This window comes from Lathamus discolor, chromosome 12, assembly GCF_037157495.1.
Source record: "Lathamus discolor isolate bLatDis1 chromosome 12, bLatDis1.hap1, whole genome shotgun sequence".
Classification (NCBI taxonomy): domain Eukaryota; kingdom Metazoa; phylum Chordata; class Aves; order Psittaciformes; family Psittacidae; genus Lathamus; species Lathamus discolor.
The window spans coordinates 4,196,241-4,674,045 of NC_088895.1; the positions used below are offsets into that span (position 1 = coordinate 4,196,241).

Genomic DNA, 477,805 nt, shown 5'->3' on the forward strand with positions numbered 1-477,805 from the left:
GGGGCAGTCAGAAGGGGCTGGAGCAGTCAGAAGGCAGCACCTTCTTCCTCTAGGTGCCTGATTGCAGGGGACAAAGGGCCCTGGCCCTCTGCAGAGCAGCTGCTCTGGGTCTTTGGTCTGTGCTTCCTAGGGCGCAGGATGGAGGGACAGCGAGGGGGATTTGGGAACAGGCTTGTTTGAAACGGCATTTGGCTGGCAGTAGAGGCGGGTGCTGCTCACAAGCAGCAGCAGCAGCAGCAAACGTCACTAACCGCTGCTCTGAATCTGTTTCCAGTCATCTCGAGCGTGTTGGCCGGAGTCTGGAAAGAGGATGCAGATGTTCCGTGTTCTTCCCCAGTTCCCCGAAGGGCTGGAGATGACTGCAGTGCCTGGGGCAGCCTGGCTGCTCCTTTCTGGGGAAGGAGGGCATCCTTTCCTCAGTGGGGTGCTCCTGTCAGTGACTCCAGGTGGGACATCCCCATCCCTCCGTCCAGGCACAGGAGGCTCCTCCACCATCTTCACTGTCCCCAGTGGGTGCTTTTAAGGGGTGCACAAAGTCGGGGTGGCGGTGGCGCGGCTTGGGGCCGGCTGACCCAGGCCGGGCCTGGCAGGGCGCTGGCGCTCCGTGGGTGACCTTCCCTGGGGCACGCGGCCCTGGCCCTTCCCGGGTCTGGGTCCCAGCTCACTGGGGCGTCCCCAGGCCGGCAGCGGGGTGTGCGCTCCAGGGCATCCCCTCGCTGAGGCGGTGTCCTGGCCTGGTAAGACCGGGGCCCTCTGTAATGGCCGCTGCGGGATCCCGGCCGTGGTTTAACGAGCAGGGGCGCCGCTGTGGGGACCCTCTGCGGGCCGGGGACGGCGGGGGAGGCGCTGCCGGCCGCGGGGGTGGTTGTGGTTGTGTTCCGTGTTGCCGTGGGGAACCTGCCCCGCTGCCGGCCCCCGTGCTCGGTGCCGGGGCCCTGCGGGCCGCGGGTCCCCCGCTCCGGCCGCGCGGAGCTTCGGGGGCCCGCTCCCGTTGCTAGGCAGCGCCCGTGCCCTCTGACCCGCCGCGGGCACGCCCCTCGCTCCCATAGCTACCGAGGGAGGCGGCGGCCATCTTGGCGGCGGCGCGATGAGCGGCTCCAAGGCGAGGGCGGCGGCGGCGGCGGGGCCGGAGAAGAAGCCGCCGCCGGGGGCCGCGGGGCCGCTCAGCCGCCTGCGGGGGAGGCGCGGCTCGGGAGACGCGGCGCAGAGGCCGCCATGGACCGAGGCCGAGCTGCTGGCGCTGGAGACCGTGCGGCCCGAGCACGTCCTGGGGCTGTGCCGGGTGACGGAGAGTGAGTGCGGGGCTGGGCCCGCGGCGGGGCAGCTCGGGCCGGCAGCGCTCGGCCGGGCCTGCCCCGTCAGCTCCCCCCCTCCCCGGCCGCCGCGGAGGGTGTCGCGGGGCCGGGCTGTGGGCGCCTGTGCTGCGGGAACAGACCCAGGAGCGGCGGGGCTCGGGCGGGCCGGGGCGGTGCTGCCGGCCCGTGTGCGGCGTGCGGAGCGGCGGGGGCTGCGGCAGCTTTGTTACAGCTCCCGGCAAGTTCGTGCTCGAGTCGGGCTTTGGGGATGTTGTTCTCACTGCGGGCTGCTGATCTCTGCCTTTCCGCCCGGGTGCCTCCCTTTCTCACCCCATTACCTGGTACCTAACGTCCTTTCTTCTTCTTGCATCAGTTTTGGTCAGCTTTCGTGAAGCTTCTGCAAAACAACTTGCAGTACGCACCTTAACGGGCTGGACTAACGAATCCTTTTGGTAATTGCTCAGAGATCTTTTGAAACGTTACAACGTATTTTTTTTTTTGTTTCTAGATTATTTATGCAAACCCGAAGACAACATTTACAACATTGACTTCACCAGGTTTAAGATCCGGGACCTTGAAACTGGAACAGTGTTGTTTGAGATTGCAAAGCCATCTGCTTCAGGTATGTCGTGCTACCACTGCAGGGAGGCTACAGATGCTTGTGGAGCTGAGAAGTTGCAAGGCAGGACCCATGCAGATGAAGCAGAAAGGTCCTTCAATGGGTCCTGGTGACTTAATTTCCTTTTCTTTAAGCGTAGCACTGAGTTTACTACTCTTAAGTGTAGCAACTGAGTTTACTTCTGCTTTAAGCATGGCATTGAGTTTACTTCTGCAGTGTGAAGCATTTACTATGACATGAGGCAGTGCTATCAACTGTAGATCTTCCCTTGTTGGCTGGGTATGGTACAGAGTTCCTTTGACGTGCTTTCTCAGTTGCGAGGAGGGATATCGTGTGAGATGAAGGGTGGTTTCAGCTCCAAAGCCACCAAGGCTGCACTAACTGTCACAGCAGATCTTTTTCTTATTACTTAATGCCTGTATGAGTCTCACACCAATTGTTAAATGTGTCTGCATTCAGTGCCTCAGTAACAGCCAGCTTGTCCTGTTACACCCACTAGCCAGTATCACCTTATGCATCCGCTATTAGCAGGGTAACTCTGAGCTGGTGCATTTTCCAGAGCAAGATGAGGAGGATGAAGATGACAGCAGTGAACTGGATGCCAGCGCAGGCCGCTTTGTTCGTTACCAGTTCACCCCAGCGTTTCTTCGCCTTCGGACTGTTGGTGCAACGTGAGTATGAGTTCATAGTAAGAAGGGAGAATCAGGTGTTTACAGAGTGTCACTTGACAGTTTATACCAAAACTGAGTCACAGACTAGAGTAAGCCCATTTGACACTACAAATGTCAAAGTCTCTCTGGAATGATCTGTTGGATTCTTGTGTAGCCTCTGTCCAAGGCTCTGTTCCTCCCAATAGGAAGAGAAGTAAGTCATCTAGGCTGTTTTTTCCTACTTTTTGCATACAGAGTGGAATTCACAGTGGGAGAAAAACCAGTGTCAAACTTTCGAATGATTGAGAGACATTACTTCCGAGATCGCTTGCTGAAGAACTTTGATTTTGATTTTGGCTTCTGCATCCCCAGTAGCAGGAACACATGTGAACACATTTATGAATTCCCTCAGCTCTCAGAAGACCTTAGTAAGTATCTCCTTTCCCACACCCCGTTGTGTTTTGTGTGTGTGTGCATGTGCTCATTTTCTCCTTGTCTGTGTTTGTGAAATGACTGGGATGTGCAGGACAGGAATAAATACAGCTTCCTGGCTTAAGCTGTGTGTAATCTTGACTGGATTATTGATTTGTGCTGCAAAGTGTCCTTCTTTGAAAATGTAAGCCTCGGACAACATCAAGTCACAGGCCACAGGAACTGATCAGAGTCAGAGGGTTGGTGTGCCTGATGCATAACTGTAACCCAGAAGGTAAAACAATGAAAAAGGATTGTCTTAGTAGCCATGCATCTGTTTTCAGTACCTGCTTGTTAGGGCTTGAGTCTTCTTTGGAACAGAGCTGGCTCTTTTCAGAGAGGTGTGTTTGTGAGCCTACCAAGATCTCTGCAAATATACACTGTGCAGGGTATATTTGACCTCGGGGGGTGAATAGAGCAGGAGCACATGGGGCCTTGTGTGGCTGCCTCAGAGCAGGAGGAGGCGCAGGGTTTGTACCTGCCTGTACACGTGGGAGTGCCACCACTCTTTTGTTGCGATTGCTACATCTGCTTTGCTGCTCTGCTCCACTGGTGGCTCCTGCAGTGAGAGTCTTGTGTGAGATTACTTGATCCTACTTTGTTTGCTTTGACAACACGTGTCGTGTGAATAGAAGAATAGAAAGGACGGGCCCGAGCTTTTGAAGCGTGCTCGGAGGAGCAGTTTGCTTCTCTTACTTGGGTAGGGCAGAGCATCAGCCTGGTAAATCCAGCAGAGTGGCAGAGTCCTTTTTACTCTGGCTTTGTGCTGTCCTTTGGAGTGTGGCAGGCATGTGAATGTAACGGAGCTTTCTCTTTCACAGTCCGGCTGATGGTTGAAAACCCATATGAGACCCGCTCAGACAGCTTTTACTTTGTGGACAACAAGTTGATTATGCACAACAAGGCCGACTATGCTTACAATGGAGGACAGTAATTGTTCCATGTCCATGGGATGCTGTGATGCTGTTACCTGTTCCAAGATGCCCAGGAGTGGACTGGAGTTGCTGTCTAGTGCAACAAGGCTTCTTGCCAAACCTTTTCTCCTTGCGTGAGGCTGAAAACATGAAACAAAGACAACAGCTCATGAAAGTAAAGGAAACCTCCCTGCAGTGTCAAACGAAGACAACAGCTCGTGAAAGGAAACCTCCCTGCAACCTCTATATGTCTGGCGCTCAGTGTATCCTGCCTCTCAATCTCTGGTTACCTTCTGGTACTTTGGTTAGGTCATGGATCTGAGGCACTGTGACACAATTCTTGTTACAGTCTTTCTAGTTAGGTTGCGCTGTTAGTGCTTCTGATGTTTCAGGTGCTGGGTGATTTACTCTTTCAAGAGGTCAGATTGTTTGGGTAAGCTATTTCTGAACAGGAAAATTTTACCCCTTCAAGTAGCCAGTGATGCCTGAAGAGCAGATCTTTTCTTCAGTTGGATAGATCATCTCATTAGTGCACAATGGTTTAGTTTGTAGCGTGGCTGACATTGCTTTTAGGTTGCATCCCAATTTCCAGTGGGAAAGGTAAAATAAGAGACTAACTCAGCCTCTAAACAGTGAATGAATCTTCCTTCTGCCTCCAGGAACCTGAGCTGCTCATAAGAATAGATTCATCTGTGTCTGGCCAGATATTTCGCTAGAGATATGAGCTAGGAGGGGAAAGAGGGATTTTATCCGGGTTGGTCATCAGGTCAGTCTGATAGCATTTCTGTCTGAACCCTTCTGTGCAAATTGTTGTGTTTTGGAGCTCGGGTCAACCGTAGAGCTGAAGTTAATCTCACCTATATTTACCATTTCTCCAGCTTCCCTTTGTGTAGGGATTTTGGCTCTTGCTACAGAATGTATTGCTTTTTAGATTGACAGCACGTTGTCAGTCTGGCTGAGGTAGGTGGAGGGGAGGGGTCAGTCTAGAGGGCTTAGAGGAAAAAGGGAGAATGTGGAAAATCACTTGAAAAATGTGTAGGAAGCAGCATTTCCTGAGCTTCAGTCTCTGTACTTTTAAACCTGAATGATCTGTCAGAGGTGCTGGTAGGAGAGAGGGTGGCATTACCAGCTTGTTTGCTTTGTTTTGATTGAGGTATTAGCAGCTAAAAGCTGCTTGGGTCGGATCTCAGTGGTGTGGACTGGGATTCTCACCAAGTGAGAATTGACATGGTTCTCTTTTTAGTTGTTTGAGTTCCCATCCCTGCTTTGCCTACTTAGCTGCTGAGTTGTGGTTTAGGAAGTTCTTCTGCCAAGGTAGTTACTGCCAGAGCAGAGGGCGTATTTCACAGCTGTGTTTGGGATCTGTCGACAGGGAATAGCAGTGCTGTGTCTTCCCAGCAGCCATGCTGGGACCCAACTCCTGACCATGTAAAATCTCAGCTAACAAGACCCTTTTCTGCCTATTTTGGTGCTCTTTAGACTGGCATTTTTCCTGTCCCCTCACTGGGCTGGTCAGTTGTGTCTCTTGTACGAGGGCGTTTGGTTGTGTCTAGAGTAGAGGCATTTACTAGTACCAGCTTGTCGTGGTTTAAACCAATCCACACAGGTCATCCACTCACCCCCCCCCCCCCGACCCTCCCCACTCCCGGAGGGATGGGGAGGAGAATCAGGAGAATGTAACTCCCACGGGCTGAGATAAGAACAGCCCAGTAACTAAGGTATAACACAAACCACTGCTGCTGCCGCCAATGATAATATTGATAAGAGAAAATAACAAGAGAATACGATACCACCGCCGAACGAGTTCGACCCCCCCGAAGAGAGCCCGTGCCCTTCCGGGTAACTCCCAGTTACCTCTCCGGGCATGACGTGCTGTGGTATGGAATACCTCTTTGGCTAGTTTGGGTCAGGTGTCCTGTCTCTGCTTCCTCCTGGCCTCCCTCGTCCCCAGCAGAGCATGAGACTCACAGAGTCCTTGGCCAGAATAAACATTACTTAGCAACAATTAAAACCAATCGGTGTTATCAGCTCTCTGCCCAGGCTGGAAGTCAAAACGCAGAGCTTGCGCCAGTTACTAAGAAGGAGCAAAACGGCTCCTGGTAAACCCAGGACACAGCTCCATTTGTTCCTTGAGACAGTCAAAACCTAACTCTTGGGTGGATACCATTGGTTACCTGTTGTGTTAAGTAAGATTCAGTGTAGTTTTTGTTTTAGCAGGATTAAGCGGGGTGGACATCCCAGCCTGGAGCCTGTTAATGCATAGAAAGCAGTAGGAAACTACTGCCTTTACCTCGCAGATTACTGATGCTAACTTTGGTGGAGAAGATCAGCTGGCATCAGGGTAAGCAGTAAGAGTGTGTGGGGTGGCAGCCAGGAAAGAATCTCCAGCTCTTGGAAAGATACTTAATTATGATTAACCACAACAAATGGATGTGCTGGGTGGAGCACTAATCCTGAGCAACCACAACAAATGTCTTGGGAATGCGGAGGGACAAGGTCTGCGTGGTGGAAAGATGAACAGTTCTGCTACCATCAGTCCCCCCCAGTATTTCCAAAGCCACTTAGGCAATCTTTTAGTTATTCCAGAATTGGTTAAAGCTGCTTGTAAGGTGGAGCTTGAGATGCCTCTTGCAGTGATTGTCTTTGAAAGGCCTTGTACTAGTGAGGCAGGGAATGTTTGCTGGAAGCTGTTTGTGACAAGGCAGAACTGCCTGGAAGTGTGTTTTTCATCCTGAAGTGTTCTGAGATGCTCAGGATGGTTTCTGATGAGCCTGTGCTAGTTAGTCCCTGGGAAACTGTAGCATATTGAGCTGAATTTGGATGTAGTATAAATCCAGGTGCCTTTAAATGTTACTTTTATCACACTTTCTGTATGAAGCAACCTCTTGCTTTTCTTGTGTGACGATTCCCGTCTGTTTTCTGTATCACTGCGTGAAGGTTCTTAAAAGGAAGATGACGGTTGCCAGAGCGAGCAGTGGAAGTGCGGGCGAATCCCAACATGCGTGAGCTGCCTTTAGAGGCCGGGGCGCAGCGCCGGTCGGGCTGTGGGTGCCATCTAGCTGCTGCTACCAGAACGCCACTGACAGAGCTCTGCCAAGTGTTTGATGCTTTTAGGAACGTGGATTCCTGTCTTTAGTCATTACCTCCCAGCAGTGAGGAGGAAAAAGCCTTGAAGCAGTTGCTTTTCCATTGGTGAATGTATCGGCTATTCAGCAATAAGATAAGGAAAACTGGAGGAATATGGGAAGATGTGCAGGCAGCAGCAGCACCCCTTAGTTTACAGCTGGATTTGTTTGCCAAATTAGAAGGTCTTTACTCCTACAAGAGAAGTAAAGGAGGGTAACCCAGCACTGAAAAAGTTGATTGTAATCCAAAAGGTCAGGGATCTTTTAAGCTCTGGTCCCCACTTTGCCTGCTTCCCTAAGGTAACTTTCCCCTTGGATGTCTTCTCTTTGTGGCAGGGATTGACGTCTTTGGAAAGCACATTTAACAGAGCATCTTCCTTCTGGATTGGGTGCTCTGATGCCTTAGTAGTGGTCAAAGCTACTTATGTCGGTGAACTAGGAAGAAATTCCAAAGGGATTTCATCCTTGTCAGGTGGATGGTCTGTCCTAAGCCAGGTTCTTTAGGCAGAGGAGGTGTTTTCAGTGTCGGCCGACGTTTGAGCAAGAGAAAAGGTACCTGTGCAGACAGCTTCTCTTGGGTTGTGTGCTGAGTTGGAAAGAGAAGAGCTTTGGGATCGTACTGTGTTCTGTCCTAACAAAAAAGGGACCAAACCCACAAAAAATCTTTCAGTATTTGTCCTTTTAGTATTGGACCTCTTTTTTACATTTTTGAGGCGAGTGCTTTGGATCCATGCAAGCAGACTTCCTGGACAGCTATTTTCATGATTAACTGAGGAATACATCTTGCACCTTGTGAAGGAAGGTCATCTCTTGTATGGACTGGGTACTGCTGTCCTTGTCCTCTGGTTTTGGTAGGAAAAGCCTTCCTTTGTGTGTTCCTTGGGATTTTCAATGTTTCCTGCTGCAGAGAAGCAGCAGCCTCCTCTGTGGTGCTTGGGGATGTTTATTCCACTTCTCTGAGGGCTCGGGAATAATAAACCAAGTGTTTGGAAGTCGGGGATGAATGAGGAAGGTGGTGGCGGTGAGTTACCATGTTTGGACCATTCTTCTGCTTCTCAGCTCTGTGTTTCATTCCATCCTCTTCAGCTGTTTCCTAGCGTTTGTCTTCAGCCCTCTCACATTGTGCTACCCAGGCTTGTGCTACTCCTCGGCCTCAAACACTGCCATTTCCCTCTTGGCTTGACAACAAGGACAGAGCCAAGGGCCGCACTGCCTGCTGGAGCCATCACCTCTTCCTCTGCAGCAGAGGACGAAACGAACACCAGCGAACACCGTCTGTCTGCCTGGGTCTCAGTGCTGTTACAGGACACGCGTTTGTATCTCACACTGTGGCCTTTGGGCTGCTGGCGCGTCGACCTCCTCCGTGCTGTGCCCCTCCTGTGGCCCTTCCGGGGCGGAGGCGGCGGTGCCGGGGCCGTGCCCCTCAGGGTGACGATGTATTTGTATAAAGGTTATTTTGTCACGGGAATAAACAAATAAACCTCCGTTTTCGCACCAACGTGGCCGGCTTGGGGGGGGGGGGGGGGGTGTAGAGAGGATGGGAGGGGGGCGGGGCTGGAGGTGCTGCGCCGCCAGTGGGCGCTGCCTGCTGGGACTCGCGCGTGCGCGCTGCTCGCGCCGCCTCAGGCGAGGGGAGGCGGGCATGGCGGCGGCGGTGCTGGCCCGCGGCTGCGCCGCGCCCCGGGGTGAGGCCGCTAGGACCGGCCCCGGCCCCGGCCTCGGCCCCGGCCCCGGCCCCGCTCCGCCGCGGCTGCTCGGGGAGCGGCGGGACACGGCCGCGGGGTGGGGAGGGGGCCGCGGCCTGCGCGGGGGGAGGCGCCCCGCTGCCCTTCAGGGCCTGAGACGGGTTCCCTCAGCCGCCCTTCTGCTTAGGGCCCCGGGCCGCTCGGCCCCGGTGTAAGGCTCGGACCGTGAGGCCCCGCGGCTGAGCCGGGGGAAGGCCTCTCTCCGGCCGCGTTGCGCGAGTCCCGCCTGGGGTCCTGGCCCTCCTGGGTCGTGTTCATCCCTGTCCCTGAAACAACGGCCTCTAACGCCTCTCGTTGCTTCCAGCGCTGGCCTTCGGGTGCGTCCGCCGGCTGCACACGGTGTACCAGACAGTGGAGCTGCCGGAGACCCACGAGATGCTGCGTCAGACGTGCCGGGACTTCGCAGAGAAGGAGCTGATGCCGTTTGCGGCACAGCTGGACAAGGAGCACCGCTTCCCGGCCGAGCAGGTGTGTGCCGGGATGAGGGCATGGGGGAGCGGGCGGGCGCGGTCGGAGCCGGGCTTCGCTCGGTTGCTGAGGCCGTCCGGGCCCCAAGCAAAATGTACATCAAACTCTGCCGTAGCAGAAGGTTGAAGTTTAGAGCAGCTTGTGGGAGAATCTTTTGAGTGTGGAGGTTGTAATGCCCACTGCTGAGCATCCTGAGCTCTTTACCCGCACCTGTGTTTCTCTGTACCCAGCTTTAGTACCACTGAATTTTCAGTTCTGTTATTGACTTACCTGGGGGCTGTTCTACAACCGACTTACAAAATCAATGAAATACCTTTGCAGACTACACATAACCATAAAAAGGGTTTATAGTGAGGAAGTCTAGAGGACTTGAGTCCATTTCAGATGGTGAAAGGAGGTGAGCAGGGCATAGTAGACGCATGTTCATCATGCTCTGGGGCTGTGGAGAAGCTGAGATTCCAATCAAACCTGGAATTTCCCTTATAGAAACCAGTACAGACAGAGCAACGTGTTCCGTGCCGTGTTGAGCAGATTAACTCACCTGGTTTGGTGCAACAAAACGCTAAGCTCTGGAAAAATAATTACATTAGCAGAAGGCTCCAAGCAACCGCAGTCAGGCTTGTGGAGTTTTGTCATACACCCTTCTTGCTGTTAAGGAGTAAGGAAGATGATAGCCAGCGAAGGCAAACTCACTCTAAAGGAGAGAATACTTTCCTCTTCACTGTTACCTGAGAATTTTACATTAGATTTTAAGTCATCTTACTTGAATGTGTAGGGGAGAATTCTAAATGTAAGCAGTGTTTATTAAAGCAACATTATCATATTTGTTGCTGTCTTGTTCGGTCTCTGGATTTGATGTGAGGGACTAGTGTTTTGGGTGCCCGTACAGGATGGAAATACTTGTTTAAAAGTTCCCCTTGGTTCCTCTTCAAGCACACAAGCAAGACTGGCAACGTACACATTGCTGCAACACTGGAAGCTTGACATTACGTATAAAACCAGAAGAATTATAAGAGGACATCTTATCAAGCATAAAAACAGAGGAAAGTTTGGGGTTTTTGTTACTCTTTGTATAACTTTGTTATTTGCTGTCAAATATTAACAAGAGACCTAGAGTGAGACAGTCAGTGCTCTGAAGAGCTTATAGTTAAGAAGTTGGGGTCCAGCTGAGGAACTTGGAGTGGAGTAACTTGGAATGTAACAAACTATTCTCTGGGAAGCCAGGCCTGACTTTAATGGGAATGAGAAAATCACCTTCTTGCAAAGTGTTCTGTGGGTCACTCATTCTGTAAAATTCTTTCTTTGTGCAGCCCTAGGCTGAAGCACAGCAATTGCACAGGTAAAGTTCTAATGATTTTTGTCAGCTAGATTTCCTTTTGAGAGCTTCCCACTGACAGGACACATGGAAAGGGAAAAGCTTTGGTGGGATGCTGAGGAATACTGGTGGGGTTGTATATCCTTATTTCACCTTCAGAAGGCTCCCCCTTTCCAGTGTCGAAGAGAGCTCTTTAAATAAGCAAGAGCCTCATCTTAAGCCGCAATGACTGTGTACAGCTCATTGAAACCATCAGGGCCTGGGGACGCTTACCGGTTTGTGCAGTCAGATTCCCATTTCACCAGGAGTTGTGTGCACCTTCTCTGTGCGTAGCCCTGCTATGACCTGTCTTTACTTCCATATGTCTGCGTGTATTTGCTAGGACACTGGTGGTGCACAGGATCTTACTTCTCCATTCCTTACATGCAGGTGAAGAAGATGGGTGGCTTAGGGCTGCTGGCTATGGATGTGCCAGAGGAGTACAAAGGAGCGGGCCTTGACTACCTGGCCTATTCCATTGCCGTGGAGGAGATCAGTAGGGGCTGTGCCTCCACCGGTGTCATTGTCAGCGTCAATAATGTGAGTGTCTCAGGTTGTGTGTGAGGGACGGGGGACTGGAGCACCTCCCGTATGAAGAGAGGCTGAGAAAGTTGGGGCTGTTCAGCCTGGAGAGGAGAAGGCTGCATGGAGACCTCACAGCAGCCTTCCAGTATCTGAAGGGGGGCCTATAGGGATGCTGGGGAGGGACTCTTCGTCACAGACTGTAGTGACAGGACAAGGGGTAACGGGTTAAAACTGAAACAGGGGAAGTTTAGATTGGATCTAAGGAGGAAATTCTTTCCTGTGAGGGTGGTGAGGCACTGGAATGGGTTGCCCAGGGAGGTTGTGAATGCTCCATCCCTGGCGGTGTTCAAGGCCAGGTTGGACGAAGCCTTGGGTGGGGTGGTTTAGTGTGAGGTGTCCCTGCCCATGGCAGGGGGTTGGAACTGGATGATCTTAAGGTCCTTTCCAACCCGAACTATTCTATGATTCTATGACAGGCGTGGAACTGAGGGCTGGTGGCAGCAGTTTCTGGAGAGGGGTATGTGGGAGAAACAGGGTTAGTTCCCGTGGTTGGAGAGCACTTGGACATTAGGGGGTTACTGGATTGTTTCTGTACCTTTTAGAGGTGTTAACTCTCAATGCTTGAAGTCCCTGTATTTAGGGCCGATACTCAAGTTTGGCACTGAAGAACAGAAGCACAAGTGGATTGCCCCCTTCACTGGAGGAGAGAAAATCGGATGTTTTGCCCTTAGTGAACCAGGTGATACGGCTGTTACTGTTCCTTTTGCAAGAGAGCATAGGGTAGCTGCTTTCCTCAGGTCTGGGATGGACTTCAGGTGTGTGAAATTGTAACAGTTTGCAGAAGGGTGGTTTGTAACAATTCTCTGTAAAGGAAGTCTCGCTGCCCAGGGTATTAACTGCCATCCCCATGGTCCATGCTGAAAGTTTTCATCCCCTCTGTGTGAGCAGAGCTGTGGAGATGGACACATCTTGGACATGTGGGCCTTTCCCTTTCTGGTTTGGGTCCTGGGGAGGGACAGTGGTGACACCACCAGTTATAAGACTTGCTGTGAGCTGACAGAGTGCAGGCAGGGGGTGAGTTTGCACCCCAGGCTGCCACTGATGGCCTCATTTGCTGGTGCCTTGCTCAGGGAATGGCAGTGATGCGGGTGCGGCATCCACGGTGGCACGTCTGGATGGGGACGAGTGGGTTCTGAATGGCACCAAGGCCTGGATCACGAACGCCTGGGACGCCTCGGCCACTGTGGTGTTTGCTACTACAGATAAATCCCTGAAGCACAAGGTGTGTTCGTTGGGGTCAGTCGGCCAGAAGGGGTGGGAGTAAAGGAGTGGTGTAGGAGAAGCACTTTGAAAAGGTTCTGGGGACTATTTAGAGCGGTGCAGGCACTGAGCGGAGGGGCTGATGTGCACTGGCTTTGTTCTGTCTTAACTCTCCCTCCCTTCTGGTTAACCCAGAGATGTGGCTTCTGTCAAAATTGTCTGGAGGAAGCCTGTTGACAGCCAGGTAAATGGGAAGTTGGCACCATTCCTAAGGGTTTGGGTCTTGTTGCAGGGCATTAGCGCGTTCCTGGTTCCCATGCCAACTGCTGGGCTGTCACTGGGGAAGAAAGAAGACAAGCTGGGAATCCGTGCCTCTTCCACTGCGAACCTGATCTTTGAAGACTGTCGGATACCCAAGGCCAACCTACTAGGACAGCTGGGAATGGGCTTCAAAATTGCCATGGTAAGAGATGGATCCGGGTGAGCTGTGGTTGTGGACAGCCATAGTTCTAAAGCTTATCATTTCCAAAACCATTTTAGGCTTAAGATGGCTTTGGTGGGCTCCACTGGCATAAGCTACTTCGTGTAACACTGAGCAGCTGACCCCCTCTTGCCAACATGGGAAGTCATTCCTGGGGCTGATGAAATGTCAGTTTGCCATAGATCTTTGACATCACTTTTATTGTGGATAAACGCAGCTCGTGCTGCTGAGGTGGTGTGTCAGCAGCTGTGATGAGTTTTAATTTTCTCTTTTCCCAACCCCTCTATTCCTCCAGTTTCTACCTGTAGATAAAGCGAAAACATGGCATTTTCCCTAAATACTGTGGCAGAGGAAAAGCTGTCCTGGAGGGCCAGGACAACCTCTGGGTAATGTGTAACAGTGGGTGAAATCTGAGTTACAACTTGTATGCAACTCTGAGGAGGAATCAGGGTGCTGTGGGACAGAGCATTCCCTGCAGTGCTGCACTACCCCATGGAGGTGTTTGTTACTTCTGTGGGGGCAAAACACTGTTGTTTGTTCTGGCTTTTGCAAGAGCTGAGCTCCCTGGAGCACAGCCCATTCATTCTGTTACGTCCAGACTATGAAGATAAAATCCTTTCTCACTGTGCTGTAAGTTCTTCCCTGCGGGGAAGCAGTTAAAGCCTGGTGGGCAAGGTGTTTGAGACAGGCCGTGTTGTTTAAGCAGTGCTTCAGGGTGTGCCCTAATGAGAAGAGCAAAGATGAGAACTGAGCAGGTGTTTCTGATTTTTAATTTTAGTGGCAGTGCCATCAGGTGTGCAGTGAGCCGGGGCCTGGCCAAAGGGCTCCACAGAGCACGTGTTCCTCACTGTGCTTTTTTCCTTTCTTTTTCTACTCCCCAGTTCTTTCCCCCAGCTGATAAGGAGCAAAACCTCTCCTTTATGCTTTCTTTCATGCACCCCTGGCTTCTCTGCAGCGCTCAGCATGTTTTATAGCTCCCTATTCATGCACAACCAGGAATATTCTGAATCAAGGCAGTCTCTGAGCAGAGGATACTAAAGCTTTCCAGCAAGATCAGAAATGCAAGTGTACTGGTTTTCATAAAAGTATGACTTACTTAACATTTTGTGTCTTTCCCAGCAAACTCTGGATGGAGGAAGGATCGGGATCGCCTCACAGGCTCTCGGAATAGCACAGGCAGCTCTGGACTGCGCTGTCGATTACGCTGAAAAGAGAATGGCTTTTGGGTCGCCCATTACAAAGCTGCAGGCAGTGCAGGTACGAGCCAGGCAGATGGGGCAGTGACAGACATTGCTGGTGGTGCTGTAAAGTTCCTGTGGGCTCTCGGCTGCAGTTTCAGGCCTGCAGCACAGTTTGCACTGTTTGGAATAAACAGGGCAGTGATTTTTGTGTTTCAATCACCATTAAAACTGATGGTTGGGATGGTGCAATATTGGCCTCGGCAGGGGGTGGGGAGACTTGCGCTCTGTGTCCTTGTGCTGGCAAAAGGCTGCCATCTGAGCACAGGCGGTGTTTGTTGTTGCAGTTCAAGCTCGCAGATATGGCTGTGGCATTGGAGGGTGCGCGCTTGCTGACCTGGAGAGCCGCGATGCTGAAGGACAATGGGAAGCCTTTCACAAAGGTATTTCCAGCCTGGCATTTGTCTCACAGTGACAGGGCAAGAAGTCCACACTGTGCCCAGCACTGCTGTCAGGGTTTAACCCATCACTCTCTGCTGTCTGTCCTCCGGCAGCCTGCTGAGCCCAGCCTGGTTTTAGCCGAGGGGAGAGGGGTCAGCACTGGCACCGGTGATCAGGCCTGGCTCTGCACAGCGGGTCTGTGAGTGTGTGGGATGTTCATTCCTGTGCTAGCTGCACCCTCAGTGATGTTTTCCTTCCCCAAAGGAAGCAGCAATGGCCAAACTGGCTGCATCAGAAGCTGCAACGGCCATCGCACATCAGGTAACTGCTTCAGTTGACATCTCTGATCTACAGCATGCCTAAAGGGAGTTTGTGTTACCGCACAGCAAGTGTCTGAGGAAATAGGATGGAATTTACTAATTTACTTACAAAAAAGCACCAACAAACCAACCAAACCAGCTGCTATGGCTGAAGCTGGTTAGCACAGGCATCCTCCTGGGTTGTGGCGGAGGTAGGCAGGGATTTATGCTGGCTGGTGGCAGCTAAAGTCTTTATGCCTGCTGCTGTCCAGGGCAGTGTCAGTTTGAGCAGGATCAGCAATGTAAGAGCGTGGGTGCACCAGTCAGGACTACACTAGTATGTTTCCAACATAGTGAGCAAATGGAGCAGGACCTCTGGTGTCTGCATTTATTTAACCTTAACAAAAGTGCTTTAGCTGAACAAGGGTCACTAAGAGATCCCTCTGAAGCAATTAATTCTCTGCCTGGGAGATCAGCACTGCTCTTACCCAGCTCAAATTCTATTTATTCCTCCAATTGCAAATAGGCTGCAGTCAACCCATGTGTTCTCCCTCCTCCCCCCAGTTATGCTTGCAATGGGCTTAGCTGCCTTTAAGGTGTCTGTGTTGTGCAGCAAACGCATTCCTTGACTCTGCTTCTTTTCTAACCTGCTGCCTTTGTTTTAGGCCATCCAGATCTTGGGTGGGATGGGCTACGTGACAGAGATGCCAGCAGAACGCCATTACCGCGATGCTCGTATCACAGAGATCTACGAGGGGACCAGTGAGATCCAAAGGCTGGTGATAGCGGGTCAATTGCTGAAGGCCTATCGTGGCTGAAGAAGCCAACTCGAACAAGACACTGCCCCAGAGTGCCTCGTAATAGTGCACAACAGGGATTGAGTCTTGGCCCTCTTGACTGAGGCTCAGGATGGAAGTTTTCCTCACCAATGAGTAACTGACTCTCTTGTTAAAATGTGCTGATTCTTTGGACAATGTGTGGTGCATGGAAGGCCATATCTAAGCTTGTAAGTGATGGCTGCGAGTGCAGGAGGGAGGAGGCAGCCTGGCCCTATAGGGAAGCATAGGTCTTTTCCTAAACTGGAGTGTTGTTTTGGCTTGGTAGCAGCAAAACGACCTTACTGTTCAGTAGAGTCAGCAGCTGTCCTTGTGTGCTGCCCAGCCATGGCCTGGGAAGCAAATTGGCAGAAATTGGTCATTATGTGGTACTGTGTAACAAGTGCCAGAGTTAGAAGCAGTGAGAGCCCTGACCCCTGTGCCTGTTCCCGGCTGTGGGCCACACTGATCAGGCTTCAATGAGTATCATGTGTGAGAGGGGCTGTGCTGAGGCAATGGTTTTAGCAGTGCTTTTCCCCACTTGCAGCAGGAGAGGAGCCAGACGGGAGGACACAGCTCCTACCTCTCTGCAGGCTGTGGGTGCCTGCCTGTGTATGTAAAAACAGATCAGTAAAACCCCTCCGCCTTGGCCAGCAGAGCCCAGCAGCCTGTTCTCTCAGCCACTTATGGATGGAGGGATAAAAGCGCAGGACAGAAAAGCTGCAATGCCCAGGACTGATTAAAAAACCATCAAACAGTAAAACCCCTCTGTTCCCAAAGCTGCTTTTACTGTAACAATTACTCCCAACAGGAAAGAAAGAGTGTGAAGTACAGTAACAGCCTTTAATCTCTACATGCATTGGGCAACGAGGAGGAAATGAAGAGATGACACACAAAACCTTACCAGGAAGCTTTAGCACTAGCACATATCCTCAATCAGCTATCTTTGGCAAGACACTAACTTTTAGAAGATTCAGCAGCCAAAAGCTCAGCTCTAAACTCAGGAAAAGATGGAAAGGACTAAGACAACAGCCTGTGCAGTCTGCCTCCTTGTCCAAACAACGAGCACAGGAGAGGTAAATGGTTATTTTCCTATGGTGCCTTTATTTAGATTTGTGTGGACAAAACCAGCAGGATTCTATTGCACGTAAGAGAACAGAGAAGACAAATAAAACCCGGTTTTAAAGGACCACCGGTCCCCACCCTCTCTTTATGTTAATGTGAATCCATTTGCAGTATTTTCTTCCAGCCACAAGACACAGGAGCATAACCCACCAGGACCTTCATGCACCAGCTCAGCCATGCAGCGGGTGTTCACTAGGGCGGACGTCCCAGCAACATAAATAATACCTTTGCGGGTCGCTAGAGGGCAACTGCATGTTGGGGCTGTCTTCAGTTCTTGCATTTCCCTTTGCTGCACTCACAAACCTAAGGAGGAACAGGAACGGAGCCAGGCAGTGCATTCAACAGGAGTATTTCTGCTGGAAAACCATCCTAATGTCTCTGAATGTATTGGAAATTATGGAGGGCTTCTAGGAGTGAGATATTTCAGTGCCATCCGGATTCCAGCCCTTATCACCACTTTGATGATCACTGATGGCTTGTTTCTGTGATTGTGTAGGAGGAAGTGATGTTGTTTTACACTTACCTCTCCTCGCAGCCACTCAGCAGGAACAGGAGCCATAGGGGCTGCTTGCTGCAAGGAAGGGAGGACTTGAGGAGCACAGTTACTGTTCAGTGCTCACCTGCAATGACCCCACATGCCGAGGTCCAGCTCCATCCCCAGTGACACACTGTGGTGTCACGCTGGGGCCCTGCCTGTTGCACTGCTTCCGCTTGCATCACCTAGCTGCTTCCCTGAGCTCCGCTTCAGTGCGCCTCCCGCACGCAGACTGCTCCCTCTCAACGTCACACCTTCATTTACCATCGCCAAGTGATCGCAGCTTCTCTTCTCCAGAGCAGAGTGAATTTGCCCTTGTACATGCACCATGGCTGACCTGAAGGGAAGAACAGCGCTGAGCACCTCAGCTGACAGAGAACACACCTGAAGAACCTACAGCCTAGGTCCACCAAATCCCTGGTGGACCTTCTGCAGGGAGTATAGGGAACAGCACCTCGTAACTGAGTGTTCCTGGGGAGCCGTGCTGCTGTGGCTGCGGGCTGTGATGCGTGTGGCTCCTCAGGGCTGTTCCAGGAGAGAACTGCTGAAAGCGCAAAACACAAACAAGTTTTGCAGCATTAAACAGGGAGCTCTTGCTGCGAGCCACCCCCAGCCAGCACTAACCCGGCAGGGCGTGGGTAGGGCCAGGCCCCCCTCTGAGGAAAGGCTCTGGTTACAGGTGGGGCCAACACTGCAGAGTTGGGGCACGGAGATGGGAGAATCAGGTCATGCCTTAATGAGAAAGAGGAGGGGGAGGAGGTGAGGCACAGCCACGCTTTTCAAGGACACTGTGGGGTTTGCCCCACAGCTCTCTGAGTGTACATGAAGCTGGTTATGAGCCAGAAGGAAGCAGGGGGATCCCTGACTGGAATCCTTTCTTAGGAAGCACAAGCAGTGAGGAGTTACTCCCCTCACCCACCTTAAACTTGATGTATCACATACAAAGCTCACGGTCTCTTCGTGTGAGTTCCCAATAGACTAAAGGAACAGAGCAGCTGTTCTGGGCCGTCACAATTAAATACAGGTGAGAAATTAAATACACAATTAAATACACACACACCCTTCCTGCGGAGCAGAGATGTGAGCCACATCCTTGGCATTTCCCCCACCAAGAACAAGGAGCTGCCTGCACTCTGGATCCCCTTCTGAAGCACTGCCTTCCTCGGAGCGCGGCAGGACAGGGCTCACCTTGTTGTTCCAGGTCATTTGAGGAGGGGAGGGCAGGGAGAACCAAGCAGAAGCACAGTCTCAGCGTTCCAGGTTTGAGCAGGGTACAGAATACAACTTCACGCATAGTGGTTGGGCAGACAGCCCCAGGTAACCTCTGAACTCATTTTTGCACCATTTAGCGTGGCCTTAGGGAAATTTCAAAATCCCAACAGTAAAATTTCTAAGCTGTTCCCAGAGATGCAGCAGAAAACGAGCTCCAGAACTGTAACAGGTTTGTACACCCCTCTTCTAGTCTGTGTCCGGGCAGCTTCGCTGTGAACACGCTCTAGTCTATCACCTTCTTGCCAGTGTCCTTTTCCCTTCCTATGAGAAGGCTGATGTTAGTCAGTTATTGACTCTTTGCTCTGGTAACTGTCCAGAGGAAGGGCAGGTACAGGCTCACTGCAGGACTGAGCCTAGTTTGTTGCAGAGGTCAGTGGAATGTAAGACAAGAAGGCATGTACAGAGCTGACAGGGAGCCCACGGTCCCACCTGGCCTCCTCAAGCCAAAGGACCCAACGCAGCCCCTGCAGTTTCATCCTGAAGCAGGGCAGATGCAGCTTTGGCCAGACAAGAAACAAAGACAGAGGTGCCCCTGCGCAGACGGCCCAGCAGCTGAGGTGGCAATCTCTGTAATCCCCGAGTGAGGCTGGGGTGGTTCCAGACAGCAGAGCTGTGGGACAAAGCTCTGCTGCCTCAGGAGCCATGGGATAACGCTTCTCCCCGTGCGGATGTGTTTGTAGTTAGAACAGTTATGCTTTGGTTAACCTCTGCAAAGCACCTCCATCTCTTACCTTGGTGCGTGTCGGAAGGTCACTGTGCAGCAGGACAATGCAGCCTAAAAGAAAGGCCAAGATTTTTCTGGTTAATTCTCAGGAATTAATCTTTATTAAACACGTGCCTATCGGCACTTCTAGAACGTTTTCCAGAAAGGTTTTTAAGTGCAGAAAATCACTCATAGGCATTTTCCTGGCAGGGACTAAAAAATGCCTCTGCAAAAGAGAGCAAGACCTTTCATGTTCATTCCAAAGGCAGGAAGGAGCTGCCTTGAAGCTGAAAGTACCCGAGGTGTGCAGTGCCGTGGGACAGGGGGAAAGGCTGGGAAGACAGAGCAGTAGCAGACTGGATCGGAAGGTGTTATTCCAGTGCTTGGAACCTTAGGGGAGGGGAGGAGGGAAATCCAGAAAAGTGTTTTTCTTTCTCTGAATGCCCTCCCCAGTGTTTCATTCCCCTGAAGGCTGAGGTGTGCAGCTGAGCGCTGATGCCTTTCTTTTGTCCCGGGCTGGCTGCAGCCCTGCTCCTAACGCTCGCTATGAGCGGAAAAAGCAGGTTTTTAATGAAAAGCTGTTTGCTTCCTGAAGAAGGGTCAGTTACCTGAGGACGAGCGCTGCGGCGCTCCGGGAAATGCGTCCAGCTCAGGGAAAGGTATGAAGCGGGGAAAAGCCATTATTATTATTAATGAAGTGACCCCATCCTCCCTGCCACCCTGTGCCCCCACCCTGCTACACCTCAGAGCCCCCCAAAGGGCTGTGCTCCTATTTTCTGTTCCTTTAGACGTTTCAGGTGCCTCAGAGGTCCCTTCCACCAGCTCCGAGCCCATCTGCCCGTGCCTGAGGACAGCGGAACGTGCCCACGAACAGCAGTCCACACGTGGCTGGACCCTGATTCCTGCTGTGCTAAACGGGCTCTTCCCAGAGCCGCTGACGGAGCAGGAAGGAGCACACATCTCACTGAAGCCGCCTTACCGGAGGTAACAAAACCAGACCCCAGCTCACTGTTGGGTCACGTTCACACTTAGAACACTCCTGGTTTCCTTCAGCTCCTGGTTACCAGCATCTGTCAAACTAAGACCAGCTCTGAGCTTTCAGGAGAGCTCCCCAAACCCCAAGTGCCAGAGTATTGTAAAGGAAAAAGGTTGTGGTTACCTGAGGGAAGGCCTTCGGTCTGCCACAGCAGAGCTGGAATGGCTGGGTTAAAAAACACAGTGAAAACCTCCACATTTGAGCAGGCTACAGGCACAAAGCAGCCAGCACACAAACTCCACCAGGCACACCAGTAAAGGACAGTTTGCTTTTTCTTTTTTTTTTCCTTTTTTTTGGTGTTTCGGGGCAGGGCGGGTACAGCACGACTGAAACAAAATGCAAATACAAAGAAATAGAAAATAGAAAAGATGTATTTACAAGTGATACATTACTAGGATCAGAAAGCACAAAGACGATTGCTGCTATAATACATGCACCGGGGCAGGAGGGAGCTACTAAAAACCTGCACGGGGTTGATGGTTGAAACAGAAAAATGGAAAAGCAAAAGAAAAGGAAAAAAAACCACCCCCCCTCCCCCCCAACAGGGCTGGGTTTGAAAGTTTCGCTTCCCTGGTTTGCTACATTGATCAAAATCAAATATCCCCTGAAGTCCATGAGTACAACCGGTACAAATACTACACTTGGTTTGGAACTGCAGGTTCAGTTGTAGGGATGGGGGGAACAGCAGCTCATTGGAGATCCATAGACAAGAAAGCCGGAGTAAACTGCTCTACATGCTAAAAATTACAGCAAGCCCCTGTCTGCTACATAGCATGATCTTAGCAGGTTTTCCTTTTTATTTATTCATATATATATCTATATGTGTGTATATATATATGTATAAAAATCGTGCCCTTTTTCACTGCAAACATGACATCTGGGTGGAAATGTAACTTGTTACAACAAATTTTTATATGTATACTGCAAGAAGTCACTCCATGTCTGTGGATTTAATAAGTAACCTCACACCACAGGAAATATTTAATAGATCAAAAAAAAACCCAGTATGGTGACAGAAGAGTTTCTGTCTCAGTTCTTTTCAAACCCAAAGTCCAGCAGGAAACTGGTCCCAATGTCCACGAGGGGTTCTCTGAAGAAGCTTCAGTTGCTTCACTGTGGTTTCTTTTAGTGTTCACAAGTTTTTGAACGACTTCAAGCCGTTTTCAGTTTCAAGTCTGACTCTTCCTCTCTCACAAAGGTAATAGTCTGGTACTAATCCATCCGAGTGAGGAAAAGAGGAAAGTGGCTGCAGTTGCACAAAGGGTCCCCAGGTCCACAGCTGCAGGGAGACACGGAGCCACACGGAGCTCCAGGATCTTTGCTTTTTTCTTTTCCTCTTAATACAAAGTCCTTCCATACAAGTCCCGTAAGTGGTACCTTCCCAAGCACCAGCCAGTCCAGCTTTAGGAGACTACAAAGCCACGAGTTAAAGTGAAAAGGACCAAGGCAGAAGTTCAGGCCACTTCCTATCTGTTCCATCATACTTCCAGGAAACGGGAGCTGCTGGACTTGGAGTGGAAAGGCTCAGACCACATGCGACGTAGATCACCCTGGGCAGGAAAACAGCACAAGAACCATGCCCTCAGAAACACTGCCGTCCACGGAGTATTTGTATTTTTAAATGCATATAATTGCAGGCATGTCTTAAAGCAGACCTGTCCTTCACCTGGTTTGCAAGTTACATCAAAGACAGGAAAAAATCAGCCCCCTTCCCTGTCAGGCCAGATTGTCTCATTTTGGTGCCAGGTCTACCCCAAATGGGTTTCTGATGGGAAGGAAATATTCATGCAGGTGGAAAATTCTGCCCTTTCTTGTGCTCTGCAGCGCATTTGCTGGGTTTCAGCAACTGCCCTGGGACAGGAAAGGCTCCATGTTAAAATTCCAGCTCTGAACAAGCAACTGGAAAGAGGTAAAGGAGGGTCTGCGCCTCTGATCTCTGCTGGCCCTTTGTGCGTGTGTTCGCTCATGACCAGCCAGGCAAGGACAAATTCACTTACTTAATTAACACAGCACTTCCTCCCTCACGGTACGGTCTGTAATTACTGCTACTTTATCTGCGTAAATCATCTGCTAGTTCAGGAACTTGTCTCTCAGTTCCTCAGGCCTCCAAAACAGGTTCACCCCAGCAGCAGTGGGACCCGAGCTCTGGGCCAGGGCTGTTAAGGACGCGCATCACCCTCATGAGAGCCGCTGCCACGTGCAAGAACACGGAACCCGTTTCCAGCTGCCCCCAGAGCTTCCTGCTGCAAGTGCATAATCCTGTCTTACCTTCAAATAGGCCATGGTGAGGAGCGGCAATAAAGTGAAAGGTACCAAATAGAGGAGGGCAGGCTGGGCTGCCCGGTGAATACGAGAAGCTACTGTTGCCGTTAATAGACCTGTAAAACAAAAAAGGGGCTGTGTTTTTATAGGTTACACATGGACGCTCTCACCAGTTCATCCACACGTGGCTCCCTTCCCACCACTTCCGCCTGTGGAAAAGTTACTTCCCTGTGCTTCATCTTCCCTGAAGACAACTGAAACAAACCGGACAGCCGGCTTACTCTGTTTCACCTTTAGCTTGTGTTGGGCCACTTGCTCCAGTTCTGAATCTCAAAGATTAAGCTAAGAATTAACTTGAACAAGATGCAACAAAAGGCAAAGGGGAGGAAGGTGAAGGCACCACGCTGCCTCGAGACCGGCAGTCTGAGGCCCCTCGCCTGAGAGGAAGGGCTGCATACACCAGGAATTATTTTCCTGGGTACTTGGCAAAATGCAGGGAGAAAGATGAGGTTGGGGGAGGAGGAAGGCTACTGGTAGGAAATAATCCTTCCTCTTCTTCCTTGGAAGGGCTGTAGGTCGGGATATGCACACACATGTCCTGACCATAGGGAAAAACCCATTTGATGTTAGGGAGGAGAGGGATGGCTACAGCAAATCACAGACAGAATTCCAGTTGTGATTATTTACAGTTTCTGCATGCACCAAACCATCACAGCATCATAAACATAGCAGTAAAACACAAAAATGCAGGATTTACCTGGATGTACCCCTGCACAGCAATCCATCTACAAACTCCTATCTTGTTCCCACAGCCCGGGTACGAGCTATGGCACCTTCTATGCTCGTAAAGCAAAGTATCAAAAATACACTGATAATCTCTTTCACTCTCTAAACAAAATCCAGCAAACCCCTTAGGGCTGTAGAAGGGTTTTCCTCCCAAAAGCACGCCAATCAAACTTAAGAGAGGAGGATTAAAAAAGAACACAGCCAAGTGTTCCCTCAAAGCCTCTTTACACTTGCTTTCATCATCTTTTAAACCTACTACAGTAACCCCACTTCCTGCTCACTAAGCAGCTACCCATATTAACCCAAGTACTCACCTACAAAATAGCCAATAAGTGTGCAGTGGAAGTAAGAGACCTTCTGCATACGGCCAGAGATGTTCCCTGGTCCTGGGGCACCACAGGAATCGCTGTTGGCTTGCTTCTTGTAGTTATCGTAACGCAGGACAAAGCAGAGCAGAAGACCTGGCATCACAATATCTCCGATCCCCAGCATGGAGAAGTGGCTGCCTGTGGAACTAGACAGCAACTGAAAGTGGGTTCATGCCCAGAACATGAGGGGATAAGCTCTAGACTCCTCCACATTGGTTCTAAGCTTCATCTTGCACATCCCTTCTTTCTACTGGCAAACTGCTGTGTAGTAGACACTAAATGCTGGCTACTGAAGATCTTTTCATCGGTGATGTTGCCACCACCTCAGCTCAGTTTTAATCATTCTGACAGTAATGACATGTTGCTCCAAACCAGTTTATTTCAACCACCAGTGCTTAAGCTGCTCTTAAGTCACGCAGTGAAACAGATCCGTCAACTCAGTATTTCATTCATCTCAAGCACTGCTGACCATTTTACCACACTGTACAGTACTGACACACGCTGCACCTTCATTCCTGTGCACGCAGATCACCTCTAATACAAGAGAATCAGTCATTTTATGGAATTCTGAGATCTTCAGCCTCATTCAGATAAAACACACAGAAAACTACACTCTCATGAGATTCCCACAAAAGGGCCAATTATTAAGTAGCTTAAGAACTAAAATTGCCTGTTTTTCATGAAAACAAAGCCAGATTAAGTTACCACAGAGTTGGCAAAAAGAATAATTTTGGTTTCCTCACTGCAAAGAATCAGCTCCTGATGTCTGTGATTTCAGCACCCAACATCTAAAGGAACAAATTTGCCAACATAACCTATGTGTAACTGCTGGTGCACTGGAGCCTACTTAACTGCCCATCGGGCCCAGGCACATCTGATTAAAAACCCCAGATAGCACAGAACCCCTGCGGAAGAGAGATGGGGAATGATCTCCCTCCAACACAAACCTACCCAGTAAAGCTGTCCCTGCTTAGAACAGGCTCTAACTCCCTTCCTAATCACTTGCAGTTACGCAGTGATCAGGACTATCCCAATGCTGCAACAAACCCTGGGTCTGTAGAACTCACACATACATCAAACGGTGCATCCTGTTCTGAACAGGCCACTTTTTAACCTAATGAGGATCGTGGCTGTGTGCTGTGAGTCAGCACATGAAGGTGTCCAGCCCTCACTATTCATTCTATACCTTTTTATCATGAAGAGGGAGTGACTGAACAGGGAACTAAACTGGTATTTTCCAATAGAATCGGCACTACTATGAAGTACAGGGAAGGAAAACTTTTCTTACATAATACAGTAAAAGAACTGCTGATTTTACCTTGGAAATACAAGTTTACCAGGCAGGGACAGACGGGGAACATCTCTACCCACATTTGGTCCCAGGTGAAGCTTCCGGGATAAAACATCCAGGGGATTATCAGCTGGTTGTGTGGCCACTTTCACCATCACGTTGCTGTTAAAGATGTAGGCAGAAAAAAAGACCTGCGGAGGAAGGAAATGGTCAGAAATTACACGCCACAATCACAGCCACTGAAGGTGTGTGTTGTTTTGCTTTGCTTGCTCAAGAAAAGAAAGGATATTGTCTAGATTTTCCATATACATACACTGTATATGTGATAATAAAAAGCATATGTATTTTAAAAGCTCGTAACTTTTTTTACACAATTAATCCTCAACAGTAACTGCAGTATACTTTCTGATACCAAGATACTGATCAATATCTTGAGAACCTTTGGCAAAGGATCTATCCGCACTACAAGCAGGTAGTCCAGGACTACAGAGGCAGGTAGCAGGATACTGATAATATGAGAAAGCCTGAAAGCAGAGAAGAGGTAAGTGCAGTCGGTGCTCCCTCAGACAGAGAATGATGCAACACTTGTTTCAGTCAGGCTCCCACTCTACAGCTCATTGCACTGGGAAACTGGCTGGCTACACGCAAGCACTTCCCTGGGTCAGTGCTTGGTATTAGGCAAAGGTAACACAAAACCCTTTCAGTATCACAAAATCTGTTCTGGCAGGTTTCTTGAGAAGTGCAGTGAGATTTTCTGCCAAGCTCCCTGGCTATGAATCAGCTGCGTTCCTGTTCCGTGGCTTTCCCTGCTGATCAGAAGTTGGCACGTTCACACTGTGCAAGTGTGGGTAAGGCTTTGTGTTCACTTGGAAATGCCCGTGCTGATCTTCAGCCAGGCTTTCACGAGTTGAGGTCCAGTTTATCCTTTTAAATAATCAACTGAATTGCCACAGTTGAAATCTTCTCATCATGGGCCTGCTTTTGTCGATAATTAGTGAGGAAATCATTCTGTATCCTGCTGCAGACATGAACGTCTCGGAACGGAGCAAAGAAGCTGATCTTCTGGCTTTGCCAGACTCCATCAACTCCATACTAGTACAGTTCACGTACAAGTGGCCCACAGCCAACTACAGATCCAAAGGATAAAAACAGTTTTAGCAAAACCAAACAAAACACTTACCCAAAAGACATCATAAATTAGTAACCCAGAGAGTAGCAAGCAGGAAACCTTCAGGCTGGGCAGCCGAACAAAGGCTATCATTGCAACACACAGGCCCATAGCCAGAGCTACAAATGCAAGCACAGAATTAGTTCATTAAAAAAGGGCAAAACAAACCAAACATCCCCAAGCCAATACCTCCCCCACCAAACATCCCCCGAAGCAGCCTTTGTGGCACCTGTGCAGCTCTGCATGCACAAGGGGACTGTCTGCTGCTGCCAGATAGTGAAACTCAGAGTTAACAACAGCCAAAATACACTCAGGAGCCAAGTGTGAGCCTGCCCCCACGGAAGGGGGAATCCCTCTGCAGGCACAGCTGCCCACGCCACTCACCTTCTGCTACCCACCACTAGGAAAAGTTGTCATGCCTTGTGTCCTAGAGACTCCATCACTGGCTACCCAGTTAAAAACACAAGCAACAAAGCAACTTGGAGCTCCCTGTGCCCCACACACAAACATCTACTTTTACACTATTCACAGGTTTTCTAGCAAATGCATACAACAAATAAAATCCTTGATAAATAAAACCTTAATCCAGAAACAGCCTGGCTACATGACATGTTAAAACATGGTGTGACGGGTACATGACATGTTAGAACATGGTGTGACAAAGTGCACTCAAACCAGTCATAATCCTAGAGTCGTCACTTGGGTTGGGAAGAACCTTAAATATCACCATCCTCACAGGTAAGAGCTTCACCCTAATACTTAATCTAAATCTCCCTCTTACAGTTTAAAGCCATTCCCCCCTTGTCCTATCACTACATGCCCTTGTAAGAAGTCCCTCTCCAGCTTTCTTGCTGGCCCCTTTAGGAAACTGCCTGAAGGTCTCCCCAGTCTTCTCCAGGCTGCCCCAGCCCAGCTCTCTCAGCCTGGCTCCAGAGCAGAGCTGCTCCAGCCCTCGCAGCATCTCTGTGGCCTCCTCTGCTTGGGCAAGATTGTGGGAGGCTGCCCAAGACCAGCTATGAAGTATCACTGTTTGGATAGGCAGGGCTTTCCCCATACCAAAAATCCACGTGGAAGCCTGCCTACCAATGGGGAAAAAATACGGGCAAGTCTTTTCCTAACCCCTCTCCCAAAGTGAGTTTTCAGCCAGATCAACAAGCTCAACGGCTCAACGGCTTGCCACAGCTCATGTTAGTTCTGTTCCAAGAGGAATTCTGTCAGGGCAGAAAACTGATATGACACTAAAAAAACAAAGGTAATCCCAGCCTTCACATTTGCGTGATTCCCTCCTGCTTTAGGCCTGGCCTGAGCTACCAACGGTACCCAACTGACATTCAAATGTACTTCAACTGGACACAAGTAAATCCCTGAAGAGATACTTGAAGTAAATCCATCTATGGTATCAGGACATTCACAAGGAATAATGGAGCCCTGTCTGGACCCCAGCACACCTAAGTATACGGACATCTGTAAATAATTGCCTAATGTATGTAAATGTATTTTCATTGTGTACACTATGTCAATATTTGTCTAACATCACACAATCATGAACAGTCACAAACCCATTCTAACCAACTGAAACCAGTGAGTCCAGGGAAGATGGATCATTTCCTACGTGCCTGACGGTGCGACAGTGTGACCAGATTTGCCAAGATTTACAAGTTGACCTTTGGCCTCTGGTGCTGTAATGATGCACTGGGAAACTACCTCACACCTGCGTTTCACGTGCACGGTATGCAGCTCTTCCACCAAACCGCTACCGAAACACATCCCTGTGGATTCAGGTGCCACCGCAGGCCTGCCAGTGTGGCTGCTCGCAGTGCCCAGGGACTGCAGCCCAGCACTCTCTGCCAAACCCACCTTATCTTCTGGGAGCCGATAAGCTCAGCACAACATGGAGCGTCACGGCTGCCAGTCTGAGCACAGTAATGGGATTACCCTGATAAAAGCGTGCCTTAAATCGTGCTGCACGGCTGCAACTTGCTATAAAATGTAAGCAAATTATTGAGCTTTAAAGAATTTGACACAGCAAAGCAGCGAGAAGAAGAACTGCACTCAGTCATTCAATACAGCCTTCAGTCACTGACTGCCTCTGGCAGAGGAGCAAATACAAGGGAACAGCCTGTCTTAAATCAAAGAGGTTTCTCCAAAGCCTATGTTAATAATAGCCCAAACAAGCCTATATTTAGGAGAGGATTTCCAGGTTATAATTAACTAGAAGTGGAAATATTTTAACCAGCATGAGTTTTATCTGTTGTCCACACAATTGATTTCTCCATTACTGGCAGGAACACGGGCACACAAGCAAGGCACTTCCATCAAACCAAGCAATGACTGGGCGGAAGAGGAGGCAGTGAAAGACACACACTCATAACTGTGCAGTTCTGCAACTGCCTGAAGAAATATTGGCAAATTTAAAAACAGAAGGGAGGAAAGGATGCCTGACAGCAAACACGAGTGAACCAGGCCACAGCGCAGGCAAACCTCCGACAGGCTTCTCAAACGGAAGCCAGCTTCCTTCTGCAATGAGAAACCCCAGAAATCGGGTAGGAAACAAAGTCATCCGTACCCAAGCTCACGGATGGTGCTGACACGCTGGCTAAGGCAGATCTACACTAAACACGTTATGCAAGTCATGAAGAAAGAAAAAGAGAAAGAGAAGCAGGGGGGGAGAGAAAGGAAAAGAGATGAGGAGTGAAAAGGGAGAAAGAAGGTGGGGAGAGAGGGAGAAGGAGAGAAAAAGGGAGAGGGGAGAAAGAAAGGAAGAAGCAAGGAGAGTGTGTGTGTGTGGTGAGGGGGTGTAAGATGGCCACACAAATGGCTCTGGGTAGAATGTCCTGGGCATTGGGATAATGAAGCTGAGCAAGCAAGAACTGAAAGAGTTAACCCTCAGCCAACGAACAAATGAACTTCAGGGTCCCTGCAAGCAGGCTCCTTGCAGAATAAGGATGCTGTGAGGGTTAAGAATATTCTCACACTCGTGCTCAGACCCTCTGGATACAGGGCAGTTTTCAGCTTTGCTGCACTACAGAACAGATGAAACCACCAGGACGCTGGTTTACAAAGCACTGTGCAGGCTACCAAGGACTAAGCTGCCCCCACAGGCCACCGGCTGACCTGTGATAAAAGAGGTGCTGAAGTTCTGATCTAATCATGTTCCTCTAAAACTCTGAGTGTATTGTAAAGGGTGGGAATAAGAACACATGTCAGGAAGCAGCCTCTGCCCAATGGCCGCAGCAGTGAAGGCCTGCAGCAGTTCCCAGGGTGTCCATGACTGTTGAGTTCACTCTGTAGCACGCACTGTGCACATCTGCAACATTCCCACTGTACATCTCTAGCTGTGCCCTCTATTCAGGAAACCTGTTAACCAGGGGACAGGGACGACCCTTGATGACTGTCATCAATCTGCTCTGAGACACAGGCACTTCAAGACCTATAGGTGTGCATCATCGCATGCCAGAACAACCCCCTGGAGACAGTATCTGCTCATTCCATCCTGTACAATACCCCTAGCTTCAGAAACAGTTCAACCAACTACTGCACACTGGAGGGAACTGCAGTGTTTGAGCACTGAAGACAGTCCTGGCAGTCACCGCCACACCTCGATTCTGTAAGGACTAGAAATCACCATGAAATACTTCCCCTCCTTGCTTCTCAGCTCTAAAGTACAAATATTCTCATAGGGAGATAATGAGCTGCACACCAGCAAACCAGACACAAAACTTGAGGTGCGCTGTTAAGAGGAAATGCCTGCCCTGCTTCCCCTCCAGCCACTGCCCCAGGGGACGTGAGGCCTGTTCACAACATCTGGTTCATTCTGAGCCAGCCGATCATCCCCACACAGCCCCAACTGCAGCACACCCTGCACACAGCGTCGAGCAGCACTCACTGCCCATGTTGCCCTCCAAACAAGATGAGCTGGGGTATCAAGGCTGCAGTTACAGAGAAGCAAAGGGTAAAGGCAGAGATGATATAGTCCCATTTGCAGCAGTACAGTATCAGGAGTAAAACTGCAGAGTCTGTTTCCTTGGTGAAAGCAAATAAATGCTGCTCCCTGTTCAGTGTCATTGACAAACATTGATATAGTTGGATTTGAACAAATGACATGAGGCTTACCTATACAGTTCAACTCCCTTCATATAAGCTACGTAAAATGCACCAAAGCCAGACAGTATCACCAGAGTTCAGTAAACCCTAACCAACCACACAGAGGTGTAAACCCTAGAAACCACTCAGCAGCAGCAGCAGCTCAGTGCTATGCAGACTGATTACCTCCAAGCCCACTATTTCAGACTGAAGCGCTCACAAAAATAGCTGTTTTTAAGGAAACACTTCTGTTGGTACCTCAGTGTAGACAAATCTTTTCAGACTTTGCCAAAATCCATGCCTGACACGGAGTTTTGTAGCTCCTACAGATCCAGAAGCCCTCCCGATTCCGTGGTGAGCTACTCTGCTTCGCACAAACCAAACTTGACCTGCAATTCTGCATTTAGTCTCTGGGTACTGTGAAATGCATTCCCTCGAGTGCAGCAGCTGGAACTTTCAGAGCAGCAAAAAGCACAAATGAAACAACGCTCTCAAACAAAAGAAATATTCGAGGTGCCGTGAGAGGTCTCAGTGCTAAGGACTTGCTGCTGCTGCTGCCTCATTCAGGAGGAGCTGGAGAGCCGATGGCATGTACGCTTTCTATTGCAACAAACAATTTCAAGGGCAGGTAATGTTGTCCCAGCTATTTTTCCTCAAGCAATCACAACCACAGGGTGCCATTTCATGAGATGTCCTATGCCAATTGAGGTGCCCGACACTGCTGAGAAGCGGAGGTCCTGCTCCTGGCTTCCCCATCATCCCTTTGCAATCATATCCACTTCATTCTCTTAGATCCTGTCATGCTGCCACTTACCTTTAGCCAAATTTAGCACATACCTGACTGCACAATAATCCAATTCATCTTACTGCAGCAGCAGCAAAATAGCCTGGCAAAAAAAGAGTACGCTGCCATTCTAGTGAGCTGAATCAGTTTACCATGTGATTAAGTGAGTGCCAGAGCTAGCACAAGAGCTCCGGGAGGCAGGAGGGGAGGAGGAAAGCTCCTTTTCGGCACAGTAAGCTGTGAATTCAGTTCACCCAGCATGGCAAAGAACAAATCACACCTTCAAGCCAACTGGATGCCTGCCAGCTTCACCCACCTCCCCATCCGTGGCAAGCATCAAAGAGATCAAAGACAAGCAGCTACTGTGAACTGTCTCACAACAAATTATTTGATCATCTGAACCAAGCAAGAAGAAGATGCACAGCAAAAATTAACCCGATTGTAAGGATGGAGTTGTGACTCAAACACCACTGCCTCCACACACCTTTAACTAGAACTGGCCGCTCACCCGCACCACACAGGTGTGCAATATCTCTCATGAGTGTCCTGGCACTTCCTCGGAAGCTTTCACAAACCAGAAAAACAGGTGTCCAAACACCACCCGGCATCTTCCTGACAGCGGCTGCTCTCAGGGAGTCTACCACACAACAGCACAGCTCAGCAAGCTCACAAACGTGCACATTTCAGCAGTCATCGCCAGGGGATGGGATGTGTCAGAACAGGCACAAGCCAGCCCTGAAATCCCCTGCTTCACGTACTCACCATCCATAAGGAGCCAGTGGCCAGTCAGGACCCAGATAAGGACAAGCATCACAGACAGAGAAAATGAGAGCAGCTCAGCAGCAGTGAAACGCCCGCAGCAGCCAAAGGAAATCCTAGGAACAACACAAACATTAGCTAGAAGATTTGATGTTTCCATTTAAAGCACAGCAAATGGACCCTGCTGGAACAAGGCTCAACTGCTGCTGAAAGATGCCAAGAACAACTGAAGGGAAGTTCCTCTGCCACAAATAGGTACCAAAACAGCAACAAAATAAGAGCTTTCCTCACGTTCAACTACTGTGTAAAGCCTGAACTACAGAGAAGGAAAACCCCCCTGTAAATCTTGGCACCTCTCTTGAAATGGTTACCATGAATGCTATTTCCTGGTGCCATCTAAGATAGTGCCTTCTGCAATATGACCTCCAGCCACAAGGTTAAAAAAAGAAATGGGTTTCAAAACATGACATTAACAGCTGTAATTTCTGGTGTAACTCCAGCCTCTGAAAGACCCAGCATTAAAATCCATGGCCCAATGTTAATAAGCATTAAAATCCAATACCAAACCCCAAACTGGAATCTCAGACAAAATGAGCCAAACTTCTTCAAAGCCACTGTTGGGAAATCACATCCCCTGCGATGGGAGCTCATTTCCCAGGCTGGCAAGCATGGGGGACTTGCACAAATTGTGCTTCCGAGTTTCAAAGTGGAAACATGGTGCTCACACAAGAAGTATGCACAAACAGCAGCCCCGAAGGCCTGAGGTCAGTGCTCGGAACCAAAGACTGCTCAAGAATTCTCATTAAAAGAAAGAAATACAACAAACAAAAAGAGGAGCAAAAGGTTTTTGAATTCCTTACTTGTTTTGAGGTGAACAAGGCCGTGTTAAGTACTGGCACATCGGGAGCAGAAGGAAAGCAAAAGCTATTGTTGCAAGGACTGAAAAAAGAAGACAAGGTAATATTAGTGCATTCAGACCTAATTTCCACAGTACACAAACAAGCTTCTCCAATCTCAAAAAGCTCTTGCAACAATGCCCTATTATCATATGCTGCAGTATTATCAAAGCAAGAGCGGCTCCAAGGTTCTCTGCAGAACTTCTATTGTTAGTAGGCTTTCAAACTTTGGTCAAAATAAAAGCTCTCAAAGGAATGCAGTGGCCAATCCAAGCCTTACAAAACTAAAATGAAATCTTGCAGCTATTCATGATCAGCTGAGCACAGAAAACAGCTCTCAAATATTCTGAGTCAAAAAACCCAACTGAGTGCAAACTGGCTGCGAGGTTCTTGTATAATTGTTCAATATAGCACACAGAGTCTGCAGAACTCATGCGGGTTTTCTACTTTCTAACTCATTTCCCCCCCCATCTCACTCTGCCCCTTTCTTCATTACTGAAACAAGCAGAACTTCTAATAAATCACAGCCAGTAGCTGGACACTTCACTTTTATAAATACAAAGCGCTGTACGTTTCTGAAAGCCAGGCAAACCAAACCTGAACGCATCCAGAGTGTTCCCAGAAACATTGTCGTTTTAAGGAGCATACTTGTCTCATCCACGCCCGTGTGAAAACCTTCAGTAACTGCTGGTTTTTACAATCATTTTTCCTTCCAGTTCTTTTAAATATCCTAGCACTGGATTTGCACTAAGGACTGCCTAAAAGGCTGCAGAGTGAGGGCCAGGAGACACAGACAAGGCAGCAGCACTGTCCAAAACTGCTGCAGCAAGAACTGATGGAAATGAAAAGAGTTGCTCAGCATGCTACAGATCAAATCTGTGCTGCCCTCTACTCACTCCTTACACTGGGGAGGCTGCTGCTGGGTTTGAAAAGGCATTTTTTGTTTTCCTCTTGTCAAATGAAGAGGATGGGAAGGAATCAAACACTCTCTTTAGTGCACAGCCTCAGCCAACTGGAGAAAAGAAAGTGGGGGTGCTCAAACCACACATTTCCACCCCTCGATTCTGCCCCTTCTGAAGGGAGAAAGATTAAAATAAACGAAGAAATACATTCATTTACAAAGAAAGTTGTAAAAAGCATCTGCAGGCAAAGAGCACGGTGCCAGCCCCAGTCCTCAGTATTTCTGAGGGGAGGAAACAAGGCAGAATAGGTGGGGAAGGAATGAACAGTCTGAGCATGGCAGCTCCACGCATGCTGAACTAGGAACCTTTCCAGAGGCACCTGACGAAGATCACTACCCAGCAAGGCCTGCGCCCTGCTGCCCAGGTCCTTGTGCCTTGCTGCCCTGCTCCCTGTGCCACCACGCTGGGAATGACCCTTCCTCAGCCCAGAAAAACCCTTTTTGCCCTTGGAATCTCTCCCTTCCCTCCCCTCCAGCTCCTCTCAGCAGGGAACCCTGCATCTCCTGTCCTGGTATCCCCAACCGCTGCCACCCCTAAGCTGGGCTCATTCAGAGTATAAGAATTAAAACGTAATCACACTAATACAAAGTGCCCGTGAGTACCCACTCTCAAGTCTCATTCCTGCCTGTCCAGGCTTCCCATCGTAAGTTTCTCTTCCCTCCCGTCTCAACACCTATTATTCAATGGGCAATCCTTTGGCTTAGTTCCTGCCTGTAGGCAACACGCCAACTCTTCAGCTCTGCCCCCTGCTCAGCAGCTGGTCCGAGCTCTGAGCTGTCTGCTGTGCCTGCCCTTACTCCTGACTCTTCCTGAGAGACAAATCCTTGTGGGATGAAGGTTTAAGAACCTAACAGCAGCTATAACGTAGAATTTCCCCACATCATCCTCTGCAATCTACAAAAGGAGGATGTAAAAAAACCTGAGCTTCAGGGGACAGAGGGATTGAGTCCCACAGCTCCCATATCCTCAGCTCCAGCAGGGTCTGCGTCCTGCTGTGTAACCTCTAAGGAGGCTTTGATTTCAGTCTGGGGCCTAAGTCCCCTGAGCTTAACGACACCCTCTGATGCAAGGCCAAGGAAAAGCACAAGAGCATGGTAAACCCAGGTTAAAGAATAAAGACACTCAAGTGAACTGGTCCAAACAGACTCAACCCTCTTAAAGCTGAAACAAGCCCCAACCGACACAAGATCATATGATTACACAGCACAAATGCCACAAATAAAGTTATAAATGTCAAGGTCATTCTGGAAATAAATGGACCAATAAACATGACAAATCAAAATTGGTCTTTTGTCATTAATCTTCCCTTATATTTTATATATTTGTGTGTGTATATTCCCCTAGTATCTAGCATATAGTAGTCTTTATCTGAAGTAATAATTTAGTTTTAATGGGAAAGAACACGTATGTCTTAGGTCAAAGTTATAAAAGCACTGTTCAGCAGACCTCTCCAGCACTGTGCTTCCAGAACTGGAAAGGAGCCTTCAGACTCATGTCAAGAGCAGAGATTTAGATTTCACCCACCAACATCAGCTGGATCAAGAGGCTGAAGAGGATGCATAGCTGGGGAGTTAAAGCACGAGGCAAAGCCTGCACTGCATATACATGAAGCAGGAGAGGATGAGAGGTATTTAGGGGGTTACAAATCTTCACAGACTCAGTATGAGGACTGAGGAGTACAACTTTTAAAAGCTGCTGCACATTTGGAGCAGTGGCAAGAATCCTGCTGCCCGGAGCAGCAGCTTTAAGAACTGCAAAAAAGATTAAAAGGCAAATTTATTTATTTGTTTTTTTAAAAAATCTAAGTCCTGGCATTGACTTAAATGACAAAATGTAAATAATAATAACCAGGACCAGTGGGCCTGCAATTTACTTGCAGACAGCAGCTTCATTTTTGTTCTGAATTCAAGCAGTGCAGAATTATAATACTCAAAGGACTAGCAAGACCAGAAGTACAAAGAAAAACTGTATCAAAGCAAACCCCAAAATTAAACTAGGAAAAGAAGTCTCTGGATGGGATCTCCAGAGTTATGCTGTGATCACGTAAATTACCTGAATTACAGAACAGCATGTACAGTTCTAAGCACTGATTTCTAACTTCTAACTACAGTTCTAAGCACAAGTGAACTTTACATAAAATAACACATCCAGCATCTTTCAGAACTCCGGCAATTTACAGTTCAGGAGGCTTAGCAAACCTCCAAGATGGAAAATACTTCTCAAATACTACTTGTCACTTTATTAATAGCCACAGAGACAAGAAACTACAACTGTGAAACTCAATTTTTTTCATGTCGCGTGTCACGTATTACAACCCTGATCAACAATATTTAACTAAATCAGTGCTTTCTGTTCTATTCCAATTCTTATAAAGAGAAGAAAACTTAAGTCACCTGCTGTGCATATTGTAAAGACAACTTGAACTGAATCAAAGAAGAAGAACATAACTAGGAGAGACACAGACGCTCCGATCGGCAGGAACAACGCCTGGGTAGAATCAATGGTTTGAATACCTGCAGAAGAAAAGAGAGTGACATTTAACTTGGCTGTTCCTTAACCACACACACTGACAGCCTGCCCTCACCACCACACCTGGGGACCCTGACGGTATATTCCATTTCAGCACTGCTGCAATAGAGACGTTCACTCTGAGATCCTTGTGCACTGCCATAACTGAGCCCACCAGCCTGTGCAGAAACACTCCAGCTACGCCACACGGTCATGAATGCTGGGTGCACAGCAACAGCTCTGCTTGGCAGGACTGAAAGAAAACGTATGAGTTTTCTCTTGTTACTCATTCTGTCTCTGGTGCAAGTTACAAAAATTAACATTATTTAGGGATTAGGATTAATAAATCAATTATACGCTTGCTTCATTTTATACTGAGCAATATAAACACGTTGAACAGGGCACATGAAAGTTTTGCTTAACCTCTCAGCACAAGGTAAAGAGCCTGACCAACAGCAGAGCTGCAGACAGGGTAAGACTGACCCAGCTCAAGCAAAGGGTGCCTCAGCTTCATATTCCACTTGGGTGAAGGCCACCATGCACTTATATTGCATCACTGATTGCAATCACCAGATAACATCAACCCTAACAATGAAGGGCAGTTTTCAAAGAACACCCAAGTCATTTACCTGGTTTTGAAGCTACCAGCTCAGTTCACCATGTGCTGCCATTGCTCTGTATGCTATAACATGTGAGCATGATCTTTTTTATTTTGGTTTACAGCTGGAAGCAATTGTAAACAGTGCAGAGACACTGAAGTGTTTTATTGTGACTACTTCCCCCTCCTCAACCATGCAGTGTGACTACGAGGGAGATTAACTAGGGCACAGGAAAATTTGTACCATCTTTTACCATGAGGTTTTAGAATTAACAAAATTGAGAAGATCAGGCTTTGAAAAGCCCACCCATTCCTGCAAATTCTTACAGTTAACCAGCCTCTGTAGCTGTATTCACCTTTGATCATGAGTGAGGGGAAGAAGCCATAAGTAGTAACCCAGTTAAAAATGTAAGGCACACTTATACTCGTAGAGCATTAAAAGAACAGGTTACATATGAAGTAGACACTTGATGAGAAGCATCCAAAATGTCTCTAATGAAAACTTAATGCAAGACTGAGACCAAGATGAGATCCAAACCCCGCTGAACATCACTGGGCTATTCCAAAATAATCAGACGCTGCTGCATGAAGCAGGGTTTTACCAGTCCTAGGATTTTAAGGATAAGCTTTTAGGTTATCAAGCGGAATGTCTATGCATGTGTTATGCACACACATATACGGACATGCACATACACGTAAACATGCACGCACATTGTTCCCGTGTGTCAGAATGTGTCCAGTTTGGTTTTCTGTGGAAGAGTGGCAAGTTGTCTAAATAATGGGTTGCCTACACAATTCATACCTAACAACCTATCTGTGCCCAAAAACCTCAAACACGCAAAATACACTCACTACAACTCAGTATCTTGACCATTTTCATAAAGGAAAACCTAAACAATGAGCACAGAGCCCTGACACAGGCACTCTCAGTCCTACACATAAAGAGCACAGTAAATTTGAAAACTAAAAAGCAGAACTCAGTCACTTGGGGTTTCAATGTTACTGAGGTCTGGTACAAAAGGGTAAATCAAGTACAATATAGATAGTCCAGCGATGACAGTGCAAAATTCCTGTGTTCTAATCTGTGATTCAGATCTAGCTCCTCCTGCTTTGAGAACAGTGTTTATTCACATGCCCTTCAACTTCCCAAGGGAAAAAACAAACAAAACAAAACCCCAGCAGTGACATACTACAAACCACCTTGGCATATGGGAATTAGTGCCTGCAGTGTTAAATGTCAAAGTGCTTCATTTCATTTCTGATCATTTTGACAGCTAATCCCTTTAATGTGCTTATTCCCCAGCTCCAGCCTGTCTTCTCTTACTACCCAGATGCCAAAAGCCTCAAGTGTTCATCGCTGAATCACCAAGCACAGCAACTTCTGCTCTGTGTTGCCAAGAGAAGCTGTGCTCCAGCAACTATGTAAATTCCAAAAGCCTATATTAAAGAAAAAAGCCCCCCCAAAAAGCAACATATGTAATTTAATTTATAAAGTTGTATTTCTTACTTTAAACAAAGCAACCTTAGCATTCAGGGTTTCATGCACAGGGCTGCCCACATATCTCACTCCTGTCTTCTAAACTTGCAGAAATCTTTGTAGAGCCTAAATTCATATGGCCAAGATACAGCCATATAAATTGCTCTAAGTTAAACTCAGGTGTGAATTTACAGCACATTGTGTGCATTGCATTCCACTGCAACTGTTCACATACACATTTTTACCTGCAAAACCGGGCATCTCAAATGGCCAAGCTGCCTGGAAGGTATTTATAGATTAGAGGGGACAATCACCACATAGCAGTGGACATATTAAACCCCATTCTGAACAGACTGGGCTGTTGTCCATTATAAATGAGTTGCCATGTGAACTCTACACTTTAATTTCTTTATTGACAAAGATGAATCATCCTTATGGACTTGTTAGCATAGGATGAGATCTCTCATTGCCTACGGAGAGGCTAATATGTCATCATGAGACACTCCAGCCAAGAAGAAACGACATTCCCTTCTCAACTGTGTGGTGGAGGTTTTTTTGAAGTAAAGTCATTTCCATTTCCAGTAAAACCTGACCAATTGTGCAGAATGCAACTTTTATGCGTTATGGAAATGTTACGCTGATGTTTTAAATCCATGGGCATGATCCACGCAGCAGTATTAGTGCATGGCAAGATGACAAGTGCTCAGACAAAACAGCTCTATTCCATCAGGTGAATCTACAACACACAGCTGAAACACATGGACAGATGAGGCAAAAGAGAATGAAACATACTGAAGTGCAGAAGAAAGATAAGGAGTAAAGCTAACCCTTACTGTTATTGGTACTGTTGCCATTAAAAGACCCAGCTGTGCTGCTATTGTCCTTCTCTTTGTCTTGATTCTCAAAGTCCATGTTAAGAGACCTGCAGGAAACAAAGCAAACTTAACAGACAAGTTTTGAACACATCAGCTACTGTCTCCTTCCCATTCTACCACAGCACGCTGAAAAAACCCTTTAACGCTGGTTACTAGAAAAACCACCATATATAGTGGGAAAATCAAAGAATAAATAAAATACATAAAATAAATGCTTACAGTTACAGATAAGGCACCAAGTTACACAGGTTCCAGCAGTGAGACCAGTCACCACAGGGTCTGAGCTGGTAAGTGTTAACAACAAACTGTAACAAAGATACTGATCTGTGTTACTGGGAAGTGTTGAAAGTGATGTAAATGCAATAAATGGTTCAATACTCTGATGAATTTTAACTCTTTCCAAGTTCTTATTTTAATTCTTTCATTCAAATTCAACTATTAGGTTTCATTTTTAAAACAAGATTATTTCCTTCCCCTAAATGTTGTCATAAATGATGACCAAAACTAATTGTCTGCCGAATATGAGTTCTTACTTCATCGAACAAATTTCAGCAAAGCCTGGGAAGTAACCAGATACACATTTTACATACACATAGAACAGATGACTAGAGGGAACTCCGAGTAAATAATACAAATTAATACAGTTTAATTAATCCACAGGAACTCAGCTCAGTTGTGATTGATCCATCTTTCCATTTGTATACATGGGCACTTTAAAAGTTCCAAAATAACAGATTATTCTACCCCCTTTGCCACAGTCTTTCACTTATATGCCAGAATTGGTTGGATTAGATTTAGAAGTTGCACCATGAATTTCACTTAAGGTCTGTCTTGGCCAACCAGTATTTCTATCATTACATTCTGTGTTGTTTTCAGTAAAAATACTAGCAACAAAGTTTACCATGACAGTCCCTCATTCTGATACATGCATGTTACCCATGATTTAGCTCCATATTTATGTATTACAATAATCTACAGAGAGCCACCAGAGGCATTGTATGGCTCTCACTATACAGCTCCTGTCTTAAATCTCCAGCAGTATCCAAGTACTTCAGAGTAACTTTGAGGTCAACAGGCATTAAACTCCTTTTCAAATTTAGCTGTAACTGCACTACGCAAGGTTAACAAATTCTATTTGATTTATCAGACAAGTAAAAAATATGCCACACTTTTCTATACAATTCAGCAGGTATGAAAGTTATTTCATTTTACTGTGTATGTTAACTATGCAATGCACAGGCGAGCAATTCTGTCCTGCAGTCATACACGCTGAAATCAAGCACCCATAGGTCCACAGCAGCAAGATCAGTGTGGGGTATTAAAGAAAGAGAGGTTCAGCAGTTTTACTGTATGAAACAAAAATGAGAAAAAGGCTCTTCCAATACAAACCTGGTTTGTTTCTTCCGTTTCTGTTATGCAAGTGGTATGAAATTAAAGCAGCTTTTTGGCTCAGGCAAAATATGAGGAAGCTTCAACCTCAGACACACAGTACACAGATTATAGATTGTCAGCTAAAAAGCTGTCAAAAATACAAAGAGGAAACGGAAAACACTAAAATTCTATCAAATTAACCAGTTTTCTTAGCTTGTTCTTCTAAAGATCTCTCTGCTCTGCATTTTGTTTGGGATGCCTTTATCCTTCATTCATATTTCCTTTTTCCCTGTTAATGCGTTGTAGCCTCATAACTTTCCTCTCAAGCTATATAAAAATCAGGGAGGAGGTTGACAACCCTCCAGGACTTGATCCAAGATTCAGCCAAACAAGACAATTCTTTTCTCAGTGCAGCATTTCATTCCTCTCTGTGTTAGTGCAGTTTAGCAAGAACGTCACACCATCGGTCTCCCCGTGGCACTGGGCAACTCGTAATTTAAGGGAGTGCTATCAGCAAAGAAAACTGGAAATAAACTACTAGATCTATTGCCTGTGAACAGCTTCAGCCCCTCTGCTTTCATTGCAACAGTGTCAGCAATTATTACCTCTAAACATCCCCACCTCAAAAGTAGGCATAAATTAGGGGATTATTTTCACTTAGCAACACAGCTGCTGATCCAAGACTTCAGAATAATTTCCAAGTGGTTTTTGATGCGGCTCTTCCCTCTGCTACAAATTATCACTAAAGTGATCACTAAACCATCTTCCAAGAAAACATCCTCCAAGAAAGTTAAAAATGAAACTGTAGAACAAGATCTACTCAAAACTACTGGGCTGTAAAGAAACTGCAAGCTGAAAAACACTTGCTGTTTTGTTCCAGTTTCTGCCGGCCTTCCAAAGGCAGCATTCAGCCAGCATCCCCCATCAGACAATAAACTACACGGTTGTTTTCTCCTGTGGGCCCTCACAGCTCAAGTTGGTAGGATTTCCAGCACAATGTTTCAAAGCAAGCAGGGCTCAGCCTCCCACAGGGAACCACTCAGTAGGGTTATACTGAGGCCAAAGGAATGAGTAAGCTGCTGGCACATTACTACCATGAAAGTTCAGATTCAACTATGGATCACCACCACTGCAGTAATGCTTCAGGGAAACCCCGCAAGAGAATATTCTTATGAAACAATGGAGGAAATATGAAAGCAAGAATGTATCTTTAGGGGTGCCTGCAGATGCAATATACTGAGAAGTTACTTTTTAATCTACTTCGGGAGGACAGTCACTGAACAGCTCCGGGACTATGAGAATTGTGGGTTGCCACAGAATTGCCAGACTTTGATTGCTCTAAATAAAAAGCTACAAACACAATCAGTCATTGACCCGAGACAAGCTAATTCAACCAACTCTCAGTGCATATTACAGAGAGAAAGCCTGAAATGTGTTGTGTGCTCTAACATGGCTACAGTCATCTGTAAAACGATTAAAGGACAAGTTCCAATACCAGATCTGGAGAGGGAATAAGAATAGGGGAAACAATAGCAGGAGGTGCACGTAGAAATGTCTTCACTGCCTTTATGGAGTAAGACTGCCTGAGTCCCATGTCCCTGGGAAGAATATCTCCCCTTCCACAGGCATTTTATGTGCACCCACTGTGTGCGCACATACAGACAACCATTGTTGTACCATTCGGTGAGAAGGGACTATCCAAACCCTGGTTCACCCTGCCAGCACTGTGGCTATAGATGGTTATGAACTCCATCCAAGCACAGCCTTTTTTTATTGTGAAATACATATCCCGATTTCCATAAATGTCAAGTCATAAAGGCAACCATAAGGACACCTTCTGAACTACTTCCTATTTACGCACGTACTTTAGGTACCCAGAGCCTAGAGACAGAAGACACCAATTTCATCCCATGCTGCTTGGTTTGGTTTAAAAGCAGATACTTGAACAGGTCGATCCTGGGTTAAATCTGGCTTTACATAAGCTGAGAGACCATGTCTGGGTATGTGACAGGATAGAAGATTCTGCTGTTACCTGCCTGCAAAGAAACCCCAACATTTAAATGACAGAGAAGCACTTGGATGAGAATAGGTGAATGTCTTGCAAGAACCCATAGGAAACAACCTGTTTCAAGCTAAGCTCACCTCTTTAAAACCCCAGAACTAACATATATACTTGCATGCTCCAGTTTACAGCTTGTAATGGTTTAAAGGATTATACTTGCTTCTTTGGCAGTCGATAATAAAATACATCAAGGACTGAGAAACATTCAGAAGGGTTTGAAGCTAAAACTCCTGACCCAGTGGAAATGTAGGAAATAAATGCTCACTCACCGAAAGCAAGAGAAGCAGAAACTCATTTAAACTGTTCTGCATTCTGGATGTCGACTTCCCCATGATCTATAAGGCATTCTTCTGAATATCTTGAGGGTTTGGGGTTTTTTGGTGTGTTTTGGGTTTGGACAAATGCTGCTTGTATACACAAGGGCAGTGGACAGCATTTCCTCTATTCCCCTGAAACGTCTTGCATTAGATTAGGTCCATCACACACATGGATTTTATCCTAATGACTCACCCACCCAATTCTTACTGATCCTATTACTGCACTTGAGTTTAAGTCACTTGCCATAGCAATACCACAATAACTCTATTTGCTGCTTTTCAGACTGAAAGTGAGAAACCAAGCCCACTTCATGCAACAGGAAAGTTAACTAAGAAGTGCTATTGTATTTTTGTCTTATGACAGCTCCATTTAAGATGAAACACTCAAATCTAGATGAGGGCACCATTGCTGTCATTTGAGAATGAGCACCCTGAGCCATAATATTCCTCTTTCTGGCAAGTCACTTTTCTAAGAAAATTAAGAAAATCCACCCACTTTGCCAGAAGTTTTTATTTTACTACTTTAGGAATTTACAAGACAAATATAATTTTGCCATTTACTACCACACCTGGTTTCTTACCACCACTGTACAATTTTCTGTAAAAAACCTGCTTTTGTCCTTGCTTGCTCACCAAACAGAACAGGAATTTGTCCAAGCCACCATCATAACTGCAGGTTCCAGCTCAGACATCTGCTAAGGAAACTACCTATAGGAAATTAAATGTAAAACTAAGGGACCCTCTCTTGGTCTGTAAGAGTTTGCATCTTGGGGTCTTGAGGATATGTGCAAAGGAAGTGGACTAGAACAGGACATTTCGTCCACTAGTTTGTATCCATCAGCATTCTACTACTTCATCCAGTGAGTCAGGCTGCTCTGAAGTTTGCAGTCCTTGTTGCATGAGCAATTTTAAATGTAAAACATTGCACAAGATGGTAAAAGAGCATGTGTATATAGGAATAGGATGGCAAATAGCAGGGAGAGATTTTTAAGAGCAAGGAGCTCTGAGAAGGGCAGGCAGTTTAAGCTCAAGCGCTCCCGCTGCATCATGTTTTCACAACTGAATTTTCATAAATGCTATGACTTCTTGCTATGTTCTTTTTACACAACTGCATAAATCCAAACAGTTGCAAATTGAATTAGTCCCTCAACTGACCCAAAATTTGATGAAAAATACCAAATGCATTCTTTTATTTCAATTTTATTTTCATCATTTGTAGATTCTGTTTTCCTATTTTATTTCATCAGCAGTGCTGTTACCTAATACTTTTTAAGACATCTTTTACCAAAAATTGGCTCTTTCATTATATGATCTTATTTGCTTATGATGGCAATTTAAAACCTCTCATCCTAACAGCTGCAGCTTACATCATATGTATGACCATGGCTATCATCTATTTCAGGAATACTCATAGCAGCTCAGAGACTTCACGCGAGTGTATGGACTTTTATCATAGACTTGTTAAATGAAGCAATGCTCTTCAAGAAACAGAAAGAAAAACACGCTGTACTTAAGTCTGAGAAAAATAATGCTTTCATGCTGTGATTAATTGTTGTTTTAATACGCCAGTACAGACTTCATTCCTTAGGGGCCACTACATTAAAACAAGCTCTAACACAAAATGCAAGTCTAAAGGGACAAGTGTGCTTTCTCTAAACTATAGTCAAGTCTCCTAAAACAGGGCTAATTTCATTTTTGAAGATTCAACTTTATCCTGCAGCAGTTCTCAGACACTTTACTGGAATACAGCGCTGGTGGTGTTTCCCACTTCTGTATTAAGCTGTTACTCACGCTCAAGTAAATAGCACTGGGACTTGGGAATCTTGTTGTACAAGATTTGTTTGCGATCATAAGGACATGCTGAATCAACCAACACTGAAATATTACATGTATCAATGACACTGCATCCCTGTCTCTCGAAAATCCTTTCAAACCCTCCAAAATCCAATTTTACAAAGCTGTCCTCAAGGACTAACTCCTAAGTTATCTTATATGTGCTTGTAACTTGACACACGACTACGTCTTTCAGAAATCTCAACAAGGTATTTTTTTATTCCTTTTCCATTTCCTTTTCAGAAGCAAGGAATAGTTCATTCGCCATCAGCCTGACAAAGACACAACGAAACAAAAGGCATGGACTCTATTCAGTCACTTGCCATATTTTTATTAGAAAATGAAAAATTCTGAAGAACCTTAGAGAAAAATCTTACCTGAAACTGCCGTAGACTATGAGGAGAATGGAAATCAGGAAGGTAGACACTTGACTGGAATCCACAAGGGAATATGCCCTGGAATTAGGAAAAAGAAGGCATCACAAGTGTCCATTTCACCAGTACCATTTACAATTCTTTTTCTTACTATAATACAAATAAAGGATCAATGACAAATCTTTACGGCAGCTCTCTCCAAGATTCCCATAGCATCTAGGAACGTAAAACCTTTTGCTTGTAAATTAACATTTTATATTCAAGATCACAGCTTGCAAAAGCTGTGCAACAACCCAAGAACAATTTAAAACCCTTGTGGTGATTTATTCTGAACCCACTGCGTCAGATTTTTTCTTCTCAAACAAGTTTAAATTTCTTCAATTGCAGCTAAGGCAACCTGGCACGTAAATGACACTAACCTGGTTTCTGTAAGACTTCCTATGTCTTAACTGATACAGTTAAGCTGCAATGTGGCAGTCAAGATTCACTTAGCTCACAAAAAAACCCCAACAAAACCAGCATAACCCCCAAAACCTCACAACACCCTGCAACACGCATTTATGAAACCAAACACGGTGACTTCCCCATTACACCTTGAAGATCACTTGATACAGGATTCCCGATAGAAATTTCAGCAGGAGCCTAAAAGCCAGATTTACATCAGTTTCCTGATACAGCATACCTACGTGTTCAAAGCACAGAAATACAAATATTAGTATTTGCTGATTTTTCCCCTAACCTTGACAGACCAAACCCGACGCTGTAGCTGACATTGAAACTTCTTTTGACCCACACGCAGGAACAGAAGGCTACCTCAACAAGTCCCCATCTGAAAGCCAGCTGGGGAGAGTGGGGCTGATGTCCTAGAGGACAGAAAATACTGTAAGGGGGACCTTGAGCAATGGACCAACGTGACAAGAGCTCACAACCCAAGAGAAATGATCTCTCTGCTTGGCACTTGTGAAGCTGTATTTCAAGTGCTGCCTGCAGTTTTAGGGGGCCCAACAGAGAAAACCACTGGCACACTGGAGTAAGCCAAGCAGGGGGCCACCATGCTGGCAGGGATATGACAGACATGGAGAGGCTTTGGGGGTCACACTACAGCTCCCAACAGTTCTTTCACAACTTGCACTAAAGTAACGGAAAGGGAAGAGAATAATGCCCAATGGTAACTGCATGAGTCTTATCCTGCAAAAATGAGAACTAGGTATTTCTGCAAACCAACCAAAAAGCCTCCTTTCCGCAAGACTATGGATACGGAACAGAGATAACTGCATTACATGATCGTTCCAAATTAAATATCACTAAGCAAATAAAAACTAAAGATACAAGACAGTTACAGAATCACTCATCCCACTCCCAATTCAAAAGCAATTTAGAGAAAACTACCAAACCACAAGACACACACTTTAAACTATTTTTAATATACAAACACAAATGTGAACCTTCTACTACAGAAATTCAATATTAAAGATCACTGAAAACCAGACTGCCTCTTTTAGATGAAATTACAGACTTGTGGAACAAGCTTTTTAAGAAATGAGAAACTACTTTGGTTAATCACATAAACAACTTCAGCATAACCCCACGCTGAAAGTAAAATACAGATGTCTTATTTGCTCAAGAAGTTGGCCAACACATAAAGATGATCTTAAGTTTTGGGGTTCAGTCATGTTTGACCTTTAGCTTCCAGGCTAGGGAACAGAGATCTTAAAGCATCCATGAAGATCAATATACTGAACTGCAAACACATGAAATATGTAACTGTATCAGTGTATATAAATGCTGATTATAGACAGTATAGTTCATAGCATGTTATTTTTAGCCAATGACTACAGCTAGGCACACACCAAGATGAAACAGCTTAAGGATGAGCATCCTAGTTTTATGTCCTGTTACTAGCTTCAGAGAGAAATATTCCTTCCCCAACCTTGAGCAAAGGGAAAGTTTGTATGCTGTGTGGACTTGAGAACCAATAGTGGAATTTGTCTATTACAAGAACATTCAGGAACTCCAAATTTATAAGAAAAGCAAAATGATTAAATGGAATTTCAACTGGGATTAGACACATGCGGGGTTATGCACTAAACTTTATTAACTGATGTTCATAAAATTCTATCTTCATAAATTCACAAGTACTTTTGAGATTAACAATGTTTTCTATATAATTCATCATTCAGCAGCAACTTTGGAAGCTATGATAATTAAAATGTCATTTCATCACAATTACTAAGCATTAGTCAAAACAAGGCTGTAAATGTTAGAAGGATTCATAAAACAGATAAAATAAGGATGATACATGGATCATGGATCAGCCCTGAGCATAATCCAGTGAGTTATCTATTAAAAACTGAGGGCCCTTTGGTACAATGAAAGAAATTGAATACATGTAAACTCATTCTAAACAATGATCTCATATACCATAACCGTACTGATAGACTGCAGTGATGATGAGGACAGCTATCTGCTGATTCGGCACAAGGGGGAAATGTGAATTAAAGTCCTTCCATCCTGCATAAGAACAGTGCAATAGTGCAGTTATAAGCTCATCACAGACCAGTGATGCTTCCTGACCCCTCCACATAGAGATCTTATAGCAGGGCATCCTAAAAACTCAATGCTGGTATCAGGAAAAACTCATGTTCCTTCATACTCCAGCAAACGGGGCCAGGAAGATACAGTCACACTTTCCTTCTTCCTGAGGGGGTTGGAAAAAGAGCAACACAAAACAGACACAGCATGACAAGTCTGAGAGTAATTGCGCAGCAGGAATCAAGCAAGCAGCTCAGGCAGGTCCAGATTCCAGTCAAAGTTTCCAACACAAGTAGCCCACAAGCAAACCTCAAGAATAATTTTACAATGCTGAAGAGAATCTCATCATAATAAACCCCTGCATCTTTTAACATTCTGTAAGGTACAGCCCAAAACCTGAAAACAGAACTGCTTCCAGAAGTCCTAATCACTGGAAAGTTCATTAAGAACCCTGGACCCCAAATAGACACTTTCTAATGCATTAATCTAGACTAGAGATAATAAGCAGATGACAGCATCACGTGAAAGAATTAAGAAGTAAGGCTGCCTCAAAGGTTTGAATGTTATTCAAAATCCAGTGATCCGCAAATCCATTTGTATTTTTAACTGAAATGTAAATGACCTTCTACAAGTTCGACAGAGTCTATCTGTGTATAAGTGGGTTCTCCTACATTTCAAGTATGCAAGTTCACATACTCCCACAGCCAGACATAGCATCGGTGCTACGTTCTTCTCCAATGGGATCAGCCAAAACAAAAACCTACACTAATGCCATTTTTCAGAACCTGGAGTAGACTTTGTACAGTCACATTTAACCAGCCTTCCACTGCATGGATGAAAATGAAACCACCTTCATTCTACAAGGTACTTGTGTAAAATTAAGTGTTTCATCTCAGAACAAGTAGCGGAAAACGTACAGAAAATACCTGTAACAAACCCATGCACTGTTACCCTCTGACCTAAAAACTGACAGTAGAAGCAATTCTCAGTACTTATTACAGGACAATCCACAAAGACAAGATCGTTATTCCTCCCTCTCATTCTGAAAGTTAATGCTGGATATAGCCATGCTAAAGACTGCTTCTTGTGAAGGACTTCAGTGCGCTTCACCTGTGTGCTATGTTACAAGAACAACTACCCACCAACCCCCTTCTATACTCTGGTATATATGCAGACCACTGCTCAAAATACAAAAGACAAGTGGTTTCCCAGGGAAATACTTTTTTAAGGATTCTTATGCTACAACACCTGAAGTTCAACATCCTTATAGGGAAGCCTGATAAAATAACTTATTTCCAAACCAACTATCAGACAGATTATCACTCGGTCAAGTAACAAATAACTAAAACTAATTATTAGACCCAAGTATTTTACAAAATCAACACACTGATGGCTCACTTTCCTCTCCAAGCTCCTTTGCTCAGCCAGCTAGTGAGAGGTGACTTCCCAAATGCTTTCTCTTACAACTCAAGATCTTGCTCTGAACCGGCATCTTTACATGGCTGAGCTCAATTTTAGCTAATTCTCTGCCATCAGGCATCTATTTCTGGCAGCTTCATGGGCAAGTGCTTACAACACAGAGCCTGCTAAGGCATGCCAAGACAGAGACACAGCAAGCACTGTTCTATAACATATTCTGTGTGTCAGCCCTACAGCTATACAGTGAAAGTATTGTCCAGACAACAATCCAAGCAGCGAGCTCTCCAGCCTGGCACAGACTGCTCCATGGACCTTTACCTACAGAACAATTCCTGGGATGCCCAGCCACCGTGACACACCACCATTTCCATGCATCCCAGAGAGTAACCATGCAAATACACCACACCAGTTACAGCTGGCGTTCCAAGCAGCACTCTCCCTTCTTCTGGGAAAAAAACAAATGAATAACCTCTGTATTCCCAAGGGAACAGAGACCTGCTTCATTCCCAGCTAGAGAAGATGGTACCCAGCTAATAAAAGTTGCAACAACAGTAACAGCATTACATTCTCTTTTCTCTGTATCAGTAGCTGCAGGTCAAGCTCCCTTTTCCCCCATTGTCACAGGTCCAGAGTCACCTGTCTTTGTGAACATCCACCCTACAGGGTCTCTGCCACCTGCTTGTTTAGGAACTTCTTGTAAAATCCTCTCTTTTAGTCCTACTGTTTTCCTATTATGTACTTACTTTTTAGTTTCTCTGTTTTCATTATTTCCTTTGCTCTTCCACTGAGGAAGCACTGGTTTTCATATGTCAGCTCTTCCTCACCACCAAGAGAAAGGCAGTTTCTTGCCAAGAATCTCAGAAGACTTTCCAAGCCAGGAGCAGAATTCCCTTAGGCAAAGCATGGTACTTGTTTTTGCCCCCCGCATTAGGCAACTCACTTTGTTCAAGGAAGACCCAGAGAAAGAACAAGGAACCAGACTTGTCTCCTGATGACAGTGCAATGTGTTACCCTTTATATAACCTACTTGTCATGGGCCAGTTCGAAATGATCACAACCCAACGCTGCCATTACAAAAGCAACTTCTCTCCTTTTGCCAGTCACCATTTCCCTTTCTTCATCCCATGCCACCAAACTGTTTGCAAAACCACATGGAAAACTACATCAGGGGACCTGTCTCCCTGAATAATAATGAAGAATGAAGGGGATGGTTTCTCAAGTGATTCATACTTGTGATACAGCTTGTTTGGGGAGATAAAAATCAAAGAAGGAAGGCTTTTCAATGGCGGCATTTGTTTAAGTACCCCAAAACTATCGCCTAAGACACCAGGGAAGTTTTATGTGACTGAAATTACACATATACTCCTTTCTGCTTGCACAACATGCCTACCAAGTGTTTGATTGAAGAAATCCAGCCCCTCAATATGTCAGTAGTGAATCTTACTCCCCTGACTTCCAGGTACAAGAGATACCATTGTGAGGAATTCTGCCAGGGGGGAATGAGGAGCCCATAAACTGAAGTTTCCATGGCAGTGCACGCTAAAGGCTTTGGACACAAATCATTCTCATACAAAAGCTGTTAGAACAGCAGCAAGATAAACTTTCCCTGCATTTACTGTATATATATGAGAATGCAAACAACAGAGCAACAAATCACACCTACTAGTTAGTGCAGCAGATGAACTCCACCAAAGTTCACATGAAGAGAGGAGATTGCCTTTCATCACATATTTTTCTTTACCTGCTTTCAAAATTGAGGAAAATAAAACCATACAAGGAAGTATCTAGATAGGCTCGAGTAAGGACTGGATTAAAATGGAAGAGCTTTTACTTTACCTAACAGGACCAAACCTACAACTTGCAGACATCTATCACAGGAGTTCCCACTGACAGGAATGTAAAGAGATCATTTAATTCACTGAGTTATAATTTGATCTTGCTTTGGGGAAAGACAATCAATCACTCATGACAGATGTTTACCTCATCTGTTGATTAAAACACCCAGTGGTGAAATTAGTGAAAGACTAATTCATTAACTATTAATTGGTGAAAGACTCTTCTTGACATCTAGTGTAAGCCTCTGACTGCTGTTTTAGTCCAATATTTTCTCTCACACAAAAAGCCCTTCAAAACTCATGGGGAGCTTCTCATACCAGACACAACTACGGTAAACTGGATCCCTACGTGAATTCACTTGCATATTTCAATTCTGAAAGATGATACTGCTTGAGAAGTGCCCACACAACACTTCAAATACTCTTCAGCCCACATTAAAAGCCAGGACTATTTATTCAATCAATATGGTAATCTTCACCTACACTTCAAATACCCCTTATATTATTGAGTGTCCACTGCCTCCTCACAAGGTAACAATAACCCACGGCCACCAAAACATGTACCCCACTTTCCCAATTTCTATTCTCTTCAGAAGAAAACTCATAGGTAGGTACTAGCATTGGAAGGGTGACAGTGAAGCATCTCCTTCTCTGCCCTATTACTCATCACTCACTTTCAAAACTTGCTGAATGCACACATTCAGCTTGATGGTCCCACCTCAGCAAACAGTCAATTCTTTCAAAGGGAAATGGAAAACAAACCACAACAAAACCCACCTAAAACCCAACAATCAACTTCTGCTGGAAATCTGGTCTTACATGTCAGCACCAAGGCTGTTGAAAGTTCCCACCTGCTCCAAGGGTTTCGTGTATTTCAGAAGCTATTTATTGTGTTTATTACTTCAGTGATTGCTACAGCAATAGAAAAACAGAAAGTCAAGAAATACTAGTTGGTAAATTCAAGGCAAGTTGAAGAATATTTTGCAACTCACTTCCCCTGCCTCACCCTTGCCTTTTGGAGCTATCAACTGTAGACAGAAATGAGTACCCACCTTCCCTATGCTGCAGTGACCCTACACATCTCTTTTCTTTTGACCATAAAGAGTATGCCACTTGTGAGGAAAACATTTTCTCTGAATCTACTTGTCTCTTACATTCCCCAGATATTCTACTAACTATTCTATTCCTTAAAAGAAGTGGAAAGAGGTGTTAGAGAATACAATGATCAGGATTATTTATTGCTAAGAGTAATTATATTGTGGTGCTACAGTGCAAGGCGTGTGTGAGCTATCACTGCGGCATAATTTATTAAGATGAGCAAATCAAAGTCAAGGACTCCAGAGCATGGCCCTAGGGCACATAGAAGAAAAGCACCACCATGTACACAAAGATCAATTACAGCTAATTGCACAAATATTCATTCTGGGGGGGAGGCAGCCTCACTCGGTAGGTAAAACCAATACGGCTTTTTTCCTTTACTGGATTCCAGGTCAAGGGTATAAATAAAAAGCCTCTTTCAGCTGCCTTACATGTGCAAGATATATACATATTTAAGAGCCTCCATTAGGCTTGCTGCCAAACCAGAGTTAACCTGAGTGTAACAGTTAAAGGTATCATTTTAAGCGTGAAGTCATAGTACCCACAGCTGTAAACATATCTCAACACTATTCCATTCTTCAGCATGATTCATAGGAAAAACAAGCAAATTGCCATGGCTTCACTTACCTTAAAGGAATAGCTTGTTTTCTAAACCAAGTTTACAACTTCATCTCAATTGTCACATGCAGATAAGGTCTGCTTAATCTAAATAATCTATGGAAACACGGAGTATATCAGAAAAAAAAAAAAACACAACCCTGAAGCAAGTCTGAAGTGGAAAAACCAAACCAAACCAAACCAGAGTAATTTGAGATGTCTGACTAAACCCAGATTTTCCTATGCAGATGTGCTTAGGGCTCAGACAGGCATTTCAAAGTTGTAACCAGAGACTAATTCTGCTGTTTATCAGACAGAGGTCTCTCAGAACATTTTCATACTGTTAGAGATCCTAGGTATTTCTACACATTCAATTTAACCCCCCCAATTCCCTCTTATACCCTTTCCAGAAAGCTGCTTTCCTAAAACTTTCCCCCCAGACCCAAATTCTAAGCTCCCAACCCAATTGCTAAGAGGAAACACTCCTCTGAACTCACTTGGAGATGAAACTGAAGTGTATGTCCAGTAAAGCATCAGGACGTACAATCTTGCAAAACACACCCCCACTATATTTTCTGTTAAAAACACTATCTGAGCTACTCTTTTAGTTCACCCAACTGTTTGCCAACAGAACAAAGAATTCCATGTTTCACACTGTTTAAGAATTACAGTAACTGGAAGCTTTCCAGATTTCACATTCAGCTTGGAGCACTCACTTCCTCTCAGGAACAGGAGCACAACTTCCAGTCCCTGCCTGGAAGCTTAATACCTTACTGGCCCAAAAGGAGCATTGTTTCCAACCAATACAGAGCACATCCCTGCACCTCAAAAGCATTCTCAGATCCTAAGCTCCCCACCACTCTGGCAGAATGGAACTACACTAAACAGGAGACTGGGGAGCAAAATCTACTATCAGTGGTTAATGGAGAAAAATTACATCTTCAAGTAAGTTGTAATGGACACATATATCTGAGTAGTAAGTAGCCAGAACCAAAATAAATACCCAAAAATATACTGAATGCCTTTGACATTGCTGCAACAAAAATTACCGGCCTTTTTATTTCATACTATGCATTTGTAAACTGAATGGGAGTCTGGATCTTCACCTCTAACCTAGACACACTAATAAATTTACTTTTATGAGGTTCAGTGTTTTATTGAGGAGGTTGACTGGTTGACTTGGATTGGGGTTTTTGCTCCAAAGCAAACAAACCAAACAAGACCTGAGAACCTCCCCTTCTTTCTTTCTCAGAGAAAGAACAAGATGTCATGAAAAGCAGGGCATGCTTTTACTGCCAAATCTATGTCACCGGCAGCCAAGGAATCCTCTCCAGAAGTAGGTTTTGAAACTGGACCACAAGTATCCACAACCGCAAACGTTTTGTGAAAATGTGAACCAAACATCCTCACAAGGATGTCTGCAATAATGGAGCCCATGGAATAAAAGTTAGTAGGTATCATTCCAGTGCATTAAACTGGACAAGAACCTATGGAAAAACATCTGATATCAAAACAGAGTTAGTAGTGAATGCTTTACGCAATTCTGTATTTTGAGACTTGTTTATTTTACTTGAGCTGTTGCAGACCAGCTAACTTGTTCCAGAACGCTGGCATTCTACTCCAGGCCAGCCCCAGCAAACTGCTGAGCCAAGGCACAGCCCTGGTTTTAACACAATTATAACTTTTACCCCTCCTTGACAGCTAAATCTAAAGGAATCCAGCTTCATATATGATTTGCCAGTGCTGGTTTGAAAATGAAAAGTCTGAGGCAAGAGAGACCACCAGGCCAGCCCTACACTGTAGATTTTAGCCACCTTATGTTACCCCTCCTCTGACTTCAGTGGCATTAACAGAACTCTGCCAATAAAGCCTCCTTTTTCAAACAATTAGCTTGGGTTTTGCTAGTAAAACTCGCCTTATTCATGGGCAGGAAAAGAAGAAAGAGGTGGGAAAATTACCCCAGCAAAGCAGCACGCTGCCCTGGCAAATCACCATCTTTGTGCAGCAAGTTTTCATTCAGGCCAGCAGTTGCACAACTGCTAGCTGTGACACAGAGACAAAAGGAGTCAACATGTGGCCAGGGACAAGGTGGGACTAAAACCCTTTCAGAAGCAGCTTACAGTTAGGTCTGATTAAGCACACTGTAATACACACACACCTGTAATCCAAGCTTTACTGGAGCATATGTAAATGAAACAAAACTAACCTTGCTATTTCCTTCTAACTAACCTTCTGTGCAGAAGTTAGCAATGGTTTAATGAAGTTAGTTTTCAAAACAGACCACAGGTACTGTGGTTGCTGCATTATGATGATATTTTATGACATTTTGTGCTACTTCAGCCTTCCAGATTTGTTTCCATTAGTAAACTATGGTTGCAGCATGCAGTAGTATCCTTGAAAACTCTAATCAAGCTATCCGCCCCCACAAGCCCTTCAAGCACCTGAGCACTTTGATAAACCCCAGCTCTCTAAATACCTTTGCCACAGCACAGCATCTTGAGACACTGGCCGTCCATTAAAGAGACTGTCAAGTAAACTCCATCATCATTAACACATAAGGGTATTCGGTGAGGTACAAGAAGTAGCCATACTGCATTTGCAAGGGTCAAGCTATAGTACGTTAAAAACATGTTTCATGGGAATGAGAAAAAGAAAAGACTCATTTGCTGAAGTAAAGCTGTGATTGTCTTCATAGTTCATCAATTCATAGAAGACTTCAGTGCACTGCAAAGGAGAGATTCAAGTTTTGCTGTCATCCCACACAAATTACCAAACAAAAATGTGAATATAATGCCTTTGTGGAAGAATTAAATCAGCAAGTATCAGAACAAGATGCAAATACATAAATATGAAAGTATACATAAACATACGTATGAGGCATCTGACAAAGCAAGAAGGTTGCAGCTTAGCTGCAAGAACAAACTGATCACATAGGAAGACTTTCCTCATCTGGAAAACTGTTTCCACCTTCCACAAATAATCAGAGGAAGGATTGGAGGGACGGAGAAGAGAGGAGGTCAAATAAAGATCTGCTGCACACAGGCATTTCTCGCCAGAGCCACAAGCATATTTCTTTATGTAAATTTTCAGATTCCAACAGAGCAGTGAACTCTGCAGAGGTCAGCTCAATAATGAGCCTACCTCAAAGCTTTGCTGAAACAGCTCTTCCAGCTAAACTACCACTTTCAACTGTATCAACTTTCCAAAAATAGCCCTTTTTACATCAAAAAAAAAAAAAAAAAAAGGAAAAGGCAAATCAAGGGTGTAGTTGCTGTGATTTAAGTCTGCAGAGCACCTCTGTGAAACTGTCTGCAGCTTTATGCTACTCAGCCTCATCATGACCCAAACAACATTACGCTTTCAGGAAGAACAGTTTGGAACCATCAATGGTTATTCCTGGCACAGGGAAGTTTTCTGCAATTTTGGCAGCTAAGACCTTTTTGGGTCATAAAGGTATCAACAGATCTCCCAGACATACATGCAACCCAGAGTTCTCAATTGCTTGATAGCACAGTTCTGCTTTAGACGTAAGACTGCTTAAGTGCAGGTTTCATTTATGACATTCTAGTTACAGGAAGAAGATAAAAATGTTACCAAAGTCTTCACCTTCACCTCCCATCTATGTTTTGATCTCTGGAAGCCTTTTCTACATAACAGAAAAAGCTCATTAACAATGACTGCAATCACCTAAAACACACAGATGCTCCCTACTTCCAGTTCACAATAAAATACTGCTTGAAGAACAAGTACAAGTCTCTTCTGCACAAGAATCCCCTGCTCAATAACAAAGCCCTCTCTATAGGAGGTATCTACAACCTAACTGTCACTCTGTCAACCACAGTATGATCAGAACACACTCAGTGTGTGCTCAGCATGGGCATTTTGCTCTTACAGGAGCAGGAAGACCTGTTCTGAGCAGGGTTAGAGGCTGCTGCAATGAAAATGCTGACAAGCAATTCACATTGCTAACACAGCTACTACAAGTTATTAGTTTCAGTCAACAGCATCTCAGAGGACCTTAAGCCACAACTAAGAGTTGCCCAAGATGACAAAACATGAGAGGTTTCATAATCTGGGATTAAATATTTGTCCCAATCCTCACTGCTGCTCCATCTGGACCAGGAAGACAGCAGTGAGCAAATACCTCTGTCTCACAATTCAGAGTCAATACCCACTTTGTAAGCCCCTGACGAACAATTAATGTACCAATTCTGACAATAGTATGTCCTATGTCTTACATACACACACACAATTATGTTGTCACTCAAATGAAACAAACCTCAGACCCAACCTTCTCTCCCACATATCCCCAGAGCACCAAAACAAGGTCATAAAATTAGTCATACTGGACTAACCTTACTCTTGAGTACTTCAGAACTGTGACACTCAGGCTTTAAGTTTTTCTAGATTTAGAGAAGTAGGGGATAGTAAGAGCAGTTCTACACTCATTCATCTCAAGTAAAAAGCTTCTTGGGTCTGTAGTAAACTCAGAGGCTCCACGACAGCATTGGATTACTTTGGCAAACACACACAACAAAAGCCAAACACCTAAGCTGAATCAATCTGTTCTCCAAACATGTAAATATGTCAAAAGGCATGTTGAATCAAGCAGAAAAATATCACTGTTATTCCTCATAATACAAGAAAAAAGTGCTAGCGGGGGACAAATGAGCTTCAAGTGGGTCAAGGAACCACTGACAGTTGAACCCAGAAAAATTAAGGGATGTTTAATTTTACCATTGAAGCTGAAAACACTGACTGGAAGTAACACCCCTTCTATTCTCCAGTGTAAGTGAAAAACAAGGAGTTTAAAACATTAAAAACCAAACAAACCCTACATGTAGTTAGAATGAAAAGCCTGAAGTAAAACCTCACACGAGGTTTTCTGTACTATTGTAATGACAACATTTCATGGTTCCAGTACTTGGTTTGTAGAGGAATAATGCACTGCTGTTCACACAACCAGGAGTACAATTTAAAATAACCAAACAGCAACAGATTTTGCTTTCTGAAAAGCAAAAAACAGGAAAAAAACCCCACCAACATCATTAAGTTCTACATTACCAGTATGTCAAACAGCAGCTTTTTACTGCTGAATGGATCCCACCTAGAGAGAACGCTGAAAGCCGTATTTGAACACACAACTCCCATGATCAGCTCAGTTACAACTGAGGCAGTGGAGGAGGGAAATTAAGCTTAAGCCAGGGATTTTGCTCCTGTTTTGATGCAAGTCACTGACTCCCTATTAACTTGAGTTAAAATTTCACACCCACGAGCAGAGGACGCTCTCTGCAAAGTCTCTTAATCAAAGGGAAAGAATGGCTATTTTACTTAGAAAGAAACCAACAGCGAATCAGAGAGCTACGTGTATCTATTACAGGGAGAAAATTTGAGTATAAAGCACCAAAATAACACACTACAAAGAAATACAGATGATCAACGCAGCATGTTTCCAAGGTATCTGTGCCAAAGGCTTGGTGACTCAGGCTAGCACAAAGCTAGGAAGCAAAACTTCAGCTTAAACTGTAGTATGGCATTAAATGCATATCAACAGACCCTAATGCAATTAACATTTCCAAATGCTTATGATTTACTACCAAAGTCAATTAAAGTTTTACATTATGAGCACTATGATCTTCCCATACTACTGAGCTTACCAATACTAGTATGTTGCGTAGACACATTCTTCCAGAGGTGTTCTCTCCTGTTAATTTCTTTTTCATTCTATTCTCTAAGAGCATTCAATAAATACAGCACAGGAAGGAGAGATGATTATTAAGGGGAAGGCAGGTACTGGTATTTACATGTGAATATAGCTTTAGTGTAAGCAAAATTATTCAGCCTGTCACCGGAATAAGTGCCGAAAAGAGTTTCTAAGATGACTAGGAGAGATAGGAACTAAGTTTATTTAGTCTAGAAAAATACATGGTAAAGAGAGAAGCTGGCACCCATGCAAAACGGAACACCAAATGGGGGAACTATGAGATTAAAACAACCAAAAATCGTGTTACTAGCAAAATGGGAATTCACAACACCAAACAGTAAACTGATACAGTTGAACAATTCCCACACACCCCCCCTCCACTCCAAATCCAAGTTCGTTTTCAGACCAGCATCTCCATAGTCACAGGAACACTAGTAGCAACACAAGAGATGGCAGTTCTTCCACCTTCATGTATTGTGCTTTTAGGGGTGGGGAAACCAAAACCCAACAACACAAAAAACAAACGGACCTGTTCCAAATGTATTACCCAGTATGCTCTTTCCAGTCCTGAGAAACAAGAAAAAGGAGGAGAACGTGTCCTACTGCTCTTTTGTACTCACTCATTCTAAACAGTAGAGGTTTAATGAAACGATAATGTTCAGACAGATTATTAGAGGCACCTCATATGCTGAGCCTCTGAGCCTTGCCACGCTTATTAACAGGTAACTTTCATAAGAGCAGCAGTCAAGTCTTTAGTATTGCAGCACGTAAACCTTTTGGACAAATTGAAGTTCATGAAGCTTCATGTATGGGACCAAGTAAAATGTCTATTTGACCAGCATCAAATGACACCCACTTGAAAATTTATTTTCATTATACTTATGATATATTTGTTTTATAAATAGATATAATATAGATATAAAAATAGAAATAATATATTCATTATATAAAACCATAACTGGTTTTATCAGAGAGCTATTACCATTTCACTATGTATTCTTCTACAAACACAGACTGGAAACATACACACCAAATCCCATGTCAGTCAACACTGTGTCTAACATCTGCAAGTCCAGGGGTAACTAGGTTAAAATGAAACCAAAATGACTATTTTTACTGAACAAAATGCTTGCCTTTCGAGAAGCAAACTTACACATAAAGGCTTCAAGTTCACATTCGAGGAAACTAAATTCTCTCGTATTCACAGTGAATCCATTAACTTGCAGTGGTCACCCTAAAGATACAACTGACACTCACAGCAGAAGGACCCAAGATGATAACTTCCTGTTCACATCTCCCTCTTAGAGTAACATCCATTTTATTCCATTAATTCAAGCTGTGCTCATTTAATGAGTGGTGTAAGCTAGACAAACTGGAACACATCAGAGCAGTGAGCCACTTCTAAAAACATGGTTTTACTTAGACATTCATTAAATGTTACAGCAGTCAGATTAAATCTTCAACACTAACTCTAACCCAGACAAAAGTCGAATCCAGCACAGCCAAGAGCAGCCGCGTCAGATTTTTCAGGTGTTACTAAAAACCATGACAATTCCAACCACATGGATAGAAAGGAAAACTCCTAACAAGTCAGGTTGGCTTCTGATCTTCCCATCTTTAACAGAATTGTTTTGAAACACGTAGAAGTGACACTTCTGTGTGAATCCTGAAGCCCACTGAAACAACAGCCTCTAATTTTTACATGAATTTAAAATAATTTCCCTAAGGATCAGGGAATTAATGGCTTGATACTTTTAGGGAAAAACAGAGAACTGCTGGGCTTGACAGGGATGTCCATGTACCAGCAGCAGGCTCAGAATGACTTAATATATGCCTGGCATCTAGGAGCTACTATAAAACAAACACTATGTGGTTTTGAAGACATGCTGCTGCTGCTATAGTAGAGGATTCAGCTTTCCAAGAAATTTTACATGCTGGAAACCCAAGTGCTGATCCTTTGGCATCTATATTCATGCACATTTTCATGTAATAATCACAGTAAATAACAAAATACAGATTACCAGTGAGTGACCAGATTGAAGCATTTCAACTAAATGAAATAGTCTTTTCAACTCAGCAACAGTCTCATGCTACCACAATGTATACCATTAAAACCAAACAGTATTTGTGGAGAGAAGCAACCCCTTAATAGACAACTAATATGCAAGCTAATATACAACTGGAGAGACGTAAGCTTCTCCATACATAAACATGAGAAGCTTTGAAATCCTCAAGGGGTACACAAAGCACCTACAAAACAGTTTGTTAAAAACTATTCCCTCTCACCACAAATACATTTACCTTCATATCAACAGTATTAGGAAATGCTATAGAACTAACTACAATCTTCAGTTCTCCTGCCTCAGAAAAGTGTGGAGTTAATGATACTCAAAATGTATTAAGATAATGAAGAGGGAATGTCAGAGTTCTCTCTGCAGCACCTGGAAACTGGTAAAGGGGAAACCCATCCCTCAGCTGCAAATGCAATTTATTAGCAAACAGTACTGCTGAAATTTGGATTTCAAAATAGCTCAGCACCTTTGCTCAAGACTTTTGTTCCAGCCAGGCAAGTTTTGAGCTATGGAGCCAGGATACGTTTTTAAAGCAGTATTCTGTATAATCAAGGTATAAGACAGCTCATATGAAACAGGAGTCCAGCTCTCTACAAAGGTACTTCAGTTAAAAATGTCTCACTCATTTAGCTTTGACAACTTTCTTGACGTGTTTTCCCATACACATACAACGTATAGTGAAATGCCTTAAAACCATTGCAACCCAAGTTCTCTTCCCCAAATCCTATACTGTACATGTAACATTTTTGCATTTTCTGAATCCAGAAAACTCTTTAACACTGATAGAGAACAATTTGCTACTTAGCAACCCATCTCAATCAAACATCCACTTTTTTTCAGCCTCAATGAAAACACTTGGAGTCTTAGAAACATTACAAATGTATTTATGTCCCCCATAACCATTCCTTCCTTTCTAATTCAGCACCTCTGTTCTAGATTCCCATGTGTCAAAGCCACCTACAAAGGAGGTAAATCCTCCCAATATCCTTCTGTAATCCTCAGAGTTGCTTCAAGCAACATACCAGTCTGAAAATACCGGAGTCCCCTGGGACGCGAGAGCTTGCATGCTGTTGTCCTGCATTTACATTTCTGCTGATATTTCTTGCTCAGGAGCAAAACGCTTTCCTGGAAAAGGTTTTGTAGTGAACATCCATATGTTTAACCCGCCTAAAAATATCCCAGTCCACCCTCGGAACGCTCTTTTAACCCCAGAGCGCCCTACAGGCAGAAGCAGTCACACCAGAACTAGAAGATAAAGTCCAGTAGAAGTTAAAACTCAGGAAGCCATAGGAGCAAGATGACCAAGCTGACACAAACAGATCAGCATTTTTTGTTGATTGTTAGTTGAAGTAGTACACATAAGCTACCTACTAAATTTAGACATAATTCACATCCAGTTTGCCTCTCTACTTTGATTCCTGTAACTAAAAACTATAGGTTATTTTGAGCCATCATATTGGGATGCTATTTCACTTTCACAACATTATTCAGATTTGAACACACAGTGATGAACAAAGTAAACCCAATAACTTCAAAATATCACTCAATATTTTATTTGAAAACTACTTTTGCATAAGAAGTAAAGCACAGGGAGAGAGTGTAGCTATCATAAATTAGAAGCTGTTTCCAAAACACTATTTAATTAGTGCTTGGTGTTCAAGGGACATTTTAAGTTTTTACGTATGAGCAACTGCATCCTGCGTTTCAAAATACAAAAAGAGCAAATTATCTTAATCAATGTGTAAGTGATTAACTTTCACCAGCCATGCACAAAGCTGCAAATCAAACACTACAATCAGAGGCAGCAAAGTCAATTACAGACATTCCATTCATACGCATCAATTCCCAAAGTTTACAGAAAGAAACGCACAGAGTGCAGGAAAAATGTGCTGCTGCTTCTGGACGTCCAAAAAGTAAGTCTCGTATTTGTTTGTAAGTAACATCTAGCTGGAACAATGCTAGGAAAAAAACCCACAGGGCTCTAGAAAGTGTGAGTTCAGTCTACATGCAAATACTAGTATCCATTATACAGCCATTTAACTGTCACTTTTGCACAGCTGGTTGTGTGTGTAAATATCAAGTGTCTGGATGACAAACAGGAAGGTGCTTTGGAATTCCTCTCTATTAAATATTCTTCTTCCCCAGATTCCAACAGTGAAGATCCAAGTGACTGAGACTTGTATCAGAGATCGCAGATAATCCAGACCAGGTTTTTTCAAGCCCAGCAAGTGAAGGCCATAACAAGGCTGTTCTGAGGATGGACTGGAGCTTGGCTAGAGGGGCTTCCCCGAGTGCAGGCACAAGCCATAGCTAAAGCCCCGTGTCACTATATCTGGAAAGAAACACACACAAGCAAAAGACTTTCCCTTTAGGCTTCTCTGTCTGCCACTCTGGAAACGAGCAGAGGCTGGTGACAAGGCATAAACTGCTCTAACACTTCACAGGAAGCAAAGCACAGGATTAGGCAGTTTAAAATCAAAACAGCACAGAGTTTAAGACATTCATCCTGCCTGATTCATTTCTTATATTTTAAGAGAGTTCTAAATCAAATACCTGAAATGCAAAAGGCAAATAATTATGTTTCATGAACAAAGTTGGGTGACATCTTAATGTGAGAAAGCGACAAAAAAGGTGACAGACGTAATTTCTGGATGAAACACTGAAGAGAACTTTTCTTCATTTATTAACACTGGTTTGTCCTAACATTTTTCTCTAATCTCCCCAGAAATCACTGTAACAGCACAACTCCAGGAAAGCACCTTTTCAACCTCAAACGAGTTCTAAAAATACTAAGCATGCACAAAGCCACACTCACAGCACACATCTTATGACAAGGGCTCACATTTACTTGTGATACTGCAGGAGATGCTATGGGCATTGCATTTGTGCAAGTCAGAATGAAGTTTTCAGGCAGCAACTGCTGTCAGTACTTGCTGACACCTCAGTAGATGAATGGGAACACTCTCCCTTTTTCCAACAGTCATGCTCTGCAAATTGGAGATGTTCAGTCCAATGGTGGTGTAGCAAATGCAGACAGAGGTTATTTGACTCCTCCCTACCTAGGACACATGAAGCACTTATTTTACAAGACCACGCTTCCTAAACAGTCAGTAGAGAGAGGCATACTTCTGCCTTGGGTTTGCAATTATCCTCTGGTTTCTCCATTCAGATCTGTTCTGAGTACCAGTTCAACTAATCTATATAAATTTTGTTTAATGGTTGGTATTTTCTTTCTCTGATGAATAACTTACTGTGGAGGTGAAAAACATGGACTGACACCAGCCTGATTTTGAAAAACTACAGACAAACCACGTACACAATCCAAAATAGTTTTCACCCAATGCAGATCATGACGAAGCCAACCTTCATTCTCTCTCACTTGTTATGTTCACCTAAGCAACCTTGTGGGAAACCACAGCCATTGCTAAATATTAGCAACTCTGTGGAAGGCAACTCTGGATTTACCAGGAATGTGATGACAAAGAGTTTGCTCTAGGCTTCTTTCATGTTTTAGAAAGCCAGTTTGCTCAGCAGCTCCTTTTAGGAGTAGAATGACACAGATTCCTGAGACGTAATCATCTGTATGAAATCCTGTTTCACAAACCAGAAAGTATGAACCGCAAAGTCCTCTCTCCTGGGAACAAAGGCAGATAAATATCTAATCACACAGGTCCTTGACAAAAGAAAACAGTATCTTTCATTCAGAAGAAAGACTAGAAAAGCACTTTCTCTTTTAACATTAGGGATCTCATTTTCTCCTGCAGTAGGTGTGCAATGGCAGCACCATCCAATTACAAATATGGTGCAGGATGAACTGCCACAAAAGAGACATCCTTTGCTCTTGTGTCATCAGCAATGTTGATGATTTTAATCTTTTTGTATTAAACAAGAATTACTAATAACTTTTTCTGAAGACAGGAAAGAGCAAAAAAATTATCCACCACAGTGCAGACAACACAGAACTGAATTCATATTACTTATAACAGGAGGAAAAGGGAAGAGGCAGAAGCAGCATTATCTGGTTTGCAATGTGCAGTCACAACATACCACAAAGTTATCATTAGTTTTGGAGTCTCACATGGACAACTAAGACCCTAACATCAGTTTTCTTCAGTGTTGGTATTTCCCAAGTATTTAACACATACCTTACTTAGGTCTCCTAATTTCTCTTTGAACTCCAACCAACACTAAAAGTCATCTGGATTTATTACCTACTTCCCCAACTCTGCAATGGTTTCCTTTTCATTTCACAATACAAAAGATGCATCCTTTTGGTTTCTGAGATCTGCGTAAGAAACTCTGCTGCCAGTTATCAGTTATTTAGGGAACTCACGGCCTTCCCAGTTTCAGGCCCTCAGTACTAAACAGAGGTCTCTCTGAATGTTTCTCTCTAGGGAACATGAATCTGGTTTGAGCACAATGTTTCTCCTAACCACACCACTCCACAGGCACCAGAAAAAACAAGGCTCTGAAATACGTAGCTGTTTTGTTCTACCTTCAGTAGACAAACACCATGAATCAGAAGGTTATGCATCTTCATTCGCAGACTGTGAGCTACCTTAGCAATAACTGTTCTATAAACTTAAAAGAGATAAATTGCAAGCATAAGCAGGCTGTATTCTTTCCCTGCCCCTTTCCCTGGGCAATTCTAACAGCATTTTAATTAGCAGCATAAATTATTTGCAATTGTAAGGGGGAAATAATCAAAGCACAGAACGATGATTTCCTGGAAGTTCAAACTGAAGACTGGCTAGAGATACACCATCCGAGACAGGATTAGCAAAAGACAAACATACAAGCATCTCCACCACATCTGAGCCCAGACTATTCACAAGTGAAAAATTCCTGTAAAAGCCCAATACAGCTGTATGAACACTGTGATGCTCCCCATGGTGAGCTCTGAGACACGTAAGCAACTGAGCCTGGGAGTCTCCTAGCATATCTATGACAGTCACTTAACTTCCATGTTCAGACAATTGTCCCAGGCAAGCTGTAGCAGAACAGTAGTGTCTGAAGCATTTGCTTACAGACTTTCGATGCCATAGCATAAGCCATTCAACAGAAATTTATGTTCTTTCAGGAAGTGAAACAACAATGAATTCCTAAAACAAACAAACCAACCCAGTCCAAGTGAATGCCCCACAGTATGGAAGCTCTTCCTACAGTTTGCATATACAGGTTGTTTACTTTGATCAAACTTTAGTTTAGCGCTTACAGAATCAATTGTTCTTTCTACAGAACAGTCTGGAACAGCTGAGTGACTCTACAAAAGACAACTCAAGTTTCCGGCATCTTAAAGCAGAGAATGCTCTAGAACAGCAGAAATAGTTCTCTAGACAATTAGCAAATAACCCGAACAATCTGAAGTGCCAGAATGAACAAGTAATCCAGAAAAAGCATCACAGAATTGCCCAAAGCTAACTGTCCATACAGACAAGTTTAGTGAAGAGATACATAGGATTTCTTTTTAAGGAGAGTCTTTTAACAGTTAATACTGGGGAGTTTGTTTTGCTAATACTAATGGATCTGTAACACTGCTTGTATTGTCTAAGAGACAAGAACTTCACAGAAACAAGAAGTGATATAACAAATATTTTTCTTGAGCATACAATGCAAAGCTGCTATTTAGACAACACACTGGACTAATGGCTAGGCCCGAAACAGAACAGAAGACCTAGATGCAGGAGCACACACCAGCTCCTAACTCCCATTTCAACTATAGAGATGGAGTATGTCTTAGTGTGAAGATTATACTTGGTACAGAGCACAATGGCTTGCTAATAAGCAAAGCAGGTAACTGCTGACTTGGCCATAGAACTCTACAGAGTCGCTGTCCTCAGGTGCCCACAACCTTAGTAACAATCTACATCCTGGCTTGATCTCAGTGCAGAATAGCCTGCACGGAACAAAGAAGGGACATCACTCCCCTGATAAGGCACCATACTTTCCAAGAGAATTCATGCAATTCCTACAACTACTTCTAAATTATTTCCTTTGTTCCCCTCTCTTACACAAACTGCCACCAAAAGAATTCATAAGCCAGAGAAATGGAGCATAAATTGTATCTCTCCAGATGACTGGGGGCATTATTCAGTCTGGAGGAGCCTGGAGGTTCTGTAATCTCACTCCAACACAGGTCTAAATTTTGAAAGACTATGGCACTGCAGCCTTTCCAAGTTAGTCATATAGATCCTATTAATAAATTGTCGTGGACTTCTGGAATCCTGTTCATCCAAAGGCATCCATTTCCTATGCAGGATTAAGATAAAGGATACTCAACAGAGTATTTCTAGTAGCACAACAAAATTCCATTACAAAAATTTCCAACAGTTGATCTATAAAGTGAAGGCCACTATTAGTAACACGGGTAAACAAATTTTCACACTTAGCCATAAAGAAAGGAAGCTGTATTAGTGTTTTCCAAAACCAATGCAATAAGTTATTTGAACAAGGGTACAGACAATTGAGTCTTTAACAGAGGAAAACACAGCCTGTCTTCTAGTAATGCAATTCAGCCTTGTTCCATACACTGTCAGTCATCCAAGTCCAGAAATGCCATTTTTCTGAATAAGGTTGCTCAAGATAAGTACTCTATGCAACTAATAGCTTAACTTCACCCTCCTCCTCTTGCTCTTCTTACAGTCATATTACCCAAGTATCACATACGCACTGAAGATCCAGGGCTAAGTTCATCTAATGTGCAACTGAGCCAACACACATCACCCCAGCCATATTGCCATATTCATCAACATTCAATCATATGTGGAATATTACAGCTGTCATGGTGCCTTTGAGCAGTTTAGAAAGGGCAATGACAAAAGAAAACACATAAATTATGGGGCAGAAAGAAAGGAGTCTCGGGATATGCAGGGCAATCCCTGGGCATCTGTTAGCCTGCAATATTCTGCATGAGAAATCCCAGCGCAAAGGGCAGAGCCTCACAGCAACACTGCTGCACTCTGACTGACCTTCAGCCCTTTAGGCAAGGGCAGACTTTGCACAGGTCAGAGGCCTGCCAAGGTGTGGTGACTGCGAGCTGAGTGACTGCTCAGTTTGCCACCCTGAAAGCTCACCAGGTAGCCCTCAGCTGAGAAGCACTAATAACCCAGCACTATCAACAGGGCAAGCATTATTGCCTCCAAGAGCCTATCACAGAATGGTCAAGGCTGGAAGGGACCATCAAAGGTCATCTAGTCCAACCTCCCTGCTCAAGCAGGGTCACCCACAGCACATTACTCAGGATTGTGTCCAGGCAGCTCTTGAGTACCTCCAGGGAAGGAGACTCCAAAACCTCTTAAACTACTTCACCTTGAAAAATCTTATTGTAAAGCCCTGTAAGACAAATACGTAATCATGTTGGCAGCTTTGCTGAGACAGGAAACGACACACTGAGCAATGAGACTACTGAAGTATTTAAGAGAATAAATATTAACATATCCATAGCCTGACTTCTTATGGGATGCAGAGGAACTTAACAGACTAAACTAAAAGAGTTCAGACAAAAGGAAGTATCTCTATCTAAAGCCATGCAGAGAACACAGAGAAAACATGCAGCAGGTTTCCTAACACGCACACAAAGAAATACCACTACCCAACGCTGTATTTGATCTCATCCAGAAGCCAAAACCAGAAGATTAAGTCAATTCTCTTCTATGTGTACAGTTTCACTCAACACACATACATTATCCTGGAGAGTCCATCTTGAGTGGCCTGCCTTGTTCTCAAAGTATTACCCACAAACATGCTGTGCATATTCCCATTTAACATCTTTGCCTTGTGGCCAGCTCCATCCTTTACCACTGGGCTCTCACTCTAGCCCTGCTCCTCATCTTGCACAGGCATCCAGAGGTTCTAATAAAACTTCAACTCCAGGTGAGCAGACTGCCCCCAGCCACCGTAAAGTCTGTGCCCAGTTCCAGACTTTGTCACTGCCAACACATCTAGATCCAGCAGTACAAACTTTCTTCCACTTACCTTGCTCTCTCTGGAGTAAAATACTCCTTGGAGTCAAGGCCTAATAAAAAAGATGTTTATTCCCATTCATAAGGTTTGTTTCAGTAAGTGACAGAACTGATCATGCAAAGCAGAACATGCTGCAAATCCCACCTCTTCAGCAAGTCACTGCTTCCTCATAAAGGAAATGCAAGAATTGAAGCTCTGCAGTAGTTCAGAGACCAAGTGCAAGAACAGTTGTACTACAACCATGTAACAGGTTTACCTGGGTGTTTTGGCAATGAGTGCCACACAAAAGCTTAATACAGGTGCTGCTGGCAAGAATTAATGACATTAAATCCTAAAAGAGGTCCCAGGAAGATACCCTAGCAGAGCCCCCAAAATGCAAAAAGGCAGCTGGCCACACTGACGGAAGAACAGTCACCTAAGACAACGTACAAAGACATTATGAAGTCCTCTCGGGTAGGGAGGATATTAATCTAAGTGCTGCACTGCTTCCTAGACAAAACACATCTTTCCAACATAAAAAATCTTTTTTCTTATGTTGAGGTTTTACTTCCACAGCAGTTCCTCTACTTTCGTTACAAATATGCGGAATACCTTGATTCTCACTAATATATTTTTTAGCAAAATGTAATAGGCTGTCTAATCAGAAAAAGGTTGTTTGTTTTAATCACTAAAGTCAGAAAAGAGGATGTTATCTCATCTATATTGACTCTACTGTTGACTTAAAAAACCAAACCAAAACCACACCTCATACCTCTGTCACTTAGGCCAGTATTTTATTGATTATGTGCTTGGAAATCCAAACTCTTTTAGCAACGTATTCAGAAGCCAGATCAAAAATAAACCTAACAACTAATAGTTTCATCAAAGTGTTTAACAATCAGACCTTACAATCAACGAGCCAAAACCAAAGTCAAATTGATCAATATGACCTTGTCATGCAGAAAGAGCAGCTCTGAGTACTATTGATGAGTTGACTTACACACACAGGACAGGATTATGATATATACTTCATCACAACATGCCTGGCTAGAATTAAATATTATTTTCTTTAAAAATTCACAAAAAAACCCCAAGTTAACACCATCAGCACCAAACTATGAATCGTCAGTGACAAGGTTGAAAGTACCTTCCTGTATGAGTCCAACTTAGAGTTGCCAGTCTGTCTAGCCAGATTTAAGCAGCTTTCATCATGTCAGGTCTGTATAAAGACAAATTAATATTGTCAGATGATGGCTGGTGAGATTCTGAAGTGAATGTGACTGTTCACAACTGCACAAAGTGAAGAGAGGGGATTCAGCTGGCATGAAACTACTGACGCAGCCCATCAGAACAGGCAGCCTGGTTTTGCTACCTCCAATTAACAGAGAGGCAAACTCAAAAAAGGTCTTGAAAGTAATAAATGTGGCCACCTTATAGATAAACGCATCACATACATGAGAGAAGTTGTCCTGTGAAAGACTGAATTGGGCTCGATCTCTGTGTTATAACCTGCACCGAAGAAAAGCACAGTACTGTCACACAACTGAGTAGCAGACAGGGGCAAAAGCAGGCAGAACACTGTTTTCAACAAATCTAGCCACTTGTGACAACAATAAAAAGTAGGACCATTCTTTAGAGAGGGTACTTTAGGGATCTTATGGAACTTCTTCCAGTAAAGCACCCTGCAGAGAAGTATTTCTTTTTTATTGCAGACTTTTTTAATCTTTTGATTTAACTTTAAGGTAGCTCTTTTCCATGTTCCGTCTGCAAAAACATAAAGAGAAAGATAACTGGCTGGAAAACTAACATTGGGGTTCTTGTACGGCACTTAAGTATGATAAAGAGGTTCTTTCTGTTCTGTACCATCTGTAACTGCTTACAGCTGCATCTGCTTTACAAGTAGTCAAGTTAGCAGAAAAAAAAAAAAAATCCAGCTCTTCACTATTTAAAGTTTCCTTTTTGAGAGAAAAAAACCCTCTTTAAGCTATTTTCAACAGAAAGCTTAATTAGGTTCTACTCTTCATCTTCAAAACCCTGCAGAGATCATAACATTCCCCAGGAGAGCTTTTAGTCCTTTGTGGTAACTTCTCAGAGCAACTATTCAAGTGAAGGTATAGGATCAGCCACCTCAAGAAAGAGTTCAGAGCACATAATCTTTCCACCAGCAAACAGACCTCCAATCTGAACTTCTAACAGGGACAAGAATGACCTTGCGCCAAACCTAGAAAGCAAGACACAGACATACCTCGCCTCACAAATCTGCAATAGAGGCCTACAGAAATCCCTATAATCCAGCTCTGTTTGCCTCCTCCTGTGTCACCAACCTCACCTTTAGCTAACAGTCACTTGGAGAATGGACTTCCCATTGACTAAATAAGTCAGTCACGCTATACCTATTTTATCTTGCCAATTGGGTCTCACAGATGATGGGAGGATAAATCACAACTGTAGCCTCAAAGGTAGTAAATTCATGCTAGCAGAAACAGTCCTTTGTGTAGCAACATACCAAGCGTAGGTCTCACATGCACAATGTATCTGTCCCAACAGCTGGATGATCCTCATGACAATGATTACTCAGAATTCACTGGTGAATTTCTGCCCACTACAAAAGTCTTCAAATTTAAATCAAGTTTTAAACAGGAGCAGCAGAAGAAGGGGTGGCAGCCTTCTAAGCGCACAGACACCAGAACACACACTGCAGCAGAGCAAGCCACAACCCGGTGGCCGTGCTTACCTCTGTCCCGATTGCACTGCATGGAAATCAGTCATCTTGTAACGTGAGTTCTCGCCCAAGCGACAGCGTCTCAAGTGGAGTTAAGCTGACTTTAGTTGTCCAAGCAGCTACTGAAAGTTAAATAAAACTTGAGGATATACACTTGGTGCTGCCTTACCTGTGTGGAGAAACCCCCTGTAAAACTGTGCAGCACTGCTGTCAGGCCAGGTGCTCCAAATTTACACACCAAGATCACTTGATTCTTAGCACCTGAAGCTAAGCTGCACCATGAATCCATTTGTACGGTGCTTTTGCTGTTCTTGTTCTAGCACGAAGTTATTTGCCATACTACTGACATGAGAAAATGGCGTCAGCAGAGTTCCCAAATTTCTGTGATTCAGAGTAACACCATCGAGTCTTCACATTTCTGCTGATCTCTGTAAACTTCTGACAAACTTCTGAAGTTAATTATGTACCACTGCAAATTTACTAGAAGATATCTTCTGCCTGGGTATCAGACAAGCAAAAGGACTTTTTAAAGACACCTCTGCCGAGAAAGAGCAGAGTCCATGGGAAGGAAGAACTAAATTTGGGCTTCCGAGACAAAGCGGCAAGTGGAAAAGCACTGACCAGGTAGAACTAATGGACAACACCAGAGCACTGGAGGGTGCCTGGCTTTAAGCACCAGTGGTTCGTGCTGCACAGCACAGTTTTTGTCTTTTAGCAGCTGGACTAAATAACGCAAATCCAAGCCTATTCCTGCAGGTAAGCTTGCCAACTCATGCCTAAAGTTAAAGATTGTGTGTGTGAACAGAGGGTGGAACCCCCTGGGTCCCCTCCTGCTTTCCGCACACCACCTCTGCTGTGCAGACGCCTATAGGAATGCGACTGAGGCATAGAAATGAAAGAGAATCATTTCAGTCTCCAGCTACATACCCATGCCACATGGGAAAATACTTGCTGAGGTCAAAAGCCTAAGAACTAGCTACAGGAAGTCAAGGAAGAACATCCAAACCTGACAGCCAGAAGAAAATACTGTTTCCAAATGGAAAAAGAAAAGAAATGGGAGTCAAACACTGTCATTTTCCTTTCAGATCCCACTGGTTAGGGAAAATGCTACCATATGTAAACTGTAAGATATGATTATATCTCTCCAGCTTCTACATGGGCATCTTCAATAATAAGGGAGGAATCTTAAGCACAAGATTGTGCAATAGACAATAATTTTCTTGGTGCATTCTCCTCGCTTCAAGATATTGGCTGTGATGATTTTAAAGAACCTCTGTTGTGACATCCCAGACAAAAGGTCACTCCATCCTTAAACCCGGTCCCCATACAAGCAAAGCATAAGGACAGTCCCATTTAATGTATTACTTTGAATCCTTGCTGTGATCCGAAGTTAAAAATGTTCTGGTTTAAATGATATTTACCAGTTACAGAGTATCTTTCCCAAAAGCCAGCAGAACATTCTGACTTTCTGACATCACCCATCTATACCATGCCACTTAATGTGACATTCAGCTATGGAGGCTGCCCAAGGGAACTTGGGACCTGAGGCTTAAACCTGGCCCTAAAAATAAACACTCAACAGAATCTAATAATGAAGATGACAGCACAACAGCTACACAATTAATCAGTTCTAGGATAATGTCATCATGGTAGTTCTGGTGAACAGAGGGATAATGTATCAGGAGAGTTGAGTTTCTCTAGGGATGGCACAAGAGAGGAGAACCGTGGTCCGGGAGATCAGGCTATTTCAAGCGGAGACATCACTTGTTAAAGACGTAGGAGAAAAGACATCAATGTTGGCATCCTTGGAAGAATTAAAGAGGGAGAAAGGGGATCAGCAAGTGTTGCAATGACACATATGCTCCATTAATCTTATTAAATCATCCCTTTTCCAAGTCAAACTGACTTGCCTGGATCCAGTTCAGCTAGCACACTGGCTTGTGTTTCACTCCACTCAACCCATGTAAATCATAGCAAATGTCAGTCTTAACCAGTTACATGAAAGCAACGTGGCACCAAAAAGACAATGTGCACGCTTACTTTTTTCTACCAATTTCTGCCTTGGTTCTTCCTGGAAACTCTACGCAGATGTCATCAGAATTAATTCAGACTGTTTGACTAAATGGCTTGTGGCAACTGTTTACTTTTAGAGTATATTATAATGCTTACAGTCATCATAAACCGACAAAGGGCTACAATACAGATGGTGGCACTTAGGCCAAAGATGTTGATACATCACATTACCAAGATAAGGAAATAAAATAGCCAAGATACTGAAAAAGACCAGAATACATTCTTTCCTTCTTCCAAATTTTAGGAAATTGAAATCACTGCATTTTAAAAAGCATGATATGTATTTCAGAGCATTTCTTGTAGGAAGCACCCATTTTTTGCCATTGAGTTTCAGTGACAATTACTGACTGAGATTCCAGCAGCTGAACCTAGTATTAAAACTGTGGTATTCACCCAAATAGAGCTAATCTCAGAAGAACTTCATAGCCTCAATTAATTTGACCTGTCGGGTGCCCCGCCCACCCCCCAATTCCTCAAATTCCAGCAGCTGCAGGTTGCTCAACTCATACCAAACTCCCAAAGTACACAAAATAAACGATTACTTTATTGGATCACACCCTTCAGCAAAGGAAAGAGATGCTCTCAGGTTCACTAAATCTGATGCAAACCACAAGAAAAGGTAGTGGTAGATCCATACCTAACAGCTCACTTACCTACGACACAAGAAATCATATTAAGACCATCTTTTGTTTGTAGGAATTCAACATTTTAGCTCTAGAAGAGCAGCCTGAACTATCCCTACAGCTCCTTCAGTCTTCCAAACTACACTTTTATAAGGGCGTGAAGTAGAAGCCAGGTCCCCACCAATCCCAAGTTAGTATTGGGATCATTAGGGCAGAAAGGCATGCCTGCTTCCTGACCCAGCAGTGAAACACATTTAAATGAACACACAAAGCTCAACCTCTGAATAACACATAGTTTGGTGATGAGAGCACTCCCCTGGAAGGTGAGAGATGCAAGGGCAGAAACCCTGGGGGATGGAACTGATCTCCTATATCCTGGCCAAGTTCTCTAACCACAGAGTAAAAAGCAAGGAACCATTAGCTTCTGCTGCCACAATACCCTGAAAAGGCTAATGGCAGAATTGACAGACATCTTAATTACAACAGGTACTGCACACCAGCACCTAGAAAACATTGATTTGTGTTCTTCACTTTTTTCTTGCAGAATTATTAATATATTAGTAAATAGAGCCTTTGCATTGGAGCAGAAACTTTTTTCCCTTTGCTAATCAGAGTCATGATAGATACGTACATTCAAGTAACTGTAAACTTCAACTAATCCCCTGTTCTTTGCCTTATTTGTCTTTCAGCACAGTGCTGTAGGCAGAGTCCCTGCCTACATGACATGCAGTCTGAAACAGCAAAACCTTGAGGGAGGATAACAAGTGAAGGGAGACTGGTACTGAAAGACAAACATATTAACTGTAAACCTGATATTCACAAATTTACTGAGGTTTAAGTCACTTTTCTGATGTCAGATACTCACGCACATTCATACAATGACATCCTTGTCCTCAGGAGGCTTCTAATGAACATTAAAATGGAACGTGGTCAGTAACTTCAGTTCCTGAAAAATGTTAAGATTAAAAGACCAGACTCCATGTTTGGATGCCAAGCCTTCACAACAGACTTTAAACAGCAGCATGACAGAACTTCAACTATATGCTTTTCAATCTGTGGCCTAAAAAGAGCAATACTTCAAAAATTCAGGTGACTGATTCTGTTTGTTTCTGTTGGAAACTGCCTCCCATCCTCAAAACACCTTAATCAGGCAGCGAAGGTCTCTCAACCTAAACTGAGCAAAGCAAGTAAGAAATCCTGAATGCAAAAAATGATTTTACTAGTACTTGACAAGTTCTGTCAACAAGCTGTAGCTCCTCTTACTCCCTGCCCTCCCACATACACATCTAAATTCAGCCAACTAAGACTTGAAAGCACTACCTCAGTCTTCTGGAAGAGACTGTATTTTAATTCATGGCAGCAGCATGTTAAATGCTTAAATGCCATGAAAGCAAATTCTCAGACCTCTGAATCTAGAAAGACTTCTAACACCAACTGATTTGCGTTCTCCCAGGAGCAAAGATGGCATCGTACATGTACTCCAAAACCCAGTAGCTTTATTGATTACTCCGACACATCACTAGACTTAATTTCCGTGCCCTTTGCATCATATACAGAAGTTTCTAAATATATAGCCATTTCACTCATCAAACATTTGATGGCTAATACAAGAATCATAGCACTGATTAAAACATTTAAGAGAGTTCAGTTGTTTATAAGATTAGTGACTCAGTACAGCAGCTTCTTTTTTTGTTCTCAGCTTACCCTCCCAGTCTGTCTCCTAATCATCACCCTGACAGGACATGCATGCGTTGCAACCCATATTACTCTCATACAACACTCTGAGAAAGGAAAAATTAAAAATATATTGGATTTTGGGGTAGAAATCTCCTTCCCTCTTCACATTTGAAGGAAGCTGTGAAAATCTTTTGTGCATTCAATAGGCAAAAAAAAAAGAACAAAGCAATCTCTATTACCAGACTGGGCAACAATCAAAAGGGAGGGGGTGTTACATCAGGCCTTGAAAAACACTAAACACCTACTAACTGAAGATAAACAAGACATGCTACACAAAAAAGTCTCACCACAAGGTGCTAGGAATTAAGGAAAGAGCAAGTATTTCACAAAGTAATGATCTAGGTCCTGCTGCTTCCGTACTCATCTGTTCTAATGCTTCCAACAGCTTGGTGCCTGAAGATAAAATCCCTGGCATTTACCAACCTCTTACACACATATACACTGGTGATGGGCAAACAGCTCTTCCCATGTTTGTTCCCACCTCTGTTGTAGCAGGAACTTTTGTCACTACCCAGTCCCATTTCCTTGCTGGAATACAGACAGGAAGCAAAGGGAAAATGGGCATTCCACAATCCCTTTCCCTTCTCAATCCATTCTACTTGCAGGAAATACTCTTCAGTTCTCATTCAATCTAGAAAACGAGGAGTAACCATGCGATGCACCAGTTGTGCTCCTGTGTGGCTTGCAGATTTCACTAACACAGCATCATACATAGCTCTCAACTTCCTTCTATTATTGTAAATACTTGACACAGAAAGTTTCTCTCCTTGCCACTGACAAGCACCACATTCAAACACCCTCTTTTTTAAGAAAGTGCATATCCCTTGAAAGAGCATTTCCACCAGGCACCGATCCCAAATTTCACATTAAAATTAGGTTTTCCAGAATTGCAGTATTCAGTTACACCAGGAAAATTCTCCGCAGATCCCGCTTTCACAGAGAACACACCTATATCTGAAATACTGGGTCAGCAAGACTAGTTAAGACATCAGAAGAGCTAAATCAAAAGACAGATGGTTATAGGTGTGGGCATCACTGAAGAAAAAAGAACAAAAAAGAGAAGTGGTTGATGCAAAAAATAACTCTCAAGAATAGTGACAAAAGACAGCTAACATATTTAACATGACGAAGGGGATGAAGGAAAAGCGTAAATACCTCCTTCTAATATCTTAATAAAAGAAAGTAATTGCAGTCAATTTCATCTGGTAAGTAGAAGAAAAATATAAAACCACTTTAAAATCTCAGATTTACTTTTACAAAGCAGTAAATACAGCAAAATGAGAATCAGTTCTCACCTCTTCAAAACATCATCATTAACAGAGACGTCAGTCACTGAAAAAAAAAGCCCTGCTGTTCACAGGCTTTTGTGAGTGCTGATGTCCAGCCATCCTGGTCTGCCAGGTACTTCTGATGCATCCCAGACAGTTTATTACAAAATCAAACCTAAAATAAACCTTTATCGTATCTTACGAAGCCTCAGTGATTCTATGATGTGTGTTGATAGCTATGCACAAAAAGAGGCGTGATCAAGCCTCGCACTCTTAGAAGCGCTACTGCGGCCAGGAGCCAATTCACTTCTTTACAAAGGCAGGTACATGAAAGGGTTTTTTCTCCATGTCAAATGAAGCGTTTTCAGATGTGAAATGAGGTTCTGCACAGCTGCAAGACACTACAGCCAGGAACACGGACAGCACTCATTCTGAGACAGCGGCCTCTACAACACAGAAACAGGGCCAGGTCCAGCAAATGGACAGGATGCCACCTGCCAACTTCCCTGCACGAATTCCTGGACACAATTGTGGACAACCCTTCTGTACAGAACTGCTGGTTTCCTCAGCAGGCAAAAATGCACATTTTCCCCAGAAGCATGAAAGCAGTAGCCAGTTCAATGCTGAGCTGCATTGCCATCATCAAAAATAAACAAATGCGAGATCGTTGCTAGAATTAAACATGCACCCACAGAGAAGAGGGCACAAGTTATACAACAGGACTCCTTAGTCTGACATTGGATTTTTGCTCTTCCCATAGCTCCCAGGCAATGTGGATCACAAGTCAAAATGCAAACAGGAATCTCAAAAACACAAAGACACATTAGTGAATATGACACCAAATTAGTGTTTTGAGACGTAAGCTTCATATCCTCATCCTGTTGCAATCTCAATACTGTAAGCAAGAACTGCCATTCTTGTGATCCACTAGCAAGCAGTGAAGAATAACTTAATCCCAACTTCATTCCCCTAAAACAGGAAATCTAAAGGAGAGTTAATCCTCCTCCCAGCCTTTGCTAAAGGCCTTCCCTTGGAATGTTACTATGGCAAAGACACTCATTCAAAAAAGCAAAGATCAAAGTAATGTACAACTGACATTTTGTTTCATTTCTGAAGAAAGCTGACAAGCCCAGGGTAATTTACAAATGTGTAATTCCAACCTGCAACTAAAACACACCAAGACAATAGCTCACTAGACACATCTAAGTGAACTACATTAAACTGCCCAAATCTGTAGCAACATCCATGTACTGTAACAATATGTAGTTAGTCCTTTACGCCAAAGAAGCTTTCTTTTTGCTGTTGTTTCAAAGCACAGCAGATCACTGCCTGAACTGAGCTTGTGAAACAAAACAAGAACATCTAAAAAGCAGAAGAGCAACAAGTATATTGGTTCCTGACAGAGAAGTGACAGAACATGGGAGAAGGGACTGCCAAAGTCCCAACATGAGGCAGAACAGAAATCTCCATTGGGTTCCAAGTTTTGAAAAAGTGATGGGGAAGATTTCCAGAAGCATTCAGAACAGGAATATTCCTTGCACATTCAGACCCTTCTCCACATTCAGCACACCCCAAAGGCAAAAACTGGGATTTAAGTCCTTTGTTAATAAGGGTATTGTAACATTTGTCCCCCCCTTAAAAGAAATACATCTAAGAAACAGCTCTGGATGATATCACTGGAACGCATTCAAAATGCAATGAGAGTATCAGAGCTGAACTGCTGCAGTGGTCAGGTCCATAGAGCTGATGCAAAAGGCAAGTTATCTGAGATATTTTGGTTGTGATCTGTGACAATACAAAACCCCGGAATTACATGATGAAACCAAACCCTGTCTCTTTGATCCACAGCCAGCTAGGCCTGAGATAGTGTCAGGACACAGAAAAAAATGCCCTCTCATTTGCTATACTTCATGTCTTCCCACAGGAACTGGTCTCTTCCTCCTCATTCCATTTCCTGTACACAGAACAAGCCCATTGTCACTACGTGAAAACACACACACACATGCCACTGACTTACCAGCTAGCATACACTGACATAAATCCCCCTTTCGGCAGAGCTATCACCTGCGGCCTCGCAGTGTCAGCAGCACTGTCCGTGCTCCCGGCCCAGCGGATGGCTGTGCACCAGCTCCGGCCAGGCAGGGATGCAGCTCACCTAAGGAGACCTCCGGGACAGCGCAGGATGACAGCCACACTAACGCTCACAGCTCCCGCTCCGGGCTGCCAGCGGGGGGGATCCTCGCAGCCCAACCGCCCCATCCCCTCGCCCGCGCCGCGTCCCTCCTCCCTTTCCCCTAATCCCTCCTACTCAGCCGCACTCCAGCCTCGGGCCACAGCCCCTCCGCCAGCAGCTCCCTTTATGCCCCAGCCCCCACCGCAGCGGGCAGTCCCGCGGCGAGAGGCCCGGCCCGGCGCTCGGGACCCCCTTCCCGCGGCGGGGCCCCGCTCGGCACGGCCCGGCCGGAAGGAGGCCGGCTCGAAGCACCCCCTGCGGCCGGCATGGCCCGGCCCTCGCCGGGGCCGCCCCCCCACCGCCGCCGCCGCCGCGGCCCGCAGCGCCCGCGCCCGGCCTCAGCCCCGCGGCTCACCAGGAGTAGGTCTGCTCCGCCATGGCTGCGGCTGGGCGGCCGGCCGGCTGGGCTGTGCGGGGCGGCCGGGCCCCGGGCTCCTCCTCCGCCTCCTCCTCCGCCTCCTCCTCCGCCTCGCAGGCTCCGGGGCTCAGTGGCGGCCCCGCTGCGGCTCCCGGCCCAACATGGCGGCGGCTGTGAGGAGGGAGGGGAGCGAAGGGGGGGTCCCCGCCCGGGCGGGGAGGGGATGGCGGAGAGGGCGATGGTGGTGGCAGGGGGAAGCGGAGGCTCAGCAGCCGGGACGCAGGGCCGCGCTGGGGCGCCGGCGGGGCCTCATGGCCGGCGAGGCGGCGGCGGCGGCGGCGAGGGGCGGGGCGGGGGCGGGGAGGCGGCGGGCACCGGGCGGCCGGGGCAGGCCGCGCCGCGCTCGCGCACGGCGGAGGCGGGACCGCGCCGAGGGGCGGGGCCGGGCGGTGCGAGGGGTCACGTGCCCACAACACCCTCACGTGCCGACGCCGGCCGCGCGCAGGCGCCGTGAGTGGCAGAGGAGGCGGCTGGAGGGGCGGGCGGGCTGGAGGGGCCGGCCGGCTGTAGGGCCCGGGCGGGCTCCGCGCCAAGCCGTGCCCGGTGCCCGGTGCCCGGTGCCCGGAGGAGGGAGCGGGCGAGAGGGGCGGAGCTTCCCCCGCTAGCGGAACGGAGCGCCAGCGGCGGGCGGGCAGCGTCGAGCGCCCAGAGCCGGGGCGGTGCCTTTGTTCCCGCTAGGCCGCACGCGTGGGCTCGGCCCCCGGGAGCCGAGCGGGCCCCGGTGCCGCCGAGCGGGACGCGGCTGCTCTCCCCGCGGCGCTGGCGTCTCGCAGGGGGACGGGACCCCCAGGGCGTAGGGCCGCCGTTGCGGCGGGTTTCCTCCTGGAGCAGGGGTAGGTGCGGAGTTCAGGTCGGGTAACTCAGGTGTTCAGATTCACTGTGTGTTTCCGGAGACTGGTACGTCTTGGGATTTGTTCTCTTTTAAAGCAAGCGAATAGGATCAAACGCTAAAAGTGTGCTGTAAAGGAAGGAAAACAACACTCAAATTAGATGGACCAGATAAAATTCATATGCTTCACGTTATCACCAGCCCTATATCGAACAGAGGCAAATCCCAGGCAGAGGAACCATCAGTGCGTGGTATGGGCCTTGTCTCTCTCCCTGTTTTCTTTGGTGCTGCTGCCAAACCTTCCTTCCTTATGTTTCTGCCAAATGCAGAACCAGTGGCCTGTCTTAGGCGTGCTCACTCGAGGATTTCTCACCTCCTGTTATTTCACTTCAGTGATTTGTGGGAGTGGGGCTTTGGGGAGTTCAGAGCAATTGTTCCAGTCCAGCTGTGCAGTCTCATTCATTGTTCCTTCCAGTGTGGGAGGGAGAAGAGCCAGTTTTAACTTGCAGCTGGAGGTGAGTAACAGCATCAAAAATAGAGGAGAACGATGCCCAGGTCTGGTAAAAATAGGTATAAATTCTATGCCTTAATAGAATTTTGCAACATTAATGGGACTTTCTTACTGCATCTACAGAGATGCCACATGCCTCTAAAATGGCATTTGGATCCCACTGGAGTTTATTGCTGTTAGTTAATTAAATAAATTATTTTCATTTTGTCCATCTCATTTATGCTTTTAAATGGATAAAACCTGCGGCTGGTGAGTAGTCATGACACAGGTTTCAAAGTAAGGAACATCTCATTTCTTTTCAGTTCTGTTACCAGCTGCCTGCGTAATCTTAGGTGCTCCCTTCATCTCTGCTTAGTTCCTTCATCAACAGAGGGGAAACTGCACTACGTCACAGCTACCTGAGGTTCTGGGGCGCTGCCAAAGGAAGATGCTGCATACGTGACAAAGGCTTACTTGGTCTCGGTGCAGGGGATATCTGGGATACTTGTGCTTCAGCTAAGCAGCGCTGTTGGAAAGACGGTTTTGGACTTGGAAGGCTTCTCCCCCTGTATGCCTGTATCTTCAGGCATTGAGAACAAGCCATGTGGGTTGTTGTCACCTCAGCATTCAAACCCTCTGTGATTTTCACAGCCCTTTGGCCTTGAGGACAGGAATGACCTTAGAGCTCCTGGCATTATCAGCTCTCCACCTACTTACAGAAATCTGCTTGAGATTTAGATTTATCAGCTATGAGGTGGCAATACTCAAAGTACCATGACTGACTGGCTTTCTGGGATGCCTACTGGAGTCACATTGGCAGCGAGGTGTGCAGGAAGGAGTTGAAGGTGAGGAATGCTAATATGTCCTCTCATCCAGCTCAGGCTGGGCTACCTTGAGAAGCTTCCTCACCTATTTGACCATATGCCTCTTAGCCTTTCAGCTTCCACCCCATTTGCAGCACTTGTGCCAGTCTCGGTAGACACAGGAAATGGTGGTGGGTGGGATACAAGGAGAGAGGGGCGAGTCGTGCAGAATCCTGAGCTGTGGGGTACACAGCAGAGTCATCTGGCTTTTGTTGGGAATTCTGCTGTTTCCGTGTACACACATCTCCTCTTAAAAAAGTGCTCAGGCTCTGTGTAGCACCTGCACAATGGAGAAGTTCCCTGCTTGTATTCTATGTCAACATAGCTGGAGAATCTACAGTGGCAATTAGAAAATGGACAAACAATGTGGAATCTCCACTGTGCTGCATCCCTAGTGTCTGTAGGATGCCTGTTCATCCTACCCTTTTCACTGGCTGTGACAGAGCAAATGCAAGAGGAAAAAAGAACCTCTCCATCCTTTTAAATTGATGCAGAGAAAGATAAATCGGTGCTTCAGCCTTGTCTTGGTACTAAAGAGCTTTTCTTATTTTCTCGCTGAGATTAGGAGGTAAAACTGATACTTATCTATGAAACGATATCCCTGCTTCATGTCCATATTGAAATAGATTCCAGTTTTTCAGTCTTGCAAGATTTCCAGCACATTAATTCAGCACAAATGATTTACAGTTGATGAACAATTAAAGTGTATTTCTTTTTCATCATCTCAGGCTCTGTGACTGGATTACTAAATGATTTTTCAAGCTTTCTCTGTCATTACAGGTTAGCAGTGGGATGAATTCACAGGAGAAATTTCTTCCTGCTTGCAGACCCAGCATCTGCTCTTACTGCAGATCAGAGCAGGACTGGAACTCCCCAGATAATCTTCTCAGCATAGCTTTTGTACAGTATTTCTTTGGACCTACAAGAAAGCTTTACTCTGAATTTCAGTTTATTCTGACATTACAAAGTCCTGCCACACTACCTGTTCTGTCTGGAACATTTGATGTAGACAGATGTGTCAGGGTATTTCAAAACCAGCAACAAACAGGATTTCTTTTTTCTTACATTTGGAAGAGTAATCTTCTTAATGAGTTCACTGGGGTAAGTGTGGCGGGGGAAAATCAGATTAAGGTACTGGTTACAAAGAGTCATCGCCTCCAAATTGCTTAAATGTCATTAGGTGACATTTAGCTAACGTCTTGATTCTGCTATGCTGGAGGTGGAAAGAGAACCAGAGCAGCTTCACGTAGGCACTTCACCTTTCAGGAAAGGACATGACAGGTATAGTTGTCAACACTGCTTGGTTTTGGGAGGAACAAATAGCATGGAAATGAACAGAAAGGGAAGGCAAAAAAACCAAACCAAGAGATGCAGTTTTGTCAGGATAGCTGAGAGCTACACTAGGCTATTCTGCTTGTAATGTCCTTGTGGATTCCCCTCCATGAAAAGAATTGAAATGTGCACTGACCAGTACGTGTGACATGATTCTCTTCACTACCACCTAGTGGAAAACTCCTTCACTAACCGAACTTCACAGTTGCTCCTGCTTTGCAATCTCATCCTCACCCTGATGGTAGAAACAGTGAGTAAGTGAAGGGGGAACAGATGGATGACTAGGAAGATGCACACAGGGCTCTTTTTTCCCATGCAGGAAAAGGAACATGGGGAAAGAGAGCTTGTAATGTAAACCCATTGTGCCCTATGGCATTATCACACCATGCCTTATAGCTCTGCAGCTAGGCCATGGTTGTTACACCTCAGTCTCACTGAGACTCCCAAAGATTAACAAATGTTGGCTTTGGAGATAAAGAGTAAAATGTGTTCTCCTGGATGCAACTGAGTCCCACAAACAGTGGTGAGGAGACACTTGGGAAGTTACTCCAGTGTCTCAGTGAAAAGGTAGCCTTGCCCCCTTCTTGGCTCTGAGAGTTTTGGTGGTTCTGATTGTACTACTGAAAATATGGAAGGAGGCATCAAAGAAAAAAGCAGCTTCCTTCCCTGTAAAAATCACATTTTCTATTCTAATCATGTATTTACAGCAAAACCTACCAAATTAAAACATAAATGAGTATATATTTGAAACATTAAACCCAAGTATTCAAGTGAGGCCTTTCCCACTGAGATACTTGGGGGTTTGCACAAATAGCTGAAATCCAACCCTGTGAAAGCAGCATATAAATGACAATTACCTCAGATTTTTCACACTCCTGTGTGCCTTTTGGGACTAAGCTCCCAATGCACAAATAATAATCAGTTTGGGGACTTACGTAGCTTGCTTTGCCCCAGTGACAGAAATAAAGGTGAACATTACAATAATAGCTCTCACGTTTCAAGGAGGGAAAGATGTTAATGTCATTCAGGCCAATAAAGCATTTAGCAGGCTCAGCAGGAAGAACAGTAAAATGGTAAAAGATTATTAAAAGAACCATATCTCTGTGTTTCTTTTGCCAAAAGCAATTTTGCCACCGTATTCAGGGATCTATACAGGCTCTCTGCTAGCACTTTTATCATAAATATATTTAGGCTTTTTCCCTTCTCTCTATGCTCCTTAAAAAGCCATATTACATTGGCTTTTCCCAGCAAATTGCTACGTTTCTTTTTTGTGTACATTTAATGGATATAATTCAGTAAATTGAAACATCAAAGGTAAAAATGGTGTTGATACAAGAAGTCAGGCCTTCCATTACGTTTACAGCACTATACTGTCCATTACTTTGGTTTTGCCCTAGTGTAATAAGCAGAATACAAACCAGTAAGTCTAAAACAAGAATAACATTCCTACTGGATACCCATTTATAACTTCACACAGTTGTTCTCAGTGTAAGTAATCAGTAATTCAGCTACTTTATTACATGTAGGGAGAAGGGATTACAGCAGAAGTTAATCAAGACAACTATTATTTACCAGTAAAATAGAATTCCATTAGATGAACCCTGTACGGATATTGGGGAATGCCAGGAACCCAGTTTTATATGATAGCTGTCACACAATGTTATCAGTCTGCTACTTCAGGAGAAGAAAACAATTTTAAAACCACCGTGCATAGAAGTTATATTAAAGTGTGTGCAAGAGAATGCAAAATAGTTGAAAATGTTTAAATAGTCTTTATTGAACTTGCTATTAAAATAAAATTGAAATCAGACTTCTTGTGATTACTGATTGATATATTCTTCCAGTCTGCACCCATACTGTTTTGTTAATGTAACATTGCTAGTGAGCTTGCTATTAAGCTGACCAGTTTATAGTGGTGTAAAGCTGTTTCTGTCTTGCCAATGAAGCACTGATTTTGAGGGGCCTCAACCACCATATTAATTACACCTAAGGAAAACCAAGTAATTCTGCAGGATAAAAAACACAAAACCAGACACTGCAAATGTGGGGGAAACAAGCAGCTGTCTTCAAAAGTTTCTCCTATCAGAATTACAGTTACCACATTAGTCACGGTGACTTGACAATCGAGTCATGGCCAAACAAATTGTTGCAATTAAGGAAATCAACATATACTGAGCACTAGTAATAGGTGAAAATGGGGATAGCAAAAGGAAAACCTCTTCTTTCCAAGAGTCATCCTCAAGGCAAAATCCCCGAGCACAATTCAGTTACAGGAGAATGTTGTCTGGATTATGGCATTGTACAATTTAGTTCTTGCTCTACTACCGGGACTACATCTTTTTAAAGTTTTGCAGCTTCCTCCCTTGGTCTCTGCTATTCTTACTTACTCAAAACTGCACATCATGGCATTTGTAATAATCTGGTAAGTATGATATTGCAGTCCTTAGTGCCAGGGTATAAAGTAGGGGTGCTGGCTAATTCACAATAGGAATCTCCTTCAGTCTGACCACTAGCAACTTATAACATCTAAGAAACACTGAAAAGCTCACTGTTTTTCCTGCACTGAAGAATTTGAAATACTTAACTGGAGTGCTGAATCATTCGCTAGCACAGTCTGGCAGGTTACAGTGAACGTAAAGATGGAAGCGTGCAAGTTTGCTTGTTTTGTTAATTGTCCAGGCTCCTCCAGTTTAAAATGGACAATTCTAATAGACCAGAAAGCCCTTCAGGATAAAGTGATAGAGAACATTTACCTCCTCCTCAGTATTTGAAAGGCTTCCATATTCAGCTAAGGATTTTCCACATGGCATCCAGTTGTAATGTTCAGTGAGGTCCTAACATACAAACAGATGTTCATTTCTGGTTTTATAGACTTCAAAGTTCACTGGTTTCAAGACAGGCTGTTCTAAAAGCCTCCACAGCTGAAAGTCTTCAAGGCAAACAGAAGCAACAGCATCAGAACTTCTGGGAGCATAAGGAACCTTTGAAACCACACAATACAGATACATCATTTGTTGCTATGTTTTCTTCTCTACAGTTTCCATTGACAAATATCACTGCTCTTTGTCTAAACTTAATGGTCTGTGTCCACACCCGCTCAAGCATTCTGCAGGTATCTTATATATCCTTACAGAACATAGATTTGACAATCTTTCGGGCAAGAGCAATGGTAATATTTTCCATCTTAGTTTAGGTAAAAGAAATCAGCCTGTCAAAGATAGGCAGAAATAAACACCACAGTATGACAGAATATCCTCTGTCACAAACTGCAGGAGCCCCACTATCTGTTTGGTTTGCAAAGTCCTTGAATTATAAGGACGTACCATGAAGAAACTCTATGTCATGGCTGGAAAGTGTAGTTACAACTGACAATTAGTGTTATCAGCCAGTCATGTTGGTGTGTCTACCTGGGTGGAGAGATGAGGAAAAACTGTAATAAAAAAATAAAATGCATGGAAACGGAATCAAAACATTGACAGGAATGCCAACAAAACCCCTCACCATTCTTTAAATGCTAACACACATCTTTAGAAGCTGACAATGTTCACATGAAAACTTCTTACATTAACCGTTTTTACATGGACTCCAAAATGTTCTTTTTAGCCACACAGTCTTCTGGATCCATCTGAGCCTTTCTGAACCCACTGTAGGGAGGTGAGCTGGTACTCGGCCGCCATCTGAAATGAAAGCTAACAGTTAACAACAGCCCTGGTTGGAGGGGCCCGCTTGCTGTGCCTGGAGGGAGGAAGGGGTCCAGTTTGCAAAGAAGCTTTGTCCTCCAGCTGCTGACTTAGCATGTTGTCACAGGAGCCTGGAGCACAGCTAGTGGTGCCCACAAAGGGAAAACAGGGGCCAAGGTCACTCTGCAGCATTGTCTTGAGACATCACCCAGTTTGGGGACAGTCCCACTGCTCTTAGCTTAGGCTTGATGGGTGTGTATCGAGAGGGACAGGAAACCTTTACTGAGACAACAGCTTTAAAAGAACAGGAATCATTTGCATGAGATGCTTGTGCGTCAAGTCCACATGTGCACATCAAGTTAAGAGAATAACGTAGCCACTCGAAGTGGATAAACTCACTCATGTATTTTCAGACAAAGAAAATTCAGAAATGACAATTTAGTCATAAGGACTCCCCGAGAACTGCACTGAAGAACTCCAGCTGAGCTAGCAAGCCAAAGGTGGGAGCAGAACCTTAAAGCAGGGCTGGTATCAAGAAGGGATGGAGGTAGATAATAAATGGGAACCACAAGCCTGGCCAAAGCACTCCTCAGAAGAAGCAGAGCGGGGACTTCCAGCATGAACCAACACTATTCCTTATCAGATGCTTGAATCATAAGCTCAGTGGGGCAAGTCCTGTAATCCCCCAAATTATGTGGGTACACTGCTTCTGCTCATCAACTGAGCAATAAACACAGCCAGTTATAATTGAGGTACTTGCATTTGCATATCAAGATACCCAGCAAGCCAAAGCCAGAAGTTAAAAAGTCATTTAACACTTGATGTTCTGCCACAGGATTCACCTGGAGCTCTGCAACATCCCCTGGGTCTTGGGACTATTCACATAGATGCGGTGGTCACACTTCTGTGCTGGGGGAATGCACAAAGCCCAGTGAAGCTGCCAGTGTGGCTTTCTCTCAGCCCAAAGCCTTTGGCAGGGGCTGAGACTGGCTGACCCTCACCCTTGCTAGAGCTTTGAGTGGGCTCTACCATCTTCCAAGGGCAGCACCTTCGCCTGAACCACAGGCAGCCAAAAGTGCTTTTTCGTTTTGGGTACACCACCTCTTTCCTTCCTTAAAACTAACAGGCCCACAAATAAGACACATTTCTCCACCCTCATTTTCCTCGTTTTCTTTCCACAGCTTACTTTTCCAAGCTGCCAACCTTCCATCCCTTCATTTTCCTCTCCTTCTCTCTTCTGCTTCCCTCCCTTTCCCCCTCCCCCTTTCTCTCTGCCTCTGTACTTTGTGAACTGCTGCGGCAGTGCTGAAGTCCAAAGTTCAGTAACTTGCTAAGTACACAGATAAATATGAACCTTGGAGAATTTACATTGCTCCAATGTAAACAGATAGCCAAGGGTCCCTTTATCAGCACTGGCTCAGGACAGTCGTGGGGGGTCTGAAGTGGCTCCATTTTGTATTTTGGGGGTTTTTGGGGGGTGTAGAGGCGGGAGGCTGCACTGTGCCCACTCTCCTGACGGTCAGGCGCGTCACCTCGGGAACATGGTGTAGGGAAGCTGGAAGCAGGATAACCCGAAATTCAAATCCAAGGGACACCAGCCTGAAGACCATGGTCTCGAAGCTGAGTCATCTTCAGGTGGAGCTGCTGGGAGCGCTGCTGGAGTCAGGACTAACCAAGGAGACCCTCATCAAGGCGCTGAGCGAAGTGGAACCCTACGCGCTCCAGAGTGAAAGTCAGCGCGCTATCAATGCCCTCCAGACAGAGAAAGGGGAACCCTGTCCAGACATCCCCAATGGAATGGGGGAGTCCAGGTTATCGGAAGATGAAACCTCTGATGACGGGGAGGAATTTACCCCTCCAATAATGAAGGAGCTGGAAAACTTGAGCCCTGAGGAGGCTGCTCACCAGAAGGCTGTGGTGGAAAGACTATTACAGTAAGGACAGATTTGCTGCTCCTCTTTGCCGCTTTCTTACACTCTCCCTCTAAATCTCTTTTCCTTTCCCCTTGCGCTCAATGTCCCTTGTATTCACAGTTGATCTAGCTGCATGGAGGCAGTCTTCATCCCTGCCGGGACTCACAACACCCCCACAATCTTTATAAATACTCAAACTTTCCTTTCATCTCACTTTAAATGCATGAAAGGAGCCCTGGAGCCGGAATGCGTATTTGATGTGCTTATATCATGAGGCTTCAGAATAGTCTGAAGCCTGAATAACTTGCATCTCTGTGACTGAATGGTAGGTTTTAGGATTTATATTTTTAAGAGGATTCCATCAGGAAAGGTCACTCTTAACTGGAGCTATATTTGCCTGAGTCTGTACAGTAAAGTCAAGTTGTGATGTTTCCCTGCTCTATTTAATGAAATTAATACTGTTCATTTCACTAGTTTTTGCAATAGATTATTGGCCAAAGACAAACCAAGAGAACTTGTTCTTGTCATTCAAGTGAGTGCAAAGCTCTCCTGACTTCAGTGGGGATTTGTCTTGTAGAAAGACCACACATGAAATACATGCAGAGGTTAAAACCCAAGCAGAACACTCTGCTTCTGCCATCCGCAGCCTGTCACAACTACAAAGTACATCCACAGCAACAATGACAGGTTTTACTGCCATGCAAATTTTCCTTTGCATCCAAGCATTTCTGAGATCAAAATACAATAAGCCTGAACCGATAAGCCTCACAACAGACTCGGAAAAACATTCACCAGGATTCCCATTTGGGATTCTTGCTAAGATCCAATTCCTATGGGTGACCTAAGAGGTTTGTCCAAGCAAGGATCAGGTCCATCCAACCCATCTATCACAACAGAATCAGATCCTTGCCTGTCTGTTTTGTGGGTACTTTGACATGATGAGCTGAAGACAACACCACGCAGTAACATCCTGCACTTAGAATCTGCACTAAACCCAAAATCCATCCAGAGAGTTTCTCAGGCTTTCTGACCACTCCCTTGCACGTGCAAAGGAAGTTAACAGAAAATGTAACAACAAGAAGCAAAATCCCACCACAAAAGGCCAGAGCTGTATGAACAGCACAAAGAGTTAGCATTCATTGCAAGCACTTAGGAGAAGAAAGCGCCCTGGCAGCCTGGGGGTTGATGGCTCTGCAGCAGTACCCAAGAGAGGAAAACCCACTGGATCAGCTCTTACCTGGGAGGGGAAAACATTCCCAAAATTTCCATCTTCCATCAGGCCCAGTATGCGTCTCATCTCTTCCCCACTCCCAGCTGTGTCACATCTTTTAGGCTCTTCTGTTCTCTTTACGACTTTTCCATTCTTTTTACATGTTTCCTTTCCCTCTTCACTTTTGTCTCCACTGCTATTCCTCCCATTTTGTCTTCTTCTTGGCTAATTCTCTCTCTCCCTTCCCCTCTTTTTCTTCCTCTCATCCTTGTCTCCTTCTCATCTTCCTGAGTCTGCGTACAGGTCTTGGGGTAGTCTGAGCCCAGTGGCACCGGGCGGGCCCTGGCTAGTTACTAATTATCCAATGGCTTTATTATTTCTCTTTTGTCTTATAAATTTATAGATGAAAAGACCCTGATAAGCTTTTTGATCATTAACTTCTGATGGTTTATCAGGTATCTCTCCACTAAGGAAGCCATGGAAGGTGAAGAGCAGCACCTGGCTTTGTAATGAATGGGTGAAGCGGGATTAAAGTGCCATCTGCTGTGATCTAAGAACAGATATGTGGATGAAGGGAATTCTTTCCTGCCACCCTCACCAGCATGAATCCTGGTTTCTGATTCTCCCTGCCTTTTTAGGAGCTTGCAGCCAGTCTTTCATGCGCTTACTACCAGCCTCACCACAACAGTCTTACCTCTCTTGCAAATCTGTGATAGTAATGCTTTCCGATGAACAGTCTCACACCTCTCTCTATATAGTCACTTGAGCGGCATTCCCATTTTACAAATGGGAACTGAGGTATAGAGAGATTCTATGAGCTATCTAAAACCCTAAGATAGCACAGAGAGGACTGGGCAAGAACAAGGATCTCCAAAGCCTTATACTGGGTCTTAATTGCAAAGCTTTAGACTGACACATCAGAGTTGTCTTTCCTCAGTCCCCCGTATCACAGGATAGAGCAATTCACTTCTGCAGCTGGGGACAGTATGAAGAGGCCAGAGGCCTCAGTTTCAGCAAGAAAAAATGAATATCCTTACGGAGGATTGTAACAGATCAAAATTAGTGAAGGCAAAATGAGAACAGTAGGAAGTCTGTATTGACAGGATTAAAATTTCTAGTCAAGTATTAGAGCAGCTGCATGTCTGAGAGCCTATTCAAAGCGTCTGATCCACTACCAGGGTTCAATAACTTGTAAGCAGTTGTTACCTACTAATAAACTTTGTTTGTTTCTTAAGAACAAACCTTTCCATTAGAGATGCCTAAAGGTAATGTCCTTAAAACAGCACTGTAAGCATTGTAAGGCAGGGAGAACAGTTTACAGATGAAAGGAAGGCAGGCAAGAATCTCCATACACAGGGATTCCCAGTAAATATTCATTGCTTATAAGCTATTTCAGCATCTACACTAGGATTTCAAATCCAGAAACCAGATGGAAGCACTTCTACCCTCAGGCAGAAGCCTCTTTTGGCATTATTAACAATTCCTGATCTAAGGCTGTAGACCACATTTTAACTCAGAGACTGACTTGTGGGCAGCTATTAGTGATACAAGAAAGTCTTCGTGGTAACTGCAGCCATTGCTTATAAGGTAGAAACAGGAAAGTGTCCATTGACAGGCTTTCCAGGAGGTGGGACGGACAAAAATGGCAACACCAAGAGACCAAGTACGTCCTTGCAGGACTATTAAAGTTGAAACCACAGTTTGGAAAGCACTGGTCAAAGCTGTATAAAACAGGATGTAGAGAAGATACTTCCCCATGACGGGATGAACCTGTGGGGATTGATTAGAGTTTGTCCCTACAGAACAAAACAATGCCAAAGGTAATTCAGCCAAAAGTTTCTCTAGTGAGGAATGCACAACATTTCTTGCTGTCCTTCAATCTGTCTCGCTGACCTTCCATAGATTTACACTTTGAATAAAAACATTCTTTCCCTATTGCTCCACACAGAAAACAAATTGCAGCTATGATAAAGAATAACTAACTCAGTAGGGAGATAGAGCTGTGTGGAGTAATCCCCTGATATTCCCCAGAGAGGCTACCTTGGGGGAAGGGACAGATCACACTATCACAGGTACAGCAAATGGAGAGAGGTAGAGCAGCAATCCACGTGTAGGGCAAGGGGTGAAATTCCATTAGGAAAGAGAGAAATTGAGATAAGCAACAGACTTCCCCTGGAGGCAGGGACAAAAGCATGTATTCCATGAGGAAAAAAAAAGAAAACAAAAGATAAAATGATAAAGGTTCAATCTTTTCCTGCCCTTAGAATGACTCTAGTTGGGGAATCTGGAGATGAAGCTGCCACACCCCTTTCATTTCCACATATAAAGCAAGATGAGGCAAACCAGGCCAAGTTCAATAGAAAAGAACCCTGATGGGATGGTCTTACCTTGCCTGCTCTCTGCCTAGCCCGGCTCCAGGCTGTGGACTGCCATCAATGAGGGTTGTCTAGCAGGCTCCACACGAAAGGGCCAGAGGATAGTCCTGAGTACTTCTCTGAACCTCTGCTTAAGCAAGGTCTGGTCCAAAGCAGCAGTTCAGAACCCACCTCAGGGAAATGAAGGTTTCTCTTGCCTGAGAATGTGAGAACAGGGAAGAAGAAAAGGAGAAACCGAGAGAATGAGGAAGAGGAGGGAAAAGATAGGAACAAAGGAAAAAGAGAAAAGTCAGGAAGAGTGAAGGAGGGAGAAGGTCCCTAGAATGTTACATCTCCAGCCCTCTGGAATGGGTTTTCTTTAATGCTAACAACTTGATATTTACTTTCCATTTAAATTTGAGATGTTGCTATAAATTATCAACCAGCCTCTTGCTCCCTTTGAGTTTATAACTAACTACCTGGGTTACTTATTGTTCAGGTAACAAAAGGGAGGTGAAAACGCCCTTAAAAAGTGACCTCAGAACTAAGAAAATGGGAAGCTGGTCTGGAAAGAGGACCCAGGCCCCTGTGATTGAGATGAGCCAGGGAGAGGGGCCACACTCAGATAGCAATAGGCAACTGACAGCAGGAGAGCAAGACTTACGAAGAGTTTAAAACTAACTGTGTGAGAAGAATTTGGAGACAGGTATTAGACCTTGGAGAACACGAAAGGAGTGGGGAGGCAGCTTGCATGTGGGGGGAAAGGGAAGCCAGCAGGTAGAGAATTGCCTTGGAAATAGAGAGTTTGAGCAAGGCAGACCCACTTCTGCAGTTCTGACTCACTGAACCAACTGAGACTTTAGTGCAACTACACACACGGAAACCAGGTTTAGGGAGAAATCCTGCCCTCTGACAGCCAGTCACAGTCTCACCGCTAGTGAAAGAGCGAAGGTTTCAACTTGTGATGTCTTAGTCAATGGTGAAAGCTCTGCAGGTGGAACTAGGTATGTGGGCAATAGTTCAGGCAAGGGTTCAGCTGACCAGCTGCCATCACTATGATGTAGCCTTGGGCCTAAAGGAATTGCCACGTTGATATTGCAGCCTGTGCTTTGACTATGTACAGAGTAGCTAGGATGTCATGCAACTGTCTTACAAAATCATGCTGTTCTAAGGTTCCCCTGCACTATTTTGCCTCACAAAGCTCCTTGCTTTGTCTCAAAAGACGACAGAAAAAACACAGGGCTTTAACCATTGTCAGAACAGACTCAAAAATACTTCCTGCCACAAAGAAGTGGGGATCTCAACAGGGGAGATGAAAGTAACTCATGATTGGGGTGCAGGAAGGAAATCAACATTTAACAGAGGTTTCCATCAGTGGCAACACAGTCCTCCCTCTTCCCATCTGAGCCAGAACTCAAATCTAAGAGACCAGAGATTCCAAGTGAGAGCCTTTTTTCCTTTGTATAGGAACTTGTGTAATGAATTCAGGATGCAGGTGCTGGCTCGGCTGTCACAAAGTGGGGAGATCGGTCCTTGGTTTGGACAGCAGGAGAAGAAAAAAGAATATCACCACAGCTAGGAAAGATAAGCATTTGTAAGCTCAGCTAATTTGAGGCTTTTGAAAGACAAAGATGGTTAAGGGAAGAAGCTAGAACATAGAAGCCTCTATAAGAAGCATCCCACCATAAAAAAGGAACAAGTGTTCCTATTTTAAGCAAGCAGGTTCTTCAGAAGGCTGTAACTGACACCATTTCTGTCACACTTTAACTGCAGCAGAGCTTGCTCCTTGGACTATCCAGCCACTGGGAGACAGCAGCAGGGGAACAGATAAGGGTGTTTGTACTGAGAGAACAGGTGTGGACTTTGTCCTCCTTATCACTTTGCAGCCTCCACTAACCTCCCGAGTCAACAAAGCAACGAGCAGTACAGCCATTGCCTGTACAGTTGGTGCTTGTTGTTGCTCAGACCTCTGTGTTCTTGTGACAGTTTCTGCACAACCCTAAGCATCTTCTTTTGCCCCATTGCTGCTTTGGTGCTGGTGTTGGATGTGTGTATTCCTACAGCATGCAAACCACTTCCAGCACACACTTCACACAGAAAGCACAGAAGGATGCTCTTTGTCAAAAGTGAACCAGAGGCTTTTAGGTAGAGCGGCTCCTGCACTGCTTAGATCTAGACTGCCAGGTTTCACACCTTTAGTTTTACTGTGATTTTCAGCTCTGGCAAAATCAATGCACACAGATAAAGTCACGGTCATGTTTTCTCTGTATTCCTTAGGAACCTTCATGGATACTCTAATCAGAGATCCTAAAAAGCAGAGATTCACATTTACTATGAAATCCCGAATCAGATTAGCTCCTCAAGTTTTGTGAGCAGGTCACAAATAGGTCTACTCCCTAAGCTGCTACCTCAAAGGAGGGTAGCAATTGTAGGAATTAACGGTTTGCCTGTTGTTCTTTATTGTATTATAAGCTATGAGTGGTTCTAGATGTGAATCAGTATGTTTGAGTAACGTAACAGATGTGCAAGAACATAATCCTGGATGGCTTGGTGTGTACATATGCATACATGGCTGTCATGTCACAGTATAATGAGAACCTGTTTTCTTCTCCTGAATCACTGCAAGGCAACCCAACCTGGACCAGAATTAGGGCATGAGCTGGGTTCAGCATAATATTACAACAAATCTGTCTTGGGAAATTAAGTACACCTGCCTTTAGGTGTACTTTAAAGCACCTGTGTTTTAAACAAAGGGGGATAGAGAAGAAAAGTCATGTAGGGAAATGGAAAAGTGTGGTCAATTCTGGAAAAGAGATCTGTACTCAGAAAACATCCAGCTGCATACTGAAATGCAACATCACTTCCCTCCTCGTACCATTTCTCACTAGCAGCAGAAGTGCTTTATATTCACATTACTTTCCAGCAGAGAGCTCCATTCAGTGCCCATGTCACAGCTCAGCACTTTCTGTCATTTACAGATGACAACTGCCTAGACAGAACAGCCCAAGAGCCCACATACAAATGAGCACAGACAGCACATACTATGATCATGTACTGGGAAGTTTCTTTGATAACCAAAGAGCTCCCTTCTAAGGGAAGATCCAAGTACCTACAGAGACAGTTTAAAGGAAGCTAGTGCTACCTCTTTTGCACTTCATCTCTAATACCACGTAGTTTTTACCCTGAATGCAGAGTCAAAACTGCACAAAGCACCACACTGAGGAACAGCTTTCCCTTACACAGCCACTCAGCACTCTGGCCTCACCAAGCGCAGTGGTGATGACTGCCATGCAAGGTGCATCTCAGGAGATAATAGCACACTTCCTTGGAACCCAGGTTTGCCAAGTGCAGGTCTTAGATCTCTCTCTCCTGAGAACTGTTTTCTGCTCCTTCCAGAGAGGATCCCTGGCGAGTAGCAAAGATGGTGAAATCCTACCTCCAGCAGCACAACATCCCTCAGCGTGAGGTGGTGGACACTACCGGTCTGAACCAGTCTCATCTCTCACAACACCTCAACAAGGGCACTCCCATGAAGACCCAAAAAAGGGCAGCCCTCTACACCTGGTATGTCCGCAAGCAGCGAGAGGTGGCCCAGCGTAAGTATGGAAACAACTGCTCTCCTGTCTCAGCTTCATAAAGGCCTCTGCTTTCCCTTGCTAATCCTTACTCCCTATTTTTGTCGAGGAAAAATGGAAAGAAAAGTCACTTTTAGAAGGAAGATTAGAGAATCCTAGGTCAGTGTTCAGAGGTGGGGTGCACCAAAACCACTCCCTCATCAAGCAGCCTGCAGCCACCCACCCCAGCCACCATTTTGCTAAAGAGCAGTAAACTAATACTCTCCATTTGCCATGAGAGTTCTACACCCATCTTCAGACTAAAGCAGTGCAGTGGACAAACGAGAGAGAATTTCTGCCCAAGAACTAAGCTTTTGCAACTCAGCTACAGCAACAGTTGCTCTAGTGGCAGAAAGCAGCAGGCTGCTATAGTCACTGTGAAAAACCACTATGAGCCGTCCCCTCATGCCTTCTAAGCCCCTTCCTTACAGGCACCCACTGGGACCCATACCTGCAGCATGCATTTCTATATTCATAAGCCTATCTGGAATCTGTCTTTCTTAATTTTGTAGTGGTGGGGTGCAAGTAAACTTGAGACATTTGGCTTTTGGAAGCAGGACTACAGTCATGGGTCATGACAACCCAGTGCAACACTACATGGGGGTGGGGAAGAGTGTCTGGAAAGCTGTCAGGAGGAAAAGGACCTGGGGCTGTTGGTCAACAGCCATCTGAATGTGAGCCAGCTTGTGCTCAGGTGGCCAAGAAGGCCAAAAAGCATCCTGGTTTGTATCAGAAACAAGTGTGTCCAGCAGGGCCAGGGAGGTGACCCTGTACTGGTGATGCTGCACCTCAAATACTGTGTTTTGGGCCCCTTACTACAAGGGCATTGAGCTGCTGCAGCGTGTCCAAAGAAGGGCAGCAAAGCTGGTGAAAGGTCTAGAGGACAAGTCCTCTTATGAGGACTGGCTGAGAGAACTGGGGTTGTTCAGCATGGAGAAAAGGACATGTAGATGTGGCACTTAGGGGCATGGTTTAGTGGTGGACTTGGTAGTGCTGGATTAATGGTTGGGCTCCATCTTAAAGGTCTTGGCCAACCTAAACAATTCTACGACTATGCTTACTCTAAACTCAGCTGCATTTGCCTTCACTACTCCAAGGTGTGAGCAGAAATGCAATGCATGCAAGAGAAAGGATGGGTAAATGGCCTGCTAGGAACATCTTAGCAGTTTTAGCAGATTATGGAACTTTATTTCCACCCCATTTCAATTTAACCCTCCATCTTGAATGAGATGTTTTTCAAGGGTAAGCTTCATTGGGCCTGACAGATACCTAAATAGATGGAACTATTGGAAACGCTTCCAGAAAGCAAATTCCCTTGTCCCTTTGTGCCTGCAGAATTCACACACGCTGGGCAGGGTATCCTGACAGAGGAGCCCATGGGAGATGACCTGCCCACCAAGAAGGGAAGAAGAAACCGCTTTAAGTGGGGTCCTGCTTCACAACAGATCCTGTTCCAAGCCTACGAGAGGCAGAAAAACCCCAGCAAAGAAGAGAGAGAGGCACTGGTGGAAGAATGCAACAGGTAAAGATAGGTGTCTGGCTTTGAGAAGGAGAGGCACAGCAGGCCCTCTCTCATCTTAGCATTTGCTAGTGCCCATGAGAGGCAGGCTAACGGTACAGCTGTGGATTTCACCACTGACACCAGCCACATCTGAATGAAATGCTACAGCTGAGCATTCACTGTCCACAAAGGACCTCATTGCGTTGCTATACCTGGCAGGCTCCTTCCACACAGTGTGCCAGACCACAGCCACTTTGGTGCTGCACACTTACTCTGTCTCTCTAAGCCTGGCTCAGCAAGGCTCTTCTTGTGCTTTTCCCCAACAGAGCAGAGTGTATTCAGAGAGGTGTTTCCCCTTCTCAGGCCCAGGGACTGGGCTCAAACCTGGTGACAGAGGTCAGAGTTTACAACTGGTTTGCCAACCGCAGGAAGGAGGAGGCTTTCCGGCACAAGCTGGCCATGGACACCTTCAGTGGACCACAGCCCACCTCTGCTCCCCCTCTAACTCCTCACAACTCTTCCTCCCTCCAGCCACCATCAGCTCTCTCACCCAGCAAGGTTCACGGTAAGAACCAACCAGCAGATGTGAAAGAGGAATGGGTGAACCTACCCAAACTCAAGTCACCAAAACTATCTCCCAAGTCCACCCTTTGAGGGGGTGAATCTACAGATAGAAAAAGCAGACTTGCTACAAGGGAAGAGCACTGGTGACAGAGAGATCATGTCTCCGAGTGAGGAGAGCAGGTAGATTAGCAAGGATAACAAAGTTCAGTAACAAAACTCAACCAAATCTCCTCACTTACTCCGTGCCATCCTGCACTCCGACCTGGCAGGCAGTAATCCCCTTTCAAGGGGTCATCCACTAGCTGCAGTCTCAAGTCAGCTTGGTATTCTTTCACTCATGTGTGGACCCTTTATTCTTTCCCATGTATACAAAGCACCATCAGACTGTGACTGAGTTCTCAGGCATCAGGAAAGATTGTTCTCCATCCAAAATGATCAGAGCTTTTTCAGCTTCTTAGGCCAGAGCTGGTAATTGCTCTCACTCTGGGAAGAGGTATCTCACTGAGGCTCTCCTCCCTGTGCCTGCATCCAGAAGGGTGTTTTCTAGTTAACCCTGTTTGTTCCCTGCAGCACACACAGCCATATCTTAAAGTCAGTATTTGAGGAAGCAGTTGTGCCAAATTACAGAGAAAAGCCAGGGCATGGTGATAAGAATGCCTGATCTCCTGGTTCTCCTATTACCCACCTTGTCTCTGCCTCAAGCATCTAAAGGCAAAAGCCTGCAAAGGAAACTGAATTTTGCACTTGCCAATGTTTCTCAGTTTCTCATTCGTGACAACCACTTTCCCTCCTGTTGTGATGCAGGAGTGAGGTACAACCAGCAGCCAGCAAGTGAGGCAGAGTCCTCCAGCAGCAACCACCATGCAAACAGCCCCATGGTGACCACCCAAACCATCCTTCATCAGGTTTCTCCCCCTGGACTGGAGCCCAGCCAGAACCTACTGAGCACAGACACTAAGCTGGTAAGTGATGTATACTTCAGTTCTGCTGACTGGAGGACCTCAGGTCCTTTGCCTGTGGTCACAATATGGACTATTCAGAAGTAGTTTTTCCTAGAATACTCTTAAAACCAGCTTTATATAGAGAATATTACGTAGCCACTTTGCACTGACCACGTAACACAAGCAGGCCTGAGATGCAGGTGCCCTCTAGACTGCTGGTGAGGGCAGTTATTAGGGCACAGGACAAGTACAGCCATTTCCTTATGATCAATCAGAACAGCCTATTCTGAAAAAACAGAGCTCAAGGTAGGACGTAATTTCCTTCTTCCCAGGAGACCCTGTTCTCCTTTCCCCAGTGATATTCTCATCTCCAGTTCTCATTTGAACTCTACACATCTCAAGAGAGTTGACCAAACACCAATGGAATTAACAAAACAGAGACCTGTACTTACATGTATCTTACCTGCAAAGATTAAGCAAACAGCTTGAACACAGCACATGTACTGGACAGCTAGACTGTAGCAATCTGTCTTCCCAAAGCAAGTTTCCTTTTGAGATTTGACTACACCTTTTCCCACATAATTAGCAATGAAGCACTAGAATCTACACAAGCGATCATTTTCAGTTTGCACACTTTCCTTTGCTTACAGGGAAAGGCTAGAAGTCAGCATTAGTGCATGCTGGCCTGAGCTAAAGTTAAGTTCACTATAAATTAATGTGATTTAAGTCTCATCAGTCACTCACTCTGATGGCTTTCTGGTCTCTTCCTGAAGACAACAAAAGTAAAGTCTTTCACAAGATGCTGAAAATCTTCTACAGCTGTCTTCCAACATTGGTATCAAGGTGACTTGTTCCACCGTTTAATCTGTTGGTCCTCACTCTTACTAAAGATTTCCTAAAGCTTTTTATCTGAGAGGAGAAAAAAAAGTATAAAATAAAGCACTGACCTTTATCAACCAAATTATCAGAATGGTTTTTGCTCTTCCACAGAACTACAACTACCGGTCTCTCAAAGGCCTTGCAAACTCAAAGTCCCATTAAAGGGCAGACACGGGTTACATGGCTCATTTTGGAGGCTGAGGAAACAGTCAAGTTAAATTACTCAGTGACTCAAGGACAGACTGAATCAGCAAAACGCACAAGCACAGAACAGTCCTGTTCTATCTAACAGGTACTCTTCCTCTCTAACAGCAGGGAGCTGCCAGGTAATGTGGCCTGAAGAACTTCCTACATGACAAAAAAGTCCAAGGAAGCTTTTCAGCAACTCCTTTCAAATCTCAGTCTGGAAGCTCCCTGCCCACTGAAACACTTGATGTGCGAAAGGAAAATCACAGGCATTTCTCAGAGGGAAAGGTGAACAAGAAGAGAACTCCTGGACTCTGTGCTGAACTCTGCACAGAATTACAAATTACCATGGAAAATTACCTGAGCCTTTTCATTTGAGCATCATCCTCTACCTTCGGTTATAAAGCAGAGGATAAACGGACCCTATAGAGAATGCAGAGGGACAAATCTAGTTCTTGTTTGTAAAATCCTTCCCATTCTTAACTGTGAAAGAACTAAACCAGGAAGGACTTACTCTTAGTTTTCCATCAGCTGACCTTTGCTAGTTAACTGATGAGCACAGGGAAACTGCACGCAAGCAAATGTGAAGTCTTTCTAATTCACAAGGGGTCAGGGCAGGCAGGCAGAGGGAGAAGGACATGTACCCCAGCTTTGGGACCCAGCCTGCTGCTGATGGCATTTCCATGGTTCCCCTTTCACACAGGTCTCAGCTCCTGGAGGAACTCTCCCTCCTGTCAGCACCCTGACTGCCCTGCACAGCCTAGAGCAAAATCCACACCCTCTGAGCCAGCAAACTCAGAACCTGATCATGGCATCGCTGCCAGGTGTTATGGCAATTGGAGCTGGCGAGACCTCATCCCTAGCACCAGCGTTCACCAACACAGGTGCCTCAACCCTGGTGATAGGTGAGTAGTGCTCTGTAATGCCTCTGCTTATCAGGGTTCAAATAAAGAGCTACCTTTAACTTACACAATTACCTGCCTCATTTTCAGAGACAAAGCTACTAAGCTGGCATTGATGTGCACCTGGGGTAACTGTCACAAATACTAAGGCTCTTCAGCAGCACTACTTGCAAGTACCAATGGAATTAAGGGACAGATGTTCCTTATTCATGTTAGAATTAAGTTACAGACAAACCCATGTGGGACTTTTGCAATTTATTCCTATGTCAATGTTCTGTTTTGCTGTTCTGCATCTTCCCAAATATAAATGTAATACTTCCTTAGAACTATGAGAATTGAAGCATGTTCATCGTGCTTGAAAGACAAAGCATCCTGTTGTACTTCCTGCAAAGAGCAGCGCATGCCTCTGGAATCCACAGCATTAATTACTCTTATCTTTTTAATTCTATTTTTCACTATGACAGCTTTTCTGGACCTGTAGCAGATTTCTTTTCATTCCAAGACAAGTCTACTGCCAAAGCACATCTCGTTAGATAAAGCCAAATAAAATGTATACTCTCCTCTTATACTTTGTTCCCAGGAAGAAAGAGGCCTTCTTTGATTCCAAGGTGGCAGCTGTGAACTAATTTCCACCTCCTCATTTATACCCAAAATTATGATATAGATTCTAATTCTGTGCAAGAAAGGAAAAACTGGAGATTCCCACAGGGTGGAAATGCCTCAGTGCTGGAGAGATTTGCCGAGTTACAGGAACAGGGTCTGGACAGTTGTGGGAAATAAGCAGTAATGTGTGAAACCTTTTACCTCTTTCTCACTGGTCCAAATTCCGTAATTGGGCAGACCAAATAAAATGAGTTTAAACTCCACTCCATGTGCCAGGACAGCTACAGCATAGTGTTCTCTGTTGCCAACAGCTTCATAAAGAGAATAAAATGAACTGGACATTGAGATGATGCTATCAGTTTACTTTGGGCGAGGTATCCCCAGTGGAACTCCCTATCAGGTTATCACTAAACTGGTAAAAGTGACCTATACTGGTACACAAGGATGTGTACAGGAACAAACACTGGAAATCAGAGGTGGTTTTATCGCACCTGTCTGCATCGTACATTTTGCACACTCACTTTGTTTTCAGATGCATGAAATCTGTTCTCAATCACTGATAACAAACAGAACACCTGAAAAGCAGGATCTGAAATCATCCCGTGACAATAGGCCTGCCACAATGACTAGTTCACATTACCCTCCCTTGCCACACTCCTCCCACAGTATGTGACCCTATTGTCATCAGTCCTTGTTTTTCAGGCCTGGCCTCAACCCAGCCCCAGAGTGTACCTGTAATAAACAGCATGGGGAGCAGCCTCACTACCCTGCAGCCTGTCCAGTTCTCCCAGCAGCTGCACCCATCCTACCAGCAGCCCCTCATGCAGCAAGTCCAGAGCCACATCAACCAGAGCCCCTTCATGGCTACCATGGCCCAGATACAGAACCCTCACGGTAAGAATGTGAGCTCATCTGCTCAAGCAACCAAAAAAATTCACTGTTCTGGAGCATTTGCTGGGTTCCTTGGGCTTGCAGTACTCTACTTTCCTCCTCTATTATTGCTGCTCTAATGATGACATTTTTCTATTGCATTCATCTCCCCATCCCTCCACTCCCTTTGTTTTGGAGACAAAAGAGCAGGTCCACATGCACGAGGAGAACAACTCAGCCAAACTAGCCTCATGAAAAGCTCCAGCATCCAAATGATCTTGTTTTCTTTCATGCACAGCTCTCTATGGCCCCAAGTCTGAAGTGGCCCAATACACACATACAGGCCTCTTGCCACAAACCATGGTGATAACAGATACAGCCAATCTCAGCGCCCTGACTAACCTGACACCAGCCAAACAGGTAACAGCCTTTAGCACATGCCTTTGTTCTCCCACCTTAGAACTGTACCAGTCTGCAGGTAGCTCCTTGCTTGTCAGAGATGTTTTGGGTGTGTGGTCTATGCCATCCCAGTGGGATAATCTTTCTTATCTCCTTATCTTACTGGTACCAGCAGCAATACTGGAGGCATTAGAGTAAGCCCTTCACTGCATCACCAAGAAGGACTTAATCTCCTTGGAAGCAGCACCTGCTCACTCTCCTCTCCTGCTTATTAGAACAGATGTAGAAAGTGGGCACTTAACTTCCTTTTCTCTAGGCATTCACACCTGAGTCGGAGACCCATACAGAGTCTGGGATGCACACACCAGTGTCACAGGCTCCAACAATACATTTACAGAACCAAGACACAACCATCCAGCATCTTCAGCCAGGCCCTCGCCTCACCTCAAGCCCTGCTGGTAAGAGCAGCAGCCACTATCTTAACTCATGTATTGCTTAGTTTCTTCCACCAACACTGTAAAAATCCAGTTAGAAAAAGGTAACTGGGGCTTCATGATTCAATTAGAGGGCTCTAACAGTGTCTTGGGGGTGTGCAAATGCTGGTACAAGGAAAAGATTCAGAGCGCAGTCTGTGTAAGGCCAGAGTGGAAATGGGACCATTCTTCAAAATCTAGAGAGGAAACTAACCTCAAATACATTGACAAAAGCAGTGTCCATGAATATCCAGTCCTGTGGGCCTATTTTAGGGCTGAAAAGCCCAAGAACCCCTCATAGAGACTCCAGTTGGAGCTTCCCAGTTCTAAGAGAAGAACTAGGACATGAACAATTCTCTAGAACCCCCAACACTGAGCTCCCTGAAGGCTGCTGCCCTTAGTATTTTCAGGCTAGCTGTGGACTGAAGCTAGGTACAGAGCAGCACACAAAATGGAAGGAGTTATGTCCCTATGACAGGAGAGTTCAGTCATGCTGGAAACGCGAGTGTGCACACATAAGGGGACTGCAGTGAGAATCTGAACTTAACTTCTCCCTGTGCCTTTGACAGTGTCCTCCAGCAGCCTGGTGCTGTACCAAAGCTCTGACTCCACCAACAGCCACAGTCAGCTGCTGCCATCCACTCACAATGTCATTGAGACCTTCATCTCCACACAGATGGCATCCTCCACTCAGTAATCATGACAACTAGCTCAAGGGTGACTGCCATGACCAACCTGTCAGGTCCAGCTCCAACTGTGTTTGCCATCACTGTCATCACTGCCTTCCACGGGAAGGAAAGGCTGTTGCACTCAGCTGACCTCCAGCCCGTACTGCCTCATACAAATCATTTATTCAGCTGCCTCCAGAAGAGAAGATATCCCAGGCTCAAGACAGAAGCCATGGAAAGATGATGCTGGCACTAAAATCCACTGCCTCCCAAAAAACCAAGCAAACCCAAACCCCAACAGCCAACCTAAAATGACGAGCCATCCTGCCCCAGAAGGAATCAAGAAAGGGATCTGAATGCAATATATGGCAAAAATGCCGAAGCATGGAAGGGACTTTCATTGTGCTCAGCCTTCATCAAGCTGGATCTGTACAAACCTGCCAAGACCAGACTAAGCCATGCAGGGAAGAGCGAAGCTGAGCTGCCAAAGAAGAGATGCTCTAAGGAAGCACCAGTGGGAACTATGAGAAATAATAGTATCTTGGAGGCAAGAGTGAGAGAACCTGGTTCCTGACATTGCAACGAAAATCATCACAAAACAGGTTCAGGAATGGCTTGGCACAAACCTGTCAGTATTGGATCACTGAGTACAAGCTACAAATCCTTTAATTAACTACAGAAATACCAAACATTCTCAGTTAAAAATGACCTGCTCTAAAATCATGCTATCCTAGTGGAAATGGCTTGGTTATTTTTGATATAGCTCTGCTTTGTTTTAAATGCAGAAATTAAAGTTTAACAGCAGCAAGGAGATTCCAGTTCTTTGCATTACCCATATGGACTCTCATGTGTCTTGCTGAATGAGCCAAGTGTGGCATTCTCCACCGGTTCCTGACACTGCATTCATGTCCACATGCTCCACAAAGAGCAACGATTCCTTCAGTTGTTCTCTATAGAGATGTCAGCTTCACTTTAAAGAACACAGTTCATTCTTAGCTTCTCTGTAGGCTATATTCTATAGTTCTTGATATGCAAATAATTACCATGGACTTTAAGAGTCTTACTTGCACTAAGTTAAGGTTTTTAGCTCTATGGATCTACTCGTGTAATTCCTCTTCTAATTATTATTCTCTATTTACTCTCAACGTTCACATCACTAACACGCGAGTAGCCAGACATGAACAAAACCCTCAATTAATGTTTTTGTCTTTGTGACCAAACCAGAGTTTCAACTGTAAAATGAATGAAAACCCCTCATGGCCAGAATGGGCTCAAGACTCTTAAAAGGTTAAGAGAATTTCCAAAGAAAAAGCCCAGCAGTGAACTTTTCAGGTATCATAACTGGAAATCTCAACATTGCAGCTGTCCATTACAGTTATTATTGGTAAGAGCCTCTTCTAGATATCATCAGCCATCAAAGACTCCTTTCAGTAACTAGAGGATGACGAATTTCATCCTAGAATCATTTCCTAGTCTCCCATGTGCGTCAGTTGCAAATGCGTAAAACTTACAGTTAGCTTAAAAGTAATCACCATAAAGCAAGTCAAAAGGTAATGTTTAGACCACTATGCATTTGAAAACCCAGGTGGTAGCTTCAGTATACTGACGTTTTAACTGCCCACAAGGCAAGTGACTTCTGCTGGCACATTCAGTTAGATTACAAGCCAATTTTCTACTTAGCTTTGCCATTTTTGGATGCCAGCTGTGTTTTCTTGAGTAAAAAACCAGGAAGAATCTTACAGTAGGAAAGAAAACATCTTGGGTTTTCCTATGCCCAAAGAGCAACTTCTATTCCAATTTCTCTAACCTTGCTTTCTGGTCTCCTGAATAGGGCCAGCAAGTTAGAGCTACTGAAACCCAACAATCTTAAAAGCAGAAGTATATTTATCCAATAGCAGGTCACTTCCTGAAATACCAGAAATGAAGGATAAACACTCTAACAGCCATACTCAACACTACAACACTACCAAACCCCACTGTATTTCAGACAGACAGAAGCCATAACCAGTTAAAATAAAGACTGAAACACAGCGACTTTTAACTTAGGCTTAAGTCCTTCCTATAGCACTTTCATAGCATTGATCACCAAGCAACTACAGAGGCATCTTCAGCCACCTTTGTCTCCACTAGGGGAGCCATCTGAATACAGCAAAAAAGCCACTATTGTACAAAACCTGCCAAATTAAGTAATAATGTATTAGAATTTAATAACAACAAATGCCATGGAAAAAACTATACATGAAAAGACATTTCAACAGACACAACTGGAACAGAACTATTCCTATAGGTGAAATAAATTCACTGCACACTCTGCTCATAGGCAGGGCACCGTGGAGAGGTGCAGATTACGGAAGGATTAGTGACGTGGCAGGTTTCAACAAGATTGTTATGATGATCACAGGAGGAAAAATAAGGGGGCCCTGATACATGACAGGATGTTTCTGATAAATCAGTCTCCCACAGGCTGGAGCTATTCTTAGCAGGCATCTAGGAGGAGGCAAAGAGAAAAAGGAGTTGATCACCTGTTGCCATGTAAACCAAATTCAATTCATCATTTGATTTCTCCAGGACACAAGGTTTGATTTCATAATGTGAAGGAACAGACCATGAGTGATGCAGCTATGATTATAGCTCTCTGTCACACAAGTCTGTGCACAGTACCGAATCCTTTTACACTAGTTCTGCGTAAGCAGCAGCACAGGTAACTGCTGTGCAAAGAGAACAACGTTCCCTTCTCCAAGGGATACCAACCACGTAGGAGGTTACTCAATTAGACTCCCAGGCCACTGAACTTTTAGAACAGAACCTTTGCCAATTCATTTTCCCTCATCTGCAGCAACTCTTGTCAGGGGTTTTTCCCAGCATCCTTCATCCATCACATTCACCTGCCGCTTCCAGAGCAAAAGCCTCATTCTTTCTTTCTCTTCTTCTTTTTCTTCTTCACAGCTCCTGGCAACACCGAGTTCTCTGGGTGACTGCAGTCCTGTCTCTCATGCTGTCCATTTGCAGCCATCAACTGTGGCAAACCTTTGCAGATCTCATCACACTCTGCTGGGTCTATTATTGTCTCCTGAATATTGTTCTCTCCCCTAATTTTCATTTTCTTCTTCTTCTTTTTTTTCTGGCTGTGCTCGACATAACCCAGACTCTGATCCTGGCTGGAATCCTGGCACAGTGCAGGAAAAGCACTTTGCTTCATAATGTCTGTGGCTGACACAGCAGCCTCTTGGTACCTTTGCCACTCTTGGTCACTGTCCATCTCACTGGAAAGGCAGCAAAAGGAAAGGAAGTTACATTAAACTTTTGCCTTGAATTCAACCAAAGCAGACAGAATAATCTGAGAACACCTGATAAACACCCAGTGGCTCTGGGACTCCAATAGCTAGTTATCACTGAACCAGTCTGAAGGCTGACATGTTCTTTACACATACTAGGAGGGGAAAGGACATGCCCCACAAACACTTCTAGATCCCCAGCACTAAAAAGAAACAAACAAAAAGAATCTGCCCTAGTCAAATGGAACAGTCAAATACACACTTCTCGAGCTCTTCAGCTTCCTATTCCCTTGTGAGAGTCCCAGCTGCCTCTGAAATGTGGGCTGCAATTGTACTTCAGGAGCAAAGGAGCGGACACCACCTCACCTGGAGCTAGATGGCTGTCTCCTCCTTGCTGCAGGGCAAGGCTCTGATTTCCCACAGTCTCCTGGGACAGAGGAGGAGAAGAGGCGAAACCCTAGAATATGCAAAGGGGAGTTTTACCCACAACATAAAACAGAAGTGAAAGGAGTCATCAGCAATCTCCCTGGGAAGCCTCGCTGCTGCTATTGTAATGCCATAGTGTTTGACAGCAATTACTTGGGACTATCTGGGAGGACGTAGGGCACAGAGATCAGAGCTTCAAAGTAACACAAACATCAACAGGAATTCTTCTCCTGCAAATGCTTATTAGGCAGATGTGCGTACAACCACCAATGGACAGGATCTGTCTCACTTATTTAACTAACAAGGTCACAAAACAGCCACAATGGCTGTGACTAAACTCACCATCATCTGCAGAGTCAGACTGTTGCCCAGACATTTGTGAGGGTCCTGACGAGTCTTTCAGGACAGTGATGAAACTAAACAGAAAACCCCAGTTAGGCCTTGGACAGGTTTGTGCAAACTGAGCTAAAGTTGGGTATTTCCAGGAAACAGGCCTATAGGGAGGTGTTACACAGCATCTTACTTTTTAATTAGGAAGCGAAGCTGACCCAGCTCCCTGCTTTCAGGGCAGATCATTCCTTCTCTCCTGAGCAACACATGCCACAGGAATGACTTAAGAGCAGCGTTTCTAAAGCCAACATTAAACACCAGGAATTCTAGTTCTCCAGGCCCATGCTGACACAGTAAAGACAGTGGCAGCCCAGTCTGAGGCATACTGCCAGCATAACCCTGACTGAGGGACTGGTTTAGGTAATAAGAATAAATTGACGATTCTCACACCAGCCTTTACATGATGCAAATGCTAAGGCACCCAAATTCTGCCTTTTCCTCTCTAAAAGACACTCACTGCAGAGGCAGAGACAGGCAGTAGGAGTCTTCTACCATGGGGGGTGCAGCACATGGGCCAGGTTAGTGCACAGAATATTGGAAATTTGCATTAAATACAAGAATTAAGAAGAAAATAAAGAGTTTCTCCTCAATATCCAGGCTGCACTCAGATCTTTAATTTCCTGGGTTTAGCACACAAAACCATCAGTATAGTGGGCCCATGGATCATGGTCGCTCAGTGTCACATGCCAATACCTGTCTAGCATTGCTCCCAGTTTCTTTGCTACATGTGCCCTGAACTCTGGTGTTGTCTGTAGCTCATTTCCATCCTCTTCATGGCCGTTCAACTCATGCCTGTTTAAAGTAAGAATAATGATTATCTCTTTCAAGGCAAAGAACATCTGGTGCTCTCACCCAAACAGGAGATAAGGGATGGAAAATTTCCTACCCTCTAGTAATTAATTCATATGTGATAGAGGAGACTGCTAAGAAAGATGGGAAATAGCTCAGTAGTAACAGTTCCATTTCCAAGAGAGCTAAACATTATTTACCCATCTCTATCACAGTTGGATGACTTTTCTAATTGAAAGAGCCAACAAAAGCAAATGAATCATATCAGGACATCCCTTCTCTTGCATGTAGTTCCTGTGTATGTTGCCATAATTCATACAACTACGAACCCTCTCCCGGGTTTTGTTAAGCTGCCTGGCTGAAAGGCTTTGAAACTGAGCTTACAGAAGTTCTGCAGACTTAGGACAGCAGCACTTCCATTCCAAGGCTCCTGGTTCAGCGGCTGCTTTCCAGCTGACGAGTGCTTGCCTTTGCAAGTGCAATGTTTCCTAAAGAAAAGCATCTTTTGTACCTGTAACTGTTCTAATTCCTCCATGCGACGCTTGCGGAGTTGGGAGATTTCTGACAGCTGGAACTAATGCTGTAACTGACAGCAGTTCTATATCCCCCTGCTATTAACAACTATTAAGATTCAAGCACAATTTCAGATTCTGGTTGGACTAATTCCCAAAACAGCACTAAGTATTCCAAGGTGTTAACTGTAAGAAGCACAAATACAACACAGGTTAACTTTTTCTGCAGTGAAACATAAGCCTGAAAGCAGGAGTAAAAATACCTTAGGCTAGGCTGCGCAGGCTGTTGCTGTAACCGATCCCTTTTAAAGCCACCTGGCAAAGGAAGAAGTAAAGGCAAGTTTAAAAGACCAGGGGCCAAGACCTCTTTAAACCCCTTTCTGGCACATGTGGCTTTACAGCACAAACACCACTGCGGTAAAACACCGTGGCAAAGGGAAACTTCCCACCGGCCGGGCTGTAGCAGGCATCTTGCCGGGAAGGGGCTGGGGCTCTGCCCCGGCAGGAGGCCGCGCAGGGCCGGGCCGGGCCCTCTTTTGAGGGCCCCTCTCGGCTCCCTCGTGCGCTGGCGGTTTCGGCACAGCAGCAGAGGTGCCCCGCTTGACCACTGCTCCCCCGGCACAACGCCGGGGCAGGAGGAGCTGCGGAGGGGGGCCCGGCCCTGACAGGCGGGGAAGGGAAGGGAAGGGAAGGGAAGGAGGGCAGGACACGCCGGCGGGACAGCAGAGCTCCGCTGGCCGCCAGCCCTCACCACCGCGCGGCTCCGCCCGCACCGACGCCGCCGCCTGCGCGGCGCAGTCCCAAGCGGCCTCCCGGAACCGCGCCGCCGCCTCGCCGCTGCTCTCCGAGTCCGAATCCGTATCCAGGCCCAAACCACCCCTGGGCGCCGCCATCTTGAAGGCGCGACGGGCGCGGGGCACGCTGGGTGCCGTAGTTTGGCCGCGGGGCACGCTGGGGGCTGTAGTCCATCGGGGCAGCGTCCGACAAGATGTCTGCGGCCCCGCTCCCGGTGCTGCCGAGCGGCTTCTGCTCTTGTTTGTAAAGCAGGCCGCGGGAAGGCTGCGCTCCCAGGAAAGCTCTGTGGGCTGCAGGCCAGGTCCTCCTGGAAGCTGGGAATGGAAGGCACCGCCAGCGGCTGGGTGTCGTCCGCAGGAGCGTGGGATGCCGGGGAAAGGCAGTATTTACGCTCAGTGCCTGTACCACCCCGGGGCAAACGGTGCTGAGAAACCCAGCATGGCGAGGACAGCCGGGCTGCCCGACCGCTGATTCCCGTTGCCCGTTCTCTGCGCTTGTGCTACTGGGAAGAGCGGTGCGGCCGATGTGGAAGCGCTGCAAGCAGCCGCGGCTCGTTGACACATGCACCCGGTGCTGAGCAGCCTCCTTCCACGCGTGCCGCACGGGAAAACGGCTTCATGTTTCTCAGCTGTAACAGCTCGCACAAAGACAGTGAAATACACACCAGTGATACCAGAAAGCCTGTACTGCTTTTGTGTGCACAGAGAAAGAGGCGGCTTGGCATTGAAGACTCAGGATGTAGAAAGATCGAGCAACTGTAATAAAATTCTCAGTGCTTTTTGTGACGTCTCTGAGATTTCACTGCTCCAGAAATACTGTCAGCCCTCAAACTGACATGCTGATGTTGGGGACAGCACACAGATCTTCTGAGCGTAAGGTAGGATGGGACCCGTTGGCTGTAGCAAGTGAGAAAACATACCAGACACACAAGATTCATTAAATATGTAAAATGTATTAGACAAAAAGCATCAAATTCCCTCACTTCTGGCAGGGGAAAGAACACGTGCATCTCCTCTGCCTGCACCTTTTGCAACTGCTTCATACGTACATTTGGAAGGACAAGTTCCAAGGATAACAAATTGGCATTATCCAATCCAAAAAGGCATTAAATGTTTAAAACCTGAAGGCTGCATGGAGGATATTCTCTTCAGCGCTCTTACCCAGCTTGCCTTGGTGGATCTTGCATCTTGGCTTGACTCTTCCAGCCACCTCCTTCTAACTGGCTGTCAGTGGCACAGGGATTTCTGCAGCAGACTGTGACCATGTTTCAGTTTGACTATTTGCTTTCACAGATGTCAAGCACCAGATGCTTCAAAGCTTGTTCTGCTCGAGCAGATCAGGCAAAGTTCAGTGTGGGCCTGCTCTGAAGTATGGCAGCTCCCAGAAACAGGATCCAGAAAGGAACAGATGAATGCATGTCACCTACCAGAAATAGCTGTATGGTCTCCCACCTTTCTGCTGTGGTACTGAAAACAGAGCAGGGAAATGAGCAGAAGCTCTTGGAAATGGCTCTTGCTGAACAAAGGCAAAAGGCCAGACAGGAACTCTGTCATGTAGAAATTCCAAGGGTTTTCCAGATGTAATTTAATCCTGAATTAAGATACCATTGGATTAAAGATACAAGTAAATCCAGGAGAACTGATGAGAAAAATACTGATAAGAAGATCAAGGACTTGGATTCCTGATATATGTATGACTTCTATAATTAAGAATTTTAGGAGGGGGGCTGTCTGTACCATAAATATCGCATCATGTTTGACAATCATATGACTTAGATCATGAGAAAGTGAATAAATCAAAGTGATTTATCCTCATGCACACCATGAGAATGAACTGGCAACCAGGGCACCAGGTTTTTCTAACTCTAAGCAGTTATAGGCTATCATCTACACTGAAGAAATAAATGTTACAATTGTCACTGGGCAGTGACAATATTCCCTGGCTGTGTTGTCATGGCAGTAACTGTATCTCTTTTCAGATTGCTTTAATTATCCTATGACACCCAGACAATAGTGTTCTGAGCATTTCTTACTCCATTATAATACCAAAAATCAACTTCTTTTTATTACTTTTTATACTGAAATTCTTTTGACTCCAGACATAGGTGGTGACCAGTCCACGCCAGTCCAAATTTCACAAGCTCATCTTTGTTTTAATCAGCATCTGGAGGATACCGCTTGTACCTCTGGGGCCTTGTTAACTTCTGATTAATCGGATACTACACTGAGATGCCAGATTTTTGCTTGAATGCTGAAGCTGTGCCAAACTGCGCTGCTTTACTGCCTTGTGGCAAATCAGAAAGCAAATACATTGCCTGTGCAGGTAGGACACCTTTACACCATGTGTCCTAATGTTATACCAGTATCATAGAATCATAGAATCACAGAATAGTTTGGTTTGGAAAAGACCTTAAGATCATCCAGTTCCAACTCCCCTGCCATGGCAGGGACACCTCACACTAAACCATCCCACCCAAGGCTCTGTCCAACCTGGCCTTGAACACTGCCAGGGATGGAGCATTCACGGCTTCCTTGGGCAATCCATTCCAGTGCCTCACCGCCCTAACAGGAAAGAATTTCCTCCTTATATCCAATCTAAAGTTCCCTGGTTTAAGTTTGAACCCGTTACCCCTTGTCCTGTCACTGCAGTCCCTGATGAAGAGTCCCTCCCCAGCATCCCTATAGGACCCCTTCAGGTACTGGAAGGCTGCTCTGAGGTCTCGACGCAGCCTTCTCTTTTCAGATACTATCTTCATCTTCACCTCAGCTACAAATTTGCCAGTGTGATACATCAATGTGGGTGGCAATTCCAGCTGGGCTGCTGGATGACCACTTTGAGATGGGTTCTGCCAAGCCTATGTGCTACTGAAAGCAGTATGAAGGCTCAGAATAGCTGGTTTTATGTTGTTTATAATTTCCTGGCACACGGTCAACCTTCACACTAGAACTCTGGAGTCTCAGGCCACCTGTGAGCAGACAGGCCTCAGACCTTGGTCTCTTTCTGATAGGCACCAACCTCCCACTCCTGCTTAGCTTTTCACTTGTAAGGCTCACATTTAGTGGGAGACCATGGTTTAGGATACACCAGTTCTCCACTGTGTAAAACAACAAGCAATTTTCTGCTGGTTTCTGCCTTGGTGTCCAAGAGGTGCCTTCTCCATCACCTCTCTCAGCTCTGACCCACTCCTGCGGACACCAAGTCCCCTCCTCTCCCTCCCTTTTGTCCCTCTCCCCATCTGTGGTTTCTGACAGCTGTGTAAATACCTTGGATAGAGCTCTCTGTTCCCATCCTGGGAATGCTCCTCTGTTCAGACCCCAGCGCTCTGCACACACATTTGAACAGTTCATTTCCCTCAAAGCCGCTGCCTTCCATCCTTCCTTCCCTGCTTGGGTCGAGCCCTTGTCGTTGACAATACGAAGCTTCCGCGTCTCTCAGAGGCAGCCGTTCGGACACGGCCCCCGCAGCCCCTCACGATGAGCAGAACAAAACTGCAATAGAAACAGAGCAAGTGGGGGTTACGGTGGCGGGCACCGAGCCTGGCCCGAACGCACCGCGGCTCGCACCGCACCCGTTCCCTCGGTGAGGTCACAACGGGCCGGGGAGGCGGGTCGGGGGGCTCGGGGCCAGGGCGGGCAGCCCGGCGGCTCTGACCGGACCTTGCCGGGAGCCGCGCTGCCCCTCGGGGCACCCCGCTCGGGGCCGAGCCGCCACCGCCCCGTTGCCGAGGCACCGCCCCACGGGGCAGCCCCGGGCGGGCGGAACGCGGCCGCACGGCCCGGCGCGGCGGCGGGGAGGCCGGTCCCTTCCGTCAGGGCCGGGCTTCCGGGTGATCAGGTGACGGCGGCCGCTGGCAGGGGAGCGGCTCCGCGGCTCGGGGCTGCTGCGGGGGAGCAGCGAGACCCGCCGGTGAGCCCAGCCGAGCGGAGCGGGAGGGTGCGGGGAGCCGAGCCCGGGCGGCGGTGCGAGGCGTGCGGGGAGCGGGCCGGGGCCGAGCCGTGCCCCGGGGCCGCTGGAAGGCCGGAGCCGCCTGCGCTCGGCCGAGACGAGCGAGCCCGGTGTGCGCAGCCTCGCTGCCGGAGCTCCGGCCGGGGCTGGCCGCGGCAACCAGGGCCCGGCGCCGCCTGCGAGGGGTTTCCCCTCGGAATCCCGCGTTCAGCGGCCTGCAGGCGTCGGAGCCCCGGCCCGGGGCAGCGCCCGGCTGGATTAGGGACACGTCGGGCTCTAGGTGCGGCCGCAAAGCGAGAGCTTCGGGTACGTGCCATTATTGTGCTTTTTCCCTTCTTAAACCATATCGTAACCGCTTTATTTTCGCGTTGTGCTGCTAACCGGGTTAGCCCACTGGAGGGGTGTTTAATGTTTTACATAACGCCCAAACCAGGAAAACGCTCCAGCAGTATTACCCAACTGGTTGTATCAGTTTTTTTCCTTTCCTTTGGACTTTATGAGGTAAGAGGATAAAATCTTTGTCTGAAGATTAGTGCCGCATTTTCTTGCAGTCTATACTGTAGCGAATGGCTAAACCAAAGAATTCCTGCAATCGCTTCGGGTTTCTGGTAGTTTGTAACAATGTCTCGCGTTGGTGCAGTGTATTGAATCCTCTGAGTTGCCATACGGGCCTTTCAGCGGGGCTCTTATCCTGGAAGCAGTAACTGTAACACACGTAGGTTGCAGAATCCCAGTTAATGAAATGAGGCCAAGCAAGGGCATGCTGGTCTCTAGGGCAAATGGCTGGTTTGGCAAGAGCTGGTGATCACAGGAATGTGTACACGGGGACCACTTGATGGCAATACTGAGAAGTGGGCAGGTGATGTGGCACAGGCTATAGGAGGTGGAAAGATGGACTCAGAAACTGCTTCTGAAGTGTTAAAATGTAACATGTTAGGGGGGCAGAATAGAGTGGAAAGGCAGTGAGAGATAAATGTGTATTTAATGATTAACAGGATGGCTTCAGTCCTGTATTTGCTAAGAATGTCAAAAAATGACTGTCAAGGAGTAAATGTAATTTTTTCTAGGCACTGTCAACAGCTGTCAGCTAAGGTTACCTGTTCATTTTACTTGAAGTCCAGGTAATAATTTAAGAATCAGATTGTTGTTAAACTTACGAGTGGGTGTATTTATATAAACTCTTAAGTAATATTTTTAGATTTAGATGGAATATCTGATGTTAATACTCCTTTGATAAAATTTGTCCTGTGTCTGACAATGGCACTGGTACTGTAGCCATAAGAAACATAACCCATCGAGTTTTCCTTTTGATTTAAATGGCAAAAGTTCAGAAACTAAATCAGCCCTTGAGACAGAAACAGATTAGTTTTGGATTATTTCAGTTTCAGTAATCCTACATACAGTAAGAGTCATTAGGAAGAAATATGGAAGTGTCTTTCTAGTGGAATTTTACATCCAGTAATGCTCTTTTTTATTTAATTGTTATGTATTAGAACACCTATCCTACAATTGCTTCATAAACTAGAAGTTAATGTCATCTGTATATTCCCTCTCTGTCTTTCTGGGGTTGATTTATTGTTCACCTGCTTTGTTTCCAGTGGGTTTTTTTGTATTCTTTAAGGTGGTGGAAACTCCCCCATTGTGTCTTTAAGTGTTTCTCTTGTGTTTTTAGCCAGGTCAAGTGTACTTTGGCAAATGCAGTCATTTCTCATTTGCCAAGTTTCAGAATGGGATCTTTTACTGGAGCCACTCAGCTCGTTTTCCTGGTGTGCAGTTTCTCCCACTGGATTTATAGATTCAATTTTTTAAGTATTTGAGTAAAATTTTTACTGCCTGTTATCTATACACAGCACATAGACTTTCCTGCACTTACTTCTTTCATGGACCTCCCGTGCTCTCAGTTGTGAAACTTTCAGGTCCCAGTGTGCCATCTGCTTCTCAGAGCTCCAGTTTCACCACCTCTTTCATCCATGCTTGTTCTTTACACAACTCGGTGGGATTTGTGCTGGGTCCCTTAACGAGTATCTTCACTTCCATGTCTTCTTCATGCTCCAGAAGGCTTTTTTATTTCGGAGGACTACTTCATAATGGGTTCTTTGTTGTTTAACTCTTCATCTGTTGCCACTCTTGATTCCTGGATGTAATAAACATCAGTGATTCAGTCACTGTCAGAACAACCTGTTGGGATATCATAGGGGTCATGATTTAAAGGAAATAAATAGCTAATATAAATGGGTTTTAAATAACAAAGATACTGTTTTCTTGTAAATATCTAAAGAGCAAAAAAGCAGGAAATAAAAAGAGAAGATCTTTGCATGCTTGCATCTAGATCACAGCTGATTTTTATATCCTTTCTCTTGTTTTGTTTCCTACTCATCATGTGTCTAGGGTTGATTTGGAGACCTGATGTAAAGGATGAAGGTTTACAAACCTAAATAGGCATCTCTAAATTCCGTTTACTTAACACCAAAATTTATGATGTATCCTGGTGTACTCACAGTCTTCCTTCTGAACTCTAAATGAGAATGAAAATGGGGTTAGTTTGGCTTGTTGTGTTGGTTGTTGGTTTTCTTTTCAGTCTGTGGTTTGTTGGGGCGAGGAGGGGGTTCCTCCTCTAAAAGGTTTTGTCTCAGAGTTTAAGTGTAGTCCAAGTGACATTTCAACAATTTTGAGCTTGTTCTCCACTCAGAACAAGTTGAATTTGCAGTTGAACTTCTACTTCGGGACTCACAGACTATGCTCACAAGTGACACAAAATATGATTACCAAGTGTAAGTTTAGTCACTGATGCTGTTTCATGCTTGCTGCTTTGTATATGCGCAGCGCAATTTGCAGCTGAACAGCCCCCAGCAGCACGTGTTTTATTAAACAGTATTCCATGGAGCTAATGTCTGAGAGGGCTTCTCAGAAGTTTTAGAATAAGATTATTTTTATTGTTGTGGTTTGATACATTTTCCCTGATATAAATTGCTTATATCCTAATAGGTCATTGGGCCCGGTCAGCCTATGGAGAAATAATTAGGAGAGGATCCCAGTACAGCCTAAAGAATGGCCTGCTTCTGGGACAGTAGATTCATTATGATCTATGTTCATTATGCCTATTATGATTCTTCTGTCTCAGCCATCTGTATTCCATTACATTACTATATTCCTATGGATTTCTCTTAACATCTTTCTTCAGACCTTAATGATTTGTGTATATTTTTTTTAAGTTACTAAAAGACAAAGAATTTATAAGTAGAAGTTTGTGAAGGTACACATTTTATCTTTGTTGACGAGTCTCCACATTTCTGGGGTTAAACACATGGAATTTAATTAGGAAAAAAGGCCTTTTTTCCACACTGGTTTTAAGGACAGAAATTCATTCATTTGCCTCTTTTACATAATTCTCTTTCATTAATGTCAAGATACAAAAGTCAGGCGTTTCTTGTGCCCATTCTATAAGAAGATGCTAGGGTTTTTTTACAATGTGTTGAACTCCTGCGTTTCAATTTTGATATTAATTCCCAGCAAGGTCCAAGTTGGCAAGTTTTCAAGCATTAAACTACTGAGCAAGACAGGCTAAAGATTCTGGTAGTAAGGATGTGTGAAAAATCTAAGTCTCTTTAGCTTATCGTTTGTGGGTTGGCAGCACTTCCATCTGCCTTGAACTAACATGAGGTGTAATTTTATACAATGAACTGCTACTGGGTGTAAAAGAAGTCAGTGTGAAAGCTAAGAGCGATGTGTGTACAGCATCTGTGAATACAAAGTTGCCCTTCTGGGACACTTTGCAAAATGATGTAACTGAGTGAAAAAGCTCTGCAAAAATACATTTCACTTGTTGTAATTGAGCATCTCTGCTGCAATGCCTTAATGAGGCTCGAGTATGATTCTTTCTTGACCACACAGTGGGATTGTATTGTATGAAAAAAGCTGTTGAAAGCAATAGCTAGAGCTGCTGAGGTTTTATTTTGCTGCCCTGCACCTGTGCTTCAGCACTGCTACAAAGAGGGGACACTGAGGAAAGCCTTTAATGCTTCTGGGTAAGTTTGCCAAGAAATTAGCTTCTGAAAAATTCAGGTCGCCCTTTTAAAATGCTTAACTGTTTGTGTGTTTGCTAAAAGTTGAGATAATCACTGTTTCTTTCTTACAACTTTATCAAGTTATTATTTAATACTATTTATTAATACTTAACCAAATATTCATATCCCTGCAGCAGCAACTTGATGTCAGGTTCATGAAAAGCCCAGTGGACTATTCTAAATTGTTTTGGTGAATTAACTTCTGAAAGTACTGAAACCTTTTAGTTCCCGGACAAAAATCTTGTACTGGTGAAAGTACTTGTTTCTGGAAATGGAAATGCCTTGGGCTGAGCCTCAGAGTTTTAGGTACTGTGGAATTTGCATTTCAAGGAATTAGAGTGTAGAGGTTGTTCTTTGATAAAGATGATGATGTTAATGAGAACCCAAAGCATGTAAGTAAAATTAAAGCCCATTGAAGTAAATTTTTACTACTTCTGAATTACTTCCAGATTAGAAATGTTTGACAGTCATATCAACACACTGCTGTGATAACAGCAATATACTGCTGATGAGACAAATCATGTACTAGGCCACCTTTGCTTGCCATTATTATCACTGTTATTCCAGACTAATGAGCACTGAATTTAAAACTGCATGAAGTCAGTATGTCCAGATTGTGGATGGCTTTGTGATTAAATCCTGTTTCAGACTGCATTCTCCTTTATGACTTGCATTGAATTTTTGGAGGAGTTATGACCATGTGAGCTCATTTATGAGAAAACACAATGGGTTTGTTTTGTCTGTGGATCTCAGTTGCTTATCAGTAACTTTAAAACACAGCTCACATATCAGCCAGGTCATACTACAGGGCTTTAAAGTAGCTTAGTTTGCCAAAATATATCTCTCTTGGCTATGTTAAACTAAGCCCATCAACAACAGGCTTCTATTGCTTCTTAGATAAATCACTACCAGTTTGGAACAGGATGAGAATGCAATGTTATAATCAAAAAGTTGTTTGGTTGTTGGGTTGTTTGTTTTTTTTTCCAGCCCCTTCTTACTGCTTGGATTCCAGCAGGAGAAGTTTCTTGACCTTGTGTCTGGGTAGTTCTTGAAGATGGCCAGCAAAGGACCCACGACTTCTACATCAACAAAGAGCTCCAGTACTGGAGGGACCAGTGGCAGCAGTAGCAGTAATGGTGCTGGGGACAATACTAATCAGGACAACACTTTTGAATGTAACATCTGTTTAGACACTGCCAAGGATGCAGTTATCAGCTTGTGTGGACATCTCTTCTGGTAAGTACTCAGCCCCCCTCAGATAAACCAGAACACTATCTGATCATGTAAAAGCCTATGATTTTTATAAATCTAAGACATCAAATAAAATGGCTTGTATAAAATTAGTAAGGACCATGGGTTTGGTTTAGGAGGAGCCTGGGTTTGCTTCTCAACTGTTTTTCTTTGCTTGTGTTCCAGGGAGTGGGGTTCTTGCATCTTAAACTTCCTCAACTTCCTGTACTTCTGGATTATTTTGTAAAACAAACAAACAAGCCCCACATAAGACAGTGTTCACTGACACTGCTTGGTTATGCGTGCTATTTTGTGCTGTCTGGTCTAGCACAGGTATCTTGTTCGGACCTAAATTCCTTTCTAGCCTGTGCATACCTAAACCTGCATCTGACATTAGGTCGTGGAGGCCAAATTGTAGTTCTCATGTTTCCTATAAGCTTGCTCTTTTTTCCTTTGAAACCATAAAAAAAGATGAAAAGCTTTTTACATGTGGGTTTCTCTTTTCCCATGGTCCTGCGGGTGTAACACTGCCTTTTCAGTTCTTTGGTCTGACGTTGGAATATATCACACAAATACAAGAAGTGTGCAGCATTTCTTACATGGGTAACTTGGTCTAGAACATACTCTTTCTTGAATGTTAAGAAGGTATTAAGGATTGACATGGCCAAATGGGGGTTTGGGGGGGGTGGGTTATTTTACACAGTAGGCTAAATTGTGCTCTTTTTTATACAAGAGGCCTAAAAGAGCATTTCTATATAAATGTATGTAATATCTGAAAATCAGGTGCTTACTCTAGGAGATGGAAAATCACTTGATGATGGTATGTTAAGATAAAATTAAATTATTGTACAATAGGATGTGAAAGAATGAAACTTTAAAAATCAGCAAGTGTCTGTCTGAATAGTGTTGTCAAGACCGCTTGTTGCTGTATTAATTTAATCTTAAGAGTAGTTCTATGTAATGGGAATTTCTCTGCCCTGAGCCACTGGGTCTGATCTCAGTATTTCACCCTGCTCTGAGCATCAGGTTGGACTGGAGGCCACCTGAGGTACCATCCACCTGGAGGTATTCCATGATTTAGTGAACACGGCTGATGTTTTACCTAAATCCCTCTTACCTAATTTCTTTCAAGATCCTGAAGGATCTTTACTGATTCCTTCCTCATTTGCATCTTAGCTCAGGGATGTCTTTTCATGGTATTAGAAGAGAAAATTGTACACTAAACACAAAGATTAATTAAGCCTCTGTATGGGCCTTTGGTATGGATGAGGGCCCAGGAATCAAAGGTGATATATAGAAAATCACATTAGCAACTTAGATCACATAACCTGAAAAGACGAGTGGAGATCCGTCTTGGGCTGTGTTTTCAATTATTTTAATGGGAGGTTATGGAACTAGCCCAGCTGGATTCCAGGATTTTGTTGTCTCCAAGCTGTGCTATCTGCGGTACACTATACATCTGTCAGATCGACTTGTCAGTAACTAATTCTGTTTTCCCCTCTCTTTCTGCTCTGTGAACAAATTGTCCTGGGAATGCTCACAGTTGGCCTTGTTTACACCAGGTAAGACAGGTTTCCTTTTACTTTGTCTTTCGTCAGCTCCTGTTACTCAATAAAGCCCTTGGTTCTCTGGAGTATGCCCCTCTTTTCAAATGCTCTTTCTCTCCAGGGCAATCACAACCTGCTACTTCATGCACAACACCTTGCAATCTGTTCTTTCAGCATTGCATCCCACTTTTGAGTTTCTTAAATACTGGGTATTCCCAATTTTGCAGGAGAATTACTGTAGGCAGTTCACAGGGGTTTACTTTGCAGGCTTAAGTGTTGAATGTGTTTCTCTTGAAATATGTAGTGGTTTACATTGTGGCATCATTACAGAAAACATAGATGAAAGGAGGGTATCCACACTCGGCCTATGCAGGATTGTTGGTTCTGTTTATTTCTTCCTATTTTACTTCAGTGCAGTTCTGAATGTGTACACATCAGCAAGTGGTTTGTACCAGAACAACAGCCAAAGTGCCAACTCCACTCTGGAGAGTACTTGGTACTTAGTAAAACGTTTTGCTCCATGGCTTTCTGAGAAATTGCTGAAGTGTCTGTGCCTGGCTGCAGATGAGGTTTGCATGTTGTTATTTACATGGTCTTTTACTGGTTTTCTTATAATTTACTTTCTTTTAGTGGCTAGAGACCAGGCCAAACAGACAGGTGTGTCCTGTATGCAAAGCAGGAATCAGTCGAGATAAAGTTATTCCTCTGTATGGAAGGGGTAGCACTGGGCAGCAGGACCCCAGGTAAGAAACCTAAATACAACTATTTCTGTGTGAAAACTAAAGATGAAACTTTAGTTTAAGGTCTTAAGATGAGATTGTCAAAATAATGGATTCACAATGTGAAATACTTTGTTAAAGGACAGATAAAACTGCCATTTCTGCCTGATATTTCTGGCCTGGGCTTGCACGCCTTATTTCTTGTTCAGCTGGCAACTTATTTTAATTGGGTGTTAATTATCAGTTACAAGTGTCAGGTTGCAATGAATGTTATCTGACTGGACAAACTTACCTAAAACGTTCACGTCCTCAGTTTCTAGCCTTTGCAATGGGACTTTGTTATTCAAAATGCAGTATCTTGATTCAGTGATGTGATTCATAAGCTCGGTGATCTATTCACTCACACACTGCCTCCAGCTCTGCTGCAGCATGGCCCTATGTTTGTTCTGGTTTATTAGCCAGGGTAGTGCAGATACTCTTGGCACATATTAGCACTTGAGCTAATTTCACAACTTCCTGCAGAGAGAAAACTCCGCCACGACCCCAAGGACAGAGACCGGAACCAGAGAACAGAGGGGTACGTGAAAAAACAAGCTCGAGCAGATAAGTTGTTTTTATTGGTGGTGGGATTTATTCATCTTGGAGGATTTAGTCATCCTGTGTGAGGATCCTAAGGCTCACAGCTCTTGCTCATCCCTAGCTTGTTCACAAGTAATTGCTAGCTGCAGTGTGCCAGAAAGCTCCATTCCCATAGTACTCTAGCATCCCAAAGAATGGGCTAACTTGAATTGTGCTTCAGAAGAGCAGACCTGTGTGGCATCACTGGAAATGCTCTTCATCCCTGATTGTTCTCCATACACAAATACAAGGAACACTTTGCTTTGAAAATTCTTTGTGGAAATACATTTCCATCAGACTATACCTGCCTTGGAAATATGTAATCTGTATATGAACATAGGTTTTTGGCACTGACACCTGCTTCTAGTATTTCTATGGGATGTTACTGTACCATGGCATTACAAGCATAAGAATGCAGCTATCTGTTGGATACATGTTAATACAAAGAGGGCTCTGTGGTTTTGTTCAGGAGATTACATAGAGTGAATGTAAACAGCAGCTGGCATAGGTTGAACAGACGTGGGAGTAGCCAGTAGGACAGACCACGGTGTTCTTCAGCACAATGGCAGTGAGCATGACCTGATGAAACAATTGCATATTTCCATGTAACTCAGCCTGGGATCCTTGGGGAACATTCATATACCTCGTGCTTCAAGCAAACAACTGCTGGGAATGATTAAGGAGCATTTCTGTATTGAATGCATTGGGAGCTCAGTTGTTCTTTCTCGCTGGGGAGTTGCCTTCTTATTAAATCAGCTGCTATACCTTGTTTGAACCTTTTAGCTGCTGCTGCCGTAAGTCAAAGTAATCTGGTATGAAGACATAGTGATGCTGCCCTCCTGTTTCCTGCAGGCAAAGCACCTGCCATGCAGAGTGCTTTGCTGTCCCTGAGAGTTAATGGCAAAATGCTTGAGGAGAGTCACAGTCAAAAGAGTAACTCCTGAAGTCAAGGATCAAGCCAGAAATGTCTGGCTTTTATTATGATCTTAAAGGTCTCTTCCAATCTAGTTGATTCTGTGATTCTGTATGAGTAAAATCACATTTGTCCTCCCACTGTTTGGAGGTGATAGACCAGAGGGTTTTTCAGAATTGCTGTCACTGTTTTAATTCTGCAAGGAGAGGACAGTGTGCTTTACACACTGTGGATTACGGAATGTGGCAACTCTGAGCTCTCCACAGTTTTGGAACATGCCGTGACTGCTTAGACTGTTATACAGTTTGCTCTCAAGTAGTACACTGCTTGTATACAGTAGGATTCATCTTGATTCAGAAGACTTACCTTTTGACTTGATGGGGTATTTTAGTCTGGATCCTATAGGGGTCAATGTTGTTGCATTGTAACTCTTCCTTTTTTCCTCCTTTCCTTATGGCTGGCATTCCTGCCCCAGATGACTTTATCTGCCACCTTAATTAGAGTGCCCCCGGTAATTTTTTTTTTATGGTTACTGTTCCTCTCTGTAATCCTCTTTGCATCCCACTGGCAATTTATCACCTCACTGTATGCTTAGATTATGCACATGTATTGTGAAAATCAATGCAGCTTATATTTTTTACAATGCCTTTCTTGCAGCTACATGGCTCATACCTATTAATACAGAATAATATATTGTTAAGACATTCTAAATAGAATTGTTAACGTTGATTTTGCTGTTGTGTCAGATATCTGCTATTTTAAGTTGAGAAACATTACAGAAATGCTTTTGTTAATTTGTGGCCTTCAAGAAAGAACTGTGGTCCCTGGTTTTCTTTTTCTCAAACTTTTGGGTTGCTCTGGCAAGTTTGATACTGTGTGAAACACTTTAAGCTGAAGAGAACTAAGGAGGTATCTAACAGTAGTGTGGAAGACTAGTTGCCAGACAGCATGATACTGCCTCAGCCACAGGAAAGCCAGTGAGAGAGAATGTGTCTGCACTTCTACAAAACACTTTGAGATAGGCTTTAAATGATTGGTACCTTTTTTCTCTCTGTTGCTTTGTTCTCTGCAGGGATTCCAGGGCTTTGGGTTTGGCGATGGTGGCTTCCAAATGTCATTTGGAATTGGGGCGTTTCCCTTTGGTATATTTGCAACAGCATTCAACATAAACGATGGGCGACCTCCTCCAGGTACCACGCAGCCATCTTCTCCCAGAGGCCTGTCACAAACAGATGTTTGTTACAAACTCCTTCGTAGCTTTTAAACAAATAGCTTTCTAAATGACAAAACTTTCTGAACAGTTAAGTAAATCAGTGTTGTAAATAGAAACGCAAAATGGTTTGCTGAAGGCATTTCTGAGAGGACAGCAGAACTGGAGAGGGACAGTGGCACTGGGTATTTCTCCCCTTTAATTCAGATGCCTCCTCTGGTAATCCAGCAGACTCCCTCTGAAAAATGAGACAAATTGGACTAGGGTTTCTAATAATAGTACTAAAAAGGAGTCAGTAGGGGTAAATGAAGGAGACCTATATCTTGAAAACAGCAGGAAAGGACCATTTCCTGAAAGAGGAGAAGGGAAAATTTAAACCGTTTTAAACCCCTTTGTACCACAAAATAATGACAGCAAGGATTGTTCCTTTTCCAGAAATTTATCTGACAGTCACCGGTATTCCACAAGAAGTAACTTTTCTGATGAAATTATTTCACTGATTTTAATTAAGAAAAAACAGCTGGGTTACTCCAAGTAGTGGCCTTGCTCTCTAAAACTGAAGCAATCCCCAGAAAACCTCCTCCCCATCGACAGTGTAGACAAACTAAGTCTGCCTGTTTCAAACAAGAACCTACTTTTCTTCCCAGGATTTTCTTCCTCTAGCAAATTTTCTTCACCATGTCATATGGCATCAGAACTATGAGAACATTCTTCATGTCACACCTGTGTTGCCAAGGACCTGTGCTGTCCTAGGGTCAAATTAACTTACCTATTAACTATACCTGAGTGTCCGCTGAAAATGTGTGTGGAGCTATGACTGAGCTAAGGAGTATGTAAATATATCCTGTTGTAATAGCCATCATTTAACCACCTCCTTTATCTGCTTTTCAGATGTGAATTCAATGCAGCAGTTCTCGAAATGCACAGCTTGAGCTTTAGAGCTTGTGTGCTTTACATTAGTTCTCTTTGTCAAGGCACCACATGCAGCTTTGACCATTTTACCATTCCCTTATTCAGAGATGTTTCACCTTGATGGGGAGGAGTGCTCAGGTAGAGGTGGTAAAGCTCCTTAGGCTGGAAAGAGTGGACTTGGCTAGCTGTGAGCAGTGAACTGAGCAGTCAGTTTCACTCAGCACTGTCCCCAGAAGTACTCTGAGCAGAGCTGCATGTACTGGAGCACTGGGAGCGGCCTGCTGCTATTAGTCATGAGCAGGTTTACCACAAGTCTGCTTCAGGGAGCTGATGTTTATCTTCCTTCTGATCTTCCAGTATAGCTGGCCAGTCTGAAATAACAGCAGTTTCTCACTAAGTAGATTCCTTGCATATCTTTCAGTTTATGAATACACTGTGTTCAGAATATATATGTTCAGAATACACACGAAGAGGAGGAAGGAGCTGAACAGTTCTGTTTTCCTTTCTGTTTTCCAGCTGTTCCAGGGACTCCTCAATATGTGGATGAGCAGTTCCTATCCCGCCTCTTCCTGTTTGTGGCTCTGGTGATAATGTTCTGGCTGTTGATTGCGTAATTTTTTTCCATTATTCTATACATTCATGGCCAACAAGGCACCTGAAACAGTTACAAACTGCATCCCCATCCCATTTTAAATCTCTTGGTGTCTGGTTCCGTAGCTAACTGTGGGCTTCAGGAATTGGTGGTACTACAGGACAATGAGGAATCCCGCATGTTGCACCAGAGTTGGAAATTAAACATTGGTTAAAAAGCATATTTCAGCTCAGCTGTTGTGTACAACAGGTTACTGCCACAAACCACGGGCCTAGCTTTGAGCTCCACTCCTAAAAGGAGTGCTGCTTTGAAATCCTGTGCCAATCAGTGACACCAGGTTTATGTGAAAGACAGTTGCCCCAAAGGTAGACTGGGCAGGTAAGGAAACCTCTGCAGTGTGACCAGTATCTCATGCTTGGATCTGCCTGAGCTGTGGATGTTATTTAATGTCTTCACATCAACATCCAGTCTTCTTCAGGAAATCATCTGCAGCACTGCTAAGACTCTTTGGGCACAGCACGTGATGCAAATAGAACCAGGCCTGGAACCTGGTTTCTTTTCTTGCTGTTATGTCCCAGTGTGATGGGAAACCCCTCCTGAAGAGGTTCTCATGGCTGCAGTTTCTTAAAGCCTGAATTTGCTGGAGCCAGACACTGGAAGATTCTCTCATCGTGGAGCTGGGTGGGGTTGCTGAACAGTCCAAGGAACTGCCTCATCCAGCCCAGTTCCTCACTGACAAAACAGTGTTGTCTTCCTTGGTTCTGCGCAGCAGCCTGTGGCTGCACTCCTGGATAATCCCCTCACAACCCTGTCACTGTAGCTACGTTTATTCTTCCCAAGTCTTTGAGACTTTCTACTCAAGGTTGTGTACTCCAAATAAAATCCTATTACAGATCTGAGATCAGCGTGTTTGGGGAGAGGAACAAAAGGCATCTTTATGTGAGCTTTGAGGTTAAACTTGTCATACTGTAAAATCAGACAAGAGGAAGAATGAGATCCTGCCTTTGCTAGAACATGATGCAGTAGAGAACATTTGGAAGAGCTTTTCTCTACAGGTGTGTACAGCTGCTCCATGCCACAGCAGAATGGCTGTACCACACGAGTCTCTGCAGTACCTACCAAAGAAACTAACCTGAAGTGCTGGAGGAGACCACAACTATTTATGTGCTGAGGGGAAAATAGTTCAGAAGGTGAGCACTTGGTAGCTGTTTTGGAATCTTGTTGGGGACACAGCTTTAGGGACTACTCCTGATGTATTTGTGTAGATTCTTTCAGAACAGCAGATAGGAGAGATTCCCTGGCACAATGAACAGCTTTCCTATTCCTCTGAAAAATGTCAGTTTTTTCTCTTATTTTTAGGTCGTTTTGATTCAGATCGCTCATAGTCATAATTATTTCCTGCAGGATGAATATTGTGACATTCCTGGCAATAGACAGCCAACTGACAGAACAAGTCAACTCATAGAAACTTTGTTTTAATCGCTAGGGTTTTTCTAGTGGATGGATGAGGTTCCTCGGCAAGGACCCCTTAATTGTTGTAGAAGCTTATTTATGTCATTATAAACTGTTCACTTTTAGTATTGAGACACAGGATGTCTGCAGTTTAACTTGCCTACCTCCGGAATTCCATCTGGCAAGTGGAATGTTGCAAAGCCTCAGCGGTGTTTTGCCACATCTTGTCGAATTCATACCTGCCTGTTAGTCCGGCAGCGCACACTGCTCAGCTATAAGTAGTTGAAGCAGCGCCTCAGCTTGGGTGGTGCGGCACTTTGGAGAAGTTTCGCTGCTTGTGCATAGGGCTCTTCTCAAGTGCGGAACTCGGTAACGGGGACCCTTTCGAGGAGAAAGGCTGGGTTGTTTCTCTCTGGCGCTAGTACAGAGCCGCGGCTTGGACCGGCTTTCCTGAGCAGGCAGCACCCCCTGCTGATGAAAAGGGGAAGCTCCGGTGACAGTAAAGGATGCTTTTGCTTTCACGTTGAGGAGCGATGCTAACAGCGGAGGTTGGTCGGGAAGCAGCAGCCCCTTAAAGCCTTTCTCCGAGAAAGTGGACAGAAAAGCGACTGTAACAGGTTCAAGCGGTACTGAAACTGATTTAACTAACATTATGTTTAATAATACAGAATTTTAATGGTTTGGGGTTTTTTTTCCATCTATTGGTGAGAGGCACAATGGATTTCGACAGAGGTGGCTACAGAAATATGACTAAGAGTCCTTATTTTCTGCAATCCAATAATGAAATAGTCTGAAAGTGTTAACGCTTTTGTTCCTACCTTTTCCCTGGTGTGCTTTTTGTATTGTACCACTTCCCCCCTCGTGCTCAGACTGCACACAGCCCGTAATGGCTCGTTTAGTGCATTACCATTACTGTTCACTAATTTTCACTGTTGTGAAAGTGATTTAGAATTAAAAAAATGGTTTTACATTGACCGTACTGCGCCGCCGTTCCTTTGTGCTTTGCGGACGGACTGAGGTGAGGCGCTGCCCTCATCCCTGCCTCGCGGACGGGAAGCGGCAGAGCCCGTTGCTGGTCTTTGCCTCAGGAAGCGGGAGGGCTGGGGCCTCACTTCTCCCTCACCGGGGCAACGGGGCTGCTCCACCGGCGGCAGCAGGACCGAGGGGACCGTGAGCAGCGGCCACTAAGGCCGCGCCGGAGGCGGCGCGGGTGTAGGCCCCGCGGGGCGTCCCGGTCGGTCCGTCCGTCCGTCCGTCCACCGCCCGCCACGGCACGTGGTGGGAGGGGCCGGGGTGTGCGGGCGCGCTGTCATTGGTCCTAGCCGCGGATGGGGTGGGACGGTCACCAGCGGAGTAGCGCGGGGATTGGCCTGCGGCCGTGAGGGGGGCGGAGTGCCGATTGGCCTGCGGCGAGGAAAGGGGCGGGGCGATAGCCGCCTTCGGGGCGGGGTACGGCGCGGAGGTAGCAGAGAAGGGAAGAGGGGTGGGGGGAGCGCGCCGGCGGTCCAGGTGCGGAGTGACGTGACCCGCGGCGCGCTCCGTAGAGGCTGACGTCAGGCGCGGTCTAGCCGCGGGGCCGGCGCGGGATGGAGGAGCCAGGTGAGCGGGGCGGCCGGTGCAGGGCCCGGGGCCCGACGCGCTCCCGTGCGGCGGAGGGCGGCTGCCCGGCCCCGGCCCCGGCCCGTGAGCGCGGGAGCCTGCTGGGGCGGGGCGGCCGCGCCGGCCCTGTCCCTGTTGTTGTCCCGCGTTCCCCGGCGGGGCTCGGTGCCTCTCTCGGGCCGGTGCCTGCCGGGGCTGCCGCCGCCGCCGTCGGGGGATGCGCTGCAGCTGCCCGCCGGCCGCGCTGCGGCATTCCTGCCGTCCTGCGGGGGCTCGGACCTGTTGCATTGGTCGTGTCCGTTCGCCTTTCCCTCGCGCTGTTTCCTGCCCTGCTTTTTTCATTTCCGTCACTTCTGGATACTCCAGCGATCCCGTGCATACAGCGCTGTTCATTTCCGTTTGGGACCTAATCGGCCTCTCCGGGCACAGCTGAACAGATGCTGCACTGCAGCTGGAAGTGAGGCTACTGCTACCTGGAGTTCGGAAGCTAATGGGTGAAGCTCTGAATGATCCTTGTGGAGTTAGAGCCGTTGCTTGTAGCCAGCTGTGGTGTAGTCGTTAGCCATTAAATTCCTTTAAATAGGATCTGCTGCCGGTACTCACATTTGCATCTGGTGCTCGTGGCACAGAGCCGGAGGAGATGGAGCTGCAGGAGATGGCACTTTGCTTTCCCGAAGTCCAGCTGACTTCCAGGGTTTACGCTGTTCCAAGAGGAGCGTGTTGGATGCCTGCACATTGAGGCACAGGCACACGTGGCTTTGCCTTTTATTCCAAGCCTGTTTGGTGTGCTGAAGAGCAGTTTGCCCTAGAGAAGAACATGGGTAGCAACAGCTTCTTCCAAGTTTCTCCTAACCCTTGTTCGACTGTGCAGATCTGAGCTCAGGGGCAGTTTTCTGTGTTCCAGATAGCAGGAGGGCACAGACACATTCCAGGTGTGGAGCTATGCAGTAGCTGCTTACACTGACCGCCCAGTTTGAATGACTCCTGTCCAGCCATAGAGGCTTGCAGAGAGGTCTCTAGTTGGGTACAGCTGATCTGCTCATGAGGGCAGTGTTTTCTCTAACACAGCTATTTGTGCAAAGCGTTTCAAGGAGATCTTCACCTTGGCTGGTCTTAAACATTGTCACTGACCTACACAGTGAGGTAAAAGTGCATGGAAGGCTGCTGGCTTCTGTTTTGTGTAACTTCCAGGGACTTAACCTTGGTATCAGCTTGCCTGAACAACTACTGAGTTTTAATGTCCTTTGGGAAATGGAAGTCCGTGGTTAGTGGTTTTCCTTCTCCAGATATATTCTTTCCTTGTGCAGGCTTACTGCAGCAACCTTTTGGTAGCAGGAAGAAACAGGTTTGAGAAATACCCAGCTGTGTGATGGGTTCCTTGTGCCATCATGCGCTCATCCAGCTCCTTGACTCTTTCTTTGACATGCCTGTACAGCTGTTTGGATTTTGGATAGTATTTATGTGTGTGCCAGATGCTCTTTGTGAGCAAGTTTTCATACCATTTTTCATGCATCTAAATAACTTATAAAGAACTAAATAGCTCTCTCTGAGGCTTTATGGCATTTCTAACAGAAACTATTACTGCATTATAACAATTATAAGTATGTTCTGAAAGTGCAGTAGGCCAGTGGCTGCTAGTCTGGTGTTGGCTGCATGGTCTCTACAGGAATATTCATTCAAGTGTGTAATTCCTTCCTGGTAGTCAAGTTGTCTCTATGAATAAAGCTCGCCTTTCCTTTCTTTCAGTTCTGGGAAATCCAGTTAATTACACAAATGAGTGCAAACGTTACGTGTTGGGTCAGTAGCATGGGGGAAATAGTAATGTGGCTTCCTGCCCTAGTGCTGTGGATCTAGACCAACCTGCCTTCCCGAATTCTCCACTCTGCATACAGCGTAGCTGTAACTCAGCTGTTTTCTGTGAGAAGTCATGTTGCTTTCTCCTGCAGCATGTGAAGGAGCAGATGGTGATGTTAGATCTGGAGGAAAAAAAAGATATACATACAAGATGCCAAAGTTCAGTTTGGGAACATTCAGGGATTACAGACTGCCTGGTATTGGCTTAACTTTCCTTGTGGAGCCTTTCCTGTCAATTATGTGGTTCAGGGTTGTTCTTCATCAGGGGTGCAGCAATCCTTGTTTTCTCTGATGTAAACTCTTTGCTGTACATCACTTTATACCCAGGTGAAGAAGTCTGGAGGTGTCTAGGATGTGGGGACAGCATTGCTGCTGGTCAGCGCCTCTACAAGACTGTCAATGAAGCTTGGCACGTTTCCTGTTTCCGGTAGGTAAAACTTTAGCCCATTAAACTCTCCCTGTGTGGGTCAGCTGGCCTGGGACTGGTGGGTGCAGCACCAGCATTAACTGTGAGTTCTTGCTGTCACCTCTATCACCTGTTCCAAGCCTCTTGCTGAGCGATAGCGTGCTCTTGCTTGCTGCCCTTCAGTGCTTGCAGGAGTGCTCTGGAGCTGACTTTCAGTCCCAGTGAGAGTCTGACACTGCTTGGCAAAGTGCTGCCATGCTGACGCAAACAGGACTACAGATAAAGTCCAGATGAAAGCTCTGATTTACTGGTGGTGGCAGAAGCCATAGGTTGCATATTTGTCTTCAGCTCCATTCCAAAGTAGTGCCCAGGCAGTTTGGATAGCCTGCTGCCACTTCCATATGTGGTAGGTACAAGGAAGATATCCCAGTGTTGGGGGAAAACTGATACGGAGGAGGGCAATCTTGTTTTGCTTCCTCTCCCTTTCAAACTCTAAAGACATAGAAACTTACGAAACCTGTTGGGAAATGTTGCTTTCAGCAAGGACAAAAAGGGATCTCTGAGGTGCTTTTCTTCCTGGTGGTAAGAGGAGTGCCTCTCATTGGTATTTTATGAAAATTCAGTTGTCATGCTCCAGAATCACATTTCTGAAGGGGCCTTTATTATTGAGAGGGGTTGAGTACCTGCAGCTTCTACTGGCTTCTGTGTTGGCTTGAATCTGAAGAGGCTGATGTTTTGGCTACTGTCAAAGGAAAGAGGGAGCCCAAGTGTGGCTTGGAGGGATGTTTGCTGTGCCAAGATAGCCATCTACTGTCCTGGTTTAGAGAACTAAAAATCCCCGACAAAGTACCCCAACTTTGTTGAAGTGAAGAGTATGGATTTTGGTATATTAAAACTAAAAAGGCTTGTCACGCTGCCAAAGCAGTGCCAGCTCTGTTGACTTGCAGAATGCTGTTAATTACATGTTGATAATCACAATTACAGCTTTATATCAATGCAAACCACAGTCTCTTGGGTTTCTACTGGTTTGAGTATTCATGTTTAGCTATGTTGAGTCAGCTTGTCTTAATTCTGTTTTTCTCTTCTCCCTAAAGAGCTTGTATCCTACTGTTGAGCTTCCCTAGATTGTGTCAGTAGCCAAACCCAAAGCTGTGTGTCCTTGTAAGTCTGTCTTGCCTTTGAATGTATTTCTGTTGTAGGTCTTGATTTGCAAATGTCTTGGTGCATCTTGCTTTTGGGGCTGTTGGGGTAAATAACAGCAGATCTGAAGGCAGATCCTCATGACACTTCACAGAGGATTTGATATCATGGTTTATAACATATAATGGAAGTTTGGTGGGTTGTTTCCTTGTTTGTTCTTTACAAGTGAAGACACCAGCTCTTCCCCTGAGTTGTGTAATGACTTTGCATTTCCTGATGGGCTTCTCTTATGCTCTGTGCTTTTGGCTAGCTTTAGCACCCAGCTACGCTGCCATGCTGAATGAACAATTGGAGCCTGCAGTGAAGGAAGCTGCCCTTCCCTTTTTCCTAGTTCCAGAGTAGGGCTGTGCATGAAAACAAATATCCAGTTTGCACTCTGTTCTGTTTTCTTCTGTTATCCCTAAACCATGCTGAGCAGCAGTCTTGTGCTTGGTATCCAAAGCCAAACTTTAGAAAGCCTTCAAGGGTAGGAGCCTTTGGCAGCTGGGAGCTGTGAGTTCCGGCAGCTCTTGTGGAGTGTTTTTTACAGTCTTCCTGTGGATTAGCTGACTCCCTGGCCTGGCACACATAATTTCTCTAATGCTGGTTGGCACTGCTCCAGGCTTGTTAGCTCTGTTTATTCTTGGTCAGGCTAGGCTGCTGATCATGCTTGGCTCTGGCAGTAGCTGACGTACATGCATGTCCCTGAGGATTTAGGTTTTTTGTCACTTCCCTCCTTCCTCAAGCTGCATGTACAGGAGCTTTGTCTCTGAAACCTGTGAATTTTCTCTGCTGTGGCTGGAGGGACAAGCAAATCCCTATTCGTGTGTCTTGGATGTTTTAAACTGCTCTTTGGCCAGCTGGTCCTTACGCTCAAATCCGATGGGTTGGATCTCGCTCAGGAAGTTTCTTGGATGTTTCTGTTGCAATATCTGTTGTGAATTAACTCTGAATGTACTTTTGTGCCTCTGAATTCTGTTGAGACAGCATACACTTTCAAAGGTCATTACTTTTCGCTGATAACACAGTTCCACTGGCTTTGGGACTTTCTGCACAGAACTTCAAACACTACACCAAGAAAGGGAAAGAGAAGTGGAGTGGTATCTTTTTCCTTGGTCTGGATCACTTTTACCCAACGGGATTATTGGAAGGGCTTTTTTTTTTTACCTAGAGCATATTGTCCTTACTGCTTTCAGTCCAACTTTTTTCCCTCTTACAAAATAGAAGATACTGCCTTGAATCATACCTTTGAATAAACTATTGATACCTGGTATTTTGATGCCCATTGTTGCATTTTGTGTTGTTTGATTTGTTTTGTGCTCCCCCCAAGACAAATGAAATTAAAACCAATTCCCTCTTTCTGTAAGGGTAATCCATATTTAAATTGGAGTAGGATGGTTTGAGAAGACCCAGATACAGTTGCATGGTTTAATCTTAAGGACAGGGTATTTGTTAAAAATCCAGTTTTGATTATTTGAAACCATGAATTCGGATCAAGCTTCTTGAATAGGTCCAGGTGGAAAATGCTTTTGGATCCAGATGAAGGAAATCATTGGAAATGGTGGCAGGAATTCCTACCGTAGCAGGGTGCTTAAAAACTTTTCAGGAAGGAAGAAAGCTAAGGTTCAGTTCCTTCCTAACCATGAAAAAGCAAGAGGATGTATGTGAATATGGTCTATAAAATAAATCTAATTGAAGTGGCCAAGTAGCAGAGGCTTGCTGCAGGAATGTCAAACAAAAGCCAAACCCACTATATCAGAGAGAAACTGCTCACAGTAACTCTCCAACAGAAGTTACTGAAGGTGATGGATTACTGATGATTTCACAGTTACAGATGTAAAAATATACTCTTATTTTATACCAAAATCAACCAATTAAAAGCTGAAAAATCAGCAGGAGTTTGAAGAGCAGGGAAGCTCATCTTCCTTTTTCTGTGAGAGGAAAGGAAAGCAGAGAAATTCCGTATGAATCCAAGGTTTTTGATTAGTAGGTCTAAAGCACTGGCGATGATGGTGACCAGAAACAATTAATTCAGTTTGGACAAATATCTCCTTTTTGCTTCATACATCGCATTTTTATGCATATGCAGTGCTGCTGGACCTCGGGAAACATGCTCATGGCTTTCTGTATTTTTTTTAATTATATTATGAAATAGTTTGATACTAACTTAATACTAACTGTATGACTGAAAATGTAGGCTTTTGATATCTGTTCATTAAATATATATCTTTATATATATATTGAATAACAGAAAATATAAATATATATTGACTCTTTTTATACTGATCAGGGATTACATTATTATATTTAAGTAATTCTAAGTAGTAAATTGACTTTCCAGAAGATGATACTGGCTAAAATGAAAGAAGGTCTTGAATAGTTAAGAAACTGTTTGCACTTGTAAAGAAACCCCTAAAGTAATAAAACAAAATTGATTCTTTAAATCACAATAAAAATTGCTTTATTACCTGGAGTTAAATCAGTCCACCTGACAGATTGCTAAGGGTTCGAGTATTTGCACTCGTTTTGAGTGTATTACTTCATTTCTATTTGTGTTAACCTCTACTGGAGCTAGAAGCTAAATCACGAGGAGCGCTGTAACCACCAGAAGGCTGTTTTCTGTAAATGAATACTTGGAAAACTGGAAGGGTTTTGGCAGAGCGCAGGAGAGCTCCTGGCTCTGTCCCCTGCCAGGATTCTGAAGTGAATTTGAAATAAATCCTCCTTCTGACTGTTTCTCAGGAGTGGAACAAGGTTAAAAGTAGATTCTTCCCAGAATCCCTCGTCTCCCACCCGCTGTGTGCTCTCTGCAGTGGGACAATTGTCTGTGGACAGAAACCAGAACTGGATTAGCTACCCGTGCATCGAGGGGATGCCTCAGCTCCAGGCTACTGAGCAGAAAGAGAACCACTATTAATTTGCCAAGTCTAGTGGTTTGATTGTCTTACAAAGCCGTGATTTTTCTATACTGAATGGCATAGTTTGTGTGCTATAGAAATATCTTTTGCTCAGCAAAACTTTGTGAATCACTTTGATTCTTTTTCCATTTGGGGGCAGGGGAAGGCAAGAAGGCAAACTTGTAGTAAGAGTGTATAGAGTTATTCCTGTTTTGGGGGTTGCAGGATAAACTAGATGACTTCTGAGGGTATCTTCTAAATCTATTTTCTGTTGTTCTTACAATACCTACTGAGCTTCAGCTTAGTTTGAAGCAAGTAACTTCTATGGCTTAGAATTGATCATTCCTAACAAGCACCCATCACTGTAGGTTTTTGGTCTCCCAGACCATGTCTACTACCACTTACTTATCCTTAGTGTTAGAAGCTTCTGTCTGCTATCTTTGGAAATCCCTTGTTGCAATTTAAATTAATTTCTTCTATTCATGTTCACAGTGGGCATGGAAAACAAAGCTTTTTTCCCTTCTGTTCCTGCAATAACCTTTTCCTATTTGAAAGCAGCAATCTCCCATCAGCCTGTCCTAGACTGAAGAAGCCCTGGACCAAGTTTTTTCTTACAGACTCTGTTTCCTGGATCGCTTCTGTTGGTTCAACCTGTTTGGCACAGGCCTTTGTTTTCAAACACTGCTTCCTCCCCACAGACAACAGGACAAATAGATCTACAGTGACAGGGTGGGAAGCTCAAATGTTAATAACTAAAGGTGTGTATTGAGATGACTTTGAAATGTGGGGATGTTTGATGCTTTGAATCTTCTTTTAGCTTTTCAGCTGTGAACAGTCAGGTTTGTACACACAGCAGCTGAATTTGGGGGAGGTGGGAGAGGAGATCAGTAACAAAAGTCAGTTTCACTATAGTAGAAGAAGGAAGACAAGAATCTCCTCCTCTGTCTTCTCCAGTTTCTGGCAGTTACAGAAAGCTAATGATAGGGCCTCAAAGGTGAGAACCCTTCTCCACTAATCCTACAGACTCCTGGGAATGTCTTTTTGATGGTGTCTCCATCAGCATTGAAATTCAGCAGCTCACTATCAGATTTAAGGAGAAATAGTTGCCAACTGCTTGTTTGCACACATATCACCCCGTCTGTTCAAGAGCTTAAAAATCCAAAGGAACAATGAAGCATTTTGCAGGTGAAAGCAGACACATTCCTCAGGGGAGTATATCAGCTACAGGACACCAGTGAGGAGCCTTTATATTTAAGGAGGAGTTGGACATTCCGGTCTGGACTTTTTAGTTGACTTGTGCAGCTTGTCCTTTAGGGCACTGTTATCAGAGCATTATTATGTCAAGGTAACTGGAATTACTCACACAGCCCAGTATGTGGTAGGCTTTCCACATGAGTGAGACAGGATCCTTCCCCAAGGAGTTCCGCGGTCTGCACAGACAGAAGTAGCAGTGCATTACCAGATCAGAAGTCACTATTCCAAAACCATATATAACCTATGAAATTTAGGTTGAATTTCTTTGCTTTGCTTCTCAGCCTACACACATTCAGGAGGTCTGCAGCCATTAGGCAAGTATGGTGAAGACTGAAATTCTGTCTCCATCCTAACGCTGTACTTGGTGATGTTGGGTACCCAGTAGTTATCATTGTGTTGGTATGAAGTTCTGCTGCTGCTTATAAGTAAGATGCATTGATGGAGATCAGCTTCACTTCACTGTTCATTTTGGTTTACTCAAGAGCTGTGTGCAGGAGCTTTCACTCGGAGCTATGTGCATATCAAACAGTATTAGTTTCAAAGCTCAAGTCAGGGGCTGACTCTTTCAACAGCAGCAAAGCACGTGTTATGTGTAAGTGCCTTGGAAGTACAATGAGGTGTTGGGATTGTACTAAAGTATTTGGAATGCCTCCAGACTGCGCCCATGCTGAAACAAAGACTTGCTGCAGACTTCAGGCATCAAGCAGATGCCTCTTCCCCAGCTTATACCAGTCCCACACATACCTAAGTGCCTGTCTGTGCCAGGATAAATTTGTCTATCTTAGGGCTGGTAGATACGCTGAGCAATACATCTGTCTGTAGACATGCATGAACTGTGTAGTAAAGAGGGTGTCTGGATGTGCAGCCTAACCCCAGCTGGTTTAAGAGATTAATCACTGGAATATCACAATAGCTGTGGTGCATTTCTGTGGGGATAAAACTAACGGCTGCGACTTGGTTTGCAATAAAATTCACATTAAGTCATTGTCGAGGTTTTTCATTTGCTGGTTTTTATTTGCTAGTTACATTTTTCAGGCTTCTTACTGGTAAAAAAAATACTGTCCAAATCTAAACCGTAGCAAGGAAACATCACAACTGTGCTGTGATGGCTGCACGTTTGTAGTGGAAATGCTGTCAGCATTTGCAAGAGAGAAGATGCTGGTATCTGAGTTCAGATGGTGTTAAATTTGCTGCAGTGCATTTTGGCCCCTGGAGATGGTATCAGTAAAATTACACAGAAGAGGTCCCCCTACATACCACCTGTTTATCAGCATTTCTGAAGTACAGTCATTCTGGCAGGAATTCAGATCTAGGATGTATGAACACATTAACAGCTTTTCCAGAGCACTATTATCAGAGCTATTGTGTTCTCACACAATAAAGAGACAGAAAAAAAGGCAAGTAACAAGAGAATTCAGTATAGGGAAAAGTAACTTACTGGGGCCTGCTGCAAAAGTAAAATCATTTTGATGTTTCCTGTTTAAATAGGCATTTGACTGTGTGTCCTTTGGCTTTAAGGAAGTCTCAAACAAAATCCCTTCCCAGTTGCTTAGCTGTCTGGGTGGTTTTTATTACTTTGAAGTCAGGCTTTATCTGCTGGCTTCATTCACAGACTAGCTGGCTGCTTATCACATCTGCGGATCAAATCTTCAAAGGTTTCGTCTGCAGAGTTGGGATTTATGGGGTCACGTGGAATTCCCCTTGGAGGGAGTTCAGCCCACGGCAGCAGAATTGTGGGGAAGAGCCTTTGTCTGTAGGTGATAGCGGGCAGGGGAGGGGCTCTGCGATGCACGGGAGGCATGAGTGTGCTGTGGGGTGGTGCTGATAGCCAGGCAGTGCTGGATTGTGAGCGCTGGCGCGTTTTCAGCACGCAACATATAGAGAATGTGGGAGACCAGAGCGCATTCCTAGACACAGACTCACCGTGTTGCTGCTTCCAGTAGAGCTGTGTGAAATGTCAGAAGGAATTAGACCCGTGCTGGAACTGACAACCACGTCGGGCTCTGCAGCACTAGGCTTCGCTGCACGTTTACAGCCAAGCTTAGAAGCTACACAGAATGGGTGGAAATGATGGTGGTTCGTTTGGGGGTTTTTGTTTTGGATGTGGTGTGGGGGTCTTGTTTTGTTTTCCAGAAAGGTGACTGCCTATGAAACGTCAAAAACCAAGGAAAACCAACCCGAAAGGCTGCCTGGCTTTCTGCTTGCTTCACCAGGGAGCAGCAGCTGTCAAATCTGCAGCCAAGACTGCCTCGTCGCAGCCCCAAGAGTCCCTTGAACAATATGCCAGCTGAACAAGCATCTCCAGTAAAAGCACATTGGAGTATTCTTGCCTCTGGAACACAGCATTACTTTCAGGCTGTGTTCAGGCATGCCAGGCTTCGCTGACTGTACAGAGCTGGGAGGGCTCAGTGTAGCAGCGTATGTTTGTTGCAGTTCTGAGTGTCTTGCAAACAGTTTTAGCTGTTAAGAGATCATGCTTGGCTTCAGAGCAAGCAAAACGATAAAACTACATGTGCTGCAAGCAGGAGAGAGGTCTCGTCTGTGCTGATTTATATCTCAGTTTTCATTCAGGAGATTAAGATTAGGTTAAATGACTGCAATGATCTCTGTTAAAAGAGTGCTGGAAAGAAAGTGATTTTTCTTTGGATGAAGCACACTTGTGCTTCAGGAGGATGAACATGTAGGTACTGTGAAGGTAGTCTAAGCCCGCTCACTGTGGGGGATTTAGTATGTAGTAAACGTAGTTAAAGTTAACATGGTGTGGTTGGAGGTGCGGCTAGTTGTCTTTGTCAGACGCTGCCTTCCTTGGCATTCTCCATCAGAATGTGCCCTGCTGCAAAGAGCAGTTTCTCGTTTATGCACTTGGCTCTTCCTTTGGCAAAAGCTGCTATCTTTCAGCACTTAACTAACACAGCCCCTCTTTGGATCAAAGCTCCACCCCTGGTATAGAAGCGGAGCTTATTCGGGCTCTGTAGCCACGGGCTGTCCTCCTGCCATGCATGGCTCCTCCTCCCCTCCCACCCTTGGGTGGAACCAGAGAAGGGAAAACTTGACAATAGTTAGCAGGCAGCAGAGCTTGCAAGAACTATTGCAGAAGCATGTCCAACTAGCCCGGTCAGCTGCTATTGTATCCTTCCCAAGGGTGCTGCTGCCACTGAGTGCAGGAGAAGATGGTTATAGGCATGAGAGCCAGGAAAAGTCTGAAAAGGAATGAGCAGCCGAGAGACCTGGCATTCCTTGGGCAGCTTCAGAGAGAGGTGAAGTACCTGAATCAGCGCAAGATTAAATGAGCACGGGTTGCTGCCATGTTGGCAGAACAGAGCTGTTCAGAGGCAGTTGGACAAGTTTGTGGCTGAGCCGGTTTATCCAGTGTTGAAGATGGGAAGTTACTTGTCTGCCCCAGCTTACTTCGCTCCCAAGGATCCCTTTCGGTAAGTCTTGTGCAGGATTAGCAATTGACCTTCCAAGTGTCATTTTGCCCCCTGTAATGCTACCCTGTCCTATCCTAAGCAGTTAGCACACGAGGTGTGAAGAATGCCGGCCAGTGCTTGTGTGCAGGGGACAGCTGGCCTCAAACTGGGATCCTGTCTTGCTTGGAGGAGGCGATGGGAAAGATCCTTATTACCAGCCTCTGCAGCTCTCTGGTACAAGGGTATGGCAGCTGTGTTGTGAGATGGTGTCTGTGCAGCCCAGCAAGCAGGCTCCCTTGCAGAGCAACGCTACATATGCCACTTTACATTGTGCCCCTGTGCTTTGCTCTGCCACCAGAGGAATGAGATTACTATGGCTGCTGCTGCGTATGTCTCTTCCAAAGCTACTTGTGCTTGGGTATAGCACAGGGTGAGGTGAGGTGCTGCTGTTGGAAGTTCGAGGAGGTGATGTAATCTGCTGTGAGGCAGTGCATAATCTTCTTGAAAAAAGAAATAAGTACTTTGCAGATAACTGGGGACAAGCAGCACATTTCCCTTATGCGGAAAAGATTCTTTTCCTGTGATACTCTAGTTATATTAACAACCGTGCTTGGTCCTGTTGAACAAATGAGCCTTGAGAAAGGTAACCGCTACAGAATAAGGCTTTGATTGCATTACATAGTGAAAACTGTTAGTGGGGCTGAACTCAGGATGGTGACTGATGCTGATGTGCTGATAAGGTGAATGGATGGGGAAAGCACAGCTTGCAGTTTCATTGTCTCCCTCCTATCCCTTCCACTCCGATTTGCACATTATTGATCCTGTTCCTGCAAACACTTTTGTACTGCTTTGGCAGTAAGGAGCCTTTTGTTAAAACAGTCTAGTATAGGAGTAAATACCACTGTGCAATTACTAAGCTTCTTTAGGAGACGTTCTGAAACAGCATCAGCTTTCAGAAGAAGGAAAGTAAGAAGATTTTTGTTATTTATAATATGTGTAGGGCATTACGCTAGGCCATAGATACACTTTCTCCTAAGTGTATCAAAATGGTTTGCATAGCTGGAGCTTAAACACTCTAGTCTTCTAGTACTGAATCTGTTTTCTAGCATCCATCCTTCCTTGTCTAGCATCTCTTGTGTAGCCAGCACACACACCTCTGCTAAACCTTTGGGTTAGCTACAGGCTGGGGTTACGTGTTACTCTGCAGCTTTCTGTCTGCGTGACTGTCCTCTCCCCTGCTCTGCTGCAGAATTGGCACCACAGCTCTTCTGAGCCTGTCTAGCGTTAACTGATCCAGCCTGACAGTATGTGTGAGGGGTGCCTTTTGTTAATGAGCCCTTCTCAAAGGGATCTGTCTCTTCAGTGCCAGGGATGTCTTTGCTTCCATGAGGGTGTTAGCTTTCATTTTAGATGTAAAAGAGATGCCACATCAATTGAATCTCCCATCTCACTGAAAACCAGGCTGGATACCTGTTGTGACCTGATCCTCCTACCACCCCGCACAAAAACAAGGGGCCATCAAGAAGCTATTTGTGAACTCTTTCTGCACCTGCTGTGCTACAGAGCATCAGGGCTGAACACTGCACTTGGTGCTGTCTGGGGTTTCTGGAGGATGGCTGTGGAATACAGATTAAATTAATCTTTATAGCCATGGCTGCGAAGTGAAGAATCATAATGTATGGGACTGTATAATCAGACCTGGGCTCTGCAGCTCTGAAAACGGTGGCTGCACAGCAAGAGGAAACACCTCAGGTATGGTTGTTACCAGTCCTCCAAGAAACATAATTACCATGCTTTGTTACTCTGTAATAAGAATCACAAATTATCTAGGAGAAGATAGTGGTTTCTAGTAACAGACAGAGGAGCAAGAAATGTTCCTCTTCCTTTCGTTTGGTTATGGTGACTGGCAAAGATTTGGTGCTTAATACCTGTGGAATTAATCGTATTTCTGTCTCAGCTGATGCGAGCCCTGTCAATGGTAGTGCTGCAGTGCCACAAACTCTGATTGGGGAGGGAAAGGAAGCAGTGATAACTCTTATGACATATCTCTTCATGAGAGTCATGTGGAACATCATGTGATACCTTTATCATTTGGGTGAAGGTGCTGAAATAGGTCTTGAAGCTGTACCTGTGTGCTGTCAGCCAGTTCTCTACACCTGGCAAATCTAAAGCCTCTTCTCCATTGCAGAATGCATGGCCAGTAACAACAGAAGGTGCTGCTTGGCAATACGGGCCATGGCCATGTCTGTTCGCTGCAGTCATTCATGAAGCAGCCACTTAGCTCCATTGCCAGCATCTACCCTCTCTGGGCTGGTTGCTTTGTTCCTATTGCCTCATTGCCCTGGGTGGGGTTCTGAGCCTTAAGCTGCAAACTTGTCCTGCCCAGATTTGTTTAATTGCATAGCAAAGAACTGACTGCTTACTGGCTCCACCCCTTTACCTTCATTTTGCTATGGGTGTGTTGCAAATTAGATACCAGTGCTTATTTCTGGATGGAAGCAAACTAATCAAAGTGCTGTAAGGTTGGAATCAAACCATGAAGAAGTAGGGGAAAGGTAAAGAGAAGACCAAGTGTATGTGACCCTCTGGAACCCATCTAAACAGAACTGCAGGTGTGTTGCTTTTGCAGTAATTTTAGATTTTCTTAGGGAGAAAAAGGAGTGGTTGAAGGTGAAATTGGAGAGGGGTGAGGAAGGGAGGGTGTTGTGCTTAAAACCAGCTAAATAAATAACCCACCTGCTTGGAGAGAACTTGGACAGACAGCGAAGTCTTGAGGTCCTGGTGGAGCAGTCTCCAGTGTTGCTGCCTGCATCCCAAGTGCAGGTCTGGTCACAGCTCCCTGTTTGAAGATGTAATCACCCTCGAAGCACGCACTGGTACAGGCATGCATGCAGGAGTCGGATAAGTCTGAGGGATCCGATTTGTCCATGCTGAGCCAGATGTTCCTGCCACAAGGTGATAGAAATCTTTGCTGTTAGTCTCCACTTGCTGTTTTCTCCCTCCCACTCACCTACTTGATCACTCAGCGTGGGGTATTTACTGCAAATGAAAGCCAAAGGCTAGTGGGTGAAGGCAAAATGCATTGCACTGCCTTCTAGGTCTCTTGCATACCATGAGCAGGGTGTAACTATGACAGTGCCCCAAGGCTGAGGCTGTAATGGTGCTTGTACCGTGTATAGTATAGCAGTGTTAAGTTAGCGATCCCCCTGCCTCAGACAAAATTGGCAGGGCCTGTTGCACATGCTGGACTTCCTTCCCATCACCAAGGAAAAGGGGGCTGAGGGGGAACAGGATTTGGAGCTACTCAGCTGGGAGAATAAACACTGTAAGAGCCAAATCCATTAGAAGGAACAACTTTCCTGAGAGTAGGGTACAGCACTAAATACCTCATGAGGTGTTTTTTTTCCGTAAAACCATAGGCTGATTACAAGCAGCTTTACCTTGTTGCTTTACAGTCTCTTGAGATGGAGCAAATAACTCTCTCCATGTTGGAGCACGACCCTCTTCGCATATCATCACACTCATTACAAGCTGGTGGAGTTTACAAGGAATGTCTCTGGCACAAATAAGCTTTCAGGAAGCTTGTGAAGTGTGAAGTCTACAACATGGTAGACCTGGCACCATGTAGAATGTGCACCTCCACTGCCACTAGCGGACCTCAGTGCATTTGGTGCCTTCTAGGGGGGCACACACCCACTGAAACCCCCACCCTGGTGCCAGGGGTTCCCCTCCAATATAGTACCTGAGACAGCTGTTGGGGTAAAGGACAGAGGCAGCTCTTCCTTCCACCTTTGGGAAAGCAACTTGCTGACAACGACGTTGATCCTTGAGGTGTTCCTTTGAACCAGTTATTGGTGACTCACTTGCCTTGGATTCTGTGCTCAGAAATTGAGATACCAGGTTAGTAATACCAGATACCAGATTAGTAATATCGGATACCAACACCAGATTAATTTCCCTTTTAAAGTGTGAGAACACGCTCCCCAGGGCTAATGGGATAATCTTTAGTGATGCAACTGCTGTCTGTGCCTTATCTCTCCATTAAGTCACACCTTCACGCTGCAGATGTTAAACTCCCTTGCCTGGTGCTGAGGCAGGATTATTTTGTGTTCAGGAAGCCTGGATATCTGGGTTCTGCTTGTGATTTGCTAAAACGACGTCTGTAGTAGAATTGCTGCATCTTTTTCCTTGTTTTTTTTGGGAGGGGAGGGAGGGTAGATAGAGGATTAATAATGGCTGCTTGTTGAACAGGAGCTACCACTGGTATCTGAAGGATTTTGAGACTCCCTTCATGAAATTAGACAAATAGTTTTGTTTTGGGGTTTGTGGTTGGTTTGGTTGGTTGGTTATATTTGGTTTTGTCTCACGCACTGTCATCAGCAGAAGGAAAGGGAAAGCAATTGGTGGGGAGAGGTGGAGGACTTTCATCACTGTTAATTGGCAAATGCAGTAAGTATGTGGAGTTCAAAGGATGAACTGCTTTGAAAACTCTCCTTCAAATGGATAGTGCTGCAGTTTACCTTCTGGGAGAGGCCTACCTACAGAAGAATAGGAAAGCTTTCCACAAAGCAAAACTGGCTTTGCTTTGCATAGGAAAGTGGGTCCTGCCTCTGTCCTGCTTCCTAAGCTGACTGAGGAGATGGATGCCCTGGCACAAGAACAGTGTGATGCTATAGAAACACCGAGTAGAAACGCAGCAGAACTCTGTGTGCAGGACAGCCCTGCAGCTGGAAGCTTGCTTCCAGGAAGAGGGAGAAAGCACAGGAGCAGAATCTGTAATGCAGAATTTATAAACTTATTGATGCATTTTAATACATAGATGGGATTTGATTTAAACTTTGGAAGCTTGTCTTTTACTTTGTATTGGGTGATACCACCTCTCCTTACAAACCAGTTGAAAAGGCTTTGGGAAATGGAGAGTTTTAGCACATCCATAAGTGGAAGAGCTCATGGTGAGCTGCTGCTGCATGTTTTTTCTGTGCAGGAGAGGCCCTTTTTCATTGGTTTGTGACTTGTTGCCAACTGGAACTTTGTGCCTTTGTTTCCTTCAAGGTGCTCTGAATGTCAGGATCCCCTCACTAACTGGTACTATGAGAAAGATGGGAAGCTGTACTGTCACAAAGACTACTGGGGGAAGTTTGGGGAATTTTGCCATGGCTGCTCTCTGCTGATGACTGGACCTGTGATGGTAAGGACTCGGAAGGACTCTTGCCTGGAGGCAGGACATGCCTGCCTCCAGCTCCTCCAACTTGGCTGGGAGTTGCCGTAGCTGTTCAGATAACCAAATAAACTGAAGGTAATAGTCTCTTTACTATGCTAATCTCTAAGCAGGGATTAGAAATGAGGCTTGTGTGTGCACCTTCTAGAGAAATATTACTTCTGAACAGGGGTAGCTCTTACAGGAGGGGGTTATGAAGATCTGAAGCATCAAAGACAGTAAGGTGCTGAAATGCACAAGCATGAGAAGTAGGAAGGTGATTAAGGGGTCATCTGTTCAGTTTCTTTAGCACAGTGGTTCAGTGTCTCCAGGGGTGATTTTCCACTGCACTGCAGAGTCAAACCTCTCAGCCCAGCATAAGGAGCAGGTTCTGCCTTTGAGGAAGGATGCCATCCACATCCCACCTATACTGTGGCCAGAGTGGGTTTGAAGTGTCTTGAAATAGTGCTAGGCCCAATTGCATTGAAGCATCCAACTCTGCCTGCACAATATGGAGCTCACCTAAATGTTCCCATCCTTCCCACAACCTTGCAAATAGTTAACCTTTAAAACTGTCAAGAATGAAATACAGCCGTCATTTTTCTGAGGCCTAAATAAAAGCAGCATGGTACTCAGTAGTGATTGCTACCTCAAAGGGGAGTACTGAGAAAAGCACAGATGATTTCTCATTGCCTGCAGAAGTCTGCAAAATACTGTCAATAAGAGAAGTTCTCATAAGGAACAAAGAAAAGCAGATCAATGAATAAAAATACTCTTTAAAGGTATTTTGTTGTCTCAGTCTCAACTCGCCTGTTTTTTCCTGTCAGCTGGCTGGTAAAGTACCTGAATTTGTGCACTGCCTGTCTGCCAAGAGATAAAAAGCCCTTTCAGCCCTATGAATTCAGGCGTAACGTTAGTTATCTTGCCAAGAGCAACTGAACAGGAGGGTTTAATAGGTTTAATAGCTTGTTTACTAGTCTGCAGCAGACTATCAACTGGGTTTGATAGTTGAGCAGCTGCCAAATATAGCAGGGGTTCCTGACACAAGCTTTACTTTGCACATTGACGTGTTTGTTTCAGGGAAGATTTGCAAACAGGGTGCCAAGGATGGTGTTCAGGAAAGGTAGAGTGGAGTAATATAACTCTGCAGTAAAAAGCTGCCACTTGATTGGAGATCTGTGTGAACATATTCAGGAGAGGAAAGCCATAGCTGCATCTGCTGGTGGGTTTTGGCCCTGCTAAGCTACTCCCTTTTCTGTCTGTAGGTGGCTGGCGAATACAAGTATCACCCGGAGTGCTTTGCTTGTATGAGCTGCAAAGTGATCATTGAAGATGGGGACACTTACGCACTCGTGCAACATTCCAGTCTCTACTGGTAAGGCGGGCTGCACACTTTGCCACAGAGCTGCTCCCTGCTGGGTGTGTAAGCCATGTTTAGCTGGCTCAGTGTGGGCCAGCTCAATGCTACAGTAAGGAATGCCAGGAAGCTGCCTTTTGGGGGAGGGAGGAATGGTGTAAGCACTGAAAGCTAAAACTTACGGTCAATGAAAGAACTTAGAAGTGCGAGTTGGGCAGGGGGGATGGGACACTGCTATAATGACTTTCTTCACCTTTTTAGTGGAAAATGCCATAACCAGATTGTGCTGACACCGATGATAGAAAAACACTCAACTGAGTCTCTGCGTGAGCAGCTGCCTTATACGCTGACCCTCATCTCCATGCCAGCAGCTACCGATGGCAAGAGGGGGTTCTCCGTGTCTGTTGAAGGTGGCTGCTCCAGCTATGCCACTGGTGTCCAGGTGAAAGAGTGAGTATGACCAAGATGTGTGTAATGGACACATCTGCGCTGAGGGAGCTGGTAATTCAGCAGCACTGCTTCCTGCCAGCTGCTTTAACTGTGGAGGGGACCTGTCTCAGCACAACAGGGACATATGTTTGTGTTTGGTCTCCATTTCACTCTTGTGATGTCCTTAAGTGATAACTTTATTTCTCAGAGCTGTATTCTTCACCCAACACAGAAATTTGGAGAATTGTTTTGGACTAACAATTTTTGCCATTGGGCAAATGAAGAGCAGCTCAGACCTATGCACTTGATCTAACAGTAGCTCCCTGCGTTGGTAGATTGGCGTGGTTTTACTTCAAAACACCAATATGAAGGGAAGCATCAGAGATCAAATGTTTTTTTATAATTTTGGCTAAAGTGACTTCATACACACGCTGTAATTCCCATGTTTAGAGTGAACAGGATGCACATCAGCCCAGATGTCCGGAACGCCATCCACCCTGCAGATCGTATCCTGGAGATTAATGGAGCTCCTATTCGTACATTACAGGTGGAGGAGGTGGGTAGAGCTCTGTTCTGATGCCTCCTCTTCTGCCTTCCTACAGCTTTTCTGTTTCTTGGCACTGTTCTCCCACCCTACGTACAGTGTGTGTACACCCATAGTACTCATGCTGGAAGTAGGAATAAGCATGAAGACAAGCTTTGCTACCCCTTGCAGCTGAAGAGGAAAATGTAAAAGCTGGAAATGTGATTAGGATGCAGCTCTGATTTTGTGGCATTCAAACACGAAGGGAGATAATGAAAGTGTAGGGCTGTGACATCTCACAGGACAGAGAGGCTGTGAAGAGTCTTCATATACTGCTAGTGAAGTCCACTGTTCTGATCATTTCAGAGGCAGCTGCTAATAGACAAAGCCTCAGCTGATCCTAGGGATGAGTTTCCCATTGCAAAAAAAGTATTTGATGTCTGTATTTACAAGTAAAAGTATTTGATGTCTGTAGTTATGCAGATAACGGGTGATGCTGAAAGAGTGCAGTGAGAGTACCATTGCCTTCACTTTGCAAGGGGTTTATTTACTGTCGGTGCTGAAGAGGAGCACAATAGACACCTCTCAGACATATCTCCATGCAGCTTTTGCAAAGCAGGTTTTTGCAGCTCTGTTCAGGATAGAAGCTTGCATCGTTCAGCAACTTTTCTGAGATGTGTTGGAAAAAAAGTGTTCTGTAGAACCATAGCACACCAGGTTGGAAGGGACCTGCAGGATCAACTGCTCCAACCTTTCTTGGCAAACATGTGGTCTAGACAAGACGGCCCAGCACCCTGTCCAGCCAAATCTGGAAAGTGTCCAGCACTGGGGAATCCACCATTTCCCTGGGGAGATTATCCTAATGGCTGATTGTTCTTCATTGTCCTCTTGAGTTCAATCTGAATCTCCCCGGAGGGTAACTTGTACCTATTACCCCTCATCTTTTCCTTGTGATTCCTTGCAAAAAGGGAGTCTCCATCTTGTAGCCACCCTTTAAATATTGGAACATGGTCATCAGGTCTCCCCTAAGCCACCTTCTCTCCAGGCTGAACAAACCCCCCTCTCTCAGCCTTTCCTCATATAGCAGGATGGCCAGTCCTTGGATCATCTTTGTGACCCTTTTCTGGACCTTCTCTACCCTGTCCACACCTTTTCTGTACAGGTCATTTGTAGTGACCAGAAAGGAGAGGATTTGAATAGCGTGACAACTTCTGTATTACTACCTTGATCTGCCTGCATGCAACTAAACCACAGCTGTGGAGTGCTGCCACTGAACTCTCTAATTGCTGAGGGGCATTCTGCTGCATCTCCTGTCATTGTGTTCCTCCTGTGTGCTATCATCCTGTGCTTTGGTTTGATTTCAGGTGGAGGAGCTGATCCGCAAGACAAGCCAGACACTTCAGCTGCTGATAGAGCACGACCCTGTCTCGCAGCGCTTGGACAGGCTTCGTCTGGACTCCCGTCTTCCCACACACATAAAGGCGTCCATTTCCCCGCGCTCCCTCTCACCACTGGACATCAAGGAGAATCTGGAAGGAACGCTCCGACGGCGCTCCCTCAGGTGAAGACCTGGAAGTGCTGCCTCTGACCTTGCTTGCCTTTGCCCCGTGCTACCTGGCTGGGTTGCTCTGTGCCTTATGATTGCACATGTCTGCAGAGACATGACTCATCTCTGATACGAGCCTTGGCATAAACCATTGGTGAAGCAGTGGAGAGCTTCAGATTGAGCTATTGATGTGTACTCTCTCCATTGCCTTTTGGATGGCAAACTTTCTTTAATAAAAAATATGGAGCTCTGTGTTTAACATAGAAAAGCTGTTAAGTTTTGCAGTTAGCAAATGGAAAGATCTGATTTTTACAAGCCTTAAATGTCTGAGGAAGAATGTGTCCTTAAAGGGATATGGCTGAGACGTGGGAGTTGTGGAAAATCATGTCTTCCTAGTCTGGGGCACTGAGTTGCTCATGTAGTCATTTACCAGTATTTTAATCTTTGTTTAGAGATAGCACATGCTGTGTCTTCACAGCTTCCTCCTCCTCCTGTTCACAGAGCCCCACCTCTGACAGTCCAGGAGATGTGCTGCTGTTAGGCAGCTCTGACCTAGAAGCTGCTCTAGGTTTATAAAGAGCTTCCATGGTTCTGGGAGAGCATCTGGCTTTTGAGGTACAAAGAGCACTGAAACACATCTAGAAATGACCTTTAGGAGCTAATGATGGGATACGTTGGACAAAAAGTTTCCCAGCAGCTTCCCTGATCTTTCTGTCTCCTTTGTTTTCTAGGCGAAGTAACAGCATTTCTAAGTCTCCTGGCCCCAGTTCTCCAAAGGAACCGCTCCTCCTGAGCCGTGACATTAGTCGTTCGGAATCCCTACGATCCTCTTCTAGCTGCTCCCAGCAAATCTTCCGGCCCTGTGACCTGATTCATGGCGAAGTACTAGGAAAAGGATTTTTTGGACAAGCTATCAAGGTGAGGGAGGTCCCCAAGCATTCATCATTTACTTTGATTACAGCAGTATCTGCCTATCTCAGGATCCTTTGCCACTGTCTCAGTGGCCTTTGTCTTGCTGATAGTGATTGGTGATAGAACTCACCTGGTTTGCTCAGTGAGATCCATTTCTCTTTCATTCCCTGACCATGAGTGTCTCTGGCTGCAGGCAATCTTGAATTCCCCCTTGAATGCCAACCTTGGGCGTACATACTCATCTCCTGAGTTAGATTTACAACTCCAAAGTGCCTGTGTCACAGCACTCACCTGGGTAAGGTGGCAGAATGGGGAGCAAACTACACTTTCTCTTACAAGCATCTTTCCTATGAAGAGGTGCATTCAACTTCCCAGTACAGCATTTCTCACCCCCCCCTTGGTGTGCCATGCTGAGAGATTTGACAGCCTGACGTAGTGAGGGCATCTGAACCCCCAGCAGAGCCAAAATAACTTGTCTGTGTGCTGTTAGTGGTCAGGTCTTGCATGATTCTCACAGTTAAGATCTCCATTAATAGCAGTTCTCTTGTATTTAAGCCCCAATCTTGACTGAGGGTGCTTCAGCAGCTATTCACCATGTTGTGGGACTTCTCTCCTTACACTTGTATAAACTTCAGGTGTCCAGCCACCATATTCATCTCATGCTTCCATGGGAGGTGGTGAGCCAGTACTACAGACCCAATGCTTTTGATCTATACTAATGAGCATTTCTCTTCTCCTCTGCTCATAGAGAAATAACAGGTCCAGGTAAGCAGAACCTTTCCTCTGTCGCATGCTTTTGTCATCTGTGTCCCCACAGTTAATGGCACAAAGACTTTTGTTTTTCTGCTCAAGTTACCCAATAGCTGTCCTGTTCTGGTGCATGCTCTGGGAGTTAAAATTGCCTTCTTGGAGGTTCATGATGACACTTGTTTCAGTTTTGCTGGTATGTCAGCTTAAGAATTCCACATAGCCTTGTCTTGTCTTTGTCTCTTCACTTATCTTTATCTTTGGGTATTAGATGTCCCTGGCTTCCATGTCCCTGGCTGAAATGTGTAATGTTCCCTGGCTCGCTACTTGTTTATGGATGCTTGATTTCAGGCAGGAGCAGAAGAATATTGTACTCTTGCTTTTCTTGTGTTATTCCATGCATTTGTATTCCACCTGTATCAGCCATGTTACGTCCTATGCTTCTAAACAGAACTAGTGTGCCACGGTGTTTGCAAGAGCTTATAAACTTCCTAAATACTATAACTGGGTCTTGTGTTCTGGATTGCAGTTCTAGAGGTTTTCTGAGAAGCTTTTCATTTTAAGGGGTATGAGGCCTTTCTTGAGCTTCAGATTGACTGCTTCTGGTGCAACAAGTACTGTATCTGGTCACAATAGTTCCCTTCTGTTCTTAGACAGAAGGTGGCAGTTTAGTTAGGTGCAGATCTTAGGGAGACGAAGGTGTCCAAGTTAAGCAACTGAAGGGGAGAGGATTTCCAGGACAACCTGTGTGTCAGAATTTAGACCCTTTGTGCTCACTCATGCACCTGGTGCAAGCAAGGCAGAGCGAGTTAAAAGAAACCTCTAGAATACAGCCAAATGCCAGGAACTAGTTGGATACAGGCAAACAGCTCTTGAGGAACTGCAGAGGCTTTCCATGTCCAGAGAAAGAAAATTTATCACCTGATGGCCATAGTGGGTTTCTGTGTGTTTGCCACCGTTCTGGGACGTTCCCTGCAGGCAGCAATACACTGCTCCCTAGGAGCATGGTAAAATAACCTCTTTCTGCCTTAACTGAATAGCCTGTATGTCTCAGTTCTGCTTGCACATAAGTAACTTCTTTAAGCTCATCAGAAACCATCAGTCTTCAGAGTCCCCATAAAACCAAAGCATGTAGTAATGTAGATTTGGGTTGTTTGGTTTGGTTTCCGATGCAAGTGAACGTGTGTTCCTTTGCTGATTCAGAACGTAGTTGTTAGGGTCTGTGTACAAAATGTGAGCATCACGCTGGGCAAATACTTTCTGGAATGGAACTTAAGGCATGCACAAGTACAGAGTTGATGCCTTCAGAGGCTTTGACAGCCTATATGCATGCTCAGCCCTATGCTACCTAATGTGGAGACTTCAGCTCTGGTTCTTGGGATGTTGTCTCCTGGTATGATCCTTTGTCAGTGTTAGGTAGTTTCTGGTTTACATACAGGATCTTTGCTGAATTCTGCAAGAAGAGATTTTATGCTATTTTCTGCAGATCCCCAGGCTCAAAATTTTCTCCCATCTATTTTCCGCTCTGTATGGAGGGGAATGCTACCCTCTTTCAGAAGAGTTGCAGGAGCATTGGAGCTATGTATTCTTGAGCCTTGCCTGTAGCTGTGGTTTCTGTTTCCACCAGGTGACTCACAAAGCAACAGGAAAGGTGATGGTGATGAAGGAGCTGATCCGCTGTGATGAGGAAACACAGAAGACTTTCTTGACAGAGGTAGGAGTAAGATTGCAAAAAGCTTCTGAGCCAGCAGTGTGTGGAACTCTCTTCCATTTTATCCATAGAGTGATTGTGCCAACATCCTGGCAGGAATCAAGGCACTGAGGAGGGAGACAGCACACAGGGAAAAGCTGACATGAGCTGAATGTTTGCTGCAACAAAGTGTGACTCACACTGAGCACTAGACATGGCTTCAGTTCCCAGTTCATTAGCTTTTCAGTGATAAAAAACAGCCTGAGCCTGAGGCAAGTGGAGCTGTGCACTACATAAAGGATTTATCCTTTGAGCCTTGTGCATAAAAACAAATGATGAGGGCCAGTATCTGTAAGATATTTAAGACTCCTGCTGTATTTAAACTATTTTCTTGTTGGCTGTCTACCATGCTTTTTAAAGTCAGATTTAGCTTAAAGGCATCTCCCTAAACATCTAATGCTATTCCAGCCCTGACACATACTGCACAGACCAGTTAGCTGCCCTGGAGAGCTCCTGTCTCTTAAAAGTTTGCCAAACTCAAGAGTGCTCTCCTTAAAGACTAAGATCACATTAATTGCACAGCATGAGAATGAAGAGGGAACATTTAATTGATTGCTTAAGGTTAGGGTTTGTGTGTACTCTGTGATCCCTAGGGGGGACCTCTAGCATTGTCAGCACAGAGCAGATCTGCCAGGACTTGTTTCATTATCTTCTTTGGGGTGGGATGTCTCTGCTTCCCAGGTGAAAGTGATGCGCAGCCTGGATCACCCCAATGTGCTGAAGTTCATTGGTGTACTGTACAAGGACAAGAAACTGAATCTCCTCACTGAGTACATCGAGGGAGGCACCCTGAAAGACTTCCTTCGTAATGCGGTGAGTAGGGAAGCTTGGAAGACCTCTGCTCAATGAGGCTGTGCTGTTGATTGTACCAGCCTTATGGTACTTTTGTTAGTCTTCTCCTGTGGAGCTGTGTGGAAAAGCTTCTTCATACCTGTGGGTAGCCTGAGGCAGAAATCACTTTCTTCCTGGGGCTGTATCATCTTTCTCTGACTGCTGCAAGAGTCCCTGTTGCAGAAGAATTGCTGTCATTAACTGACTAGTAAGACAGGCTCTGACCATTGAGGATTTGTCTTTCAGGACCCATTTCCCTGGGAGCAGAAGGTCAGCTTTGCCAAAGGAATTGCCTCTGGAATGGTGAGTTGGACTGTCCCTTTATCAGAGTGAACTTCCAGGGTCAGGGTTAGGTACTTCAGTAGGGTGATGTATGAGGGGGTTTGGATGCTCTCTGGCTACTAGTATCTGGCTGTTGAGGCCTTTTAAATGTGAAGGGACACATTCGCCTGGAAATCCCTAATGCCAAGTTTTCTTTCTCTGTTTCAGGCTTACTTGCACTCCATGTGCATCATTCACAGAGACCTGAATTCACACAATTGCCTAATCAAGTTGGTGAGCTACACCTCTGTTCCCCACAGCATGCTGCTCCCCTCCTTGTCATTTTCCTCCCTTGGTTTTCTCCACATGATTTTTCCTCTTTTGTCAGAATGCAACTGATTTCAGAGAGGCTTTTAGTGCCCTAAACAAGAGAGCTTCATTTTCACACAGGACTTCCCAGACTAATCTAGCTTCCCCTGTTTCTTCATTCTGTTCTCTCATCCCCTTTCCTGTGGTAGCATCTATTGACAGTCCTGTTACGAAAGTTAGTTCAGCTCTGTTTCTTATCTCAACTATAAAATGTTCTCTGCGGCTGCTTCTGTTCTTTCAGCCACTTGATGACTTTTTTATTGGCACTCAGGATTCAGACAAGTGTGCAGGTGTGTGCACAGGTGTGTGCTCTCTCTTTTTGATATGTTAGGAGGCCACAAGTTTTTTGTGCAGTTTCATTTCCTCAAGCCTTATCTTTGTTCACTGGCTGAAATATGAGATTGGCATATGGGTTTCAAATGACCCAGGATGAAAGTCTAAACTAATTTCAGGCCACGTAGAATAGGAAGGTCTGAAAAGAAAGGTCCAGCTTTGCCCTGGCAAGAGTAGCCAAATTGATGGCGTTACTGTTAGTGACCACACAGAAAATAAGACAATGATGAGAAGAAACGATGTGTTGGGATTGTGAATTGGGTATCTAGGCAGCTTGCTGTGCTCATCTGGCTGCAGGAAACCTTGTTAGTTTCCCTTACAGTGTAGTTGACAGCAAACAGGAATTGCAGGCTCTTTGCTCCTGAAAGTAGCTGAGCATAATTGGTGGCTTGTACTAAATCCCTTGTGCAGGATAAGACTGTGGTGGTGGCTGACTTCGGTCTGTCTCGACTGATTGTGGAGGAAAGGAAAAAGCCCACTTTGGAGAAGCCATCAGCCAAGAAACGAACCCTACGCAAGAGTGACAGGAAGAAGCGCTACACAGTGGTTGGCAACCCATATTGGATGGCCCCAGAGATGCTCAATGGTAAGATACTGATACCAGGGTGCAGGTGAGGTGACAGCCTGTGACAAGGTACACGGATGATAAGATTACTGAAAGCTTATGAGCCCTAGTAACAACCAAACCTATTAGGGTCTATGGTTTTAGACCTGGTAATATGCAAGCTTATTTATACACACAGGTACCCTAGCTGCACTGCTCTTGCAGTACCTGACCTGATAAGCCTCTGTACCAGCTGAGGTAATGTTTCTGGCTTGGCAGGAGGATTCTTCAGGAGGGCAGCAGGTCTAAACTGCCCTGATCTAGATAACAGGCAAGAGAAAAGAGGCCTGAAATAAGGCTGAACTTGAGACCAATTTCTGTTATAGCCTCATGCTTTGGAGCTGCCCCTTGAGACAGGGAATCATCAAACTCCAGGATGAGGTTTACATGTGCTGTCATGTAGATCCAGGGAGAAACCATCTGCTGCCAGGTTTGGTGAAGCCTCAGGACTGGGGTGGGAGTGGTGGAAGTGAAGGGCAATCCGGTTTTGGCACGCAGCCCTCCATTGCATTAAGGATGAACCCTTAAGGAAAAATCTGCCCCTGCAGGAGTCAAGGTAAGGGTGAAATGCAGTGGAGACAATTTCCTCCTAATAAGCAGGTCTGTCTGGCCAGTTTAGCTAGCCATGACATCAGATGTCTCCACCAGGAGGACTGGGCTCCTCTCCCCAGCTTTCTTGTGTGCTGTTCTGTTTTCCTTCTCTCAAGGCCTACAGCCCTATAGGAGTCTGAGGCTGCTTCTCAGAGCCTGTCTCAGACCTGGCATTTGTCAAAGAGACCAGCAAGAGCATAGGCTGACATCACCTCTGAAAGCAGGGTTGTTTACCAGATACTGGCTGGGGAGGGGTGTGTCTTTAAGCAGAGAATGGCCTGCTGGAGCCAGCCTGCTGCTCTCCCAGGTTCAGAGTGCTGCCAGTGTGTCATTTATTATATCTGCAGTCACTGCAGCAGGGACTGGGCATTCCCTGGCCGTTGGGGAAGCTGAACAATGACTCAGTGCACTGTAGAGATGCACTGGAACAGCAATCAGTGGGAATGGGCAGGAGCTTTCCATAGTTAACATTAGGATTTGCTCAAACTTCTGTTACACACAGCTTCCCTGTGTTGTCCCTGTAATTCCCCACTAGGAGAAAGGACTTAAAACAAGCAGTGGCAGTGTATAGGAAGATGCAGTTGGTATACATATCTTGGAGCAGCTGACCCTGCTTGGATTTAAACCCTGCTTTGTCTCCTGTTTTAGGGCCTTCCAGGGAATAGGTGTAGTAGCTTTGGACTGGCAACTCCTGCAATAGCTGGGTGGGGAACTGTCTCTCCCAAATGTGAATGTCTTATGTTTCCTGCAGGACAGAGCTACGATGAGACAGTGGACATCTTTTCATTTGGGATTGTTCTCTGTGAGGTAAGGCCAGGACATTACATGACATCTTTAATAGAGTTCTTCCCCACTGCCATCTTCTCACATACATTTTATCAGCTATTTCTCTGAGTGTGCAATCTCTGACCTGACAGCACAGTGACTGAGGCTGTGACTAGGGGCTCACCCTGCTCTGCTTCCTTAGGGAAGATAACTGTCTTGTTTCTTTCTGGACTGAGAGTAACTGTTAAAAAGTCCATCAAGTTCTGACTGAGCCCTGGTATCCATTTGAAAGTAGATACATTCCCTAAAACTGTGATACTTTTTGCCTTTTCTACTGCCTCATTAAAAGACCAGTCAGCTGTATCTCAGCAAATTCAGGGCCTCCACTGAGGATGGCACTTCACTTCAAAGAACGGGAAACAGAAACCTCTTTGCAGGTCAATTAATGAAGCTTGCACCCTGAAGTCTGTTGGCTTAGTTTATCTCTGAGCCAATGCACAGTCTTACCATTATAGCAGGCTTTTCTGTCTCCAGAGCAAAGAGCACAACTCAAAAGCTGCAAGGTATTTGCAGTTTAAAAGGTAAGGGACACCAGGGAAGACTAGCACAGTTTCATCTTCCGTGTGTGGATGAAGAGGACAAAGAAAATATCTGTGCATACATCTCTGTGGCCTCATCTGGAGTTCTCTTTACACTGGGGTCTCCTCTCAGAGAACATTGTGGTTGTGAGTGATAAATTTAGGAACTTGAGAAATTTGTTTGTGGAATTATAACAATTGTTTCATCTAGAAAAAAGATAAATAGTAGCAAAGAAAGCAGACAAATAGGGGTAGGATCACAGAACATTTTGCTTGTCACCAAGGTAAAGATACTAAAAAAAGATGTTACACACTCAAACAGATAAGGAAATAATTCTGCCAAAATACATAATGGGCGTTCCACTGTCTAGCTACAGGATGTGGTTGTCCTGCTGAGCTGTTGGCACAAAAAAGCCTGGGTGGTTATAAATAACACCCCCTTTGTAATACCAGTGAGGCTTTAAACCCAATATTCTTCCCCATGTGAGCATTTGTATTGACACTGACCTTGACTGCTCTGTGCTGTGGGTTCCTTCCCTCCTATTACACTTTGAGTCTTTTAGTGCTGGAGGTGGTGAGCACTGGGGCATCTGAGTGCTGGGGCAGGGCTTCCTTCTCTTCCACCCAGCCCTTTCCTCCAGCAGCTCTGCCTGCAACCTCCTGAGCTTTGGTTCTGGTTGTTCTCTCCACCCCTCCCATCTGGCTGTGGAGTTGAATCTGCCAGTAACAGAGGAAGTCAGAATATGTGGTGCTGTTGACTTCACAGCATCGCTTAGGATGGGCTCCATAGAAAGTTGTTTTGCTGGTGGTGTGGTAAGATTGTGTGAGGGGAGAGATGGGATGGTGATGCAGGTTGTGTTGGTTACCTGCGATCAGGAGGGGCTGCATCACCCCCAGCAGCATACAGCACAGTTGCTGACCCAGCAGGAAGACAGGGTTGAGCTCTCTGGGAGGTGCACATCACCCTGCATCTTCTAGCAGGAGATGCAGAAGGTATCTGGGCCCTCCTGGGGAGATAGAGAAGGCATCTGGGCCCTCCTTCACAACAGCAGCCACATCACCATGTCTTATAAAAGCTTAACATGCAGTTTGTCTGTATGCAGTACAGTGTGCAACTGGCCCCACTGGAAAACAGGAACAGTGTTTCTGCTTTCCCTTTCACCCCAATATTTTGATGGGGCCCCTGCCTGGTGCTGATGTTCTCTGTTTGTTAACACCCTGGAACTGTTGCTGCACTTAAGCTCTTCTCTCATTTTTCCCTAGATCATAGGCCAGGTTTATGCTGACCCGGACTGTCTCCCACGCACACTGGATTTTGGCCTTAATGTCAAGCTGTTCTGGGAGAAGTTTGTTCCTGCTGACTGTCCTCCAGCCTTCTTCCCTCTGGCTGCTATTTGCTGCAGACTGGAACCAGAGAGCCGGTAGGGCTGGGATTTGGAGGGCTCCGCTTTGTAAGCTTGGAGGATGTGTCTTTATCCCCTTAGTGGAAGGACTACTCTGCATAGAGGGTGTAAGAGGGCTGTATTCCAGCCTTCTGTGGGAATGCTCAAAGGCTTCCATGTGAGGAGAGACTAAAGACTTATTAGCTTGGGAGAGACTGCTGTATATGGTGGAGATCTCTGAAACAGTTCCTGAGACATAGGGTAGAGGAGGAGTGGTTGTTCAGGGTTTCTCATGTACTAAAAGTAGGGGCAGACCTTGGCACCAACTCTGAAAGGTGAATGCTTCACTTTATCCCAGTTGTGAAACTTGTAGCTTCACAACAGTGTTGACACCAAGTGGGTTCCAAAAGAGCCAGACCTCCCTGGTCATCAGCTGCAAAAACAGGTAGCCCAGAGAGATGGGATCTTTGCAGTCTCAGAAGCTGAATGGGGAGGGATCATGTGCCTGCTCACACCTCTGTGCGTGGGACAGTGGCTGGATGGACAAGTGCCTCAACCTTTTCAGATGCTGCTTTGCTTCCTCTTTCCCACTCATCACATTTCCTCACTGCTGCTTCTAGGCCCCCTTTTTCCAAGCTGGAAGATTCATTTGAAGCTCTCTCCCTCTACCTGGGAGAACTTGCCATCCCCCTTCCATCTGAGCTGGAGGAGCTGGACCACAACGTGAGTGTGCAGTATGGACTGAACCGTGACAAGCTACCTGACAACACAGCCTAGTCAGCTCATCCTGCTGCCTGCCCCGCTTCATTGGAGCTGAGTGACAGGGAGGGAGATGCACTTCAGCCACTTCCAGGGCATTAATGGAGCACCATGCTGTGCATTTGCTGCATTGCCTCTCTCTCCCCACCCAGCACCCCTCCTCTTGGACATATGATTCACTGTGGATTTTTGGCATGTTTCAGAAGCAAAGTGGGCTGTTTCCTGCCAACTGCACCTAGGAAAGCTGCTCAACACTACTTTTATGGCTTGAGAAGTGTTTCTCTGGCCTTTCCAGGCTTCTTTACTGTGGTGCCTTAGAACTTGGCTGCAAGCTGTGAAGCCACCCTGGCCTGTCTGCCAGGGAGGGATTTGCTATAGGAGACTCTCCTGGGTAAGGACCAGCACTTCTGGAACTGCTTCTCCCACTGACTACCCTGCACAGAAAGCAGGGGAAATTGGACATCCAGCAAAAGGCCCCGCCAGGACAGTGTGTGTGTGTATGTTTGTGCATGTGCTTTCCAGAATAACCCACTGAGATTTTGGCCTCCAGGTGCATCATAGGGGAGGAATTGAAAAGCCCCAGGAACTGGGCAGCTCTCCTGAAATACCTTGTCTGTGGGGAAGCGTGTATGAATTCTTGTTTTAGTTTGGTTTTGTGGGGTTTTTTCCCTCCTCTGTCTCTGAATACCTCTAAAAGCCTGCCTAGAAACACTAAGACTGAGCTCTGCTTGCCCCTCCTGATGGTGATCAAGGCAGGTGAGCTGCTTGAGCATCTTCAGACCCTGAGCCTGCACACTGAGTCTGCCTGCCCAAGAACCTTAACCTAGGTGAAAGAATTTGAACCCGAATGTGTAGAACTGCACTAAGCACTGACTGTGGACATCCCTGGAGTGCTGAAGCTGCCTGAGCTCTCAGCCTGTGGACATGAGGTGACAGAAAGGGTGGCAGAAGGTTCTCTTCAGCAAACCAAGGGTTTGAAGTGGCTCAGACTTTGCGCATGGACAATGACAAAGGGGAATAACCCCAGAGTTTCTTAAAGGATGGACTTGTCATGAACAGAAAAGTGCTGGAGAATGTCCCATTCTCCCAGGAGTGGCAGCTGGAGAACTAATAATTCAGTTGCCATTACCTCATCCTTTCCTGCGGTTGCTCCCTTTGAAGGTCCTTCTTGCCTCTGCTGCTGCAGCACCTGAGCTGATTCTCCAAGCAGAAACTTTCCTCAGGGTCATTCCCTGCTTTGGGGGAGAAAAAAGGGCTTGCAGTCATCGGGAGGGGTGCGTTTGGGGGTGTATTCTCTTCCAGCACTTCTCTTCTTCCTCCCTTGGAGGGAGAAGGAAGAAAGCTACTGCTGCAGTAGCTCACGTGGTTGGCAGAACAGAACAAAATGTGGCTCAAGTCCTGCTCTCAAGTTTCACAGACACCTTGATTTAACTGGATTTTTAGTGTGCTCTTTTCTCTCCCCACTCCCTTCAGTATTGAATGGTAGGGAATGGGTGTTCGTCTTTGCTGTTACTTTGATTTCCTCCCCTACCCATGAGTTTGAAGTATTATGTAACATAACATGGGACCAGCCATCACCTGACAAAAGGTGTGAGTGTGGGGGTGTGGTTTTAGTCTGTGTAGTGGTGTTTTAGAAACACTGGGGGACTCCCTGTGCTGTGAGTCAGTGGAGGAGCCTCTCTAAACTGGGTCCAGTGGATTCAGGATTGTTAATAGGATTCGCCCTTTCTTTTCCCCTTCCAGGTTGGTTTGTGAGGGGACCCGTGAAGGGGAGAGTCCTGGGTGATGTGTGGGTGGGGGTTATGAACTGTGATTTGCACAGCTCCATGTTCTAACTAAATTAAAAAGCATTAAACATGCTACAAACCCAAAATGCGGTTGTCTCTGTTACATTGAGCAGGAAGCTGTAACTTGCTTGGGTTTCTGTTGTCACAAAATGGGAACAGCAAAACTGCAGAGATCAGGTATCATCTAGAACACCTTCCCTGAGCCCAAGGGCTCTGCCACATCTACAGAATTCTAGAGATGCAGTGCAAGTATTCTACAGTACTATTTACCTGGAATGATGGAAGAACTTGCCAAGCTTTTTTTAAGAGTGGACAGGAGTAAGCAGAAAATGAAGCCTCTCTCCATTTTCCTTTTCTGATCCAGGGATAAAAATACAGCCTCTTCTTGGAAACATCTTATTCTGAAGTATGTAGTTCAAGGGGCATTTGTGAAGGCAATAAATGAACGAGAATGCTAGCTATGTCAGTGCCTCCCGTAACCTGCTGTGCTCTGTCCCTCTCATGCTTTCCACTGCAAGGCCCTGGGGGATGGAGCTGCTGCTGAGCAGCACCAGAGCAGAACTGACCTGTGTCAGGGCAGGAAGGGGCTGTAACTGAGAGCATCTTCCCACAGGCCAGCCCATTTAGTCAGCACAGCTCACAGACCCACAGCTGCTCTTCAGGAACACTGTCCCAGTCCAAGACCAGCTGCTGGCACCAAGGACATAAGCTCCATGACTCTTGTCAGTGCTGGTGAGTGGAGGCACTGCTTGTAGGGATTTACTTGGGGCCTGGCAAACTGATATGACATCTTACCTTCTCGATTTGAAGTCTGCAACAAGCAAAAGGATGCTGCTCTGGCAGGAGGAATGTACAGATGAGCCACAGTCCACACAGGTCCACTACATTGCATTTTTCATTTAAGCTTTAATACAAGGTAGCACAACCTGCACCTTCTCATAATGAGGTATTTAAAACATTTTACAAAGAAATGGTATTCAAAGGCATTTAAAAATAAAACGTTTCCCTTTTCTTAATCAAACGCTAAAACCCCTGCTGACAAGTGCTGCTCCCTGTTAGGCCCACAGCTATAAAGCAGATGGCTAGAAAACTTACTTGAATGGCTTGAATCCCCTGAGGTGGGGATGGGTGTTTCCCTGAACTGGCCTTGCCTTGGTGCCTTTTGGGAGACACTGCAGCAACCATCCCTTCCAAACCCCCTGAAATGCTAATAAAAGTTGTTACAAAATGCCAGGCTCTGTAAGCAAGTGCTCTTGCTGCACAAGCTGAGTGTGTGTGAAGGAGGCTGAGCCAGGAGCCATGCTCTAACTTCAGGATCTTGCAAGAGCAGCTGCTGTATCCTGCCCTTAGAGCAAGAGCTGCTGTGTCATGGTCAGGGTGACCTCCATAGCTGCTTGGCCACTCTGTCCAGAGCTGGCTCTGTGGAAAGCCAAGGGAATTCGGAAGCAGATGTTATCTATCCACAGTGCTCCACCTGCTGTAGGTAACTGAAGGGCAGTCTGCTTTCTTCACAGCTATCTACTGCTGGCCTTTGATCTCCTGCTCTAAGTGAGCAGGAGGCACAGACCACCTGGATACCTGCAACTGTGGCTGTTCATGTAGCACCACAGGGGAATGGAGATCTGGCCTCAGCCCCGGAAGACCTGGATTTATCAATAGCTTGAGAAGAGCTTTTCCAAACTGACACTAGGGCTAAACGTACAGCTCCTGGCCAAAGTCAACCCCCAGATAACCTTGTTCTTGGAAAAAGAAACTGATCCAGTAGCAGGATTCTGGACAGCATCTCCAGCTCTCAGTCACTAAAGCAAAAAGGCAGGAACTATAATCAGTGTAATTACCAAGCTAAGCCTGATGTGAAGCTCCCCTCAGTCCCTGTAGTACTGCTCCCTCCTGGGGTTCCAGGCTGAAACTTAAGTAACAGTGCACACCATTAAATAGGAAAGGAACAGAAAAAGCCAAGATCACGCTCCAGGCTATGGGATCTGCGACCATGAGAGAGCCTGGCCCGTCATCCCTCCCAGCTCCCTGGCACACCATGGAGGTAGGTGGGAGGAAGCAGCAGGGTCCACCGCACCAGTCTCCAGCTGGTCATGCACTGAATGGTGCCCCTCAAACAGATCGTGATGAATAGCCCATTGTTCTCTCCCTCTGCATCACCTTCATCTGGCTTTCATCAAAAAGAAAACAAAATAGAAATGAACACACGCACCCCCCGCACTCACAGTGGGAAGCTGGAGGCTCTGCTCAGCCTGTATCGCTCCTGCCCGAGCTGCTCAGGCACCAGGAGTACCCGCCTGCCCCATGAGTGGGCCACCACCATCCTGCGTGTCCTCCACAGGTGTCTGGTTAGTGTGCACCACGATTGTGCTCTCATCTACAAGCTCGCAGGCAGGATTGCTGAACGCGGACAGTGGCAGTGTGATACGCTGCATTTCACGCTCATAAACTTTCTGTTCATGCTTTTCCTTCAGGTCTTTCCCCCTAGATTAAAAACAAAACAAAACAGATGTGCATGGGTGCCACTGCTTGGAGGCAGTCTCAATAAACATAATACAATAGAAAAGAAGGAACTCTGCTCTTTAAGAAACATTTTCAGCTACAAAGGGCCAGAAACATTCCCTACTGTAAGCAGAGGACCCCAACTGATCCCATTCAACTAGCAGCCAGGTGAAGTTTTTCCTCCCTCAAACTGTCATATTCACCAACATTGCTACTGCTAAATCATGATGGTAAAGCCAGGGTTCTTCAAACCATGGAGCTGACAAGTGTTTCCTTATACCTTAATAGTCCTACCATATTGCCCAGTGTAGGCCCAGAGGGGCAGTGAGACAGCACAGAGCCCACTGCTGTGGAACAGAGCTTCCATAGCCTGCTTCATCTGATAGAAACAGGTATCAGAAGTGGTGACAGATTCTGCTTTTTGTTGCAGCAAACAAATGTGTGTAACAAAATGAAGCCATTCCTGAAAGTAGTAAAGCTTACTTCAGAGCTGGCCCTGCCTTCTGCCACTGCAACTCTCAGCTTAACACCACAACCAGTTCCTCAAACCTGCCTCAGTCTTCAGCCTGTTGCTAAGGGAGGCAAAACCTCTGTAATTTGTACTGAGGAAGACTGTCTTGCTTTAGAAATGGATGGCATTAATAGCATGTTGTCTCCAGAAAAGCTATGTATATCAGAAGCTACTAAACCCATTAAAGGTTTCTCACCACACCTACCCAAACCTGCCAGCTTGCACATGCAATTTTTAGAGCAAGGCAAGAAGAGAGACAGTAAACCCGCACTGCAGCGCTGCTGTGAGCAATCTGGGATTGAGGAAGCAAAGCTGCATTTGGACAAAACCCAACACTGGTGTATTGCTTCTTCTCACCAAAGACAGGAGTGTGATGGGACAGAACTGCTCACTTCTCCTGGAGCTTGTGATCCCAACCAGGCAGAGCTGCTGGGGTTTCCTGTCAGCACATGAGCAGTTTGGCTGCTCCTCAAAGCTGCCTACAAGCATGCAGCAGTGGCTGCGTTCCTGCCAGCATACGAGACAGCATTCTCTGAAGTGACACCTCACATCAGATTCCTCGACAAGCAGCGCTCTGTGTTTTGCCCCTTATGTAACACTCCTCCCTCTGTTTTTTTCTGTCGGCATTTATTATAAACACTTACATAAGGACATGTCCCAGCTTGGGAAAGAGCTCCTTCTGCTTGGCTGTGTCAGACTGCTGTCAAGCAGCCAAAATACAGAGCAAACCCTCCCAGAGGAGGCAGCCTGGCCCTTCACTTGCAGCAGGGACATTCACTGCTGTTTGTTAATCCTGCCCTGTCTCTTACAACTAAGCTGCTTGCTACTACCACTAACCTCAAACTGCTGAGCTACAGAAGCATTTCTGTCCAACACCGCAAACCAGATGAACAAATAATAACTTAAGTGTGAATCAAAACTGACCTTAAAGTATGTGAGAGCTTCAGTAAAATGAACTTGGACCAAAAAAAAAAAGTGCTACTTGATATTCAGCTTCATAGGATACAGTGCGCGAGTGGCAAGGAATTTGCCAAGTGTTTTTCTTCTAAAGCTAGCTAGACTGGAGAAACCAGGGGAACAGGTGGCCTGCTAAAAGGACTGTTCTTTCTCTGCTCGCAAAAGAAACTTCCTGTGAGGGCACGTGGGATCTGTTCTCTGCAGCTCTTACGTAAAATCAGCTCCTCTGGATGCATCTGAGAAAGCCACATCAAAGCACACGTGCACACATGCACAAAGCCAAAAAATAAGAGGGCAGAGTTTGAAATTTTACATGGGACAGAAGAGCATGCTGATGGGTGAAATGGAGAAGAACGGAATTAACTCTTATATAGTTCTTTCCTCAGTGCAACAAGCGCAACTCTTGCACAACGTGCCATATCACAATATATGCTACTGCCTGCCTTTTCACTGGGATCTGGTGATCTGCAGGTGCTCAGACATTCCTGCTCTACACTGCTTCATGCTTCCAGCTTTTGAATAAAAGACTAGCTACTGACCTCTTATAGATGTATCCCAGGACAATGCCAGCTCCAATGGCAATGATTATCACCATCATGATCAGCCCCAGCACATACCCTGTAAAGAGAGAAAGGAAGAGACAAAATTAGAGGCAGTAGATCCAGCTATAGCATTGCCTCAAAATAAAATCTGTCCTGCCAGAATTAGACGAATGGATCCATCACATGATCCTGGGTTTGTACCTAGTGTCCCTAAGTCCTTCTTTTCTTTGGAGTTCATCTGCACTCTCTGACTGATCCCAATGACAGGTTGCACAGCTGCTGCCTCACTCCGAGAGGGTAAGGTGTCAGCCGGTTCAAACACCTGATCCACCTGCTCGGAAGTACCAGCTTCTTCTGTAGAGACTGGGGCTGCGGCAGCTGTAGCATCTGTTGAGAGGAAAAGGAGCTATACAAAATAACGAAGCACTGATGAGTACTTCAAAATAACACACACCTTGTGAGTGGGACAGATCTAGACTGGTATTACTGAACCACCTTCAAAGTGCACTGACAAACTCTTGTTCCCTCTTAAGTTCTTGCCAGAAATCCTACCAAAGCAGAGCAGAAATGTCCACCTCCCTCCACTTTGCTTTCACACAAACCTGTTTAGCTAAGAGTGCAAAGCATCACCAGAGATGAGACAGAAATCAGACACAGCATAACAAACCCTGGGTTCAGGGCATGAGTCCAGGGGATGCACAGTGCCTTCATTTAGTGTATAATCAATATACAGGCTGCAGCTTCAATCATGCTGAACAGACGTGAACAAGATTATGAGAATCTCCATCCCGAATCTCCCAGGAGCCTATTTATCTCTCTTCTGCCTCAATCTTCCTGACACGGGAAGGTTTGACAGGAGACTCCAGCTGGGAGTCTCTCTCCCTGTAAGAAGACATTCTTTTTACCCAGCCCCTCTTTGCAGCCTTGTAGCAAACTCCTCTAGCAAGATGGACAGGCTAAATCAGAGCAGCACAGCCACTGACTAGTGTTAAGTACAGCAAGTTCCTCCTCAGCCAGAGCGCAGACAAAGGTGCAGAAGGATGGCTGCTCCTCATAGCACAGACTCCTTCCAAGTCCTGTGGATCCTTTATCTACAGCATTGGCAGATTTTCAAGGTAATTCCTTCTTTCATGACATAGTTAAAATGGAAGCTATAGCACAGTCAAAGCTATGACAGTGGAAAGTAGGTATCTAGCACCTGTCCTGAACAAAATTCCCTACTTTTGGGAAATGCCATGCAGGGTATGCACCCCCACCTGAAAAATCCCTCCACCTGGATCTCACCCCACAGCTGGCAGTAACTCCATGTGGATCTTCTATCTGCAGCCATTTTGAGTCCTCAGTGGAATGTGAAATGGAAGTACAGGAGGGGAGTTAGGAAATCAGGGTCTCCTGCACTGCACAGCCACAGAAGCTGAACTAAGGGGACCTGCAGGACATGACTACAATAAAAAGGTGCCCACTCCTGATAAAAAGTCAGATCCCTTTAACATGCAAATGGTGTACTGGCTGAAAGGTCAGGTAACTCTCCTGAACCCAGAGCTGGAGGACTGTTTTGTGTAAGGGTCTTGGCAGCAGAATATTTGTTTTGCTTCATTTTTAGGGAAAACCAGGCAAAACCCAAGCAAAGTGAAGAAAAGGGGAGGGCGTATGTGTGGGGAGAAGTGTTTACATGCAAACGATAGCAATCCTGAGGGACAGTGGAGTGTGCAAATCTTGAGGAACTCAGAAATAAGTAAACAGTTAAAAAACCCCAAGTGGTTGCTTTGGCCTCAGTCAGTACTGACATCTCTCCATGAAACAGGCTTCAGCTACAGTTCTTCTCATGCCAAACTGTTTCCCGTCCTGACTATCCATGAGGAATCCAGCATCAGGGGGATTGTTTCGTACTGTCCTCCTTTCAACTCCCATTTTCTCTGAGTTGTGTGTGTCCCCTATTCCCCATATCCAAACTCACCCTGGGACCCATTTAGCAGCAAGACACTTGTTTAAACAGCAGTAACAAGCCCCACAGTAACAGCCTATCAACGTGTCTGTAGTTCCTAAATGCCCAGCGCTCAGCTTTCTCAATACAGCTAAACAGTCCTACAGTGATCAGTGACAAGGGAGGGCAGGGGGGGGCAAAGATTTGCACAGACCTTTTCTGGCACCAACGGAAAAGCTCTGGGGTGGAGAGAGGCACGGCTGGGAAGCAGATGTGCATGCATAAGGGACAGCTGGGAGGGGATCCTCGGGTACACTCCGTTCCCGGGGACGGTCAGGGGCTGTTTCTGCGCAGGGGGGGTCCCCCCCCCCTAGTGACAAAGGCAGTGCCCAGGGGCAGGAGACGGGGGGGGGGGGGAGGGAAGTGCCCTAAGGATGGCCAGAGGGGAAGGGGGCCGGCGGGGGCCGTTCCTACCTGAGCACGGGGCGATGTCGCAGGGTCGCCGCTCGGGGACCCCGGCAGCGCCTCGGACGTAACACCAGGGCGCGGCGTCGCCGTCCGGGTTCCTGCAGCTGTTGTGGTCCTCGGCGGCTGCTGGAGGGCGGCGGGCGGTCAGCGAAGGGACCCCGCGGCCCCGGCCCCGGCTCCCCCGACATCCGCCCCCTCAACCGCCGAGCCCCCGCCCCGCTGCCCGGACCCACCTGCCGGGAGCGCGGCGCCGGGGCCTCTCCGCACCGCCAGCCAGTTGAGGCACGGGGCACCACCGGAGGCCACTCGCTGGCTTCCTCGGTAGGACGCGCCGTTGCCGCGGAGGCACTCTGCGGAGAGACGAGGCCAAGCCATGCGGGTGGGCCGGGCAGCCCCCGCCGCCCCGCGCCGCTGTCCGCACACCTCCCCTCCCGAGACCGGCCTTTGTCCCCCGCACAAAGCCAGGCCGGCTCCCCCGGGCTGCACTTACCTTCAGCGCCGCGGGCCGCCAGCAGCAGCGAGCCCAGCAGCACAACGCCCAGCGCCGCCGCCCGCCGCGGACCCCCGCGCAGCATCCTCGGCGCAGCGGAGGAGGCAAGGAGCCGCCGCCAGCCCGGGCGCGCAGCTCGGCTCCGAGGCGAGACCTGCCCCGCCGCTCCCCTCCCCGGTAAACAACCGCCGGGCTGCGCTTCCCCCCCCCGCCCCGCAGCAGCCGCCGGGTCCTAACGCTGCTGCCGCCGCCCGCCCCCGGGCAACACCCGGCCCCGTCGGGGAAGCCCCAGGAGGGGAGAGGGGCGGCCTGGAATATGCCGCTGCTCCTTCACCTCTGCAGCGGCTTCCCCGTCCCGCCGGGACCGGGCGCAGCGATGGGTGCTCGGTACTGCGGGGCCCTTTGGCTCGGGGGAAACGCTCCCGAAACCCTGTCCCCGATAGCCACAGGAGATTCTTGGGCCAGGAGATGAGGCTCCGACACAGAGCTGGGCTTGAACCGCCGACTGTGGCAGGGCGTTTTTCTTAAGGGACCTAAAATCGTTGTCTTGTCTCCCCTAGAGAGCCCTGCCAAAGGACCAGATTCTCCTGCCCCGATTCTCCCTTTTGGTTTCCTCAGCTCTATAGAGAGAAGCCATGAGTGGGGGGTACACACTGCCAATGAAGCCATGCACCTCCACATTTAAGGTTTACAGCCTTACCTCTGCTGATCGATTGATTTCCTTTGACTCCACATACTCTTAAGAACTGTGCCTGCTTATAGAAAAACAAAGCAAACAGCCCCAAAATGCATTACAGTGATTATATTGCAGGCATCCAGCTACCGTGATCAAGACTCTCTGCAGACATTTCAAATTGTTAACAACAGATAGTTTTGTCTCCAAGCAGGCAGAGGTGTTCAGAAGTGGCTGTACACATATCTGGAGTCACCAGCAATGTTTCTGGTTTACGCCACTGCTAAACAAGCTGCTGAATGCTTGGCCCTGTTGGACCACGAGCTCTCAAAGGTGGCCTGGGCCAACTGATAGGTTTGTAGACAAGTCACAGGCCTGCAGCACAGTGCTATTTCTGGCTTTCCCACAGAACTCCTGCTGACCTTGGCCAATCTGCCGGCCTCCCTTCTTTGCGCTTTCCTTTCCTGTTTCATGAAGTACAGCCCAAACCTTCTTCCTTCAGAAGAAGACAGGGCAGCCCCCTTCTTCTAAAGTGCTTTGAAATCACATGGAAACCACTGAACACAAAAAAAAGTGTTTAAATGCCAAAAACCTGCATGTTGTATTCAGTGTATGATGAACTGCTTTGCAGGGCAGGAACAGCAGTCCTTCCTTTCCACTCCCTGATATTTCCATGCTGGCAATGCTCTCTTGTCAGGCTGCTACAGGTCTGACAAGCAAGCTCAAGATGCTGATCCAACCCAGCTTTTGCCCTTTTCTTCCCAGGTCACATTTACTTTAACCCTGCTACATCCAGTCCACAAGAGAGCCACAAAAAGCCAGATGTACCAGCATGACAAAGGGGGAACGAGGAAAACAGGTCGATTAAGCAGCACTACCACTGAACATGAGACCATAAGCCTTCACCCTTTTGTGTGGTTCGTGCTTTAACAAGATTACTTACGACTACAGTAAATTTAGTTTAATAATGTCAGATTTAAAAAACCTCCAGCCAGGTTGTAGAACAAAACCACAGCCAAACAAAAACAACTCTGTGTGTCAGTCCTGACTGACATCCCCACAGCTAAGATGTCTGCCTTATGGCGTCATGCTCATTGTCTGCACAGACACTGAGCTACTACATTCCTTATGCTCTCCAGTTACACCCTGTGAAAGCAAGGCTAGCTGGAGTAAGCAAGAATTTTTAATAAGGGCTATTGAATCAGGCCTTCTGTTTATAATAGCTCTTCATAAGAGATTTTATGGGACAAATTCCTTTCAGTCAGAAACTACGGGGCCACAGATGCATCCAGAGGCACAGTCTGTCCAAAACAATGGTTTGCAGAGGGCTGCCAACCTGTAAAATTAATTTCTTTTAGCTCATTTCATGAGACTAACCAATGCTTCCATGCCATCTTGCACAGAAAGCACCTCCCCGTGCACATACTGATCCAAGAACTGCAGGCTGGGCAGTAATCTCTGTGGAAACAAATCTCAGACCTTCCCAGCTCTCTCTCCTGCTATGTAACAAGCAAAATTTGCACTTCTCATTACACCCAGCTGAGTTCCAGCAAACAGTTTGAGTTTCTGGCGCACAGAAGGACAATAGGGAATCTGGGTGAAATGCAAAAACCTCCATATTCGTGCTAAAGATAAAAGCCTTTTCCACCACTGACTTCTAAGCAAAATCATTTCTCTTTCATCTTTGGCTTTCTCCAGGATGAGGGAAGATTCATTCCTGCCAGTTTCACAGAGTTAAGTTTAATAAGATGCCAGGTGGCGGCTGTCAAAGGCAGGCTCAATTGCTCTTTCTGCTGTTTGGGAATGGGTTTGCTCTTCTTGCTACACTTTTAGAGATTAAACCTGACAATACTTCCTAGGACTTGATTTTAAAATAACTACTTAAACTATAAGTAAGCTAATAGCTCTGCAGCTACAACCTCAGATATTTACATGTAAAATTCTGTGGGTACATACATGTACCACAACACATCCACAAACACTTCAGGGGGAATATATATGCTATTTTTAAGAATAAAAACCATTAAGCATTCTCCCTAAACTCAGTGTGAACCAGTTTCAGCTGTGAGCTGGTACCTTTGTGCTGTTTATACAGGTTCCATAATGAACAGTATCTGCTTTTTCTCTCTCCTCTCTGCCAACTGCTTTTTCTTGTTTGTTTGCTCTACTTTTTCACCTGTGGAAAAATTCAAAGCGTATTGAGAGTTTTCTTAAGAAGAAGCAGGGAGCTAACATACAGCACAGCATGCTGTGCAAAGAGAGGCAACCATAGACCTGCAGCTTTAGAAGGGCTTGAAGCATCAAACCCACCCTCCTCTGGCCACAACAAAGTACATTCAGATCTTTCAGGGCAAAAGTTCATCTATCTTCCTATGAAAGAATGATAACACTTTGTTACTTAATCTTACTAAATAAGATACTGGGAAGAGTAAGCAAAATAAATTTTCTAATCCAAGTATTCTTTCCTAGCCAAATTAACATGGATTGCTTAAAATGGAAAAACTTGACCATTGCCCTCTTTGTAATAGGGCATATGTCATGTTCCCATAACTTCCTCTTTTTTTCTTTCTAGGCAAATCAAAACAATTCTTCCAGTTTCCCCTCAAAACTAGTTTTTCTGAACCATTTTCTGCTTCCTTTATAAATTATGGTGTCTGAGAATAAAGCTGGTACACTCTGAAACAATGAACAGAATATTAGGGCAATTTGTGCTTAAAGTGTAAAAAACTATAAGCATCAAATATTACTAAGCGTTATTAAGTACTTGCATCTCCCCCAAAAGCAGGGGTTTTTACTCCTTTGTTGCCTCTGGATCTTGAAAATAACTGGGGGTCTCACCTGTAAAAGGCTTTTGTAAGCAATGATGTAGGAGTCGGGAAGAAATACACTTTATTCCTAACCTAGAAACAATCTGAATAGAAGAAAAAAACCACATCAAGGCTGCAATAAAAAGGATCAGATGGGTTTATGAAACTAAGCCGAGTATAACCAAAAATCAAGACAGTCACTACAAAGGCGTCTGTGGAGCCATAGCGAAATCTCTGATTGCACTGTTGCATCCCGCTGCTGACATGTTCAAGGAAAGGCTTTCCCCTCCCCCTTCAATCTGACAGCATGAGCTATTGCTAAGTAAATGCCAGCCACAGCCTCCAAGGACTAACAAGGAAGTCTGCAGAAGCAAAACAACCATATGTGATATTTGAACTGGTTCAGACTGGTTCAGAGTTTGCTCTGCTCACTCAAAGTGCCTTCTCAGATGAGCGTTCTGTGTGGGCTGTAAGAAAAGGACTGAGGCCTCAGGAGGGCAATCGGGGCTCTATTGTTTACCGGGGGAGTAGCACTGCAGCTATGCTTTCCTCCCATTAAGAGATTAGCACTAAATACTCTTTGCAATCACTGATTTGAGAAATTTCACACGCTGAGGCCTCTCTAACAGCAACATTTCTGTGTTCTTTTGGTCAGAAACTGCCCAGTACGTTTCCACCGTTCCCTGTAGTAAGGGGCTCAGCTTGGATCCCGGCCCTTAGCTCTCTCCTCTGCCTTCTGAACTTGGTATCTGGATTGGACACTGCTTTTCCCTGCTATCCAGGGAGTGTGTCTCCTAGCAAGGTATCATAAAACTGTAGCAATAATGTTAGGAATGAGGTACAAAGATGTGTCAGCTCCCACTTGCCTTGTTGATGTATTTTTGCTACACATGCAGGCTGCTCTTGACAAAAACCAGCGTGCATTTTTTACATGTGGAGGAAGGGAAGCTATTGTGAAAGATACACAGGTCTCTGCATCAAGAACAGGAGCCTCACTCTAAATTCTTCTACTGATTTGTTGCTTGACCTTAGGTAAGCTTCTGCCTCAGTTTTCCATGTTAATATTAGTTATGTCACAGAGATAGGATTAAAGGTCTGCAAAGTGCTTTGTAAACTTCAGACATGCAATACATACCTTATGAAATACAGTATTCAAGGGGAAGGAATCATGCATGGAAGGTCTTGAGTTCTACACGTGTAGTGCTGACTTAGATGAAAGTACAAATAAGCATCACTCCATGAAGAAAACCGGAAGAAAGCATTATGTTGTTTGGGTTTTTTTTAAGGTAGAAAAGTACATTTGTAGCTTTCTTGTTCCTCACTTCACTGTTGTGCACAGGAGTAGCTAACAAAGCTAAGCACTCTGATAAACCAACGTGTGTTCTTATTAGGAAATGCTGATCTAAAAATAATGTTTATCTGCACACAAGAAACATGAAGAAGGCAGCACCAAAACATCTGGAGATTTGAGTCAAAGGAAGTAGTTTCTCTTCTGATATCTGTTCAAAATTACTTCCAGTGAGTTGGATGGGATTATTAAATATCCTTCTACCACTCACTCACTATGGAAGCTGACTTCACAAACCAAAGGGACAGACCAAAACTCTGGAATATTATCAAAGTAAGAGTTAGATTCTGTTGTGGAAAGCATGAGGTTAGAATTGCACTTAAATATGCAAAATGTCCCATTCCTGATGGAAATGCACGTCTAAATAGTACAACCATTCATTGTAAGTGAACCATATCCCATGCCAACAGAAAGGCAGTGAGGCTGTAAACATAAAAAAAAAAAACCCCAAATTGATTTTCTTATCTATTTAAGGGCTTGGGACTAGGCCTCAAATCAACGTAAGAGCAGAGCCCCATTTTATAATGGGTCTCTTTGTAATTCAGCATGTGAGCAGAGAAGCAGAGACCAAACCTTTTCAGTAGAGCTACTAGTGTTTCCTCACAAAAGCGCTGGATTCACGGACATTTACAATGCAGAGCTCTCCTCTCCAGATTTTATTTTCTTAGCTGACCTGAAAGCAGATAAAACCATTGGCACATGGGTTCTGTAAAAGACCTCTCTCCACAGGTGTTTGCCTGGAGGCTATGGGAGGAGCTGTTTATTTTGGGAAGCTGCCTTTTCTTTCCTGTGTAGAAAGGCTTTTTGGGTTGTACATATGCCATAGGCATGCAGAGATAGCCCTTTTCATGAATCTTATGTATGCACATGGACTTTTTTTACATCTATTTACAAATTAAAGACTCTGTTCCTTAAGTATGTTTACACAATAGGGCAAATCTCTGTTGATATTTTGGTCTTGAGTTTGCCATTCTTTCAGAAAGTCAGGGCTCAAACTGGTACCACCACTAGGAAGCAAAAAGACCAGGAAGGAACAAAGGTTTAATAAAGGCTTGCCCCAGTACTTCACTTACCTCTTTAGAATATAATGGTATTGAGTTAGAACACAGTGCATTTAACTAATGACCTAGCACTTGAGGTAGGCAGGCCAGAAGCAAAAATACATGTTTATATGTACTCTCTCATTTTTAATTTTCACTGCCTTCCAGGTATTCAGGGAGGACAGGATCAAATTTCACATAAATCCTTGTTATTCCATCCCCTTATGCTAGAAAGATGTTAGATCTTATAGCACAGAGCCAGAGAAAGGATTTTCTAGTCGAAATAAGGCCACCCTGATACACAGTGTTGCAACCTGCCCATCGCACTATGGGTTTTCATAGGGCTGAGTGGAGCTGGGCAAAGGCAGGAACTCTCTGAAAAAAAGGAAGAGTTTGAGATATGAGAAATTCAAGCTGTCTCTCTGTGCACTCGTGGTCTCAACTCTCCGTCTCCAGGAAATGAATGCATGCAGCCTGCAGAGTTTAATTCTCTTTTGGTTTATTACTATTTAAAAATCAGTTTTTGTATCCCCTTCTACAGAGGCTTCACCTTCCAACAGAACATACAAAAAATACACACAATAGAAAAAAAAAAGATAGGTAGGTAAGTTGCTTTATACAAACAGGTCCCTAAGAACCCAAAAAGGCTAAAACAGGCTCGGTTTCAATAGAAGCAGGCCCATAAATAAGCAAGAGACTTCATTCAAGTAGGGAAAGAGTCATCCATCCTCACCTAAGATCCTTTCTTGCTCACACTGAAGATAATGGGAAGATTCCCAACAACTTCAGTAGAAGCAGAACTGGGATTCATCAGAGCCAATGGCAAACTTTCCTGCTCCTTCCCTTCCAAGGCACTGTCTCTTCCATACAGTGTGCAGCCAGGGAAAAATGCCAGTTTTAGTGGGTCATCCCAAACTCAGTTTCAGTTGCTCACTCTACAGGACATCTGAGAACAGCCTTTTATTTTCTCTCTTACACTGTGTATTTGCACTAATTGCAGCAAACTTTCAGATGACAACAGTACTGAAGAGAAATTCTGAGCCCAAGAACAAGGCTTAAGTTGATTCTTTCAAGAGCCAGCAGTCTGACAACTTTGCAGAGGGCATGTAAAAATTGCCTGGAGAAGGCACCAGTTTGTAGGCACAGCAGCCAAAAAGCTATTAGCAAGCATGAGACTGATTTATTATAAAAACACTTACCCAAGCTCACTATGTGACTACAGGAAGCTCAAGAGCATTTATGGCTGCCAGTGGCTGTATGAAGTGCCCCATGGTCCACATGGAACCCCGGAGCTGGGAGGGGGTCACTGGAACATCAGTGAGAACACCAGTTACCTCCTTCCTTCAGTACAGCTCAGTTCAGAGCACCTCCAGGTCTCCAAGTTGCAGTACAATTAGAGAGGCCACCTAGGAAAAGCTCACATAAACCCTGAGAGCAGATCAACAGTGCCAGGCAGTCTTTAAATTAAATATCTCACTTTTCAGAAAAAATGTGGCCAAATGTTTGTTCAACTTGGTATTACACTTGAAGTCAGTGAGGCCAAACGCTTGCAGAAGAGCTCACAGCACAACTGTGCAGCACAGTTTGGCACATCAACCAAGTCTTGAAACAGTTTTACCCAAGGGTTATCATCATCTCATTTTATAGATGGGAACAAAACACAGGAAGAGGCTAGAGATGACACAAGGTGTTAATTCTTTACAAACAGGCTGCGTTACCGCTACCATAGAGCAAACTGGTTTTTCATTAACATGCTTTAAACATTCCAGCTATCACCACAACCCTTTACAGCCAGAGTTCCTCCTCTTGTTCTGCATCACTTTGCAGTTATGTCATTTAACTGTTTTTCAGGTTGGTGGTTTGGGTTTTTTTTCCCCCTTTTTTATCTTTTTTAGGCAAAGTTCTCTGCTTTGTTTTACAGTGAACACAGGTATTTGCAGAGCTGTACACATCTGAGTAGTGTACACATCTGAGGGTGAAGGTGGCAAGGAAGCAGGCAGGAAGACATTATGCCAATGTTTTTGCTGCTGACTCTGCCACTGCAGATGTGTCAGGGAGCACTGCCTCCCTCCGGGTCCCAGGCTCAGTGCTCCAGAACACACTGCCTTCTGACAGGGACAAGGAGCAGCAATTTGGGCTAAAAGCCAAGTCTGTTCCCAAAGGCTCATTCACAACAGCTGAAGGATCTTGTTTGAAAAGGATGTTCAGGATAAAAAAATGGGACTCTCTCAGGAGACATGGGAATCTTCCAGAAACTGTTTTCCCTTTTAAATTTTCCTATTGGGATTTTTTCCCCTCTTTGCTCATTTGTTTTGTCTCTCAGGGTTGGACTGAGAGCATAAGCTCAGAGATTCACTGTGAGCTTATGTTCTGTTCAATTAAAACTCAGATCCTGTACCCAGGCAAAAGGTGAACGGTACAAAGCTGGCTTAATATACATTAAAATATTCATAATGCTGTTAAGGTATGTTCATAATGCTGAAAAAGCCAACACATTCCATGGTTTTGCTTGGCACTTGCTCTCAGAGTTTCTGCCATGCTGAACAATTGAAAATATCTGGTTATTTTGGGGGTGATAAAGAAAAGCCTTTCCCATTTCATTACTGAAAATTCTGGTAGCTGGTTTTTTTTACTTTGTCTATTTATCTCTAAAGAGAGCTCTAGCTCTCCGTTCATTCTTCCAACACTGAAGTCTGGAATTCCTTTGAAGTTTACTTTGGCATCTACTTCCTCAAGCAAGCACCTTAAAAAAATTAAAGCTGAAAGTGGTACCCCACTCCAGACTCAAGACATAAGTTCAGATATTGATTTCTAGGAACAAAGATTTAGTGAAAAAACAAGACACTAAAGTTACAACAGAGCCTACAAAATCTAGGTTAGCTTTCATACTATCGATTCAGTTAGTTGAGTTAGATAGACATTCAATTACACAGCTCTTCTATTCAAGTCATTCCTTACTGCTGACAGCAGTTGAGGGAGGAACAATAATTTCAGGGAATACATGGGAAATAACAAATATTCCCTAAGTCACTGGCACTCGAACAGGTCTAAAATTGTGACTGGGCATTTGCAATTCTTCAAAAGATTGGTAGGAAGACCAAGTCCACACCATCTTAGACTTCTAGGCTTTAAAACCCAAACAAATCAATCACACACACCCCCCAACATATAATACTTTGCCCTACTATAGTTAAGGCACTGGATTGAGAGAAGGAAAAATCTGTGTTCAATTTCTGGTTCTGCTATCAATTTCCCACGTCATCATGGGCAAAATCACTTCACATTGAGAGCTCACACGCACCACATTACCATGCATCAGGTGAGCCACAGTAAGAAGTCTGTTTGCACACATTTAACACATGACAAATGCAAGGAAATTTAACTCAGTATGGAATAAATTCACATTAAATCACTTTACCTTGCATTTGTTGTTGATTAACAGTACATAAAGATAAAATCAGGCAACAAAAGAAGCCTAATGATAAGTCTGTGTCCCTACATTCAACACAACACTTAAGCATGCATGCAAGCGGTTTGTAGTCCTTCAGTTTTATTTCACTCATTCACCTACAAGCATCTACTCTTTTCTTGTCTACCTTTAATGTTTAGATTATAAATGGTTGAAGATGTTTCATCATACCTAATACACAAGGGTCTAATCCTCAGTTGAGGGGTTTAGGGAGTCCTATAATACAAAGAAATACTACAACTCTGGTTATCTAAATTCGTATGAACTGAAGTTCTCTTCTTGGCAGAAAAGTGCACTGACTCCAACATTGGACTGAAGTCCCACCAAAGATGATGATAAGGAAAGGAGGGCTGGCCCAAAATGAGAACTATCATCTATACATTGATAATCCAATTAAAAATGTAATATAAACAAGTGAGGTTACAGCTCAGGGTATGTTAAGTAGTTCCATTTGAACTCTGAACTTCTGAAGATGAGTTTCTGTTTGGATCTGTTTTCTGTTCTCTGAGAAGTAGGCATTTCCCAAAGCACACAATATAAAGAATGTGCATGTAGATTAAATTACTAACCAGAATAGAACAATATGCCCCCAAAGAAGCAAAAAAGCTCTGAAAACACACCACTGCTAAAGATCTGCCCAAACGACTGCTGGCACTGGTCTGCATCAGTCTCTTGTGTTGGTGCAAATCCCTCCTGTTTACACTAGGGTGATCTAGAACTGTCATTTCAGGATTGTTCACTTCCTGCCCAATTGTTTCCCTGTCCACTAGACTGAGAAGTAAGTAGCTTTCAACCGATGGATTCATGACAACTTAGTAAGCATTTTCTTTGACAAGCAAAATGCACAGTTAGTGTTTTGCAAGGCTTCCTATTTAGTTCAAGGCTTTTCATTTGTTTCATCAGGTCAAATTCTGTAGTATTCAAAATTACATTCTGATACACATGGCTAAATTCAACCCACTAGTAACACTGGAGTCAGTGGAGCTATATGTAGGATGAAAATACCCTATATTCTGGACTTGGCTTTTGGAGTTGAATTTTATGACTACTGCACCCTCTTTGAGTACACACAGGAACACAAACTCCTTAAATATTTCAGAATACAACCCCAATTCAACAGAAATTTGCCTGGTGGCTTAAATACGAGTGACTGCAGTTGCATTTGCTCATCCCAATAAATTGTTCTGCTGACTGGAACGCCTGCTCTATCTCCACTTGCGTGGCAGTTCACAAGGTTGTCTCAGTATCGTCTACATTATTAAGATATTTGAAAATGTTCTGTTACCTTTACAAAATTCCATTTTCTACTTGTCACCTAAGCTTACCAGTACAGCAATAGTAATTCCATGATGCTTTAGTTTTAAGGTGGGTTGGGTTGGTTTTGTTTTTGTTTGTTTTCCCTTGAAATGAAACTCAGACCTATTTTCCAGGGATTCTGGGAGAAGATAAATGGAGAGGAACATGTCCTTCAGTCTCCCAACACAGATTAATAGCAAAACCTCAAATCCGCTGCAACATGCTCTCAATTTAGAAAGTGCTGGTGCTATAAAGAAAGCCATTGATTATTAATCCTCAGTTTGTAACACTTGAGAGCAAGTACAAAAAATGTAGCTTCTTAGAAAAGAGAAGCTAGGCCTTCTTAAGTCTGTAGAATTTAGAACATCATTTCAAAATCCATATACTTATATAAAAGGCTGTATAATTCCAACATTAAAAAAACCAGGAATGTATCTTATTTCAGTTATACATTAACTGCAGGGTTTGGATTAGGAGCACCTGGGCAATGCAAGTTGTGGTGCAACAGCAGTTTGTGGCTATATGTTCACATTTAATATATACATGTTTCCTGCAGAGGATGTAGGTCCTGGTCTGAGGTGGTCTACCCCGCTCCAGCACTGTGTTAGTGATGGAGAAAGCTATTGCTTCATAGAATGCATGGTTGGTGTGGGACTTGGACTTTTCAGAGTGGCCTTTCTAGACCAAATCACTGCTTAAACCTTTGCTTATTAACCCTCACAACTGTGATGTGGAGAAAACTCTTCACAGATGGGAAATTAAGGAATAAATTCAGGGAGCTTTCCTATGTGACCTTGAGCATCAACAGCAGAACCATAATTATAACTCAGAGTATTCCTAACTCCTAACCCTGTGTTAAACAACATTTATACCTGGATTTGGTACATAAAACCTTGACAAGTTACATGGGAGGAAAGGGAGAGACAAGAAAGGACATTATCTCTGCACAAGTGGTATCTTCAGATTAAATGGAACCTCCAACAGCCTAGAGCCCAGCTTTTTTGCATTTTGTAATCAATTCTTTTTGAGAGATCTGCTGTTTGCAATTCCCATCTCTTCCTATAAAAACCTTTCTTATTTGGAAAAGAAAGGATTAATCTGGCTTTTGCAAACCTGACTAGAGGCAGATCAGGAGAGCACTGCTGGCTCTCATTTGCACACCTTTTGGACAGGTGGCTAAACTGCTCAAAAACCAGACAAAACGAGGGGATGCAAAGTAACATACTAACTTCTTTAATAGAGTCCAATCCAATTAAACCAAAATCACTCTGTGAACCCCTGGGTTTATTCACACTAAACAAGTCAGTGGTACATAGCGTTAACCCGATAGCTCATCGTGTTTATACCCTAGGTCCCCACATGAAAAATGAGCACCAGTCAACCAGACTGCAATGGTATTTTTCCTTCCTTTTTTTTTTTTTTTAATCTTTTTTTTTTTTTCTTCATAAAACTATTTCTTTCATAGACTTAAAACAACCAACTAGCCAAGTTATTCATTATGGTACATCTAAAAACAAATTAATACTAACCCTAATGTGACTGCTGCTTTAAGAGTGCTCTGTGTCTCGCCTTAGACTGGCTTTTCAGTAGCAATTCACTACAACAGGTCCTAAAATAATAATAATAGAGAATTAAAAAACTGACAGCAAGTTTAATGGTCAAAAGTAACAAAAACAACCTGTTCCAAATGGTGATTTTTCTCAGCAGTTCAGTTCTGCTGCAGCACTCACAGCCTCACAAATGGCAGAAGGGGTTCAAATTCTTGCACCTTCTTTAAGATTTTCTGGTTTTTCAAAGGACAACTGCATTGTACCCTGGTAGGTACTACGGGCATTTTACTTACTGTTATATTCAATAATGGGTCTGGTTTTAAAACTTACTGTTTTTCTGGGGTAGGTTAGGGAAGGTGGGGAATAGAGAGAGAACAAAAGCATAGCTCCCTGTAGCTGTAGCTCCCCAGGTGCCTCGGTCACTAGGACTGTCTAAGTCTCAGACCAGTGCTGGTAGCATTTATTCTAGAAGATCACAACTAAACACCAGCAGCAGCCTCTAAAGCTCCATTTGGTATTTTAGGTTGTCTTCTGTTCAAGGTCACCATCTTCTGTATTTTATCAGCTAAGAAGCATTTTCTTCCTCTCCCCAGTGAAGGTTTAAAGGTGGGGTAGGGCATGAGATAAAAGGGGAAGCTAAAATGAATAAAAAATTCTCAGCTATAGAACCAAATTTCATTATTTCATCTTTCATTCACAGCATCTTATCATTATAGCCAGACTGCTGCTTTGCTTTAAGATCAAACTGATCTCATTTCCCCTCTGGCCCCATTGGTTGCTGGTCGACCTCTGGATCCACTAGGGATGATGCAAATGCTGACTGGACGATCTGAAACCCAAATGACTCCAGGAGAGACATGTTCTGTTGGGGTGAAAAGGGGGATCCTAAAGCAGGACCGAGGTCCCCAAGTGGGCCACCGAGGGCCCTGACGTGAACTTTCTGTATGTGTTTGTTCAGATAAGACTTTGATCTGAAAAAGCTGCCACACTCAGGGCAAGGGTACTTCTTCTCTCCTTCCGTCTCCATTTTGTTTTTGCTGACTGCCATGTCACACGAGAAGGACCCATTGGTGCTCTGTTTCTCAGGAGTCTTGAGGTCACTGGTGTCAGAGAGGTCTCCGTATGAATCAGAACTCTCAATCGGGTCCGAATGTGAACATTTCTGGCCTTCTATGGGAAAAAGAAAAGAGAAGTTTTCAGAATCTTATCTCCCCAAACCAGTACTTAACATGCATTAAAATAGATCATATTGGTTACCACCTGATTTCATTAATGCCCATCATGGCAGAATGATACACTCTTAACATTGCAATCTCTCACATTCAAGAGCCCTTGACCACAGGTCTTCTCTACAAACCACAGCTGCTATCAGAGCAACATCCATCTTTTTAGTATGGACTTTTCATGATATTGAATGGGACCATCATGGGTCTCTGGTTTATGTAACACTTTTTTGAATCCCAAAGATGTCTCACAACAGATGTCTTACACCCCAGGCACTACGAAAGGATGGACTTAATGATGAGTTTTTAATTTTACAATTCATTCCCACACTTCTGAAATATTGCTGATACTTTGGGGTAGAGCCTAGAAACCTAATGAAGAACAGGCTGCAGCAAGATGTGAAGAAACCTGGAAACACTCAGCAAAACAGCAGTGAGCTACTGCAATTTAAGGCACGAAATTTCATTTAGTCTTGAGGAACTTTTTGATTTTTACAAATCAAGCACAATGCTGTTGGAAGTGAAGTTCATAATCTAAAATGGTTCCATCTTAAAATACTGTAGTGTGAAACAGGAGGGAGGTCAGAGACACTATTTTAAGTCATTTGGATACATATCCTGGCAAAGCCATTGGTATGTTTGGAGTGCTCCCCATTCTCCTCTCACATTGCGCCAAGAAAGTTTGTCCACGCTTTTTGCTCAGCGCATGTGAATGAGCGTGGGAAACCCAGACATACTCCTCAACAAGTCTCTGAATACAAATAAGCTGGAGCTACTATTAACTCTAAAAGACCAAAGAACCACTTGGCACAACCCAAAAGACAGATTTGCTATGGACTCAGCATTACAAACCAAACAGGATATGCATGAAATCAATACACCACTGAGCTGGAGTAAATCTCTTGTTAAGTCAGCACACCACCCAAACCCAAAGGGCTTCTGTAGTAACTCTATCAGGACTTCAACAGAAAGAAAAATCACACAGCTAGCTTTCTGCTGGCACAGACTTTGTTTAACCCAGCCTGCTGCATTACCCTGGGCAAAAAAAAAAAAAAACAAAACTAACTTTTTTGGACAACCATGGTTTTGAAGAATTTTCTGACATTTCAGCTTCCCCAAGAATACTGATAGCTCAAACCAAGAAGCAGAAAGCAAGCTATTCGACATAAACACACAGCTTCACATACTCAGAAGTTAATTACTCTTCAGCTATTCCTACCATATTTCTTTTTTCTAGAAGCTAAAACCAGGTTAAACAAACAAACAAAAAAGCAACAGTACTAACAACCTCTACCTGTCCTCCTCAACAGCATTAATAAGTGTAACTACAGGTAGTTGCATGGTTCCTCATCAAACTGAGAATGCATACTACTTCCACCTCTCAAGAATCTTTATGAACTGCATTTTGTAGCTCTCCCTTCCTTCACCAGAAGTTAGATATGTGGTTTGACTGGCACAAGACTCAGGCAGAATGGTACAAAGGGACCATCAAGGATCTGCATGCCCCAGGCAACATTCAAATACTGACTGCTTCTAGGAAGATGATCAAGATGAACTAACGTGGCTTTTTCAATCTCTAAAAATCAAAGAAGCTGCCAAAAATTCATGTACCCTTACGTGTGCATCTCCTTCCCCCAGACTTGTGAAATCAGCTATCCAAGGACAGGTATTAAATACTATGTGATGCTCTGCAGTTTCTCTGCATCTCCCTAAGCCTCTCTCCGGTGTTTTCGCTGTCTTTCCTCCCTCCCCTTTCTCACCCAGCCCAGCACCCCACACACAAAGTTTTGCACAGAGCAGCAAGGTGCAGAGCAGCGAGTCTCTTGCCTTTGATGCCATAGGTCCTGACGCAGTGGAACGCTGCTCCCCCATTCGGGATGGACTCCTGGTGCCTGGAGACCTGGGGAAGGGGAACACCGTGGTGGGTTTTAACATGGACCTTTAAGTAGGAGGCAGAGGAGAAACCTAAACAAGATAAAAGGAGATGAGATCCTGCCACCAGCAAAGACACACATCTGCCTTCCCCATTCTTTTAATCTTTGTCTTGCTCCTACTCCTTATTACGAAGTTGCCATTATACTAACTTGATTTCTGGTTACCTACAACATGCTCAAGTAGGATTCCTAGACATAATCAGGCAATTAATACATTTCATTAGACTTCATTTGCTGTTTGGAAGTCATGATGAAAGAATAGCCTCCTTGAAAACAAACCCAATGTAAGCAAACCTAGCAGATAACACGAAACTCTCTGGAAAAAGAAAGGCAGAGGAGACATGATACAGAAAAGGCACCCATGTTCCTTCACCATTTTTGTGCTGCTTTATTTTAATTAAATAATGTTCATAATTTGATAATACTTTGGAAAATAGTTCAAATTAGTTTATTTTATGCTGTTCAGATTCGAAGGGATGCCACTTAGTAGCACCCCTCTTTGGTATTTAGCGTGCTTTCCCCTTAGGTGTATAGTGAATCCTAGAAGCCAGAAAGCTAAAACTACTGAGGTTTTAAGGTATACAGTTTTGTTCTACAGCAGCTTTTGAAAACATTTCACCCTGCAGCTCATCCTGAATTTCAAAACCCAATACAACTCATATTTTGTCTGCAGTTAAAAAAACCCAATACAACTAAAATGAAATGTCAATTCTTCTATTAGTTCTGCTCTGTGAGCCCAAACCACTGAAACTAAAAACAGAGATTTCAAACAACTGATTTCTGAACAAAACAGTGTTTTACATTTGTGCATGTGCTTTTCTGAATTGTTTTTGAAGTCTCACAAATACAACCTTTTCCTTTCATGCAATTTATCTCAAAATATACTTTGGGATGGTTTAAAATTCAATTTTTATAAGATCTGCAGTTAGTACTCGTGCATTTGGAGTACAGATATAAGGCACAAAGACTTCCTATACAGGGTACACCTATCAGCAGCCTTCTTAATTTTCTGTTATGTTTTGAACAGAGTATTATGGCATTTTCATATTAGAAACATTTTTCTTTAACACCTTAGAACACAACATAAGTTTCACCATGACAGACAGAGTTTCAGATTTCTCTATCCCTTTCTGGACAGAGAAAGCCAGGACCTAGATGTTTTTAAACCAATAGAGCATTTACAGCACAAGCCATTGCAAGAGAAGCTTCATACCAATGCTTCATTTTAAATACAGATAGATATACTAGTGTAAGGCCATTTTTCTATTGATATAACTGCATTTATGTTTGATGCTATATAAGAACATCTTAGGAAGAATGCAGAACCAACACTGGCACAGCTCTCTGTGGTGGATTTTCTGACAGCAGCTGTTAGGTACTGAACTTAACAATGAATGTGTCTTTACACTAGAATTCCCTATGCCAACCCAACAGAATATCCCTCTACCCAGACTTTTCTTAGAAGCCAGGATCAAAGAGTATTCAGAGGTAATTAAGAACTATTTATGCAGGACCTGGAGAGCAAGATAGAACTCCACAGCAACCTGAAGAAGGGCAAAAGAGCAGACTACTGAGAATGAGCACAAGTTACTGTACACTCCCGAGTTGAAGATAAATGCACAGAATAGCAGATACATCACAAGTGAAGAAACCAAGAACATATGACTCAAAATACAATACAGCAGAATCTCTTAGGCCACATGTCATCCAGGGAATCGATGTAATCGTATTGTCCTCTGAGATAATGCAAGACCTACCCTCAGACACAAAATGCTGTACTGAAAATCTCCCTGGCCCACAAGAGAATGTATTTTTCCAAATACTAAAAATTCACCATGGAGATGGAAAGAACCAGTGTTTGACTGGTATAGAGGAAATGACGCAATATAGAGATATAATGGTGATACTTCCAACTACAATGTACTTCCCTTATTTCAGACATGTCTAATAACCACATGCATGCTGAGATGAGCCTCTACATAGCAATGCATTAAAATCCTACTGCCAACCATTAAAAAAGGACTACATACAGCTATTTGGTGTTCTTCTATACAACTGCCACAGAAAAATCTGAAGTTGCAATCTCTGCTATGTGGTATTTTTTCTGAACTCAGATCTCTATTTGTAGAGTACATTGCTTTCTATAATGAAAACTGCCTGCAAAGTGTGTTTGCTCCCCTTTATGCACTTGGCAGACGAACACGCGAGTCATCAACTTCCATCAAAGCAGTAAGAGTGCCAACAGGAAACTTTAAAGTGAGATTTTTTGTTCTGTTTTTATCCTATTTTTTTTTTTCTGAAGCACTTAGCACTGGCCTTCCCTTCCCCCAGACCTTAATTATGAATGTCTGTCCTGGGAGGATGGGGAATTCAGAGATAATAATCCTTTACTTTTAAAAAGCTCTTTAAAAACAAAGTCAGGCTAATGCAGAGAATCAAGTGGCAGTGATTTTCAAAGAAGGAATGTATGTATTGTTTTACCCATACACATCTCTCAGCTTTGCAGAGCAGATTATTTCTTCATAGCAGAGGAACCAACATTAAAAACATGCAGACAGAAGAAATGATCTGCTTTATAAATGGGACCTATCCCTTGATCTCTTAGATCTATAGACATCTATAAGGAGACAGACTACAGAAATAACTGCAGGATGCTTTTTCAAAATTTCCACTTTCTTTCCTAAGAATCCACTTTGGATTTAGCTGGAACATGTGCAGAATATATCAACTTTAATCAACTCTGTATCCTCCTGGAAATAGACAAGAATTCATCTTACAGTAAACAAGAATTCCATCTAACTTCTGATTGGAATATTTACCCTTCTCCTAACTCATTTCTGTGAAACAAACAATGTTTGTGTGTCTGAAACAGAAAAGGAATCTTCAGAGTTGCACCTGTGATTATGAAGTATCAGTTCTAGACTTGCCAAAGTCATTCATCTCTGAAGCTCTCTGAAAAAGCCCACACAAGCAAATACAGTTCCTAAGAATGGTTGTAGAAGATTATGTAACAACAAAGCAGGAGCAGGGGTTTTTTTATTTCAACTGATTAAAGAGAATTTGTCTTAAAAAGTGAGGATTGGAGATTAGTTTTCGTAAGCACATTTTAGATGAGTTCTTGAAAGAAACCCCCAACAAACCCAACAGAAAATCCCAGGGATAAAAAAACCGCAACAAAACCAAACCAAAACTAAAACCAACCAACAACATCGCCCAGCTTCCCTGATTTAACAGGATTTAATTGCTTTCATAATTATTATAAACATAAAGAACCTATGTGAGAAAATAACCTGGAAAAAGCATCAAATCACGATGGTGGTTTTTGGACATTATACTGCCATTTTGTAAACGAAATGAATAAATGGAATCAGCGAACGGGACATGCATGACACGACAAACCAGTGGCTACTGCTGTCAGCCACGTACTGAGCTTTCCAGCTCGTAAATCCACTAAAAACCTCTAAAAAACCATGAAACACTTGATTAAGAAAAGCCTTCAGTCTTCTGGTGGGATACACTGAGGGGTTCTAAGCTCTGTCTTTAACACCAGGATATGTTCATTGGGGTAACAATCACCTTTCATCCACTTTTTCTGGTTTTTTGTCCGCCAACATCCAAAATTCTCTCTACAAGCAGCTCGACATCTTGCTTGACAATACTGTATCCGGAACTAGCTAAGTTCCAAATAATACAAAATCTGTATTTTTACAGCATGTTAGATGGGGGAAAAAATCAAACAAAATGCCACTACACAAGCACCACAGTCATGGGGCAACTGCAGTGGGGCGGGACACTGAGTACCTTCTGACTGCACAAATGCCTATCAGATAGATGCCTCTAACCCAGAAATTTTCCACTACCCTTCATCTTGCCAGGCTCTACAATTTAAAAGGTACCTATTTAAAACAATCAACATTATAATTTGATTCTAGAACACTATGGATTAAAAATTGTACTGTTTTGGATCATAAATCTATAATCAAACTTCATAGCATAAAACAATGAGTTCACAACATAATTGTCTGACAAATCCAGTCTGTATCTTCCCTTTCCTATGAATTCTAACACTGAGTAGACATTTGAACAATAATTCAGTAGATGAATTACATTTTCTGAGTGCTGTTGTAAACTGAAATTCCCAGCAGGCTAGATTCTGACAAGACGCATAAACTATAAGAAAAACTAGATGCTTCAAGTTTGCTGTACAACAGGTCCCCTATCCTTCTACACAGAAGTGTATGCTCTATTTATATCTCCACTGTACATTTAAACCTGTAAAATGTGAATAAACCATTTAGTCATTTCATTGTTTGAATGCCAGAGCTGTCTTTTGTCATGCTGGCTGAATTTCAAAAGAGCTGCAGTGACATCCAGTGGTAGTTCAGTTGAAACTCAATCTCACAAATCTTGGAAACAAGACAATTCCTCCCAACCCGTTTGAGTTTCTGTTTGGCACCATGTTCAACTAAAGGAGAGCAGGATAGCACCTGGATCTTGGAAAGCCTCTTTTCCATGTTGTTACCACAAAAAGAATCGGGATAAACTTAAGCAGTTTTTCACAAGATAGGCCTTCAGCTGGAAAGAAAACCAAGCTTCATTTCATACCATCAATCTGGAGCTTCAGAATCTGAAGATTTTTAACCAAGATGCCTTTGCCACTCAACAACACTCTCAGGACCTAGCAGACTGTTTAACTACTGGAAATGTCTCTCATTACTCATCAACTAACTCCCAATCATCCAAAAAGCTCCCTATACAGTTCTCACATTAAAGACAAAACAGCTTTATTCTCTCAAAAGATTTCACCTCTCTTAAATTAGAAAAGGGAACACACATCATAAATAAAGGACTCATCAAAAAAAACAAGATCCCAAAACACCACAGCAGCCTCTTCCTACAAGATATGTATGCCTGTGTGAGCCAACAATGGATTCTGAAGTTGTATATTAATCATTCAGAAAAAAAAAAAAGACAATAATGAGTCAAAATTCTTTTTCCAGCTTGCCTTACAGCCCACAAAGCCTAAATTTACAACTCTTTCCAACTGACGAGTACCACAAACAGACAGAAAAGCTTCAAAAGCTCTTAGCCATATGGTTTAGTCGAGCAGGGAGTTGGACTCGATATTTATGGTCCCTTCCAACTCGAGACATTCTATGATTCTGTGAAAAGCTGTATTTGTACAAACAAAGGTAAAGCACATATCTAGTGCTCTTTATAAAAATTGGTTTAGAAACGTACACTAATACAAAGCAATTTCTTAGGTTAAGAGGGAGAAGCAGCTTGACGCTACTGCTGCACCAGGAGGGTAAGAAAGACTGATAAGATAATGTAGATTTTTAATGTATTTTTAATGTGTATTGGTGGGTATTTTACAGATTCTTCTTCCTAACTGATTGCAAGGACTCAGGTCTAGCCAGGTATAGGAAATAAAAGGTGTATGGTGAATAGCAGCAAGGCAGTGTATCATGGTTATTGTACAGGTTATTGTATTTAGCAAATGAAACTCTTAAAACTGTCTAAAACAATTTGCTTCAGATTTAAACTGAATTTCTTCAGGAACTATCAGCCATGTAAAAAGGCCAGAGGCCAGACCTATAACTCCATCAGTTTCAAGGTTAACTATTCAATCAGAAAAAAACAGACTACGTACACATCTATGGCATAACCTCCTCCTGTTGCAGACAGACTCACGCAGCCTTACAGCTTCCCTCAAGTGCTGCCCCATCCCACTGAAATAAAACAGTAGTTTCTTCATTACCTCGGTTACAGATAGTGCAGAAATTGCTTGGTCCTTCACTATGTTTCTTCAAATGATCTGCCATATATGCTGCTCTCAAGTACTTCCCACACACCTGGCATGGAACTTTGTCTTCATGACATGCTAGGTGTGAGCGCAGTCGGTCACGAGTGGCAAAGGAAGCATTACAAGTCTGCAGGTATAATGAGAACTATGTGACTCATCAACTCCGCTAAAAGCACTGATATTGTTGAACATATTTAGTATGCCTTAGAGTAAATACCTTAGATCCTGTGCATATACACAAATGACATGATGCACAAGGCATTTTCCCACAATAAAAAATTCAGATAAGCAACACACTGCACAAAATGTAATGTTTCTACTTGCGAGAATTAAGAAAGCAAGAAAACAGCTCTAACATACTACAGACAGTAAAACTTAAATCAGCTTAAGAGTTGTAAGGCCTTAGCTCCTCTCTGAGGCTGAAGACACTAAAACTTTAAGTAATATTAACAAAAGAAACAGCAGAAACCACTTCATTCCATTTACAGTAAGTTCTGCCATTTCACTGGGCCATTACAAACACTTTAGACCACTCAAAATGTCCTTTCTGTCAGTTTCCTAAATTTTTTTCTTTGACCTGATCAATATAACTTCAGTACATAGAATCCCTTTGGAGTATGAAAACGTACAAAGCATCAGAGAACTGGCTGGGATGAGAATACGATGAAAGAGAGTAAAAGAGTCATCCTGGTATCCACTGTAGCAGTGCAGACAAATTGTAGAAGTGAAGCTTCAGAACTGAGCAGGTATCAAAATAACTGTATAGCCCTGTAATTTGTTTATAACTTACCCCTGGTCAAGGTATCATATTCCACTCACTATTGCGAAACAAACTTGATTTGGCATTAAGCTAATATTGATTTTACTTGCCCACTTCCCAGGCGTAATCCATATGGTAAGATGAGTGAAGGCTTCCTCCCAGTTTTATGATCATACCAATTGGCAGGCATGCAGACTACATATATAGCCCATTACAACAGCCTGCCAGCTCTGAAAGGCTTGCTCTATCTCTAACATGTGAAGGAAAATAAATCACCAGCACTACACTGTACAAGTTATTAAAGATACAGTCTGAAACCATTGCTCACAAGTATGAGAAGAAAAACAAAAGCAAACATACATTAGAATGACCAGAGTAAGCGGGCAACAGTGTTAACATTCAAGAGCGTGGAGTGTTTCATTTATATCACTTTTATATTAAAAAAAATCAGTTTTAAGATTTATAAGCAGAACCCTTTCAGAGGTAATATGAGCTTATTAAGTGACTTGGGAACTGAATATATTCTGTCTTTTCAAGTATCAGTGTGTAATTAAACAACTGTTTATCAATAGACTTTAATGTAACAATCCTAGTAAAATTCCAGAATTATAACTTTAAATAAGTGAAATTGATAATACAGAAGACCATAACCCACATAATTTTATATAATTTAATTTATCAAGAGCTTATTGAAAAAAGCAACATTGAAGACAGCTGAAAAGTACCTATCAATGTCAGGAGGCTTTACACTCATTAGATCCTGTGAGATGCCTAAGTATGGTAAACTCCCATACAGCTGAGACTATTTTGCAGCAAGCACAAGGCTTAGCACCTCAGAGGATCAGGACTTAATGAACTTAAAAAGACAACAGTAAAATTAACTGGATTTCTGCAATATACACAGTTTAACTAAGCTCACCAGACAAAGATTCATAAATTACAAGTACTGAAGAGGCAGATTCTGGAACGTGAAAGATTTCTCTTCATTTGAAATCTCAGTACACAGCGCTGAGCAAAACAGGTGCAGCTTTCGCTTACTAAAATGTCCTCAGAGGTAAACACTCATTTCAGGCAGGATTCCAGCACTGATACTAATCAATCTGTTGGATATCAACTAAAGATATGTAACTAGACAATCAAAAATGACAGCCAAGAGATCCATCATCAGTAAGTGTAAAAATACTGAGCCACAGGAAGCGTCCATACAAAAGCATTGGGAATGTATTAGTTGATGAAGCAGACCAGAGACAAATCACAGGGATGCCAGAAGTGAAACGAGATCTGTTCCATACTGAACTTGTAAAGTTGAAAGCTTAGGGAAAGGCAATATAGTAATTTCTGTGTTTGATCTCTTTGCTGCTGGGCTGTGCACAGTTCACCTTTGGATAAGCTACATAATAAATATATCTGTGAAGAAGCTTAAAAAAAAGTAAAAATTAAGTCCAGTGGAGAAAGCAAGAACCAGTTTAGCTGAACCATAACAATGGGAGACAGGACCAGGTTTAAAGAAGACCCCAAAGTTAATATTCAAATAGTTAATATTTATAAAAGGTATAGAGAAAAAAGTTTTATCTTACAAAAGATGTGAAGTGCTAAATGAGTGCTAAGAATTTATCATTAATTGTTAATCATAGAAGAAAACTCTCCAGTGCCTTCCTTTCAAACATTGCACAGGTATATAAATAGATTAAAAAAGAATATATATATATAAAGTTTAAAAAACATTGTTTAAGAAATACCTCTTGAAGGTTCAACTTTTCTATGGATGTGGATGTCTCTGAGCTTATTCCATGGTGGCTGCCATTTTCCTGCTAATAGGCAGGAAGTAAGAGAAATTAGGACAGGAAGAAACTCATTCTGCATTGAAATCAATGGGAAAAGCACTGGACTTGGGATGCCAATTTTAGGGTTACTCAAATAAATATTTTTTTCTTTGTCAAAAGTTGTACTTTAATTTAACCTGCATTTTTCTCTTTTTGAATTGCCAGAACAACAATCTGTCTCTTATCCCTGTGAAGAGGCAAACTTCTTTTTTCTCCCCTTGTTCTTTCACATCCACAGATTTTGAGATCACTGTTTCCTCCCAAACTGCAGCCTAACTTTCATACCATTCACACTCAAAAGCCAACATCCCAGCTTCACCCCTTCCCATGGTGAGTCAGCAAACTGAGCTACCCCATCATGGCCAGAAAACTGACTTACCCCTTCTCCTACATACAGAACTCTGCTGTCAGATTAAAAAAATAAAAATTTAAAAATAAAAGAACAATTAAATAAATTACCAGTGCAACAATCCAGGGGAAAACACCCCGAATGCATTTGGTGTCTTGTCTGGACACCAAAGCAACTTCTTGGATTTCTCAGCTGCCTTGGTTCTTTAGAGGCCTTCCCTATTCTGAGTCTATTTTATCAGTAGTGAAAAAGATGGAATTAGGTCTTTGGCATCAGGTGCTGCAACTTTGGATAGTTTTTCAAAGATCTGTGAAGCACAGCTGCTATTTTAGGGGGATGAGTGTAGGATTACATGCTGAGCACTAAAAACTAGAGCTGTTGTGGTGATGTTCAGCTTACAGTTGTCCTGCTTCTCATAGTTTCATTCTGAAGTTGGGTAGACACCTTCACACTTTGGCTTTGGTAGCCCAAAATGTACCCTGATGCTACATCAACAGAACATTAGGTATCCACTGGTCTGTAAAGATAAATGAGGGCTCAGGTAAATGGCCAGTGGATTTTGTTTAAATCATACTAAAGCACAACTTCCAGGAATGCCATTGCCATAGGGGATTCTGGAAAGCTTTCCTGTTTACTGAGCACTTCTCTTTTGCAGTAAATATAAACAAAGCATGACAGTAACATTTTCAACAGGAACCCAGATTCGAAAAGGTTGCTCAATGCTGTTCAGGCTGCCCTCAAGGGGAGCTAATTTGCCAAAAAAAATTAATGCGAAAAAAGAGACTGGAAAATGGGGAACATTCCAGTATGAAGCTATTTTCCTTCTTAGTGGCCAGATTCTGTGCTTAAATACATGTCATGAAACAGAAACGTTACTGGTTATGAGATGATCACAAGGACAACTTTATCAATTTTTACATCAGTTTCTGGATTTGAAACCAATTTTCAGTGTGATGGCATCCCTTCTGTGGTTTGTACCATGCAAAGCAGATCTGTGCACGTTTATGAAGACTTTCTAAATCTGACAGGATACTATTAAGTATTATTTCTGCAAGAACATGCAACAGCTCCTTAACAGATTTTTTACACCTTAAGATTCAGGAAAAATTTACTTTGCATGGTTAAGCAGCCAAAAATCAAAACCAAACCAAGCCTAAATGAGCACCTCTGTCCTGACGCTGGTAACCTACAGCCTGCACCTCTGAACTGAATGACGAGTGCATGCAGAATTATGCTCCTTTAGACAACACACAGTGAGAAAGGCTGTTAGATAGCAGTTAGAAACTGCTATCATAAAGTTTATGTGTGCCAGGAGACAGAGTTGAGCTTGGCTGTACAATCTTAGCTTCTGTATTTCTTTATGTTCTAGCTCTTAGTGTATCCTCTGATTCACACTTATAGAGCTCATATTTAGTATTCTTAGTCAGAAAACTATTAAAAAATTATCAGGCATCAGCTGGTAAAGGACATGTCTATTAATGCTATTCATAAAATGTATTCGTTCAGTAACATCGATGTCAACTGGCAAGAGACTGGTGAGTTTCTGTGTATGCTGGGACCGAAACATTCACTTTCATACTTGCACACAAATACATGTTCATCTTCAGTTCATCCACCCAGGCCCCTTACTCCCCAAATTACAAAGTCTTTTGATGAGTGAAGTTTTCAAATTTATGTAAATCTATAACCCCTAAGTCATCTTAAGAAGCTTAAACCAGTCTAAGGCTTTATAGAAGATATGCAGTTAAATCAATGTGAAGTCCTTATGGCCTGATTTCTGAAGGTGTTGGGCTTCCACAGATCATATGGAGGTCAATCGAAACCTTCAGATTGCTCTATATGCCTGAAAAAAATGTTCATGGGATTATTAAAGTTGCAAAACGTTTCAAAACTTCCGTAATGTGGAGGAAACGTGGGAGAGGTGTGTCAAGGTATGGTGAAAAAACCCGCAGCTCAGGAGGCAGCAGTCATGTAGGACTGACTGACTGGGTTCAGACAGTGTGGTTAAAAATACCAGGAAACAAAAAATCCTCTAAGCTTCACTGTCTTCAAAGAAAATTAAAACTATCTTGCTCCAACTTTCTTTAGATAAATAAATCAATCTTTCTTCAGAGACCAAGCAGGGAGACTGTTACCTAGCAAATGTTTTAGAAGTTTGCCTGACAACTATGTGAAGGCAGTGAATGACAGTGGAAGCCGGTTCTCAGCTTTGGTTTTACTTAATACTTCCAGGTACCTTTTACACCTCTCTACAAGTGTATTACAGAATATCATTTTTAATTTGATCTTTTAAATCCTAATGAATAATTTAATAACTGAAAAAAGCTATATACAATATTATGACATTGTATTAGAAAGGATACTGTGATGCCATTATGTATATTTTCCCTGGGATAAAACCAAAAAGCTTCCAATTTTGCTCAGTGCAATGTTCTGAAGGCTATGTGATTAAAAAATCAAAGTATCTTGGCAAGTTACAATATTCACCGATTTTATTTGAAAGTATTCTAAAAAAACCCAAAATGAATTCAGCATTGGAGCCTCCTGTTGGCAACAACTGCAATAAATAAAAAAAGGAGGAAGGGGCATGGAGGCCATCAGCAGTGACGCTGACTCTAAGCCCAGGGACAAGGTGGCTGGGTAAGAGATCCAGGGTGGGACTGGGATAGAGCAGCAGGGAAGAGCATCTGGCAGGAGGGGAGGGAGGCAGGAGGACCAAAGCTGTAGATGACACAAGGGGCTGGGGGACGGGAGGGATGGAAAGCAGCTGTCACTGTTGAGCACAGTTATTTACCCATATTTATCCCAATTCACACATACATGGTATTTTTACTGATACATTGTAGCTGTCTGCACGCATAAATGCAATGCCAAAGATTACCCATACATGACTCTAAACCCCTTCATCTCCTACCTGACACTTGTGAGGTCTCTCTGAGGTATGCACCTGTTTGATGTGTCCATTCAAGTGGTCTGGCCTTGAAAGAAAATACACATAAGCACACTTAAATACTAAAAGTAAACTCACAATTTTAATGAAAAAATAAGATCCCAGCAGTGGGTTATTACAAATGTATTACAAATGTGGTGATACTTAACTTTCCAACAACCAGATGACCAACAACTGGGACCCTACCTTGACAAGTACCCTCGCCAACTTGCTAAAAAGGCAGCATTTTCTCAGGGAGAAATGATGACTGAATGATCAGAGAAAGCAGGAAATACAAGCTACTATTTGCAAGCCTGCATGTCCCCTTCCAAAATCCTATTTAGATCTTGACAATCAGGGCACTCTGATTTACAGTTGCTGAGTATTTGAAAATCGGATCCTTTTGGTTTCTGTCGCAACCATGGATGTACGAAGCCAACTTTAAGCACCTCTGTGCAAAAAGGCTGACAGTAAACTGTTGCTGTGACACATTTTCCACCAGCAAGGTGAAAAACTACTGTTCTAACTTACAACTTGGTGGGGAGACTGCATTAATACAAATAAAGTGCTCTGAAGGTCCCAACTAGAAGGTGCAATGGAAGAGCAAATTATTACTGAAATTAAAAGACAGGCCATTCTTCACAATCGGTAAAGCCTACTTTAAAGAAGAGAGGACTGAATAGCTGCAGATTTTCCTGGTGGGAGTTTCTCCTAGTGGGAAGAAAGCTTTTCATTGTACGAAGCCAAAACTGCTTGGAAACAAGTTCTCCACCCTCTCCTCCCCCAACTTCCCAGCTGCACCAATGGGAGGGCGCGGGATGGAATTCACACACTGCGGACAGAAGATAGGCTGAACTTTGCAGTGAGGCTGTTAAACCTGATGCTCCAGCAAGCGGGCTGGAGCCGTGCAACCGGAAAGACTGGTTGGGGTCCTTGTAGGTACCTGAATCCTAGCAACCTCACGTGCTGCGCCATGGAGCGAACGAAAGGCTACCAAAATAAGACATCCCGCTTCCAACTGCCGTTGGCTGAATACTGAAACTTAAAAGAGACTCTTCTTTTCATTCATACTTGGATTTTATAAACATAGACATTTTTGTTGCTTCCTTTTAGGACAGCATTCCTGCCTGTTCACATTAACTCACTGGGAAAAATAAGAACTCAACACGTATCTTCCACTTTCATCTGTGGACAAAACCAGCAACAGCAGAAATCTTCCAGTGTTAATAAAACCAGTAAAAATTGGCAGATGATCCCAGGTAGCACTATGATAAGAAAAACACTCTCACTGCTAGCCACAGGTGAAATTTTCATGTTAGAACTTCACGTCCCTAAATCTGCAGTCCCTGTGCAGATGCATCCCTAATTATCGCTGCTTTTAAAAACAAAAAAGGAGTCTACATTGTCTTAATTTATTTCAGTAACAGCAAGTCCTGCTATCAAAAAGAGGGCTAGCAGGGGCATAATTTCTACATTTAGCGCACAGTAGCCTTCTGATTTGTTTTCGGATTCCAATTCCTTCCCTCCCGTTAGAGCAGAAAAGCGGCGGCTGCTACAAAAGCAACACAGAGTATACGCATCCCCCTCCCCCCCTGCTTCTACTCTCCAAGCGAGCAGCAAACTTCCAAAGAAGTTTCAAATTCATTAACTCAGACTATAAGATACCACTAACACGACTACGTGTATCAAACTACTTATTAACTCCCACAAACAGCGACAACAAAAAAATCAGCAACATTAAATGCACAGATCTTACGTATGTTGCAGGGCAGAAACAGGATCCCCTTCAGAAGGATGTAAACCCAAAGGACACAAAGATCATGTAATAAAAGATACTTGATGCTGCAGCCTTTGAAATCTCACCTCTTCCTTCACATTTGGGTGATAAAAAACATTACGAACTAAGAGAAATGAAGGGAAGTTAAGAAAAAGAAAATTTAAAATGGATACGAGAAAAATAATAAATCTTGAGATGTATTAATATTTGCACTTCAACAGCACCTTCCAACTACCTACAAATCAGTAGTCTCAAGACACTTATGTGAGGGAGGTAAGTACTTCAATACCCATTTCACAGAAGAGTCATTCGAGGGAGAGACTAACTGATTTGCCCAAGGACACGCATACACCAAGCCTGGGACAAAGCTGGGAATGTTACCCAGAAGCCACATGGACTCTCAGTTCTATGTCTTAATTACTTTTAAACCCTTTCAAGAGACTCTGGAATAGCCTCCCAGCGGAAATGTGGGAAGTCTCATTTCTTCAGATGTTTTAAAGTGGAACAGTCAAAACTATCCTAAGTACAAACTGTTCTTGCTTCCCAAGGAATAAAGAAGACAACTTCCTAGGTCTCCACTCATGTGTATGGTCCTTGTAAGTACTCTCTTACCTGGAAAAGCCTTTTCCACAGCTCTGGCAGATATAGGGCTTTCCCACAGAGCCATCGTGAGATCGAACATGATAGGACATCCTGTCTTTCCGCTTGAACCGTAAGCCACACACTGGACACGAGTAAGGCTTCTCGCCAGAGTGAGACAGCTTGTGCCGATTCAGGTGGTACACGTCCCGAAAAATCTTGCCACAGATTTCACAGGCCACCTGTTTCCTCGTCCTGCTTCTTTTTCGGGGAGCATCGGGGTCATCCTGACCAGGGACGCCATTTTCACCCAGTCTTGGGGGTGGGATGTCTATGTAGCCCAGTTGTAAGCTTGTCACCCCATGTTGAGCTTCATGCTGACGAAGACGATTAGCATCCGTAAATACTTTCCCGCAGAGACCGCAAGGCAGAATACCAGCCTCTCGCAGCCCCCCTGGGGTACCAAACATCATGGAGTCCAAGAGATTGGCTTTACGGGGTCGCCCTCTGCCCCTCTTGGTGCTTAAAGTAGGGGCAGTAGCAGCAACATTCTGGAAAGGTGAGGCCAGCAGCGGTGGGGACAGAGGTCCTGCCACCATGGGCAGGCGGTCCACGCCCTGCAGAACAGGTAGGGAAGACTGCGCAGCAGTGAGCGCAGCCCGCGTGGCCTCGTCTTCAGGCATGCCAGCAATGCCATTGCCATTGGGTGCCAAAGTGGCACCGTTGGTCATGTCAAGAGGGAAGCCGAGGTCAGCGGCCCCCGGACGGAAGAGCATGATGTCGGGGCGTGCAGGGGGCACGAGGAGCTGCACATTGGACTGCTTGATGACCTCCTGGCAGATGTCAATCACAGAGCGCATCAGCAGGAACTTGGCGGCCGTCATGAGCTCTGGGAAGCTCTCCAGTCGCACCACGATGCGCGACGTGTAGGCGAAGTCCAGGATGTCTCCGAATACCTTGGAGCTGATGGTGTGCATCTCCAGCTCCCGCCCGCCCCCGGGGGTACCGCCGGCCGCCGCGCCGCCGGCCGCTGCTGCCTCCGCCGCGCCCCCCTCCGCGCCGCCGCCACCTGCCCCGTCGCCCAGCTGCGCGCTGAACACCGACTCGAAGTACTCGCTGCAAGCGGCCAGCACCGCCCGGTGCGCCGGGAAGCTCTCGTCGCCCACTCGCAGGAGCACGTCGCAGAAGCGGCCGCCGTTCTTGCGCTGCTGGTTGAGGCTGTGCAGCATGTCGGCGCTGTGCCGGCTCACCTGGTACGTGTAGCAGCCCGACGAGGGGCCGCAAGCGGCGGCCTCGCTCACCCGCTCCATGGGGGCTGCGCCGCCCCGCTGGCGCCCGCAGGGGGCGCGCGCTCTCAGGCCGCCCGGCGGCGCGCGCCGCCTCCTCCTGCTCCTCCCCGCCCCTGTCCGGGCCGACGGCGGCGGCGCGCGCTGCGCTCCCTGCACAGCGCGAGGGGAGTGCGGGAGGGGGGGTGGGGGGGGCGAGACAAAAGGCTCCGGCGGCCGAGGGGCGCGCGCCGCGCGGGGCCGCCGCGGCCGCGCGAGCTCCGCCCGGGCTCGGCCGCCACGAGGCGCTGCGGCCGCGGAGGCCGCCGCGGGAAGGGGCGTGCGCGGCGCGGCTGCAGCGAAGCCGGGAGGGAGGGGGAAGCTCCGGCGGCTGCGGCTCCGGGCTGCCGGCTCCGTCCGTCCCTGTGTGTTTGGAGCGGAGGAAAGATGGCAGCGGCTGCACTTCCTCTTGCACTTTCACCCCTGGGGGGAGGAGAAGGAGGGGGCGATACCACCCCCCCTACAAAAATCCAGCGGGGGCCCCCCGGCTGCTGCTCCCCGACCAAGCGCCGCCGCCGCCGGCTCCGGTCCGGGCCCCGCCCGCTTCGCTGCACCCGCACCACCGGCGCCGCAAACTTTCCTCTCTTCTTTGGCCGAGAAGACCCCCACCCTATTCATAAAGACCCCCCCTCCAGCCACTCGGGCTCCCCCCTGCCCCCCCGCTTCCTGCCCCCCTCCCTCCCCGCATCCGCCAATGCAAGAGCAGCCAGAGCCAGCAGGCCGGCCCCCACCCCGCCCGCCCGCGGGGGCTGGGGGCTGCAGTCTCCCCCTTCCCCAGCACCGATCCTCCAATACCGAGCCGGCAGCGAGGCCCCCGCCCGCGGCACACGGGGGGCGGCGGGGCTGCGCTCGCCCCCTCCCCCAAATATCCGGGCTGCAGCTCGCCCCCCAGGCCCCCCTCCCGCCGGAGAGAGGAGGAGGGGCCGCCGGGGGGGGGCTGCAGGCAGCCTCCCCCCCTCCCCAGGCTCAAATCGTCCAATGCAAACCCTCCCGGAGCTGCAGAGGCGCAGAGCGGCCCCCACCTCCTCGCGGCGCCTGAGAAGAGCCGATCCCAGAGGGGCCAGGGGCTGCGGAGCGGAGCGGCCTCCCCCCGGTCTTTCATTGCATTTCTCACCCCCACCTCCCCCCTTCCTAGGATCAACTCTCAGCCTCACTAAAAGAGCGAGGCGCCGGCATTGTGGGGGAGGCCAGGGGTACCCCGGGAATTCTCACAGTGCGAAAATGCCCTCCCCTCGGGAGCAGTTTGGGGAATGGTACCGCGGGCTGGGGGCTGCGGGAGGCACCGGCAACCGCACAACCCCAGGCGGCTGCCTCCATGTTGGGGAAGCTGCTGCCCCGCCGAGCCCCGGCGCTGCCCCCCGCGCTGCGGGGCTGCCTCCCGCTACCCCGAGTTCGCCGGGCCTGAGCTGTGCGCTGCAAACCGCACCGCTGTGATCGACGGGCGGGGGTTGCCTGGACTGTCCTGGTGCTGAATGTTCCTCGTGCGCGCCGGGTCTCTCTATGAATAGCTTCTATTTCAACATCATTTCAGCTGAAATTTGCTTTCTGTCTCACAGAAGAACTCTAGAAGAAATATCACCCCCCTGTCCCAATACACACACACACTCCCCGAACGGTGTTTTGTTAAAGACAACACTTTTTAAAAGTGTTCAAGGGCACTTTTTTGCATTTGTAAGATCAAGCCCTGTTAAGAATCCTTGGATGACCTATTCACCATCTAATATCACCTAAACTGTTCTGTGGAAAATACTGAACTCTGCACACGCGAGGGCATCACAAACTACAGAGGCTTCCAAAAGCTCGAACCCAGCTCTTGAGTTAAATAGTGGTGGAACTGAACAAGCATTCTGGGTACTGATGTGCAAATGAGCGCACCAAGCTCCCAGCTCCCAAAATACCGTATTACATTAACACTTAAGGCCACGCAGTGCCCTCAGCCCCTGTGCCAGATTTCTCCTGCTTTTGGAAGGAAGTGTTTGTCTACACTGCAGGCAGAATATTACCAGTAGCTTTTTATTACTGTGTTATGTATGCACACACCCGGATACAAACATGTATTTTTAGAAATTTGAGGTTGTTTGAGTGGTAGCAGTGCTGACAAACCCAGCTTGAATACACCGTGTTACATAGATAACACAGTGCTTGCATTCTGCAAGTCTGTCTGGGTGCCACAGCCACTAGGGTTCTGCTTGTTACAGAGAGGAAAATGATTATATTTAAACACACTAGCCAGGCTGCATGCACACACACACACAGAGCCCTTAAAGAATCTGGAATTGCTTATCTTTCCTAGTGGCTTTGGTCAGTTATGTGCCTTTCCCCCAAGTGCTTTATTAATTTGCTTTTTTTTTTTAGTCCCGAGCCTCCTGACATGGTTCCTGCTTCCTACTTCAGTTCCCTCCTTGCCTGTTCTTTGTCTCTCCTCTAGGCAGGGGGAGGGGGGGTCCTGCCGCTCTCACTGCACTTTCCTCAGAACTTTCTCCGTGGAAGGGTCTGGTTTCAGCTTCCAGCCCTCTTGTTTAAAAGGCACCATCCAACACACCCTGCCTGCTTCTTTAGGTAAAAGCTGAGTATTCACCCCAAAGCATGGATGTTTCTTGGCAATTTACCCCTTCACACTTGCTGTGGGGCTGCCAGATCAGCATGCTGGGAGCTTGTGTTCTGAGCTGTGCCTGGGTAATGTTTAAAGATGACTGCCAGCACCTTGCATCCCAAGGAAATCACAAGGAGACCAGCACAGCCATTCACCATAGTTCCTCAGCACTGTGACATGGTAACGGCTGGACCTTTCCTTTTAGCACTTCCAGCCTTACTATACTGGCTTCCCCCACCTCAGGGCTTCACCAACACATTTCAAGAAGGAACACTTCTTGTAACTTTTAGCTTTCTCTGGTCCCTGTCTCAGAATATGAGACTACCAAAGTAGTCATTCAGCTTGTGTTTGTTACATGTTGCCAAATTTCTATTTGCAAATAAGTAGTGTGTGCCATACTGAGACAAAGTTTGGCTCATCAGTATAAACAGACTTGGAAGATGAAGCTCCCAGATTTAATATGATGACTATATGTAATTTCCCCATACTTACCTATATAAGTGCACAGGTATGGTTACCTTTGAACTCATTTATCATCATAACTAGCCAGTTCCTGCCTTGAAGACAAAGTTCCAGATGATGTGAAAGAGTTTTGAATTTAAAAATTTACATTCTCAGTACACAGATTTTCCTCCCTTTTTCAGATGATTCCTAATTATTTTCTCTGACATCTTTTGCACTGGGATCTGCTGAACTCCTTTTGAATTCTAGTCTCTTAAATAAAGGCATTTTCCCTCAGCTACTTTATTCAGCTTCTCACTATTTCCTGCCTCACTCCTGCTCATGGGAATTCCTGAGCTGTCCCTAAATGTTTTGCAGCTGACTGGTGTCTGCTGAAGCACTTTGATTGGTATTTCAGTAGTATTAAAAAAATCCTCCTTTGCTCTGAACATGTGTGGACCATTTGGGACTGTACACTGTACTTTGCTCGCTTCACTGCAGAATGGTTGCTACTGGCCTTACTCAGAAACGCAGACCTTAAATTGAACTGCAAATACAGGAGGTAACAAAAGGTTGCGTTGGAGTTGAATCTATTAAAACATATTTGGGTATACATTAATTAGACTTGAGTCATACTTATTTGTTGAACATTCTCAACTCTGGAATTGTAGGTCTTGAGGCTATTGAAATTTTTCAGAATAGTCTCCATTATTACACTCTTTAAGGTGAGTTAGTCAGTAGTTCACATGGATTGTAATAATAGCAGAGACATTTCTGCATAGCACTTGTGCCAGCTAATTTAGTCATATGAACCATTTCCTTTCCATGTGTGTTCCACGGAAATATAGAACATTGCACATTTCATGGCACACTTGCAGTTTCAGTGAGTAGCTGTCGGTTTTTTCTGAGCTTTCACTGGAATTTTAATTAACTGTGACTGATCTAGCAAGCAATTAATTCAGCATTCATTACTTATTAGGTTGATCATTACTTAAATCTAGTTTTTAAAATTGCTCAATTTTTTATTGGGAATCATCCCATGAGAATGCTAACCCTAGCAGCAAGGATTCTCAGACTTTGAGACAGCAGTTTCCCCTGTAATCCAAACATGGGGTAGTGATTTGTCAGCTTTCTCCTCTAGAAGCAGACAAACACCTCTCTTGTTTAAAAATACCGAGCATTCTCACAAAAACGACAGCAACTGCTAATAGGGAGGTAGATGATGCTATGAAAAGTATGCAGAAAGAGTTATTTTTAAAAGGGAAAACTGTATTATTTGCTTTTTTTCTTTTTGATTACTCTCCTCACTGTGTGCTGTGTAGTCCATCTGTTGCATGACAGTTCACGACAAAGTCTGGGGAGCTGATGCTAACTACAGAACATTTTGTTGTTGAACTAATCTAACAGTCTTGGAAGCCAATCTTTGATACTTAATCTCCCTTTTGTTTCTCTCATTTCTTCACTCTGCCCAGTTTAATTTCCTCTAGACTGCCTGGAACCAAAGCAACCTGAGCTATTCAAAACAAGATTGCCACTTTAAGGGTCTGATCAAAACAGGAATACAACCTAGGACTCCCCATGAATCAAGCATCCATGCTTAGCTAAGCAAACCTGACAGACAACTTTCTCATGTAAAACATACATTACAATACAACCTCAAATACACAATGCAAGTAGGGAATGTTTGGTATTTACAGATTAATGCCTAAGATGTACTGTCCTGACTCCAATTTGTTTGTAAATACCAGGTAAACTGACAAAAAATCAATCCAGGAAGATAACTAATAATAGAAACATCTGTATTTCTTACAACATTCAAAAGACACAACTTTCTGTCTATTGCCTCAAGAGTCAACCTAGATGTGAATTCCATCCACTTCCTGAGTCACTTCACCTCAGGCAATCAGTTTCATGGTTCCACTGAAGACTCAGTGCTACAGATCTCAAAAATCTTACCTTTTGATAGTGGGTTCTCAAAATCTCATTTCTCCAAGCAGGTAGAAGGCTGGATCTTCATCAGCTCATTATAATGACTTTAAACTGGTTTGTCTCTTCTTCAGCATGAGCACTTCTTCCCTGAAGTACAATAGGGTTAATTAGTAGCCAGTTCTCAAATCAAAGTACAATTCAGGGTAAGTTTGTGTGTAAATGTACAAAATTGTAAAAACTGCAAAACGAAAACAACAACAAACAAAATCATAACAGAAAAATCACCTTAAAATGAACAGATTTGCTATATGCCATAACTTGCAGTTGCCCTTTTTTCATGAGGGAACTCTGTCAAGTTTGGTACAGTCCCCTTCCCATCATTCTTACAATAGTAAGTACTCAGGTCAAGGTAATCATTTAATACAGATTATTTTTCACTGGGCTAGTGATAACTTCTGAGAGGATATGAAATTTCAAGAGCCTTGTTTCACCTGCAATCATGATTTCATTTCCTCCCTGTCACCTCCTTCCTACTTTCCTTAAATCCTGCAGAAATCCCCACGACTAAGCTAGAAATGTAGTCCATTAGCAAGTGCACACACATGTAGCACTAGCGCAGCTGTTTGCCAGTATGTGCTACAGCTTCTGTCATAAGGTGAATTACCAAAACCACAAGTACTATACCACCAGCATGGCTCTTCTTAGTGCACTGTGAATAGACTTGATATCCACAAGTACTAGAGTAATATATTAGAATAAAAAGGAGGAACAGAAAAAAAGAATAACAATTAAAAAAAGCTAACTAGGCGAGCATGCACTGCTTATTTTGAAGAAGGGTCTTTATGTGATTTTAATGAAGCATACACTACACAAGTTATCACAAATAATGTAATATTTTGAGTTCTTACTGTATATTTTACAATGGTAAATTTTACATGATTATCCAAAAGACTTGCAAGCCTCTTCTCAACTTAATTTGCATCTCATGTAGGTAAAACTCTTAAGCTAAAACAATAGCTGCTTCAGAAAGAATTTCAGCATCTTCCACATAATGAAGCATCTTATTTAAAATTGGTAGGCTGACAGAAAACACACTAAATGCATGAACTACTCAGCTGTCCTATTGAAGTGATCCACAGTTACCATACTCACAGGGCAGTGCTATGGAAACATGAAAGTTTCAATCATTCTGTGGCAACTGCACATTCCTGTTGTGCAAAAATAAAACTGAGGCACAAGTGAAGGAAACGAGTTGCTCAAAATCAATGAGTCAGCAGGACTGAAGCGTGTGGAATATGAATTTCTGAAATCCATTTTTGCTACAGCCCTTCATCATTCAGCTCCTGCTAATAAGGTACGTGCCATTTCAGTCACACTCCTGTTACTGTAGTTTGATGAAACAAAGGCCATTGCTTTGTTCCCAATCGCTGTGTCATGTTTCTTAACTGTTTGAGCAGACAACCTTTATTTCAGATGCAGTCCTTCATTTTCTGAGTACCCTATTGTATATTGCTTTCCTTATCTTACTGAAAGTATTATTGGAAAAGTGCTTATGTTATATACTTCCAATTTATCAGTAATTCATATGACTCCTTGATCATTTGGATTTTTTTATTCCATATCTGAATCTTTATTCTGTGTTGTCTGACATAGTAGTTGCCACCTGAGAGACTGACTTTGCAATGTTGTGCAAGTTACAACCTTTGCACTTCATCTAGATTTCCTAAATGGAATTCTCACACTTTAAACCTCATACATATATATTTTAATAAAAAAAAAAAAAAAGCCAATTCACATACTCCATCTTCCATCAGTGCCCACCATAAAGTTCAATTAACCTTTTGAGTATATCTCAGGCTCTTGCATCTCATTTAATTTTCTCTCGGGTTCCACCTGGGGATTTTTCCTCCTCTGACATTACATCCAATTTTCTATGAATATTTTCCTTGATTTTTTCTCCTTCTTTGACTTTTTTTTTTTTTTAATTTTCATAAAGTTTTATAATTTCCACTCAATTTTCTAGTTTTGATTGCTGTCCTCAGAGGAGATAATTTATCCATTCCCAATTACCCACCTTTCAGTCACTTCCCCAGCTGTCACACCTAACTTCCCGTGGTCACAACCACCCTCTTTCTCCAAGCACCACATCACTTAAAACACCTTTATATTAAAAAACTCACAAGAGTCGTCACAGTAAATAAAAATAATTACACCCTATTCACAATCTGAAATGAATCTCTATTGAATAAACCTTTCTAAAGCTTAAAAGAGAATGCTGTTGTAAACTAATATAAACTATATAGTTCTAATCGATTAGAAAGTGTTAATTTGGCTAGGGAAATAAAAATCAGACAAATTATTAAACTCTTACTCTCTTCAGGTAATTAAGGACAATACTCAACACTGAAATGAGTTTTTAGGTGCCTAAATTCCTTATTGAATCTTTGCTTAAGTAACTTTCTGGATAAAAAGGATTTAAGAGCATATACTGAGCAGTTGTGCATTAAAACCACTGTGAATACTGAAACCAGAAAACAAAACTCACCCCAGAGCTAAACTTGCAAACTACATGTTTTATTGACATCTCTATTCATTCAGCCCACACTTGGAAAAACATTTTTCAATTAGACTTAATAAATGGGATTTTATTGGAGGCAGTGAGTTTATAAGAACACATTTACTGTTGCTAGCAACAAGTTCTGAAGCTGGCATCATTTACTGCAAAAATACAGGTGGTCTGAATCCCTGCTTGAGCCGTCAGAATTTTAGTTCTTCTCAGTATTTATCCTGTTACTAAAAGGGACTACAAATGTGGACTGATTGTATGGCTGAATTCAGCTGAGGCACAAACAAGTCCAGTTCCACCTGAAATAAGCAGGAAAAAATGTATACCTAACCTGCTATGTCCTATGTTGCAAATGGATATCATTCACAAAGAATAATTATAAAACCATGAAGAAATATACAGTGGTAGGTACATTTACACTACCTTAGCTGAGCTAGCATTACCAGAGATAGTAATCCCATTTTATTTGAGATTCTATTTTAATAAGTTCTGTAGAAGCTTACATTAATGACAGTTCCTACTATGAAGAGTTTATGACAGTAAAGACTGCTTTCTGATTAAGATGAGACCAGAAGGGGATATTTTTCTCCTTTCTCCTGTAACCTACAGAAGTTAACTTGAAGTTAATCATCTGTAACAATTCAGTTATCAAAAGTGTTACAAGGTTAGTTAAATTTTGTCAGTCTTAGGATGCTCTGAATCCTGTCTGAAGACATGGCAGGTGATTCTGCAAGTGTTATCATTATGAACACTGCTCCAGTATGGGCCCAGGAGCTTATTTTTTCATAAAAAAGGTAAATAAAAAGGAAAAAAGTTGTTTTACGTTTAGCTATGCCATAAAGAAATGGACTTTGTAAAAACCTGAGACAGAAGGACCTTCCTGGAAAGGTCACTGAATACGGTGAAAAATGTTTCCATAAATTATTCCAATTCGGACAAAATATGACAGGGAAAGAAACTTGGGAGACTCTAAAATCCTGAAAACTCATAAAAAGATATTTCCTTACTTCATAAATCCAAATCCAGCTGTTCGGCTTCTTGGGATACTGTGAAAAGCTGGAGATACTGGGCTTTTTAAAGTTTGAAGGGGCATTAAAGGAATTCTTTATCTATTTAAGTAACCTGCATTCAACGGACAGTGGCAGATGTCCCTGGGGCAAAGCGGTATGGCCTGGGCTCGGCTGAAAGGAGCCGTGCGAAAGCTTCACTGTGGAAGTCCTGGGTTTACAAAGCATCAGCTAAAGGAAGCTGTCCTACGAGCAGCTCTGCCCGGCTCGGCAGGGCCGTGGAATACATATGCACATCTACACACCTGGTGATGAGCAGTACTGCAGGGAGGACGAGGGCAGAGGCGGATCCCCGCGTTCGTCGAGGCGCCAGGTCCCGTGTTACCGCAGGGAGAGGCACCCGCCTCCTCACCTGCGGGTGCCCGCCCTCACCGCACAGCCCCCACCCCGCCACCGCCACACCGAGCGCGCATCTTCTCTCACAAACGAACTCGGAGCCTCAGCGTAACGCCGGCTCCAGCAGCCCTGCTGCCTCCCTCACAGAGGGGTACCTCAGCCTCACAGTGGAGTACCTCAGCCTCACGGGGTACCTCAGCCTCACAGAGTACCTCAGCCTCACGGAGTACCTCAGCCTCACGGGGTACCTCAGCCTCACGGGGTACCTCAGCCTCACGGAGTACCTCAGCCTCACAGAGGAGTACCTCAGCCTCACGGGGTACCTCAGCCTCACGGGGTACCTCAGCCTCACAAAGTACCTCAGCCTCACAGAGGAGTACCTCAGCCTCACGGAGTACCTCAGCCTCACAACGGCCGTGCACCTCCCCCCGCCCTTCAGCCTTCCGTCAGTTCTGTCGAGCCCCCGGCTCATGCCGATCCCTGCAGCTGCCCGGCCCCTTTCTCTCACACGTTTTCTTCCCTCACACACACACACACGCACTCCTCCTCCCTCTCACCCCTTTCCCTCCCCTCGCCGCGCCGCAGCCCACCCCACACGCACTCCCGCGCCCACTGCCATAGGCGGCGCGGGGGCGACTGAGGCGACAGACGCGTAGGGGGCGCCACAGCCCCCCCGGGCAACTCAGTGCGCGAGCTCTCTCCCGCCTAGCCGTTGAGGCGCGCTCCCGCCGCTTCTCGCGAGCGGTGGCCTCACTCTCGCGAGAGGTCGCTGTGCGCCTGCGCGCTACCGGGCCGGACCGGGCCGGGCCGCGCCGGGCCGCAGCCGTGGTAGCCGCCGGCGGGGGGCCCCGGACAGGTCGCCAAGATGAGCGGCACGCTGGCCAAGATCGCGGAGATCGAGGCTGAGGTAATGGCTCGGCCTTATCCCCGGTCGGGCGTGGGCCGGGCACGAAGGAGCGGTGGTGCTGCGGGGGACGGGGTGCCCGCTCAGGGAGGGAATGGCAGGGCCCTGCCGGCCCCGGGGGACGGGAGGTGCGGCCCGGTAGAGCCTCTCCCGGTGTCGAGTCCTCGGTTCCGTGCTCTTGCAGATGGCCCGGACGCAGAAGAACAAGGCCACGGCTCACCACCTGGGGCTGCTGAAGGCCCGCTTGGCCAAGCTGCGCCGGGAGCTCATCACCCCCAAGGGAGGCGGCGGCAGCGGCCCCGGGGAAGGTGCGTTGTTGTGCGGGAAGGCCTCCGGCCGTCTCTGCGGCCTCCGCTGAAGTGGCAGCTCCTTACTGCGGGAGTGGAGGGTGTGTGATGAGTGTGTGTGTGTGTAACGGGGGTGGCTCTTGTCCGCTTAAATCGTATCAGATTGTCTGCAGAATAAACTGGAGCAGATTTCTCCCCCTCTGGTCCTTCCTGGTGCGGGAGCTTAGTCGTGCTTTGTAGCCTTTTGTAGGGTTTTGGGGTGGAGCCCGTGTTGAAGCGTGAATGAAAGGGCTTCTGCGTCTTGTCTGATAGAATCCTGAATTTGCAGAAGTCGGAGGGGGTTTTACAAAAGATGCATCTTGCAGGAGCTGCCTGGTTTTATATATAAGGGTGTAAATTGTCTAAGCTGCAGTGCTTAAAGTGCCATGTACACTGAAGTCAGGTGTAGCCCACTGAGAAGCCTTGCAGTCTATACTTTCTGGACAGGTACATGCCATGGAGTGTTACACAGACAAAGTTGTGCAAGGCAATATAGATTGTGAACTATCTGTTTCACTTTGTCATCCTCCTTGGAGGGAAGCTTACTGGCTTTCACTCAGGTAATATTGAAAGTAATAGCAGGACTGCTGTCCAGAACCTGAGAAGTTAGAAAATGGGGATCTTTAAATGAATATTTTTGTTCCTTATTTGCAGGTTTTGATGTTGCAAAGACAGGTGATGCCCGAATTGGGTTTGTGGGTTTTCCATCAGTGGGGAAATCTACTCTTCTAAGTAATCTGGCTGGTGTATACTCTGAAGTGGCAGCATATGAATTCACTACCCTAACTACTGTGCCTGGAGTCATTAGATACAAAGGAGCAAAGATACAGGTGAGATCTTTTTGTGTCTGTGGGGATAAGATGGTGTGTATGTTAGATGCAGTGGTGTTAATGGCTGAATGGTCTAGCCTGACATAAGCAGGTTACAAGTGATATTTAGAAGAGCTTGAGAGTACATTGGAAATGTTTTCGTGAGGAAAACTAATTTTACCCTGCTTCTCACTTTGCTCTGGGGAGTTCTCATATTCTCTCTGAGATGATTTGTTCCATTGTACCAACAGGGTATGTGGAGTAATGCAATATGTAGGAAACAGTTTTGCCATATTCTATTTGGATTTGCAGTAGCTGGTTTAGAAGGAAGGTGAAAGTAGGCTTTATTTTCTCCATGAAGAAAAGTGTTTTTCTCACAAGTTACTTTCCTCCTTCTGAACAAATAGCTACTTGATCTCCCAGGAATTATTGAAGGTGCCAAGGATGGTAAAGGCAGAGGGCGGCAAGTCATTGCAGGTGAGTATGAGAGCTGCAGGCATCATTCTGCCTCTTATTCAGCTAGAACACTTTATGAGAATGAAAAGTTGAATCACCATTTCTGATGTCTTTCAAAAGCTTGAATTTTATGCTGGAATTGAACAGTTCACTGTGAAGCAGTAGTGTCATTTTCATTTTGTGATGTGTTCAGTTCTGGCTTTATGCATTCGCTGAGTTCTTGCTCTGCATTGACACTGCAGTGAAAGCATGTTAGCAGTTTTGAAGGCAGATGTGATCCCATATTAAACAAGGCTGGTGTCTTAATTTCTTTACCTAGCTTATAGTCATCACTCCGGGGTCTGAATGTAGACAGGATGGAAGATTCTTCCAGCCTCTGTGATTCTTATTACGTGTAAGGATCTGCATATCAGTGATGCTTGGTCAGCACTACAAACTTCAGTCTCATAGTGCAATTTAAGAACATGCTATAAACGAGCCTTCAGGGCTTTAATGTTGTCATCTAATGTATGTCACTAAACCATATTTTGTGTTGTCTCAGATTGCTTGTGTTCCATTTATTGAGAGATTACTTTCTTTTTGTGATTCTCAGTTGCTCGAACCTGTAACCTCATTCTGATTGTTCTGGATGTGCTAAAACCCCTTGGTCACAAGAAAATAATTGAGAATGAACTGGAGGGATTTGGGATTCGTCTGAATAGTAAGCCTCCCAATATTGGCTTTAAAAAAAAGGATAAAGGAGGCATTAACCTTACAGCCACAGTAAGTTGAAAGTTTTCTTTAACCCAAGTAATAATAATAAAACTGCTTGAAGAAAGAGGCATTTGGAGTTAACAGTGTCCCTGGGACCGTTCCTGCTGCAGTCTGTTAACTTGGCCTGGAGGCTATCCGTACCTATCCCAGGAGCCCGACCACCTCCTCTGCCCCAAATCAGAGGCTTGGTTGCTTTCCAACAATTACAGGTTCTGAGGTCCAAGGCAGAGTTTACAAAACTTGCCTTTCACTTGGTGGCTACAACATTGTTCTGCAGAGGATTGGTTGGAGTTCTGGCCTTTCAACCTGGACTGCCCTTTATTTCATATTTACCACCAAATCCTTAAAAGCATAGAAATCCATAGATACCAAAAATCAGAACTCATACCTGGGATCTAAGCACTTAACATGTAGTTGTCTGGGCACTGAACTGGTAAGATGCATAGGTTTGTATTCCAACTGGTCCCAGGTTGACAGGAAACATTGCTTCTGAAATGTCTGATTGCAGATGTCAGTGAGTGCTAATGTAAATAAAGCTGTTAGGATTTAAACCTCTTTTTTGTCCCCTCTTCTGAGGCTAACTATAGTCAAATCATGGTCAAGTTCAGGAACTTACAGTGCTATTATTTCTAGTAATCTACCTGCAGTGATTGCTAGGTGATAGCATTATTCATTGGAAATGTTGAATTGACTGTAAACTCAATTCCTTAACACTGTGTCTACATTCAGTGTCCTCAGAGCGAGCTGGATACTGAAACAGTGAAGAGCATCTTAGCAGAGTACAAAATTCACAATGCTGATGTCACACTGCGCAGCGACGCCACTGCTGACGACCTCATTGATGTTGTTGAAGGAAACAGGTACTGTTGGGCTCCTGGCTTTGTTTCTTACCTGCAGTTTCTGTTGCAAAGAGTTGTTTCTCATGTCTGCTTCCCATAGAAACTATGTTAGCAATGTGGTATCAGCACAGGGAGACGGGAGATCTTTCTGATGAAGGTAGCTGATGCTGCTAGGCTGCAGTAACAGTGTTTTCTTTCTCTTTGCAGGGTTTACATCCCATGCATTTATGTCCTAAATAAAATTGACCAAATTTCCATTGAGGAACTAGATATTATTTACAAAGTACCCCACTGCGTACCAATATCTGCTCATCATCGCTGGAACTTCGATGATCTGCTGGAGAAAATTTGGGACTACTTAAAGCTAGTACGAATGTAAGTCCCAGTTACTGTCTTCTGTGGATTTCAGCGTAAGGCTGAGACTGAAGGATGTCTCAAGAATGGATGAATATGAATAAGGGTTTTCTACTAGCTTAGAGCTCCAGCTTTCCAATGATGATTTCTTCTGTCACTGAAGTATGTTCACTCTGTAAATCAGAAATCATACTCCTCTTGTCCTTAGTGTGATGGACAGTTTCCTTAAAGTCACAAGTGCTGTGTTTTGAACTTGTGAGGGAATTAAACAAGCACCTTGTGAAACCAAGGCTAAAGTACATCTTAAAATTCCTGAAAACATGGAATTCTAGTCAGACTTAGTGCAAAGTTGTGACTGGCAGGGGTGGTCTCTTCAGGCTGTCATGCATTCAGCTCTCTTAACAGAACTGACTTTAGTTCTCAATCTAGCATTTTGGGTATTTTTACTGTAAATTATTCCAGGTTTACCTCATAGTTCTCATGCATTTATTTGGATAAACTTATGACTGAAGCTATTAATAGTCCTGCTACATGAATCTATCTTCTTGTGACAATATAACATCTATTGTAAAAAGAGATTTAGAATGTTTAGTATCGGGGCTGCAGCTTTGTCAGGTTTTTTCCAATATATGTTGAGCTTTTCCCAAAAAAAAAACATAAATCACGAGTTGGAGTTATAATAATGCGTTTTTTCCATCAACTCTTCCAGTTTCATCATTGTTTAAGCTCACTAGTGATAAACCTTTGCAGTTACAAGGGATGACCTGCTGCAGACATTGGTTACCCAGATGCAATTTCAGCTTAGGAACACCAAACACTTTACAGAGTATCTATTGTCACCACTGAAACAGTGGAACTTGGCACAGGGATGACAGTGCAAGTGATCTATGAGGTTTCATGATAGGTTGAAAGAGAAGAGGAGGTTTTGGTATTGACTGACTGTTCCATCTGCATTACAGCTACACCAAACCTAAGGGGCAGCTCCCAGACTACACCTCTCCTGTGGTACTACCTTACTGCAAGACCACAGTGGAGGATTTTTGCATGAAGATCCACAAAAATCTTATCAAAGACTTTAAATAGTAAGTAGTATTGTAGAAAAATAATTAATAGAGAATAGAAAATAATTTACCTCCTGGTCTGTTCCTTTGTTCTCTTGTAAACTAAAAGGGGAGAAGGGTTATCAGATTTTTCTTAATGCTGATGGAACTGATCTGCCTATGACAAGTTACTGTATTTGATGTTCCTATGCTCTTCCCTGCATAAAATTTTCTCTGTGGGGAAGAAATACATGAAGGCAGCATTCCAGGCCATTGTCCTGTATGCACAAGTACTTTGGATGACTTCATGGTTTGTTTTGATACGCTGGTACTCTGGCTCACACAGCCTACTCATCCAGGTACTTGCAGAATAAAAATAGCTCTTAAGCATTGCTTTCTGTATTAGCTTTGTGACAGAAATAGCTGCTGTTCCAGTGTTGGCATGCTACACTTCTAAGCCTTTTAAACTTGAGGGTTTCTTTCTCCTTTCAGTGCACTGGTCTGGGGTTCATCTGTTAAACACAACCCTCAGAAGGTTGGAAAAGACCATACTCTGGAAGATGAAGATGTTATTCAGATCGTGAAGAAATAAAGTCATTCTCACACAGTTTGCTGCTGGGCCTGAAAAATGTCTTTAGTTGTAAGTGGCAAAGAACAGGCTGATTCGATGAAAACCTTTAACAAGTGGGTATTGGTTTTTAGTATTGTTTTTTACTTTATTACATGGTAAACCAGTATTTCTGGCCAAGTCATGCTGCAGTGCCCTGTTCTGGCAGAACTCACAGATGAGAAACTTGCATAAAATGACTTTTACAAGAGCAAAATCGTACAGGGAAGCGCTGATGCCTGGGATGACTTTCTGCTGCATGTACACATCTGTCCAAATTGCAGAGAAGTTCACATGCCAGGAATTACTTTATTCTGAATGAGAACAAAACATAAAAAGCAGAGGTTGGCAAACTGTATCTTATAAACAGTACTAAAGGACATAGAGCTGTCTCTCATGTTACTACACCTATTATAAAAGTACAGTGCTTGAATGGGTGATAAATCACTAAAGCTTACAATAGTGGGTGTTGCTCAGCCTTGCTTCGACTTTAAGCATTTACTTCCCTAACATTTTTTCCTAGTCTTAAAAGTAAATTCCTGCATTAAGTGAGCTGAGTGAATGCAGATGTAGCTGGGTTATCAGACTTGACTGTGAACGGTGAACCTCAATCACCTTTTAGAGCTTGGAAGGTTTAGGCATTCCGCTACTGCACCAAAGTCTCATTCCTTGCACTTAACCATGGCTGTACAAAACTGCATGTAAACGCAGCAATCCCACTGTGTGGCTTCAGTGTGGCCAGTTACCTTCAAAGTTATTTCTTCTCCCCCGATAGAAATTCTCTGCAGATTCAGCTCAAACAATACTAAAAACTCATAATCAATGCATTGACATAATTTAGTTCAAGAGCAGTAGATAGAGAGAGCTGGTAGAATCAACTTTATTTACAGAAAGTTACTGGGAAAGTGTCAAGTTAAAAAAGTATGAAAACAATCTTACAAGGACAAGCTGGTGATTGCATGTTTTACACAGATTGTTTTAGGAACAACCGCTAGGAGTATATGGGTGACCCCCAACAGATTCCACACTGGAGATTTCAGCTTGCTATTTCTGTACAACATTGTCTCTGCCAGACTGAAACAAACCCACCACAGCATGCTGGCAATTGGTATAATACAGGCAAGTGATTCCCCACCCCCACCCCCCTCCGCTGCTGGTTTTGTGTTCAGTGAGACCTAAGAAAGAGCAAGCCTGTGAGAATTCTGGGTTTGCTTTCACCTGTAAAAAGCACACAGGCCTACGCTAAAGAGAGGACATGACAGCAGGACCAGACTCAACACAAGTGAGACAGTGACGGGAGGAGCCATGCAGAAGGATGGAAGAGAACATTTAACTGTTCAAGGAAAGTGAAACAGGCTTAAAAGGAACATAGTATTTTAAAACCAAATATACACAGTAAGATCACAAAACTACCCCATCCTCTCCCTTTCAAGCCAGAGAACAAGACTTCAAGGCAAGTTTCACAGTAACTGCATCAGTAGATGCACACTAGACTGAGGACAGTTCTTGGGACTCTCTTCTCTACACAGAGCTGGAGGCAGCACAGAGCATACCACAGCTATGACTTAGGAGTTGAAGGGTGAGGATTCAAAGGCTCCATTTTGATGACCTTTAATAACAGGTTTGAAAGATTAAAACAAGGAATATACTGCAGCTAAACAAGGATCAGCACCAGCCCTCTTGGAAGAGCCATGACCAGCAGGTACCTACAGCCTCCACGGCAGACTGAAGATATGACTTTCATTATTACTGTACCAGGTTCCATCATCAAGGCTGTTGAAGACTAAACAATTCTTTGATTTGGTGGCAGGAGTCACACACACAAGGAGTCAGACCTCTGTTACAGACAGCAAGATGTGGGCTTTTTACTTTGACACTTCAGCTACACTGAGTGCACAGTACATGACAAGAAGAATGTGACAGGGAGGCCCAAAGGAGATGAGCAGCAAGGAAAGGCAAAGCAACTTTATCCTGTTCACTCACACTTAAGATATGCAACTTTAATCTTAACATAAGTCCCACACACACAATGGAGAAAGATCCAAACCATAGGCACAACTAAAGCTCAACTGTTATCAGCTACTCTTATGTACAGCTGTATAGATTCAAAAAGGCTAGTCTATGTGTATATATACAAAAGATTGTTTATACACAAGTCTGTACACAAGGGTCTATACACATTTAGTTTTCTGCAGGAGGAATCAACAGCTGCTACCTCTACACTAGAGAATATCAGCACTTCATTCACATATCTTACAAAAAGAAAAATAGACACTTCCAGGATTAAACTGGCTTTGTCTTGCATCTAAATTTCTTCAGGCTTCACTATTCAAGCCATAATGGATCCTTTAGTCTTGATGCAGACATGAGACCAGGACAGGTGCCATGTGCTTTAGTCTCTCAAAAAGAAATTTTGCACAGAGTGCTAAAAATAAAAAGCCCAAAAAAAACCCAAACAGAGGTGAAGTCCTGACTATGGACATTTTATCCAATCTAAAGAATCACAAGTGTTCCACCCAGTGGTCACTGTTCACTGCCGGTATTCCAGTTCATCTACACTGATGACTTTGGATGGCATGGAAGGGAGAGGTTGCTGCAAGACATCGGAACCAAACCACTTTGCAAGGCCAATGGGAGAGCCACTCCTCTGGCTGGGGCGATGGTCGAGCTGTGTGTGCCCATGAGATAACCCAGTCCGAGGCAGCACGTTTTGGGGGGTTGTTTGTGCACCAGCAGGTGATCCCTGTGCTCCAGTGCCTGTGAAATGTAAAGCTATTAGAGGTGGAGTAATGTTCACCCAACACTGAAGATTTACCCTAGAGCAATCATCTGATAAGGCACATGAGTCAAGCTTTGTTGTCACTCATGCTATTATCACTCAGCTGTGAATGTATTTTCTCATTAATACTCCTATAAACTGCCTGACACTGGCAGTTCTGGAAGCATAATGCAGGTTTTAACTGGAAGGCCAACAGCAAGTAGGATCCTATTTTAGATTGGGCAAGAGGCCTCTCACCCAGCAATGAAGACTGCACACAAGCTGCAAAAGGCAGATATTAGTAGCAAAATGTATCTTGAAACTTAATGCCTTGCTTGGAACTGCTGGCAAAAGCCTGCAGTCCCCAAAACTGCTCCAGTACCCACACAACAGAAGTGATTACGAGTATCTGAATTAAAGTAGCTTCAGAGTATACTCAAAAAGGGCAACAAGTATAGCATCTGGGGCAGGCCAGTCAGTGTTCTAGTGCTCTTACTCCTACTTTATGTTTAGCCTACCTGATCGTTGTAGCTGCTGTTGCATCATCGCTAGCTGCAAAGGTGTCCCAGAGCGTGGATTTAAGATGTGATGGCTTGCTGTTGGTAGCGGGTAAAAAGGTTGGCCAAGGATGGGAGTAGATATTCCTTGCAAATGAGACAGGTCTACTCCAGGTGGAAGCATACCTGTTGAAAAAGAGTGAGGAAATGCTTTACCCCATAAACATTAGGAATTAAAGCAAACCAAGCATTTATATATTTAGATGGGTTGGAATTTATTGCCTGGTTTTGAAGGTATGTTTTGATGTAAGAAATATGACCAGTACTGAGTTTCAATTTATGCTGTTCCTAACAAAATCAGTCTTACAGAGAAGATGCATTAGCCTAAGGGAGAAAAAATAAGTATGGATTACCTGCTTGCAGCAGAGGAAGATGTTGCGGATGAACCCCCTGTGCCAGCATTCTCTGGACCAACCCTGGATGCAGTTGATGAGCAGGTCGTACGATCGGTACATGGGGAACAAGGGGTACTTGATGAACAGGACGAAGAAAAGGGCCTCCTGGTACTGGGGAGGCCATTGTAGGAGTCTTTCTACCAGCTGATTTAGGCCTGTAGTCTTGCTCTTTGGTGCAACGATTTGCTTGGGTAAGAGGTGTGGAACATGCAGAGCGCTGCAGTGCAGGTAGTTTGGTACCTAAGGTGGGCAAAGTTTCTTGATCTGCATTCTCCACAGAACTAGACAGTAGGTTATCTGTAGCTAGAATTGAATACAACTATTATAGTCCACAGCTAGGGATGACCCCTAATGAAAATTAAAGCTAATGACTGGGTTTGATAGCTAGATTCCAGGACTAACTGAACTTGCATCATATATTAATAAGCATCTGTCTTTCCTGGATACTTTCGCCCAAATGATTTCAGAACAGCAATGAGAAGCAATGTTCCACAGAAATCCCCTGACAGCAAACTTAAATTAGGTCACAACTGGCAGTAACTCAACCTTTATTTTCTTTCTCGAAAGATTTTGAGCTGGCAGCATGGAAGAATCAGTCCTAAAGGCAACAGGAGGTACAAGGGATCCTCCTTAGACAGTATTATCATTTGCAGTTGTGGCACAAATCTAGCCCAAAGTGGTTTTTCAGTTTAGATGTGTCTGGGGGTTAGCTGCAGCCTTTTATGTCCGACATCTGCTTATCAAGAGTTGGGACACTAGAGCATCACAAGAAGCTACTTCCACAGACCACCTAAATCAGGCAAGGCCTAAAATATGTTTGAGTCATGTGCTACCAGCTAAGGTAGCAGTAGTAGTTGGAGCACTAAAAAGAAACAAGTCCACTGTGTAAGAGGACCTTGAACTACCTCTGTTGTTACTAGTACTGAAGCAAAACGTCATGGCAGTTAAGACATGACAGTCCTACTGGGTCAGGCAATTGGTATCAAGGATTTCCTTTTAAAAGCCACTTACATCAGTTAGAGTGACAAAATGCTTCCTTGATCTGCTACAGATCTTAGAAGAGCTTAATTGGTCTCAGCTTTGATTGCAAGATGTCTCAAGAGGGCTGTAAGTTGTCTGCATTCAGTGACTGGTGTGAAGACATACAAAAGCCTTATTGTTAATATGCTTGTTCATCAAGACCAATTGCAAAGAAACAGTTCTGGTCCAGGCCTTAGTGCCACCATCACTTACAAAATGACAGCTAAGAGGGAAAAAAAAAAGTATTTAAACCCAACACTGCACTTGGAAGTGTACTCTCTCCACAGTTCTAACCCTTCCTCTCATTATAGGCTCATCTCTACACCCTCCTCATTTCCACAAATTGGGAATGTCTAAATTTACCCTGGGCATATTATGTACTGCAGGTCTTCAATTCTATTCCAAATCTCTTTTGCATATATGACTTTAAAGCCATTACAATACCTTCATTTGGCCTCTGATTTTCATCTTTCCCATCACTGACTTTCATTTTCCCAGAAACTGGCTCCTCTCTGCTCTTCTCCTTGCTCTCATACATCTTCCGAATCACCGAGGTAGGTGTGAAGGAAGGAGACAGCTGCAGAGAACATAGTAAGAAGCAGCACCTTTACTCAGTGCTCATTATCTAGGCCACACTTAGTTGTGGGTGGACACCAGTTCTAGCGCATCCTTCCCATTTCAAGCTCTTCTCAATCAGCCACTGTGTGCCTACGATTTTACTTCGCCTCATTCCACAGCTTCATTCTATGGTTTAAGCACTTCTCTTCAGCTTTTGCAGAAGTCCAATACCTTTATTGAAACCAGGAGATGCTTGCAAAGTTAAATGCACATTTAACAGGCTTGAAGAAAACAGATGAGCTGTATTTTAAATTACAGCTGTTAAATCACAGTACTGAAAGCAGCAAGGCCACAGCTTGGCTTTGAGATCTTATTTGTTTCCAGAGCAACCGTAAAGCTCTCAAGTAATATTTCAACCTCAGACACTTAGATCAGTCTCTTCATATCAGTACTCTCTAAAGTAGCTAATGGCTTTCAGAAACTGTCTTCTGAAAGCTTAAGTACCAAACCAGAATGCCTGAATTTTCATAGTTTTCTTCCTTTTGTTTCAGAAGAGGCAATATTAACGGTGCTTCTTCAGTCTTAGAAGAGATAGTGCTCAGAGAAGGCCATTTTCCAAAGTGAAGACATTAGGTTAAGCACAAAGTATAATTTATTCTCAGATCATGCAGCCATTGATACAATGTGAATTATGATTGTATCTCTATGGCCTCCCTTTCTCTCATCAATTTACTATCATTATAATCTAGTTACTGCAGACACTTTTAGAGCTTTCTCCTCAATCCTCATGTATTAGGTACTAACCATGCTAGTGATGGATGCTGCAGGGGCTGGAGAAGATGCATTCCCTCTGTGTCCGGGTGCAGGCGACTTAGTCACTCGCTGCTGCCTGTTAAGGGACAGGAAGTTAGTAAGCAGCAGCTCCACTCTTGGCACAGAATGAGACAGGATTGCTGAGAACCAATACAAGCTTAAGTGATTAGTATTGATACCTAGTGAAAGACAATATTCATGTTAAAAATCAGTTGACAGTGAACCCCTTACATTTTGCAGTCAGATACCTGTTTCTGTAGCCATCTCTGCTTTTGTCCATTTGTGGTTTGCCAAAGCCATGCTGATAGAAGTTTGCTGCCTGTATGGCTAAGTCATGTGGTAATGCCAGTCCCTCCAATGCAGCTTGCTGTATTTCCAAGGGACTCATCTGAAGTAAAATTGTATAAAACACAGAAATAAAAGATTGTATTTGGTTGGGTGTTTTTTAACACACTGAAGATTTACTGCTGTAACTACTTCTGGCTTCAAAGTGTCTGCCCACCAACAGCCATCTGTTTTATTGACAGACAATGAAGTCTCAAAGAAATCTTCCACTGGAGGTACTAAGATGGGTCCAATTGCAATGAGGTTTTGAAACTGTACTAGGTTACTTGCATCCTCACACTCGGTGAGCTTAAATAAGCACAAGCGTCTGAATGCATCAGCTATGTATGTGTTTCACAAGTTCTAGTCCATGCAATATGAAAAGATTAAGCAAAAACCATTTGATCTAACCTGTGAAGCAACTGGACTCATGGGCTTCCTTACACCTGGAAATGGATCACCGAGCAATTGCTGAGAACCTTGTCCAAAACCTAAGGAACATTCAACAGTTGTATTTGAAAGGACTAACAGTTTCTTTCATTAATATATAACATACATCCTTAAGTTCAACAATTCCACTTCATTAAGGATTCCTTGGGAAGGCTCTCAGCTCATCCCTTTAAGTCTACAGACAGCTTCATTTCTTCCTTGTCACTAGGCTGGAGAGCTACAGGGAAGCTACCAGTAGTGCTTTGCAATACAAATGGGTAAGTAGCCCCTGAAAATTACCTTCTTACACAGTAACTGCACACATTACTCCACACCAGTATTTACTGTGAGGTCCAGCTGATCCATCATAGACATCTATATTGGTTTGTAGATTAAATTAACACTAGAGATTAATACATAAAAAGGCATCTTGCACTCAAGAGGCAGACACTGACCTTGTTGCCCACCAAGTGCCAGAAATCTATTATTCTGCAAATTATTCTTTAAAACTCAAAAAACCAACACCGAAACCACAAACCCAAACTGTTTCGCAACCAGTCTCACCAATGGGTGAAGATATTCTATGGCGCAGGTAATCTGCGGAAGCAGCTCGAGTTGGAAACACAGGTGGGATAGGGGGCGAAGGTGCTCTTTGTGTCAGTAAAGAGGATGCAGGCTCCAAACCACCCATGAGGCCACTTAAGACATTTGATGAAGCAGGTCTGGTAATGGGTGGACCAAGAAGCTCCTAAGAATAGGCAATGAAAGAACACTGAGTATGATCAATTTATACAAATGAGCTTGTTTCACTACACTACAGGCTATTTATAGCAAGTTGAAGAGACGAGGTGGACTTGTGCAACTAGATACACCAATTCTGGATTGCCCTTACAGGTTTTAGCCAGGTTTTTCAAGTTGTAGTCATGGGAAATAGCATGACAATCAAATTTCTACTGAAATAACTAGTTTTCTCCCTCTAGAGAGTCATGTCTGACTACTGAACCCATAATTGCCTTAAATACCTTAGTTTCAAATAATTCATTTTCTTCTCATTGTGAATATGCTTTAAAGTACTTCCCCCCACACTCCCCCCAAGAAATACCTGCAGAATATTCTTCGATAGAGGCTGGCCTGGCATCTCTGGAGGTGACATGAGGTGGCTCTCAAGGCTCTGCTAAGAAAATGAACACATTGTAAATTAGCTGTGGATTGTCTCTCGATGCACTTGTTGCATCTGCACTGGTCTCGGTAACAGAAATAACTTCCCTTGTTCTGGTAGAACCATCATTCATGCATCAGTCAAAATTCCAAAGTTGAGGGATGACCTGGCTCACAGATCTTTCCTAGCTAAGAAAATGCCTAGTGCTAGACTGCTCACACGTAGTTGTATGTGCCATAACCAAGTTTCAGATATATACACCTATACAATTGTGTAAATTGGAAATGAAGCATTGGGCCAAGTGGTCAATTGAAACTACACAAACACCTTTCAGTTCATGCATATTAATTATTTAAGCTGTATTTCTATGCATCAAAACTACATGTCCATGCAAAGGGACATCAGAAACTGAAGTCTTGACTCAAGCAGGAAATAGCAAGTTCTTCACAAGGCAAGTTTACATTCTTCACTATCTTTTAGTGAAGTGGGATGAGGCTGAAAGTCCTTGTGTCTAGTTCAGCAGGAAAAAACTTGCTCTGTTGTTAGATGTGTTACATGGTGCCAGTAGCAGCAACTGGTAGCTTCAGAGTCAAGCATACTGTTTAGGCAGTAAGTGGCAGGATGAAATCTTACACTGCAATCTCTTCCAGTCTAAAGCTCAGTATCGTCTTTTGTTTAATATTAACCTTTCAGGTAACAGATACTCAGTTTAGTTTTATCTTGGTGCAAATAGTTTTAAACTCCAAGTTAAGAAATATTAGAATGTGCACTGACATACCTCTATTAAAAGAGAGGTCACTAAAGCAAGACACCTGAGCTTCAGTTAAGCATTAGCTGTAACCATACTACAAACATTTTAAGAGATGCCTTTCAATAACAAAACTAAGGCAACCGTTAAACTAACACTAGCAAGTCTCCCACAAAGAGCAGACCAATGCCTGTTATACAGACAGTACCTTTTCTACAGATGTACTTGGCTTTATTAAGGTTCACACAGGATGAGTTCAAGTGTAGGAGAACGTTACTAATCAAAGTGCCCTCTATAGAAGATACAGCTTTTCTGTAATAAAATACTTTTTGGAGGGCAAGTATTTATAGTTTTCAAGTCCAGGTATTAATCCTTTGGATTAGATATCCACTGAAGTCCACTTTCAAGGTGGCAATCAGACTTCTCACATCGTATTAATGTTCTGGGGCTTCTAGCAACTTCACATGAAACCAACCCTGTGAACTCTGAACTGAAACACACTTTGTTTGATTAACTAGAAGGACCAAAGCACTTCCCTTCCCCTCCAAGCAACACTATTCTAAATGTAAGCCTACATTTAATATCATGCTGCTGTACCCAGTGCTGGCTCACATTATCAGAGGGGTCATGTAAGGGATTTCCAGTTCATACCCCATGTCTTAGCATAGTTCATGAGAGCCAGGTGTCTGCTACTTACATTGACTTTGGGCTGTGAAGGTAGAGTCCCACTTGCCTTCATACTGCTGACGAGTTTATTAAATGCAGTCATATCTCCGTCTTTCTTGATCTGTCTGGAGCCAGTGACATTCAATGATTCCTCCATTTGCTCTGCCATAAACGGAGTAGCAATTTTTCCCTCCTGATCCACTTTCAGACCTTTTAGCCCAGCTTCAACTTCTTCCACTGAAAGTACAACTCCTGAATGTGCTGAGAAAGAGGAGAAAGAACAGTAAATCATAGTTCTCTCATTCAGGTCTTGAATACAAATTGTTTGAAAACAAGGAACAGAAAAACTTATGTTCTGATATTCTTACTGGCTGTCAAACCACATCTGACTATTCATCTGACAACTCTGTTCATTTTCAATTGAGAAAGCTCCATTTACCTTATACTCAAGGAAAGACAGACAGTAGAAGTGTTAATCTGTCTGAAGCCATCGTAAGTAGAGAGAATACATACCTGGAGTATTTAAATGCTTTGGAGACTCAGTTACACACATTGTTGGCTGTGTGTAAAGTTTGAAGTAGATTTTTCTTTCTCAGAAGTTAAAGCCACTATAGTAAGATTTCACTGGCGTAACCAGAGTAAGGTACAAGGTGTTATTAAGCAGTACTTTTTCCTCTGGGTATGCATACGTAAGTATCTGTATCAGCACCTGACATCAAGGCTAGATGTGCTTTATGGACCAGCTAACACAAATCACAAGGGATGATACCTTAAGAGGAAAGGAAGAAGAGACAGGAGCATGCCATGGGTTGCTGTAGCAGATGCTGGCCCAAAGAAATAAGATTTACTGGAAATTTGGGCAAGAAGGTGGAGAAAAGAAGCAATGATGCAGACATGCAGCATGGAACATGAGGAAAAATATGATATTGGTGAAGAAAAATTGACCTGAAACCTCCACAACACTTCAAGAACTGTACAGCATTTTATGGGAATACAGAACCCACATCAGGTACTTCTGAGTGAATGAAGCTTCCCCAATGTTTTGTTTGTTCATCCTTTGTTTGCGAGGATCAAAGCTTATAAAGCTTTCAGTAGGGAAGTCAGATTAAGCAGAACACAGAAGACTCGCACTTCCATTTAAGTCAAGTTATGAAAAAGTCCTCCACATGTTAGCTGACATTCCATACTTCCAGACTGGATGCTTATGAATATTTACAGTGCTTGGATGCTTTCCTTCCTAGCGACACACATCAGAGCACCATTACTTTTTGTTCAGTCCAGTTTACATGGCAATACATGCTGCTTGCCAGAAGGCATCAATTCGGAATTGGACCTTGTGATTTCAAGGAACACATGCATTTTGTACCTTCCATGCACACTATGGGCCCAAACATGCAAATCCCTAACTTGGAGGTGCCTTTGAGCATTAAGTTTCAAGTCAGCCCTGAATTCCGTTTCAAACGACTGATCATAGCAAAAAATCAATCCTAATAGACCAAGTTCCCCAGAATCCTGTGATTCTGGCCAGGTTGACATAACTAAGGCAAATCTGTTCATATTAATTAATACAGTCATCAGTGAGCACAGACACTGTATTTCAAGTGGTAGCAACAGTCTGGAAAAGTTCAAGTTTACAGTATGCATCTGAAAGAACTCACATCCTCAACCCACTGTTCATCTTCTTAGATACTGATACTTGATGAACCACATTGATCCGTTATAGATGCTTGCAAGAATGACCTGCACTAAAGTTTTGGTAGATCCATTACAGATGCTTGCAAGAATGACTTAAACTAAGGTTTTGGTAAACCCAGAGTTCAAATGCCACAGTTTCAGAGCTGACATTACCATTCTCCAATGTGAAAATGTAAATGACATGAACAAAGCTGGAAACTCAGATCAAGACTTACATCATCTTAACTTATGATTATTAATGGCCAGTAAGGCAGTCTGATAGAGTCCTGATGTCATCCTGTGAGTAGGATGAAAAGAACCAGGGATGATTCTCACAACTGAGATCTGTTGAATATTGGGTTTCCAGTAGTGTAAGTTAACCTATAGTACTTCCTACTCCTGGACTTAGCAGTTGAAGTTTCCAGAATACCAAGCCTCTTGCCTTGAGATACTGCATCACCAGAACTTGACAATATCTGAAGAGGCACTTACTGCTCTCTCTAAGCTTTTCCTTGTTGGCTGAAAGACTTGAGAGAAGAGGTTTTAAGTCCACTTTGGCTTTCTGTAGCATTTCTAGGATGTCCACTTTGTTTTCAGAGTGGTCTTCCAATGGAATGGGAGCAAAGTAGTTTCCAGAGTTCTGGCCAGGGGACAGAATGGCTTGCTCTAGACCTGAAACAGCAAAACCAGGAGCACTGCGACATCAGTTTACCAACCCAATGTCTCAAGATGAACACACACTGGCAACCAACTTCAGTACAGCACTGACGAGTTATGCCTTGCACCCCTTGCCCGAGATCAGCTGGAAAGTCATCAGAAAAGTCATTAAAAAGCATGAGAAGAACAATTGTTAAAAATTAATTTACAAGCTGCTTACTGTAAGAGCTTCAAGAAGAACATCAAGTGCTTAAACTGGGAGAATTCCCTGTCCTAAAGCTTTATCTGCCATGTTTTTATTGAACCAGTAGGAAGGTATACGGAAGGAGGGTATCTGACCCTGCACTGTCCCAGTCTTACCTGCTAGCCTCTCCAGTTCCTCATGCGGTGTAGATCTCAAGCTGCTTGACCGACTTCCAGAGCGACTTGGATTAGAAAACCACCTGCTGAACCTGCTGGCAGACACCGAGCCTTCCCCCAGCACATCCTCTATCATCTAGATTAGGGAGGGAAAAAGATAATCTTTTTTGAAGCAAGATCAGCAACGTTTGAGAAGCTTTACTGTGCAATCAGGATTATTCTCCTACGGATAACTTGGTGCCGTTCCAGAAGTTTCAAAGCTTTGAACTGCCTTTTTTCCTTTCCAATAAGGCAGCACTTACATAGCATAACCCATCACACATCTTTTATTTATACCAAATACTTCAGAGTAAAACTGCAGCTGAACCAGCATAATCAGGGCATCCAAAGACCACTAAGTACACCATTCCAAAATGGATGTGCTCAAAAAGAGACATTTGCCACAAGAATGAAAACAAATTATAACCATGAGTAATTCTGGAAGTCAGACGGCTCAGGTTCATCCCTGTCGCTGTATAGGAGGAGTTCTCTGAGCCATTGGATTTTCTGTTATCACAATTCAATTCAGTTCCTGCACTGCCCAAGGACTGGAAAGAAGTACAAAGACTTGCAAGCAGCCCAGAAGGGCTCGGAGAGAAGGCCAGCAGCTGAGGGCTAATTGCTTGCACTTCATACGCCGAACCATTCTGGGAATAAGAAGGCTGCATTCTTCAATTCCATGGAGTCTGCATCAGCAGCAGCAGCTAGTATCTTCTGCCTCCAGGCAGAACTGAGGTCACCAAGCAGCACTTTAAAGTCTGTCAGAAGTCATTACGGTTTACAGCAACTGTTCACTTCTTTGGCTTACAAGTATTTTAAGACTAGTACATTATGAAAGTGAACTCAGACTAAAGCTTCTCCTGCCTTGTGTTCAGCTAAAAGCTTGCTCAATAGGCACCATGCAGCACATTTACTTCTAGATAAAAAAAGAGCAGCTTCCTTCTGCCAGAGAAGCTGTTTGCTCTGAAACATGGGGCACTCAACACTATTTACAACAGCAAAACCAAGATAGAATTCATCCATTTGGTTTTGACTGTTTGACATGTTAGAAGAATTAAGACAACCAACTCAGGAAGCGTACAAATCTATTGTAACACTTGTCACAGACACATCACCAAGACAAAGAAAGAGCATGACAATATGCTCTGGCTAGCATGACTCAATTGTTTTAGACAGATACCTGCTTACTGAAGTTTCATTAACAGGTATTTTGTGACTTCTGAATTCCCTGCTTTTGAAAGGAGACACCATATTGCTGATACACTGAAAATGAGACTGTCAATTCTAAAGACAATTTATATCTTCCATAGGGAAAACAAACTCTTCACTATATATTTGTCAAATGACTGCCACCACATGACAAACCTTTTCTTAATACAAGCAGCTTTTTCACACTAAAGACTATGTAAGGCTTCCATTTTTACAAACCATACTGTTTCTAAGCTGTATCAGTGTCTTTGCTATCAGGATAGATTTTAAAACCAAACAAACCACATTTACTTTTCCATAATACTAAGCTTTATACTCAAATTCCATCTACTAATCAGTTATACCATCTAGAACAGTCAAGAATAGCTTTTCTTCCTAGTGCTGGAGAAGTCAGAACAGAATCAGTCTGTAAGTTCAGCCCATGCTTAGTCAGTCCTTGCTGGACCTGCTTTGCTCTTCTTGTGGTGAAAACAAAAAAGCATATAGGGAAAACCAAACGGACTGGTTACAGCTTTCCTACTAAGACGTGAACACCAACCATTCACTATGACCCCTAGAGATCAAGTGTTCAAGAGCTGCACGCTATCAAGTGATGTACCAGAATCCCAATCAAATCCTGGCTGCAGCTAAAAATCCACACTGGAGAACACTTTGTGTCAGTCTTGTTTGTGGTCTTGCTACTAGCTCCTAAGTATGAGTAGCATTCCACCTATGACTCAGCTACACAGAGTATCACAAGAATAACACTGTTTAAACATGCTTTTGACTGAATCAGTACGCCATGTTTGTTTTCCTAACTCTGTAGTAATAGCTTGCAATAATGTACTGACCACAACACAGGTTTAACTAGTAAAGATTCAAAGCCTTTCAGACACACATTTCAGCCACATTACTGGTACCAATAAGAACACCACTGTATGTCAGTGACAGTATTTGTCAGGTGTCTCCAGGCTTACAGCCTCCCAGAAAGGTTGAACAGAACATCCTGTTTGCTGTGATTCCCGAACTCAGATGCAAAAGGTTGCTTTGAGCTATACTGAATTTGTACAGTGAACCTTCTCTGAACATATCTATAATGCTTCCAAAGAAGATTCATCCAGGATGCTATTTCGAGTCTCCAAGTAGCAACCAAAGAAAGGACAAATAATCAACTAGTTTGCCTCACGCACCTTCTTTGGAGACAGAACCAGTCCCAGGAATAACACTTCAAAGTAACATCCTAAGACTCCAAAGCTAAATCTCTACAAGCTCATCTTAGACTTACACACCACATAAAGCAACTTTCACAAAGCAACAAGTTTTAGCTTTCACTGAGTGCGGCAGCAGCAAAATGCTTCTCATGAATACAGCCAGTCTTAAAAGAAAAAGAAACAACCCTCACCGAAGCCAGGCCAGGAACACTTTTATCCAAGTTAAAGAACTCATTGAAGTCAAACTCTCCTGGAGCTGGTTCTTGTAAAACAGCTTCCCTAGGAACTTCTTGATCTGCTGGCGTTTCATTGGCAAGGACAGTCTGCACTTCATCCTCTTCTGCCACTCCACCATTGCATTCTATGCCTTAAAAAGAAAAATCAAGTGATTGCTGAGTCACTGAACTTCACTGTTTCCTGTGGGAACAGTGCCTTAATAGTCAATGCATTTGACTAGGAATTAGAAGCATAGGCCCAATCTAGCCACCTATGTGATACTTCACCAGTTACATGGTGCTGGCTGAAGTCTGCCACAACAGAAACTAGCACCCACTAAAACTCCTAGCACAGAGCTTCTGGTCTGTAATTAAGATTGTCTACTTCAAGAAAATAACAACTGCCATTGAATCATGTGTAAATAACTGCATCCTGATCATCCCAGGAAGTATGAAGAACATGACAGATGTTATGTCACACCAAGCAGAGATAGCTGCTGCAGTAAGTTAACAGCTGTTGCTGTTTTTCCATAAAGAGTCCTTTAGCAGCAGCTGCCTTCTTCCTAGGTGCCCCTGAGAGCAGATTCCCCAAGAACTGGTACTTTAAATGAATTCTTGTTACCACCAACACACAACAAATACTGCTCCTCCTCCCCCAGCAGGAACAAGTCCCATATCATTTTGAAGACTCAAACTCGTATGGGAGCTGTAAAAGCTGTGACAATTACAAAGCTAGCATACTTGAAGCTGTACTACATCTTAGTTAAGTGAATACACAACTAAACCTAAACTCCTCAGATTTAGGCTGTCCACCTGCAGAATTTCTAGCATTAAGAAGTCATTTCTCTTGCCTCAGAGAAGTTTATACTACAGCTTTGCAGTGGTAGTAGTAACTGTAGACTTGAAGCAGACAAATTCAGATAGCCTCCAAACGTAGCTTTAAGGTACATTTCTGCCAGCTGTAGGTCCAACTCAGCATTCCTAATGATAGTATTACTATCAGGAAAAATATTTGAAGTATCTCAGGGTATTAGCTTAGTTTAAACCAAGCCTTTAGCACCCAGCAAGATACAAATACAGACAAGACCCTTTTAATAGCCTACAAATCCCTGATATCACTCAACAGCCATACAAAGTTTCTTCCCAGTCTCTCAGTCCTGCCTTTCTTTGAGAAAAAGAGCCTTTTACTACTTAAAGGTACTTGCAATCTGAAAGATTACTTATGGGCCTTACATCTTCTGCTTCAGGATGACCAAAAGCTTAAGTGCAAGGCTGGTAAACTGCATTACTCTTTACACTCGCCTGACCTGTAACAGTCACCTCTACATCCAGCAACATGCCACAGTAGCAGACAAGCAAAGCTCTTGTCAGAGCTGCCATTACCTTCTTTCAGAGAAGCCGTGCGTCGTCTTGTGCGTTTTCTACCTTTGTGATCTTCCTCCAAAATTTTATCATCAAAGCCTGTAAGCTCAATGGTTTCAGACTGACTTGTAGGTCCAGCAGAGAACCACTCGGGTTCCTCTTCAGTGTATGAGTCATTCCTCCTTCGCTCCCCAAAGACACGTTTGCTGTCACCAAACTCCCTCTGAAATGGGATGTTGAAAACATTAACCATAAAATGCTGTTTCACAAGATTTCTCCCTGACTTCAAAGCAAGTGACAACCTTTTCACACCAGTTCTGTTTTCATTTTCTAAACAAGGTTAATACACACACTCCACATGCTCAGTAAGCTTTTCAATGTTAAGCTTTACAGTTGAATTTCTACTTCATTACACTGAAGGCTACTTGTCTGCAAGTACCTGTATAAACTCAGTTTTGCATCCTGAGAGTTAGGCTAGTGGTTCCTCCTTTAAAAGAAAAACAGAAATGCCTGAAAGCATGGAAACCTTCCATCTGCTGAGGTTAAAGACAACCCCTCACTGACAGCTGCTGGGTTAAGAACTACAAGTGAGCTACCAGACTTCTAAATACCTTGCTATTAAGTCTACCACAGGCCAGGTGTATGAAACACAGTATTAGACACACATCAGTTAAGCAGTCTAAAGGACTCAAAACTTATTCTGAAGCACTGAGTGGCTCACGCTTCACACTATAAGGGTGCTATCAAGAAGAAACGGCCTACTTGTGTGGCACACAGCGGCTGTAAGCAGTCAGCCTGCCTCTGTTGCTTTTAGAGCTAAGTGTCCAAAACCTCTGATTTAACATACAGCCACAAAAAGAAAGAACAAACCCTGAAGCGTTTGTCTTTGTAGTCCCTCTCTCGATCTCGGTCTCTTGCATCTCTAGAGTCACGTATGTCCTTCTCACCACCCCGGTGGTCTTTGTCAAAGTTACGAGAAGAGATTATTCTTCCGCTGCCAATTCTACGGCCACCAATAACACGGACACCGTCATTCTCCTTTTCTAATGGGCTTCCCGAGCGCCGTGAGGTAACAGCTGCTGTTACATGACAGCCACCTCCAAAGCTTCGCCTTTGTGGGCTTAGGACTACATCCAAGTCATCTTCTTTCACTCGCTCCCTTGGATCTACAAGTCAAAAACCAGACAAAAAGCACTAAAGTTTAACGTGTTAGCAAATACAAGCCAGTTTTCTGTGTAATAACCTTCTGTTCCACAGCCTCTCTGCTATTCTAGAGCTTTTTGAAGGAAAACACTCAGGACTTAAGTTTGCAAAGCTAATCTAGCCAAGACCACAGGAAGTGCAGAGGGGAAAAATAATTACATCTACAGTTGGATATTGAGGAATTGTTGCAGTCTCCTAGGAAGTACCTGCTTTCCTACTACAGACCTACGTACTTAGTCTTGAACTGTAGAGAAATTGCACCCAGCATTCGCATTATTGCGGACGTATTTACTACCATATCTCAAGAACAGTAGGATATAATAACTGACTGCTATTGAAGTTTGTTCTTTGATAAGCCACCAGAAACTACAGTCAGGGCAACCAAGAATTTCTTGATTCTTATTTTGTGCAATCAAATAATTAGAGACTGTGTTGTACCAAAAGGCAGGCTTTGCCAATGGCCTATGCTCAGGTTTGAGTCCTCTGCTCTAAGAACGCACTTACCTACTATCCTACGCATAAGAGAAGTCCGATCTGAATCCAAATCTTTTTTAAAGCTTTCCACTGGTGAAGTTCTTCCTGATGTTGGATATAAAGATGCATGCCACTTCTCTGGATCCCACACCCCATCACTGTGAAAATCAAATCACAGGGTTGTTTGCTACCTTGGAGTCTAGTAGATAGCTCGTAACACTGCTGCTGTAAACCTAGAATTTACTGACTAGCAACCTGTACAAGTGAAGCAGCTTTCATACCCAGGTTCTACATCTCTGCCCTACTACACTTTATTACCTCATACATGGTATTCTGGATCCCTTCTGTAGCAGTAAGGAAGTATAATACTCAGAATCATATCATAAAGCGGACAACATGTGGTTTGGTAATGTTTGCCTGGTACACTGGAAAACTAACAAGTAGATCATAGAATTGTACACTGTCATTTATCATTAAGAAAATGTTACCTCAATCTCATACTTGTACAATAAATGAACCCAAAAAGTAAAGATACTGCTGTTCAGCAAATTAGCAAACAAGCCAAGAGCATTCTCACCTTCATTTTTAAATGAGGTACCGTCAACATGGGAGAGTAATCCACCAAGCAAGTCAGGTTGTTGCAACATGACCTAGTTGGTCTGTGCTATACACCCATCTATATTATTGGTAGTTGTCCTACAGGTCTTAAGACTTGTGTTGCGTGAAGTTATTTTCTGCTGGATCTCATATTATAATCGCTGTTCAAAACACGGAATTTCTAGCTAGGGCATTAAGCCTTTCCTAGCAGATTAGTACCTCTGGAAACGCTGTCATACGCTAAACTTATGTACCTTGCATCAGCATAAGTGCACTTAGTGAAGAATTTTTTGCAATTTAAGCTTTCACTTTCAAGGAAATGTATATAGCTTTTGCATAACCAAGACGATACCTGTCATATTTTTCAGAAAGACAAGAAGGTCTTTGCTTAGAGTAGGGACGCTCTTTAATATCCAGCAGTTCCTCCTATAGAAAAAAAAAAGGTAAGAAGTTAGTTTCAATGCTCACCCAGAGAGCTTTCAAGTGACAAAATTTGTTCCAGACTGCCTGTTCAATGTAGTGTTTTAATTTGACAGCCCAAGTTTCCCAATATGCCATTTCACTTCCTGTGAAATGCCACAGTGTACAGCTGACATTAGACAGCAAGTTTATTTTTCAGTTCTTCTAGCAGTGGCCACTGAGCAAACACTTATTTGAAGCACCAGACCTCTTTAGGTCAAGCTCAGTCCTTCAAAGGCTGTTTGCATCATACATGTTAACCTATTCACTTCACTGGACAGTCTGGCTTATAGGTAAGGCTAGCATCATTGCTAGTGGGGCAAGTAAGTTCAATGAAATCAGTATTGCTATGCTCAATACTGTATGAGTTGCAGCAGATAAAGCTAAGCATTACCACAATACCAGTTACTAATGTAGATCTGGAAACGCCAGACAAGCTTGCCATTTCTGACTACCTCCCATTCCAAGATACCTAAGTGTATGCTATCCAACTACCCGTTCTACCCAACACCAAATCAATGCTGAATGACTACTTCAGTTTTCCCACTTTCCACCAGCTTTCAAATACAGTCTGTAGTTTACTATTGCACACTCCTGAGCAGTTAGTCATTTGAGGCAGAGTAGTAATCAATCTACAGCCTCACTGCAGTCTGCTCCATTTAAAAAGCATTATTAATGGTCTATCGGTGCTTTGAATCATCATCGACTTCATTGCAGTCAAGATGCACATTTCTAATTAAAAACTTACTCATTCTCCCTAGATTACTTTCTTCAATCTGCCTCACTCCCAACTGTACTGAAGTGATTCAGAACTGTGCAGATATCAGTGGGCAGCTGGAAGGATAAAGAGATCCAAAGAGCAGACACTCCATATCAGCCAAACTGAAGAAGAAAGTCTCTTATAGAATCATATAATAGTGAGGGTTGGAAAGGACCTTAAGATCATTCAGTTCCAACCCCCCTGCCATGGGCAGGGACACCTCACACTAAACCATGTCACCCAAGGCTTTGTCCAACCTGGCCTTGAACACCACCAGGGATGGAGCATTCACAACCTCCCTGGGCAACCCATTCCAGTGCCTCACCACCCTAACAGGAAAGAATTTCCTCCTTATATCCAATCTAAACTTCCCCTGTTTCAGTTTTAACCCATTACCCCTTGTCTTGTCACTACAGTCCCTAACGTCTTCCCTCCCCAGCATCCCTATAGCCCCCCTTCAGACACTGGAAGGCTGCTCTGAGGTCTCCACGCAGCCTTCTCTTCTCCAGGCTGAACAGCCCCAACTTTCTCAACCTCTCTTCATACAGGAGGTGCTCCAGTCCCTGATCATCCTCATGGCCTCCTCTGGACTTGTTCCCACAGTTCCATGTTCTTTTTACGTAGAGGACACCAGAACTGCACACAATGCTCCAGGTGAGGTCTCAAGAGAGCAGAGGTAGTCTTTACCTTTTTCCAGATAATACAATATTGTCTAGAGCTTTTACATCATTATCCTTACATGATTAAAAGCAGCTCATTAACTAGGTGAGCTTGATACTTGAAAGTTTCCAGATGGCAGCTTGGTAGCCAAAGATCTTAATACACACACACACACATACAACCAAGCATCACCCTGTACTAGTCTTCAGCAAGAAAAGGAGGGATACTGGTCTCTCTGCCCACAGCTTCCCAGAATAAACCAGTGCTGCAGTAAGTGCATCAGGCTATGACAGTATTACTAGCATTAACAGCACTGTCCATCACTAAACTTGAAATTGCCTGTTTTGTTGGCCACGAGAGGGAGTCCATAGACTCTCCATCAGATCCTATTGCAATTCTTCCATTGGGGTGAGGAAAATCTGAACTGTTTCTCTGCTTTAGCTCATTAGCTGTGCACCCCTGGAGCAACAGCATCTAAAGAACTAGAAAAGACACAGCTTGGACTATATAACACCTCTCATATTAGAGGGTATTAATGCTGGCACTTCCAGGGTGTTTTGGGGTTGTTTTTGTTAATTCACACATCAGTACTTTTAAGCAGATGGGGAAAAAGCATGTTTTATTGAAACAGTACAGAAGGATTCCTACAAGCTAATTGTTTTTCTACTGGTATTAAAGATAAAGGAAATCAGATCCATTTACAAATCAGCAGCACATGTCCTGAACCACTGCTCCTCCCATCCCTAATCAATACGAAACTGGATCACATGAGAATGCTTTGCAACATGATTACCTGAGCACCTCAAACCAGCTGCATCTCAAGTATTACTTGTAAAATAAAAAACACCCACCAAACACAAAACAAAGACCAAAAAAAGCCCCAAACATGATGCAAGATCTTTTAACACAGATTTATTTCTGGTGTTTGACTTTAGACTCCTTGGAAGCCAACAGATAAACAAGACTAGATGTCTTCTGGCACTAGTTCTGCCACTTTATCCTGACCAGAAGCAATACGTACTAAATTAACCAAAGTGAAGCTACAAATGCACCGGTTTCAGTGTACAGCTACCACCAGCACTAGGTGAATACTGCCTAAAAAAGTAAACAGGATATGAAGCTGCATTCAGTTACTGGTCTTGAGAGGAGCTGGGTAGGATTGAACTAGCACTTCTCCAGCAGTGGAAGCTTAAAGACAGCTCCTCTCCTTCACTTTAGGGTTAACTGAATAACAACATCTATTTTGCATCTTAGAAGTGTACATCCTCTCTAAGAAGTTACAGTTAGAAAGCCATACTACTCCCACATAACCTGCATCAAATCCAAATCACTGTTTATTATTGATGCCTAGTCAAAATAAGCAAGCCCTACTATCTTGAGAGAACAGAGACACAGCGATAAGTTCTTCTTTTGAAAACCACCTGCTAGGAAGCTAACAGCTCAGAATTCCTCAAGATAACACACTCAGGAACAGTACAGTCTCACCCTGTTCCACACTTCAGGCCATTTGTTGCAAAGTATCCTAATTGATTTCCACAAAGCAATGACCACCTGTTCCCACAGCTTCCAGCAATGGGAAAAATCAGCCACCATTAAAAACTCCTTCTAAAGGCAAGTTTCAGCAGTGGGACCAAAACCCCAAACCAGATTTAAGCCTTATGTATATATTCAAGCCCACAGCATATCAAGCTCACTTAGTGCTGAAAGAATCCTTGTTTACAAGTTACTCAGTTATTGCTCTTCCATACATGTACGTATTTAGGTACCACAGTTGAACAAAAGCACCTGTGTTGAAGTTCTAATACTAAGCATTAGTTGGAATCATAAGTGCTTAGGCTTCTAGCACCCAAACATGAGCAATTTTAAGACTACAAAAGCCATCTTAGCAAAGAAATTAAAGCTCCTGATAAAATCTAGTGTGCTGTGCATTCCAAGGAAGCGGCATCTACTGTAAAGAAACATTCTGGTCAACTGCTTAAAGGAATATTGCTGAAAACTAACCAGAACTATGAAACCCATGTCTTGAGCAAGCTAGCAGAACAACATACTTCAGCCCCTACCATAATCTCTCCAGCACAGGCTGCGAGGTGCTCAGATACTGAAATACAGTGGGAATTAAAAGTGTATCAAGGACAGGATCGACACAGTCACCTCACATTTAACAAGTTACACCACCTCGCAAATCCCGATCCAGGCGAAGGCCTTCCTGCCTTCCCATTAGTGCTTACCTCCCGCAGAACCTGCACCTCCCACTCTACTTCTGTGATCGAGAGCTCCGTGCACAACTCAGAGAGGGAAGGGGAGAGAGCCCACCTTTGTGTAGCGATGCGGGTACTTCGTTGTAATCCTATTCAGCTCCAGGAAAGCATCACCATTTTCAGTCTCTGTTAGGCCTCCTCTTTTATCCATGATTACTTCAAAGCCTCTGACCACGGACCTAATTAAAACAAAACCAAGCCGTCAGATTTTGAGGTATATATTTCCAGAGGGTGCCTCTTCCTTCCAGCCTTAGACTATCTGGGACCTGGCCACCCCAGATAAGGAACGCGTTTCCCAGCACTGCCTTATTTCTGCCTGCAGCTTCCCCACCCCAACCAAGCGGCTCCGGCTGAAGCGCCCGACCCGCTCCCGAAGCCCGGCCGGACCGGCCCCGCGCCCGGCTCGCAGCCCAAGTCCCGAACCTCTTTAGCGTTACAAGGATCCCTCCGGGCACACGGCCGGGATAAACAGCGGCGACCGTCAGGGCTGCGGGCGCGGGGCCGCCGGGACACCCCCACCCCGCGTGGCGTGGCGGCGGGGGCAGCGCGGCCCGCGGCGCGGCCGAGGCCCCGTCCCAACGCCCCGGAGTCGGGGCGCGAGGGTACTGCCGGCGACAGGGCAGGTGACTCAGCGGATCCCCACCTGCACCGGCTGCCCCCCCCCCCCAGCCCCGCGGCCGTACTCACCGCTCCGGCGGCGGGTCTCCCGACGGCGCTCCGCTGAAGGCCTTACAGCCGCCCGCGGCGCTTCCTGCTCCCGACCACCGGCTCCGCTTCGCCCCTGCCCGCCCCCCCGGCGGGGCCCTGCTCCGTGCTCAGACCCCCCCTTTCCGCGCCACACGCGCCCCGGGCCGGCGCCGTCCCCCTCCCGCCTCCGCTCAGCGCGGCTCCGGCCCCCCCCACCCCGCGCTGGCTCGCGCGCCCGCTCCCGATTCGCCCGGCTCTGTCTCTCCTCAGCCGCCGTAACCGGGGCCTTCCGCTGCCCACCCCGCACCCCTTTAATGGCCCGCGCGCAGGCGCGGCGGCGGGCGCGCGCACCGGGGCTCCCCCGCGCGGCGCCTGACCGGGAAAGGCCGGCGGGCGGCGGCGGGGCCGCGCTCACCCCCGTTGCCCGCCGGCTGCGTCCCCGCCGCCCGCCGGATCGCCCTCTCACCTTGCGAGCGCTGCGGTGGACGAGGAAAGGTTGGGGCTGCCCCAAGGGCCCGCAGGCATTCTCGGCGGGCAGCCCTGCGGGGGAGGCGGCCGCCGGGAGCAGCGGCGGCGGGACGTGGTGCGCGCCATGTGCCGGGCACCGGGAGGCGGTAGCGGGGCCGGGCCCGACCCCGCAGCGGGCAGCGGGCGGGTGCGCCCGCCGCCGCAGGCCCGCTGCCGCGGAGAAAGCGCGGGGTGCCAAAAGGGCGGGAAGCGGCGGCTGGAGCGCGGCCCCCTCAGCGTTCGGGGCCGAGGCGGCGGCGGGAGGCGCGGCTGGCAGCGCCGTCCTGGCCCCGCACCGCCCGTTCCGCGGCGGAAATCACCGGCGGGCACGGGCCGCTGTCACTGCCCGCCTGCCGCCCAGCGCCTTTGCCGTTCCCGCCCTGCGTGGCCCGTCCCGGCGGGGGGCGAGGTCTGACGGGGCCGGCCCTCGGTGTGCAGCAGTAGCGCGGGGCCCTGGCACGCCGCCCGCCCGCGGGTCTGCGCTTGAGAGCACCCGCGCTCAGTCCCTGCCCGCAGAGCGGGCGTTCCCATGGACGGCAGGGACACGGCCGGTGCGGCCCATCCGCACGGCCCCGGCAGGTCCCGTAGCTGTTGCTAAAGCACGCAGCGAAAACTGTTCACTCCGTCAGCTGGAGGAATTCACCGGCTCCGCTCGCCCGCGGCTCGGTCGGGGAGCAGCATGCCCAGCGCCCGCATCCCACCGCCACGCACACCGTGCAGCTGGGGCCCCGGTTTTCCAGACTCCTCAGGCAGAGAGGCAGGAGTGAGGACAAGGACACACTGGTAGGGGCTGGTGGACAAAACGTTTTCTTCCTTGATCGCTAACGGAGTTGAACGCCAGCATTACAAACCGTTTGCCTGTGGAATTAAATGGAAATAAACATTTCCCGGTTTCCCCTCGAGTGACAGGGCGCTGTGTCGCAAGTGCTGTGACTCTTACAGCTTCTCCTGGCAGCTTTGCTCTCTAAGCAGATACCTGCTGAGGGGTGACGGTAGCCAGCGGCCGAGCTGAGGGCTGAGGGCCGTTGTGAGGTGCTGAAGGCACTGCCCTTGGGACGCCGGAACGCGGTTGTGTTTCCCTGCAGCCTCTGTACTCGTCGCCACTTTCTGTGTTGCCCAGGCCGGTCCATGGTGAGACGCACGTTACCGGGCAGTGGAGCCGCCCAGGGGCAGAGAGGTGGCCTCGGACCTCCAGCCCTTCGGTGCCATAGCGAGCTCAGCCCCTTTCCTGCCGCTCGGCGTTGCGGTTTATGCCCGAGGTCGGTAAATCTGTCCTGGCGGTGGCTGCGGCCCGGGGGCGGCCCTGGGGCCCGGCGACAGCGAAGCCTGGGCCCTTACCGGCGCGGCGGCGGCGGCGGCAGCGGTACGACCGGGCACACCTCCTCGCCGCCGGGGGGCGCTGCGGCACCGCCGAGCGGGTCGGGGGCGCTCCGAGCGCTCTTCGCAGTGGTGGGCGGGGCCTGTCCCGTTCTGCGCTGAGGTACGGGAGGGCCCGGGCTAGCGCTTTCGGTTGCGGCCCTTTCCGGCTTCTTCTCCGGGTTTCCGCCGCTTGCGCCGTGCGGAGCCGGCTTGCGAAGGGGCTGTGCGGGCGTGTGCGGGAGCGGTGACGTCTCCGTTAGGGAGGGCAGAGCCCCCGGACTCCCGCTGTGGACCGTCGGCTTCCGTGTGGCGCTGAGGGGCCGCAGTGCTGGTGTTGCCTTCGCCCGCCCGTCACGGCAGCCGGCCGGTTCCTTCGCTGGGTGGCCCGGGTGGCCAGCACTGTGACCGCGGCCTCCAGCCCGTGGCGGAGGCGTTCAGAGCAATGCTGCGCGGTCCTTGAGTCCTTAAGCACAGAAAGGGGTTCAGGTTTCAATTCTCGTACGTCGAAAGGAATTTTGTGCGGGCAGACTCTGACTGCTGTAAGTTTTGGGTATTTTTCTCTGTCACGCCTGAAACCTTGCACTTAGGAGATTGCTGGTCGTAAGCTCTGGTGCTGTCACAGTCTTGCTCTCCATAAGGCCTCTGGAAAGCTCTTTTTTACTGGAGCTGGGTGGAATTCATTGTTTTATTAATTTCTGTGTGTTTGTAAAAGGAGAGAAGCTTAGGAGGAAAAAAAAAGTGAAAAGGAGTCTATTTAGGTACTGGTTTTATCACCCTAGGTAATGCATTTGTTTCTAAATAGGAGAACATAACTTAGGGTCATCTTTTTATAGCGTATTTCTAGCACAGCTTCATTCAGGCAGGTCCTGCTGGCTTAGGATTCAGCCAGTTATGACTTTCTTACCAATAGATAATGTCAGTGCAGTGTTGTTCAGGTCAGTAAGGCTATGAGTGTGCGGACAGGTAGATGCTTTTCGTGCTAAACATCTAGAATTGCATTATGTTATTTGTATGCGGGTCAACTGAGTGGCATTCCTGTTAGTGTTAAGATACAGACTGCATTTAGTATAGGGCTGTTTGATGTGGGGTTTGTCACAAGTAACAGGAAGAAATTTATGCTTTGTCCAGAGCTAGTATACAACATTGCAATGCAAAGAGTGTATTTGGTTTTTGCAGACTTTGTATTTGTATTAATTAATTAATTTGTATTTGCAGACTTGCACCTAGAGCAAAATGAAGATATCCAGAAGCAGTTGAGCACGAATAAGATGATACTTTGTTAATGACCTCAGCTGCGATTTTATTTGTTCTTTAATTATGACATCTTAAACATTCCATGAGACAGAAGAAAGTTGAGACAGTCTCATATGAGGGTCTCTATGAAATGTTATTAATCAGAAAGTGTTCCTCTTAACAGCCAAAAGAAAAACCAACAAACGCACCTGAAACCCATCACAAAACACAGCTTCATGTGGGTTTACATTATCATAACATTCGAAAACAAAAATGATGTTCTGTAGCTTGAGGTATTACACTAGAACATAAGATATTTGGACATAGCTGTGGGCCCAACCACAGGTTTATTCCATGGTGGTGTCAGTTTTCTTGTTCTTCCCCTGAATTTATTTTCTAATTTTACAGGGGATAAATGATCTTTGAGTCTCTTTTCTCATGGTGACTTGTTGTAAATCCTTATGGACATGGGCTGTCATCACTAAATATATGCAGGATATACAGTGTTTCAAATTAAGGAATAATGTGTTTAAAATTGGGTAGGTTGGACAATCATTAGGTGTTCACATACCTCAGACCTTAATGTGAAACTTTTATGTGTTTTACCCAAGCTTGATTTTTTGACTGTTTTGTGTTCCATTGTCATTGTAGATGGTCAGACCAGGTTTGCTTTTGGAGCACATTAGATGGTTTTAAAAGGGAGTTGAGCATAATATATGAGTACAGGAACTCATGGTGAAAGCTGTTTTACATATATTTAATAGTATCTGAAACTCTTTTTCAGCTGCACATACAGTTGCCTTAACTGTACATCTTAATGTGAACAGAATTGTTTTGTCAGCTGGATATCCTCTTCTTCTAGACAACAGATAATATTATAGGAGAACAAGAATTCCTCTCTCACACAAGATGTAGGTCTTGCTTTCTTTCATTAGCTTTAGTTTAGCTCCTTGCAGCTTGCTGGAACAAGCCCAAATACTGTATTTCCTTCTCTGAGATATTTTGTGTGTGTGTGTGGTTTTGTTGTTCCCCACCCCCAATGATTTGTTGTTAACACTGAGTGTTTATTCAGCTGAACTCCTGAAAATTGCTAGTATGGATTATTCCAATAACTGTGGAATCAGCATTTTTTTCTGGCTGTAGCCGTAGTTTTCCTGCTCAGTTCAGGTGATTATTAGATTTCAAACTATCCTCTTCTCTTGCCTCATTAAGCAGCTCAAGAATGTGTTTGTGGTTCTAATGTGCAAATTTTCAGGGTGGTGGCAGTATTTGTTTTGGGAAAGAAGCTTCAATACAACTGGTTCAGCGGGTTTTATCTTTTTTAATCGTTCTTGTTTTCAGGAAATTGCTGAGACAAATACTCAGGATTTATAGAAACGTGCTTGTTTTTCAGATCAGAGCTATGTGTGAAAGTAAACTGTGATGGGAAAATATACCAAATTTTGCTTATGATAAATAGGTAAAAAGCAAGAAGGGATTTTTAGTTTTATTAAAGCAACACGTTTAGTTAAAATATGAGCAAAGCTAGAAAAGAGTTCTTTGGAAAATAACTGTCTTTGTAAATGCATTTCCTGTTAAAATGAGTAATTATCGCTTCAGTTCCATAGTCCTCAAGAGAATTTGTCAGCAATAGACAGAGTATGTTGACTGAGGAAAAAACGGCAGAAAAAACATATTCAGATGTTCTCTGTAAAGGCACACTGTATGAACAGACATGGGAGGGGAAGCACAAATGTATGTTAGTGCTTTTTCTTTTCAACTTTTAGAGGAAGAAGGAATTGTCTGTGACATGGTTCCACTGAAATATGTCTTCCTGCTTGTCTTGGGGAAACAACAAATTCTAGATAGTGAAAAATGCCTGATAAAGAGATAAAAAATGTGTTTTAATGTTTCATAGCCATCAACTTCTAGATGTGTTTGTGTAGCTTCATTAGAGATTAAGTTGTTGAAATCATGCCACTTGTTTGCTGTTAATGTAGTTACAATACACAAAATATTTCTTCTTTCCTTTAAGTTCAAAATCTCTGAAGATGCAGAAGATGCACATGAAGATGTATGAAATCCACAAACTATCTGAGCATGAGATGCACGCAGCTGAGCAATCCACTGCTCCCCAGTCTGCCAGACATAAATTTCATGACAGAGGTCATGAGAGTTTGGATCAAGTTTGGTATACATGGCATCAAAGAAGAAGGGTAAAAGAATGCCAAATCAGGTGACAAACAGCGTAATTTTCACAGAATGGAGCAGGGGGATCAGACCTGAAGAACTCTGGTTTTAGTAGTTTAAGTGCAGGCTAAGGCAAAGGTTTTTGTTCACAGGCATGCCAGACAGTTCTGAAGATATCTTGTGGTAATTTGAGGACATGCATTGGCACAGTCAAATTTCATAATTTTTTTACTTTCTAATGTAGAAAGACTGATGATTTAATCTTGCCCACCTCTTGTGTTTCTTTTGTTTGTTGAAGGAATCTTGACAAAAGTTGGATGGCAATTGTTTAGAGATTAAAAGCCTAATATGTGTTGAACAACTGGAGCTGATCCAGCAACTCGGACCTGCTGAAAGAGGCAGGGCCTGTTCATGACTGTGTGCTTTAATTAATTACCTTGATGTCTTTGGTGCTTATTGGGGCCTTCTGTGTGGCAGTTAACTCTTAAATCCCTTTATGAAAATAAAAAGGGGATTGGGGGGGGGGGTGAGGTGACAGCCTCGCAGTCACAGATTAGAGAGTTGAACAGGTATGAGGAGAAGCTGACAGAAGTAGGACTGCTGTGGGGGAGGTAGGAAGAAGAGCTGCTGGTTTCAGGCAGGAATAATCATTAGACTGGCTGCTGTGGAAACAAGCCTGACTCAGCTGGTTGACTTCAGGGAGACAGTGATGGTACTGCTTCTGAATCATAGAAAGGCCCCCCAGTTAATCAGCAGCCTCCTCAATAGTATCAGTGAGTGTAAGTGGGCTGCTTGGAAGATGTTTCAGCAGGCTGGGTTTTCTAAGGAAGTATGTCCCAGTGCGTCTTGTAATGATGCAGTTTTGCTTGGTGAATAGTCCTGTTAAAGGTACTGATTTCATGGGGTAAATATTTTGTATAGGCATTGATCTTTGAGAATCAGATCCATGGTATTACTGAAACTAGCATAAAATTTCTCATTTCACTGCTGCCTTGGAACTAGTAGAGGAAGAGTACAAAGGCAACTAACCTTTCCTTACATTCCAGGTATCTGGCAAGCAAATTCTTCTATATGTGGGGAAAAAAGACATTTGGACAAGTTCTCCCTTCCAAAGCCAGGTAGATAAAATTACAGAAGTTGAGTGGGGGCTGTTCTTCTTTTTTAAATTTTTTTTTTATGGCTTAGTGCTGTACCATTGGTCTAAGAGTACTGGCTGCACAGAAAATACCTGGATGGATGTCTTTAGAGATCACTTGAAGGTTTCCACTGAATACTCTTCTTCCTCCTGCTTTTTGATTGCTTTTGGTAATCATGGTTTAACTTTACAAACTAAACTCATGGAATCGAGGTTGTCTTGATGTAGTTGAACTGTGTGTGCATATAAATGCTGGGGTAGGGTTGTGATACGTGCTTTGAAATGAATAATTTTTCAAAGTTACAGCTAGAGATCTTGCAGTTTAGTTAATTTTGGTGTTTGCATGTTGTTCTTGATGTGTATCCATATATGCTTTGTAACTGTCTGAAATACATGTGGCAGAGAATTTGTTTCTGGTTTTAGCCTCCTGTCAGCTGCTGAAACCCAACACTTTGATACTCGTTTCTTCTTTTGCTTTAATTTGCATGTTCGTTCTTGTTTGACCACACCCTTGGGAATTGCAGCAGTTCCCAGTGGGAAGACCTGTATTTGTTACAGTCAGAATAAGATCAGGCCCTTTGTTATCCAGTTTCATTGTACTGTATCTGACTGTATGTAGTTGGAATACACTGTACATGTATGTCTGCCTTAGCTGGTAAATGGAAGTTGTTCTGTGAACCTCTCTACTCTGCTATCCCATATACTGCATTTGCACTGCTTTGGCTGTGTCTAAATTCAGGACAATGATTACTTCTTTACTTTTTAGGCGGATGTGTAAAAGTACATGTTATGAAGTTTGGCAAGGAGCATAAGCAGTAATGAATTGCCTTTTTAGACTTCAGAGTCCCCAGTTATCTATAATTGCAATGTTCTGTTAGTGCACCAAGTCCAAATAATTATAACATAGAGCTCATTTCTTTTTTCTTTTTTTCCTTTTCTGCTTGAGTGCTTGGAATGACTTAGCAACCTGGCTTGGGGTAGGTAGCTCTGAACTGCAGCTTGTGAGAGGATTCAGATGTGTTTTACTGAGGGATCTCTGGGTATTCCAGTCCTAATCCTGTTACTACAGACATGACCAATCTCATTAAGCTGGTGGAGTAGTTGTGATCAAAGGTTGTGAGTCTGTGTGCTTTTTGTTTGTTAGCTTGTATGTTCTCATGGGTCCTTCTATTTTCCTCCTCTCTATCATAAAACAGAAGAATGTTTTTGAAAGTATTTTTATTCCTGTCGATGAGACTTTCCAGTTTCAGAAGACCTTTTCCAGTTCTTAGGCTTGATGTCCAGGTCATCTTGATCACATGGAAAAATGCTTGATAAAATATTTTAAAATGAAAAAAAAACCACAAATTGCTTGAAGTAATAGATTATGACCATTATTTTTAGTTAGGTGATCAAAATCCTAATTCCTTCATGCAGACCCTCCTATATTTTAATTTTCAGTTGTTCACAAATCAGTTTAAATGTAGCACCACTTCTCACATGGTCAGCTGTGTGGTAATGAAATCTAGGTATAAAAGCAGACTAAGATACAAGAATTTGAAGGTTATATGTGACTTGTGAATCCATTTTGTGCATGGCTTAGCAGCCATTGGGAGGAGAAGGTACATGAGCAGATGAACAGCTTTGATTTTAGTGTGGGTGATGTGCAACTAGCTGAGGGAGTTCTTAAGCCTATTTAAGTGTTCTTAAGGAAGATTTTAAATTTAGGATGACCTAAGATCAGCTGTTTCTAAGAACATAAGGGAACAATCCAAGTGTTATAAAAGCTGAAGTAGCTTTTGTATTTATTTCTATACATAAAATATTTCGTGTTTAACAAAGAACAAAATCAGCAGGGAATATACATGTATCATTACCAACTGTGCTGGTGGTCTGAGTAAAACACAGAACTGAGGATAAGAGCTGCAAGTTAGTCATAGGTCTGAAGTCAACTGGCACTGATATTTGGTGAGTTGGCAGCATCTGTCCTTCCTTGACTTTATGTGAAGTATTTACGGTCAGTGAGCTGATTGTTTCTTGTCATACTTCACAAAGTCTTGGAATAAAGTGTCACAGTAGGGTAGTGGTATTTAAGTGCAATTAGATACTGTTAGGCTAATCAGACAAGGCTGGAAAAAAGGTAGCATAATCTTCATTTAAACTAATTTGTGGTCAACCTGGAAGCCTGTGTGACCTTTCATATGTCCAAATCTTTTTTAACTGTTTAGATGCTTTTATGACCAGAAGATTCTCCAAAAAACTTTTGGAGAGTGGAAGGAGTGGTGGACTGTTTGCAGAGAAGAAAAGCTGAACCTCAGAGCAGACAACCATTACAGGTTTGTGAAACAGGTTTCCTGTTATTATGTGTATATGAGACATTTTCTTTAGGTTCTGAAGGAGTTACTAACACCAGTGAGCAAATTACATCAACAGTACTTCTAGGCCAGAAGCAGTGTCTTCATTGATTATCTTCGTATTTCCTATCCAACCTATCTTTAGGGTATAACAGAACTGGAAAGAATCCTACTCTGGGCATTTGGTGGGTATTTCACTGAATGGCACTTTTTCATTTCTCAGGCATTTTCTCTGCGATTTGATGTTCAAGGCCTGGAGAGCCCATGTAAGGCAGCAACAAGAAAAGAGGAACAAATACTGTGTTGTACAGTCTCATGGTAAGTGAAGTGCTTTATTGGGTGGCCTATTGAGATGGGAATTTCCATGGGAAATATTTACAGAGAATCTCTGTCCCTTTTACATGTTTGCACATCACCTCCCCCCAGCGCTCCCCCACCCCATGGATATGTAATGCTTTTAGGTACAGGTGGTTGTCTGTCTTAAAGCTGGCAGGGGGGTTCTGTTTGATGTCATACTGTGTAGCTAGCTAGTTGTTTAGTGATGCCAGTGAATAAGCTTAAGGGCCTCTCCATCTGCTCTGGATTGCATTGTTTGTTTTAGGGGGTGTTTTGGTTGTTTTGTTTATCACAATATTTGTTCACATAGCTATTTTTTGATAGAATGTGTTACTGGAATTCTATCAACTGTGGCTATAGAAATTAGATAGTCATTTCCTGTGGTATTAACTGCACATATCTTACTTGTATTCACTATTCCTTCTAGCTTGTGTCTTGCAATTTAGAAGAGGCACAAACTATTGAATGCCCCATATCTTACTGTGTAGAGCCTTTGTCTTGCAGTGGATTTGTCCTGCTCATGAAGTTGCATATATTGATTGCAACTTCCTTTGGCTTCAGGGGGTATATTCCCCTGAAGGGGAGGATGACCCTGTGTTAAAGGTGATCCTGTGGTTTTGTTCTGTGCTGATTTGCAAAATAAGTTAACTGGTCTCTTTGCATGTGAGTGTAGCCTCAGAATATTACATAGACTGGGCCTTTGGAAACAAACGGAGAGGCTGTCTAGATTTCCTCTTACTGAGGGCAGAGTGCTTACTGAAGCAGCTGTGTGTTACTTATATAGAAAAGTGACTAAGGTAGTTTAATACTTGATTCACCAGATCACAAGGAAATCTTAAACCATAAATGTGGTGGGTTTTGGTGGGGATTTTTGGGTTTGTTTTGGGTTTTTGTGGGTTTTTTTAGGGTTTTGTTTTCTTAGGTTTTTTTTTTTTAATTTAGTTTCTGTGAAATGGCATAAAATCAGTGATGTTTTTTCAAATAACTTTGCTTCTATAGTGTCAGTTCTGGGAAGCCAGACTGTTGTGCGGAGAAAGTGCAGTGCACTGCATAAAGTGGTAAACTGGAATTTGTGGCACCACTTCTGGTTTTAGCTGCGTGATCAGCTTGCTAAATAAACTTAACTTGTTTCTGGTTGATTCCTCTGCTTGTAATAGAGAATAACTCTTGAAAAGCTACTGATGAACCTGATGAACTTCTTTTTTAAAATGAAACAAAGAAAATCCTGTGATTCTTACTCAGTAAGATTGTTACGCTGAATATTGTTCTCCAGTTATATACCCTGTAAGCACTGAAGACAAAGCAGTGGCATTGTCTGATAATTCACGCTGCTCTGACCAAGCGGCATGGTGCTGTCAGCGTTTCAAAGGTTCTTGTCCGTGTGACACCCTCAGCCGGGGTGGTTTTTCGCGGCTGGTGGTGCTGTTTCAGGGTTTCCCACGAGGTGTCACTGCGGGTTGAGGGGGATGGAGCTCGGCGGCAAGTTAGAGAACGGTTCAGATGTTTAAGTGGTTAAAAAGTGCTGCATTCATGCATGAACTTAAGATGCAGTATTTTTTTGTCTTTGTGCACAGCGAAGAAGCAAAACTTGCTCAGGACCTGGCAGTGCTGGCTGGTTTATGTTGATGTCCAAAGGACAAAACGTGGGATGCAGTCTGTGGCATGGGCATTCAGGGAAAGAAGCTGTTTGCGGTGAGAATGGAATGGAAACAAGCAGAAAGGCACTGGCAATAATGCCATGGGTTTTACCTGTGTCCTGTTATCTCTTCCTGCAGTGACTTTGTTCCATGTTAGATTTTAAATTGTTTTTTCCTCCTTTTTTGGGGGGTGTGTGTCTCTGAATTCTTCTTGTACACCCAGAGACTGTGAATTTTAAATATTGTTGTTCATGCATTTTCTGGCGAGGGGAAGGTGATTTCTTGCACTGAACTATGGAACCTGCATTTGAACATGTCTGTAACATACTTTTTGGCAGCATATCATGGGCGGTGTGGAGAAGACGCTACCAGAGCTGCACAGGACATAGAATGAATGTTTTGGCCCTGCAACATTGGGCCCAGAGCCTGCAATTTCGAGTAAGTCTCCGGAGCTTCACCTGCTATCAGATCTAATTTTCAAGTTGCATGCACATATGACTAATGTTGCAGGTTATTAAAGCGTAGGCCTTATACTCATTTGGTTTGTGAACTGCAGTACTTACTATGAAAAAGCATATTAAGACATGAGGAAATGGAATGAAGCTGTGTCAGGGGAAGTTCAGATTGGACATTAGGAAAAGGTTCTTCACTGAGAGGGTGGTCGGTCACTGTAACAGGCTCCCCAGGGAAGTGGTCATGGCACCAAACCTGTCAGAGTTCAGGGAGTGTCTGGATGATGCTCTTGGTCATATGATTTGGTTTTCAGAAGTCCTGGGAGGAGCAGGGAGTTGAACTCGATGATCCTTACAGGTCCCTTCCAACTTGAGATATTCTGTGAAGAAGGTCAGACCAATTTTTTCTACAAGAAATCTAGGCAAAGCAAACTGGATCTGTGTCTTGTATTTGCTAGGAAGCAGACTGTCCAAAGGAATTGTTACTGTCTTATACAGTGCTTGATGATAGTGGAACTATCAGAGTTCTCTCCATCACAGAAACTAGCTACAGGTCAGTAGGAAGTTAACCAGGTGTGTGTGTTTGCAGCTCTGGCATTTTGAGCAGGGCATAAAGAGTATTTGCATCCAGCTAAACTCCAATCCACTATCCCATTAGGAGGCAAGCAAGATAGCACTGGTCAGCTGTTTGTCAGCACCCTGCCTCTTTGTAAGACAACATTTCTTATGTCCTAATGAATTTCTGTGAGCATATTTAATTCCATTTTGGGGTAAGAAAATACAATCCAGCATTTCATATTCTTAAAAGGTTGTCAGTAAGTATTTCATCCTAGCTGGTGAAAACAGTGTTAAAGAAAAGAGGTTTTCTTTCTTTTGATGGAACTGGCCCTTTGTCCATGTCATTAAATGCAGGTATTAAATGATACTTAATTTGGCCTGTGTTGTAAGATGTCAATGCTGCCTGGTTTTCTTCTGCTAAGGAGATAAACTCATGGCTTGGGAAATCTTATCAAGATGTGATTCTCTTTCATATGAAAATACTCTGAAAGCCTGTTATTTTGGCATTTTAATGTAAAAAGTGTGAAGGTATTAATTAAAAAGGTTAATATCTATTCTTTGTCTTTGACCTTGTCTATGCTGACACTCCTTTGATATTTGTTTCTTGTTCGGTTGATTGGTTAGGTGTTTTCCTCGTGTTGTGGGGAGATACCTTGTTGCTCACAGATTTCACCTTGAATTTGCTATTGCCTGTGTGTCCTTCCTTTTGTCTTCTTTATTCTACTTCCCTAATCTTGTCTGGTTTTTTTTCTCCCTGTTGCCCTCCCTCCTCAATTGTACTGTCAGGCTTGGTTGCAGTGGCGAGAGCTGTATTTGTACAACCAGAGTTACAAGCAGAAGGAGACCAGGGCAGTAACTCACAATCGGCACTGGGAGTTGAGGAGATGCATGGAAGCATGGCTGGGATACGTAAACCTTCACAAAACAAAGAAACTTCAGACTGGTGAGTGAAAATGATGAGTTAGGACTGAGCCAGGGCTCAGCCCCTTTGCTTAAGGCACAGTGATGGTTTTTTCTGTTCTAGGAGATGCTGCAGTGTTTCTGCTTACTCAACAGATGGTGAGATGCAACTTGGACTGTATGCTGCTAAGGCTAGCTAAGGTTATATACTGAACTTGCTTTCCATGTGATTTAAAAGAAAATGCTTTAGATTTCCCTTGGTCAAAACTTGCACATTGTCATTGCACTGCAAGTGATGGAGCATCTTAACCTTCCCCTCTTCAGTGAGTGCAGTATGTTACTGCTTTAAAACTGCCTTTGTGATCAATAGGAAGAATATAGTCCATAGCTGAGTCTTACTGTGAATTCTTAACACCATATTTCAGTGCTAGAGCTTCTGTTACTTCAGAACCGATGGTTTAAGTGTCATGGCCTTACCTGATAGAAATGAGCTGAGATGGAACAAGTAATGAGTAATTTGTGTGTTTGTTTTCCAGAGCTGGCCCAAGAGCATCACCGAAGCAGGATAGTCCGGTGGTGTTTCTCTAGCTGGCAGCTGTCATGGGAGTGCAGGAGAAGAATGCATGCTCACCGAAAGGACATGGAAAAGCTAGCGTCAAGGATTGCCTTACGGAGAGTCTTTGCACACTGGAAGCATTGTATCCATCTGTATTTAATTGCTAACAGGGACAGGTTAAAAACATTTCCGCAGGGAAAAGATCTGATTAATAAGCAGGAATGTTGTGCAGTAGCGTGGGTGACAACAAGCATGTTACCATTAGTAAGATGTATGTACAGCCATACTAACAATTGGTATAACTGTTGCAATTACAGTATGTTAACCTGCTGACAGCTAAGAGCCAGCAGAAGATAATTTAGGGCTGGAGAAGAATCGATTACTTAATAGTGAATTGGAAACATACTGTGAACGTGACGGTAATCAAAACTTGTGCAGGTAACAGTGCTGGAACTGAAAGTACTGAAACAAATTTAGATGGTGATCTAGTGCCCCTCTGTGGGAGAAGGTTGTGTATGTATCAGGGTGGATGTTTCTGTGTAGAGGATCCTTTAACACAGTGACAGATGTTGTACTGTGTGTGGAAGAGACGCGGCACTGTGAGCTGGCTGAAAAACACTACAGGCATCATCTGTTGGTAAGAGCACTGTTATGCATTGGGTGGAAGAGGCTGTGGAGGGAAGTTGGATACTTCTGGCTGGTACTGTGTCTTTAATACTAGTAGTGGGGTGTGCATGTTAAGTGGGTGATGCCCCATTTTCTGCCAGGGTGAGTTTGGATCTACCATCAGGTTTCTAAATTCCAACTGTTCTGAAATCTGCCAGTTGAAAACAAATGGGGAAACGGTGCTGCTGTCCAGAATAATTATTCTTCCAATTCGGAAGCTGGTGATGTAGCAGATTAATCTTGATGCTATTGGCCATTTCACCATGATAGTGCATTTTCCCACTTGATTTTCCCTGATTTTTTTTCTTCTCACCACTACCTCAAATGTTTCTGTCTGCATCAAGCATGAGCAGGCCTCCAGCTTTTTTTTAACTGAATTATGTTCAAGTGTGGATCAGTAGTACTGATCATCAAAGCAGTGGCAGTCGATAAACCTATTTAAATCGTAGATTGAAAACATTGACTATAAGAGAACTTTAAGGCAGGATGCTCTCAGAATGCACTTTACCATGTTCATCCCTGAATCAAGGCATTGTGGGACTGTAGATCAAAAGACCTTGTGCAGAAGAGACCTAAAAGGGGAGTGCATCTTTTCTGTTCTTGATAACGAGCAAGTTAGGAGTCTTGAAGTGAAGGAGGAGGTAGATTGGGAAAGGACTTGGGTAGTGGTGTTGATAGCTGAACGAGGAGTTAGATGTCTCGTAATAAAACCCTGGAACATGGAAGGGAATTTTAGTTTAGCTGGAGAAATGATGATTTGTGAGGGGAAATTGATGCGTAGCTTTGATGATAAGTTCATAAATCTTAGTTGTTGCAAGGAGTAGCATTAAACTTGGATTGTAAGGAGCAGCCAGTTCTAAGCTGTGGAGTGCTGATTTGGGTTACGTGAAAGTTGTGGACATTTCTTATTGTTACAGACGCTTGGGTTTAAGGGTCTCTGGCAGAATGTCGTGAACACTCATCTTCAGCAGATGAGAAAAAATCTGTCACACCGTCAGCACCAGGTTACAGTGAGTCTGACCTTTTTTTTGTGTTAGTTTTTCTTCAGCTGTCCTGTTGGCTTCCACTTTCATCTACAAAATGTTGTTTTTTGCTTAATCAGTGGCTTTGTTGCTAAATACTAATAGCCACAGAAAACCTCCTATGTAAGTCAATTGTCAGTCTTAGTTTAGTCCCCTCTTTTCCTATGTGTAGGGTGACTTTTACCAGAAAAAATCATCGCAGATTATAAAACAAGGTTGGCATGTGAAACAGTGCAGGAGGCAGCCATTGCAGCATGCAGTTTCAGTAGGACATTTAATTATGTCTGTCTTTGGATTCTCTTCCTGCCTTGATATCTGTGTTTTTTCATGTGTATTGTTCTGTTTCAGGTGCTGCAGAAGTTCTGGAACCTCTGGAAGTCCCATTTGGAAGAGAGAGAAGAACAGCAGCAGCAGGCCTTAACAACAGTGGCTTATGCACGTTATAGGTACACAGAGAAATACTGATGGGAAGTTGTACAAATGTGGGATTTGTGGGCCTTTGATTCTCTTTTAAAACCTTGTAGTACCTTTGAGGCGTGACCATTCTCCTGCCAATTGCTCTTATATTTTCTATGAGTAGTGGAGAATTTATATCCCCTGTTTCTCTGTGAAATGTGAGGAGATTGATTGAAGTCTAGCTCTGAGGCTTGTTTAGACTCAAAATGGGTCCAGGTCCACAACTGCAGTCATGCCAAAATAAATCTATTACAACTGCTGGAGTTATTCTAATTTAATTTAAGGTGTGAAATTGAGTGAAATTACTGGGAACCTTTCTTCTTTAGAGGTGCTTGGTGTTCCTGTTAAAGTAAGTGGATGCTGTGGGTTCTCATCACTCTTAAAATTCAGACACTAGCCTTTGTCTCAGAGTAACGATACATCTTACTAACTACTTTTACCGGCATATTATGGAGGCACAGACATGCACAGGAGTTACAAGAGTGTGTTTTTGTTCATTGTGGAAATCAGAGCAGGTGGAGAACATTGATTGGAAGAGGAAGAAAAAAAAGGGTATTTGCCTTTTCTGAGATTCTTTAGAAGCCTTGCTTGGGCTTGTATTCTTACCCACGGATTCAGTGCTGACTCTTCAAGGTAGAGTTATGATTTATTGTGCTATTATATGCTTTTACAATGAGATCCCTCCATGGACAATGAGACACTTTTCCCTGCATAAGTTTAGAGAGAAAAAAGTGTTATTTAACGCTGAATCTTTTTCCTAGTAGACTTGGGATCTTGTGCCTTTCATTGGCAGAGAATGGTCACACCCTGTGTTTCAGATTCATAACTTTGTGTCAAGAGAAGCCTGGCTTCACCGTTGAAAAACAAGCTGCAGAAAGTCTCTTTTGGCTTGGATATGGGCTTGCTCTTTGGGAGATTCACAGATAGGTTTGGAGTGCAGCTGAGTAATGAGGGCAGCTGCATTTCTCCAAGCAATTAAGAGTTTTTCACAACTGTTTTGAGAGTGCAGCTGTGCTGTTAGCTCTTACCCTCTGGAGGCAAGGAGAGGGAAAATGCTCAAACACTCAGGACCTTAAGTGTAGTGAAGATGAGTAGCAGCATGCAACTGCTGCAGTGTAACTCATGCCTCTCTCCCCAGGGAAGGGATGAACTTGTTGGTTTTGGAGCCATACTTTGATTTCATGGGTCAGGAATGTTTTTGTGTGCAATCCTTTCTCCTTAGAAAGAGTATAAATGAAGTCATATTTCCTGAACAAATGGTAAGAAGTGTGTTCCTTGTTCAGAGGTCTGAGGCTGCTTTTCAACCAGACCTAAGTAAAACTTCCATGGCAGCTTGCCAGAACTCAGCTTTGTTGTTGGTCTCTGATGCATATATGTGCTGTCTCACAAGTCAGTGCCCCACTTGCTTTGTCTGGTGGTAAGACCTGGGAGGTACCCCAGAAGAGCTACCAACTGGGATTTGTGACTGTCTACAGATCAGAGACACTCTTACTGGCAACTGCTAGTACCCTCCAGGAAAACTTACGTTGTTTACCTCCTCATGAACTTGTAATGAGCTGTAACAGCTACCTACCAAAAATTACCTGGTAAGGATCCAAATATCTTTTAGGCCTCTTTAGACTGGAGAAGAGCTGAGACTTGCTGGCAGTCCGATTAGTACACCCACATGACTGAGGTCTGGAAATAGCTGGTGTGCTGTTTCTACTAGGCTGTAGCTCAGACTTCTGGACTAGGAGGCTTCTACTATATGCTGCTTCTGTGAAATAGATGTATAGTGCTCAATAATAAATATATATTAGTTGCATTTTTGGAGTGCTATTTGGTAACCATTCTCCCTGGAGAGGATATGGACTAGCAAGTATTATCTTCATCTAGAGAGAAAGAAGCTTTGATAATGATGGCAACTAACCTGACCGTGTTCATAAAAGAAGGCTTTGGTAGAACCTCTTCAGTGTTAAGATCAGTCCACACTGTTCTTTATTGTTTGTTATTATAATTTCTTTCAAGTCCTATCACAATATTTGTTTTGGTTTTAAATAGAGAAAGTTGAGTAGGATTTTCAAACTATTTCCAAGGGAGGAGGGATTGGACTGCATTTACAGTGGAGAAGAAATAAAAGGTTGTTAGATAATTTTTTTCTTTGTGTTTATTCTTTATAAATAAAATTATTTGCTCAGAAGTCAGAACCATCTTTTGAATGATCTGAATGAAAGCAGAGTTCTGAGAACTTCAGAAAATTCACTAATCTGATATATTCTGTGTAAGATTTCAGGGGGCAAATTGTCTGGTTTTTAACCCAGAGAATAATGAGGACATACAGCTGCCTGATTTCCAAAGGTGGCTTGCATTGTTTGAAAAATCAACTGTTTAAGTTGCAGATGGATTCGTCTTTTGACATTCATAAACCAGTCTCTTTTCTGCAGGAATTCTTTCCTGTGCTGACATTCTCCCTTTTTACTTGCAGGAGGGTATTGATGAGACAAGTATTTGACACATGGCTGCTGAACACCTGCCAGCAGCAAGAATACCAAATGGCAGAGAAGAGGGTAAATCCACTCTTTTACCTGGCCTTGCTTAGGGAATAGAGGGCATGATTTCTTAGTCGCTGTCTGTGAACATAGGTTGGCATGAGATAGACTCGGGTATTTTAAGTTCCCTTTTCCCTTTTGGGGGATCAAGTCAGGGGAAACAGATTACAACCAGTATTTACTAATCACCTTTTTTGAATTAAGCTATTTATTAGTACTTTAATAATAGTTTTGAGATGTTGTTACTAGAGGGTAACTATTCACACAGTTCATTCACTTATTCCCTCACTCAGTAAATGTCAGTTTCATAGTTACCTGGTTGAAACAATAATAGTAATAAAGAGCCAATCCCAACCTATTTAAAAAGTTCAGGGTGGTGCTGACAAATTGGTTGGTTCTAGGTAGCTGTCCATAAAATCACTCAAGGGGTCCTTCATTTCCAAAGAGGCATATATTATTCTGTAGTCTTTATCTGTAGCAGCCACTGCGACCTTTTATGTGGTTTGAGTTCCACAGTTCCTAGTTGAAGGCAGGGTGCTTGTGTGTGGCCTTATGCAGATATGGCTGACTGTTGGTGTTCTGAGATTATCAGTCCCTGCAGATTCAACAGGAGTGTTTTCTGGAGCTTATCGGTTCTTAGGAGTCTTTCATATACTACTTATGAGTGTGTAGTTTTCCTCTCTTTGGCTCGCTGTTTTCTGGTGGTAGTTTCTCCATCTGCATGCATGTAGGTCCCTCTATAATACATTCACATAAACTCACAGCTAAGGGGCTTGGGTGACATGTTTAACATAAGAGGAAAACACTGGGCAGTTCTATGCATGTCATCTTTAAGAAATTGCCTTCTGTTGTTTATAAGTGGCCTGTGCCATGAATTTATTGCCACCTTCTTCCTATCGTAGGCTGCACTTCATTTTGAAAGGCAGCTATTGCGTCGTTTCTGGTGCTTCTGGCGTAGAAGGACAGCTGCATGTTTGGAGGAGCAAGAGAACTTGGTTCATGCACAAGGTCACTACAGCAACCTGCTGCTGCTGAAGGCTTTCTGTCTGTGGAAGCAAAATACTCGGGAGAGAAAAACAGAGTAAGAAGTTTATTTAAAAGGGAGGATGGTTTGGATTGGTCCTGTTGTGGCCTACTTTTGGCAAAGCAGCTGTTAATTCACAGTGATCCTGACTCCTTATGTGTGCTTTGAAATCTACTAGCTTGTCTTTCAGTAAATGACTTCCTGAAAATAGCAAGTGTGGGGTCAAGTGCATGCTAGAGGGGTACAGTAACATGAGGTGCATCTTAGGAGAAATAATTATTTTTCTTACAGGAGGCTCAAAGAGATGCAAGCCTTAAGGTTTCACTATTCGAAGTGTCTGCAGCAGACTTGGAACAAGTGGAAGGAGGTGAGGGTGTTTTCAGATGGGGAAGAGCTTGAATCCTATTTGTTTTGTACAGATTGCTTCTACCCATATGGCAAGAAATTGTCTATTTTAAATAATTGATTTATTTTAAATAATTTTAGTCATTTCTAAGCTCTCCTCCTTTTCCCAGTGGGTAAAACCAGTTCAGTGTGGGCAGAACAGGAATTGCATAGGGAGGAGAGGGAGTTCTTTGACTTCTTGTTCACTTCTCTAATATAGTGAGAATGGGACTGTAGTTTAGGAGATTTACCCAGGAATGTAACCACAGTTAACATGATGAAATTATCCCTACCCAGTACTGTGCACATCCTTCTCAAAGTTAGAAGTTCACAGCAAGGCAAAGTGTGGTCTGTAGTTGTGTACAAGTCACAGCAGGCCATTTCAGATGGCTCTTCACTTTTATGCTGGGCTTTTCGCTTCTTTTCGCTTACCATGATGTGATAGACCAAATATGCCTTGCAGCGTGTCGTACTGAGGAGTTTTGGAGTTGACACTAGTATGTTGGTCCAGAGCTGTTAACTTGAGTGAACTGTATCAGTCTTCAAGAGGATTTCTAAAAAGGGCAGGGTTAAAGAAGCCTCAACCAGGCCTTCTGGAGAAATAGCAGAATGCAGCACTAGTTTGAGTGAAAAACTGTTACAGCAAGATTAAAGGATAGATGTTTCCCCAGTGATTGGAAATGGTCCTTTTCCCTCTTTGCTCTGCCACTGCCTGTTTTGTCTCTATCACGTGTTCATGTCTTTCTCCTCTTACCCCCCTCATAGTACGTGGAACATCAACGTGAGAAATGGAGGAAGCTGGTGCAAGCAGACATGCACTATCAGCACACGTTACTGGGCAAGACCTTGGCAGCCTGGAAGGTAGGAGGGAACATCCTTTCCTATGAAGGATTTGTGTGTGTGTGCTCAAGTGCTTTGGTGAGAACAGAAGAGCTGCTATGCTGTTTCACTCTAAGCACTTGCATACCAGGGTGGAATGAAGGCTCTCATAGATAGGGTGTATAAGCTCTAGCATTGCTTTTTGGAGCAAAAGAACCGATGTAATCATGTGGCTTGGTGAAGGGTCTGTCATAGCTGGCATTAACTAGTGTGTAATGACTCTTTGTCTTGGAAAAGTAGCATTTTGATTTCAGTGGCTGCAACCTTATTTTCCCCCCACCCCCTGTACTCTGCTGCTGCTGCTACTCTCCAAAGCTGCTACTAAGAGTTTTCAGATGTCACCTCTCCTCAGATGTTGCAGTTCAAGGAGATTTTATGTCTTGCTGCTTTTCTTGCAGGCTTACCAATGTAACGTACAGTGTATTCTATCCCAAGTAGCTGACAAGGAGAACCGGCACACCAGACTGCTGCTCCGGTAAGCCTGTGTCCTTGTGCAGCAGGAGAGGAGTGGCTGCAGTGCACTCAAATTGCTCCTTTTCTTTCACTGCCACCTTTATCAATTTTTGAGTGGTCAGTGCTGGGAATTGGCTCTGCTGTGCATTGCTGTTCCTGTGCAGATCACCTAGCTAAAAGAAGTCAACCCCTTCCTGAATTGCTCTGTTTTGCTCTAACTTTTTATTTTAGCCCCATAAAAGACAGCAAACTGTCTTAGTTCCTGCAGTGAGCACATAGATCCTACATGGATATCATATTAAACCAGCCTGGAAGATGTAGAGGCTGTCTTGCATTAAGAGTAAGGAGAGTGGTTAAAGATAATATCACTCTGTATTGGTTGTAGTTGCTTTAGTTTTAACTACCTCATTTGTTTTAATGCTGTACAACCACAGTCACTTGCAGAGCCTGATTGATCTGGTGTAAGATGCTGAATTTAAGGGGTGTTCCAGTTTTGTACTGCCTTCAACATAGACTCGAAGGGGCAGAAGTTGATTTGCAAGACTGAGTTTATAGAGAGAGCTGGCTTTGGCTCCCCTGTGAGTTGGAGGGTGCCAAATGAACAAGTGAGAATCATTCTTAATGGGTTTTGTTTGTTTGTTTTTTAATTTTTATATATTTATATACCCAGGCAGGTTCTGCGTACGTGGAGAGAAAATGCTCTTGCTCTTGTATGTGAAGCTAAGGCTGCTATTCAGGCAGATGAGCACTACAGGAGAGCAATCCTGTCAAAGGTAGGGTCTCTATAGCAGACACAATGTCTTAAGTACAGATGCTTGTTCATGCATGGGTCAGGTAATGCAGGACCAAAAACTTAATCTAAGAGCCACTACTAAGAAAGGTCTAAAAAGTGGAACTCCCATGTTATTTCTACAGGCATCTCTGAAACTTGTCTCTGAGTGAACTTATGGTTTTTCCTCTTCCTTTCTCCCCATTTCCTAGCAGGAAGGGAGGATCAGTAGTATTATACAGCATAGTTGTATTACCTGAGGTGGGGGCGAAGGCACGTGGATGGAAAAGGAGAATGAATGAAAACTGCAGGGGGACCCTTTGCTGTACTTACTTCATAAGAAATTTGCACTGTCTTGTTGAGCCTTATGTGAAAAATGGAATGGGAATAGTTATGTTGCCAGCAGTGTGGAGTATATTGCGTCTCCCTCCAAAGAACATTGCAGTCAGTCTGTATCCTGTCTCTTGTTTGTATTGCACCTTTAGGTGTTGGCACAGTGGAGGTACGCTGCCCTGCTCCAAGTGTGTAGCCGTCAGCAGAAGATGATGGCTGTGATGCAGGCCAGAAAACATTTGGATATAGGTGAGCTGATGGAGATATTAAACTCTCAAAAGACTTAGTTATCTATGTATGATTCATAGAGAGACATGGCTCAGTAGAGCAGTCTTTTGTGTCATGTGTACAGATGTCTATTAAGCCTACAGAGGATGTCCCCATAGAATGGGGAGGGACTTGGGACTCCAGTGATCAGTTGAAAGCTGCTTGTGCTACTTTGCTTCTCTGTTGGTTCCTTGTCTTCCCTCAAGGAATTTGCCATTACTAATTTTGAGAAGCTCAAATGTCTCTGTTTTAAGGTCAGAGCAAGTAATTTTATCAGTTGCTGCTTCAATCTTTCTCTAGTAATTAATACAGAAAGGCCCTCAAACTTTTCAAGCATTTTCATGGTACCAGCCACCTTCTTTCTTGACATGAGGACTCTGAAGCAGCAAGGGCAAACGATTTCCTAAGGATTGTCATTGCTGTCAATGGCAGCAGGGAAGACTTGCAAGTCATGGCTCACTGACTGTTACCTGAAGTGTTTCATGATCCTTCCTCCTAGTGCTGAGTACTGTCAGTGTTAAGTATTGCTAAAGCAATACTTAAATATACTTAAAGCAATACTTTCAGTCTTAGTCTGGAAAAGTAGCTGATAACTTGATACTCTCGGAGTTAATTTATCTTCTCCTAACAGTGCATTTACAGACCATGTTTCTTCACTGGAAGGACTTAACTAGGGAGTCTCTGATGCTGAGGGCTCAGCAGCACAGGGCAGCACAGCACCACCAGCAGCACCTACTGCAGAAGTACCTGGTGAAATGGAAGAAGTATCATCAGCAGTGCCTTGGGAAAATGGTGAGGACGAACAACCTCCCCAAGCCAGTGACCCAGGGTGGGAAGTTACAGTGTGGAGGAGCAGGCTGTGCCTGCTGGTGAAGGGAATGGTAGTGACTGAGCGTAACAGCCTTGTGCATGGATGAGGAAGGAACATGCCAGTGTCTTGCCCAAAGAAGCTTTGGTAGAACTAACCAAAAGACGAGAAGCTGGGCTTGCCCTGAGTGACACCATTTACTGTTAATGAAATCCTTGCTGGGCTCATAGATACACAGATACTGTTACACCAGAGGGCACTTAGGTATTGAGGGTTGTCTCAACAGAACAAACGGAGGGCGATAAAGGCTGTTTGGTACCTGTTCTATTCTAGTAGGTTTTGGCTCAGATAACTGGGGTTTGTCTGCAAGTGACTTACTCTTTTGCTTTCCTTACAGCTACTACGGAGACTGGGAGATCAGCTAATGACTCGTAGACTTTACTCTACTTCCTTCTCTTGCTGGAAGACACGGGTAAGGAATTGACCCCTGGATCACTAGCACTTTTCTGATCTTTATCCTTTACTCTCCTTCATGCTCCACTCACACATGAGAATACGAGGACCGTAAAAATGTATTTAATCATTTTCTGGATTTTTGGTTCCACTAGATGAAGAGACACCTTTCTGTATACTGGGTGAACCGAGTAGGTTATTGTGCTATAGCTCCACCAGCACATCCTGTTTGGTTGCTGCTCTGGCTAGCATTTCTGGTGTGGGGTGTGTAAACTCTTTACCTCTTTGTTGTGCACTTTTTTCCCCAATAGTTGTTGGAACAGCGATGGGAAAAGCAGAAGATGGTGCAAGCACTGTGGCACTGGTCCCTTTCATTGCAGAGAAAGGTAGGGGTTTGTGTGGGTCGGGGAGAGACGAATTTGCAGATGTGCAGATCATACGCAGATTTGACTGCAGTTAGCAGAGTGCATGCTCTGAATATCTGTTTCCTTTCATAGCACCTTGGGGTGCTATGTGTTATTTTAGGATACTGGAAAACTGACCCCGAATCCTCTTACCAGATTAAAAATTGTGCACTTTTTTCCCCATGCAGCCTCAACTGACTTAAATCCCTGTCTCTTTGCCCTTGTGGTAGGGTCCTGCTGTTGCTGTAGCTCTCTGCCTGTTACTATCCAGTGGAAGGGAAAGTGTTCCTGTCTGCAGGGAGGAGTCCCTGACCCAGAACCTGTGTTTGTAACGCTCAAGCTGGTTTCTGGTCCTGTTGTAGGTATTTGCTGCTTGGCTCAGATTTACCAAAGGGCAACAGCAGAAGAAAGATTGCATAGAAGAAGCCACAGGAGTTTACCATGCTGCTCTTCTGAGAGAATGTGTAACCCAGGTCTTGAGATACACCACTGGCTTGAAACAGTTGCAAGGACAGCACCAAGCCCAGCATCAGCTTGAGGTGAAAGAGACAAATGATTGTTCAGATCCATCCAGCGCTGGTCTGCTCTGATCTACTTTGTGTGTATATTTGTGTGCACATATGTATCTGGGAGCCCTACATCTTGGCTCTTGTATGGATCTGACATACACTTTTGCCTGTGGTCCTGTCCTTTCATACAGCAGAGACTAGAAACTTAAGACTTGTGTTGCTAATTTGGAACCTTTCTTAATGAAGCTATTTCAAAACTGGGCGATTCCTACCATGGATAATATTGCTGGATGAGACCTTTGCACGTGGCTACTGTCTGGTCTCTAAAGTCTGTGCTATAATGAAGCATTAGAGACTACATTTAGTCCTGTCTTAGCTTTAGCATCATTTACACCTCAAATGTGGGCTTGTGCCACTTCTTTGAGTATTAGCCCAGCCCTGTTGTGTAGAAAGGAAAATAGGGATGCCTGTATTGGTTGCTCTGTTCTTGCTCCTGGGCAGTTTTCCAAGCTCTTTACCAGGTTTTTTTTTTGCTCTGTTTCCTAATGTGCAGCCTGCCTCATTGCAGAAGTACCCAGTTCATTTTTCTTACCCAAGTATTTCCACAGTGAACCTGCTAATTTAGCTTAGGGAGCTGCTATAGCTGTGAGGCCAGCTGAAATCTCAGTTCCTTTCTGTGGTGTTCTCCCTTGGTGCTGTGGTGTTGCTTCCTATTCTCAGCCATCAAATGCTCTGCTATTCTTTGTGTTGGCAGGCAGCCTACAACCTTCACCAGTCCGTGTATCGCTGTGCCATGCTGTGGAAACAGAAGGCTCTCTCCAAGAAATTAAATAAGCCTTGTTCTTTTCTGCTACCTCTGAAGAAGAAAGTGATGTTTAAAATGACTGATGTTAGTTCTGGGAGAAGAGGACATTCAGCAGAGGAAAAGTCATGGCCTTCAAAACACAGTTGCCTACCATTTCACCTTGCTGATGGTGACCCGGTTCTCAGTAATCTGTGAGTGTAAAGTTCTAGTTCCTCCTGCATATATGTAGTTGTACGTCTGTGTAGTTCTTCTGCCTGTGTCTCTCTCATTTTTGTATTTCCAAGTTCTCACACTGATTACTGTACTCCCTAACACTCTGTCTGACCCTGCATCATATGGCTGGTCTTGCAGTTACACAAGATCTGTGCATAGTGAGTACATCAGCCCACAAACAACAAAAGAATTGGTGACTTTATACTTAAATATCAGCGACAGGTAGGATCAACTCAGCTATGTACTTGCCACTGTGTTTCTCAATATACAACTATGAATTCATGGAGCATTAGTCACTTGTCATAGAACACAGGGAAACGTTTGAAAGATGTATGTAATGGGACTTTTACCATCGTGAGAGCTGATCTTGTCTGAGCAGCCTAGAGCTGTCAGTGAAGCTCTTTTTCACTGAAGCCAAGTGTAGGGTCTGATGAGATGAAAAACATCAAGATTGTGGCTGTGCAGAAATAGAACTGTCTTCTTGTCCCTTTCTTTTCCCTGGGGAATTCCTTAAAAATTTCTGATCATGGGGCAGTTTCAAGGAAGAATCTTCCATGAAGCTTCTCAGTCCAGGACAGGAGCCTTAAAGGGAAGTAAGGTGATAGGTTCACATTTCTTTAAGTCAGTATATGCTGCCAAAAGAAGTAGTTTTGCCTTGTTCGATTCTGTCCCTTCCACCACTCCTTGTGCTGGCACAATCCTTTATACAGTAAACCAGATTGTGACATTAATACAGGTCAAAATGTAGTCTTTAAACATTATTATTGCATGCAAGGGGAATGTTGCAGAACAGAGATGAATGAATAGCACTGTTTCTTTAGCTGCAATGCCAGCTTATGCTAATGTAAAACACATCTTGGTTCTGTTTGTTCTTTTCAGAAATAGCATTCAAGGAGCAAGGTTACCACCACAGAGGCCTGATTTCCTTCCGGGCTCTCTAGAAGGCAAGGCACTGCTGGGATCTCCTTTTTCTAGGTAGAAAGTCTGGTTTTTAAAGTAAAAAAAAAATAGGGTGGCTTAGAGTGGGATATGCTATGCTTATCCCTTCAAATCCCCTGACCTTCATAATACAGAACGTTCAGTAATTATGGGACGGTGCATTGCTCTCTGCTACGAAAAAGCCATCCTGACCTTAAAAACATCAGGTTTCTTTATAAGAAGCAGACAAGAAAAACAAACTTTAATGAAATAGCAACCAAGGCCTTTGTTTCATTAGTGAGAGATTTTGGGGGCAAGATAGGGCACATCACTTCCTTACAGAATGAATGGGCTTAGGGCATAAGTAAAGTTGTGAGTTGTTTTTCTGTCAGTCTTGCCACATAAACTTGGAAGTTTGAGTTGTGCAGGATGCTTTTTGGCTCATAGATCGTGTTTGCTCCACACCAGGCTTGGGTCTGGATTTAACTAACCTACTGGGGCGTCATTACTGATTCTGGTAGTGCAGAGCCAGAACTGAATATTTCTGTCTTGGCTGAATCAACTTTGCTGCTCTAAAAGGAGCTGTTTTCTTGTAATTTTTATTTTCCCCCAAAGGTCTGTGCTGCTGCTGAGAATGTTCAACAAAGCAGCAGTTTCACTGTCTTGAGCGTTCTGCATTTGTTTGAGTTATGGTAGCACTTCTTAGCCCTGAAACTGCTCTTGCTATAGAAGCTGAAATTGCTTCTAAGCAGGCACTTAGACTGAACTTTCATGTGAAACTGTTCTGTGGTTAGCTTCAGAAAAGGGAAATATCAGTCTCCTCTCAAAACCCATCTGAGATTGCTGATCCTGCTCCCTCTTTCTCTTGTCCCAAACCAACATGAGGCAGGATTTTGTTAATGGTTTGGATTCACAGCTCTAAAGAAATTGTTTCAGGCTGGATTAATGTGGAGAATTTGGAGCGGGGCAGGAGGAGTAATGGAAGCCGTTGCTGCTCTGCTGCTTTTTTGGTTTGGTTTTGAAATCATTGTGGTGGTTTGGTTTTGTTTGTTTGGGCAGTTTTTGCTCTTCGGTAGTTTTGGGTTTTTTTCCCTTTTAAATTGGGGTTTTCCTTGCATAGTAAAGCAGCTGACTGGAAAGCTGTATGCAAGGGAATAGCATGATGACTTCATCCTCCTTCTTTTACAGACCAGAGGCACCCTTTCAGCATACATCTGTGAACAAATGTCTTGGGCAGACTGGGAACTTAATGCAAACACCTGAAGTGGAAGAAAGTACCCGTAAATGTCTGTCTCAGATGGGCAATACCACTCGATCCTACCCATCTCTTGTACATGCTTTACCACTGTGGACAAATGATGTGCGCCATGCTACTCAGAGGCCAGAGCTAAGGTCTCCTATGTCTTTCATGCCTCAAATGAAAGCTGGAGCAGAAATGGTGAGTGTATTGCTGAAGGAAGAACTAGTGTGCTTACTGGGCTGCTCTCAACATGCATGCTGCTTATTGCTAGGTTTTCCTGTGGAGCTGCTGGAGTGGCCATCTGGCTGTTGAGCTATTCTTTTCTTAGCCGTCATCCTAAAAGCTGACCGAATTAACTGGCTCTGATTGCCCAAGAGCTCTTTATCACCAGTCTGAAGCAATGTTTTACTAGCTGACCAATCCACATGCATTTCATGCCTTTTTTCCTGGTCTTGTGTCCTTCCTAGCTGGATGCTTTTCCTAGCAATTGACTTGTGAGTGCTGCTCCTTCAACGAGTTCAGAGCAGTTACTGTTTGCCAACCAGATTACAGGGATTTAAGAGCAACTCAGTTTAGGGGCAGTGGCTATGGCTGACAGTCCCAAAAGTTGAAATTCACTTCCCCTGCAAGTAGGAGCTTGCATTTCAACCTCCTGTTCCACGCCAAATGGGTGGCGTTAATCTTGATGAAACAACTCCGTGCTAGAAATTGAAATGCTTATTTCTTAAGCTCTTCTTCTGTGGTATTTTACGAGAGAGCTCAGTGACTGCAGGGGGTGTTTGAGTGGGAGTAGGGTTGAGTAGGTCAGGTGCATTCTAGTTGTAGGGCTTACTTAAGAAAACCCTTTGAGGGGAAAAACATGGTATCATTTTGACCTTGTAGAGAGGAGGTCAGCCTGTGAGCAGTCACAAAGGAGCCCATTCCCAAGACTTTCAACAGGACTTTATGGAGAAGTTACAACCAAACTTGGAGCCATGTTTGCTGTCACCTGAAACCTTGGTGGGAAAACAGAGTCACCAGACTGCAGGTAGGTCCTCAGATCTAAACTGTAGCAGTTGTGTGTCCTCTAGTACATGCAAGAGTGTAAGTAAGCTCCACAAAACATCAGGGAGACAAGGCAGTTTTGTGTGCCTTCTTCAGGAGGTGAACAATACCAGTCATTCCTTTTTGGGACAGTACTAAGAGTTTTGTGGGTTCTGGTGAATCGGGCCTAATACTGTTCTGGGGATTGAAGGAAGGGAACTGCTAGGGGTTGGCTTCTTTTAGCAAGAATGTCCTTGAGTGCTGGAATGTTCATGTATGTGAGGCTGAATGCTTCCTTCGTTTCAGGAGGGAAGAACTCTCTAGGTTTTCTCTGTACTTGCAGTATGGTTGTGAAGGGGATATAAGGTGTCTAAGCACCTCCCAGTGTGGTGTTTAGGGCATGAAATTTGTGTTCCATGCAACTAGACCGACTTCATTCTAGAGATACAAAACACTAAATGCTGGCCAAACCGGCATTTGTAGTACTAAATCATTCACATTTATCTTTTTTTGTGTATGCTTAAACTGAATCGTTGGAGCTCGTAATGCTGTGAGGGCTCCCTCCCTCTCACTGTACCTGATCTTTTGGGCAAATAGGTACATGTCACAGGGTGAAAAAACTTGTGGGAAGGACTGCAGGAGAGTTCCGTGTTTCCTATCTACTAACCTGACTTTCACTGATAAGAAGAAGCAGTGAAAGTCCGCTCCACTTCCATTGCGTGTGCCTTGTATCTTCCATTCAGCTGAAAGGGAAGAAAGGGAGCACAGTTCCAGAGAAGAAATGATGTTACAGAGGAAGCTGGAAATTGAACTCCGACACATCCAACAGCAGATGCAGTACTACTTCAGCAGGAAGCAAGAACTCAAGTATGTTGCAAAGCCCCTTTATTTACCCAGCCTTGTTTCACGTTCTCAACTTGATACTATGCTTTTTGTATGTATCTACTTTTAAACTACCCAGTCTATTCACAGCAGAAGTGTGAATGAAACGGGAAAGTTCCAGAGGTTTTGATTTTCTAAGAGTTCACTCCAGGTAGGAGAAGAGTACATGTGCCACTTCTTTTGTAGTCAGCAAGTGGCTTCATTGTACCTTTGGCAGCTGTTAGAGAAAGCATGACAGAGGTATTGGGTGTAATTTGAAGGCAGTACAAATGGACTTGGCAGTGAATTTTAGCTTTTAGCTCTTTTATCATGAGGACTTAGCTTTTCCAACTGTATGGCTGGTGTTTGACAACTTCTCTACTAGAACACATTTACAAAAATGCTTATGAGAAAATGGGGCTGTCAGGAAAGGAAAAGGTCAGGAACAAGCAGTAGGAAATGTAAACAATTTTCAAACAGGTTTCTCTGCTTTCCAGCATTTCTTTTTTAAGACTTTTACCATTCACTGGTTCGAGACAAGAAATTAGGTCTTATTGCAAGTATCAATCACAAAGGTAAGTTGGTTTAGACTGCTGAGCTTCTAATTGGCGTAAGAATCCTTTAATCCATTTTATCAGGTCCTGTCAGCAGCAGGCAGAGATTCTACAGCAGTGGCTAGAAACCAGCACACAACCAGAGGACCAAGGTGGTGTACAAGATGTTCAGGAAGAATTGAATCAGGTCTGTAAATAGCAAATAAATTCAACTTACTTAAGTGATAATCACTGTGCTATGCACTTAGCCTAAAGGCTGATGGCAATTGGGAGCAGTTGTATAGTAACCTGTTACTAACGTGCCAAGAGAATTGAGACTTGTAATGAGAAATGGACTGAAGAGCACAACAGGCTGCTGTGTAGATGCATCTTATTTGTTCAGAAATGTAACTCCAGCTCCAATAGACCTTCCTAAGGCTATTTGCAAGCTCCATAGCAGGATGAGATTCAGTCTCTGTTTTTTCCCTGAGACTTCTCATGACAATGTAGCTACACTACAGTGACTGCATCTGCATTGCTGTCAGTGCCCAGGTTTTAATACAGCCATATGGCTACTTAACTGTTAGTTCTTAAGCTAGACAGTACTTGGCTGTTCCTGAGTGACACTATCCTGTCACATAATGGCTCTTAAGTGGGCAGCTGGAGCTTATTCACTCTTCCTCTGTCAGAAAGACTAAATGTTGTCTTGCTGTACCAACAGCTTATGTGGTTCTCTTCACTGTCAGTTGCAGGTGAGGATCAACACTCTCACCAAAGCACAACAGAAGGAGAGATATAATGTGCAGAGCCTGGTTGCCCGCCTGCACGAAATCCAGATTGCTCTCAACACACAATTCATCTGAACCAATATTCCAGCTCATGGGTAGGACTCTTTGCTCTTTTCATAGCAGGGGAGGATGGGGATGTATACAGTCTCTTAGCCCATGTATGGCAATTTTATTTTATAAATTAAATCTTTTTGCTTGCTTTGGTTTGTTACTATAAGTGGTTAAAAACCACACAGGAGCTATATATACCGCATGCTGCACTCACAGTACCTAGTTTAGGTTACACTGACATTTCACAAAGATAAGCAACACTGATAAGACTCTTTATTTCAAAATCTTTGCAATTAAATGAGTTCATGTCAGTAAGTCGTACACTTTGACATACAAAAATAGCATGCTACTGATACAGTTGAATTAAATGGATTCTCCATGCAGGAGAAATTCACAGCATTATCAGTACCCTCTAGGAACTTTGCTTTTTCACTTCCAGGGTGCATTGCTGACCACTGCATAACAAATGTTTGTTAATCAGCTAGCTCTGCACAGTATTAAGACTATCACAAAACCAGCCACTTGCATGCTGAATCCTCTCCTCCTTATGTTTCTAATAAAGCACACACCAGGTAACCTGTGCTCCATTACTAGGCTAACAGTAACCTTCAGATACTGTGGGTGGTGATGCTGAGCGTGGAGAAATTAAAGCTCAAAGTTGCTTTGGCTGTGTCTGGGTGGCATAGGCCCCAGTGGAAAAGGGGGAAAAGATTCAGTGGTCTTTCCTGTCATCCACTGGAACGAATTTGCCTTCTACTGTTAACATGACGTTTATTTAAAAGGCTAGTAGTCATAGCTTCAGCCTCTGGGGTTGATGTTTGCCTTAGTCTTTTCTACATAGCAACGGTTTAAAAAGTGCACATTTCTAGAACCTGTATATGATAACATACTGCTGCAGGAGTAAACTTGCTAATGCCAAGGAATTTAACAAGATAGGTGGCTGAGAGCCACTTCAAGCTTTCAAGCTCCTCCTCATGTAAAGTGAGGAAACATTGACTCCTGGAGCCAAATGAATTTTCTCCTGCTTGTCACCCAACCAGCCACCATAACTGAAGTCATGGATGGGCTTCATCACTTAGAGGCAGTTTTTCATCCCATCTTTCCTGATGACAAGGCTAAGCATACAGGACTTGGCAAACTGGACATTTGTACAACAAAATTATATTCTATTTTCTGCAGTGCATACAAAGAAGTTTTCCTTTAGAAAATCAGAGCTAGTTAAAGCCTACAGTCTCCTTAAAGTAGCAGAAAATTAGCTCAAGCAAGAGAGTAATAAGACAAATCTTTGAGAAAGCAGAAAGGCATGTCCACTCCAACAGGCTCTGGCCAGCAAAGTCAGTTTTAAATGTTTGAGTGCCTGGGCCTGAAACAAGTTTATTCTCTAAAAACAATTAATACGTTTAAAACTCAATGCCTCTTCTTCACTTTGGCACCAGTTTCTATCAGTGCCACATTTGATAGCTCCAAAGTGTTAGATTTCAAACTCTTGACATGGTGTTACAAGAAAGCTTTGAAGTTTTGCTGTAGGATGAAGCTTCAGCCCAGAGCTTTGTCCCCAGCACATTCCTAGCATGAGGACAAAAGTCAGGGTCATCTTTTGAATAAGATGGAATGGTTGCCAGTTCATTACAGGATGGCCAGGTTCGTACCTGGGAGGCAAGCTGGGATTGCTTCAAAGATTCATGATATCTTTATACACAGTCAGTGCATAGATGTACTTCACTCGGTGCAATAAAAATTGGTCCTGAAATATCTGAAACTGTTCACTAAGTAGAGAAATTAATTCTTCAAGCATTTAGTGACAAAGCAACAATGAAGATACATTGCAGGGAGTAAAAACGTTTTGGCTGCTACCTTATTGCATCACACAAGAAAAAATATTCCCTGTCTTCTAACACCTTAATCCGTACTGCCTCTCATACAAACAAAATCTTTTAAGGCCTGGAACAGAAAAATAGAACCATAGGTTAGGAAGAGGACACAGCTTTGTCCACTCTTACTTCTCTAAAAGAAAATCCCAAGATGACCAGTTTCAGCACATGGAATGTAGACACAGTGTTGTCAGGTTTAAAATACAGTGCAAAGTCCATTTTTAAAGGGACAATGTCAGGTAAAAGAATTGTCTAACAGTAGAAAACCTGGATGAGTATGATTTATTGTACTGATGCTGTCTACATTTTGCATATCTGAACTGTGAATCCATAGTCGCACCCTGAACTATTTGGCTGTCTACATTCACAGCTGCCTTTATTCAAAAGCTTCATCAGAGTATGTTAGAATAAAATAAATATGAGAACACATTCTTTATTCAAAGCCTGAAAACCAGACATTGCAGGTTCAAGGTCTGACTCAGCTTGTCACTGTCCTTTTAAATAGAGCTAATCTCTACCCTTCCCCATTGCACCTGCACAGCCTTGGACGGCTTCAAAGGGTTTAAGAACAAAATTACCCTGTGGCACATTGAGGGGAGAACATGAAAGACTACAGGCACAGGGTGGGACCTCCATGAAACCTCCATGGCCAACATCTTTAAAGGCAGCTGTACTTGATATACCTCTGGTCATTCAATTCTCTTTCTGCATTCAGCAGCATGTCAGTGTAAATCAAATGCTCTCAGGTTTAACATAGCAATGACATTCTTCTGTTTCCCTCACCCAGGTCCTGCTGAGTGAGACATACTTGTTAAATGAAACACTCAGTGGTGTGATAAGAGTCCCTTTGTGTAGAAAACCACCTTGCTGAGAGTTGCTATAGAGAGCCCAGTGCTTCTCCAAAACGGATTTTCTGTCCAGCTTTGAGGTGGAATTTGAAGTCCTTGGGTGCCTCGAAGATGAGTACAATTGTAGACCCTAAATTAAATTCCCCTAAATGTTCCCCTTTCCTCATGGGGATCCCTTCCTTGTTGTTGTTGGATATGAAGCTGAAGTCATTGTAGGACCCTTTAGAGTAAGAAGGACTGTTGGTATGCAAGTCCTGTACGGAGAAAGAACAAAAAGTTACTTGAGTATTTCAGTACTCTGTATTCCTTAGCACCGACACATTTAATTCAGGAACTTCCTTACAATTCGAAAGTGCAGTAGGAATATTTAAAAACCAGATGTTTATACTGGAGATGACTCTCTTGACTCTCTTTAAATCAGTCCTAGAACAGCGCTACTGTGAAATAGCTTAATTTCAGAGTAATAAGATCTAAATGTTTGTTGCGATTTTATTATACTATATCAACCTCAACCATCATCAAAAGCAGAAAGCTGCGTACCACGATTTTGCTCACCTGGTCAAAGTAGATGCGAATAGAGCCCACATTAGTTGCTCCTACAGCTGTTAAAGAGAAGAAGCCATGTTTCCAGTCACCTGTAAGGACAACCCGTTCATTGTGGCAGAACAGCTCCTTGATCCAGCGAGCAACTCCAGGATTCACAGACATCAAAGAGCCTGCAACAGTGAGAAAATATTCAAGTTGTCCGGCTTGTAGCACTACTGCAATGCTATCTGAATGGTATTTTCAGTATAACAGTAGCCGATCCAGTCAAAAATTGTCACTTATTTGCAAGAAGAAAGGCAAATGGTAGGCACGGGGAATGAAAAACAAAGCAATACTAAAAACAAAAGGGTCACATGAAAGTGTAGTCCAGAAAGATGCACTCTTGAGCAAGGCTCATATTAATTTGCATTTTATCTAGCTGAATCACAAGGGAAACTGGAGACCCCTTCATTTGTAAGGCTTGAATGCAATCTGGAACACCACCTACAGCTCTCTCTGTAAAAGAGCAAAGGGTTTATATTTTCAAGCCTGTAAATGGTTCCTTTCAGGCTGACTAGTACAGAAGAACCAACAAATTTTAAATTCATTCATACGTCTTAATGTAATTTAGTTAGGTATAGTCACTATACACTTTTCTAGCTATAAACTACATCTGCTTTGCTGCACTGAATCCAGTAGTAGCATTTCACCCATACTTCTTCAATGCAATCAAGGTCTAACTTAAATCTGGGACTTATTTCTCCAGCATCATGGCAGGTCATTGTCCCTCTTCTCATGGTGTTTGAAGCCAAGTCCAAGTATTTAGGTTTTCACTAGATACCAAGTTTTGTTATCTGCTGAACTAGTGTATGATGACCTGCAAAGAGGAGGACAAAACCATCTGATCCCAGCTCCAATAACATAACCATTTCGTAACATGTTCTTCGCTAAGCACAGGAAGTGATCATATTTTAGGCTACTCTCTGGTCTGCTCTGCCAAACTATCTGTATTTCAGGTACAAATTGAACAAACTGTGATTAGGAACAAGTCAGGTCAACACTTATTTCAAAGAACTAAACCAGCCTCAATACAGTATTACCACTTTCACCATTTAGATGTGATTTGATCAAACTATACTACTATAAAACTCAATACCATTTGTGACACATAACTGTCTGACCATTGTCTCTCGTGTGACTGCACAACTGCTCCACTGGTGTGTCTCCTTCAGCAGTGCCCTGTACCAGGTTTTCCCTCCGCAGCTGCTCTGCGCTCATCTTCTAGAAGCAAAGACCTACCTGGGAAATGGCGCCGGTGTGACACTCTCCAGTCAGTGGGGGAATGGAAGCAGTGATAATCCCCTGGTGCAAGGTAGATTACACAGTGGTAGAGCTCATTCCCCTCCTTTGTGACTAGCTGTTGCTGAAAAGAGTTACCAGGTGGGGCTGTAAAGAATGGAAAGAAAGGGGTTAAAGATACTCTTCACAGTTACCTATCACAGATAGCCAGTCTAGCTTAGAATCAGTGCCAAGACTGAATGCAGCCTACTTGTATTGTTGAGACTACAAAAGATACACTTTTTCCAGGAATCCAATATTTCAAGGTGTTTTTTAATCTTTACAACAACATTAGATCCTATATTAGGATCTCCTTAGATCCTATGAACCAGACAAGACACTCTAAAGCCACTGATGAGACAGAGAAACACTAAAACAGGACATGTTTACCCCTAAATAAAACAAAAATCAGACCTGCTTTTGTTGCAGACAGTGTGAGAATAAGAGAGAAAAAGAGTAATTTCTTTTCTCATGATCCCAGAACACTGAAAGGGCAGAGCAGAATAAATGCAGAACTGATGCAGAACTCACCCTGGCTATAATGCAGGTCCTCTGTAGAGACGCGAGGTCCCAGGAAGGATTCCAGGGAATAAGTAACCCCTTTCACTTGCTCCACTTCACAGTTTTTTACTTGTCCAAAATTAAGAATCTTTCCATCAGAGGGACTTATCTACAGCAAAGAGGAAAAAAAGGAAACACACTAGGAATTCATTTATTCCTCACAGAGCAGACACGTTCCTTTGGGGTGAGGGGAAGCTGGTCGTGTAAAGCCTTCATTTCCTTTTACTCACCACACTGTGCACACAGCAGACAGGCCGTGCTTGCGGTTTCAGCTTCCTGCGGAAGAACTCACTGAGGTTTCTATAGTGATGCAGATCTTCAACAGCTGCCTCCTTCATGTTCACTCCAAATGTCCAGATGTACAGGCTGTAAACAGGCTTCCGGAGCCATGTCGGCAGCTCCACCTGGTTCAGGCGACCCCAGGCTCGCGAGAGCAGGCGAGTCGGAACCGATTTGTACAGAGCAACCTAAAGAAAGAATCCCATCACATCATTCGGTTCTGCACACTGACAGCTTTCTCTTACTTCCCCCCAGGAAACAGAAAGGATCAGACTGTTTTTACCAGCCCCTCCCTTGCATTTAGCAGGTTACACCACACACAGCCTGTAAGTCAGCAAGAAATTAGCACTGCTCTTCATCTGCACTCCCTCCGTTCTGATGAGGGCAGATGAGGGACAGAATCAAACTTACTACAACTTTATACAGAAGCCAAAATCTCCACTCCCCTGCAGGCTGAAGCTCCACATACAGGTTACTGGAAACGGCCCAATGCAAGGCTTACATTAAAACAGACAGACTGCACATGTGCTAGTGGAACACTCATCAGAAGGGTGATTTCCACATCCCAGTATTGTACTGCTCTAATGACACTAGTATAATCAAAGAAATACACCCATGTGGATACAGCTACACTGGTATAAACCTATGGCTTTACTCCTTCTCTTGTAACAATGGGAGCTGCTAATTACAAGACTATAAAGTGCCTTTATTCCTCCAGAAATACCCTTTGGACTTACACGAAAGCATGTTTCAGTGGCAACTAAATGAAATGGTGTGGATAAGAGGTATATACATGCTGCTGATGTAACCGGATTGATGACACTGTCTTCCTGTTGGTAATTCCAGCAGATAACTCCTCTGGGGTTTGTGGTTATCAGCCAAGCTCACATGACCATGATGAGATACGGGGCTTGTGGACCAAGGGAACTGAACCCTCCCAAAGCACTTCTGCAATATGAGTAGCGATCTGCTGAACCCAGTACAATTTCTTTTAACAGAACAGCTCAGCTACATGACTGGAAGTTGTGGGGTTTTTTTTAGTGAGAGGCATAATTTGTTCTCAATATTAATTGTGTCCTTCATAATTAAGTCTTGCAAAATACAGCCATAAACAAACAGAAGCACACGCTGGCCAAGAGCCTGTCCATCAAATACAGCAAAGATTCCACTCACAAATTACCATCCTGCATCACATACAGCGATACTGCACAAGGAAAACACCAGCCTAATCTTACCTCAGATAAAACCTTATAAATGAACAGTATCTTAGGCTGTGTAAGCTGAAGTACTGAAGAAAAGAATGTTTTGCCATTTTAGTTGGCACGCATTATACAGTGTTAATTTCTAAAGTCACTTTTGCTCAGTTTAGCACAAATACTGAGAATATGCAGCTACAACTGTAAAAATCACAGAAACTGTTAGAAGTTGTATTTCCTAGGAGCCCTTTCTCTCCGGAAGAGCCTGGTTTTCAAGTTGACGCCATCAAACAGAACAGGTGTTCAGTGAAATCATCTTAAGAATGGCAGTTTTGTGGCAGCTTTCAATCGAAGTATTTGTGTAGTTGTTGCATTCTGGAATTACATGAATAACCACATGCAAGGCATCCTGCACCCTGCTCCCAACAATGTCAGAGCAGAGATATGCATATCAGCTGGCCAGGCTGCATTAAAAATGCTCCAAGAACTTGAGGAACAAACTTTCTTTGAGCAAAAATGACAGAAAGCAAGAGACCATTTCAGTGTGGCCAGGAATGGGAGCTGGAGAGGTTTGGTCTGTCTGACCCTGGCCCCAGTACTTTGAGGTGACTGAATGAGTTCAGAAGTTGTTGATTTTCCTGGGTAGAACACTGACTGTTAAAAAAATCCCTTGTCTGTGAAGCAATTGGACATCGCAACTATGAAGAGTAATAGCTGAAGGGAACCATGAACTGCATCTGTCTGCTTCCATATTGTGATCACCAGCCTGTCCTGTGTTAAGGATCATTGCCCCACTGCTGCCAGCTCCCTCCACGATAATACAGCCAAGGTACACGAAGCGCAAGAGACCTGCTCACACTTACCCTGCTCACAGGCCTCCATCCCACTCTGGTCAAGGGCTTAAGAGCACCGAAAGGCAGAAGATAATAGAGAATAGTCAGAGGCCAAGAACGGAGTTTCAGAGCAGGCCTAGACATACAGCTCAGCTGGCCCAACCTTCGCCTCAGGGCCAGCTGGGGGAATTGCAACCTGCAAGATTACATACACAACATGAGGGTCAGCCATCACAGCTTCAGAACCACCAGCTTCTGATAAGCTGGGGATGATTTATTCCTGCTAATCTTAAACACTGATTCTGCAAATCTTTACTCCTCTGTTTGGATCAGTTCTTCCCCTTCCCAAAACAGAAAACCAGTTTATCTGGAAAGATCCACAAAAACCCAACAAACACAACCAAAACCCACAAGAATTCTCTGTCCAAAAAAGTGGTCACACTTTATGAATGACACCCTCAACATTTAAATGCAAGACCACTTGCTGGTGGCACTTGAAAACAAAGTCATAGCTAGTTCATCCAACTAACAACGTAACATGGTAACTGGGACTTTAGCAAGAACTCTTACTGAGGGACAGTCTTAGGGAAAGAACAGATACTCTGGATGAGAAATCCTTGAGACCTAAAAGAGGTCCCTCAGTGGGTTCACGTGTTGAAGGCATCTTGTCTAGACCGTGCCTCAAGTTGTATCACGAAAGATGTTGGAGTTAAATTTACACAGACCTGTTGGTCATTCTCTTAACTCTGGGAAACAAGCACTTAGAGACAACAGGAGTGGCACTCCCGAGTTAATACAGTTTACAAATAACTGATTCCAAAAGACATCCTTCCAGGTCTTAAAACCTTCACTGGGTACCCCAGTTCTCAACAGAGAACATATGCACAAAGCCAGTACTTCTAGTGCTGCAGGAGTCTAGTCTCCACAAGCCAGTAACCAACTCCTTTGCCTCATAACCAACTGCATCTATGGCTTTTTGTCACGTGGTTGTCCTGACTGAGAGGAAACTCATTTTGCAGACATGTTCCTGGGGAGAAATTGAACTTGTAACTCTCAGAGGAAAAAGCTGCTCAACTTCCGAGGCACTGTGAGCCCCAGTTCAGATCCCTGCAGGAGCTCTGGGTAAGAGACCCTTCAGGTCCCCATTTATTCTCTTTTACTGATGAAGAAGCCATTGGCACTCCCAAGGTCACATGATCAGACTGAAGTCTGCCTATCTGTGGGCAAAATACTCTTTATCTTCTGGGCACTGACTTCAATGCTGGCTAACAGACTGTCCTCCCCATGCTGCTGAATGAAGGCATACAGCGATGTGCGCACCCGAACTGGAAGTGGTACGCTCTGGCTGCTCTGAACAGCTAGCTCTCTCTCTCACTGGATTATATGATACAAAGGATGAAGTACAAAGTACTGTGTATGTCTTTCCAACATGGAAAGAAGCTGGGAAATCAGAAGCAAACTTCCTTGCCAACGCTTTCTTTTCAAAACTTGCATCAGAATTAAAATTCCATGCAGACAGGTACAACTGTCACCCCTTCGGGACGCAAACTGCTTTTGGCTCAGACTTCTGCAGTGACCACAGCTTTTTTCCTTCCAAGAATTAATTAATAAAAAACAAAGAATGATTTGTGCATCACAATGCAAGGGGGAAGAAAAACCCTGAGGAGATGAAGTGCTGCCTCAGCTGAGGTAAAGCCGCTTTCCTCTCAGCAGGAGGTGGGACTGACTCTACATGGGAATAGGAAGGGACACTTCACCTCCTTCCTCCCATCCTTGCCACCCACCAGCCTATGATGTGCTGGAGGGCTGGCAGGCTGGGTTGCCAGTGGAGGTCCAGCTCCCCCTCCCGCTGCTCTCCCCCTCTTCACTGCAGTCGCTCATGGACCAATCCCTGCAGAGCTGCATCCTGGCAGCTCGCTCAAGCCCTCGGGCTTCTCACTGCCTTGGCCTGGTTTCAGAGCAGTCACTCACTATTTTTTTCCATTCTCCTAGTGATGGAGAGTAGAAAGGAACGGAATGAAAGCCTCCTCATTCCCCTTGTCACATAACAGCATGCCCTTCTCTGCCAATTCAATGCATAAGGAGCTTTATAGTAATTAGGCCAAACAAAAGCTTTGCAGATGGCTGTCGCTCCTTCTGACCAGAAACCCTCCCGTCCTCCCTCCCTCCTTTCTCCCTTCAGTCACCATTCCTGCAAAGCAGAAAATACCGCACAGTACCTGAAGCGAGTTCTCCTATGTGGTGTACCCCCGGCAGAGCCAGCCAGGCCTGGACTCTCCAGCTGTGGGTGCTGGTCCCCGGCACAGCTGCTGCTGCCGCCGTTCCCTGAACGCAGCCTCCGGACATGAATTTTAACTTTGTGGAGGTTGTAGCAAGAGGGTGGAGGGTTAGATAAAGCTTTATAGCATCTCACCATTTCCCTGTGTGCAGATCTGGTCCCTGCAGGGTGTTTGACTGACACATCGTCAGGGTGACAGCTGGTTGCAAGGCTCAGTCTTTTTTCCTCTACCTCTCTTCCCTTTGCGTGCTCCGGCACAGGAGAGAGGCCACGGCGTCACAGTTCCCAATTCCCCCGCTGGTTTGTCTCTTGATTCCCCCTCTGTTTCCCACTTGAATCTCTGCTACGAGGGTTGCAGCTATTGCAAACAAACAGGCATTGTGTCATATTTCAACATCCCACTACAAAGCTGACTCTGCACAAGATAAAAACGAGCTGTCCGTATAAGCAGTCCTTGCTCCTCGCTAGTCGGGGTTGCCATTGAAACTCCAGTCTCCAAAGCCCACCCTGCAGTCCCAGGCTGCGGGGCAGCGATGCACCACAGGCAGAGGAGCAGCCAGATGGCCTTGCACTGCTAACCCAGCGCCAGTCTGAATCCGAGGCTCAGAGGAGGAGTGGCACAGAGAAGAGGAGGAGATAATTCCCAGCTTCAATTCTGCACTGCAGCAGCTACCACTAAAAGAGTTCTGGACTGCTGGGCACCAAAAATCCTTTCCTGTTCTTAATACCCAGCTTGGAAAGAAGAAAACACAAAGGAAAGGAACATCTTTCTGTTTTATAGCCCTTGATAGACACCAACATCCATCTCCTGAAGTCTCTTTCCATCTTAAAAGACTCGCATAAGGAGCCCATAGGGGACATTCTTCTACAAATACCCAGATACCTAACAATGAAACAAGCCAGGTTTAGGGCCAGCTTGAGAATCTGGTATAAAAGAAGTGTTAAAGTGCCTATTATGTGGCAATCAGTATTGTCACATTTTTATGTCCAGTAGAACTAAAATACAAAACCTGAGTACAGGAGGGTTTGGGTGGTTTGTTTTTAAAAACAGACAAAAAGCTGCAGTATTTCTATCTCGGCATTCTGAGTATACAGAGGGAAATTTCCCCCTTTGACCCTGCAGACCACATCTCAAACATGGATTTTCTGCACCTTCTGTGACTGGATTTGGATTGTTAAGGGAGCCTGAAAGCGGACCCCTGGGTTCACAAACCGTTGGTCAGCTAGCCACGTCTTGCCTCAAGGCTAGACCAAACACCGCGACCAACTCAGGGGCTGGCTCTCCAGTGGCTGTTTCACTTCTGTTATCTTTGAAGGCTGGCTTAAAAAAAAAAAAGAATTAGGATTTCCTTGTTTGCAGAGTTCTCTAAACACCATGGAATCTATATGCCCAATAGAGTGGGTCCAAAAGAGCACTGGGGGGCTGATGTGAGGGCAAGGGTTGTATTGTATTAGAGACAAGGCTGGAGATGTGGAAGGGCCAGCAGGAAAAGCCAGAATTAACTAGCTAATGGCAGCCCACTCCAGTTTCCTTGCAAGGAAAATTCCCCATTTCCTCAAAAGGGGAATATTCTAGAAATAATTTTGTATTTTGCCGGACCTTCAATGCTAAATATTACAGATATTCCCTAGAAACACCTCTGGAGTGTCTGTATTAGAGGGTTTTTTCAGCAAGAAAACTGCTGTATGGTGTTCCAGACCCCAGGAGGTCCCAAGAGCGCTGTTCATGCTGTTGTGTGAGGTCAATTCCAACAATTATTAAAAAAATAAAAAATCCAGCCAGTGGAAAGAAGGTAAATCTCAGATCAGCCCAAAGCGCTCCAAACGGTCTCCTTCCTCCCCGAAAACTCCTTCCTCCCCAAGCCCTGCGCCAACTTTGTTTTCCTATTTAAAAATATCATTCAGTCTTTCCCTGGCTGGCACAAGAAACTCCTACACAACAGAAATGAAGCCATCTGTATAGCGAAACGATGAAAGCAGTTACCCAGAACCCCATCCAAATTCAAAGCAAAGCAAAAAGGAGCACGGGGGAGCTGTTGCTCTGGATCTGCCTGCAGTATTAGAAATCACCACCATTAAATACTAGATTGTAAACAGAAATGAGCTAAATTGACAACATGGTTTCAAAAGGCACTTCAGACCATGGTCAAAACCAGTTTCACACTGGACATGTGTCTTCACAGAACCGTGGAAGGGGGGTTCCTAAGCCTGGCACAGAGCAAGGCAGGGCAGAGCACCCCGACCCACAGCTGCCCTTTGTGCAGCCAGGCTGGCACCCTGCTCCCCACCCTCATCTCCTCTCAAGACCTTCACCTATGCATGACTTTGCAGAAAGATACCAGAGCAAACAGAGGTCTTATCTACATTTTCTGTACTCTTCCCTATAAGGGTAAGTAAGGGGCGTAAACCCACAAGCTCTTTCAGTAGAAATTCGATCTTATTCCCCAAAACTTTTTCAAGAAATGATGATATTCTAGATTGAACAAACCTGATTCTATGCAAGCACGGAACAAGTTAAATAGCTCACTTGCTCCGCTAAAACAAACGGACGATGGGTTCTACACCCCAAAGCACTGGGAACTACCACCCTTCAGGTCAGAACAAAAATGTGGTGCAGGAGAGATCGCTCTCGAGGAAGGGAGAAGTATTGCTGTTAAAAGCATTTCTTCTCCACTTGTTAAAAAAAGAATGAGTTCAGGTGAGTAAGAAGACCTATGTTTTTCTTAAGTTCTGTTCTACTGACCTCATTACATTCACCAAGAGGCAAATACCAGAGTCGTGCTTAAGCGCTGGCCATCCCTGTTGTGGCTGCCCCAGAAGCAATGCAAGGTTCCTACAGTGTAAAAAGCCCAAAATTTAAAATCCACCCCGAGTTTTACACCATGGGGTAATGAACACGAACTGGTGATCAACCAGCGCATAACAGAGGTATGCCTCTAAGGGCATCTCAATGGCTGGACTTCGGATGCAGAGTTACACAAAGACTCTGTTACTAGCTTAGACAAGAATTTTTGGTGGTTTATAGGAGCTGGACATCAGTAAGAACCCCCCCACCTACTAGAAATCACCCAGAATCCCTTTCAGTCAATAAAATAAGCAGTTACCAGCAGGTATCAGTCCCTAGACAATTATTATCTAATAGAGAACTGCTAATCTTCCAGGTACGCAACACCCTTCTGCTCCATCAGCTCGAATACAGCATCAAATCCAGTGAGCCCGTTCAACTACCACTACATTACCCATTTAATTACCATTACTACCTCAAGTTTTAACAAATAATACAGCAAGGCACTTTCCAGAAAGACCAATATGCAACTGAACTTCAAACCTCAGTTTTAAACCGTAAGCATGAATCATTAGGCTTGGAATGCCAAGTTGGAGTGCTCAGAGTCCTCTGGTCACACTTTCTGCAATTGGTAACAAACTACTGTTTTAAAAATGCACTGGACACATCCAAACGCTGTATTCGATTTAAGTGCCAGTAAAAATAAGGTCTTGCAATCAGGGCAAAGAGGTATTCGGTCACTGTTTATTTAAGGCCCCACTGCTTTCCCAGCAGTATGCATCATTTCAGACACATAACCCCTGCTCCCACCCAGCCTTCTCTGGAGCCAGCCCAGGAAGAGGAACACGGGATGCTCCGCACCCAGCCCAGTCTAGAGTTCCTAAACGCTGAGAGCACAACAGGACTCCTCTGATGCTGCCGGGGAAACCCGAGTGCGCAGCTAGCAGCTGCCAAGGAAGGCCACGGGATTTGCGAGGAGCACACTCACTTCCAGCTTGGCTGGGATGAGCTGGGCAAGTGCACTGCTTCTGCTGATGGATTGTTGTGGACTATTGGAACAGACTGTGCTCTGCGTCAGCAACCCTTCGTTTCTAAAACGCTTTACTTTTCATATCAAGCTTTTTTATATGTGTTTTATTAATTTACTACGAAAAAACCACCGCTTTTGGTAATTTTCCCCTAATTATACATAGCTTGTTTAGTTCCATTCTATAAATAGGAAAAAACCCCAAATGTGGTACTTTTTTAAGCTAGCCATAAAAGGTCGGGTGGATTTTAAAACTTAAACCTGAATTCTGTACAAAAAGCCTGTTGTATGGCGTCACAGAGCTCATCTGTGAAGCAAGGAAGAGTTTTATTGACTTTTGCAAAGGGACATGAAAACTGATGACACCCAAAACGCGCTGTAGTACTTGACCGTACCACGGGGTTTTGGTTTTCCTTCCAGAGACACAACCAAACCCCCCGCGCTGCCTCAACACGTGCGGAGCCGGCTCCGCAGGGCTCTAACGGAAGCACAAGCCGCGGTGCCTCTCCGCAGCGAGGCGGCACCGGCGGAAGCTGAGCGAGCCCCGCGGGAGTCAACTCCGAGAACACCGCCCCAAGAGACTGACTCGGTTTGAATGAGCCAAGAGCTTACTCATGACGGAGTCGAGACCCGGGAACGCCTCTCCGACGCTTCCAGCAAGCCACACACCGAGGATTACTCGCCCCTGGCCACCAGCCCTCGCACACCGGTCCTTACCTGTTGCCGGCCGGCAGCGCTCACCGCCCCGCCGGGTCTCCTTCTCCTCCTCCTCCTCCCCTCTTTCCGCTCTGTCCCGCTGCCGCCCTTCTAAAGCAGTTTTCGGACACGTGAGCAAAGCAGCGGACGGCACAACCGCACCGACACCGACACCGACACCGACACCCCCAGCCCGGCCCGCTCCACCCGCACCCACCTCCCGTCCCGCACTGCCGCCGCTGCTGCTGCCGGTCCGCGCCTTAAAGGAGCGCCGAGGTCCCGGCGCCCCTCCGCCCCCGCCGCCTCCCAGCCACTGGCGCTCCGCAGCCGCTGCCTTCCCGCAGGGCCCCGGCCCCCGAGGAGGAGGAGCCAGGGCAGGAGATGCGAAAAGGAAGGGAAGGACCGGAACACAGGGGCAGCGTTGGCGGGGGGGACTCTGCCCCGGGGGGCGCCAGCACTGCCAGGACACCCCGGGAACCAGAGCTCTCTTCACCGCTGGGCTTCCTAAGGAGCCGCGGGGACAGAGGCGGTGCCGGAGAACGAGGCGCTGTGCGGGGCTGTACGTGTGCCCCCCGCAGCATGCCGGGGACCGGGTGCGTTAACGCGATCCGACACACAGAGCTTCAGCCAGAGCAAGAAGTGCGCTGCAGTCTCACAAAGTGCTCCTGAAACCACCCTGTAACCCAGCAAGGCGCTCAGGAAGGTGGACGAGATAGAAGCCATTTATACAGTCAAAAAGCCACCTCCCTTCACCAGTCAGATTAAGAATGATTTTTCCTCAGTTCCATTTTCCAGGACACCTCAGAAAACGATTCACCCCATCACACCCTTCACACATGTTCAAGTTGTTGGGATTTCACCACTTTGAACATTTTCTGACACCTTTGCCATGTGCATTGGGGTGCTCTACAAGTAATTTTTGCCAGCAGCATGTTTGCTCAAATGAAACTCCAAACATCAGAACATGGGAGCAAGAATGAAGAATAAGAGACCAACCCAGTGGAGATGCTGTTTCATTCTTCCAAAGTTGGATTAACAAAATAATCAGAGATTTTTCCATTATTAGGTCTTCCTTAAACCCGATGCACACCTCTTGCCATAACACTGAATGTCCGTCTCATCTGGGCCAAGAAAAACACCTTCTGTGTTGTACTGCCAAAAGAGCACCCAGTGTCCTCAGTTACACAAATACGAGCAGTTTTTAGTATCAATAGGAAGGACTGTGTTGTTCTTACCTCTGAGAACCAAGATCCTACGCCTATACTCAAGCACTTCTCCACTGTATCGAGTTGTTTTTGAAAGCTGGCCCACGGCAATTCACAACTGTGAATGAACCCATGGTCTGTATGCTCAGATGTCACCACAGCTCACTTCCCTTAGAGAATCACTTCGGACTTCCTGCTGCGTGCCACTCCAACACACACTGGTTTTTGCTTAGATGAAACCGAGCCAACAATGGAAGCAAGGACAGCTACAAAAGTTCCTCTCTCGAGAAAAACTCTTACTCATCCGGTCACCCTTCATCCACAGTAATTCTTCAAACCTGTATCAACACTGCCCCATTGCCCAAGTGAGAAGACACAAAATGCCTCTAGTTAGCATATGAACAGTGTGTTATGCATGCAGATCCCAGCAGGAAATGTTCTGTGACAGCAAGGATTTGAAACAATAAGCTTCCATCCATCTGATAAATATCTACCTGTCTCCCTCAGAGCCGGCTGCATTACCTCATCTAATTAAATGAAAGCTGATCCTCACTGGCATTCACAGTGGGAGACACCCTAAGGCCTTAATCAGCTCAAGCTATTAGCTACATAATGTCTCTAAGAAAATTAGAGGAAGAAAAGGTCTGGGCTAAAGGAACAAGTTTTGCCTTTTCGCTGTGGAAGACTTAAGGGACACTTACACCAGGTTGTTCTTTTACTCCCCGTTTGTCCATGAAGTATACAGGAGTATGCTCACAATTCGATCAGAAACTACAAACACTTCTACAACAATATGTACCTCTGCTACAGGGAGAGGTTCTGTGCCTGCCTAACACGATGATGATGATGATTTCCTACTTCATATCTCTGTCACCTGCACAGAAGCAGGAAAATCTGCCTGGCACACAGAGCCATCATGTGGAAGATGCTGCACGTTCGCACATGCACACGAGGTTGGTACTGCACAATCAGAACTTCCAAGCAGCAGGCTTGGCAATGCGGCAGTTTCTTGTTCTATATTAATCTCTCAAAGCCCACTCAATTGCACAGGGTCTCCTTTTGCCTATGCACAGGCTTACACTGCTCCAAAAACAAGACAACACCCCTCTTTTTCCACACCCCTAATTGTGCTTGTAGGAATGCAGTAAAACAGAATAATGGAAAATGAAAGGTCAGCAAAAAAGACATTTTACTTTCCAGTTAAAAGGAACAATGCAGCTCTTATATTTCTTGAATCCTCCATTGTTCAGAATATTTCTTGCAATGTCTGAACACAGTTCCTCTTTTTCCTCAGAACTGTCAAGCTTCCTTTCTCTCCCACAGAAGCATTCAATAGAACTTAAGCCTATAAGGAAGGCCTAGGAAACCTCATGTCTCCTACTGGTACCTGCTGCATTTGGGAGAGCTGCTTATCAGTTTGAATTTGTGTGTGATTCCCCACTGCAAAAACCGGATCCTTCAGAGCTGTTTCACCAACAGCAGTACTTGTAGCTTCACCAAATAATAACCAGCGCAGTGAAAGAAAATTAATTTAATAAAGGAATTACTCAATTTCATACTTAGCAGTATGAGCAATAAGAAGAGGACATTTGTTTTTGAGTATCAAAACTGAATTGACATAAATACTCTGTGGACACTTACCAGTTCTTTTTTAACCAGAACATAAAACCTGTTTGAAATAAGCTTCAGCAGGAAAAGAATATTCATAAGACAGAAATTCCTCAGGGGCTATCATGGCCTAAGCTTTTAGCATCTGGACTGTCTGGCTTGTATCTGATCTGGGTCACTAGTGAAAATGAATTTAGGGATTCCAGCCTAGTCCCCCACAGGCATGTGGCCAAACCACACACAAACTGGCAGTGCGCTCAGGAATGCAAAGAAATGGGATGCTAAAGGTCATACCGAAGCATCTCCTACACAATCCTGTGATCCTAGAATGTTTAACTCCTTGCCTTCAGAAAAGGCACTGAAGCAGGCATTCACCTGGCTGCTTGGAAGAATACCACATATACTTCAAACTGTCTAGCATGGAATTAGACAATATCCTTAATATTTCAAAGGAGATTCAGCAGTTAGAGGAAGTTACAAAGTTCTTTCTTACTTCAATGCTGCAATGGATATTTGACCTATGAATCTGATACACATAGTACAATTCCACAGTAATTTCTAAACTCTTTGGAATCAAGAAGGAAAAGGCAAAAATCCCTCAAGATCAGCAAGAGCCATTACAGACCTAAGTGTTACCTGTAAAAAAAAGTCTTGCTCTATATTCACAAAGAAAACTGGTAGATTTTTATTAACTAACTATTAATTCTGTCTCAGCTTCCCTGTATATAAGGATATAAGTATATATAACTATATATATATATAGATATAGACTATATAGATATAGACACCTCATAGCAGCCTTCCAGTATCTGAAGGGGGCCTATAGGGATGCTGGGGTAGGACTCTTCATTAGGGACTGTAGTGACAAGACAAGGGGTAACGGGTTCAAACTTAAACAGGGGAAGTTTAGATTGGATCTAAGGAGGAAATTCTTTCCTGTGAGGGTGGTGAGGCACTGGAATGGGTTGCCCAGGGAGGTTGTGAATGCTCCATCCCTGGCAGTGTTCAAGCCCAGGTTGGACGCAGCCTTGGGTGGGGTGGTTTAGTGTGAGGTGTCCCTGCCCATGGCAGGGGGTTGGAACTGGATGATCTTAAGGTCCTTTCCAACCCAAACTATTCTATGATTCTATATGTAAGTATATATATAAGTATATATAAGGGATGAAGACATAGAGGAAGAAATGCCCCAAGCAGCCCAGACTGAGCAGCTAGTGAGAAGATAAACCCTACAACTACTGCACAAGCTGTACCCATAGCTAGAACTACTAGGACAAAAAATCCTCAGCACTGAATGGGGTTTGAATTTAATGATATGTAATTTTAGTCTTGTCTATTTTGATTTCTGTATTTAATTCTGTAAGCTGTATAATGTGCTTAATTTGCTACCTTGTGAGCCAAGGTGGGGAAAATGAGAAAATGCATTACGCTGAGCAGAGCCCCAGCTCCATCAGTTGCTGCAGATGCCTTTTGCTTTCACAGGAGTGCAAGTGGACAATAGGGTGAAGATGAGTCTCCATCAGGCCTTGGCAGTGATGAAGGCAAACAGCACAGAGGAGCAGAAGCCAAGGGAAGGTCATTCCCTTTTACTTTGTGCATCTTAGACCATACTGTGTCCAGTTTTCTTGAATCAAGAAAGCTGTTGGTGGACTTGAGCATGTCCAGTGAAGGGCCAGCAGCATGGTCAAAGGGTTGCAGCACATGCCCTGTGAGGATGGACTATGGGTATTGAGCTTGTTTAGCCTGCAGAAGACTTAGGAGGGACCTAACAACAACCTTCCAACAGCCAAGATGAGGTTGCTGAGAAGAAGGAACCAGGCTCTTTACTGAGGGAGATGGAAAGACAACAGCCATAACTTGAAACAGGGAAGGTTCTAACTTTTTTAAATCAATATATATTCATATGTAAAAGATTTTACATAAATTTTAAATTGTATAATTTTTATAAACCATTTAATATATTTTCTATAAATTGTATTATTTTATATATATAATTAACTAACATGAAAAATCTTTTTCACTATGAGGATAATTAAGCATTGAAACAGGCTGCCCACAGACGCTGTGGAATTTCTGTCTTTGGGAATTTTTAGGACCCAAGTGCATAAAGTCCTGAGCAGCCTGGTCTGAAATGAGTGCTTGCCCTGCTTTAAGCAGGAGGGTGGACGACATGACTTCCATCTGAACGACTCAGTGCCTACCAAATACCTTCTTATTCAAAAAATACATAGTACTATCACTTGATTAACTACCCCTTCTACCTCCCATCTAACAAGTATTTATAATGTGTCAGCCATACTAAAAGGTGGAGGAGACACCAGCAGCTCCTAATGCATGATTATATTGACTTCAGCCAAAATGATAGTTACTTAACTGACAGAAACTTTAGTTCCATGATTTGTCAAAAATGCATTGGCAATAGAGGACAAATTAAACATTCCCTCATTGGAATGATAGCAAAGGAGCTTTGCATCAAATGTGGCAGAAGCAAAATTGCCCCAAGTTTCTTACCTCCCACTCACTTGCAAGCTTCACTGGCACCTCTATGCCCCTCTTCTCCAGCTGTTCCAACTTGTAATCCTCATATTTTCTGTATCCTGCATATCCTCCTCCTGTAGCTACCAGAACATGGAAGGGGCGCAGGCGGAAGACTTGGCCTACCGAAGTAGTATGAAACTTCTTTCTGTCTGTAACAGAAAAGAAACCCAGACTTCAGGAAAGAGAACAACTACACAGAAAGAAGAAAGCTATTATGTGCAGTGAGGGATGTCAGCTTAGGTGAAGAAAATGTAATTAGAAGCCTGTGACCCATAAGGTATGTATAAATGTTCTTAAGTACTCCAGTTATTGCAGCATAACAGGTTTCTGAATCTCAGCTGATGAACACTAACTGGTCATCTGTGGTTTTAACCTTATCACCATCCCATATCCCTCCAATGTTCTTCCCCCAAAAACATAAAATGAGCTCCCTGAAAGCACTGTGGAGAAATTCATAAGATGAGCTGCCTGAAAGCATTATAATTACTTTCCAACAATGAGATCTATGTTGTTACTATACAGAATGATCAGTTGCTGGGGAATAATCTGTAGTACTGTGAAGCTTCCTGCTCCTCAGTCATTAAAGCTTTCATTATAGTCAGGGAATTCCCAAAATGTACAGCTAACTGGAAGAGGGAAGGAAATGACAACCTGCTTTGGTGTAGTTTGGTAAACAGGATAAGAGGCATATTTCTGCTGTAATACAGCTCACCACATGGGGTGGGGGGAGAAGAGAAGACATCTAGTGTTTTGTGTTATTTCTTACCAAGCACTACCAAGCTCCTCCTGCATAACACAAGCTTTGCATGTCATCTGTGAGATCCAAGTACACCACGATGTCACTAAGCAACAGGACAGCTGCACAGGAAAGCAGTGAGAGCAGTGGGAAGTATTCCCCTTGCCAGATCTTGAGAGAACTAGTAGGTTAAGGCTTAATGGTCTAAGGACTGTGCTGCTTCTACCCGTATTACAGGCAGTCTGAAGGTTCTCAGAAATGAGCCTAAGTCACTACCAGATAGACAAAACCCCCAAAAGAACTAAGTCTCAGCTACTGATTGGTGTAATTTCCACAATAATCATTAACAGGATGAACCAGAATCAAAACCAATGGACTAGATCTTGTCCCACGAATGTCAGACTTAGGGTTTGATAGTGAAAGGATGCATTACCAACCAGAAGAATCCAGTAACACCAGATCTATTTCTAGGCATGCACAGAAACAAAGTCTAATTGCTTAGCAATTGGAGAAGCTTTAAGTAGTCAAGCTGAGAAAAGGCATCCATGATGCTGTAAAAAGATGCACAATAGAAGTAATTCTCGCTCACATTTTGGTTTACCTAAACAATATTTTTGCTCATTTCTTTCCTACATGCGATTTAAAACATTGTTTGAATAGCATGTCCTAAAATGCACAATATGAAAACAGCTTTATTCTTACTGAAAAATAAAAAAACCTTATTTTCTGGGGAAAAAAAAAACCCAACCAAACCAACCAACAAACAAGGCAGCAACTACAGTTACAGTTAAGATCCTAGAAAATATTCTGCCCTAAAGAGCAATGCTCAGAAAAGGACAGGTATCATTTAGAACAGCTAAATGCTTTTAAAGAAAGGCTTTTATTTATTTTGAATTTACAAAGACTTGACAACCTTTAACTTTGCATCACTATTTCAAAAGAAATGTCTGTACAGAGACCTATGATACTCTTTAGCCCTAAAGCCTTGAACTCCCTTCTCACCACATCTTTGGTTCTAAGTTAGCAAAGCTTCTCAGCTATTTCATCAGAGAGTAGCAAATTCCCAAACCGAACCCCTCAGTGAGAACAGCTCTTTCTGGTTTGTATCCAAACCAGGAGAGGCTGTTTCCCTTTCAAGAGCCTCTATTGATTACACCAATCTGAACCTTTCTCTTCCTGTGCTAGAGACTGAAGCATTTGAGGTTCCACAGGCCACAAACTATCTGTCAATAAATGATTTGAAGAGTCGACTTTTCCTCATCTCCAGGGCTAACGAAACAGCACTTCTATAACTGGTATCCAAGCCATGATGCAAAGGCACCTAACGTGCCTTTGTGGAGGGGGCTCTGCCCTGACAAAATTCCACACCTTTCAGACAGAAATGAAATTCACACAAGTTTACAAATTCCAAGACAAGAAGATCAGTTACCAATTCTGGCACCAAGCCCATGTTCAGGCAGCTGGGGCTGGTTAGAGATTTCAGCCAAGCATCCTGTCCTCTAATGATACTTATGCTACAGCAGCTCTTTAGCAAGCAGCATGTGAATGTGAGGAAAGCTCATGCCAAGGCACATGAGCCAGTAGAAACAAATTTGGGGCAAAAGGAAAAAGATGTGGGACTTTTAACATACTAATAACATTTTTAGATGCTTTGAACCCTAAATCTAAACTTCCAGATAAGGCGAACATGTTTCAGATTTCTCTTAAACATTATGTATAATTAGCAAATGAAAATGAAAATTAAGTAATAATCTCCTTCTCTGGAACAGATGAAAATGACTCATTCCCTCAGAAGCATTAAAAAATGCAGGGTGAGAAAACAAAGTACGTAATCAAAGCCAGTCAGAGGCAATGATCTAAAGATTGCTTTGTTACTCTCACCAAATAAAGTATTTCTTCTAGGAAAAGATACAAGCACTTAGAGAAAACTACTTTTACCTCTACCCTTATAAGTGGTTATATTTTCCTCCTGATTACATCATTTGCAAGTCATTGAGATTTAAATCCAAATCAGAGTCTAAAATATGCCTTTCCAGCTTTAGCCAAGACTGCTCTAGAAACTACAGCATCTAAACTGCTGTCTAGATTTGCACCTCTGCAAGGCTCCTCAGACCTATAAAATCATTGTGGGACAAATGGCACATCTAAAAGGCCAGAGAAGCAGCTTTTAACCATGGCTTGGGAAGGTCTTTATCCAAAATGGTCCTCTTACAGCAATAAAAGTAAAAATAATAAATAAATAAATAACCCCCCACAAAACCCCACAGAAATTACTTCCTTTAACATTTGTCATCCAAGTATTCCAGTAGGACTGAGAAAAATGAGGAATCTTATGAAATAGGTAAATACACTTCTTTTAGTACCTGGAAAAGGTAACACCAAAGGAGTAAAGCATAATTTCAAGCATTTGTCTATGGAAATGCCATGAATTGAACAGGTCTCTGATGCTAGATTCCCACTTCTGCTTTAATCTGAAGAACTTCATATTCGCCAGTATGTGACTGTAATTTGCCCAACTTTGAGTAACCCTGAGTTTAAAACCACCGTGTAGATACAAGCCTTCACTTACCACTGAAGAATGTCCTAGAAGGTGGATGCTTCCACAGGACTCCAGTTTTCAGAAACAGGTTCTCATGTATAAGGAAGTTACAGCTAGTCAGCAAACTGCAAATACAACCGACAAGAAGCAGTTGCTTAAGTACAAATGTTTAATGATGCATTAATTTAAGCAGCTTGAAAACAGTGATAATCTCATATTCAGAGGCTGAGTAACAGAGGGAAAAAATCTCCTCAAAGTATCCTAAAAGTCCCACTGAGCATATTCCTTCCTGGCCTGCTTCTTCCCTAAAAAAAGCAAAACAAAACCAAACAGCTGACAATCCAACTGCTCCTGCAGGTATTTAGTTAATGCTGCATCCATTTTATCTTTTCTTAACAAATACTGACATACGTTCCTCTGGAGCTTAATTCTCCTGTCACAGTGATACTTGTCTGAGTATCATACATGCTGATCTTGGCAATGGCCCTTTCTGAGCGACTACTTATGTTGACATTATGTACCATATCTTGGCCTGTTTGGAGTTCCAAGATGTGATTGTGAGTACAACCTGTGTGTTTCTTTAAAAAGAAAGCTGACACCCCATTTCATCTTGTTGTATGCAGTGCCCTGGCTTAAATGCTTAGTAACCTGTTTGGGTTTGTTTTTTAAATAAGTGAATCTAGAACTGATGAGCTATTTTATCCAACAGCATGCAAACATCTCCTTTAAGGTCAGTAAATAACTTGTATTTTGCTGGGGAAAACAAAAACGTTTAAAACAAGACTGCTCTACTTACAAGGTAAGTACATAGCACAAGCATCATTATCTTCTATAACAACATAGCTAACAAGTATTTACTTCCATCCAAAGACAATATTTATAATGGGCAAAGTCGAAACCAGCCATGCTGATCAAAACAAACTCTGCTTGCAAATGTGACAGTAAATTTTTTATGATCATTTAGTGCTTGGGATTATTCCATCTCCCCCAGGCTGCTACTCAGGTGTGTCATTCAGGAAGCTCCTACAACAGCAACCATCTTAAGAATCACTTCTGAATTGGGTTCCTGTACCTCTTTCCTCACCATGCTGGTGGGGAGGAGGAGTACATAGGAAATGTATGGATTCCACGAAGTAATGTCATTTATTAGGCCTACTAGTATAGCCGGAAAAGTAAAAAGGCTGCCAGGCACAGAAGCTCTTTAGAGTTTGTCTTACCACTCTGTATGCTAGTGACCTGTGAGTGGTTCTGTCACTCCAAAACCACCCAGACTTACAACTGGCCAACACAGGCAAAAGGTTCGACCAGGATTTCTCATATGTTTAATATATACCATTTCCTTTCTGGTTTCTAATAATCTGAAAAGGATACATCCAATTGTGCAACAACTGTTCATGTTCAAAGTCTTTATAGAAGCACATACAGCCAAGTTCTTGAAGAACACATGGCAACACTGCATCCTGCTGTCAGACAGGATTCCGGGCTTAAGCCGGGGCAGGAGAGGGGCAGTGTTCTCACGCCAACAGGCTCAGTCCCTTGGAAAGAACCAGGTCTGGCAGGTGTTTGTGCAACCCATTCATTCCCAGGATTTTAATGCCACAGCTGAGATGCCTTCATTTGGCCCTCTAACCTTTCATCTGCTCTTGATGAGATACATGCTGAGTACAGAATTACTTCATTAGCTTACAAGCTATTGCATCATTTAGGGCCACTCACTTCAAGGAAGTAGTTATTAAGAACATTTAGAATTAATTTCAGGTGTCTAATGAGTTACACATAGACACCTCTTTACTTAGAAGAAGGGTCTACAAATAGCACATTTCTTGTCTAGAAATCACATAGTGATACTAGCAGACACCTGCTAACAATGTTTTAATGTTAGCCAAAGACAAACAGCTGTACTTTTAAACTATCTCCATAACATGGTGACAGTAATATCTTGCTCTGCCTTTCAGCTTCACAGTCTCAATTAAACTCATTGCATTAACCCAAACATGTCAGGACAGTCCCTCCCCAAAACATGGATTCCTGTGACCAGGTGCTAAACATACCCCACTGCCACATCATCTACCAGGATGTTATTTCCCTAGCAAGGCAGAAAAAGCAGTCCACACTGCTGCAGAACCTGTATATTTTACATAGCAACAGAATGTAATTTTAGATGAACACAGAGGTCAGCTGATCTGCTTGGGTCATACACCAGACCTACACTAATTTGTGGTATTACAAGGCCTGCCTTACATCACGTTAAAACACCTGGGATAAAAGGGGTTCTTGCCCATGATAAGCTGGGAGCCTGTGGGCTATTTCTAAGGGATTAAAGAAACTAGGAACTAATCTAGTCTGCACGGGACTTAAATTTACCAGAAACATCTTAAACCCCTAAAAAGTCGGGGAAAAAAACCCCAAAGAATTTAGCTGCAGCCTAAAGCACTAGTATTCTCAACACATGCATTAGCTTGATATATAATAACCTAAAAACATACATGCATATCCAGAACAAAACTAGCTGCACTGGCTCCACAGGAGCACCAGGAGCTGCGTGGTTGCCAAGGCAGGGCAGGGCATACCAGGTACTTCAGCACACAGATCATCCCAGAGGAAGGACACAGCTGATAGCAGACCCTAAACTCTTACTAGAACTGGTTTTGGTGCCTAACATGAGAAAACCACTCTCCTCCTTACTCTGAAATCTAAAACTAGCTAAAGATGACAAGACTACGTAGTTTGTTGCCCTCCTCGCCTTCCCTGCTCCTGACAGCCTGATCTTGGTGGGTACAAGGGTGCAGGAGAGCACTGCCTTCCTGACCCCACCACCCAACCGGAGGGTGCAGGAGCAGGAACTGTGGGGTCCATGTTAACTTCAGCCCCTCGGTGCCTGGTCATCACAGGTCGAGGGACACCACCACCCTGGTGCCAGACAGCAACATGCTCTGCACATGAAGCGTCCTCTTCAGGTTTTGAGAGAGAAGGTGGAGTAGGGGGCCCGTGTGTTCTAACAGCAAATTAATACCCTCGAAACAGTATTCTTAAAACGGATCCGTTGCTACGAAAAGCGTAAGCTTAAAAAGCACATCCGCAGAGGGCAGCGGGTTCCCCGGGACACGCGTCTCCTCGCAGACCGTATCCCCGTGACTACAGAACCTTGGGGGCAGCAGCTGCCCCTTCTGCCCACTTCCACGCACACTTACACACGGACAACTACTGACTATGAAAACGTGTTAAAATTACACGGGGCCACACACTTTTCTCTCTTAAACTGAAATGAAATCCGTCCATCGTTCCTTCCAGCTCGGACACCAAGCACAAGCCTCCCCGCACCTGCCCGGGGCCGAGGCACCAGCCCCAACCGCGTCTTCTCCCCAGCAGGGAAACGTCAGCGACCGGAGCAGGCAGGGCTGACGGGGCGGCTGCGGCCCCCGGCCGGGGGGAGGCCGGGCTACAGCGCAGCTCCTCCTCACGCCCCCCGGGTGCCGGCTGTCAGACACCCGCTACCGCCTCCCCCCAGCTCTGCCAGGCCCGGACACCCCCGAACACCCCCGGAGTCCCAGCCACCGGGCAGCGCCGTGCCGCACCGCACCGTACCGCCTACCGTGCCCGTACCTGCTCCGCCGCAGAACGCACGCACCGGCCCGCACCATGGCCGCCGCCATCTTGCCGCGCCGCCACCGTGCCCTCTGCCGCGTCCTGCGCGTGAGGGCGGGAGGCAGCCGAGGGGCGGAGCCAGGCGGTGGCGGGGAGGGAGGGGCGGGGCCGGTGCGGCTGAGGGGGGAATGGCGGGCGGCGGGGAGCGGTGTGGGGGACGGTGGCGTGGCTGGGCGGAGGGGCCGTTACCTGAGGGCAATTTGTGTGTAGGGGCGGGCAGTGCCGTTCCTCAGGGCAGGTACGGAACGGGAGCACGGGTACGAGGCTGTACCCGGAGCTGGTGAGGGTTCTCTGGGGTAGGAGTGCTGGGATAGGGCCGGCCCTGAGAAAACCGAGAGCCACTGCCTGAGGGGTGTGGTGTGGGGTCAGGGTGGTCCTTGGGGTCTGCGCTATGGGGCCAAGGCCGCTCCTCAAAGGCGGTGTGTATGGTAGCAGGACAAAGCTGTTGCCCAAAGGGAGGTATGGTTAGAGGAGAGGACTGCTTCCTGGGGAGCTGGGGATGAGGCAGTGCGGGTTCAGCTGCTTCTCGGCATTGCTGCTGAGTGGCAAGTAAGTTCTTGACCACAGATGGGGGAGCAAGAGGGGTGTCAGGGCAGAAATTCTGTGGATGGGGGACACATCTGACACAGGACAAACACAACGCTGTTCCTGCAAGTCGGATGTCGCACAGGCTAGTGCAGTAACATCTGTTCCTACTCTGGTGTCCCTTGCCCGGACCCTGGTAGCGCACGGCGGAATTCATAGACATTAGTTGGTTTTCACCCTCTCAGGTGCCTCCCCCAGACACATGCATAAATGCTGCATTGCTGGGAAGAGGCTAATTACCGTTTTCTGATGCAGCTGCCACGCTATGGGGGTAGTTTCAAAGGTTGAATCAGTAGGAAAAGAATTCCAGAGTCCTGCTGCCTTGTTTCCGCATCCTCAGCTCTTCAAGACATGATCCTCTCAGCAGACGTTTGTGATTAGTGCCTGTTTGTTTTCCTGATGGGCCTAAATGAAGGCTACAACACCTTCATGTCATTCTGTTTTTAACATCACCACAGGCAGCAGCACAGTAACTGTGTAAGTACCTTAAACATATACAGGAAACCTTTTGGTTTGGAATTTGTAACATCTGAGCAGAGATCCAGATGCAGCCCTCATGCAGTAGTGGTAGTATTAGCTGGCTGGGTTGTTGGGAGGTACATAATATCATATACATAATGGTAGGATTGGCAGGAAGTAAAACCTCAAAGAAGGCGGGATTTGATCCTGTTAGGTGCTTTGCTACAAGCATTGCAAGAATCATTAGCTTTGATGTCTAACTGCACCCTGCTAGTGGGCCTGATGGACAAGTTTCCCCAGAAGTGATTCAGAAATGATTCAGAGGTTAAGGTCTAGTTAAATGAAACGTACTTGTTTATAGTGATTAATGGTCTGTCCCAATCCGATCTTTTTCCCTAGAATTAAAAGTAAATATGTGGACCTTTAACTGTTTTTAAATTACTTTTATCATATGTTTTGTTCTTACATTTGTTGTACTGTTTTTAACATCTGACAGTATGAAAAATTATATAGACAGTGCTTACTGAGGAATAAAAGATACTTCTCAAAGGGTACTGAGCTGCGCTGGGCCCGTGCAAGTGAGCCAAGTCAAAGACTGGACAAATGCCACAGTTGTTCTCTTAGCAAATGAGAAAACAGAGATTTTGGGACTTGAGAACATTTGTTCAGGGAGTGAAGGAAGAAATGAGAAATGTAATTCCTGTGATTGGATTAGTGGGAACCGTAACACCTCAACAAATGTTGCAGATCCAGTGAGGGGAGCTTATGAAACGCAGAGATAAGCAATGGAATCCATGTACCTGAATGCGGAAGAAGCAAGTGGGGAATAAGGACTCTGAATCACGAGGGGAAAAGTACATAAAGCAACAAAAGATATCTGGGAAAACTCTTGGCAAAAATACACGAAGCAGAGAAAGTACTAAGAGAATCTATAAAATGAAGGTAAACAAAATCTGGCAAAAGACTCTTTCTGCAGGACTCTTGGAATAGTGAATTCTTTCTTGAACAGGAGAGTTGAAGCCACATTAGCAATATTTTATGCATCATATATCTATATATAATTTTTGTGTTTCTTTTTCCCTGCTATAGAATTAATGATGTTAATCATGGCTGCTGTAGAGTAATTAAGAGGTAATACTCCAGGCTAAGTGTTAAAAAACAGGGAAATAAGCCTGTTTGGATGAGACTGCTGTGCTAGAGTGGAATGAGGAAAGTCGAGAAGGTCAGCAGTGGCACAGTGCTGTTCTGAATTCTTAGGGAGGCAAAGGACTACATTTTGTTTGAAATAACTCAAACCATTATCAGGTGAAAGATAAGGTAAGAAGGACCCTTCAGTGTTTTGTAGAGTCATATGTTCAGTAGTCTGGACAATTCACTCAGCTTTAGAAATCTTTTTCTGTAAAACAGATGACTTACCTATCTCCCAAAGGCATTTTAGTGCATTTTGAAACAGGAGGAGCACAATTTAGTTCAAAAGCAGAAGCTTACATTTCTTCCTATGCCTGTTTATAGCAAAGCAGAAAATGCATGGTTATTTTCTATCTTTGAATAGGAACAGGACATTGTCTCTTTCTCTTTTGCATACAAGGATATGCCACCCTCTGACTGCTTTTTTTTTCTTAAATCATAGTTTATTCTTGTTGATGCCTAAAACCCCTTTGCTGTCTTCCAGAAGCTTTGGTCATCATTGTGGAATTCCTGGTATGAGAAGACAGAGCTCGGGGTAGAAAGAGGATCCTTGCTGAACTGCTGTAATCATGAAGACAGTGATTTTAATTGTCTTAATCATCTTCACTTTGCTGTCTTCAGGTAAGACTGATGCAGAGGGGGAAAATGAAACCTCTGGACGAGGAAGGAAGCAGACTCTAATATTTGCTTTGTTTTCTTCTGTGCTAAGAAGTTGCAGCTAGAACTGTGCCTGTAATTTCCATTTGCCTGTATTTTTCCTGTTTGATCGTTGGCAGATGGTGACCCAGTTAGTTTTGAAGCAGCTTGATACACTAGTTTCTTAGTAATTCAGTGAAGGTTTGTTTCCTTTGAATAGCTGAGATCTGCGTACTTATTAATGCTGTCAAATTGAATCGGTGTATTTCAAGCTGCTCCCCTCTAAAACCACAACGGGTTCTTTTTGCAGTAGTGCTGAATTAATGTCAAAGCAAGTGGAGTACTAATGTCTGATGCTATGCTCAAAGAAATAAAAACGTCCATGTTTTAATTGTAAGCATTATTTATTCCAGGAAACATTTTTGTTTAATATTAATAGATTGACAGAGATCCAAACCCTTAAACATCTGGAAATGGCAATGCTAGTGATGTTGTAGTGTTTTCTATGCATTTGGTCATGTCTTTCACTACATAGCATAAATGTTTCTCAAGTTACATAACTGGGTGCTATTTTAATATATAATAATCACTTTTTTCCTTAAATGTATAGCATCTCCTTGAGATGTATATGATGATACATTTCAGAGTAGGCATTTAACAGGAAAGATACAAAATAAGTCATACTACATCCAATATAGAATAATTGGTGCCTAAAGCAAAAGAGGAGATTTTGTTGACATGTCTGGACTCCCTGAAGATGTAGCCTTATAGTCAGTTTAAACTTACCAAACCCCCAGTTCCTCCTGGAAAAGGAGATTTCACCATCTCCTACTCTTCTGATAGTATCTTCCTTCTGCTGGCACCGTTGGGGTTTTCTTTTGGTGTTTTTTTTTTTTTTTTTGTTTGTTGTTTTTTTTTTTTTTTTGCCTTTTTTTTTTTAATTGGTTACTTAGTTTTCAGCTGGAAAAAGACCTGACAACTGAATAGTGCAGTTCTGCTGCAGTTCTGCACAGTGTTCCTGTGCAGGTTATTTAATCTATTTGTTTGGCATCCAGAAATGAAGATAGTTCTCACTAACTTCCTCTTTGGAAGAGGTAAGATTTTGAGGATTTTGTTGTTTGTGTTTACTCAGTACTCTGTTCAACACAGTACATGGTTCTTCACTGTCAATAACCAAATTGTCCCTAGTTTGTGTCTTTCATAGTGGGTGTTGTCATGGAAGATAAGCCTCTCAGTCTTGAGGGGAATCCAGCAAATTACTTGTCATTGCTGAGGAAACACTTAGATAATACATTGTGTAAAAGCAGAAGATCCAGTCACAGAACTGCCATCGTAATTTTAAACAACCTCAGATCTTTACCTCCTGATTGAGGGGTTTGATTTACTCTATTATAAAGTAGCATTTAATTGAGAATTGCTTTCAGCTTAAAATTTTTGTACTTCTCCTTTGGTCTAAGGTTTTCTGCCCCATGAGCTCTGATGTGGATCTTGCTGTTTAAAATCAGGTAGTATTTGTCTGGAAAGAAAATGGGAAGGAAATGCTGTTCTAAGAAAGTTCAATCTATGTAGCTCAGTGCTGCGAGACACCTGGGACTTGGAACATCAGATATTGTCTGGTGAAAAAACAAGTCCCCTCTCTGAAGACTACATTCAACAATGCTAAGGCAACTTGATTCCCTATCAACATCCTCCCTACATATTTCTTGTTCTTTTGCAGGCTTAGTTCTGAATCTCTAGAACTTTGTAACAGAAATACTAAGATTGGTATGGATAAATTATGCATGGGAATATGCGTGTGTGAAAGCACCAGAGGCAACAGCAGAGCACAGGTTGAACGAATGGCCTGTATTGATAACCAAGAACACAGTTGACAGCACTAAAGCTTATAAACCCTGGGGAATGCATAGTTTCCATCAAGATTAGAAGGTCTGTGCTCTGATAAGGTCATGCCACAGTTGACTTATCAGGAGAAAAACTGCAGTCTGATAACAGGAAAATGGTAACAAGGTTACCTTGCATCATAAGTGCCCTTTCTCTTCTTGCCATCCTCATGGGAAAACAGACCATAGCCTTAAAGATGTCCTTGCCTTTGTTTCCTCCTTTTGAGTGGCAACCTTGACTGAAATTCATGGAGGATGAAGCAAGGAAGATTCTGAGGTTAAAGATCATGCCCTAATAATTGTTGATTCTTGAAAAATTTACCTGAAAATTTGTTGCTGCCAGCAAAGTGACATAGTAAAGATTCAACAGAACATTCATTGTCCTCCATGTTGGGCAAAAGTGATCTTGATTACACTGCTTAGGTAACTTTCTTGGGTGCCTGTATGTGGAAATGTGAGTGTGAGTGAGCAGAATCAACTTACTTGTGAAATTAAGTAAAATAAAATAACCTCCCCCTTCCATAAGGTCTTAAACTGAGTGGGTTGGTTGGTTTGTTTGTTTTCCTACTAAATCCTGTAAATCTTGACTCATTTTTTGATCTTACAGGGAAGAAATTCCGATGGTGCACCCTTTCTGACCTAGAACAGAGGAAATGTGCTGAGCTGTCTAAAGCACTCATGGCTGTGGTGCCCCTTGCTGCTGTCAATTCATTTGCTAGGATTTCTTGCATCAGAGCCCACAATACATATGACTGCATTGATAAAATCAGGGTGAGTTCAGAGAGATTTCTAAAACTGATTTTAGGTCCAAATCCTCTTTTAAAGAAGTAACTGATAAACAGAACCCATGGGAGAATAAAATGATACTGAAATGATGGTATTGCATATATGACAAAGTACTCAGTACTAGCTTGAGAAACAAGAATTAAAACCCATGAGTATTCTACTAGATGTACTCTTTACCCCAGCTCACGTCTTGCAGTCACCAGGAAATATGTAAAATGCTGCTTGGACATAGATGGACAAAACCAAACTACTAAATTAAAACTTGCTGAGAGCATTCTCCTTGCTTGTGGCTTTTGGTCCTACTCTGACTATAATGAATATTTTCTCTTCTCTTTCTTCCCTGCTATTTTTAGCACCTCATCAGTCTTTTCTGAAGTTAGGAGCAAAGCCTTTTTTGTATAAAGTTCTTTAATTTGAGTCAAATTAGGCATTAATTTGAGTCAAATTAGGCATTAATTTGAGTCAAATTATGCATTAATTTGAATCAAATTAGATAGGAGGACTCTGAGAAGTATTTGGGGTCTTGGGGAAGCAGTAGAAGGAAACACAGGTCTCCTTTTTCTTCAGTTGGCAACAGAATTGTGATTTTGAATTGGAAAATTCAGAGGTGAGAAAGGATGTTACTGTAAGTGAACTGGAATTGTTTTAAAGTAACAGCTTTCACTGTTAGCATTTCACCATGCTTAGTAGCATGGATTCAATTAAAAACCAAGCAAATGCTTGTAAGAATCTCTGGTTACTACTTCTCAGGCAAAAATTCTGCTCTTGGGGCTGCTGTTTGTATCTGTGTGGACACATTTATTTTGAGGGTTTTGCTGTTGTTTTTAAGGTGAATAAAGCGGATGCTGCCTCCTTGGATGCTGGAGATGTTTACTCTGCTGTAAAGCTCTATGGTTTGGCAGTTGTGGCAAAGGAAATCTATGACCAAGGTAGGTTCATAAAGCTAAAGAATAAGTTGTATTTGGCTAACGAATTGCTGTAAGTGAAAGGCAAAGTTCAAAAATTCTTGAGAAAAGTCTATATATTTCATTAACTTTATAGGAGTATGGAGGTGACTAACAACTGTTGCTAAAATACTTAGTGATGGTTAGTAAAGTATCAGTGGTACTTTCTGTATAGTAGCCTTTCTGCCTAGACAGGCTACTATCTAGGTACTGGTACTGTCACAGATTGTATCTACCCCTGCTTGCAGCACTAGTGTATACCCAAGTTCTACATCTTGCAGGGAATAAGAAAGCTTTTGTCCATCTATGTCAGTTCTTATACCATGCTCTTAACTAGTGTAACCAAGCATTTACTAGTTTTCTTTAAGAGATTAGCTTTTCTCACTATTTAATTCTCTCCTTCACACCCTAAAGAGACAAAAATATAAGATGGAGAATCTTGTTATGGTAAGATTCCTCTTCATTCCTGGCAGACCTAAACAGTGTCTGCAATGATTTGTAAGGCAAGAATAAGTAACTTTGAGCCAAAATCAAACATGGAGTAGAAAATACTTCTAAGACATGAATCTGAGAAGGAAGCCAAATTAGCAGGTGGATACAGAAAGAGACTAATAAGGTGACAGTATAAGAAAGGAAGTAAATTTTGTTCTGGCCAAAGAATTGTGAAATCATAGTGGAATTGATATGTTCCGAGTTTAAGACATAGGAGTTCTTTCCATTACCATATGTAAACAGTGTGATACAAGTATTCAAAAGTGTTGAGAAGCAATTGCATAGGATGATGGAGTGGGATCATCTTGTAAGCCTTCTACACCAGATTTTTATGTTCTTCTTTGCACATCCCTTGCATTGCTCAGTTTGACACAGTGCCATGTAGCCAGTAGATGATAAATTTCTTGGCATGAGTAGTTATGTTTCATATGCCTAAGGTTATTTTTTTTCCTTAGCCATGTTCACAGAAGTAGTGGAAGTCCTGTACACAGGTGGAAGCTGCAGAATTGGGATTTAGTTATTTCTGTTGCATATTTTGTTTTATTCCAGGAAATTGTGTGTTTGCTGTGGCTGTTGCCAAACGAGGAACTCTGGATATCCGGAGGCTACGAGGTGTGCGCAGCTGCCACAATGGAGCCAGGTGGACATCCGGCTGGAATATTCCACTTGGCTTTCTTCTTGCAAGCAATGATCTTTCCTGGGATGAGGCGCAACCTCTGAGTCAAGGTGGGTGATAGGAGCCATAGGACTATGTCTCTGCTCTCAGCAAAAGCAAGTGACATGCAAGCAGATGTGGAATGAACTCAGCTGTGTGGAAATTAAAGGGCTTTGTGGGTGAGGTATCCTCTTGGACTGTTTTTGATACTGGCTCTTAGTTCTCTTCCGAACTTTTCTAGTGGTCTCAAAGCAGCCGAGTTGTTACCAAACCGGGAAATCTTTGCATTCTGTATTCAACAGGGAACAGATCTTTCCAATATCCAACCAGTACAAAGATGGTTTTCAACAAGAAAAATCTGATCACATTTTCCAGTAAATGTTTCAAATTTGAAGTTCAGACAATGAAGCTGCATTTGGTGATTTATTATTTTTTTTTATATTTATTAATTCACCATAGTCCTAGTTATGTCCATGATATGTTTGGCTGCTTTTCCTTCTTCTGTTTCTCCCATTTGACTTTTTTTTCATCTCCCCTCCCCTACATCTGCAGTAGTCAGTGAGTATTTCAATGCAAGTTGCATCCCTGGGGTTGGTGTTGCTGCTCCTCAACTGTGTGCTCTCTGCCAAGGACAAAAATCCTATGTCAGAGACAAGAACCACTTCTGTGAGACGAGCAGTAATGAACCCTTTTATGACTCTGAAGGAGCCTTCAGGTGAGCTCTGTGACACTGGTCCTGAATTTACCTTTGAGGAAAAAGAATTTGTGAGTGAGGGAAAACCAGATGGCATGTTAATAGGGTGGCATTTTTCTCCCTGCAGGTGTTTGAAGAATGGAGTGGCAGATGTTGCCTTTTTAGATCATCTAACAATTATGAGTGCTACAGGTAATCTTAAAAATTCAGATTCATTTTAACTTTTGACTGTAGTCTTTCCTGCATTGGAGTTTGGGGAATATGCCTGGGATTTTGTTGTTTCCAGGGAAAATTCAATCCTTGCAAGCGGTTCAGTGTATTTCTTGGCTCTCCACCTAAGTCAGAAAGAAACAGAAGAGGGAAGAGTAAGTGAGCAGTAATTGCTCACAAGAGTTTCTCAGAGTGGGAGCAGACAGATGCTTTTATACAGGTGTTTTTTTTAGCCTGAAGTCTCTGACACAGCTGTCAGTATTTGCATTACCTGAGTTATAAGATTCCTTTTAAAATTCAGTGTATCTTGTTGCCGGAATGTACTGTTCCTGTTTACCTCGTTTGTATTTTAAACTTGGTCGAGGTCTGTACTGACATTTTTGAGGGCAGCTTTAGTATTTGCAGGTAAGGATTTTTAAACAAATGTATGTACAGGGGTACAGCTAAAGAGTATTTTTGAGTATCTTTGGCTGAGATCCCTCTCTTTCTTAAGAGAAGAGCATATCAAAGACAGCCTTCCCAAGCTATGTGCTGCCTATATAGCCTTTGAGCAACCTCCTTGAAAAATGTTTTGCCTTCCATCTCTGTGCCTGCTGCCAAGTCACATCTCGCTTCATAGATTCGTGAGTGTTCTCTTGTTTCAGAGTCAGAGCAACAGGAATATGAACTCTTATGTCCTGATGGGACTACAGCTGAGCTGACTGAGTACAGCACCTGTAACTTGGGCAAGGGGCCTGGACATGGCATCATCACCCGCCACAACTTCCAGAAGATCACCCATAAATTTCTCACCATGATCCAAGTGAGTGGATATTATAAGCTGTGTTTCTCCAGAGACAGGTTTTTCTTCCATCTTTGTGTAGCGATTACCATGCAGTTTGCCTTTTCTTCTTGAGAAATTTGTAGTTAGTGTGAACAAGTCACTAAAAATTGATTGTTCTGGGGAGGGATCCTGCACCGGCTTCTGGCAGAAGGCTTTACTTTTCTCTAAAATGTTCTTCTCTAGAAGGCTGGGAATAAAAAAGTAAAGTAAAGATGCTATAACACCCAAACTGAAAAGTGGCTAATTATGTTCATCCTGCCCTGCAACTTGAGTAAATTCTTACATAGCTGCATAGGTTCAGGCAGGGTTCATCTTTATTAGTTTCTTTTTCTCAGCTTATAAATAGTATTTGTTACCTTGGCGTCCAGGAATCTGTTTGAAGCTGAACCTGAAATGCATATTTAAATGCAAATTTAAAGAATTTATGGAGCCATCTGGCCCTTTAAATAGGCCAGTAGTGTCCCGGTTTTGGCTGAGATGGAGTTAATTTTCTCCTTGCTAGCTGGTCCAGTGCTGTGCTTTGGCTTTAGTATGAGAATAATGTTGATAACACTGTTTTAGCTGTTGCTGAGCAATGCTTACTCTAAATCAACGACTTTCCAGTTTCCCATGCTCTGTCAGTGAGCAGATGCAACAAGAAGCTGGGAGGGGGCACAGCCAGAACAGCTTATCTAAGCTAGCCAAAGGGGTATTCCATACCAAAGAACGTCACATTCAGTATTAGGGGGAGCTGGCCAGGAGGCACAGATCACTGTTCGGGTATGGGCTGGGCATCAGTCAGCAGTTGATGAGCAATTGTGTTCTGTATCATGTCTTTCTTGGGTTTTATTCCTCTCTCTTTTATTTCTTTTTGTTCTTTATTTTGATTATTAAACTGTTCTTATCTCACCTCATGGGTTTTACCTTTTTCCGATTTTTCTTCCCCATCCCACTGGGGAAAAATGAGTGAGTGGCTGTGTGGTATTTTGTTGCCAGCTGGGGTTAAATTGTGACAAATAAACAGTGAATAATGTAACCCAGTGTGCTTTGTCTCTGAGTGCTATGTTACAAACCCTTGCTGTGAAGGGAGGAAAGGATGGGGCTGACTATAACTGGAAGGATGAGCAGATTTGTTGCAATTAAAAGTGTTGTTCTTGTTCCAGCGCCTCTTTGGGCGAAAAGGAAAAGAAAGAGCTAGGTTTGAACTCTTCACTTCAGCACCCTTTGGGGGAAAGAACCTGCTGTTCCAGGATGCCACTCAGCACCTACAGCTTCTCGAGGAGCAGCTGGAGATTGCCTATGTCCTTGGTCTGGACTATGTAGCTCTCCTTAAGGGACTAGGCCATGAAGGTGAGAAGTCTTCCAGAGATCTGTAGCTAAGGAAAGGGAAGAAAAAGTTCACTTTACATGTTATTCCTCCCTGCCAGGCACAAGTGCATAGACCTAAATATCCCCTTAACATAGGCGCATAGGTGACATGATCTCACTCTGCTCCTTTCTTCTAATTCAGGCAGCTCTTTGGACAACAGCATTGTGCGCTGGTGCTGCATCAGTGATGCTGAGCTTCACAAATGTGAGGAGTGGGCACTGAGCATCAAATCTGACCCATTGGTTTGTGTCCAAGCAACTTCCATGACCAAATGCATTGAAATGATCAAGGTAAGAGACTCCTTCTAGTCGGAGTATATGTTAAGGCTGCAGAGTGCATGTGTCCTTGCATGAGCTGAACAAGAGGAAAACCAGTGTGTACTGTAGAGGAGCTAGTGGGAATGAGAGAAACTTTCCAGCCAGTAGGGAAGTCCAGCTGCTTGGTTACACAATTCGTGCAAATCCTGTTTTTGTTATTTTCTGTAATGCTGTTGGCAGAGTAGTGAGGCTGATGCAGTCACCCTGGATGCAACACATGTCTACATTGCAGGAAAGTGTGGATTGGTGCCTGTAGCTGCAGAATGTTATGGTAAGTTCTCATGTGACCTTAGCAAGAAGGGAGGGAATCAAAAAAGTACCATTAAAAATATAGTTACATTTGTACAGTTTGTGATGGAAGCAGGAATTAATATATATGTCCAAATACTCTTCCCAGCTCTTTCACTAACTGGCTCTGGCATTTGATCTCCTGTTTGTTTATTGTATCTCTTCTGTAAAACGGACAGAGATGCTAACATGGCTCAAGAGCATTGCAAGGTTTTTGATGGGTTGCTGCTGATTAATAGGAATGACAGCAGTCCCAGGATCCTTAGTGGTTGTCTCTCCTCTCCAGGCGGAGATTGTGCCCAGGCTGCTGAGAGCATGGGGGAAAAGAGGAAGCTAATTCATCTGAAGCGCAAAGGTAACAGGACAACTTTGAGAAGGCAAATGATTTAGATTTTCTTGAAATTGCCTCTAGGATTTATGTAGGAATGTGTTCACATGTTGGTTTGGGAAAGAATTTGCTGTGCTTGATAGGAGCTGTGCAGGAAATGCCAGGCAGCTAGGACGAGAGCTTTGTCGTTAAGAATGCACATCCAATACCTTAACTGAAGATATGTGACAGCATGAGAGGGGGAAGAGGGGGGCTGTACCTGTCTGGAATACTTAATTGCCTTGATATAACCGGTAGTTGTCATTATTTTACAGCACTACCACCTGTTTATGCTGTTGCGCTAGCTAAGAAAAATGCCAAACAGATTAACATCCATAACCTTAGGGGAAGGCGATCCTGCCACAGCCACCTGTATAGCCCTGGAGGATGGTTACTTCTTTCCAGATATGCATTGGGAGCTCTGGAGAATGACACTGAGAGCTGTGATATTGGCTCTGGTAAGGGCTGCTCTTAGTTGTTTGTTGACTAGACCATGGGAACCTGAAGTCCAAAATCTGGGAGTAAAATGGAGACAAGGACATGAGGATTTGACCAGCAAGTGATGATTGCAGTGTCAAAGAGTGTTGAAGCAGCTCTTCCTCATATCTGACTACATATGATTGTTTAGCCACCTTCTTGCTAGCTGTTGGGATGGAATTCCATTCCTGTCTTCTCTTGTGTGTGAAGAGGCTTTGGAAACACCTTGCCTTAATCTCACCTCAGTTTTCTTTACTCAGTTTACCAGAATTACTTTTGGAAAGGCTGCATGCCAGGAGCAGATGGAAACCTGTGCAAGGTGTGCATTGGAGACGGTGAGGTGGAAGGGGCTCGAGTGTCTAGCAGATGTGCTGCAAGTCACAACGAACGTTACTATGGCAATATGGGAGCACTCAGGTAAGCTTTTTGTCAGTCAGAAGTGCAGAGAAATTGCCAGAACTGGCTTATTATTTTGCTGATGGTTTTCTTTGGAGCCTTTTTTTTGTTAAGCAACTGGTTGTATAAACTTTTGCTAGCATGTATTTTATTTTGGTTGCAGTTGCTATGGGATATTCAGCTGAATGGTAATTTAAAGCAGTCATGAAAACACCTTGAGAGCAAGACAATGCTTCCAAACTTGTAAGGCTCAGAGTATTGGTACTGACTCATTAAAGAAAAGGGATGAAAGACAGTTAGAAGGTCAGAGGGCAGAACTGATCTGGTAAGAAGCAATGGAAGGTACGGAGGTAATTAAATAAATGGGAGATAACAGAATAGTTGAAAACAGGCAGAGAAGAATATTAAAGGTGAAAGGACTCTTATAAAACATATGTAATGCATTTAGTTGAATTACATTCTCTTTCCTGACTAGGTGCAGGTGATACTTCATAGACATTGTGCCACATCTTTGACTTGGGGTTTTCTTTAACGGATGGAAGGGATTGTCTTAGCAAACATGTGAATACTGTCCACTAAGATCTATAATGATATCACTAACTTGTTCCATATAACAACCAAGTAATTAGAGGTGAGAGGGATACTTCAGCTACTCGTCGTTTAGCTTCAGAAGACTGTCCAAATGTCAGTCATAGTGTAGTGGCTGTCTCCAATAACTTCTTGGGTTTTTTCCTTCACTAGGTGCCTAGTTGGCAATCCCAGTGGAAGAAGCTTCGGAGATGTAGCTTTCCTGGAACATTCTAACCTCCTCCAGAACATAAAGAGTGAGATGCAGATGTTCTCTTTTCCTTGAGAATGTTCATTAGTGCCAGTTACTTCCCACACACTTGACCATCACTCATGAGGATCAACTTTTACAGGTCCACAAAGTTGTGTTTGTGACTGGAAAATTGCAAGAACATTCTTCCAGTAAAGCTCAAAATTTAGATACCTTTCAGTTTTGGAGAGGAAAGAGGAAGAACCACTGAGTGCAAAGAGCAATGTGTGTGTTGGGGGGGGCTAATAATCCTTGGAGACTGCACTAATTTTTTTAAAGCTCAAAGCTTTAAAAAGGAAATGTTTTTTCTCACCAGACCTTCTCCCATAGGCAGCCATAGTGCATGGACCTGTTGTTTGTAATCAGAGTATCAAGAACAATAATGGCAGATAAGGGCCATATAATGGTGATAATGCTGTGGGCACTTTGTGCTGGGAGATGTTCTATGGCTATGTTCTCTGACAAAGCAACTTCCTCATGTTGTTTCACAGACCTTATAAACAGTCCATAGCTTAATAGCTGAAAATACTGCAAATTATTTTGCCTTTCAGTTTCTGAAATGATGTTGTTACTACACTGTGAAATGTTTAATTTCCCCAGGGAAGTACTGATCTTTGCAGCAGTCTAGCAATTGGGTTTTGGTTTCAGTAACTTAAATGCCCTCAATCTCTTGAATGATGCTTACTGTTCTAATAGTGAAAATATGGTGCCTCTTTGTAGAGTTGAAGAGAAAGGAAACTCCCATTTTGTTCAGCCTCAGAAACAGAATGAGTGTTTCTGTTTTAGGCAATCTCAGTAGAAGAAGAGACTTTCCTAAGAGAGGAATCTCTAAAATCAAGTGGAGGTATGAGGGCCTGAAACCCACAGGAATTCATACAGCTATGAGTGGTTTGTTTGGGGAAGCAAAGGACATGCAGACTGAATTGCTTTGTTTTCAGAAAGTGATCTGATTACAGATGAAAATGAGGCATGATAAGCTGTTCATGTGCCTTGATACTACTCTATTTGAGAGGTGCAGCTTAACTTCACTGACCTGTTTTCTCAGTGAAAACACTACCCTGCTCTTTATGCATTCCTAATGAATAACCTAATGAATATTTCTAATATTCATTATGAATATTCCTAATGAATAAATGTGGCTGCATTTGTTTAAACATACTAACTAAACTCCTTCTTGTCAATTTTAAACATTTTGCATGCAATTCACCCTGTCTTCTACTTTCATTTTTAAAAAGGATTTGCTTTCATTTCATCTTCTTTTCAGATCTGGATATTTCTGGTTGGGCAAAAGGCTATACCCCTATTGACTTTGAACTCTTGTGTCCGGATGGAACGCGTGCTGCAGTCACAGAATGGGCAGGCTGTAACCTTGGCCTTATTCCCCCCAGCACAGTCATGACTCGACCAGTCACTGTCACTAAAATCTACGACTTTCTAATGAAATTCCAGGTGAGACAGGTAACTGGGAAAAAGTTAGCATGTTATCACTTGTTATGTACAACTGCTGAAAACCCTTTCAAGATCAAATGCTTTTATATCCTGAATTCATGAAGTGTTTTCAGATTCAATATGAATTAAAAATACGGGTTAAAACTTAAACAGGGGAAGTTTAGATTGGATATAAGGAGGAAATTCTTTCCTGTTAGGGTGGTGAGGCACTGGAATCAGTTGCCCAGGGAGGTAGTGAGTGCTCCATCCCTGGCAGTGCTCAAGGCCAGGTTGGACAGAGCCTTGGGTGGGGTGGTTTAGTGTGAGGTGTCCCTGCCCATGGCAGGGGGGTTGGAACTGGATGATCTTGAGGTCCTTTCCAACCCTAACTATTCTATGATTCTATAAGAATGTATGTAAGAGATTAAGAGAATAATTATTTGGATTTTCTAAAGGGGTACTTTGGCAGCAGTTGCCATTCCGCAGGGGTTATACTTCTGCTGAGAATTGCATCTTTCTGTACACCAGCTAAGCCTTGCTATTTGTGATCCAAGCTGTGAAACCTATTTCTTTTCTCTTTAGGAATCTCTGGGAAGCAAACTGAATTCTGAATTCCAACTCTTTCAGTCATGGAAGTATGGTGAAAGTGATCTGCTTTTCAAAGACACTACTCAGTACCTTGTTCATGCCAGTCACATGAGCTATCAGGAAATTCTTGGAGTGTCTTTCTTTCGGCTGGCAGAATCAGTGTTTAACTGTACACCTGCAGGTAAAGTCAAGTTCTTAGTTTTGAGTTAGAGACAAATGCAAAGCAGGAAGCCTTCTGTGCATAGCTGTTGACCTTTGGTTAGACCAAATGGAGAAGTATGTTCAACATAATCCTGTTAGTAACAGTTTTCCAAGGAGTACTGTGTTTGGAGCTTTTTTAGAGCCTGTTACAACTCCTATCCAAAAGCACTAAAACTGGAGCTCTGAAAGAGCAGAGTAACTAATATATCTTAAAGACGAGGTTACTGAAATAGGACTGGTTTATTCCCACTCTGAAATTTTTCCCTTCAGTTCTGGGAAAAGGGAATATAGTGTTCATTTGGATATGCCAAACTTGGGGAAAAGATAAGAAATTTTATATTCAATTCTTGAATTAATCTCAAAATAACTGCCTTTTTAAAAAGAGCACACTAGAGAATGCAAGATCAAAACCTTTACAACTTAAAGGATGGCTTTTTCATTATTTTCCACTGAAAGACGTATGAAACATGCACTAAGCTATCACTAAAACTGCCCATTAGCCAACATCAAGCTGTTCTGAGACCTGAAAATCTGCATTCAAGTAAATGAAGATTATACAGTTAGCGAGACTTCTGTGAGTCTAAGTTGATTCTAAGATTCTAACTGAAATTCAAAAGGGGAATTTTACCTCTGTTCTGCTGATTTAGTGAACAGTATTTGAAGAACTTTTTCTTTTTAAAAGCTGCTAGCATCTTTAAGTGTATACTTTCTTACTGGTTTGTAGGCATCTTAGACTTCTGCAAACAGGATATCTGTGCATCTACATTGAACTGACAGTTAATAAGAGGCTTTGCGAGGCACATACATCATCATTGATACTGAAAACAAGGAAAGCTGAAAGTCCAACCTATCCAAAGCGATCAGCAAGGAGCAGCAGAGGCCAGTCTGCATAACCTGCACAGAACTAGCATCAGCAATCCTGTACAACTACTAAGGAGAAATTAGCATTTTTGTGGAAATAGCAGGGCCAATACCATGGACTAAAATACAGACTGTCAGGAGTGGCACAGGTCAGTTGGTAGCTGTTTCCCTTGCTTATCTTATAAATGAAAATAAAATCAACTGACATTTTAGTAGTTGCAGCACTGTCCTCTTCCATTGCAGCTAGATTGTCCTTGCTGAATACCCATATATGCTATAGGTTGTATATGTAATTGCTATTAGAAGTAGTCTTTTCTGCTTTTAACTGGGAAGAATGTATTTGCTTTTTTTAACCAAGGATTTATACCAGTAAATCAAAATATTTTTCTCTCACAAATTGAGCAGAATCAATCCAGCAGAACTGGATGCTTGCAGCCTTCGGGTGAAGGAAAACAATGGCTATTCATCCTTGTCAGTATCTCCAACCGTTACTATTGTAGTACTTTAGCACTTCGAATCTATGATTTGAGTGTCAAAACATGATATCTGAATTAAACAACATTGGTTTTACAAGCAGAAACTGCCTGAACATTATATGAAGCCTTATGAACAGAATGTATCATATGTTCATTTTGCTTGTTGTTGGATAAAGATTTAGAGCGTATGGCTTTTCATAGGCAGGGCTTATTTCATGTGCAAGAGCCATCTCATCCCATGCACCTGTACCAGGCAAGGTTGAGATTTTTTATTAAAGGGGAGAGGGGAGAAATCCTTCACCCCAAACTTTCCAGTCCTTTTTACATCTATTACAGTTGTAGTAACCTCAGCTAGTAATAAATGGGATGCAAACAGTGAAGACAGGCCAGCTGCACTGAAGTCTGTATCTGCCGTATAAAGCAAAAAAACCATAGCCCCTCCCTCCACAAGAACCAGCAGTGCAAAGCAGCAGTACTCAGTTGTGAAATACACTGCCAAGCATACTTGCTTTTAAAGTTTGTTCCATGCTTAGCTTCTTTCCTGTTGTTTGACTTAAAATCACCCCTCTCCTCCTCCTTTTCACTTCCTGAGAAAGAAAAACTTTGCACTGTGACCAGCAGCAAGGGTTTAGCTTCAGTGCCTCTTAGCTGAGGTTATTCTCTCACTCATCCCATTTTTGACATTGACTAATCAAACAACAGAGGATGCAAGGCCAAACTCACCTGCCTTTCAGAGAAAAAAAACAAGTCCCAGTATAGTAACAGCAAAATCCTCATAATGTGTTGCAGCCAGCAAGCTGTAGCCCTGAAGCAGCAGTACAGGATGATGCTTGTTTAGGTCTCTGAGGTGCTCCCTTCTTTTCATTACTGGAGCTTACATGCCATCTGTGGGAGCCATGTAACACTGCACCTCAGCCAGAGAAGGGAGTTAAGGGCAACAGCAGAGAAACACATCTGTCAGCTTAGTTTTGCCAAGAGCAGCGTGAAGCTGAATAGCAGCAAATTGAAAGATCTGGATTAGACATAGAATTTATGGGTTAGAGGAACAGGAATGTTGTTTTCTGGCATAGATATTATAGATGCTTAATAGACCTTTTGGTGTTCTTATGCTTCAGCTTTGGTTTAAAAGCATCAGTCTGATGCATTGCACAGGCTGTAGTGCATGAACCACTGGCCTGCTCCAGCCTTGAATTTGTTCTGAACCTAGCAAGATCTGTCTGTGCTCTCTTAATACCTTAAGAGATGGATGCTCTCTCAGGGCTAGAATCATACTTGAACTCCTTCAGGCCTGTTTCTGTTCCTGTCGAAGTGTGGGTATGGATGAGGCAATAGTAGAATTACTGCTCCATGGCCTCATCAACAGCCCACCCAGTTACTTAACAGAGTTTAACCTCTTTGGAGATTTGACTTCTTCCCCCCAGGTATGCAAGACCTGGACATTCATGCACATTTACTGATACAAGCCTAAACAAGGCCTTAAAAAACCTGAAAGGTTCTCAAAAATTTATTCCATAAATTAAAAACACACACAAAAGAAACAGTAAAATTTTAGATTCACACAATATTGAACAGAAACAAAATGCCAAGAGCACGATGGATGCTAATGGCACAAGTGTACAAATTCTCATTGAGCTATTAAACTTGATAGCATCATACAGACTTTTAATCCACAGTTACCATCCATATTCTAGAAGAGCACCTGGAACATAATATACCAAAGGCCCACCTCAAATCAAATATGATAAATGAGAACTGCTTGCAGAAAATCATATTCAGCAAGCATTAGAACGCAAATGGATGCAGCCACAAGGGTAGCCAGGCAAATGATGCAACATCCACTAAGCCTCAGCTGCTCCAGTTGTAGCATGATGAAAATAAAACGATTTAGTTTTTGTGAAAAGTGATCTTTCTACCTCCCATAACCAGCACATTTAGCAAAGAGCAGCCTGGCTCTGCAAAACCTCCTACTAAGAGACAGGACGTGGCAAAAGCTTTGCAGTTCTCAAACTGCTTTAGTCATCAGTCTGTGAGCAACACCTACAGTGTCTTCCCATGATAATACAAAAAAACAAAAAAAGAAATCCTCACTGGAGTAGGTTCCTTTTATGAAAAGGCAAATGTACATATCCTTTAGATGTATGCAGGACCCCAGAAGATGCATCCTCCATACTTGTTTCTTTCAATTGTCTGGGACAGAAGCAGCTAAGAGTGGCAAATACCTGGCTTTCGCACAGCCATCTCTCCCAGTGTACGAGCAGCAGCCGCAAGGAACAAAGCTGTTCCACAAATGCTGTAAACAGGAACAGAAGTGGGAAAGGAAGAAAGCAAAAGTACACAAACATGGCTGACATCTGTATGCTGCAGGGGCAGAAGAGATGCTTTGTCTAAATAAGCTTACATCTTTATCATCATACAAATACTAAACCAAACAGAATAATGCTGCGTATTTGGGTTGCCACAAATTAGGGTCTGCAACATGCTAGGCAACTAAAACATCATTTTGTAACTCCAATTATTGTAAACAAAAGAGAATTGAATGTTTCCATTGCTCTGCTCTTTCTGCTGTAGCTGTTAAAAAGAAAGCTAAGAAACGATATTTGAAAGCAATCAGAACCAAGACAGAGCAAGGAAGCAGACAAAAAAAAAACCCTCAAAACAAGAAACCCCACAACCCATAGGAAAAAACACATTCCATGATCTGAAGCACATTAGAGGTCTGAACTTTGCCTGGACCCAGATTTCCTCCCACCCCACCCATACCCTTTTTCCTTTAAAGCCCCAATAAGGTTCAGCTCAATTGTGTCACAGCACTAGAAGCCTCCCACATAAATGGAAGATGAATGCCGTGTAACAATCGCATTCTGTAGCATACAACCATAAAAATATATATCTCATTCTTGCAACAGCTTTCAACCAGTCAGTAACTAGGCTAATAAACCAATATAGGGAAAGTTACAAACACTTTTTTAAAAGGCAGTTGACCTTTTGGTTTTTAGGGATTTCTTTGTACAAAAATAAAGAGGATCAAAGTGTTGTACAGCAGCCCCAATAGGTTAACCAGACCCTGCTGCTGCAATCGTATGCCACTATGTTCAAAGTTTGCCTGCGTTGTTATTTTACCCTCAAAACTCAAACACCACTCCTTGAAGTGTGCACTCCTCTCTTCTCTACAGTCTTCCTGATTAAAGACAACTGGCCTCCAGAACAAGAATGTAAACTTCTAGGAATCCCAGCACATAAGCTGGGAGGAAAACAAGCCCAGGTTACATTTCCTTCGAGACTTGGCACACAGACTGTAATAATCCTCTTCTATTTCTCCACTTCCAAAGCTGTGGAATTTAGTACATCACTTGTTAATTTTTAGTTTTCTGTTCAGTCAGTAACAGAAGTGGCAAAGCAACAGAAGATAATGATGGTATTCTCAGTCCTGCATTTATTTGGACTTCACTAAAAATACCCACCCGCTAGACACTTGCTTAGTTTGAAGGTAAATAGAAACTCTGTTCTATGTGTAGGGAAATAAGAAAGTGCAAGTTTCAAGTGACAAGTGAGAGAAAGAACAGAGTAATTTGAACATCCCAGCAATGACAGCTTTGCCTGAATAACTTCTATAGGCACTAAAGGACAGAAATTACCTGAACTGCAGCTAGCATTCATTTTGAATTACACTTCAAGTAAGTTTGAAGTTATCCCAGAGCTGAACTCCCTTCCCTCAAATGGTATAGCTGAGAAATTGCCCAGTGCTGCATCAGATAATTAGAAATGGCCTTACATAATGAAACAGAAAATTCCACCTGCCAGGAGGCTCTTTGTACAACACTAGCTATTATGTATAACAGTGCTGTTACACATATTTAATTATGAGCTACATGAATTAATGAATTGTAAATCTAAAATGCTAGAAAAGCCCCTCAAGATAGAAAAAAGATTTATTTTCTTGTTGGCATTAAAATCAAGTTGGTATTTTTAATGGAATTAAAACCACTTAAAAATGAGTCTCAGATTTTGCTGGTGTTCCCTGCACGCAGCAGCTCAGCTCAGTTAATAAAAATCTTTACTTACGTATCCTGCAGCTTAACATCCTCATGGGCTAATTACCTTTTCCTCTGGAGGAGAGGCTGCCAACAACCACGTAGGCAACAACTCTATTACGGAAAAATTAGTACTGGGCACGTTTTTTTCTTATAATATTACCTTTTTTTTGAGCTCAGACATGTTAAAATATGTCCTCATACAGTAAATAAAGAAACATATACAAAGTGCAAGTTATTTAAAGTCTAGTTATGTGGGGCTTCTGCTACCTGAAGCCAGGAAGGGCAGAGAAACTCAGAAGGAACCTTCTAAGTAAATGGAAGGAACAAACAGTTGGAAGCAAACCCAGACAGCTACTTTTAATTATTAAAAAGTTAGTGGCATATCAAGAATGTGTTTGCTAGAATTTATCTTTATCAAATACCATATCTCTTCTGTCAGGTTGTTCAAAATAGCCATTACAGTAACAACAGTAGACTCAAATGTGCAAATGATCTGAAGTTCAGAGTTCTAGCATCACTGAAGGTGCGCTACTTCCTCCTTTACACTCCTACTCTACCCCCATAAAGTATTTAAATGTAATTAAACATTAGCAGTAATTTCCAGGGGCTGGGAAAGGAATGGTAAATCGGATGTGGCTGTGTTACACTCAAACAGGGACCTAAAAGAATCCCTTCAATAGCATAAAAAAAATAATAATTTAAAAAAAACCAAAACAAAATAGCACCTTAATGAGGGCCACAGCCAAAACCAGCTCATCAGATATTAGAGCAGAGTGGCAGAGTAATGTATGAAGAAGTCAGTAGGTTTCTCCAAAAAAGACTAAAATACTAAAGGAGCTGACTGGACCATTTTCAGCTAAATGGCTCCCTCAGAGGCCTGCTCCTGTTCAGCCTCGTTTGCAAAGAAGGCGTCAAGGTCCATTAGCTTCTGACTCAGAAGAGCATCTAACTCTGCACTCGGGAGTGCAGCTTTTTTTGCCCGGGTGAAACTACCCACTGCTTTGATTTTGCCTCGTCTCTTCCTTTTCCGAGGAACAGTAAAGTCCTGAAACTCCAGAATCCGCTTCCTCTTCTGCTGGCTGACAGAGATCAAGCATCCATTTTTCTCCTTGGGCTCTTCAAAGATTGTTTCCAAGCTCCTGATAAAAGCAAAGGATAGAACCCATGAGTACTCAGGGAGCAGGTAACCACCTTACCAGGACAGGGAGTCCAATGGATTTCATAACCCAAGTAAACACACTTCTAACTTTTACATTCTTACAGTTCCTTCACACCTCTTGTAATGTGTACTTGCCTACAGTGTACACCTCCTGCAACTGCGCATTACTGCTAGCTAAATCATCTGTTACTGGTGCACAGACTGGGTTGCTTTCAGTCCAAAAGCACAATTATAGAAACAGTAGAAGATAAGATTTTTGAACTTTCCCTACCACTTTAAATTAGAGCAATTTAAAAGATTTATCTCCCTTTTACCTTTCAGATACCTTTAATCTCCTTTCTCTCTGCCTAAGTAATGCACATTTACCCTGGTTTTCTCATTAGAAAGCAGAACCAACCTGGCTGGAGGAGGGGACTTGTAGTTCTTGTTTGTGTAAATTTCTTCTAAGCTAAATTCTTTCTTCTTAAGCCTGAAAATGTAACGAACAAATCAGTCAAGGAAGAAGAATTTCAAAACTACCTCTCTTCACAACAAGCAGGTTTACAAGAGCTAGTACGAGTCCATTTATAAGACACTGCTTACCTTTTTGGTTTGGGTAATCCCATTGGAGTAAGGTTAGGGTCTGGCTTAGGAACAGTTTTCCTGATTGGGATTTGTGAGACTTTCTTTGGCCTCTTTTCTGTCTCAGTCTTAAGAAAGAAAAAGGGATAAAAAGAAAGGAGAAAAAGTTAAAATGAAGAAAATAATGACCATACTATTCAAGAGAATTCCCTTTTGAGTGTACATGATCTATAGAATAATCATTCCTCTTTGCTTTGCCACCTCCTTTCTGCTTGAATAAAAGGAAGAAGCATCACAGACTAGGCATAGCAGCCTGTTTTCTCTCTTCATCTTTAACAGTTATTAGACAATATGCAGTAGCAAGAGCTTCAAGTTCTGAGGAACCAAGAGCCCGAGACACCTAAAATCTAAAATGAACTCACTTTTTCCAGTTCTTTGTCATCCTGGGAGCTAAGACAGGCTGGAACAGAAGCATCACCTCCATCAAGGGCATGGACCTGGAGTTCAGGTGCTGGCAGCCTAGGGGGAGATGGTGATGATTCCAGATGTGAGCAAGGCTTAGGTAATGGAAGAGGGAATGAAGTTTCCAGACTGTAACAGAGAAAGAAGGGAACATATTAGATTAATACCCAATTTATGCTACAACAGCATACCATGCTCTCAGATGATATTCCTAAATTGCAATATGAGCACAAAAAGCAATGCAGTTCACAGTAATACAGCTCTACCTAGTAACTACTGAAAGAAGAAAGTGATTAATCCTCCTTTTCTGCCAGCAAATCTTTGACACAACTATTAATTATACTTTTTGTTTCCAGATAAATATAAAAACTTTATCTTTGCCATCCCAAAGCTGGAAAAGAATAGAAGGAACATGCGGCACCTAATGTCCAGTCAGAAAAGAGATCCAAGTAAGGAAACAAACTTCTTTAGTACCAGATATTCATTTAATAAGAAGTGGCACAATGTGCTTGAAAGTAACAGAATTGCTCTGTGCAATGAGCTACATGGTGTTTGCATTAATGCCCCTCCACACTTCTCCATTACATGATCTAGTCAGTTTACTTCACTAACTTTTTAATCAGAAAGCTATTCTTGCAATAAGCTGCTAAAAGCTGAAAGCCAAACTGACATAAGCAAAGTCTTTCTGATTAAGTTTATGATCCCACTATTCAGAATAAACATCAAAGTTCAAGAGACTCACCAAATCTCATGACCTTCAGTCTGTAGTGCTTCCATACTCTGTATAGGTAAGTGCGGTGTGATGGCATAGCTGGTTCCAAAGAAGAATGAACAAAACAAAACAAAGACAGACAGAAATTAGGTCTACACTATAATATAGTTGAGGGGAAAATTGTTAGTATAAACTGGACTGGAAGACAAAAAATGCTAGCGTGAGGAATGGGAATGAAAGACTAAAATGATGAAAGAACAAGCCACATCTGCCATTTAGTCCACTAAATTTCCCTGACAGCTCGCTAGGGAAATAGTCCTACTTTCACTAAAAAATGGTAGTGATGAGAAAAGGAAACAAAAGTACAGAAAGAGGGAGACAGCATTAGTCTCGAACTTGTAATTGTTTCTATGAAAGTCTATATTCCTCATTCAAAACCCCCAGGTTTTAAAATTAAAGTAACAAAAAAGCCTTGAAGGATTTGGCTACTAAATTAAAAAAAAAAAGGAAAAGGAACAATTTCCATCAGATTAACTCCCTGTTGTCTCTAACTCCCACAGTCTTACTTGAATATACTTAGTTGACTGGAATAACCAAAGGCCTTTCATAAGGGTTGGTAATTACCATAACTCTATGGCATAAAAGTCAGCACAGCAGCTCAAAGTCCTTCAATATTAAGCTTTATTTTTGTGCTCATATGATTAATAGTAGGGGGGAAAAAATCAGCTGGGACAGCTTTTATTACATTAAACAGCAAAACTTGTACTTGCTGTTCTCCCAAACTAACAGCTAAATGTATGTCACAGTTCTAAGGCAAAAAAGTTACAGCCAGACTGCAATGCTACAGATAAATGAAAACCAACCATTCTGGCAGCGCAGATAAGTCCAAATATAAGGAGGTCAGAAAGATCCATTTCTTGTGTTTGCCATTTAATATCACAGAATCACAGAATCACAGAATAATTAGGGATGGAATGGACCTTCAGATCATCTAGTTCCAACCCCCTTGCCATGGGCAGGGACACCTCACAACTATAACATTTTGTTTTTCTCCATGTTCCAGTTGCTATCCCAGCACCTGGAACCTGTATCAGTAGTGCATTAGACCCTTCATGCTAGAGGCAGAGCTTACTGATTTATGCAATAATAATGAAAATAAATTACCAGGGGAGGAAAAAAAAGAGACACTTTAGAAATTTTGAATCCAAATGAGCACTAATTAGAAAAAATATTTCACTTAAAGAATGCTTTTAGTGGAGGTGGAAGTGACAGAAGATTCTTAGGCAGGAGAAACACTCCCGTTCCTTGTTTTCCTGTTATTAAAACCACTATGAATGAAATAATTTGAAGAGGACAATTCTCTTCCAGAAAAAAAATGGGCTGTGGACAGCTGGGAGCCACCTGTTAATTTTTCTGGTTTTTAAATATCTTAATTTAAAAAGGCAAAGATTTTTGGTCGTGCTGGGAGCTGAAAATGTTTTTATTCTGCACCAAACATATATCCTGTATTCCTGTATTCATACACCAAACATTTATTTCATAGGAGACTTTTATTTTTTTGAGTACACACAAATTTAAGATAGATTTACTGAATCATCCTGTTGGCACCATTCCTGCTAATGGCTTTCTAAAAAGAAGATTCATTAGTTGATGAGAAGAGGTTGTCAATCTTCAGCAAAACAGAATCTAAAATTGTGTTAAATACTTGAAATGTTAGGTTTTGTTCTTTATGTTGCTTTATAGCCAAACCTTTAATATTAATTTTTGCTTAACTGTTTTACGAAGAGAACTTATTTGCTGCATTTATTTAAATTTCCACAAACCATCCTTTCAGCTCACTGCATGCTATGATAACTTCACCTTAAAGCAAATCTGAGTGGGCAGAATTGAGGCACTCTAATACATGCATCTGTAGGGTAATTTAGAGAAAAAACCCCAAAGTTAAGGCAGTCTAAAACTCTGTTTTTCACTTGAAGTGATGAAGTTTGATTTGGCTTCTCTCCCTTTGGGATAAAGATCATTCATAGCAAAATGTTCAGTTTTTAAATTACCCGTTATGTCAAGGAATTAAATCCTCTTGCACTTCAGCTAAGTGGATATGCTGAAACAAACTGCCTGGCAGTCTGTGGACTTCAGGATAGGGGAAAACATGAGAGCATAAATCAGCTCTGATCTCCCCAGTCCAAGGATAACATGCCTCAACAACACAAAGTAAGAAATTCACCTCAAATGCAGGCCTAAGTTTTAAAAACGTTTTTGTTTTGGTTTTGAAGAATGGCAACACTGTCTTATATTTAAGTTTAGTGCTGAAACTGTAGTTTACTGGTGTGATTACTTCCAGAGTACTAATTTGTTCTCTGGAAAATTAAGCATGATACATTGACTCATACGGAATCAAAAAGGATGCAGGTTCAACAGAATGTGCTGTGAAGTTGTCTCTATGCCATTCTTCAGCCTCATTCTTTTAGTGCAGACAACTCCCAGAGTGGAGCAGTACTTTTATAAGCTCACTCACATCTTTGGTAGGCATTAGAACTTATACTAAGTGATGTACTGAAACTTTTAGGTATGTTATCCATTTCTACAAAGCAAAGTTGAGCATTAGTTTATCTGGCAAGAGTTTTGGTTTTACGTATGTCGAGCCACCGACATAAAATAAGCCAAATTCAACAGTTCTTTAAAGACTGTCATATTAAAGAAAATACTTAATCAAATGGACTTTTCTACAGTGCTGGTGAGTCTGCACTCTGTCCAGAAAGCTCAAAACCATAAAATCAGGGACTGAGCTGCCTGTGTCACTGAGGCATAAAGGGCAAAATCTTTGCTCAAGAGCATGCAAAAATCCTGTAGCAGAGCTAGGAACCCCTTCTCTCATTTTGTTTCTTAGTAAAAGGAATGCCAATGACAATGTTACATATACTGAGTAGATACCAGTCCTCTTCCCATTCATAACAAGAATGATGCACACACAAAATTCATTCCCAACCTGAAGTGGAGCTACACTTGCTTGTGCCAACAATACATCAGGCACATACTATCAAAAGGCACAGCATACATAAAGAGGTTTCAGCTAGCACAGAAATGTTACGGAATACAATTAAAAATTTATCTTAATTCCACCTCTCACTCCTCAGGATTCTTCCTAATCTGCTATTGGGCATTTTTCAGTGGTTCCAAGTGGCACTTGTGGCTCAGACCTCTGAAAAAAACTTTCCTACTTCAGAAATCCAGTTGTTCTGCAGTCACCCTGAATAGACCTAATGAAGTAGCTCACCTTTCTGCATTATCTATTCTGATGCATGGTATGTATATTTTGCAAGGGAAAAGAAAGTAGAGTTAGCCATTCTGCTGAAATAGGAGACTGTTAAAGAAGTGAAGGCAAATACATTTAAATTCAGTTAACAGACTGTTCTGTATGGAAGAATCTTCCATGTTGAGGCATTTTTGGAGTAGAATGTGTAGATTTGGAAGAGGGGAAACTGACCCTCCACTGCAAGCTGCAAATACCCTCTCCCTCTCAAAAAGGAGCAAGTACATACCTTGTATATATTTAATCTCAGAAATAAATTGATGGGTTTTACCTGTTTGCGATGCCCACACTTGGCTGCCACTTGCAATCATTGGAATGGAGAGGAGTGATCTCAGAAGGCCAAGCAGAAGGACCATGCTGACTCCATATGGATAGTACCCTGCCCAATGAGTATGGCAATGAAGAGACGAAGTCATCTGATACAGAAGGTGGATACCTTGCCCCTTTCAAACCCTGTGCGAATTGTGATATAAATAGTCTCTGGATGGTAGGAATATGACTAGTTAAGTTTCTTCTTCTTGTCCAAATCCTGTAGCATCCAGGGGAAGAAATTGCTAACACCGTGTGAAGGCCAGCCATGGAGGAACCACCTCTTCTTTCAGCTATGGCATTCCTTTGCCGGTCACGACGAAGGACAACAGCCCCCGGGGTTGTCAGAGAGAGAGAGGAATGCAGTTCATTATTTGGACTGGAATCTTCTTGGAAAGCTGTTGTATCTGAACAGCTCTGAGACAGGAAAAAAGAGAAAGTCCATTCCGAAGGCGGTGCTGGCATCTCTCTCAAAACTGCTCCGTGATGTACAGAGTGCTGGGATGTCATCACTGTGAGGTCTGTCACAGGACTGGAGTTCAATTTTATGTGAAAAGAAATTGGGAAAACTGTGGTATCCAAAAAAGAGGTTGGAGGCTTGTGGCTCAAGTCTGAAAAAAGTATTTTGGTAGATTCTACAGGATAAAGTGCCAAAGGCTGAAAGCTGAACATCTTGGTGCACCAACTGTCAGCCCAGCGTGAGTGTAAGTTCCTGTTAATGCAAGAAAAGGCTTCCGATAGATTCTTATACCTACGTTGGCTGTACCTCTCACCCACTGGAAGAAGTTCAGCAGAACGTTGCAGAGGTTCTACCTTATGGCTGCTCTCAGCAGGAGCCAGGAGCTGGCTGGCCATGGCAGACAGCTTGCTCAACAGTGCTGGTTCTTTGGTACATTTTCTAAGTCTCAAGCTGTTCAACAAACTGCACCTCTTGGCCCTCTGCCTTGGCATATGCACACACCTCATGGCTGCTTCTGCTCCCGGTGCCGGTGGTTTACATGGGAAGTACAAAGCTTCGAGAAGTGTGTTTTCCTGTTTAGGGAATACCTCTGGGGGAATCTCAAAAGAAGGTGAACTTCTATTGTTTTTGCTTTTTCGTACTCCTTTTAGCTGATATGATATGGGAACTTTTTTGCATGTCCTTCCAGGCTGTCTCTTTAATGGAAGAGGTTCTCTTTGCTTAGTTGTAGTTCGAAAGGCACCAGCGATTCCATCATACCCTAAATTAAGGTTCAGGTTTTGCATTTCTGAATCCTGAGTCTTCAAAAACTGTGAACAAATAACATCTGTGGTAATCTTTGGCCTTTTGACTTCTTGTAAAGTGCTACATAGTTTATTTTCACTGCTTCCAACAGCAAAAATCTCTTCTGAAGGACTTTCAAACTTTGTATTTCTTGATGTCACCAACTCACCTGAAGAGCTGCATAGGAGTCCAGAACTGTGCAACATACTTGGTCGCAGTGTGATTTTTGCTTTCCCTTGATATTCTGACTTCTGTTCTTGTTGTGCCTTGTCTGACAGATGTTCTTCCATCTTCTTACACTTCTTCTTTTGTTTAGGTACCTGACATTTCTGTATTTGATCAAGTCTCTCTGAACCTGAAACCTCATTTTCCTTGGAAACGGAAAGAGTTGGTGTAGTGTCCTGGCCTTCTGTAATCAAATTTACATTATCTTTGCTTTGTGCATTTAATTTGTAAGGCACACATACTTCATTGCAAACCACACAGTTTGGGGGTAATTCTTTGCAACTGTTTGATAGTATCATAGGTGGATAAAATGGGGGCGTTGTATTACACTGCAATTCTGGTGAAGTTTCTGCATCAGATGCAGCTTCAGTTTGACAATCACGCCGAGTTTCTGACAGGAGATTGGTCCCTGCTAAGTCTCTGAGCTTTGTATCACGTGTCCTTTCTTTTGAAAGGCTATTTAAGTTAGATCTTGGGATTTCTTCCAAAATCTTTCCATAATTCTCAGTACTGAGAGGGACTATTTTGCTACCAGGTTTTTCTGAATCTTCTGTAAAGGCCCATGGACAATCTTCTCCATCAAGAAAAGAATCTGTGGGCAAGTTTTTTCTAGGGGCTACTTCTCTTCTCATCTTCTTTTCCACATACGTATTCTTTAACTTCTCTCCACAGTGAATCCTTTTTGGTTGGGTCTCATCCATGTCTTTTACGCTTAGCATGCTATGCCCCTCACCTCTCAGGCTTTCTTTGCTGTAGGCACAAACCCTTGAGCATTTTGCACCATTCAGAAAGCTGGTTGTGGCTTCATTATCTGACAATGGAACCTCAGGTTTGTTGGCTTTTCTCTTACCAGACATTGTTACAGATAGAGTAGAAGAAGAATCTTGGCTAAAAGCTTCAGCTGCAGATGAATCGCAGTTATCCATTTGTGTATTCCCAGATAACAGACACTGCTTTTCTTTCTCAAGCAGTGAGATTCCCAGGTCCAGAGCTGATGGTGTTTCTGAATCCACCTGAGTCTCATTAGAAGAGTCTTGGATGTCAAACTTTCTGAAATGGGATGAAGCAACACCCTTTTGAGTGTCAGTTTCTTTACAAGGCTCAAATGTTAACTGTGGGGAAGAGTTACTTAAAATAGATTTTATGCTCAGATCCTTGTTTTCTGTCTCTGAAAGCACATTCATACTTTCTGGCTTATATGACAGACTCCCAGGAATTGAAGAGAAGGGCAAAAATTGGGCACTAACTGGATTTTCCTGATCCTCCACTGACGACTTCGCCTTTGGCAAAGATTGCTGCATTTTGTTTCCTTCAAGCACTGGCTCTGCTTTCTCTTCTGCACATTTAATAAAGCAAGCATGCTGTGAACAATGTGATTTGCTATCAGAAAAGCTTTGTTCAAGACTTCCTTTACCTTCTCTTTCACATCTGTTCTTGCATTCTTTTTGTTCGATTGTCTTCTCTTCAGTTAGCTCACTGACGAAGCCCACGTCTCCTGAATGGTGTTCATTTCTCTCACCATGTAAAGAGTCCAAATCCATTGCACTCTCTTTCAGAGTTCCTTGAAAATTGTCCTCTCTTACACACTTAGGAGCTACTGGAGGCAGGTCGTTACCTGTTTTTAACAGTATCTCTTTGCTCTGACTAGAGCCAATTGATATTTTGGTTTCTTCCACAGAGCTAGCCTCAGTTTGTAAGCCGGTGTTTGGCAGTTTACTTAAACTTTCTAAATGTTGCTTGCTGCCTGGAACTAAGCCATTGAACTCACTCTGAGACACAAGACACTGATTTTCCATTGGACGAAGGGTCTTCTCTGCTTGAATATTCCTGTTGCTGAGTAATGGACACGTCCCACAGACTGAAGCACTGTACTTGGAGGGGTGAGCTGTGAGCGACGACACTTCTTCCTCCTCACACGCTCCCAGTTCTCTCTTCTTTGGGCCTAATGGAGAGTTGCAAAATCCAAAATTATGAACACAGGCTTTTTTGTTCAAATATCTGACTAATAGCTGTTCACTAGTTTTATTTCTCTGATTGCCTTTAGGAACCTTTGAAGAATCCACAGTTCTTATTCTATCAAATTCATCTCTCTGGAGAGCACACACGCCGATCTGTTCTTTTGCCTCATCTCTGCCACAAACAATTTCACTGCCATCTGTTACTTTACAAAGACCAAATCGGTTCAAAAGCTCCATATTCTTATTTGGAACCTCATTTCTTACCAAGGTAGCAATAGACTTCTCTGCAGTGTAAGCTGAGCAAAATGTGGGCTTTGCTGTGGAAACATCATTTATCCCATATAGATCTACACCTCTGTTGCCCCAGACATCTTCACAAGGAAGAGATTCACATGCCAAAGGGAAGTGTGCTTTTGGAAAGATGAGTGCCTTTGAAGCTTCTCCTTCCAAATTATCATTTTCCTGAGTCTTCTTATTGACCTCAACATTAAAGGAATGACTGTTCAGGAGAACATCATCTCCACGTGTACTCCCTGATAAAACACAGGAAGTACTGGCAGCTGTACACTGGCCTTTCATACTCTGTAACAATTCCATGTGTCACTATGTTCATTTTCTAAACTAGTGACCACACTCCATGTATCTCCCACTGAAGAGTTCATGTTCTTTCAGGAAATTTTGCTTGTCACATTAGGGTTCTCGGAAGTCCTGGAACTTACTGAAGACTTGAATTTATCTTTATGAAGCACAATTTTAGTGACTTGCTCCCCTGTTGTTCCAGAAGCACCAACTAATTCTTTTCCACATAGATTATCATGAGCCTTGTCCCTGCTTGAAACTTCATTAGCAGTACAAGGCAGACACTCATTATGATGAGGTTCTCTTGATTTTTGTGCAACAGGAGGTAGAGTTACATTTAATGTGTAATTCAGATTAGCTTCTTTGCCACTGGAGAAACTGTCATTACTATTAGCTTCTGTAGCTTCAACTAAACTGTCAGCCAACTCTTCTGCTGTTGTATTACTCTCACATTCCTTTTCAAGTGGTTGTGCCTCAGGTGACCCTTTTTCTAGCTTGGTACTAAGATCCAGACAGCTGTGGCTACTGGGAGGAGAAATTTTACCAGAGGCATTACAAAAGCTTATGACTGTCTGTCCAATTTCACAGGAAGCAGTGTTGCTCCTTTCCATCAATAGACTATTTTCTTTCATATCATCCTTGCATAAATCACTGACAAAGAACTGCCACTGGTCCTTGTTCAATTTATCACCATCTGATGGGGCCATTTTAAATCTTTCTTTTGAGAACTCCTCAGGAGGTGAAGCAACAGAACTAAAAACTGAAGAATGACAATGCTAAGAATTAGCACTCTCTTGACCTTCAGGACAGCTACAAACCTCAATGCTACCTCCCACAGCAGTTTTTCTCCAGCCTTCAACAGCCTCTTCAGATTCAGACCTGTATGATTTACCTACACTAGCACTTCCCTCCCTAGTGCCAGATTTAGCACTAGATAATCCTTTGCTCCTTACCACTGAGATCTGCTTTGTTGGTACAGATGTGCAGGTTTGATTTTCTCCAAACCCAGTTCCATGATCATAACGAGTCTGAGTTTCCATGTTTTGGGGGCTTCATTGCTAACTCTGTGAGCTGCTGTACTATTGTTTTCTAGTGGTTTATTTCTGAAGTCCTGAGGACAGATGCTTTTCAGAACTGAACTGGAATTTTTTGTGGAGAGTGTTCTACAGCTTTCTACTGATGACAACCTATGAGGTTCATTATGTTTAGGTAGAGGACCAGTGCAGAAGTCATGAGCATTGTTTTCTTCACCCTGCTGATAAGTCTGGCAATTAACAAGTGATACACTGAACTCATTATCAGGATTTCCTCTGGGTAACTCTTCTTCTCTAGTCCCCAAACCAGATGCAACATTACCCCCTGTTCCCAATGGCACAGCAGTACGGGCTTTCAACCCACTGTACTCATTTGTTTCTTGTGGATGCTCTGTGGCTGATTCAATGTCCATGACTTTCAAAGGCTCTGAAAAATCTAATGAGCTGGTTTCTGAAACCCCAGCTCTAGCCGTGACTTCTGGGCATTCACTGTTCTCAGGTGAAAGACATTTACTCCCTCTGTCATTCCTGCATTCTGCTTTACTAAATATCCTAGTCCCATCAGCCTTCATACTTCTTCAGTGAGCTTTGGCAGTTTCAGCTGTCATAGAATCACAGAATAGTTCGGGTTGGAAAGGACCTTAAGATCATCTAGTTCCAACCCCCCCACCATGGGCAGGGACACCTCACACTAAACCATCTCACCCAAGGCTCTGTCCAACCTGGCCTTGAACGCCAGCAGGGATGGAGCATTCACAACCTCCCTGGGCAACCCATTCCAGTGCCTCACCACCCTCACAGTAAAGAATTTTTCCTTATATCCAATCTAAACTTCCCCTGTTTAAGTTTCAACCCATTACCCCTTCTCCTATCACTACAGTCCCTAACGAAGAATCCCTCCCCAGCAAGGCTACTCTGAGGTCTCCACGCAGCCTTCTCTTCTCCAGGCTGAACAGCCCCAACTTTCTCAGCCTCTCTTCATACGGGAGGTGTTCCAGTCCCCTGATCATCCTCGTGGCCTCCTCTGGACTTGTTCCAGCAGTTCCATGTTCTTTTTACGTAGAGAACACCAGAACTGCACACAATGCTCCAGGAGAGGTCTCACAAGAGCAGAGCAGAGGGGCAGGATTACCTCCTTCGACCTGCTGGTCACGCTGCTTTTGATGCAGCCCAGGATACGGTTGCTTTCTGGGCTGTGAGCACACACTGAAGCCAGCTCATGTTCATTTTCTCATCAACCAACACCCCCAAGTCCTCCACAGGGCTGCTCTGAATCTCTTCTCTGCCCAACCTGTAGCTGTGGCTGGGATTGCTCCGACCCAGGTGTAGGAACTTGCACTTGTCATGGCTGAACTTCATAAGGTTGGTATCAGCCCACATCACAAGTGTGTCCAGGTCCCTCTGGATGGCATCCCTTCCCTCCAGCGTAACAACCGGACCACACAGCTTGGTGTCATCGGCAAACTTGCTGAGGGCGCACTCAATCCCACTGTCCCTGTCACTGACAAAGACGTTGAACAGGACCGGTCCCAACACCGGTCCCTGAGGGACACCACTCATGACTGGTCTCCAGCCGGACATTGAGCCGTTGACCACAACTCTGCATGCGGCCATCCAGCCAGTTCTTTATCCACCGAGTGGTCCATCTATCAAACTGATGTCTCTCCAATTTAGAGACAAGGATGTCATGCGGGACAGTGTCGAACACTTTGCACAAGTCCAGGTAGATGACATCAACTGCTCTACCCCTGTCCACCAGTTCTGTAGCCCCATCATAAAAGGCCACCAAATTGGTCAGGCAAGATTTCCCCTTAATGAAGCCATGCTGGCTGTCACCAAGCACCTTGTTGTTTTCCACGTGCCTTAGCATCCCTTCCAGGAGGATCTGCTCCAAGATTTTACCAGTCACAGAGGTGAGACTGACTGGTCTGTAATTCCCCTTCTTGAAAATGGGGGTTATATTTCCCTTTTTCCAGTTGTTGGGAACTTCACCTGACTGCCATGATTTTTCAGATATGATGGCCAGGGGCTTAGCAACTTCATTTGCCAGCTCCTTCAGGACCCATGGATGGATTTCATCAGGTCCCATGGACTTGTGCACGTTCAGGTTTTTAAGATGGTCTCGAACCAGATCCTCTCCTACAGTGGGCCTAGGGTCTTCATTCTCACAGTCCCTGCATCTGCCTTCCAAGACTTGGGTGGTACGGTCAGAGCCTTTGCCAGTGAAGACCGAGGCAAAGAAGTCATTCAGAACCTCAGCCTTCTCCAAATCCAGGGTAGCCAGTTCTCCTGAGAGCTTCCAGAGGGGGCCTACATTGTCCCTAGTCTGTCTTTTATTCACTACATACCTATAGAATCCCTTCCTGTTATCCTTAACATCCCTAGCCGAGTTTAATTCTAACGGGGCCTTAGCTTTCCTAACCTGGTCCCTAGCTTCCCAGACAACATCCCTGTACTCTACCCAGGCCGCCTGTCCTTGCTTCCACCTTTTATAAGCCTCTTTTTTCCTTCGAATTTTCCTCAGCAGCTCCTTATCCATCCAAGGAGGTCTCCTGGCTCTCCTGCCGCACTCCCTTCTAGTTGGGATGCAGCACTCCTGAGCTTGTAGTAGGCGATCCTTGAATATCAACCAAGAGTCTTGGGCCCCCCTGCCCTCTAGGGCTATATCCCATGGAACCTTACTAAGCAGGTTCCTGAAGAGGCCAAAGTCTGCTCTCTAAAGTCTGTCACCTGAACACGTGCTCGGTTTTCTTCTGCATAAGAAAAAATTAAGCAAATCAGAACCATATACCATAGAATTTAGATCACCAACATAATACTTATTACAGAAGACAGATAATATGTATTTGTAACACTGAAGCTCAACACAGCTGGGTACTTTATCTGCTCTATCCTAGAATACAGCTGTGCAGAGTAGCCATTTCCATTCCTTCTTCCTTAAAGGCATTTTTGTCAGTAAGTCATCCCCAGGAAGACAATGTGTGCCTCATTCTGTCCAAGCTATTATGATTATTAAGAAACTGTTTGGTAAGCTCACAAAGAAGGTGCTAATTCAAATTACAGTGACTGTAGAACATCTTCATATTCAAAACTTCACAGGGAACATATTTGCTCAGACTTCTGCAGATCTTTTCCATGGTTTCTACTAAGAACCAAGACTAGGTGGCATTCTAAATACAAGCTTTGCTTATATGACAGCACGGAGGGAGAAAGAAAATAATTGCTAGATGCAGGCAAAATGACCAAAGTATTTGAAGCTAGAAAATTATGGATCATAATGAAATTAAGATTTGTTTTCTTGTCCTCTTCCTTTGGATTCTGCACTTTAATCTTCATTTTTTAAAACATCAGCAAATGAAATAGTCCCTTTCTTTTTCACATCTTTGCTGTTATTGCTCTCATATAATTCAGCTTTGAAACAAAAGGAAGTGCAAAACATCTGGTGTTAACACCACTTTATGCTTTGGGGTAAATAAGTATTTGACTTAAATAACTAAAACATATCTTGTACATAAAAGGGCTTCAGGAAAAGCGCGCATGCTGGCAGGAGAAAGCAGAGGATTAAGTTCTCATATTGTTCTAGCTACGCAGGGTAATAGTTTCCACTGTAAAGCAAAATAAATGAGCTATCCCACAGTCACTCATCAATTCCGAATCAATAAAAAGTAACCTGGGACAGCAGGTTGCTAAAATACACACCTGTGTTCTTCAGAGATCCCACTGCTTCGGTGCAACAGGTTCCCAAAGACTTCAATTCATGCTGGTTTAAGTGAGGGTCCTCCTGCAACAAGACAGGAATATTAATGGAGATTGATGGATTTCCTGAAATGTTCAGCATGCTTCAGGGACTGCACCTGCTCATCTGGGTTAGTTCTGAGTAAGAAAACCACTGAGAAACCTCAGAACACATCAGTCCTTGCACGGAGGCAGCCTTGCATTGCAATTGGTTCACACAGTTCCTTTCTGATCCTACCAGTCACTATCATCTCCCTGTTAAACCCTGATGCATCCAAAACAGATTTGTGTTTAGCAGCAATGAAATTTTGTGACACAAACAGTTAAAATATAAGCACCTTAAAATGCAAATTGTCATGAATTTGAATCAGAAGAGTAATCCAGTCCCCAAGCCTATCTCACATCCCCAGACCATTACTGTCCACTCTGTAAGACACATGCACTTTCTCTTCTTTGGTAGCACTTGCCTTGTACCCCTCCTTCCCTTGCCTCAAAACCACAGACCCAGGAGCAGATGACCTCAGCCTAATTGCAAAAACCCTCAGCCAAACCAAACCAAGACCCCACAACCAAACCGCCAGCACTATGAAATATGGGAAAACTTATCTTGGAAAACTGAATGACTGGCAACTTCATTTAACCTCATTTTCACAAACTTCTAAATCAATCGGACACCAAAATCCAGAGTTAAAACGCCCAAATATTTTAGTATTATGCAAAATACAGTAAGCAGGTCTGTAAAACACGGAACTATGTACCATATCTAGGTATTCTTAACGTCCTTTCCAACCCTAACTATTCTATGATTTCCTGGCTGGTGTGAGTTCAGTCACCATACTTTTTTTCTCCCCTATGATCTTCTAGGGAGTGTGAAAGCTATTTAAAAATGTAAGAAAATGAGTTTTGTGACTGTTCAGTTTTCAATAGAGTATTATTTAGCACATCTTTCAGCAGCCTTTACCTAGAAAGAACATCTTTATCATCAGGGGTGATAAAGCGGAGGAGTTAAAAAAAAGCCATGCGAGTCTCCTTTTGAAAGAGGAAACTGACTGCAATTTCCTCTCTCAATGCAAACAGTAATAGTAAAAATGAAGAATAATCTTTATTTTCAGATTAAGCCCTGAAATACTAAACTGAAGCCCCTGTAGCATTATAATACTATTACTAGTCTGGAATAGCTATTATTATTATTTACCATAACAACTATTATGGTACCAGCAGAATATGCTGTACCCACAAAACCTGGATATTGGGCAAGGAGCTATCCAAGTTGTTTCTCCTTTTTTTCAGTCAGTTTTGCTCTACGTTCTGCTACTTCCCTGCCTTACACCATCCCAACAATATCTAAGAAAATGAAAAGCTTGATGTTACAAAACACTGCTTGTCTCCTGAAGCAGGGTCTAATTTTGCACTGGACCCACCCAGTACAATCCAAATAACAACACCCATGCCAGAAGCCCCAAATAAGAAACAGGAAACCACATGGACAAAGTCATCCACCCAGTCACTTTAACCCTACATTCAAAACATCACACAGAGATGCATTTTGCCATTTGCTTACTTGTTTTTCCAAGCTTCCCCCAGGAGCTGGAGTGCAGCATTCAGTATGATAATCCTCAGCATCTTGAGCCTGTTCGCCACCTCTCTGGTATCCCTCACTAGAATAGTCTAGTCTCCTAAAGTTCCTTTTTTTGCTTTTTTTATCCTCTTCAAGGTCTCCAGACTTCACCAATTCTTCACCAAGGGATTCTGCTGGCCCGCGAGAAATCACCTGGAGCACATCACCCAGACCCTGGCAGAAGCTCTCTACTCCTGGTGTTGCACAATGCTCCACTGACAGACCGCTGCCGTGTGCCAGCACAGGCACTGACACACCAGGCTTTGCACTTAACCCAACCTTAGGCTCCGACACAGCCATAAGTTCCGTGGAGATGCTTGTGGGCAGCCCAGGGTACACCTCCTCTATTCCACCAGACCCCGAAGAATCAAGGAGAGCTTCCACCCCAGATGAGAGCATCAGGGCAGCTGAAGATTGGTTGTCCTGAGCTTTTCACAGTTTACCCTAAAAATAAAAGCAATATTAAGTCAACATATGTAGGAGTAATCTCCAGAATAAGAGGCACAGCTTCATTAAGATTCCAGCATGTATGTTTAAGAAACCTACTTGCAAATGTTTTAAGGAAGGAGCTGAGAAATGTTTGAGTTTCTAAGCAAATGCTCATTAACAGAGGAAGACAGCGGGAACAGAGAGACATCCCAAGCCTTGTTTTCATATTCAAACTTCTTCCTGCAAATATAACTTCATCTTCTGGAATACCTGAAAACAGACTATCAAGCACATCAGTGGGACTCATATTAGACATCCTACCCCTCAGCTAAAACCAAAGCATCATTTGTTTTCCTGTGATTTTGTTAAGTTTTTAATCTTCGAGGGAGGAGGGGAAAACCAACTTCTCTTCGTGTTTTCTGCCTCGAAGGAACACTTTAAGACATAATCCATCACACGCCGTGCCCCGTTAGCTTCTCTCACAGAAGCACCTGTACGTCGGATGTGACATATCAGGTCTGTTTGCACACCGCTGCGTCGGGACCCTCTTCAGCCCAAACGACACACCCCGATGCCCGGCACCAGCGAGAGCGCACACATCACAGCGCGTAGCGTTGCAGCCGCTCAGGCGCCGGCGGCCGAACGAACCCCCAGCCTCCCCGCTCCTGAGGACACCTGCACCGCCAGGAGCGGTCGAAGCCCGGCGCTGCCAAAGGCATCAGTTACTCAGTTTACAAAAACACGGGCTTGAGCGCTGCTCTCCCGGCTCCCGAACCGAGACAGCCTTTAAGAAACAGGCTCCTCCGGCGCCAGCCCCGCGGGAAGGACCGCACTGCCGACGGCACCGCCGAGCCCCGGCTACGGCCCGGGCCGGCCGCTCCTTTGTCCGGAGCGCGGCGGCAGCGCGGACAGGCTCAGCCCAGAGCCCTCCTCCTCCTCCCGGACAGAAGCGCCGGCCCCGGACAGCGGCGGCCCGATCTGCTCTGCTCGTCCCCGGTGGTCCGCACCCACCCGAGGCAGCGCGCCGGAGGTAATTATGCAACCGCCGCTGATTCCCGCAGTACCGGCAGGGAGCGGGCTTGGTGCCACAAAGCCCCCACCGCGTCCGGGCAGGGCCGGGCCCACCGGTAGGGCCTCTCCCCCCGCTCCGCCTCACCGGGAGCGCCGCTGCCCATTCCCAACCGGCGGCGGCGAGCGGAAGAGGCGGGCCCGCGGCAGAGACATCTCCGCTCTGCAGCCCGACGGCGCCAACGTTCCGGCCCCGTTACCTCAGCGGCAGCCGGCCCCGCGCCCTCCGCATCACTTCCTCATCCGGGCTCGGCCCTAGCAGCCGGTGCCCGCCCGCCGCGCCGCCAGGGGGTGTCCCGGCGCCGCGCACTTTCCACCCGCACCGGGGGTACGCGTCACGTGACGCGCGCGTGCAGGCGCGGCGGCCCCGGATGCGGAAGTGGCGAGCGCCGCCACGGGGGCTTCGTCGGGACGGTGCCGGTGCCGCCGCCGCCGCTGTTGAGAGACACGGGACAGGAGGTCAGGGCTCTGCGCTTGTTCCCTGCTCTGTGCCCGCTCGGAGGGACGGGGCTGCACTTGGGCCTGCCGCGGAAAGGCGGCCGTGGCAGTGCCGTTGGGGGTACCTTGTCCCACGGCAGCCGCTGAGCGGCCCGCGGCGTCTCTCGGACTGCGTCCCCTGCTCCCCTCCAGCTGGGGCTGCCGCGCTCCGCCCCTGCCAGACCGCCCCGGGGTGGGGGGAAACTACTGCTTTATCCTGCCAGCGCTGTTTTCTACTGCGTGGTGGGGGGGCGCGGCGTTTCCGCAGCGGGGTTAGCGCCTGTGAGCGCCGGCAGAGCGTGCGGCGGGGTCATTGACACCCAGCTTCACCCGTGCAGGGCCCGGTGAGCCGCGGGGCGAGCCGCACCGTCAGGGCCTGCAGCCCAGTGCCCGATTCTTCCAGCCTCCCTTCGAAGTTTGAGATAAACTCTGTAAAACCTTCAGACTTTGGACGTGGGATTTTTTCCCCGCCTCCATGCCTTTGTAGCTCGCTAATTGAATCGACTTTCTGAGAAGCACATCTGAAACTCGCTGCTTTATTCTGTTTGAAAGGCACTTTTAAGTCCTGCCTTTCGAGTTGGTGTAAGAATGCAGGTATAAATAAAGCAGCTTATATTTTAACGAGGCTATAGTTTCATGAAAAAAACTGCATTCTCACTTATAATTTGCAGTTTAAACACACTTCCAAAAAGAGTAAATTGGAAAAGTAAAAGTCCTCCCTTGAAATATGTTTTATTTTAAATGAAAGTGGCAGGAAGAGATTAATGTGGTGGTTAGTGCAGTTAAAAGAAATGAATGCAGACGGGCGCTTCAGACGTGTTTGCTTGGCCCTTGTACCTCTGCTGGCTGTAGCTCTGCTGCTTTGGTGTGGAATTATCTGGCTGTGGATTTCAGTGTCTTTGAGACATATGGAAAAAGATGTGTGAAGGGGATGGAGTGAAGAAAACAGAAGACGTAATAGGCAGTGGGCATAACTCTGGGTATTCATTTTAACGCATTTAACGCAGGGTTCAGACTTTCTCCTTGAAATAGGAAAGAGACTTTAAGAGAATGGTACTAGGAGGAGCGCTGGTAGGAGGCATAAAATTGTTGTAAACTACTAAACTTTTAGTTTGGCATTTATTAAACTTCGTAATGTGCCTGCTTTCAGGTGTGCCCTTCTTGGCTGTGTGGTGGTACAACAGCCTGTGTTCACAGGCAGAGTATAAAGAATGGTTTTGTAATAACACATGATGTGTGTTTGCTTTCATTTCCATATTAGGTATGCAAGATGTCTTCAACTGTTTTTACTCAAAGCAGCTGAGAAGAACTGGAATTCAGGATGAGAACTAACAAGGTGTACAAGCTCGTCATACATAAGAAGGGGTTCGGAGGCAGTGGTCAGTATCTCCTGGTTTGTAACAATGAGACCAGCACTCTCTTACTTCATTGAAAGCAGTTAATTTATTGGTCTTTGTAACAGAACAGTGGAGATGGGACTTTGGTGTTACCAGCAGTGTTACCAGGCAGTTTGGAAAGCTCTTTTTTGATAGCAGGATACAGCAGAGTAAGATTGCATTTGTCAGAATAGAATGTGATTGCACCTAGAAAATGAGCCTGCTTTATTCTACCTCTTCTCCTTTTGTTGCATCTTTTTTTTGAACCTTGTATTTCAGTCACGCCAATAAGTGACAGACGTGTCAGTGACCAATGCCTGTGTGTAGGTGTATTTCTGTGTACTAAGAACAACGTCATTTATTTGATTACTCCCTACTAGACTTGCAGCATGCTAACAGATCTTGTTAAGGTTCCTGTTAGGCTATCTACTTTCCTGCTGATATGTGTTGGATGAGAAATGCAAGAGATGATCCTGCTTGCCTCATTAAGGCACTCTTTTGTCCAACACATCTTTTGTGAAAGTTCTGGGATTGGAAAGAGAAGTTTCTGTCCCCAAGAGTGGCCAGACTGAAGTGGCTGACCAGGGGCACTGTCTTGTAGTGGATATAACGTTGCTGATCTGCTAATGCTGGGATGGTGTGGTTATGTGGAGTAAGCTACTGCGTATGAACATGAAACCATCTGTTTGGTATTATCTGTTCATTGCAGTTTTCCTCATTTGTTTATGTCTTGTAGATGATGAACTGGTTGTAAATCCTAAAGTATTTCTTCAAATCAAGCTGGGAGATGTTGTGGAAATTGCACATCCCAATGATGAGTACAGGTGAATTCTCTCTTTGCTGATACCAGGTGTGGTTAGAGCACTGAAAGGGTGTGTTCATGTACAGCAGCTTCTAGTGATGGGCTCTTAGAGCAGGGAGAACTTTGCTTCAGGGTGCTGCCATCTTCTGCTTGAAGAAAAGAGGATAACTACAGCAGGAGCTCTTCCATAAAATTTATGGGGTTCTTTGTGTTTGGTGTTAGTTTGCTGACCTTTCACAGGGCAGATAGCACCTGACTGTAGAATCTACAATGTCCTCTTCATAGATACAGTGATGCCTAGTTACTATTCTTTCATCCTATATTATATCCTAGGCAAAATTAAAGCTTCATGCTCAGCTATAAAAACATGAATCATCTCTACATGAAGCTGTTCATCCTGCAGCCTGTATCTGAAAAGTAGCAGTTTACCTGTTTGAGATTCCAAGATGTTCCTGTGTGACTTATTTCCCATTCATAGTATCATCTTTACCTAAAGAGTACCTTATAAGGTGTAAGAAACGAGACAGAGGATGATGTATGAAGCCTTCTAGAAAATATTAATGTTTATGTTTAGCTTATCCCATGCTCCATGTTACTAAATAGTTTTGAGAGAGTGATTTGCCAGAGTGGACTGTTGGTATCTCAACTTTCTACCTTTTTTTCTTGTTTGTGTGCTAGTCCCCTGCTTCTACAAGTGAAGTCACTTAAGGAAGATTTGCAGAAAGGTAACTTTAAACTCATAGTACACATAATAAAATCATTGTCAAAGATTGTGTTATTGGGCTGTACCTGTGATTGACTAATGCATATATTTGAACTCTGTAAGAAAATCAGTGCTTTTTCTCTTTAGGAATGGAAGGATTCTAGTTTTACCAGAAAATAAATAGACAATTTTAAATCTGCTTTTGGTTGGGCAGTAGGGGGTTATGGTTTAAACAAAATTGGCTTTTTAGCTTGAAAGTTTTGTTTCTGCATTCTCTGGCTAGGTTTATGCCTTTCCTTCTTGCAGGAATTAATTCAGCCTAAACTTTGAGTTTATCTTGCCTGCCTTGATTTTAATGGCTCTGAAATCGGGTCATAGCTGAAAGAAGCTGTTGTCTTTTGCTAAGGCCCTAAGTGTTTCATGACAGTCTCACTATGTTGCTTTTGTACTTTTAAACCACATGAAACCTTTTGGGAATGCTCACTACTTTATTGTCCTTTCTCATGTTTGTGACAGAAACTATAAGTGTGGATCAGACAGTGGCACAAGTGTTCCGACTGCGGCCATACCAGGATGTCCACGTGAATGTTGTTGACCCAAAGGTGTGTGGCTTTGCAGCTTTTTTGCCATCTGTTCCTTCACTTAGCTCAAATCAGAGTCCTGTGAACTTCCATCTACAGTAGTATTGGGGAAGAAGAGGGTATATTTTTATTGGAAGGTATTTAGCCTTCTTTCCTAAGAAAATGAGGCTAGGGCAATTGAACTGTTTAAGTGTCTCTTTCTTCTCTTCCTGCCATTCCTGCTGTCTTTCTGAAGTCTGGGGGCCAGCTTTAGCACAGCTTGATAGAAATTTAGAAATTTCAAAAACCTTTAAATTTTAGAAATTCAGGATAACCGGGCAGAGTAAAGAGAAACATTTTGTAAGTGGCCGAGTCAAAAACAGAATCGTGGCATGGGCATGCATTATCTGACACCAGATACCCTTGTAGGAGAGGCATCTCTTGTACATGTCCTCGCTGCCAAAAGAGCTTCAGCCAGAGATTATATTCAGCACAAGACACAAATCTGCAGGAAATGTGGCTTCCTTAATGCAGTGAACAATGGAAGTAATTTGTTTCACTTGTGCTTCTAGTTTGCACTGAGACTTGTATCACAGATTTAGTCCTTGGACTTTTCTGGTCCCAGTGTACAGTGCCTTGCAGCTCTCAGCTGTTCCAGGTACATGAACAACTTTGGCAGTTACTCTAATGGGATTTCACTTTTATCTTGCATCTGTCAGGAGTATTGACTTGCTTTAGAACAGCTCTCCCTGTAACATTTGGTTCTTACCAGAACAGGCTGAAGGCCACTAGTTAGAAACAACCAGACAGCACTGTTTTTCTTCCATTTCCTAGGAGGTGACTTTGGACTTGGTGGAACTGACCTTTAAGGATCAGTATATTGGGCGTGGGGATATGTGGCGACTGAAGAAAAGCTTGGTAAGAGCTCTATTGTGATCATGTGTAGGGTGGAGGAGATCATGTACCTTTTTCTTTGCTTGCTGTAAAGGAAAATAATATACAGCGTACAGAAAACTGAGGACAAGACCAGTTATCAGCAGCTCCTGAGGAACTTACGCTGTAAGTGTACCTTAGAGAAACTGGAGAAATGGATGTAAGTGTGGTGCAGAAAAATTTAATCCCATCATTTCCTACTGCATTGCCACAATGTTAATTACTGCTTTGGGCACTGAGAATGCTGTGAGAGTTTTTAGCTTATGTTCTGAATTTTAATGATTTACTACATTTAGAAGGAATTGAATCCAAATGTTTTTCAAGTAGAAGCATGCTGAAGTATCGTCTATCTGATAGTTCCACTTAATAAGCAACTCATTTGTTTCCACATCTCTGAAACAGTCTTTGGCTCTTCTAAGCATAGTGCATTAGACAGATGAACCCAATAAAAGTTTACATGTGTTAAAAACTATTTTCTGTAGCAGAGGTTCTGTAGGCTGAAGTATTAGTTGTAAATATGCTCAGTGGCTTTCATGATTTTGTGCAAAAATCAGATGTTTATGGATATTTTGCTTGTAAGTTGGTCTGCTCACTCTGAGCATTCTGTAACTGTTCTTTCTTAGGTCAGCACATGTGCATATGTCACCCAGAAGGTTGAATTTGCGGGTATCAGGTCAGTGCCTCCCCTTAGGGCCTGCTGTTACTTGTGATATTACATTAATGAGCCCTGAGTACCCAACTGGAGAATCTTCTCTGAAAAATCCTTCATGATTTATTGTTCTTTTACTCTTCTACAGTTTTCTGTCAGTACTGCGAGGTGGGGGAAGGCTTCTGTCTGATTTGGGGTGGAAGAAGCTAATAGCAGGACAGCCAGCAACAGTTGTTGCCTCTGATCAATGCCAAATAATCGCCATTATACCACTTACAGTATTTCTCCCCCTTCCCAAGATGTATTAATAGTTTAGATGAGGATTACTTTAGTTGCTGTTGAGGTGAGAAAGGGACAAGATAAGGTGCAGATGCAGAGGGAAACAGCTCTTGGGACATCTTTTGGATTAAAGATCAGGTTTTAACCCAATAGATTTCTATTCTATCTTCAAGTCATCATTGAATGTAGATTTTGGTACATCCCTTATTTGCTCAAATATTGATTCTGTAATCTTCGTGTTCACTCTGGTTAACAAATATTCTGCACTCTTTTTCTTCCAGGGCACAGGCAGGTGAACTATGGGTGAAGAGTGAGAAAGTCACTTGTGGATACATCAGTGAGGATACCCGGGTAAGATTTCAGCAGCAAAGGAAGTTTTTCCATTTGTTTCTTTGCCAGGTTTCTTGTAATTCTATCTTGCTTGCAGATTTGTATGGATCACTTGGATTGGCTGTGTTGTAAGGGGAAGAATGGTGATAAATTCAGGAGAATGAACGATCAGTAAACTTCAATTCTTCTGTACTGGCAGCACTAGGAATTACTTGGGCTGTTGAAATGTCAACTTGTTAGGGGGGAAATTCCCCATAGTGCAGTGGGCACAGTTGTAGAAGCTGCTCTAATTGCCTTCAGCCTGTGGACCTCTTAGTGAACTTACCTTGTTTTACATAAGGTCCTTTGTTCCTTTGCAGGTGGTCTTCCGCTCCACTTCTGCCATGGTTTATATTTTTATCCAGATGAGCTGTGAAATGTGGGATTTTGATATTTATGGTATGTAGGTAACTGACCTTCCTGATTGTGGATGTGGATGGCAGCAGCTGTCCTTTCAGCCTCTATGAGAAAACTGCTGCTACTATTTAGTTCGGCCACTACTGGAAAACTAAAATACCCTGCCCTTGGCCTAGGTAGTGCTCTGAAGTGCCTTTTAGATCCTTATATACAGTGCCACACTTTTCTGTCTCCTGGGTATTCCATAATTTTTCTGTCCCTACTGTGAGGCCTGGGTGCCATTATCTCAGTGATGAAATGCAGGGGGGTATCAGAAAGGTTTTCTGTGCGTATGACCATGTTTGGTGGTGAGGGCAGGCACAAACCTGCGTGAATCCTGAAACTAAAAATGTCTGGAAATCCTGCATGAGGAGGACCGTGATGTTTTAGATTTCCCTTGAATTTGGCTTAGTGAGGAAGCATAATCCTCTCCTTAGCCTAGGTGGAGTCATTAAAGAGAAGTATTAAAACTTTGGGACTGAAAATGAGTCACTTCTCTGTGTCATTGCCCTATTCTATTTTTTCCACCTTTAGTTCCTTAGAAAACCTCTTGCCACTTCCTCTGACCATGTGTTTAGGCATATGTAACTGGGCAGCTATTCAAAACTGAGCAGGGGGTCAGTTGTGCATGCTATGCCTAAAAGATAGTACAGATGCTTTCCCAGCATGCTGAGAATATATTGGAAAGAGGAATTTAAAGGTCAGATCTTTTCACAGTCAGAGTTGTGTTTACATCCTCTCAAACACTGTCATGCTTTTTAATGTTTTTACCATCTTTGCTTTAGTGATATTAGCATTCATTATGCATACAACTGCTCTAATTCTAATAGAAATAATTTTTTTATAATCTCAAGGTTAAATATACCCCATAGTTGGAGTAGCTGCAGTTATCTGATGCTTTGGAGATGTTTACTTTGCAGGGGACCTCTACTTTGAGAAGGCTGTGAATGGTTTCCTTGCTGACCTCTTCTCAAAATGGAAGGTAAATAGGTGATCAAGTTAATCCTGTCTGAAAGAACAAGTCAATGCCATCTTAATAAGCCCATTGATGTGCCAGTTTGAGGAAGGTTGTGTCAGGCAATGCTAAGATTTACAGGACTTGAAGAGGTGGCTCCTGGGCATCAAAAGAGTGGGTAATGTAGGTCTGCACCTGTCCTGAGTGACCACACTACTGATCTCTTGTATCTGCTGTGTTTGTATCATGCAGTGTGTGTGGAGGACTGGACTAAAGTCACTGAATGTGTGATATGTTTATGCAGTAATGCACAAGTCTGGTTTACACAATTTTAGATGTTCCAGGACTCTGTTATGACTGTCTCTCTGGTACACTGTGTAATGTGTTTAATGCTGCTATCTTTTCATGTGAAGGAGTTCCAGGTTGTAGTAAGTGGGTTGTTAATAATGTGCAAGGTTCTTGAAAGTGAATTGCTTCAAAAACCAAACAAAGCCTCACTGCCTGTTACAGCTGAACAGTCCAGAGCTGTCTCCTCACTCAGTGCATGATCTGGCTTAGAGCTGCTGTTAGCAGTCCTGCAGCAGACTTTCACTGACTTGAGAGAACCATATCAGTACTCAAAATAAAGGGCATATAAAATATAAAGTTTTAATTTGTTAGGGGCATCTCTCTAAACACTAAGAAATAAGAATATCAAGTTGTCATATGTATAAACAAATTGTCAGGTGTATTTATTTTTTAAACAGAAGTTATGTATCTTGACAGTAATAGAGAGATGTTTCTTTACAGGCTAGTGGGGAGTGGTGCTGTTAAATGTGGTACGGCCTAGAAGCACAGAATCTACAGGACAGACCATTATGTTATTTCATAGAGGAATATGGAGCACTCATGCAAATTCATTAATGCAGCAGTCTACCTTTTTCTAGTTATGTTTGGTTCTAGGTGTGAGGGGAAAAGGTGTGTTTCTGTATGTGTATATACAGAGTTTTCTACTGAGTGTGACCCTAAAGATCTTCTGTTTTCATGTGTTGTTCCTGAGCAGGAGAAGAATTGCAGCCATGAAGTGACAGTGGTTCTATTTTCTAGAACATTTTATGAAGCAAAATCTATAGGTGCGTGAATTCTGTATTTTTGTGTTTCTATTTTTAAACCTATTTCCTTCTCTCTTGAAAGTTGGTCACAGGCTGCCAGGGACTTTTTTTCCTTCTTTCTTTATGCCCATGTCCAAGTAATCCCTATCAAGCACAGTGGATACATAGCCATTCTTAAAATAATACTACAGCAGAAACCTTACATAGAACAATATATGCCAAATTTTCCTCATCATACTCAAGCTATGATACTGGTTCAAAGACAGTTCTAATATTGTGGGGGAGAGCTGGTATTTCTCAAAGGTTTGCTTTTTGGTTTGCCTTTTTCTTTAATTATTATTTTAATGAAAATAACAGCTCTTTACTAGGGAAGAGGAGTCATTTCTACACAAGAGCATAGGGTAATAATGTGCTTTTGCTTCTGTTCCAGATGAGTTTCCCGAAACGCATCGTGCATCAATTCGGCAGGATCACGAGGGAAGATTTTATGAAGATTTTTACAAGTAAGTCTTTCTCCCAGTTCTTCACCTCCTGTCCCACAGTGTATGTGCAACTCATGTGGAGAATATCATGTTACCAAGTGTAGCAGTTTGCCAGGAATTAAGATAGTGAAAAATATGGCAGCAAATTGATGAGTAGCCCCCATTCCATCTGTGAGTGCGCACCCATGTTTGCTATGTCAGTCTTCCATGAGCATGTGAATATTGTGTTGCCTGCACTTAACTGGAGTTGCCAGTAACCTCTAGAGGTTCTGTAGTGCTGGGAATAGATTTTGCATAAGACTTGACTTTTTTTCAGGTCTTTACATTCTTGAGTAGTTGAAGAATAAATTATTCTGTTGCTGAAACAAGTGTTTCTATGTAGGTACTTACTGGAACCTTTTGGCTGATGGTCACAACAGATGAAACTGTGGAAGCCGCCATTTGATTCTGCACTTGGACTTATTAATGTTCTTACTGCTTTGCAAAACAGTGATGCTATTTGTCATGTAATGCTGATAACCTATTTAGAAGTGAGAGATTATTCTAGCTGGGAGTTCACCCAGCTTCGTGTGTGCATCTACACGTTGGTGATTGCTACAAGTATGCAGTAGTCCTGTGCTGCCTAGCAGAAGGAAGAAGCACCTTTTTGTGCATTCCTTTTTCTGTAGTTTGTTCATCCTTTCTCCCTCTTCATAGCTTCCTTTTATAAGCCTCGTTATGTTGTGCTCTTCCTAGAGTTGTCGTTCAGAACGAGAGACGAGAAGAGTGGACCTCATTGCTTGTGACCATTAAAAAGCTTTTCATCCAATATCCTGTGTTGGTACGACTCGAGCAAGCAGGTACAAGAATCCTCCTTTCCTGTGCTTTACCCTTTTCTTTCCCTTTTTAATTCCTGAAGGTCTGGTTTCGGTTGGAGTCTGGTATTGTGCTACTTAGTGCTCTTCTGGCTAAGTTATTTTGCTTGGGTCTTTCTGTGCAATATACCAGTACTAATTTTGTTGGAGTGATAGGATTTACTGCAAATGCAGTCTTATTTTGTTTGGGTGGGATTTTCTAAGGGGAAAAGAAAATGTTAAAAAAATTAAATTAAAAAAATAATAAAAATATATATAATAATTTTTGTTTGGTTTTAGTCTGTACAAGGATGATAACTTTTTTTCTTTTTCCCTTCTTCACACTTGTCCAGAGGGTTTTCCTCCAGGTTACAATTCTACCTCAGCACAAGGGAACTACCTGGAGGCCATAAATCTTTCATTCAATGGTAAGTTACAAACATGGATAAAATATACAGAGGAAGAAGCAGCTGCCAGTAAATGGCTGTGATCTTCTGTTGCCTGGTCCTTAACACTATAAAGAGAAGGGGAATGTAAGGTGGTGGTTGTAATTTTCAGTCTCAGAAGAAATTGTCTTATGTGTCTCTGGAAAGCCAGTGGCACTCAAATAACTGAGTACTGGGTTTTTCGTGCTTCAGGGCGTTATTAGGATGAAACTTTTCCTTCCATCTGTGAATCTGTATGAAAATCTCTTGGAATAGAAGTTGAAATTTTCAATTATGGAAGTGTTTCAGAATCATGGTAGATAAAAGGTGATTTACGTGAAGCTGATCCATGTCTTTTAGCAGGGAAATGGATTTGATAGTCTGGAAGTGCTCTCCTGTACACCAGATGTTGTTCTGTCTTAGTGGCTGTCTTGTTATTCCTATGGGAGAGAGCACAGGATGTTATTTTAAATTATTAGTAATGGACTTTATCTTGTTGAGGATTTTTGGGGTTGGTTTGTTGGCTTTGGGGTTTTTGAGATATTATAAAAGAAACACTAAACCTATGAGAAAAATACTTCTTTTTGTGTATCTGGTTCCCATCTTCTCTTAAGCCCTAACTCCTGTCTCTTCTGTAGTTTAATGTTGACTGTTGGGCAAGACTATATACAAGCCCTCTCATGCTTGCATGTGCTGTCATAGTCACCTCTTTTGCTCTGAAAACAAACTTCCAGCCTCTTCCGTTCTTTTTAAGTATTTCCCAATTCTTTCTTCTAGTGTTTGACAAGCATTACATAAACCGCAACTTTGATCGGACCGGCCAGATGTCTGTGGTCATCACACCTGGGGTGGGGGTGTTTGAAGTTGATCGACTCCTTATGATTCTAACCAAGCAGCGGATGATAGACAATGGTAAATTACACCAATACTCTGCAGTCTCTATGAAGGCAAGCAGAAATAGTTTAAATAACTCTAGCCTTTTCTTGCTATGAAAAAGAATCTACTGTAACTTGTGTACTCTGAGAAGATGGGTGCCCACACTTCATATCGAAATAGGCAGATTTACAGAGAACTTACAGGCAATTTGCTTACAATTTGTTTTGTTTGTGATGGAGAACTTCATCTCTCCATGCAGACCTTTCCCTTAAAGGATAATCTTGCATGACTTGCATTAGTTTAAAAGAAACATTTCTTATATCCCCACTGGCACTGTTGGTTTGTAACCATACCATGGGACTGTTAACTACCATTTTCAGTATAATTACACCTTAAAATCTGATAGAAATACAAATTGGGCCTTCAGCTCAAATTGATGATCTATTTTGGCTTAGCGTATCAGTCCTGCTTGGTAGATAGCTGAACTCTGCTGTTCTTTATTTATAGGGATAGGTGTGGACTTGGTATGTATGGGAGAACAACCGTTGCATGCTGTACCACTCTTTAAGGTAATGCTTCTTTTCCCATACCTCTGCTCCTGCTAGAAATATTGCTCATTTTGTGACTACTTAGACAAAGACCAAGTTGCTATGCTTCTGAATTACTCTTACAGCTTCATAATCGCTGTGGACCGGGGGACTCCAGACTGTGTGATGACTACAATATTCCGCACTGGATAAACCATAGGTAGGTGAACTCTTAGCCTTTGCTAATCACTTCTGCTTTGCTTTCCATTTTATCATCAGTTTAATTCCCTTTCTTCTTTTGTTGTTTATTTGCTCTGCTCTCTTCCTGAAGGAAAGGCAGGTATTACAATAGCCTTACAGAACTAGGAATGTTCTTGCAGAATTCTGGACATTAATGCAACATATCAAAGATAATAGACTATTTGCATTGGAAAAGGCCTTGATCTTTCCATTTAATTTAGTTATAGCCTTTACCTATGCTTGAGGGAAGTCAAGAAGCTAAGCAAAAGATAGTCACTTCAACTAATAACTAGATTAGCTATTAGTGAAAAGATACATCCCAAATTAAGAGTTACAGGTAGAGAAAATGGGGATAACATGGATAAATGTTGGAACAGTTGCAGGTTAACACTGAGGCTCAGTGTTACACTGCTTCACTCCAAGGCACGGTAGGTTTCTTTTCTGCTTTCTGTTGAATGTTTTGTGCCATAATACTCTCTTCTTTCCCAATGTGTAGAGATCAGGGCTCAGGATGAAAACTACCTCCTCAGTCCTTGTTCTGCTTTAGGATTATTCTTTTTCTCTCTCTTTTAATACCTCATTTTATCTGCATGTGTTAATTGACTGTCCTGACCAATTACCATTCTTAGCTTCCTTGTAGCCACTATTTTCAAGTGACAGGAAGGCATCTGATCTTTGCCATGGATGAAAATGTGTTTGAAGGCTTATAATAAGGCAGAATTAAAAAGATTCAGATAACAAGAAACAGATTTTAAAGAGTACATTATTTAAAATGGGAGGAGGTGTGTTGTTTTCAAGCAGCTCATGAGTCTTTACTGTCATGTCAGTTAAGAGAGAATGTTCTGTAACCTACACAGTGCTGTATAGACAGTGAAAGTGGATACCTTCTGCAGAAGGAGGAAGTGAACTGAGGAATACAAATGTAAGCATATTAAGAAGTCTGGACTGAACAGTTATGGGTATCAAAGTCTGGCCTTTAAAGGAAGAGTAGCTTCTCATAAGTTAAGTATCCATTGTGTTTTCCATATGTTGTCTTATGTGAAGAAAGGTGTCCCTTTTGGCCATCAAACAGCTCAGATTCATGGGCTGTTTGTAGTTGTAGCAAACCAAGTTCAGTTCTTAGAAGACAACTGAGGTATTCTGGTTTTCCTTTCAGTTTCTACACATCCAAAAGCCAGCTCCTCTGTAACAGCTTCACTCCACGGATCAAGCTGGCAGGAAGGAAAGTAAGTACCCTTCTCACTTTCTTTTATTCTTCCTAGCTTGTCAGATACCTTTTCTCAGCCAAGCATCAGAATCTTTCTAGCACGCATTCCAACAACTGTAACTAAGTTTCTGTGTTAAAAGACAGTGAAAGCAAAGCTGTAATGTTTGTTGTGTAGGGATTGTGAATGAGAACTAGTTTGTAGGTCTTTCTGGGATGAAACTAGGTGAGAAATGTTTTAGTCACCATAAAAATTTCATTCCATAACAAATTACTGAGAGGAAAGGAAGCTGTTGACACGGTTTTTCGGCTGAGTATCAGTATTTAATACTTATGAAGTGGTCTGGCTGCTTCACTGAGTCAAGAAGATAAACTTTGTTTAACTTGCTGACTGTCTCCTTTTCTCTTGTCCTTTTTGTTTTTGTCACTTCACTCTTCCTTTGGACCCTCCAGCCACTGACTGAGAAAGCAAAAAGTAGCAGAGATGCCTGTGAGTAATTCTATTCTGTAGTGTTAAGGTTAATGTGTGTATGTCAGTTGCCTTCTTGGCAAATAAGTAATATTGAGGGTAGTTTTCTGTCCTGGCTGCTGAGGAATGGATGGTACCAGCCTGGCATGCTAGTGGTACTATTGTTGGGGTAGGACAGGAGGACGTTCACTGCCTTGGGGTGTTGACAGTGCTGTGACTGCAGAATTACAGTGGGAGAAGCCTGCTTTCGTGTAATACCACCTTGTTTCAGAAAGGGGCACGTTGTGTAAGTGAATCTGTCCATTCTTTTAAAGATGCTTCAAAGTGTGCAATTCCCTTGTGAGGAACTTGACATCTGTTCATACAAGAATTGATTTGTTTATTAGTGGAATTTCCTGGATATATGGGAGGGAAATACTTGGGCCTCAGGAACCCTGATTCAGAGGCACCCGCTTTGATAGTTGAGCTGCTACACCTTTCTGCTCTTGAGACTTTTTTGTGTCTTTTCAGAGTAGCTGCTTTTCTTAGTGGCAAGAGTTGGGTACTTCTAACTTGCAGATCTTGAACATTCCAGTGCTATATGATTTTTATTTCAGCATTAGGGGCTCCAAAAGATGCTGAGAATGCCCTGCCTATACAGGTGGATTATGATGGCTATGATGCCCAGGTGTTCAGACTGCCAGGCCCATCCAGAGCCCAGCGCTGTACCACTTTCAGGTAAGACGCTTGTGAGTCTACTGGTACTAGAGTAGCCATGTTGTTGCTTTCTGGTACTTCTTCCTTGTAGTCCTCTTACAGAGTTCACCTGTTGAGTATCTTACATGACTTGGGCCTGTTCAAGCCCCTTGATAACTCAGGAATTAATCTATCTTTCGTACCACTGGACGTATCTGTATTTTCAGTAGGTCTGTGAGGGAGAGAGAAAGTCGAACCAGGAAGAGCTCTAGTTCCTATGATGTATCGTGCAGCCCCTCTCTGCAGAGCCGCACACTGCCCCCTGAGGAGGTGAGGAGCCAGGCTTCTGATGACAGCTCACTGGGCAAGATCTCCAACATCCTGATGATCCCACGGCCTCATCTGCACCAGTGTGAAGTCAGCAGCTCTTTGGGCTATACCAGCACCAGAGGTCAGCCTAAGGCAGATGGGAAGGTACCTTAGGTGGTGAGAGAGGAGAGGGAAGTTTGTGGTGGCCACAGCCAGGCCAGCACAGGGGAGATGGTGCTCATATTAGCGTTCATGGTAAACCTTTTCTGCAGTTCCAGCTGGGTGTGCATTCTCCCTTTGTTATCCTTGTCCAATTCCATTGCTCTTTTTTACTGGCTTGTCCTAAATAGAAGTGTCCTGACATGATTTATTCTTTTCCCTTGTCTATTGCCTTCTTTTATATTTGACTATTCTCCTGTGCCTGCCTGCAAATGTGGTGGACACACACAAGTAACTTTTCATTATCCAGGTCACCTATAATTTGTCAAATGAGAAGTGGCCTTAGTAGTGAGCCCTGGGGGACCCTGATTGCAGCTTCTTTCTGTGGGGATTTGTTGTCATTAAGAACCACTTTCTGGATCCTTCCGTTTAGCACTGTACTGCTGAACTGCCTTGGTGTGTTAGCAATGCTGGTGCTCTCCTTTCTTTCCTTCCAATTTGATTTTGTTCTCAACCAGTGTGGGGTATCTTCCACAAACCCAACTCATTTATAGGTAAAGTGTATTTCTCCTGCGATTCCTCCATCTTCTGTAAAACTCTGCCCCTGAAGGTTCTTTACATGTTTCTTTGTTTCATGTTATGCTGTCTATCTCCTGATACAGTATTTACCCTGTTACAAGAAGGGGATTTGATGATGTGGAACTGCTGCAACAAAGTGTGCTTCATGTTACATTTACCTTTGGTGTGTTCCCCTGCTGTCAGTTAATACACAATGTTTTTCCTTTTTTTTTTTTTTTTCCATTTCTGTTAACTTTTTGACTATGAAGGATAGTCTTGTGACCTAGCTGAAGGTGTGCATCTGCATGGGGATACATGTGGAACAGGATTGATGGGGAGGGAGCAGTCAGACTAGCTGAGGCTTTTTACATGTTGTAGTTGACCATATAGGGTGGTAAAGAGACCCTTCCTTCTTTTTGGGATTTCTGTTTTTGAGCTGTGATTGCTTCTTCCTCGTTTGCTATATTTCTCTCTCCTATTTCTAAATAACTTCACTCCTGTTCTTCCTTGAATAGCAATGTCTATGTCTTCTGGAAGTAATCCTTTATTTCAGTGGTCAAATCTGAATGTTACAGAAAGTTCAGTATTACTCAGTTGTAGCTTCTGCTGTGTCTTTGGTACTCATCTTGGAGTTACTGGTGTGTCAGTCTTTTGATTTCTCAGGAATTCTCAAAGCTCTGAGTAATTCTTCATAGTTGACTTAGCAAGTGGTTTCTTTCTGGCTTCATTTGGTATAAAGTGACACAGCTTACAGCAGTTCTGTAATGGCAGATGAAATGATATTCTTTCTGGTCTGGATTCTTGTTCACGTTGTATCCTGCTGACTGGATTGAAATTTCTCTCAGCTTCTCTCCATGCCTGCTCGTCAGCTCTCCTTATTCCCACTTACCCTGGGGAATCTTTATATTTCTAAGCAATTCATTCTCTTTTGCTTGGCTTCTGCACAATCTCGCACTGACTTTAAGTTGTGTTTTCTAGATGTCCTTGAGAACATGCTGGAGTCTCAGCAGCGTGACTCCAGTGCCCCTGGGAGGTTCCACGTTGGCAGTGCAGAATCCATGCTGCACATCCGGCCTGGGGGATACACACCCCAGCGAGCACTGATAAACCCATTTGCCCCATCCCGTATGCCCATGAAGCTTACGTCTAACAGGAGGCGCTGGATGCACACTTTTCCTGTGGGTAAGGCTCTTATGTAGCATATTAGATTGCTGATACTTTTCCCTTGTTCCAGAGTTAACACAAGAGAACCAATCTGAACTCTAGTGTCTTGAAGTACTTTGCACTGTAACAGAGGCTAAACTGAGTGTGTAGGCTTGATAAATTGCCATCTATTGACAAACTTGCAGCATCAGGTACTGTGGAAAAATCTTATAGTGGAGGGAGGCTGTTGAAGTGAATCATAACTGTAAATTGGGTTGACTTGCAGATGCTGCATTGTTCTTGTATTTGTTGAGCCCCTTGTAAGTAGGCCATACAAAATAGTTAAAAGAATATTCTGCTTTTCTGGTTTCAGAGAAGATGCCAGAGGTTCAAGTCTCATAGACTTACAGACTTTCCCATGAGCTCAAGAGGTTCAAGAGTTATAAAATCTTCAGTTTTTAAACATGCCTCCTTAATTTCCATTAGTTAGCATTGCCTGTGCTGTTGACAGGAGGGTATGAGCAACTGGGGAATCAATGCAGAAGTGGTGATTAATGACCAAACTGTAATTGTGTAGGTCCATCAGGAGAAGCTATCCAGATCCATCATCAAACCCGTCAGAATATGGCAGAAATGCAGGGCAATGGGCAGCAGGATTTGACACATTCCTCTGCTGAGCTGCTGGAACTGGCTTACCATGAGGCAACTGGCAGGTGCGGTCTTTAGGTTGAATCTGTGTAGGCTTCACATGAACATCTCTTTTCCTTAATATTTGACATATGTTACAGTATGGCAGTTAAAGGTTGTGGTCTTCAAGGTTAATCATATGCTGTGTCACTGACACATATGCAGCATATACTTTAAGATACAAAGCTCTTTTGGCGCAGCTGGAGATGGTTTACGTCCCTTAATTTGGGGAAGGGGGTAGTTTATCAGAGCTTGCCAAGCACAAGCAATGCGGTGCATCGTTCATGGAATTGTTCAAAATTGTCTTATAAAAGCTTATGTCTTTGATTCTTATTATCCTGATAGTTGTGACCTTCATCCCAGAATAGAACATGTATTAACACAGGGCATAGCTTTGCCTCACAGTAACTGCTGAGCTATTTCAGTGCTATCCATTCAGTCCTGTCTTCCCCATGCTGGTGAGAAATACAGCCACGACAAACATCAGGGCAGGATTGCGAATGAAAGCACCTGGTTTGAAAACTGGTTTTCTTTAAGAAAAGTGACCTTTGGTCAGTACTGGGGGCTTATTGATTCTTGGCTCTGAGAAATGAAAAAGATCCCAGTGTAACTGCATGTGGCATAGTTGTGGGGAGCCTGTTTTTGGAGTGAGAGCAGTTAGATTGTTCACTTCACCCAGGCCAGTTTTCAGACTGCACCGTTGTTTTCCAATGTCCAGATACTGTGTTGTGTTAGCTTTTTTTATTTATTGAAAATACTTTGCCTGTGTTTTTTCACTCATTTTAAAATGTTGTTTCCCAAAGCCATGTTGTCAGCTCAGACAACCTAAGAATTACCAAGAAGTTGTTTTCTTTCATCATTAAATTTGGCATCTTTCCTGCTATGTGTTTCTTTCATCTTGCTTGTTTACAGAAATTCATGTTCAGTATTGTTCCTGGATGTGCAGGATGAGGGAGGACACTGCTGGTTATCCTCTGCCTTTTTAATTTCAGGGGGTTTTCTTGCAATTTTCAAGCAGTCCTTCAGGAAAATGCACTGCCTAATTATTCTTTCATGCCTTTTTTTTTTTTTTTAAGAGAAAAATTGTTGTCCTGTAGAATACACTGATCTTTGTGTTGTATAATGTTAATGTGACATCGTGCTCACCAACTTTCTTCCCTAGTTCTACTTTAAAAGGTAAGATTTCTTGACTGTCAACTTCATAAATACATTCTGATGTGCTGAAGTATCTTGTCATTCATGCCAAACTCTTGTGCTCAACCCAGGACAGTCACATTTTTGATTATTATTTTCCTGGATCTCTGCCATCTCTGTGGATGATGTACTCATCTGAAGCAATTTCCTCATTCTAGAATATCGGTTTTATAGACCATGAAATCACATCTAAGTTTTATTTCTCTCCTGTGAGGTATATGAATAGCTGTTTCTCCACTATCCTGCAAGGATAGTCCATTTGTTGTTGCTAGAGGCAAAGAACAAGCAGTATAGAGAGATGGGGAATATTGTTACAGCCTTCTCTGTGCTGTTTTTGTGGCTGTTGCCATCTCTGCAGGCATCATGAAGAGCATGGTTTCACCATGGGCTCAGCTGAGCTGGCAGGCTGATTACATGTAATCTGTTATATCAGCTCTTGTTAAAAGCAAGGAATGGCATGAGTGAGGAATGGCTGTGTAAGAGGCTGTTTTGCTTTTCCACAGACACGGCAGCTCTCGACACCCAGGTGACAGTGCCTCTTTCCTGAGCTTCAGTGGGACAGACGAGTACTCAAATGGTCTGGCTGGTGGCAATGGTGCAGGTAACAGAGCACTAACAGGGTATGGGGTTGGGGGGGGGGCCCTTCCTTGGTGGCAGTGACAAAGTAATAGAGCCACAAGTCAGGCAAGGTGGGTGGACCAGGCGTTACAGAGTAGAAAGAACCTGTAATGGAAGAACAGTTTTCAACTTTGAGTGATCTGTTAATGGTGCTGCTTGGACTTTTGGTATGTGGCAGGTTTTGGGGGTGATTTGTTCTTGTTTTTTTCTTTGGTCTTTTTTTCCTTATGTATTTCTACTTCTCCAGGTATGTCTAACAACTTCTACTGTGGAAAGATGCTCATTGTTCATATATGATGAGCTGTCAGGCAGTTGTTTGCTTCCATAATAACAAGGCACTGATGTCCAGACACAAAAAATAACTGAATATGCACTGATGTTGCTCAAAACTTGTTTTTTCTGAGTGGGTTTGCCTTAAGGTGTCACCCTTTGGATTGAGAAACTTGTTTGAATATGTATACTTTACATATGCAAGCTCATGGAAAGAATAACATTTGGTCATATGTAGGTTTTGAGTGAGGCTCTAAAGCAGCAGGTTTATTTTGTGGGGTAAGCTCTGGGATTCAGTGTTTCAAGGCATTTCTTGTCATTATCTACAAATGCATTTTCTCCAGATTTTGAGAACTTTGAACATGGTGCTGCTTACACTAAATGTTGTTCACACAGCCTAAAATATTTCATCACACTTTAAAGAGAAGAGACGTCTGTACTTTCAGTTGAGGATTAGCACTGTCTGTCTTACCTTACCCAGACACCTGAATTAGTGGAAATTCTTGACGTTTCTTTGGAATCCTGTTAGTGGAGCAACATGCCACACTGAGCATCCTGCTATGTTGTCTGGTGTGTTGCACCCTACCTTCTGACTTTATGGAAGTGCTTTTTACATGGGTACATAGAAAGAGAAATTTGATCTTTTGGGCTGTAGTATTCAAGACTTAGGTTCTTTTGTCAAAACAAATTTAAAGATTTTTTTTTTCTTAAATTTACCCTTCTGAATTACGTTTGAATTAAAGCAATTGTTTTCCTCTGTGCTCATACCTTGAAGAGCCATGAAGCAGTTAGCAGACTTAATTTTCACGTCTCTCTCATCCTGTGTTCACATAGTCACATTGAAAGGGATTTTGTTCTATTGTTTTCGTCTGTGAATTTCATCTGATTTAATTTAATTCTCTTCTCTTGCTTTAGTACTTTCTGCTTTTTTTTTTTTGCCTTCAACATAGACTTTGTTTGTTCTTGCTGAACTACATTTCAGCTGCTGGATACAATTTGCACAAGGTAGATGCAGGGCACATCCTGGCAATAAACATGCTTCCTTTGAATACAAGCCTTTTGTGTCTGTAGATTGGCTGTAAATCGTGTATGTGGTGGAGGTTAATCTGTGTTTGTCCTTGAGAAAGCAGTTAGGAGAACCTTCCCTGACTAAACGCCCTTAGCCATCTGTAGCTGCTACGCTGTGACTCAGAGATTTATGTTTCTCCCTTATGGTTTGAGTCACTTATGAAACTGTTCTTTAAAAACAAAAGTAATAACGCAAAAATATGATTTCTCAGTGAGTCTGTTTCTCCTCTGCTGCGCACAGCAGCTTTTGCTGCAACACGGGCTTCACAGTGAAAAAGATTACCCTACCTGTTTCCGTTGGCATTCGGTGTGTAGCCTGGATTGTCCAGCAGATGGTAGATGATAGTTCAGAGCAAATAAGCCTTGTTGCAGTTCCCTAGCTAGGTGGCAGATGGCATCAGTGGAGCTGGTGAAAGATGAATGCCCGTTCGAGCCTGCTCCTTCACTCTTTTAGCATCATCATGGAAGCAGATAAGCATCCTTTCTGATAGTAAATGCTATTTAGAGTAACAGCTGTGATGTTGATATCAGTTTTCTGGATAAATCTACATCAGCTAGTTTTATAAAAATGGCTCTTTTTAAATGTTGGGAGACTCCTGAAAACTGTGTTCTGATAAATGCCTTTTAAGCCAGTAGTTTTACTTGCCCCTTTAGCTGCACATTTCCTTTCATGTTTTGCCTTTGCAGAACATGGTAGTTTTAAACAGTCTATAGTTAATATATTGGACCTATTTAGGGGCACTGAGGGCTTCATTAATACTTTTCCAATTTGTAGCCTGGCAAAGGATAAAAAGGCTGTATTTGCTGAATCAAGAAGATTCTCTGCTCCCTGGCAGAGAGTGAAATGTGTACTGGTAGTTTATGCCTAAAAATGTTGGAATTGGTGTAAATCTGTATTGTGATTTTTCATAAATTAGACTTTTCAGGTAATTAGAATCACATACATGGGTTCTCTTCTCCCACCAGGTGAAAATCTGTTATAATTTCCTTTCTTGCTGCCTGTGTTTTATGAAATTCTTTCTCTTCACTTATTCCTTGTTCATAAAATGAGAAAATCAATAAATAAAACTCTGGTTTTGGGTACCGAATGTATTTAAAACTACTTAGCTGCTGAGACCTTGAAATCAGCAAGTTAAACTATTACAGATGACTCTGTTGTTGCATTTTTTGTAGCATCTAGTTTTCAAGATGTGTTTCACCATTTTGAGGAGCTTGGTTTTGCTTGGTTTTTAGCTACTGAGCACTTCTAATGAGATGCTCAAATTTCCTCCAAGATGCCTTCCCCCCCCCCCCATTAGTTGGCTTTGTGTGGTTTTCTGCTGTGCAGAACCCCGAGTTCTTTCCAAGGAGGTATTCTTAAAATATTGGCATGCTTTTTGTTTTTTTTTTATTTGAAGTGAAAGTGAAGTGCACAATTACTTAAAATACATCTTCCTTTCTTTTAGGGGTGAACATCAAAACTCAGAACAAGGATTCCTTGGAAGATGCTGTCTCTAACTCTCCGGATCCAAGTAAGCAGGAGAAAAGGTTTGGAAAAGAGTTTGTGTAGGTGGGATGATAGGGAGGGGAAGGGCATGTACATGTATAGAGACATTGGGAGACAGTAGGCAAGAAGCTGAGGAGCTTACTTGGCTTTTGACAATAGTTTATTTTGCCCTGCAGTAATGTGCAGGATCACCCTGTACTGTGTGTCTCACTTTGAGTGCAGTACTGTATCTCTGAAGAATATGTGAAGCTGGTTGCTGTATTACACCTCAAATGCTTTCCCTAGCAGACACTATTGTGCAGAAAGCATAATGGTGTCTGGACTAGAAGAGCTGCTGAACTCTTGCCTGCCTCTCAACATGGAAAGTTTGCTAGGCACCAGCTATTTGAAGCAGAAATAGTACAGTCAGTTTGTGAATTTGGTACTCTTAACTGAGAAATGTGCTTTCATCTAATAAAGAAACAAGTGTGTGGCTGTGTAAGAAAGTATTTTCTTTACAGTGGTCTGTCCTGTATTGCTTATGCAGTGTTCCTGCCATTAACGTTAACATTTGTATAGTAACTTAACTTTGCCTGTAAGATCTCAATGGCAAGAAGTTAAGGATTAGTAGCTGGCCAAGTGCCTTGATATAGATCGTTTGAGACAGGTTAGAATGTAGTTCAGTGGGGAGCTGATAATTTGATATAATTTAGTTAGCTTTTGGTTTTTAATGTCTAGTTTTAGATCTCTGTAATCACAAAACTGCAATGTAACTGTAGGAAAGGGTGTGGGGAAGGACTGCTTTCCAAGTTACTCTTTTTCTGGTCTTCCCACCCATTTGGATCTGTCTTCTGTTTTTATAACTGTAGCAATACTCCCTTTTCTGCTTTTGTATTATTCCAGAAAGAGGCTGTCATTCTTTCTGTCCTCATCCCTAGCTCCTTCTGCAGTTGTCTAGGGTGCAAAGCTGGTCTGATTTTCTTGTTCAGACTTGGAATGTTGATCTATTGTATTAATAACTGGGTAACTGCACCTGGCTTGCTGTAATTTTGGAAGAGTGGTGGCTATGTCAGCTCTAGCTTTCAATCAGCAAAATCAAGTGTATTAACTTTGAATGCCATTTGCATGATGGGTTTGAATTAGCATGTGCACTGCATTGTTTAACAAACTCTGTCTCTTTCTCTCCCTCCCTTCTTCCCGTCCTACTTTCCTTCCCCCTTCTCATTCCACCCTCTTTGTCCCTGTTGACTTTATGCCAACTCTGTTTTGTCTCTCATTCTTTCTAACTTTCCTCTTCATCTTCCCCTGCACCCTGTTTTTTCATGGGTGACCATATATGCCCCCATTGTCTGCCTCCCCACAATGATACAACGAGGCAGTTCTGACGCTGTCTGCTCCCCCCGTAGTGCCAGGCTTCTGTTGTACAGTTGGAGTGGACTGGAAGTCTCTCACTACTCCGGCATGTCTCCCTCTAACCACGGACTACTTCCCTGACCGTCAGAGCCTGCAGAACGATTACACTGAGGGTTGCTATGATCTCCTCCCAGAAGCTGACATTGACAGGTTTGGCCAGCACCTTCTCTGTAAAGTAACTTGCACTGAAAATGCCTAAAGCACAGATGATGGAAGAGGAGCACTTCTACAAGAGAAAGATGAATTGCTAACATAGTTAGCAGCAGAATGCCTAGATTTTTTCCCTTTTCAGTGATAACTTTGCACCTTTTCTGATGTTACTGTCTGACAGTACTGTGTTGTGTAGATTTTGTTAGAAATCTGAGTACAAAATGTTGTCCTGTTCTGTTGTGTTTCAGTCAAAACAATCAGCCTCAAGCTATCATCTTTGTTAACCTATTTTCCACCAAACATTTGGGAAACACTGAATGAACAAATGTACGTGTACACTCAGTTTTTAAGATGCTTATCATCATTTCCAGGGATATTTAGTTATAAGAATCCTGGTGGAAAATATGCTTTATGGGAACACAGCACAAATATTAGTCAGGGTAATTTAGATACATAGGAAATAGCAGAATTAATGGAGAAATGCCTAAAAGAAATGTCAAATGTCCCTTTATAACAGGAAGATGAAGTTTGAAGTGGAAGTAATTGTGATGAGATGCTATAGTGATGTCTTTTAATCTCTGTCTGCTCTAGACATCCTGCTGTGGGAGAGGGTGGAGTATTGCTGCGCACTGGCAGTGCTGGGCTCTGCTGAACACTTACAGACTGCACTGAGAGTCTCTGCAAAGTGCTGTAACAGTGATCATTGGTGAATTGGTTGAAAGTTGTAAGCTAATTTGTTACTGGTTGCAAAACTGCTTTCAAAGGCAGGACGTATTGCCAGAGCTAGTCATCGCCTGTTTAAAACAGGCAGGTACCTGCTTTTTCTCTCCTGTTCCTGCAGGTTGGGTGTCACAGGCAGAGGGCCCCACTTGCACACAGCCCAGTGCAGGCAGAAATCCTCAATTAGGAAACGCAGGGCTAAGAATAGGTGTGTGGTCAGCTTCCTTATTCCAGTCTCCTTAACCTTTGTGTTCAGGAGAGATGAGGAAGGAGTGCAGATGACAGCCCAGCAGGTGTTTGAGGAGTTTATTTGTCAGCGTCTCATGCAAGGCTATCAAATTATTGTGCAATCCAAACCACAGAAGCCAGCCACAACTGTGCCACCCCCACTCAGCAGCAGTCCCCTGTACAGTCGAGGTGAGTGACTTTGTATTGACAGTTCAGTCTTCTGTCTTTCCTTCCTTCTGCCAATCCCAGTAACCTCTATGAATCAGGCAGAGATGCTCATTGAAGCATCTGTTCTTTTTTGTTGTTATATGGAAATCTTTGCTGGGAGAGAGCCTAATCTGCAGCAGCACAAACAGCTCAGCTGCACCATGAAGGGACAGGTGCAGGATTTTTGAACTGTAGTAAGAAACTTGCCTCATATTCATGATGGTGAGCCCAAATGACGTAGCTTGAGTGCTGTTTGTGTGAATACATCTTAAACACACTTCACATGGTGACTGCAGGGCAGGCACATCTCTAGAAGACAGACCCAAGCCCCCAAATGTATGTAACTAGAAAAAGTTTCTTAACTAAATAGCTGTGAAGGTCCCAGATAGCCAGGTAAAGCTTCATCATCCTGAAACCATGAGTCAGCTAAACCTAGTTAAACCCGCCAGAGGGCTTGAGTAGGTTGAGAGGGTATCATATTCCTTTGAGAGGATCTGACTTCTTTTTTCTGGCTATTCTCTAGATAAGTCAGTATGATACAGTGTTTGTAGAGCAGGGAATACACATGAAGATGATACCATTGTAACTCACTGGGTTGGGAATGAGCAGCAAGGCTCCTTCAGTAAAGTACTGAACTACTTCAGTGCTTAGTCCCCTTAATGAAGCACAGAGAGAAAGTGAAAGTGGAGCCCAGCTTTACCATCATGCCCACCAGTTCCCTAACATTTCGTATCGTCTGTTCTCTAATTGTCCTGACTAGAGAAGGTCTGTATTGGTGGTGTATGAATGGGGAATCCCCTTCTCCAGTTGTGATACTAGGAAATCTTAACTGTAGGAAAAAAAAGGATTGTTATGCATTTATGTTCCTTAAAAAGGTGGCCTGAAAGATGGCTTTTAGTCCATCTTGAATTCAGAAGCCCAGTTTTAAAGTCCCTTTCTATAGGTAGTTTGACAAAGGTCTGCTGTTGCAGCGAGCTGAAAGGGAGTGTGTTTTGCTTTTAACAATTAGGTCTTGTATCCAGAAATCGACCTGAGGAAGAAGATCAATACTGGCTGAGTATGGGCCGTACTTTCCACAAAGTAACATTGAAAGACAAAATAATTACTGTGACCCGATATCTGCCAAAGTGAGTATCTTTCTGAGCAGTTCCTTGTCAGTGTTCAGATGAACATGCTTTTCTAGCTGCTGGTACTTGCTAGAAAGAACATACTGTAGAACCTTCTGTATCTTGACAAGAAAGAGAAGCACTGCTATTGATGATGCTGAGATTAATGTCTGCGTTTTTTCTCTAGGTATCCATATGAATCTGCTCAGATAAATTACACTTACAGCTTGTGCCCCTCACATTCTGACTCTGAGTTTGTCTCTTGCTGGGTAGAATTTTCTCATGAGAGACTAGAAGAGTACAAGTGGAATTACTTGGATCAGTATATCTGCTCTGCTGGCTCTGAGGATTTCAGGCAAGATCTCCTTGTTCATCCAGACTGTTCTGTGTCCTAATTGCCTCTTTTCCTTTTTGACCTAAAATTTCTTCAACAAGTTCGACCCAGCAAATGCTCAATACTCCAGGGAGAGTAACTGGCCTGCTTTCACTTGTATAGTGCTAGCAGGAATCTTACTCTGTTGCCTGTTGCATTATCTGATACAAAGTCTTGATCACAAATTCACCATGAACCATTTTTTTTAACTCTGCTACAAATGCAAAGAAATATGATGGCATTTTGTACCACACAGATGCTTTTCTTGGCTTCTTACTCATTTCTGGCTGCGACTCAAGATGTCTGTTTAGTTTGAATCTGTTGGAGGCTTGCTTCAGTCCTAGGCTTAGCTTGACTGTAGTCCTACTCCTAAGCTATGTAGAGCACGGCTTCTTTTTAGCAGTGTGGAATATCTCCACTAGTATCAATAGCCTTTCTGATGTTTTCTCTCAACAAAACCAGTCTTTGTCTTTGTTTCTTTTCTGGTATCAGTCAAAATGCCACCTTCTCTAAGATGTATCTTTAAAATTCCTTTTTCTTTGCTTATCTTTAGTGAAAAAGCCTTTGTAGCTTATCTTTTACAGAAAAGACATTTTATCTCTGATAAAATTACTCCGAAGATAGCCTTGTTTTCTCTTTTGCATATCAATGTTTTAATACTTCCCAGTCTTACTCATTGCTGACCATTCCCGTTTATATCTGTTCGTTCTCACTCAGGCATAGCAGAATGAGATTGTCACTATACTAACTGAAAGTTGCAGCAGATAGATGTGTATTTTATTTACTGTATGATCCTCCGTAGGAAACTCCGATGACCTCTGTCCTATTTTCATATTCCTTCAGCCTTATTGAGTCACTGAAATTCTGGAGGACGCGTTTTCTGCTTTTGCCTGCCTGCATCAGTGCCACCAAGCGCATTATGGAAGGAGAAGCGCACTGTGATGTGTATGGGGACAAGCCCCGCTCTGACGAGGAGGAGTGGCAGCTCCTGGATGGATTCATTCGCTTTGTGGAGGGTTTGAACCGCATTCGTCGACGCCATCGGTCTGATCGAATGATCCGAGTGAGTCAGCTTTTAGTTGGGTGAGAAGCTGAGCTTGAGTTTTAGCTGAAGCATTAGCAGAGACACATCCTGAGACAGTCCCAAGCAAGTTGGGGGTGTATGTGTGTGTATGTGTATGGAATCATAGAATAGTTCGGGTTGGAAATGACCTTAAGATCATCCAGTTCCAACCCCCCTGCCATGGGCAGGGGCATCTCACACTAAACCATGTCACCCAAGGCTCTGTCCAACCTGGCCTTGAGCACCTCCAGGGTGGAGCATTCACAACTTCCCTGGGCAACCCATTCCAGTGCCTCACCACCCTGACAGTAAAGAATTTCCTCCTTATATCCAATCTAAGCATCTCCTGTTTAAGTTTTAACCCATTACCCCTTGTCCTGCCATTACAGTCCCTAATGAAGAGTCCCTCCCCAGCATCCCTGTAGGCCCCCTTCAGATACTGGAAGGCTGCTATGAGGTCTCCATGCAGCCTTCTCTTCTCCAGGCTAAACAGCCCCAACTTCCTCAGCCTGGCTTCATACGGGAGGTGATCCAGTCCCTGATCATCCTCGTGGGCCTCCTCTGGACTTGTTCCAACAGTTCCATGTCCTTTTTATGTTGAGGACACCAGAACTGCACACAATACTCCCAAGTGAGGCCTCACAAGAGCAGAGTAGAGGGGCAGGATCACCTCCTTCGACCTGCTGGTCACGCTCCTTTTGATGCAGCCGAGGATATGGTTGGCTTTCTGGGCTGCGAGCGCACACTGAAGCCGGCTCATGTTCATTTTCTCATCGACCAACACCCCAAGTACTCTGCAGGGCTGCTCTGAATCTCTTCTCTGCCCAACCTGTAGCTGTGCTTTATGTATGGGTAATCAGTACATAAAGCACAGTGTTGACTGATGTACTGTTTCAGGTTTCAAATAGTACGGCTTTGTTAACACCTTGCTATTCTTGAACTAATTAAATTTACCTGGAATGGGTGTCCTATGCTGCTGTGTCTGGAACGAGAACCAGAACAGATAGCTCACTCGGTAAGAAACCAAGCCCTTCCAGACAGCACAGCCATGTCTTAGCCTGTTGATGCTCTGGTTTTTCCTCAGCTAGTCTTCTCTTACCACAAGCCTTGTGGCCTGACACCACCTCTTTGCAAATGTGAATTGCTTTGTGCTGTAGATGTGGTTATCCTGGACACATTATTGTACCTTGTGATGCAGGTAATTGATAAAGAAGGTAATGAGAAACTGGTTAGTGCTTACCAAATTCTCTTCCAGTTCATACACTGATTGGGGTAATTTATTTCAGAGCAAATCTAGCTTTTCCAGAGTAACACCCATTTTGAAATAGCATCCACACAAGGCACTAGGCTGTTCCCCTTCTTGTGTACCTATGGTTTAACTACCTTTTTAAAGTGTACATAGTAAAGCCCTGCTGATGTGATATGGTGTTTTCTTGCTTATTAATTACACCTAGCTTGATTAAATGTGTGCTTTCATTTATCTTTTGTTAGAAAGGGTCTGCCATGAAAGGCTTGCAGATTGCTGGTCCAATTCCCACCCACTCTCTGGAGCAGTCTGGGCCTCCCATTGGGAAGAAAGGAACCTCAGCACTTTCAGCTCTGCTGCAGATGGAAGCCACTCAGAAGTGAGTCTCTACAAGTAGGCTGTGTGAAGAGCATGAGAACATCCTCCCTATGTATCCCACCTAGGCTGACTAAAGCAGATTTGGGGAGCTTTGCCTTACAAAAGGGATGTGGAATCCTGCTTATTTAGTATTCTTGTGGCAGGGCTTGGGAAACACTGGGCTTTTCCAGTGACTTCCTTGTATTATGTTTCCGTTAGTAGAATGAATATCAAAAACTAGAGAGGAACATGAGAAGTGAATACCTGGTAACCTAGAAGGAGCATCTTTTAAAGTAGAATCTCAGTCCATTACACATCAAATTTGTCATCTATCTGTGATTTGCCAGTACAGTTGTAACCTCGTAAGAGCAGTTTCACTGGGACCTAAGTGTACACAGGTACACTACACTGGTTGAGTGGTCTCAGTATAAACATTGGGTAGCAAATATAGCCTGAACAAAATAGCTTGTTTTCACAGATAACTCTTATTAAAACATCTGTGAAACTTCTGAGGTTCTTTTTCATTATTGATCTAGAATGGCTCAAAGAAACTCAGATTACTCATACCAGAGAAGCTATAAACACAATTAAAAACCTTGTTGCTGTTAAATACATACAAAATTTTAATGTTTTGGTAATGATAAGGTAGTATTGCATGTGCATAATAAAACTGAGTAAGATCAAGGGTGCATGTTGTTTATGTGGGGTAAAAAGTGCTTACAGATATTGGTTTGGCTCTGTGCTTCAGAATGTGGGAGAGCAAATGCCTGAAAATACGGTAGTACCCCTCTGCAGTGCTTCCCTTCGGGTGGGAGCTGACACAGAGTGTGTTTGAACAAACTTTGGATTCCTTCCTTTTGTTTCAGGACACTGGGGGAGCACCAAGCAGCAATGCTTTCTGGGAAGAGCTCTGGGCAGCCCTCGGAGAGTGGGAGCATTGCTATCACACCTACCTATATGGACAGCCCTCGCAAGGTAAAGACTTTCTGCTCTTTCTTCAGCTACTATTTTTGTGTAGAAATTTCTCAAATAATAGATTTTTTCTGTAAGCAAATGGGTACATCCTACCACATCTTACTCTAGAATCCAGCAAGGACTGGTCCTGTACTGGGGTTGCCCTTAAGCCTTTGTTTGCAAGGGCATAAGAAGACAGGGTACAACCATCCAACTGTGAGAATGATATGAAGTTCCTGGGATACTGTCCCAGTGTGAGTTGCTAATTTAAGTGGTATTTATTAATTGGTTCATTTCCTTTTCCAGTAGCACATTTAATTTCAGTCAGGGTTTGATTTTCAGATTTGGTAGGTCAGTGCTGTCTCCATCTGCATGAAGGCTGCCTTTAAGAGCAAAATCAAGCTCTAGACCATGACTGTGTCAAGCCTCAGTGGAATTTTAACAGCAGGAACTCCAGTCACTTGCTTCTGCTTAGAGGAGAGGATGTGTTCCTGAGTAATGATTTAGGTGTCCTTCCTTTACTGGCTGAACTCCAGGCTGGAGAAAACTCTCTTCCTGGAGCTCTCTTCAGACAGCTAAAGACTGTGCTATCCCCTCAGCCTTCCTGTCAACTATTCTGTGGGTGCCAGGAGAGCAGGAGCTCTACCTCCAAGTCCAACCAGAAATAGTTGATGAACGAAGGTACAGCACTTTGGTGTGATCTGGCTTTGAGTTCAACAGTTGAAATATTACAAAGAAAAAGTTCTCAGATTCACTATCAACCATCTCTTTCAGTATTTTTCTCTTCCCACCTAATGTTTCCACAATCCACCCTTTTCTGCTGCCGCCAGGGACAAGTGTTGAGTTATCCTGGAGACCTGGATATTCCTGGTTGAAGTGACAAAGTAACTGCAATCATTTTAGGAATAGACACCTATTTGTAAAATGAGTGTTTCCAAAACACAGATGTGATTCTGGAGCAGGTCATACTAGGCTTGGAAAAAATAGTTGCAGAAACTGGCTTGAGGCATGTTTGCAAACTTACAGATCATAAATCAGGCCTTGTATTCTCTTCTTCAACTGTTTTGGAAAATCGGCTTCATCAAACTTCCCTCTTTAAATACGGAAATTGTAAATATCTCTTTCTACTAGTAAAGCTGGTGAAGATTCCATCTAGGACACAGGACAGAAGAATGTTGTGTCCGATTGTTCTAGGCAGCAAAGGGAAAAAGTCAAAATTGGCTTCCTCAGCAGTGGTGCACTGGTGTGTTGGAAACCAAGTAGCAGACATTGTACTACCAGTAAGTTCTGAAAAGCAAATGGGATTTTGTGTAATTTTAAAAGTAACTATATTCGAAAGCGTTTCTGTAGGGCTAATTGGAGAATCTTGAAGAACAAGCTATCAATTGAAAGCTTTTCACACGACAGTAGTAAACACTTTTATAAGTATTTACATATAGGGACTTGAAGAGAAGCAATTGGGATCTCCAGATTGATGGCTTGCACTTGTTGGAAAGGTGCTGGTGGAGGCAGCCTGACAAACAACTTTGTGCTCATTTGGAAACATTGGCAAGTGTGCACCTGATGCTTCCAGGACAACACAACCCCTTTAGGGCTCACCAGCATGGGTATGTCCAGAGACTCGCAGCCAAAGTACTGACAGCTTGTCACAGCTGTGTGCTCTGTCAGCAGCCAGGGGGCAAATGCTTTTCTAGCATGCTATTCAGTGCTGGAATTACTCCAAAGCAAAACAGAGCTGCTGGCTTCACCTTTACTCTGTTGCAGAGTAGAACTGACAAGTCACTTCAGCCAGTTACTGGGCAGTACAATATGGGTTTACCACAGTGAGTTAGCTTGATATATAATCTGTTTGGGAAGTCCTTGCCTGTATGGATAAAGGATGCTTGGCCCTGTTTCAAGCACTGCATAACTTGCCAGCCATGTAACCCTGGTGCTGATTCTTTCCAGAAAATACTTTTATACGTACGTAACTGGGTAAGCATCATCCTAACTGCAGGCTAGACAAAATATTTTGCCTAGGAAACAGAAGAAAGAATTGCAAATAGGCAATGAAAATCTAGTTGAGTTCCACTGCATTGTCTTATGTGATAAGAGAATCTTGACACATCTTTGAATAGCAGCCGGGGATAAATTCATCCAGGGTTTGCAAGTAGGTGGGAACGTCGTGCAGGCAGGATCTTCATTTTGCATGAAGTATTAAACACAGCGTTGGAAAGATCTGTGTGTTGAATTTTTCTTCCCTTCCCTTTGTACCCTACGAGACCTGCATTTGAGAGGAGGAATGTGCTTCCTGAAAGTGCTTCTTAGCCTTTCCCTCTTTATCATTTGAATGACTGACAGACTAGAAAAATTGCTGTCTGTCTCTGGATATTTGTCATAACACATGCAGTTCTATTGGTTTCTGTATCACTGTTCAGCTTTGCATTTGGGATGGAAACCCACATACTTTAGAGCTCAAGTCTCTCTGCTGTGAAGTGTGGAGAGAAGGCTGTAGTTTCAATTGGCTTCTGATCAGTGTGGGTTTCAAGTCTTTGAAAAAGCATCTGTGCATGAAGAGCACTGTCTTGTTACAGAGACAGAAAGTGAAGGTATGTGTGTGAGTGACTCCTGATGCTCTGAATTCTGCTGCATCTCATGTTCTGGGTCTGTTTGGGATTTGCATTCTCCTCATACTTTCTCTCTGTGGTCATTTCATACTCGCACAACATTGTATTTGCTTTTCTTCAACTCCTTGTTGCTGTTGCCATTAATGGGCCTACTTCCTCTGATGCCTTCAGGATGGGGCCTTCTTTATGGATTTTGTTCGCAGCCCACGTACAGCTTCAACCTCCTACTCACAGGTTAGTTTTAAATGGGGTCTTGTCATCGCTGGCTTTTGGACTGAGGTGATGAAGAGCATTTGTTGTCCTGAGCTTCTCATGTGGGGAACCTGTGTTAGTTTCCAGATCTGCTTGTTGAGGGCAAGATGTACAGCATTAGCAGGACAAAGTGGCTGGTGGTGGTGGATATGAACATTTCCTTCCACCATTCAATGTCTGTGATGTGCTTTGGCTGCTCATGTGCCCTGCGTTACTGTCCTTTGCAGTGCTGTCTTGTCAACTACTGATCCTTCTCTTTTTGTGTTCTAGTAAGTACTTGTTTTCCATCTTCCCTTGATAAACAAAATGGCAACAGCTTACTCATCTCGTTCTTGGCTTAATTTCTTCTGTGGCTTTGACTGACAGGTGCCTCTGGGGAGATCCAAGTCAGATTGTGTCCTTGAACTCTTAGGCAACTGAGGGCTGAAAATATTGGTGTCATCTTGGTGTAAAAGAGTCATCATGACAGAAGTTGTTTGTATACTTAAATGCCAGTTAGGAGTTAGCAATAACACAGTGTGTTAGTAGAAAATACTGCTGGTTGAAGTGAACTGTGAGGTGGGAGAGTGGATTTAGCTTGCTGTGGGACTGTAGGTTCCATGTTGGGAGCATCTGCCATTTTTGGCTGTCCAAAAAGGGACATCTGCCATTGCAGAGTGAGAGATCTTTGAGATGTGAGAAATGGCATAACGAAAGGACTTTGGTCTGGTTATCAGACCTAAGCCAAACCACCAGCTTTGTGATTTTCAGCTGTGCATATGCTGTGGATTCATCATGGCAGATCAGCCTTCATATTTACACCAGTTTGAGTTACTGAGTTACTCTGCTGTTCGTGTTCCTCTCCCCCACCTCTCCAGCTTTTATATAATGCGCCTTTCCTAAGCCGTACGTGTTAATGACAGATGGCAGTTACAGCCTGTACTTTGCTGAATCTTTCCGCGTTCATGTTCTTTCTGAGATGATTTTATGTTAATTTTGTGAACTATTCAGTCTACCGTTGGAATAGTGCAAGTGTTCCTGCGGGAGGAAAGTGTTCTTGTTGTCTTGGCGACATAGGTGTGGGTGGGTGCCAACCAGCCTCCCGATACTACCCTAAGAAAGGAAGGAGGATGAGCTGATTTTGTGCATTATGAAACTCGAATTCGTGTGATACATTTGTGTATTTTTGTCTGAGAGTTAGAATTGAAACCATTTTCTATTAGCTGCCTACTACTTTCCTGTAGTGATTAAGTTCCTGTTCTGTCCATTACATGTTTATAGTCAAAGTTATTCACTCAAGTTGAAAATGTCAGGTTGGGACTGGTGTTGCTGGTTTGCCAGTAGCTTTCTCAACAGTTGTTAATGAGTTGGTGATCCTCATCTTTACTGGGGTCTGAATTTTGGGTTTGTCAGTAGCTCCGTAGTGATGGCAAAAGTAAGACTGTATTTATCCTTTCTGTGTATGCTTGTGCTTGCCTTACAGTATTGCTGCTTGTTAACTAACTTATGCTGAGGTACAAATAATGTGGGGAGGAGGGAAAATAGGCAATGGATTGCATCATAAATTTCATAAAGATGTTACTGTGTTTACTCCTTGCAGGTGTCCATAGATCAGTCAGTTCCTGTAACCTCAGATGGCAACACATTGATAAACACGGGGCAGTTATCTGATAGGGGCAGCACACAGACCTTGGGAAGTTCCCAGAGCGTTGCAGACCAAGGGTACACCACAGCCAGTGCTGCAGAGGTGGGGTAAGTAAAGCACAACAGTGCTGGACTGCAGTTCTGTTCACTTGCATTCCTCTTTCTGGTGTCAAGGGATAGTTACTTAAAAAGGGACCTAAGAACAGGATGTGCTATGTCTGTCAGCACTAGATGGCACTTGTCACAAGACCTCACTGCAGCGTTTACACGTGCTGAAAGAGTGGTAGTAAAATAAGCCTTGCAACCCAGTTTTCCAGAATTAAATGAACACAGGGCCTCATTTCCCCACCCACAAACCCAGCTTCATTCTTCAAGAAGTGGAGAATGAAGAAATACCATTTCTGAAACCTGTTAGCCGAAAACCAGGCTTAGAATTGAATCTGGCTTCTGTCTGTTCTAGCAAAGGGAGGCCCTGCTGATCTAATTGCATCGAGTAGGTTGATGAAATCCAAGAGGTTCTAAGGTGGAGGCAAGACACTGGGGAGGAAGCAACATGAAAAATAAACTATATTAGCACCTGTTTCCTGTGGTTGTATATTATAGTTTTTAAAAAAAGCCAACCTCAAAATGTTAGCTTTCCGTCGCTCCTGAGTACGGCTGCATGTGATGTAGTGTGCTTTGAGTCAACAGGACCTGACCACCTCGGGGGAAAATACAGGTCTGATGCTTTTAGCTGTCCTTCTTGAGATGAAAAAGGAAATAAATGTAGCAAAGTCATTGTTGGGAAGAGAAGAGAGAGCATTTTTCTTAAATGTATGTATTTGAACAAATCTGTCAGCTTCCTTGGTTTTTGAATATGCTTCTGTTTAATTCCCAGCTCCCAGCAGTGTTCAGCAAGCACTCTGACTTCCTCCTCCACGCTGATAGAGATTCTTGAAGCCATGAAACACCCCACGTAAGTTTTTAATGTAAATGTGCTTAACATTTGTCTAGATGTTTTATAAGAGGGCATGGAGTCAGTCAAAGGAAAGCCCCATGTCAGGTGTGGAAGAGTTCTAAGCTTCCTTTTGTTATTCAGTTTCAGTCTCTTCAACAAGGAATTTTGTTGAGGTCCAAGTATTGCTGCAGAGACTTCAGTTAACAGAATCCCAGCATCTTGTCAAATCAAGTCTCAGTAAGACACCAAAGTGCTCAGTGTCAGCTATCCATGCTGTTACCAGAAGCTAATGATGTGACACTATGGGGCACTGTGTCCTGTATCTCTTATCTCCCTTTTTTTCCCCAGCAGTGATTTTTGTCTTTGTAACTTAAGAGGAGTGTCAGTCAGTCCATGTTAACACATGTGATTGCTGTGATTCAGCACAGGGATCCAGCTGCTGTCTGAACAGAAAGGCCTCTCTCCGTACTGTTTCATCAGTGCGGAAGTTGTCCATTGGCTGGTGAATAATGTGGAAGGTGTGCAAACCCAGGCCATGGCCATCGACATAATGCAGGTACGAGAACTATCCAGTGGTGCCTGAAGGGCCACAAATACCTTACCCTGTAAAGAAGTAGAATGGTAGAGGAAAGTGTAGCAGTAATTTCTGTTTGTTATTCAGATCCTCTTACTGATAGATGTTGAAAACAGTGTTCAAGAGAATATGAGATAATGATGACATTTTTTGGATTCCCTATCACAAATCAGCAACATACTCTTTGATAGTAATATATATTATTTTTTCCCACTTACATATGATGACAGTTCTGTATATAACCTCCAGTTAGCAGATACTTGACAAGAACTCTGTTGTGTTAGAATTTTGAGGCAACTACAGTGTGATTTGGGTTGGGGTTTAGTTTTGGTTTTTCTTCTGATAATTAGTTAATGAAGTCATAATAAATCTAGCATATGACCTCTCTTTTATAGGTGCTGAAATATACACACTTTAAGCAAGACACACTGCTTGTGTTCATGGATTTTCATTCTTTTTCCTTCCCTAGCAAACTATGTCAGGGGCAGAAGGTTGGAAGTGTTTTGGAGTTCGTTCCTCTGCTGAGATCCCATATGAATTAACAGAGAACCCCGAATGTTTCCAACCTCTTACCTTCCTATAAATCCGCCTATAAAACCAGAGCAGAAAGGTCAAACAATTTCTCAGGGAGATAAGAACTTGCTACATGTGCTGAGTATCAGGAGATAACACTGCTGATATTCTTGTTAGGCACATATCTGAACAAAAAGATGTCAAGAAAAGGAAGATTATTTCCTAATGTTCTCTAGCAACCTCTTTATGTAACTGGAAGAGTGACTTCTCCTTCTTTATTGTGTTTGCTCTGTTTTCTTTTTTTGTTCAGAAAATGCTAGAAGAGCAGCTTATTGTCCATGCGTCTGGAGAAGCTTTACGAACCTTTATTTATGGCTTTTATTTTTACAAGATTGTTGTGGACAAAGAACCAGACAGAGGTCAGCATTGCGTTACTACAAGCCTTTCCTCATCACCCTTTTGCATAATCACTAGCTGTGCTTGATTCTTATGGGTGCTGCAACAGAGATGCATTTTGAAAGCAGCAAAACCACTGCTCTAAAGACAGTCAAAGAAATTCAGCCTTTTTGGTTAATAAAAGAAAAAAAGGAACTGCAGACAACATAACTTTTTTTTTTTTTTTTTTTACTCCTTCCTCTTTTTCAGAAAGAATTACCTCTTTCTCTTGATCATGAACACTTGTTTCTAACTGCAGTCTCTCCTTCCCCTTCCTTTCTGTTCAGTGGGCATGCAGCAGCCTGCCATGTGGCACACAGCTGCCATGGATGACTTCTCTGCCTTCCAGAGGAAATGGTTTGAGGTGGCGTTTGTGGCAGAAGAGCTCCTGCACTCGGAAATCCCAGCGTTCTTCCTGCCCTGGCTGCCCAGCCGCCCAGCCTCCTATGCAAGTAGGCACAGTTCCTTTAGCCGCAGTTTCGGAGGACGGAGCCAGGCAGCTGCACTATTAGGTAGATGCACAGCACAGGTGACAGCTGGGGAAGTTCAAGGGGATAGTTTGAAAGGGGAAGAGCAGCCAGCCAAGGGTATGATCTCACGTGGACCAGCAATAAAAGCTGCAAATTTCATGCTGGCCTTAAATGTGTCTTGCACATGGACTTGTTTTCATATGCTAGAGGTGTGTTTCATTGGCTGAGTGGGCAATTTTCACTTCTGAGTACTGGAATACAGGAAGAAGTATTCTTTAAATATTCCTTGTTCCTGAACCCCCTCCCCATGCCATCCTCTTGAATTCAGAGAGGAAATACTGACTTGGTCCTTGCAGATCCAGAGAGACTCTTCACAACCTGTGATGAGCATGGAGGGATAAGTTACAAGTACAGCAGAGCAACGAAGCTGTACCTAAAATTATATGTCTAATAGCTGCTTAATGGCAAAAGCCACAGTGAGATACAGATGTATTAAAAGTCTTCTGTGATGTGCTGGAGGCTTTTCAGTTAATCTGAACTATGTATACCCAGACTCCTGATATTAATGTATGGGAAGCCCAGCTACAAAAAGCATATGGAAGATCTTACATATGGAAGATCTTGATGCTGGGCAAGAAACCATTATGGTATCTGAAGTTCTGTAATGTGTGAAGTATAACACTGACTACAACTAACAGCCCATGAAACACCCTGGCTGCATGACTGATTGTGTTGCTTTGTCAGCTTTTTGTGGCATTTCCAGGCCAGCCTGAGTCACTTGCTTTTGTTCCTCTTTCCCTGTTTAAAATGATGAGAAAAATCATTGCTATGGAGCTGCAACTTCAGATTTATTCAGATACGTTTTCTAAAGCCCTATCATTTAAGGATAAAAAGAAAATTCTGCTGTTCTTCTGTTTTGCATATTTGACCTTCTAAAGAGAATTTACTGCTGGTGTAGTATCTCTTAAACCTGAAGTTACAGTAATCCTTCTGTATTTCTGAAAGCCTTGTTTGAAGAGGAACAGCATCAGAAATGAGAAACATTAAGGATAGGAAGTCTGAAATAATGGTTAATTCCCTGAAGTCAACATATGCAGGATATTCTCCTCTGTCACACACCAAATCTGGTGCCTTGGCTAGTGTGCAGCCTCATTATCTCAGTGATCGGCCAGAGCTGAAGCCTAAATGTAGGCTGGCATGAAAGCACTGGGAAGGCTGGAGGCGCTTGGGCTGGATCCTGTTCATGGTTTGATCTCATACTCACTATTTAGCTCAAGAAAACCACTCTTCTACATCTGTTCTCTTGTGAAATGCAAAGGCTGAGACACTCAGTAAGCTTGCACGTGGGGCAATGGGCAAAGAAGGAAGGGTGCTTTAGTGCCCCTCTCACATTTTCTTTAATGCCAGCCAGGGCAGAGTGTTCCCTCAGCATGTGATGTAGCTACACACCTGTGTAGCCCTCTGATCCATTTTGGAACAGTGACCATTCTGCTATTTAATTAATTTTGCAGTTCTTGGATGAATGAAAAATGCCTCCAGATTGCTCATGTGCTGGTTATTCCAGCAATAAGAGTTTCTTGGAGAATAATCCAGTGTGGAACTTCTTTCTTACAAAGGAACTGGTGTAATCAATGTTTCTGTGCTGTCCCTCCTCTAAACAGTACTCCAAAAAAACCCTTCATCAGTTCATCTGAGGCAAGAAGCTTTACTAAACCCAGATGACCTCTGGTCCACGTGACTTCATTTGTTCCTCTCTTGGCTTTGATTTGGTTGTGGTTTTTATTTCTTCCCCTCCCCACCTTCCCTAAATGTCAGGCTGTGACATGAAATTGCATGCAAGGTTTGGGAGCTCTGGAACAAGCTCCACATATCTTGAAGATCTTTATCCCTCCCAATTCCCCTATCACTTGCCCAATGATTGTCCTCTTTCCCTTCCCAGTGGAAGTCTGACCTGTGATACACCTAATCTTGCCCCTTTTGATTTATAGCGATGCATGCACTAGCAATTGTAGCCTTGTATGTAGTGTAGTCTGTAACTGGAGAATAACCTGCCTGCTCCTCTCCGATTTACTCAATAAGTCATTATTTAAATACCCAGTGGTACAAGATAATTGGGAAGCAGGTGAGTCCTCTTAAAATCAGATTTATTAAAGCCAGAGTTTATTCCATTAAAATTTAGTTGGTTTTAATCTGAAGCTTCTGAATTCAGACACATGGATATTTCTCATCAGTTTTCAAGGTCCTTTTGATTAGCTCACCTGGTTGGACTGTGTTCCTGTTGCTTTACATGTGGATTACAGCTGCAGACAAGGTGGAGAGAGCAGCTCCAGCCCTAATGGGGAGTCTGCATTACCTGGGAAAAGGATCAGTCTAAGGGAGCAGGGAGCTCATTCTTCACAGTGTGCTTGTTTGGACACACTGGACTGTGGTGTTATCACTGACCTCTGAGCTAATGACCAACATCTACCTGACTGAGCCGCTTTCACTTTACAGCTTTGGGATGTTGTTTTCCAACATACTTAGTTACAAAACTGGCACCTTTTAACCACAAGGGTTGTATTCACAGTGATACTCCACCGAAAATGAGCAAGAAAATCACAAGATGTTGGTCTGACAATACCAGCCCAACTCAGATACTGAAGATTTTACATTCCCAAAACCAAAAATGGATCGTATTTACAAAACTGGGCGATGTTCTTCCGTTCTTACTGGGTTTTTCTCTTTTATTTTTTTCCTAAGCTGCAGTAATAGCAATATAAAGGATTTTCTAATAACCTTGAAAACTGTCTCCAGCTACCTTGCAGCAGAAGTGAAGGTGGGAACTTTCCATCTACCTCAAGGAAGAACTTTATTCTTTTTTTAAACACCATTAAGCCATTAAATTATAAGGTCATTTAAAAGCCGACTGTATCAAATGGTGCACATCTTCCTCTAGTTAAGAAATAACAACATCCATCCCTCATGCATGCAATAAAGTGCAAGGTCTTTTCAATGGTATTGCACCTTTGTTTTGTGTCAGTTGTTAACATTACAGAAATGTTAAATTTTGTCTTTGCCTAAAGAAAAGCTGAAAGTGACAGCATGGTTACGGTTCCTAGCAGGACTTTGGTCTCAGAGTCAGGAGACTGGAGTTCTGTCCCTGGCCTTGCAGTTGCAGTATGACACCAGCCAGGTCCCTTCCACTTTCTATGCTTCTCTTGCCTGACCGCTGAGATTTTCTTTCACTGGGATTCTGGGGTCTAGGGCACAAAGGGAGCTGCGTGTGGGCACTATCCCAACACTTATACTGCGAAGCAGTAGAAGGTGTTGCAGTGATGGTAGCGCTGCTGCATGAGTCTTGGCTGACTTTTCATGCTTTTACAGGAAGTGTCGGATGTGCAGTTTTAGCAGTGCAGTAATGTGGGATATTGATATGGGGTTAAAGAAACAAGAAGTTTAACTTCTAATCTCCTTTAGCTGTGGAAAGTCCTGGAATGCTCCTGCCTTGTGTAACAGCAGTCTGTTATGATTTCTGGTGGGGACATACAGAAACACTAAAACCAATTTGGAATGATTCGGGTATGAAGGAGCTGATCCTGTCTAGCCATAGTTAACTGTGGCACCAGTCGCTTATTGATTAGCTGCTTGAGTCTCAGTTCTGTCTCTTTATTGCAGCTGAAGTCCCTTTTGACTTCTTAGGGAGCTAATTCTGTGGCACTGACCGCTGATATGAGTAATGCTTCAGGTTTTTTGTCTTTCCTGATCTGGATGAGCAGCATTCTGGGACTATTCTGCTAGCCCAAAAATATTTGTGGACAAGTGGGAGGACAAATTACTCTTAAATAGCTTGTCTTGTTTCTTGTGTTCTCTTCAACCTGTGTCCCACCCTCTCTTTAATGGATCTTTTAAATATACCCCTGTTCCTTGGCTAAGTAGCTGCCACAGTGCCGGAGCAACGGACAGTGACTCTTGATGTGGATGTGAATAACCGCACTGACCGTTTGGAGTGGTGCAGTTGTTATTACCATGGCAACTTCTCCCTGAATGCTGCCTTTGAAATCAAGTTACACTGGATGGCAGTGACTGCAGCTGTTCTTTTTGAGATGGTAAGAGTGAGTCCTTCTGTTTTGGGTGGCCACAGCAATGTACCTCTGGCCTCTGTAGCCATTCGACTACTGGGGACATTGTAATGGGAAGTATTAGCAGAGAGACAGGGGGTTGGATCTGTCCTTATTTCCATAAGTCATTTTACTGGTGGTGGTTAGCACTGCTGCATCTGGTCATCATTTATCATGCTATCTCTAGTCATTCTGCATGCAGGATAGTTTCCTGCTTTTAGTGGGTTTCATGCACAGTATGCATAGAACAGTGCAGGTCAAGGTGATGAATTTGAGTCCTCCTTAGGCAAATCTTAAGCCTCAAACTGGACATTTGGAAAAAGAATGCATTTCACATTGCATTCCTTCTATCCCCCAACCTGAGAACTTTAAGTCTTAGTGGAATTGCTTTTGTGAGAGGGCTTTTCCAGGCAGTGTGTTCTTCCAGTTCCTCAATGCTTTTTAACTAGCTGAAGACATTTTGAACTCAAAATGCAAGTGGCTTGTGTCATCTCCTAATTTTTAGAGTTTGTTTGTTTTCCCCTTTGTCGCTTCTGTAAAACCCATATTATTTAACACCAGGTTTCACCCCACCCAGCCAGCCAGCACTAGGGGATTGGCTTTGCTTCTATTTAAAGTCTATTGCGCTGTTCCAGTAAAGCAGCAGTGCTTAGCCACTGATGATAAGTAGGCTGAATCAGTTCCTGAAAAATGTCCTATTTTAAAGTGCTTTGTGATTGATGTGGCACTTCAAAAAAGAAAGCCTGATGGCTTGTGCTTGTATTGCTTTACCTACAAGGATGCTTGTGTGCTTGCTATACAAAGCAAGCGGAGCCTGTGGCGAATTGAGCATGTCTGATCTCTTCTTGGGAAATGAGTTGGTCCTATGCCCATAAGTGCTCTTCTACAGTTTGACACACGTCATATAATTTCTTGCTTGAATCTCTTCTCAGGTCCAGGGTTGGCATCGCAAAGCCACATCCTGTGGTTTCTTGCTAGTTCCAGTCTTGGAAGGACCATTTGCTTTGCCCAGTTACTTATATGGAGACCCACTTCGAGCTCAGTTGTTCATCCCACTCAATGTGAGCTGCTTGTTGAAAGAGGGCAGCGAGCATTTGTTTGATGGTAAGAAGTGCTCTTTGTTTTGCCTCTTGTACACTTTTCTGCAAGCAGTCCCTTCTGGCATGTAGCTGACATGAAGAACCTCATTTACTAGACATGCATTAGCTGGATGAAGGGCCTGTTTTTACATTTCAGCAGCCACCCTCAGGAAGGGTGGCACCTGGGGGAAGCTGTAGTGACAGGCTCATCAGCATGCAACAGTGTATGAAGTTGGCAGCAAGAAGTACCAAAGCACATAAAAAGTTGTCTCCCCAGTGATCTTTGTAGCCAGAATGTTGCATATCATTATAGAGTAATGATAATCAACCAAGCAGTTGATCTGTTTGACAGGATGTCATATTGTAAGTCTGTTTTGCTGGTAGACACTGCCCACAGCTGCTCTGCAATTGTACCCTGCATTTGTTTGTTCTCCCTTCAGTGAGATTAGGCTTTCACGACTTCCATCCTCCTGGGTTTTTGTTGTTGTTGCCATGGTTACATTCGTGGTAAGAGTGTTTGCACATGAGATTAAGAGCTAGAAACTGCAATCTCCTTTTCTGCAGTGTGACTTTGCCCCTTTTGAGCGATGCTGTTCTGGTCAGGTGGAAGCTCAAGGATCAGAAAGCTCTGTCCCCATGAAGAGAGGGGCAAAAGTGCATCGTGAGAAGGGACAGTTAGGAAAAGGCTCTGTTTTAAAATAGTAAAGATGATAGTTTATTTTCATTAACCCAGTGTCCAGGGTTACAGGTGTCCTGTCAATGTAAACCACTCAGTGACAGATCCATGTGCTGTGAGGTCACCATAACCCCACTGACTTTGAACGATTATTTTCAGAGCACTTCGTGGTGACACACAGCAGCCTGCTGCTCTTCCTTGCCCCCTCCCACACACCCCATTATGTTCCTCTCCTTCATCTCAGGAGCTAAATGAAAAGCTAAATTCAGGCATGAATCTGCTACTGGAGTGTACAAGACACGTCTCTAATAGGATGGTGTTCAAGGGACAGCTGACAGGAAAACAAGTGACTAAAATAAATGATTAGAAAAAACAGGCCTTCTGAGGAAAAGTGCAGTCTTGAAGGAAATAAAGCAGCTTTACTGGGCAATTGTGACCTTCTGTTTGTTTTAGGCTTTGAACCAGAAACATACTGGGACCGTATGCACCTCCTTCAGGAAGCAATAGCACACAGGTATGTAGAGAGCAGAGTGATCGAAAGCTTCCTGGCTCCCTGGATGATGCAGGGGGAAGATCTCTGCTGAGCAGTCACTCCTGAGTCGTGTGGGTTCTGTGCTATCTGCCCCTCTGAAGTCTGCTTGCAGATTATTAGACAAAAATATAACTAGAATGCCTGGATGTGGCTCTGTGGGTGCAAGGGGCAGGTAGATAGTGTTTCAGCCTGTCACTCATTAGTAAACCATACTCTCCTCCTAGCAAGGGCATTGCCTTTGGAAGGTGCCCTGTTATTTTAAGTTAGAAGCAGACAGTCTGTAAATAGATTCCTTTCTGAGAAGGGATAGTTATTTCCTTCATGTATACTTAACCAGTCTTGATCTGGATGACAACCAATGATTGACAATAGGCAGGAGACTGGGATGCGAGCTGGATGCCAGGAGGTTTTGCCTGGTTTAAGAAGGAATTGTTGGAAACTTAGAAGGAGAACAGTTGCTGAAAGGAAATACTGCCGCTTATGTCTAGCGTGATAATGGAATACTCAAAGTTCAGCAGTATCCAGGACTTTCTGCCTCCAGCTGAAGATCTAGAACTGTCATGCAGCACGAGCGGGAGCTTAGCCCCCTTCGTGTGCTTGAGCTGCCAGTTTGCATCATGGTATTGCTGCCAAGATCTTTTTCATGACAGAGAAACTGCCACTGTAGTGGACTTTAGCTTGGAAATAAGCTTTCATTAGCTTAGAAAGCAGGAGAGGAACAGGTATTCTACAAACAGCAAAGAACGATCAGGTGAGCTGCTTGAAGTTCCGTGTGGAATATTGCCTGGCATGAAAAAAAAAGAAGATGTCACAGCTTGAAACATACCCAAGGAATGTCTGTCTTGGCTATCACTGTTCCATCATCTCTGTGCAGCTGCCCTGTTTCGTCAGAAACTGCTCAGTGCCCTCCCAGACTGAGCTACTGGTGCTCTTGCTTCCAGCATGAGTTAGAATAGAGATCAGTGTGCACTTACAGGCTTTCACACAGTGCCTGGCAGGGTGGAGGGTATCTGGAGAAGCCCAGCAATCTTCATCCCTTTTTCCCTTGCCTTCAGGCCATAAGGAAAGGGAGCCTTTGTGACTGGGAAGGTTGACCCTACCTTGGGCTGAAGGAATCCTAGCTGGAGTGACTCTTTTTTGTATGTGTGTGTATATATATATATATATATATATGTATATAAGATATTTTTTTTTTTTCATTCTCCTGGTGTTTGTTCTCCAGATTTGGATTTGTGCAAGATAAATACTCGGCCTCTGCATTCAACTTCCCAGCCGAGAACAAGCCCCAGTATATCCATGTCACAGGTGAGCAATGTTCGGCAATCACTGGGGTAAGGAGGAGGCTGTTATAAACAGAAGAACCATTTTACATGCGGTCTGTGTTTTATGCTAGTGTTTATGCATTATGTCCCTGGTCACATAACAAGTAGATGTGTCAGCCGAATGAAACCAGAGAGGCAATGTGGAAAGTGCAAGGTGTTGCTGCTCATCAATGGCATTGGTTTGAAGTCTTGCTTTATAGCATCTCTGAAACATTTCTTTCCAGGAGATGGAAAAATAAAAAAGGCAAAACTTATTCCAAGTGCAGTGTAAATAAATCGGTATCTAGAAGCTGGAAAGAGGGAAAGGTGTTGGGACAAGTCAGTGCTCTGTTCTCATGCTTAAGGTCAGTTGTAGATGCATCTCTACTAATGTATACTGTGGAGGAGATAGAGAAAGCATTTGCTTTCATTATTGTTCTTCATAAATGTGGATCTATCGGCACTTCTAACTAAGCTCCATGCATGGCATATTACAGTAAAACAACAGTGTTTTCAGAGGGGTTGCTTATGCATGAAAAAAATGATGGGAAGAGACCTTTTGGAAAAGTACAGGAGAGATGGAAATTGATGTAAAGTTAGAAAATGGATTGGAGCCTGCGTCTTTGCTTCATTCCTGTCTGCCAGGAGAAAGGCAAGACTAAAAGTGTGCTCTCTCTGTGTTGTAAATTGCAGGAAGAAATAGCACGTAAAAGCAAAGAAGTGTATCCCATTTCTCTTGCTAAGAGGCAATTAAACGACACTCAGTCCAGTTTCCTTTCCAGAATTTAATGAGTCAGCTACAAGGTGCAGAGCCTTAGTTTGGCTTAAGAGTGAAGTCCTGTCTGTTTCCCCCAGGAACAGTGTTTTTGCAGCTCCCATATTCCAAGCGGAAGTTTTCTTGTGGGCAGCAGCGTCGCCGGCGCAACTCCACGAGCTCCACCAACCAGAACATGTTTTGTGAGGAGCGCATTGGCTACAACTGGGCCTACAACACCATGCTGACGAAAACGTGGCGCTCCAGTGCCACCGGGGATGAGAAGTTTGCTGACCGGTTGCTGAAAGACTTCACGGACTTCTGCTGGAACAAAGACAGCCGGCTTGTTCTGTTCTGGACTGATTGTATGGATAAGATGCATGCGAGTGCTCCATGAAATAGGGGTTTATCTCTTAGGGAGACAGCTAGAAGCCTTACCTTGTGGCAAGGAAGTAGAGGTTAAGGATGACCGGAAAAGAGCCTCTCTTAGATTCATCTTGAGGCTCCAAGAGGACCTGATCAATATTGCTGTTGATATTCAACAGAACTTGATTAAGCCCTTGGAAAAAGAATCTGAGCTGTTGGCTTGCCAATATCTATCGCCTGACCTCAGCTTGGTTTCAAGTAGCTGCAGTCCTTGATTGCCAAAATTTGTGTTAGAGCAGAGGTAAAGGAAGGAGAGTGCAAGTGGTTTTCAAGGGCGCTCACATTCAGCCCAGTGTGATGGTAGTAGCTTACCGTCGTTGGAAGTGATTGGTATCTGATGTGCCTGGCAGCAGCCAGCCTCTTTCCCTTTTGAGGTGTACCTGATAGTGTGAATATGTAAGATAAAATGTGAGAGACACTTGTTAAGTTTCATATGTGTAAATAAGTAAAAATGCAGAAAATCAAGTGACAAGATGTTTTGTTTTAAGTGCAGACAGCAGTACAAAATCAGGGAGTAAAGAACAATTGCCAAAGGAAATACTGCTGCTTATCTCCAGCATGGTAGTGGAATGCTCAAAGTTCAGCAGTATCTAGGACTTTCTGCCTCCAGCTGTGGATCTAGAACAGTGTCATGCAGCAGGAGCAAGAAGGCAGTTACTGTTGTGCAAGGCCCCCTTCCAAGTGTAAGGAGAAATCAAGGACAAGTGAACACAAGATGCTGCTGATGGGAGTAACAAAAAGGATTCTGAGCAGACTTTTAGGATGTATCTGCATGTAGCAAAAGGAAGATGCCTCCACTCAAGTATGTAGCCTTTGTCTTTGCAGAGCAAGGTCACGTATGGCACGTGGACTTGGCACGAGCTGGTTACTGAAGTGTGGGTTAAGGGTGGGTTCACATCCAGCCCCTGATAGCGCTATGCACTGGGGCTGTTAACTCGCTTTGAGATCCTCACTGTTGTTACCTGTCCTCAGTAAGCTGAGGTCAGCAGAGGGCTGACATACAGCAGTGTTTGGAGCTGACTGAAGGAAAAATCGTAGCTGCCTCAGTTCTATCCCCTACACTGAGTCTGGGCGACTGCTGTGCTGTTAGGCAGTACCCTCCTGCGAAGGTGGGTAGCAGCGCATGTCTGAGCCCCATTAGCATCTTAACACTTACTCTCTGCTACAGCCCCCCTTTGCTGCCCTCTCCGCTCTGTTCCGCGGTGCAGGTGGCCGCCGCTGCAGCGTGCGGAGCGGCCGGACGGGGCGGGAGCAGCTCCGCACCCCCCGCTGGGCAGCGGCACCCAAGGTGGGGGCCAGGCGGGGCTGGGCTGGGTCCCGCGGGGCGGGAGGAGGGAGGGGAGGCAGGGGCAGGCCCACCCTCGCCCCGCCGTTCTCCTCCGGGCACCGGCGGACAGGGACCGCGACCGGGACCGGGTGGGCTCTGGCGCGGCCGCTGCGTCGCGACGGGCCAGAACGGGACGGAGCTGCCGCGGTGACCCCGCTCCTCAACCTCGCAGGTATTTAACGGCTTTTCCTCCTTTTGTCCGGCGGGGCTGGAGCGGTCCAGGGGTTGGGAGTGCCCGAGGGGACCCGGCGGGCACGGGCATCCTTTCCCCGGGGCGACCACCGGCTCCGGCCACCACTGGAGTCACGCTTTGCTGTAACCGCCGCCTGCCCCTGTCCCGTGCCATTTTGGAGGAGAAACCTCATTAATTTCACTTGAGCGTCTCTAGACTTTGTGCGCTGGTAGTTTTTAACCTGTTCCCGTGGTGAGCTGGGTATGGAGGTTTGGGCTCTGAGCGGCGTGGGCGATGCTGGCACTTCTGCAGCACCCCCGGTGTTCCCAGCCACTCAGGGACTCAAGCGGCAGCGGCTGGGCCTATGGCCGTGTGCAGTTCCTCCTTCAGCCACCGAGTTTTGGGGCGAGTTTGATGTGTCTTTCTGAGCTCAGTTTTCTCAGCCACAAGCGTGGGGTGGCTTTAGCTTTTCAGGCTGCTTTAGGCCTAGTTGTGAGTGTTTTGAGATCCTCAGACTGCTTTTAACAGCACAGCGAATTTCTTCCCTTTATAAAAAACAAAACAAAACCAAACACCCCCCCCCCCCAAAAAAAAAAACAAACCCAAGCATACCATGGAAGCTAAAAATAGGAGATAAAAGTTTTTATCTAACCACAACTCACAACTTTGTGCATTGCATAGAAAAGTCTTTCAACAGGACATAAGGATGAAGCGGTTCATGGCCATGTTAAACAGGAATAAAAACAAGGATCCCCCACCTGCCAAGCTGCTGGATCTAGCAGGACAGCTTTGCCAGGATCTCCAGAGCTCATTTCCTAGTCTGGAGAAGCTGGTTGGGGCCATGATGGGATGCAAGCACAAGATGTATTTTCTCACTAACATCCACGTTGTCAAAGCTTGCGTGTTTGTTCATATCCAGAAAGGGCAGCATGACACAGCCTGCAGACTGCTGGAGGTAGGGATGTGTTCTTTGTTTCTTCATGCAGGCAAAAGCAGTATTAGAAAAACAGCAGTTAGAGCTGTTAGTGCAGAAGTATCCAAACTGCAGGACATGGAGTGTTTCCAGCGGCCATTCAGCAGCAGAAGGTGGTAGGTGTGCACTGGTTGACCTGAAATGCAGGATAAAGACTGCTACAGGCAGTTACTATTCATCAGCCAAGGGGCAGAATGTAACTGGGTGATTATGGGATTGGCTGTAGTCTGTGAAAGCAGGATTTGTGTTCTCTAATGTGATGGTTCTTCGAGTTTTCCACAAATTTAGGCCTCAGGATGTAAAACCCTTGGGGAAGCCAGGTCTAGAGGGCTTCCAGGATGGGAAGCTAACGAGGAAGGCTGGATGGTACCACTCAAGGGGTGGAATTTTGGTCTCTAGATCTGGTAATGTAGCCCTTTTCACCAGGGAAAAAGGATTTAGGCAACTCCTTGTACATTAGAGGAAATAGAGGGAGCCATACACTTGGATAATGCTACTAGCTTTCTCAGGCTAGTAGGAATCTCTGAGTAAGTTTCTGGCTGTTCAGGGTTTTCTCCTTTACAGGAAGCCTGGCTGACTACCTGGAGAGTTGGCTTACGTGCTGTTTTGGTTTTAGTATAGCAAGGCAGAACAGAAGGAGAAGCTGGTGCAACTTTGGCATGAGATTCACTACCGGAGGGTAATGGAGCAACAGCACACAGATTTTCTGACACCACTGCAGAAGTTCCGTTGCAGGAAGAGGTACCACGGTGTGGGGGAACTGATTTCTTTGCTGTATCTGGTAGATGCAGGGGGTAGAGATGCAGAGGCTGGTTTTGCACCTCAGGATGCTGCTTCTCAGGGCTAGGTGGTTCTTGACATTTTGACCACTTGTGGCAATGTGAATGAGACTTTCGGGGTTATTTTTTAATTCTGTTTTCTCCTGTGTACAGGAATCCTCCACCTATTTCCCTTTGTCCTGAAGGTTTGAAGAATCGAAACCATTCAGATGAAGTGCGCCAGCAACTGCACAGGTTTGCTGCAGAGGTGACAACAAATCCAAACAAGAAACAGCGGGTAGGGATATGCTACTTCCAACCAAGTCTCCTTGTCACAGAGAAGCAGAACTCTGTGATCAGGGGTCTAGAACTGATTTCATTCTAAATCCTTGTTTTCTAAAGCCCCATTGGGGCTGGGATTCCCCAGACTTGATCTTTTCCTGAAGGTTTCCTTAAAAGAATCATTGGGTTCATGCTAAGTAATCTCACTTGCTTTGGACAAAAAGATCAGGAGATATAAAGTTCCTCACTGAGCTTCTAACAGTTCTAATTTGGTAGTGGTTCAGCATAGGCAGCAAAACAGCCATCACTCAGAAGAGCTGTATTAGAGTGATAAATAGTTCTGACTTGAGTGAATTATAGCCTGTATTAAATTCCTTTTTGCTTACCAGAATATATTTTATACTGCCTTATCACATTAAATTCACAGAATTTGAAAATGTGATAGGTTGTGTTCATGTCTGCATCTGTCTTCCTTATTTGAACAAGGATAAATCTGTAGTGGAAGTGACATGTGAATTAATTCAGTAATCCTTGTTGATTACCACCTCACAAGGTGAAGGCTTCAGACTGTCAAGTCTGTCTCTGTGGTGCTCAATTTTTCCAGCACCCTTCTCACATACGGCAGGATAGCTTGGTGAATAGCTCTGCAGTGTGAAGTTGGTTTATTTCTTACCCTGTTCACAAAGCAGCAACAACTTCCAAATTTTCATTTAAAAAGCCCCCCACAATCTGGTTTGGGAGCATGAGGTTGCACAGTTAAGCCCTAAAAGGTCAGGATACAATGATCACTTATGCAGTAATTTCCCAATGCATTCTTCACATACGTGATCTCATTCTTAAACAGTTTAATACAGCAGACCTTTTTCTGTGAATGTGATACAGATGTTTATGCTGCTTACAGTTTGTGAAAACTCTGTAATGTGGTAAACACATCAGTGTTCATCCTATTAGTGTCATGGTAGTGATGTGAAGCTGTCATTCTGTGGGAAGAGCATGCTTTGGTCAGGTTTTCTGTTCAAATCTAGCAATATGAAATAGTAGATGGGGCTGTTTTGGTTGTGTTGGTTATTTTTTAGCAGACAAATTGAGTAGGGGAGCAGGGGGGAATGTGTGTATTCCAACAACTCTTTTGAGTTTACAAATCAGTCTCCTCAATGGGATCCACTTGTCAGAGCCTTAGTGAACAAATGTCTCTGGATTTGAAGGCTCTTTTGCTCTGTTGCTTTTGGAACTGGAGAAAAAAAAAAAAGCAAGCCTGATTATTTGGATGTGGTTTATTCTTTTTCCATTGATCTCTCCCTGCACATGGGTTTGCAGGAGGAGCTGGCTCGGGACATGAACCTGCAGCCAACTCAGGTCTACAACTGGTTTGCAAATTACCGACGGCGTCAAAAATCTGGCCTCCCTCGTATGGAAAAGCGAAACAACTCATGTCCTGAGAGGGCTCTGGCTTATCCCACAGTGCAGCAGCAGGACAGAGGATTCTACGCTCCACAGACTGCAGGTTTGTTTCTTGCTAATGGGCTTAGGATGTGATCCAGAAAGCTGAAAACCAATTTTAAATTCCCTCAGGAAAGGAAGGGTATTCCTTCTCCAGAACAGCATCTATATGCTGATGGATCAAGTGGACATGGAAGAGATCTTCTTCAGTGGAGTGCCTCATTGTTTGTCTAGAGGCTGTCACTCATAGAAGAAGCAAATATTGATAAGGCCTGTGCAAGGACAGGCTAACAGAGATGCCCACCTCAGAAGGGGCACAGAAAGCAAATACCTGCAAGGCAGCAGGTTTTAGCACTCAGATCCTGGGATCAGGGCTGTAGTCCAGTAAAACCCAGTACTGCCATGCCCCTTCACAGAGTCTTGACCAAATATCAGTCAGGGATTATAAGAGGATCTTGCTGCATTTGGTAAATTAGACTTGTTTCATTGCTTTCTGGAGTAACTATTAGTGTTCCTTCACCTGCCTGGCCTGCACCTTACAGATGGATCTTATGTAGGCATCGGCTCTGAGCAAATGGAGATAACTCTCATGCCCTGTGACCCAGGGTGGGACCAGTCAGCTGCAGATCTGGATAAGCCTCCTGAGGGAACATATTTAAAGATGCTGGAATCCAGGTGATGTATGAAAAAGTCTTTACAGTGACAGTTCAGAGATGAAGCAACCTTTAAAGCTGTTAATGGAACTGACTTTTATGTCAGTTCCCAGGAGACATAACTTAGGAGCCTTGACTCCATATGTGGGGAATGGTCCATGCCCAGCATCAGGCAGTCAGAGCATCTAGCAGTTAACTTCCCAGCTATCAAGGGCAGGATCCAAAGGTTTAGCCGGTGGGTGCAAAGCAATATGTTTGGCTAATTTATTTTCTCCACCATTACAGCTTTATGCCGAGCAGTGAGCTGTATGAAGCGAGGACAAACAAGGCTTCCTTGACCGCCCACAGCACTGAACAACCTGTATCATTTTGCCCTGAGGCTATGCTGGAGCCAGGAACCTGCTTTAACCCTGCTGTCCTGCAAGCCAGAGAAGCAGCAAGCAGTGCTGATGCCAACCCCCAGCTGGGTAACTTTGTCCTGTGCCCCTGTGGGTCCCTTACCTTCCCAGATGAACAGCTGGCCATGTGGCAGGCCCCTTGCAGCACCAGAGGAGTCTCTTTCTCTACGTGGACCCCAAGTATAGAAGGTTAGTAAAACTGCACCCAGGTCATTGACCTCAAGAGTTTTCGAGCTTCTCTTCCCTTTGCTGTAAACATTCTTGCTCACTTATGTGGCTTTCCAGTGTCATGACAAATGGGAGCAGGGCTTACTTGAGCCTCTGCAGTTCTGCTCCCATAGTATCTGTGAGAAAACCTGTCAGTTTAAGGTGTTGAAACAGACATTCTTACCTACTCTTTTGCTTAAATTGTAACTGCTTCCGTAAGATAGTATTTTTCCAGCAAGGTGGATTCCTTTTAACGTTTCCACTGCAAGAGTCCCTTCAGGTGTTTGCTCATCTTGTCAGTGTGCAAGCTTCTGGATTTTTCTCAAGAGCTTGCCTGAGCAGAGGCTGGGAACTTCTTAACTGTGACACAGTGCACATCTTCAGCAACACATTCTCACTTTCCCTTCTCCTTCCTCTTACTCTTTCTCTCTCCCTCTCTTTTTCCTTCCTGTCTGGTCTTGTTCAGCATTCCCACCATCTCTTTTCTTCTGTTTTTAACAATAGCCTTGGCAGGATATGTAAGTGATGTCCACCTGCTTTTGCTGTAGGTCTGCAGAACAAAAAACGCTGTGACTGCCATTCACCCAGCCCTTGTGAATGTAGAGCAAGGAGAGGAGGAATAGATGGGTCAGAGGTTGGTGTCATGTTTTCTGTAACTGTCTTTAATGTGAACATTTATTTCAGCAGGTACCAGAGCTCCCTTGAGCAGAGTCCCTCAAGGTGGCTGTATTGAGGCCAGTTCAGGAAGAATCATTCAGCAGTCACATTTAGAGGTTGAAAGCTTCATCCTTAGAGAAGGACAGCTAGGGACCCTGGAGTCTGTTCTTCCCCACAGGTAAAGGGAATGGAAAGTACAGGGCTTCTTACAGGCAGGAGTGGCAATGATGCTATGGGGTTAGCCTTGTCCTCATCCCCCTGTCGAAGAGGGTTGTAGAAAGAGTGTGGTGATGCAGGGGCTTGGCTCTCCTTGTGTCCGTCATGTTTTGCAGATATTTCTACCTGTGCACTGGAAATGGGAAATGCTGTGTAAGCGTGTATGTGGCTTATGGTGGTGGCACAAAGGAGACCTGAGACCAGCCTGATCAGAAAATAAATGAACCCCTCTCTTTAAAGCAGGTTTAGTTTCTAAGCTGTTTGCCTGTTTTTCTTTTTGGCAGAAAATCATAAGCTATAGTGATTCAGTGAGAGCTGATTCTGTGGGCTGGGTTGGTAGGGCCCATACTTAATCCTAAAATAGTGTTTGTAGCTTCATAACCTCATGACCAGATAATTCCATAGCACAGGCTTTCCAAACTGGAAGACAGAAAGACAGGCACTATTCTGTCTTTCTGTTTTCCACCTGTAATAAATGTTTTATTAATAAATATTCTCTGGGACTTGAGGTAAATTCAGAGAATGCAAACCAGCAGCAATCCGTGCCATCTTCCATATGTTACACAACCCCCATAATGTTACATAAAAATAAGCACTGCCAAACAGACATGACGAGGTTCTTTTAGTTTACTGATCTGAAAGGCACAGCAGGAGCAGTAGCTCCATTTCATAACCCTTCTGCTTAGACACTGTCCAGCATTTGTGCTAGCATGATGCTGTCAGTAATACGTCAGAGAGGTAGGTAGAAGCAGTTTTATTCCCTTTATTCACTTTATAGAGATGAGGAAGCAGAGGCCCAGAGAGGTTTTGTCAAGCAAGCAGGGAAGGCAGTGATTCACTGTAGATAAAGATCAGTGGGGTTTTGCCTCCCAGTTCCCTGCTGAAATAATTTCTGCCTTTTACCTCTGTTTCCCAGTTGGCTTAGTGTTCATGTCAGGCTCCTCACTCTGAACTGACAATCCAGGTCAGGCATTGTAAACCCACCTCAGTACGTGTTCTAGGATTTGCAGTTTCAGACAGTGGCTACAGATCATAAAGGACCAGTGAGGCTTGCTGGCACTGTTCTGGCTGGATTTGAAATTGCATGTTCTGACTCCAGAGTGAGCTCATGTTTATTTTTAAAATATGTTCCACCAGCAGAAGAAATCTATGGTGAATGTCTCCTTGTTGGGTTATGTCAGTTGTGCCAGGAACCTACACACCCTTTATCGTATTCCTGTCAGGGGCAGGACTTGCTGCTTCATTGACACCTTCTGGGGAGGATATAGTTATTTGAACTCTTATTCGTAAACCCTGTTTAGTGGCCTGGTCCAGCTTGAACCAGAAAGTCTTCAACTCCCCAAAACACCATGAATGCTAAGGAACATTGATCTCTTCAGAAATGAGTGATGCCTAGGCTGCAGTTTCATCTAGGCTCTTTTGCAGTTTCTCTTCAAAGAGCCAGGAGACCTTATGTGGGTAGTCTTAGGTAAGATGAAGGCTCAGTGAATGGCAGTGAATAAGGATTACCTTTGTTATCAGGCAGAGCCCTCAACAGAGTTACTGATAAGAGAGGAAGTATTGTGTCACCAGAGTCCTCTTTAGCAATAATGTTGTAAGGAGCATCACTCACGTGGGGACTCATGAATGAGTCAACAGCTTAAACTGTAAGGCAGGTGAGTGTTGCTGTCCTAGAAAGGCAGGACAGTGAAGTAACCCTTGTTTACAGACAAGAGTAAAGCACAGAAAAGGAAGTTATTTAGCCAAGGTCACCCACCGGGGGTGGACTCGGTGTTGTGCTGTCACTGCCTTGCCAACACTTCTGGCTCCCTGCTTCCTAAGTGCAGGGGTAGAGCTACAAGTCAGCACAAGGACCCTTAATCTGCCTGTCTCATTTTAAAAGGTGCTCACCTGGAAAGGACTTGGCCTGAAAGCTCATTAGAACAATTCCTGTTGATTTCTTTCATGGGCTTTTTACTGTTGGTCCTACGCACTTGGGCTGTATCCAAGCCTCTTATGATCTACAGGGCTGTGAGGTGGGAGTGTGAGGGGGAACCAGGCTGGAAGCTGACTGTTTCCATCTGCTCCTGCTGCCTGACAGGAGAGTCTGATCCAGCAAACGAACTGGAAGTCCCTGTGGGACATCAAACAGATGCTCGCCTTTACAGATAGTGGTGTTGTATCCTCTTCCCTCCTTGAGCTGGGACAGGTGGAATGTAGTCTAGCTAATGATTCATGCAAAATGTAACTCTCTCATGCCTTCCATTTGAAATAGAAAAGCACACTGAACTCTATGGAGCAAGACAGACTGCGCTTATGAGCCAGCATATTGATTTAGAAAATCACTGCTGAGGTGCTCACTGCAGCTTACTGCTTCTGCCTGCATTTTTGGGATTCCAGCTCAGAGTGCTAGGAATCCTCCTGCTCTTAGGCTCTCCCCTCTGGATAACCCAGCACCCCGACACTGGCAGGCAGCAAGTTCAAAAAGCATAAAAGGAGGCTACTTTTTGGCATGTTGCGTAATTAAATCACAGAACTTGTTGTTAAGGGCATTGTGCATGTCAGTGTAAGTGGGCTGTGAAAAGAGATCAGACAGATTCTTGTGGGGGCGAAGAGGGGGGCAAGGGGTTGAGTCCATTTGTCATTAGTAAATGGCAGTGCTGAAATGCAGCCTCCAGCAGAGGAGTCCCAGAAGTGAGTGCTGGAACTTGGGGTACATTCCAATGAATGGCAACTTGACACTTACCTTGTTTCTTCTGCTTTTTCCCTATGCTCTATTAGTTGGCTCCTTTTGGTCTAGGCTTGTATGGCCTTTCATAGCCTGGGCTATTCCTGGGAGTGGTGGGGGCAGTGGTGTTGGAATTACAGATTCTTTTGAGTTGGTGATGAAGGGAGAGGACATCCCTTTGTCAAGTACCCAGTGTCTCCCACTTGACCCAGTGCCTGCAGACTGTGACCTCTTCTGAGAGGTTGGCAATGGCCCCGGGGCAGGTGTGGATGGGGAAGCCATGTCCCCAGACTGGCAGCCTTGAAAAGCTGTTGTAGAATGTTGTGGCTGTGTCTAAAGCTCAGTGTTTGTCTGTTTTGACTCTTAAGGTCTGTGTTTTTAAAATATGCTTCAGGAGAGAGATGTTTTGGTAGACATCTCCTTGTTTATGGGGCATTCTGGGGGCAAAAAGAAGGTCATTCCTGTGTACTGCTCCTGGTCAGGTTAGTCTTCCCAGTGCAGAATCTCTGTTTTCAGGCTGTAACAATTTTGAGAAATGGAGCAGTTTTACACACAATTTAATAGAACTTTGTTGAATGGATGGTCTTGTGTTGACTGAATGGTCTGGCCAGCAGCCCCTCTTGTCCTGCTGCAAAACATAACAGTAGGTGCTGAGTTGGGCATAAATACAAATGCATTTGTATATTGTATTTTTGTGTAGTTACTGTCACTCTGTGTTTGGCAAGCCTCAGTGTCCACCTGTTTCTGCACCCTGCATGGAAGAAAGCCAAGCCTTGGGACAAAGCCAGGTGAGAGAACACACCTAATGTTCAGCAAAAGCTGCTTAGACCTGTATGCACTATCTAGCTGTAGCTCTCACATATGTGAAATATTATATTTAGTATCAAAGGTGTTTGATCAAAGCATACCTTTTGGAATCCAGTTCAGAGCAGGATGGGCATTCCCTGGGGTAGCATCCAGCAGATGCTGGAAGGAGAGGTGGTTTTGTTGGTTTTTCCACTTGAATTGTGTATCAGATGCTGATTTTACTAAGTGTGTCATTGAAATGATGGCTAAAGCAGCCTGTACAGATCCAAAGTATTGTTTATGTTTTGAGCAATGGAGAGCTCAAGCTAGCTCTGTGCAAAGAAGAGGACAGGAAGATAGCTGCTTGAGGGCCCTCTGCTCTGAGGGCTTCTGCAGAATTTGACTCTGTTCTCTCAGACCTCTTAAAGTCTTTCATGTAATTTCCATTTCTAAGACTGTGGTTGATGAGGAAAAGGGATTTTGCACTGTTCCGAGATGGCTGATAGCAGTGTACGGAGCAGTATATTATAGGACATGATAAATTACTTACAGGATCTGCATGCAGCCTGCGTGCCTTCTCATGGTGATTTTAAGGCAGTAGAGAATAGAAGTTAGAAATCTGGTGCTTTCAAGGGGATGTGAGCTCATCTCTGAATTAAAAGTCTTTAAAATAGGACCCAAGAAAGCCCTATCTAAACTGTACCTTGAGCTATTTTTTGGCCTCACTAGTGCTGGTCTCCCAGTCAGTTAGCATCCGTTTCTGTTTCTCTTGCATTGTGAGCTGCTTAAAAGGATTTTCAAAAGCAGGGGACCATATCTGCTGGCCTTATTACAGGAAGCGGCTGCAGCTCTGAGGACAGTAACAGAACCTCTTTCGAGCCTTTGAAAGCATCAATATAAAGATCTGTATCTTGGAGAGTGGCCTTTTTACCAGCCATAATGTGAGCCAGACGAGTAGGAAAGCTTGGGGCATTAATAATGAATGAGCCTTTTCTGAGATTTCCAGAGCATGCAGTCTCTGTAGCTAGTTTTCATCTTGCTACTTTGCGTTCCTGCACTGATTTTGCAATGGTATAAAACCATGACACTCGGCGCATTATGGGCTGGGGAGCAAAACACCCTGTGATGCCTGCAGATGTTGAAAAGGGACATCTTCGGATCTTTTTAAGTTGAGGAATTCAGAAAAGCAATTTTTATGTGTTTTAATGTGTGCTGCAGGAAAAGGAAGGGCTTGAGTGGGTGATTTTACAGCGTTCTGCAGACTTCCCAGGCACTCTGTATCTTGCTGAATCAACTCGCCCTGGCCTTGTTGCAGGAATATACAGGTGTTTGCTTCCTTATGTCTGAACCACAGGGGTGCAGATGTACTCTTCCTTTTGTCCATGCATGACTTGCAATTTGGTTTCATAGGTGATGCATCCCATCAGAGCCAACATGGGAATAAAACAAAAAAAGCAATTTGGATCTGTTTCTTTCCCTCCCTGAACACAGCTCCCTTGTTCTGGTGACCACTCCCTTATTTCATCCTGGTCTTGGCCTCTGTCAGTTACTTGCTTTTATAGGAGCCAGTGTCTTGGGCAAATGGAAGGAATTGCTCTTCTCTCCATTACTAGGAGTTGATATGTGCACTGATTGTGCTTGTCATTTTCATACCCATCTCCTGTACAGATGGATTACCCTATCTGATCTCAGAGGGGAACAGAGACTTTGTTGCTCCATGCATGCAGCCCTCACCACTCAACGTTCCCTCCCTTCTGCCCAAAGGAGCTCTTCTACCCTGAGCAATGGCATCACCGTAATTAAGGATCACGTGTGGTGAAGCTTTGATTCCTTTTTTGTGTCTTTCAGGTCTTCGAGGATCCAGTTGGCAACCCATTAGCCAACGACACGTTCTGGGCAGCGTGGCTGCTCTTTGAATTCTCAGCCAATGGACGAATGTGACCCACCTGCAGAGATGTTCAATGTGGTCTGCACTTCCCTAGGAAACACCCCATCCTTTCCTGGGTGCTCCTTTCCCCATACTTTTCTTGGCATGAATGAGGAGTTTGGCAGGGAGATGAATAGAAAGTGAGGTAGAAGGATGATGAAGGTCTGTTCTAACGGTTGCAAAGTTTGGTTTTGTTACAGTTTGGTTAAGAATTTTCCAAAGGACAGAAGACACGAAAGGTGCATTGTGGACTGCAGGTTTTGACTAGAGCAGTCTGAAGCTGCACTGCAGATGCTAAAAATATCAAGTCACTGGTTCTGTGGCAGTTAACTATTTCTACCCATAGCACTGGTCAGATCAGTCGTTCATTACATGATGAAGGTAAATGAAGCTCCTGTACTCAGAAAGAGTAAAATGCAGTTTTATTGCCTGGCAGTGGATATTGGGTAACTTTTTCTCAGGCCTGGAAGGTAAAGTATCAGCTTAGTGCTGGTAAAATACTGCTATTTCTCATCCCTGCATCTTGGTGGTACTGCTGGGTGTAACTGCCAGAGCGTTCAGTACTCCAGAGTGCCTCAGGTGACACAAACTGGCAGAATTATCAGTGCTGAAGTCAATGTTCTACCAGTGTTGTCAGTGTTTAATGCGACCTGTATCTCAGATTGCCCAGGAAAGAAGAAGGATGAATGGAGGAGGTAGGAGCTGCTGAACCCTCTCGATCCATTGTCAGTCCCCACATCCGGATGGACACAAACTGCCAGGGCCATTGTGTGACCCTCAGGTGGTCTCCGGCACCAGGCAGTGGCCGTTGTGTTCAGACGAGGGCCCTGCAATGCAGCGTGAGTTCTGCAGGCTCCAGTTTCCTACACACTGTAGTAAGTGTGGGGCTGATGCTGTGCAGGCTGGAGGCTGCTTACTCGGCGGGGGTGAGCTGTTCAACTGCAGCTCTCCCAGGGAGCGCATGCTGCTCTGTTCCTGTTTCCCAGCTCTTTTCCTTACTTAACCGAGCCTCAAGGCACCTGTTAGACTCCTTCACCTCGCCTTGCTCACGGAGCAGGAGCCCTGTGTTCCTTCCTTTCTCTTAGAGGCTACAAAGCAGAATTGCGTATGAGAGCGTTAGAACGTGAAGCAGCACAGCAGACCCTTTAATGCTGCAAGTCCCTGGGCTGTCTTGGGGCTGTTTTCCCTAAGTGTTACCGCTGGGTTTTAAATCTGTAGTGAAAAAGGGGGTAATCTTCACTGAAACTCCAGCCCTGATCTACACAAAGCGCCAGCACCTGTTGTAATAACGTTAGCAAATAAAGGTTTCGAATGACCGTTTCTCCAGGCTGCGTTCCTCAAGGTAAGCGTGTGAAGTGGTAATTCCCACCCGGTGTTTTAGTTGCGTATTGAAACACCAGCACGGGCCTGAGTGCTTCGAGACCCTGACACTTACCCTGGTGCCCCCCTGGCAGTGCCATGTTCTTGCTGTGGAGGGGCTGCGCTCAGAACGGCGGTGCTCGGAAGGGTCGTTACGAACACGCTGACGTCCGTTTCCTCCGACAGAGCGGCCTCGGCTGAACCCAGCCGGGTGCCCGCGGGGCCGCTCCCCGCTGCGCAGCCACCGCTCGGCTCCCCCCGGCCACTCAGGCCTCGCCCCGCCTTCCTGCTTCCTCCCCATTGGTCCGCCGCGGCGGTAGCAACAGCGACAAATATACCCTGGCGCCCGCTGATTGGCTGCCGCCCGCAGGCCAGCCATAGCAACAGCGGCGCGGGGGCGCGGCGCCTCGCGGCCGTGACCGTTGGCGGCCCGCGCCAGGCGGGGGGGGGGCGCCGGGGGCGCCTCGCCTGAGGGAGCGGCGGGGCCGAGCGGGACGGCGCTGGCCTGGGGCCGCGGGGCGGCCGTGCCCGCCGCTGCCCACCGCAGGCGAAGGGTGCCGGGGCCCCAGCTCCTCCGTGTGGCACCCGTTTACCGGGCGGTTGCGCCGAGGTGGGCGAGAGTTGCGTCTTCTCTGCGGCCCGTAGTGCAAGGAGAGCAGGACACTGTCATGCGCCAAGTGAAGCAGCTTTCATGCAGAAGCAGCAGCAGCCCCCCAGCAAAATTCACACTGCATCTTGACAGATTTCTGTGTGAGATCCCCCAAAAAAGGTACTTCATTTTTCACCCCTAACGACGTGACATATCACTCGGATTGCTGTGATTTAGCTGGTCACTGCTATGTAATACATGCGGATTACATTGCCCTGCTGTTACGGACTGATGTATTGGAGTACAGAGGAATTGCGTCTCTCTTCAAATGAGGTGTATTTTCAGTCTCCTTCACATACTTAGTGCTGTTCCCTGGCAGGGAAGATGATAAAGATGAGATCTACACAAAATGCATAGAAATTTTAGGTAGCCATCCTTCAAAATTAAACATTATTTCCTTAGAAAACAACTCGCGCTAGGGAATGCAGGTATGTGGTTTTGGAGGTGGCTGACCCTTGGTGTGTGTCTTAACAGTACCTCCAGTCCTAAGGCTTTGTGATTCCTTTTTTACACACTTGTTTTGACCTCTTGCTTGAAAAGAAGAGGCTGAATTTACCAGAACTAGATTGGGAAAGAAACTTGTCAAATCTGAAAAACGCTTTGCACCTAAAGCAGAATTAAAGCTTTTTCTTTTACACTTAATGAATTTAATTTCTGAATTTGGCACAGTTGTTCTCTGGAGGACAGCTGAATTTTCTAGGTCATTTCCCAGATGAAAAAACTTAAGTACTTTTCTGGAAATGTATGTTAGGTGATTCAAAGTTTGATATGTGAAATCCAGAATATTAAACCCAGGGCAACCATTTCCAGAGAAGCGGTGGCTGCCCCATCCCTGGCAGTGTTCAAGGCCAGGCTGGATGAGGCTTGGAGCAACCTGCTCTAGTGGAAGGTGTCTCTGCCCATGGCAGGGGGTTGGAACTGGGCGAGCTTTAAGGTCCTTCTAATCCAAGCTGTTAACGTGATTTTTATCATGAGATCTCTTTAAGTGATGTAAAGTCAAGTGGTTGTGGTACAGCATGTTTTGGCCAGCTAGCATCTTTGCTTCATGCCACCTGGATATTGAATCTGCATAAAACACTTCTGAGTGCTAATGGCATTTGGACAAGAATTTGTGAGCTGTGCTTACAGATGATGGTGAGTTACAGGTAGCTGAGCAGAGTTCAGAGGTAGGCTGCTGCTTGCCCACCTGTGAGTCGGAATGGACAGGGATGCATAGCCATGCAGCAGAGAAAGAGACCAAGTGGACCTCTGCTGAATGCCAGTGGTGCTTAGGATTTGGCCTTCTCTGCCTGTGCTGCTGGGTGGAGTTAGCCCATGAAGACAGTGTAGTGGAATTGTTTATACTGTATTCACATTGGGCTAGCATTTGAATTGTTCAGTTTGTGTCTTACCTTGTTCTTGTTTCCTAGGTGTGATTTGCATCCCCATCATGTTCTGGTTTCCCTATCCTACCATATGTAGCAAGCTCTGGGTGTGTTTATGTTGCTCTTCCTTGGAGCTGTTTTTAGAAACACTCTGAGCAGGTGGCTGACCTGCCCTGAGCTGAATGTGCTCTGCATGCTGTTGTTGAATGACAATGTCCTCAGCGGAGCATGGCCTATCAAAGGAAGGAGCTTGCCCTAGGCAGAAAAAACCAAAGTCATTTTTATCCTAAAATGCATATAAGTGTCCAAATAACAATGCTTATATGTGTTAATTGATCACAGAAAGGGGATGGAAATCTAGGAGCACTTTCAGCAGTTCTATTACTTGGCTGTCTGGGAGGTGAGAAGGACGCTTTCCCAATAGGCAGGCATCTGAACTTTTCAGCACTGCTGCCTAGAGGCAGCTTTCCTCTTGGCATTTTGACAGACAGCCCTAAGACTGGCAAGGTCAGAGACTGAGCTGTTCTAGCCTATCAGTAGTAAGAAGTGTGTTGTAGAAATGGCTGAACTAATCCACTACAGCACTAGAGAGGATTAATGGCATGAGAAACAGTTTCCCTGCTCTAAGTCCCCTTGGTGATTCCGCTGGCTATCACAGAACTAATGGGCACATCTGAGAACCACTCAGGACAAATGAAACGTGAGGAGATCCATCTTCAAGGCCAGTATTTTCAGGCAGTCTCCTGTCTGATGCTTGGCTAGACTTGCTTGGGGCCTCATTTTCAAAGGAAATAAGCACTTACACAGCAACTCAAGTAGGGCACCCAGAATAAGAGGCCACTTTTGAAACTGTTGGTAGAGGGATTTTGTTTTATCTCTGCACCTCATTAGTCTTATCCCCAAAGTCTTTCATGTTATGTTCTACAGTGAAAGGTCATTGTTTCAGATCAATCATCTTCAGTAGGGTTTAATTCAGATCTAAGCCAAATTAATCCACTTTAGTAAAGTTTGAAGAGTGGTAAAAATTCTCTTGTTAAGACAGGTCTGGGCTTATTTTTTAAATGTGGCTGCTGATGCTGAGTCCTTAATTGTGTTTGCAGAGCATGAGGCGTCTTTGGGTTGGTTCTGGAAATGGTGGACATTTGAATTCTGATCTGGCTCGTTTGTTTTTTTTTTTTTTTTTTTTAATTATGTATTTATTTTTTTTTTATGTTTTCTTAGCATAGGTTGTGTTTTTTTTCCTCTTTCATGTAGAGCTTTTTTCAATATGGTGCAATGGTGACAGCTTCTGATAAACAGGCTTTTTCATATTTTCCTGTTTATGCTTGTGAATTCTAGTTACTTTACTTTCATTATATAAAGAATAAATCCACATTCTTCTATCTGGCCAGGACTAGCACATGCTGTGGTCTGAGGCAGCTTATTAAGAGTTAAAGCTGCTTCCAATTAGCTACCATGTTCTTGCCACTTAAAGAACCCCCACAACCGAGCATGCTTCACAGCCTCCTGTGCGTATCCCTGAATCATTCTGGCAAGTAAAATCACTGCCATGATCTTTTATTCTGACATAGTGCTGCTTCTTCTCTGGTCTCTGAAATGAGCAAACACTTGAAAATGGCACATTTTGCAGAGAGTTCTGAGGATTTATCAACTGAGATCTGCACATGATTTTGAACATGTAAAAGGCTACTGTGTGTGAATGCTGAGTGCTGGTAGGAATACTGCAGTGATTCCAGAGAGGTTTCAGCATACAGACCTAACTTTTCCCAGGAGGGTAAGAGCTTCACAGGTTTTGTACCAATCATTGCCCTTTTGTTTTAAAGATCTTCCCGTGTTAGTGAAACAATGTGTGTTACCACAACTCACAGCATGAACTCTACTGCTTTTGAGCAGCGCTTGGGCAAAGTAATCTTTCTACCTTCATTCTAGGTTTTTCCTTGAGTTATGAGGGAGTTTCTGTGAGAATGATTCAAGATTAACATGAAATTGAAATATGACAAATGGTAGAATATTTTCACACACTGTGACAGCCTAGAGGGTTCTGTTGCTTGTTAAACTGTGGTATATGGTTTGGCTAGAAATATATCATTGAAATGATAGTCCCTTGTGGTTTAAGAAAGAATCCTCACACTTTCAGCTACACCCACTCCTATCTCGTGCTCTGATCTTGTCATTGGTTACACCTTTCCTCCCTGATGCGCACTTACCTCCCTTTACTGGAGAATGTGCTGCCAGGGTTCTAACAATAAAAATCATAGGTAGTCCTAAGCTTGTGAAGAAATCTGACCTTACAGTGCTGCCTGGGTGTTCTGTCTCATGTAAGTGCGAGTCACAGTATTTCCAAGATCAGATGCCCACAAACCCTCTGTCTCTGCTATATTCATGTCTCCTTTGCTGTGACGTGGAAGGCAGTTAACCTCCCCCATCAGTTAGCAGTTGTTCCTGTTCTCTCTCTGTTTTCCAGTGTCTTGTCCCCAAGACTTTTATCATTTAGCAGTTCCCTAAATAAAACATTACCTTGCTGCAGAAAAGAGAGGGAAGATCACTTTCTCCAGGGATGAGGAGGATATTAGTGGCAGGGACTTTGTAGTACCACTGCTTTGGTTCTGCGAGTCTCAGGAAGAGTGCTGCAAAGAATGCATGTTCCCTACTGCTACCAGAACAGTCAAAGGGGAGGCTTTCCACTGTGGAGGAAAGGCTGGGAATGGCTGGGGTGGTTTCTTTGCTGTGTTTCCTGTTCACCAGTGTACCTTCTAGCTCTGTCTCCTCAGCTAAACATCTGCACTGGGAAGGGGATGCCATCTGAGAGTGCTCTGGTGTCACCAGTGCCCCAGTGTGGAGCTGAACAGTGAATGGGAATGGCATTTCAGCAGGGAGCTATTTGTGGAACATTGGTGCTGTCCAATAATCAGATATGCCTGTGGAGCAGAGCCACTGCCTTAGGTCATGGTGCAATTTTCAGTACCAGAAATTTCTCCATCTACACATTCTTGCTGGGTGTGGTCGCTTTGCCAACAGCTCCCAGTCCTGCCTCATGAGAGCAGGATCTCTGAGCTCCTGCGTGGGCTGTGTGGGGCATCACGGAGCTCTGTAACGTCATGCTTGGTGCCTGGCATCTGTCAGGGCAGCCATGGTTAGGTAGTGTCCTGCACCCATTTAGCACTCTGTAAAAAGGTATGCTGACATTTCGATTTCCATTGCCTTTCCATTTTTATTTTTTATAGCAGATTAAACCTCATTGTGTGAGCTCTAATTTGGTTTTATTTATACCTCTACAGATCTATGGAGCCACTGTTATGGCTGACGATGCAGAGCACGAGGTGCTGTACGCACAGGAGGATAGAGGTACTCTCCCACATACTGTGTGTGTATGAAATGCCATCTCTTTACTACAGACTGGAGAAACACTGCATACAAGATTGCACTTTTCCTTGCAACTGTGTTAAGCCATGACTGATTTTAGAGCAGTGAGGTTGTGTATCACCTTGTGGCTGCAAGGTTAAGAACTTCTGAGATGCTTTAGATTGAGAAATAGCCATTAGACAGAAGCTCAGTTAAAAAACCCTAACGCATTTAATGAGAATGTTTCTGTGCTGGTGTAGCTATATCCACATATATTTGGCAGATTAATGCAGATTGTCTGGTGAGTGGGTGAATAACTAGTTATAAAAAAACTTCATAATCTGTTTCCCTTGGGAGTCTGAAACTGCTGTATGAGACTAGAAAGCTTTTGGTAAACCCCATGAATTTTCAGAACCGCTGGAACAATTTGCAGACTGAGTAATCTCTACTAAGAAGTGATTACAACTGCAGAGTTTCCAAGATGGAGAAGTGTATTGGGTATTTTGGATTGACCCACCTCTATTCTATGCTATTCCTGCGTTAAGTGTTAAGATATATTAAAATCTGTATTTTTACGTTTAAATGCAGCTTTTCAAGAATATGCTTCTGCTGCCCATTGATAAAACTTTATCCTTAGGTAAAATCAATGCAAATTTTGCATTGATAATGATAACAAATTAGGCTGATACATGGGTTCCATTCTGTTAAGGTTTTATTAGTCTTTTATTACTGTCTTCTCCTAGCAACAGTGACAGTTAAATCCTGTTGGGAAGGAAGAGGTCTTCAGCTTGCTGGTACCTACCTGCAGCTATGTGCTTAGCAGTGCTGCACAGAGCTGCTTCCTGAACGTGCTGGCATTCAGTTTCTATCTCTCCACGCCATTTTTACCCTTCATGCTTTATTACATAGAGTTACTATTTATTCTTATTTGTCATAATATTTATGTCCTTTAAAACCATCTGCAATATTCATATAATCCCTTCTAAAATGAACCGCAGCATTTATTTTAAATGACATGAGGGCTTAACACATAAAAGCCGGCAATGCTAGAGTTAAGGCTAAAAACTTTTGGCTGACACAGTGGACAGGATTTACTGGATTGCAGCAGTGCAAGAGTGCAGAGGGTGAAGAGAGTAAAATCATGAGTGGGAGCAGCCTGGGTCCCCTGCCTCTGGAGCATGCTAACATGCTTGCTTCCCTCTGCTTTGGGGGTGACCACAGGGGTGAGCTTCAATGGATAAGGGTGCTGTGGTCAGCAGCTCTGATGCGCTGTTGGATGGGGAGTGAATCTGTCACTCGTTGCACAGCAGCTCCCGTATGTGCAGTGGTGCAGGGATGTTTCGGCGCTGGCTGTTGATTGAATAGAAAAAGTTCATTTATGTGTTATTGTAAGAGATGAGTAACGTGGATACTCGTGTTTCTGGAGTCATTCGTGCAATGCCTTCACTCTGAGATAATTTCTATGCAAGGCTGGTACGCTGTCGATATGAAAGAGGATCCAGACTGTTACAAATTAAAACACGTAGTAAGATGTAACCGAGTTGCATCTCCTAGGCAAGGTATGAGGATCGCTCCGTGCCGGCCACCCCCACAGCCAGGAGCGTTCCAGAGCGGCTGGGCCACGACACGCGTTCACTTCACCGGGATGAGACACGGCCGTGTCCCGGCCTGCCGGCAGCCGCTGCCGCGCCCGGCCCGAGCCCTTCCCCGCCCGTCTCCGCAGTGCCCGCGCCCACCGCCCACCTCCACCTTTGCAGCAGTAGAATGCAGCACTCGCAGCGCGCATGCGCCTCCCCCCTAGCCGGCGCCCCGGCATGGCTATTTATAGCAAGTGACGTCACCTAGAAATAGAGCGCGGGGGAGCGGCGCCCCCTCCCCTCCCCTGCAGTCCCCTCGGCTCCGCCCCCTCGTTGCCTTCCCAGCGCGCAGGCGCAGGCGGTGGCAGCAGCGCGAGGCTCCGAGCCGGGCGGAGAGGCGCGGGCTGCACACGCCGCGGAGGGCACGCAGCGAGCGCGCGGCGGCTGAGGCGAGCCCGGCGGCCGCTGAGGGGGCGAGAGCCGGCGGCTCCGTGCAGGCTCCCGGCCCGCACCGTCCGCGCGTACCGAGGCGCTCATCCCCGCCCTGCCTTCCTCTCTCTCCGAGGGGCGCCGAGTGCCCAGCCCAGCAGCCACCACGGAAGCGGCTATGGGGGACCGAGAGCAGCTGCTGCAGCGGGCCCGCCTGGCCGAGCAGGCGGAGAGATACGACGACATGGCTTCGGCCATGAAGTCGGTGAGTGGGGCTGGCAGCGTGGCGGCTGTGGGTCATACCCGGGGAGGAGTGTGTGGGGTGGGTAGTGGCGGGGGAGGGAGGGGAAGGAAGTCCGGGCTGGTCCGAGGCGGAGTTGGGTCCCGTGGAGGATGCGAGCCGCCAGGTCCCACCCGTCGCCCTGGAGAAAGGAGGGCGGGAGCAGGAGCCGGACCTTCCCGGCGGGACTCCTCGCCGCCGCGTGGGGCGGTGCCCGTTACTACCTGCCTCGGGGGGAGATGAGGCAAGCAGCAGCCGGCCCAAACTGGACCCAGGTCCCACATTAAAATGTGTCTTCCTCCCGCCTTGCCTCCATCCCCTCCTAACGGCTCTGTTCCGCGCTCCCGCGGCCGCTCCTGCGCTGGGGGTGTGGCTGTCCCCTGCCCTCCTCTCGCTTCTCTCCCCACCGCCGCCAATCCGGCGCGCAGTGCAGCGGTTTGAATACTGCCCGCCTCTGCTGCTCGCGGCGGGAACGTGGTCCATTCTTCCTCCGACCCCTGCTCAAGATGGGGCCCGTCCTGGCGCCCGGTTCCCCCTCCCCCGGTGGGGACGTCGGGTTTGACCTTGGGGTGCGTCTTCGCGTCTGAGGCAGCCCAGGACATGCCAGCTGCTGGGGGCGTCTGGGGAAACCGCGCACGGCAAGAGGAGCCCCCTCCTTTTCTAGACGTTTCTTTTGCCTTGCGATAAAAGGCACGAATAAAGGCCTTACCCATAAACATCAGCACTCAGACTCAAAAGATAGTGGTTGCATCCGGGTATAAAAGCTACCCAGCACACACAGAGTGTTTCCCAGGCTTTAACGTTGTCTTTTTGCTTCTTCTTTGTAGGGTAACAAATTGTCAGTGCATTCTGTACCCAGTTGAATACTGACATGGGTTTAAGCAATAAGCCACAGTTGCAGTTCAGCTCTTTCCATAACCAAGCAATGAAAATTACTTGTACTGATCTGTCTGTACTGATACATAATAAACTTGCAGAATGATCAAACTTACTACGTCTAGTCCCTTTTTTAAAAGCAAAGTATTTGAGTAACCTCATCTTTAAGAGTAGCGTTAATGCCGATAAATGCTTAGCATTGTCTTTGCTGTATCTGATTACAGTTGGTTTGTTCTCACTGATCTGTCCTTTGTGAACAGCAAAGGCCCTGAGAGGAATTGTTCACCTGGAGAGTGCACCTGTTTAAAGATGAGGTGATCTTAGTTTGGAAGAGCAGTTTCAGACGGAGTTCACATTTTTGTTGTACGAATCAATTTGTTAAGGGGCTGTAATGAATGTCCCATTCCTTAAACGAGGGCAGTAAAAAGATGGTTATTTTGCTACTCTTGTTCACTCTTGCTATTGTGTCATTAGAAATAATACAACCATCCAGTTCTGAAGCAGCAATGCTTCTGAGTGTCTCAGTAGCAGAGGCACTAGACAAATTCTTGATACATCTAACGCAGTAGTAACGGCTCTGTTAATCTCAAATATTTCAATAGCTAGTTCTAAAATATGAAGCAAAGAAACCACCAAAATCCACTGCTGCTCTAGAAGACTATTTGTAGCTGTAGACAGTTCAGCAGTATTTGGAAAAATAAAAAGCTATGGTGTATGTATGATGCTCTGAACAGATGTGAAGCAGAGTATGGTTGCTATGTTTCAGGAAATATGTAAATGAAGTACATGTAACTAGTATGTATGTCCAGTTCTCTTTAAACTGTCCTAATTGCTCTGTGGTTTTCACTCATCTTGAATCACAGCATTCTTCTCTGTAACGCTACTTCTGCTTTCAGGTTGTATGATGATGAGCTTGAGTCTTGAGCAGTTATGAAACATTGTGTTATAGATACTTTAAATACAAAAAGTAAAACTGTATTTAAAAGGCAACAGTTTTTGAAGTGTTCCTACCCTGTTGCAGGTCTATAATGTAGCATCTGTTGGTTACTTGGCTTTCACAGGTATTCATTCTAATACAGTGATTTCCAGAACACTCTTCAGTGTCTGCAGTTGATTTTGGCTGAACATAAGCTCCTATGAAACCTTATTATGTGGCTGGCTGTTCTCAAACAGCTAGTGTTTCCTTCTATGTCAGTGATTATAAGTAACAGATACTAAGAGACTGCTTTATCCATATAGAATCATATTTAAGTTATCTTGCACTCCAGAGACATTAGACTTCCTTCAACAGGAAATCGGTGTTTTAACTTGGATATCTATTCTCAGTGCAGAATATCTTGATTTGAAGAGTTTATATTTTTAAAAAATATAAAAATCTCTGAAGATAACAGCTGATGGTTTTTAAAGGTGCTATGTGACAGTAGTGTGCGTTCAGTGGAAACAGAAATGTGAATTTCAGTTTTAGGTATTTATCACCACACTTCTACAGAATGCAATATAGCCACAGCCTGATAGCTACTCCTAAAACATAAAGTAACAAAAACTATTCTAGCAAAAGGATATTTGCATGGCTTTTGAGGCTGCCACCAAAGGAAAAAAAGTATGACAGGACTGCCATTTCAGCTGTCAGCATGAAGCTGGAGAAACACTGATTTTTTCAGTCCTATCAGTTTGAAAAAAAAAAGCCAGATGCAGCAGCAGTTGCAGCTTAAATAAGGAAAGTACTGCTCAAGAATACAATTTTTTGTTGCTGTTAAACTTTTTTCTTGGAAGAGTTCTGGTATTTTGGCTTATAATGTGTAGACAGGAGAGGAAAATGAAATAGATAAAATTATTTTAATAGAGAATAAAATTTTACGTAAATGTGCCTGTATGAAATAGCATTCTTACAAGGGGTGTGGCATTGTCGTTGCATTAAATGCTCCTCCAGGATTCCAGCTGTTTGGAATAACCCTACACGGTAGGTACAGAATTGCTTCTCCACACTGGGAAAGATAATGCTCTTAGTGTAAACGTTAAAGGTTTGAGAATGCAGCATTGAGTACCTTTTGGTTTAGATCATTCCAGAAATAGTTAGACATTTTAGCTGTATGGATCCTTAGTCTTTCAATGTTAATTCTGGTATGTAGTGCTCAGGACCTCTATTAATTTATATTGCTTTTCTAGTATAGCTGGTAGAGAGTCATTTACACTTTAAAATGGGTAAGATGAATTGAGTTATGAGAGGTATAATTTTAAAATTAATCATACTACTCTCCATGAAATAAATTAGAGTCTTAGATCTATTTTTTAAAGTAAAATAGCATGAGGTTCTAGTTTTATATGTAGGCTTTACCAGTGCTCGAAAGTGGGCTTAAAAGTTTGGGATGTTCCATATTTTCAGTATCGTGTCACCAGGTTTTCCTTCACATCAGTGTCTGGTTTTGGGTTAATGAAGTATTCATGTGTAGGAGGGAGGAATGAGATGTCTTTAATGTAAAGGATATCCTTCCCTGTTGTGAGATTACTTCCTTATTGTGGTTTCATTCAGTAAATCTAGCTATGAACTTCCAATGCTTGGTATTAAACAGTGAAGCCACATGATGCGAGACACTGATCTGCTTTAAATTTATTAGCCTGCTTTATTTGTTCAGAAATTATGGCTGTATAACTTTATATCAGGAGACTTTAAGTAATTAAACCTGGCTTTATACTGGCTCAGGTACAGTCATTTTTGCAGCAGCTTGCTAAGAACTGGCTCTAGCTGTGACTCACATGCTCTGGCTAATGAAACACAAGTATAATCACATACATTCAGTTGACCTGGGTCAAATTCTACTGGATAATCCAACAGTGCATCATTGATCTGCTGTCCATTGTGGAACCTTCACTTTGGTGTGTTTTCTTTGTGTAACTCGGTTTGGTATGGTCTATGTGGGAACACACACATGGAAGTAATTTCTGAGCTGATACAGGACTGCCATGCTCATAAGCATGTGTAGTTAGGAATTCCAGGTTGTAATCGTGGTTCCTTTTATATACACCCATTTTTCTCCCAGTAAACTGTGAAAGAATGGGCAGAAAGCAGAGGAGGAGACACCTGAAAGTATTCTAGAAATAAACGATTTGGACTGTATTCTGGTTACAAAAAGCAGACTGTCAGTCTGAATGAAAAGTGCCTGCAGATCATAGCCTGTGTGTTCGATTGCATCATCTGGCTCAGAACAGAAAATAACCACAGACTTAGGGTGTGTGAGGGAGGTTTCTTTGCATAAGGAAATTATAGAGTAACACCTGAGTAAGTAAACACTATTTTCAAGTCATACTACAAATGGCTTTTCATCTTTAAGTGCTTCTGGTTTCCCTTAGAGCCATTATAAAAAAGTGTGTCTACATCTAACATGTAAAAGACATTAAAAGTGTAAATTATAGCAGTCCCAAGATCTTTTCTATTATGGAAAGGCTGTAGGTAGAATGGAATATAGTAAGAAAAAACCTTCCTTCAGCATTTCAAGTTTTCTTTTTCTATGCATCTTACCCAAATGTGAAGAGAAACATGTCTGTTCTTTTCTACTTTGCTCATGTATTGGAAATAGATAAACCAGTAGCTAGCTCCTTAAAGGTCATGTGCTGTTCTTTGGATCTAGGTTCTTGTGGTATACACCAGAGAGGTAAGATACTATTTTTACCGATATCTACACAGAGCAACATAAATTTTTAGCTAGGATAGGAATAATTTGCCATGCACTTGAGTTGATGGTAGTTGCTGATTCTCCAAGACAGACCGGTAACTTCTGATATATCCTAAAGCTAGTAGACATCTCCTAAGGATGTTGAATTAGCTTCTCTGTTAATGTTTCCTCTTTTAAGGAACAGTTTCACGGTAAGCTTAAGTCAGTTTTGGGAATTAAATGACACAGCAGCCTAGTAATGACCTAGAATAGTCTCTTAATCTTGTCTCTTGGATACTTCGGTGTTTTGATTAAGAAGTTAACATTCTTTTTCCTCATATTAACAACTGTTATTCAGTTTGTCCTGCGGTGGCTTTTCCCCAGGCTGTTTCTGTTGTGCTTTACATGAATGAATCTTAAGTATTCCCTGCTATTTCTGTTGCTGTGTCAGGTTAAGTTCTGTTAGTTGAGTGCTTTTTGAGAGCTTTAGCAAACTTAGCCTAAGCTGATGCAACAGCAAAGTCTTAACTGGCTTGTCTAAATACAGCATGAAGATGCTTCCAAAAGTTACGCTGCATTTTAAAGATTGTACTGTAGATGTACTTCTAATATGAAATGTTGGGTAAAGACCACACCAGATCGCCAGAGTTGATGCTAGACTTTACAAAATCTCCCTCTGTTAATGCGACCTTCAGAATTTCTGCAGATAACGCTGTTTATCAACACTTGCATTGGATATTGGTTGCGACTAGGGAAGGTCAAAGGCATTTTGGGTGCAGCTTATCTGCAATTGCGATGGCTCCTGTGCAAATGGGCATTATAAAACAGCTTTTCCAGGGTAGGTGTTACGATGCTTTTTCTGCAATTAAAACTGAAGACCACTAGAAAAGAGAAAATAGAATAGAAAAAAATTTGGAAAACTCTTTCAATGTAACTAATACTCCAGGAAGATTGTATTCTGTCTTGTGAAAAACTGGATGAAATTAGAAATTTTCGTAAAGCTAATGCTGTCTTCCGGCAGACTGTAGGGAATAAAAAGCTCTTATCTGAGCCTCTGCATCTTGAGGGAGTTAGTATCTTTACTAGAGAAGATGATATAGGTGGGTTGTAGTAGAGACTGTTGAGGGAGGGACTGCTGGGAGAACAATTGATTGGAAGCCGTGAAGAAGATGGGGATGTTATTGGAATTTATTGCTGGGCATTTCGCTTGCTGTAGATAATCTGGAATTGCATTGGGCCAGGCAAAGCGGTGTCCAGGAGTGGGCTCCTGACCTGTGGGGAAAAAGCATTTGGAGATAAAATTAATTGACTTAGAATGTTTGAAGAACAAAACCTAAATTTGAAAGTAAGCTCTGTACTCTAACAGTTGTAATGCATGTAAGTTATGTTTCAGACTTGGAAAGATACGCATTTATTGGGTGGTTCACTGAATACATCAGTCTCAGACTAGTATAAATGTTTCTGACTTGATTATTTGTGGTATTTATTTGGTTGTGAACATTCTGATGCCTGTCAAGGCATGTAAACTTGCATTTTAAAAGAAATAATGATTTTAGTAGTGTCTGAGCAAGGACAAGTTTACTTTCACGCCAAAGTACGTATCCTTAGAATTCTAGTGGCTTCTTTTAATGCAGTTAATGCAGTATTCGTAAAATAATGGAGTTACATTTTTTTGTCCTAATTCATAGAATCACAGAATGATTTGGTTTGGAAAGGACCTTAAGATCATCCAGTTCCAGCCCCTCTGCCATGGGCAGGGACACCTCACGCTAAACCATGTCGCCCAAGGCTCTGTCCAACCCGGCCTTGAGCACCACCAGGGATGGAGCATTCACAGCCTCCTTGGGCAACCCATTCCAGTGCCTCACCACCCTTGCAGTATCTATACTAACTCTGCTTAAGTTTGAACCCGTTACTCCTTGTCCTACCCCTACAGTCCCTAATGAACAGTCTGTCCGCAGCATCATTATAGGCCCCCTTCAGATACTGGAAGGCTGCTCTGAGGTCTCCACGCAGCCTTCTCTTCTCCAGGCTGAACAGCCCCAACTTTCTCAGCCTGTCTTCGTATGGGAGGTGCTCCAGTCCGCTCATCATCCTTGTGGCCTCCTCTGGACTTGTTCCAACAATTCCATGTCCTTTTTATGTTGAGGACACCACAACTGCACTCAATTCCAAATCTAATAACATGTTGGTAAATTTGCAAAAGTAGAACAACTAAGTGACTATAGGTCTAGTAGTTTTTATTCTCTAAATTAGCACATCAAGTGAAATATGCCTAAATACAGTTTTAGAAGTATTATCTTTCCTCTATCTTAGCTTTTTGTAGTAGGAATCTGGAGTTGATCATGGCTCTTACCGATTTCCTGTTTCGTTTTTATGCAGGTTTTTTTCATGTGCTAGCCCTGAAATGTGTTTGCAGCCACCAGTTGTTAGAAATGATACCTTTTGTATTACACTGTAATTGCTCACTAAGTGACTGAAAGATACTATGAAACACTAATTCCATTTGTACTATGCAGAGCTTAATCATAGTGACAGCAGCGCTTCCATCTCTGGTGTCAAAAGAAAGCAAGCAGCAGGGAAAAGAAATGCAAGAACTCCATCAGTTTCCAGTGTCTGTGCTGTGTTCCAGATTCATAAAACTGGTATTCTAGGTACATTTAAATTCATTGCTAAGTGTGTAGTCTACAGAATTATAGCAGAGTTGCTAAGAAAACCTGAGTCTTCCTTCTGTGAATGCTTCTTCATCACACAAGGCTGAATCACTTTTATTCAGTGAATGTAATTTGAAGTGTCTTCTAAATACATGTTCTATTACAACAGAACTGTGGGGTTTTCACTCTTAAGCCTTGACTGCAGAAACAGTCTTAAACTCTTGTTACAAATTGACTCCTTTCTAGAAGGAATTTGGGGATCTAGAAGAAATTTAGAATCCTGTATTTGATGATGGAAGTATTGAAAGAAATTTACATGCTTTTCCCCAAGACAAACCCTTTAAATTTTATTTTTGTCTATATTTTCAGGTGACTGAGCTGAATGAGCCTCTCTCAAATGAGGATAGAAACCTGCTGTCTGTAGCCTACAAGAATGTAGTTGGAGCTAGACGATCTTCGTGGCGTGTCATCAGCAGCATAGAGCAGAAGACTATGGCAGATGGGAATGAGAAGAAGCTGGAGAAGGTTAAAGCCTATAGGGAGAAGATAGAAAAGGAGCTGGAAACAGTCTGCAATGATGTTTTGGCTCTCCTAGATAAATACTTGATCAAGAACTGCAATGACTTCCAGTATGAGAGCAAGGTCTTTTATCTGAAAATGAAAGGGGATTACTACCGCTATTTGGCAGAAGTTGCTGCTGGAGAGAAGAAGAACAGTGTTGTGGAAGCCTCAGAAGCTGCCTATAAAGAGGCTTTTGAAATCAGCAAAGAGCACATGCAGCCCACTCACCCAATTAGGCTTGGGCTTGCGCTCAATTTCTCTGTCTTCTACTATGAAATCCAGAATGCTCCTGAGCAGGCCTGCCTTTTAGCCAAACAAGCCTTTGATGATGCCATAGCAGAGCTGGACACACTAAATGAGGATTCCTACAAGGACTCCACTCTCATCATGCAGTTACTTCGAGATAACCTCACTCTCTGGACGAGTGATCAGCAAGATGAAGAAGCAGGAGAGGGCAATAATTAAAAAGCTTTCCTCCAATCCCTCTTTCATCCACTTCGCCATCCCCATCATCACCAATATTTCCTTGCCACAGTCACACTAAATATCTAGTGCTAAGCATATCTGTATTGTACAGCTGTTCAGATCTGCTGTCCACATTGAGAAGCAGTTTCAGATGAGTCTCCATGGGCATTGATGGATTGATTGGTTTATTGGCCCTGCTATCTTAGTTGCACTTGAGCAGTGCAGAAAGATGCATAATAAATGAGGCATTTTCAGTTTGCCTGTTGATAGGAAAATATGGGAAAGAAGAATTGAAAGTGATTGAAGATAATTGGATTCCAGTTAATTTTTTTCCCATTTGAAATGAGCTGACAGTTCTGTTAAGCAGTACGTTTTGTGCATGCAAAGTAAATTAGACACCCCCAATTTTTTTCAGTCAATGAGAACAGTTAAGCTGATGTGAAATGACAGCCCTGTTCATCAGTTTAAAATGTTTGAAATGTGAGGTTTCAGTAGCAATTTTTTTTTGCCTCTAACGTATGTGCACAGTTTCTTTCAATGCAGTGCATCTCCCTGAGAGTTTTGATACTTGTAACCTTTTGCAGTTGTTTTGAAGAATCATGAATTTATTTTTTGTAAACTCTTGGCTGTTTAGTTGTCTGTGTATTCTGACAACACTCTGTCAATATTAGCCCATGTTAAGATGGATGACTGAGATGCCAGACTTCTAAATTAAATGTTTTGAAATTAAATGAATAAAATAAAATGCTGCTTTGGGGACGTTATCTCTACATAAGCTGTCCTGTCTTTTGTTCAGAGCAGATATCGAGTTAGTAAACACAGCACTGGTGAGTTAAAACATATTCAATCAAAGGTTTAATGAGAAGTTGTCTCATATGCTAAAAAACAAACAAAACAGGATGTTGAAAAGAAGGGGAAAAAAACCCACCAGAAAACACCCACAAAACCCCAAAACACCCACAGCCATCTAGAATGTGATATTGCTCACCTGTGCTCAAGGGGAGATTCCAGAGGTGGTACATGTAGTAATTTGCTTGGTAGAGCAGCTGTGATGCAATTCTGCTGAGGAGCTGAAACATTGTAAGGGATATTACTTGTCATACCAATGTAGAGACTTGTGTTTGCTCCTGTCCTCTAACTTCAAAACTTTCTGAAGTGCTAACCACATCGAATTACATTTAACACATGAAAATCCCAATTACTTTCATTGATACCTGCTTCAAACAGAAGCAGTATTTGCTCTTAAAGAATGCCTCTATTTTAGCAAACTTCAGTCTAGTCCCTAAAGCTTCTGTTGGTTGTTTTGTTTCCTTTTTTCCTTTTTTCTTCTCTCCCAGCAGTTAGTGTATTTGTATATTTATTGTTTCTGTACACACTTCTGTAATGGAATGTCAGGAAAAGTTAGCTGTTACATGTCACTGTATCCAGACTGCTGCTGGTACCTGAGCTAGCTCAGAGGTCATGTAAGTTCTCATTTATCTAAATCTACTTTGATTTGTGCAGTAAATGTTGTCTAAATACCCACAACAACTAATCATACTTTTTAAAGCAGTTCACTGGATATTTTTAAGTATCTGTAGGATTAGAATTTTTAATGGTAGATACGTGTGTTTATGTATTTTATCTTTTACTTAATACTAAATTTATTACAGCAGTAGTTGGTGACAATAGAAAGACAAATGCAACATCTGAAAAAGATGAAAATACAGATACTTGGTTTTGTACTCTTGTATAATCTTGAGGTGCTTGACCTCTGAAAGTAGTTTGAAGTGTGTACTTAATTACTATTATCTGCTAGTGCCTATTCTGGAAGTCACTTTTACTTGTTTGCTTCTATTTCATCAGGCAATATTAAAGTCCTCATTTTTCAGCTCCCCTTTTTGCAAGTAGGTCTTGCAAGAGTCTTTGGTCAGTAATACCTGTTTGGGCTTTAGCCTTCTAGACCTTAGAGCTTCCTTTCCTTCCCCTCAGATCTGCTTACGTGCCCCTGTGGACCCAAGGTGGAACTTGGCAATAAGACTGCTTTTTTATGTTGAAACACTCTGGCTGGTTAATAATTAGTATTATTTATTTTATTCCTGTTTATAGAAGTACCACTATCTGTTAATTCAAAAATTAAGGAGTCCTTTCTCATTTTAGGTACTGTCTTGTACAGACCCTTTGTCACAAATGTATGAGCACTCTGTGGTCTGCAAGTGAATCAGCAGGTCTCTGACATCTCTGGACTAGGCAGTTGAAGAGTAGCTGTTGACCTGGTGCATAACATCCACAATGGAGACCAAAGGTATTCTGTAGAATGGTGCGGTTGCTATGTGCCTTAATAACTTCTGGTTTTATAAAGTATGCAGATCAGGTGGTTGTAGTTATCTGTATGGCCATTAAGCTGGGAAAATAAATCTCTGTGGGATATCATAAAGTACGAAATTTTGCTTTGAAATAGCTTTCTGATTATACTCTGCTGGAAGGATGGATTCTCTTCTCCCAAGCAGTATCAGTGTTGCAGCCATAAGTATCAACAGATAAAAGATAGCTGCATATTAGGAAGCTGTGTGAAAATTTGCAGCTCCTTTATTGTCTCTTGTTGAATCACAAGAGAATGTTGCACATTCTCTTATTGGCTGCAGGCATTCTGACAATTTGTGAACATAGAGGCCCTCAATGATCCTGGAGGTGGTGGAGAGTTAGTAATGCTAACTGGGGTGCTGCATACCAGACATTATATGCTTGCTCTGCCTCAAAGCTACCTAGGCCTTGGGCCAGGATCTAATAGCATGAGTAGACGTGGTTGGAAAGTAGCAGCTGTCTTCTAAGAATTACAGATCTTGTGCCAGGATCTTCCGAGGAACTACTGCAAAGAACTAGGAATAGCAAGAGTTTCCTGATTCAATGTCATGACAAAACTCCCGAAAAAGACAGAATCTGTCAATGAACCCCATCAACTGTAGGCAGCTTACTATCAAGTGCTCCTGGCAAAATAGAATCTGGTGAACAGGAAAAGATTCTCTCAAGTTTCTAGATTGTCTCCCTCTGAAACATGGGAGAGTTGAAATTCATCATGAGGAACATCTGACAGGTTGTTTTCCGTCAAGTGGTGGTGTGTGTGTGCTGGGCTACCTGTGGACTTAAGATGGTTCAAGCTACAATCTCAGTATACCTGAGTGTAGATCAAGTTTCTTTGAGGGTGATGAACTTGAAGGTAGGTGAGTGAAATTATTGGGTGTATTCAAGTAACTGTGTGCACAAGGTCACAATCCCAGAATTAGTTCTGGCTTCCTTAAAACAGCGTGAATGGCTATTTAGGTGTACCCTTATTTTGTGTGATCTGCCTTATAGCTTTGTAGCAGTAGATGCTTTCCTGAGCATCTGCTCAGGAAAGCAATAAATAATGTGAATTATTTAGCTGAATCTTCAAGTAATCTGTACCTTCTTTCTCAGGAAGTTAATTAAATATAAATGTTTCTTTTTTGCTCTGGGTGGTCTGTGGCATAAAAAGCATTTTTGTCCTTGCCAGAGGTTCATAAACCAAATGTTGATAGGCACAGTTGCTCTGCGTATGTTGATGCCTGCTCATTTAATGAGTCTCAGGAAGCCTTCTAAGCCAAATTCTTTTCACCAGCTCTTGCCACCAGCAATATATTGGTTTTCAGTGGGAGGGCAGATACTTCTCCCATGTTCTTCAGTTGTCAGTGGGTGATCCACGGCACAGAAAGCATGTTTTTGTGATGGTATTTTGATGTGAGTCAGTAGAGCAAGAAGAAATGCTCCAGTGCAATCCATGTTCTTGCTTCTACTTCAGAAGCTTTTTCATTTCCTGGGCCCTGGGATTGCTAGATGCTTTTTTGTAATCCTTATTGTAGGGATGATCTGGAGGAAACTAAAGCAGATGAACAGCACATGTTGTTTATTGCAATATTCTGCAGTGGACCATAGGATTGAGATATTTTGAAATTGGTATTTCTCTTAGGTGGCCTCCAAGATACGTCTTCAGTCAGAATAAAGAAAATAAATATAATAAGATCCTAGGCTACACCCAATTTATCGTTTATTGTTTAAAGACACCAGTTGTATTCACCAAAAGTGCTTTGTTGAAGTTCACAACATTCTTTGAAGCAGGAGTAATTCTAATGGAAAGACTTAAAATTGAGTGACACCCCCTCACATGCTTTAGAGGTTTCTTTACTTTCCTGATTTCAGGTGTAACTGAGTGCCTGCTCATCTTGACACAGTGAGGGTTACACTGGTTACGTACATCCAGAACCAGGCAAACTTTATTGAGATGTTAGATCACTCTGATGGTGTTGATACAATATTAGCAAGGTGTATGTGTATCCTTGAATTTTTATCAGGCTGATAGCTGCTAACAGTAGAGCAGCATTTTATATGATACTCTATGAGTTTGAAAGCTAAGGGGTAGTCAGATCTTAACTTAGTAGTGTGGTGTTTATAGGGACAGAGATACTTTCAGACTATGTCCTGATCTGCTCAGTTATGTTCAAATTTTACATAAACCATTGCTTTCATCTATTTGATTACACGCACCCACCCACAGACTTTTGAACCCCGCACTAGAGCAAAACGTGCCAGTGCTATGGGAATCTAAACTTCTTAGGCTGTATGTAATAAGAAGCTTATTATCCAATGTAAGTGATAGCCTTGAAGAACGCTGACTTTTAGGCAAGCAGAAACCTTAAGAAGAGTAATGAGACTGAGATCTCCATGGATAACCCACCTCAATGAACCGCAGTTGTTCTGGTAAGTAGCCATTTTTTCGAGCGATACTCGGAACTATAGGTTTGAAAACAGTTTTTTCCTGTTGCTTTTCCTTTGTATATAACTTCTATTTCTGGTTTTCCACCCTTAATATTCACACTGCTGACCTAAATCTTGAAGTTGGATGGACTGACTTCTTGAGATGAACGCAATTACAAAGGAGCACGAGAGTGCTTCCTAACGGTTTCCTGTGGCTTCTTTCAGCAGCTGGTATATAGTAATGTAGGAAAGAAAGTTTAGTAGTACACTTCAGTTTGAGGGAAATGAAGAGATTGGCTGTATTTTAAGTCATACGTGAGAATGATTTACTAGTAATGGAAGTCAGAAGGGTGAAAACTGTTGTCATATACTTTATAAAATATTCTCTGCCACTGTGGGACCAACCTAAAATCCCTCAACAAACCAGTTTGAGGACAGGGGGAAATCAGGAAAATTATTTCAGTGCTTTGCACTCTTGTTTTTGTAGTTCTGTCCACACTATATATTTGAACTAATTTAACATAGCTGCTCAAGAAAAAAATAACTTAAAAAGCAGAGCCACAACATGGAAAAAAGTTGCTGGAGACATTTTAGGTTCATTGAAGGAGCTCACTGAGATCTGGCACTTTTTGAAGAGTGTGAAGTTAATTATACACATAATTGACAGAGGATGTTCAGCTCTTGTTCTGAACAAACCCAAAGTACTTGAAGTTCCACATAAATGCAGATAATTTAGTTTCTGAGTCTTAATGATTTAGAGAGATAAATTGATACAGGTTCCAAATATTGAAGTCAGCCCAGGTAGATTTTTAATTAGTGCCAGAAACTGAGCCATCTGCTAGAAAAGTAAAGCAAGCCAGGCTTTCAAGTACCTTTATCTGCATGTCCCCAAGCGAGCAAGTACGTTGTTGATACAATTTCTTTCCCAAACTAATTTCAGGTAACTGTTATTCAATACCGATGTTGGCAGTGTCTGTAAGAAAATACAGGTATAGGTATTTAAGCTCCTCCTTTGTTTTTTATGGTTGTGTCTATGTAGTGTGAATACAATAGACAAGTATATTTCTGGATATATTGTGGGAGGTAAGAGACCCTAGAAGTTAAAGAAGTTTGTCTTCTGCATGTGAAAAAGCAACATTAAACACTGGAATATTGCAAAATGCCCTCAGAAAAGATCTATTTCAGATAAGAATGTTTTGGGAACATGTAAGGAAAAAATCTAAGGACAGTATGGTAAATAAAAAAACCCAACCCAACAAGGTTTCCATGAAAGTGCACACTCCCATGGCAAGCCTCTGAGAGTCCTGTGATCTAACTCTGTATTTTGTTCTGTCAAGTAATAAAATGCCAAACATGAATAACAAGGAATGTATCCTGTTCCAAGACTGATGTAGAATATGTAAGTTTCTGGAATGTTATTACTGCAGTAGTCATCTTCTGCTAGTTAAGCATATATGGGATTGACTCGGTAATGTTATTTGCAGGAAAACTGATCTCTTTTGGAATATAGAGCCATTCCTTTATAGTCTCCTAAAAAAAAAAAAAAATTAAAACATTTTATTTTAGCTTTCAGCAAAAATAATTCAGGAGCTGAAATCAACAGCCCTTTCTTTATTGTTTTTAGTTTGATAGTTTAGAAATACCTATATTTCAGTATATTATATTCCATTCCACATGCTAATTTAATATCCCATTGAAATTTATGATTACAAATTCTTGAACATAAGTAAATTTCACACTCAGTGTTTCCTCTTCATCATTCAGTCTCCTTAACAGTTGTTTTTTTTGAGCTTACTTTTGCTGTTACATTAACTGAAGTTAAGCTCACACATTCCTAATACGTCAAAATAAAACTTGACTCTAGTTACACATGTGAACAAGGGTTAGAAACCACAATACAAATACGTACTTGCTATGTATCTGAATTTTCACTAAACAGATCTGACTTTTATCTTTATTTTTTTATCTTTATTTTTTTTTAATCTTTTTTTTTAATCTTTATTTTTAAATTGATGCAGTTAATTCCATCAGTTTTAAGGACTTGCTTTGTCATGGTTTGAAATTGGCAGTAGGTAGTTCATCTGCCAAATGATTTGTGAAATACCTGCAAGCTTTAAGCCCTCTGCATAAGGCCTGCTACACAGTGCTGATACATAGCTACAGCTGCTAATATTAAAGTTTGATCAGGTAATTGTACTCACTGCATGCTTAGAAAATGAAAGTTAAATACTGGTTGGCTACTATGAACAACTATGAAGAAGACTGTACACAGGAATATTTTGTGCAAATTGAGTTTAAGGTAGCCCACTATAAATGAATTCCACCAGGCAATTATGCAGAATAAATTGTCAGCTTTAAATTTTCATGAGTATGTAAGGTTTATTTTTGGAGTTGTTTAATTAGATGCTTAAATATTTCCTAGAAATAGGAAAGCTGCCTGCTGAAAGCAATACAGTTAACATACAGCACAGTTGCCACAACACATTTTTCAAGTTGGAGGAAACAATCTTGTACAGTCTGTCTCTGCTGCAATAAGTGCAATCAAGTGAGAAAGCATTTAATGTCAGTGCTTTGCTGGGATTAAGGTATAGTTAGGAGGGACGCATTTTAGAACTATCAGTGTTCTGTAAGTCACTCTGCTCCAAAGAGTTTATAGCCCGGGGAAATGAAGATGGGCTGTTTAAATATTCAAAAATATATATACTGTATGTGATTTTTAATGACGTGTGCTGGTTCTTTTCCCCAGTTACTCCCCACTTGGGTTGTGTGCTATCAAGTTTATTTGTTGTATCACAGCTAACTTGAGTATTGAGAAGAATGTTGGGACAGTAGCTATATGGATCAGTCGAGAAAGAGAGATGTGGAATGAAAAGAACTAAAGAGTGTTTGAGAGAAACAGGTAGAATTTTTAGGAACAAAATTGTGGGAAAATAATGCTGATTTTTCACTGGTTTTGTAGGGCAAAGATGCTTGGTGATCAAGAATATGTGAGTGATGAAGCAATACTTTCCTCTTGAAAAGTTTAGGATAAGTGTAGATTCCTATTAAAAACTTAGGGTGAGTGTGGGTATCAGTACTTTTTGCCTATTGTTAGCAAGATACTTTATTATCACTAGAATTTGGTTTTCTGCAGTTGTAAACTGCAGGTAGTTAAGACTGAGTGTAGCTTTGTCAGCAAGCTGTGTAAATTTCTGGGTATTAGGGTTACAAGTCCTTTTCCCATTTTGTCATTCAATCACAAGGTTAAATATGCTTATTATGAATCCTATATGCCAATTATGATCTAATCTTACAGAACTAGAGTAATGCACGTATTATATATTATCTATATATACTTTTTTCCCCCAAATCTTCAGTGTTACATGCTGTCTTATATTTTATTCTAAATGATTTTAAGAATTACAAATCAGTTTGATCTGTCCTACCTCAAACATAGCCAGTGAATTGTTTTCATCCAGTTAGGTATTTGCCTCTAAATCCCAGAGTGCATTAGGGCACTGTGAGTATTCCAGAATGCTGTGAGTATTCCAGCAGTGAATGCATGTTAATGGATGTAATCATTAAGAAATCAGTTATGTGCAATTATGTTCTTAAATCGGTATGAGCTAGTTTCACATAATTTGATAATGTGATCAATTCCACTTTAGGGTTTACTCTATTGGTAGTTGAACTCTTCCATCTCTGAAGAATTATCTGGTTTAACAGCATGTCTAATGGAATGAACAGACCAAACACACTGTTCACATGACTTACAGTGATGATGTACTGGAAACCTGGTTATATTTGCAGTAATGGTATATAAAATCTGTGGTATTTAGAAGACCGTAACCTTGTTTGAACATCTGAGGCATGACTTTTATTCAGTTTTCTCAAGCAGAGGCTACTGAAAGAGGAGGGATCGCAGTGAAGGGCTGATTTCTTTCCCAAGCACGTAAGGCACACGTTGGAAAGAAGCAGGGATTGTAGGGGGTTGGCAAGAAATCGTTTTGCAACAGGCTTTTTGTCTGTTGTGTTCAGTACCACAAAAGAACATCTGACTCTTGCAGAGGGCAGAGGCTGCTAGATGTGTGTAGTAACATAGTAACTGAGTAACTGGTTTCCCTGCTGAGTCAAATGGAGCATGTTCTCCCTCTGCAATGAGAACCTCATGTTTGTCCCATGTTTACTTTGTTTTAAATCACAGGGGGACAAAACCCCAACAGACAAATCCTGGGTTATTTTTTACAGAAGCACAATCCTAGTTACTTCGATGAGGTACCTGCTCAGGCTCTCTGAGAATTAAGGCTGTGAGGACTTTTAAAACCACCCAGAATAAACGAATTTTCAGTGTGTCTTGCGGAGGTGTGTGCACCATGTGTGGACTGGCTAGGACCATCTGGAGTGGCTTCCAGTCTCCATGGCAACTGGAGCCATACTGGAGCAATCATCCCTGTTCCAATCTGCAACCCAGATCCAGAGAAGGGAGCAGAAGGCCTAAGCCTGCCTTTGGCAGGAAATGGTACTCCTCTCTCCAAGTGTTTGTTGGCTGGGTTGGGTCATTGTGTTTCTAATGAGATTCCAGCATCCCCTTAAAGGGCAGGAACATCTCTTATTGCTCACTTGTGCCACCTCAAGCTTTTTAAGGACTGCTATTTGCCTCTTCTGAAACAAGTCCTGTTAAGCCTTGCTGGGCTGTAAAATGTTATGGAGGGATTGAGAAGCTGAAACATTTGCTGTCATTGGTATCATCAGACTCCAACACTGTTAATAGATGAGAATACTTTGGTACTATTGCTGATTCATTCTGCTGGTTTTCACAGCTAGAGGCTTCCTTGCTTTGAGATTGGCTCTGCCCTTCTTCTGTGTTAATGATGTTTATTTTTATACACTGAAAAATAAGCAACATGCAATGAAAATCAATAATTACAGCTGTGATGTTTAAAACTTTTATAATAAAAAAATCAATGGTATTCTAACTCTGGGAATACCTCATGTTGCAATGTGGAAGGCAGTCTATAAAAGAGCACATTTAAAATTGCTAGCAATTATGATAAAGCTGTTTTGGAAAATATCATGACAGAAAACATTTCACTTTATTAGCAAATTATAAGTGTTCTTGACAGAATTTTAATATTGCAGCCTGTTGCAGTAAAAGCCACATTTTGACTTAATGTTTGGTATTGCTAAGAAAAAAAGGTGCAAGTTGCATAAACAGCTCATCTGAATTTCATCTTAAAGCTTCTGTTTGTTCTCCTTTGACAGGTGAACATCATATCACTGAGGAGGAAAGTTAAGATCCCAACAGTAGGAATAGTTATTTCAATTCAACGTCTTTTCATCCTTCCAATCATCTTTTAAGTACTTGCTTGTGCTGTCTGGGCCTTCATTTATTTCACTGTTCAATTGTTTAAAAGCCCCTGAAGATTCCACAAAACCAAAGTACAAAATCATTATTTGAATCTTCTCTTAATTTGCCAAAGCTGCTCCCCTTCTTCCTGCAGCTAAATACTGCATTATTATGCTAAATCTGACAAGTAAAAGACTTAAGAAGTGAGCTACAAAACCAGGAGGAACTAAGTAGTCAAGTTCTTCCCACCCAAAGAGAGATGCAAAGAATGAGGCCTCTTAAATGATAGAGGCTGAATTGCAGGGCAAATTCTTTACTGTTGCTCTTTTCTTTGAATTTTGAAATGATGCATTAGGACCTGCGTCTTTTCCTGGACTGATTGTATCACTGGTGTCCAGGTGAATGCCTTCAGCCCATAATGAGAGAACTTTTCTAGCTTGGAAATGTATGATACATTTACCAGGGTACTTATTCTAGACTAATGCAGCATAGTCAGCCTTGTCATTGAAATGAACAGTTATTCTGAACTAAGCATTTTGGTAAAATTGTCTTTGTAGATAAATTCCAAAATACTGTAAGTAAAGTTAGAAATTTTTTCTTCAATATTGTGTCATTAGAAGGATTTGTCCTATAAGGGTTTTTTTTTTTACACTGTGTTGTTCTCAGAAGGCATACAGGAATTTTGGGATTTGCAGTAAACATCCGACATTTTACTGGGAATGAAAAGCTTGATAGCTGAGTTGACACCTGACACAAGGCCAGGCTGGATGGGGCCTGGAGCAACCTGGTCTAGTGGAAGGTGTCCCTGCCCTTGGCAGGGGGTTGGAACTGTATGAACTTTAAGGTCCCTTCCAATGCAAACCATTCTGTGATTCTATGAGTTTGGTGCCATGGCACGTCACTTTTGACTAGTCTAAGAGTAGACAGAACTAACTGTTATTTTTGCTTAGTAAAGCCCAGCTGTATCTGAGCTTAGTAGCCCAGTGTTGCTTGTGTTTAAAACAATCGCTGAACAGTTTTCCTAAATACATTATATGTGTAAGTATGTTGTCAATTCTGACATAACCGTTATGTGGAATCCTGGGATTAGGAACTGATTAAGAGCCACTAATGTGCCAGGTGTCTGGTTAGGGTATTATGAATCATTCATCCTGTTATCCTGGTTCAATCACACCATGTCTTGGTGCTAATTAGCAGGTGGATGGGCTGACACAGAGTCAAGAATACCCAGGAGATATTTTGCTCAACAGTTACTCTTAATTCCTGCTGATACATATCTTTTCTGCTCTTATAAATAAATTTCTTGGGTTTAGTTGGCTTACCTTGGGGTCCTTTCTTTCATTTTCGTGTTATTTCAACATTTTATCTTAAAAATAAATTACTTTTTCAGGGTTAAACCTAGCTTAGAGCTGAAGTATTTGACAGCTTTCGGGAAAGCTGTCTGCAGGTTTTATTGTTATGTCTTGCTATATTACTTTGTCCATATTAGTAAGCTGCATTTTACCTGTTCTTCTATCACTTGTGAGCTTTATTGTCTTGTATTAATCAGAGCAGAATTTATCTTATTTTTAATGAATGCAGAACACCTATTTGTGCAATTGTAAAGCATAGCACTTCCTGCAGTAATGAAGTATTTAGGTGTTTGTACATATTATTCTTTATGACTTAAGGGAACACGGTTTTAAACAACTAATAGATTTCTTTTGTTGTCCCCTCCCACACCCCCAAACCCCCCTTTTCTACTTATCTATTTGTATTTTTAGCCTTTCTTTCAAGCCAACTTTCAGCATTTAGTTTGGATTAGCATTGGCATGTATCATGGTTTATTAAAGGGATTTATCAGAAGTCAAACTGAAGGGCATTATCAATTCACCCTGTGTTTCACCACTGTTTCTTAAATAAAAAAAATCCTATTTGTTTGGAATAAGACTGCCCCCTAAACATAGTGTAATTAATGCAGATGTTTCAGTCTCACAGCTCAACCTGAAAAAAAACCCAAACCAGAAACCAAAAGTCCTCTCCACTACCTATTTCCTACTTGACTCTTCTCAAGCAGTCTTCTTCATTTTGTGCTGATGACCACCTTTCCTTCCTCCCCCACCCTCCCTGAAGAATACATTGGGGTGTGAAGATGTAACTGGTGGGTAGGACCTCTTGACTGTGTGAGAAAGCCCAGTGTATTTTGTGAGAGATGTGCAAGTAGCTGTTCCATCAATATCTTTTGATTTAGGGAGGAAGAGTATGAGGCCTGAAGAATAACTCTGGGGAGCTGATGCTGGCCTTGTTTTATGTCTCTCTGGTGTTTGTGTTTCTGCTCACCAACAGCGTGAGATATTTTTTCTCCCTTTCCTCTCCTCCTCCCCTTTTCCTGTTTCTCTTGCTCAGCCACCACATCCTTCCTCCTGCTGCTTATCATGAGAGTTTTCTTCTTTCTCTCTCCGTTCTCACTCTGCTGTGTATGATTAAGCACCTGGAACGTTTCCAGCCTGATGACTGCAGGGGTTTGCAATGAAACTCCTTTGAGATTCACTGCAGTAAGGCTGCCTCTTGAAATGCATGGCTCTGAGGGAGTCAGACTTTATAGTACCCTAATTCCTGTTGCATAGATTTCAGAAGTGCTTGGCATATTAAATGCACTGTTGATTAACAGCAACAATCTGTAAGAGGTCTCCTAGTAGAAAAATATTTTGTTGCTACAAACTGTATAGAATCCTTCATCTAGAAAGCTACTGTCTTCCTTTCTGCTGGAGTGTACAGAAAGCTGAACTGGTGACACTACTACCGTTGACTTTTGAGGTTCTGCACCTTGTGGGATAGCCTGAAACAAAAGTTGCATCTGCTGCTATGCTCAAATTAGACAAGTTTCTAAACTTGGTATTGTTTGAAATTTGGGTCTGAATAAACCAACTGAGGTTCATCTTAGCTTCAACTGTAAAAGCATCTCACTTTTGGTAGAAGATGTCATAGCTACAACATTACTTAGCTTAGTTGCTATATTACAGTCAGAGTTGCTACATCTAATTTTACACTAACTCCTCAAATGGCAGAGGGCAGTTTTGTGCTAATTAAACTAAATAGAGGTTTTGCTTGTGAAAGAAAATGTGAAGATGTCTTGCTGAATAGAAAAATACAGTGTTGTGGGCTTGGAAACTGCCTCAAGATGGTTGTCCTAGGCTTTCAGACTGCAGGCTGTCCTCAAAAGGCATCACTTTTCATTACTTTCTTTCCCTCAAGGCTGTGTACACTTATAAAATAGTATGTATCAGTAATTCCAGAGTTTCATTGCCAAGAAGCTTTTTCCCAGGGGCTTTATAGCCGTGTAAAGTAAAGCTGGAACTAACGTTGTCCACTGGCTGAGACTATCTGGGACTAATAGACAAATGAATTCAGAAAGGATATTTATCTTCAGCAAATCATTTGAAACTATAGTAGAATTGGAAGGAAATTAAAAAGAAAGGACACTCTTTACTGCTGTTTTCATGAGGGTCTGAAGGAGCTTTTAATCAACGGAAAACACGTTTTCATTTGTCAGATGGCCACGTTTTTCTTATCTTCTCTTCAACTCCAAAGTACAGATTGTAAAGGGCAAAGAAGTCTTCTCCTCAAGCCTTGTAGAGGAGACGGTGACATCTGGTTATTGTCATTGCTGTGACAGAGCTCCTGAGTAATTGGTCAGTCAGAGAATGGAAATCTTAGAAAATGTACCTTGTATTAGAAAAAAACCCTAGTGTATTCTATATAGTGTGATTTCACCTGGGGTGTCGCTGGAGAATTCTGTCAGTTTCTTACGGATTGTCAGAAGTCTCCCCACTATATCAGCATTTAAGCCATGCCTAACTTCATGTGACTAAGCATGCTGTGGTTCAGCAGATCTGACCTAAGTAATGTATCATTAAAGTAGATAATGGAATCAAGATATATATTTTTTCATCAGTAGTTTAAATTTCTCAGAACTTGTCTCAGTCTTCTCTCTGTCCTCATGCTCTGTCTGTTCCTTTCGCTTGTGTCCCTCCTTCTCCTAAGGCTCACATTTTCACCTCCTTCATCTTTTATCCCACTCTTTCCTGAGCCCTCTCTGTCCCCCCTGACCTATCTTCCCAGTTAAAATACTTTCTGCCTGGCCTCATGGAGCATCGCCATGGTGACCACATGATGTCATTGCACTGGGAGCAGTTGCCTGGGAAACCGTATGATGTCATTGCACTAGAGACAGTTACCATGGTTACTGAGTTGGCTGAGGTAACTGGGAAAAAAGGGCTTATCATCTGACCAGTGCCAGGAAATGTTCCCATTAATGGGAATAGAGACTTTTATTTATATTTCTGTGTTCCAGGGTGGGCTGCCTGTGATTCACAGACCCCGTTTCTTTCTCTGGTACAGTGTGCTCCATTTGGGCTGCTTCCCATTGGTCTGTGGGATCTTGCTGCCCTGCTTCTGCTGTTAAATGTTATTGTGAACACTAAGCCACAATAAAATGGAGAAAAGCTACATTGTTCCATGCTTCTGTGTAAGATGGGTTCCCACCTTCTATTGCTGTTGGATTTGTCCTGTTGGGTTCTTTTTGTTTCTGTGATGAATAGCCCAGTCCAGTTATTGTCCCAGCAGATGTCAGAGATAAAAGTAACAGTGAATGTAACACACCTGAGCTTGCTTCATCTGCACCAGGCTCTGTGTGTGTCTGTAATTTGTTCTCTGTTTCTTTCCTGCCTTTCCCAATTTCAGTTTCATCCTCGCTGAAATGTAACTGTCTTGTTTTAATAGTTCCAGGAGCTCCAAGAAATGTCCAACGTGAAAGGTGAAGCAGAGGTTAAATAAAAAGTAGGAGGGAGTTGTTAAAGACCCAGAAAGATACGCAAGAAAAGTTAGTTGGCTTGAGTATGTAGAACAATGTGTAAACACGTGTGTGGGGTTGATCATGATTTGTGCAAGGATATGGGAATGTAAATAGTGGTTAGAACTGTGTCTATTATGCCTGTGTGTGGCGTGCAGATCTGTAGCTTTGGCAGAGTTTGTATATGTGTATAAACTTACATATAATTGCTCTGTGGATAAATAAGCTTTTATGAAAACAGCTTTTCCAGACTTTCTTCAATTTGAGTGAATTACATGTGTAAAGTGTATTAGTTAAATTATGCATGTGTACGAGTGACTATCCCTGCGTATCAAATAAAGGCTCTCTACTCTCAGTACCTGTGCAGATGCTCCAAAGTTGACTAAAAACTATAGTGTGAAACTCCCCATTAGTTACCCGTGAAATGTACCCTTTACTGACCCCTCTGTGTGTGGTCATCCTGAAGTGGAACATCATAATCTGGGATAAAAACTTTACAAGTACTGTGGAGTTGAAAACAAGAATGTTATCAAAGCAGTGATGGAGAGTGCTGGTGGCTGATCAGATAACTGAGGAGTTTTGGGATGCCTGAACTATTGATTGAAATCCGGGGTTCCTGAAATGTTGTGAGGAGGCTGGAATTGGGGGTAGCATCTCAGTTTTGGCAGAACTAGGTGAAGAGTTGGGAAGAGAGAGTGTAACTTCATTGGGTGGCTGGAATTTTGATGCTTGGGATGAAGCAGTACAAACATGTTACTAGAGTTTTATTTTGGATTCCCTTCCTCATACTTCAGAAATACTCTTTGATTTCCTGTTTATTTGTTCAGTGCACTGTACAAAGTAATCTCAGCCTCTGTGCCAAAGAAATGGTAAAAGAAAATTGTGTTTCACATCTGTAACTAGGTAAGCCTTCAGGAAACAACAGTTATAGGAGATCAGACTGCAATGAAACAGAACAGCTAATGAAGGTGGAAAGCAGCAGCCAGTCAGTGTTGAGGGGTTCCTAACAGTCATGTGGGAGATGTGAATAATCACTGGCCTGTTTCAGACCTGTGTGTAAATTCTTACATGCTAACTTGCTAACAGTATTTCGTTAATGAGCACACAGTGGTGGTGTTTGAAAATCAGGCTGCTTTGTTCATTTTGAGCTCAGGGACTTGCATCACTGTGAAATATGTGTCAGTAATCATGCAGCTTTCCTTGTCTCTAATGGACTGGAACAATTTTACAGTTACTAGAACGGGGTATCGTTTAATCTATAATTGGAGAGATATTTGATCCTACTAATAATGACCACTTGTGTTACTTTTCCTGTCAGCTGAGCTTCAGAATGAACCCTGAGCTTGGCTTTGTTTTATTTCAGCATTATACCTGGCAACTTGAGTTTATTGTATTTAAGCACTTTTTAAACATTTACACTAGGATGACATTTATTGGTGAAATATGAGAAAGAAAGCAGGAAGCTGGACTGTGTTTGTTTAACTGTCAGGGAGCTATGGGAAAAGGCTGGTAGAGCTTAGGGGGTTTTGGTATATTTTACCTGGAATATCTGCCTCTAATCTTTCACCAGCATCAGGTTTTTTGTAAATACTTAAATAATAACTGTATGCTGTGATACAGCAATACTGGAGAGCTATACTGATTGTTATCATAGTTATCTACAATGAATTATAGATTTGCTTTCTGTCAGTGGCAAACACTCGGGGTATCTACGTGGTAAAAATGTGTGTGTAGTAGGGAAGACAGCAAGCAGGATAGACAATCCTATCTGCTATATGAGCTCAGCTTTTGCTGACTAATGCTTCCATCTACTGGAGAACTGTGTTCTCACAGGTTTCACTCTATTGTACTCAGACGCGGTCTGTTAGTTAAAACCCAGAGAGGTATTATTAATTATTAATTATTTATTATCATAAAAGAGTTTCTCTGTTATTCTGAGAAGCTAACACAAATGCTTTTATGTGTTCTACGGCTTTACATTTGAAAGATGGTTAATTGTCTGCCTATCTTGAATCAATACTCTATGTTTTATTCCAAAATAGTTTCTAAGACAGCAGGATAAAGTACAGAAACTACAAATATCTTCCTAGTAGGTGATTTTGTGACTCATGACACAAAACAGTGTTTGCAGTAGGAGACTTCAGAGGCTGCAGGACTGGCTGTGCCTTTATGCTTTATGACTGAACAGGATGGGGGCAGATACCCATTGAGATATATATTTTAGAACTGGGACTAGAAAAGGTCACTCAGTATTACTCACACTGCTACAGTACATGGAGGTCTTTTGCCTGTGCTCCCTAAGCATCACTGTAATCAGCACCAATTTACCATTTAATGGAATGAAAGACTCTTCTAGTGGTGGCTGAGAAGAAACTGAACAAATAGTAGCTTCTATTTTCCTTGTTAGCATCACCCCGATGTTTGAGCATCTTGAAGTGTCTGATTAGAGAATTTTGGAGCAAACTTGTTTGCTGAGACCTGTAGCTGTAGCCCAGCTAATGGTACTTCCCAGCCTGCTTTTCTCCCTTAAATGAATGATTCTTCTCATTCTTCCCTGCAATTCCATTGATTTATTGAAAGGACAGCATAGAATGGCTGCTGTATCCTTTTGTTATTTACTGTTCTTGTTAGGTTTTGTAGGACCGGCCCCCCCCCCCCCCCCAAACTCTAAGATTTACAGAGAATAAATAGGCTTTGTGCTATGTTACTATTATTTATGAGTGTTGTTACAAGTAATAACATCAGAGCACCTTTGAACTGAATACAGTGGCATTGCAAATAAATATAATGTGCTTATATTGGATTTAAATTGTAAACTTGCATATAAAGTAAATAATAAAGTATATATAAAATTTATAAGCTTATATGTAAGACTAGATGTACTATTTAAAGAAATAATTTTAATTTATGCAAAATATATATTTAATATAGTATATACTACTTCCTATATGAAGATAACAGATATAGTTCATCTTTAATTATAGTTCTTATAAATATTAAATATTAGCTGTATTATAGTGATTATAATTATATTGATTAAATATATTTATATAGAATATTTATCTTCCTATGTATGGACAATATGCTTCACTATATTTATTTTTAATTAAATATATTTATTTATACTTCTATAAATAAGATAAAGGCATTTAGTACAGTGTCTTTATAAGAAGGATGAAATGTCAGAGCACCTTGCCCCCTGCATACCTGCAATCTATGCAGTCCTGTGCCCTTTGGGACCATTATTAAAGTGAGATAAGTATCTTCAGTTGTTCACATGCAAGCCTGACATGCTCTTGACATGGCCTTCAATAACTAATTCCTTAGAATACATCACCTTTCCTATTTTATGTTGCCATTAAGCTACCTGAAATTCCTGTGCTTGATAAGGTGATATGTTGTTAGGGAGTTTAACTTAATTATACAGTAACCATGCCAAATGCTCTTTGGTTTAAGGCAGGGAGTTGGAACAATGTTCATAACCAAAGCACAGCCTAGGTTTAAGGGGTTGAACATTTTTCAAATTACAAGAATGGCAGGAAGTAGAGACTTGGGATTTGCATTGGCTGCTCTTTATTGCTAAGGAAAAAGAACAGTTGTTAAGGTATCTTCCTTCGATGATACCTAAGTAATCACTGATGTTTTCTAAGTAAATTGATCCTCTGTGTGGGTGTTTCTGTGCTCGTCTGAAACTGAACAGCTCAGTACTGCTTGGCAGCACTGTTTCTGCCCTGAGTATTGTGAATGTGGGGAAACGAATCTGTGAGTGTTAGGAACACTACAGCCTATGTCCAAAATTCATAATTTGTGTGGACAAATAACTACTGTTCCCCTTAGCAGTCACTAGAAACTACCTTTGACCAGGGTTAACTGAGCTGGATGTGCAGTTTAAGGAATTTCGTGGAGCCCAGAGGCAAAACTTTAGGCATTTATCATGTTCCTTGTGGTGTTACTTCACTTGCAGGAGCAGCAATATCTGAAGCTGTCATTGGGAGTCATTTAATAAAAAGGATTTACTTGGAGTTTGAAAAAAATAATAAAAAGAAATGCTGCCAGTCCATCATGTTATATAGGCAAATAAAGGCAGAAGAAGTGCTTTTCTCTGAATGACCATGCAGGAGCACATTCCACTGCTGATGTGTGTGCTTTCATCCTCAGAGTATTCTGGCTGTCAGTATCTTTATGGCTTACATACCATCTAGAGCCTTTGAGGACTGTAACTCACAGGTGCAAGTCTGTGTACTTTAATTCCTTTTTACTGCTTTGGAACCGAGATGGAGCTACTTACTGTCATTGTGAATGGATGCATGTGCTCTTGCTGCTGCAAATAATTTTCTCAGGAAGTTATTAATAATTTAATATTTAGTCAATTGACAATTTTATATTTTCATTAGGAATCTACTTAAAGTGACCTCAATTGCCTTTGCATTATGTTGCTGTAACTTTGGGCAGTGCCGTATCCCAGGGAAATGATGTTTTTGTATGTTCTTTACCTTATAGGACTGTAAAAATAGGGATGTGATGTTGTTTTGATAGACATGATTCAAATGGAAAATTGGCATCAAATCTGAGGACCATTTTCCTACAGATGAAGAACACGAATACAAAGTTGTTGCACCACAATTGTTTGTGACCAGATTCACAAAAAACAGTGACAAAATTTTCACTGGATAAAGTAACAGGCAGAAAATCTTTCCAAGTAGTTTTCCCCTGAAAAACATCCTTATACCATGTTAAGCGCAGTATGATGCTTCTTAAATTTTGAGATAATCATAGAATGGTTTGTGTTGGAAGGTACCTTAAAGCACATCCAGGTCCAGCCTCCTGCCATGATCAGAGACACCTTCCATTAGACCAGGTTGCTCCAAGCCCCATCCAACCCAGGGATGGGGCAGCCACAGTTTCTCTGGGCACCACACAGCTTGCTGTTGTCGGCAGACTTGCTGAGGGTGCACTCAGTCCCACTGTCCATGTCACCAACAAAGACGTTAAACAGCGCCAGTCCCAATACTGACCCTTATGGAGCACCACTTGTCACTGGTCTTCACATGGATGTTGAGGTGTTGACCGTAACTCTTTGAGTGTCACCATCCAGCCAGTTTCTTATCCAAGTGGTCCATCTGTCAAATCCATGCTTCTCCAGTTTAGAGGCAAGGATGCCATGCAGGAGAGTGCCAGATGCCTTGCACAAGTCCAGGTAGATGATATCAGTTGCTCTTTTCTTATCCACTAATGCCATAGCCCCATGCAGAAGGCCACCAAATTAGTCAGGCACAATTTGCTCCTAGTTAAGCCATGTTGGCCGTCACCAATCACCCCCTTACTGTCCATATGCCTTAGCATAGTTTCCAGAAGCTCCATGATCTTGCAGGGCACTGAGGTGTGAGACTGAGCGGCCTGTAGTTCCCTGGGTCTTCCTGTTTTCCCTTCTTAAAAATGGGGGTTATATTTCCCCTTTCAGGTCAGCAGGAACTTCACCAGACTGCCAGGACTTCTAATAGTAATAATACTTGTTATTTTAAAAGAAAAAAAGTGCCTGTGTGTGTGCAGGATGAAGGGAGACTTGGTATTGTTTTGAGCAGCTGAGTCATACAGAAATCAATTTACTTCTCAGTTCCTGGAGTTGCTAGCATTGCAGCTAGTTATTCATGACTGCCTCATGCTTTCTACCTTTGTGTCACTGATGAAGTGAGTGATTGTGTTCTAAAGCAGAAAGTTCCTATGCCTTGGCTGCTTTGCTAAACTGGGAACAATTAATTCTTTCCAGTGGTTTGATGATGCAGTGATGGCAACATTCATGGCCATTGGTGAAACTGGGCCTGATGTACCAATTTGCAGTCTTTGTGGGAGTTGCTTTGCCTACAGTTTAGTGATGCTCTGTTGTACAGTGTTGATGATGGTTTTGAGAATCATTCTATTACATCTTTAGAAGTGGCAACCAGAGGCAATTTCATTTTACCATTCTTGATATTCATTGTGCTCAGATTGGTGCATTAGCAGCTGGGGAGTCCTGGCTGTGCTGATCGAGGCTGATGTGATATAGCTGTGCAAAGGAGAGGAGTTAAACAGGGTCCTCTGTTTACACAAGCTCACCTGATGCATCAGGTTTGCTGTCATCTTTTCTTCCCTATGCCACCTGTAGCGGTTCAGTGCACACTTTATTAATTTTAGTTCTGTTCATTGTGATTTGTAGAGATGTCTCTTATACTAATTGTTCCATTGTATATTTTGGTTCTGCTTCCTCCTTCCTTCTTCCCTATCTGTTAGATCTTGTTTCCATGTGTTTAATAATCCTTTCACTGTGTTTCTGGGTTCAGGTGGAACAATGGAGCACTCTTTTTCTATGCTTGGAATGGTTTCTTTCTGAAGCTTCTGATTGCTTTATATAAAGAAGCCAAACAGATGAATGCCAGTTGAAACAATGGGAAGAGGCGAGTTTCTCTTTCTGGAACATAAATCAAAACCCAAGAGATAAGATATGGAGGAGAAAGAAAGTATCTGTGGTATCCTCCCTGAGGAACATTCCAAGACCGTTAGTGAGATGTGTGGAGCATCATCCAGAGAAACCTCTCACTCTCTGCAGCTTTATGGCACCTAAACTGACTTCCAAACTAGAAAAGGAAGGTGTTTTTTTATTTTACTGAGTCTCTCCATATTGTGTGAGTGGATGTCTCTAGAACTGTATCAGTGTTTATCTCCTTAGGCTGCAGATTTTGGAGCCCTGAAAATTTCATCTAGTTACTTTCCATAGAAGCTCTAGAGACAAGCCTGACTTTCACATCACCATGCAGCAGATCATTAGCATGCTTCTGTTCCTCTCTTCTCTCCCTAACTCACAAGCAGACTCAGTAGGACAGGAGTCTGTATAAGCTGACTGCTAAATCATACTTAACTTCACCTTTGTTCATAAGGTCTTGTTATTTATTGTGTGTCTGAAGCTATCAGTGAAGATGCGGAATGCAGAAGCCAGCTAAGCTCCGCTGAGCTCTCCTTCCTCTTATTTTTAGTACTGATGCCAGTGGATGTAAGCCTCCCTTACCTCTGAGCACTGTGTGGATTACTCACCCATACATGTTTGAAGGTGCTTATAGATCATGTTACTGTACTCTTTACTACTTATATCAGATACTGTGTAAATGACTATCATCTAAGAATATAAACAACTGAATTACCTGGCACTTTGCATTAGAGATTCAGTGTTCCACCCTCTTTTGGTTGTTGCTGGTTTTATAGTGTTACGAAGGTTGGGGTCAGCCAAGATTTTTATGGTATTAATGACATTACTCATTTCCAGGGACGTGATTAAGTAAAGAAAATAAAAGTGACCTTTTCAACTTCGTTTCCCCCCTTCAGTCACTGCTGAAGACCAGTGCTTCAGAACAAGGTTTGTTTCTTTTTTTCCCAGTTACATAGTCACAACTTTAGTCTTCTGGGGAGGCAGACGGTTCTTCCATGCTTCTTTCTTCCCACTTGTATGCCTTGTTCCACAGAGAGACGTTCATGTATCCTCTTGATAAAAATTGCCTTCATTTTGTGTGGTGAACAAACAGTGGTTGTGTGAAACCCAAGTCTTGGTGTAAATACCTGCAAGTGAGGTGATCTGATTGCAGAATGAGGCTTTTCTGGAACGTGTAACCGAATCAGAAGGCACTGGTTTGTGTATGATAATAGAGTGGAATTCTCTGCCTTTCACTTTCATTGTAAGTCCTAGAAAGATATAAAGTCATTGCCCAATCAGTGAGTGATTAGTTTATGAGTGTTTTGTAAATGACACATGCAATATGTTTCTGGTCAGTGCCTGTCAAAGGGGCAGGCATCCACATCCTTTTGTGACCAACAGCCTTCAGCTCCCATCACTAAAACTATCCCAGTTCAAGTCCCACTGGGGTTGAAAGTCCTGCAGCTCGGGTTCTCTTCCCTCTTCCAGGACTGGTACCCTGCAAGGGAGGTTTGAAACTATCAATGGAATGGAAGGAGAAAGCAGTAGTTGTTTATATACCTGAGTACAGAACTTAGAGCTAAGTATTTAATTCACAAGAAGGTTATGGAAAGTTCTAATAGGAAAGCCGTAACATAAGATTAATTCTTTTTATGAAGAGGAAATCTGAAAGTATGTACAATTACAGCCTCAAGATAGCATTGTGGGATCATTCAAACCAATAACCGTAATTTTCTGACAGACTCTGAGTTAATATTTTTCTTTTCAGACTTGAACATAGAGCTTTTATGTTTGTTATGAAACAGAATGTTAGAGGCACTTCAGAGTGGCACTTTAATGATCTCCGCTGAATTCAGTCGTAAGAGTTAGTTCTGCCTGTGCATATTTATCAGAAGCCTGTTTTTTCATCAGTATGGTTTATGTAGTTTAAGATCTCTGTTTTCTCTGGATGTGGGATACCCTCCTGTGATCTTTAGAAGATTTCACAAAACATGTTCAAGTTCTGAAAAGGCTGCAGCCTATTTCCTGTAACAAGCTGTTCTCTAGAAAAATATGGACCAAAATAAACAGCTTGTTTTTTTTCCCAAGATTTCTTCAGGATAAACCACAGTGCAGCCTTACTGGCCAAACTGAATTCCTGTGTTTTTTCACTGTAGAATATTTCAGTGGATAACCAAGAAGTTAAATAAATGATATTGATGTAAAATAAGTGAGGATAGTCTTTGCTTTAGTAAGGACTGATCACTGTCTTATGTGCACTATGAACAGATGTTAAAAGCAGGAGACTGCAGTTTGAGCAGTTTTATAAAGACAAGGGAAGGCTCTGGCTCTTCTGCCAAATCACCAGTGTGGTCCTTTGCTTTGTCAAAGGGTAGATCCACTCGTCTGCATTCATAATGTTGTAGAAACCTTGTCTCTGGCACAGTCCTGTACACAGCCCATATGCAGACCTGATTAAAAAGCACATGATGTGTTTGTTGCCAAGGAAACATAAGCCATTAAGCCCTAGAAACATAATTCATAAAAAAGCAAATATTAGCTGTTAACATGTACTTCTCCCTTAGAAACCTACATGAAATAGCCTTGCAGTCTCCCAGGCAATGGAAATGACATAACTGGAGAGTGAAAAAGTGGAGAGTTACAACTCACCAAGCTTTAAGCATGGCCAGAATAATGAGAATGCAGAACTGGGTATGCTTTCTGCTCTTGTGTTGATAATCTACTGAGCACCTGTTTATCCTACTCACGTTACCGTATATTATGAATCACATTAAAGGCAAGCTTTTGCCAAGCAATGAAAGATCAGGCCTACATTTTCCAAGGGGTCTGTGTCGAGTATGAAAATAAAAATTAGAAGTGGGAAAAAGACATAGTGAAGTATTTTCTGTTGGTTCAAGTTTTAATATCTTAGTAATTTTAACTTTGACTTACCTGGATTTAATATGTGTAATCCATTATAATTAGCTAACTCACAATGACCTTAACACCAAATGTAGATATAGATAACTTTGTGTGTGTGTGTGTGTGTGTGTGTGTGTGTGTGTGTTTTGATCAGTCTCAGTTTGCTCTTAAAATCTAGCAGCTGCTTTCTTCATCCTTCTCTTTCTAGTCACTACATTTATTACTTTTTTTCACACTAATCCTGCAAAGCACCTGAAAACTTCTTGTGAAGAATCCCCCGTGGCTACACAGGCTCTCTGCGCCAAACTTCCACTGGGCTTGTATTCTAGGAAATATTTCTAGCAAGAAAGAAAGTGAGGATGGAGGTGAATCTGGCTCAGTTTTGGATGGTTCTTAACAGTTGCCACTCCCAAGTGCTGTCCAGGACCACGGACAGTCAGGATCCCAAGGCTGACCTTTGTTATTGTTGGTACCTTGTGGTTACCCTTGTTGAGCTTTGGGATCAAGAAGTCAAAGGGAAGTCAAAGTCATTACTCTCCTTTATTCTCAGCTGTTCCACTGATTTTCAACTGTCCTTCTGCATCTGAGAGGAGAATTGACATTCCTGTCTGAAGGGAAAAAAAAAATGCTGATTTCTCCATAGTGATGAAATATTGGGATATGTAGCCTCAGGCTCCAAATCATACACAGCAGTTTATTGTATATCAGTGGCAGGCAGCTAGTGGAGTCCATTGTCAGCTTTGCTCAGCCTTTATTCAGGCACCATTCCTGCAACTCCAAAGAGAGGTCTCTGTAAGAACTGAACAAATAGTGATTAGGAGCTTCCAGACTTTGCCCCCACAGCCCTAATATAGTTTCAATTAGCTCACATGCAGTTTCTGTTCAGATAAGTCACAATGAAGTAGTGGCACTGAAGTATACCCTGCTTTCTCCAGGGTTTTATGAGACTTTGCCTGATTGATAGTAACCTCAAGGATTAGCAGTGAGTACTAAGAAATGAGTATATGACAGCACTGACTGTTTCAGTGCTGTAATTGTGAGAACGTGCGTCAAAACTGGTTTGTGAGCCCATGAGAGTATACCTGAATGCAGAGATGAGCTTGTCAAACAGCCTTGTGTTTGCCACCAGCAAGATGGCCTTTGAAGAACAGGAAACATGTCAGAGATCTCCAGTTAACATAATTTAGTTTGAAACAGGCCTCCAGAAACCATTTGGTCTAAGCACTAAATTATTGTACTGACCTTTCACTATTCTCTCTAGTTTATCAGTATCACTTTGGTGATGAAAGGCCCAAAACTGGATGCATTGCTCAAGGTGCTGCCTCACAAATATAAAGCAGGGTTCACATCCATCAGCCTGCTTAACTGTGCTCTTTCTAATGCAGCCCTCTATGCACTTAGCCCTCACCGTTGCAAAGGAATGTTGCTATTGCTGCCACATGTTGAATTTGCTTTCCACCAGCATCCTTTAGCCTGTTTCATGAACCTATTCTGTCCCAGGTGCAGAACTTATATTTGCCTGTGCTGAATTGCACAAGGTTCTTGTTGGCACATTCCTGTAGCTTTTTGAGGTCCCTCTGAATGGCAGCCAGGGCCTCCATCACATTAATTGATCTCTTGCACGTGATGTCATCTGCAAACTTGATGAAGGTGCATTCTGTCCTGTTGTCAAGGTCCAGGTCACTGATGAAGATATTAAGTAATATTGAACTTGAAGTGACTTAGAGTCAGCTTTCACTTAGTCTTGTAAAAGCTTTGAGTCTGATGGTGGAGCCAGTTTTTCACCCCCTTTTTAAGCTCTCCCATCCAGTCCTTGCCTTGCCAGTTTAGCTGTAATGATGCTGTGGAAGATCATGTCAAAAGCCTGCTACTTCATCCACAGAATGAATTATTTTACTGTAGAAGGCAGGTGGGTTTATCAGGCAAAATGTTCTCTTGGTAAATCTGCAGCAGCTGTCGCCTTTTTTGTCCCCTGGACTTGTTCCTCTTCAAATAAGGGAAATTCCTATGTTCCACAGTACATTCTGAGCCAATTACAGCAGTAGAAATTAATACTACAGCAGCAAGTTGGTCAAAGACTTATAAAATTCTGCCTTCATATCCTAAGGAAGAATTACCCATCCTGTAAGTTTGGTCTGGGATAAGGCTGGATCACTAGCAGCTCAAATCAGATGTATCTCAGGCATGTGAGCTGGATCACAGCTGTTATTACCTGGGAGAGGACAGGTGAAGTATTTGTGCTAGCTGTTAGCACAGTATACAAAAGGATATCCTCAAATGTGTTGTGTCCTGATATCCATGTGTTTTCCTCTTGATTTTATGACAAAGTAAGAAATCAGGACACGTTGTATGATGTGCAAGATTGTGGAGAAATTTATTCTTTGAGATTAGCTTCTTCCAGGTGCATTGTCAAGGAAAACACTGGGCTACTGTGAGGACACTTGTGCTTCATGAGTGCTTGGATACTGTGCCATTTTTGATCTACCATTCAAATGCTATTTGCCAGACTGTAGCAAAAAGCAGCCTGAAAGTGCCTAGCAGCTGTCCTACAGGCTGCTCTTTTAATTTGAAAGCTAGCAACAGAGATGCATGCAGACTCCCATTGCTGGGACCTCAAGATCCTGCTCATCAGGGAATACATCTAGTGAAAAAATGGCAAAAGGGAGGTGCAGCAGCAGGAGAAGGCAGCACTACTTGACCTTTTTGCAGATGCTGACCAGACATGCAAATCAAGCCTGAAGGGCTTCAATTTCTCAATCTAAACAGTGCCTTGGTCTCACAGGAGCATCCAGAGTACAGGATTGTTCTGCAGGTGTACAGAAACTACCGGTGGAAGCAGGATTTTGGAATGGGAGGGACATTTATGTCATTTGGTGGGGAGCCCAATGCTTGTTTGGCAAAGCAGCAACTGGCATGGAGCAGTGAGAAGGGAAGCCTTGGAACCCGAAACAGCCAGTGCTCTATTTTCAGGCAGTTTGGGACTTACAACCTCCCATCATAATTTTGGAGGTGACACCAGACATGTGGAAATTTCTTGGCCATTGTAATGGATGCACAAGTCTTAGCAGCAGGCTTCCTTAGTGTAGCTGTAGTGTGTTAGCTTTACTGTTGTCACCTCTGACAATGCAAGTTGTCCTCTCCTGTCCCCAGAACGGTGAACAAGTATGTCTTGATGGCTTTTATTTAACAGTGATGTGCTCATAAGGGTCACCTCAGTTCTGACATGGTCGGAGGCACCCTATGTTCAAATTCACTGAAGCATCTGATCATGATGAAGAGTCTTGCACAGTAAGATGAGTCTCCTTTCTATTTTTGCCAGCTGTTCTGGACTCTTAAGGAAATGTTAACAAGTAGTAAAATAATAACCACTCTTAATCAGTTTAGTGTCCTGTGATTGTACAACAACAATTAGTATTATCTATCCGTTGTGATCGCTGAGAAGAAGGGTACATTTTAAGTACTACTTCAGCCACGTGAAGTCATTTCTAATGAATGAATGTGTAAAAATAGCTTTTTAGGTGTTTCCTAGTTTGGAGATGTAGCTTTCTCATAGAAACTCCTATTACTGATGTGCAGGAAATAGCTTCGAGTTTTTTGAAGTGACAAATATAATGTAAAAATGTTTCTAGATGTGGAAAGAATCCCCTAAAGCTGCAAATCTACAGGTTTCCAGCAAGCATACGTGTTTATTCACACACGTGCTGTGTCTCCTGGCAACCAAAAGGCCTAATCTGTGTAGTCTTTGAATTTTATTCTTTTTATAAATGAGTGGTTTGCTTATTCTCTAAAGTATTCAGATAAAATTTTATCTGTGAGCACAAATGGAAACTCAAACTCTAATAGTCCCTCTGGGCTATACCCAGAGTGTTCTGGAATGTCAATCTCTCATTCTATCAGTGATCTTTGCATGATGTTCCCAAAACATTTACACTTCTTTTGCATGAGTTTAAAGGAGGATCACCAACATTTGACGAGTTAGAAGAGATTTTTGCTCTCCAGGACTAATCTTGCACAGTAGATTGTGAGCTTATATTCCACTGCTATGTAGTCCCTCTGGATATGATCAGTGGAAGCTGCATTCTTATCTGGGGTGACTTCAGTACTCAACCTCATTTACATAGGTAAGTCTTACAGTCCTTAACTGTTTCCAAAAGCAATGTTGTGATGATATGAAACTTCTTAACTGACACTGAAAAATATCTTCCAGATTTTAGACACCCTTTGCTGTGATTTGCAGCTGCACCTGAGTCACTGAAGTTCCACACCTGAAGTAATGTGACAGTAAAGGGTAATTCCAAGCTAACCACCTTCTCTTACTGTAAGCACGCATAAAGAACCTATCATTAATGCTTAGCTTCCTTGCCCAGTTACCACCAGTTCACATTAACAACCTTTAGTATGTCCTAGGCTGTCAACAGCTTCATTCAATGATCCTTATTTCTGATGGATTACCTCATACAGAATTTACATACTGCGGTAATGTAGAGAGGAAGTGGAGAAAAAGCACAGAAAATATTACCACAAGTATAAGTAATAGAGTAAGTGTAGCTGCTGAATAAATTGGATTTACTTATGATCTATTCTATGTATCCATTGCAGATCATGCTGCCAGAAACTGTCAAAGCCTGAGGAGTTTCTTTCAGCATATGACTTGAAAAATAGGTGAACTTGATATGTCTTGTTGCTAAAAGGAGCTCTTACTGATTTCCCACTCCTAACTGTTAGTAGTATCCTTCTCTGGCTTTAAAGAAGAAAACCGGAGATACTGAATCCCCATGGAACCATTTGGAAAGGAAAAGTATTCCAGGAGTTTTTCTCCATCCTTTCAGTATTAGTACAATTAGCCTGTACAAGGATTGTGTTAGTGTTTGCATTTAACACTGTTGAACAGAATAATTTGGTATATGATACTGCATGTGAATTCTAGATGTCAGTTACAGATTGTGCAGTGGATTGGATGAACGAAAAATATTAATCACTATTTTTGGTAGAAAAGTTAATTTTTTATGAAATCCTGGAACAAGAGTCCGTGACCATTGAAGAGAAAGAAGGAAGGTTACAATGCTGATTACTTTAGCTACATTGTGCTAATCCTGGGATACCTGTTTCAGGAATGCACAGAACAGCTCCAAGAGGTTTTCTCCCTGAAGACTGTTTCTTCTGCTGGAGAATATCCTTATGGATGTTCTGAGTGTCACTTTCACCCTCTGTATTCCCTACATTCTGTGTTGGTTTGGGGAATACCTGCCCATCCAGTTAGTCAGGCTTTCTGGTGTTTTGACTTGTCTGATAACAGGAAAGATATGGCTTTTGAAGCTAGTGTATTCCTAAATATTTTCCTTCTTGTGCCTGAGTAGTGCATTCTTAGCTGGTAATCTGCAGCTGGGTTCCCTTTAACAAAGGGATCGATAACATTGGGAATGCTAATGTCTTCTTGGCTGGTACCTCTGCTTTAAGCACTGCTTCAAACTAAAAGTGCTCTCGGCAGTTTTAAACGTGATGTCCAAGGCATCAGTAACCTGTCTCCCTGAGGGATTTAGCAATGTCAGAATCAGGACAGCTGATTTGTTTTAGCAAGAGCTATGGGCAGTTTGAGGAGCTTCCTTACTGTAAAGCCGATTAATTACCAGTTTGTTGCTCTAGTTTAGCTCTACATCACAGGGTGAGGAAACAAATTGCACAGCACCTGTAAAGATCAAGTGTGTGTGTGTGGGTTTATTTGCTGGTGTCATCAGCACTCTTCTAAAAAGTTTATGTCTCAAGTCCTGGAAACAGGCACACCCATCAATGTGTCACCTTGTCATCATGCACTGGGGTTCTCACATACATGGGGAAATCCTCCCATAAAATACACAGGATGTGTATCATAGAATCATAGAATAGTTCGGGTTGGAAAGGACCTTAAGATCATCCAGTTCCAACCCCCCTGCCATGGGCAGGGACACCTCACACTAAACCATCCCACCCAAGGCTTTGTCCAACCTGGCCTTGAGCACTGCCAGGGATGGAGCATTCACAACCTCTCTGGGCAACCCATTCCAGTGCCTCAGCACCCTAACAGGAAAGAATTTCTTCCTTATATGATAAACATGTATACTACAGACTGAAATAACATAGATCCAATGTATAAAGCTATTAATCTGTGAGATCCACAAATTAAAAATCCTTCTAGAACGCTCAGCTTTCTACAAAATAACATTTAAAATCTATCCAAAGGCTGCTTATGGGCAAGATTTAAATGATGATTATCTATTATTAAATTCATTCTATAAATCTTCATATCTATTTTGGCAGTGCAAATAAAATGATAACATTCATGTATGTTGAGGTTTCAGTTTTAGTCATCACAAAGTTTTGCTGACACTTTGTCAGTCACAAAGTGGCTGATACTTTGCGCAGTATCAGAAGGCTTCATGAAGTATTTTAAACAATATATTTAGCTACTTGAATTTGACTGTTCACCAGACTAGCTATAAACCTCGTGACCAGATGTAGCTTGAATCAGATATGTACGGTCATGAAAATTATAATTGTAATAAAAAGAATATGTTACTAAAACCATATTGTAAAGCAGTATCATAAATCAAAGCTTTGAATATGAATGAGTGATAACTTTATTACAGCTATTGAGCTATTTAACATTTGCTGTGCTTGGCCATGAGCCTCTTGTGTCATTCTGGATTATAGTTTAATTAATGTTTTAAGTCCCAATTTCCAAAGAACTTAGGAATTGAGGATAGGTCTTTTAAATTGAAAGGTATGGTTCCATTGGAATTGTTTTATTCCTGCACTTCAGTAATCGATGTAATGTTCCTTCCATTCACATGTTCCTAGGAGCTCAATTAGAGGCACAAGAGTCTTGAGATCTGATATACAGTTGTGATGATTCCTGTGATCATAGCATTTGATGAAGTGTTCCAAGTACTATCCATGTCTTACCCTCAATGATAACTAAAGTAAGGAAATATGTCATTGGTTTGTATCATGTGTTCAGGATACATAGCTCATGACTAGACTACTTTTTGGATCGGTTAGGAAAGTTTTACAGACTTTTTGAGATACCAATCTAGGCTAGTGTTTCTCCTGGAAATAGCTGCAGGCTCCTGCCTTAACGTCCCAGTTAGTAGTTCCTTAATAACTTCAGTAGTGAGCGGTAAATAGATTTAAAAGATCAAAACTTTATTGAACTTTTATAGAACACATTTTTTGTTTTGAGATTTGCTCAGTTGGCGGATCAGTCCCCTTCAGAAGGGATCTCCATTTCATGCCAAAATAGCACCTGGGTCTTCTGTTCTAGATTCTGTCAGAACTCATACCTCTGCACAGATGTATCTAGTAATTTATCAGTGTTTTTGCTTCCAGATAATATTAGTGTATTTTGTACACTCCTCATGTTAATTTCCGTTTCTCTCTTTTTTTCCAACTGTAATCTGTGTATGGTCTTGTGTTGTTGACTGGGGCTTTTTCGTTTGTTTGTTAGCTTTTTCGGTGTTATCCTGACCTGAGATTCCCATGTCTCCCTGTTCCCTGTTTCTGGTCAGTTTATTGGTCCAGTAGCACAAAAGTGTTTGTGCCAAATGCAAATACTCTCGGCCCAGATTCCTTAAGGAATGTTTTCCCTGGGTTCTCTCCAACAATGTTTTTTGCTCTTACTGTTTTTCCAGAAGCTTCATATTGCATTTTGTACAGTATTATTCAGGTTCTTTTCCTTATTTATTTTTCCAACCAAACACTGTGCAAGCAAGTGCTCTTAACTGAAGAGCCTCTGGGATCCTGTAGAACAATTTGGACATATATATTAGGCTATTTCATTAGCAGATTATGATCTTTTCCCTCCTCCACTTAGATTTTTGAAAATCAAATGAACCTGTCAAATACAATAAATAATCATAATAATGATATGTTTGTTGCTGCTTATTGCTGCAGGGCAATCAAAACACCCACAAGGGCTGAGGCTTTCTGTTGTTCTAGAGTGATTACATTTATTTTGAGCAAAATAGAGTAGGAGCAACCAGGGTTTTCATTAGCTCACCTGAAAAACTGGAGAACTATTTCAGTGGAAGGGGCATGAGCAGCTCATCTCCAGTTCATTTCTCTCCTGTGTTTTATGCAGTAGAGGTATTACTTTCCCTAAAGCATCCCTGAAATACCAAAATATTTGTGAGAGTTGTGGTCATCATTATGCAGTCACTCTGGGTAATTCCTTCTATGATTTAATTTTAGCTGTAATAGAAGTGGCAAATCACCACCTATCAGTCTCTAACAAAATATTTTTCTGGAAGCATTGATTTGGGGGAAAGGTAGAAAGCTCCCAAGAAGGATCAGCAAGCCTCTAACATACAAATATGATGGGTTAGACCATGAGGATAAGAAATACGTTGTGTGTCACGCCGTCTATAAGGTAATAATCATGTTTCAATGAGGAGTTGCTTGTGGGGAGCAATCTGCCCCCCAGTCAGATGGCTCAGTGTGGTTGCAGTCTGCATTGGTTTTGGGGAGTAGTTTTTAATCTGTTGTTCAACTTAGTTGCAGTGGAAATTTCAAACCCATCTCTTGCCATTAATCCTCCCCTATTAATCTCCTGAATGGTACAAATGTATAACCCATTAATAAACCAGAAATAAATCCAAGTTACTTTATTTGCTGTCTTGGCCTATCAGGAAGAGTACAGTCCTTGAACTGTTCTTTTTATAACGTTGGCAATGCTTAGATACTGCAGGGCTGGGTGTACTTAGTAATCACACAGAGATAGCTTAACCAGTTGCTGAAGAGCTGAATATATTTCCTTGCTTCAATTCTGGTGCATGTAAACCTATTTTTGTGTCCTCTGGTATTTCTCCTCCATAGAAATACTAATTAGATAATTAGTCTAGAGAATTTTATCTTTTTTGTCTGTTGATAAATACGTGGTTTTTCTCTTGTTTCTTGATCTGATCTTCTAAGTGAATAAGAATAGAATGACATTGCTTTCTCTCTGATACCTGTTTAGAAAGGCACCTGATTTCCTACTGATATTTTCTTCTATCTACATCATACCTACTGGAGTTCGAATCTTTTTACCTTTCAGTAATTTCTCTTCCATGGATTCTGCTTTTTAGTTTCCAGCATTTTTGACATCCTTCTGTGACTAATTCTTCTAATTAGACCCAAGTTTTTGCTCACTTAAGCAAGGATGCACAAAGAGAAAAAGGTCTTGTGGCATCAAAGAGTAGGTGCTAAATAATTCTCCTGTCTCCCACTGTAACTGCTGTCCCCTATTATTAGGACCATCTTAGGAAAACTTTGCTGGAGGCCTTTTAATTTATATTTTGTCCTCTTGCAAATATGATCTCTTTTCTCACTAGCTTCATGCTGCATAGCTAGGAAACCAGTAAAGGAGGGAGAGACTTTACTAAGGTAGTATATAGCCTTATGCAAGTAAAATAACTGCAAATTTTTTGTCTGGTTTTCTCCTTTATTAACTGTGCAAAGGCTCCTGTGTATAAATTAGCATTTCTGAAGGGCATCCCCAAAAGAAATCAGCTTGCTTTACAAAGAAATCTAGAGAAATGTCAGAGACAAGATTAGAGGAGTTCCCCTGTGGGAGGTAGTTTGCATCATAATGCATCTTTCTCTTTGTAGTTTGGTTGGTTTACTATTTGTTTTATCATTTGCCATCTTCAGGAGAAAGACACGTTTTTAAGAGACTAGGCTAAGGGAGCTGCAAGGGCTGTAATTCTCAGATTTTCTATGCTACAGCCACACTTTGTAATGACAACAGAGCAATTGTAGTTTCTACACAGTTCCTGTACTGCCCTGTGCCCCATCAGACGGTGGTGCCTCTGTCAGCCTTTGCAGTTATGTAGTTGGGTGTGCAAATCCATGACATAACTCTGGTCTCCATCAGTAATCTGGAGTGTGATTTTGAACAAGTCAGTACGCCATTCTGTAGGTATTTGTGCTCTTGTCTGTTTTGTCTATTCAGGTACGAACAGACAAATTCATGATAAGGTAAATGTCATCAGATTTGATCCAGAGGGGAGCAATCGTAGACATGGATCACAGTTACTGTGTTATGCTACTTTGACTATTCTTCTTACTCCTATTAAAATCTCTCTTGCTTCAATGCACTGGTGTGGCTCACAGGAAGGAGCAGAGAAATTTCCTCAGTATATCAAATTGTCATTTTCTCTGGTATTGAACCCCTCCCTTGTTTGACCACACACTTCAGGATGATGAGAGTACCCACTGAAACACACTGCTAGCTGAGTATGAGAAAAAGAGGTTATCATTGTCTCCTGATCAGAAGTTCACCCTTCACATCAGGAGGTTTACTCATGCTTATCTTCAAAAGCTTTAATAAAAAGGTAGGTTCAGCCTTTTTCAAATCTAGGAACTTGGCTGACCTTTCAGAGACCATTTATATGCATTTGATTAATGAAGTGATTAATTTAGTACACCAGCAATCTGCTGAGTATAATGCTTCAGGGTTTCTCTTTGGACTGCAGATATGAAGGATATGAAGATATTAAGGGCTTTGACAAAGCTACCTGCCCTTTACTTGACATTCTTGTAGAGATTGTTTAGTTTGGGTTTGTGGCCTTCAAAAACAGAATTAAGTATGTTTCTACTGTATATAAAGATAGGAATTGCATGATTATTATTTTTTAGACACTGATTCTCCAGTGTTGTGTCAAACCTTGAAGTCTTGTGGATGTGGCCACAGTAGGAGCTGTGGAAAGGAGGCTGTAACATTTCTTAGCCTCCGAGCTCTGCTTTTTTTTGCAGAGGTGTGGATGAGAACTCCGATTATAGTAGATAAGTTCCTGCCTAATGTTTTCTTTGCTTTACCTCTGCAGACTGATGCAGACATGGAATTCATGAAAACCAACCTTTTCGTTAGTTGCAGGGACCCACAGGAATCTGTCAATCTTTGTAAAGAAGTGCCACCTACAGCCTATCTTAGGCAAACTGTTTCCTGATAATTAAGGTTAGTAAATAAGTCTTTTATTTTCCACTGAAATACACAGCAGGGAAGGTTGCTGCTAATGGGAATTTTGGATGCTCAGCAGCTTCCAGGGTTAATTTTTTCTCTGCTGGATTTAAAGCTAACATTTCACAGTCCTGTAGGACAAACTGAAGAATGTGTTTTGGGAGAGATGCCTAAACTATCAGAGGACAGGACTATGGTGCTTTTTATTAGCCACAGTTACCAAAGGGTAGTTTACCTAAAAAAAATTTGTTGCCAATGAACAAAGTGCCAGACCTCCATTTCAACTCTCAAGGAAACAACCACTGCATGAACAGTCAAACCTGTTGTTTTCTGTGTACGGTACTGCTTGTTCTGCTCAGTGTGATTTCAAGGTAACATTTTGCTCCCAAAAGGCAGCCTAGTCAGCTGTACATGAATAATGATTCCCTAGTATAAAGCAGAGAATAGGACTTTCAGATCTTCTCAGAGAGCAGAAATGTGTCTCTTGTTCTAAATATCCTGGATTTTTCTGACCTCTTCTAGCTCACACAGAGGATCACAGGCATCATTTGGGGAAGCTTCTTTAGTAAGAGCTGTGAAGATCTGTTATAATCAGCATGTTCACATCTTTGTGATCAGTTATTTTGCTTAGCTTGATTCTGAAGTCAGAGGAACAAATAAAAGGGAGAGCAGACACAAGCTCTGATGAACTTTGAACTTATTTGAATGTGAAGCTGATTAGCTACAATAGAGAGAACCAACACCACAAACACCCTGAAATTTAGCACAGCAAGCTCTTGGATCTAAGTCTTGTAGTTCACAAGCATCTTTACCTGTATACTTGTGAGAGATGTAGGCAGCTTCAGGTTGTCTTCCCAGAAATACAGGGCTGTTTCTCCACTGAGTAATGCTGCGGAGTTGAGAGATGACACAGGGTGTCCTAGCTCCTGGACCCCTGGGTTTTCCCCTGGTGCCAGGTCACTCCTCCTCACAGATAATTGCTACCATCATCATCTAAAAGAGCTGCATCTTCCATGACTAGACTTACAGGTACAACCACTTGAAAAAAAAAAAAGCCAGTATTCAAACACAGTGAGGTAAATATGCGGGTTTATTGCAGCCAAGCCACTCCTTTCCATGCTCATTCCTTCTCAGACATCCGCTCCTGGATGTTAAAACCCTGAGCACCTTTGGCAGGGCAGCTGAACTCTGAAATCTGCAGCACCTGTAACATCGAGCAGCAATATTTGGGAAGGAATTGTTGTCTGAGGAAAAGCAGCAGCTTCAACTTGTGGCCCATGCTTGTGGCCCATGGGAGACAAGTGAATCTGAAGTTATACATTATATAAGACACAGGGGATGAAAACAGTTTATCATTAACCTGAACTCTGCAAGAAGGACATAAGGAGAGAAGAAGACAGCCAGAGAAGCAGCCAGGATGGAATCCAGCGTAAAGATCAACAATGCTGCGGACATCTCTGTTATTGTCATCTATTTTTTGGTAGTCCTGGCAGTGGGACTATGGGTAGGTTGGGATTTTATTTTATTTTAATTGGCAGGTAGTTTAGAGGGTCTTGGGAAAATGGCTCAGTAGATGAAAATGTGTAATTGTATAAAGATTTTGGTGCTTAACTGAGATAGTTAATGAGTGCATGGTGGGGGAAATGTGGGTGTTTACTGGAGAGGGGATGGCAACCTGGGGAGGAATCCATTTAGGTGGATGAATGGAACTAAGGGGAAAGTGGAGTGGTGAGGTGTGGGGGGGGAAGGAGCCGAGAGATCAGATCAGTAAATGTCAGGCTAGCTGGGGTCTGTATTAGGAAGCAGGTGAGTAGATGGGGTTTAGCACTGCGGAGCCCTGGGACTGCAGTGAGAATTGGTGTGAGGTGATGACTGTTCATGATCTAAACACCAACCGGTGCCACCTGCCCTCACCCTGGCGATGCTTGAATGTGCTGAGGACTGCAAGGGAAATCTTTGTGCCTAATCTGAAAACAAAGTGCAGTGCTTTCACAGCTGATGGAGAAAGGCAGATACCATCTTACTGGTGTAATCTCAGTGCTGAGGTGTTTGAAGATGATAGGCAAATAGTGTGAGCTACACAGCTGTAAGCAGTGGAATGTCACTAAATTTCATTTCCTTGGGGCAAGCTCTCCTGGTCACCGAAACACCTGACCATTAACAAGCAGCGAGGAGGCATTGTGCCTCAGTAATCCTCTGCTTGCCAGGAGCATCCCAGGGGTCTATTTCACAGTGCAGAGAAATCAGCTGCAAAGCAAACATCCCTTTCTAGCAGCATGGTAATGTTTTGAGGAGCGCCAAAGATTTAGACTGTACACAAAATGGACACAACATTTTCTTCACCTCTTCGTCATGGTCATAAATGCCAAAAATGTAGCAAAAGCTCCGCAGCCCCCGATATATCTGAACACTTGGCTGTGTGCGGGAGGGAGCTGAGGCTTTGTCACCGAGGTCTAGATGTTGCTGTAGTTGAACTTCATATTAAAGGTCTGTGACAAAAAAGGGCTGATCCAGGGCTTATCAGGCACTTGTATGCTGAGTAGTTTCTTTCCAGCAACAATGTCCTCTTTACTGGACAAATAATTTCCCAGTTGCTGTGTGTAGTTAAATGTAAATCTATTATGTTTACTTCCTTTCTTCTGCATCAGAAGAACAGGCTAATTTTCCCAACTCATCTTTCTTTATTTGCCTGTTCAAAGTCCATCAGAAGAGACAATGGGAATCCATTATTTGGATCAGGGTCATTCACAAAAACTGGATGAAGCTTCCCCCCAAAGCCCATCCCTTGACTAATACAAAATGAGTGTGTGAAAAGGCAACTTTAGTTAACTTCTTTTCTTGAACTTTAGAGAGAAGTGGGTACAATGCTGATATCTCTACAAGAAAACATTTTTATCAACATCTGCTGGGGCTAAATAGTATTGAGTAAAAGAGCTGCACACCTTCTGTTAATGAACTTGCAACTTAGAGTCTTTTTTGATGCTGGAAATCAAAGACACCCCTGATGAAGCGCTCATATGCAGTTTTATTTCAGTGATCTTTCTCTTTTTTTTTTGTTAAATTTCATTTTATTTTAATGTTTGGCACTGTAATGAAAGGTGAAGCAATGGAACTTGAATGGTTAATGCAGACCTAGATACAAATCTCATTGTTCAAGTGGTATTGTTTCCTTCATCATGTTTGCTCTTTTTAGCCACTCCATTTATTTCTTTCACTTTACCCATATATTTTACCCCTTCCTTCCAGCTGTTTGTTCTAGTCTGTGGACAGCTTGACTATTATACGTCAAATGTGATTCAATCTTTCCTTGTTTCTTTCCTTCTTTCTTTTCTCCCAGGCTATGTTCTCAACCAACCGAGGGACAGTAGGTGGATTTTTCCTGGCTGGACGAAGCATGGTTTGGTGGCCGGTGAGTGCTATACATTGTGTATATACAGAAAGCATTTGTATGTGTGTATCCACTTCCATGTGACTATGCCTAGTCCTTAAATATTAAGTATCTCTACAATACTGTTGAGACTACAAAGGGTATTTCATGTAGATGCGCTTCAAACTCTTTCTCTAGTTGTGGTGACACAGGGCAAACTGTGCAACAAAAGCCACCTGATAGGCAGGCAAAAGTGTTGGGGAAGTTGTCTGTGTTGAGATCTGAGCTGTCTTGATTATGTGAACAACTTGTTTGAACCTAGCTACATTGGTAATGTCAGCGTAGACAAATGCAGTGCTTTGCTTTTCAGCCCGCTTTAAAACTTCTTATTCCTTTCCCTGCACTCGAAGCTGGCTCATTGCGAGGTTATCACAGAGGAGAATTGATTCACTGAAATTTCTCCCTGAATCGCTCTATTGTTTCACTTTTGGTAGCAAGTTCTGGTCTGTAGAAGGAGACAATCCTAGAAATATTGTGATAAGTTCGTTATTGGAAAACACAGTTTAAATTTATTCAAAGATTATTTGTGACTTGCGTTATTTTTCTTCTGTGGATGTGTATTCTCTTCCAAGGTGGAGAAAAGGAGTCACAGACACAAAACACGATCATAACCGTCCATCAGGCCTGTGGCAGAAATGGTACTAGAAACAATTATCTATTTCTTTCGGACCATACAGTCTATTTAGTGTGACCTCTTGGAACAGCAGAAAACTTGGACAAACTGCATTTTCTGTACTGTTTGTATTGTACATGCTTCCGTGGTCTTGAATGGAAATCCTCAACATTCCTGATCTTGCATTCATTCTCAAAAATTGTTTTTGCACTTCATTAAGGTTTCTGATCAAGATTCCACCCAGTTGCTGGGCTCAGTAACAGGGTCAGAGAGAGTGAGAGTAAAGATTTGTTGTCTGACAATTTAGGAATCTTCTTAAAGTGGGCTGCAGAAACCCCTACACATCTTTCAGTCTTCTTGTTCTTCAGGGAGCTGCTCTCTGCTTTTAGAAGGGATTGGGCCTCTTTAATGACATAAAAAGATCGAAGACCAATGACAGTAAAAAGTTTCCTCATTTGGTATACTAGATCTAAGAAAATGCAGGTTCCATTGGAAGATCAAGGAAAGCGAAAGTTTCCAAGTTATTTTAAGGTAAATCCTGTAATTCTAGGAGGAGAGAATAAACCCAAACAGATTTCTTTGCTTAACTATCGCTTTAGTTTGTGGGCTGGTTTTAATCTTGTGCAATTCTCGTATGCGTGTCAGGGGTGAATATGAATACCCTTTTGTGCAGATGTAAATTAAGATGGAAGAAAGAAGGCAGGAAAGACCATAAAGAACTTCTGTTTTATGAAGTGGCTCTGAAAATTCCTAATGAATCCCCTAAGACCCAGGGAAGATTATCTAACAGTGAGTTCTCTGCCAACACAAACCCAACAGATTCAGCAAACTCCAGTCCTCCGGGGGGGAACAAAAGGGATGACCGCAGGGTGCAGTGGTTGCTGCTAGGATCATCTCTCTCTCCTTCCCAAACTCTATGAGCTCAGCATGGATAAAGTGCTAGTCATCAGTGGAGTCCTAGACCACCCCTTTGGGCCTTCCCTTTGGAATGCCGGGAGTGTCTTTCTGCACCAGAAAAATAAACCCTTCTTGCTATTCTTCCTGGTATCACTCAGAATAAACAAAGGGCAAGCACTCAAACCACAAACTAAATACCAAGTCAGCAGCACCACCTTGGGAAGTTTGCGTTGGATAAGGGGAGATTCCAAAACACCTATTCCCACGGTTTAGCAGATAGATAGGATGTCCATCACCCAGGGCAAACTGGGCTGAAATGGCGAGGAAAACAATGAAAGTATGGAAAGTTCAGTCAAAGATGTGGTCTCAGTTCTGCAACAGCTAATGCTGTGTGTACTTCTTTACTTCTTTTATGCTTTGACTTTAATGTGCCACGTCAGGACTGCTTGGCATGGTTCTGGAAAGCCCAGGTACATTTCCACAGAGTGTAGATGGGAGACAGAGTGAGGGAAGTTGTTTCGTAAGTGGACTCTTTTTTATCATATTTCTTCCCTGCAATTCAGGATCAGGCCCCTTGCTGTGTAACTGCTTTCTGAAACACTTGAAAAGTTGAATTCCCTTAAAATAATGGTATTTTTCAGTGGTTGTGCTCTACAGGGCAGGCATAAGTGGCTATTCTGACCTCACAGGGAAAGAGAGTCATTAGCAGTGTATTAGGATTTCTTACTGACGAGCCTGAGACAGGGATTCCATTCACAGAAATCATAGAATAGCTGTTATTTAGTAGATTAGATGAGACCCTGGTAATCAAGGGCTGGAGGTTAGTCCCACTTTTGATATGGATTTTGCATATTAGTCGCTGGCAAAATTGTTACTGAGATTCCTCAGTGTATGAAGTAGGAACAGGACACTTATCCTGGCTAAATCTGTCCAGCTGTGGCTCCAGTTGTTGGCTCCAGCAGAATTCATGAAGCATTTTGCAGAACCAAGCCCACAGTCTTTTCTGGCTGTTCTGCTGGCGTAATAGGTCACTCTGTGTTAGTTCACTGGGATCACTGTCCTTGCGCAGTGGATGTGCTAACTCAGTAGTTCCACTAGTTAATTAGGGATCAAGGTATAGAATCACATTCTCACTGATTGCCAGAAATTGAAATCATTGTTGGTTAATCAGAATGGTATGAAATGCTGTGCCCTCTCCACAGTCTTCTTACAGAAAATGAGAGAAGAATCTTCAAGAAACTGGTTCTGGTCTCTTGGGCTTTGAGGGAAATGTCTTCAAGAAAGACATACATGGCTCTTCAAATATAGCCAGCTCTGCTTTTGCCAGAAAAAGAGAAGCTCAAGGAAAGCGACAGCTTTGTAACTGTGGGCCTTTCAGACTGAACTTCAGCTTGTTTTGTTAGATGAAGGAGTTAGGTTCAGCAAAATACTTTCTGCTACTGTAGGACATGAAGTATGTGCTCCTGGAGAACAGGCATTTGTTGTAGCAGACACTCTCACAGGATTTACAGGGGTTTATGCATAATTTAAATAAATCATTAAACCCCCAAGCCCCATCAAGCTTAAATATTTCAGCTTTTCTGCTTTTTAAGTTTCCTCCTCAGGTACTGTAGTTTTGCAGAGTTGTCTGCAAAAAATTATGGGTTACCTTATATACCTAAGTTCCTGAGGCATAAATGCTAATAGGACAAAGAGTGCCTGCTGGGCATCTGAAGTCCAGCTATGGTCAGAAAGATGTACTGCATAGGAAGCGTGCAGAGTCAAGGAATACTACACTTTAAACAGAAATGTAACTCAGCTTGTTTGTTGTCACTGATGTGTTGGTCTTTGTGGGACAGGTAAGAATTAAGGAAAAAAGCCCAGCAGAGTTTTGTTTCAGCTCTGCATGGCTTATCTTCATGGCCATCAGAACTGGCCACTGGCACGATTCTCTCATCTCTGCATCCAGCTAAGTTTCACATATTCTCAGAATTCTTGCCATTTGCTGAGTCTGACACTGCTAGAAGGAGCCAGGAAAGACAACCCTGACATGGATAAGGTTTGTGTTTCCTTTTCTTAGGTCAAGTGGACTAGGAAATTAACTTCTTTTGTCAAGCTCCAAGCAAAAAAATAATATGAAATCAATAGTTTTCAGAGTAAGAATAATAATTAAGTAATCAAAGCTCTGTTAGAAAAGTTCAATGCAACAGATTTCTGCAGAACCCATCAGAATTTTCCAGCTGGACAGGAAGTGTTGTTTCTGTCTCAGAGGACAAAGGTAGAAAGGTATCAGATCAGCCTGCTTGCAACTCTGCTGTTCCAACAGCTACAGGGTTTGTTGGAAGACAGAGACACATTTGATGTGTATAGTGTATCCGTCTGTCTTGCTTAGTGAACTGGGAAGTGTATAAATGTGGTTTGATTTGGCAATAGTGCAGTACATAGAATTTGCAGAGCAAGTGGGAAAGCAGAATAAAAACCTATTCTTCTTTATTTGGATCTCAAAGCCTTGAAAGGGTGGCAGTAATACTTCATTGTAAGCAATGTACTGCTTTGTCCAAAGTGAAAGGTAGGAACTTATGTTTTCCAGAGTTTTCAGGTATGAAAAATGATGTTCTTCCATCCATCACATGTTGCAGGGAAGAACTGTGAGTTAAAGAAAAGCATGGATTGGATATAAGATCTTAGATTGAATACAAGGAAGAAATTCTTTACTGTCAGGGTGGTGAGGCACTGGAATGGGTTGCCCAGAGAGGTTGTGAATGCTCCATCCTGGCGGTGTTCAAGGCCAGGTTGGACAGAGCCTTGGGTGACATGGTTTAGCGTGAGGTGTCCCTGCCCATGGCAGGGGGTTGGAACTGGATGATCTTAAGGTCCTTTCCAACCCGAACTATTCTACGATTCTATGGACAGTGTCAAGGAGCACTTCTCAGTAAGGGAGGGAGAAAATTGTCTAAGGAAGAGAGGTTTGCAGGTGACCCGTGGGATAAGGTGATACCTCAGGGCAAGGCTCATGACCTCCTGCTGATGTAAGGGAGCCTCTGCTGTTCTCTGTAAAGGGGCTAAAGGCCACAGACAAGGTGTGCTGGGGATGGGGGAAAAGAGTTTGAAACTGAGCTAACACTTTCAAACAGGAAAGGGGACAAGAGGGACATAGGAAGTGTATCAGCCATAAGCTGTAAAATCTGCGTGCTGTCACTTACTTGAAGAGCACACTGCACATGATTTGGAATGGAACAGCAAGCACTGGGATGTCAGTGCATCCTCAGGTTAATGAAAAGAGCAAGGTGAAACTGTTAATGAATAACATGGGAAAAACATAGTGATGATAATGTGCCTGCAGCATGGTGATACTTTTCCTGAGCAGAGGACTCTTGTCTCTTAAAATATTTTAAAAGAGTTAATGTTCCACATTTGACTCAGGTTAGTGCAGGTTTTTGTCCTCTCTTTCTCTCTTAATAGCTTTTGTCCCTTTCAGTCAACTTTCTTCTTTACTCTTCCTCATAGACTGGGTTTAAAAATCAATTCACTAACACATTCACTGAGACCAGTTAAAAATTGTTTGCCCCTGACCATCCCAGTTTCAGCTCAGCGTTCTTTAGGAGTACTGCATAGGTGTACTGCAGCATCTCCAATGGCACATCACGCAATTCCAGTAAACAGCCATTTCAGTACAAAAATACCACAGCACTAAGTTCTTCAGCAAGACAGCTTGGGCCCAGAGCCCATCTGCCTTCTTCGCTTTATCCTTAAAGTACTGCTGCGGCAGATCCGGAATTTCTCTTTCCCCTCTGGCATCAGCAGCTAACAGGATATAAGCACATGTGGTAAATGCTCCACTTGCTCTAACCTTGCCACAGTTGTATGGGTAACAGGCATCTTCCCAGCTATGAAGCCAAGTTTTATCTTTCCATGTCTACACGGCAAGAAAAAAACCATGTTTTAAGTTGCATCCATATTTGTGTGTGTTGATCTTACAGTTCTGCTGCATGGGTTGTTCCCTAATTCAGAGAAGAGAATTTAGGAAGTGTGGTATCTACATTCACATTGTTTTGTCCTTATGCTGGCCCTGAAGATCTTGGTAATTTTGCACTGTTTTCGTTGGGTTTCATGGTTTTCTTTCAATGCGGTTGTACTCTGGGCAGAGTTGGGAGCACAGCACTGTCAGTGAGTGCTACAGTATGGCCTGGGGTGTCAGGCACTGAGCCAAAGCTTATTACAGCTCTCAGTTCTTCAGGATCTTCATTAGCTGCTTTTGTTAGGTGGATCCGCTTGCAGAACATTCTGAGCTTTTGAAACAGGAGAGGGAACACATTAAATAAAATCAGATATTAATGGCGTTAATCTTTTCTGGTGACTGCATTTCTAGTAACCCAGATTTAAGTTTAATTATTCAGACTCCAGGGAAAAGCACTGGAGAACAGTGCTAATGCTTGGTATAAATGGTTCTTGTTTCTTCATGATCATTGCTGGGAAACCACAGGTGCTGTCACAAAGAGGTTAGAAGAAAAGGTTTTCTTTATTACCAGTGATCTCTCCGACTTGTTTGCTAACGCTTCTTGCAACACTTATCATTCCTGTAGAAATATCTGCCATATGACAAACTGGTTACGTTTCTGTAGGGCACAACCAGCTTCTAGAAACATGTGAAAAAGAGGAAAACAAACTCCAGCACTGCAGAACCGTGTGACCGCAGCGACATAAATGTCCTGTCACTGCAAACGAGCAGTTTGTCTGCAAATAGACGAGAGGAAATCAGAAGCTCGATCTGAGGAAAGGAGAAAAAAGTGAGCTTGGAAAAGAAAGTGGAATCCTCTGATGAATTTTACTTGTACATTGCATGTCAAACTTCGGGGAGGGAGATCTGTTTTGTGGTTAGAGATCAGGATTGTGAGTTGCTGTTGCTGGCTCTAGCGTAGCTCTATAGAGTAAATCTGGTTTTCAAAGGTGGATTTCTAAAATGAAATCCTTTTCATCCTCCTGCATCTCAGGCAGTCGTCCCTGTGCTCATGAAAGATTGACTGATTTTTACTGCTACTGAAAGAACTCACTGCAGCGCCTGCAGACCTGCAAATTTTTAACTATTCACTTGATATATATTTTAGGACCCTAAAAACCTCCCAGTGAATTGCAGACAAGCAATATTTCTCCCTTTTGCAAGGTGGCTCAGAACATATTCCAACCACCTGCACTTGGCAACTACATAAGAAGAATGTGCTGGATGCAAGTCCTGCATTCCTATGTCTAAAAACCCTATTTTCAAGCACCTTGGGATCTTTCAACATGAGAGGTCTACCTCAAATGAAGCTGGTCAGCAAAGGTTCTTTTGCCTACTGCTTATGTGCTTTTCTTTGAGTTTTAACCCTATTTCCTTTTTTTCTTTGTAGCTCTCAGAGGACATAAAGGAAAGATAGAAGTGAATAAAACATTGTTCACTCGCCTCTTTTCATCTCAGAACTACTCCGGCTCATATGTCTTCTGCCCACAATACCCAGTCCAACCTCTTTTTCATGCTTGAATTCTCACCCTACATCCCTCAGTGTCTGACCCTGTAAATCATTGTTAGGCATTTCTTCTGCCTTTAATAGTTTCATTATGAGGAAATGAAGCTCCTACCTTTTCTCTTTATTTTTTCTACTGCCTGAGCCGTTTTATAGAGAATTAGATCTTTTGGCAAACTCTCTTTTGTGAACGCCTCCTGCCTGTCTGTATCCCAACATAAACCATTCTTTTTTGTTTAATCTCTCCCTGTTCAGCATTTCCTAATATTTGGGTTCTTCGATATCTGGCAGTTCTTAAGTAGAACTCCTTGATCTGCTCGCGTTTGTATCTTCCAGAAACACTTTCTCACCAGATACTTGTTCCGTGCAGCTTTCAGAATTAAATTCAGGAATCGCATCCTTTGACGGAAAGTGAACCAAGGACAAAATCTGTTCAGCTCTCACCAGTAATACATTTAGCTCCACAGACTGTGGAATATGAAATAGCGAGTGCCAGTTTGACAAGTGGATATGCACTCATGGTTTCCTATTTGAGCAAGTCAGATCTCAGTCTTCCCTAATTCTTTGGATATCATCCAAATGTCAGTCAAGTTTTACAAATATTTAAAAATCTGTATTTATGTAATAAACTGTTTGACTCAACTGGAAGAAGTCCTATGCAGCATCCTGGTTTTTCTCATCATTGTAAATATGATGGTTAGAGTGTCAGGTTTGAAGGGGAAGAGAGTCTTGAAAGGGTAAGAGAGAGTCTTGAAAGGTGTCAAGGAAGTTGGTTGTCAATCACTGCTATCACCACCCTCTGATGACAGATGGGCATGAGTTCAAAACGCCAAATGAACATGATTTTTTCAAGTAACCGTGACCAGGACCTAAGAGCCAAATACTGTTCTTTCTGTTTCTAGATTGGTGCTTCTCTATTTGCCAGTAACATTGGCAGTGGACATTTTGTGGGAATAGCAGGAACAGCAGCAGCTGGAGGAATTGCCATCGGAGGATATGAATGGAATGTAAGTGGCATGCATTCAAGTGAACATATTTGTGACATGAGCTTTTCTGCTGAGGTTAATCAAAATAACATTGACTAATAATTTAGACTGTCAAAGTTAGTGTTTGGCAATACTTGTTTTCTGTACAAACTACTAAGTGCCAGTGTAATCTACTATTTAGCTCATGCTCCTTGGTCCTTGCCCAAGTCACTGGGAAAAAATGTCCCTTTACAGTTGAATGCGGCTTTTACAGAGTGTTTGAACCAAACAAATCAGTGGATTCTCTTCTCTATACATATCTTGTGGTTACTTTCAAAGTATTTGTAAAGAGCCCTTTCAGACTGCAGGATGTTGGGCTCCTCTTTAGCTTCTCCTTCAATTATGTGTGTGTTTCGCTTACAGTTGCAGACTAGGGTAGAGATATCGAAGCTGACTTTATATTAACTACTTGGGGTACCAGGAGTAGTGTTAACTGCAACAGTATGGAGGTTCACATGAGCTGATTCAGTCCATTCCCTTGTATTCTCAGGCACTGTGGGGTGTGGATAATAATGCCCTTGTTCTGCGTAATTCACCTTCACAGAAGGGATTAACACTACACAAAGGATTTAATGAGCATACATAGGTTGATACTTCCCTTAATTCTACACAGGGAAAGAGGCATGCCACCCTCAGGGATTTGGCTTTTTCCATTAGCAAGTAGATGGTTGCTACAAACAGTCAAGTACTCGTATGATATAAATGTTTAAGGAGAAGGATAAAGGATAAAATGAACTCTGTGAGATGTGCACAGTTAATTTGTCATCTTTCTCTATTTGATTACACTAATTCTGTACCAAACCTGGTTTCCCTTCTCATTGTACCAAAACTAAGCAAAATGAAACAGAACAAGCATTGCTCAGAATTTCATGGTATTAGAAGCTTTAGGACCCATATCCTTCTTCAAACATACCCACCTCTAACACTTCGTCTCCCGGGAGATTCTCTGTAGACTAATATCAATACACAGTGTACCACAATTGTTGTTTAGGAGGAAGCAGTGATGCATATCTGTATTTGAACAGATACACTGTGTAATTCATCACTTATGGCTTTACTTTAAGTTTTATTACTTATAGTGGAACTGGCATACAGATTAAGAGATATGGTGCAAATACTGCTCTTGACTGTATAATGTGATTCTCCTCTTAAAAGAGATACCAAGTTTGACTGTTATCACCTTGTCTATCACTGTTATTCCACTGAAATGATTTCTGATTTGTGTTAGTGTGACAGCAGAAGCAGTATTTCTTGTCCATCTTACTGTTTTGATCTAAGGGCAGAACTTCAAAGATGTAGCTAAGAAAGCCCTTTACGCCCTGTGGACAGCATAATGCAGAGTGCAGCTCTGCGAGCAGGATTTTGTTCTAGATTTGTCCATTTAAATATGTACAACTCTGTATCAGACAAGCAGTGGCTAGACGTTTAAGTCAGAAAACTGTGACACTGCAATGCAGTCAGATCTACAGTTCACAAAGTACACATGGTAACACAAAATAAATTATGAAATGGTGATGTGGGAATACAAAATACTTTACAAAATGCACACGGTAGATCCTGTACTGTGCGCGGGGTTGGTGTAAAACATACAACCATCCAGACAGACCAGTGCAGAAGGCAGTTAATGATCAAAATAATAACCAAAAGAAGCACTACTCTCCCCAGTACCTAGATTTTCAGGTGCCACAACACACCGTTGCAGCACACTTGATTCTGGGTGGGAAGGTATCCTGCATTAGAGGCTCTGAGATCAAGATGCTAGTAAATAGGTCTCAGGGAGCAGACTTCACCTTCCTTAATATTTCCTAGTTCACCCCCACAACACACAGGTTTCTGTGGTTTCAATGGTCTCTAGCTGCTACTGGGTCTGATAAATGGGCTTTGGAAGTACTAGCTAGAGAGAGGAGACTAATTCAGCTGATCTTGTCTTGGCTACAGGCTCTGATATTTGTGGTTGTTCTAGGATGGCTGTTTGTACCCATCTACATCAGAGCTGGGGTAAGTCAAAACAGTATGTTATGCTTGTCTTTGCTGGTCATATTTGTGGATCAGGTCTCGAATATTGCAAAGCATTACGAATGGCAAGAGATCCCAGTATGCTAGAGCTGTACTATGTGTGGTTTTGTTTGAAAAGTGAGGGGTCTGTTCAGAGATCTGAGCTGAGAAGTACTTGGTACTCTTTCCTTGTTCTCCTGTGATTCCTGGAGCTATTCCTCCTTGCAACTGCATTTGCAGCTCCTCTCCCTTTGACTCTTACAGTGTGTGAGTAGCAAAAAACTTCCTCTAATTTGCTTTATGTGTGCTCTCCATTACCTGAAACCTCAACTCGTCCCCTGCAGGTGGTTACAATGCCAGAGTATCTGAAGAAGCGTTTTGGTGGGAAACGGATTCAGATCTACCTGTCAGTCCTTTCACTGATCCTGTATATTTTCACAAAGATCTCAGTAAGTAAAACTTCTACAGCATTTCTTCTATCCTACATTGATCTAAAGAAAAGAAGCTCCCATTTACAGTACTGCTCACACAATTGGTCACTTGTTTCTGATTTGGAGCCCTTGGTTGAATTGGCAATGTCTCCAGATGCTGCTTGTGCTTTCCCTTTCTTTTTCAGGTTCTAAGGTTTACTTATGCTCTCCTATAGAACAAGTCAGAGTGGAGGGAAACTTGTATTGTATCACAGTCTATGATTTAGGGTGGTGAGACACTGGAATGGGTTGCCCAGGGAGCTTGTGAGTGCTCCATCCCTGGCAGTGTTCAAGGCCAGCTTGGATGAAGCCTTGTGTGGGGTGGTTTAGTGTGAGGTGTCCCTGCCCATGGCAGGGGGGTTGGAACTAGATAATCTTGAGGTCCTTTCCAACCCGAACTATTCTATGATTCTATGGTTCTAGGGATCCCTGAAAAATGTAGCAGGATTTTTTGTCCCCAGACTTCATATTTATCTGGTTTAGCATCCTCTGGTGAACATGCCATCATGAATGCAGTTGAGGGAAAAGAGCAAGAGGGCTATGGAGAATAAGAGAATAATAGGAATTAGAAAACAAAGGAGTGGGGAAATGGAAAGGAGAGGAATTACAACAGCTGAGGTGAAAGGAGAAGAGAGGAGAGTTTCTTCTCCTGGGCAAGTGGCTGGCATAAAGTTTATGGTGCTATGAAGTTAATGTTTATGAAGTAAGTGCTTGTGTTGCTGTCAAATAGTGAAGGGAACTGGTATTTTCGCTATATCTTGAAACTACCGAGCCTCTAAAGAAGTCCACAGTTCAGGCATACCTCAATCTGTTGTTTTGCAGAAGTTGCCATGGCAGATTACTCTTTGCTCTCTGAATGGGAGCTGAGTGATAATAGTGCAATTTAAGCTAAAAGATTGGCCTTTTGCTCTCATTCTCACATCTTCCTGACAGCCGATCCTTAGAAAGGTTATAAATTAAACAGGTTGGTACTGTGGAGTTGTTAATTTGCTGCTGTAGTGCTTACAGAATCACAAATCCCAGGTATGACAGAGTTCTGGCAGCTCTAGCTGCCAAGAAACTCCTCCAGACAGATGACTTACAGTACTATTCTGCAACACGTTTGTAATGAGCCATCAAGGTGTTACACAGGTTCTGAATTAACTATCTGTCTTTATTTCCAGCCTCTACCACACCTAGGGGTCTGGTCATGGCATTTCAACCCATTTCAGTTGGAGTGCCTTGGCCTTGTGTCGAGTGTTGTCATGAGGCCGAAGAACTCTCTCCTGCTTCTGTGGTCCTGTCATATTAGGAATCAAAGCAATAGTTAAGAGATGTATATAGCAGCAGTTTACCTGGGCTGCACTCAACCAGTGGCCTGTCCCAGCTTCCCATCAACCCAATTATTCCAGATGTGCATGGGGAGTTGCCATGGAGCTGGAGCTCTGTGCCATGCAGGGGAAAAATCTGGTGCACAAATTCCTCTAGGCATTTCTTGTTTCCCCCATCTGCCCAGTCTGCCCCATGTACAAACGTGGCTCAGATTCCTGTACTATACAAACATGTCTTCTGCACTGGTGTCTTATGTCACTCTGTTTTGTAGTGCAGGGTTTGCCCAGGTCTGATTTACCTGCCATATCTTCTTCAGAAAAGTCAAAGTCCTTGGAGGTTTCAGATACTGTCAGAGGATGTCAGAGTAGGTGTTTCTATACCATGCTATGCAACACCAGGCCCTAATTGTCTCCAGATGAGCCAGCTCCGGAAGCAGAAAGGGAAAGTCTGTTCTGTCCTGGACCATAGCTAGCTTTGTGCTGGGTAGATATATGCATGCTGTGTGAAGCCAGCACAGGTGTGTCCTCCAGAGGCATGCCGTGTATGTGAACATACCCGTGTGTTGACAGTCCATGTCATAGTCAGCTTGGAAATTTGCATCTTACTTCCTTGACTGCTGCCTAAACACTCCCTTGTGATCTTCAGGGCTCATTGAGAATTGGTATAGGATGGGTTTCTGCCCTGCCCTTAACGGGCAGTCACACCTATCAGTTCATCTGGCAGTGATACTCACTGCCATTTATCCTTGTAGAAGAATGGTGTCTTGTTTCTGGGGTAGGTATTTCACATGCTGTTCTTTGATATGTGGAAATATCTAATGTTCTTAATAATAGAATTATTACAGAGCTTTCCAATGAACAATAGACCATGTCAGGCTGTGTGAGTCCTGGCACACCTTTTCTCTTTTCCTGTACGTTTTCTGCGTATTTTTTGTTGATTTCTTACCTTGTTTTGTGGCTAATCAGCCACTTGCAAGACAAGGTCATGCTGCAAGGTGTTGATCTTTGGGGTCAGGACACACAAGATCTTTGAGCTTAAAGCACAGGCACCTCACATGTAGGTGCATCCTAAGCATGCAGAGCTTTGTGAGGAGCTCTCAGGGCCTTGCTAGCAATTACTGTTGCTGCTATCAGTCAATCAGTCATTATGCCAAAAAAATGGCCTAGTAAAAATGAAATCTTGATGGAGAGTAATTGACTGAGTTATGACAAACCAAAGGGAATTAAGATCTGAAAGCTTTTGCAGAAATCAGAAACTGCAAACTTGGATTTCCAAATGTGTTACAGCATTTTCTTTCCATTCATTGTGCATAACTTCAGTAGTAAATGTATGGGCATAGGCTTACCAGGTGGAAGAGGAAGGAGAAGGATAACTCTCTCTTAAGGCTGCATGGCGTTAGGGGATAAAGAGCATGTGCCACTGCTCTGACTCCCACATTAGCATTGCAGCTGGATTCACTCAGTTGGCACGTGCTCTGCCAGTTGTTCCTGCATGATCTGCACATGGTTTTGGATTGACAGTATAAAGGAAAGATTTACGCTATTCAGAGATAAGGTAAAGATTAAACAGTGTCCATAAAAAAGTATAAATGGAGAAACAAGGAAATATTCGAAGGCAGTAATCCAATTGGGAAGGAGGAACAGTGAAGTTGGAAGGTAACTCAGCAATTTACAGGAGCTGTTATATAGTTCAGGATGCTAAATAATTAACTATGCATTTATTTCTGGGGTGTCATTTTAGGACCATTAAAATTTAATGATATTTAGGCTAAACTAAAGCCAAGAACAATTTAAATAAAAGATCTGGGACACAACCTGATCAATGGTATGAAAAGATAGGAAGAAAGTTAATTACAGCAGAGGGAAAGGACAAAGGATATGGTCTAAGCCACTGGGGATAAGAGCTAGAAGTCGTGTTTCCCAGTGCCTATAAGAAATCCAGTAGTCTCCAGCTGCTCCAGAGGCAGAGTTTTGGGAGTGGGACCTCTGTTGTGATTCGCACTCTTGCTTCACATTGCTTTCTGCATGTGAGGGCAGTAGGACTGGAGAGTCTCTTGCTGCAGAAGTCCTCACCTCTTCCTCATTCTTCAGAGTGAGCTAAGGGTGTGATCATAAACCCCCTGTCTCGGTTTCAGTGTCTCTGGAATGAAGAGGGTTTCTTCATCCAACATCTCCCAGCTAGCCAGACTCCATAACCGCTTATTAGTGCATGGGCCCTGCCTTACCTCAGCCTAGCCTGGACCGAAGTGGTGCCAGTGCCTGCTGTGTGATCATAGGCTCTGGCTGCCCACAGCCTGACCTGTGGAACTCCTGCTCCTCCACCAAGCTGCTACTAGGAGCTGCCCTGCAGCAGTTGTGTGTGCAGGCTTGACCCCAGGGCACATGTGATGGTGTTTACCTTTGTTTCTCAAACCCTGCATATGGACATTTTGCAGCTCCTGAGGTCACTGGATGCTGACTTGTACTGTCAAATGGGGGTAGGATTCCCTGCACAGAGTCCTGTGCAGGTGGTGTGGTATACAGGAAGGAGGCATGCAGGTGGGATTGGAGATGAGCCCAGGACCTGGATGCTCAGGAGAAAGAATTGGCCCAGATGCAGACTCAAATGAAAGCAGAATTTACAGTAATGCATTACAAGTGCACTGGAGTAGATTATTTTGATTGCAAACTTGGGTATATAACATTAATGCAAATTATCTCTACATCAGGAACTGATTTAATGTGATTAAAATCCCAGAGTGTTGCTCTGAAACCTGAACAATTCCTTTCTTATGCAAGAGCTAAAGGTCTCTTCTGTTAGCCAACTGATGTCAGTTATTCTGACAGGAACTTAAAACTAGAGGTATGTTTGCCTCTAATGCAAATGCACCATTTGTCCTGAACCGGCACGATGAGCTGTACGACGCGTGTGCAAGCAATAAAGAAAAAATCACTGACTTACAGAGTAGCATTACATGAAGCAAACCATCCTGTGTCTTGGAGATGTCAGAGTCCATCCCTGTGCAGAGCAGCAAGTGTAACCTCAGTTTTAAGGAACTGGTTATTAAGCTGTCTCTCCATGTAAGCACGGAGTAGTGAGGTGACTCCGTGTCCAGCTGAAATGACCCATTGAAAAAGACCTGGGGGTTCTCTGGGAAGTGTTACAACTCTTGTACTGGAAGCACAACAGCGCTGAGAGGAGACTGGCAGTTGTACTAAAATGGCCTCTATTTTCTATTCGGTTCTTTCTGGGGGTGTGTGCAGTACTATAGGGGATCTATGTATTTCAGCACCCTCATCGTGAATGTGTGATGCACCGTCTTCCCAAATTTAAACGTTGCTTGAGCTATCATTTTTTCTTTTCTAGGCAGACATATTCTCTGGAGCTGTATTTATAAATCTGGCCCTAGGCCTGAATCTTTATTTGGCCATAATTATCCTGCTTGCTATTACAGCTCTTTATACCATCACAGGTGAGTTTGCAGAGCAGTCTGATCAAAGAAGTTAGGGGAGAGAAAGAAAAGAGAAAAGGGGAGGTGGGTAAGAGGGGACAAATGCAAGCCTGGAAGGGGAGTTATTTACAGTGGTCTTTGTTTGAAAGAGAGTGGTGGTGAGAAAATTACAAAAACAGGACTTCCACTGAGGCATTTCCACAGAGAATAACGTGTTTGTATTGCATTTTCTTTACCATTAGGTGGCCTTGCAGCTGTGATTTACACTGACACCTTACAAACATTTATCATGGTAGTGGGATCCTTTATTCTCATGGGATTTGGTAAGTAAATCAGATGAATTAAACTGGAATGTTCAACCACAAATCCCACAGTGGCTAAGGAAATGGATCCTGCAGTGTGGAACTCTCTTATCTTAACCAGCAGATTTCAGTTCTTATTCCTATTTGTCACGGAAGAAAATAGGCACATTGCTAAAACAAGGCATATCGCCAAGCCTTTTAGTCACTGAGACCACTCCATCTCCAAAGCACACACAAATGTGTAAGGTAATAACTAGCATCTCATGACAGAACAGGCTTGTGCTGGCCGATGAGGTAAAAGCAAAGCTGTTTGCAGGTGGTAATGATATTCTTGAGAAGTTCAAGAGTATCTTGTTTCAAGTAGATTACAATTTCATAGATATTCAGATGCTAATATGTGAAAATTTCTGATTCAAAGTGAAAAGCTGTTGGTCCCATTGCATGTTTTTTAGCTTGTTTCTAGCTGCTAGCCTGTGTTAAAATAAAGCAAACATATTAACACTTTAAGTAAGCCTTGTAGTTGATCTATGGACATCATTATATTGCCAGCTGGCCAGAAGATATGAACTGAATGTTTATGAATAGGACAGTGTGTGTATCCAGAAGTCTATATGCTTTTGACAACAGAAATCATGCAGTTAAAACAGAATTGGAAGGATTATAAGAAAGAAAGAAGTAGTGATTAGATTGCAAGAATTTGTAGTGTCCTTTCCCTATCTCCTAGGTACTCAGGGCTTGGTTTTCCTCTAGCTGGGTCTTTCACTGAAATAAAATTGTTCCACCACTGTTACAACACAAGAAACTTCAAACTGACCTAACCTGGTAAGACCCTGCCTTAGGTTCTGCCTAGGTTAACAGTGTGTGGAAATAATGTATGGTCATTTCACTTCTTGGCAAGGCATGTGTAAGAAATGTGGAGACAGTGGAGCCTAACCCAACATTTGCAAGTTATGCAGAAACCTAAAAAGAAGGGTCGCTTGGGTACTTAGGCTGTGTGCGTGCTTACGAACACCGTGTGCTGTTTCCTGACAAGGTTGCTGTGCACTAGCTAGGGGCTCTGTACAGCCCTATTCAGGAGGTTTTTCTCTTCACTTTCTCTAGCTCTAGACGAGATTTTAGAATTAAACACTTGATCACTACTTTCACTTTCTGTTTTTCAGCATTTGCTGAAGTGGGAGGGTATGATGCTTTCATGCAGAAGTACATGGAAGCAATTCCATCCAATATCTCCTATGGGAATACTACAATAGATCCACAATGCTACACTCCTCGGAAGGATTCCTTTCACATCTTCCGAGATCCCGTCACTGGAGATCTGCCATGGCCAGGGGTCATCTTTGGTTTGAGCATCATTGCTTTGTGGTACTGGTGCACAGATCAGGTAATGTGGAAGCCATCTGCCTTGGAAACGCTGAACACAAAACTCTGCAGTCTGGTGTGACCCAGGGGTGCTCTACCCCACTGTGATTCACAGCTGGGTCACACAAATGGCACTTATTTCACAACTGGTCAGTCTAAACCCTTCCCACCTGTGAGAAGATGGAATGGGTGTTCTTTCAATTCTTCTTACGCACTCTGCCCAGCAGATACTGTGTATAATTCCTTTCTTATGTTTTGTGTGTGACCCTATGTAAAAACACAGACAGGTTGTTATGCGAACATTAGCTTAGGAAACCATGCATCAAATGATCGAATGAGCTCTGTTAGACTGGGTCTAGATACGATTCCCCATTCAGTAACACTAATTTCTTTCCTATTTGTGCAGCTTTCATCTTTGCATGCACAGTTTTGGGAGGATGTTCTTTATATGTCAAGTCTTTCATTCTGGAGATGCTTCCTCAATCTGCCTCCCTTCTCCCTACAACCTTTACTTATTTCAAATATACCCCTAGATTTTCATGTAGTTTTTATTTTTCCCAGTGACAGAAACAGAACATAGGCTCTTTCACTGAGGGTAGGAAGTACTTTGTTCCTGGAACTTGGCATGGTGTGTTCATGGAATGCTGCTCTTGTTTGAGTCATGTCTCATTGACAGGTTATTGTCCAAAGATGTCTCTCTGGCAAGAACATGTCCCATGTGAAGGCTGGTTGTGTCATGTGCGGATACCTGAAACTCTTGCCCATGTTTATCATAGTGATGCCTGGAATGATCAGTCGAATTCTGTATACAGGTATGCATGTGTGCATGGAAGTGCAAGTCTCTTCTTGCTGCCTGTCTTTCACTTTCTCAATTTCCTATTCTCTGTCCCTTCCAAAACACCTGTTAGATTATCATCTTGTCATCCAAATTGCCCAGGCACATGTATGCACAAAGACTAACTACACTGTAAGAAGCCACAGGTCTTCCTCTTTTCCCTGACCCCAGGTTTCTGCTAATCCTACTGCTGTCTGTTTTAGGGGAGAGAAATTCCACAGTGTCTCTCCCCAGTTATCTGTTTGTTAGAGCCCACGCTGGCTGAAGAGTGGAAAATGCTGTCCAGGACTGGCACTCTGCTGGCTGTCAGAGGAAGAGCATCATCAGTCAGACAGCAACCCTCTGGGCCACCGACAGTCCTGAGTGCAGCGTGGGGGAAATGCCCCTCTCCCCTCTCTCTTAACCATCAGTATGTTTAACAGCAGGCAAGGGAGAGATGTTCAGGTTGGAGGGAGAGGTCTTTGTGTTCCTTGGCTTGTTTTTCTACTTGCTCTCCTTGTGTTGTTCAGTTCTGGTCTGAAATACCAATGCTGATTTGTTGACCTGAAGCTCTTTTCAGTATTCTTTTAGAGAGGAAAGGAAAGATAGAGGCTTAAAGTAGCCTTCCTCCTTGCCAGCAGGCCTAGGATGATATCAAGCATGTCAATTCAGTGATTCAACATAGAAGTTTTGGAAGCTCGACTAATTTGGGAGCAATCTGTTGCCCATATGACCTTGTCTAACCCTGTCTCACTGTTCTCTCCTCAGATGTGGTGGCTTGTGTTGTGCCTGAAGTCTGTCAGGAGGCCTGTGGCACTGCAGTTGGCTGTACAAATATTGCTTATCCAAAGATGGTAGTGGAGCTTATGCCAAGAGGTAGGATACTGCCTGTGTTTGTGAGTTTGTTTTAGGAAGGGTGAGGCTGACAGACTAAAATCAGGTGGAGCCCAAGTCCCATATTTAGTTCCCAAATTCTTGCCAGAATTATGTACTTCTATCAAAGTACAGCCTGTATTAGTTGTAGCTGTAGGTGCAGAATAGCTACAGATACTCGGTGATGAAATGGGAATTGAGCTCCCTTTCTGAGAAGGTAAAGCATAACCTCTTTGGCCAATGATTTACAGAAACTGTCTCTGCCAGGGTTTCTGAGTTGGAGGCATACACCTGGAGTCCTTCTGCTAAATCCATTGAGGTGGGAGAAGAAAATATTCCAGGTACACATTGTCCCCCAGGACACCTGTTCACTGAGAGAACAAGGTGCATGTAGAAGATAAATTTCTGCAGAAAATCAGAGGTTTTCTGGTTTTCTGGTTCAGGAGGCTACAAAGACAGATTAGGGTATTATACACACCAGGGTACTTCCCTGTATCTTCAGTACTCTGCCATTGTATTAGAACTGTTGTACATAGGATTATTAAAATACTACAGTACTTCCTCACACTGTTGACTAGATCACGCCATCTGGAAAAGTGGCTTACTCTGGTTTTCAAACAGTAAAAGAAACTTCTTTTTTGCCAAGCAACTGGTTTACAAAAGTACTGCAAGCAAGTGAGCATTTGCCTGCAAGCAAGAGAAATCGTTTTTATAACTGTAGGGTACAGTCTGCTTAGTTATGTCAGCACTTAATCAGGCAGCATTCACAAAAGAAGTACCTATGCTCCAGAAGCTCACGAACTGCCCTGTCACTGCTGTAGGCAGCTTTTCCAAAGCTCAGCAGGCATTACTCTGCTTGCACTGTGAGAGAATGTCAGGCAGGCATCAGCACATGAATGAGCCAGACACACTCAGAGCTGCCTAGCTTGAAAGGGCCGCACAGGCCTGTGCCACGTACTGAGATCCTCTCAGAACCCTCAGCTCAGTTCATATGTCTTTGTATTGCAGGTCTGCGGGGTCTGATGTTGTCAGTCATGTTGGCCTCTCTTATGAGCTCCCTGACTTCCATTTTCAACAGTGCTAGTACTCTGTTCACTATGGACATTTACACCAAGATTCGAGCACGACCATCTGAGAAAGAGCTTATGTTAGCAGGAAGGTAAGTGCAGCCAAGCCTCCTGCAGCAGTACAGTGAGCATTAGATGCATACAGCCTGCAGCCTTCAAGGCATGCACGGAGAGCCTGCGTGGAAACCTGCTCCCACAGGGTGTGGGCAGTGCAGCAGTGGCCTCCTGTGGTCAGACAGGCTGTCCCACTGTACCCTTTCCTGGGGGAAATGCCCCCCTCGCTCCCACTTGAATTGCCAGTGCATGAAGTAGCTAAAGTAATTCTCAACATTTCCTACTGCTATTTAAAGGGAACTACTTTGAGCTATCTTCATAGGCTTTATGCTACACCATGCTATGGCACCAATGAACTAGTTCCGCTTGTTGATCCACTATTGATTTGTCTCTGGACATAACAAACAAAGGAAAAAAGTGATTTCTATGTTTTGATTGCACATTTAGCTGTGTGCTGACAGACAGCTGACAGACACTATCCAACTTGGATTTCTTTTGTATATTCAATGGACATTGGCCATTACAATTGATTTTGCTGGTTGAAATACAAAATGGACATTTAAATTATTAACTGCTGCTTTTTTCTGTCTGATAGATGCTTCTAAGCAGGTGACTAATTGAATATCTGGCTATGTTTACAGGGCATTTATGTTACTTTTAATTGGCATCAGCATTGCCTGGGTTCCTGTGGTGCAGTCAGCTCAAAGTGGGCAGCTCTTTGATTATATTCAGTCAGTTACCAGCTACCTGGGACCTCCCATTGCTGCTCTCTTCCTGCTTGCCATTTTCTGCAAGCGGGTTAATGAGCCGGTAAGTACAAATTAGGAAACGGGAATGCCGCATGTTCCTTTAGGCACTGTGAGAACTGCCTGGTTTGGCTTAGTGTCTTCTATTAGCAACTTCTTCCTGTTTATTTCAATCCTATTATAGTCCAGGGATTCTGTTTCCACACATCAGGGCCTGAGGTTTCAGAGACGAGTTTGAAAAAGTTCCTTGCTAATCTGATACATAAACGGTCACCTAGGAATTCGTACATAGCTCTGAAACTTGGGTTTCCTGTCACTTTGCCAAGAAGTGTGTCACATGGATGATTTATGGAGACATATTTGAAAGTAATCTCTTAGTGTATTGGTCACAAACTGCTTTACTACACATATCACATTTCACCTTCCTCTGGACCACTATATAGTTTGTCAATGCTGTTTTAAACAACGTGCTGTTGCTTCATGCATTGTTTGCCATGGCTTTTAGGACCTAGTCTGGGAATAACTGATTTTGATTCATACAGCAGTGAACTGAGAAATATTGTACTTGAGCCTTTTTAAGTCATTTAGAAGGGCATGAGGTCTGTCACAAGCTTCAATAAGACCATAGGCCAGTCATGGTAACTGAGGTCTCGGACATCCTGAAAGCTCAGTACTCACAAATTCAGTTTTTCTCCTGTAATCCTAGGAATACCAATACTTGCCTATTGCTCAGTTTTGCTCTAAGGAGTTGAGTTCAATGATAAAGTTTCAGTTATATTAATACACTGAGCTATAAATAGGGTCACTGAAAGTATCTGGGTAAAGCCCATGTGCCAAAGCCAACTTCACACATAACGACCTCTGTGTTTCCTCCAGCAACTATTCAGAGCTTAGAGCTATTTCCATGCCTGAAATTACTTCTTTTGGTAACTTCTGTCACCTTGCCTGCAGGGTGCCTTCTGGGGCCTGATAGTTGGGCTGTTGGCTGGACTCAGCAGAATGATTGCAGAGTTTGCCTACGGAACTGGCAGCTGTGTGACCCCTTCCAAATGCCCATTCATCATCTGTGGGATTCACTACCTTTACTTCGCAATCATCCTTTTCGGGGTTTCCGCCATCGTCATTCTGGCAGTTTCCTTCATGACTAAACCCATCCCTGACGTACACGTGAGTATTACTGCATTCCTGCTCTTCATTAAGTGGAACTCAATGAAACTGCTAGGTTTAAACAGCATTTGTATTATATTCTAAATGGTATTTGGTATATTAGCTCCTGACATCTCAGCTACTCACATCACACAGTCCTTGTAAGAAGGCCAATGAACTAGTCTTCATTTATCTGTCACAAAGCTTCAGTAACTCCTAATAATCTTAGACATTAATTGGCTTAATAAACATTTGGAACGCCGTGGTCTTGCTCATGTGCTGGCCAGGCTGGTTTGTCCCTGTGTCGAAATTCATAAACTCATTTTTTTCATGGCAGCTTTACCGCTTGTGCTGGTCTTTACGGAACAGCAAAGAAGAACGTATTGATCTTGATGCAGATGAGGAGGAGACCAAAGCTGATGAAAAAGACGAGGAATCAGGTAACTGCTGAATATGTAGAGATTTTATCAACATATTTGTGTATCCCTATTTCATTCCTGAAGAAACATTAACATGCTTGATATTTAAAGACATCTTCCCACCCACCCCGACAACAATAACACAAACCCCACATATTTAAATGCCTGCTAAGCTGCCTTTTAGCAATCTAACAAGCCTAGCATAAATCGGACGTGAAGTGGATTTGGAAGGAGAAAATCTTGCTCTCTATGTAGCTAGGTGGCAGTGCTGGACTAAACCAATGGAGATGCTTTAGGTCAGAGGTGGTGTGTATTGGCAGGACTGCCCACAGCTCCAGCACTTGGAATGAAACAACAAGAATTCGCTTGGAAACAGTAGCCAGGATTGAATGAGCAAAGATCTGGTGCAAGGCATCATGAAAGTGAACTGTCAGACATCCATATAGGCAAAATGACCTGCTCTCTTAGCTAGTTTGTGGTTCTGCTCCCAAGTTCCTTTTCATAACTATGCTCAAATTCATCCATATGCCTTTTAATTCAAAGTGTAAAAAGTATTGAAAAAAAATGAGTTCAAGCTTTGCAGCACAGTTTGCTTCTCCAGTACGAAACCAAGTCTCTAGGCTGCTAAAGGCACAAGTGTCTTTTGCACAAGGCTCTCTTGCAACATGTGGGAAATCACTTTTTCCAGATGAGCTGCGAAGACACAATATTAACTTGATTCCTGTACTGCCTTGTGCTAAAATGTTTCCATGTAACTATGACTATAAAGCAGAACTGCTGGATTAAATACAGGAGTGTCCTCAGTGTCGCGGTTTAAGTCCAGCCAGCAACTCGGAGCCCAGGACACTCAGTCACAGAGATCTTCTAGTGTATGCAGTGGTCCATTTCATGACCAGTCTGTTATTCCTTCCAGTTCATGAGGAAAGGGAAGAGCCAGGATGCTTGAAGAGAGTATACAACTGGTTCTGTGGCTTAGATCAACAACAAGGACCCAAACTGAGCAAGGAGGAAGAGGAAGTGTTGAAGAAGAAACTGACTGACACAAGTGAAGTGCCACTTTGGAGAAATGTTGTGAATATCAACGGCATCATCCTATTGACTGTGGCTGTATTTTGCCATGCCTTCTTTGCATAGACCTCTGATCACAGTTCCAGATTGTACTGTATTGTCAAGCAAAAAGTGATGACTTGTAGATTTACAGAGTTAGGTACACTTAGTGTTTTCATTGTTTGTAAAAGTCAGGGTGATTTACTTGCTGATTATGTGAGCATAATTTCAACAGTCTGAAGATGAAGGCCACTGAGAGAATTTCTGGTCAGACATTGAATCAATGCAGGGCTAATTGAGGTTCAGAATTTCCATCCAATATTCTCTCTACTCATGATACATTTCATATTTTAGGTGCAGAACAAAGCTGCATGAGCCATATTTCATATCAAGGTTTGTGAACTACCTTTTAGGGTTGTCAGTACTAGTTTGATTTTCAACCCTTCTGATCATTCAGGTATCTTTTTCCTTTGGCTATGCTGATTACAAAAAAGCCACAACAACGGAGGGACCATATTATGAATTCAAATTAAAACATCGCTTTTGTTCCCTCCAAGTATGGGATATTTTAAGGAAAGGATTTATGTATATACTGATGTATTTGACACTACATCTCATTTTCCATTATCACTTTTTTCCCCTTTTTCTCACTTCTCTTTGGGTTGTGTTTCTCACTAACCATCTGCATTTTGAAATTAGGGCAAACATGTCTTGATGATCCTAATAAGAAATCTGCTTATGACAGATTTTCTACTTCAGGTTATCTTCAAAAGGTCCTCCTTTCTTTATATTTTAATATGTATCTATACTTGAATGTGAAGCTTTTTTATACAAAATACATATATATACACATGCAGTACACTATATATATGTACTATAGAGTATATGTCTTAAATATGTATGTATGTACGTGTGTGTATATATATATTTATTTCTTATTGATCAGTTTCCATCTTGGTACATCAGAGTTAATCTGATAGTATCTTTTCTTTGTTTGGCTCTAACCCCAAAATCTGTGGATTTTAGTGGAATTGCTGCTCTTTTTAATCCCTGTGGTGTGCTGAAAGGTTTTGCATAGGCCAGATCAAATCAGTACTATATAAATACCAGTGCAAACCTTTTTCTTACAGTTAATACAGTGATAGACTATTTTGAAGACCATGGAATTAATTATATTTAATGGACTATGAAGACTTGTGTGTATTAAAGTATTTGTATATTTTGGAGTGTTTGATGTCCACAAAATGATGGGAATTTTATATAATATGATGGAAGACAGAGAAACTTGATGTAGTGTCTAGATTTTGGCTCTGGCTAATAGTAATGGGTGACAAACAGGAAATACCTGAATGAGGATTGCCCAGATCCCTCTTTGTCATGCTTTGTTACAAAAATAAAAACACGGTGAAACTTTACAGCCATTTGGATAAAGACAAATGCCACACGTGGTTCCCTGGCAGGCTGAGCAGCCTTCAGATGCCCTCGTGGTTAATCAGGCACTCACTTTCCTCCCCAGGATTAAGGAGTTTGGAAAAGTGAACTCTCAGTTTCCCAGGGACGTTCACTGTACATCCTCAGCAGCTTGCTTTGGTTCTAGTCTGAAGGCTGCGTGTTGTAGAGGGCGGAGTTGGGATGTTCACAGACTGGCTGGCTGCTGCCTGGAGCACTCTTCTGATGTAGAATTTCATAGAAAAACTGCGGGATATTGTGGGCAGCTGATCAAACCTTTTCTCTTTAGACTAACAGTTGAATGCCACCTCAGGCTGGAACCTATGGAATTCAAAGGCAGTTTCAGGATTTTAAGGAAGAAAGTGACTTTTCTTCAATTCTCATGCTAATTGTCCATGTTACAGCCCTTGCTGTGGGACACTCTCAGGCAAAACCACAGCACGCACCGTGCTGGGCATTCTCATGCTTCAAAAATGGGAACAGTGAGCACATGCTTGGCTGTAAATGTGGGACACTTCGGTGAGTGGAGAGACTCCAGCTATAGCTCTGGCTAACAGCACAATACACATGCATGGCACGTACAGCATAAATAATACATCTCTGTTTCAAGAGATCCTGAGACAGCTTATCCTGTCAGGTAAGATCTAGGGTTACAGCTTATTTTGGTGGATTTTAGTTAGATCTCCAGGCTTATTTTAAATGAACTGCACAAACTAAATAACTAAAATTCACCTAATAGCACTATAGCCAACTACAACACGATGTATAAGGAACTCACACTAAACAAATCAGACCTTCCTTTTAAGAATCACTACATAATTTTCAGGCTAACTCCTGAAAAAGGGTATCCACTCCCCATTTATGTTTTCATTTCTCTGTATCAGTCATAACAAATGTTCATTATAAATGATCCTGAGAACACTCTGTTCTTCCAACTCAGAAATTGGTTTTATTCCTATTTTATTATTGAATAAGCTCATGCACTGAAATGCTGGGGGAGGGAAGCTCTGTGGATTCATTCAGGATACGTGTGCAGAAACCGTGCTTTGGTTTGAACCAAAACGTCTGTCTAGGGTGAACGAGGACATGGCACAAGGCTGAGTTCTTCATGTGCAGGCGATTGTTGTGATGAGAGCACCACCAGCAGCTGTGATCACCAACGGCTCCGCTCCTGCTCAGGTCACTTGCTTTACTGGCAAGATGAGGAATGTTTACGGGAAGTAGAAGGACACAGAGCTGAGGAGCAAAGAGCAGTGATAAATACATGCACCACCAGCAGCACCTGGCATTTGGGAGAAAAGCTGTAAGGCCCTGGTTGTTGTCTGTGAAGAGCACTTGTATTCATTGGTTTGAAGCACTGGTCTGGGGAGTTCAAGCTGCGGTTCCCCGCTGTGCCGAGGAGGCTGTTCACGGGCCGTGGGTTCACAGCAAAGAGTTTTGAGGAAGTGCTGCTTTTAAAACGGGCCTGCTGATCGCGTGTCCCAGCGCAGGTCTGTGCCCTGCTCCCGCCGCGCTGCTATGGTGCAGCGAGAAAGCGAGGGGAGAGCCGAGCTTCCCTTTGTACGCACGGTACACGCAGTACAGTGTCACGGGTGTAACAACAGAGGGCGATAAGGCACTGAGGAAAACGAGAGATGCCAAACCCCACCGGCTCGTACCTGGTGGTTATTTTTTCATGGAGTGTGTATCGCAGGCCTGTGCTCACTCCAGTATCCACTAGTGGTTCTGATGAAGGACAGCACACCCAGCACCAGTGCCTAAGGTTATCACCCTCATCACTAATGAAAGAGGCTGCCTCTTTGTCCCTCCTGAAGACCACTCCAGCTTGCCGCGTTCCGTGGAGTTGTGAAACGGAAACATTGCCCTTCTCCTCACCTGGCAGCACTCAAGGGCAGAGCAGCACCAGCACAGCTGTGCCAGCAGCAGCCATGCTCTTTTGAAGGGACCTGCATGAACTTAGAGCTGAGGTAAGTGTGAGCTTTACCTTTACAAACTTAACTTACGTTTAAAGTATATTCAAACAAATTATTACAATGGTTTTCATTCGTTCAAATTGCAAATTTTGTCTTGCTAAATAGAGGTCCTGTGCTTGAACTTCCCAGCATATTAATTTGTGTGTAGCCATAGAAAAAATATTCTGCCCTCCTGGTTCAGATGGAAGCAGCCAGATTTGACTTCCCCAGACTCTTTATCTTGTCCTTGGACAAAGCTCTCACTTCTGTGCATTTTTAATATGATTTTTATTTATTTATATGCATGTTTTAAATAAAATGTATGTTGGGAAGCAATAATACTCCCTGCTTTGGAACATAAAGAGATAGAATTAAAAGCTGCCATTTTCCAGAGCAGGACAGAATGGTTTCCAGCTCCTGGACTTCTGAAAGCAAATGGGGACAGGGAATGAGTCTGTAGTTGGAAGAACAAAGAGCCATAATGTTCCTAACCTTCTGGAGACTGTTAGGAAAAGCTAATATAAATCTCTGTGCATTCAGAATGAGCTCTGCCAGGGTGGGACATGAGGCTTAGACAAGAAGGTCTTGTCTTCTGGTATCGCTGACACATGGCAGCCTGTTTGAAAACTTGGTCTGTGCAGGGTGCAGCTGAATTAATTCCAGCACTGACCCAGGACCACAGTAATTATATCTGGGCCTTAATCATTGTTGGCTTCAGCCTTAAAAAGACAAACCATTTGTCTTTGACGTTAAAAATCTACCTAGGTGCTAATGTCATTGTAGTGGGGAGCACTGTGGAGCACATAGTGCTAAAAGCAAAGACTTGCTGTACACACAACATTTCTGTTGAAACAATGAGTTTAATTACAGTGTATGAGAGTGCCACATCCTGACATGTTAATTGGAGTATTTAAATGTGTATGAAGCAATTCAAAAGGATCTTTAGCGTTTTTGTGACCAAGTCTGTGGCAGCTTTATTATGGAGTACACTCTACTGAAAGCTAAGTCAGTCCAAGGGAAGCATTCCTCAGCTGTGTTTCTCTGATCCAGCTCATTGTTTTACTGGCACCTAGAATACTAATTAATTGCCCAGCCTCCCCAATTAGGGACCATTGTCTCTCATCCCAAAGTGGGAAGTTGGCTATAGACAGCTGTGGCACTCCCCATGCCCATTGTTTATATCAGTACTTCCCTGGTCCTTAGTCTGTAGCTGCGTGTTGAATGAATGTTCCACACTGAGATGACTGTAAAGCCAGCAGGTATCAAGCACGACTCAAGGGCTCAATCTGTGCTATGGGTCAGAAACACAGCTAGCCTGAGAAGGGAGACAACAGCCACAGTAGTACAGGTTGCCCAGTTAGCATCATGTAACATCATCAGTGCCATCATCTTGTTGGTGAGGTTCATGGGGAACATGATCTGAACTGCTGCCTTTGGACTTGCTAGGACAGGTGACCCTTTTGTTTTATCAGAATGTGAGTACAAGAAGAATTTTAGGATGCATATTTCATTTTGTGCACTGTCTAAAGGGAAAAACTGCACTTAGCAGTGAAGTAGTAACTGAAAGATGACAAAACACTGCCAGGGCCAAAGGATATCTTGGGTTAACTCCAACCTGTTCTAATAACTAGTGTTACTGCAGCATCAGTACACCTTGTTCTCCTTTGTTTCAAGACTCGGTGTACCTCAGAAGAAAAAGAAAATCCTTAATCATAAGGATTTTTTTTAGGTATGGAAATTCTCTAAATGATTATTTGCTAAATTAGAGGATCAGTCAGTTTACCAATTAATAACAGTGCTGGGAATTCCAAGCCTGAAAATCCAGGCTTATGCTGTGTATTTGTAACTAATTCTTTTTACCCTGTCATTTCTGTTCATGCCACTGGCTTGTTTTTTGTCTCTCTCCTAAATCTGTTTTGGGTCAATGTGGACATTTTCACCACTGGTTTCTTTACTGGTGAAAACTTTTTCAAGGACGTATTCTTGATTGCTTTGATTTCCCAGCCACTGTTTCAGAGCTGTAATCTCATCTCCCAGCTCATGGTCACTGCTTTAACAGGGAGATTCAGAAATACACTGAAATATCCCCCCAAATTCCTGGATATCTTGGTAACTGCTAACATTGGTGGATGGTCTTGATATCTACATGCTGGTTTGATGCCTTGTTACTAAATATATGGGTGGCCTATACTAGAAATCCTCTAAAATTATCTTTCTTTTTTGTTGTATCTTCTAATAAACCAGGGTATGGTATTTCCTGCCAAATAACTTAAAAAGAAGGCAGGTCTACATTTTCCCAGGGAAAACCAGTCTGCATTAGAACATTTAGTTAGGAGTTGTACCTCTTTTACTAATTTCAATTACATTTGAGATCTCAAAGGTCTTTAGGAAGTGAAGGGACATTTCAGGTGTCAAATTTTGGCTGAGAATCTCATTTTAGGAAGGAGATTTAGGAACTGGCATATTACTACGGGAGCAGTTGTGTGTTACATTTTAATATACCCTGAAGAATGATTTTGTAGAATAAAAACTTACCTTATAATTCTGGTTCTATATAGTCAGGATCACAAAGGAGATAGTGTGATGTTCCTCTGCTCTATAAGGTAGATCCATGCCCATGCTGTGTTGGGGTTTGCTGCCCTGTGCCTGTGCTGTATTCCTGCAGTGGGGCTGAGTCTGCAACACCAAATATCTAGACAACAAGATAACAGGTCTAGAAAGCCCCCAAGTCATCCAATGGTTTTCTGCAATAAATAGCATTGTTTCTGCATTAGTTCATGTTCACTGCAGCATCTTTTGCTTCACACAGGCTGTTTAACTCTGCCACCGTGGTCATATGTTGTGCTGTGCCCCTGACAGAGTTTATCTGCTGTAGTCCTGTCAATAAATTGTGAGTTTGAATTATATCTGCAACCTTTTTGTCAGTAAATACAGCTCTGTGAGTAAAAAAAGTTAATAGTGGTTCATGGCTGTTGTACAGGCACACTTCAAATTCTGGTGTTTGTATAGGCAGTACATGGTCAGTACAGGCCAAAGGAATTACTGCTGTGATTGAAATAGCATGTTTTATGTTGTCAGATATAATAGTGCCAAAGAGTTACTGAGACAAATCAGGGGAAGGGGTGTCACTAAAACTGTTATTTCAGCGTTCAGTTAAGGCTTTGTTCCAGTTTTGTACTGTGCACATATGTGAGACAAGACCATTGATATCATACAGAGCTTATATCGTCTTAAAGCAAGGATCTACTGCTTAGAATGCAGTACCTAAGGGCCAAGGCAGCTACATTTCTGCTAGTCAGAGCAGTTCAGTCTGGATGGTCTTATTTCTACACCTGAACAAGCCAATTGTTTTGCACAGTCATTGCAGTGGGATACCTGGATTGCCAGGGAGTCTGTCACAGAAGGTTGGGACTGAGGTGAAATGATCATTGTCACTGCATTTTCTGGCAGCAGTTTTGTAAGTGTAGACAAGCCCACTGCTCTCTGCTGTTCCCTCCTCCTTCACTGAACATTCAGCATGTTATTCATCTGCCTGGCTCTCTGTTACTGAGTTGGGTGCATTCTGGCATCAGTATGTATTACATATGAGTGCCTTATGTATGTAAGTGTGTTTAAAAGGCAGAGTTCCTCCAAGATCCTGCCTGAAGGGAATGAATCCAACTGACTCAGTACTTATAAATCACCCTTTCGGTAGGTTATGGAAGGAAGCATTTCAACTTTAATCGCTCCTACAAGTTTACCCTTTAGATAAGGGTAGTGCAGTTTGTGGTGTGACAGTGGGTTTCTGCAGTGGAAAAGCAGCCCTGACACACAACCCCTTTATACAGATGATGCAGCTTCTTTGTAGCTACAACTGGTAGTATCTAGATATAAAAATACCACATGAGAGCAAGGCATGAGTGAAAACAAATAGGACTTCCTGCAAAGCTGAGTCAGCAATGTTATCACACCTCTCTTGGTGGCTGGGAATGGCTAGGATTTGTCCTGCTGGCCTCCTTTATTTCTCTGCCCAGGCTTTTTGCTGATGCCTCT

At 43.6% G+C, this 477,805-nt stretch overlaps 19 protein-coding genes and 4 long non-coding RNA genes across 100 annotated transcripts; 12 read left to right on the plus strand and 11 right to left on the minus strand.

Moving 5' to 3' along the window:
• The first annotated feature begins 1,052 nt into the window (after positions 1-1,052).
• UNC119B (unc-119 lipid binding chaperone B) lies at positions 1,053-8,568 on the plus strand. The gene is made up of 5 exons (XM_065692655.1): positions 1,053-1,292; positions 1,804-1,917; positions 2,474-2,585; positions 2,820-2,992; positions 3,857-8,568. Exons 1-5 carry the CDS (start codon positions 1,088-1,090, stop codon positions 3,967-3,969), a joined length of 717 nt encoding a protein of 238 aa, XP_065548727.1. The 5' UTR covers positions 1,053-1,087; the 3' UTR covers positions 3,970-8,568.
• Positions 8,569-8,670: 102 nt separating this feature from the next.
• Positions 8,671-16,829, plus strand: ACADS (acyl-CoA dehydrogenase short chain). Its single transcript, XM_065693023.1, has 10 exons — positions 8,671-8,759; positions 9,124-9,287; positions 11,032-11,181; positions 11,794-11,905; positions 12,297-12,448; positions 12,719-12,889; positions 14,027-14,164; positions 14,433-14,528; positions 14,791-14,847; positions 15,491-16,829. Exons 1-10 carry the CDS (start codon positions 8,717-8,719, stop codon positions 15,641-15,643), a joined length of 1,236 nt encoding a protein of 411 aa, XP_065549095.1. The 5' UTR covers positions 8,671-8,716; the 3' UTR covers positions 15,644-16,829.
• LOC136021135 (uncharacterized) lies at positions 16,725-17,388 on the minus strand. Its single transcript, XR_010615682.1, has 2 exons — positions 17,289-17,388; positions 16,725-17,068 (listed from the first exon to the last, which is right to left on the minus strand). It is a non-coding gene; the product is annotated as an uncharacterized LOC136021135 (long non-coding RNA).
• A 3,276-nt stretch (positions 17,389-20,664) lies between these two features.
• On the minus strand, positions 20,665-79,645 carry SPPL3 (signal peptide peptidase like 3). Of its 2 annotated transcripts, none has more exons than XM_065693024.1 (11): positions 79,295-79,645; positions 45,089-45,166; positions 39,087-39,175; positions 36,064-36,183; positions 32,673-32,751; positions 31,816-31,928; positions 26,199-26,305; positions 25,046-25,209; positions 23,674-23,873; positions 22,580-22,689; positions 20,665-21,861 (listed from the first exon to the last, which is right to left on the minus strand). In XM_065693024.1, the coding sequence occupies exons 1-11, from the start codon at positions 79,315-79,317 to the stop codon at positions 21,790-21,792; spliced, it is 1,155 nt and encodes a 384-aa protein (XP_065549096.1). In that variant the 5' UTR covers positions 79,318-79,645; the 3' UTR covers positions 20,665-21,789. The 2 variants fall into 2 exon arrangements, with proteins under 2 accessions (XP_065549096.1, XP_065549097.1); XM_065693025.1 differs by lacking the exon at positions 79,295-79,645 and adding an exon at positions 78,724-78,849.
• Positions 79,646-84,364: 4,719 nt separating this feature from the next.
• C12H12orf43 (chromosome 12 C12orf43 homolog) lies at positions 84,365-110,017 on the minus strand. 11 transcript variants are annotated; one of them, XR_010615591.1, is made up of 9 exons: positions 109,794-110,017; positions 109,284-109,335; positions 108,413-108,511; positions 107,672-107,745; positions 107,270-107,360; positions 106,514-106,891; positions 92,062-92,246; positions 86,435-86,548; positions 84,365-85,800 (listed from the first exon to the last, which is right to left on the minus strand). XR_010615591.1 is itself a non-coding variant. In XM_065692606.1 (7 exons), exons 1-6 carry the CDS (start codon positions 109,987-109,989, stop codon positions 106,537-106,539), a joined length of 867 nt encoding a protein of 288 aa, XP_065548678.1. In that variant the 5' UTR covers positions 109,990-110,017; the 3' UTR covers positions 84,365-86,548; positions 106,514-106,536. The 11 variants fall into 11 exon arrangements, 5 of the variants coding, with proteins under 5 accessions (XP_065548678.1, XP_065548679.1, XP_065548677.1 ...); XR_010615589.1 differs by having other exon boundaries at positions 84,365-85,852; XR_010615587.1 differs by having other exon boundaries at positions 84,365-86,278.
• Positions 87,896-108,311, plus strand: HNF1A (HNF1 homeobox A). Its single transcript, XM_065692604.1, has 10 exons — positions 87,896-88,485; positions 95,425-95,624; positions 96,978-97,164; positions 97,470-97,708; positions 98,512-98,669; positions 100,417-100,618; positions 101,921-102,112; positions 102,387-102,508; positions 102,804-102,945; positions 103,530-108,311. The coding sequence occupies exons 1-10, from the start codon at positions 88,160-88,162 to the stop codon at positions 103,655-103,657; spliced, it is 1,896 nt and encodes a 631-aa protein (XP_065548676.1). The 5' UTR covers positions 87,896-88,159; the 3' UTR covers positions 103,658-108,311.
• A 3-nt stretch (positions 110,018-110,020) lies between the features above and the next one.
• On the minus strand, positions 110,021-114,027 carry LOC136020944 (uncharacterized). 5 transcript variants are annotated; one of them, XR_010615596.1, is made up of 3 exons: positions 113,079-113,623; positions 110,976-111,405; positions 110,021-110,711 (listed from the first exon to the last, which is right to left on the minus strand). It is a non-coding gene; the product is annotated as an uncharacterized LOC136020944 (long non-coding RNA). The 5 variants fall into 5 exon arrangements; XR_010615595.1 differs by lacking the exon at positions 110,021-110,711 and having other exon boundaries at positions 110,748-111,138; positions 111,242-111,405; positions 113,079-113,620; XR_010615594.1 differs by lacking the exon at positions 110,021-110,711 and having other exon boundaries at positions 110,748-111,405; positions 113,079-113,303; positions 113,472-113,618.
• Positions 113,596-127,992, plus strand: RNF185 (ring finger protein 185). Of its 3 annotated transcripts, XM_065692613.1 has the most exons (8): positions 113,596-113,721; positions 118,812-119,060; positions 120,598-120,616; positions 121,232-121,344; positions 121,843-121,897; positions 123,327-123,362; positions 123,924-124,041; positions 125,490-127,992. In XM_065692613.1, exons 2-8 carry the CDS (start codon positions 118,879-118,881, stop codon positions 125,585-125,587), a joined length of 621 nt encoding a protein of 206 aa, XP_065548685.1. In that variant the 5' UTR covers positions 113,596-113,721; positions 118,812-118,878; the 3' UTR covers positions 125,588-127,992. The 3 variants fall into 3 exon arrangements, with proteins under 3 accessions (XP_065548685.1, XP_065548683.1, XP_065548684.1); XM_065692611.1 differs by lacking the exon at positions 123,327-123,362 and having other exon boundaries at positions 113,613-113,721; XM_065692612.1 differs by lacking the exons at positions 113,596-113,721; positions 123,327-123,362 and adding an exon at positions 113,728-114,066.
• A 476-nt stretch (positions 127,993-128,468) lies between these two features.
• LIMK2 (LIM domain kinase 2) lies at positions 128,469-160,423 on the plus strand. 3 transcript variants are annotated; one of them, XM_065693001.1, is made up of 16 exons: positions 128,469-128,616; positions 130,798-130,897; positions 144,669-144,804; positions 146,079-146,188; positions 146,432-146,620; positions 147,050-147,155; positions 148,487-148,683; positions 149,400-149,586; positions 151,955-152,041; positions 152,759-152,890; positions 153,155-153,211; positions 153,398-153,463; positions 154,283-154,457; positions 155,818-155,873; positions 157,673-157,830; positions 158,412-160,423. In XM_065693001.1, exons 1-16 carry the CDS (start codon positions 128,604-128,606, stop codon positions 158,566-158,568), a joined length of 1,926 nt encoding a protein of 641 aa, XP_065549073.1. In that variant the 5' UTR covers positions 128,469-128,603; the 3' UTR covers positions 158,569-160,423. The 3 variants fall into 3 exon arrangements, with proteins under 3 accessions (XP_065549073.1, XP_065549071.1, XP_065549074.1); XM_065692999.1 differs by lacking the exon at positions 128,469-128,616 and adding an exon at positions 130,474-130,667; XM_065693002.1 differs by lacking the exons at positions 128,469-128,616; positions 130,798-130,897 and adding an exon at positions 139,226-139,637.
• A 796-nt stretch (positions 160,424-161,219) lies between these two features.
• On the minus strand, positions 161,220-167,912 carry PIK3IP1 (phosphoinositide-3-kinase interacting protein 1). Of its 2 annotated transcripts, none has more exons than XM_065693004.1 (6): positions 167,729-167,912; positions 167,472-167,588; positions 167,245-167,361; positions 165,048-165,233; positions 164,844-164,922; positions 161,220-162,818 (listed from the first exon to the last, which is right to left on the minus strand). In XM_065693004.1, exons 1-6 carry the CDS (start codon positions 167,811-167,813, stop codon positions 162,611-162,613), a joined length of 792 nt encoding a protein of 263 aa, XP_065549076.1. In that variant the 5' UTR covers positions 167,814-167,912; the 3' UTR covers positions 161,220-162,610. The 2 variants fall into 2 exon arrangements, with proteins under 2 accessions (XP_065549076.1, XP_065549075.1); XM_065693003.1 differs by having other exon boundaries at positions 167,245-167,364.
• Positions 167,913-174,078: 6,166 nt separating this feature from the next.
• Positions 174,079-198,525, minus strand: PATZ1 (POZ/BTB and AT hook containing zinc finger 1). 7 transcript variants are annotated; one of them, XM_065692850.1, is made up of 6 exons: positions 197,125-198,517; positions 194,721-194,784; positions 191,374-191,445; positions 188,830-189,001; positions 182,962-183,099; positions 174,079-181,078 (listed from the first exon to the last, which is right to left on the minus strand). In XM_065692850.1, exons 1-6 carry the CDS (start codon positions 198,399-198,401, stop codon positions 180,663-180,665), a joined length of 2,139 nt encoding a protein of 712 aa, XP_065548922.1. In that variant the 5' UTR covers positions 198,402-198,517; the 3' UTR covers positions 174,079-180,662. The 7 variants fall into 7 exon arrangements, with proteins under 7 accessions (XP_065548922.1, XP_065548921.1, XP_065548925.1 ...); XM_065692849.1 differs by having other exon boundaries at positions 174,079-181,081; positions 197,125-198,516; XM_065692853.1 differs by lacking the exon at positions 182,962-183,099 and having other exon boundaries at positions 197,125-198,518.
• A 9,592-nt stretch (positions 198,526-208,117) lies between these two features.
• DRG1 (developmentally regulated GTP binding protein 1) lies at positions 208,118-213,436 on the plus strand. The gene is made up of 9 exons (XM_065692856.1): positions 208,118-208,255; positions 208,437-208,560; positions 209,233-209,408; positions 209,795-209,864; positions 210,436-210,605; positions 211,326-211,456; positions 211,643-211,810; positions 212,749-212,871; positions 213,322-213,436. Exons 1-9 carry the CDS (start codon positions 208,214-208,216, stop codon positions 213,419-213,421), a joined length of 1,104 nt encoding a protein of 367 aa, XP_065548928.1. The 5' UTR covers positions 208,118-208,213; the 3' UTR covers positions 213,422-213,436.
• An 856-nt stretch (positions 213,437-214,292) lies between these two features.
• EIF4ENIF1 (eukaryotic translation initiation factor 4E nuclear import factor 1) lies at positions 214,293-238,570 on the minus strand. 7 transcript variants are annotated; one of them, XM_065692842.1, is made up of 20 exons: positions 238,151-238,570; positions 237,134-238,032; positions 236,036-236,159; positions 232,196-232,269; positions 231,277-231,404; positions 230,440-230,735; positions 229,591-229,792; positions 228,184-228,359; positions 225,555-225,690; positions 225,030-225,209; positions 222,895-223,124; positions 221,393-221,464; positions 220,855-221,038; positions 220,273-220,352; positions 219,786-219,925; positions 219,529-219,613; positions 218,611-218,743; positions 217,105-217,449; positions 216,713-216,877; positions 214,293-216,193 (listed from the first exon to the last, which is right to left on the minus strand). In XM_065692842.1, the coding sequence occupies exons 2-20, from the start codon at positions 237,259-237,261 to the stop codon at positions 215,967-215,969; spliced, it is 3,105 nt and encodes a 1,034-aa protein (XP_065548914.1). In that variant the 5' UTR covers positions 237,262-238,032; positions 238,151-238,570; the 3' UTR covers positions 214,293-215,966. The 7 variants fall into 7 exon arrangements, with proteins under 7 accessions (XP_065548914.1, XP_065548915.1, XP_065548920.1 ...); XM_065692843.1 differs by having other exon boundaries at positions 221,393-221,461; positions 237,134-238,570; XM_065692848.1 differs by having other exon boundaries at positions 217,105-217,167; positions 237,134-238,570.
• A 152-nt stretch (positions 238,571-238,722) lies between these two features.
• On the plus strand, positions 238,723-280,113 carry SFI1 (SFI1 centrin binding protein). Of its 8 annotated transcripts, XM_065692935.1 has the most exons (31): positions 238,723-239,133; positions 241,781-241,981; positions 242,982-243,053; positions 245,278-245,385; positions 245,627-245,721; positions 247,314-247,431; positions 247,715-247,814; positions 249,173-249,329; positions 249,823-249,984; positions 250,409-250,479; positions 251,426-251,518; positions 251,879-251,976; positions 254,451-254,532; positions 255,417-255,595; positions 255,830-255,905; positions 256,688-256,783; positions 257,200-257,276; positions 257,925-258,027; positions 258,509-258,605; positions 259,255-259,415; positions 259,829-259,903; positions 260,196-260,270; positions 260,651-260,827; positions 261,552-261,793; positions 262,695-262,790; positions 263,922-264,171; positions 264,856-265,000; positions 265,740-265,863; positions 266,496-266,598; positions 267,137-267,273; positions 271,737-280,113. In XM_065692935.1, exons 2-30 carry the CDS (start codon positions 241,797-241,799, stop codon positions 267,251-267,253), a joined length of 3,534 nt encoding a protein of 1,177 aa, XP_065549007.1. In that variant the 5' UTR covers positions 238,723-239,133; positions 241,781-241,796; the 3' UTR covers positions 267,254-267,273; positions 271,737-280,113. The 8 variants fall into 8 exon arrangements, with proteins under 8 accessions (XP_065549007.1, XP_065549004.1, XP_065549008.1 ...); XM_065692932.1 differs by lacking the exon at positions 271,737-280,113 and having other exon boundaries at positions 267,137-267,378; XM_065692936.1 differs by lacking the exon at positions 271,737-280,113 and having other exon boundaries at positions 267,143-267,378.
• On the minus strand, positions 267,481-293,780 carry PISD (phosphatidylserine decarboxylase). Of its 6 annotated transcripts, none has more exons than XM_065692956.1 (9): positions 281,684-281,770; positions 277,094-277,316; positions 276,900-277,016; positions 274,711-274,876; positions 272,603-272,839; positions 272,343-272,481; positions 271,773-271,919; positions 270,504-270,664; positions 267,481-270,202 (listed from the first exon to the last, which is right to left on the minus strand). In XM_065692956.1, exons 2-9 carry the CDS (start codon positions 277,141-277,143, stop codon positions 269,978-269,980), a joined length of 1,242 nt encoding a protein of 413 aa, XP_065549028.1. In that variant the 5' UTR covers positions 277,144-277,316; positions 281,684-281,770; the 3' UTR covers positions 267,481-269,977. The 6 variants fall into 6 exon arrangements, with proteins under 6 accessions (XP_065549028.1, XP_065549027.1, XP_065549029.1 ...); XM_065692955.1 differs by lacking the exon at positions 281,684-281,770 and adding an exon at positions 281,488-281,662; XM_065692957.1 differs by lacking the exons at positions 274,711-274,876; positions 276,900-277,016; positions 277,094-277,316; positions 281,684-281,770 and adding exons at positions 286,788-286,963; positions 290,120-290,214; positions 293,693-293,780.
• A 116-nt stretch (positions 293,781-293,896) lies between these two features.
• On the plus strand, positions 293,897-310,386 carry LOC136021098 (melanotransferrin-like). Of its 4 annotated transcripts, none has more exons than XM_065692942.1 (20): positions 293,897-293,972; positions 294,575-294,796; positions 295,526-295,720; positions 296,451-296,587; positions 299,090-299,253; positions 300,098-300,197; positions 301,254-301,430; positions 301,912-302,074; positions 302,181-302,245; positions 302,908-303,065; positions 304,229-304,415; positions 304,576-304,724; positions 304,932-305,022; positions 305,326-305,394; positions 305,682-305,864; positions 306,144-306,300; positions 307,021-307,103; positions 308,361-308,545; positions 309,107-309,293; positions 310,038-310,386. In XM_065692942.1, the coding sequence occupies exons 4-20, from the start codon at positions 296,536-296,538 to the stop codon at positions 310,085-310,087; spliced, it is 2,220 nt and encodes a 739-aa protein (XP_065549014.1). In that variant the 5' UTR covers positions 293,897-293,972; positions 294,575-294,796; positions 295,526-295,720; positions 296,451-296,535; the 3' UTR covers positions 310,088-310,386. The 4 variants fall into 4 exon arrangements, with proteins under 4 accessions (XP_065549014.1, XP_065549013.1, XP_065549016.1 ...); XM_065692941.1 differs by having other exon boundaries at positions 293,906-294,014; XM_065692943.1 differs by having other exon boundaries at positions 293,915-293,972; positions 294,660-294,796.
• A 1,752-nt stretch (positions 310,387-312,138) lies between these two features.
• Positions 312,139-333,432, minus strand: PRR14L (proline rich 14 like). 7 transcript variants are annotated; one of them, XM_065692926.1, is made up of 10 exons: positions 333,287-333,432; positions 332,136-332,288; positions 331,533-332,033; positions 329,936-330,017; positions 321,160-324,607; positions 317,609-317,677; positions 316,827-316,995; positions 316,426-316,532; positions 316,241-316,312; positions 312,139-315,823 (listed from the first exon to the last, which is right to left on the minus strand). In XM_065692926.1, exons 3-10 carry the CDS (start codon positions 331,986-331,988, stop codon positions 315,541-315,543), a joined length of 4,686 nt encoding a protein of 1,561 aa, XP_065548998.1. In that variant the 5' UTR covers positions 331,989-332,033; positions 332,136-332,288; positions 333,287-333,432; the 3' UTR covers positions 312,139-315,540. The 7 variants fall into 7 exon arrangements, with proteins under 7 accessions (XP_065548998.1, XP_065548997.1, XP_065549003.1 ...); XM_065692925.1 differs by having other exon boundaries at positions 333,175-333,432; XM_065692931.1 differs by lacking the exon at positions 333,287-333,432 and having other exon boundaries at positions 321,160-322,849; positions 323,516-324,607; positions 332,136-332,299.
• On the plus strand, positions 332,851-379,435 carry DEPDC5 (DEP domain containing 5, GATOR1 subcomplex subunit). 15 transcript variants are annotated; one of them, XM_065692909.1, is made up of 43 exons: positions 332,851-333,048; positions 334,825-334,942; positions 335,676-335,763; positions 336,420-336,466; positions 336,961-337,046; positions 337,839-337,922; positions 338,561-338,610; positions 339,147-339,216; positions 339,555-339,633; positions 340,551-340,612; positions 341,628-341,697; positions 342,107-342,179; positions 342,894-342,997; positions 343,345-343,419; positions 344,194-344,328; positions 344,800-344,861; positions 344,966-345,039; positions 346,216-346,285; positions 346,717-346,753; positions 347,329-347,449; positions 347,635-347,858; positions 349,412-349,615; positions 350,154-350,289; positions 351,961-352,058; positions 354,859-354,924; positions 356,258-356,441; positions 357,418-357,578; positions 358,606-358,723; positions 358,890-359,057; positions 359,919-360,138; positions 361,630-361,763; positions 362,608-362,716; positions 365,473-365,535; positions 367,133-367,284; positions 368,054-368,131; positions 368,537-368,669; positions 369,511-369,619; positions 369,923-370,147; positions 374,018-374,190; positions 375,135-375,306; positions 376,411-376,471; positions 377,712-377,794; positions 378,646-379,435. In XM_065692909.1, the coding sequence occupies exons 2-43, from the start codon at positions 334,885-334,887 to the stop codon at positions 378,939-378,941; spliced, it is 4,812 nt and encodes a 1,603-aa protein (XP_065548981.1). In that variant the 5' UTR covers positions 332,851-333,048; positions 334,825-334,884; the 3' UTR covers positions 378,942-379,435. The 15 variants fall into 15 exon arrangements, with proteins under 15 accessions (XP_065548981.1, XP_065548980.1, XP_065548988.1 ...); XM_065692908.1 differs by lacking the exon at positions 332,851-333,048 and adding an exon at positions 333,287-333,545; XM_065692916.1 differs by lacking the exon at positions 332,851-333,048 and adding an exon at positions 333,287-333,545 and having other exon boundaries at positions 369,923-370,087.
• An 855-nt stretch (positions 379,436-380,290) lies between these two features.
• On the plus strand, positions 380,291-392,793 carry ANHX (anomalous homeobox). 8 transcript variants are annotated; one of them, XM_065692949.1, is made up of 10 exons: positions 380,292-380,469; positions 381,151-381,424; positions 382,059-382,183; positions 382,375-382,498; positions 383,800-383,986; positions 384,465-384,597; positions 384,861-385,162; positions 385,865-386,015; positions 389,461-389,548; positions 391,395-392,793. In XM_065692949.1, the coding sequence occupies exons 2-10, from the start codon at positions 381,176-381,178 to the stop codon at positions 391,485-391,487; spliced, it is 1,452 nt and encodes a 483-aa protein (XP_065549021.1). In that variant the 5' UTR covers positions 380,292-380,469; positions 381,151-381,175; the 3' UTR covers positions 391,488-392,793. The 8 variants fall into 8 exon arrangements, with proteins under 8 accessions (XP_065549025.1, XP_065549021.1, XP_065549024.1 ...); XM_065692945.1 differs by having other exon boundaries at positions 380,390-380,469; positions 381,167-381,424; XM_065692953.1 differs by lacking the exon at positions 385,865-386,015 and having other exon boundaries at positions 380,291-380,469.
• On the minus strand, positions 385,816-388,817 carry LOC136021101 (uncharacterized). Its single transcript, XR_010615670.1, has 2 exons — positions 388,779-388,817; positions 385,816-386,186 (listed from the first exon to the last, which is right to left on the minus strand). It is a non-coding gene; the product is annotated as an uncharacterized LOC136021101 (long non-coding RNA).
• A 494-nt stretch (positions 392,794-393,287) lies between the features above and the next one.
• Positions 393,288-409,454, plus strand: YWHAH (tyrosine 3-monooxygenase/tryptophan 5-monooxygenase activation protein eta). Of its 2 annotated transcripts, XM_065692574.1 has the most exons (3): positions 393,288-393,601; positions 398,124-398,190; positions 408,023-409,454. In XM_065692574.1, exons 1-3 carry the CDS (start codon positions 393,501-393,503, stop codon positions 408,677-408,679), a joined length of 825 nt encoding a protein of 274 aa, XP_065548646.1. In that variant the 5' UTR covers positions 393,288-393,500; the 3' UTR covers positions 408,680-409,454. The 2 variants fall into 2 exon arrangements, with proteins under 2 accessions (XP_065548646.1, XP_065548647.1); XM_065692575.1 differs by lacking the exons at positions 393,288-393,601; positions 398,124-398,190 and adding an exon at positions 400,116-400,458.
• A 1,399-nt stretch (positions 409,455-410,853) lies between these two features.
• Positions 410,854-471,787, plus strand: SLC5A1 (solute carrier family 5 member 1). Of its 3 annotated transcripts, XM_065693102.1 has the most exons (16): positions 410,854-410,963; positions 443,764-443,894; positions 447,235-447,306; positions 455,217-455,321; positions 457,278-457,337; positions 457,679-457,783; positions 462,461-462,566; positions 462,788-462,868; positions 464,008-464,228; positions 464,883-465,018; positions 465,789-465,896; positions 466,902-467,052; positions 467,656-467,824; positions 468,712-468,927; positions 469,244-469,346; positions 470,239-471,787. In XM_065693102.1, exons 3-16 carry the CDS (start codon positions 447,238-447,240, stop codon positions 470,457-470,459), a joined length of 1,851 nt encoding a protein of 616 aa, XP_065549174.1. In that variant the 5' UTR covers positions 410,854-410,963; positions 443,764-443,894; positions 447,235-447,237; the 3' UTR covers positions 470,460-471,787. The 3 variants fall into 3 exon arrangements, with proteins under 3 accessions (XP_065549174.1, XP_065549175.1, XP_065549173.1); XM_065693103.1 differs by lacking the exons at positions 410,854-410,963; positions 443,764-443,894 and adding an exon at positions 436,964-437,046; XM_065693101.1 differs by lacking the exons at positions 410,854-410,963; positions 443,764-443,894 and adding an exon at positions 445,090-445,401.
• On the minus strand, positions 440,084-445,180 carry LOC136021179 (uncharacterized). Its single transcript, XR_010615693.1, has 3 exons — positions 444,710-445,180; positions 440,958-441,066; positions 440,084-440,698 (listed from the first exon to the last, which is right to left on the minus strand). It is a non-coding gene; the product is annotated as an uncharacterized LOC136021179 (long non-coding RNA).
• Positions 471,788-477,805: the final 6,018 nt, after the last annotated feature.

What these genes read in the sequence shown, in the direction of transcription:
- UNC119B (XM_065692655.1), top strand. Translation starts at nt 1,088, where the DNA reads ATGAGCGGCTCCAAGGCGAGGGCGGCGGCGGCGGCGGGGCCGGAGAAG. An exon ending in GCTGTGCCGGGTGACGGAGA is followed by an intron (nt 1,293 to 1,803) that starts GTGAGTGCGGGG and finishes TTTTGTTTCTAG; the next exon opens with ATTATTTATGCAAACCCGAA. An exon ending in CTTCGGACTGTTGGTGCAAC is followed by an intron (nt 2,586 to 2,819) that starts GTGAGTATGAGT and finishes TTTTGCATACAG; the next exon opens with AGTGGAATTCACAGTGGGAG.
- ACADS (XM_065693023.1), top strand. Translation starts at nt 8,717, where the DNA reads ATGGCGGCGGCGGTGCTGGCCCGCGGCTGCGCCGCGCCCCGGG. An exon ending in ACCGCTTCCCGGCCGAGCAG is followed by an intron (nt 9,288 to 11,031) that starts GTGTGTGCCGGG and finishes CCTTACATGCAG; the next exon opens with GTGAAGAAGATGGGTGGCTT. An exon ending in ATGGGAAGCCTTTCACAAAG is followed by an intron (nt 14,529 to 14,790) that starts GTATTTCCAGCC and finishes CCTTCCCCAAAG; the next exon opens with GAAGCAGCAATGGCCAAACT.
- SPPL3 (XM_065693024.1), bottom strand. Translation starts at nt 79,317, where the DNA reads ATGGCGGAGCAGACCTACTCCTG. An exon ending in CTTTACAATATGCACAGCAG is followed by an intron (nt 32,752 to 36,063) that starts GTGACTTAAGTT and finishes TTCTTTTTTCAG; the next exon opens with TCCTTGCAACAATAGCTTTT. An exon ending in ACTTATTGGCTATTTTGTAG is followed by an intron (nt 22,690 to 23,673) that starts GTGAGTACTTGG and finishes TTTGTTTTACAG; the next exon opens with GTCTATTAACGGCAACAGTA.
- HNF1A (XM_065692604.1), top strand. Translation starts at nt 88,160, where the DNA reads ATGGTCTCGAAGCTGAGTCATCTTCAGGTGGAGCTGCTGGGAGCGCTG. An exon ending in GTGGTGGAAAGACTATTACA is followed by an intron (nt 88,486 to 95,424) that starts GTAAGGACAGAT and finishes TGCTCCTTCCAG; the next exon opens with AGAGGATCCCTGGCGAGTAG. An exon ending in ACCTGACACCAGCCAAACAG is followed by an intron (nt 102,509 to 102,803) that starts GTAACAGCCTTT and finishes CCTTTTCTCTAG; the next exon opens with GCATTCACACCTGAGTCGGA.
- C12H12orf43 (XM_065692606.1), bottom strand. Translation starts at nt 109,989, where the DNA reads ATGGACTACAGCCCCCAGCGTGCCCCGCGGCCAAACTACGGCACCCAG. An exon ending in CCGCGCAGGCGGCGGCGTCG is followed by an intron (nt 109,336 to 109,793) that starts GTGCGGGCGGAG and finishes TTCCTTTGCCAG; the next exon opens with GTGGCTTTAAAAGGGATCGG. An exon ending in AGACAGCCATCTAGCTCCAG is followed by an intron (nt 106,892 to 107,269) that starts GTGAGGTGGTGT and finishes CTGCCTTTCCAG; the next exon opens with TGAGATGGACAGTGACCAAG.
- RNF185 (XM_065692613.1), top strand. Translation starts at nt 118,879, where the DNA reads ATGGCCAGCAAAGGACCCACGACTTCTACATCAACAAAGAGCTCCAGT. An exon ending in CCTTAATTAGAGTGCCCCCG is followed by an intron (nt 123,363 to 123,923) that starts GTAATTTTTTTT and finishes TGTTCTCTGCAG; the next exon opens with GGATTCCAGGGCTTTGGGTT. An exon ending in CGATGGGCGACCTCCTCCAG is followed by an intron (nt 124,042 to 125,489) that starts GTACCACGCAGC and finishes TCTGTTTTCCAG; the next exon opens with CTGTTCCAGGGACTCCTCAA.
- LIMK2 (XM_065692999.1), top strand. Translation starts at nt 130,544, where the DNA reads ATGTTGCTTTCTCCTGCAGCATGTGAAGGAGCAGATGGTGATGTTAGA. An exon ending in TTTTTGGACAAGCTATCAAG is followed by an intron (nt 149,587 to 151,954) that starts GTGAGGGAGGTC and finishes TGTTTCCACCAG; the next exon opens with GTGACTCACAAAGCAACAGG. An exon ending in AGAAGACTTTCTTGACAGAG is followed by an intron (nt 152,042 to 152,758) that starts GTAGGAGTAAGA and finishes TCTGCTTCCCAG; the next exon opens with GTGAAAGTGATGCGCAGCCT.
- PIK3IP1 (XM_065693003.1), bottom strand. Translation starts at nt 167,813, where the DNA reads ATGCTGCGCGGGGGTCCGCGGCGGGCGGCGGCGCTGGGCGTTGTGCTG. An exon ending in GGCGGCCCGCGGCGCTGAAG is followed by an intron (nt 167,589 to 167,728) that starts GTAAGTGCAGCC and finishes GTCTCTCCGCAG; the next exon opens with AGTGCCTCCGCGGCAACGGC. An exon ending in CGACATCGCCCCGTGCTCAG is followed by an intron (nt 165,234 to 167,244) that starts GTAGGAACGGCC and finishes TCCTCTCAACAG; the next exon opens with ATGCTACAGCTGCCGCAGCC.
- PATZ1 (XM_065692849.1), bottom strand. Translation starts at nt 198,401, where the DNA reads ATGGAGCGGGTGAGCGAGGCCGCCGCTTGCGGCCCCTCGTCGGGCTGC. An exon ending in TGTGGAAAAGGCTTTTCCAG is followed by an intron (nt 194,785 to 197,124) that starts GTAAGAGAGTAC and finishes TTTTCTTTCAAG; the next exon opens with GCCAGACCACTTGAATGGAC. An exon ending in AGAGACCTCACAAGTGTCAG is followed by an intron (nt 191,446 to 194,720) that starts GTAGGAGATGAA and finishes CCTGCCTATTAG; the next exon opens with CAGGAAAATGGCAGCCACCA.
- DRG1 (XM_065692856.1), top strand. Translation starts at nt 208,214, where the DNA reads ATGAGCGGCACGCTGGCCAAGATCGCGGAGATCGAGGCTGAG. An exon ending in TCGCGGAGATCGAGGCTGAG is followed by an intron (nt 208,256 to 208,436) that starts GTAATGGCTCGG and finishes GTGCTCTTGCAG; the next exon opens with ATGGCCCGGACGCAGAAGAA. An exon ending in AGGGCGGCAAGTCATTGCAG is followed by an intron (nt 209,865 to 210,435) that starts GTGAGTATGAGA and finishes TGTGATTCTCAG; the next exon opens with TTGCTCGAACCTGTAACCTC.
- EIF4ENIF1 (XM_065692842.1), bottom strand. Translation starts at nt 237,261, where the DNA reads ATGGCGCGCACCACGTCCCGCCGCCGCTGCTCCCGGCGGCCGCCTCCC. An exon ending in ACAAAGACAAACGCTTCAGG is followed by an intron (nt 229,793 to 230,439) that starts GTTTGTTCTTTC and finishes ATCCCATTTCAG; the next exon opens with AGGGAGTTTGGTGACAGCAA. An exon ending in GTGTTCCTGGCCTGGCTTCG is followed by an intron (nt 225,691 to 228,183) that starts GTGAGGGTTGTT and finishes TCCCTAATCTAG; the next exon opens with ATGATAGAGGATGTGCTGGG.
- SFI1 (XM_065692935.1), top strand. Translation starts at nt 241,797, where the DNA reads ATGCAGAAGATGCACATGAAGATGTATGAAATCCACAAACTATCTGAG. An exon ending in AGAGCAGACAACCATTACAG is followed by an intron (nt 245,386 to 245,626) that starts GTTTGTGAAACA and finishes TTCATTTCTCAG; the next exon opens with GCATTTTCTCTGCGATTTGA. An exon ending in GTGGCTTATGCACGTTATAG is followed by an intron (nt 251,977 to 254,450) that starts GTACACAGAGAA and finishes TTTTACTTGCAG; the next exon opens with GAGGGTATTGATGAGACAAG.
- PISD (XM_065692954.1), bottom strand. Translation starts at nt 277,096, where the DNA reads ATGGTGAGATGCTATAAAGCTTTATCTAACCCTCCACCCTCTTGCTAC. An exon ending in GGACCTGCATTATAGCCAGG is followed by an intron (nt 271,920 to 272,342) that starts GTGAGTTCTGCA and finishes CATTCTTTACAG; the next exon opens with CCCCACCTGGTAACTCTTTT. An exon ending in ACACCGGCGCCATTTCCCAG is followed by an intron (nt 270,665 to 271,772) that starts GTAGGTCTTTGC and finishes TCACTGTTGCAG; the next exon opens with GCTCTTTGATGTCTGTGAAT.
- LOC136021098 (XM_065692942.1), top strand. Translation starts at nt 296,536, where the DNA reads ATGAAGACAGTGATTTTAATTGTCTTAATCATCTTCACTTTGCTGTCT. An exon ending in GGCGCAACCTCTGAGTCAAG is followed by an intron (nt 301,431 to 301,911) that starts GTGGGTGATAGG and finishes CTACATCTGCAG; the next exon opens with TAGTCAGTGAGTATTTCAAT. An exon ending in TGTAGCTGCAGAATGTTATG is followed by an intron (nt 305,023 to 305,325) that starts GTAAGTTCTCAT and finishes TCTCCTCTCCAG; the next exon opens with GCGGAGATTGTGCCCAGGCT.
- PRR14L (XM_065692929.1), bottom strand. Translation starts at nt 331,988, where the DNA reads ATGCTCTCATCTGGGGTGGAAGCTCTCCTTGATTCTTCGGGGTCTGGT. An exon ending in GGGGAAGCTTGGAAAAACAA is followed by an intron (nt 330,018 to 331,532) that starts GTAAGCAAATGG and finishes GTCTTGTTGCAG; the next exon opens with GAGGACCCTCACTTAAACCA. An exon ending in ATGACAAAGAACTGGAAAAA is followed by an intron (nt 316,533 to 316,826) that starts GTGAGTTCATTT and finishes TTCTTTCTTAAG; the next exon opens with ACTGAGACAGAAAAGAGGCC.
- DEPDC5 (XM_065692909.1), top strand. Translation starts at nt 334,885, where the DNA reads ATGAGAACTAACAAGGTGTACAAGCTCGTCATACATAAGAAGGGGTTC. An exon ending in GGCGACTGAAGAAAAGCTTG is followed by an intron (nt 337,923 to 338,560) that starts GTAAGAGCTCTA and finishes GTTCTTTCTTAG; the next exon opens with GTCAGCACATGTGCATATGT. An exon ending in GATGCACACTTTTCCTGTGG is followed by an intron (nt 349,616 to 350,153) that starts GTAAGGCTCTTA and finishes GTAATTGTGTAG; the next exon opens with GTCCATCAGGAGAAGCTATC.
- ANHX (XM_065692949.1), top strand. Translation starts at nt 381,176, where the DNA reads ATGAAGCGGTTCATGGCCATGTTAAACAGGAATAAAAACAAGGATCCC. An exon ending in CAGCCTGCAGACTGCTGGAG is followed by an intron (nt 381,425 to 382,058) that starts GTAGGGATGTGT and finishes TTTTGGTTTTAG; the next exon opens with TATAGCAAGGCAGAACAGAA. An exon ending in CTACGCTCCACAGACTGCAG is followed by an intron (nt 383,987 to 384,464) that starts GTTTGTTTCTTG and finishes TGCACCTTACAG; the next exon opens with ATGGATCTTATGTAGGCATC.
- YWHAH (XM_065692574.1), top strand. Translation starts at nt 393,501, where the DNA reads ATGCGCCAAGTGAAGCAGCTTTCATGCAGAAGCAGCAGCAGCCCCCCA. An exon ending in TGTGAGATCCCCCAAAAAAG is followed by an intron (nt 393,602 to 398,123) that starts GTACTTCATTTT and finishes ATACCTCTACAG; the next exon opens with ATCTATGGAGCCACTGTTAT. An exon ending in GTACGCACAGGAGGATAGAG is followed by an intron (nt 398,191 to 408,022) that starts GTACTCTCCCAC and finishes CTATATTTTCAG; the next exon opens with GTGACTGAGCTGAATGAGCC.
- SLC5A1 (XM_065693101.1), top strand. Translation starts at nt 445,315, where the DNA reads ATGGAATCCAGCGTAAAGATCAACAATGCTGCGGACATCTCTGTTATT. An exon ending in TCCTGGCAGTGGGACTATGG is followed by an intron (nt 445,402 to 447,234) that starts GTAGGTTGGGAT and finishes CTTTTCTCCCAG; the next exon opens with GCTATGTTCTCAACCAACCG. An exon ending in GAGCTTATGTTAGCAGGAAG is followed by an intron (nt 467,053 to 467,655) that starts GTAAGTGCAGCC and finishes CTATGTTTACAG; the next exon opens with GGCATTTATGTTACTTTTAA.